Source organism: Pongo abelii, chromosome 1 (genome assembly GCF_028885655.2).
Source record: "Pongo abelii isolate AG06213 chromosome 1, NHGRI_mPonAbe1-v2.0_pri, whole genome shotgun sequence".
NCBI lineage: Eukaryota > Metazoa > Chordata > Mammalia > Primates > Hominidae > Pongo > Pongo abelii.
In genome coordinates, this window is record NC_071985.2 from 44966903 (window position 1) to 45538731 (window position 571829).

A 571829-nucleotide genomic window follows, 5' to 3' on the forward strand; every position below is an offset into this window, starting at 1 on the left:
GCACCATCTCTCATCACTTTTCCAAGCACGTGGTTTGCTCCAGGCACATCAAATACTTAAGAGTTCCCCCCAAAAGCCATTCTCTCTCCTTTAGTTCTTTCAGCTACTGTTTCCTTGGCTCATGTGGAAACTGTCTTAAATATCTAACTCCATTGTCGGGCCGTAGGCAACTTCAGAGCAGCTTCCTTACTGTTGTATTCTCAGTATCAACCAGTCTCTGGCTCATATTAACATTTAATAAGTATTTATTTGTTAAAGCAAACCAAATATGGCCTGAGAAGGACTCCGTACTTACATATTTGAGTCCCTGTGGATGAACTGTAACCTAGCTTAATAGGCAGACAAGATTGAAAACCTAACTTATGAGTATGTGCCTGTAACAATAGCTGAGTCTTGGCCAATCCCAGCAGCCATACTTCAACCACTCATACACTGCTGAGTGTTCAAACTGTGTTCAAATAAGGCAAACGCCCACCTGTAACCAATCCAGCCAGCTGTTTCTGTACTTCACTGCCTGTTTCTTTACGTCACTTCCCTCTTTTTGTCTATAAATTCGTTCTGACCATGAGGCATCCCTGGAGTCTCTCTGAATCTGCTGTAATTCTGGAGACTGTCCAACTCGTGAATCGTTCATTGCTCTATTAAACTCCTCTAAATTTAATTCGGCTGAAGTTTTTAACATATTGATTGAACGTAATCCTTTATTTTAGAGAGGATTAATCAAATGAATTCAGGGCTGGGGATGTACATCACAAGGTTAACCCTGTATGCCCAAATCTGTAATGATTTGAATTTTTCCTAATAGCAATAACTGTTTTCATACCTTTATATGATGGACTTGTGTAACTCCAGCAAAAACAAACAAAAAACCCCCAAACCCTCAAAACAAACACTGATGTGAAATTTACCTATTAACAATTGTGCCAGGCAAAAGCAACATTCTGGGAGGCTGAGCTAGGAGGATCGCTTGAGCCCAGGAGTTCTAGACAAACATGAGCAACACAGTAAGACCACACCTCCTCACACAAAAAAAATTTAAATTAGCCAGGTGTAGTGGCATGAGCTTGTGGTCCCAACTACTCAGGAGGCTGAGGAGGATGATCACTTGAGCCTAAAAGGCTGAAGCTGCGGTGAGTCGTGATTGCATCACTGCACTCCAGCCTGGGGGACAAAGCGAGACCCTATTTCCAAAAAAAAACTGCAATACTCTGTAAGCTTAGTTACCAGTTTCAGCTTGCCTTCTTCCTCTAGTATCAAGAATACATTCAACAAAGATGATACATCTACAGCACCAGGAACTCAAGGTGAGCAGGATGGAAAACCCCAGGAAACACGTTATGCAGTTGAAATTGCATTAGAGTACCTTATAGAGGTCATACAAAATGTGAAAAGTCTTAAGTAGACAAAGAAGCTGGCCCCATTATTGTTTCTAATGCTCCTTGTTTTGTTTTCATTTAAAAAATGTTACCCTGGGGGCCCGGTATGGTGGCTCGTGCCTGTAAACCCAGCACTTTGGGAGGCTGAGGTGGGTGATTACTTGGGCCCAGGAGTTCAAGACCAGCCTGGGCAACACGGCAAAATGCCATCTCTTCAAAAACACAAAAAATTCAGCCAGACCTGGTGGTACATGCCTGTGGTCTCAGCTACTCGGGGGGCTGAGATGGCTGGATCGCTTCAGCCAGGAGGTCAAGGCTGCCGTGAACCTCTCACCACTGCACTTCAGCCTGGGTGACAGAACAAGACCCTGTATCAAAAAAAAAGTTACGATGGTATGTCCAGTATCACCCCACCCCATCCCCAAGGCCTCCTCAGATATATATTACACATCTCTAAAGGATAACATTTATATGGCAGCCTATGAACAGTGCCCGAAGAATTACACAGTTCACACCAATCTGCACCAACTATATGGTAATCCTGCCCCCACCCAAGCTCAGGACTACTAGCTGGATGTTTCACTCACCTTAATGGCTTTAGCTGTAAGTGAATGACCTTTTGAAAAGCGTATGTGCTACCAAGCTCTTTGTGGGCCATTCACTCTTCTTTGGTATCCTGCCAAAGAAAAGAACCTGAGGGTCATGGATCAGTGGCTTCAATGAAGCCCTGAAATTGATGTTTAATGTTGTGCTACTTATAAGAAGAGGTTTCATGAGGTTCATTAGCTTTTCGAGGAGGACTATAATCCCCAAAAGTTTAAGAACCACCATTAGAGACCCTAGCAGATGCTAGGCATACCAACTGATTAATGCATATGGTGTGACAAACCCTCAGTACCTCTCGTACTAGCCCCAATTCAAAACCACAACAAGCTCAATGTTAGAAAATACTCTGTAAAATTTGATGGATTTCTTCAGGATTGGGACCCTGAAAATAAAATATAGCAATTGCTCTAAAAGGTAACTGGGGGAAAATATCCAATGCTGCTGATTTTAAGTCCATTAACTTCCCCAAAGAAGTAACAGAAGTAATTTTCTGTTGTATCTTTGGTCTGTTCTATCAGACCAAAAGATCAAATAGCAATGAGATTTAACTGTATACACACAAAATTACCTATTTCAAAAATAATGACAACACACAATGGCAAAAGGAAAAGCATTTAATACACAAAAAAAGCCCAACTAAAAAGTATTAAAAGCATTACATAGTGCAAACACCAAAAAGACAGAGCTATTAACTTAGTGGTGATTATAAGGAAAACTAGGCAAGAATGCAGAAAATGCCTTCCTCTTTCCTCATTTAGTGAGCTGGCCACATTCAAAAAGTTATTATTATTATTATTTTTTGCGAAAGACTGAAGTTTTATTATTACTCAATTCAGTCTCCCAAAAAGTTATTTTAAATTGCCGCTTTCTTCCCACTTGATGAAACCACATTTGCTGCTCTTGATTGTGATTCTCTGATTGGAAATATTTGGAAAATTGCATGTTTTCTATATATTGGCAGTGCATTTTATGCCACCTACTCAAGTGTATGTAGAAAGAGATGTTTTGGGCCAGGCGCAGTCGCTCGCGCCTGTAATCCCAGTACTTTGGGAGGCCAAGGCGGGCAGATTGCCTGAGGTCAGGAGTTCAAGACCAGCCTGGCCAACATGGTGAAATCCTGTCTCTACTAAAAATACAAAAATTAGCCAGGTGTGGTGGTGCACGCCTGTAGTCCCAGCTACTTGAGAAGCTAAGGCAGGAGAATCGCTTGAACCCAGGAGGCGGAGGTTGCAGTGAGCCAAGATTGCGCCACTGCATTCCAGCCTGGGCAACAGAGTGAGACTCTGTCTCAAAAAAAAATTTTTTTTTTGTACATCAAGACCACAGCAAGGTGGGTTTATCAGGATAGAATGTACTATCCAAATTTACAAACCTTCTCTCAGAACACCTAGAGAAAGAACTCTTTTCTAGTCAAGAGCCTCATATCAAAGAAAGAATACCTAAACTAGAAGCATGGGTAAAAGGGCTTGCAGTAATCAAACAGGCTCTGCCAGGCAGGCAATAAAGGGGAGCTAGTGCTCAGCTTCCAGAACATGAAGTATTCTGAATATATACCCCAGAGCTTGGTACACCAAGAGCATAATAGGTTCTTAGATCTCTTCAAGGAAATAGGCTTCAGAATTGCTCTCCCATATTTAATCTCTACAACAAACGATGAGGTAGAAGGGTAGGTATGTATACTGCTTTTTATAGATGAGAAAAACTGAGGCATATGGACATCAAGACTGGCACTCAATACTTATTCTACCTCTACCCAAGAGGCACTTAATAGTGCATTGCTAGAGACTAAAGAAAGTCATATTCAAAGGTTGCTATGAGGTCTACCTTGCCAAGTGCTGAGGAAGCCAAGAAGCATTTCATCCATCCTTTGAAACATTTCCTGTTGATTTTAAAAGGGGAAAAAAAAACCCCAAAAGAAACACTTCGATTCTCATTGAAAAGAAAGTGAAAAAAATGAGGCAAACTACAGAGAAAAAAATAATTCTGTAAGAAGGAAGCCTGACCTCAATTTCTCTGAGACAGGGTCTCTGTCACCCACCTTGGATTGCAGTGGTGCCATCTCAGCTCACTGCAACCTCCATCTCCTAGGCTCAAGCGATCCTCCCACCTCAGCCTCCTGAGTAGCTGGGACAACAAGCGTGCACCCACCATGCCCAGCTTTTTTTTGTATTTTTGGTAGAGACAGGGTTTCACCATGTTGCCCAGGCTGGTCTCGAGCTCCTGGGCGCAAGCAATCTGCCCACTTTGGCCACCCAAGTGCTGGAATAACAAGAGTGAGCCACCGCGCCTGGCCTGACCTCAATTTCTTGGTGCTGAGACAACAGGGGAGCTAACTCCCTATCCCCCATCACACACAGAAAGCAAGCCTCAACTACGAGTTGTTACTTTATTAGATAGTAGCTCTGCCATCATAGCTTCCCATCTACCGCCTAACTCTGCAACAGAAACATTTCCCAGGACTGACTGGAAAGAGGAATCTTATCTAAAGATACTATAGTTACAAGGGCTGATAAGCATCTTTGGTATAAAAGCAATATCCAGAAATAAGATAATAACTTTGGAACTAAGGGGATATAAATGACACAGTAAAGGTGGAAGAAAGGGTTTTGTTTTTTAAGGGAGACCAGAGTTTTATTATTACTAAAATCAGTCTCCCAAAAGGTTATTTTAAAATGCTGTTTTCTTCCCACTTTATGAAACCACATTTGCTACTGTTGACAGGGACTATCTGATCAGAAATATGTTGACATCAGTACTTAACTGTTTAAAAAAAAACAATGCCTTCAGATAAGAAATTAGGGGCTCTAATAAGCTGTTATAATGATAAACTTTTTTTTTTTTTTTTTTTTGAGACAGAGTCTCTGTCACCCAGGTGGGAGCGCAGTGGTGCAGTCTCGGCTCACTGCAACCTCCACCTCCCAGGTTCAATCGATTCTCCTGTCTCAACCTGCCGAGTAGCTGGGACTACAGGTGCACGCCACCACGACCGGCTAATTTTTGTATTTTTAGTACAGACAGGGTTTCACCATACTGGTCAGACCGGTCTCGAACTCCTGAGCTCAGGCAATCCACCCACCTCGGCCTCCCAAAGTGCTGGGATTACAGGCGTGAGCCACCACCCCTAGCCGAATATCAATCTTCAATAAAGCATTTGCCAAATTACAGCAACTGCTCTGAAAGAGGAATTGCTCTTCTAGCATTATTTGACCCTTTTTAGGTATCCTTGACCCTCTTTACCTTAAGAAATGGAGAGTTCTGGCCGGGCGCAGTGGCTCACGCCTGTAATCCCAGTACTTTGGGAGGCTGAGGTGCACAGATCACGAGGTCAGGAGATCAAGACCATCCTGACTAAGACGGTGAAACCCCGTCTCCACTAAAAATACAAAAATTAGCCAGGTGTGGTGGCGGGCGCCTATAGTCCCAGCTAGTAGGGAGGCTAAGGCAGGAGAATGGCGTGAACCCGGGAGGCAGAGGTTGCATGAGCCAAGATCACGCCACTGCACTTCAGCCTGGGCGACAGAGAGAGACTCCGTCTAAAAAAAAAAAAAGAGTTCTACTAACTGTCCTGTGCTCCCAGACAGGATTCAATGAGGATCATAAGAAGGAAAACAACCTACAGGGGAAGCAGCATCTTGGATTTCAGATAAAGTACCAAAAAATATTAGCTACCTCTTTCTACAGACATGCCTCTTTCTCTGTAACACTTTCAGTCATTCAAAAGGCTATTGGTAGAGGTGCAGTAAATCCAAGTGTAGATTTACTGTAACAGTTTATTTAACTATGCTATATTCACCAATAACGGCATTACCAATAATGGCATTAGTGCACATCAAAAGATCTGAAAATGCTAATGGGACATTTCCCACAAAAGGAAAGAAATCCAGTGGCTCCTATAAAGGGAGAATATAGCAATGGCAAACAAAATGAAAATTTCTGTCAAAAGAAAGTACTTCTCAAAGCAATCAGGAAAAACTGTTCCCAAATCAGGCCTGGGGAGCCACATTAGCCACAATCTCAGATACTGATTATTTTGTTTAGCCTTAGGGGCCTCAATATTCCCCCTCATCTGCTAAACTTCAACTTGTTTACTCACAAGTCTGATAAATTCCAGCCAAGTAACCTTAACATTCCCTATGGCAGTGCAAAATTCCAGACATTTGTAAACACTGTACATTTCACGTTTGGTACATGAGAGAGTTTACCAGTTCATCTTTGATTCTAAAAACATAGCTAGTTCCTAATCTATGGCCATTTTTAGTAAAGGTAGCATCAGGATCAAAACATGTTTGCACACATGCACACTCATGAGTGGGAGAACCATCAGAACAAATTGCCCCTTAGGATATAGTTCTGAACAATTTAAGCAGATAACTGACTAAATGGAAAACAGATTCACAGTATCTAAAGCCATATATCAGAAATTCACATAATTCTGAGGGGAAAAAACTCAAATATCTAGTTAACAATTGTCTTCTTTTCAAAAGCGAGTCAAGAGGTAACATTACATAGCTTTGTATTATAGAACAGAAGAATATTCACCAATACATCAAAGACTTCAAAAGGCAGCCAACATTGCATTGAATTGACACACACAAAATGTTACAAATGACCTTGACCCTTAAAAATAAATTCTTACAAAGCAAATAATACCACACAATGCATTACATACATCTAACTATACATAAATTATAATTAAAACACAACTGCATATTTCAAATGCTTGTCAGTGACTCAATCTTACATTACAGAAGTTAGTGGCAGTGTGGAGGCTGGCATGGCTCAACTCCAATCCATTGTACAAGCCTAGGATTAGAAACCCATACTATTCCATTGGTAGACTGGGGAAATGGCATACCATACTAAAGATCTGGTCTAAGATTTTTATAAAGTTTGATTTAAGCATTAAATAAAAAAGCATACCAATTACTGTGAAGTACACTGCAAGGAGAGTGAGTTAATATTGAGACAGAAGAACTTTTTAGCCGTAATACTGAAATTCATCGTTGTTCTAATGATTTGTCATCTCTGCTCTGAACTTTTTGCCCAAGATAACAATCATAAATATTAATTTAAATGACAACTAAAACAAGAAATCTGATGGTAATGTGGTATGATTTCATTATTCATAGTCTACAGCACGTTGCAGCAGAAACAACGAGCTCCAATGACACAGATCCTTCCTCACAATCAAGATTTCAACTCGAACAAGGCTTACCTATAACTAGGTGACCACATAATTTAACATCCAAATGAAGACATTTGAAAGTGAAAGGGGACAGGTAGAAAGAAACCAGGTGGGATGCAGAAAAATGGGAGCAATTTGGCAGTCTCCAGAAAACCAGAGCACATGGTCCCAATAACTACAGCTAAAAGGTGAATGTCAGTATTTGGAAGTTTCCTTATAGCAGTAAACTCTGAACACTTCACATATAAACTATGCCTTGCTTTAGTTTAGTGGCAGTGAGTAAAAAAAATCTGTACCGCAGTGGCAAGGAAAAAAGAAAATCAAAAACAGATCAAGAAAATAGTTTAAGCTGGGCACTGTGGCTCATGCCTGTAATCTCAGCACTTTGCGAGGCTGAGGTGGGTGGATGACCTGAGGTCAGGAGTTCGAGACCAGCCTGACCAACATGGTGAAACCATCTCTACTAAAAATACAAAATTAGCCAGACATGGTGGTGCACACCTGTAATCCCAGCTACTTGGGAGGCTGAGGCAGGAGAATTATTTGAACCCCGGAGGCGGAGGTTGCAGTGAGCCGAGATCACTCTACTGCACTCCAGCCTGGGCAAACAAGAGCAAAACTCCGTCTCAAAAAAAAAAGAAAAGAAATAGTTTAAAGTTTCCTACAAGTAAAGATGAAATTCGGCTCAAGCACATATCTTAGGATCGTCTAAGTACTTAGTGCTAACAGAAGCAGTGAAAAACCCCGGTGGGCAAGCAGGAAGAGGAGTAAAGCTGAGCAGCATGAGGATTCTTTCATAGGCAATGATGTGTCAAATTTAGCATCAAATATCTATAAACATAAGTAAAATGTTTACTTCTTGTTTTATTAAAAATTATAACTTGGCTGGGTGCGGTGGCTCATGCCTGTAATCCCAGCACTTTGGGAGGCCAAGGTGTGTGGATCATGAGGTCAGGAGTTCAAGACCAGCCTGGCCAACATAGTGAAACCCTGTCTCTACTAAAAATACAAAAATTAGCCGGGCATGGTGGTATGTGACTGTAGTCCCAGCTACTTGGGAGGCTGAGGCAGGAGAATCACCTGAACCCAGGAGGCAGAGGTTGCGGTGAGCAGAGATCATGCCATTGCACTCCAGCCTGGGCAACAGAGTGAGACTCCGTCTCAAAAAAAAAAAAAAAAACCAACAACAACATTATGAGATTTTTTTTTTGCGATTTTTTTTTTCTGAGACAGTTTCGCTATTATTGCCCAGGCTGGGGTGCAATGGCACAATCTCAGCTCATCACAACCTCCACCTCCCAGGTTCAAGTGATTCTCCTGCCTCAGCCTCCCGAGTAGCTGGGACTACAGGCATGCACCACCATGCCCAGCTAATTTTTTGTATTTTTAGTAGAGATGGGGTTCCTCCATGTTGGTCAGGCTGGTCTAGAACTCCCTACCTCAGGTGCTCTGCCTGCCTCGGCCTCCCAAAGTGCTGGAACTACAGGCGTAAGCCACTACGCCTGGCCCACGATTTTTTTTTTTTTTTTTTAGCTCATCAGCTATTGTTAGTGTTAGTGTATTTTATGTGTGGTCCAAGATAATTCTTCTTCCATTGTGGATCAGGGAAGCCAAAAGATTGGACACCCCTGTCTAGGGCAAGGATTCCAAAAGTATGTTCTGTATAAAACTTGCATAGAGATTCCAGGAACACTTGTTCAAATGCAAATTCCTGGTCCAGATCTCAAAGATCAGTCTCTGCGGGTTTGGACATTTTTAACAAGCAACCCTCATGATTTTCATGATCCTTAAGTTTGACAATTCTAGGGCCTTGGTCTTCAAAATGACATATGCATACCCTTGAGAACACACCAACATTTTCCCATGGGGTAAGGATACATGCATAGCTCTATGGAAACCAACTTACAGAGGTCCAATTTCCATGTGTTGTCCTAAAATATATGCTCTGATGAGGCCTCTTCAGATCTACCATTTCTCTTTAATTCCCTTTTCTCACAACAGCCATACTCCCTATCCTCAAAAAAAAAAAAAAAAAAAAGAGGCTGCCTCTCAACCATCCAGTATCATATCAAGGGGTATTGCCTTGGTGTAAGCAGCTCCAGAGGCACTAAACAAAAGGATCAAAACAAATCTAAATGACTCCTAAGAGGCAAAGAGGGTAGGGTGCAGTAGCTCAGGACTGCAATCCTAGCACTTTGAGAGGCTGAGGCAGGAGGGATGACTCCTAAGAGGCAAAGAGGGTAGGGTGCAGTAGCTCAGGACTGCAATCCTAGCACTTTGAGAGGCTGAGGCAGGAGGGTTGCTTGAGGCTAGGAGTTTGGGACCAGCGTGGGCAACATGGCAAAATGCTGTCTGTACAAAAAAATACAAAATTCAGCTGGGCATGGTGGTGGCACGTGCCTATAGACCCAGATACTTAGGAGGCTTAGGTGGGAGGATTGCTTGGATCTGGGAGGTCAAGGCTGCAGGGAACTGTGACTGTGCCAGTGCACTCCAGCCTGGGCAACAGAGCAAGACCCTGTCTCAAAAAAAAAAAAAAAAAAGAACTGATCCTTCTGAAGGCTGTGCCAGAGAAGTACGTTTGTGCGTTTATCTGAATTAAAACCAAGACATGTTCTGACGGAAGTTAAGTCTGATTTGGCTAATTAAATTAAGAACAGGCTTTGCCAGTTTATGACAGGACTTTTTCTATAAATTTAATCAGCTAAATCTATAGCCCCAGGGCTTTCATAAAAATATCTTTAAGCCAAGCACAGTGGCTCATGGCTGTAAGCCCAACACTTTGGGAGGCTGAGGCGGGGGAATCACCTAAACCTAGGAGTTTGAGACCAGCCTGGACAACATAATGAGACACTGTCTACAAATTTTTTAAATTAGCTGGGAGTGATAGTGAATGCCTGTGAGGGAAGCTGAGGCTGGAGGATCACTTGAGCCCAGGAGGTGAGCCGTGTTTGCACCACTGCACTCCAGCTTGGATGACAAAGTGAGACCCTGTCTCTCAAAAAAAAAAAAAAAAATCTTTAAAGCACATATATAATATGCAATATGTTGGATAGTATATCCTTTGTAAGTACTTAAATTTTAAAAATTTAGATTTCAGATTAAAGTCTTGCAAAGGGGCCAGACTAGGTGCCTCATGACTATAATCCCAGCACTTTGGAAGGCTGAGGTGGGAGGATTGTTTGAGCCCAGGAGTTCGAGACCAGCCTGGGCAACATAGTGAGACTTCTTCTCCACAAAAAATTAGCCAATGTGGTTATGCTAGTCTATAGTCTCAGCTACTCGGGAGGCTGAAGTGGGAAGACCACTTATGCCCAGGAGACCAAGGCTGCAGTGAGCCATGATCATACCACTGCACTGCACTTCAGCCTGGGAGACAGAACAAGACAGACCCTGTCGCCCCACACCTCCCCTACACCCCTGGAAAAAAAAGTGCAAAAAAAACTAATGTAGGGTGAGAGCCATGAAATAGCTGAAGGACTGTCTGAAGAGGGGCAGAAGGGAGTATTTTGGGGTGACAGAAACATTCTATTGCTTTTTTTGGGTGGTTACTCAGATTTCTACAACTCGTTAGAAGGAAACACTTTATCATGTTAATTATACCTCAATATTGTAAACGTGCATGGAAGAAATCTCTTGTTTTCAAGAGTTTTTCTTTTGGGTTCACCTAACTATGTACCTGACTGCTGCATAAAGTAATCCATGGCACTTCATAATTTGACTAATCAGATTACTTCTGTTCTTCACTGTTAGCTCCAGTATTTTTCTTACAGCTACCTTGGATTTTGATGCCTAAGAACATTCTCTGACAGGTTGGAAATAAAATTAAATAAAGGATTGATTTTCAAATAATGTGGTAAGTGGACTGAATAAATGCATTTTTATGTTCGTACTACCATTATGCTATAAAAACCTTAATAACCAGCTGAATCTCTTTCTTGCAAATAGGACATGAAGCCCCAGCCTTCTTTAGTCTTCTGGCACAGTGAAAACAAGTGACAAGATGGCCCGTCCTCCCATGAATAATGTTTCCGTCTCGTGGTCTTTTCTCACATAAGCTACATGGCTTCAAGAGATTCTGGCAATCCTCCATGTTTTCTGTATCTGTTCTCTGTTCAGAAAGGTTATCTAACTGTTCTCCCATGCTTGAGATGGTCTCTTGGCTTTCAGAACTGTGAGCCAAATCCAAGAATTCCACCGAGTTGCAGGGATCAAAAAGTTTGGAGTTTTCTTTCTTTATATACACATCTTTAGGTCTAACGACAGGAGCCGAAATGGTTCTTCGACAATCAGGGACATCATTTCCTTCATTTTCCTTTTCAGGTATGGCAGTGATATCAGACGTGGAGAGAGAATGGGTTAACTTTGAACAATCTGAATACCAATCCTTCCTCAAGGCCCAACAACGAAAACAGTACCTCTTGCTTGGAGAGTTAAATTTCTTGCATTCAGTACATTGCCACTCATCCTACAAAGACAAGTGAAGCCAATTAATACTCAGGAGGTTAATATGATGCTGAGAAAAAGGAAAGGAGGTCAAATTCATTCACATCCTCTCACTAAGCTATTCCACACCAGTGATCTAGCCTAGGATTTGAGCAAATTCTACAGCCACATGAAGGAAAGTCTTTGGAAGTTTTACACTGATAGTGCCATAACTGCTATTTTCAAGCCAAAATCTGATATAGCTATCTTTAAGAAAGTTAAATTATTCTGGCTTTCTACCTCATCTCGGTGAAATTTACATTGTTTGCTGTACCTTATGGGTTTCTTTGGAGTTATTTTTTCTTGCACAACTTACTCTTTTATCGGGCAAGAGGCTGAAGAATGAAGAGAATACTCTGTCATTCTTTTCTACACTAATACCAAATGTTATAAAGTTTGGCAAAAAAGAAAGCTAAAATAAATGAGATTTGAAAACTACTAAATTTACTCATGCACCCTCATTGCACCCAGGATTATAGGTATAACTGTATGCCTAAATCATGCCCTCTGAAAAATAAATGTTATTGTCCTTGAATGCCAAGTAATTTTCCCTACTTCTCTATATTCAAATTAGGAGATGCTAGATCTCAATGAATTTTAAATGCTTTGCTTAATTCAAAAATAGCTACAGGGAACAAGAAAGAATATTTAATGTGGTTAACTGGCTTTGACAGGATTTGATTTGACATAAGCTGAACTTGATTACTTTCAGGTCAAAGGCCAAGCACTTCAAGTCTAGAAGTCATAACTCAATTGTCCAGACTGAGAGGCAAGTGCACAACCATGTGTTAAACTGGGATTCCAGACGGCCTCAAAACACTCTTGCCAGTCTAAGATCTTCCAATCTCATTTAAAATGCTATACAAATAATCAAAGGAACTTCATAAAGATTTGGAATTCGTGACTGATGGTGTGCCACAGTTTAACTGGCATCATTTTTTCTTAGTAGGACATAAAATAACAGGGCTTATTAAATTCAATGGCATCTTTGATATGATGAAATACAGTCCATTTGCTTAATAGGTTTTCTGCGCCCAAGTAGCCACAGAAGTCTGATTAAGATGGAAACGTGGCCAGGAGTGGTGGCTCACGCCTGTAATCCCAGCACTGTGGGAGGCTGAGGCGGGCAGATCACCTGAGATCAGAAGTTCGAGACCAGCCTGACCAACATGGAGATCCTCGTCTCTACTAAAAACACAAAATTAGCTGGGCATGGTGGCACATGTCTGTAATCTCAGCTACTCGGGAGGCTGAGGCAGAAGAATCGCTTGAACCCGGGAGGCGGAAGTTGCAGTGAGCCGAGATTATGCCATTGCATTCCAACCTTGGCAACAAGAGTGAAACTCCATCTCAAAAAAACAGATGGAAACATTTATCTCTGTTATTTGTATTATGGTCAAGAACACTTACTGGACCAATATATTTCACTTTATTACTAAGTGATCATTGGCAATGAACTACCATAATGGTCAACAGTGGTGTGGTGGGAATGGGGGAAGGATCAACACCAGAAACAACCTAAAAATGTTTCTCTTTCCAAGCAGCAAAATGTAAAATCCCCTTCTTAACCTTCCTCCACCAACTTTTCCCATAGTGTGTTACCTGTGGCAAGACTAAAAGAAACATGGGGAAATAGCAAGAAAAAAGCAAGGTATACATTTGGGTCTAGACTTGAGTTGTCAACTAGTGACAAATCCATCCCTATTAACCTAAGAGCGGAATATCAAGTCTTCTTTAATAGTCCTCCATTAATACCAATCTGTGTGGAAATTAAGCTGTTTTCCATTTGCTTATTTTTAAGAAAACAATGACAATATTATTTTTATATTCAACAAATAATTTTAGATAGCCTATGGGTCTGTCTTTGGGATTGCAGAGAGGTGTTGAGTCAGGGAAAGCAGCGCAAGACTATTTTGAATAACTTTGTGTCTCCAAAGAGATTTGATGGCAGGGAGAAAGGCACATAGAAGCATTTATCTCATCCTTTTCAAGGTAGGGAGAGGATAAGATCAAATTATCCCCTTCCCTTCTTAAGTTCCAATAAAAACCTGTTAAAAAATGTAAAGAAACCAACATAACTTAGCAACTAGGCAAGGGAGATAGAAATGCGGGGGGAAACAGCACTCTTCAACACAAATGAACTGCTGGGATTACATCATCTGAAGATGGGGCTGGTGCAAAATAGCTTTCGCTAAAGATTCATACCTCACAGGTAACTTCTACATCGGTATCGTCACTTAAGGACTTAGAGTCCTCCAGGTCATCATTTTTTCCCACTTCAATCACCTGTGAAGGCAAAAACATCTCATTAGTAATGTTTACTTGTTTTAGATGAGGCTAATTACCTAAAAGCAAAAAAGACAACTGCTTCAATTTAAAACTCACATTCTTCTGCCATCTCTAGCACTTAAGGAGACAGCTTAAATGCAAGACCAAACACATGATTCTGTACATCTAGTTGGCATTTCAGTAGTAGCACAAACGACAGAAAAGCACCCAGAAGGGTTACCAAATAAATTCTGCATTCAGAAGAGAGAAGATGCCCATATTTATGATTTCAAAGAAAATAGCTGGGCATGGTGGCTATTTTACAGCCAGGTGCCTATAATTTCAGCACTTTGGGAGGCCAAGGCAGGAGGATCTCTTGAGCCCAGGAGTTTGAAACTGGCCTAGGCAACAGAGCAAGACCCTGTCTCTGCAAAAAATAAAAAAAATTAGCCAGGTGTGGTGGTGCACGCCTGTAGTCCCAGCTACTTGGGGGCTGAGACAAGAGAATCGCTTAAGCCCAAGAGTTCCAGCTTGCAGTAAGCTATGATCTCACCACTGCACTCCAGCCTGGGTGACAGAATAAGAGCTTGTCTCTAAAACAATTTTAAAATAAATAAATAAATAAATAATTTCAGAGTAGAAAAGCTCCAAATTGTTAAACGTGAAATTTTTTATCTAAGCAGACAGGAAGAATGAAACAAAGTATTTTAAAAATTTACTTTTCACATTCAAAAGTGAAACTAGTTATGCGATACTCTGGCTGTCCTGTAAAAACATGCCCATAGAAACAGAAACAAACAAAAAAAGTCCATTTCAAAAGTGAGAAGTGTTCTAAATTTTAAAATTTAGAATTTAAAAATTTAAAGCCCTAGTTTTGTGGTCCAACAAAAAGAATAAAACCAAATATGAAACAATTATGAACCTCTGTACAGCAACCTTCTCACAAATGGTCAAGTATTTTAAGTCCCATCTCTCTTTATAAAAGTTTCCTAGGCCAGGCATGGTTGCACATGCCTGTGACCCCAGCTACTTGGGAGGCTGAAGTGGAAGGACTACTTGAGCTAAGAAGTTTAAGACCAGGTTGGGCAAAACAGTGAGATCCCATCTCAAAAATAAATAAATGTTTCCAAATGTCACTTTTGTCTTAACTCAAGCCACCTGCATTCCTTCTAATGCTACCCATATAACTAGTCTAAGAGAACCCAGGTACCATTTGACTACAACGAATATACTAGGGTATCCTTCAGGAACTCAAAATTCTTATGAAAATCCCTTAAATAACTAAAAAGGATGACCCAATTTTTTCTTTGCTGTATTTATCCGATGGATGTTTACCAACACTCTTCTACATGCTGGCCACTGGATCTCCTCCCCAATTTCTTCTGAGTCTTGGGCGAGTTGCCTGTATGACTCTTCATCTGTACATGAGTACATACCATATGCATGAGTACTTCATGAGTACATACCGTATGTACTCAGAGTTCAATCTCCCCTCTTTTCTACTATTTTAACACTAAAATAGCTACAAAGAAATAATCTTATCTTTCCATTTAGGTATAACATGGTTATGGGAAGCTATCAAGATTTCCAAGAAGTAAGTTTTCTCTTACAGACTGCTGTTCATTTAGAACAGGGGTGTCCAACCTTTTGGCTTCCCTGGGTCACACTGGAAGAATTGTCTTGGGCCACACATAAAATACACTAACACTAATGATAACTGATGGGCTAAAAGGAAAAAAAAAATCGCAAGAAAACTCATAATGTTTTAAAAAAGTTTATGAATTTGTGTTGATTCAAAGTCGTTCTGGGCCGCATGTGGTCCACAGGCTGTGGGTTGGACAAGCTTGATTAGCACCTTACCTTGTTAGCAAAGGGAGAGAAAAGGTAGCTCGTTGCTATAAGCAGGGGAAAAAAGAGTAGCTTACTGCTTTTGACTAAGTAGGGGCTTTTAAGGCAGCCCTGGTTAACTTAATACTTAATGTGAACCTTAAAATTGGATTGAAAAATTAATTAAAGTTAAAAAGGGGATTATGTGAGCAATCTGTTGTATAAACAGATACAAAGAGATCTGAACAGATTATACTATGAGCACACAAACAGAATCAACATGGAATTTTTCCACAACATACCTTTTTGTCACTTACTTTCCCTACTTCTTCACTTGTTTGTTCAGTATCAGCAGCTTCAACTTTTATTCCAACACCTAACTGCTCTGATACTGACTCATTCAAAAACCACAAGTCATCTGTAGTATCTGAAACAATGGCAGTACCCACATCCTAACAGAAAAAAAACAAACATGAGTATCTGTATTCAGAAGTTTATCAGAGATGCTGAAACAACACAAATGAACCCAAAACTCAATGTCATCACACTACATCGCCAAAGAACATCTTGCCTTTATTCAGTGGACATGTATTCATTCAACATATATCTACTTGACACCTACTATGGATAAACTAATGGACGGATATAACAGTGTCAGGCATGGACTTTTCTCTTTTAACACTAAATCAGGTATAACACCTAAGAAACAGTACTGAAGAGTTTAAAAGGTAAGGACTTGTAGTTGCTCAAGTAAATAGAATCTATTCCCTAAATTCCCTTCTACAGGTGACACTCTAAGAAGCTAGAAAACATTCCATTAGTTCTGACATATTCTTTCCCTTAAAATGGTCAAGGATGCTTATTAAAGAAATATGAGAAATACTGATGGTCACCCAAACCTTTTGCCCTGACACTTTCTGAACTCCATATAGAACTAACCTTCTGCATTCATCTATGAATATTTCATGACATGTTTTTCTACAACATTCATGAGAGACAATTTATTATTTTGCACACTGTTATATACTCATTCATTTATTAAACAAATACTCACTGAATACCTATTATGTGCCACATACTGTTCTAGGTACTAGGTAATGGAAAAAGTAGTGAATAATACAAAAGCCCTGGCCTTACATTTCAGTGGTAAACAGACAACACATATATAAAATATAGCAATATTTTTACAAAGTGAGAAGTACTATGGAGAATAAAATAGGATAAAAGAGAATAGTGGCTAGAGACGAGGCTATTTTAACTAGGGATGGGTTTTACAGGGCCACCACCTATAACTACACAGCTCCTAAACAAAAAGTGAATGGATCCTACTGGAACTGTGTAACATAACAGCCTTGGCGGCCAGGGACGACCTCTTTGAAGAAATTACATTTGAGGTGAGTCCTAAATCATGAGAAGGCAAAGAAAGAATGTGGGGGAACAGTGTTCCAGAAAGAGTAACGAACAAACTTAAGGTGCCTGAGGAAGGCAGGAATTTTGGGCTACAGTGTCAGAAAGGAGCCTGGTATATCCAAAACGCATGTAGTGAACAAGGAAGAATGACAGGAAGTGAGGAAGGAGGGGGCTGAATCAGTTATTACTATAGTAGAACAGGCGCACGCCACCACGCCTGGCTAATTTTTTATTTTTTGTAAAAATGGCGTCTATGTTGCCTAGGCTGGTCTCAAACTCCTGGGCTCAAGCAATCCTCCTGTTTCAGCCTCCCAGTGTTATAGGCTGAGACGCCCAGAGATTACAGGCATGAGCCACTATGCACAGCCAAAGGCTCCATTTTGAAATTGTTCAATGTCAAATAGTTAAATAGCCATCTGGAAACTGAAGTTGGGCATTTAGGGAAGAGGTAAGGACTAGAGATACAGATTTGGGTATCACATGCATACAGATGGTATTTAACACCATAGGAGTAAATAAGAATTCTTAGAGAATATAATGTGTGGTCAAGAGTAACCAAGAATGTTACCCTTTCAAAAGAAAAAAAACCACTCCCCTTCAAATGTGAAATTTACCTGATTTGTCTGTAAATCAGTTGAGCCATTACTTCTAGGTGTATAGTTGCTTCTCAAGTTTCCTAAAAACCACCAAGGCAGGCCAGCTACATCCCATTCCTCAAATCCAAGGTCCAGCCTAGACGTCTCATCTTGGGTTAAATTTTCAATTAAGTCTTCATCTATAGAAGTCAAATGAAAAGGATGATAACTATGCACAATACGTAATAACCAAGACTATCTTTAGAATACTTAAAACTTCTTTATAAAATAGGTAAAAAGAAATTCCTGTTCTAAGAAAGAAAGAACCAGAAATCAAGTATCTGTCTTAGTGGCAGAGCTCAAATCTCCTCCCTTGTTTAGGCTTCATTAGCAAGTAATGACACTACAAATAGATCATCGTTTATCAAGTTTAAACTCTAAAAGCATTGTCTTCTATGAGAAGACAGGAAAAAAAAAAAAGACTCTAAAAGCATCTGCACAATGACCTTGTTCTAAAAGAATTTCTAAATGGGCATTTACTGGCAGTTTAAACACTCCTATCATGTATAAACTATAGAATTACTTGCTCTAGTACATAGTGCCTGATAATAGTTTGATTAACAGCACTGCAAATGATGGTAACATAGTGGTCTAACCCTTAAGATCAAAGCAAGGCAATACAATCCATAATAGGCGATCACAAGGTTGTCCAGGCAATCTCACTGGTACCACATATTCTGGGTCATTTCTCAATAATTCGTTATGTTTTAGTAGGTAACAACCACTATAAAACTCTAGGTTGTCCAAATACATACATATGCCCTTGCTGGATCAACGGGCTCTTAGAGCTAAGTATCTAGACATACCACAAATACTAAGACCCTACATTATTTCAAGTAAAAGATCTCACATTGTAAATCTGAATGACACTGAGGGAAGCTAATAACATAAGTCTGTTGTTATCACATGATACTCTTTTCTTTCCCACACTCCAGTCTTTTGTTGGGCTCTACTGCTCCTTTCTTACTTTCTCATTCTCTTCTACCTCTTCCCAATACATTAGGCCTGCCCACAGCAACCATGGGCGTTAACGTGTGCTGAAGTACATATGGTGAAAAAATTTCTGCAATACATGGGTCCTTGCCAGAACATAAGGTTACCCTATTTACTTATAAATTATGTCAATATTGCTGACTAAAAGGCTTATCTGTGGCCAGGGAAACTTCAATTATGTTTCCACTTATTCATTATTGAAATTATCAGAAACCAAATTCTTGAAATGGTGCCATATTAAAGTTATTTTTCCCTACTCGAGCTCTACAACTTATGAAGAAATGAAAATAGGTCATTCTTTCCACAAATAAAAATTCTGTCCCTTCTACCTATAGGTCTTCCTGAAAATACTATTATTTATTCCCAAATTTTCATCACAAACTATATATCCCCGCTTGAGTTGGCTATTCTTAAATACCTGCCCTTGCCCCCAACTTTTTTTTGAGACAGGGCACCACTTTGTTGCCCAGGCTGGAGTGCAGTGACATGATACTGATTCACTGCAACCTCTACTCACTGCAATCTCCACCTCTTGGGCTCAAGTGATCCTTCCATCTCAGCCTCCTGAGTAGCTGGGACCACTGGTGCGCACCATCGTGCCCAGCTAATTTTTCACTGGGCTAATTTTTTGTAGAGATGAGGTCTCGCTATGTTACCCAAGCTGGTCTCGAACTCTTGAGCTCAAGTAATCCCCCTGCCTCGGCCTCCCAAAGTGCTGGGATTACAGGCACGAGCTACCATGCTCAGCCTTGATTTTCTAACAGTGCCCAGCCATGTTCTTATATATCTTAAAATTGCCTTTTGAGTACAAAATAAGCAAGGATTTGCATTAAGGAATAAAATTACACATTTAATATCATATAGACTGGAACAGTTACAAAGTAACTAGGTAGACCAAAATTCAGTTTATGCTCAAATGCAATGTAAAGAAAACAATCCAGCACGATAAACTTTTTCAAATTTAATTTAAGCTTTTAAAATAACTTCAGCAGCCAAAGTTTCTCAGACATAATTAGAGGCTTAACCTGCCATTGGTCCACATGCCTAGACTAGAAGCCATTATGCCATAAAATGACTTTGGGGAATTTATGATTTTGCACATCTTTGCCAACACAAAAACAAAAAACTAATTTTAGAAAGTTTTTTTTTTGTTTTTTGAGACAAAGTCTTGCTCTTGTCCCCCAGGCTGGAGTGCAATGGCACGATCTCGGCTCACTGCAACCTCTGCCTCCCGGGTTCTAGCAATTATCCTGCCTCAGCCTCCCAAGTAGCTGGGATTACAGGCGCCTGCCACCATGTCTGGCTAATTTTTGTATTTTTAATAGAGACAGGGTTTCAGCATGTTGGCCAGGCTGGTCTCGAACTCCTGACCGCCTGCCTCAGCCTCCCAAAGTGCCAGGATTACAGGCATGAGCCACTGTGCCCAGCCTAGAAAGTGTTTTTTAAAGTAGAGTTTTGGGGAAAATATGGATTAACTCATTAGCCTGACCACAGCATATCTAATGGAATGGCAAAGATCTGGTGACTACCATCCAAGGGCAAAAACAATTTTTCTGGATTTGGAATACTTGCATATACATAATGAGATATCCTGGGGATGGGATCCAAGTTTCCCTTTTTTTTTTTTTTTTTTTTTTTGAGACAGAGTCTCGCTCTGTCGCCCAGGCTGGAGTGCAGTGGCGCGATCTCGGCTCACTGCTAGCTCTGCCTCCCGGGTTCACGCAATTCTCCTGCCTCAGCCTCCCAGGTAGCTGGGACTACAGGCGCCCGCCACCACACCCGGCTAATTTTTTGTTTTTTTTTAAGTAGAGACGGGGTTTCACCATGTTGGCCAGGATGGTCTCGATCTCCTGACCTTGTGATCCGCCCGCCTCGGCCTCCCAAAGTGCTGGGATTACAGGTGTGAGCCACCGTGCCCAGCCAATGGGACCCAAGTTTTCATGTACACCTTGTACACATAGGCTGAAGATAGTTTTATATAATATTTTAAATAATTCCGTGCATGAAACAAAGTTTTCACTGCAACCTGTCACATGAGGTCAGGTGTTAAATTTTCTACTTGTGGTGTCATGTGAAAAAGTTTTCAGAGGCTGGGTATGGTGGCTCATGCCTGTAATCCCAGCACTTTGGGAGGCCAAGGCGGGTGGATCACGAGGTCATGACATCAACCCATCCTGGCCAACATGGTAAAACCCCATCTCTACTAAGAATACAAAAATTAGTGGTGCACGCCTGTAATCCCAGCTACTTAGGAGGCTGAGGCAGGAGAATCGCTTGAACCTGGGAGTCTGCAGTGAGCTGAGATCACGCCATTGCACTCAGCCCGGGCAACAAGAGTGAGACTCCGTCTCAAAAAAAAAAAAAAAAAAGCCGGGCGTGGTGGCACACACCTGTAATCTCAGCTACTCAGGAGGCTGAGGCACAAGAATCACTTGAACCAAGGAGGTGGAGGTCGCAGTGAGCTGAGATTGCACTGCTGCACTCCAACCTGGGTGACCCAGGGAGACTCTGACTCAAAAAAAAAAAAAAAAAAGTATGAAAATTGGCCTTTGCTTCAAGTAGATAAATCAAAATAAAAATTCTAACCAAATCATATACATACAAGAATACTAAGATTGAAAAGTCTAAGGCAGCTGAATTCATGTATATAGAAAATTCACCTGGTGGCAAATCGATAAATGTGTAGCTATTTTCTAATAGCATGCTAGCTCATGGAAGGGTCTTGCACCATCCTAGTACTCACGGGTTGCTAAAATAGCACTACCATCTGCAAAGCTAACAATGGTAGTAACTAGGTTGATAAAAAGGTTTTCAGAAAAGGATGAGAAATTATGACATATCCCTCTCCTACTTCACATATGGAGAGATTAAAAAAAAAAAAAGGTTGGAAGAGGAAGAGAACAAAGTCTATATAGCCTTAATCCAAAACCTACCTTCTCTAGAATTTATGCATTTATGCTCTGAGGTAGGCAGTGTGGGGATATCGTCTTCTGTAGTTCTTTTCCTGGAAGTGGAACTTTCCTCTGCACTTTGCTGAAAGAAGGGAAAGGTGTCCATCAGTGCAGTAGAAATAACTGAGACCAGGGGATGTAGCAGTTCCATTCTGGCTCACCAGTTAGTGTGCAACACAATGGGTTACACACAAGAAAGAGAACTCAAATTCATAACAGTCATCAAATAAAGGCAACACCTCTCCTCAACCCACTGTGAGCAAAGCTAGAAGAATCCCAAACCTGGGGGGAAAAAAAACCTCTGCACAAAGGCCAAAATCTACTGTTAAAAACAGGCTATCTGTATAAACCCTCAAGTCTACTACAAAATTAGGCATAATTCAGAAAACATATGAAACCCTCACCACATACCAAGATGACTATAAAGTTTCCTCAGGTTTGGGGAAGCTTTAGGAAATGGCCTGACATGAACTTAACTGCAACAAGCCTATTAAAATCTAATAAAGCAATTTCCTCAAACACACACACACAGGTACACACAAACCCAAAGAAAAATGCAACTGGAAGAACTGAAGATCAGAAGTGCTACATCCCAAAGAAAGGTTCAGAGACTGGAACTCTGTTATGGGCAGAACAGAGAAGGTTCACTCTGTCCCTGGTCTGTGAACTCCCAAGAACCTTTCTTATTAAATTCTTACCACATTCAGGGAAAGGTCTTGGGAGTCCAAGATCCATAGGTACAGAGAAGGGGCCACTCTGTACAACAAAAGAAGTCACCGTGTGGTGATTTTACCTTCAGTTGGTCTTGACTTGGAATATCCATACTGTGATCCTGTGCGAGAGCGAGAGTCTGAGCAGCATCTGGATAGCAAGTAAAACAAAAGGAAAACCTTCCCTGGTAATAACCATTCTTTCCACACAAAAAGGACCTCAGCAAACAACCCGAGAGCCAGGTTTAGTCTCTAGAAATGTACTTCTCCATGTTGGCTGGACAAAGCTCTCATTTGCAAGGGAAAAATCAAAATTGATAAAAATGACAAAGACCAAGACAGGCCATATCCAAAATATATTACCAAAATATAATTGGGAAAAAAAAACAGTGAAAAATAGCTAAAAATGTTCTTCCATATCAAGCTTTTAAATTTTTATATGAAAACTGGTTCCAAGCAGGACATAATGGAGACTATTTTTGTCATCTCTTCCTATATATTAACAAATTCGCCTAACTCACAAACAATAGCAAAAGAGTGTGTGGCTTTTTACATTTAATTTCGACTTTCAAGTGTTAAGTCATACAGGGTTATGCGATCTTAAAATCTGGATTTTTCCCCCATTTGCTTCATAAAACAATAGCATCTTCATCTAAAGCGACATTCTAAGTGTCAAGGATAATCTTATGGTTTAAATTCCCATCACCATCACCTGTATATAATTTTTTTCATTGTCTTATTTTTCCCAGTTACTATAAACATTTCCTAAGAAGCAGCAGCAAATAAAAGTTTTTCTCAAGGCCAATAAAAAGAACCAAGGAAAACAACCCAGTAGAGAGAAATTCTTAGATATTACATTAATCTAAGAGAAATGCATTCCAAGGACTTACAAAGAAATTTTTCAAGTAGAACAAAAGACAAAAACTTGGCTACAGGAAAAGATCAAGCTGCAAACAATTTAATAATCTGGACTATTCATTATTTGAGGCTATGTAAATGAGATACACCCAAAATAAGTCTACTGTGGGTCAGGTTCACCAACCACTACCAGGTTCAGAGATAAAATATGGAAAATATCATCACCATCTGATAAAGGCTGCTAGATGAAGGATACAGATCCTACAACTGATCTGTCAATGCAGTTCTACTGAAAAAAGCAAACATTTTCAAAATTCTAATTATAAAAAACATTATTTCCAGAAACATTTCTGTGGACAAATGGAGACAATGAAAAGTTTGAGACAGCATTTTCTGACCACAGTGGTCTTCAAAGCGAAGTTGGACTAACATATAATGCAGATAGAGCAATGTTTTCGTTTGTTTGTTTGAGACGGAGTCTTGCCCTGTCACCCTGGCTGGAGAGCAGTGGCGCAATCTCGGCTCACTAAAACCTCCACCTCCCTGGCTCAAGTGATTCTCCTGCCTCAGCCTCCCAAGTAGGTAGGATTATAGGCATGTGCCTGACTGATTTTTGTATTTTTAGTAGAGACAGGGTTTTATCATCTTGGCCAGGCTGGTCTCAAACTCCTGACTTTGTGATCCACCCGCCTCAGTGTCCCAAAGTGCTGGGATTACAGGCATGAGCCACCGCACTGGCCAGAAGCAGTTCTTTAATAAAGCAATCCTATTACTGTCATTTATATTTCCAAAGCCTTACTACCTTACTTAGGTTAAAACAGTTACAAGCAAAAATAAATTATCTGGGGAAACCACAATGTAAAAAAGAAGTTCTAAAATTGGCTGGGTGTGGTGGCTCATGCCTGTAATCCCCGAACTTTGGGAGGTCGAGGTGTATGGATCACTTGAGTCCAGGAGTTTGAGACCAGCCTGGGCAACCCACCAGCCTGGTGAAACCTCATCTCTACTAAAATCACAAAAATTAGCCAGGCGTGGTGGTGCACACCTGTAATCCCAGCTACTTGGGAGGCTGAGGCAGGAGAATCACCTGAACCCAGGAGGCAGAGGTTGCAGTGAGCCGAGATCGCACCACTGCACTCCAGCCTAGTCGACAAAGCGAGACTCAGTCTCAAAAATTAATAAACACACACAAAGTTCATCATATTTATTTCATTTGTATACATGGGAAAATTTGGAGAGATAATTTAGAAAGAACTACCATTTTAGGCTGGGCGCGGTGGCTCTCGCCTATAATCCCAGTACTTTAGGAGGCCAAGGCGGGTGGATCACGAGGTCAGGAGATCAAGACCATCCTGGCTAACACGGTGAAACCCCGTCTCTACTAAAAATATAAAAAATTAGCCAGGCATGATGGTGGGCGCCTGTAGTCCCAGCTACTCAGGAGGCTGAGGCAGGAGAACGGCGTGAACTCGGGAGGTGGAGGCTGCAGTGAGCCGAAATCATGCCACTGCACTCCAGCCTGGGTGACAGAGCGAGACTCTGTCTCAAAACGAACTAAAAAAAAGGACTACCATTTTAAACAATGGCATCTTCTTGATCAAAATGAAAAGTTTAACCCATTTGCAAAGGTATAAAATTATATGAAAAGCACTTCTGTCATTTGTCCTTTCAAATAAAACACAAGCAACCCAAATCATAAAAATCAACAGAGATGGCCATCCACAAGCACCAATGCAATTGCAAGTCAGAACAGATAACCAATCAGAATTACTTGGGGCAATTTTCTGGTTTTGATCATCATACTATTATTATGTAAGATGTTACCATTTGGGGACTCTGGATAAAGGGTATAGAGAAACTCTATGCAATACTTTTGCAACTTTATTAAGTCTGAAATTTTTTCAAAACGACAAGTTAAAAAATAAAAATGGGCCAGGCGTGGTGGTTCACGCCTATCATCCCAACACTTTGGGAGGCCGAAGAAGGGGGATCGCTTGAGTCCTGGAGTTCAAGACCAGCCTAAGCAACAAGGGGAAAACCTGTACCTACAAAAAAAATACAAAAAAGTAGCCAGGTGTGGTGGCATACTCCTGTAGTCCCAGCTACTGAGGAGGCTGAAGTGGGAGGATTGCTTGCGCCATGGAGGCGGAGGTTGCAGTGAGCCGCGATCTTGCCACTGCACTCTAGCCTGAGCGAGAGAGATCCTGTCTCAAACAAAACAAAACAAAACCAACAAAATATTCTTTATATGGCATGTTAAATTCTGCAGAGAAAGTACAAGAAAGAAAATGAGAGAAAAAAAGGGAGAATTATAGATATTCAGAGAACAGATCAATCCAAAAACAAATTTTACTGAAAAAGTAGATCAGCAATTATAAAATCCTCCATGGATCTCAAACCTTTAGTGACTATCGCAGGAAAGCCATGCTATTTTACAAGTGATTGAATTTCAATAAAGCTGCCATATCATTTGCAGGATCTTTACTCTCAAATTTACAGCTATGTGAAGTAGGCATATGACTCAATGAGACTAACAGGCTTCAAAATTCAGTAAGTTTAAAATCATGTTTCAGTATGAGAGCAATGTCTCGTTTCTCTGCCTTTAAAGAATAAATCTTTATTAGGAATTGATTTAGGTCTGGGGGCGGTGGCTCATGCCTGTAATCCCAACACCTTGGGAGGCTGAAGTGGAAGAATCACTTGAGGCCAGGAGTTCAAGACCAGCCTGAACAACATAGCAAGACCCCATTTCTACAAAAAAAAAAAATTAGCCAGGTGCAGTGCAGTGCCGTGCACCTATAGTCCTAGCTATTTGGGAGGCTGAGACAGGAAGATGACTTAAGCCCAGGAGGTAGAGGCTGCAGTGAACTATGATTGCACCACTGCATTCCAGCCTGAGTGACACAGCAAGACTCTCTACATTAAAAAAAAGAAAAGAAAAGAAAAGAAAGAAAAAGATAAAAAGGAATGGATTCTTCTCAACCTACTTATTTCAGTAAACTATCAAAAGATAGTCAATCTTGGCCAAGTGCAGTGGTTCACACTCATAAACCCAGGACTCTGGGAGGCCAAAGTGGGTGGACTGCTTAAGTCTAGGAGCTCGAGATCAGCCTGAGCAACACAGCAAAACCCTGTCTCTACTAAAAATACAAAAAATTAGCCAGGCATGGTGGCATGTGCCTATAATCCCAGCTACTCGGGAGGCTGAGGTGGGAGAATCACCTGAGCCCGAGAGGTCCAGGCTGCAGTGAGCTGAGATAGTGCCATTGCACTCCAACCTGGGCAACCTGAGACTCTGTTTCAGAAGAAAAAAGATGGTCAATCTAAAAAGATTACTAACTTGGGCTTTCTTCAAAGGGCAATGTTAATATGAAGCTCACAAAAGGGCTTTATGTAGTAGTGGAGAGGGAAAAAGTTTCATTATTTGGAAACGGCCATGTTCAGTCTGTCCAGTTTATTTACCTATCTCTTACAGACCACCATTTTGGAGACTCCAGACTCCAGTACAGCCAGTTTCCTATACATACCTAATAGATTAAACTCAAAGAGCAGTATTTACAAGGTCTAGAATCAAGCAAAGGGTTAGACAAATTGGCATTCAGCTAAGAGATGGCTAAAGCCATTAGGTAAAAGGTTCTTGAGTGACCTGTGTAACAGATGGATCAGACTGATACCACCTGAGCCCACAGATTGTTAACATGACTGACTAAAATAGAGACAGGCAGACCTTACATGACTCTGATGGGATTAAACAGAAGTACAAAGCACCACCTATAAAGCTTTCTTGGCAAAAAATTTAAACTTGAATTTATTCAAGCACTACCAGTTTACCAAAAATAGAGAAGGTAAAGAAACACATTAAACAAAATCACAAGGATACAACCTGCCAACTCTAGAAGGTGGGAAATTCTACAGAACAAATGACCCATTTCTTCAACAAGTAAATGACATGAAAACAAAAGGAAAGTTAAGTTTTATAAATTAAAGACACTTATGAGACATATCAACCAAAGGCAATGTGTGGACTTTGGATCTTAATTCAAGTAAGACAAAAATACAATGTATTTTTGAGATAACTGGGGGAAATGATACATAAACTGGCTATGAAATAGGATTATGGAATTACATGTTAAATTTGTTATGTGTAATAATGATATTGAATGTTTGAAAAAAAAAGTCCTTATCTGCTAGAGATTTTTAAAAGTGTGTCTAGATGAAGCAATATGACAAAATGTTAACAATACGTCTAGAAAGTGGAAATCCTTCTACTCTATGTTTGATTTTTCAGTAAAAAGTTAATAACATAACATTCTGTGTGACAGGTAGTATGTATTTCTCCCAGTCATGCCAAAGATAGCATTCCATTTCCACCTTCATCTTCTTTGTTTTCCCATCATTTGCCCCCTTGAACTCAAAGCTGCGACACAGACTGAAGAAATATGATATGACATACCTGTAGTAGCAGTGGCTAAAGTGACAAGATTCTTTCTTAGCATATCATAGAGAGGGCTGTTAAAGAGAGAAGATAAAAAATTAACAACCCCAAATGCCACTATGAAGATATCATCAGTGGTTTGCCGTTAAATATTAAATGTATTTCTGATGTTATCTCCCAAGTCTCTCTGTAAGGCATGGAGAAGCAGAATCTTTTTCCCAGAACAGTTTTTAATTATTTAAATATTAAGATGTTAATGCCCAGGCCCCTGTGTTACTCTGCCCCCATTAAAAAACTGATTAATTTACATTTTATTTCATTAGCGAACAGTAATCCAAGTAGGGAAATCTCTTTTGGAAACTATTCCTTCCTTCCAGGACTTAAGTTTCAAATTGTAATTGGAGAGTGGGGGTGGAGGGGAGTCTTTTTTTTTTTTTTGGAGATGGAGTTTTGCTCTTATTGCCCAGGCTAGAGTGCCATGGCACAATCTCAGCTCACTGAAATCTCTGCCTCCCGGACTCAGGCAATTCTCCTGCCTCAGCCTCCCTACTAGCTAGGATTATAGGCGCCCACCACCACGCCCAGCTAATTTTTTGTATTTTTAGTAGAGACGGGGTTTCACTATGTTGGCCAGGCTGGTCTTGAACTCCTGACGTCAGGTGATTCACCCACCTCAGCCTCCCAAACTGCTGGAATTACAGGCGTGAGCCATCACACCCAGCTAAGGGAAGTCTTAGTGTAAGACAGAATGAGCTCAGAAGCAGTAGTCATCAAAGCTATAGAGAAAGAGAGCTTCTAAATTACTAATTAGCTTCTGACTATATAAGCTAATAACTCACACCCCATGCAGCTGGAGAAAAGTAACAGGTCAGGTTAGTCCTATTGTGATTCTTACCAGGCTCATCATCAACCTCTAACTGCCCAGCAATTCTACATTTCTCTCATCTGCTCACTCTTCCTCTCTCTCCAATAATTATTTTACAAAATTCTAACCTAGTCACATCAAGCTTCCTCCTACCCAGGCCTTTACACATGGTGTTCAATCAACCTCAAACTCTGTTTCAACTAACCCTCTCTGATCAACTACTTAATTATCTTTCAGCTTTCGGCTCAAATTTCACTTCCTCAAAAGAACATTTTCCTGACCTCTAACACTCTAAATCCCACTCACTCCCTGCTTCATGTATCTCTTTTCTGTAGCACTTACCATACTGTAGGTTTACCATGAATTGGTGTGATTATTTGATTAAGACGGGCAAGAGCATCTACTGACTCACTACTCTGTATACTCCATAAAATCAGACTGTGTGTCACTCATTACCATATTCTCAGTGCCTCATAGGCTACCTAACATATGTAGGCCCTTACATATTTGTTGAGTAAAGTAATAAATATTAATAACCCATAGAAATTAAGTGGCTAGGTATAAGCACCCAAAAAGATACGCAAGCCCTCACTCTTTTTACCTTGGGTCTTTCACGGAGAAGCTCTGACGTCCCAGTAGTTCTCCCAAAAGATCTCCACCACAATATACCATATGCTGCTCCTGCTGATCATAAAGTTGCTTCACCATTATGTACTGACCTAAATAGTGCATGACCTGCGTGGAATAAAATACCATGTTGTGATCTGCCCAGCTGCTGCCAAAAACACAAATTCATTAGAGGAGGTAAGTTAGTTTGCTAAAGAAAGAAATAACATATTTACAAGACTGTCAAAGTTTGTGTAAGGGGTCCTACAACAGGAAAGCCGCTCCCAACTACTAGGTCCATCTACTCATTGTCTTTCTGACAATTAACAGACCCAGACTTTTCAGCACAGAAATGAACTGATCTGACAATGAGAAAAAGCAGTGAATTTACCTAGTATCCTCTTAAAAATTTTCTCAGACGTCCAAATAAAGAAGTCTATTCTATTACTAGAAGTAATTTGCCTGGATTATAAAAATATTTTCCCAGTCCAGGGCACATAAACAACGACTTTAGGCTTTTGATATGTGTTCACATAATAACTCTTTTTGGCAAATGAAGTACAATGTTTTAATAAGAGCCACCAGCATTGTAAGTGGACAAAACATAAAATCCAAGTGTTTATCAAATAAAAATTTAGTCGGCTCAAGTGGTTCACACCTGTAATCCCAGCACTTTGGGAGGCCAAGGCGGGCAAATTGCTTGAACCCAGGAGTTTGATACCAGCCTGGGCAACATGGCAAAACCTGTCTCTACATAACATACAAAACTTAGCCAGGTGTGGTGAGGCACACCTGTAGTCCCAGCTACTAGGAAGGCTGAGGCGGGAGGATCACTTGAGCCTGGGAAGCGGAGGTTGCAGTGAGCTGAGATACCACCACTGCACTCCAGCCTGGGTGACAGAGTAAGACGCTGGCTCTAAATAAATAAATAATAAAAATCAGGAAATTCCCTTTATGCAATAGATAGAGTCAAGGTTCATAACAAAAAGCTCATCGTGTAAACTCAGGCAAACTCTGCCATGCTAAATGAAGGAGATGGCATAATTCATCACAACCACTATAATGATATAAAAATCCAGACTTTACCCCTTGCCTGCATGTGATGTCAGAATCGCCATGGCCAGCTATCTGTATGGGCAGGGCTGCCCCGGAGATGCAGGGCAAGCGCCAGGAACCCCTCCGGGTAGCTACTACCTTGGACCCCCCAATAGTGGAGGGCAGTATGGCAGCAAGCTACCCCCTGGTGGTGGTTATGGGGATCCTGCCCCTGGAGGGCCTTATGGACCACCAGCTAGTAGAGGGCCCTATGGACACCTCAATCCTGGGATGTTCCCCTCTGGAACTCCAGGAGGACCAAATGATTGTACAGCTCCAGGGGGCCCCTACGGTCAGCCACCTCCAAATTCCTACGGTGCCCAGCAGCCCAGGCCTCATGGACAGGGTGGCTCCCCTCCCAATATGGATGAGGCCTACTCCTGGTTCCAGTCGGTGACTGATTACAGTGGCTTTATCTCCATGAAGGAGGTGAAGCAGGCTCTGGTCAACTGCAACTGGTCCTTGTTCAATGATGAGACCTGCCTCATGACAATAAACATGTTTGACAAGACCTGATCAGGCCACATCAATGTCTATGGCTTCTCAGCCCTGTGGAAATTCATCCGGCAGTGGAAGCAGCTCTTCTAGCAGTTATGACCGCAACAACTCAGGCTCCATTAGCTACACAGAGCTGCAGCAAGCTCTGTCCCAAATGGGCTACAACCTGAGCCCCCAGTTCACCCAGCTACTGGTCTCCAGCTACTGCCCACGCTCTGTCAATCCTGCCAGGCAGCTTGATTGCTTCATCCAGGTGTGCACCCAGCTGCAGGTGCCGACAGAGGCCTTCCGGGAGAAGGACACAGCTGTACAAGGCAACATTCGGCTCAGCTTCAAGGACGTCGTCACCATGACAGCTTCTCGGATGCTATGACCCAACCCATCTGTGGAGAGTGGAGTGCACCAGGGACCTTTCCTGGCTTCCTAGAGTGAGAGAAGTACGTGGACCTCTCTCTTCTTTTCCTGTCCCTCTAGAAGAACACTCTCCCTTGCTTGATGCAACACTGTTCCAAAAGAGCGTTGAGAGTCCTGCATCATAGCCACCAAATAGTGAGGACCAGGGCTGAAGCCACACAGGTAGGGGCCTGATGAAGGAGAGGATGAAAGCTGAATGTCCCGATGGCCATGAGCAGTTGAGTGGCACAGCCTGGCACCAGAAGCAGGAGATTCTGGTCCTTGTAATGGAGTTAGTGTCCAGTCAGCTGAGCTCCACCCTGATGCCAGTGGTGAGTGTTCATTGGCCTGTTACCATTAGCACCTGTGTTCCCTCACCAGGCCATCCTGTCACATGAGCCCATTTTCTCCAAAGTGGAATCTGACCAAGCATGAGAGAGATTTGCCCATGGGACCAGTGGCTTGGATTCCACCACACCCATAAATCCTTGGGTGTTAACTTCTAGCTGCCTGGGGCTGGCCCTGCTCAGACAAATCTGCTCCCTGGGCATCTTTGGCCAGGCTACTGCCTCCGCAGCTGGAATCCCTCACTTGCCTGCCACGCTCTGCTTGGCTTCAATCTCCAGGGGACAGTAGTCACCTCTCCTTGCCAATACTTTTTTTAATTTGCAGTTTTTTTCATTTGGGGCCAAAAGTTCAGTGAAATTGTAAGTTTTATCCAGTAAAAGGATAAAACTAAAAAAAAAAAATCCAGACTTTAATAAGTTTGGGGAAAAAAAGGTCTTATGTGTCAAATTTTATACTCCAAAATGATGTGCTTAATTTAAAACTGTAAAAGTAATATAGGTATTCTAAAAAATCAGAAATGCCTCCAGATTTGTCACCTTGAGAAGTGTAATGGTTCTGGAATGTGGCAGTGTTGATAGGTGTGAAGGTTTTAAGTTCAAAAAAAAAAAAAAAAGCCTGATAATTTTGTTACTTCTCTTTAGGAAGGGTTAGATATCTACCCCACCAAATGAAAGCAGTTCCAATACATTAACATTTTAATACTGAGTCTTTTCCACTTAAAGAATACAAATTGTTTTAAAAAAAACTTCAGAAGCTAAATAAGTTATTTAAATGCGTAAGTGTTTAAAATAACTCACAGTGCTCAGAAGAGTGTCTGACACTTTTATTTTTGAGATGGAGTTTCGCTCTTGTTGCCCAGGATAGAGTTCAATGGCGCAATCTCGGCTCACCGCAACCTCCGCCTCCCGGGTTCAAGCAATTCTCCTGCCTCAGCCTCCCGAGTAGCTGGGATTACAACCATGCCCGGCTAGTTTTGTATTTTTAGTAGAGATGGGGTTTCTCCATGTTGGTCAGGCTAGTCTCGAACTCCTGACCTCAGGTGATCGCCCACCTCAGCCTGGCAAAGTGCTGGGATTACAGGTGTGAGCCACCATATCTGACACATTTAAAATAAAAACTACTGCATTTAATTCTTGCCTCGAAATACAGCCTGTAAATCAGACAGTGTCTTTTTTTTCTGAGACAGGGTCTCTCATTCTATGAACCAAGCTGGAGTGAACCTCAGTGAAACCTTCACCTTCTGGGTTCAAGCGATCCTCCCACCTCAGCCTCCCAAGTAGCTGCTGGGACTAAACGAGCAGATCACCACGCCCGCCCAATTTTTGTATTTTTTTTTTTTAGAGACAGGGTTTCATCATGTTGCCCAGGCTGGTCTCAAAATCCTGGGTTCATGCAATCCATCCACCTCAGCCTCCCAAAATACTGGGATTACAGGTGTGAGCTATGGTGCCAGGCCCAGTGTCTTTTTAATCTTTACTTGCTCTGCATTTTAACTCTACGATCAATGAATTCATGCTTCATCTGTTTATCTTATAACACACTTCAAAAGAAAGGAAATACGATGTTCAACTTAACAGTCTTTAAAAGAGTAAAAGTTGCCCCTCTGATACCTCAGGAGTAGAACTTCCTTTCTTAGGCCTGATTTCAAAACTACATATTCACTGGCTTCTACTTCTCAACTGTTCTTAAAACTGAGAATCTGGCCGGGCGCGGTGGCTCACGCCTCTAATCCCAGCACTTTGGGAGGCCAAGGCGGACGGATCATGAGGTGAGGAGACCGAGACCATCCTGGCTAACACGGTGAAACCCCATCTCTACCAAAAATACAAAAAATTAGCCGGGTGTGGCGGCAGGCACCTTTAATCCCAGCTACTCGGGAGGCTGAGGCAGGAGAATGGCGTGAACCCAGGAGGCGGAGCTTGCAGTGATCTGAGATCGCACCATTGCACTCCAGCCTGGGCAAAAGAGGGAGACTCCATCTCAAAAAAAAAAAAAAAAGAGAGAATTTTATTTGATGGCTTACCTCTTTAACAGTGAACATTTCACCTTGCGCACCTGCTGCATGCAAAATCTTCAAAAGTGGCAGTTTTGGTCGTACCTGATGTAAACATAAAATAAACATGCTGTTTTCATTTCAAGTAGGTTTCTGAAACTATGGAACAAGAGAACCTCTTTAAACAGCTTCCCTTGCTTTTGTTTTTTGAGGCAAGGTCTTGCTCTGTCGCCTTGGCTGGAGTGCAGTGGTGTGATCACAGGTCACTGCAGCCTCAACCTCCCAGACTCAACTGATCCTCCCACTTCAGCCTTCAGAGTAGCTGGGACTACAGGTGCACGCCACCATACCCGGGTAATTTTTGTATTTTTCTGTAGAGAGGGGGTTTCACCATGTTTCCCTGGCTGTTCTCAAACCCCTGGGCTCAAGAGACCTGCCTACCTCCGCCTCCCAAAGTGCTGGGATTATAGGCATGACCCACCTCACCCAGCACAACCCCCACCTCCCCTACTTTTTTTAAAAAAGAGACAAGGTCTCACCCTCTTGCCCAGCCTGGGGTGCACTGGTTGTGATCATAATTCACTGCAGCTTCGAACTCCTGGGCTCAAGTGATCATCCCGCCTCAGGCTCCCAAGTAGCTAGAACTAAAGGCACACCCCACTGCACCTAGCTAATTTTTTCTTTTAGAAATGTTTTGTAGAGACACAGGTCTCACCATGTTGCCAAGGCTGGTCTCAAACACCTGGCTTCAGTAAGCTTCCTGCCTTGACTTCTCAAAGTGCTGGGATTACAGTCATGAGACAGTTAAACTTTTTAAAAATTAAAAAAAACAAACAAAAAAAACCAGAAATACCCAAAATGATTTACCTGATTGATTTGTCCAGGAGAGATCCTGCAAGCACTGTCAGATGTTGAACACTGGGCAGAGGTGGAAAATGATGTCATTTTGGCAGTGAAGAAACTGCAGTCTGTTGGTAAAACTAAATAGAAAAAAAAAAAATTATAAAATCTATTCTAATGTAGAAAATTCCCTATTTAGCATTCACACAAAGGCAACCAGCAGAAGTAAAAGACACATATGACACATATAATGGAGCACCCTACACAAATGCTGTATACCCTTGCTGAGGTTCTGCATATCTTCTTACTACTTTCTAGTTCTGATTTAATTAAAAGAATCATCAAAGCTTCTCTCAGGTGAAGGCTGAAACAGAAACAGCTTCAGGCATGCTCCGACCGCCAACTGATGTTAATCAGTAAACTGTTTGAGCTGAAAGTCAAATCATTATCTCCCCAGTGGTTATCAGGTAGAGCCCTCTCTAGATGCAGGACTGGGGATTTACCAAGGTAAGTCACAGGTTTTAAGATTCCAACAGGACTTATAGGAAAACCTCTACAACATGTTGGAACATGTCTTGACAAAGGACCACAGAAAACTAACAGTCAACATTTTAAGTACCAGTTAAAACAGCTGTAAATGTACCAACCCCAGAAAAAAACATAGCAATTACAAACCTACAAAATGGGTTAAACCAACACGGACATATATCATCAGAGAAAAGATGTAGCATGAACTGAAATACAGAGTAAAGTTCAATGAAAATCTTTCACCTACCTTTTATCCTTAAAAAAACAAAAGCTACAGAGAAGGAAGATACATTATTTATATATTTATTTTGAGACACAGTCTCGCTGTCCCCCAGGCTGAAGCGCAATGGCACGATCTCGGCTCACTGCAACCTCTGCTTCCTGGGTTCAAGCGATTCTCCTGCCTCAGCCTCCTGAGTAGCTGGGATTACAGGCACGCGCCACCACGCCCAGCTCATTATTGTACTTTTAGGAGAGACGGGGTTTCACCCTGTTGGTCAGGCTGGTCTCAAACTCCTGACCTCGTGATCCGCCCACCTCAGCCTCCCAAAGCACTGGGATTACAGGCGTGAGCCACCATGCCTGGCAGGAAAATAGATTTTTAAATAAACTTGTTTAAGCTAACCTTCATTTATGCCTTTTTCTAACAAAAGGCAACAGTCAATTATTAAAACTGATGACTAACAAGCCACATCAGGGAAAGGGTAAATGGCGCCTAAAAAGACAATCAACAGGCCAGGTGCAGTGGCTCACGCCTGTAATCCTAACAGTTTGGGAGACTAAGAAGGGCAGATCACCTGAGGTCAGGAGTTTGAGATGTAGGATATAATAAATTCCTCTTCAAAGGTTTTAGCCTGTAAATTGTTAAGTACAATGAGTTCTGAGATGCTCTCCAAAAAACCAATGTATCAGTATGTTCAGCTCCCCTGTTCTTTGTTCTTCATTTAAAACTTTAAAAGTTTAACTTCCTCGTTCTCTTCGTCTCCTTGCCCCTAGTTTCAGTAAACAACCCCCTCCTAGCTTCTATCACCTGCTCCGTCCTGAGTCACTCCTGGTCACCTCCCTTGACCTGAGTCATCCTGAGTCACCTGTTCTGTAACCGTTCTTCCTGCCATACTACTCACCCAGCCGCTCCAGCTCGTACCCCTGCTCTCTTTAAAATAGCCCATCAGTATTAGCTTAGACTGTGCGGTCCAACCCTAGCCAATAGGGGAACGACACAGCAGTAGGGGCTACCTGCGTCAGGGATAAGAACCCCTTCCCCTCCCTTGTTCAGGTGTGCTCTCACCATTGCTCCATCCATGAGATGCACCCTTCCATAGAAGTAAAATTGCCTTGCTGAGAAAATTAAATTTATGTTTGAGTGATATTCATTTGCAGCTTCAAAAATTTATTTCTAACAGAGGCCAGACTGGGCAACAGGGCAAAACCCTGTCTCTACTAAAAATACAACAACTAGCTGGGCATGGTACAAGCCTGCAGTCCCAACTACTAAGGAAGCTGAGGCATGAGAATCGCTTGAACCGGCAAGGTGGAGGTTGCAGTGAGCCAAGACTGTGCCACTGCACTCCAGCCTGGGTGACAAAGCAATACCCTGTCTCAAAAAAAAAAAAAAAAAATTTTTTTTAGATGTAGTCTCGCTCTGTTGCCCAGGCTGGAGTGCAGGAGTGCAGGAGTGCAGTGGCGCAATCTCGGCTCACTGCAAGCTCCGCCTCCTGGGTTCACGCCATTCTCCTGCCTCAGCCTCCCAAGTATCGGGGACTACAGGCGCCCGCCACCACGCCCAGCTAATTTTGTATATTTAGTAGAGATGGGGTTTCACCGTGTTAGCCAGGATGGTCTCGATCTCCTGACCTCGTGATCCACCCGCCTCGGCCCCCCAAAGTGCTGGGATTACAGGCGTGAGCCACCATGCCTGGACAAAAAAAAATTTTTTAAGACTATCAGCCAGGCACGCTGGCTCACGCCTGTAATCCCAGCACTCTGGGAGGCTGAGGAAGGTGGATCACCTGAGGTCAGGAGTTCAACACCAGCCTGGCCAACATGGTGAAACCCTGTCTCTATTAAAGCTACAAAAATTAGCCAGGCATGGTGGCACATGCCTGTAATCCCAGCTACTCAGGAGGCTGAGGCAGGAGAATCACTTGAACCTGGGAGGCGGAGGTTGCAATGAGCTGAGATTGTGCCATTGCACTCCAGCCTGGGTGACAAGAGTGAAACTCCATCTCAAAAAAAAAAAAAAAGACAATCAATAAATACACTGGCTGAAGATAACAAGATCCCTCATGCTTCTGAAAAGGCTTATAGCTGTAACCAAGTATAAATTCCTCCCTCTCCCATTACCTTACTTTGCTATAAAATAAGTCAAATAGGAAACAAGCACAATTTAAAATTCAGAAGTGGGCCAGGCATGGTGGCTCACGCCTGTAATCCCAGCACTTTGGGATTGTACTCCCCAGCTGAGGCAGGCGGATCATGAGGTCAAGAGATCAAGACCATCCTGGTCAAAATGGTGAAACCATCTCTACTAAAAATACAAAAATTAGCCAGGTGTGGTGGCACACGCCTGTAGTCCCAGCTACTCGGGAGGCTGAGACAGGTGAATCACCTGAACTTGGGTGGCAGAAGTTGCAGTGAGCCGAGATCGTGCCACTGCACTACAGCCTGGTGACAGAGCAAGACTCTGTTTCAAAGAAAAAAAAAAAAAAAATTAAAACTTGGCTTTTAATGGGTGGCTATTATTGATCTCATCACCTAATTCCTCATTCGCTTTTTTTGTGTGTGTGAGATGGGGTCTCACTCTGTCACTCAGGCTGGAGTGCAGTGGCACAATCACAGCTCAATTCAGCCTTTCAACCTCCTGGGCTCAAGCAGTCCTCCCACCTCAGCCTCCCAAGTAGTTGGGACTACAGGTGCATGCCACCATGCCCAGCTAATTTATTTTTTGTAGACATGGGGTCTTGCTATGTTGCCCAGGTTGGTCTCAAATTCCTGGGCTCAATTGATCCTCCTGCTTCAGCCTCCCAAAGTGCTGTAATCCCTGGGATTACAGGCATGGGCCACCACTCCCAGCCTGCCCTCTAATTCTTATCCTTCTTTTTGTCTCCGCTCAAATGACAGTTTGTCAACAAGGCCTCATATGAACACCCATTTTTAAAACTAAAACTCCCAACCGCTTGTATTCCCTATCTCCTTCCCTGTTTTATTTTTCCCTACCAACCAAAACACTACATATTTTAATTATTTATTATGTAAAACATAAGCTGCAAGTGGACAGGAATTTGTAACTGTTTATTCATACATTTCCAGTGTCTAAATCTGACAACTACATACATGGTAGAGCAACATGGTAGATAGAAACATTAATTATAATGTCCAAAAATGGCTCCCAATGAACCACACTCCCTAACTGGCCCTATGACTTAATAAATAGAATGCAGCAGGTGATAATGTGACAATTCCAGGCCTGGCAGGCTCATGTTTTGTACTTTTGGAGGTGCTTGAAATCTGGCTACTCTACTGGAGACTACACAAAAAGGCTACAAGGAGAGGGAGATGCAGTTGCCCAGCTGAGCCCAGACTCTTAGCCATACCCTCCAAAGCACCACACATCTTCCAGCCCCAGTTGCCACCTGACTACAACAAAGCACTTACTCAACGGACTCGAGGTGTCCTTAAAAAAAAGAAAGAAAACAAAACAAAGCACCACACACGTTCCAGCCTCAGCTGCACCTGACTTACAGCTGCATGACAAACCACAAAACCACCAGAACTATCCAACTCAGCCTATCATCCCACTGAATGAAAAATAAATAAAATGACTGTTTCGACTCACTAAGTTTTGGGGTGGTTTATTCCATAGCATTAGATAACTGAAACAAATGGTAAGGATCATCAAACCTATTATGTACCAGGCATATATATAAACCCATTTAATACCAAAACAGCCCTATTATGTAGATATTATCCTTATTTTACAGATCAGGAAAGAGAAACAGAAGTTATTTGTCCAAGATCACCCAATGAGTAAGCTGTTGGAGTCAAGATTTCAAACTCAGACAAGCACTAACATCCCCATTTAGCAGCATTTTTTCCCATCAGACCTCAAGTAACCAGAATTAATCATAATTCTTTTATTCAAGACATACGCTGATTATTCATCCACACATGGCCCATTTTACTTATTTTTACCTTTTTATTTTCATAATTTTTTTGAGAAGGGTATTGTTCTGTCACCCAGGCTGGAGTACAGTGGCACAAACATAGCTCACTGCCACCTCGACTTCCTGGGCTCAAGTAATCCTCCCACCTCAGTCTCCTGATTATCTGGGACTACAGGCATGCACCACTATTCCTGGCTAATTTTTTTATTTTTTGTAGAGACAGGATTTTGCTATGTTGCCCAGGCTAGTCTCAAACTCTTGGCCTCAAGTGATTCTCTCAACGAAAGTGTTGGGATTACAGGCATGAGCCACCACACCTGGCCTGGATTATTTTTAATGCAATAATCATCCACAAACTAAGACTCTGATAATAACCTATATTTAACCATAATATCCCCCATCCCATTTTGCTGCCTTCCTGCAATAATCATCCTGAATCCTATTGTTTTCATTTCCCTTGCTTTCCTTTTTATACATTTTACTGCATCAAAATAGATTCCTAAAAAGTATTTTTAGTTTAGTTGCTCTTATTAAAAAAAAAAAAAAAAAGCAGGGATGTTGCATGTAATTTGGGAAATTTTGTTCCACTAACATAGATTAATTCCTACTGTCATGTCAAAATTCATTTTTTATAGATTTCTGTTATCGTGGTAAACTATACATACTAAAATTTACCATTTTAACCTTTTTTTTTTTTAAATGATAGGGTCTCATTCTGTCGCCCAGGCTCACTGTAACCTCAAACTCCTAGGCTCAACTCCTCAACTCCTGCCTCAGCCTCCCAAGTGGCTAGGACTACAGGTGGGCACCAGCTCACTTCAGCTAGTTTTTGTTTTGTTTTGTGTGTGGAGACAGGGTCTCACTATATTGCTGAGGCTGGTCTCGAACTACTGGCCTCAAACAATCTCCCGCCTTGGCCTCCCAAAGCCCGGGGAATACAGGTGTGAACCACTGTACCCAACTCATTCTATCCATTTGTGAGTGTTCAATTCAGTGACACTAAGTATATTCCTAATGTTACACAACCATCACCACAATCCATCTCCAGAACTTCCTCATCATCCCAAACTGAAACTCGGTACTCATTAAATAGTTCCCCCATTAGCTTCCTCTCTAGCACCTGGTAACCACCATTCTACTTTCTGTCTCTACGAATTTGCCTATTCTAGGTACCTCATATAGGTAAAATTAAACAATATGTGTCCTTTTTACATCTGGCTTATTTCACTTAGCATGTTTTCAAGGTTCATCCTTATAGTGCACTTTCGTTCAGTTTTCATTTATTTTTACTTTTGTATAATATCCTTGTATGTGATATACATTTGAGTTGCTTTTAGGCTTTTACTGTTATGAATAGTGCTACAGGCTGAGTAACCCTATTGGAAATGTTTGGGACCAGAAGTGTTTCTGGTTCTGGATTTTTTCAGATTTTGAAATATTTGCATTATACTTACTAGCTGAGCATCTCTAATCCAAAAGTCCAAAACTCAAAATTCAAAATGCTCCAATGAGCATTTCCTTTGAACATCATATCAGAGTTCAAATGAAGTTTCAGATTTTGGAGGACTTCAGATTTTCAAATTTAGGATGCTCAGTCTTATATTAATGTTCTTGTACATGGCTTAAGCAATCTCTTACTCCCCTCTATGGTTTGAATATTCCCAATGTGGCAGTATTGAGAGGTATGGCCTGTAAGAGGTAGCTAGACTTTGGGGTTGGGTTCTTTTTAATCTGATTTGTCAATTTTTACCTTTAACTGGTAAGTTTAATTCACTTAGTGTAATTGATATATATGGATCTATTTCCATCATAATTTAACATTTTGTCTTATTCTATGTTTCTTTTTGATATGTCACTACCTTTCTAAAAACCTGTATGTCTCCCTGCTAATAAGAATTTTAGACTGGGTGTGGTGGCTCATGCTTGTAATCCCACCACTTTGGGAGGCTGAGGCAGGCGGATCGCTTGAGTCCAGGAGTTCAAGACCAGCCTGGGCAGCATGGCCAAACTTCACCTCTACAAAAAATACAAAAATTAGCCCCGCATGGTGGAGCACACCTGTGGTCCCAGCTACTTAGGAGGCTGAGATAGGAGGATCACTTGAGCCTGGGGAGCTGAGGCCGCAGTGAGTCATGATCATGTCACTGCACTCCAGCCTAGGTGACAGACAAGACCCTGTCCAAAAAAAAAAAAAAAAGAAAAAGAAAGAAAGAAAAGGCTTGGCATGGTGGCTCACGCCTGTAATCCCAACACTTTCGGAGGCCAAGGTGGGCAGATCTCTAGATCAGGAGTTCAAGACCAGCCTGGTCAGCATGGTGAAACCCCATCTCTACTAAAAAAATACAAAAAAATTAGCTGGGCATGGTGGCGCGTGCCTGTAATCCCAGCTACTTGGGAGACTGAGGCAAGAGAACTGCTTGAACCTGTGAGGGGGAGGGTGCAGTGAGCCGAGATCATGCCACTGCACTCCAGCCTGGGCGACAGAGCAAGACTCAGTCTCAAAAGAAAAAAAGAACTTTAGCATAATATAACATGGACTTTAAATTCTGAGGTAGATACATTTTTTGTCCCTTTTTTTTTTGGCCTTAGCCTTTAAGACAATAAACAAGACCAAGGACTCAGATAATCTTTACTTCATGTATCTATTTTAACGGTTCTCAGGTTTTAGTATCTCACTACTTCATCCGGCACTGTTCTCAGTGCAGGTCTTTTGTGTACAAAGTTCCAAGACCTCATATACCTAAGAATATTTTTATCATTCCCTCCTATTTAAATTCATGTGGTTGACTACAGAATTTTAGTTTGCCCTTTAATACTGTGAAAACACTTGTCTTCTTGCATTCAGTGATGCTGTTGAAAACTCTGAAGTCAATTCAGTTTTGCTCCTTTGTATGTGATCTTTTCTGAGGACCCTACAAATTTTATTTTGCTTTGATATTCTTAAATTTGACTATAATGTGTCCAAGAGCGAGTTTCCTTATCTCTCATCCTTAGCACTGTAAGAGACCTTTGAATCTGAGGTTATTTCATCATTTTTTTTTTTATTATAAAGGAGTTACTCCATTATTTCTTCAAACACTTCCTCTTTATTTTTATTTCTCGAAGACTTATATTACTCAGATGTCAGTACCTCTATACCTAATCTTTTTTTTTTTTTTTGAGACGGAGTCTCACTCTGTCACACAGGCTGGAGTGCAGTGGCGCGATCTCGGCTCACTGCAGGTTCCGCCCCCGCAGGGTTCACGCCATTCTTCTGCCTCAGCCTCCCGAGTAGCTGGGACTACAGGCGCCTGCCACCTCGCCCGGCTAATTTTTTGTATTTTTAGTAGAGACAGGGTTTCACCGTGTTAGCCAGGATGGTCTCGATCTCCTGACCTCGTGATCCGCCCGCCTTGGCCTCCCAAAGTGCTGGGATTACAGGTGTGAGCCACCGCGCCCAGCCTAAAATGGTAGTTCTTATCTCTTAGTTTTTCGTTTATATTTTTCTTTCTTTGTTCTAGATTTTCTCCTTCTAGAATTCTAATTCATTCCTCAGTTGTATCCATTCTGTTATTTATTCCATCTGTGATTCCATAACATTACAGATGGAATAAATAACAGAATGGATACAGATGTTTTGAGACAGGGTCTCACTCTGTCGCCCAGGTTGGACTGCAGTGCTGTAATCACGGCTTACTGCAACCTCAACCTCCTTGGCTCAAGCAAGCCTCCCACCTTAGCCTCTGGAGTAGCTGGGACTACAGGCGTGTACTAATCCAGGTAGTTTTTTTATGTTCCCCAGGCTAGTCTCAAATTCTGAGCTAAAGCAATCCTTCTCAGCCTCCCAAAGTGCTGGGATTACAGGCATGAGCCACCATGCCAGGCCAATGTTCTTTATTTCAACCACTATATTTTTCTTTTTTATATACATATATTTTTTGAGACGGAGTTTCGCTCTTGTTGCCCAGGTTGGAGTGCAATGGGTGCAATCCTGGCCCACCGCAACCTCCGCCTCCTGGGTTCAAACGATTCTCCTGCCTCAGCCTCCCGAGTAGCTGGGATTACAGGCATGCGCCATCACACCCAGCTAACTTTATATTTTTAATAGAGACAGGGTTTCTTTATGTTGGTCAGGCTGGTCTCGAACTCCCTACCAGGTGATCCGCCCACCTTGGCCCAGCCTGCCAAAAGCATTTTAAAAAGAAAAAAAATGCTATAGTGTCAGGCCCTGCTCAACAGCTTGCTACTGCTGTAAAGATAAACACGTGGTCTATCCCCTCAGCACATTTTCAGTCTTATCTTGCACTGTTTAGTCATATCTTGAGCCTCAGCCACTCTAATCTTTTAGTTTCTCAAACAGGGCCTTTGCACAAATTGTCCCTTCATTTGGAGCACTGTGAGTTCTGTACAAAACTAATTCATCCTAAACCTTCAAGTCTCAGGTTAAACGTCACCTCTTCAACAGTCATCAAGAGATTCCAGGCCGGGAGCAGTGGCTCACACCTGTAATCCCAGCACTTTGGAAGGCCAAGGCAGGCAGATTGAGGCCAGGAGTTCAAGACCAGCCTGGCCAACATAGTGAAAACCCCTCTCTACTGAAAATACAAAAATTAGCTGGGCGTGGTGGCACAACGCCTGTAATCCAGCTACTTGCATGGCTGAGGCAGAAGAATAGCTTGAACCCAGACGGCAGAGGTTGCAGTGAGCCAAGATCATACCACTTCATTCCAGTGGCAGGGGTAGGGGATGCTAAAGCCATCTGAGTGAAAGGTTGGGGTGGAAAGAAAACACGTGGAGTAGGCTGACCATTCCACCATCCCCAACCTTATCACTAAAAGAGGGTCATTCACACACCATACACTACTTGATTATGAAGCAACAAGAAACCAGCACACCACCTATTAAGTATTCCTGACCAAAAGATAAATAATCCAAATCTAGACCTACCTACTAACCTCAAGTTACTAGGGAAAACGGAGAGCAAGCAGTTAATCAGTCAAATCCAGAACGTAGGTGTTCTACAGGACCTGGGGCGGCAGGGAAGATTAAAGTGGGAAGATTAAAGTTGCAAGATTAAAGGGAAGATTACATCTTTAATTAAAGATTAACGATTGTTATAGAACCTTAAAAAACCAACTGCTGCAGGTGGCCTGTGCCTGTAGTCCCCGCTATTCCGGAGGGCTGAGGCAGGAGGATCCCTACAGTCCAGGAGTTTCAGGCTGTAGTGTGCGATGATCACACCTGTGAATAGCCACTGCACTCCAGCCTGAGCACACAGTGAGACCTCATCTCTTTTTTTGAGATAGGCTCTCGCGCTGTCGCCTAAGCTAGAGTGCAGTAGCTCCATCCCGGCTTGCTGCAGCCTTTACCTCCTGGGATCAAGCAATCCTCCCACCTCAGTCTCTTGGGTAGCTGGGACTAGAAGCTCGCTCTATGACACTGATTTTTTTATTTTTTGCAGAGATGGGGCTGAGTTTGTTGCCTAGGCTGCTGTCGAACTCCGAGACTCAAGCAATCCTGCCCCCTTGGCCTCCCAAAGTGCTGGGATTAAAGGTGTGAGCCACTGGGCCTGGCCGAAATCCCATCTATTAAAAAAAAAAAAAAGTACGAGGAGAGGGAAGACTAAATCTAAACTGAGATACAGTAATACTTAACACCAAGAGGTTCCAGGTATCTTTGACAGATACTAGTTCCACGTGCCAACACCACAGAGCTGCAGCATTTTCTCCAGGTGTCGCTTTTAAACTGTGGTTTTCGGCCGGGCACTGTGGCTCACCCCTGTAATCCCAACACTTTCAGAGGCCGAGGTGGGCGGATCACCTGAGGTCTGGAGTTTGAGAACAGCCTGGCCAACCTGGTGAAACCCCATCTCTAATAAAACACTAAATTAGCCAGGCGTGGTGGCGCACACCTGTAATCCCAGCGACCCAGGAGGCTGAGGCAGAAGAATCACTTGAACCCGTGAGGCAGAAGTTGCAATGAGCCAAGATCGCGCCACTGTACTCCAGCCTGGGCAAAAACAGCGAAACTCCACTCAAAAAAAAACAAAACAAAACAAAAACACAACAAAAAAAACCTGTGGTTTTCAAGCTTTAAGGTATACAAAAATCACTGGGAGGTGTGCTCATTAAAATATATTTCTCTGAGCCCCATCTCGATACTGTCTGTAGGTTTCAGTGTGGCCCCAAAACGAACATTTTTTCTTTCTTTTTTTCTTTTTTTTTTTGAGACGGGAATCTCCCTCTGTAGCCCAAGCTGGAGTGCAGTGGCGCGATCTTGACTCACTGCAACCCCCGCCCACGGGTTCAAGTGATTCTCCTGCCTCAGCCTCCCGAGTAGCTGGGATTACAGGCATGCGCCACCACACACATCTAATATTTTTGTATTTTTAGTAGAGACGGGGTTTCACCAGGTTGGCCAGGTTGGTCTCGAACTCCTGACCTCAGGTAGATCCACCCACCTCGGCCTCCCAAAGTGCTGGGATTACAGGCGTGAGCCACTGCGCCAAGCCAAAACAAGCATTTTCAAACAAGCACTCAAGTGCCTCTAAGGTAGACTGTCCGCAGCCCTAAAAACTAACTTAAAAACTTAAGACACGTCAATGTCATTCTCCCCGCCTCCCTCTCCCACCTCTTTTCTCCAAATTGCCTCAATAGTCCTCAAATGTTGTGTCCACTTAAACTCAATTCAACTACGTCGACTTTAGGTTTGTCACCTGTTGGCCAAAGTTACATCACGTCACCCCACCTCCACTTTTACCTTCCGCGAGCCCTCATCCCACAACTCTTCCCCTCCCCCCGAGCCCTTCTTCCGCCTGGCGCGGCCTTCCCCACGCCGCCCGACCCACCTCTCAAGCTCCTCCCGCCCGCTACCCGCACAATTGGCGGTACGGCCGCCTGCTCCTCACTCTCCAGCTCCCGCTCCCGGCACCCCGCCGACGAAGGCCAAGAGCCACACCTTACGGCAGCTCCATGAGTCGCTCCCCCGCCGAGCCCGGGTGGGGGGAGGGGTGGCAGTCACAGGTCCTAGGGCCTCGGCAGCATTTTGAAATGGCGAGTAATGAAGCCGCAACTTCCGGCCTCCCACACAGCCTCACACGAGGGCTTCCGGTGAGGCCTCCGGAAACCATAGATGGAGCAATGGGAGGACTAGAGAGCTAGAAAGGCTGAGCTCACTACCATAGAGTAGATCCTAGTCCGGGGAGAGAGTCGTGGGGCCCGGACGGTTGAAAGTCGTCGGATTTAAAGAGATAACAAGTGAGGGACTTGCGGGGTCTTGTGATATTTACAGACGTGTATTAGGAGACCAGAAAACAGAGAAGGGGAAGAGCTAAGGTCATAATCACAGGCTGCCTTCAGCTCTTCGGAAAAACTACGCTTCCTCTGCCATTCCCCAGTACTCACCCTTACTCCCCAAGGGTGGCAGGGAGGGGAAACGGAGCGATGGCGGCACTAGGGTAGCAAGGAAGCTTGAAGCTATGTCAAATAAATAGTTCAAGGCACCAGCCGCTGTGGCTCACGCCTGTAATCCCAGCACTTTGGGAGGCCTAAGGCAGGCGGATCACCTGAGGTCAGGAGTTCGAGACCAGTCTGACCAATATGGAGAAACCCTGTTTCTACTAAAAATACAAAATTAGTCGGGTGTGGTGGCGCATGCCTGTAATCCCAGCTACTCAGGAGAATCGTTTGAACCTGGGAGGCGGAGGTTGCAGTGAGCCGAGATAGCGCCATTCCAGCCTGGGCAACAAGAGTGAAACTCCTCAAAAAAAAAGAAAAGAAAAAGAAATAATTGAAGGCTCAAGGGAGTTTTTAACCTGCATATAAACGAGGGAGGCCGGGCGCAGTGGCTCACCCGTGTAATCCCAGCGCACTTTGGGAGGCCAAGGCGGGCGGATCACCTGAGGTCAGCAGTTCGAGACCATCCTGCCCAACATGGCGAAACCCCTGTCTCTACTAAAAATACAAAAAATTAGCCGGGCATGGTGGCGGTCGCCTGTAATCCTAGCTACTCAGGAGGCCGAGGCAGGAGAATCGCTTGAACCCGGGAGGCGAAGGTTGCATTGAGCCGAGATAGCGCCATTGCACTCCAGCCTGGGTGACAAGAGCGAAACTCCATCTCAAAAAAAAAAAAAAAAAAAAAGAGGGAAAGGGTTGAACATAGAAATTGGAAGCTGTCTTCAAATAACTGAATAGTATAATATTGGAAATAACGGAGCCTTATTCTCTTCTCCAAAGTGCAGAACTAAAACCAATAGAAATTACAAGGCAGTATATTTAAGCTCAGAAAATCCTCTAACATTTAGAGTCGTTCTGAAATAAATTAATTAGGTATTTGGGGGAAGTAATGTCATTTGAAGACAGCCTGCCTGAGAGGTTTGTTGAAAGCTCTTCTATATTAGGAAACATTAAAACTGGCTGTGTAACCCAAGAAAGCTCCATCTCAGTGTTCTTTGCACCTGTCTTTTAGCATTTACCACGTATTTTTTTTAGTTACTCGTGTATATACCATTCTTATCTCTTCCAATAAGCAACAACAAAACGTGGCTCCCAATGCTAGATACAGACCCATGCAAAAGAACACAGGGCAGTAACCTTCCTTAAATTTGTACATTCCACTTTGTTCTACTTCTAGCATAACCTCCTGCATAGCTGGGAGATCCAGGGTTCCATTAAGGAGCTGAAGAATTAACTTCTTTTTCATAGAAATCTGCAACCACCTCACTCAAAAAAAAAAAAAAAGGTCAAGGGTGCTTTTTTTAGGTGAACCACTGTCAACTATTTCCCCTGTCCTTTTGTGCAATTAGTATTTTTTAAAACTTTCAACAGGAATTTTTTTTTGTAACTTTTAAATAGCATCTGGTTAGTTTGGATCCTTTCCTAATGTCTCTTGGAGTCTTGGAATATGATCTGTTCATGCAATTCAGTTTCTGTGAGATCAACAAGTATTTGTTGAGGCCAGGTGCAGTGGCTCACACCTGTAATCCCAACCCTTTGGGAGGCCAAGGTGGGAGGATCGTTTAAGCCCAGGAGTTCAAGACCAGCCTGGGAAAGAAGGTGAGAACTCCATCTCTACAAAAAAAAAAAAAAAAAAAAATTAATTAGCTGAGCATCCTAATGTGTACCAAGCACCAATCTGGAGGATTCCAAAACAAGACCTGAAATCTGTCTAGTGGAGGAGTCAGACTGTCCAGGCAAAAAGAATGTGGTAAGTGCAATGATTGATGAGCTGCAGTTAACCTCCTCTAGGTTAAGAGAGATGAGCCTTTTCAATTTGGGCAAAATATTGACCAACATCTTTAATTTGTCTTCATTTAAAACCTCCAGGGCCCGGTGCAGTGGCTTATGCCTGTAATCCCAGCACTTTGGGAGGCCGAAGCAGGTGGATCACGTGAGGTCAGGAGTTCGAGACCAGCCTGGCCAACATGGTAAAACACTGTCTCTACTAAAGATACAAAAAAGATTAGCCGGGTGCAGTGGTAGGTGCCTGTAATCCCAGCTACTTGGGAGGCTGAGGGAGGAGAATCGCTTTAACGGGGAGGAGGAGATTGCAGTGAGCCGAGATTGCTCCACTGCACTCTAGCCTGGGTGATGGAGCCAGACTCTATCTCAGTCAATCAAAAAAAAACAAAATGTTGTTAAATATGTTGATGAGGCCATCCATGGTGAAGAATAGAGTTTTTCCCATCATGGTTGACACTGATTTGTGAGTAATTGCTCATCTTCTAATTTTTTAAAAAAAAATAGACACAGGGTCTTACTATGTTGCCCAGTCTGGTCTTGAACTCCTGGCCTCAAGTGATCCTCCCCCACACCTTGGCCTCCCAAAGTGTTAGGATTACAGTTGTAATCTTATAATCCTACAGGTGGCACCCACCAGCACACCCAGCTAATTCTGTGTGTGTGTGGTTGTTTTATTTTGTTTTGTTTTTGGGAAGGAGTTCCCTTCTGTTGCCAGGCTGGAGTGCAGTGGCACGATCTCAGCTCACTGCGTTCTCTGCCTCCCGGATTCAAACGATTCTCCTGCCTCAGCCTCCCAAGTCGCTGGGATTACAGGCACGTGCCACTACGCTCCAGCGTGGGCGACAGAGGAAGACTCCATCTCAAAAAAAAAAAAAAAAAAAAAGAAAGAAAGAAATGAAATTGGAAATTGGCTTAAAAACTCAACTGAGTGATCACCACTTCCTTCTTTAAGAACTATGCTCACAAACCATTGATTCGATTAAAAAGACAGGAAATCTGGGTTCTAGTCTAGCTATTTCTAGAAACCAGAAGAAGTTACACAGGTTTCCGGTCTTCAGTTCCCTAATCTGTAAAATAAAATAGCTGAATTCGCCATTTTTTATGGCCCTTCTAGTTTTAAAAAAAATTAAAAGTCAGTATTATTGGTCTATAGCCTTTCTGAAAAAAAATATAATTAATGACTTTATACATATCAAAAGGTATAAAGAATATGATCTCCCAGCTGGGCGCGGTGGCTCAGGCCTGTAATCCCAGCACTTTGGGATGCTGAGGCGGACGGATCACCTGGGGTCGAGAGTTCAAGACCAGCCTGCCCAATGTGGCAAAACCCCATCTCTACTAAAAATACAAAACAATTAGCCAGGTGTGGTGGCGCATGCCTGTAATCCCAGCTACTCGGGAGGCTGAGGCAGGAGAATCACATCAACCCTGGAGGTGAAGGTTGCAGTGAGCTGAGATGGTGCCATTGCACTCCACCCTAGGCAACAGAGTGAGACTCTGTCTCAAAAAAAAAAGAAAAGAATATGATCTCCCTTTTCCCATTCCTCTTCCTAAGAACAATACACATACAAAAAAGAAAAGAATATGATCTCCCTTTTCCCATTCCTCTTCCTAAGAACAATACACATACAAAGAAGTTCCCTGTAGTCACCTCTGTGGTATCTCCTTTCTTCATCCTCTGGGAACCATTATCTTGAATTTGGTATTTACCCCTGCCATGCATTTCTTTAGACTTTTAGAGTTTATATGTGTATATATTCCTTAAAAATCTGTTTATGCTTTTAAAATTTTTATAAATGGCATCAAACTATATGCAGTCTACTGCAACTTACATTTTTGCTCAGCATTGTGAAGTTCAGTGCTGTTAAACCGTGTAGTTATGGTTAATTTAGTTTTGTTGTTGTTCGAGACAGAGTCTTGCTCCGTCACCCAGGCTGGAGTGCAGTGGCGCAATGTTGGCTCACTGCAATCTCCATCTCCAGGGTTCAAGCGATTCTCCTGCCTCGGCCTCCAGAGTAGATGGGATTACAGGCACGTGCCACCATGCCTGGCTAAATTTTGTATTCTTAGTAGAGACAGGGTTTCACCATGTTGGCCAGGCTGGTCTCAAACTCTTGACCTCGTGATCCACCCGCCTCAGCCTCCCAAAGTGCTGGCATGACAGGTGTGAGCCACCGCACCTGGCCCTGGTTAATTCATTTTTAATGTTTTAACGTTGTTCTATAGTAATATACTGAATTGTATAAATGTATAATGAATTGTTGTATAGTAATTGTGTTAGTTTTCTAGAGTTGCCATAACAAAATACCACTGAATGGCTTAAACAAATTTATTTTCTCATAGTTCTGGAAGCTGGAAGTTGAAGATCAAGTTGTTAGCAAGTTAGATTTCTCCTGATGCCCTCTTTCCTTGACTTGATAAATATGTTGACTAGGCCGTGGTGAAGAATAGAGTTTATCCTATCATGGTTGACACTGATTTGTGAGTGATTGCTCATCTTCTAATTAAAAAAAAAAAAAAAAGACACAGGGTCTTACTATGTTGCCCAATCTGGTCTTGAACTCCTGGCCTCAAGTGATCCTCCCCACTTGGCCTCCCAAAGTGTTAGGATTATAGGTGTAATCTTGTAATCCCACAGGTCGCACCCACCAGGACGCCCAGCTAATTTTTTGTGTGTGGTTGTTTTGCTTTGTTTTGTTTTTTTTTTTTGAGGTGGAGTTCCCCTCTGTTGCCAGGCTGGAGTGCAGCCTGTCTTTCCACTGTGTCCTCGTATGATTGCCCATTGTCTGTATGTTGTCTGTATCCTAATCTCCTCTTCTTATGAGAACACTAATCATATTGGGCCCATCCATGTGACCTCATTTTACCTTAATCACCTCTTTAAAGGCCCTGTCTCCAAATACATTCCCATTCTGAAGTACTGGGGGTGGTGTTCAACATGAAGTTTGAGAGGGACACATTCAGCCCATAATAGTAACGGATGCACCACAATTTTTATTCATCTCCTCCTTTAATAAATACTTAGGCATTATTCAATTGTTGGCCGTTGCAAACAATGCTGTTATCATTCTCATGCTTATCTCCACGTGTACTCTAGAGGAAATTATTGAGTCACAGACTATATATGTTGTCCACCCTATTAGACCATACCAAAGTGCTCTCCAAAGTGATCGTAGAAAAATACTCACTCCTGACAGATGTGTATAAGAATTACCTTGGCCGGGCGCAGTGGTTCACGCCTGTAATCCCAGCACTTTGGGAGGCCGAGGCGGGCAGATCACCTGAGGTCAGGAGTTTGAGACCAGCCTGGCCAACACGGTGAAACCCTGTCTCTACTAAAAATACAAAAATTATCTGGGCATGGTGGCGCGTGCCTGTAGTCCCAGCTACTCAGGAGGCCGAGGCAAGAGAATCGCTTGAACCCGGGAGGCGGAGGTTGCAGTGAGCTGAGATCCCGCCACTGCACTCCAGCCTGGCGACAGAGTGAGACTCTGTCTCAAAAAAAAGAATTATCTTGCTGCATATGTTTGCCAGTACTTTGGCATTTTCAAATTATAAAAAACGATCTGATAGATGCAAAATGGTTTCTCACGGTGATTTGTTTTATAGGTCCATGATTATTAGTAAGGTTGAGCACTTTTTCATATTTATCGACTTAAGGTTCCTTTTTTTTTTGAGACAGAGTCTCGCTCTGTCACCCAGGCTGGAGTGCAGTGGCGGGATCTCGGCTCACTGCAAACTCCGCCTCCTGAATTCAAGCCATTCTCCTGCCTCAGCCTCCTGAGCAGCTGGGACCACAGGCACCCGCCACGACGCCTGGCTAAGTTTTTGTATTTTTAGTAGAGACAGGGTTTCACTGTGTTAGCCAGGATGGTCTCAATCTCCTGACCTTGTGATCTGCCTGCCTCGGCCTCCCAAAGTGCTAGAATTACAGGCATGAGCCACCACACCCTGCTGACTTAAGGTTCCTATATATGAATTGCCTAATCAGACCTTTTGCCCATTTTTCTATTGGATTGTCTTTTACTTTTTTTTTTTTTTTTTTTTTTTGAGACAGAGTCTTGCTCTGTCGCCCAGGCTGGAGTGCAGTGGTGCAATCTCGGCTCACTGCCACCTCTGTTTCCTGGGTTCAAGCAATTCTGCCTCAGCCTCCCAAGTAGCTGGTACTACAGGTGCCCGCCACCATGCCTGGCTAATTTTTTGTATTTTTGGTAGAGACGGGGTTTCACTGTGTTAGCCAGGATGGTCTCAATCTCCTGACCTCAGGTGATCCACCTGCCTCGGCCTCCCAAAGTGCTGGGATAATAGGTGTGAGCCACCACAGCAGGCTTGTCTTTTACTTATTGATTTGTAGGAGTTTTCCATATAATCTGGATATTAATCCTTCTTGGTTATATGTGTTATAAATAATGACTTCACAGATGTAGCTTTTCACTTTTTAAACATTGTCTTTGATTAACAATTTTTAATGAAATAAAATTTGTTAATTTTCTTATATTTTGTGCTTTTTAAAAATTTATTATATAAGAGATTCTTCCCCATCTCTGGGTCATAAAGATACTCTCATATATTTTCTTCTAAAAGTTCTGAAGATTTGCTTTTCTTTTTTTAAGGGTCCAAAGGGCCAGCTAGAAAGATTTGCTTTTCACACTTAGGGCATTAATGTGTTCAGAATTTATTTTTGTGCATGTTGTAACATGCAGATCCAACATACAGTGCCCTGACTGGAGCACAGTGGCTCCATCCTGGCTCACTGCAGTCTCCACCTCCTGGGCCCAAGCTATTCTCCCACCTCAGCCTCCTAAGTAGCTGAAACTATAGGCTCACGCCACCACACTCAGCTAATTTTTAATTTTTGTATTTTTTTGTAGAGAGGGAGTTTCACCATGTTGCCCAAGCTGATCTTGAACTCCTGGGCAAGAGCGATCCTCCCACCTCAGCCTCTCCAGTAGCAGGAATCACAGCCAGGCACCACCACGCCCAGTTTATTGATTGATTATGTTGGGGGAGGGTGGTGGCGGGAGGGGGCAGGTCTCGCTATGTTGTCTAGGCTGCTCTCGAACTCCTGGCCTCAAGCAGTCCTCCCATCTTGGCCTCCCAAAGTGCTGGGATACCGTGCTCAGCCTTAAAAATCAGCTTTATACATCTCGTTCCACTTCAATCAAATATGTTAATTCTTTGTTGAAAGGTGAATGGTGTCAGAGAAGGTTGAAAGAGCAGGATCCATAGGATCTGTTCTTGTTACATCTTTGCCATTAAATCTTTATGTGCCTCCATGAATGCTTATTACATGTCAGACACTATTGCAAACAATGTCTATATACTATATTATTTAAATCTCACAGTCATCCTATTGTCCTGACACACAGAGAAATAGCTTGCTCAAGGTTACACAATGGTAGTCAGGATTCAAAGAGGGCACCTAACTTCAGAACCCAGGTTTTGTATAAGCATTTATCCTTTATTTGTTGTCTTTTTTTATCCTTTGTTTTTCAGTGCACATATATGCACCCTTTTCTTGAAAATACAAAACAAACAAAACACTATTGATTTGAAATGTTTCCTAACTTAAAAATGTTTTCTGTTTTTTCCCAAATCCTATTCTTCCGAAACATGATTATTAATGGCTGCATAATAATTAAGGCCGTACCGTAATTTATGTAGCTATTTTTCTCGTTTCTGATTAAAATGCCATGACGATCTCTCCTGTAGTCAGATCTTTTTGTACACCCCTGAATCTTCTTTTTTTTTTTTTTTTTTGAGACAGAGTCTCGCCCTGTCGCCCAGGCTGGAGTGCAGTGGTTTTATCTCGGCTCACTGCAACCTCCGCCTCCCAGCTTCAAGCGATTCTCCTGACTCAGCCTCCTGAGTAGATGGGATTACAGGAGTGCGCCACCACGCCTGACTAACTTCTTTGTATTTTTTGGTAGAGACGGGGTTTCACCATGTAGATCAGGCTGGTCTCGAACTTCTGACCTCGTGGTCCGCCCTCCTGGGCCTCCCAAAGTGCTGGGATTACAGGCGTGAGCCACCGCGCCCGGTCACCCCTGATTATTTCTTCAGGACAAATTCCTAAAAGTGGAATTGCTGGACCAGAGCAATCACCCCGAAAGAGGTTAAGGATGGAATTAAGGTGAAGTAGCATCAGCTAACAAAGACCTTTAGTGTCCCACTCTCAAAGCTCTACCGTGGTCATTCTCAACACCAGCTCCATAGCAAACGGCAGTGCTCAAATTACTGATGGCTACGGAAGGGAAGAACCTCCAATGCCAAGATCAAAACAATCTCTCTTCAATGCCATGTTCAGTTTTCTTGTCTCTGTAACTTAGTAGGGCTTCTGCCCCCAAGGTCGCTGCTGGTGAACTCCTCCAGAGTCTGCGCCCCTTAAAATTACTTAGCTGCGCCGGGCGAATCACCGGAGGTCAGGAATTCGAGACCAGATTGGCCAACACGATGAAACCCGGTCTCTACTAAAAATACAAAAATTAGCAGGGCCTGGTGGCAGGCGCCTGTAATCCCAGCTACTCGGGAGGCTGAGGCAGGAGAATTGCTTGAACCTGGGAGGCGGAGGTTGCAGTGAGCCGAGAGATCGTGCCATTGCACGCCAGCCTGGGCGACAGAGGGAGACTCCGTCTCAAAAAAAAAAAAAAACAACGTGGATGCTTTCAGGGGACCTACTGGATAACCTCACCATCCTTCCTTTCTCTCACTTTATACCGCACAGTGCAACCCGATAGCTTCAGAACAGCATATTCATAATCTCTTAGACAGATTCATTTTTTTCTATTATTGGATAGGTTTTAGCACTGATGCCCATCCTGTTATCAGTGGTAAAATAGATCGAAGGTTATTACAGCACTTCAAAAGTGACACCTCGCCATTCTTTTAATCCTGAACCTATGTAATTACAACTAAAAAAAGCCTACCTAATCATGCTTACTAGGCGCATAAATATCTCGCAATTCTGAATTAGCTGGTGATGCTGGTGAAAGGCGCAGAATTTGGGCCTTCTGTTTTTCCTGTGATTCGCACGAATCACGAACTTCCTTGGCGTTAAAGCAGTCTCACAGTGTGGATGATGCAATCACTCAAGGGTCCTCATTCTTATGTAAGAAATAGCAGAAGGAGCGGTTGTCTGGGGGAGCCCGGATAGCTCAGTCGGTAGAGCATCAGACTTTTAATCTGAGGGTCCAGGGTTCAAGTCCCTGTTCGGGCGGCTTGTCTTTTTTCCTTAATGGACAAATACAAATTGTATACATTACGGTATGCAACACTATGTTCTGAAATACGTATATATTGTTGAATGATTAAATCAAACTGATGAGGGTATGCATTACCTCGCATACTTTTTTTGTGGTGAGAGCACAAGGTGCTTGCTTTTAAGTTTCTTTTCTTCCTTTCTCAATTATGAGCCATCAAAAAACAAATATTTTTCTGGGAAACCACCGTGCCAGACCTCGATACTTGCCAAGAAATTAAATAACTTTTCAGTCATTTTTTTCTCCCTGAAAATATGTCTGTCTAGCATATTCTGAAACCAGTGAAAAATGATCTGAATTCAACTTGAAATGTTAGGGTTGACAATGTCTGCATTTTGCACTTGATGGGATAATATTTACCCATTTAAAGTAACGAAAACTACAAACGCCCGAACAGGGACTTGAACCCTGGACCCTCAGATTAAAAGTCTGATGCTCTACCGACTGAGCTATCCGGGCGCTTCGTAATACAGGTTGCTTCTGTTTACTTCATATAGGTTGCTACTTTTTTTTTTCTTTAGTTTGAGATGGTGTCTTACTCTGTCACCAGGCTGGAGTGCAGTAGCGCGATCTAGGCTCACTGCAACCTCCGCCTCCCGGGTTCAAGTGATTCTCCTGCCTCAGCCTGCCGAGTAGCTGAGACTACAGGCGCGCGCCACCACGCCCAGCTAATTTTGTATTTTTGGAAAAGACGGAGTTTCATCATGTTGGCCAGGACGGTCTCGATTTCTTGAGCTCATGGTCCGCCCACCTTGGCCTTCCAAAGTGCTGGGATTATAGGCGTGAGCCACCGCGCCCGGCCTGCTTCCTTTTAAGTAGCTACATTTAGGTTTTAATTAGAATTAAAGGTTTTTTTTGTTTTTTGTTTTAGCAAGATAAAGCAAAACAAATATTTTCCTTTCCTTTTCTTTTTGTTCCATTCACTTAAAACACGTGTTCTTCAGCTGTTTCATGTTTGATAAGTTACCAGTATTTACTAAACTCTCTAAAAGGAAATTAATGGTAGTAAATGACAGAAAAATGGGCAACCAAGATGAATATTCAAAATTTAGACATAGGGTTACAACCACTCTTTCCTTCCTTCCTTCCTTCTTTCCTTCCTTTCTTCTTTTTTTTTCTTTCAATCTTTGCAGCTGTGCCAGGGAGCAACCTCTTTTTATTATACTTCTGCCTTCTATTTATCACTTCCCTGATAAGATCTCTTAATTTTAATTATTCTACCAAACTAGATTACAACATCTCTCCCATTAATGAAAAATACATTTCCACTCATCAGATGACGTAGTTGTTAGTTAAGTATTACTTAGCACAAAAGAAGGAAAGACACTTTTGATTCATGCACAGAGGAGCTAATACTATAAGAAAATAGACGTGATTGTGGAAAGGTCTGAATTAAGATTGCGGGAAAAGGAGTTTAGACCTTTAATTTAAATTTAGATTGAATTTTGCCTTTCCTCCCCTTTCAGGCAAGTTGCAGTTTTCTTTTCTTTTCTTTTCTTTTTTTTTTTTTTTGAGCCGGAGTCTTACTCAGTCGCCCAGGCTGGAGTGGCGTGGCAGGATCTCGGCTCACTGCAACCTCTGCCTCCCAAGTTCAAGCAATTCTCCTGCCTCAGCCTCCCAAGTAGCTGGGATTAAAGGCGCCTGCCACCACGCCCGGCTAATATTTTTGAATTTTTTTAGTAGAGATGGGGTTTCACCATGTTGGCCAGGCTGGTCTCAAACTCCTTACGTCAGGTGATCCGCCTGCCTCTGCCTCCCAAAGTGCTGGGATTACAGGTGTGAACCACCGCACCGGCCTCAAGTTGCAGTTTTCAAGACAGTCTCACAAGATGAATCCTCCCAAAGCAGTGTGCACCAGTGGGAGCAACATAGAGTATTAAGAATACAAATCTCCAGATCAGCCTAGTTTTTCCTAAAATCAATTTCTTTTTTTTTTTTTTTTTCTTTGAGACGGAGTCTCGCTCTTGTTGTCCAAGCTGGAGTACAATGGCGCGACCTCGGCTCACTGCAATCTCCACTTCTTCGATTCAAGCGATTCTCCTGCCTCAGCCTCCCGAGAAGCTGGGATTATAGGTGCGAGCCACCACGCCTGGCTAATTTTTTGTATTTTTAGTAGAAACGGGGCTTCACCATGTTAGCCAGGCTGATTTCGAACTCCTTACCTCAGGTGATCCGCCCGCCTCGGCCTCCCAAAGTGCTGGGATTACAGGCATGAGCCACTGCGCCCAGCCACCTAAAATCAATTTCATCAACCCTGACACATGGGGCGTGGAACACAAGATTATGAAATTTCAAATACTGATAAGGGAATTTATTTTAGTTTCTGGGAACTAGTGGCTTCTGAACACAATGAACAACAAAATAGCTCAGCCTCAGCTGGAGGAATTTTTCTTTCCTACAATTGTCTGATTCTTATAGAACAAAGACCAACAAACTGTGATCCTGAGCAGGCCTGGGTTTCCACATTTATAAAATAAGGGAAATTGATTAGATGGCCTCGAGATAACTCGTAATTCTAAAGTTTTACCATTCTGTTACTTTTTTCCGTTGTGAATAAGATTAGAAGGAACAGACTCAAAATGTGCCAGAATGGAGTGATTTAATTCAACAAACATTTACTGATCGTCTGTTACAGGTTAGGCTCTGCGCTAGCCCTAGAGTCTGAGATGAGTAGGACATGGGTCCTGCTAACAGTCTAGGAAAGAAGACACACAAAGAAACAAACAATTTCAACATAAAATGGAGTGGCTGCAGATGAAGATGGACAGGAAAGCAGGGTTTATAAAATAAGGGTAGCTGGGACCTTGAGTTTTCAGGAGGGAAACTGCATGATCATAATTCAGTTTAAACAGTTTAAACAAGTTAAACAGTAAAACAGTTTAAACAATGTTAAAGGTGTACTGAAGAAATTGTAATGAGCGAAACACAGACATTTATTTATTTAGACATATTTTTTTCAGCACCCACTGTGTTAGATAAGGAAAAACTGCTAGCACTGTTTCTATGAATGAGATGTGGAAATAAATTATACCACTTAAGTTTTAAGGAAGGGAAATGGTGTCTATCCAGGCCTCCTTAAAAAGGCAAGAATAGATAAAGGGGTCTTCAAGTTTTTTCCTCCCCAAGGCTTTGTTACATCACACTCTCTTCCGGGATAACAAAACCTGCTGTTTAAAATTAAATAAACTGAATGGGATTAATCAATCAAAAATTTGCTTACTGATTACCCACTGCTTCCACAGCAGTGAGCTAGGCACAGTAGGGAGGAAAACAGGAAATCTGGAAGGAATGTGGGGACTGCAAGGTGTATTTAGAGAATGGGGAATAACTTAATCTTGTTGGAGCAGAAGGAGATAGAGAGGGGTAAGATCACATTGGAGACTACACTTCCATCAGGCTAAGGCAAACGATTTTATCCTACAGGCAATGGTGAGCTATTGAAAGATTGGCTTCTTAACATTGCAAAGTCCACCCGAGATAGCATAAAATGAATCTGTTTGCTTCATTTATGTTGCATCAAGAACACCACAAGTGCCATCTTGTACTTCAGCATAAAATCTTCCTGGAGTGCTTCTTGAAGCTTCTTTAGGCAGACTGTTGAACTTAATTTTCCCACTAGAGGGTAGGCTAAACTCACAGATTCTATATATTTGGTGATTCTCCTAGTTCTTAAATTTAATTTCTCCACTATTTTTAAAGTCTGTGCATGTGTGTCTGTGGTGAGAACACTTGAGATTACACTCTTAGCAAATTTCAAGTACACCATACATTATTAATAACTATAGTCACTGTACTGTATGTTAGATCCCCAAAATTTATTCATCTTACAACTGAAAATATGTACTCTTTGATCAAGATCTATTCGTTTCCCTCACCTGCCAGCCCCATGGTAACCATTCTGCTGTTTCTATGAGTTTAACTTTTCTGGATTCCACATATAAGTGAAATAATATAGTATTTGTCTTTCTGTTTCTAGCTTATTTCATTTAGCATAAAGTCCTCCAGATTTGTCCATGTTGTCGCAAATGGCAGGATTTCCTTACGTATCACATTTTCTTTCTTTGTTTCTTTTTTTTTCTTTAGACGGAGTTTCACCCTTGTTGCCCAGGGTGGAGTGCAGTGGCATGGTCTCAGCTCACTGCAACCTCATCCTCTGCCTCCTGGTTTCAAGTGATTTTCCTGCCTCAGCTTCCCAAGCAACTGGGACTACAGGCGCCCGCCACCACGCCCAGCTAATTTTTGTATTTTTAATGAGACAGGGTTTCGTCATCATTTTGGCCAGGCTGGTCTTGAACTCCTGACCTCAGGTCATCTGCCCACCTCAGCCTCCCAAAGTGCTGGGATAACAGGCATGAGCCACCACACCCAGCCCCCATTTTCTTTATCCAGTCACCTGTAGACAGATACTTTTCCTGATTCCACATCTTGTCAATTGTGAATAATGCTGCAATGAACATGGAGGCGCAGATCTCTCTTTAACATACTGATTTCATTTCCTTTGGATATATTCCCAGAAGTGGGATTGCTGGTTCTTACAGTAGTTCTATTTTTAATATTTTAAAGGAACTTCCATACTGTTTTCCATATGGCTGTACCAGTTTACATTCCCACCAACAGTGTACAGGGATCCCTTTTCTCCACACCCTTGACATCACTTGTAATCTTTTGACTTTTTGAGAGTAGCCACACTACCAGGTATGAGGTGATATCTTGTTATGGTTTTGCCTTACACTTCTCTGATGATTAATGATGTCGAGCACCTTTTCATATACCTGTGGGTCATTTGTATGTCTTCTCTGGGAAAATGTTGATTGAGGTCCTTTGTGCATTCAAAAAAAATTCTGGTTATTTGTTTTTGTTTTGTTTTGCTATTGAGTTGTATGAGTTCCTTATATATTTTATATGTTAATCCCTGATCAGATATATGGTTTGCAAATATTTTTTTCCCATTCTGTATGTTGCCTTTTCATTTTGTTGATCCCTACTATAATAATTTTTAAAGGGATTTTTTTACCCTCCTTCTCATCAGACTTACTGCCTTTGAAAAAAATCACCATCAATCTGATTACCCACTGTTTCCACAGCAGTGAGCTAGGCACAGAGGGGGAAGGTTGTGGACCCTTCCTTCCCAGAGTTCCCCAAACCAACACCAAGTCGTAGCTACCTACTCTGGGACCCAGTCTTCTATCGTCACAGTATAGTGCATAGAGTCTTTGGAGCTGACACCATCACAAGGTACTAAGAAGATGTATAGTACAGGTTGTTTTTGTTTGTTTGTTTGTTTTGAGACAGTGTTGCAATCATAGCTTACTGTGGCCTCAATCTCCTGGCTCAAGTGATTCTCTCACCTCTGCCTCCAGAGAGCCTGGGACTACAGGCATGCACCACCATGTCTGGTGAATTTTTTTAAAAAATGTTTTCGTAGAGATGGGGTCTTGGTATGTTGCCCAGGCTACTTTTGTACTCCCTTAGCTCAAGGGATCCTCCCGCTTCAGTCTCACAAAGCGTTGGAATTATAGGCATGAGCCACCATGCCTGGCTGAGCCCAAGAATCTTACACAGCATCAAGAGCTCAGATACTGGAATAAATACTCCCTAAACAACGCAGCCCTCAAATGTCATGGATCATTGAAAAGGTGTAGGGAAGAAGTAGGACTGATTTCAAAGCTGGTAAGAGTCAAAGGATTGAAGAAGTCAATCTATCCATAAAATATTTACAGAGCACCCCACCCCATCTCTAACATCCATTCATCTTTCAAAGATATTTGAATATTTTTGAAGAAAGCCTACTGAAGGATTTTAAAATAAAATTGTTATAAATACTGTCCTTCAAAATATTAGTTTGGAGTTGTATTACAGATTAGTCCTAGCCTAGAGAAGAGCTATGAGAGAATACAGCACAGATAAACAGATTCTATCATCATCTCCTTCCATTGATTTCAGCCATTTGCTCCCTGACCAGTAATCTACTTATTATTACCACTGAAATCTTTTTTTTTTTTTTTAAGATAGGACCTCACTCTGTTGCCCAGTCTGGCATGCAGTTGTACCATCATGGCTCACTGCAGCCTCGACCTTCTGGACTCAAGTGATCCTCCCACCTCAGCCTCCTGGGTAGCTGGGAGTACAGGTACACACCACCATGCCCAGCTAATTTTTTGTGTTTTTTGTAGAGATGAGGTTTTGCCATATTGCCCAGGCTGGTCTTGAACCCCTGGGCTCAAGCAATCCACCAGCCTAGGCCTCCCATAGTGCCAGGGTTACAGGCATGAGCCATCACACCTGGTCACCACTGAAATCTTAGACTCTCAAGCTTTTCATTTTCTGGCTCAGTCACTCTGTCTTCCCGTAAACTAGATCCAGGTTTTCATCCATTCACTTATTGACCAAGAATTTATTGAGCACCAGCTTTGAATGAGGCAATGAATTAGGCCTAGAAATTCAAAGGTAAAAATAATGGAGATTCCTTGTCTTTAAGGAGCTTACAGTCTGTTGCCCTCCTATTCTGTGCCCTCCCCAATTCAGAAAAAAGTGGACAAGCAATTATAACACCCATGATCAGTGTTATAATCCAAGTAGCTATTGGGTGTGTCTAGACACTCTTAGGAGGCACTCTAGGGAAACTTTGCAGAGAATTTGTTGTAGGATGTATTAGTTTGTTATTGCTGCTATAACAAATGACCACAAATTTAGTGGATTAAAGGAACACAAATTTATTATCCTACAGTTCTGCAGATCAAAAGCCCAACATGGGGTTCACTGGACTAAAATCAAGTATCTGCAGGGTTCCTTCCTGGAACCCTGGAGGCTCTAGGGCAGGATTTGTTTTTTGACCTTTCCAGTTTCTAGAGGCCATTCACCCCCTCTGGCTCAGGACCTCCATGCTTCAACTTTCAAGCCAGCAATGTTGCATTTTTCTGATCAGTCTTGTGTCATCACATCTTTCTCTAACTTCAGCTAGGAAAGGTTCCCAGCTTTTGAGGACTGACGTAATTAGATTGGGCCCACCTGGATAATCCAGGCTAATCTTCCACTCCCAAGGGCCTTAACTTAATCACATCTGTAAAATCCTTTTGCCACGTGAAATAATGCAGCCATAGGTTCCAGGGATTAGGAAGTGGACATTTCCTCCTTTGGGAGACCATTATTCTGCCTACCATGTAGAGAGACAGAGACAGCTGCATAAAGGGAAGTGGGTAGAGGTGGGGATTGGAGGTAGGAGGCCCTTTCCAGGAAACCGTGTGGAAGGGCCGTTAGGTGAGAATATTGTGCATTCTAGGAACTGTAGGGAGTTTCATAAGGCCCAAGTATGAAGTTTACATTGGAATGTGGGAGGCTATTCATTTAATACATATTTATTGAATATTATATGGTGGGTGCAGTTTGGGAGATGCAGGGATGCACAAGACAAAGTCCTTGTTCTCTGAGGCTAGAGTGAAAAGCAAGGGCTGACTGTGAGAGAATTCAGTTTCCTTAGGAGACTGGACTTTAAGAGTTAGAGAAAGTCACACATTAATTCATCTGCCAAAAATTTTGTGAGCACAAGTGCCAGGCATTGTTCTAGGCTCTGAGAATACAGATGTTTAAAAACCAAAGTAAAAAAATGCCATGTCCTACATGTTAGTTGATTTTAAGCAGGAGAAGCAGATGTTTGCTTTGGAAACATCACCCTGGCTGGGTTACTTGAGAAAAGATTGGAAGGGGAATAAGATTAGAGGTAGCCCAGTCCCTTTCCTCCTCCTTCTTAAAGATTCACAGCCTTTGCTGAGCTTCACTTCCATCCTTGAGGACTTCCTCTTTTGTCAGGAGCCCTCTTTTCCTTTTATGTCTCTACTGTACCTATCTTGGAAACCTGACCTCATGTTCTACACCTGGGCTTCCAAGTGCTGCAGAAGAAAATGATGACAACATTCGGATGTTTTTATTCATAGCCACAACATATTAGAGTATCCAATGCCAGCTGTATCTGCAACTCTGCTGACAATTCTCTCTCTCTCTCCTCTCTCTGGAGCTACCACTCTCATTCCTTATTCCTTTCTATTTTAACCTTAACCACTTTTTTTGGGGGGGGGATGGAGTTTCACTCTTGTTGCCCAGCCTGGAGTACAATGGCGCGATCTCGGCTCACCGCAACCTCTGCCTCCCTGGTTCAAGCGATTCTCCTGCGTTAGCCTCCCGAGTAGCTGGTATTACAGGCATGCACCACCATGCCCAGCTATTTTTGTATTTTTAGTAGAGATGGGGTTTCTCCATGTTGGTCAGGCTAGCCTGGAACTCCCGACCTTAGGTGATCCGCCCACCTCGGCCTCCCAAAGTTCTGGGATTATAGGCATGAGCCACCGTGCCCAGCAACCTTAGCCACTTTCTTTAAGCCTTTAACCTCATCTTGAGCCTTTCTCTCTCAGCTGATTGCTTAGAGATTACAAGGCAGCAACCAGTCCTCTCAACATCTAGTCTCAAGTTCTAGTCTCTTTACCAGTCTACAAATGCCTCTGCTTTTGTACAGCCTTCCTCTCAAGGATATCAGAGGCAGCTCCACCCCATATGCCTGGGTCCAACTCCCTCCTGTTCATGATCTCACTCTCCTCGGTCTTACTCGTCAGCATATGAACATGCTTAAGCCTTTCTTATCCTAAAAAGAAAAAACAAAAGTGTCCCCTTTGATCCTGCATTCCCCTCTACCCACTGCCTTATATTTCTCCTTGTCTTAAATTGCCAAGCTTCTAGAAAAAGCATGTCTCTTTTATTCTAGATCCAGGTTCATTCATTCACTTAGTGACCAATCATTTATGGAGCACCAGCTTTGAATCAGGGAATGCATTAGGCCTAGAACCCACTGGAGGCTGGTTTAACTATGACCACTCTTACTCCATGAGCACCAGTGACTTTCTTGCCCACCCAAAGGGCATTTTCCAGCCCTACCCTCCTGGAGGTTCCTGCTGCACTGGTTATCCAGTCATTCTCTTCTGAGATTCTCCCACCCTAGTTTCTGACACTCTGTGGCCTCCAGTTTTTCTCTTACCTCTCTGGTTGTTTCTTCTTTCCTCCTTATACCCATCTGGACGACCTCATACAGGCTTATAACTTCACTGACTACCCATAACCTACAGAATCCAAAGCTGCTATCTTGTCCACACCCCAATATGAGTTTAGTTTCATAAGTTTGCTGTCTACTAGACATCCTCATCTAAACATTCCACAGATACCTCAAACCCAACATGTTCAAAATTAAGCTCAAGGTCCCTCTGCCAACACCTGGGACCTGTCTTACTAATTGTCCCTAACTTAGGGAATGGTACCACCTGCCAACAATTTCTAAGGCTTCAAATGGGGAGTGATTCCAGAGTCCTCCTCTTCCCTAATTTCCTACATTTTATATATTTATCAAATATTATTGATTTCTCTTCATAAGTATCTTTTGTATCTGCCCGTTTTTTTCATCCCCACTGCCACAGCTCTGGCACAGTTTTGAGATTCCCTGATTTCCCACCTGGAATGTAGCCATGGTTTCTCTGTTGAGCTCCCAGGCTGCACTCCTGACCTGTGTTACTAGGTCCTGGCAGAAAGCAAATGGCACACTGCACTTGAGGGGTAATTTGAGGAGAGGTTAAAAAATAAGGAGACAATTTATAAAGGGTCGGCAGAGTATAGGAAAACCACAAGAAATAGTGTACAATCTACTAGGACCAGTAGCAAATCAATGTTTCCACCCCCAGGCCTGAAAAGTTAAAGGAGGGGAGTGATTACCTGAATCAAGAGGGAGGGAGGGGGCTGGCACGGTGGCTCATGCCTGTAATCCCAGCACTTTGGGAGGCTGAGGAGGGTGGATCATGAGGTCAGGAGATTGAGACCATCCTGGCTAACACAGTGAAACCCTGTCTCTACTAAAAATACAAAAAAAATTTGGCCGGGCATGGTGGCATGCACCTGTAGTCCCAGCTACTCAGGAGGCTGAGGCAGGAGAATCGCTTGAACCGGGGAGGCAGAGGTTGCAGTAAGCCACTGCACTCCAGCCTGGGCGACAGAGTGAGACTTGGTCTCAAGAAAAAAAAAAACAACAACAAAAACAAAAGAGAGAGGGAGGGGAGAGAGAACCACCCGTGGAAGCTATGATCTTTGGTTGAGGGCGGCGGCCAGCGCACTGTGACCCCAAAGAGAGGAATCCTGAAGAATAAATATCCAGTTTCCCCTGACTTCCCTCCTTATTCCGTCTTCAGCCGTGGCTCCCATTGGCCAACCCAGTCTAGGAAGCCAGAGGGCCAGGAAGATCTGGAGAGGCAAACGGAAGACATGCAGTGCATCCTCCAAATCCTTCTCTATAATATGCCAGGAAGTCCTTTTCTGGTCACACTACTTCCTAGCTCCATTTGTGCACAGCAGGTTCTCTGTCACCTACAGCACCTAAACTTTTTGGTATGCCCTGGTTTCTCTTTATCCAATTTTTTCCTTACCAAAATGCATGATAAAGCCTGTGATCTGATCCTCCACTTAGCTACCCAGGCCTACTTCCTGTTAGTTCTTTCCTTCAGACTTTTCACCCCAGCAGCATAGAACCACCAGTGGTCGCCAGGCGCGATGGCTCACGCCTGTCATCCCAGCACTTTGGGAAGCCGAGGCGGGCGGATCACAAGGTCAGGAGATCGAGACCATCCTAACACGGTGAAACCCCGTCTCTACTAAAAATACAAAAAAAAAAAAAATTAGCTGGGCGTGATGGCGGGCGCCTATAGTCCCAGCTACTCCGGAGTCTCAGCCAGAAGAATGGCGTGAACCCGGGAGGCAGAGCTTGCAGCGAGCCGAGATCACGCCACTAAACTCCAGCCTGGGCGATAGAGCGAGACTCCGTCTCAAAAAAAAAAAAAAAAAAGAACCACCAGTGGCCCCTTTAACACTCTGTTCTCTCAGGCTCCTGAGCTTGACCTGATGACAGACACAGAGTAAGCTGTCATAAATATTTGTATGGTGAACTAGTGGTGAATACGTGCATGGACACGTTTTTTAACCCCTGTGGCTCCTGAGATCAGGAGTAGCATCATATACATTATGACATATGTGCAGACCAAGCTGCCTTCAGTTAATTATAAAGATGTTTCACCTACATTCTCTCCTTTGATCATTACGAAAGCCCTGCGTGATAGGTGAGGACGCTATTCTTGATATTCAGAGGGTGAAGTGGACTACTGAAAGTCACAAGCATTGGGTACAGAAGGCACTGTAGGATCAGAAAGGGGAGTGATCCCTTTTCTCCCCATCATAAGAGTCACAGCCGACACTTCTATAACAAAAGACAAGTTAACAAGAGAAAAGCATAACAAATTTATTTAATCATGGTTTTACTTGAGAGGCTGAGGACCAGGTGTTAATCTTCATAGTCTGTCGAGAAAGAAAGAAGAAATGAGGGCAGTGGAGGAAAACACGATTCACGTTTTTAGGAAAATATACTTTGAGATTAGTGATCGTTGGTACTATGCAAACCAAATGCAAACGAGGAGCTGGCCAACTCATGGTTTCTTTTGGGTGGAGCCTTTAGGAAAATTCTTCCAGAGACCACTGCTGGAAGAAAGGTATTTGGAGTAGAAAATTTAAATATAACATATTGTATGAAAGGTTGTTTTTTTTTTCTCACTACCCTAGTTGGGTTGGAGGATCCTCTATCTCCCCTCCCTACTTAGGTTGACTGCTATTTTCTGGATCGCAGCTCGAAAGATCCACCTGGGCGAATACAAAAACAAACGAGACTCCCCTTCCAGAAAGAGAGGAAGGAAGGAGACAGAAAGACTAATGACACTGAGCGTGTAAAGCCCGGAGACAGCCTCTCTCTACCCCAACATAACCCTCAAGGTAGGGGATCCCCCGAACATCGCTACCGTAATTATGGTAGAAATTCCTGAAACGGATAACTGGACCTCAGCACCGTCATTTCTAGCGGAATGATTGCGCTTTCCTCTGACCCAAAGCCAAGGGGTTCCAGCAGGGGAAAGTAACGACCATCCGCAAAAACCCTCACCCAAGTGGGGAGTGGAAATCCTGGCTCTTGGGTTGCAGAGCACAACTTGACGCCAGCGCGTTTCTCTTCCCCCACGCAATGGCAAGTGGGGCGGGAGTCGGAGGGGAGAGGAGGAGAGGAGAAGAGAAGAGGAGGGGGAAGGGGAGGGGAGAGGCGAAGGGCTGCCCGGGTTCCAGCAGCCGCCCCGCCCTCCGGCTCGCGGCGGATTCGGCGCTGCGGCTAGAGCCGGCGGCCGGGTGCCTGTCTGTCCAGGCAGGGTCTGGCCGAACCTCGCGTCGCCGTGCAGTGCGCCGGGTGTCCGGGAGATGGCTTCCCCTCTCTCGCCCGCTGCTCCCGCTATTGTCTCACCCGGGGTGGCCTGACTCTGCGAGCTCGCGCACGCTCTCGGCGGAGAGCACCCCTCCCTACCCCCACAAGCTGGTCCTTGCGCCCTTTGCTACCTCTCCCTCTGCCCCTTGGAGCCTAGGGTCTGTGCGGAGCCTGGAGAGAGGAGCGACCCGGTAGCGGGCGGCGTGCGGCCGGCCAGCTCCTCTCGCGCTGGTGCAAGAGACGCCTGGAGCCGCAGAGCGAGCCCGGGAGGCGCGGAGCGAGCAGCCCACGTCGCCGGGCACAAGACACGTCGGATGTTGCAGCAGAGCCCGCAGCTAGCGCAGGTAGGACACGCACCCTGCGGGTTGCATCGGCCCCAGGGTCTGTAAAGTGCCCCCAGAGTGGAGGCAGCCGAGGTCAGGGGGCTCTCCCTCCAACATGGCAACAGCGGAGGTGCAACAATGGAAGCAGCCGAGGGTTCCTGGCGGCGGGCTGAGCGGCGGACGCCGTGGGAGCCTGAGCTCCTCCTGCCTGCCGGGCAGAGCAGGTTGCCCCTCACCCCACCCCACTCCACTCCAGCAGCTTCAGGGCCTCTGGGGCTCCAGGCACCCGCGTCCCCACCCACTTCTCGCTAAACACACTTCCTGGCTCCCAGCTGCAGGGCGATCTGAACCAGTCAATGGTTTTGGGGTTTGTTTATTTAAGATGAGAAATAAAAAAAGCAAAACCTGCCCTGTGATGGGGTTAGTGCCTTCTGTGGACTGGGTGAGAAGTCGGCATCTAGCCTGGGGAATGTGTACATTTCTTAGTCGGGCGGAGGGTAGAATTGGATTCTCCCTTATAAGGATACTGCAGCAAAAGGAGACTGAAAGCTTGAAAGAGGGAGAGGGACCCTCAGGCCTGAGTTCGCCGGTGCTGGGAGAAGGCGCTGCTCTCCTGGCCTATACTTGTCCCTCATTTTCAGCTCCCGACAGCGGTGACTTTGATGTTGGAGAAGCAATCGCAGCAGGAAGCACAAGAGCAAGGCTGCCAAGCTGGTGTGGGGTGGAGTAGGGTGGGGAGCCCAGGGGCTTGGCAGGCTTCTGGGTTGTGGGAAGAGGTTACCAAATGTATGAGGTTAGTGCACACACCCTATTTGGCTGATGTTGAAGTGTGTGTGTGTGTGTGTGTGTGTGTGTGTTTTCTGCCATTGCTCTTGCTCCTTCAGGCCTGCCTTTTCTCCATCTCCACCCGCTTCTGGGGTCTTCGTAGCTTCCCTGCCCCAGCCCTTCCAATCATGCCTGGGATGGAATCGCTGTATTGTCTCTGGCAGCCCTCTCGGGCTGTTTTTTCTCAACTCTGTTGGAGAGTTTTGTACCCTGGGCTGGCTGGTCCCAGCGTGGCACCAGATTCTTTAGCAGGCGGCTACCCGGGCTCCAAGAAGTGGGCCAATGCTGCCCCTCCTCCTTGCTCTAAACTACCTATTTGGGATATGGCCAGGCAGATGTAAGCAATTTGTACTAAATTCCAACCCTGAATCAGTGCTGAATGAAAACTTACTCTGATGCTGCATCAGGCCTTGGGAAGATATTAGGAAGAGAAATGGCCCAGGGGGTGGCAATGCCGACCCCCAAATACTTCCCTCTCCCCAACTCCAGCTGCCGATCCCAGAGCAGAGAGGCAGTGAGCCTTTGGAATCCCAGCTCCTCTAGAGTCTGGCGGTCCCATCTTGAGGTTGTGTTCATGGAAAAATTAAGTCGAGGCACATTTTATAGCTCTGCTTGGCAGCCAGTGTCTGAAGAGATGGTGGCTCCGGCTGGAGCCCTAGACCCAGGCTGTGGCTACTTCTCCTTTGGCCTTTGGGTGAGCCTGAGGTTTGATTGCCATGGCTCTGAGCTTACTGCTGAGTGTGTTTGGCTGAATCTGATCAAGCTCTCAGGCCTGGCTGCTTGTCCATTTCCTTCTCCACTGGAAGCATGAGTGAGAAAGGGCCAAGGGGGTGTGCTGGGTGAGGAAGGGTCAGTTTATCTGGGGACTTGGGCTGTTTCTGGGGGAGCTCCTTTGGACTTCCTTGGTGGTCTGGAATGCCTTTGGTCTTTGTCATGACCCAGTATGCTCTGGCAGATACTCTATACCCTCGTGGGCCTTTGGTCCCCGCTTGGTGGTGTCCCCACTCCTCCTGTGCCTGGTGCTTTGCATCTATATCATGTCTGTGGTCCTTCAGCTGGGATAGCCCTGGCCTGGACCAGTGGGTAGAAAAATGAGGTCTCTGTTCCTTTTAGGGGCTTGTAACTAGCCATAAGGTTCAGGCTCCTCATGTTCCCAGGATGTGAACTTGGACATCATAATGTGAAGTAGTAGAGAAAACAGTGTCTTGGTGTGACTTTCTTTTTAGCTGTGTGAGCACACACAATTTGTGGACCTAAGATTTAGTTTGTATATTTGTAAAATGGAGGTGGGGGAGTAGCCATGGCTCACAGGATTAATAATGAAATACTGCTTACCAAGAACTAAACAGAATCATGTGTGCAAAAGCACCCTGAAAACTACAGAGTACTTTACAAATGATTATTCATACTGGGTTTAGCCTCCCGCATAAGGGAGGGAGAACTGTTAGGGATGGGGATAGGGTGGGATCTGAGGGCCACATGGAGTAGGGAATGTTTTGGGACCTTTTCTTTCTTGCTAAGGAAAGAGTAGTGTGACAATACCAAGGTAACTGCTGTATTCCTTGGGTATTTTTCTTTAAATGGTGTTGGCAGGATGGGAACTGGGAGAGAAGGAAAGGCTGCCTCATGATATTTGTAGGAATTGAGGAGCGATAAACACCTTCCAAAGGCTGGCTACTGCCTATAGAGAGGATAATGCTGAGCTGGCAAGTAATGTAATCGCTAACACTCACTGATGTCAGCCAGCTAGTAAATGATAGAGGTGAGATTTGAAGCAAGCAGTCTCACTCCATACCCTGTGCTCATAGCCTCAGTGCTACTCAGAGAGATATTGGGTCTTGGGAGAACAGAAAGGGACAGCAAAATTGTGGAGTTCATTCTTTTTGTTTGTTCTTGAGACAGGGTCTCTCCCTGTTGCCTAGGCTGGAGTGCAGTGGGCTGAAGTGATCCTTCAACCTCAGTCCCCACCCTGAGTAGCTTGGACTATAGGCATGCACCACTATGTGTGGCTAATTTTTTAATTTTTTGTAGAGATGGGGTCTCAGTATGTTGCCCAGGCTGGTCTCAAACTCCTGGCCTCAAAGGAACCTCCTGCCTTGGCCTCCCAAAGGGTTAGGATTATAGGCATGAGCCACTATGTCCAGCCTCAGAATTCATTTAAAAAATTTTTTTTTTGAGACAGAGTCTCGCCCTGTCATCCAGACTGGAGTGCAGTGGTGCCATCTCGGCTCACTGCAACCTCCATCTCCCAGGTTCAAGGGATTCTTGTGCCTCAGCCTCGCGAGTAGCTGGGATTACAGGCGTGTGCCACCATGCCTGGCTAATTTTTTGTATTTTTAGTAGAGACAGGGTTTCACCATGTTGGCCAGGCTGGTCTCGAACTCCTGACCTCAGGTGATCAGCCTGCCTCAGCCTCCCAAAGGGCCGGGATTACAGGTGTGAGTCACCATGTCCAGCCTCAGAATTCATTCTTAATGGATTCCTTGAATGCCCATGAGATGTAACCAGCCTGGGACATCTCATGGGCATATAGGCATAATAAATTTTTCTGGGCCTCATCTGCTTTTCTATGCATTTTTATTTCTGTCTACCTTCCAAGGAAAGAAGAGATGTGGGATAATCTGATCAAGTCATATTGCTGCCTTCTGAGCAACACTAATAGAAGGTTTGGGACTTGGAGGATCCTGGGGAAATTAAGGCAGATTTCTTGTTTTGGTATTTTCATATCTGCTGTATTTTGCATCTGTTTTATAAAATGAAACTTGAGGGACTATTCTTGCATTTTTTTTTCTTTTTCTGTTGAGACAGGATTTCACTATGTTGCCTAGACTGATCTCGAACTTCTAGTCTCAAGTGATCCTCCCACCTTGGCTTCCCAAAGTGTTGGGATTACGGGCATGAGCCACCTCTCCCAGCTTGTTCTTGCATTTTGTATGATCACATAGAGTATCAAAACTGGGAAGGACCTGGGCCATCACTTCCCTGAGAAAACGTGACTTTCTCAAGGTCATGCAGTTAGTAGCAATGCTGGAACTGAACGCCTACCCCGCAGATCACAGCATGACCCATGAAAGACCTATCCTGCAGCACTTTGGAGTTTCATGCCGACCCAATTAGTGGCTTTGTCTTTGGGAAATTTACTTCCCCAAAACATTGGGACATTGGGATGGAATTCACTCACCCTAAATCATCACCCTGGTTAAGGAGACTAAAGAATCAGAAGACATTTGTGCTTTGGGGAGCGGAGGTCCTCAGGGTATAGAGAAGGAAGAAGAGAGAGGTTCACTGTAGTCCTGAAGCAGAAATAAGACCTGTGGCTGAAGGAAACCTTAGCAATTCACTCCTTGCTCTTCCTGAGAACTCTCTGTAGGAAGTCTCACCTAGCAGAGGCTTCACAGTATTTCAGAGACGCCAAAGATTGTTTGCCTCTTTGGAAACTTATCCTTCCATCATGACTGTGTCACTCCTGCCACTGTTCCACCATAGAGGTGGGTGCCTAATATTAGAGAGTTGCTTCACACACGTGGCTCATTCCTCAAGCCTCGCTAAGCCAAGCCCACCAGGAAGAAGCTTGAGTGGAAGCATTCTCTCCAGCCAAATCTTTCTTTCTCTCGTCCTTTGCAGCAAACCATAAGTTATAAGGATGAGGGAAGAAGAGTAGAGGGCCAAAAGGATTCCATTTTGAGGAAAAACTACAGTTTTCTTGCCAGGTAGAAGAATCAGGTATGAGTTCTTTTTGTCTCAGGTAATAAACTAACCAGAGCCCAGATAGTAGTAATGATGGAGCCCTTCAACTATTGACATCTCCCTAAGAGCCCTCGTTTTCTGAAAGCAGAGTGTTTGTCCCATTCCTGACTTGCCATGCTGTGTGTCTCCCAGAGAGTGAAAGAAATTGATGTGACTGTGAGCACCAGTAGAGTGGATTTAATTCTGACCAAGAAAAGGGAGGTGGTTTGCAAATGGGTTGTTTTGGGATCCTGGGAGAAGAACATTGTAGCCAGAGATATTAGATTTTCACTCTAGACTTCAAGGAGGCAGATTTTTTTTTTAAATTAAAAGATAGGGGCCAGGAATAGTGGCTTATGCTGTAATCTCAGCACTTGGGAGACTGACATGGGAGGATCACTTGAGCCCAGGAGTTTGAGACCAGCCTGGGCAACATAACAAGATCTTGTCTCTACTAAAAATAAAAATAAAAAAAATTAGGGTGTGATGGTGCACACTTGTGGTCTCAGCTACTCAGGAGGCTGAAGTGGGAGGATCTTTTGAGCCCAGGAGTTTGAGGCTGCAGTGAGCTATAATTGCACCACTCTGATTGCATCCAGGTTTCACTCTAGCCTGGGTGACAGAGTGAGACCCTATCTCTAAAAATAATAATAATAAAAAAGAGCTTGTACAATTAACTTGAGAGGAGCCAAAATTTGAGTCTAGGTCAGAAAACCTCTAGAACCTGTGTTCCTTCTGCACTATGCTGAAGGGGCCTGTGAGAAAAAAAATGTTCATGAGGCTTGAGTCCTGAATGAGATGGAGCTTCCCCAAGAACCAGTAATGATAGAAGTGGTTCTTAAAGTCATTTCTGGAAGACGATAGGATCACAAGGGTTTAAGTCTATCAGATCATGTCAAAAAGAAACTCATTCATTTATTCATTAATTTGACAAACGTCTTGGTTGTTTACTAGTGACTTTAGGTACTTTTGAGTCATTGAGTGGGGGAAATATGGGTTGCCTTGTGAACTCATAAGTGGGGCCTTTTTGATGGTCAGACTTCTTGGAGGAAATTAAGTGTTTGCAGAGATCTGAACAATGAGTAGGAATTGGGGCAGGATGGGGAATGGAGTGTGGTGAACGAGGTGAACTGAAAGCAGTTTAATCTGGCCAGAGCCACTAAAGGAGTTTGCATTTTATCTTTTGGGCATTCATTCCACCATTGTACATTGAATGCGCACTGACACTCTTTTACGTGCACAGCAGTGAAGAGGACGGGTAAAACCCTTGCCTAGTGCTTGGTGTTCTGAGCAAACTTAGTTCACTCGTAGTTCTTAGTCCACTAAGAGTAGTTCACTAAGAATTAAACCAAGCTTTTTAATGTTACTGACAGGAGTTCTATACTGATAGATAGGGAATTACTTGGAGAGATTATCTAGTTGAATGCAAGGAAAGTTTCAGAAGGACTCTCATGATAATCCTATAGATTATACAGGGTAGAGACAAAAGGTGAGTTAATGATTGGTTAATTGTTCATTCAACAAAAACATCTTCAGTGCCTCTGCTCATTCATTCTTATATTTATTCATTCATTCATCAAATGAGGGGCAGTGCAAGTTCAGCAGATGGTTAAGAGCATGGTTCTTAACCAGATTACTTGGGTTCAAAGCCTGGCTCCACCACTTAGAAGCAGTATGACCTTGGAAAAGTTATTTAATTTATCTCTGCATCACTTTCCTCATATGTAAGATGAGGGGAATAATAATACCAGACAAAATTTGTTGTAAAATGAAATGAGTTAATTAATGAACTACTTAGAGCAGTGCCTGATGCATGTAAATGGTGACTCAACAGCTCATGGTTCTTGTAATTATTATTCCTCAATAGCAGGTTTGTGCTAAATTCTAGGAATACAACCTTGAATTGAGTGTGGTCCCTGACCTTGAGGGAACCACATTGTACCCCCCTCCCACCCAAAATGCAGGTAAATGGATGAGTTTCTTCATGGAGTGGGGTAATCCTATAAGCTCAATATGAATCGATTGTGATAAGGTGCCCCAAGAGTTATATATATACAGTCTTAGGCAGTATTTCCTAGAGATTATAGAAACTAGAACTGTGGTGTTTATTATTTTAGAGATCTCTAAACTCTTAAGAATCTGATGAATGCTATGGGGTGTCTACTTGGAAAAATATATTACAATTTTGCCTTCAAACAACCTCCAAACCTCTGATCCTATGACGAGGAGCTGTTAACTCTTCTCTGGGTTAGTCAGACCACGCTGAGAACACAGTATTAACAGTTCTATACTGGAGCATGTACTTCGTGTAAAACACTGTGCTAAGCATCCTGGGGGAGACAAAGATAAATACGAGGTAATCCATGCGGTTTAAAGACTTAGTGGAAAAGAATGTTTTGTATGTAATGAGGTGTTTGTAGATACATGTTGAAATGATAAAAGTAAGAATGTTCAGCTTGAGCAATGGAACGAGATTTATCTATAAAAAAATTTAAAAATTAGCCAGACATGGTGGTGTGCACCTGTAGTCCTAGCTACTTGAGAGGCTGAGGTGGGAGGATCACTTGACCTGGGGAGTTTGAGGTTACAGTGAGCTATGATTGCACCACTGCACTCCAGCCTGGGCAACAGAGTGAGACCCTGTCTCTTTAAAAAACAAACATAGAGGCCGGGCACAGTGGCTCATGCCTGTACCAGCACTTTGGGAGGCTGAGAAGAGCGAATCACCTGAGGTCAGGAGTTTAAGACCAGCCTGGCTAACATAATGAAACCCTGTCTCTACTGAAAATACAAAAATTAACCGGGCCTGGTGGCATGTGCCTGTAATCCCAGCTACTCTGGAGGCTGAGGCAGGATAATTGCTTGAATCCAGGAGGCGGAGGTTGCAGTGAGCAGAGATTGTGCCACTGAACTCCAGCCTGGGCAGCAGAGCGAGACTCCATCTCAAAAACAAACAAAAAACCAAACAAAAAATGAAAGATGTTACTTAAAAGTTGTGTTGGTAACTGTGTTAATAAATAAATAAGAGGTAATCTTTTTTTTTTGAGATGGAATCTCCCGCAGTTGTCCAGGCTGGAGTGCAGTAGCGCAATCTCGGGTCATTGCAACCTCCGTCCTCCAGGATCAGGCGATTCTCCCGCCTCTGCCTCCCAAGTAGCTGGGATTACAGGCACCTGCCATAATGCCCGGCTACTTTTTGTATTTTTGTAGAGACGAGGTTTCACCATGTTGGCCAGGCTAGTCTTGAACTCCCTACTTCAGGTGATCCATCTGCCTCAGCCTCCCAAAATGCTGGAATTACAGGCATGAGCCACCGCGCCCAGCCATCTTTATTTGTTTTTTTTTTTTTTTTTTGAGACTGAGTCTCACTGTGTCACCCAGGCTGGAGTGCAGTGGCACTATCCCAGCTCACCGCAACCTCCGCCTCCTGGGTTCAAGTGATTCTCCTGCCTTAGCCTCCTGAGTAGCTGGGATTACAGGCGCGCATCACCACGCCCAGCTAACTTTGTATATTTAGTAGAGACGGGGTTTCACCATGTTAGCCAGGCTGATCTCGAACTCCCGACCTCTGGTGATCCGCCCACCTCAACCTCCCAAAGTGCTGGGATTACAGGCGTGAGCCACCATGCCCAGCCTTATTAAGATTAGTGGGCTAATGTCTATAAAAGTGCTTTGTAGCTATAAATACCTATACAAATAAAAGCTCTTATTTTTATTCTAATCACTAGTAGGGATAATCCAAAGCAGAATGCACATAAATGCAGTAGAGCACATTAAAAATTATAAAAATATTCAAAAGAGCAAAGTCACTTTTATTCATGGGGGATGTGCAGGCACTGCTCTTATATTAGAGCCATCTCACATCCCCCATGAGTAAAAGGGTGAGGTGGCTCACGGCTGTAATCCCAGCACTTTGGGAGGCCGGGGCGGGCAGATCGCTTGAGTTCGAAATCAGCCTAGGCAATGTGGTGAAACCCCATCTCTACCAAAAAGACAAAAAATTAGCCAGGTGTGGTGGCGACCACGTTTGTAGTCCCAGCTTCTCAGGAGGCTAGGATGGGAGAGGATCGCTTGGGCCTGGAAGGTGGAAGTTGCAGTGAGCCAAGATCCTGCCACTGCACTGCAGTCTGGGCGACAGAGCAAGACCCTGTCTCAAAAAAAAAAAAAAAAAGAGGAAGAATGACATGATCAGAGCTGCCCTGTAGGAAGATGATCCTGGCAGTGGAGAGCAGATACTTTAGGGGGTCGGCAAGGAGACAGACTAGTTAGTGATCTGTCTCAATCATTCATCATTCAGGTGAGAAAAAGGAATAATAATTTTTTTGGTGCCCAATAAAATAATTTTTCGGGTAAAAGAATAATCATTCAGGTAGAAGAAAGGAATAACAAATTTTTTGGTGCCCAATATATGCTTTATGTAGGTTATTTCACTTAAAGTCATCAGAGGCTTGGAAAGGAATGGACCAATTTAAGAGAGATTAGAACAGGAAGGCTGGGGGATTTCCTTTCCTGAAGGATTTTAAGAATGAGAGAGACAGTTGGGTGCAGTGGCTTACCCCTGTAATTCCAGCCACTTGTGAAACTGGGGTGGGAGGATTGCTTGAGACTGGGAGGTCAAGGCTGCAGTGATCCGTGATCACACCACTTCACTCCAACCTGGATGGCAGAGTGAGACCTTGTCTCTTAAAATTAAAAAAAAAAAAAAAAAAAAAAAAGACTGGAAGACTGGTTATAGCTTAGCCTGGGAAGAGCACTGGAGAGCGAGTCTAAGGACCTGGACTCCCACTTCTGGTCTCACCTCTATCACTGACCAACTGTATGACTTCACACAATGCCCCCTGCTCATTGGTTCTCTTGTCTACTAAACTGTGGGGTGTGTTTGTTTGCTTTGCTTGTTTGTTTATTTTTATTTTTTTTGAGTGGCCTGGGAGAGTGAAATGTTCTGGGATGGGGGTGTAGAGAGCATGGAGGTGTTCCAGAATAATCACCAACATCAGCTTAAACACTTTTTTTTTTTTTGAGATGGAGTGTCGCTTTGTCGCCCAGGCTGGAGTGCAGTGGCACGATCTTGGCTCACTGCAACCACCAACTCTGAGGTTCAAGCAATTCTCCTGCCTCAGCCTCCCGAATAGCTGGGACTACAGACAAGCGCCATCATGCCCAACTAATTTTTGTATTTTTAGTAGAGATGAGGTTTCACCATGTTGGCCAGGATGGTCTCGATCTCATGACCTTGTGATCCGCCCACCTCGGCCTCCCAAAGCGCTGGAATTAAGTGAGCCACCGCGCCCGACCATCAGCTTAAACACTTAATCAAATGTGATGTGCCTGGGTTTCCACAACAGGATGGGAAAAAGACCATGAAGTTTGGGCTCACACGCATTTCAGTTTAACTCTTGATTCTATCATTTACAAGTTGTGTGACCTTTGGGCCAATTATTGCATCCCTTTCCTATTTTCTACTTTCCTCTTCCATAAAAGAAGGATAATAACATCCACATTTAAGGATTGTTGTGGGGACTAAATAAGACAATACCTGGCACGAAATACCAGAGGGGGAAAGAAAAGGTATGTTTCCTTCCTTCAATTTCTGTGATGCTCATATGCACGTAGTCTTCCCTCCTGTCTCCCCACTTGTCTGCCTGCCTTCTCTTTCCGTTTCACCAGCTGAAGCAGTCAGTGAATCCCTGCTGAGAATGACCTCTGACTGTTGCTACCCTGGGAGACACTAGGCGAGGGTCACATGGGCAAGGGGCTGGTGGAATGTGAGTGTGCTATACTGTGCCGGTGGTTCACCGTTCTGCCGAGTGTCCCCTTTGCTTAGTGTAGACTTAGGTTCTGTCTTAAGGAGATCTCTGTCTCCCTTGGGACATTCCTGTGCAAATTGGGATAAGAGATCGGAGAAAGGCATCAGGGCACATACAAAGCAATATCAAAACTAATTGACATGATTCTTTGCTCTATACCCCTCCCCCTCGCTAAAGTCACTTTCTTTTTTCAAAATCTTCATGACCCATAACCATTCCATGCACAGAGATGCAAAAATGGTCCGTTAATATCTAAAGCAAAAGTGTTGCTCTTGTTCCCCAGGCGACAGGGCCACCATTTTTATCAGTGTGAAACACAGAGTATCAGGGTATTAAGGAGATACTGAGAATAAAAGTGAGGAGATATTGGAAGGCTTAACCAGGGAAGGCTTCTGAAGATCTTTTTTTTTTTTTTTTCGAGACAGGGTTCTCTGTCACCCAGGCTGGAGTGCAGAGTGTCTCAATCATGGCTCAGTTGATCCTCCTATTTCAGCCTCCCAAGTAGCTAGGACTACAGGGACATGCCACCACACCCAGCTAATTTTTGTATTTTTTGTAAAGATGGAGTCTCACTATGTTTCCCAGGCTGGCCTCAAACTTCTGGGCTCAAGCGATCATCCTGCTTCGGCCTCCCAAAATGCTGGGATTGCAGGTGTGAGCCACTGTGCCTGGCCTTTCTGAGGATCTTGAATTTGGATGGAAGCAGGAGAGAGAGAAAGCAGGAGGAAGAGAAAGGCACCCCCAGTGGTAGCCATGGCTTTGAGGCCCTAAGAGTCAGGTGCTAATGGGAAATAGGGGATGGGGAGTCCATACCACGCTGTACGTGCAGGTGAGCAGGGCTAAGGGGAAACTAAAACCTACTGCTGCAACATGTCTAGGGGTGACCAGGCTGACATGGGCAGTCCTTCTGGGATCCCCTGTGGTCTGGCACCATCAGGACCGCTGCCTTCTTCCCATTCCCCCCATTGAGGTATTCTTCCTGTGGTTTGAGGATTCTGGGACACCACAGGCTATCTTGCAGAGTATCTCGTTTCTCAGTTCTTTTTTTTTTTTTTTTTTTTTTTTTTGAGACAGAGTGCAGTGCAGTGGCGCGATCTTGGCTCACTGCAGCCTCTGCTTCCTGGGTTCAAGAGATTCTTCTGCCTCAGCCTCCCAAGTAGCTGGTGTTACAGGCACCCACCACCACACTGGCCAGTTTTTGTATTTTTGGTGGAGACGGAGTTTCACCATGTTGCCCAGGCTGGTCTCGAACTCCTGACCTCAATCTGCCCACCTCGGCCTCCCAAAGTGCTGGGATTACAGGCATGAGCCACTGCACCCAGCCTTCAGTTCTCTCTTAAGGCGTTGAATCCTGAGTAGGGTTTCTCCTTTGACCTGGCTAAAGTAGAATCCTTGGTCTTCCCGCTGGGTTCAGTGTCCTTGACTGACCCTGGAGCAGGATATCCTTCTGGCCTGCTACCAGGAAGAATGGAGGCTCCCAGCTTGGGAACTGCATGGCTATAGGCAGAGGACCGTGGCCACCTGGATCAACCTGGGCTAAGAATAGCCAAGGCCAGGGTTTGGAGGGGTCAGTGCCTTAAAGGGGCAGGCTGCCCAGTGGGCAGCATTGTGGGGACTGTACTCTAGAGGGGCAAGAGGTTCCTACACTCAGGAGCTGAGACCAGGGGGAGGCCATGGAGCTATGGGGCCTAACATTAGAGAGCACCCCCCCCCCGGCCCCCCCATCTTTCCATGGCTCATTCTTCCCTGGGAAAATAGAAGTCTTACCATTTCCAGGGCGCTCCCCTCCTTAGACTCTGCTTTTTAATGCAAATGTCCCTGGAAGGGACTAACACCTTGACCTCTCACACCCCTGTGTAAATGAGTATCAGATGTTTAGGGGTGTTTCATTTTTCTGTTTTTCTCTGGATTGAAAGACTGGAACTGCTTGAAAGCCGGTGTCCCTTTCCTTTCCTACCCTGGTCTGTGGGGACCCCACGGCTTCTTTACACCTTCCTGATTTAGAGAACGACTGGCCACCCTGGGGGCCTGCCAGAAGGCCTGGGGGCATTTGGGAGAGGGCTCTTGTGAAGCTCTTCTGCCTGAGGCTCCTTCTGTGGCATTCTCTTTGCCTGAGTGCCCTCAGCCTGCTGGAATGCAGAGAAGAGCCTGCTTGGGGAAGGGCCGGAGCTGCCCCCTGGCGCTGAGAGGGCCTGTTTTCTTTTTTCTTCTGGGTTTAACCTTTTTTCTCAGAATTCTTTGCCAGTGACACTAAGAATGTGACCTCGGCGCGGTGGCTTACGCCTGTAATCCCAGCACTTTGGGAGGCCCAGGCAGGTGGATCATGAGGTCAGGAGATCGAGACCATCCTGGCTAACATGATAAAACCCCATGTCTCCTAAAAATACAAAAAATTAGCTGGGCGTGGTGGCGGGTGCCTGTGGTTCAGGAGGCTGAGGCAGAGAATTGCTTGAACCTGGGAGGCGGAGGTTGCAGTGAGCCGAGATCACGCCACTGCACTCAGCTTGGGCGACAGAGCGAGACTATGTCTCAAAAAAAAAAAAAAAAAGAATGTGACCTTATGGGTCTAGGCCAGCTTCCTCTCTTCTCTTCTGGGAGAGCTGGTGAGGGAATGGGTGAGCAGGAGGGTGTGTGTCGGGGGAGAGTAGGGTGTGTATGGGGTGGGTGTGAGGGGTATGGGATAAGCATGGGAGGTGTGTGGTGTGTATGTAGCGGGGAGACATAGATGTGTGTGTGGGGTGCAGGGGGAAAAGTATGTGGAGGGGTTGGGGGTTACACATGGTTTGTGTGATCCTATGGCTTCAGGTCCCCAAGAGTGACTGTAATCTATTAGGGATTGCCTTGATATTTGAGGAGTTAGCATTAACTGAAGATATCCTGCTTTATCATTAGACTCTGAGTCTAGCTTGCTGGTTGAGGAACACCATGATGGCACAGGGACAGTGGGCTGGGCTGTGGGCACATGGTGGAGAGCCTTCCTATCCCGAGGAAGGAAAGAAGCGTGGCGTGGGGGCTGGTCAGCACCTTAGCCGGTTCTCATGGATGGCTGGCTCTACCTTTTTCTGCTTGACTTCCTTTGGCCCTTCTCAGAGCTGAGCAGGTGGCTGTCAGCTGCCGGCAGCCCACCACGCACACAGCCTGGCCCTGCCCATTGGCTCCTGCACCCAGGCTTACAGGCAATCACCCCTGTCCTCCCTACAGACAGCACCACCACCTGGGAGCTGCTGGCCCTGCCTCCTCTACTGTTACGTGTGTGATCCTTCTGGGTACTGGGGCTCTGGCATATCTGTGCTGAGTGTATACTTGCAGGGGAGAGCACAGGGCTGGGGCCAAGAGTGTTTCTGAGTATTCCCACCATGCCAGCCTCCCTTCATTGGATCTACAATCTTTTCACAACTCTGAAACAGCTCCAGTAGGAGAGACAGTACAAAGCCACTTAGCCTTAGTGGTCCTCCCTCTCATCTGGGACAGAAAGGAGGACCCTGTCATCAAGACCAGAGAGAACCTTTCGGACATCTGAGAAAGGTGCTACCAGAAAGCACCCTAACAATTATTATAATTGAACAAATTGGAGACAAGCAAGTGTCAGCCCAGCAAGGATGTCTTCCTTCTGGAGGATGGTCTCACTGGCATTATTCAGTGCTCTCTGGTCAGTCCAGTGCCTCTGCAGTTACCCCGACGTACATCCTCATCCCCTTGCAATGGGGCTGGGCCCTCGTTTGAAGTACGCCTCCACACTGCCTCTTTGCTCCTTGCAGACCCGGATGGGTTAGCCCAGCCCCGCCGAGCCCAGGGCAGAAGACCTGGGGAGGCAGCTCCTCTGCCGTCGCCTCTCCTGTCCTCTCTCTGATGAGCCCTCCAGGCAGAGCAGAGCCTTGTTGTTATGTTGTTTCCTCACTTTGGTGCCCTGGCTGGATGGGAACAGCTGGGACTTGCTTTATGGACTCTGCTGAACAGGCTGGCATCCTCCAGGGAGTTTTCCCCACCCACACAGGAATGAATCCTGCAGAACTGGATTCCCAAGGGCATATGCTGAGGAAGCTGAACTGAGGCTGGAGGTGACAGTGGTGACAATCTGGGCCTTGCAGGAGACCTCAGTTTATAGGAAGCAAATGCTGTGTTGAGGCAAAGCTGAGGAGGGTGGTAGATGGGGGAGGCCAGGCCTAAAGAGAGCTACTGTGTCTTCATCTCCAACTCCACCCATTTTCTGTGTCCTCTTTCAGAGGAGCTTCTTTTATACTTCACAGAGTCTACAGTATTTTCAGAGCATTTAGGGTTTCCTAGGTGTTGCTTTTTGGAAATTCTGTGGTGGTTTTTCTGATACGGGATGGGCTGGTGTGAAAGTTGTGTGTAAAGAAGTTCCCTCAGTGGTCTCCTCAACTGGAGGCCAAGGTTGGTCAGGGACCTTCCTGGGACCTTCCCTGTCCCCCTACCTTTCTCTGGAAGGCCCAGAAAGCTGGAGGAGTCCCTCATAACTACTATGCCCTTAGAGGGAACCTGGGGTGAACTGAATGAGAAGGATTGGTTCTTGGGTGAGGGAAGAGGGGAGGAGGAAGCAGGAAGTAGGAACCAGACAGAGATGTGGCTGCTCTGGCTCCTGGGATGATTCCTGGGTTAGAAATACACATACTGCCAAAGCTTTTCTTCCCTCTTTGCCAAATGTTCCGTTCAGTTGATTGCCAGCTTCTGGTCCCTGGCCCTGCAATCAAAATTGCCAGCTCTAGAGGAAGGAAAGTTTTTAGAGGAGCCACAAGCTGCCTCACCTCTTCCATCCTGGTCTCTCCTCATACGCAGAGCCCACAGTCTACAGGGTATGTAGCAGGAGCTATGATCTCCAAGGATTCTGTGTGTGTGCATGAGACCAAATGGTTTCTGAGCTAGAATTGGGGTCTCTGAGTTGGAGTCAGCAGCACAAGCAGACCTGACTTTATGTAGCCTTGTCCCACAGACTCCAAGCTCCTGTCCCTCTGCTTGTCTAGGACCCAGAAAGACTTCCAGTAAACTCTTGTGTGCACTTTGGCTTCAAATTAATGGAGAGTCCAGGGTATGGTACGCCCAGAGAGTAGAAGAATGGAGAGTAAGTCCTGGTAGGAAATGCCAGACCATGTGGGGCTGCTTTAGCTTAGCTATAGAGGTTACTAGAGAGGGGATGTATAAGTGGGAAGAAAACACAAGCTGTTATTTTGTCTTCTCACATTTGGAACTAGATGAGAGTCACCCAGAGGGCATGCACACTAGAGAAGAGAAAGACCTTATTGATGCATGTGATTCCGTAATAGACCTGCCATCAAAAAAGCTTATAGAGCTGTATACAACCTGTGGGTTTTCCATAAGGAAGCAGGGATCAGATGCATATCTGGTGGAGGCTGGGGGAGCCGGCTTGCTTGACCTTAATACACCTCCCTGCTGTAGGAGTCGGATTCCTGGAAGAGTGTGTTGATGTTCCCTGTTAGAGCTGGGCTGTGGGAGGGGCAGGTGGAGCCAGTGGCACATGTGTGGAGTGAGATGCGGGACAGGGTCCCTGGCTGCAAAGCCAGTGGGATTGGGGGTATGGGTGAGTGTGGGTGCTGAGGGATGGACAGAAGTGGAGGTCCTCTCTGAAGAGAAAAACCTGGACACCAAAGGGTTTAAGTCCTTATGGCCTCTGACTCCCTGACCCTGCCTGTCCTTAGGGGAAGTGCTGAGGGTCCCTTCCTGGGGAAGTCCTAGAGCTGAGTCTCTTCACTTAGTAAAATCTACTGAAAATCAGGATGCCCAAGACTGGGGGCTTGAAACCCTGCATATTCTTCACCACCTTGCTTGAGAGCTTTCCATTTTCCCTGCCCACTGAAGATGGTCCAAGACAGGCAGTACCTTCTTGCTTCCTGCTTTACACCCCAAGAGGGGATGGAATTATTTATGTATGTGTCTGCCACCTTTGCTAGATTGTAAGCTCCCTGGAATTGTGCCATAGTCATCTGAATACTTCTAGTCTTTAGATATGTATGTGCCTGGCCTGGCATGTAGCTGGTACTCAACACCCTTTGGGATCCAATCTGTGGCTCAGGGTATGGGGAAGAGATGACCGAGACCCCTCTAGATTCTCCCAGTCCCAAGCAGAACAATTCTGTTAGGGTGCCTTCTAGCAAGACAGCAGGAACCCTTACCACTCACTGGCTCCAGTGGTGGCCCCTGGGCTCCTCCCCCTCTGGCACAGGGACTAAACAGAGCCAGTTCCACTGGAGGGAGTGCCCTCTCCTTTCTTTCCACCCTTTGACTCTGAACCATTGTGTCACTCTGTCCTGACCCCATTTCCTCCCCGGCCAGCCCTCAGCCATCTGTGGGCAGCTGTGAGACTGAGTTTGGTGCCTGGTGCAGCTCAGACCCTGGCACCGACCTGCTTGGCCATAGGCATGTCCTCTTGTTTCATCAGCTGACTGGTGCTTTTTGGGGTGCCTCTACCCAGGTCCTCTTCCTGAGAGTTCTGAAACCCTCTTCTGTGGGGTCAAACCTGGCTGCACATTTGAATCACTTTAGGGGCTTTTGAAGCATCCAGCATCCAGGGACTCACCCTACTGAGTCAGAACCTCCAAGGAGAGGTCGGGAATGTGTATATTTTTAAAGCTTCCCAGATGACAATTGCGGTCACTCAAATGTGGAGTGTGCATTAGATAATATTATTGTTGTCAGTGTTAAGTTTTGTGGGTGTGCTCATGGCATTGTGTTTTACATAGGAGAATGCCCTTGCTCTTAGAGATTCAGGCTGAAGTTTTTAGAGGGAAAGTGTTTCTTACAAACACTTTGCAAAGGGCATCTTACTTTTAAATGGTAAAGCAGAGCAAGAAAGAGAGCAAATGTGGGGAAATGTTAACAATTATTGCAGGCGGGTGGTGAAAGAAAACTGGCTGTAACAGACCTTCTGGATGATTTCCGTCTGTTTTCTAAGAGGTGGACATTAGGAGAGAACGCAGCCTGAACCACAAGGTGTATAACTCCAGGAGGCACCGTTCACATGGTTTTCTTTTTTGTGGTCAGGGGGTATCATTCACATAGAATACAATGTGTGGGGTGCCCCCTGGAGTTGTGTGACATAGTGGCACTGGCCCCAGCCGTCTCTCCCTGGATGGGCTGCAGAGTAGCAGAGACGCAGGCCCTGATCTACCCTTCCTATTTCAAGGGACCGACATGGCTATTTGTTTTTATACAGAATCCCTAGTAGCCCTTGAAGACTAAGGGAATAGAGCAATCTTTATTTTAATTTTAATTTAATTTAATTTTCTTTGAGACAGGGTCTCTGTCACTCAGACTGGAGTGCAATGGCACGATCACGGCTCACTGTAGCCTCAAACTCCCAGGCCCAAGCGATCCATCCACTTCACCCTTCCCAGTAGCTGGGACTACAGGTGCATGCCACCACACCCAGCTAATTTTTTCCCCCCATAGGGATGGTCTTGAACCCTGGGCTCAAGCAGTCCTCCCTCCTCGGCTTCCCAAAGTCCTGGGATTAGAGACATGAGCCACCACGCCTGACCCTAGAGCAATTTCTGATGTAGAGCCTGACAGAAAGATAACTGAAATGGGGAAGAGGGGAGGCAGGAAACATGAAACCCTGATTCCTAAAATACTTTCTGCATGTGCTCTAGTCCTAGAAAATGAAATCTAGGGCTTGAATTTTTAGAGGAAGCCAGCTCGCTGTGTTTCAAGGTTGCTGGGACTGGTTGCTCCTGTCTTTCCGTCTCTGGAGTTCCCTCGTGTCTGGCTGCTGCTCTCTGAACCTTCACTTCACCTTGGGGGTGGCCCTCCTGGTCCTGTGGGGGATGCTGTTTGTCCTGTTTCCTCACTGCCACCTCTCAGCATCATAGTGAGCTGAGTGCTGAGCCTTTGGGAGGAGCATTGCCAGTGTGGCCCCGGGTGTGAGATCTGTCAGAGGGCTGGGCTTCCTTCCCTGTGTGGCTGAGACAGTCTAGTGGCGGCCTGGCCCAGAGCCAGGAGGATGGTGGTTAGAGAGGGGTAGCTCGCCTTTCCTCCGTCTGAATTCCAGTCTGGGAAGAGCTTCAGGAACAGCGCCTGCTTGGATCACCCTGGGACCTTTCCTTCTCTTTCCTGTGATTTTGGAGTCCTCTGAGAGATTTGACCTAAGGAATCAGTAGGTTGGAATCAAGGAATCCCAGAGCTGGAAGGGACTGTGTGTGGTTTTCTTGCCATCCTTGCACCTGCCTTACAGATGCCAATCCAACCTCGTTAGTTCCAAAACCCAGTCCTGTGTTTGAAGGATACTAAGGAGCACACCACCTACATCCTGACCACCCATCTCCATGTCTGAAAATTCCCCACCTCCCAGAAGGTTCTGCCCTGACGTTCCAGTTCAAGCTCGATGGAAATGATGGGAATTTGGAACTTGAGAAACATAGTAGGGGTGATGGATCCATAAACATGTAATTTTGAATAAAATATCTTAAGCCTGTGTTTGAGATATACATTGGTTGCTATTGGGAGCCAATAGCAAATAGCAAATTGGAACAACTTGAACCAAATCACGGAGGTATCACATACGTGGTCATGAATGGTTGGAGATGAGAGGGAGAGTGGGGCAGGAGAGAGACTTATAGAGAAATCAGAGAGCCTTTGAAATATCTTAGGCAGGAAGCAAGGTGATCAGATTTACATTTTAGGAAGAGCCCTCAGGATGTTCTGTGAAAAAGCCTTGAAGAGGCCAAGGTTAGTAGGGGGAAGGACTATTAGGAGGCCATTGTAATAGCCCAAATGAGAGAAGATAAGGGCTTGAATTAGGGCAACCACAGTTAGGATAGAAGGAAAGATTGGCTTTGTGAAGTGTTAAGGAGGAAAAGGTGGCAGGCCTTGGCAATTGGAGAGAGGGGTGAAAGGAAGGGGGACTCTAGGATGACTGCAGGATTTTTAGCTTGGGGGACTGGGTGGTGCCATTCACCACAATGGGGAACCAGGAGCAAGGAGCAGATTGTGGGGAGGAAAGAAGATGATAGTTGAGTTTTGGACATGTGGATTTTGAGATATGAGTGGGCATATAAACTTGAAGGAGAGATACATATTTGGAATCATCAACATGTGAGTAGTATGGATAGGAAACAAGAATAGATGAGATGCCCAAGCAGAGGGGGTAGAGTTAACAGTAAGCTGAGAATAGAATCCTGAGCCAACACCAACATTTCAGGGGTGGACAAAGGAAGAGGAAGACAAAGAAGGAGGAGATGGAGAACAAGAAAAAGATATCTTCATGAAAGCCAGGGGGAGAGGGTTTAAAGAAGAAGGGAATGGTTTGGAGAGCCAAATACAGCAGCAATGTCCAGGCAGGTGGAAATGGCTACTGAACTGGGCAGCTCAGGCATTGTTGCTGGAGCAGTTTTAGTGGGATGTTGGGGGCAGACACCAGATTACAGTGAGTTAAAGAGTAAATGGGAAGGCAGAATTTGGAAACATCAGGTGTAGTCCATTCTCTGGAAGCTTGGCTGAGAACGGAAAGATGAACAGAGAGGACAAAAAGTCAAGGGGAGCTGGGCGCGGTGGCTCACACCTGTAATCCCAGCACTTTGGGAGGCCGAGGCAGGTGAATCACCTGAGGTCGGGAGTTCGTGACTAGCCTGACCAACATGGAGAAACTCTGTCTCTACTAAAAATACAAAATTAGCTGTGCATGGTGGCGCATGCCTGCAATCCCAGCTACTCGGGAGGCTGAGGCAGGAGAATCGCTTGAACCCGGGAGTGCGCCATTGCACTCCAGCCTGGGCAACAAGAGCAAAACTCCATCTCAAAAAAAAAAAAAAGTCAAGGGGAGGTGTTTAGGGTTCGGGGTTTTTCCTTTCTTGTTAAGATTAGGTGAAGCATGTTTATGTGCTGAAGAGAAAAACCATGTTAAGGAAAAGAGATTGAAGATACAGGAGAGGGAAGGGAAATCCATGGAGCATTATCCTAGAGATGAAGTGGATGGGGCAGCAGCAGAAGAGGATTGTGCCTCAGCAGGAGGCAGGAATCTGCTTCCCCTGGGCCAAAAGGAAGAAAGTGAAGCTGAGTGCAAGTATGCATAAGTGGGTGTTGGAAGAGAGACTGGAAGTTGAGAAAGATTATTTCCAATGGCCTGAATTTTCCCTCTCGCAATAGTGCCTGCTAAGTCAAATCTTAATACTATGCTTGTCCTAGCTCAGCGCTGAAAATACACAGTCATTCTCTGGATTAACATACTTAAGCCCAATCCAACTTTGAGCATTTATCTGGTATCTCCTATCTATAAGGCACTAGGCCCTCGTTTTCCTGGGACTAGTCTCCCAGCTCCAGGCAGCTAGGTTCTGGATATCTCCATCTGCTTATGCTACTCCTTTGAATTTCAAATAGCAAGACTTCCTCATACCCACTGTGGATAAAAAGTGATCTGTAAGGAGCTGTGGAAAGGCAGAGAAATTTAGTTAACAGTGAACTGCTTTAGATACTCTGAGGCTGGGCTTGGGCCAGTCTGTCCTTGTTGAACAAATTCCTAAGTGCAATAGTTGTCAGATTCACTGAGCCAGAACCCTTCAGACCAGGGTCCTGTGCCTATACCTGACAGATGTACCAGGGTCCTGGGAGGCACCCCAGGGTAAGGGATACCTTTGTCCTAACTTATTTTGAATCTAAGCAACTTGCCACCCAAGAGTCTATCTGAGCCTTTTTCCTATTGATGTTTTCAACATTCTAATCATGAGGTGTAATTTCATGTTTGTTACCTGTTGGGTGAAGCGGTACAATAGAATGAACATTTTCTGATAATTTTTATGGAACTGTCAACCTCTTGGCTGCTGATGCTAAGAGTCGGAAGTGACTACTTCACACTGGTCTCCCCCAACCTAATCACAAACACACATTCATAGATCCACAGTTCTAAGGTTGGGCTACACATTAGAATCTCCTGGGGAGTTTTTAAAAAATACCATTACTCTACCACAGAGCAATTAAATCAGAATCTCTTGAGAGTATTCAGGCTTCAGTACTTTTTTTTTTTTTAGACAGAGTTTTGCTCTTGTTGCCCAAGCTGGAGTGAAATGATGCAATCTCGGCTCCCTGCAACCTCCGCCTCCCAGGTTCAAGCGATTCTCCTGCCTCAGCCTCCTGAGTAGCTGGGATTATAAACGCGTGCCACCACACCTGGCTAATTTTTTATATTTTTAGTAGAAACGAGTTTTCACCATGTTAGCCAGGCTGGTCTCGAACTCCTGACTTCAGATGATCCGTCCACCTCAGCCTCCCAAAGTGCTGGGATTATAGGCGTGAGCCACCGTACCCGGCTGGGCTTTGGTACTTTTTAAAAGTTCCCCCAGTCGGGCCGGGTGCAGTGGCTCACGTCTGTAATCCCAGCACTTTGGGAGGCCGAGGTGGGTGGATCACCAGGTCAGGAGATTGAGACCATCCTGGCTAACACGGTGAAACCCCATCTCTGCTAAAAATACAACAAATTAGCCGGGTGTGATGGTGGGTGCCTGTAGTCCCAGCTACTCGGGAGGCTGAGGCAGGAGAATGGCATGAACCCGGGAGGTGGAGCTTGCAGTGAGCCGAGATCCCGCCACTGCACTCCAGCCTGGGTGACAGAGTGAGACTCCATCTCAAAAAAAAAAAAAAAAAAAAAAAAAGTTCCCCCAGTGTTGCTAATGTTGCAGCTGGGGTTGAGAACCACTGGGCCAGACTGACCTTGTCATTACCACCATTTGTTGAGTGCTTCTGAACTCTGTTCATGTCATGGCTGCTAGAGAAAAGGATGCCACCACTGAAGTAAGTGGAAGCACTGGCCTGGAGATCCTTTGTGGCTTCCTGAGGGCTGAGGGGGGAAAATCAATATTTTGGCACACCTGTAAGACATCAGGTAGCCGGGTCTCACCTGTTGGCAAGCTTTGTTTTATTTTATATATTGGTGTATTTTGGGAGGGTCCTAGTGCAAGCTGAGTAATTACAAGGTCCGTTTCACAGGGTTCTCTTGTACTTTTCATTTATAGTTTTATTGAGGTGTAATTGACATAATAAAATATACAGATTGAAAGTGTGTAATGTGAAAAGTTTTGACATGTGAGTATACCAATGAAGCCATGACCACAATCAAGATAATGAACATATTCATCACCTCCAAAGGTTCACTTGTGTCCCTTTGTAATCCACCCCTCTTTCCACTCCATCCCCCAGATACCACTGATCTGCTTTCTGTCATTATAGATCAGTTTGCATTTTCCAGAATTTTATATAAATGGAATCATACATACTCATACTGTTTTGTCTGGCATCTTTTAATCAGCAAAGCTATTTTAAGATTAGCCTTGTTATTACATTTGTCAATAATTCATTCTTTTTTATTGCCAAGTAGTATTCAATTGTATAGACATCACATTTTTAAAAATCCATCCACTGTTGATGGACATTTTGGGATATTACAAATAAAGCTGCTGTGGATATTCATGAACAAGTCTTTGTGTAGACATATACATTTATTTTTCTTGGATAAGTAGAAGTGATAGTTGAATCCTGTGTTAGATGTATGTTTACCTTTTTAAGAACCTGGCTGTTTTCCAAAGTGGTTGTACCATTTTACATTCCCCACCAGTAGTGTATGAGAGCTGTCCTCTTCAAATTGACTGGAGAAGCTTTGCTTCCATCTCTTCTTCTTGGCTAGTAGAAGGTGCCTCTTGGCTGGGCGTGGTGGCTCACGCCTGTAATCCCAGCACTTTGGGAGGCCAAGGCGGGTGGATCACCTGAGGTCAAGAGTTCGAAACCAGCCTGGCCAACATGACAAAACCCTGTCTCTACTAAAAATACAAAAATTAGCCAGGCGAGGTGGTGGGCGCCTGTAATCCCAGCTACTGGGGAGGCTGAGGCAGGAGAATCACTTGAACCCGGGAGGCAGAGGTTGCAGTGAGCCGAGATCGCACCATTGCATTACAGCCTGGGCGACACAGCGAGACTCCGTCTCAAAAAAAAAAAAAAAAGAAGTGCCTCTCTCTCTTTTTGGGGCACAAATGACAGAGGTGAGTATAGGGATTAGGGTGCAGAGATGAGACATGTAGAGATGAATGGATGGATAGTTGGATATAATAGGTAAAGTTGTCTTGGTATCCCTTTTTTCCTCCATCTTCCTGTACATTCCATTCGTTATACACACCGAAGAAGCAGGCACTGGCCCAGATAATATCACCTAAATTGGATTATTATGGATTATTAGTAAATCTCTCTTTGTGACTGATTGATATTTTTACCCCTCACCTGCAGGCACCTGGACACCATGTCACAACCCTCCAGAACTGACGTTGGCAGGAAGTAGAGACTTCTTTGTCGCCTGTGTCCCCCATCCTCACCATGTCTTCGACTCAGGGCAATGGGGAACACTGGAAGTCCTTGGAGTCAGTGGGCATCAGCCGCAAAGAGCTGGCGATGGCGGAAGCCCTGCAGATGGAGTATGATGCCCTGTCCCGGCTCCGGCATGACAAGGAGGAGAACAGAGCCAAGCAGAACGCAGACCCCTCTCTCATCAGCTGGGATGAGCCTGGGGTAGACTTCTACAGCAAGCCAGCAGGAAGGCGGACCGACCTCAAGCTGTTACGCGGTCTCTCTGGCTCTGATCCTACCCTCAACTACAACTCACTCTCCCCACAGGAAGGGCCGCCCAACCACTCTACCTCCCAAGGGCCCCAGCCTGGCTCAGATCCCTGGCCCAAAGGCTCCCTGTCTGGAGACTATCTCTACATTTTTGATGGTTCAGATGGGGGAGTCTCTTCATCCCCAGGACCAGGGGACATAGAGAGCTCTTGCAAGAAACTATCCCCACCTCCTCTGCCTCCCCGAGCTTCTATCTGGGATACCCCTCCCCTGCCTCCCAGAAAGGGGTCCCCCTCATCCTCCAAGATCTCCCAGCCCAATGACATCAACACTTTCTCTTTGGTCGAACAATTGCCTGGCAAACTGCTAGAGCATCGGATCCTAGAAGAGGAAGAGGTGCCAGGAGGTGGGGGTCAGGGGCGCCTACTGGGGTCTGTGGACTATGATGGTATCAATGATGCAATTACTAGGCTCAACTTGAAATCGACCTATGATGCGGAGATGTTGCGGGATGCCACCAGGGGCTGGAAGGAGGGCCGAGGGCCCCTGGACTTCAGCAAAGACACCTCTGGAAAACCCGTGGCCAGGAGCAAGACTATGCCCCCTCAGGTGCCCCCCCGCACCTATGCCGCCCGCTATGGCAACCGAAAGAATGCGACGCCTGGCAAGAACCGCCGGATTTCTGCAGCCCCGGTAAGGACCTTCTTGTGTTTCTTCTGCCTTCCTTTCTCCATGTCCTTCAGAAACAGGGACTAGTCTCTCTGCTGTTCTGCATCCAACTCTGCCAAGTCCTTACCCCTTTAGGCCTCTCCTACCCTCTTTTTCTGCCATTGGGACCCTGGCCCTGGTGGGGGAGGTCCAAGGGAGGCTTGATTAGGGGTGGACACCAGTAGAGAGAGGGCTCCTTCTCAGGGCCAGGTTTCATGTATCTTGGCCAAAACAGCCCTTCTGGGGCAGGCATTTGGGAATCCTGGTTCCTAGCGTGTGCCTGCTTCCTGATGTAAGGACTGAATTGGGAGTTAGGGGATTCATTATTGACTGGCTGAATGGCCCTCTGGACCGGAGCAAGTTGCTTCCGCTTGCTCTGAGGCCCTGTTCTGCCAAAAACGCTGCGTGGCGATGAAGATCATTCACAATAGTAACCACTTGTTTAGTGCCCACTGAATGCCAGACCCTGGTCCAGATCTCCACAACAACCCTTCCTGATAGTCCAAAGCCACACAGCAAGCAATAGCAGGGCCAGCATTCAGCCCTGGCCTCTCTCGTTCCTAAGCCCTCTCTCTCCTCCTCTCCTTCTCCCTTTCTCTCTCTCTCTCTCCCTGCTCTGTTCTTTATTGTGATAAAATATACGTAACGTAAAATTCGCCACTGTAACCATTTGGAAGTGTGCAGTCAGTGGCACTGACAACATTCACATTGTCGTGCAACCCTTGCATTATTCGTCTCTACCCATTCTCTTCTCACAATGAAAATATTTAGAAAAAATATGCAGTATGACAAATAGTTTTATTTTTATCAGTACGTAGTGTAAAATAGTGAACTATCTAGGTCAAAGCCCCCAGGCAGGTGCCAGGGCAGCTCTGATCCTTTTTCTGGTTTAGGGGAGCTTCAGCAGCATCTCCTAGGTGGGACCAGAAGGCCTCTTTGTGTTTCATCCTTGGTCCCTGGAAACCCTGGCTGCAAGGAGTCAAGAGACAAGTGACACCCCCATGGCTGATGCCTTTTTTTTTTTTTTGAGATGGAGTCTTGCTCTGTCGCCAGGCTTTAGTGCAGTGGTGCCATCTCGGCTCACTGCAGCCTCTGCCTCCGGGTTCAAGAGATTCTCTTGCCTCAGCCTCCCAAGTAGCTGGGATTACAGGCACCTGCCGCCATGCCCAGCTAATTTTTGTATTTTTAGTAGAGATGGGGTTTCACCACATTGGCCATGCTGGTCTCGAACTCCTGACCTCAGGTGATCTGTCCACTTTGGCCTCCCAAAGTTCTGGGATTACAGGCGTAAGCCAATGCCCCTGGCTGCTGATGCCTTCTATGACAGCGTAGCATTCTACTTCATTCCATCCTGGTTTCCTCCTTAGCCATTGTTTAAGGGGCACTGGGGTTTTCCCACTTTGTGTCTAGCCTTTGGGAACCTTCCCAACTCTGAAGAGCTACACAGTTCTTCCTTCCTCTGCTTCTGCTAAGAGAGTCCCCCCAAAAGCAGAATCAGCTCCTGGGATAAGCCACATCCCTAGAGCTCAGGGATTTTTAAAGTCCCTGCTCTGAGAGGTGGGGCTGTTCCCGCTATTTATAGGGACTGGGAGATTCCTGTTCCCAGCTCTGAGTTCCTCACACCCAGCTGGGCCTGCTCACTGAGTCAGGGCACTCTGGTAGGTGGTCACCTCTGTCACTCCTTCTCTCTCCTGCCTCCTCTACTCCCTCACCCTTCCCCATCCCCTGCATGTCATCAGAGTTCTGAGACAGAGCTCAGCCCAGAATCTCCTTGAAGAAGCAGCCACAAAGCAAAAAGCTCTTGCCAGTTCTGAGTGGGGAAATGCGGCCTTGGTCCTCCCCGGCTCAGCTTGTTGCAGGGGCTCAGCCTGCTGGGAGGGGGGACCCCTTGGGCCCTCGGCCTATACCACCGCCCCGTTTTCATCGGGCTTCCAGCCAGAGGGAACCTCCTTATCCCAGGCCAGAGGAGCCAGCTCTGGAAATGGCTGGCTCCAAATGCCAGCCTGATACCCCCGCTGCCAGCCTCTGCCCGGCAGACTCCCCCAGCCAGCATCGGGCGATGCCACCAGGGCCTGCCAGCCGGGCAAACGTAAGTGGCTTTTGTTTTCTTATGGTGCCAGTGAGTGGTACAGAAAGGGCATGACAGTGGCCTTCAGTGGCCACTCTGTTCTCTCCCTCTCTCCCTCTCTTGCCTTCTCTTCCCTCCCCCCACTGTCTCTCTCTCTTTCTCTTTTTCTTCCTGTCTCTCTCCTTTCTCTTGTGGGTTAATTGCTGACAGTGGTACTATTGTTTTGACTGGGACACAGGCACGAACTTGGCAGAGCCAGGGCCTCACATGCCAACTGTCCCCACTGCTGCCCTCCCCTCTGTGCACCCCCACCCCCCGCCGCCCATGCACACCCAGGGGAGCAAGGCTAACAAGAGAGGGTCAACCAGAGGAAACAGTCTGGATATTCAAATGAGGAGCTCAGTTGCTGTCATCTGCCCCAAGAGGCAGGGAGGACTTGAGAGTAGCCAGTGGGTTGGATGAGAGATGTGAGGCGTTGCGATGCGCGTAGGCCGGAGCTAGACTCCCCCCAGAAACAGCTGTTGGAACCACACGCCGGCCGAATCTCCATCTGAGCTGAAGCCTCGTTCCCCGGTGTGGCCTCCCAGGCTGCCCTGAGCAGACCTCTCAGGCAGAAACCTGTCATGCACCAGCTCTCCCTCCCCCTCACTTCCTTCTTCCTAGGGCTGGGCTACAGGCCTTGCTAGTGGCTTCTTTAGGAACCCTCCTGGGTGACTGAAAGCAGCTCTGGGATGGGAGACCATTTGGGACCTTGTCTGAGAATCTCACCGCCACACACGTATTTTGAGAGAGGAAGTGGGGCCAAGGCAGGCTCCCTGACGTTCCGGCCGTTCAGAGCTGGCTGACTCGGAAGCCAGAGGAGCCAAGCTTCTACCAGGTCCTCCCCTGCCCAGACCACTGCTTTGGCGCTTTCTTCCTCAAATAGCATTTACCCAGAAGGCACATGTGTCTGAGTCATCTCCTCTATCTAAGGGTTCTGGGTCTGTCTCTGCTTTGGGTCCCTGGGGCTTGTGGATATTGAGGCTTTAGACGAGGGCCAAGCTTCCCTGGGCACCATTTGGGCAGCCCACCTGCTCTAGCCTCAGTAGAGCGGCTGGGAAAAACAGCTGCCTGCTCTGCTCCCTGTCACGCCTCTGGGAGAATCGCCCGGAAAGCCTGTGTTGCAGGAGCGGCCCAACAGCACTGGATTGCCTTACCGGCTGCCTCACGCTTATCAGACTGTTCCCTCCTGAAGTGACTTTGGCCACACTCTTGTCCATCTCAGCCAGAGCTTCGCCTCCTTCTTCAACTTGGCTCCTGGTCTCCTAGGACAGCAGATACATGTATTCCCGGATGTCCCATATGTTCTCGTGCCCCTTTCATTGAATGTTGAGTGACTAGAAAGTCTTTTCATCTAGAGTTTGAGTTTAGGTCTGGGAGTACCTCATAGGGAGGGGACACCATGAGGGAAAAGGCACTGAGTCGTCTGCTCTTCTCTTAAAGGTGGGCTCCCGGCCCCACACCGTTGCCAATGGCCATGAGTTGTTTGAGGTCTCAGAAGAGAGAGATGAGGAGGTTGCTGCATTTTGCCACATGCTAGATATGTAAGAGTTAAAGAATGGGGCAGGGGATTTGGGAGGGCTATGGGGGATGGGGAGGAGGGCCATCCATTTCAGAACTTTCTTTAGGAGGGAAGAAGCACCATAATTAAATAAATCTCAGTTCATAGCTATGAAAATGCTTCCTACAACAAGTGTCTGCAGGGTTTTTGAAATCTTAGAAGTCTCACATTTTTAACAAAATTCATGAAACCTCCATTGAATGGTCAAAGTATCCTGATCATTCTAGGGTCTGACCCTCAGTTGCCCTTAAGAGCAAATGCACCCCAGCTGGCGATAAGAGTGTTATCTGGAACTAAAAGAGAAAGGAAATGGATTTATAAAAAATTTTCCATTAAATTTAGCATGGAAAGCTTTGTCATTTTAGAACTATTTGTACTGTTCAATGGTGGGAAACATTTTGCAATTATAAGAGAAGTGTCAAGAAGGGGGTTTCTCAGAGCTGCTACCCCACTGCCCCCATCCTGGCCTGCAAATTTGGAGGGCTGGGCTGAGTGGGGACAGAGGGGCTCTTGAGCCTCGGAGCATGAGGGTCCCAACAGACCTCTTCTCAACTACTCTCTTCTAAAGGCACAGCGAGGGTTTTTTTTTTCTCTCTGTACAGCCTTCGATCTGGCTCTGACATCCAAGACTACTCCCTCACTGGCTATGTCTGGAGTGCTGTCACCCCTAGCCCAGAGCACCTTGGGGATGAGGTCAACCTGAAGGTGACTGTGTTGTGTGACAGGCTTCAAGAGGCACTCACTTTCACCTGCAACTGTAAGTTAGTGAGAGGGGACAGGGTGTGAGCGTCCCTTGAAGTGGGGTGGGGATGACTGTGTTTTGGACTCGATTCCCACCTCATCTTGTGGCCCAGATGAAGGGCAGTGAGGATGCTCCTTTGGGGGTGAGGGACTGGCTATGGGGCCAGCATTCTAGTGCAGTCACTTTCCCCAACTCTGAACTACTTGCCTGCTTTATCTGGTTGGTGATGGTGCTGGAGAATACTTAGCTGGGAAGGGGGATCAGGGTGGAGAAACTGAGACCCATCTGCCTTGACATCTGTCATCATTGCTCCCCCTACCTTACCCTTCACAGGTTCCTCCACTGTAGACTTGCTTATCTACCAGACCCTGTGCTACACCCATGATGACCTGAGGAATGTGGACGTAGGTGACTTTGTGCTAAAGCCCTGTGGGCTGGAGGAATTCCTGCAGAAGTGAGTGAATGGGTGGGAGGTAGCCCCTGCCTTCCTGGTAATAAGATTGTGAGGGGGCTTCATGGGATTGGTGCTGGGACCGGCCTGGCAGCTCCGCCCCAATCCCACAGTCAATGCTCCTGCTTTCTGGGCACACTCTCGGCCACGTAGCACTTTCCCCAGGAGCTCTGTCTTCCAGCAGGGTTGGCTGACGTCCTGAGCCAAGTCTGCTGTGGAAAGAGCTTGGAGCTGGGATTAGGCAAAGACTAGGTCATATCTGCTTGCAGATTCTGCTTATGGAGAGATGTGTGTATTTGTGGGGAGGGGTGGGCTTGGGGAGACTATATGGATAGTGCTGTATCTCCTGCTCTAGATTATGTGTGGTGTTTTTATGGCTGGGGCAAAAGGAGGACTGGGCAGAAGCGCCCTTGTGGAGCCCAGGGGAGAAATTACAATTACTGTCTCTCCCCATTCTCCTGCCAACAAGTCTTTTCCCCAGCTGGCCCGTGCAGCTAGTTATCCTCCTCCCAAAGGCGTGCCTCCAGCTCCTCTCCATCCAGTGCCCTCTCTGGAAAGCAGCCTCCCTGGAAAGTCTGATGTGGACCAGATGAGGCAACCCCCTTTCCACTACCCTGGGCTCTGGAGGGCTGCAGTGGAAGAGAGGCAGGGGCAAGGTTACCACTTCTCAGATGGTACAGCTGTGTGACAGCAGACAGATAAGATCTGCTTTCCTCTCTTAGGCTTTAGAGCCACTCCTGCCCCCAATCTCTGTCCACTTGGAGGAAGCACATCTTGGGAATGGAGAAAGGAGAGACCTGTGTCTCACTTCTTAGGAGTGCCCTATAAGTGCCACTGCTTGCTTTTTCTCTCTCTTACATTCAGGTCTAGATGCAAGGATGGTTGATCTATGTCTAGAGCACAAGATTTGGCAGTCAGGATGGCAGATTCATTTCTGGGATTCTTTCTTTTTTTGAGACAGAGTCTTGCTCTGTCGCGCAGGCTGGAGTGCAGTGGCGCCATCTCACTCAGCTCACTGCAACCTCCGCCTCCCAGGCTCAAGCGATTCTCATGCCTCAGCCTCCTGAGTAGTTGGGATTACAGGCATGAGCACCACCACGCCCGGCTAATTTTTGTATTTTTTAATAGAGACTGGGTTTCACCACGTTGGCCAGGCTGGTCTCGAACTCCTGACCTCAGGTGATCTGCCCGCCTTGGCCTCCCAAAGTGCTGGGATTACAGGCGTGAGCCACTGTGCCCAGCTATCTGGGCTTATTTCAAATTTAGGGATATTGTGGGGTCCTTTCTGGCCTCTGCCTCCTCATCTGGAAGCTAAGGGAAAAGAAAGAGGCAGGGTTCTGTATGGTACAACTCCAGGGTACCCTTCAAATGTGCCCCACCTTTAAACTCACTTATGTAACACACTTTCCCCTAGAGGAAGAGGAGGGGTCCTAGACTCAGGGTTGCCTGGCAGAGAGAGTGCCAGGTGGCCTGCCACTGTTAGAAGGGAACAAGGGGACATAGTGGGTAAGTTGGAGCTCCTGCTGACACCATTACACAGGTTTGAATTCTGACTTGCCACTTACTGCTTGTGAAGCCTGATTGATGCTCAGGGCCCTCTGTAAGCTGCAGTGAGGGTGAAATGTGAGAATGACCTGTGAGCAATCAGTAAATACCAGCAGGGAAGGAGCAGCCCACGGAGAGAAGTCCTAGGGCTCTGGGCTGCACAGATACTGCCATTTCCCTTGCAGCACCCCAAATCCTGGAGCCCCTGGGTCCGGAGGTAGTGGGAGCTGTCAAGTTCTACCTTCCTGCCAAGACTCAGGTGAAATATTCTTAGTGAGGTGGGACAGGGTCAGCGGTCCTCAGATCACACCCCTCATACTCTCACTTGAATGCATAGAGAGGAAGGCCTTCCACAGAGAAGATCAAGCAAGTCCCCAGGGGACCTGTGTCCGTGACTCCTGGCCCAGGAGCCCCACTCCCACCCAACAGAAAAGCACAATAAATGTTGTTTCCTGGCCCAGTCCCCAGACCCCCAACACATGACAACTGCCCGGGGTGGGGGTGGAAAGGACCCTCTGGGGGTTCCAGAAATCTGCTAGTTCCCAAGGAAGCCCTCAGATTTTCTACCCCTGCCTGGCAGGAGGGGCTGATACTGAGGGGGGCGAGTGGGTTCAGGATGCAGGCTGCTCTCAGATAAGAACCTTGAGGCAGTCCCGTGGGAGGGTTGGGTTTCCTGCCACCTCCTCCAGCCCCACCACACTCTTCCTTCCTCCCAGGCTCTCCCACCAGGCCCAGCCCCGCGGCCCAGCCTCACCACCTCCAGGTTTTGGCTGCACTTCAGTCTTAGATCTGAGAGGGCCTAGATCGGAGATTTGGTCCTCTCAGGATGTGGAGAACCCCTCACTCGAGTCCTCGCTGGACCTAGATGACCCTGGGCCCTGCACCTCCGCCAGCTTCTGCACATACTGCCCCGCTTATGCTCTTGTCCTCTCCTCTCCATTTCTGGCCTAGATTCCCAGCTCTGCTGAGGAAGGAAGTCCTTTTCCGGCTTCTGTTACCCAGCTGCTAAGGCCAGGCCCAGGCCTGCAGTGCTGGCCTGGAGGTAGTTCTCCCTCTGCCCCTCCTCTTGGGTTTCCTTGCTGATGAAGGTGTGATTTGGGAGAGAGAAAGAGGTTGGATCGCCGAGGGCTCCTAGGCCTTCTCTCTGAAAGGGGGAGTCTCACACGTGGGTGCTTGAGCAGGTGGGACTGGCATGCATTTGAGACTTTTCAAGAAGTAGAAATTTGTAAGGTTATTCACAAGCAGGCAGGGCCAACAGATGGAAGGTAGAAAAAGAAGTTGGGTGGGGACACTGATCTGGAGGCTTGGTGGGTTTGCCCCAAGTTCTTTTGGCCTCAGCACCCTAGTTGGTAGCATTGGAAGAGGGGTCACTCGCTGAGCTCCCATCCTGGAGCCTGAGCACAGGCAGACTCCAACATGTCTCTTCCTGGTTGTCCCCTATACAGAGGCCCAGAAGATAGGGCTTCAACAACTGCTCCCTGTGATGTGCCTCTGTTTCCCCGCTCTCTCCAACAGTTCCCAGCCCTGGAGTGAACCAGTGATTACCACACGGGTAATAAATACCTAAGAGAGTCAATATTTATACCGACCAAGGATTAAGTATATTAGGTGGCTTTTGTTTAGATAGACCTCTGTTCCTTCTCCTAAGCTCTACCATGACATTTTCTAGGAGCCAAAGTAGGGTACGACACAGGTACTACCCCCTTACTTAAACCTTTCTGTATCTCTCTCCCCAAGGCTAAGGTATGCATCTCCCTTGCCAGTGAATCCCCAGGATGCTAATGGTATTGTCCCTCTACCCTACCAGCAAGCATGCCTTGGGCAGTCATGAGTACATCCAATACTGCCGCAAGTTTGACATTGACATTCGGCTACAGCTGATGGAGCAGAAGGTTGTGCGCAGTGACCTGGCCCGGACGGTACGTGTGAGGGTGGTGGAGGGTTGCCCAGGGCTGGGGAGGTGGAATGGGAATACAATATGGAACACATCAGGTGGGAGGGGGGTAGGAGTGCTGGGCTGAGATAAGGGCACAGCCCCTCTCTGAATAGGTCACTTCTTACACAGGTGAATGATGACCAGAGCCCCTCCACCTTGAACTACCTCGTTCATCTCCAAGAGAGGCCTGTCAAGCAGACTATCAGCAGGTGAGTGTGGGCACCATCTTGGATGTGCTCCAAACAGGAACTGTGCAGGGATCCCATCAGATGTGCCTGCTTGCCTTTCTGCCAGGGCTAAGGGATTCTTGCACGTGTCAGGGGTTGGGGCCCACACATCTTATCAGGGAAGATCCCCACTCCAGGCATGTTTCATCTCTTCCCTCTGGAACCTTGCCATCATTCTCTCCAGGCGAGAAGTGGCAGAATAGAAAGACTCTCCCTCCTTCAGTCTTCACAGGACATATAGAAAGAGTGGGAGCTCCTTTAAATCAGAGTGTGAGCTGAGGAGAGGGAGGGAGAAAATGGATTTCCCGGGGCACTGGGTCTTTCATGACCTCTCCTATGGTTTTTCCCTGCCCCCAACTCCCAGGCAGGCCCTGAGTCTTCTGTTCGACACTTACCACAATGAGGTGGATGCCTTCTTGCTGGCTGATGTGAGTACGAATCCAGGGGCTGGCCCTGCTGCCCGAAAGCTCCTCCTCTCCCCTTCCCCAGTCCTCCTGGGATCACCCAGCACTATGAGGGGTCTGGGTGGAGCCTGAAAATCTGTTGGCAGAGCACTTCTTTTTAACCCCTTGCTCATGGGCAAACTAAGACTACTAGGTATTGGGCAACGGCAAACGCGTAGTCAGGGATTCTGCTCCTCTATAGAAGAAGCAGGTTGGAAACTGCATGCCGGTCCCATTCTCTGGAGTAGGATATCTCCAGAGCTAAGGAACCTAGAGCTGTCACCTCCCAGCTGCTGCACTTGATGTACACTGGAGCATGCATCCTGTGAGCAATGTCAGAAACCTCTGGTTTGAGAGGTTCTGTTTTGCTGTTATCGCAGGTAGGAAACCATCAGGAGGTAGAAGGTTTCACATGTAGGGAGGGCCAGAGCCCTCCCCACTTGGACTCACGCAGAGTCTCAAGCCTCAAAACCATGAGAGTCAACATTTGTCTTAAATGTCACAACGCCAAAGAAAATCTGACAGTGATCTTCAAAAACAATCCGTTGCTGAGTGTGATGGCCCACGCCTGTAATCCTAACCCTTTGGGAAACTGAGGTGGGAGAATTGCTTGAACCCCAAAGTTCAAGGCCAGCCTGGGAAACACAGCAAGACCCCATCTCTACAAAAAATACAAAAGTTAGCCAGGCATGGTGGCACACACCTGTAGCCCCAGCTACTCTGGAGGCTGAGGTGGGAAGATCGCTTGAGCCCAGGAGTTTGGGGCTGTAGTGAGCTATGATCACACCATTGCACTCCAGCCTGCATGTCAGAGTGAGACCCTATCTCAAAAAACAAAACAAAAACCAATCCCTGTCTCATTGATCCAGTTAATAGTAGTCATAAATGCTTCCTTTTTGAGGGGTTCAGCATTATGTCTAGTCACTGCCAGAATCCCTTCTCCAGCAGCCTGTGCTTGAACATTTCCAGTGATGTTGGGGAAGCTCTCTGAACACCTGTGCTGTGCTGGTCTGGCCCTTTGTTAGTAGCTACGATGGGTAGAGAAGTGTAAGAATTGTCATAGCCTTGGCCAGGTGTGGTGGCTCACGCCTGTAATCCCAGCACTTTGGGAGGCTGAGGTGGGCAGATCACCTGAGGTCAGGAGTTCGAGACCAGCCTGGCCAACATGGTGAAGCCCCATCTCTACTAAAAATACAAAAATTAGCTGGGCGTGGTGGCAGGTGCCTGTAATCCCAGCTACTCAGGAGGCTGAAGCGAGAGAATCGCTTGAACCTGGGAGGCAGAGGTTGCAGTGAGCCGAGATCGCACCATTGCACTCTAGCCTGGGTGACAGAGCAAGACTCCGTCTCAAAAAAAAAAAAAAAAAAAAAAAAATGTCATAGCCTTTGGGGAGCTTGTGTTCTTGTTAGAAAAATTGAATAGTAACACAAAGCTATTAGTAGACAGGACAGGATGGTGATAAATTAATTAAGGGCTCCTGGAGGATGCTAGAGGAAGGGGATTGGCCAGGGAGGGCTTTATGCAGGAAGTAGAATTTTAGCTGCTCTGTGATTTAAATGTACATAGGTAATCAGAGCTGGACAGGTGAGGGAATTCCAAATGAGAAAATTCCAGGAGCTAAAGTGCAGAGGGGAGGTTATGGCTGTGGCATGTCTGTAGAAATGAGATGAGATCTGTCTGGAAATTCTACAGGTCTCTGGGAGAGACCCTGTATATATGTGTCTAGTATAAGTAGACTAACTATAGAGAGAGGCTAGAGATAGGAGGAGCTTCAAGGGGAACGGCTGAAAGAATTGGGGCCTGTGGGCATGGCCCATTGAATTCAGTGGGAGAGATTATTTGCTGATGCTGAATATTTGAAAATAAAATGTATTGCACATTTACCCCTGAGGATCATGAATCTCTCTACTCTTCCCAACTCTTTCCTTTAAAGACTGGGGTGGGGAGGGGTTGGAGACCAAGAGCATGAGAGCAGAGTCTGCCAGCCTCACTGTGCCACCTCCCACAGGGAGACTTCCCACTGAAGGCTGACAGGGTGGTCCAGTCCGTCAAGGCCATCTGCAATGCCCTGGCTGCCGTGGAAACCCCTGAGATCACCAATGCTCTCAACCAGCTGCCCCCCTGCCCCTCCCGCATGCAGCCTAAAATTCAGAAGGTAAAGGGGCCCAGGGTGCTAGCAGGGGGAAGGAGGAGGGGGATACTGCCAGGTAACTGAGTTGCCTGTTGCTAGGGTGTGTAGGTGTTCACTCACTAAAAAGGGGCTTCTCTCCACCTCCACCTTTTATGTTTAAGGAATTCAACCACAAGAGCTCTTCAGAAATGGATGCCAAGTGTGTCTCCTCTTCCTGAGGTTGAGGGAGAGCTACCTGGGACTGCTTGTTGAGAGCCCAGGCCAGTAAAGGCTTTATTCACAGTCACCAAGGCATTGCCTGACAGTCTGCATATCCATCAGGGTACAAAAACAAACCAGGAGGAAAATCTCTCTAGAGCCAGGGGCTCCGGGACTCCAGCAGGGGCTGTGTGCTCTGCAGACAGGGCCAGCACCATAGGCAGTGTGATCTGCAGCCGGGTAGCCTGAGGGTTGGGATATCTCAGAAGGGTGGACATGATGATTGCTATCCTCCGTCAGCTCACTCTGTCCATCAAACAGATCTGGTACAAACCATTACTCTATCCTCTCTGGGGATTCTCAGCTCCTCACATTGCAGCCCATTCTGGTCCAGATGAGCGCAGCTGTGAAAAGCCCTTCTTCCAGCTGTGACGAAAAAGGCTATGGCCCTGAAGCTCCCCTCCCTCTTCTTTTTCCCAACAGGATCCCAGCGTCTTGGCTGTGAGGGAAAACCGAGGTAAGGGAACTGCTCTCCATCTTCATCCAGTCGGGCTGCTGAAAACTGCAGTCTCTGCCCAGATTCCTTTTTCTGCCTGTCCCCCTTGATTTATGTGTTGGAGTTCGGCTGGGGTGTGTGTGTGTGTGTGTGTGTGTGTGTGTGTGTTCCTGTATGAGGTGTGGACACAGCTGGAGAGCACATTTCTTTCCACAAAGTGTTTTCTCATTATTTTTCCTACTCATTCCTCCTGGTGTCCCTGGGAGATGATGATGAGGGGGTAGAAGTGTGGGAGTGGGGTGATGGGGCAGCACTAGCCCTGTGATCCAGATGGGAAGCCTCCCACTTGGGTAGATTGTGATTATTCTCCCAACAGCTCACACTTGCTACCTTTCCGATTTAGAGTGCGCCTTGGGAGAGGATGAGAAAGAATTTTCCCTATGATTTTTCTAGGATTCCCCTGTTGTGCCCTTCAAGCTGAACTTTGCCCTAGGACTGACCTGTATCCCTGGGATTCCTTTGTTTTGGTTTTGTTTTTTGTTTTGGCATCCCTGGGATTCTTATGGTGATTCCCAGTCTTTCGGATTTCATAGACCAGTAAAATGTCCCTCAAAGTATTTGGGGGACCAAGAGAGAATTGGCAGCCTTTTACTTGGCCGAACTTTTTTGACCTTTGCTTTTTTGAAGCAATTGACAATAATTATTAACATTGTTTCCTAAAAGAAAGGACATTTTAATGCTAAGTAGCAATACGTAAAAATAAGGATTATGTTTAACATTGTATAACTGTCATTTTATGAAAAGCTCATGACATGCTTCTGCTTTTTTCTCATTTCACCGCAGATGGGTGAACTTTGTCATAGCTATTAGAGACTGACTAGCATTTGGGGACCACTGTCTTAGGCCATCCCATTCTAGCCAGTGCCATGGCAACAAGGTAGGGCTTGTGGAGGCCTCATGACTTTCCCTTCTGACCCCTTCCCTTCCCAGAGAAGGTCGTGGAAGCCCTGACCGCTGCCATCTTGGACCTGGTGGAGCTGTACTGCAACACATTCAATGCAGACTTCCAGACGGCAGTGTCCGGGAGCCGCAAGCATGACCTGGTCCAGGAGGCCTGCCATTTCGCCAGGTCCCTGGCCTTCACTGTCTATGCCACCCACCGCATCCCCATCATCTGGGCTACCAGGTGAGCCCAGGGCTGAGTAGCCGCTAGGGAGCAAGCTGAGTTTGACTTCCACCAGGGCTTTTTCCTATCTGCATGTAATACCACTGTCCTAAGTCTTAGGATGTGTGGCATTGTGTGACATTGTGGTGCAATGGGGCTGTGGGGGTGAGCCAAGTGCCTGAGGAGGACTTGGGCTGGGGACATCCTAGGGGAGAGAGGAGGTCCCTTAGGAGATGAAGAAGATCCTGTTATTCCCTCTTGGTGCTGGCTGCCTCTGCATCCCTGCCCCATCCAGATCCAAGACCAGTGGAAGGAGACGTGGCAACAGATGGCTGATTCCCAGATAGAGTGCATGCTCCCTGGCCAGTGGGAGGGGGTGGGGAGGTGGGATTGACCCTTTGTCTGGGGTTCTCTAGGCCTGCAGGGGTGGGTGGAGGAGGATGTTCTTTTGGTAAAATCCTCAGCGCCTCTGCCTCTGTTGGGTCCCCAGCATCCAAGGCCTGAGGGAATAGGCACTGGGCCCTACCCCGCCCCTGCCGGTCCCGTTTCCCCAACCCCCTTCCCCTTCTCTCTTTGTTCCTCACTTAATGTATTCCTCTGGGCGATTGGCAGAGAACAAAGGAGGCAGCCTGGGAAACCAGGGCCTTCTCTGACCTCTTCTGTCAGGCACCTGTCATGAGCCACAGGGACCCCCGTGTGTTGGCATTCATGTCGGCATATGTCGTCTTCCTCCCCCACCCTTCTCACTTGCGCATGCACGTGCGTGCACACACACGCACACACACACAGACACTCCATGGGCTGGAGCTTTCTATAAAGAGGCTGGGTGGCCGGTTCCCATTAAAGAAAGAAAAACCACAAGGCTCAGCGTGGAGCCTAAAACCGAGCAGAGGAATCTAGATTGAGTTGCTTTGGCCTGAGCACATTTCCTTACATCCAGTTTGGCTGTCCTATCTGGAGATCCTGTGTTACAGCCCTCAGAGACTGAGAGTCTTACCAGGGGAAATGGATTTTGGCCTTAGAGGGACGCATAGGTTTGGGTGATTGGTTTTGGGGGCTGGGTGTCCTGACCTGCTCCCTTTCTTTTGTAGCTATGAAGATTTCTACCTCTCCTGCTCCCTCAGCCACGGCGGCAAGGAGCTGTGCAGCCCCCTGCAGACTCGAAGAGCTCACTTCTCCAAGTACCTCTTCCACCTCATCATCTGGGACCAGCAGTAAGCCCTTCCCCCAGACTTCGATGCCCAGGCCACTGCAGACCTGCTCAGCCTCTGAAATATCCCTGGGGCCAGATAACTAGTCCAGGACTAATGATAAAACCAGGCTTCCTTGTTAACCCTAACTGGACAAGTCATTCAACCTCTTGAGTCTCCACTTCCCTGACTCTTTTTTTTTTTTTTTTTGAGAGGGAGCCTCGCTTTGTTGCCCAAGCTGGAGTGCAGTGGTGCGATCTCGGCTCACTGCAAGCTCTGCCTCCTGGGTTCACGCCATTCTCCTGCCTCAGCCTCCCGAGTAGCTGGGACTACAGGCGCCCACCACCACGCCCAGCTAATTTTTTGTATTTTTAGCAGAGATGGGGTTTCCATGTGTTAGCTAGGATGGTCTCCATCTCTTGACCTTGAGATTCGCCCGCCTCGGCCTCCCAAAGTGCTGAGATTACAGGCGTGAGCCACCGTGCCCGGCCTCCCCTTCCCTGACTCTTAAAGGAGCCAAGTATAATTACCACCTCTCAAGTTGTCATGAGGATCCAATGAGAAGTATCTATAAAGGCTCTTTGTAAACCATAAAAAACATATAAATTTTAGTTATTGACCGGGAGTGGTGGCTCACGCCTGTAATCCCAGCACTTTGGGAGGCTGAGGCGGGCGGATCACCTGAGGTAGGGAGTTCAAGACCAGCCTGACCAACATGGAGAAACCATCTCTACTAAAAAAAATACAAAATAGCCGGGCATGGTGGCGCATGCCTGTAATCCCAGCTACTAGGGAGGCTGAGGCAGGAGAATCGCTTGAACCCAGGAGGTGGAGGTTGTAGTGAGCCGAGATTGTGCCATTGCACTCCAGCCTGGGCAACAAGAGCAAAATTCTGTCTCAAAAAAAAAAAAAAAAAAAAATTAAATGTTAGTTGTTAATTTTAATAATACTTTATTTTTTGATCTTGTCTCCCTTAAAGAGTTTAACTAGTTGGAGGGCTTCTCATCCTCTCCTTTCTTCCCTCAGTTCCTGTAGACTATGGAGAGGAGACTGTGCTTTTCCCTTTATATATAGAGAAGGGAGGGTTGTCTAGAGAAAGAATATTGAGCTTGGATTCCCAGGAGTGAGCCTCTATTTCTAGCTCTGTCTCGAATACTACTTTCTCTCTATTCTTTCTGTGCCTCATTTTCTCAAACTGAGAAATGGGGACATTTGTTTCACTCAGAGGCAGTTATGGCATCGAGATGAGATAGGTGGGTTATAAATATAAATATGAAACCAAAAGCACAAGGTAGTATTAATCACCACATGTAAACAATAATTTGGTGTCGGGAAGGTAGGCGTCAGCCAAGCAAAGCAGGAAGGAAATGGAGGAGAGGGTGCCTTGCTTGAATGGGGGCACCTCAGGGGTTTTCCTGCCCTGTGCCTCGTCTGTGCTATGCTCTACCTTCCTTCCAGTCAGTCAGAAAATCCCCTGTTTGCTGCCCCCCAGCTTTGCTTCCCCACACTGACTATATTAGAGTCCTCATTTGCAGAGCAGCACTGCAAGCTAAGTATTTGGAGCACAGATTAAAGAGACTGAGGAGGGTCCTGGGGAGGCCGAGGATGCAAAATAGATAGATGAAGAATCTGGAGATGCTGGAAGAGGTGGGTCCCTTTACAGATGGACAACTGGGAAAATGGACCCTTTCTCATGCCCTTCACACTTAGGTAATTCTTAGAGCAATAAAGGTGTATATGGCTGGGCACGATGGCTCACACCTGTAGTCACCGCACTTTGGGAGGCCAAGGTGGGATGATCACTTGAGCTCAGGAATTTGAGACCAGCCTGGGCAACACAAAGAGGCCTTATCTCTACTAAAAAATTATTTTAGATGAGCCGAGTGTGGTGGCATGCATCTGTAGTCCTAGCTACTTAAGAGGCTGAGGTGGGAGAGTCACTTGAGCCTGGGAGGTCGAGGCTGCAGTGAGTCATGATCACACCACTGCACTCTAGCCTGGGCAACAGAGTGAGACCCTATCTTAAAAAAAAAAAAATGGCTCACGGGGTGTGCATTAAAGGTCCTTAAGCAAACAACTGCCAGGACAGGAGAAACTCCTTGCAGGCAGAGGATAGCTGCATTAAATGGCCCTTGAGTTCCACCATTCCCTTGGAATTTTTTGGTCACAATTACTGCTGCTGTCAAGAGAAGGGGTGCCAGCCTGGGCAACAAGGGAGACCCAATCTCAACAAAAAATACAAAAAATTAGCCGAGTGTGGTGGCATACACCTGTGATCCCAGCTACTTAGGAGGCTGAGGTGGGAGAATCACTTGAGCCTGGGAGGTCAAGGCTGCAGTGAGCATCCAGCCTTGGCAACAGAACGAGACCCTGTCTCAAAAAAAAAAGGGTGCTGTACAGTGTTCTGGCCCAGGAGGACTTTAAAAAATTGGCCTTAAATCCTTATCTCATACAGTATCAGAGGTAGAGAGGCAGCCCAGCCTGCCCCATGAGTTTGATTTTGTTCCCTGAGATCCCTACCTTGAATTTTAAAGGGCCAGTCCCCTGCCTAGAGCCTTGTGAAGGGCATTATCTTGCACTGCCTATCCAGATACCCCGAATGAGACTTCTTGGCCCTTCATGGTCAAGACCAGGACATTTGGGGGAAGGCGTGCCAGCATTCAGAGGACAGGCTTTGGGCCAGTCATTCTTTCCTTCCTACTGTAGTTGCAGCCTCAGGCAGGTCTTTCAACCTAGAATGGTAGCGATAATAGGGCCTACCCTACAGGATTGTTTGAGGAGCAGTTAGGACCCTGTAAATAAAGTACTTGGCACAGGCTTCTTAGCTGGGGAGCCCTGTTGGTTTTGGTTTCTCTGTTCCAAGTGACTGACAGACTGGCTGATACGTGGGGATACGTGCGCATGAAAATACTATCTGTGTAAGCCAGTACCAGTGCAGTAACCACAGCGTCACATAGCAAAAACTACACAGTGTGCACACAAATCATGCAGGTGAAGCTATGTTCCCCTTTTCCCTGATGAGAAACTGAGGCACAGAGATGGGAATTAAGTTGCCCAGGATTGTGAGTGGTGGAACCAGGACTGGAGCCAACCAGCACATTCCAGGAATCCTTCCTGGAGGAGGCAGCCTGTGTGATATGATGTTGTTGAATGGGCTGCAGGAAGGAGAGGGGTTTCTCAGGGAGGAAGGTAAGGGCCGCAGCCAACATAATGGTTATCCTGACCAGCCCTGGGTGAAGGTCTGTGGGAGAGGTTGTGGAATACCAGATATACCCAAGGACTGAAGAGAAGAGGGCCTTGGCTCACTCTGGTTTCACTCATAAAGTCTTCTCACTCCCCTTTTCCTTAAGACATGAAGCTGGAATCTTCTTCCTTGGGCGAAAAGAAAGGGCTCAGGACCAGCTCCCTCTCCCCTTTGCTATGGGGTCAGCTGATTCTCTGCCCCACTGTAGCGGTCCAGGGATCAGCTAACTCTCAAAATAGGCTAAGCAGCCGTGCTTTGTCACCTCCAGCCAAGCCCTGGCCTGGCATGTCTGCTGGCTGCTGGAGGGGCCCTAATTATAGCTGTGGGCCCCCAGGGTAGAGGCAGCTGGGACAGAGCGGGCTCTGCCAGTCTGTGGTGGGCTGGAGGGAGTGCCTCACTTAGGTGGAGATTCCTCTGGAGGACAGCGGTGGAGGCAGGCTGCTTTATCATGAAACTGCTAACCTTGGGGGTGGCCGCCCTGCCTCTGTGCCCTCTGGCATAGAAGTTGCTGGGCCCTGGGCTGGCCAGGAGGGTGTGACAGTATGGACTTTGGCCCAGGGACAGCTTCCCCGAAAGGTAACGTGGGTCCTCCCTGCCTTTACACAGCTCCCCTCCCCTGTGTACTTCACCCCACCCAGCAGTTCCTTATCTTGAGCTTAGAGGGAGTGGCTAGGTGTGATTCAGACTGAGAGACCTGGAGAGAACTTATGGGCTTGAATAGTGGTGGGGCTTATGTGTCTCAGTTCTCTTGGCCCTTCCATTGGCTTTCTCATCACTGGGGGACTTGGAGAAACCCCTCCTCTTTGTCCCTTTGGCTTTGAATCTGTTTGGGGGTGGGAGTGAGAAAAACCCATTGTGTGTCCCTGGGGCTAGGTGAAGGGGACTCCTATGAGGACAAGTGAGAGGGCTGTGGGGGAGGGTGAACCGAGGGCAGAGAACATGGTGCTTCTTCCTGGTGGCTCTCAGCAGCAAGAAGTGGGGGAGGGATGGGGACTGTCAAATGGAAAAGGAGGACAAAAGGAGTAGCTTTGTGGACCCTCTGCGGAAATTCTAAAACAATGAAAGGAGCAAGGCTGACAACATGGGACGTGTCATCACCTGAACTCTGAGGTGGCTCTGCTAAGCAAGTTCTGTCCAGGCACCATGGGTAGCCTCAAAATCGGGATGTTTGCCTCACTCTACTGCAAAGCTCCAAGGACACCACATTGTGCTTCTGGGAATATCCAGTGGGGATTTCGCCTAGTTTGGGACCTCTCCTGGTTCTGCAGGAGGAGGGCTTCCTCAGGGAGTATGTCTGAACCCTGAGAAGGAGGCTGTATCCTCAGCCTCAGCCTCAGCCTGACTTCCTGGGCCACCTGTTGCTTGAAGCCACAGGAGTGGCCCCTCCTAATTTGACTTCCTGTCCTCCACAGGATCTGCTTCCCAGTGCAGGTGAACCGGCTGCCTCGGGAGACACTGCTGTGTGCCACTCTCTATGCTCTGCCCATCCCCCCACCGGGGAGCTCCTCAGAGGCCAACAAGCAGCGGCGGGTGCCTGAAGCCCTGGGCTGGGTCACCACCCCACTCTTCAACTTCAGGCAGTATGTGAGCCCCAGGGTACAGCTTCTTGGCCTTGGAAGGGGAGGAGGGGGACAGAGAAAGGGGCCTGGCTGCTGCACTGGCCAGTGTGCCTTGGGAAAGTTGGCCATGTGGGGCTCACTGGTGGAGTCCGGGGGATCCCCAAGCACAGAACTGGTGACCAGAACTATTGGTGTAACCAAGAGTCACTGAGCGGTTCTGGTAGCACAGGACCATGTTGAGGATACATGGAAAAGCAATGCTTGGGTAATAGATCATCTGGTCTTGTCATTGGAAGAACCTTAGAGATCATCTAGCCCAGTCTTCCCACCTCATGAAGGCATCCCTGCCACCAAGTCATCCAGACCAGGGTGTGGTTAGCTCACAAGTCCTCTTGGAGGGTGTGAGCTTTTACGGGACTTGGGAGAAGGAAGAGGCTATGGTCTATGGGGAGAATGAGGGGAGTTGGATGGTGGCTTCAAACAGAAAAGGCAGATTTTTGGATTGGGGGAGCAGGAGAAATACTCTCTGCTTAGCCATTTTAGCGGCTCTTCCCACTCTCCCTCCTTCTTAGGGTCCTGACCTCTGGCCGGAAGCTTCTGGGTTTGTGGCCAGCAACACAGGAAAACCCCAGTGCCCGTTGGAGTGCCCCTAATTTCCACCAGCCAGACAGTGTCATCCTGCAGGTGAGGCTTTAGCCCTTCGCTCCCACTCACCAGCAAGACCATTCCAGTCAACTCTACATTTTTCTCCTGGAGATTTGGGCTGGGACAGCAGGAGAGAGTGCTAGAACTTCAAGCATGGGAGGATGATGTGACTGAAGCAACTGAGGGAATATGGTTAGATGTGGATTGTGAGGTGAGCTGTGGGGTATCCATCTCCCATCTCCTGGAGGTTAAATTGATTTTGTGGAGCCTGAAGATGGGGTCTGAGACCCTCTGCATTCAGGGCTCAGCTTCTGAGTCCCTTGTATTGAATCTTCATACTTCTAAGTCTGACCAAACCTGACCTGTGCCCTCTTGGGGCCTGAGGGGACACCTTTCCCCCTGCCAGTGACTCAGTGCTTTGGCAGGATGGACCTATTCTCCAGGGAGAAGAGGAGGAGCTGGTCATGCCCAAGGTGTAGTTCTCAGTTCCCAGCTTCCCTTGTGATTATGAGATACTTTGGTATGGAGTATGAATGTTGACATAGAATGAAAGCTCCCTGAGGCAGGTATTTTTTTTTTTTTTTGAGACAGGATCTCTGTCACCCAGGCTGGAATGCAATGGCACAATCTTGGCTCACTGCAACCTCTGCCTCCCAGGCAAAAATCATCCTCCCACTTCAGCCTCCCAAGTAGATGAGACTACAGGTGCACACCACCACACCCGGCTAATTTTTGTCTGTCTTATTTACTACTTTATGCCCAGACTCTAGAAAATGCCTGGCACATGTTAGGATTCGATAGATATTTGTTGAACGAGGCCGGGTGTGGTGGCTCACGCCTATAATCCCAGCACTTTGGGAGGCCGAGGCAGGGGGGGATCACTTGAGGTCAGGAGTTCGAGACCAACCTGGCCAACATGGTGATACCCTGTCTCTACTAGAAATACAAAAATTAGCTGGTTGTGGTGGTGTCTGCCTGTAATCCAAGGTACTCAGGAAGCTGAGGCATGAGAACCACTTGAACCCGGGAGGCAGAGGTTGCAGTGAGCTGAGATCACACCCTTGCACTCCAGCCTGGGTGACAGAGCAAGACTTTGTCTCAAAATAAATAAATAAATGAATAAATAAATAAGTTTGTTGAATGAAAGAAAGTAGACCTCCTTTGGAGACTTGGCTCACTCAGCTCTGATACTTTAGTAGGATGAACATCTGGTGGCATAGAGTAGGGACCGAGTGTCCCAGGGCCTTCTCCCAGTGTGTGGTCTTGCCTCCCCTCTGGCAGCAGTGTCCTCTGGCACCCCATGGAAGGCTCCCTGGACTCAGCCTGGATGCACCCCGTGTTTCAGCTGGGTGACACCTCTGTTCAGAGTTCTGGCTGGGGCTTGTCCCCTCACCCCTCACCAAGGTGCATCTCCACCGAACCTCTTCCTCAGATGTCCATTCTTTTTCTCTTTTTGTTTCCCTCTCATTTTTTGCTGAGAGTTATAGCTGGAAAGGACTTTAGAGATCACCAAGTCTAACTGGGCTATTTTACAAAGAACCTGAGGGAAAGTGAGGGAGGGACAAGGCTGGAATGCTGGGGTGAGAGAGAGAAGCTGGGAGTCCACACACACTGCCTGTTTTCTCTCCTCACATCCCTGATCTCATCCCCCAGATTGACTTCCCCACCTCGGCCTTTGACATCAAGTTCACCAGCCCCCCTGGAGACAAGTTCAGCCCCCGCTATGAGTTTGGCAGCCTCCGGGAAGAAGACCAGCGCAAGCTTAAAGACATCATGCAGAAGGAGTCCTTGTACTGGTGAGACCTGGGCCCCCACTGAATCTGTCATGTTTCATCTGACCTCCCAGCACTGAGTCTCCGTCCTGCTTTGGGAGTGGAGGTGGGAAAGGGTGGGCGTTGCCACCTCAGCAGGAAGTGGAGGCAGCCCCCAGGCCTTTCTCCATCAGCTGACACTAGGAAAAGCAGAGAGGTCAAGGTCAGGAAATTAGATCTGAGAATACCCAAGTCCCCACCCCAGGGACTTGGTCCAGACTCAGCTACCCAGGAGGACCAGAGCTCTGCCCCACATCCCAGATGTGCTGTCTACTACCTTCTGTCCACTGGGGCAGCTGGCCCCACCACCCTGCCCCCACCTCTTGCTCTCACCTCCTGCCCCTTCCACACCAACAGCCTTTGAATTTTTCTGGCCCTGTCACTTTCCAAAAAGGATCAGGTGTCAAGGCAAGCTGGCAGCTCTCAGGGGTAAGCGAGTCCAGGCTGATCTCATCCTTGGGGCTGCTGCTTTCACAGGATTGGAGAAGGAGGGGTGAGAACAGAACTGGAGGAGCCGGAGGGACCTGGTTCTGCTGCCTGCTCTCTGTTTAACTCTCTGGCTCCTGCGCAGCCCTGTGCGTGTGTTGTGGGTTGGGCGGGGGGGCATGAGAGAGATGGGGCTCATCTCTGTCCCTGATGTCCACCCCAAGTAGCTGGAGTGGCTGAGTGACCGCAGACCTCCCTTCCCCCACTCTGCCGACTACACTTCATTAGCCCCTCAGCTCCCTTCTCCCATTAGACACCTGATCTCAGGCAAGGCCCAATTAGCTGCAGGTCCTTGAAAGCCGACAGCTGGTCCCTGGAGGCCCTAGGAGGCCTCTCAGCAGCCCAGACCCTGGTGTTGGGGGACCACTGCCCTCTGGTGGTTCTATTGATGGTGGTGCCCTCAGGGCATCCGCAGGAGGGGTAGCAGATTCGGTGCCCTTGGCTCATGCAGTCTCTGTCCAAGATGTCCCTGAGTTGGGATCAAAGATAGGATTTGGGCTCTGGTTCCCGAACTTTGATTCATATTGGAATCACCTGGTGATCTGTGGCATACACCGATGCCTGGCTTCCCCAGCCATTTGGACTTAACTGGTATCAGGTGTGACCCAGGCACGGCGAGGGGGTTCACCCATCCCCTCAAGTGGCTGTCATATGCAGCAAAGCTTGGGAACCACTGAATTGCAGTGTGTGCAGCACTCCCTTGAGGGTAAGGGCTGCACCCCCTGGCTGACGCTGTTCTCTCCCACTGCACCCTACCCTCCCACCACCTTCTCCTTTCTGCGTGCCCGCCAGGCTCACTGATGCTGACAAGAAGCGCCTGTGGGAGAAGCGATATTACTGCCACTCGGAGGTGAGCTCGCTCCCCCTGGTGCTCGCCAGCGCCCCCAGCTGGGAGTGGGCTTGCCTGCCTGACATCTATGCTCTCCTGAAGCAGTGGACCCACATGAACCACCAGGATGCCCTGGGGCTCCTGCATGCCACGTGAGTTGTAACATCCGCCTTTTCTGACCATGTGTCCTTGTAGAAGCCAGGGCACGACATTGCCCATCACTGATCTGAGCCAGCCCTGGGGGAAAATGGTAAAGTGGGTGTGGATATTCAGGGATTTTCCATTTCTCCTTTTTGCTTTTTCTTTCTCATTTTTCCCTGCAATGTTATATTGTCATTTTTCAAACATACAACAAAATTGAAAATTGTGCAGTGAATACCCATGTGCCCACCACCTAGATTCTATCGTTAGCATTTGCTCTGTGTGCTGGATTGCGTACATTTCATTTATCCATCCCTGTATCCATCCATCTATCCATCTTATTTTTTATGTTTTTTTTTTTTTTTGAGACAGGGTCTTGCTCTGTCACCCAGGCTGGAGTGCAGTGGCATGCATATGGCTCACTGCAGCCTCGACCTCCTGGGCTCAAGCACTCCTCCTGCCCCAGCCTCCAAGTAGCTGGAACAACAAGTGCACAGTGTACACCACCACACCTGACTAATTTTTTAAATTTTTTTTGTAGAGATAAAGTCTCACTATGTTGCCCAGGCTGGTTTCAAACTCCTGGGTTCAAGCAATCCTCCCTCCTTGGCCTCCCAAAAATGCTGGGATTATAGGTGTGAGCTACCATGCCCAGCCTTTTTATACATTTTGAAGTAAATTACAGACACCATTAAACTCCCTGCTTTGGCAGGCACATCATTAACTAGAGCTCGATGTTTGTTCTGGTTTTTTTTTGTTTTTTTTTTTTCTTTTGGGGCAACATTTATACATAAGCAAATACCCAAAGTTTACCTGTACATTGGCTGAGTTTTGACAAATGCATACACCTGAGTAACTGAAGTCCTTATTACTTAGTTTTATTTTAACCATTGCCCATTCCCTCTTTCTCTTGAAGGGTTCTCTTGGGACCCAAGGCTTCCAGTCTCAGATCTGTTAGGGCTGCCTTTTCTAGATGGTACCCAGGATTTCCTGCCTATTTCTTGCCACTCTCAGTAATCAAAATGTACCTATTCATGTGACCTGCCTTAAGGAGTTTTTGAGCCAATGGTTTTGTTAATCTCTGCTAAACTAATTCTGCCAAGGTTTATTGGCTTATATAAAATTCTGTGATTTTCTGTTATTTGCGTGGTACATTTTGCATTAAAGGATGTTAACAAGACAAAATAATGCTTTTACCCACATCAGGGCCCTCCGATGGCAGGAATTTCTGGCACAGTGGGAGTCAAGGGAGAAATCTTTGGAGTAGGGTTGAGGACTTTGTCCCATTTTCTTTAAATCGTCCAAAGAGTGAGAGTGGCTACCCAGTTGTTCCCCCATGGCTCAAGGCAGACTCTGACCATGAAGAAGGCTCATTCCCAAGAGTTGCTATCCAGCGAAGGTGCTAAGGATTCTTCTAGTGACTTTGGCAGAATCTAGGGCCATTGCATTTTCTTTCTCCGTGCCTCTGAAGCCCAGGTGTGAGGGTGCTTGGCTCACAGCTGTGCCTCAACTTGCAGCTAGTTTGTCAGGGCACTGGGCTCTGTTTTGCAGCTTCCCGGACCAGGAGGTGCGTCGTATGGCTGTGCAGTGGATTGGCTCACTCTCAGATGCCGAGCTGCTGGACTACCTGCCCCAGCTGGTACAGGTGGGTGGATTGGTCCTCCCTCCAGTTTTGCTGGTCCCATCCCCAATATCCCAAGTAAGTCTGCATTCTGCCCTTAGAAACCAGAGATCCCAGTGCAATAATAGTAGGTGTAGGTTACAGGCAGTTAATGAAGCTTCATATTCTCTTTCTCCCTTTCTCCGAAACAGGCCCTGAAGTATGAATGCTACCTGGACAGCCCGTTGGTGCGCTTCCTCCTGAAACGAGCTGTGTCTGACTTGAGAGTGACTCACTACTTCTTCTGGTAAAACTGCATGTAGAGAAGTGGGAGGTAGACACGTGTCTTTCACGTAGGAGTATTTCACTCTTAGGCACGGAAGGGCGAGGAACTGAGTTGTCCAGGCTTCAGTATGTGCTGACTTACCCTGTGGCCTTGGACCAGCATCTTTTCCTCAGAGGTCTCCGCTCACCCCATGTAACATAGTGAGGATTATGTTATCCTGTCTCTCCTCTACCCACACATGGCAGAAATAGAAAGGAGAAACAAGATGCAGAGGGGCTGTGAACTCTGCTTAAAGACAGAGTGAGGGCACAGACTGGGGTATGGGCACAGGTGAGCATCTCCATATGAGCCGTACATACAGAATGTATTTTCCCTCCCAAGTTCGGGTGGGTTTTGCAGTGAGTTGGAGCTGGGCCTGACTCTGTCTCCCCCTGTACCCTTGCCTTTGATCCCTGGAGTGCCCTGACTCCTGACTCCCTCTGCTTTGCAGGTTGCTGAAGGACGGCCTCAAGGACTCTCAGTTCAGCATCCGCTACCAGTATCTGCTGGCAGCCTTACTGTGCTGCTGTGGCAAGGGGCTGAGAGAAGAGTTTAACCGCCAGTGCTGGCTTGTCAATGCCCTGGCCAAACTGGCCCAGCAGGTCCGGGAGGCAGCCCCTTCTGCAAGGCAGGTTAGTGGGGTGAGGCTGCCCCTACCCATTTCTCATCCAGGGCTTTAGCAGCCAGTTTCTTCTTAGGAATCCTGAACAAGATTCCACCTGACGATTTTTGATTTTGGAGCGGGGAGCAGATGACTCTGGAACCTGTAGGCTATAAACAGGCAGCCCACAAGCTGGATACAGCCCGTGGATGTGTTTTGTTTGTCCTGTAAAATATTGAAATTTATTTAGCTGTTTGTTTTAAAGGCTAAGCACAGTTGTGTAAGTTGTTCATTGCACAAGAGCACTCAGCCAGAAGGGGCAAGTGAGGGCTGAAATCCAGCCATATTTTGTTCACCATGCTGTGACCCATGGCTCAGGCCTGATGCCACCCAGAGAGGACACCTTTATCTGTTTGTATGAAGGCATTATAACCAGCCAGCAGTGTTCCTGGTTAATGACATTTAAAAATTGAGAGATTTTGTATCAACGTCCAGATTGTTAGCTTTTCTTGGCAGAAGCCTAAATAGCTCTTCCCCCTTGAGAGACAGCCTGCCCTCTCTGTGCACTGTGGCCTGCTTCATGCTATTCTGCCATCTGCTCCCCTCTAGAGCTATTTGGTCTTGCTGTTAGTGTACAGTCCCAGGCTGGGGTGTAGGGGGTCCTCCTCCTTAAGGATCTTCTGGAGGGTGTCCACACTTCTCGGGGTGGTTTTCATACCGACTACTACCGAGAACCCACCCCTGGGAGAGGTCTGGTTCTCAGTATGGACCCTCCATTTCACCCCTGCTGTACTCCTCCCCTTCTTTCCAGGGAATCCTCCGCACAGGCCTGGAGGAGGTGAAGCAGTTCTTTGCCCTCAATGGCTCATGCCGCTTGCCACTCAGCCCCAGTCTGCTGGTTAAGGGAATCGTGCCCAGGGTGAGTGACTGGTAGGTTTGGGGCTCTCAGAGTGGGAGGGCTCAGTGGAGGTGAGGTCTTCACTAACCAGGCACGCAAGGGCGAGGAGCTGAGTTGTCTGGGCGTCAGTATGTTGCTGACTTACCATGTGGTCTTGGCCTAGCATCTTTTCCTCAGGGGTCTCAGCTCACCCCCATGCAACATGGTGAGGATTATGTTATCCTGTCTCTCTTCTACCCACACATGGCAGAAATAGAAAGGAGAAACAAGATGCAGAGGGGCTGTGAACTCTGCTTAAAGACAGAGTGAGGGCACAGACTGGGGTATGGGCACAGGTGAGCATCTCCATATAAGCCATAAAATAAGAGAGACATTAGGAAGAAAGGCATATCTGTGGCCTCTTCCCATTCCTAATGTGTATGGACTTTTAGAAGCCTGACAGCTTGCAGGGTAGAGGAATTGGGTTGGAGGTTGGGCGGCTGGGCAGGTATCTTTCTCTGATGATGTTGGGGATGAAGTCGGGGTGGTGGTGGAGATAGCAGCTGTCATCTATCATTTATTGAGCACTCTCTGTGCCCGGCCCTGTTCTGAGTGCTTAACGTTGGTTATGGCATTTCATCTTCACAACTCTTAGGACGTTGGTACTGTTGGGAGTCCCCTTTTACAGAGGAGTAAACTGAGGTGTAGATGGGACATGTGACTTACCAGAGGTCACACAACTAGTAAGTTCTGTGCAGAATGAACTAACAGGATGGGAGGTTAAGTGCTGGAGCTGAGGTCATAACAAACTGAATTGGGATGATGACTGTTTAACGAGAGAAGGAAGGAAATTGGGTGTCTGGGAAATCCGGAAGAAACAATGAGCAGGTCTTGGGTGGACCGGCAGCAGCGGGGAGGCAGCATCTTGGTCTGAAGTGGAGAGGTCATTTTCCTTTCCTGGCACAGGCCACTCTGACCCTCGTCACTATCCTTTTCACCGTGGCAGGACTGTTCCTACTTCAACTCCAATGCTGTCCCCCTCAAACTCTCCTTCCAAAATGTGGATCCCCTGGGTGAGAACATCCGTGTCATCTTCAAGGTGAGAATACTTTACTCAAGCCTGGTGGACCAGGGTGGGAGAGAGAAGGAGGCAGCCTAGAGTGGCATTAAGTAGCCCCTGGGTGGTTCTCTTCCCACTGTTCCATGCCGTCTTAATGTAGGAAAGATGATCAGGTGAAAAAGGATTTAGACGAATTCTGCATGGCCCCAGAGGCCTAAGAACAGTGTTAGGTATAGGGAGGCAACTGGCAGCTCAATATCCCAAAGTGCTTTCTAGGAGGCAGAGCTCCCAACAATGGGTTGGGTAAGGTGGTGATCCGCTTGTCCCTCGGGTATTCAGGTAGAGGCTGAATGCCATGTGGCAGGGCTGCTGAAGAGGAAATTAATATATCAGGTGCAGGTCCAACTAGATGAACCCTAAGGTCCCTTCTAACTCTGATGTATCTACAATTCTGAGAAGTGAATGATAGTCTCAGAGCATATAATCTAATGGGGGAGACAAAATACATGCATGTGACTTAGTAACTTATATATTTGCTATGTGCGAGTTCCAAATCCGAAGTCTAAACGTTCAAGTTTAAAAAAGTCCTGATGGCCTGGGTGTGGTGCCTCATGCCTATAGTCCCAGCACTTTGGGAGGCTGAGGCATGCAGATCATTTGAGGTCAGGAGTTTTGAGATCAGCCTGGCCAAGATGGTGAGACCCCATCTCTACTAAAAAAAAAGAAATATATATATATATAAAAATTAGCTGGGCATGGTGGCAGGCACCTGTAATTCCAGCTACTTGGGAGGCTGAGGCATGAGAATCACTTGAACCTGGGAGGCGAAGGTTGCAGTGAGCCGAGATCGTGCCACTGCACTCCAGCCTGGGTGACAAAGTGAGACACTGTCTCAAAAAAAAAAAAAAAAAAAGCCTGATGGTCAGAGGGGCTGCCTGCAGAAGCAGACCGTGAGTTTAATTCAGATGGGGCCATGGGATTGAGGGACAAGCTGGAACAACACATGGGCAAACTGGGAAGCTTCCTGGGCCATCTTTGACCTGGTGTGAGCTGAGTGAGCAGGTCAGGGGTGTGAGGCTGGGGAACTCCCTGTCACTGTTAGTTTAAGGCCAAGGTTGAGCACTTGGGAGACCTGAGAGCTGGGGAGGCAGTGGAGATTGGATCTGGTCACTTTCTCCCTCCATCCAGTGTGGGGACGACCTTCGCCAGGACATGCTAACACTGCAGATGATTCGCATCATGAGCAAGATCTGGGTCCAGGAGGGGCTGGACATGCGCATGGTCATCTTCCGCTGCTTCTCCACCGGCCGGGGCAGAGGTCAGTTGGGAGTAGGGGTGAGGGTGGAAGAGGGGACCCCTTTGCTTATTGTCCTTCTGCCCATTGCCAACACAAACTGTGTCCTCCTCCAGGAAAGTGAAAAGGGCAAGATTATTTCATGAGAAGCTGTGGGATAGCCTTAAAAGGGAGGCATGGGAGAGAGACTGTTATAAAGTAAAACAGACTTGGTGCTGTGACAGCCAAGCATATTGTGTAGACTTTGGATCCTGATTAAAACAAACCAATTGTAAGGAAATATTTTTTGGGCCAGGCATGGTAGCTCATGCCTGTAATCCCAGCACTTTGGGAAGCTGAGATGGGAGAATTGCTTGAGCTCAGGAATGTTTGAGACCAACCTAGATACCTCATCTCTAATAAAAATTATAAAAAATTAGTGGGGCCTAATGGCATGTACCTGCAGTCCCAACTCCTCGGGAGGCTGAGGCAGATGGATCGCTTGAGTCCAGGAATTCGAGGCTGCAGTAAGCCATGATGGTGCCACTGTACTTCAGACCAGGTGATAGAGTGAGAACCTGCGTGAAAATATATATATATAGAGAGAGAGAGAAGGAGAGAGACAGTTGGGAGAAATTTGAATATAGATTGAGTTAGATTAAAGAGTGATTGTTAATTTTTTGAATGTGACAATGGCATGGTGTCTTTTTTAATTACACTTGAAATATTTATGAGTGAAATAAAGTCTCTGGGATTTGCTTTAAAATACTCCAACCAAGGTGGCAGGGAGTGGAAAAATAGGGTTGTGTGATTAGCAAACAAGATTAGCAAAATGTTGACAATTTTTGAAGCTGAGTGATAGTTACATGTGAATTCATGATACCATTCTTTTTATTCTTATATATATTTTCAAATTCCCATAGTAAAAGCTAAAAACAAAGGGAGCAGCAGCTATGAACTGGAGAGACCAAAAAATCACAGTATGGAATAGGAAATGTGGGAATGACCTTCCTTTCTATGGTTATTCTTTTCCTGTTATTATCAGACTTAGTCCAAATGCCTTACAGCTTAATTTATAGGGAAGCATGAGCACAGTCCTTGTAGTCCTCTCCCTGCAGTCCCCTTCATTCTGGTCTGGAACATGACCCCCATTTCTCCCCTCACAGGGATGGTGGAGATGATCCCTAATGCCGAGACCCTGCGTAAGATCCAGGTGGAGCATGGGGTGACCGGCTCATTCAAGGACCGGCCCCTGGCAGACTGGCTGCAGAAACACAACCCTGGGGAGGACGAGTATGAGAAGGTAGGGTTGTGGGTGGGGAGTGCGTCTGGTGTGTGTGTGCCTGATGCCGGCACACAGCTCTTTAACCACAAGACCTGCACTTGCTCAGAAAAGACAGCTCAGCTTTGTTGGCAGAAGGACCTACCCTTTCTTGGTTGACTGGTGCCTCCAAATATCTAGGGGTGACTCACTCAAATGCCTCTTGTAAGCTGGTTGAGAAAATCCCCTAATACTGGACTGAGAAACTTTCACTGAGTTCTCCTGGCAGATTAAGTCTTGGAGGAGGCGCCAGCTTTTGAGAGCCTATCTGTATCCCTCCCAGTTGTGGATCCTGTTCAAGTTCCCTTGTGTTCTCAGAGGGTTCAGTGGTACTTTCTAGAATAAGAGTTGGTTGGAAGAGACTTTAGAGATCATTTTATGCCAGCCCCTTCTTTTCATAGCTGTGAATTAAGATTCACTCATTCATTCCTAGTTATGGAGCTGTTGTGTGGCAAGGCTGTAACTCAAAGCTAGGATTGAGTTTAGATATGAGACAGAGATGAGTGAAAACAGGGCTGGCTGGTTCCTGATGAAAGAAGATTAGATTAGATTAGAAGTGGAGCTTTCCTGGGTGGTAGGGCCTTGGTAGCCTGCTAGGGTCCATGGCCTGTTCCCAGCGTCACAACTCTAGTCTCTGGGTTAATTAGGTTGAGGGAAGTAGGGACACTGGGAAGGAACAAATCACAGTAACCAAACTCACAAGAGACTGGCTATAGGCCAGAATGCTAATTTACATAATTTTAACTTCAAGGGATCCAAATACTGATTTATATTGATCAATGTACTTTATCCTGGAGGGAAAACCAGCATGGGCAGCCAAGGTATAATCAGAACATTGTTTAGTGAATGTGTAATTAGATGATCTTAAATGGCTATCAGTGTTTGTGTCCCCAGGGCTTAATTCCTGGCCTGCTGGGCCCTCTTTGCACTCTTCTTGTGCCAGCTTATCCTCTTATTACTTCAACTACCACCTATATCTTGATGACCTGCGAAGCCATTCCTCTAGCCTTCTTCCTTCCTCCAGGTGGTTCTATAGCCACCTTCTTGCTGGACTTTTCCACCTATGTTTCACCCACGTCTCAAACTCGGTGTAGGCAAAACTGAGCCCGCTGTCTCTCCTTTGCCTCTTGAAACCTGCTTTTTGTGTTTGCTATTAGTCGATGGTGTGACTCTCTCTGTGCATTTACCCAAGCCAAAGCCACGGTCTTCCTGATGCTTCCCTCTGTCTCCCTTCTGTACCAAGCTCTGTTTATTCTTCTTCCCAGCTATCTCTCAAATCTGTCCTCTTCTTTCTATTTTGTTACCATTGATTTTGTTCAGCTCTTTGCTGTCGGTCCCCTGAACCACTGGAATGCCTCTCCTCCATCTAGAGCCAGCCTCTGCTTGATTTCAGAGGTGTTTTTTTTTTTTTTTTTTTGTGAGACAGAGTTTTGCTCTTGTTGCCCAGGCTGGAGTGCAGTGGCATCACTGCAACCTCCACCTCCTGGATTCAAGTGATTCTCCTGCCTCAGCCTCCCAAGTAGCTAGGATTATAGGCGCGCACCACCATGCCCAGCTAATTTTCGTATTTTTAGTAGAGAAGGGGTTTCATCATGTTGGCCAGGCTGGTCACGAACTCCTGACCTCAGGTGATCCACCCACCTCAGCCTCCCAAAGTGCTGGGATTACAGGCATGAGCCACAGTGCCCAGCTGTTTTTTTTTTTTTTAAGTGCAGATAAGTTCTTCAAAGCCTCCATGTGTCCTAACAGATAGCATTGCACACAGAGCCTTTTATAATCCAGCCCTGCTGACTCCTGTAATCCCATCCACTGCAACCTACCATCTTATGCTAACCTATGCTCCAGCTAGGTTACTAGCTGGATCGTGCGGTGGGGACGGGGGGGCTACTACTTTCATTTCCGCAGTACTGTAGGCAATAATATTTCCTTTGCCTGGAAAGTCATTTCTTCCCTTCTCGTTCCTCAAAACTCTGCCGCTCTATGCTATACATTTCAAGGCCCTCTACTCTTGGAGAGGAGTAATGATTTTTTTCCTTTCTACTACCAACTTCCCATATACTTAGTCTTTATGCTAATATGCATTTTTCAGGTGTTAAATACCCATATGCAGAGGCACTGTACTAGGTGCTGGAGTTATGATTACTCCCTGCCAATGTAATAGTCATATATGTGTAAACGTATGGAAATAATACTAAATAATAATAAATGTACAGATAAATGTACAAGAATATAATAAAAATAAATGTACAGAAGAATGTACGAGAATACACACAGAGAGAAACTAACTCTGCATGTTCATGTTTAATCTCAGTCTTTCAAAGATAGCTTCTCTGCCCTTCTAGACTTTCTACAAGAATAATGCTGGTAGTTTCTTTTTTTTTGAGGCAGAGTCTCACTCTGTCACCCAGGCTGGAATACAGTGCCACAATCACTGCAACCTCCACCTCCTGGGTTCATGCGATCCTCCTGACTCAGCCTCCCTAGTAGCTGGGACTACAGGCATGTGCCACCATGCCCAGCTAATTTTTCTATTTTTTGTGGAGATGGGGTTTTGCCATGTTGCCCAGGCTGGTCTTGAACCCCTGGGTTCAAGAGATTCACCCACCTCAGCCTCCCAAAGTGCTGGGATTACAGGCATGAGCCACCACCCCCAGCAATGCTGGTAGTTTCATTTGATGACTTCCAGAAGAAAGAAACTAGAGGTATTTTCTCTTGGCCACCTACTCAGCAAGAGAGTATCCCACACCTTACACAAGAAACCCCTGAAATCAGGAGGCAGAGTGTCCCTTTATAGAGTGAGACTTCTTGCCAGTAAGCGGCTAACACCCTGCATAACTTAGGGAGGTGAAAAGAGTTTAGTCATTTACCCACAGGCACACAGCTATTTTCTCAGCCAAAACAGGATTCATTTAAGGTAGAAAGAGCATCTGTGACAGGGAGAGGATTTGATAGAGATCCAGGTCAAGACTGGGAGTTACGCGTTATGCTCCTTATTAAGTGCTTTTATTCATTTATTTTACTTTCTTAGAAATAGTCTTTTTCTTCCAGAAGATGAATGCTGTGATTTCTTTACAACCTTTCCATTCTTAGTTTCTGGTGGATCCATCATCAGGTTGTAATTTGACAAGTAGCTGGGTGGGTGCATTCTGTGTGGAGCTAGTTTTGCAACAGGCCTTGTGAAATAGGCGAGAAGCTGTTAGGAGAACAGATCTCTAAACACCATGGGACTGAAAGGACAAAGTCAGTGCTGTATGAATGGAGGTGACAGTGCATCTGTAGGGGTTCAGAGGAGGAGAAGTCAGTATGAGCTGGGAAGGTCTGGAAAGATATGGGATTCAAGGTCATTGAAGGATGGTGGGTGGAAATTTATGGAAAGAGGCAAGGAGGGCGGGCATTCCATATCTAGTAAGCTTTCCCTCATTCCTAATTTCATGCATTCCTACCTGGCTGTGACGATCATTGCTCTCTGCTGATGTCTTTCCTGAGTTCTTAGGAATTCTACAAACCTCATGAAGAGGATTTTGAAGGCAGGAGTGGTCTATTTCCTCATTCCATGTAGTTTTTCTTTCTGGAAAAACAGATAAGGGGATGGATGTTGACCAGACAAAATAGATGGAGTCAACCCCTCACCACTCCTCTCCTGCTTTAAACTCAGAAATATCTCTAACATATTTTACCAACTAGAGATGTCTCATTTTCTTTTTTCTTTTTTTTTTTATTTATGAAGTATTTATTGATCATTCTTGGGTGTTTCTCGGAGAGGGGGATATGACAGGGTCATAGGATAATAGTGGAGAGAAGGTCAGGAGATAAACACATGAACAAAGGTCTCTGGTTTTCCTAGACAGAGGTCCCTGCGGCCTTCTGCAGTGTTTGTGCCCCTGGGTACTTGAGATTAGGGAGTGGTGATGACCCTTAAAGAGCATGCTGCCTTCAAGCATCTGTTTAACAAAGCACATCTTGCACCGCCCTTAATCCATTTAACCCTGAGTTGACACAGCACATGTTTCAGAGAGCACGGGGCTGGGGGAAAGGCCATAGATCAACAGCATCCCAAGGCAGAAGAATTTCTCCTAGTCAGAACAAAATGGAGTCTCCTATGCCCACCTCTTTCTACACAGACACAGCAACAATCTGATCTCTCCTTCCTTTCCCCACACTCCCCCCCCTTCCTTTCAACAAAACCGCCATCGTCCTCATGGCCCGCTCCCGATGGTCGCTGTCTCTTCGGAGCTGTTGGGTACACCTCCCAGACAGGGCGGCCGGGCAGAGGCACTCCTCACCTCCCAGACGGGGCGGCCGGGCAGAGGCGCTCCTCACTTCCTCGCAGACGGGGTGGCGGCCGGGCAGAGGCGCTCCTCACCTCCCAGACAGGGTGGCCAGGCAGAGGCTCTCCTCACTTCCCATACGGGGTGGCGGCCAAGCAGAGGCGCTCCTCACTTCCCAGATGGGGCAGCCGGGCAGAGGCGCTCCTCACTTCCTCCCAGACGGGGTGGCGGCCAGGCAGAGGCGCTCCTCACTTCCCAGATGGGGCAGCCGGGCAGAGGCGCTCCTCACTTCCTCCCAGACGGGGTGGCGGCCAGGCAGAGGCGCTCCTCGCCTCCCGGACGGGGCGGCCGGGCCGAGGTGCTCCTCATCTCCCAGACGGGGCAGCCGGGCAGAGGTGCTCCTCACTTCCTCCCAGACGGGGTGGCGGCCGGGCAGAGGCGCTCCTCACCTCCCAGACAGGGTGGCCAGGCAGAGGCGCTCCTCACTTCCCATACGGGGTGGCGGCCGGGCAGAGGCGCTCCTCACTTCCCAGATGGGGCAGCCGGGCAGAGGCGCTCCTCACTTCCTATAAGGGATGGCGGCCGGGCAGAGGCGCTCCTCACTTCCTCCTAGATGGGGTGGCAGCCAGGCAGAGGCACTCCTCACCTCCCAGACAGGGTGGCCAGGCAGAGGCGCTCCTCACTTCCCATACGGGGTGGCGGCTGGGCAGAGGCGCTCCTCACTTCCCAGATGGGGCAGCCGGGCAGAGGCGCTCCTCACTTCCTATACGGGATGGCGGCCGGGCAGAGGCGCTCCTCACTTCCCAGATGGGGCGGCCGGGCAGAGGCGCTCCTCACTTCCCAGATGGGGCAGCCGGGCAGAGGCGCTCCTCACTTCCTATACGGGATGGCGGCCGGGCAGAGGCGCTCCTCACTTCCCAGATGGGGCAGCCGGGCAGAGGCGCTCCTCACTTCCTATACGGGATGGCGGCCGGGCAGAGGCGCTCCTCACTTCCCAGATGGGGCAGCCGGGCAGAGGCGCTCCTCACTTCCTATACGGGATGGCGGCCGGGCAGAGGCGCTCCTCACTTCCCAGATGGGGCGGCCGGGCAGAGGGGCTCCTCACATCCCAGACGATGGGCGGCCAGGCAGAGACGCTCCTCACTTCCTAGACGGGGTGGCGGCGGGGCAGAGGCTGTAATCTTAGCACTTTAAGAGGCCAAGGCAGGAGGCTGGTAGGTGGAGGTTGTAGCGAGCCGAGATCACGCCACTGCACTCCAGCCTGAGCACCACTGAGCATTGAGTGAGCGAGACTCCGTCTGCAATCCCAGCACCTCGGGAGGCCGAGGCAGGCAGATCACTCGAGGCCAGGAGCTGGAGACCAGCCCAGTCAACACGGCGAAACCACGTCTCCACCAAAAATACAAAAACCATTCAGGCGTGGCGGCGCGCGCCTGCAATCCCAGGCACTCGGCAGGCGGAGGCAGGAGAGTCACAGGAGCCTGAGGCAGGGAGGTTGCAGCGAGCCGAGATCATGGCAGCACAGTCCAGCTTCAGCAACAGAGGGAGACCGAAAAAAGAAGGAGAGGGAGACCGAAGAAAGGGGAGAGGGAGAGGGGGTGGGGGAGGGAGAGGGATATGTCTCATTTTCAAGTGTAAAACACTCCCTAGACATGTTAAGCTGCCTCAGCTTTTCTTTGGAGTGCAGTGACTTTAATTAGATTAGCATTTAGCTGTTACCAAGAACTCTGGAAATGGGAATTTTATTTGGGGCAGGAAGAAGGATGATAGAATTCTGAGTGGGGTCAGGAAGAGATTCTTAAGTTGGCTGCCTCAGTGGCTGTACTTAAGATCATCACGGCCATTTGGGGATGTTGTAAATGTCAGTCTTCCCATCTCTTAAGGTCCGCTCAGTCTGGGCTGATCAAGACTGGGCTCTTGGATTAGTCTACTGTCTTTCCAACCAATCTCCCTAGGAGAAAGAAAAGAGAAGATGGTATTCAGATGAAGTGGTGAAGATATACATATAAACCTCCATCTTCTCCATAAGACATGGGAGATGTTTCTGTGTGTATAAGTGTGTAAGTTAGTACATGATGAAGGATGAACAGGCAGATGTGAGACACTGTTGGGGTTCACAGAAGAGAGAGAGGCCTGGGCTGGCTGAGTTCTGTCTGGCTGTGGCCCCTGGAGTCCTTCCAAGCCAGCTTTATGTCCTCTCTTCTCATCTGCCTTGACCCCTCCCAGGCTGTGGAGAACTTTATCTACTCCTGCGCTGGCTGCTGCGTGGCCACGTACGTCTTGGGCATCTGTGACCGACATAACGACAACATCATGCTGAAGACCACTGGTCACATGTTCCACATTGATTTTGGCCGCTTCCTGGGCCATGCCCAGATGTTTGGCAACATCAAGCGGTAAGTGATCTCCTGAAGCCAGGTCGTGAGTGAAGGGCAAGGAGGTGAGAAACAGTGGTTCAGAGCTGGGACACAAGCCCATGATGGAAGCAGCTGGGCCTCAGATCATGGTCCCAGGGTTGAGCAGCATTGGAGGAGAGAAGACTGATAAAGAGGTCAAGTCCTTGCAGGGCCTTGCAGAAGAATGTGGGGACCAGCTGTTTTTCCCTACCAAGGACTGAACAAAGGGAAATGAACCAAACTGTAGCAAAAAGGAATGCAATCAGGTATCCAGAAAAAAATATTGCCAGCTCACAGATAAGGAACCAATGAAGGATATAGAGATCTTTTAAGATTAAGGTAGGAAAGGAACAAAGAAAAAAGTTAGAGCCCCATCTATCCAGTGTGTCCACGTGATGAGGGATGAGGGAAACTGACCCCTGATGCAGCCATATGGTGGGCTTCCTCCTCCATGTTGACCTTCTACCTGTATGTTCCCCTTGGCTCAGGGACCGTGCCCCCTTTGTCTTCACCTCGGACATGGCGTATGTCATCAACGGGGGTGACAAGCCTTCCAGCCGCTTCCATGATTTTGTTGACCTTTGCTGCCAAGCCTACAACCTCATTCGCAAGCACACCCACCTCTTCCTCAACCTTCTGGGCCTGGTGAGGAGCTCCATCCCTTTCCGAATACCTTCTTCTTATTATCTGGCACCATCTTTAAGACTTCCCTGTCTTGCTGCAGAGGATTTCTAGAGATTTACCTCTCTGAGCCCCAACTGAATACCTGCCTGCCCTAGATAAAGGCAGGGACCCAGACTACCTGAGGACAATGATGTCTGTGTAGGTGCCTGACTCCCTGCTCCAGCCCTTCAGTTCCTGTGGCCCTCCAGCCACTTCCCACAGCATCTGTCTACCACCCTCTAGAAGGGTTAGGGAGCCTAGCTGTAGAAAACCTTGCCTAAGGGTGGAGAAGCAGCAAGAATTCTCTGTTGTTACAGGCACCCTCTCTTGTTCTTTCTGCTCCTTCTAGATGTTGTCCTGTGGGATCCCTGAGCTCTCAGACCTGGAGGACCTCAAGTATGTGTACGATGCCCTGAGGCCTCAGGACACAGAGGCCAATGCCACTACCTACTTCACTAGGTAACATGATTTCCTGAGCGAATCAGCACTGCCCACCCTGAGTAATTCCCAGCCTGCTGGATTGGCAGGAGGAGGACTGGGGAAAGGTGAAAAGCTTAGCTCAGATGCTAGAGCCTAGAGTTGACCACGTGGATATATTGTCCCAACTTTGCCTGTGATTTAGGTAAATCATTTTGCTTCTCTCAGCCTTGGTTTCCCATCTGTGTTTTGGTGCTAACCTTTGCACACACGGGTATTGCCATGACTCTTATCTACATTCTCACTAGGTCCCATCAAATACTTTGTCTATGGGGCAATGTATAACGTGGCTTTTGTAATAACTTTTAACTTTCTTGGTCAGACCCTTCCCCCTTGCCAGAACATAGAGTTCCATGATTCAGTCTCCTCATATTTGACAACATTTTTAGGCACACTGTGTGTGAAAGCAAGGATGTGTTTATCTATGAATGCCTGCAAAATGTGGTCCATGTAGATGATGTTCTCCACTCTTTTTGGAACTCAGAGAATTAAACTTTCTCTGTTAGGTCTCCTAACACAGGACCTCTCCCTCTGAATTGAAATCTGAGATTGAACAGTGCTTGGTGAGGTTCTATTGTAATGAACCTTGAAATTTTTTGATATTTAGACATTTACACAGGGAGAGTGAGTTCCTAGTTCCTATCTACCTTGGTTTGATGGTCTTTGGCTCAGGTGGGCAGCCAGGGGAGGAGATAAGACCCTAGGGTTCACATGAGCAAATTGCATGAGATAATTGTGTGCCAATCGTTTGCTTTATGAGGATATGACACAGGAAAATGGTTTGATCTGAGCTGATTGTTAGTCTCAGGAGTCAGGAATATTCCTTGGAACACCCCTGTTGAGGCAGCAGGAATTTGGGTTCATGGTTATATCCTCTTTTCTTATCCTCCTGCCAGGTTGATTGAGTCCAGCCTGGGCAGTGTAGCCACAAAGCTCAATTTTTTCATCCATAATCTGGCTCAGATGAAGTTCACGGGCTCAGATGACCGGCTGACCCTCTCCTTTGCCTCCCGAACACACACTCTCAAGAGCTCTGGCCGAATCAGTGATGTTTTCCTCTGCCGCCATGAGAAGATCTTCCACCCCAACAAAGGCTATGTAAGTGTTTTCTCCAATCTGACCCCCTTTCCTGCTCTCTGCTGACCCTGGCTTACTGGGGTCCTGACTTTTTTCACACTTGCACAGCGGGCACAGGAGTTGACCCAGCGTCCTGTGCTGGGAGCAGTCCTGGACCACTTTCCTCTCCTTTGCTCACGTGACCTGCCTAGAATTGGGGAGCTGAATTGGATGGTTATTCCCTCTGAGTCAAGGATCCCGGCAACATATGTGGGAAGTCTGCTTTTAGATTCCTGTGTATGTGCTATCATCTGTCTCCCCTGGAGAGACTCTTGCTCTCTTCCTTCTGGAACGTGCCCCTCCCCTTAGCACATACATACACTTCCGGACCTTTCCTACACCCTTCACTGGGTGCAGAGGGCTCGGCAGGTACACCCTAAGATCTGGACCTTTGCAGATATATGTGGTAAAGGTGATGCGAGAGAACACTCACGAGGCCACCTATATCCAGCGGACCTTTGAGGAGTTCCAGGAATTACACAATAAGTTGCGGCTGCTCTTCCCTTCTTCCCACTTGCCCAGGTAGCTGCCCCCTTTACTATCTGCACAGAGGGATGTGGGCGAGGGGGAAAGGATACGGGATGGGAGGTGGGCAGGACTGCAGGGGCAGAAAATACCCTTTTGGACTAAACACCTGCCTGCTTTGCTTGGCCTGGTATGGAGTTTGGTGGCCAGTGCTCCCCCTGCTGGCCAAGCTCTCCTTGCACGCGAGAGCTCTCACTCCAGGCCCACTGGCCGGAAAGGAAGGCATGGTTGAAGCTGATGTTTCAAAATTTCTAATTTTTTAAAGAGTTACACCATTTTTCAAATGGATAAGCAAAATGTCATATGTACATACAGTGGGATATTATTCAGCATTTAAAATGGAGGGAAATTTTGATACAGGTAACAACGTGGATGGACCTTGAGGACATTCTGCTAAGTGAAATAAGCCAGTCACAAAAAAACAAAAACGGCCTGATTCCACTTATCTGAGTTACCTGGAGTAGTCAGATTCCTAGAGACAGAAAGTAGAAAGCTAGTTGCCCAGGTCTGAGGGGAGGTAGGTGTGGTTGTTTAATGGGTACAGAGCTTCAGTTTTGCAAGATGAAAAGAGCTATGAAGTTGGATAGTGGCGATGGTTGCACGACAATGTGAATATGGTTAATTCCACAGAACTGTACACTTAAAAATGGTTAAGATGGCAAATTTTATGTTACACGTATTTTACTGCAATTTTTTTAAAAACTACTTTTCAGGCCGGGCGCAGTGGCTCACGCCTGTAATCCCAGCACTTTGGGAGGCCGAGGTGGGCAGATTGCATGAGGTCAGGAGTTCGAGAGCAGCCTGGCCAACATGGTGAAACCCCATCTCTACTAAAAATACAAAAATTAGTGTGGTGGCATGCTTTTATAATCCTAGCTACTCAGGAGGCTGAGGCAGAAGAATCGCTTGAACCTGGGAGGCAGAGGTTGCAGTGAGCTGAGATCACGTGACTGCACTCCAGCCTGGGCGACAAAGCAAGACTCAGTCTCAAAACAACTTTTTAAATGAATTTTTTGGCCGGGTGCGGTGGCTCATGCCTGTAATCCCAGCACTTTGGCGGGCTGAGGCAGGCAGATCACGAGCTAAGGAGTTTTGAGACTAGCCTGGCCAACATGGTGAAACCCCCCTCTACTAAAAATACAAAAATTAGCTGGGTGCGGTGGTGCGTGCCTGTAATCCCAGCTACTGGGGAGGCTGAGGCAGGATAATCGCTTGAACCCGGGTGGTGGAGGTTGCAGTGAGCCGAGATTGCACCACTGTACTCCAGCCTGGGTGACAGAGCAAGACTCCATCTCAAAAAAAAAAAAAAAAAGGGATTTTTACATCGATGGCAGAAACTGAGGGCTCCCGAGCCATTTCTGGGGAGCCACAGGACTCTGGCCTGCTGTTTGGTTTTCTCGTCTGGGGCCCTTGGAAATGTAGGCATGAGATGCTGAGCAGGTGTCAGACCTGGGCACAGATGTGCAGCACAGGAGGAATTGTGAGGGTCCCTAGAAATGGAGGCTGCTGGGAAATGGGTGCTAGGGGACTGGAAATGCAAATGAAATGTGAAAAAAGCCCATTGTGTCTATTTTCTTTCCCTATCTTCACCTCCTGCATCCCCGCTGCCTACGCTGCCACGCCAGCTTCCCTAGTCGCTTCGTGATCGGCCGCTCCCGGGGAGAGGCGGTGGCCGAGCGGCGGAGGGAGGAGCTAAACGGTTACATCTGGCACTTGATCCACGCACCCCCCGAGGTGGCCGAGGTGGGTGGGCTTGCCTCTCCTCCTGGCTGTCCAGGCTGGTGGAGGTGGTTGGGGAGGCAGGGGTGGAAGCAGCCGGAGGCACTAGGAGTCAGGAACAGGACTTGGCACTTCGGAGTCTGTGGGCTGAATGACCAGTGCTCCAGTCTGCAGAAGACATGAGGAGGGTGGGTCCAGCCTCACAGGGTTATACACAGAAATGCAATTAAACAGAAACGTGAATGCCTCCAGGCACATGGGCTGAGAATGATGAGAATGAGCAGAGCCTCAGAAAGGAAGGCTCCTCTTTGAGGAAAAAGTTTTTTGAGCAGGTTGAGTATGTGTTATCAACCTAGTTTTTTTTTAAACAAATAGTATTATAATGGCCCTAACAAAGTCATGAGGAATCCTATTATTAAATACTTTAACAAATCATCTGCCCCTATCGTCCATGTTCCCTTCCTATTTGTCCATATGCAAGCATGATTTTTACAGTTTTATAGTGGTTATAGCTTAAGTATAACTCTAGATTCTGAGTTTTTTTCCCTTAGCATTTATAGTATGCATATGCTATAACTTTAAATATCTGTTCCTCCAGACACCAACTTGCAGTACTATAATCTTAACCATTTTATTTTTGAAAGATATTTAGAGTATGTGTTTTTTTTTTTTTCCATTAATGTTCAAGTGAGTATTTTCACACAGTTTTTTTGTTTGTTTTTTGAGAAAGGATCTTGCCCTGTCATTCAGTCTGGAGTGCAGTGGCACAATCACAGCTCACTGCAGCCTCTACTTCCCAGGCTCAAGCGATCCTCCCACCTCAGCCTCCTGAGTAGCTGGGACTGTAGGCATGGGCCACCACACCCAGCTAGTTCTTGTATTTTTTTTTTATAAAGACAGGGTTTCATTATGTCACCAGGCTGGTCTCAGACTCCTGAGCTCAAGCGATCCTCTGGCCTCAGCCTCCGAAAGTGCTGGAATTACAGGCATGAACCACTGCACTCGGCCTTTTTTTTTCTTTTTAAACTTTTTAGTGTTAAAACTTTCAAACATGCAGAAAAGTAGAGAAACAATATAATTAGCAATTATATATCCATCACCTAAACACTTAACATTTTGCTATATTTGCTGCTTCTATTTTTTATGAAGTATTTTAAAATAAATAACAGGCCGGGTGCAGTGGCTCATGCCTGTAATCTTACAACTTTGGGAGGCCGAGGCAGATGGATCACCTGAGGTTAGGAATTTGAGACCAGCCTGGCCAACATGTCTCTACTAAAAATACAAAAATTAGCTGGGCGTGGTGGCACACACCTGTAATCTTATCTACTCGGGAGCCTGAGGTTGCAGTGAGCTGAGATCGCCCCACGGCACTCCAGCCTGGGTGTCAGAGCGAGACTCCATCTCAAACAAACAAACAAAAAAAGTAAATTACAGACATCATAATACTGTACCTCCTAAATACTCATTGTGCATCTCTAAACAATAAAGTCTTGTTTTTAACGTAACTACAGTATTATTATATTATCCAGTACATAGTCCATATTCAAAATTTCCCTATCATCCCCCAAATTCCTTTTACGGTTGGCTTGTTAGAGCTATAATCCACATAAGAACCGCATGTTGTTGGTTGTTATATTTCCTAAGTCTTTTTAAATCTGGAACAGTCTCCTTCCTTTTTGTATTGGGCCATTGTCTTATTGAAGAATGGCCCTGTTTCTGATTCTGTTCCAGTGTGATTTGGTGTACACCTTCTTCCACCCACTGCCCCGGGATGAGAAGGCTATGGGCACCAGCCCAGCTCCTAAGTCCTCAGGTACAGTATCTTCTCTGAGACCTTTCTGCCAACTCCTCTGAACTACTCCAAGGGTAACTGCTTCTGCCCCAACCTCTTCTCAGTTCTCTCTCCTTGACTTGCCTCCTGTTCCTTTTCTTACTCTCCGGGGAATCTAGTTTCCCACTCAGGCTGTGGGGCCATAGCTCCTTACCTGGGTTCCCCACAGGGTGGATATTCAGTCGATTATATCCTCAGACCCATCCCAACCCAATTAACTCTAATCACATTCACACTACACTTATGTAGATGCCTCATGAGTATCAGAAACCTGACATGGAGAGGCTAGGGCAAGGGGGTTCAGGAAGAAAACAGAAACACCTGCCTGGCCTCTTGACCCTTCTTGGTTTCATTTGTCCCTACAGATGGCACATGGGCCCGGCCCGTCGGAAAGGTGGGAGGGGAGGTGAAGCTGTCCATCTCCTACAAAAACAATAAACTCTTCATCATGGTGATGCATATTCGGGGCTTGGTAAGTGCCTGCACAGCCATGATTTTTTTCTTTTTTAATCTTTTCTTGAGCTACTTTTTTGGGCAGACCTTCTCTGCCCCGTGTCATACGGGTAACCACCACAGTCTACTGAGCATCCACCATGGACCTATAACCATAGAAGCCTATGGTATGACTAGGCAATACATGATCCAGCTTTTTGTAGCTGTGGTCTTTGACAAGTAACCTAATCATTCTGAGCCTCATTAGAATGAGGAAAATGTAGCACCTACCTCATAGAGTCATTATGGGGATTAAACGAGATAATGCTTGTGGAATACTTAACACCATGCCTGGTTTTATTAGAATAATGATTATTATAGTAATTATAAGGGAGAGGCCCAAGGGGCTCATTACCTGGCTATAATGATTCAGCAGCCACGTGACATCCTTTGAACATGATCAAGGCAGTATATAATACTAAATTTTTGGTATGAGTTCTAAGAACATTGTGACTAGAATGTGACTAGAAGAGGAAGGGAACTTTTTTTTTTTTGAAATGGAGTTTTGCTCTGTCACCCAGGCTGGAGTGCAATGGCGCAATCTTGGCTTACTGCAGCCTCCGCCTCCTGGGTTCAAGCGATTTTCCTGCCTCAGCCTGAGTAGCTGGGACTACAGGCACATGCCACCACACCTGGCTAATTTTTGTATTTTTTAAAATTAGAGACCGGGTTTCACCATGTTGGCTAGACTGGTCTCGAATGCCTGACTTCAGGTGATCCGCCCGCCTCAGCCTCCCAAAGTGCTGGGATTATAGGTGTGAGCCACCACGCCCAGCCAGGAAGGGAACTTGAATACTTGCATTGTGCTGCATCCTATGTTAGGCATTTTGTGTAGGTTGGGGCAGTGGGATATGGCAGGAGGAGCATGAACATTCATCCATTTATTCTTCATTCATTCAATAAATGTTTGAGTGCCTGCTATATACTGATACATTAGCTCTGGGTATGGGGGAAAACAAAACAAAATCCCTGCCCTCAGGGGGCTTACATTCTAGTTGGAAACAGCAGACAGGCAGATAAGTAAAATATATGGCATAGAAGATGGTAGTAAGAGCTATGGCAAGAAATAAAGCAGAGAAGGAATGCTAGGATGGAATGAGGGGAGTGGACTTTGCAAAGAGTGCTCAGGGAAGGCCTCATTGTTGAGGAGGTGTCTTAGCAAGATGAAGGTGAGGGAGGGAGCCATGTTTATGCATCTGAGGGCAGACTTTCCCAGGCAAAGGGAGCAGTTAGATCTGACAGCCCAGAACCAGGAGCCTGCCAGGGGTGCGTCAGAAACAGCAAGGGGCCAGTGGCTGAAGCCGATGGAGCAAAGTCAAGAAGAGTGGATGATGAGGTTGGAGAGGGTATGACGGACCAGCACCTCACCCCGATAGTAAGAACCGTGGCTTTTTCCCTGAATGAGATGGGTTTTGAGCAGAGGCATGACATGATCTGACTTAGGTTTTAAAAGGATCAGGCTGGGTGAATCACTAGTTGGCTGCCCTTGAGCAAGCAGCTCAATCTCTGTGACTCATGTCTCTACCTCTTAGGGGTTAAGTGGACCAAATGACAAAATAGACAAGGATAGTAGATACGGCAGGAAGATACCTGGGAACATGATGGTTCACTCAAAACAGACCACATTATGGGATGTCCTGAGGATTTGGATAAAAAGTATAGACTTGATATCATAGGCAAACCAATTGATGTTTTAATAGGACACAATGTTATCATGGTAGATATTTTTATCAGAATAGAGTGAGCTTGGAAGCAGACAAATAAATTAGTTGTGCATTGCAAGATGCCAGATGGCAGATGAGAGTCTGGATCAGAGTATGATCACAGGAATGGTGATGAAGAGACAGATGTTAAAAATCTTAACATTTTTTCGTTCTCATTCTATTGTAGCAACTGCTCCAGGATGGAAATGACCCTGACCCCTATGTGAAAATTTACCTCCTTCCTGACCCTCAGAAAACCACTAAGAGGAAAACCAAAGTGGCTCGGAAAACCTGCAATCCCACCTACAATGAGATGGTGGGTGGGGAAAATGGTGGGGTAGGGCAGGGGTTGGCAACCTGCGCCTGTTCTCCTAGATAAAGTCATATTGAAGAACGTATTAAGATGTTGTATTAAGAACATGGCTGTACTTGCTGATTTAGGTGTTACCTGTAGCTGCTTTCATGTTGCAATGGCAGGACTGAGTAGTTGTAACATAGACCATATGGCTTATCAAGCCTAAAAATATTTACTGTCTGTCCCTTTACATAAAATGTTTGCCAGCCCTTTTGGGCTGGGATTTCATGACTGGGGTCTGGCCCTATCCTGTGGGAAGGAGGAGCCTGCCGGTCCTGTGCTGAAAATGAGCAGTGGCCCCAATACAAAGCCCTCACCTACTTGAACTCTGAGCAAAGAACAGAGTTCATTAACGCTTCCCTTGGAGTCTGTGTACCTTGTGTACCTTCTGTATTACCTGGGACTCTGCAGGGTCAGTGCTAGCCTCAGCTGGATCAACCCCCAACAGACTTTACCATCTCCCTCTCTCGGGTTCCCTCTGGATTCTTTTTGTTCCTTCTCTCACCACTTCCCTCACCCATCTCTATGTTTGCAGTTGGTGTATGATGGGATCCCCAAGGGAGACCTGCAGCAGCGGGAGCTCCAGCTGAGCGTGCTGAGTGAGCAGGGATTCTGGGAGAACGTACTCCTCGGTGAGGTGAACATCCGCCTGCGAGAGCTGGACCTGGCTCAGGAGAAGACCGGCTGGTTCGCACTGGGATCTCGAAGTCATGGCACCTTGTGAGCCCAGCAGAGCCACCACCCAGCATCCCAGGCTGGTGGCGGGAGCTGGGGGAGAGGACTCTCCCCTGTAAGACTCTTCCTTGTGAAGGGTCAGGGCCCTGGGCGGGCCTCCAGCTCCTTCCAGGTGATTCTGGCCTCTGTGGTAGGAGGCAGGGAGAGTAAGACATGCTCTGCTGTCTCTTCCTCTGGAGACTGAACGTGGGTTGGTTGTGATGAGCAGCCCCTTGGAGGCTGTGAGGTTGCAGCAAAGTTTTAAGTTTACCTTGTGTCAAGGGAGCAATGCTTGGTTTGGGGATTGTGTGGGGTGGGCTGTATGAAGTAGCATTTTGGGGGTGGGTGGGTGGATATCTTAATTTTTATTTTTAAAAAATGAAATAGTGATGTTGTCCTAACTGGGACAGGAAGCCTTGCGAGAAGGGACGTACCTATGCCCCAGAAGGCAAGAGAGGAAGACTATTTGGACTTTTTGTATGATTAAGGTTCTTATTGGACTTTTCCCTAGGTTTTTGTTGTTGTTGTTGTTGTTTTGTTTTCTAGCTATAGGAACTATTTGGGGAAGGGCCCAGTGGGTCCTCGGCCAGAGCCCTCTCTAAGGACAGGTTGGGGAGGGTTGGGGAGGGCTGCCTGTGCTGGACTGAGGCTTGCGCCACTGGGCCTTTCTGATTTTGCCTCCAAAGGAGAGCGCTGTGATACCTACATGTGTAAGGAAGGGCCTTCCATATTGGGGTTCTGCCAAGGACCCGTATTCAGGGACCCATGCTCTTTTGGGGGGACTTTTCCTCTTGTCTTCCCTACTTTATTAGGACTTGCCCTGAATACCATTTTCTACCCCTTGCCCCTCCATTCTCCTGGCCCTTCTGGGGGTCAGCTGGTCTCTATGAATATGCTGGGGGTGCTTCCCCATAGGTCTCTCCCTTCATTTCTCTCTGGTGGGACAAAATACTGACTCAGTCCTTAGATATAGTTTCACCCAAGAGCATCTTGGCCCTGGGAAGAGGTCCCTAGGCTGCAGATGCCACTGACTGCTTGCTAGGTAGCCTCTGGAAAGCATTCCCCATCCATCACTCCCCACTTCTTTCTGCTGTGCTGCTTCCCTCCCAAACTCCATTTCTGTCACCCTTTTTATAAGACTTTTCCTCATTCTGTGGGGCCATAAACCTATTTAGTCTGGAGCCAAAGGGATGCCCTATCTGAAGGAAAGGGGCATGGGGTGGGGGATTCCAACAAAACTGTTGTTTTTTGCCCCATGGTTTTTCTTTGGTCAGTAGGAGGCTGGATTGGAGTGGTGATTATTCCCCTGGAGCTAAGCTCAGGAGCCTGAAGGGAGAGACTGAGACTGAGTCTCTTATCTCTTCATATTCTTTATTCCCTACCAGATGGAATTTTTTTTTTTTTTTTTTTTGGAGATGGAGTCTCGCCCTGTCGCCAGGCTGGAGTGTAGTGGCATGATCTTGACTCACTGCAACCTCTGCCTCCCGGGTTCAAGCGATTCTCCTACCTCAGCCTCCCGAGTAGCTGGGATTACAGGCATGTGCTACCACGCCCAGCTAATTTTTGTATTTTTAGTAGAGACGGGGTTTCACCACGTTGGCCAGGATGGTCTCGATCTCTTGATCTCGTGATCTGCCTGCCTCGGCCTCCCAAAGTGCTGGGATTACAGGCGTGAGCCACCATGCCCCACCTCAGATGGATTTTACATTTGCTCTTTTGTGTTTCACTCCAAAGGGTTGTCTACCTTGCCAAAAAGAGGGAGGGACTTTGAATTTGATATTAACTTTTAAAACCAGAATTGGCTGGATATTTCCCATGATTGGGAAAAGAGTGAAATGAGGACATTCTGTAAACTGTCCCTCCCTAATTCCAAGGATCAGAAACTCCCCGTTTTGCTGACTCATTCCATAACTGGAGAAAGAAGCTCCATTGACCGAAGCCACAGGGCAGCATGGAAGTTTAAATTTTCTCTAAAAATGCCAAGGATAAAGCTGGCTGCTTCCAGGAGGGGAAAGGAGAGTGGGGAGTGGGCGGTGAAACTTTTCCAGATGAACGGACCATAAATGTGTTACTGGCTTTGTGCCTGTAGTTCATTTTATTATGACCTGTATGCTCCTGATTTAAAGAGATCTGTGTACTGTTTACTTCCCACTTCCCAGAATCCCTTGTATCTCCTTTCTCGGGAATTGTATTTTCTAATAAATGACATTTGAGAAAAAAATGAAACTATAATTTTATTTTTTTTTGACACAGGGTCTCTCTCAGTCGCCCAGGCTTGGAGTGCGGTGGTGAGATCTAGGCTCACTGCAACCTCCACCTCCCAGACTCCATCCATCCTCCCACCTCAGCCTTCCCAGTAGCTGGGACCACAGGTGCACACCACCATGTCTGGCTAATTTTTTTTTATTCTTTGTAGAGACAGGGTTTTGCCATGTTTCCCAGGCTGGTCTTGAACTCCTGGGCTCAAGTGATCTACCTGCCTCAGCCTCCCATGATTTTTAAAAGTAATTTTTAGTAGAGACAAGGTCTTGCTACGTTGAGCAGGCTGGTCTTGAATTCCTGAGTCCAAGCAACCCTCTCACCTTGTCCTCCCAAAGTGTTGGGATTACAGGTGTGAGCCACTGCACCCAGCTGAAACTATCATTTTAAAGATTGGTTGATGTTTGGCTGGGCAGAGTGGCTCATCCCTGTAATCTCAGCACTTTGGGAGGCCAAGGTGGGTGAATCACCTGAGGTCAGGAGTTTGAGACTAGCCTGACCAACATAGTGAAACCCCGTCTCTACTAAAAATACAAAAATTAGCCAGGCGTGGTGACACGCACCTGTAACCTCAGCTACTCAGGAGGCTGAGGCAGGAGAATCACTTGAACCAGGGAGGTGGAGGTTGCAGTGAGTTGAGATCGTGCCATTGCACTCCAACCTGGGCAACAAGAGTGAAACTCTGTCTCAAAAAAAAAAAAAAAAAAGATTGGTTGATGTTCACATGTTTACATTGAAACATCTGATGTATGAGATAAAAATAATAATAGTGGTTTTTTATACCACCAAATGGTAACTTTTATATGTACTAGTGCACTGCACTGACCATTTTTACATTTGTCAGCTAAATCTATCCTCACAACAACTTGATCAGGTGTGTACCATTACCCATTTTACAGATGAAGAAACTGAAGCTCAGAGGGATGAAGTAACTTGCCCAAGGGCACACAGCCAATAAGTCTTGGAGTTTGAACCCAGGTTTGTTGCACTCCAAACCTTGTGCAACCCCTCCTAGGCAATGTTTAATACAGTCCCTTAAGTTGGTCTAATTGGTATTTTGGGTGCTTTTTATACATGATATCATCTTCCATTACAACTGCCCTGGACAGTAAGTATGGCTCATTCATGAATTCTGTAACAAACATTCACAGTTCTTACCAGTGCTACCTAGTGGCATGCCTCCATTCATAAAAAAATACATTGTATTGAATGCATCCTGGGCCCTGTACTCTAGGTACCGGATTGGGGCTTACCAAGGTAAATTAAGACAGTTCTCTGCATTTAAGAAGTTTACTACCAGGGCCGGGCACGGTGGCTCACGCCTGTAATCCCAGCACTTTGGGAGGCCGAGGCGGGCAGATCACGAGGTTAGGAGATCGAGACCATCCTGGCTAACACGGTGAAACCCTGTCTCTACTAAAAATACAAAAAATTAGCTGGGTATGGTGGCGGGCGCCTGTAATCCCACCTACTTGGGAGGCTGAGGCAGGAGAATCGCTTGAACCCGGGAGGCTGAGGTTGCAGTGAGCCGAGATTGTGCCATTGCACTCCATCCTAGGCAAAAAGAGCGCAACTGTCTTTAAAAAAAAAAAAAAAAGAAGAAGTTTACTACCTAGTAATATTTAACCAACTCCATTTTATAGGAGAAAAAACTGGAACTTGAGATGCCTCACAACTATCAAGCCACTACAGCATAACCATAGCCCAGAAGTGAATCCCCCAAGTGCAGGATGGAAGTGAAGTGACCCTTGTTCAAGCATTGTACCCAGAAGTCTTCAAAACTCTCCAGTGGGGAGTCATGTTTCATACTGGGGAATTCTGTGGGGGCTTCCAGGGGATTTTTCAGTAGTAAACAGTAGGAAGTGTTACCTGCTTTATTTCTAAGTGGTCTTGAGGTGTCACTGCATTTCTGGGCAAGTCCCTATGGACTTTTTAAAGGTTAGTACTTGAATCTGCCAAGAGTCTTAGTGAAGGAAATTTCATGGCCAAATGAGGTAGAAATCTGAACCCTCCTGAGGGAGTGGGAATGAGAGAGGTGGGGAATGAGAGAGAGGGGTTGCCCAAGGAGAAAAGAAACAAAAGCAGCCCAGGGGGCCCAGATTTCTGAGTTCAAAGAGAGGTGACAAAAATGAAGCAGCCCAGCTTGCCGAGATTTGGGGAGCAAAGATTAGACTGGATTTGAAAGGTGAAAAAATGAGGCAGCATTTTAAATTGGGAGAGAATTTTCTGGTGGCTGGGACTCGTCTAAAGTGTCTGATCAATTCAACAAACAACACTAATGGCTTACTCTGGGTGAGGCGAGGTGTCCGGTACTGTGGCTACTCAGATAACAAAGGTGTGGATCCTGTCTTCAAGGAACTCAGTCTTTCAAGGGAGGCAGGCATGGAAATAAATACAGTGCAGTGTGATACGGACAAGGTGGCATAAGAAGGGGTGGGGCGGGCAGAGTGGGCTTCAGAGAGGATATCTGATCTGAGTGTTAAAATCAATCAGAGCTTCAGGCTTTATTCTTAGGGTGATGGGGTTTTCAGAAAGGGAACTGCAGGGGCCGGGCACGGTGGCCCATGGCTGTAATCCCAGCACTTTGGGAGGCCAAGGTGGGCGGATCATCTGAGGTCAGGAGTTCGAGACCAGCCTAGCCAACATGGTGAAACCCCATCTCTACTAAAAATACAAAAATTAGCCAGGTGTGGTGGTGAATGCCTGTAATCCCAGCTACTCAGGAAGCTGAGGCAGGAGAATCACTTGAACCCAGGAAGTGGAGGTTGCAGTAAGTTAAGATTGCACCACTGAACTCTAGCCTGGGCAACAGAGAGAGACTCTTATCTCAAAAAAAAAAAAAAAAAAAAAAAAAAAAAAAAAAAAAAAAAAAGAAACGGTAATGTCTAATTCATGTTTTAAGAGATCATTCTTCTGGCTGCTGTTCGAAGCAAGAATGGAAGCAGAAGAGGAGGCTATTGTAGTCTAGGAGGGAAATGATGGTGGCTTGGGGATGGTGAAAGTGGTCAAATTCTGGATATATTTTGAAGGTAGAGCTGACAGGACTTGCTGATGGACTGCATATGGAATTGAGGGAAAGGGGAGTTGAGGATGACTCCTCAGTGTGGAGCCTCAGAATGTAGGCAAAGAGTCCTCTGGAGGAATTACTGGGAGTGGGGAGGTAGGTTCAGTAGAGCTGAATCAAGACTTCTGATTGTGATAAGTTTGAGATGTGTGATAGAAATCTAAGTGGAGAAATAATAGAATGGAATCTGAAGCCCAAGGGAAGTCAGTCTGGAAGTTTAGATATGGAAGTCCTCAGCATTCAGATGGCGTTTAATTCCATGGAATGAGATGAGATCACCCAGGTTAGAGAGGCATGTGGGTGGATTGAGGCCAACATTTAGAGGAGGAGGAGGAGCAGATCAATGGTGTCCTGGCAACCTAAAGAAAAGTATGATCAGTTTCCATAACAAAGTATCACAAACTGAGAGGCTTAAACAGCAATGTATTTCTGGAGGTTGGAAGTCCAAAATCAAGGTGTCCGCAAGGTTGATTCCTTGTGAGGGCTGTGAGAGAGTCTGTTCCATGTTTCTCTCCTGGCTTCTGGAGGTTTGCTGGCAATCTGGCATTCCTTGGCTTATATATGCATCAACCCAGTCTCTGCCTTCACATTGCCGTGGCATTCTCTCCGTGTGCATGCACATGTCTGTGTCCAAATCTCCTCTTTTTATAAGGACGCTGTCATCTTGGATTAGAGCCCACCATAATGACCTCATCTTAACTTGATCATCTGCAAAGAACCTATTTCCAAATAAGATCACATTCACAGGTACTAAGGGGACTTTAGTATTTTATCTTTATCTTTAGGATTTTATCTTTTGGGGGATGCAATTCAACCCCTAACAGTCAAGAGGAGTGAACATAGCAAAGTGTTCTTGGTGACCTTGATAAGAGCTGCCTGAATGAGTGGTGGGGGTGAAAGCCACATTGGTGTAGGCTGGGGAGAGTATAGGTGAAGAGAAAGTGGAGACCATAAGCACTAATAACTCTCGAGAGGTTTCGCTCTGGTGGTGCAGAAGCTTGGAGGGGTGTGTATCTAGGGAAGGTTTTTTTTTTATTATTTACTTTTTTTTTGAGACAGAGTCTCACTCTGTCACCTAGGCTGCAGGGTGGTGGTGTGTTCTTGGCTTACTGCAGCCTCAACCTCGTTGGCTCAAGCAGTCCTCCCACCTCAACCTCCCGAGTAGCTGGGACTACAGGTGTGAGCCACCACGCCCAGTGAATTTTTTAAATTTTTGTATAGACAAGGTCTTGCTATGTCGTCCAGGCTGGTTTTGAACGCTTGGGCTCAAGCCTTGGCTCAAGCCCCCTGCCTTGGCCCTGCAAAGTGTAGGGATTACAGCCGTAAGCCACCATGCTGGGTGGTCTTTTTAATATAGCTGATATTAAGTTATGTAAATGTGAATGATCTATTAGTGAGAGAAACGTGTATGTTACTAGGGAAAGGGATAAGAGAGGTCAGAATTCCTTGAGTGAAAATGGGAAGGATGGCATCCAGGAGGTTTCTTGGGTTGCGGCGGGATTGAAGGCAGATTATGTGGGTCCAGATGCTGGTGGATTTGTTCAGGGAAAGATGAGGTGATTTATGTCCAGTTGTATCTGTTTTTTCTTGAAGTATGAGTGTGATCATAAACTGAGAATGTGTGTTTATGGGAAATGCTGGAAATTTGAAGAAAGAAGCATTGTGAGACAGTCTCAGAGAGTAGGAGAAGCAAAGCTTCTAGGGAACTGTGGTGGGAGTGCCTGGCATCGATGAGATTTGTGATCACAAGTATGAAGTGAGTCACTCAGCATGCCTGAGCGATCTTCTTAAGCAATGATTAGCTGCAAGGGTACAGGCGCACAATGAGTGAGTAGTTGGGTTTAACTAGGGTTGGAGTTTTGCCAGGGAGTAGAAGGGCAAGGGGGTAGTTTTAATACTGGATCATGGAAATTCATGCTGAGTAAGGAGGGAAATGAAGAGTGTGATGGATCACAAACAGTGGTAAGAGCAATGGTTTGTGGTCTCTGAGGGGTTGACCGGCAGCTGAATAGGGATATCAGGGCAGTGGATTGGTAGGAGGTGGCAGCCAGAGTGGGAGATATTGGGATATCAGATTTTGGAGCTGGTGGTGACTCTGAAAAAATCAAGAGCCATATACCCTTTACCTCAGCCTGGCAAAGTCTTTTAAAATAAACAGAATTAACTGAGGTTTTAATTTTCTCCGGCCAAAGTGCCAGTCAGCTTGCCAATGGAAGGACTTTTTGTCTTCACTAGCTTGCACACGGCCTTGGCAACATGTTATCTCTGTGTACAGATCTGGCCTCCCTCTGCCCTCTAGCAGGCTTGGGAAGGCTGAGTCACACTTTTCCAGCTGAGACGAACAAGGCAAAGTCACATATTCTCAGAGGCAGCTCTCAAATATTTTAATTTTTTAAACTTTTTTTTTCATAAACTTTTGTAGACTGTTGCTCAGGTTCTTTCTTTCTTTTCCCTCCCTTCCTTCCGTCTCTCTCCCCTCCCCCTGCACTCCTGTCCCCCTCCCCTCCCCTCCCCTCCCCTTCCTTCTCCTCCCCTCCCCTCCCCTTCCCTCTCCTCCCCCTCCCCTCCCCTCCCCTTCCCTCTCCTCCCCCTCCCCTCCCCTCCCCTCCCCCTCCCCTCCCCTCCCCTTCCCTCTCCTCCCCCTCCCCTCCCCTCCCCTTCCCTCTCCTCCCCATCCCCTCCCCTTCTTCCGTTCTTCCTTTTCTTCTTTCTTTCCTTTCTTCCTTCCCTTCCTTCCTTTTCCCTCCCTCCCTCTCTCCTTCCTTCCTTTTTCCTTCTTCCCTTTCTTTTTCTTTCTCTTTCCCTTTCTCCCTCCCTCCCTTCTTCCTTTCCTTTCCTTCTTCCTTTTCTTTCCTTCTTTCCCTCCCTCCCTCCCTTCTTTCTTTCCTTCCTTCCTTCCTTCCCTTCCCTCCCTTCCTTCCATTCCCTCCCTTCCTTCCATTCTTCCTTCTTCCTTTCTTTTCTTTTCCTTTCCTTTCCTTCTTCCTTTCTTTTCTTTCCTTTTTTCTCTGTTTCCTTCCTTCCTTCCCTCCCTCCCTCTTTCTTTTCTTTCCTTCCATCCCTTTTTCTTTCAAGACAGGGTCTCACTCTGTCACCCAGACTGGAGTGTGGTGGCATGTTCTCAGCTCACTGCAGCCTCAACCTCCTGGGTTCAAGTGATCCTCCCACCTCAACCTCCCGAGTGGCTGGGAACACAGATGCACACCACCACACCTGGCAAATTTTTTGTAGAAATGGGGTTTTGCCATATGTTGCTCAGGCTGGTCTTGAACTCTTGGGCTCAAGCAATTGACCCACCTCCCAAGTGCTAGAATTACAGGCGTGAGCCACCGTGCCTAGCCCAAATACTTCATGATTGCATTTTCCCTCTCTAGAACTTCTAACATAAGGAAGAATAAAAATTATATATCCAATGACTACATGGGGAAGGGACGTTCCATTCAAGAAAGTTTTAAGAAATTGTTTTCAGGAGTATGTGGTGTCAGTCAGTGACAAAGTTGAGAGTGGAATGCAAGTTGGTCTTAAGGAAGACAACATTATTTTAAAGTACTATTACTCTTCCGTTCATTCAACAAACATTTATTGGGTGCCTATTATGTACCAGTCAACATACTACCTCAGTGGTTCTTAAACTTTTTGGTCTCAGGAGAAAGTTTATACTCTTAAAAATTATTGAGGGCCCTAGCCAGGTGTGCTGGCTCATGTCTGTAATCTCTGCACATTGGGAGGCTGAGGCAGGCAAATTGCTTGAGCTCGGGAGTTTGAGACCAGCCTGGGCCACATGGCGAAACCTCATCTCTACTAAAAAGAAAAAAAATCCCAACTTGGCCAACCTGGTGAAACTGTCTGTACTAAAAAAATATAAAAATTGGCTGGCATGGTGGTGGGTGCCTGTAATCCCAGCTACTTGGGAGGCTGAGGCAAAAGAATCGCTTGAACCTGGGAGATGGAGGTTGCAGTGAGCTGAGATTGCACCACTGCCCTCCAGCATAGGCAACAGAGCAAGACTCCATCTCAAAAATGTAATAATAAAATGAAAAAAAAAAACAGGTGTGGTGGTACACACCTGCCATGCCAACAACTTAGGAGGCTGAGGTGGGAGGATTGCTTGAGCCTGGGAGATCAAGGGTGCAGTGAGCCGTGACTGCACCACCGCACTCCAGCCTGGGCAATACAGCAAGATCCTATCTCAAAAAAAAAAATTACTAAGGACCCCAAATAACTATCTTTATACCTTTATGTGGTTTATAGCTATCAATATTTCCTATTTATGAATTCAAGACTGAGGAACTGAAAAATGTTCATTTAGGCTGAGTGTGGTGGTGTGCACCTGTAGTTCCAGCTACTTGGGAGGCTGAAGCAGGAGGATTGCTTGAGCCCAGGATTTCAAGACCATAGTGTGCTGTGATTGCCCCTGTGAATACCCACTGCACTCCAGCCTGGGCAACATATGAAACCGTGTCTTTAATGAAAAATACAATAAAATTTTAAAATTCAGTTAAAAATAATAAACCAATTACATGTTAATTTTTTTTTTTTGAGGCAGGATCTCACTCTGTTGCCCAGGCTGGAGTGCAGTGGCACAATCTTGGCTCACTGCAACCTCTGCCTCCCAGGCTCGAGCAATCCTCCCACCTCAGCCTCCTGAGTAGCTGGGACCACAGGCGTGCACCGTCATGCCTGGCTAATTTTTGTATGTTTTGTAGAGACAGGGTTTTGCCATGTTGCCCAGGCTGGTAATGTTCAATTATTCTTCAAAACATAAAAAGTTTAGTGAGAAAAGTGGCATTGTCTTACATTTTTTCCAAATGTCTTTAGTATCTGGCTTAATATAAAACAGCTAGAATCTCGTATCTATCTGCTTTTGCATTCATTCTGTTGACAGTTCACACACCATGTATCTTCCAGAAGACTTCACTGTACATACATGAGAAAATGAGAGTTAAAAAAGCTTAGAATTATTATGGAAATATTTTTGGCCTTAAGGACCCTCTGGAAGGGTTTCAAAGGAGGATCCCCAGGGGTGCCCAGAGCATACTTTGGGAACCACTTTTCTAGATAGTTGGATACATCCCTCAAGGAGTTCAGGGACCAGCAAGAGAGAACACTTACAGGTATATGTAATGCAATGTGTTAAGTGCTTAATAGAGTGGAATAATATAAGTGCTGTGAGGGATCCATTAATTCTGGCTGGAAAGGTCAATGAAGGCTTCAAGGAGAAGCTGACATTTGAATTGGATCTTGAAGGATGAGTAGGTATGTAACAGGAAAGGTGAAGCTTTTCTTGGCTGAGAAACAGCATGAGTAAAGGCAGGAAACAGGGAGTACAGGTAAGTCCAATGTTCCTAGAATATAACATGCATGAAGACAAGTGACAGAGGAGGCTGGAAGAGTACAGTGGGAGGGCAGGCTGAATACAGCCTTTATTCTTCAGGCAATGAGGAAACAACTGAAGACTGTAAAGCAGAACCACACAAGAATATTACCTAATCTTTGTGCTCCTACTCTGTCTAGGCTAGGCACTGAGAAAACTTAGTTTTCTTACCAATCCATTGAAAGAGGAATTACCAGCCTCACTTTACAAGAAACAGGCTTCCCGTAACAAATTTGCCTACTTGGATCTCTATTATGAAACTGACCTCTATTATTAATACATTTTTCTGAAGTTCATAGGATTGAGATTTTCCAGAGATATGGATAATAATATAGGGTAAACAACAGAAACTGAGTTCTTCTTGGCTTCCTAGAAAGTGGTTGTGCCGGGCGTGGTGGCTCACGCCTGTAATCCCAGCACTTTGGGAGGCTGAGGTGGGTGGATCACGAGGTCAGGAGATCGAGACCATCCTGGCTAACATGGTAAAACTCTGTCTCTACTAAAAATACAAAAATTAGCCAGGCGTGGTGGCATGTGCCTGTAGTCCTAGCTACTAGGGAGGCTGAGGCAGGATAATAGTTTGAACCCAGGAAGGCGGAGGTTGCAGTGAGCGGAGATCACACCACTGCCCTATATCCTGGGCAACAGAGCGAGACTCATCTCAAAAAAGAAAAAAAGAAGTGGTTGTTCCTTGAACAGGCCCAGTAAGGCAGGAGGAGCTGCTGGTCTCCTCCCAGCTCCCTAAAGACTTTTCTGCTGTCCCTAGTGCTCATAACTGCCACCCTCCCTCTGTAATTGGTACTTGACTTCAGGGGTATCTATTACAAAGTTTTAGCAGAAATAAAGAAGTGAACTAAGACCAAACTCACAAGAGATAATCAAATACAGCAATTAAAATTACCAGCTAATTTTTTTTTCAAAGGATAGTGGTCCATGTTTCCTTTTTGGCTGTTGTATTCTGTGGTTCTGGTTGCTAAGGAAGTATTAATAAATATGAATTGAATATGTTGCCTGCTTGGAAGCATAAAAGAGAGTAAATAGTTCTGGGGACTGAGCTGCTTCTCTGTGAGTTTAGTTTGCCCCACACCAGACATGTATGTACGCAGCACTGCCCAACTTTTACATAAGATCTCAGGTTGATGGTCTACGTAGTACTCAACAGTAGGAGAACCCTGAAATATCTGTCAGGCTGGGCGCGGTGGCTCACGCCTGTAACCCCAGCACTTTAGGAGGCCGAGGCGGGCAGATCACTTGAGCTGAGTTTGAAACCAACCTGGGCAACACGACGAAACCCTGTCTCTACAAAAATATGCAAAAATTGGCCGAGCACGGTGGCTCACGCCTGTAATCCCAGCACTTTGGGAGGCTGAGGCGGGCGGATCACAAGGTCAGGAGATCGAGACCATCCTAGCCAACATGGTGAAACCCTGTCTCTACTAAAAATACAAAAAATTAACTGGGCATGGTGGCACACACCTGTAGCACCAGCTACTCGGGAGGTTGGGGCAGGAGAATCTCTTGGACCCGGGAGGCAGAGGTTGCAGTGAGCCGAGATCGCTCCACTGCACTCCAGCCTTGCGACAGAGTGGGCATCCGTCTCAAAAAAAAAAAAAAAAAAAAAAAAAAATTAGCTGCGTGTGGTGGTGCGAGCCTGTAGTCCCAGCTCCTCGGGAGGCTGAGGTGGGAGGCTCACTGGAGCCTAGGAGGTTGAGGCTGCAGTGAGCCATGATCGCACTACTGCACTCCAGCCTTGGCGACAGAGCTAGACCCTGTCTCAAATAAATAAATAATAAAAATCTAAGACTACGATAACCCTACAGTTGGCCCGCGGGGCATTCAACCTTCCATGGATTGAAAATATTCGGGAAAAATAAAGACAATAAAACATAACACAAATAAATACAGTATAACAACTAGTTCCATAGCACTTGCATCGTATTAGGTATTATACTTAATCTAGGGGATAGTTTAAATATCTGGGAAGGTGTATGCAGGTTATATGCAAACACTACCATTTTACATAAGGGACTTGACCGTCTGCGGATTCTGATGTCTACGGGGTCCTTGGAACTAATCCCCATTTCATGAGAGGGGATGACTGTATCAGTGTGTATTAGGCCATCAAAACGCCTCGGGGAAATTCTCGGGTTATTTTGAAAACCCCTTTCCTCCCCAAGACCTTTAACCTAGAGGGCTGTTGGGGCGGTCTCCTAGGAGACCACACAGAAACGACTGCGCATGCGTGCATCCCCCCGGCTGATGCAACCTCACGCTGCCGTGCCGCTCTACCTCGAGTAAGGAAGCCGACAGGGAACTCTGGCAAGACCAATCGGCGGCCACACGGAAGTGGGCGGAAAGGCCCGCCCCCCGGGGGTTTTGCGAGTGACGTTGGGCGTCGCGGCGCTAGCGGCGTAGACGCCCAGTAGTCCTGCGTCTCTTCCGGCGGCTGGGGGGGGTGTCCTGCCGGCGCGCGGGCCCTGCGGCCATTTTGGGCTTCGCTTCCACCGTACCAGCCGGCCTACCCAGTCCTTCCGGTATCGCGTTGCTCAGGGGCTTTTCAACCCTCTATCAGTCGGAAAACCGTCGCCGAGGCCGTGGGGGAACTCCTATCCATGGTGTTGAAGCGTCGAGCCGACTAGGGAACCTCCTTCCCCGCCAGGATGGAAGTCGCATCAGTCGCCGCCTATTGCGCGGGCTGTTCCTCCCTGTGTTCTGCCGCCCGCTGCCGCATTCGCTGCCCTCTGTGGCTTTTCTGCTGGCTCGAAGATCGGCCTGGAGCACCGACGCCACCGCTGGGCAAGGCCGAGACTCTGTAGGCTTCCTCCGAATCCCGTCGACCTCCAGCCGCTGAGCGCCGCGGCCCTACCTGAGAGACTGTCAAGAAAAAGGAGATGGAGACGGGGACAGGCGGATCGCGGAAACGGCTTGGCCCTCGGGCGGGCTTCCGGTTCTGGCCACCCTTTTTCCCTCGGCGATCGCAAGCAGGCTCTTCTAAGTTCCCGACGCCTCTTGCCCCGGAAAACTCCGGGAACCCCACACTGCTTTCCTCTGCCCAGCCCGAGACTCGGGTCAGTTACTGGACAAAGCTGCTCTCCCAGCTCCTTGCGCCGCTCCCCGGATTGCTTCAGAAGGTGCTAATTTGGAGCCAACTTTTCGGTGGAATGTTTCCGACCAGATGGCTAGATTTTGCTGGAGTCTACAGCGCCCTGAGAGCCCTGAAGGGACGGGAGAAACCAGCCGCCCCCACAGCGCAGAAATCTTTGAATTCGCTGCAGCTCGACTCCTCAGACCCCTCGGCCACCAGTCCCCTTGATTGGCTAGAGGAGGGGATTCACTGGCAATACTCGCCCCCAGACTTAAAATTGGAGCTTAAGGCCAAGGGAAGTGCTTTGGACCCTGCAGCACAGGCTTTTCTCTTAGAGCAGCAGCTGTGGGGAGTGGAGCTGTTGCCCAGTAGCCTTCAATCCCGTCTGTACTCTAACCGGGAACTTGGCTCTTCGCCCTCTGGGTCTCTAAACATTCAACGCATGGACAATTTCAGTGTGGTATCCTATTTGCTGAACCCTTCCTACCTGGACTGCTTCCCTAGGCTAGAAGTCAGCTATCAGAACAGTGATGGAAATGGCGAGCTAGTCGGCTTCCAGACACTAACCCCAGAGAGCAGCTGCCTGAGAGAGGACCATTGTCATCCCCAGCCGCTGAGTGCAGAACTCACTCCGGCCTCGTGGCAGGGATGTCCACCTCTTTCTACGGAAGGCCTACCAGAAATTCACCATCTTCGCATGAAACGGCTGGAATTCCTTCAGCAGGCTAGCAAGGGGCAAGAGTTACCCACCCCTGACCAGGATAATGGCTACCACAGCCTGGAGGAGGAACACAGCCTTCTCCGGATGGATGCGAAACACTGCAGAGATAACCCAACACAGTTTGTTCCTGCTGCTGGAGACATTCCTGGAAACACCCAGGAACCCACTGAAGGAAAAATAGAATTATTAACTACAGAGGTTCCACTTGCTTTGGAAGAAGAAAGCCCTTCTGAGAGCTGTCCATCGTGTGAGATACCTATGGAAAAGGAGCCTGGAGAGGGCCGAATAAGTGTAGTTGATTACTCATACCTAGAAAATGACCTTGCCGTTTCTGCCAGACCAGCTTGTAGTAACAAACTGATAGATTATATTTTGGGAGGTGCATCCAGTGACCTGGAAACAAGTTCTGATCCAGAAGGTGAGGATTGGGATGAGGAAGCTGAGGATGATGGTTTTGATAGTGATAGCTCACTGTCAGACTCAGACCTTGAACAAGACCCTGAAGGGCTTCACCTTTGGAACTCTTTCTGCAGTGTAGATCCTTATAATCCCCAGAACTTTACAGCAACAATTCAGACTACTGCCAGAATTGTTCCTGAAGAGCCTTGTGATTCAGAGAAGGATTTGTCTGGCAAGTCTGATCTAGAGAATTCCTCCCAGTCTGGAAGCCTTCCTGAGACCCCTGAGCATAGTTCTGGGGAGGAAGATGACTGGGAATCTAGTGCAGATGAAGCAGAGAGTCTCAAACTGTGGAATTCCTTCTGTAATTCTGATGACCCCTACAACCCTTTAAATTTTAAGGCTCCTTTTCAAACATCAGGGGAAAATGGGAAAGGCTGTCGTGACTCCAAGACCCCATGTGAGTCCACTGTGGCCATTTCTGAGTGTCACACCTTACTTTCTTGTAAGGTGCAGCTGCTGGGGAGCCAAGAAACTGAATGTCCAGACTCGGTACAGCGTGACGTTCTTTCTGGAGGAAGACACACACATGTCAAAAGAAAAAAGGTTTGTTTCTTGTCTTTTAACATGCCTGATATGTTCTGACTGTTTTTGTATGGTTAAATGTAGCAGCATGACTTTGGAGGCTTAGAAGTGCATGTGTTTTTGAGGAAGGCCTCTAAATTCATATACTTGGATTGAGAAATATGTAAATAACCCTTCTCCTCCTGTCCCTCACCCCCCACCCTAATGCACATTGTTGCTGTCCAAAACGAACATACCAGTGTGTAGATGTTAGCAGGAAAGTGCCATTTTTATTTGGGTTGGTAGTTCTGGACTGTTTCCTTACAAGCTTCAACTTTTCACACTTTTTAACGGACTATTAAACTGTGTGTACATAATTTAATTTTTCTAGAGATTGAAAAGGTCCTGTTACAGCCATAGAGTTTTAAAATGATTTTAAATGTATGTTGTTTGCAAATACTTAATATTTTGTTTGCATGTAAGAAGAGTGTCTTCATTCCTGTTCATTACAACCCAAAAGGATGATGATATCAAGTAGCAAGTCAGATTTATCTGGTCCAGTTTGCCATGAAAGAAAATAGTAATTTGAGTGGTTTTGACATTATTACGTGGTTTTAATTGAAAGTCAAAGCCAGTTCAGGAAATGGTATTGCCTTTTCTTAGGAATGCAATGCTAGTTATCAGTGGTCAGCTACAGGTTAATATTAATAAACAGTGATGGCCACTTACTTGGTTTATCTTCACTAGTTGCTTCCTGTTCCCAGGCTAGTCTTAAAACTTCATGCAGCGTTTTACGCTTTCATTACATTGTCAGGTTAACCTTATTTTGGGAGTCTTTAGAGTTGGTTTGTTTTTCTTAATAGTTGATTCAACTAAAGTTATTAATTGAACTCTCCCCAAACTCAAAGGTGTCTATTATTGTAGAGGGAACGTTTTTTTTAGTTTCCTATAACCGTTACTTGGAGAGAGAAGATAGCGGTTGAGTTATTATTGACCTCAGATTCTGCCGCACTGGGGCGTTTCAAATGGACAGTACCATAATCTCTTGGCTCTAAATGGCCAGCTTACTACTTTGAAATTATTCCTGGGTAGAAAACGTCTCAAAATTGTGATAATCTTAACGTCTTACCTTTAGGGCAGAATAAGTCATGTTAAAAATTAAATTTTAGTTCACACTTTGTAAATGCCATCTGTCTGTCGTTTTAAGGGGCCCCTGACAAAATGACCTATTTAGAATGAATAGGTAAGAAACAAAGTGGGGCAGTGGAATGAGCACTTGGCAGCTGGAGCCCCGTGTTCTCTACTCCTCAGCGGTTAAGGCGCAGAGATTTGGAAGGCAGCCAGACCTAGGAAGTTGCTTGACTCTCATGGCCTCAATTCACTCTTACTTGATGGGAAAAATAATAATATCTATTGTACAAGTTATTGCAAGATTTAAATGAGACAAGTAAATAAAACTCAGAATTTATTGCCTTGCCTTTAAATGCTAGCTCTTATTGAGAGACCTCAGGCCAGTCTCATGTCTTGTTTTAGCTTGCTGATTGAGTAAAATGAAATGAGTGGAGTAGGTGATACTATTGACTATGAACTAGAAGCAGAATTTATAAATGATTATGTTTGAATATGATATAATTATTTGACAGCCTTTGACTACCTGCCATTGATATATATGGAGTATATAGGATGATGGACAGTGAGTCTAAAAAACCCTTCTACCTCTGTTTTCTTATCAGTATAATGGGGATGATAATAGTCCATACCTCATAGGGTTAATGTGAGGATTAGATGAGATAAAAATGTAAAGCTCTTTGAAAAAAGCCTGGTATATGGTAAACACTGTACGTTTTTATTATTTATCTTAATGACACAATGAATGAGTAGTATTCAAGACTAGAATGCAATAACTAGTAAGGTGTTACATACCTGCTAATTGTCCTCAGGGGCATCCCTTGGCCTGACATAAAGGGAACGAAAGTAGTAGCCCACATTGGGGTTAGCTGATGTAACTATTAAACATACTTGAAAGCAAGTATTTACTTTTGGAGTTTGATATCTTAGAAAGAAACTTCATTAGAAATTAAGTAGTGATTAGTAATGAGTAGGGATTGTCACTCATTACATGTTATTATGTATATTAGAATCACAATTTCATATATAGTGATAGCATATTGAATACAAAGGTTTTTAAAATCTTAACTACAAAGTTTCTTAGAGTAACACAGCTTTAAAAATACTAATTTTGCTGTACTTTGTTTACTAAGTAACTTTTTCTCTTCTGTATTGTTATTGCCAAAGTAATGATACAAAAATAGTACTACATGTTGATTTAAAAGCTGGAAAGTGAAAAAAATTTTTAAAAGGAAAAAATAGAAGTAAGCAAAAATATTGTTAAAGCCTTTATGCAGTGATAAAAACAGTGACTTCCAGGGATATAGTGATTATTTTCAGAAATATTTTGCTTGTCATTTTGAGGGAAAAATATCACAGAACTGTATTTCCCTAAGGATTAAAAAATAGCAGGGGTTAATAACAGCATGAAAAATTCAATTCCCTATCTGGATTCATTTTATTAACACCAAAAGCCAAGGGCTGGTGGGGGATGGGGGGAGTGGGCAGACGATTGTGTGTGTGTATTATGCAGATATAGATAAATGAAGTATATATAGATGAAAGATATATATCTCTATATGAAATATTTAGGTGACATTTGTTCACTATTTTATCCAAATGCCATCTAATCAGAACTTTTTTTTTTTTTTTTTTTGAGACAGGGTTTTGCTCTTGTTGCCCAGGCTAGAGTGTAGTGGCGCGATCTTGGCTCACTGCAACCTCCACCTCCCGGATTCAAACTGTTCTCCTACCTCAGCCTCCTGCGTAACTGGGATTACAGGCATGTGCCACCACGCCTGGCTAATTTTTTCGTATTTTTAGTAGAGACAGGGTTTCGCCATGTTGGTCAGGCTGGTCTTGAACTCCTGACCTCAGGTGATCTGCCTGCCTCTGCCTCCCAAAGTGCTGGGATTACAGGCGTGACAGAAGTTTTTTTTTTAACTTCAAATATAGCTGGGACCAAATATTCCTAATAATAATATGTTATTCTTAGTTGGGAATATTCTGAAAGAATTGGTAGCATAAAGGGTTATTGACCTCAATGCTAATTGTAAGATCCTAGAGAGTTATTAAAATTAGTCTTTGTTTTTGTAGGTAACCTTCCTTGAAGAAGTTACTGAGTATTATATAAGTGGTGATGAGGATCGCAAAGGACCATGGGAAGAATTTGCAAGGGATGGATGCAGGTTCCAGAAACGAATTCAAGAAACAGAAGATGCTATTGGATATTGCTTGACATTTGAACACAGAGAAAGAATGTTTAATAGACTCCAGGGAACATGCTTCAAAGGACTTAATGTTTTCAAGCAATGTTGAGTTGGCAGCCTGTAGTCCTAGCATACACTACCTCTTACCTGAGAGGTGTCTTTTAAAAACAAATCTTGGCAGCTGTCCTTTGACATTTTTTTTTTTTTTAGAGGAAATGTAACTTGGATCTAGTTTAATTTTTTTTTTTTTTTTTTTTTTTTTGGCAACATATCCCACTCAGAAACATTCAGGTTTGAAGCCAGCCCTGATAATGAAGGATGAACTAGTGTGATTTCTAATCCTCCCTTTTTTTATTTAGTTGGATGTGCTTTTAAATGTCCTTTGCTTGCATGAGGTGAAAAGGGGACCTTTTTGAGTTGTCATTTTGCACTTTCAAAACTTATTTTCTTGGAAAACAATATTTATAGGGCTTAAAGTCCATTTTCATTTCTAATCTAAATTATGTGTGCCTATCTGAAAACTTTGGGCTCTTGTTTCTTTCCCAAAATTCAGAAGTTAATGGGCTTTTATGTTTTTCTGTATTTTTTTTATTTCAATGATTTGGCCTGTCTGTGTTAGGCTAAAAAATAACCGTATGTATGCTACCAACTTAAAGTACATTATTTTGTGTCACTTTTTTTTTCTTGTAAAAATGACTTGGATTGAAAATATGTGGTAGCCTTTTTATTTCTATGTTAAGTTCTACCTAGGATATTTCCAAGGACTGCCACAAAACCTGTATGTGCAGTACTTTACTACTTTGGGAAAGCTGCATCTTTCTACCAGATTTTAACATCTAATGTATTTAATTTCTTTGCAAACTTCTTTGGAGAGGGTTCTGTATATGTTATTGTAGTTCCCAGTTTAATATAGTTCTTTGTATCTCTTAACAGGTTGAAGTTATTGCAAAACACTCTGGAAAGTAATAATTACATCATAATCATTTGTTTTTTAAACTTAAAAGCCTAGAAATTTCCTAGAAAGAAAATAGGAGACATCTCAGAGCAATTTGGTTTTGGTGTATATGTTCTCAACAGAAAACCAGTGTTAATGAATATCATGCCTCAGCACTGTCACTTTTAAAACCTGTCAGGATCCCACTGTAAAATTGGAAATGGGCAGTTCTGAATTTTCACGTTTGAAATGTAAAATATAAACTTCAGTCAATATCCAGGTTTATTGTGTCTTACTATTTAATAATGAGAGAAGTAATGGCAAGGCCTTTAGTCAGGAAAGGACAGAAGTATAGATGAATGACTGGAAAGTTTTAATATATTTAGCCCAAAGGTTACTTTGAATTGAAGTCTTTGCATTGACTGTTTGTGTTTGGTTTATTTGTTTAGCTTTACAAGGTACACATAAGTGAGGTTGAGGGGTTGTTAACCCTTCAGTGGTCTGCTTTCATTCCGTGTGCTTCCTGTCACAGATAATGGAAAACATAAGTAGAATAGGTGACCTCTTAGTTTTGAACTTATTTAAGTGTGGGGATGAATTTTTCATCAGAACTGCTCACAGGGTTACTACCTCAGTTTACAATCTACCTGGTCATTATTTTATTTCTATCCGGTTCTAAGAACTGCCTCCACTGTTTATATATTCATAATTAAACACATTGAGAATGCAACACTATAAAAGCTGGTCAAATTTTTGCAGAGCCCTTATTCTGTGTGGTTTTTGTTTTGGTTTTTGTTTTTTTCTTTTTTTTTGAGACAGAGTCTCGTTCTGTCACCCAGCCAGGAGTGCAGTGGCGCAATCTCGGCTCAGTGCAACCTCCGCCTCCTGGGTTCACGCGATTCTCCTGCCTCAGCCTCCCGAGTAGCTGAGATTACAGGCGCACACAACCACGCCTGGCTAATTTTTTGTGTATTTTTAGTAGAGACGGGGTTTCGCTATGTTGGCCAGACTGGTTTCGAACTGCTGACCTCATGATCTGCCCGCCTTGGCCTCCCAAAGTGCTGGGATTCTGTGTGTTTTGTGCACCTCCACTTTAGGTAATCATAGGGAGCACATTTACAGGATGGTCTAATAACATGAAAACAGGCTAGTTTCAAGCAACAGTGATGTCGGTTGGAAAGCAGGCATCATTTGCCTTGAAAAAAAAGGCTTTTGACAACATACAGGCATTCTTTTAAAACCAGGCTGAAACATTTTATTTCCGAGACTTACGTTGTGTTTCCTGTTTCTTAAACGTAGCACCTCTGTGTATTTGAAAATAATGAGACATCTTTCATTGGATTTTGGAAAATTGTTCCCCATGGGATTCTAACCTCACTACCAAATGAGTGAAAGCTTGATTAAGAGTTCTTCCATATGCCTCCTTGGAAGAAGTGATCAGAAGGTGATAAGAAGGACAGAAAGGACTATTTTAAAGTTGGACTGAGGAGAAAAGCAAAATTTTTGTTTCATCCCAATTCTAGTTAGAACAAAGTTAAACCCCCATAATCTTAAAGAGAAAATCTTTGGAGGTTTTAAGTAAACATTTTATACATGTAAAGTCTTGTTAATGGTGCTTTAAGTGTCAATGTAGCATGTAAAAGGCTTTGTACAGACAGGTAAAAATTCCATTTCTGAGTGATGAAATGTAACACCTCTTCATCTTTAACTTGAAATCAAAACTATCAGATTTTATTTTTGTATAATTTAAGGAAGGTAAAGTTAGGGGACTAGAAGACTCTAAATTGGCTTCTACAGATCAATAATTTAAATGTAACTAGTTGGGATTTTACAGTTAAAATTATATTTGTGTATATAACATAACTAATCTAAATTGTAATAAATATATTTGCAATTATTAAATGTTAAGTGATATTTTGGTTCAACTTTATATGTATCATAGTATTTTACAATGGTTTTGGAATTACTAAGCAGGATTAGTATAATTGCAAACAACATTTTAGTAATAGAAGAATTTGGTTCTTGCAATGTTATGAGAGGCTCTTCTAAGAAACTGAAGATTTGATTCTGAAATTGGCCCTAGCTTTTCAGTTCTACTGCAGAGAAAATTAAAATAAACTGGATATTCACAGAAGCAATAACATTCAGATGCTGGGCTTAGCCTAGTGCTTAAGTAGCAGGGAAATCTCTGTTTTGTGCATTTTTTTTTTTTTGAGACGGAGCCTCTGTCACCCAGGCTGCATTGAAGTGGCACGATCTCAGCTCACTGCAACCTCCACCTTCCGGTTTCAAGCGATTCTCCTGCCTCAGCATCCTGAGTAGCTGGGATTACAGGCACCTGCCACCACGCCTGGCTAAATTTTGTATTTTTAGTAGAGATGGGGTTTCATCATGTTGGCCAGGTTGGTCTCGATCTCCTGACCTTGTGACCCACCCACCTCGGCCTCCCAAAGTGCTGGGATTATAGGCGTGAGCCACCGCGCCTGGCTATTTTGTGTGTTATTAATCACGATAATCATGGTATTGTAAAATCATGATGATCTCTCATTTACGAAAGTGGGCCAGGTATAGTGGCTCATGCCTGTAATTCCAGCACTTTGGGAGGCTGAGGTGGGAGGATTGCTTGAGGCCTGGAGTTCAAGACCAGCCTGAGCAACATAGTGAGACACTTTCCTCTACAAAAAAAAAAAAAAAAAACTGGCCCATGGTGGCGCACACCTGTGGTCCTAGCCTATAGACTCAGTACTTGGGAGGCTGAGACAGGAGGGTTGCTTGAGCACAGAAGTTCAAGCCTGCAGTGAGCTGTGATTACACTATTGTACTCCAGCCTGGGCGATAGACTCTGTCTCAAAAAATAAAGTCAGATGGAATCATGCTTTCATAGTAGGTATATGGATCATTGAGACTGTCTTAAAAGAAAAAAAATAAATGTTATAACATCAGAAAAAAATTTTTACTCTGAAAAAGAAAGCATTTGGGTTATGGCAACCCTATTAATGGATTAAAGAATAATAGCACTCTTAATTCAGGCACTTTCAAGATGAAAGGATAATGAAGAAAAGTTATTAAGATATATTTCTGAACTGGAAGGAAAGAAACTAACATTTAGTTGCAGTTAAACAATATTTAATACAAACTGAGTTGACATCCCCGGGTTATAGTTTTATTTCTATCTTGGGGTTAATTGAAGCATGTCTGCCGTTCCCCAGTAATATATGTGAAAATGGCTACATTTACATTAAGCCAGATTTATTGCTATGCTTATCCTGATATTTCATAGAAATTGTGTTATTTTTCTTTTGTACTTTAGTAGAAAGTTAAAAGCAAATATTTAATTGCTGACCTCAGAATTTCTTGTTTTTTTGAGACAGGGTCTTGCCCTGTCCTCCAGGCTGCAGTGCATTGGTGCAATCTTGGCTCACTGTAGCCTCAACAGCCTCAACCTCCCAGGCTCAAGCGATTCTCCCACCTCAGCCTTCTGAGTCGCTGGGACTCCAGGTGCACACCACCGCACTCAGCTAATTTTTCTGTTTTTTTGTAGAGATGGGGTTTTGCCATGTTGTCCAGGCTGGGACCTCAGAAATTTAGATAGTTACTCAGATTTGGGAATTTGGTGTTCTCTGGCATATTCTCATTTGGAGACTTCATTTGGACTCTATTCTCTGTACCTTTTTAAAATAAAAATGGGAAATTTTCATTTTTTTTCTCGTAACAATGCACGTTGTTTATAAAAGCATCTAATACAGAGATATACAAAGACATTTTTGGTACATTAAAAAATAATGCTTCCCAGGGTGCCTTTCTGAGCTGAGAGACTTAGTTTCTTTTTATCTGTAAAAAGAGATTTTGAGAGTTATTTAATGATACACATGTTAGCTATTTGGAATCTTTCCTTGTGAACTTAGTTGAATGTTTTGTGATCAACAAAAAACTCCAATCTTTTCCTTCCTGGATGCGCTCCAGCGAGACTGAAGTCTGTGTTGGCAGCATGATATTGAGATCTATAATAACCGGTATCATAAAGAAGATATGTAAATCTCTTCTAACCCTGCTGACTTTGAGGATTCATCAAGCAGGACCTATGATGCTTTCAACCCATATGTTTCAGTGGCAGGTTTGACATCAGGGAATTTAAAGAGAACTAACTCATTCTACACATGGAATGGAGAAGGAGGTTGAGAGTAGGAGTTATATATTACCATGTAAGCAATTTGAGTTACATCAGTGTTTCACCACTGGCAGACTCCTTAATCTCATCAGAGAGAGACAGGGGAAACTAGGTTTGTGGAAAGTAGGTTGCTTGACCCATGGGGAGGATACCCTAGAGATCGAATGAGTCTGAGAGCCGCAAGGCCTGGAAAGCTGTACTACAAGGGAAGCAGCTTTGGAGCAATTTTTCAGTTTTGTTCTTTTAATCTTTTACACTTCCCCCTTTATCTCAGTAATATCATTTCTGTTTCCTCCTGCCTCTATTTGCTGAATATTTTATTTTCACTACTATTTTGTAGATCCTTACCAAGAAGAAGGATGAAGAACTTAATAGCAAAAGAAAAGCACAATTGCCAGAGATGCAAGAAGAAACGACCTCAGTTCTTGACCTTTCTACAGAGCTCATTGCACATTTTCCCACTAAAGTGTTGGGTAAATATTTTTACTTAAGATTGGATTGGCCAGGAGTGGTGGCTCATGCCTGTAATCCCAGCACTTTGGGAGGCCAAGGTGGGAGGATCTCTTGAGCCCAGGAGTTCAAGACCAGTGTGGGCAACATGGCAAAACCATCTCTACAAAAAATACAAAAAAAAAAAAAAGAAAAAGAAATTAGCTGGGCATGGTGGTGCATGCCTGTAGTCCCACCTACTCGGGAGGCTGAGTTGGGAGCTGTGATTGAATCACTGCACTGCAGCCTGCGTGGCAAAGTGAGACCCTGTCTCAAAAATATTGAAAAAAAGAAAGACTGGATTAACTTTCAGAAACATTCCAAGGATGTTCAGGGTCAAAGAAAGAGGTGATAGTAAAGCTAAATAATGCTGCTTTGAGTTAAGCCTTCTTTTCTTTCTTTCTTTTTTTTTTTTTTGAGACAGTGTCTCACTGTCACCCAGGCTCTGAGGTACAGTGGCATGATCACAGCTCACTGCAGCCTCGACTTCCCAGGCTCAGGCAATCCTCCTACCTCAGCCTCTCGAGTAGCTGGGACCATAGCTGTGCACCACTTTGCTCACCTATTTTTTGTAGAGACAGGGTCTCACTATGTTGTCCAGGCTGGTCTCAAACTCCTGAACTCAAGCAATTAGCCCACCTTGGCCTCCCAAAGTGCTGGGATTACAGGCATGAGTTGTCAGGTCAGCCAACCTCCTTTTCTTAATGGGGTTCACATATTGGCTCTGAAGGCAAAAACCAGAGGAGTCCCAGGAGTTTTGAAAAAGACTTATCTGGATATATGTTCCGAAGTGGGTGTTTTTAAGACTGAATTTTATCATGAAAGACTAGCTCCTCTTTGGATCTCAAATAATCACCTCAAAGAGACCTCTGATCACTCTATCCCCCAACCCCTCCTTTTTCTCTCACAGTACCTTTTAAAATTATGTTCACTCTGCCCTCATCTTGTTAACATTTTTACTCGTTTCTCATCTAACCCTACCCTCACTAGTCTGTAAACTCCATGAGAGCAGGGATCTTGTTTATGAGTCCAGAGCCTAGAACTGTGTCTGGTATGCTATAGTCAATGCATATTTGTTGAATAAATTAACAACTTTTTTTTTTTTTTTTTTTTGAGACAGGGTTCCACTCCCATCACCCAGGCTGGAGTGCAATGGTGCAATCTCGGTGCTGAACCTCCGCCTCCCAGGCTCCAGCGATTATCCTGCCTTAGCCTCCTAAATAGCTGGGACTACAGGCAGATGCCACCACACCCAGCTAATTTTTAGTTTTTTGTAGAGATGGGGTTTCACCATGTTGCCCAGGCTGGTCTCAAACTCCTGGGCTCATGAGCTGTCTGCCTTGGCCTCCCAAAATGCTGGGATTACAGGCGTGAGCCACCACGCCTGGACTCTTATTTTTTTTTTTTTTAATACATATAAATAGAGATGGGGTCTGGCTATGTTGCCCATATAGCAACTCCTGGCCTCAAGCAGTCCTCCTGCCTTGGCCTCCCAAAGTGCTGGGATTACATGTGTGAACCACTGGGCCCGGCCAAGTTAATAGCTTTGCCAAAGTCACCTCTCTTATCAGCTTTATGAAGTTTCATCCACACAGCCTTGTCTGACCAAAAACAAGTGTGCCACAATCATCAGATGATGTAGAATCACAGAATTTAAATGTCCTTAGAGAAGAGCTACAGCAAGCTTTAACTAAATTTGTAGAAAGTAATTACAAATTTCAATTTGGCTAGGGATACCACATCCATTAATTCTAGTGTCATTATTAATATAAGACACATTGTTAATTTATGAATTTAATATGCGAGCAAATCAGCTGAGACCCTCCTTTCTCAGAATTAATAGGCTGCATTGGAGTACCAGAGTATTCTTGCCACCACACCAGGGGTTTTAGCTCTTTTTGGCAGATTGGCTTTGGGTTTCTAGTGATGCTCTGTAGTCTCCACCAGATGGCGTTATCTTCCATCTGGGAGTGCCTGATGGACACCTGTTACTACAGATCTGGTTGCTATTGCTCCCCTGGAGGTCGGTCCCTCAATGTGTAAACAAGCTGGAAAACTGCCCTGCCCATTCCAGGCCTGTCTGGCCCAGTGTGACTCCACCTTTTTGTGGTAATTACCCAGAAGTAGGGGCTGTTTCTTATGGGGGGACCAAGATTTGTATTTGAACACAAACAAAGGAACTGATTTTTTTTTTTGAGTCTCGCTCTGTCACCCAGGCCTAGGCTGGTACAGTACAGTGGCAGAGTCATAGCTCACTGCAGCCTCCAACTCTTGGGCTTAAACTATCCTCCCACCTCAGCCTCCCAAGTAGCTAGGACCACAGGCATGCACCACATTGCCTGGCTAATTTTATTATTTTTGTGTGTAGAGATGGAGTCTCATTATATTGCCCAGGCTGGTCTCAAACTCCTGGCTTCAAGAGATCCTACCGCCTGGGCCTCCCAAAGTGTCGCGATTACAGGCATGAGCCACCTCACTTGGCCCTTGTGTGCTTTTTTATCACTGTTCATGTCACATTGGATTTTAATTGTGATTTGCTCTTTTCTTTCTTCCTCTGTGGCGGAAGGGTCTGCACAGTGACCAGAGTATTTTAGACACACAATACGCTTTTCTTTAACTCAAGTGGTAATTTCCATAGCCTCTTTTTCCAACACAGAGGCTCCCTCCCGACATAACAAGTTATTTATGAATTCATTTCAAAGAAGCAATTTTATATGTGAAAAGGTCTATCTTCAATGTTTACATTATTTTGTATTTGTAGTATTTGAGATTTTTTTTTTTTTTTTTTTAAAGCTAGCATTATTAGTGATGAACTGAAACCCAAGATTTTAAATCAGTTGATGTAAGGTCTTCATGAGTAATCTTTCCAGTGGTAGCCTAAGGTTTGCTGAAACATTGTCATTGTTATGAAAGGCACTTCATCATGCAGGATATCATATCCAGTTTTCTAAGATGGTTGAGGACATTGTTTTTTAGACTTTTCTGTTTTTTAAATTGACAAATAAAAATTGTAAATATTTACTGTCTACAACATGATGTGTTGAAATATGTGTACATTGTGGAATGGTAAGTCAAGCTAATTAACATATGTATTACCTCACATACTTAGCATTTTTTGTGGTAAGAACCCTTAAAGTCTACTCTTAGCAATTTCCTTTTTCTATTTATTTATTTATTTGAGACAAGCTGGAGTGCAGTGGTGCAATTTCGGCTCACTGTAACCTCCGCGTCCTGGGCTCAAGCAATTCTCATGTCTCAGCCTCCCAAGTAGCTGGGACTACAGGTGTGTGCCACCACACCCGGCTAATTTTTTGTATTTTAGTAGAGATGGGTTTCACCCCATGTTGCCCAAGGTGGTCTTGTACTCCTGAGCTCAGGTGATCTGCCTGCCTCAGCCTCCCAAAGTGCTGGGATTACAGGCGTGAGCCATCACGCCTGGGCTTTTTATTTATTTTATTTTATTATTTATTTATTTATGTATTTATTTATTTATTTATTTTGAGACAGAACCTTGCTCTGTTGCCAGGCTGGAGTGCAGTGGCACGATCATGGCTTTCTTCAGCCTCAACCTCCTGGGCTCAGGCAATCCTCTTGCCTCAGTTTCCCGAGTAGCTGGGACCACAGGCTCGCACCACCACAACAGGCTAATTTTTAAGTTATCTGTAGGGGTGAGATCTCCCTATATTGCCCAGGCTGGTCTTGAAGTCCTAGGCTCAAGTGTTCCTCCTGCCTCAGCCTCCCAAAGTGTTGAGATTACAGGTGTGAGCCACCTCACCTGGCCAATTTGCAAGAATATAATACATTGTTATTGACTATGGTCACCATATTGTACAGTAGATGTCTTGAACTTACTCCTCCTCACTGAAAGTTTGTATCCTTTGAGCAACGTCTCCCCAACCCACTTCTTGTTTTTTATTAACTTATTAAAGTATAATTTACATACAATAAGTTTCACTCATTTTAAGTATGAATTCAATGAGTTTTGATAAACACGTGTAGTCATATAAACACCACCACTATCAAAATATGGATCATTTCCATCACCCACAAAATTCCCTCATGTTCTTTTGTATTCAGTCCCCTTCCCAACCTCCAGCTTTTGGCAGCCATTGCTTTTCTTTTCTTTCTTTTTCTTTTTTTTTTTTTTGAGAGACAGGATCTTACTGTCACCCAGGCTGGAGTGTAGTGGTGCGATCACGGCTCACTGCAGCCTTATCTCCCTGGCTTCAGGTGATCCTCCCACCTCAGCCTCCTGAGTAGCTGGGACTACAGATGTGTGTGACCACACCCAGCTGGTTTTTTGGTTTTTTGTTTTTGTTTTTGCTTTTTTTTTTTTTTTTTTTTTTGTATTTTTAGTAGAGATAAGGTTTTGGCATGTTGCCCAGGCTAGTCTTGAACTTCTGGGCTCAAGAGATCTGCCTGTTTTGGCCTCCCAACGTGCTGGGATTACAGGTGTGAGCCACCACGTCTGGCCTTTGATCTGCTTTCAACACTATTTTAGCTCTTCTAGAATTTCAGAAAAATGGTATCGTATGTACAGCATGGACCTTTCTGTGGTGGGCTTCTTTACTGTAATGGTTTTGAGATTCATCTGTGCTGTTGAGTGTCTCTGTAGTCCATTCCTTCTGTTGAATGTATCAGTAGTCCATTCCTTTTCATGGATGAGTAGTATTTCATTGTATAATTATACCACTATTTGTTCATTTACTAGATAATAAACAGTTGGCTTGTTTAAGTATGAATTCAATGAGTTTTGATAAATATGTGTAGTCATATAAACATGACTACATATATAAACATATAAACACATAAACATATACATATATAAACACATATAAATTTGTGCCTATTATGAATAAAGCTTCTATGAACTGTTGAGTACAAGTGTTTGAGTGGACATATGTTTTCATTGCTTTTTGATAAATCCAAGAGTGAGACTGCTGGATCATACGATAAGTATGTATCTAATTATATAAGAAACTCCCAAACAGTTTTCCAAAGTGGCTATACTACTTGGCAGCAGCGTATGAGCTCCAGTTGCTCCACATCCTTGCCAACACTTGATATTGTAAGTCTTTTTAAGTTTAGCTATTCTAGTGGCATCTTATTTTGGTGTAAATTTGCATTTCCTTGGTGTTTAATGATATGGAGCATCTTTCCATATGTTTATTTGCATTGATAAATACCTTCTTCAGTCAAGTGTCTGTTCAAATCTTTTGTCCTTTTTTTTAAGCCAAATTGTTAGTATTTGTATGGATTTGTGTATGTGTGTGTGTCTTTAAAAACATATTCTAGATATAAGTCCTTTATATATGCTTTGCAAATATTTTCTCCTAGTCTGTGGCTTGCCTTTTCATTTTTTAAATTATGTAATTTGGAGAGCAGAATTTTTTAATTTTGCAGAAGTTCAGTTTATCAATTTTTTCTTCTATGGTCCATGCTTTTCCAAAAGTCTTAGAAGTTTTACCTAACAAGGTCATGGATATTTTTGTTTATGTTTACTTCTAGAAGTTTTGTAGTTTTAGCTCTGACATTTAAGTCTGTCATTCACTCTGAGTTAACCTTTGTATTGTAATGAGGGCAAGGGTTAAGCTTCGTATTTTTGCACATGGATATTCAATTGTTGAAAAGACTATCCTTTCTCCATTGAGTAATTTTGGCATATTTTTCAAATTTCAATTGACTGTGTAGATGGATCTATTTCTGGACCCTGTATTCTGTTTCATTGATCTGTATCTCTGTGCTTACATAAATACCACACTGCCTTGATTACTGTAACTTTATAGTGAGTCTTGAAATTACTTTGTTCTTTTTCAAAATGGTTTTTGTTACTCCAGGCCCTTTGCTTTTTTTTTTTTTTTGAAAAACAAATCTTTATTGTCTAGAAATACATATTTAAAAAATCCCCTTCAAAAGATGCTATTCACTCATTTCCCCATTTCCTCTTCTTCCACACCTCTGATAAAAAGGACATTATTACACCTTATTAAAACTTCACCTAGATGTCCAGGCAATGCCTCATTTATGAATTCTGTATCTGCAAGCTGCATGTTCATATAGCCATCTACAGATACCAGGTAACCCTTATACTCCATTCCCACTTAAGCTTCACCATCACTGGCTCTCCTGTTAATCCACTGAGGAAATATTTGAGATTGAGGGGTAAACTCATCGTAACTAAAGGGAATGTTGCGGGCTATTTGCCACCGACCTAGCTGCTACTCTCCTGTCCCTCCTAACTCAGCAGATACTGCAGGTCCCGAACCACTGAGCTTAAAGAGAAATGGCTGCCAAATAAGAGTGTCACCCTTTGCATTTCTATTTGAATTTCAGGACTAGCTTATTAATTCTTACCAAAAAAAAAAATGCGGGGCAGGTGAGGGGTGCTGGTGGGGCATTGAATGGAATTACACTGACTGTGTGGATTGATTTAGGAAGAGTTGACATCTTAACAATATTGAATCCTTTGATCCATAAACACACTATATTTCTCCATTTATTTGAGTCTTTTTAAGTTTCTCTCAAGTGTTTTGTAGTATTCAATATATTGATCTTGTACATATTTTGTTACATTATCCCTAAATATTTCCTTTTTGAGATACTATTGTAAATTGTACTTTTTTCATTTCAATTTCCACTTGCTAGTAATATAGAAATACAATTTATTTTTCTATATTAACTCTTTGTCTTGTGACCTTTGAATATTTTACATAGATGATCATGTCTTAGAATAAAAATGGTTTTGCTTCCTTCTTTCTCAACTGTATGCCTTTTATTTATGTTTTTCTTGCTTTATTGTACCGGCTAGTATAACAAGTACAAAGGGAAATAGAAGTGGTCAGAGGAGGCATCCTTGCCTTGTCTTTAGGATCAGTGATGTCTTCTTTTTCATTCCTGATCTTGGTAATTTATGTTGTCTTCTCTGTCTCTCTTTTTTGCTTATCAGTCTGGCTAGAGGTTTATTAATTTTATTGATCTTTTCACAGAACCAGCTTTTGGTTTCATTGATTGTTTTCCAATTGTTTTTTGTTTTGCTTTGTTTTGTCCATTGATTTCTGATCTGTAGTGCATTTTCTTTCTTCTACTTTTTTGGGATTCAATTTGTTCTTTTTCTAATTCTTAAGGTGGCACTTAGACCACTGATTCAAGACCTTTCTTTTCTTCTAATATAAATATCTAATGCTAAAAAGTTCCCTATAGGCATCATTAGCTGCTTCTCACATGTGTTTATATGTTGTGTTTTCATTTTCATTCAGTTCAAGCTATTTTCTAATTTCCTGTGTTATTTCTTTGACCTGTGGCTATTAGAAGTGTGTCATTTAGGCCAGGCACAGTTACTCACACCTGTAATCCCAGCACTTTGGGAGGCCGAGGCGGGAGGATCACTTGAGCCCAGCAGCTGGAGACCAGTCTGGGCAAAATAGGGAGACCCTGTCTCTACAGAAAAACAAACAAACAAAACAACAACAACAAACCTGGACATGGTGGCACACATTTGTGGTCCTAGCTATGCAGGAGACTGAGGTAGAAGGATTTCTTGAGCCTGGGAGGTTGAGGGTGTAGGGAGCTGTGATCGTGCCACTGCACTCCAGCCTAGGTGACAGAGTGAGACCCTGTCTCCAAAAAAAGAAAAAAGTGTGTCACTTAATTTTTAAATTTAAACATTTGAGATATCCCAAATATCTTGTTGACTTCTAACTTAATTTTATGGTGCCTAGATAAAATTACTTTCTTTTATTCTAATCCTTTTAAATGTATTGAGATTTGTTTTATGACTGAGCATATGTCTATCTTATAGAGTGTTCCATATATGTTTGACCAAAAAATGTGTATTCTGCCTTTGCTAGTGACATGTTCTCTGTATATTGGTTAGGTCAAGTTGATTGGTAATGTTGTCCAAGCCCTCTATATACTTACTGATTTTCTAATTGTTTTATAAATTGATACTCCAAGAGAGGAGTATCAAAACACCAACTATAATTGTTCAACTGAATTGTTTATTTCTGCATTCTCTACTGTCAGTTTTTACTTTCTGTGTTTTAGGGCTCTTTGCTAGGTGCATTTAGATGTATTTTTGTTTATCTTCCTGATTTTGCCCCCATGGGGACATTTGGAAAAGTCTGGAGACATTTTTGGTTGTCGCAAATGGGGAAATGCTGCCGGCACCTACTAGCTAGAAGCCGGAGATACTGCTTAACATTCTGCAATGCCTGGACAGGCTCCAAAACAAAGAGTTATTCAGCTCACAATGTAGGGACTGAGGTCGAGAAACCAAATTTCTTTTAATACTTAATACCTAAAGCTCTAGCAATTTTTAAAGAATAAATGCTTCTCAGTTTTTGGTCTGCCTTTGGTTCATTTTCAGATGCCTGAAATGTTTATTTTTGTCAGTTTTTTCCAGTTTCATATTTGCTTTTGAAGAGGAGGATTTGCAGATCTCTTCATAACACCACAAAATGGAAGTCTGTCCATCCTTTAACATTTAACCTGTTGGTGTCTTTATATTTAAAGTAAGTTTTTTGTAGACAGCATTCAGTTGGATCTTTTTTTTAAAAAAGGCAGACAATGTCTGCCTTCTAATTGGGAATATTTAGACCATTTACATTTAATGTAATTATTGATAGAGTTAAGATTAAATCTATCTTGTTTTTTGTTTTCTGTATTTTTCTTTTCTTACCCTTTTTTGTGGATTATTTTTTGTGACTCCATTTTATCTTTACTGTTGGCTTATTAGCTACACCTCTTTATTTGATTTTAGCAACTGTTGTTTAAATATATGGCTTTAACTTATCATAGTCACAGTATACCTTTAAATAATATTATACCACTTCATGTATATTACCTCACTTGTGTGTGTGTGTGTGTGTGTGTGTGTGTTTGTGCACCTAACAACAGTGTGCTTCCATTTCCTCCCTCCTGTCCCTTGTGCTACTTTTTTTTCTTCAAAAAGTTGTGGTACTTTTTTTCTTATACAAAAGTTATAAACCTACAATATGTTGCTATCATTTTTGCTTTAAAGAGTTCATCATCTTTTAAAAAGATTGAGAATTAGAAAACATCTTTATTTACCACTTGTTTACTGTTTCTGTTCCTTTGTGTAGATCAAATTTTCTATTAGATATTATTTTCCTTCTGCCTGAAGAGCTTCTTGAACATTTCTTATCATGTAACCTTGCTGCTGATGATTTATCTCAGATTTTGTCTGAAAAAGTCTTTACTTCTTCCTTCACTTTCGAAAAATATTTGTATTAGCTTTAGAATTCTAGGTTGATGGTTTTTCTTTCAGTACTTTAAGAACCGGGTGAGATAATGGAGTGACTTTTTTGAGACAGGGTCTCCCTCTGTCACCCAGGCTGGAGTGCATTAGCACCATCATGGCTTACTACAACCTTGAACTCCTGGGCTCAAGCAGTCCTCCTGTCTCAGCGTCCCTCCCAAAGTGCTAGGATTATAGGTGTGAGCCAGAGCACCTGGCCAAGTGACTTCTTTAAACTCTTCAAGTCCCTGATTTTGTGCTAGGCTCCTTAAAGTTAAGAAGTTAGATGTAATACCTGTCTTCTCAAGTTAACTGTTTTGTTACCTTTTCTCAGTAACAAAGTCTGATATTGCTCTTGGGCTCACATCCATGTTTTCTGTCATTTTTTTTTTCCCTTGTCGGGTTACACATTGGCCTGTCAACTGCCTTTGACTCTGAGCCTAATATTACTTCCTCATGCTCCTGTGTTTCTCTATGCTCCTTACCAGCACACACATTCTCTTTTACAGACTCCAGCTAAGAGTAAGTTTGAGAGATTAGACCTCTCTGTTTCTTTCCTAGTGCTCTTTCCAGTGCTGTAAAGAGAACCTGGGCATTGGTCCAGACAGATTTGAGGTTGAATTCCAGCTTTCCATTTCCACCAGCTGTGTGCCCATAAGTAAATTATTTGAGTCTTAAGAGGCCATTTGTAAAATTTGAATAATAATATCTTCCAAAGTAGTTGGGAGGATTAAAGTAGGTAATATATGACAAGTTCTTACACCATATTTGTCTCATAATATCAAATACTCACATAGTATATATTATGATATATATCCTGATTTACAGATGAGGGACCTGAAGCATAGTAACCCACCCAAGTTACATAACTAGGGAATGGCAGAGAACTAGGAGTGAAACCCAGTCTGGCTCCAGATCCCATGCCTCTAACTACAATGCTTCACTCCTTTTCTAGGTAAATGTTAATTCCCTCTTTTTGGATTAGATAGAGTTGGACTCTAACAAATGAGTACTCTTGACTGAGTGGATATTGGGGGAATGGGGCAGTTAAAGGGTAGCAAGGCAAAGGATATTTCAAGTAGGAAAAATAGCTTTGGAGAAAAGGTAGAAATGGAAGGATATTGGAAACATGCTGGGGAAATGGCTAACAGGCTGATAAATTTGGGTGGAGGTCCTGGGGGATAGAGAAGTATAGTGGGGGATAAAGTTTGTTATGTAGGGTCTAAATGACAGAGTACTTTGAATGCCATGCTAACAAAGTTGGTCTGTTTTATTCTACGTAAGTGACAAACCATTGTGGGAGTGACATGGTCAGATGGGTTCTTTTGGAATAGCTCTTGGATCATTTGGTAGATGGATTGAACTGAGGAGCAATTATAATAGGGAGATCAAGTAGAATGCGCTTATCAAATATAGGCAATGAGCTCAACCAAAGGATTGGTTAGAGTGGAAAGGGGGAGCCATGGAGGTGTAATAATTGGCAGGATTCAGTGGCTTATTAGATGAAGGAGAAGGAGAAATCACAAAGGAGTCAGCTTTACTAGGCTTGGTGACAAGGAGGAAGGTGATGTTTTCATTGAGATAGGAAATTCTGAAAGGGGAGCAGGTGGATGGAGGGATATGTAAGAGTTCTGTTTCACATGAATAACTGGCCATTTGTAACACCTTATTCCCCTCTCTCATTTGTGGGAAGCAGTGAGGTAGACCACCTAAGGGAAATTTTGTAGGACAGTCCTAAGGGAGGAGGGAAAGAAGAGAAGGGCTTAGGTAAAGAGAGGTGGAATTCACAGACCAGAGGCAGGTCCAAAGCAATTTCAGAGGTGAAAGTGGCATGGAGTTTTTGGGAGGTCCTGTGGGTAGATTGGATCAAAAGTTGGCTCTCACAAAACCCCTCAACCTCTCTTATCTATCCTTTTCCTCCAAGTCCTAGCTTGGCCAAGAAGCAGCCAATCCTGGCCGGGCACGGTGGCTCATGCCTGTAATCCCAGCACTTTGGGAGGCCGAGGCGGGCAAATCAGGAGGTCAGGAGTTCAAGACCAGCCTGACCAATATGGTGAAACTCCGTCTCTACTAAAAATACAAAAATTAGCTGGGTGTGGTGGTGTGTGCCTGTAATCCCAGCTATTCAGGAGGCCGAGGCAGGAGAATCGCTTGAACCTGGGAGGAAGAGGTTGCAGTGAGCCGAGATCGTGCCACTGCACTCCAGCCTGGGCAACAGTCAGACTCTGTCTCCAAAAAAAAAAAAAAAAGAAGCAGCCACTCCTTCAAGGAATGATAGAGGCTAAAGCCAGGTGCATATGGAGCTGAAGACTAAAGGGCCCTTCCTGGATCTTTTGGACTCCTGGGACCTCCTTATGACTGTAGAGGTTGTGGGGAGAGGCCCAATAATGACTGAGATTGAATCTGCTGCCACCCCAGTGGAATGAGGACCCACAGCAGATCACATTTTCTTTAGTTTTAATTCAATTTAATTTAATTATTTTTTTAGAGACAAGGTCTCACTCTGTCACCCCGGCCGGAGTGCAGTGTCATGACCATAACTCACTACAACCTCCAAATCCTGGGCTCAAGTGATCTTCCAGCCTCAGCCTCCCAAGTAGCTGGGACTACAGTTGTGCACCACCATGCCCAGCTAATTTTAAAAATTCTTTTGTAAAAATGAGGTTTTACTTTGTTGCCCAGGCTGGTCTCAAACTCCTGGCTTCAAGTGATCCAGCCCCCTTGGCCTCCCAAAATGCTGGGATTACAGGTGTGAGCCGCTATAGCCAGCAACATTTTATTTAAGAAAATAAAAGACTATGCCACTTCTTACTCCCCATCATATTCAAACTGTTATGCATATTTTGTTTAAAAGGTTGATTTATGCATTTGTTTCCCAGTAGACCATAAAGTCCAAAAGAACCGTATCTTAGGTTATAAAGGTGGGCCCAGTGCCTAGCATACAGCTTGGTTTTCTCATGAATTTATTCATTCAATGTCTTTTATGAGTACAGTGAGAGGTCCTGTACTATGTGCTGAATATCCATTTACTCATCAAATATTTATTGAGCACTTACTGTGTGCCAGGGTCTGGGCCAAGTGCTGGGAACACAGATTTGAATAAGACTGGCAAGGCCTCTGCTCTCAAGGAGCTTACACTTTAAGTGGGGGAGTCAGAAAACAAAAATAAGATAACAAGAAGCCTTCAGGTAGTGATATATGCTGTAAAGACAATAGAAGAGAGTGATGTGATAGGGAGAGACTTGCAGGGTATCTTTGGATACAGTAGTTGAGGAAGGTATCACTGAGGAGGTGACCTTGATCTCAGGCCTGAGTGGTAGGGAGGAGTGGGTCATGAGGTGATCACGGGGGAGGCTGGGAAGAAAGATGGCTTCGGTAAGCAGTAATAAATAAGGGGGAGAGAACTATGAGATGACGGTGGCTGGACCAACAGGGGCCAGATCATGGGGAGACTACAGGAAAAAAATTTGGATTTATTCTCTGTGTAATTGAAGGGCTTTAGCTGGTGAGAGTGTGGGGCACTACAATCATATTTTCTCTTTGCTATTGATCCTCTGGCTATTGGGTAAAAAAATAAAAAACGTAGCAGGCCAAGTGACGAGTAAAGGAGGCCAGATGAAGAGGTTGTTTGGATGGTCTACGTAGGACATAATGGAGGCTTGGACCAGGGGGCAGTGGAAGTGGAAAGGGGGAAGATTTGGGGTATATCTAGAAGGAGGTCAAATTGACTGGATGTGGAATGTGAGGAAAGAAATCTAGAGTGGCTCCTAAATAGAATGACAAACCAACCCAGATTTCCTGAGACTGAGGGGTTTCCTGGGACATGGGATTTTCAGGGCTAAAACCAGGACAAGTCCCAGACAAACCAGGATAATTGGTCACATTACTTTTAGGTTTTTGGGCCAAATAATGGGGTGAGTAGCTGGTGCTATATATAGAGATAGAGACAACTCAGGGAGAACAGATTTCTAGAACAGAATTCTATTTTGGCCAAGTTAAGTTTGAGATGCTGATTAAACATTCACACAGAGATGCAGTAGGCAAATGTATATACACATCTGAAGCCCAAGGAGGAGATTAGATTCAGATAGAAATCTGGGGGCCAGCAATATATAGATGGCATTGAAAACAATGGGGGAGATTACCTAGGAAGAGCATGTAAATAAAGTACAGAAAAGGGCCCAGGGTGGAGTTTGGATATGAAAATGTTGAAGCTAAACAGAGGAGGAGCAATCATCCAAGGTATTAAGAAGGAACAGTCAGTGAAGTAGGAGGTAACCCAAGAGAACATGGTGTCATGGAAGCGTAGAGAAAAACGAACTCCACGAAGGACAGAGTGGTCAACTATGTCTAATGCTGCTGAATAAAATGGAGAAAGAAAAGTAGATTAAAACACAGTCCCTGCTCCCAAGGAGTTTCAGTGTAGTGGGGTGATGGGAAAGTCAATTCCTACACAGTGATGAGTGCTGTAGCAGTGAGAAGCACAGGCTGCCAGGCAAGTACAGTGGGCTCCTTCCTGGGCTGCATTTGGAAGGAGAATTGGAAAACAGGACATGGATGGTGAAGAGTTATTCAGATCGAGGAAGCCACAGGCACAAAGGCACACTCAAGGAACTGCAGGGTTTCAGGATGGCTGGGGCACAGAGTAGTGAAACAAAAGGAGGCATGAAGTGCAGGAAGCGGGGACAGCCAGGGCTATCACATGCGACAGAGAGGTCACCTAGGATGGGAACTGAAAAGTGTTGGATTTAGCAGCTTGGACATAAGTGTCTGTCTTTGCCAGAATAGTTTCTGCCATTTCAAAGAGTTATGGGGACATAAGCCAGATTATGAGTAACTGGGAAGCAAGGAGTAAGACACCCCAAGTGTGCAGATCACTCATTTAAGAAACTTGAAGTGGAAGGAAGGAGAGTGGTAATGTGGCATCTGAGAGTGGGGTTGGGTTTTGTGTTTTTTTTTTTTTTTTCCTGTATGGTAGAAATCTTGAGCTTAGTTATAGGCTTGAGGGAAAGAACTAGAAGTGAGGGAAAGCTTGAAAATATAGAGGAGAGGAGATAATTGATGGAGTAAGAATTCTGAGAAGCTGGTGAGGGATGGGCACGTGTAGGGTTGGGAACATGTAAAGCTTAGCTTTGGATAGGAGGAAAGAGACAGATGGGTAGAAATATAGATAAGATTGTTAACAGTGGGCTTAGGAAGACTGAAGGGAAGGTGTTCTTTTCTGATTGCCTTTATTTTCTCTCAGAATAATGATGAGGTCTGCTGCTGAGAGCAGCTGTAGACCCAGCAAGAGGTATATGGAAGGCTAGAGAGTGAATTTACAGGGGTATCAACTTAATTCCTCCAGCGGCTGGATGTGATATTTTTCTGGGCAGGAGCAGAAAAGTGGACGGATTAATCCAGAGTGGCATCTTGCAGTGTGGATACAGCTGAGGACAAGTGGACAAGGATATTAGCAAGGATGAAGTGACAGGCTATGAGTTTGGACGGAATAATGCAGGAAGTGGAATGAGGCTTTGGTTGATAGATTAGGAGGAAATGTACTGAAGGAAGAAGGCAAGGAGCAGGTATAAAGAGAAGAAAGGAATCGGTATGAGAAGGACCAAAACTGTTTTCAGGAAGCAGGACATTAGAGTTTAAGTTTTCCAGGTTGGAGTAAATCTGAGTGGTGAGAAAGTCCAAGGTGAGGCCTTGGGTATGAGTAGGTTATTGGAGTGGAGGTGAATAGCCCTGGAGTTGAGGGTATCAAGGTATTGTAAGGTTAGGACACTGGATAGATAGTTAATTCACATTAGTGCTGAAATCACCCAGAATGAGAGGGATATATGGGAGAGAGAAGAAGCTGCTGAACCGGGAGCCAATGTCCTTGATGAGTGGAGAGGACTGACCAGCAGGTTGGTGGGTGACAGAGACAAGAGAGGAAGAAGCTGATTGGCTGAAGGCAGAAACAGTTTTTACAGAGATGGAGGCATAATTGTGCCTTATAATTTTATTGAACTAAATTGAACCGAAGTGCTATGTTAGTCTCAGGAAATGCCAAAGTCTGCACCAGCTGCCATTTTCTAGAAAAACCCCAGGACACACATTAAAGTCAGCACTGAAAGAGCATTGCCTACCTAGAAAGAGCTGTCAAGTCAAGAAGAGACCCAGAGAAGAAATGTCAGCAGGTGGACTACAGACGGGGCCATTCCTCTGGGCTCCACCAGGCCCATATCTTGCCCCGACAATTTCAGTCCTCCCCTCCCCCTCTGAGGAACTGTCAGTGCCAGCTCTTTGCTCCGTGACACATCCTGGCAGGAAAAGTCAGCCAGCCATCTTGGGCTGGCATCATTCCCAGGAGAAGCCAGAGCAGAGGCTTTGAGAGATGGAGCTGAAGGAAGCACATTTCAGCACACTTTTCTATGGAAAAGCAAGGGCTCATTAGCTAAAACGATCATCTTCCCAGGCCTGTTCTCAGACCAACTTAAAAATCACCTGGGCTGTCTCTCCACCCTTTCACCCAGGAGTGCAAGTTGCTTCCTGCTCAGACAGAACCCACCCTAACCTCAGCCCTTCTGGAGCACAGGCACCACTCGCACATTGCTTCTGCTTGTGAGTGATGTGAATACACACAAGGCACACTTCCAGGACGCCGCTGTCGCTTGTCCTCCTGTTTCATGGGCACTTGTTCTCCAGTCTCCTTTGCAGATTCTTTCTTATTAACTTGACCTCTGACATTTGGATTGCCCCAGTTCTCAGCCCTTTATCTCTGTCTCCTCTCTCCCTACACTCATTTCCTTTGTGATCTCAACCAGCCTCAGGGCTATAATACCTTCTAATCACCGAAAAATACTAATGCATATCTCTACTCCTCAGTCTTCTATTAGATTGGTGCAAATGTAATTGCAGTTTTTGCTATTGTTTTTAATGGCAAAAACTGAAATGACATTTGCACCAATCTAATAGTCTTATACATCCACTCACCTTGTTGGCATCTCTGCTTGGCTATCTCATAGGCATCTCCAACTTAACATGCTCAAAATTGAACTTCTGATTCCCCCAACTCCCTGCCACACCTGCTCTACCTGCAGCCTACCCCCATCTCAGTCAATGGCAACTCTATCCTTCCAGCCACCCAGGCCAAATCCCTTGGAGTCATCCTGACTCCCCTTCCTCTAAGCCCAAATACAGTCTATCAGCAAATCCTGTCAGTTCTACCTTCAAAAGATACCCAGAATCTTACTCTTTCTCACTGCTTCTCCCCTCTGACATCCTGAACCAAGCCATCTTCATGTCTTGCTTGGATTATTACAATAGCCTCCTAACTAGAATCTGCTTTGACCCTATTTCAAACAGCAGCCAGAGTGATCCTCTAAATACATGAAGTCCTGAAGATCATGTCACTTCTGCACTCAAAACCAACCAACCATTTTCTGTCTCATTTAGAATAAAAGCAAAACTCCTTACACTGGCTTGAAATGACCTGGCCTCCCTCCGCCCTCCATTCTCATCTCCTCCTGTTCTCTCCTTCATTCACCCTGCTCCAGTCTTACTGGCTTCCTTGTCACTTCTCACTTCAAGGATGCTCCCGCCTGTAGGTCTTTGCACTTACTATTTCGTCTGCCTAGAACTTGCTTTCCCTGGTGTCCACACGATTTGCTGTCTCCTGTCCTTCAAGCCTTTGTGCAAATGTCATTCTTCTCACTGAGGTCCTTCCTCACTACCCTATGTAAAATATTCACAATATAAGACAGCAGCACCCTCTGTGCTCCTTCTGTTCCCTTTACTCTCTCCATTTCTTTCTAGACTTATCTTCTGAGACCACATGCTTATTAAATGTGAACTCCGTGAGACGAGGGACATTCTGTCCTTGCCCACAGAGGTATCAATAAATATCTGTGGAACCAATGCAATTCAATATACCTGGTTGTGGGGAAACCTCAGAATTCTGCCACCCTCTGGATGCTAGCACTAGAATGGCAGTTTTTACAATGAAACCCTTCTCTTTCAAGCCCTTACAGAGGTATGACTTTAATTAAGCAACTAGTCCGTCTGGGCCCCTGCATATTTACACAGCCATATCTCGAATGCCAGAAGAGATGGCTGTTGCCTTCCTTTCCTTTGCTTCCTAGTTCTTGGAAGAAAATCAACAGTGGCTAGTGACCTCGCCTGCAGGTCAGCATAACTATTAAACACCAGCCCTCAACGCAGATTGCTGTTGTGGTTATTCTTTTATAGAGCAAAGGAATCTGTTATAATCTTCTTGTAACTATGTGAGTCTCTTGGCCAAATATGTTTAAATGATGTAGCAAATGTCTCGATGTGAACTTTCTACTGATCAGGTTTTCAGGAGATTTGAGTTTTAGTTTTAACTCTACTGTGGAATTGCCACAACTCTGGGTACTTTCCTGAATTCTCTAGTATCTTCACTGGGAAAAATGTGTTTTTTTGGGGTAGATGATCACTAAGACCTTTCTTGATCTAAAATTGTGGTTTTCTCAGAACAGAAGAGCTCCTATTTGTGAGTCACTAGAAACACACATGATTATCTCTTTAGCTTTCCCATTACACACAAAAAGTCTTTTTTGTGTGTGACTTTTATATCGGTCAGGACTTTTTCATTTGTTAGGGGCAGAAACCCAGCTCAAACCAACTAGAAAGGAAGTAAGGGGTCTATTGGCACCTATAGCTGGAAATACAGGGGTAGAGCCTCTCTGGCAAGCTGGATCCCAGGGCTTCCAGGATATAAGGAGGACCCATTCTCTCTCCATCTTCTGGCTTTACTTCCTCCTGTGTTGGTTTCACTTTCAGGCAGCCCCCACATGACAACCCCAGCAACAGCGACACAACTCGTGCCACCTTCAAATACAAGAGGAAAAGGGCTTCTTCCCGAGAATTTTGGGATCTTTAAAAAACAGAGTCTCATTGGTCTCATCTGAGTCTTGTGTCCTTTCCTGAACCAGGGGAATGGAGAGTTGTCAGATCTCTGGCCAGATCTGTGTCACAGCCCAACCCTCAATGGAGCTTGAGAGTAAAGGTGGGGCCAGCCCACCCAGCCCACACAGGCTGAGCATGGCAGAGGGTAGATAGATGTCAAAAGGAAACCTGCAGCTATTAACAGAAGAAGGGAGAGTAGATGCTGGAAAGATAAAAATAATGGACATTTATTTCAGTCCTCATTGAGGGTTTTTTTTTTTTTTTTTGAGACAGAGTCTCACTCTGTCACCCAGGCTGGAGTGCAGTGGCGCAATCTTGGCTCACTGCAACCTCCACTTCCTGGATTCAAGCTATTCTCATGCCTCAGCCTCCCGAGTAGCTGGGATTACACGCGTGCACCACCAAATAATTTTTGTACTTTTAGTAGAGACAGGGTTTCACCATGTTAGTCAGGCTGGTCTTGAACTCCCGACCTCAAGTTATCCACCCGCCTCGGCCTCCCGAAGTGCTGGGATTACAGGCGTGAGCCACCACACCTGGCCCTCACTGAGTTGTGATTTTCTTGTAGGTACTATATTAATTTCTCATGGCTGCTGTAACAAATTACTACAAATTGGGTGGTTTAAAACAACAGAAATTTATACTCTCACAGTTCAGGATGAAATCAAGGTATTGGCAGGGCTGCACTCTCTCTGGAAGCTCTAGGGGAAAATGTACTCTTTGCCTCTTCTAGCTTTTGGTGATTGCCAACATTCCCTAACTTGTGGCCACATCACTCCAATCTCTGTTTTCTTGGTCACATGACTTCCACCTCTTCTGTTACATTTCTTTTGTGTTTCTTATGAGGACATTTGTCATTAGATTTAGTGCTCACCCCAGTAATCCAGGATGATTTTCTCATCTTAAGATTCTTAATTGTATCTGCAAAGACCTTTTTCCAAATAAGGGAACATTAATAGATTCCAGGGATTTGACGCAGATAGCTTTTGAGGAGATGTTTTTCAGCCTACCACAGATATCAAACCAGGAATAGTAATGTTGAAGTGATTAAGACATCAGAATGTAATGGAGAATCAGAATAATTTATAAATATTACTGATATATTTTTTCCAAATGCTTGGTTGCCTTTTAAAGAGATAAAAGAGGCCAGACGCACTTGCTCACTCCTGTAATCCCAGCATTTTGGGAGGCTGAGGTGGGATGATCGCTTGAGTCCAGGAGTTCAAGGTCACAGTGAGCTCTGATTGTGCCACTGCACCACCTTAGCCTGGGTGACAAAATGAGATCCTGTTTTTAAGCAAATAAATAAATAAATAAAAATTTTTAAAGGGATACAAAAATTTGCTGTGGGGGGAAATGCAATCAGACAGCTAAATTTCTGACTTAGTTGCCAGCCATATATGATTTTCATTTTAATATGTCAACCCTCCTTCTCTCTTCTAGGTAATTGTTGAACCAATAGCTGCTTTTATTTGGGGTTTCTACTCTTTTTCTACATGTCTTTAACTGTTTTGCTAAAATGTCGTTACCAGCAGTATCAATACTAATCATAATTGATAAACAAGAACTAGCATGTAAAAAGTCACTAGCGAGATTAGACTACAGTTAGGAAAATATTTTCGAACCTGATTTCTTATTTCAAATGAGTAATAAACATTTAAAAATCTGAGCCACTGGCCTTTTCTCATCTAGGTAAATGTCCCCAGGAACCCCAGGCTAGATTAGACATTAAACAAGACAAAAATCTTGTGGAAAAAGAGATCAACAGGCGCTCAAAGAAGACAGTGGTGTAATACATGTTTTCAAATATATGTCATCTTGTCCTGTTTCCGCCCACGTTCAGCACAAGCAGCTGCCCTTACTGGTTGCTCAGGTTGGACTGGGAGTGCACTGATTGCTGGTATTTTCCCTTGAGGCATCTTGGCAGCAACTCTGGCAGTTTATATTCTTGGCCATCACAGGGGCTAGGCAGGTGGCTCTGTGCTTTGTCAGTGGCGTGAGTCCTACAGGTGTTTCATATGGCTGGTGACAGGGGACTGCAGCCTGGCAGAGTCTGCTACCTTGATCTGCCAACTTTCTCCAATTCAGAAACGAAGGGGCACCTAGATCTTCATCTGTGCTTCCCAGGTGCAGCTCTGCTTCGTTGTCAAATGAAGCTTTCTCTACTAGAAATTTGTAGGATCTGAGAAGAGAGAAAGAATTTGGACATCATGGGTTTCTGCATGTCTTCTGCTTCTGGAGAATGGACTTAACTTAGATCTGGCAGCCAGGATGTTGGCAGAGTCAATTTCCAGTGTTGGAGTGCAAATGATGTAATGAAAACAGCTCTGGCCTGAGACATTGGTGGGCAGATCCTTTTCAGCCACCACCTTTCTCAGTGACCTTGACCAGCCCCTTTCCCTTCTCTGTTCCTCGCTTGCCATATTCAAAACAAGAGGATTGGATTAAATGTTCTCCGAGGCATCTCCTAGCTTTACCATCTATCAGATGTATACACTTTAAACCCTCCAGGTTGAGAATTTGGGATCTATAAGAAGGATCACAGGCTGTTTCTTTTCCCAGAAAGATCTCCCCACACACACCCTGATGTTGCTGATGGTTATATTGAGAGTGCCTCTAAATAAAGTCCAAAAGTACAGGATTGTGGTTAGAGTTAAGAGTAGTTCCCAGTTATGACCATATCAAGAATTCATCAAATGTTAATTGGTCCGGGCACAGTGGCTCATGCCTGTAATCCCAGCACTTTGGGAAGCTGAGGCGGGTGGATCAGATCACTTTAGGTCAGGAATTTGAGACCAGTCTGGCCAACATGGTGAAACCCCATCTCTACTGAAAATACAAAAAAATTAGCCAGGCATGGTAGTGAGTGCCTGTAGCCCCAGCTACTCAGGAGGCTGAGGTGAGAGAATCACTTGAACCCGGGAGGTGGAGGTTGCAGTGAGCCAAGATCGTGCCACTGCACTCCAGCCTGGGCGATAGAGCGAGACTCCGTCTCAAAAGAAAAAAAAAAATTGTTAATTGGTGCCGCAGGCAGCTGCCAGGGCTGTAAAGATGGATAAGATGGAGTTCCTGCCCCAAGAAGCACACAGTCCAATGGAGGAGACAGATGACTAAATCAAGGATTGCATTACAGTGTGATAAGTGCTACTATAGGGTTATTCATCAGGTGCCACGACACATGGAGGATGGACATATAAATCTCTCTGGGGTAGTGTCAGGAATGGCTTCCTGGAGGAGGTGGCACATGGGTAGACACTGAAAGGATGAGTAGGAATTACCTATGTGGAATGGGGATCAAGTCTCCTGGAATGCTCACAAAACGTATGTCTGCCCAACAGATAATTGCCAACTGTCATGGAACACATTGCTCCCTTTAAACACAGGTGTCTCTCTCGTTGTCTAATTATTCTCTTGGGCCTGGCACATGGATTGGAACTGTATGTACCTAACTGGAGCCCCAGTGGCAGATCCGGAGTAAGCTGGGAAAGCCAAATGGACTTCAGCATTTTTTCTTTTTTGAGACAGGGTCTCGCTCTGTTGCCCAGGCTGGAGTGCACTGGCAGGATCATAGCTCACTGCAGCCACGAACTCCCAGGCTCAAAGTGATCCTCCTGACAGTGTTCTGAGTTGCTGGGACTACAAGCTCGTGCCACCAGATCCAGCTAATTAATTATTATTATTATTTGTAGTGACAGGGTCTTGCTGTGTTCCCTAAGCTGGCTGACTTTGATATAGACCCTGAGATAGCAGAACTGTGGGCTCCAGCAATACTGTTTTTGGTATGCCAGTATGAAATGCTTGCAGTCTGCATTCTGTACACATAACACATTCCCTTCTCTCTCCATTTTTCTTCCTTTTTCCTTTTCCATTTCTGGTGCAAGTTAGGGGGAATGGAATGGAGGGACATAAACGCTGTTGGTTTCTGAGTATTTCTAAGGTCTCCCTGTGATTCTACTTAGTCATGGCAGACTTCTTGGAGGAGGTGCTGGGAAAGAAAGGTAAGGACTAGCTCGACTAATCAGGCTGGCATCTGAGCTAGGAGAGGCTCCCCGGGCCCCTCGCTGCTCACAGCCCCGCCACGCTTCCGTGCCTTTGACCTTTGTTCCTCTCCTAACCTCCCACCAAGTAGTACCAGGTTTAATCACTTCCCCTTTTCCGTTCAGTGGCTGGACATGTCCATCAGGTTCCTGATTCAAAGCACTTTTAGTCAAACTGGTTCTCTGCGCGGTGCGCCTGGATTGGGGGACTTGGGGCTGCCGGCGAGTTCTCGGGGCTGTGAATTACCTTCCGAGGCGGCGGCGCGGCTCCGCCCCCGGACCCGCCGGTGGTTCAAGTGCAAGATCGGAGCTGGGAGCGGAGAGGCAACACCCCTGCTCGCACTGCAACCTGCTCCCTTCGGGGAGGGATCCTCCCCGCTCCAGCTTCTGCTCGCCGGGCTCCGCCAGGCTGGAGGGCAGCAGAGCCAGGAGGAACGGAGACCCAGCGCTGCCCATTAGCAGTCCCGGCAGGAGAGGCATCATAATCACTCACCGCGCTAATTGCCCGTCATTAAAGTTCAGGAAACGGTCCGAAGAGGAGCTCCCGAGTCGACGAGGAGGCAGGTGGTGTCTGGGGCTCCTGGCCGGCCAGGGTTAAGCGCTTGCCTGCTCCCTGCCGCCCGGCTTGAGGCCAGCGCGTCTTTAGTGGGAGGCCAGCCACTGCCAGGGACCCGGGAGCGACGCCGCCAGCCCGGCCGGACCCCCTCCCCCACCACGGCCTCTAGAAGGGGGCAGCAAGTGGGGGTTCCCGGGTACTAAGCTCCCTGCCCAGCCGGCGCCTGGGGGGCAGAGAGCGAGAGGGGCTGCAGGGACACCGAGATGGCCGATGAGATTGACTGGCTGGACCTGCCCGGCCGGTGGGCCTACGGAGTTGACGGCGGTGGGAGAATCTTCTTCATCAAGTATGTTGGTCTCGCTCTTCATTTTATTTCAATTTTTTCCTTTAAGTTGCCCAACTTGAAAAGTGGCGGGGCTGGGGGCAGGCCGGAGAAGGTGGGTGAAGCAGTGGCTACAACGGCGGGCATGACTAATAAGTTTATCACCATGCCTGTTTGAATGTGTCTCCCGCCTTTTCCTCAATGGGTCAAAGTCCAGCAAAGGCTTGGCATTCCCTCAGCTTGGAAAGGCAGGGCAAGGCAGGGGAGTGCTGCCCTTTCTCCCTCTCCCTGGTCACAGGCGAGGCCTCCAGGAGGATGACTAGACCAATGCCCAGCCTGGAGTTTTTTCAGCTCCTTCCCTGAAAGGGCCAGAGGTAGGTCTTTATTTCCCCTGAGACTTTCCTATGGGAAGACTTGGGCTAAGTGATAACATACCAGGAGATCCTGCCTCTACCACTCAGTTCCTGGCAACCCTCGACCCAGACTCAGCGTGCCCAGGACAGCAGTTCTCCTCTCCTGTCCTGCTTCTTTATGGGGCTGTGGTCAAGAGGGAGGGGGACGATGCCCACTGTGTGTTTAGCATTCTTGAGAGAGAGAGCGCCTTTGCTACTCTCAGTAATATATTAGCACTGTTATATTAATTTCATAAACCAAAATGGCTCTGGCATAATCTCATTATAACAAAGTGGCCCTGCTGGCTGTCTTTTGGCTCACTTTTACTATAGTCATCTTTTGCCAGGATAGACATCTTCCAGAAATATAGCAAGTCTAGAAGCACAGCATCTTGGACTGTTACCCACACTTGACGAGCTTTTCCTTCCTCAAGATAACCACTTAAAAACATCAGAGCTACAAGGAATCTTAGAAGCAACCCCTGCATTTGTCAAACGGGGAACTGAGGTCCAGAGATATTGAAGTACCGGTCTAAGAGAAAACCACTTGTTAATCAGAGCTGGGACTCAGCCCAGCATCTGCTGACTTAGTGCACTGCTTCCCCGGGTACCAAACTGCCTTTGCAGGGGCTCAGGCAGGCAGTGGTTTCTCTTTGGTGTTTCTAAGTTTCCACATTTGCTTTAGGCCTTTCTTCTGTAATTATCACCACCATGATCATAATTGATGTTGTAATTATATTATCTTAGAAATTAACTCCATTAAAGTTCTTGACCCTAAGTCAGATTCTTAAATAACAGAACTTCTGCAATATTAAAACTGCAGTGGCTAGAGACATTAGAGTTTATAAGAATCACCCAAGGAACTTATTAAGAGGGTGGACTCCTGAGCCCTACCTCAGGAGATTCCTATTCAGAGGATCTGGGGTAGGGTCTTAGAATGTGAATTTCCACGAGCCCCTCAGGTATACCGTTGAAGTGGTTCATTCTCTTCTTTCTTCCGGATCTCTTACTTGCCATCCAGATTCTTTTCCTCTTTCATTCTACAAACATTTATTGGGCATCTACTCTTTGCTGCAGTGCTAGGCATTGGAGATAAAAATAATAAGATATAGGTTTTTACTTTAAGGTAACAGGGAGAAAACATAAATCAATACTTCAGAAATAATATGGTACATTCTTGAGGCATATGCATGATGCTATGAGAAGGAAAGAACTAATGTTCTCCAGGGAGTTCAGTGAGGGCTTCCCAGAGGAGGAAGCATTTGAGCTGATTCTGGAGGGGAGACAAGAGTGAAAGAAGCCTTGGAAGTAGAGGCTTGGGGAAATAAAGGCACCAGTGGGGGCTGAGGAACAGGTAACCTAGAGCACTCGGAAAGGTTCAGTGGAGATGGAGTGGAGCTGCTGGAATACTGTAGAGGACCAGGAGGAAAAGTAGGAAGAGGCAGCTTGAGAGAGCCCTTATGTGCTAAGCTAAGGGGTCTGGACTCCATCCTATAGGTGATGGGAAACCAAAGGAGGTTTCAAACTGGGACTTGACATCATCAGATCTGCGTTTAGAGCCTTGTCTCTGGCAGCTTCCTGAGCAATGATTTGAGGCTGAGCGAGAGGCAGGAGGAGAAACTTAAGGTATGGAAAGCAGTTAGGAAACAATTGCAAAAGTCCAGGAGACAGCTGATGGGGCCTGAATTAAAATGGTGAGAATAGAAGTGAAGGGGAGGGAGAGATGGGAGAAATCTTCAGGAACCAAATCAGGAATATTCATCTAATGCTTGAATTCTGGGGAGGGGAGACAAAGGGAGGAATCAAAGGTGAGGCTTAGAATTTCCAGCTTGAGTTTGGCAGAGGTCAGGAGTATGGCAAGGGGAGTGCATATTAGGGGGAATACAGGGTTAGTGGGGAAACACTGCAGTTGAGGTCCCCGGGGGACATTCAGGAGATGCTGTGTAACAGACAACTGGATATACAGGATACAGTTTGAAGAGAGATGCCTGGGCTGGAAAAGGGTCATCATGGTAGAACGACCCAGAAGAGTGTGAGAGAAAAGACAGGAGTATACCCCAGGCAGCACCAGTGTTAAGGAAGGGATAGAGGGACAGAGGCCAGGTTGGAGAGTAAGACCGAGAGGTTGCAGAGGTGGGAAGCACCAGGAGCAGGATAGAATGCCACCCCAGAAGGCAAGGAAGAGGGATGTTAAGAAGAAAAAAGGAAGGAATTCAACAGTATTGGATGCAGCAGAAAAGCCAAATGGGCCAAAGGCTAAAAAATGCCTAGTGGATTTAGGAGGGGGGAGGCCTTTAATGACGTCTAGGAAAGTGGTTTCAGGAGAGAGCTGGGAACAGAAACCAGGTTGCAGTGGATTGGTGAATGAAAGGCCAGAAAGTGGGGAAAGCTAGGAGGGACTACTGTTGAATGTTTGGTCAGGAATGAGGAGTGTGAGACATGAAGCTGCCAGGGGACAAGGCATTGAGTGGGAGGCAGAGTGTTTAGACTATAGAAGACACAGACAGAGGAGGAGGATAAAGGGATGGACCCTATAAAGAGAGAGGAGGTGAAGATGCAAGGCTGGGATGCTCAATAGAAGGAGGTTCTATAAAAGATGGAAGAGGAGGGGGATGATAACCCAGGCAGAGAGATTAGCCTTAAAGGGGAGAGAGGGCTACCTCTTCTCCAGAGGAAGACAAGTATTAAAGGATGGGTGAGAATCTGGGTAAGTTTTGGTGGTGAGGTGATTGGGCATACTGGGAAAGCTCCCACCTAATTTTTCTATTTTTTCTTTGATTAAGATATAAGATCCTCTGTGCCGGAGAGGGGCTGGGTAGCAGAGGCAGCCCTGGGACCTGAGGTTAGCTGGAAAGGCTTGGAGCACTCTGCAGATGGCAACTGACTGGGGACCTTGAAGAAGATTCTAGGTGGCACTCAGGGCTCAGCTAAGCTGGGAGACTGGATTTGCAGTGACCCCAGTTCTCCAAGGCCCAGTTCCCCCATCAGCCCGCTGCTGGAGTGGAGACAGCCTGTGACTGCATTGTCCCAGACAGTGGTGCTGACAAGGGGTGCGAGATGGTGCAAGGACAAGGGGAAGAGGAAGTTGAGGGTTGTGGTGGAATGTCAAGGGTGTGATAGGGTTGTCTGTGATATCCAGTGGGGTAGAGATAGACGGGAAGTCTGAGGGGGCGGACAGTGTGCAAGGAGGGGAGAGTCAGGGGCTGGAAAATCTCAGGAGAGATGTAATGGAGGTGAGGGCACTGGCTGACTTTCTCTCCAAACCCTTCCTTTTTATTGGCTTCCTCTTCCACTGCCTCCCAGGACCAAAGCCAAGACCAGAGACCCAGTATGTTAGAGTCTTCTTCAATGGTGCCCAAGCTCAGAGGTCACTAGAACAGTGACTTTGTTTTTTCTCTGCTTATCAGAGGGGTAGGTTAGCTGGGAGATCTCTTCCTGTAGCAGGTGTCCAACCTTAGAGAAAATTAGTGGAGTCAATAGAAAAAAAGCATATTTTCACACCAACACTAATACACAAATATTCATAGTAGCTTTATTTGTAATGGCCCAGAACTGAAAACAACCCGTAAGTTCAGCAACAGGTGAATGAATGAACACACTGTGGTGTTTCCTACAATGGAATACTATTGAGCAATTAAATGGAATCAAACGACCACACACCACAACATAGAAAAAAGCACGAAAGTCAGACAGCTGGGTGCTGTGGTTCACACTGTAATCCCAGTGCTTTGAGAGGCTGAGGCAGGAGGATCACTTGAGGTCAGGAGTTTGTAACCAACCTGGGCAACATAGTAAGACCTTGTCTCTGCAAAAAAATAGCCAAAGACCAGGTGCAGTGGCTCACACCTGTAATCCCAGCACTTTGGGAGGCCAAGGCACTTGAGGTCAGGAGTTTGAGATCAGCCTAGCCAACATGGTGAAACTCCGTCTCTACTGAAAATACACGAAAAATTAGCCAGGCATGGTGGTGCATGCCTGTAACTAGCTACTCAGGCGGCTGAGGTGGGAGGATTGCTTGAATCCAGGCAGAGGTTTCAGTGAGCCAAGATTGTGCCACTGCACACTCCAGCCTGGGTGATAGAGCAATATTCTATCTCAAAAAAAAAAAAAAGAAAAGAAAAAAAAGTAGCCAGACATGGTGGTGCATGCCTGTAGTCCTAGCACTCAGGGGGCTGAGGAGGGAGGATTGCTTGAGCCCAGAAGTTTGAGGCGACAAATGAGCTATGATTGTGCCACTGCACTCCAGCCTGGATGGCAGAGTGAGACTGTCAAAAAAAAAAAAAAATTCAGGCAAAGATGTATGATTGTATGATTGCATGATTGTATTGTATGATTGTATGATTCTATTTATGTAAAACTCTAGAAAATGCAACTAATCTATAGTAACAGAAAACAAATCAGTTGTTGTTGGGGAGAGGGGTGAGGATAGAAAGAGCTAGGGGTTGGGGGTGGGAAGGAGGAATTACAAAGGGTCACACAGAAAGTTTGGGAATTCATTATCTTGATTTTGGTGGCAGTTTCACAGGTGTATAGATAAGTCAAAACTATTAAATTGTAAATTTTTTAGGGAGTTTATTCGATATCTCACTTTAATAAAAGTTTAATGGAGTCTTTCTTAGTGGAGTTTATTCTACATCCATTATACCTTAAAGACATTGAGTAGAGTCTTGTCCTGGGCTCCAAGATGCCATCCTAAAGCCTGGGTGATCCACGTGATCTGAGAGTCCCTTCCTTCACATACCTGAAGTAGCCAAGACAGTCAGGTGCTTCTCGCTGGGTCACATCTGGCTCTGGAAAAGTCTGTGTCACTTCATCGGTGGGGATTGAGAAATGATGATGGCTTCATCTGCCATCGAATCTAGAGCCCAGAGGGTCTGTGTTGCTGGGGAGCCTGCCTTGCTGGGTGTGAGGTATCAGAAAGAGTTTTGTCTGGGACAGATCTAGGTCTGAATCCTGTCTTCATCACTTATTGGTTGTGACTTTGGCCAAATTTCTTAACTTCTCTGAACCTCAGATTGATAATCTGTAAAATTCCTAGTGTGAGGGAATGTCGTGAATGAAAAATACGTAGCATTGTTGACACATAAGGACTATGGGTTCATGCAGTCTCCTCCTTTTCTTATCCATTCGCAAAGCTGCCAGTTAAGGACCTTCCTTGTTTTTCCCACCAGACTTTAGCAATCATCTCTAACATTGCCTCTGCCGTGAAGCCTTCATGCTTCCCCTTCCTTAACCTCATGCCAGGTAGCACTCGTTTCTTTGTGATGGCATCACATTTTCTAAGCATAGTTACAATACGGATTATAGTGCCTATCATATTGTATTGCAGCTATCTCTTTTTTTTTTTTTTTTTTTTTTTGAGACGGAGTATTGCTCTGTCGCCCAGGCTGGAGTGCAGTGGCGTGATCTCGGCTCACTGCAAGCTCCACCTCCTGGCTTCACGCCATTCTCCTGCCTCAGCCTCCCCAGTAGCTGGGACTACAGGTGCCCGCCACCACACCTGGCTAATTTTTTTGTATTTTCAATAGAGACGGGGTTTCACAGTGTTAGCCAGGATGGTCTCGATCTCCTGACCTCGTGATCCACCCGCCTCGGCCTCCCAAAGTGCTGGGATTACAGGTGTGAGCCACCATGCCCGGCACAGCTATCTTTTTATGCATTTGTTTCCCAGCGGGTTGTAGATTCTTTGAGGCTAGGGATTCGATATTATTCATCTTGAAATCCTCAGAGTGTACTTAGTAAATAATACTCTGTGAATGTGAACGAATGAACAGCCTTGTGGATGCTCCCATCTCATGTGTCTGGGATTGAATAGTCGGTGTTAATGTGAATCTGGAGATGAGTGTCCAGCTCAGAAAAGCCTCTCTTGTAGCTGACACTTTCTTATTGATCTTTCTGCAGTGATGAGGAAAAGTCAACAAGCTGGGTGCACCCTGGAACAAAGTCACCCATCCAGAGTGGACACACCTCCTGCCCAGGTAAGGAACCTGTCTGTCCCTGCCTTTGCAATTGAGGAGGATGTAATAGCTTGAGGTGGCAGCAGGAATCCTGTGCCCCAACTTTGCTTCTGACTTTTTCCTTTCTCCATGGATGGACTCAGCTTAGCATTTGGACTGCCTGCCATCTGGGGGAGATTGCAGGCTGGTTGGAGCTCACTTCAGTGTCTCTCCAAGCTTCCACCTCCAAAATTAGTATCTGAGACAGACCTTTGAGGACAAAGATTTTTGCTCTTCTTTCATCCCTCTGCCCAGTCAGAAAATCCCCTGTCTCAAGGGCTCTTGAACTGGCAGAAGCCAGCCCCCAGGGCTGCGCTCTAGAACTTTTATGTCGTGATGGAAGGGTTCTCTATCTGCTCTGCCCAATACAATTGCCATGAGCCACATGTGGCAATGAACAACTGAAATGTAACAAGCATCACTGAGGGCCTGAATTTTTTTTTTTTTTTTTTTTTTTTTTTTTTTTTTTTTTTGAGACAGAGTCTTACTCTATTGCACAGGCTGGAGTGCAGTGGCACAATCTTGGCTCACTGCAACCTCTGCCTCCCGGGTTCAAGAGATTCTCTTGCCTCAGTCTCCCAAATAGCTGGGATTACAGGCGTGTCCTACCACACCCAGCTAATTTTTGTATTTTGAGTAGAGATGGGGTTTTGCCATGTTGGCCAGGCTGGTCTCAAACTCCTGACCTCAGGTGATCCACCCACCTCGACTTTCCAAAGTGCTGGGATTACAGGTGTGAGCCACTGTGCCCAGATGGATTTTTAATCCTAATTAATTCAAATGTGAATGGTCCCAGGTGGCTAGTGGGAGTGCCTGTTTCTCCCACTGAGGAGAAACATGAAAGGCGACAAGGCTGACATTCATTGCTGATTATGGAGAAAACATCACTGGTAGCCCTCAGGGCTAGTGGGAAAGGTGGCACACAAACAGGTCAGAAATGAAGAAACAACTAAAGAAAAAGACTTCCGTCTAAGTTGTTGAGGTAGAGACATCAAGAATCACAAGGCCTGGGTACTTTAAGTGAACAGCCATTCATCCTCCTCATGACGCCACCACAGGCCAGTAAGAGGGGGTGTGGGTCACAGTGCGGGGAGATCTCTCTCCTCCTCTCGCCTTCCAGCCCTTCCCCCTCTCACCTTCCAGTGCTTCACTGGACTGGACACCAGGCGCCTGGTTCCAAGGCCTCCGTCACTCGTGGGCACAGCTGGCACTGCTGGACACACAGGATGAAGCCTTTGACTTGTTCAGAGTCCTTTTCTTTTTAGCTTCTAAGCTGGGATCATTTCTGGAAGAGACTTCAGGGATCATGGAGTTCGACTCTTCATTTTATGGTAGAAAAATTGAAGAGCAGAGAGGAAGTACCTGGCTCAAGGCCATTTGACTAATAAGCAAAGTGGTGTCATGGTTAAAGGCATACATTTTGGAGGCAGAGAGATCTGAGCTCAATCTTGGCTCTATTTCTTTCAGTGTGCTCTTGCACTAGGGGGTTTAATTCTTCCTGGACTTAGCTTCTTCATCTTTATAATGGGGAGAGGATTATGAACCTCAAAAAAGTAGTAGCAGGCATTACATCAGAGAGGTGGCTCCCAAAATGGAGGTAGCTGCTGCTGTTATTGTCACCATCGTATTTCCAACTTGCAGTGAGGCCTCCTGACTCTAAGGCCAGGGCTGTTTTCTTCTACCAGGTTGATGGTGGTGTCACCTTCAGTGTTTCAGCTGTTTACAGGTTGAGTCCTTCCACCTCATTATCATCCTAGGTAGGAGTGGAAGATGAATACCAGCCTGTGAGCCAATGCTTTCATTTTTGGCTGCAGCCAACTGGTTGTCTAAGGCTGGGAAGGGGTTAAGATGCCCCTGGAGCTTGCCGGGAGGGCAGCTGCCTCAGCGGGCACTCCGCCTGGATAGGAATATAAGCACTCTTGGTGTTGCCCAGGCAGAGAGGGCAGTGTGGAGGGAAGTTGCTAGAAAAAGGCAGGGGACATAATCCATACTGGCCTCTTTCCCAGGCACATCACAGTGGCAGAATTATTTATGATTCCAACCCAATGGGGATCCCTCTACTTGGGGAGAATGCCAACCCACGCCCTCCTGAATGGCAACGTCCTCCCACAGACACAGAGGGGAACAAGTAGCATTTATAGAGCGGCACAGAGGAAAGAGTGTGGGCTTCAGAGGCAGCACAGCAGCACTCACATCCCGGCCCAGACACTTCCTGTGTGACCTTGAGCCAGTTGATGAACCTGTCTGGGCCTCTGTTTCCTCATCTGTTATCGGTGAAAATGTTTCGGAGGACACCTATTGTATAATGTTGCTATGCAGATTAAATGCACTAGCAGAGGTTAAGTGCAAAGCTTAGAGGAAGGAAGCACTCGCTAAGTGGTAGCTAGTGTGATAGGTGGGCCAAGTCCTGGCAGGAGCTGGGCTTGCTGGCTGCCCTGTTTTGCTGAAACAGCAGCATCACCGTCAGCAGCAACTGTGGAAATACAGACCCTTTATAAATACAGGTGAATAAAACGCATGATTAGAAACTGGACCTGCCACTCTGCAGAACCCAGGCACTGCTCCCCAGCAGCTGGTGCCTCAAAGCAGCTGCTAACATGGCAGGAGACAGTCAGACCAGCAGTGAATAGCTATGCTTCGTAACACTTCATACACAAGGCAGGCGTGTGGACTGACCAGAAAGGTGGCAGTCCTGTCCATCAAAAGAATCCCCACCTGTTTTCCAATATGTCAGCCAGGGAGCTCGCACTCCCAAAAGGAATGTTCTCAGCCAGCTCCCTGACTGTCCCCACCTCTGACAGTGGACTCTCTTGGGTCTCTCAAAAGTCTCCTCCTCCTCAGCCATGGGGTGAAGGAATCCTGTTTGCTGGGGAGGCGGGATGCTGCCCAGGGTGGCCGTTTTGGGAGAGCGAGCGGGATGAGATAGTGCCTACAAGTGATCTTTGGAGATGGAGGTGCTACATCCACCTGTGGGGACTGCCTGGGTGCCTCCCGGCCACTGTCAACTTCCTTGCTCACACTGAGATTCTGTGATTCTCCTCTGAGCATTTCCATGGATAATTTTTTTTTCAGAGACACTATTAAAGATTTTAAAAACTGCAAGTCTCTTCATTTTCCTGGGGCTGATTTCCTAGGTCCTTGGTTTCCTGTCCAGAAACAGCAGAGCCTGATGGCCATAACACTGGCCTGGTATTTGGAGACTTGAGTCTTACTCGGATCTTGGGTGTTAATGATCTGTGATGAGTTCCTAGGGCAAGTGACCTGCCCTTCTGGTTAGATGATCCTGAGGACACTTCCAGGGGAACCATCTGTGCATTCACTGTTGTATCCAGGGGCTGGCACAGGGCCTGGAGCACAGTAGATGCTCAGTAAAGATTTGTTGAATGAATGAGTGCATCCTGCCAGGCAATGATTCATTCGGTCACTTCACTGCTCATTGACGGAGGACATCCCGTCCACTCCCATGTCTCTCATTATTTGCTGGGAATCTCACTGCTAGAAATCACGGACAAAAAAGGATGGAATGGTTGGTTTGAACTCGGCTGGCTTATCTTTGGGTTTTCCTGACTGTCCAGGCACCCATCCCTCCTAAGTGCAGGTGGGGTTTGTGGGAAGAGAGGAAGAGAGGTTGATCCCAGGGTATCTCATTCTGGTGATTTTGCTTCCTCACAGGTTTGCCCAAGGGCTGGGAAGTGGATTCCACCCAGGAAGGAGCTGTGTATTTCATCAAGTGAGTAAGACGCAGTTTCCTTTCTGATGTCGCTGTTGGTTCTACTTTCGTCCTTGTCAGGAGGAGAGATGGTTAAAATGTCTGGTTTTTCACTGAAGGCACTGCTGGGTCTGTGATTGGCTAGGAGGTGCCGAGGCTCCTGAGAGCTGAGATAGAGATGGGAGCGTATGTATCAGTGTGTCTGTTTATGTTGGCCTGGCAGTAACCAGTGTCAATCCTGGTAAGTTTCCTGGGGTGGGGTGGGTGGAGTGTTGGGCTGGGCTGTACCGGTGGGAAGGAGATGGCTCAACAAAGTAGAGGAATGAGGCTGTTCTAGACACACAGGCAGAGGTTCAGAGGCAGGAGACGGAGCCGTGGGGCAGGATGCGGAGCCAGTGGGAAGGGAAGGTGTCTGTGGGGTGTATAAAGGAGGACATCAGACTGATGGTGGCAAGGCCAGCTCTGGTCACTCTTGCTGTTGTGGATGGGGGCATCTGCGATTCTGGGGGTGGTTTGTGTGGGCAGAGATGCTCTATTTTCCTCTTAGGAGTTGGTTAGGCTCCTCTGTGGGCTGGGGAGCCCTTATTTCCTGCCGTGGCTAAAGGTGTGCCTTGGGAAGTTGCCCTGGACTTAACCTTGGAAGCAGAAGACAGAGCTCTTTGGGCTGGGGTGGTGCATGAGCTACCCAGTTGAACTCACTTCTCTCTGCCTTGGCCTGGGTCTCTCCATCTGGTTTCATTCGCAAGGCTGAGGCTCAGCGTGCCCAGGCCTGTGGGCCTCACCCTCTGGTCTGGCCTCAGATTCTGCAGGGATGGTGAAGCGCCTCTGCCCAGCCTCCTGGGGCAATGGCACCACCAGAGGGAGCCCCAGTCTAGCCAGGGGAGGGAGGACCCTTGTCTCATCCCCTTTCCGTCCCTCTCTGCTTTGAAATCCTCATCCGTTTGTACTAGGAGGGGTTACCTTTCCAATCCCCCACCGCCAAGATCTGCCAGCACTTAGATCTGCCACCATCTACCACCTACATCAGCTTAGCTGCTAACCTATTTTTTTTTTTTTTTTTTTTAAGATAGGGTCTCACTCTGTCACCCAGGCTGGAGTGCAGTGGTGCGATCTCAGTTCACTGCAATTTCCACCTCCCGGGTTCAAGAGATTCTCGTGCCTCCGCCTCCTGAGTAGCTGGGACTACAGGTGCCCACCACCATGCCTGGCTAATTTTTGTATTTTTGGTCAAGATGGGGTTTTGTCATGTTGGCCAGGCTGGTCTTGAAATCCTGGCCTCCAGGGATCCGTCCACCTTGGCCTCCCAAAGTGCTGGGATTACAGGAGTGAGCCACCATGGCTGGGCCTGTTAACCATATTCTTAAAGCAAAAGCAAATTTTTCTTTTCTTTCTTTTCTTCTTTTTCTTTTGTTCCTCCTCCTTCTCCTCCTCCTCTTTCTCCTCTTCCTGCTCCTCCTCCTCCTTCTTCTTCCTTTCAAAGTATCTGTTCTGGAAATTATTCTAATATCACATGACAGTTATAGACTGAATTTTTCCTGTTTGGACCCAAATGCTTCTTGCTTCAGTTAAGAATTGTGAATTGTTTCTTCTTTTCTCCCTCTTGCAGATACCATCTTCATATTCCTTTTTGTACATGGCTCTAGAGATTGTTCACTAAACACTTTCACATGTATTACGGCATCTCACCAGTCCCTAGAAATGTACCTGTCCACCTTTCTGACCTCGTGTCCCATGACTGGCCGGCTGTGCTGCCATTTTTCCTTCCCTCCATCATGTCAAACCCATTCCCACCTCAGAGCCTTGGCACTTGCTGTTCCCCCTGCCTGGGAGCACTCTCCTCCCATTTCCACACACCTGGTTCCGACTTCTCAATTAGCCCCAGTGTCACCTCCTCAGAGAGGCCATGCCTGACTGCTCTGCCTGAATTCCCCCACCCCTCTACACTCTTACTCTTACTTTTCTTCACAGCACCCGGCACTACCTGAAACATGTTTGTTTATGTATCTGTTTGGTTATGTATTGCTGGTCCCCCCACTGCTGCGTAAGTCCTGGGAGCAGATTCTGGCTATTGTGTTTTTCACTCCCTCCTAGAACCTTTCTGGTGCACGATAGCAATCCAATATTTCCTGAAATGAATGCACGCATGAAAAACATTGGGAGATAAACAACAGAGGCATAATTGATTTCTGCTTCAGCTACCAGCCCAGAGCTTTCTTCTGAGCTCCCTCAATTCAATGTGTCCAGATTTGAAGTCATTGCTTCTCTGCGCCGGTTCCATCTTTTCTAGAAATACCAGCAAAGCAGAGCCCTCAGAGATACCCTCAACCTTTCCCGCTCTCACGCCTCCCCCATGGGTCTTGTCAATTCTCCTTCCAAATATCTGTCAACCCATCCACTTCTCGACATCTTCATAGCCATGGCCTGAGTTCAGGCCCTCATGGACTCTCACTTCCATTATTGTAGAAGCTTTCCAACTGATCTTCCTGCCTCCAGGCCATAATGCTGCAAGAGTGCTTTTTTTCTAGAATTCAAATTCGGTCATATTATTCTCCATTAAAAACTTTGCATGTTACCCATCACTTACAGGATAAAATCTAAATTCCTTATCTGGGCACGTAAAGGGCGTCATAGTCTCGCTCCCGCCCCCCTCCCCAGCCTCACCTCCCACACACCCCACCTGGCTCTTTAGCTCTCTCCTCTAGCCCTACCAAATCACTTGTGGTTCCCTCAACATTCGCTTCCCTTTCATGCATCCGGGGCTTTGTAGGTGCCAATCTCCCCTCACATGGCTTATGCCCACCTGAGAACACTTGTTCTTCCTTCAAGCCCTGCCCATGACGTCACTTCTTCAGGGATGTGTCCATGTATTGTAGTTATTTGCTTATACTTGTGTCATTTTCCACTAGATTAGTAACTCTCCAACTGGAGCGTGTATCTCAATCACTGAAGGGTTTGTTGGAGCACAGATGGCTGGGCCCTACCCCTAGAGTTTTGGATTCAGAGGGTCTAGAATTTGCATTTCCAACACATTCTCAGGTTATGCTGCTGTGGCTGCTCTGGGGCCCACACTTTGAGAACCAGTAGCCTAGACTGAAAACTCAAGGGCAGGGGCAACACAGGGGGCCGTAAAGTCCGGAGACACAGGCAATATTGTTTAATTATCAACCAGCCATGAATTCTGTGTTCACATACATTTCCAGACCTGGTGGTCATTCTATATATCATAGCAGCAGCTGCCACTCTAGGAGCTAAGTGCTTTATGACATTATCTCATTTATTCCTCACTGCACCTTTATGAGGAGGTCCTATCATCCCGGTTTTAGCAAATAATGGGAAAACTGGCTCTTCGTATGTATTACTCAATGTCACAAAGCTTGTATTAATAGAAAGCAAGCGGGCAGGCAGCCTCATGTGTGCCCGATTTCACAGGCTTTGCTCTTAGCATGATAGCACGGCTGCTTCCCAGCATCCTTGGCACCTTGCTTGGACAAACGAAGTGCTCAGTAAGTTCTTGCTGAATGAGTGAGTGAATGAATGAACGACTGGCTCACTGTTCGTTCCTATTTTCACAGTTCCCACAAAGGTTTATGACATTTGGTTGGTGGATGAGTTAGAAACTCAAACGATTTCAGACATGGATTCCAAGTAATAATAAAAGCCAGACAACTGGAGGAGCTATTTTGTTTCTTTTAGTGTAGATGAGGGAGGGAAATTTCAATGAGCAAATACTGACATTTGCCCAGGAGCAGACAAGTGTGTTAATTGTGTGTCAACAAGCTCTTTCTTTCAGGGTATTTAGGAAATGACTCTCATGGTATCCACAACAGACGTATTTCTCGAGTGTGCCTGTGGTTTTGAAGGTGTCATTTACTGGGAAGAGTGGTGGGAGGAGAGAACAAGCGATAGGTTAAAACGTGGGAGAAGCGCACTGCAACCCTGTATGCACTTACCGCAAGAATCCACAAGAGGGCTCCAGAGCACACATGATGGTCCCACAAGGCTTTCAGGGGTTTGCTCACAGTGTCTCCCCAGGCTGATGGCGCCTTCTCGGAGGTGACAGGGCGACCTTTCCCATCCCCTGCCACATCCCAGCCATAGTGGGTCTGGTGGCTGTCTTTCTGATGCTTAAAGATCTAGCTATGTAACACCCATTCCTGCCCAACAGGAAGTCTTCCCCCGCCCCCTTGTCTCCTTCCCCCCGCCCCCGTTCCTGCGGAAGCCGCCGCCGGTGAAACTGGCCAGTTCTGTCCCCAAGGGTGCCTCTCTCCTTCCCCAAGGTTGACAGGGAGGGAGACGTGGCAGGACGCTTTCTGCAGAGCCACACCCGTGATAACCCGGTTCCCAAGCTGGGCCCCTGCGGCTCCTCCACCGAGGGAACCCCACCCAGCCGTTGGTCTTCCTTGTTCTGTTCTGGACGCTTCCTTTAGGAACGTGCGAGAATGTGCAGGCAGGCAGTCCACCCACGGCCCTGGTGCGCCTACGGGCTGCTCGGTGCTTCTTGAGGGGTTGCAGGGAGGCAGAGATCAGAAGCCCAGGCCTCTGCCCCGCGTGCTTCCAGGCTGGGCAGTGAGACCCCGGTGAGTCTCCAAGGCTGTGCTGGGTCTCTGGGATTCATCAGTACAGACCCCAACCCGAACTACGAGACCCCGGAGGAGGGACCTTGGGAGGGGCGGTGGAGCCCCCAAGAGCAGTTCTATTGTCTCCAGAAGGCAGACAGGACAGAGCACAGGAGTCCTGGGGCAGCAGTTCTGGTATAGTGACCCCACTAGCTCTAGGCTTAGAAAGGCAGATAACACCCCAGAACAGTAAAGGAGGTGGCCGAGGAGAAAAGATAGTGAATGTACTGGGCTTCAAAGAAGCCCATTTGCAGGTGAGGAAAACAGGCTCGATAGTCAAGTAATTTGTTCAGAGTCACTGAGTTACTCAGGGATGGAGCTGGGCTTCCAAGTCACACAGGTTATCATTAGCCAGGCGCAGTGGCTCACACCTGTAGTCCCAGCTACTCAGTAGGCTGAGGCAGGAGGATTGCTTGAGCCTGGGAGATGGAGACCAGTCTGGGCAACATAGCAAGACTCTGTCTCTAAAACGAATTAAAAAATTAGCCACATGTGGCAGTGTGCAACTGTAGTACCAGCTACTTGGGAGGCTGAGGAGGGAGGATTGCTAAAGCCTAGGTACAATTAGAGGCTGCAGTGAGCTAGTTCATCCCACGGAGCTCCCTTTGCTGCCCCCAGTTGGCATGTTCTGCGAGGAAGAGAGACCCATGTGGATGCGGTTCCACTGAATGGGCAGCGAGCTAGTCAAGTTAATGGCCACCAAGACTGTATGGTAGGGAGTGGGGATGGCACCAGAAAGGTGGGGAGGACCCGTGTGTTTGGAGAACATGAGTAGGTGCCTGGGAAGCTTGGACTTGATCCTCTGAGCAATGGGGACCAGTGATTGTAGAGTAGAGGAGAGACGGGATCCAGAGGTGCTTTCTGTGGAATCCTCCCTCCCTCACGCCGCCTCACGCCTTCCCCACTGGAGTTGTTTAGGTGAGGCTTGCTTCTCCTCTTCTGGGCTCGCAGAGCAAGAACTTAGATTTGGCAAAGGGAATTTATTATCTCTGGTCCATCCACCTCACCTGTCCTTGCTGCAGCTCTAAGATCTTCATGCTACCACATCTCTCCTGCCTTGGTCCCCCAGATAAAGGCACGCACCCCACACCGACCCTCCCTTTGGCTTCTCATGCCCCTGAAGCTACTCAGATCCCCCAGAAACATTCACACGTCTGGCTCAGGCTTCTCGAAGGATCCGTGGGACTCGTCTGCGGCCCTTGCCCTCTGCCTGCCAGAGAGGAAACCCGCCCAGCAGGCCCATCTGTTGGTCGCCTGCCTTTTCCAGCTGCCTGAGGATTGTGGGGGCTGGGGCTGGGGTCTCTGTCCCTCTCCCCGGCCTCCCTCTGGGATGCTGTAATCTCTTGCCCCCACTCTCCTTTCCTCCATTGGCTCCGCAGGGTCAGAGACCCCCAAGAGCCCCTCATCTTGGCTGACTGAAAGCAGACTCTCCCCCTGCCTGCACCTGGCAGCCTTGCCAAGTCCTAGAGAGCCAGGGCAGGTGAGTTGGGCTTGATCGGTCCTGCCTGGCACTGGGCCCTCATCCACAACTTGTCTGCCCCTTCAGCGGAGCAGCTTTCCTATAGCCAATGCAGGGCTGGCCTGATATCTCAGCTGGGCAGGGGAACAGTGGGAAGGGACCAAGAGTCCCCCTCCCCAAGAGTGCTGCTGAGCTGTGCCTGCTGCCCTAACCCCAGATTCCCGGCTCCAGCCTGGCCTGCCCTGGGGTGGGAAAGACAGTCCCTTCAGTAGCTCTCTAGGTCCCTGTCTTCCTCCAACGCTGTGGTGTGTGTGAGTAGGGTGTGGAGCCACTGCCCCCACACCAACCAGCCAGGTTCCTCCCAGGCCCTGGGAGGGAAGTCTGTGCTCCTGTTCCTTCCATTGCACATTCCTTTACAGATAAGGGCTTCAGTTGGTAAAAATGATATATGTACTCAGATCACACTAAGAGAGACCCACTTGTATTGGAGTCGAGAGGCTTAATTTTTTAATCAAGTTGTTCTAAGAATAAAAAATGCAATCACAAGGTGAGTGGGGCCTTGCAGGCACCCTTTCTCTAGGTCCTGCTTCTTGACATATTTCTCTATTCAGAAGTGACTCCAGAAGCTCATCTGGTTCAGTCCCCAGTTTCCAGGTTTAAGGGGCAGGTGGGACTGAGACCAGCGAGCCTGCCTGGAGGTTTAGGCGGGAATCTTTTGGTTTTTTTCCATCTTTCTGATCCTGTTTATGAAATCAGTGTTTTTATTACACTTGCGCATTGTCACAGAGAATCCGTGGATAGAGGGAAACTGAGAGAGATGTGGATAAAGGGAAACTGAGGCAGAAAGCAATCTTTGTCTAAGCAGAAACAGGGCTACAACCCTATTGCCTGAAGTCCTTCCTTCTGCCTCTGACCCTGAATAATACAGAACCCAGGTACCCTGTAGCTTGGCTAGCATCCTTGCTCAGGGTTATCAGAGACCAATTTGGGCAGGAGCTAGAGCAAGGGTGTCTGCAAAGCCCCACTCGCCTGAAAATTACATTTTTTGTTTATTATTAGAACAACTTGATTAAAAAATTAAGCCTCTCGACTCCAATACAAGTGGGTCTCTCTTAGTGTGATCTGAGTATATATATCATTTTTACCAACTGAAGCCCTTATCTGTAAAGGAATGTGCAATGGAAGGAACAGGAGCACAGACTTCCCTCCCAGGGCCTGGGAGGAACCTGGCTGGTTGGTGTGGGGGCAATGGCTCCACAACCCACTCACACCCCACTCATCCTGGCATCTCATAGCGGCCCCCAACCCTCTCCAAATGTTATTTCTCTAAATTCACCATATTGGGGGGGGGCGGGGGATGGGGAGGCCCCAGGGCCCCAGCCAAGCCCTCTTGACACCTAGAGACGTGCCCCTCTCTGGAGTAGACAGCCACAGAGCTGAAAGGTGATCATCAGGCTGGCTGGGTGAGGCCCCACACATGATTCTAAGACCCTGGGCAGTTTCTGGCTCCCTGCAGTCTCTTGTGGGGGACTCTTAAAAATGCAGCTCACCCAGACGGTGGCCCTGCTCCCCTTTGGGGGGCAGCCTTGTCCTGGTGGTGGAAGGCCCAGGAGGCTGTGCTGAGCTACCCCATCCTCTCCCAGGCAGGCAGGCAGCCTGCGTGGATGGTTAGCAGCTTGTCGCTGGTGTGGATGGAGTTAAACCTTTTCGGGGACTATTTACTCCTGATCCTAAGTGACAGCTTGGGGAGGGAGAGTCACGTGGCCCTGAAATCCCCGGGGGAGCCGATGGAGCATGCCCAGCTGCCTCTGCCTGGGAAAGATGCTGGATCCTGCAGTAACCACAACAGCATCCTCTCCCTGCGCCAGGGACCTGCCAGCCGGAGAGATGACTGATTAGATCAGATTAGATCCGGAGCCCCGCTCTGCAGAAGGGGGCCCCAGGGGCAGGGGAGGAGGACCCCAGCTGGCCTGAGCTGGGGGGAGGGGTGCCTTGGGGCTCGCAGAGTTAGAGCTTTCCAGCGCGGGGATCACACCTCAGAAGCCGGTGAGTCTGTTTTCATGCATCACATAGATGAGGTGGGAGGAGGAAGGCTGGACTCTGGTCAGGGCTGGCAGCTGCCTGTCTGCCGCGTGAGCCTGGGCTGCTTGCACTGCGGAGCACTGGCTTCCCCATCTCTCATCCTTGGCAGCCTTACTTGGGGATCATGGATGCTGAGAATGCTAATTATAGCCCTCCCTGTGCCCCCACCCCCACCTCCAGAGTCCCCTGTCAGGGCTGATGCTGTTTAAATTGATTACATTTGAATTGCATCTCCTGGATGAGGGCAGCGTTGGGGCTGGCAGTTTCCTAGGGTCCAGCAGGGATCCCCCAAGCAGGCTAGCACAGAGAGGCCAGCCCACCCTCCTTTTAATCTTGCCAGCAGGAAGGAGAGATGGAGGGGGTCCAGGGTCGGGCTCAGGTCAGCCCCAGGGACTCACCTTCCTCAGCGTGGGGAGGGGTCAGGGTGTGTATCATTCTTATGGGTCAGAGGTTGGGTCGAAGGGTGACAGAGGCTCTTGGATTCCAATTACTAGGGGGCATCTGAGCTCTGGGGGTCTCAGATTTAGTGGGGAGCTCTTGAAGGAGCTGGAGCCTGGTATGTGGTGGAGGGGGGCAGGGAATGAGGGGATGGCGTTTATAATGATGGGACCAGGCTGCAGCCAGCTAAGAGCCTCGAGGTATTGTGTGAGGAGTCTGAGGAAAGGAGGACAGTTGGGGAACTGGCCAGAGAAGGGTAAGGAGGGCTACAGTGGAAAGGGAGGGAAGCGGGGCGAGACAGGAAAGTGGCGGGGGTGAGGGAGAAGGGAGAAGAAGGGAGGAGAGGCTCCTGGGAAATGCTCTTTGAGACAACAGGCCAGCCAGGGCAGGGAAGGGGGCTGTGGAGCCTGGGAGAGCAGAGATGGAGAACTGGGATAGAAGGAGAGCCATCCCCGGGGCACAGGGGTGGGGAGGGAGAGCTGCAGGAGGGTGGAAGGTGGTGGGGAGGAGGCTGGAGCTCAGAGCTGGTGTCAGAGGAGGTTGCAGCCTTCAGGGATTGGAGGCTCTTCCCAAAGCCCTGTAGGCCCTTTACCCTCAATCTGATCACTTGAGTGGTGCACTCTGCTGAGGGTCTCCTGCATGGTGGGGCAGGGTCCTGGCTGGCAGCTATCTGCCTGAGCCCACTGTCTGGGCAGGTTCGGGGGGCACTGCGGGCACTTGCCCTACAAATCTCCCAAATCCTGTCTTCCAGGCCACCCTGGAAGATAGGACGGTTCAGTCGCCGGCTTTCACCCCATGAGCAGCTGCATTTTAGCTTCAGCAGGACATAAGCAGACCCTGCTGGTGGAGGGGAGGTGGGAGCGGCTAGGCTCGGGCCTGTCTCCAGGTTGGGGTGGCAGGAGGGGCTGAGGGCACCCCGCCTGGCACTGCCACTGGGCTTTCCTTATGGAAACAAGCGGGTTTCTGTGTCTTCGCGCAAGGGCACAGAGTGCCGAGCCACAGATATGAATTATTAAAAGTCATTGGTTTTCCAATCAGTGGCGAGGTGACAAATGTGTTAGCACTGGTGTGTAATTAATCCTGGTGGGCTGCTGCACACAGGCTGCAGACAATAGGGGTTCCCCCCCGTTTTTTTTTTTGCTGGGCTAGGCTTCTTTTCCTCCTTCCTAGGAAGGTGATGGTGCAGGACGCATTACACAGATAATTACTTTGAATGTGTCTGCCTGGATTATTGAGTTGGATTATTCCTGCTTGTAAATGAAATAATTACTCATCCCTCAGTCAGTGAGGGAGGCAGCCACCTTGGTTCCCGAGCTGACATCAGAGCCCCCACCTTGCCAAGGCCCAGCCTGCAGCCTCGGGCTCACAGAGCGAGCTCTCTTGGCCCGGGGGACTGGCCTAGGCCAGAGTGAAGAAGCCGCAACAGCAGATGGGAGCGTGGTGTCAACTGGTGCTGAACAAGCTGCGGTTCCGTTCTCCGAGCCAATTTCCTCATCGTCTTCCTCACTGCCTGTTGTGAATTTGATGAGGTCATAGGCACTGCTCTTGGCGCACCCGTGGGGCCCCCCAGAGGAAGGTTGGAGCTGGGCCTCACAAGAGAGCTGCAGGATTCGCACTCCCCTGAGCTCTGGGGTGAGGCAAAAGGGCTCTGGAAGCCAGGGCTTAATGAGGAGACTTTAGCAGGCCAGTCTCCAAACACTTAAAGCACATTCAGAGAGGAAAAAACGACTATATTTTGGGAGACATTTAGAGTAACTGGGAGCAGAAGGAAAAGAAGTTGAGGGTAGGCTGAGTGGAAGTCTTCCCTTGGCCATCTCTCTGTTCCGGGGGCTCCTGCTCGGTACCCACAACCTTCAGACGCCCCTCAGAGACTATCTAGTCCAGACTCCCTCCACATCCAGATGAGCCTTCCTCAGCCTCCCTGACAGAAGCAGCAGCCTCACTTGGATAATTTCAGTGACAGGGAGCTCATTACCTCACAAGGCAGCTTCCTCTGTGGCTGGAACATTCTTCTGTGTTGAATCAAAATCTGCCGACTTCTAAGTTCCATCCTCTGGTTCTGATTCTTTGAAGCTGTGCAGAACAAGTCACCTCTCTCTTTTACATGGTGATAAAAATAGTTTTCTTTTGATTAAAATAGTATATAATAGTCAGTGTGTGGATGTAATATATTTTACATGATCATTTCTATATTGGACATTTAGGTTGTTACCTTATTTTCCTTTTACAGATAGCACAAGAGGAACATTTTTGTTTATAAGTCTCTTTCTGTGTTTTGGGTGACTTAGGATAAATTCCAAGGCATAGAATTAATGTGATGAAGGGTATACATTAAAAGAATTACTATTCTGTGAGTATAAAAGTAATACATTGTCATTTAAAAATGTAGAAAAACCTAAAGAAAAGTTAAGAATTACCCATAGGTTTGATATATAATTTTAATTTTGGTATATTTGTACTTTTATGAATTCATGCATGAATATATGTCTAGATTTATTATCACAATACGTATATATCATTAAAATCTTGGCCCAGATGTGTATTATTGTCACTTAAACAGAAAACATTTTTTCATATTATTAAATATTCTTTAACAGCATCATTATTATTATTATTATTATTATTTGAGACAGGGCCTTGTTCTGTTGTCCAGGCTGGAGTGCTGTGGTACAATCTCTGCTCACTGCAGTCTCAACCTCCTGGGCTCAAGCGATCCTCCTACCTCAGCCTCCCAAGTGGCTGGGTCTACAGGTGCATGTCACCATACCTGGCTAATTTCATGTATTTTTGATAGAGTTGGCCATGTTGGCCAGGCTGGTCTTGAACTCCTGGGCTCAAGTGATCCACCCACGTTGGCCTCCCAAAGTGCTGGGATTACAGGTGTGAACCACCACACCTGGCCTTTACAGCATCATTTTAAAGTGGCTGCCTCAGATTTCATTATATACCTTTTCAATTTATTCGTTGATTTGACCCCTATGTTAAACTAGGTATTTCCAATTTTCTACTTTTATAAACAAGGCTACAATGAACATATAAATAGCTGAATCTTCACACATATCAATACTTTTTTCCCTTAGGTTGCATTTCTAGAAGTGAAATTGCTACATTATTAAAATATTTTGCCAAATTCCTTGTTCAAAAGCACTAATTTACATTCCTGGCAGCTGTGTCTGAGAATGGATTTTGTGCCATGAGCATCAACATTGAGTATTACAACTTTTTCATGGTTTTCATTTATTGTTTCAATCCATCTGTTTGACTGGGAGTGAGACACACAATTTTTAAAAAGAGACATCAAATGTGACATTGTCCGTATTAATAACAATGCAATATATAATATGTCCATGTAATAAACATATTTGTGTGTTTGAGTCTTTGGCTTTTCTTAAAAGGCAGTGTGTGCAGAGTCATTAAGACCACAGTTGGCCAGGCACAGTGGCTCACGCCTGTAATCCCAGCACTTTGGGAGGCCGAAGCGGGCGGATTACTTGAGGCCAGGAGTTTGAGACCAGCCTGGTCAACATGGTGAAACCCCATCTCTATTAAAAATATAAAAATTAGCTAAGTGTGGTGCTGGGTTCCTGTAATCCCCCCTACCTGGGAGGCTGAGGCAGGAGAATCGATTGAACCCGGGAGGCGGAAGTTGCAGTGAGCCGAAATCATGTCACTGTACTCCAGCCTGGGTGACAGAGCAAGACTCTGTCTCAAAACAAACAAACAAAACATAGTTATGGGGTCAAACTCAGGTTGAATCTGGAATCTACCATTTGCCAGCGATATGCTGCTAACAGTGGCTTTACCGCTCTGTGCCTCAGTTTCTCCATTTGTAAAATGAAGATAATGCTACCTATCTCATAAGCTTCTTGTGAAGATAAACGAGGTTACATATGCAAGCACATAGAATCCTGCTGAGCAGAATAAGTGAGAAATGTGTTTGTTATTATTACCTTGTTGATTTGCATGAGAAACATAGATATCTGAAGGTGGGTATAATCGTCTCTCTCCCTCCAAGCCCTCCCAAGTCTCCTTGTTCAAGGCTAAGTGCCCCTGTTCCTCCAAAGACCCTCAAGTTCTTTCTTGACTTTCCTGGGGTCCCCACGTGAACTGTGGCCTTACTGGCACAGAATGTGGTGAGGTGGCCACACACATGCCCAGGGCAGCCACTTCCTCCAGGAGAATCCCCTGGAATGGCACACTTGCTGGGGGCTTCCTCTGGCAGGTGCATGGCTTATAGAATACGCCACTGGAGCTGGTACTCCTGCAGCTCCTGTCCGCGCCCCTGCATGGCCATGTGTGCATCCTGTCTTGATTTCTCCCTTGTCAAATCTACCCAGCATTTCTCATTCCCATGAGACCTCTTTGGACTTTCTAAAGTAGCGCAAGCTTATCTGATAAACTAATTATGATCCATATGTTAGCTCCTGCTGTCATGGAGAGAAGGCTCATCTGGAATTTGAAGACATGGGTTCAAATCCTGACCCAAGTAGTAGCCATATGATTTGCAGAAGTTACTTAATCCTTCTGAGCTTTCACTTCCTAGCCTGAGAACTGGGGTTAGTATCACTACCACCTACCTAGCTGATATCTAGGTGAGTAATGTACATGGAAGTGCTTTGTAAACTGAGAATAATCACATAAATGTCAGTTACTGAACATCATATTTCAGAAGGCAAGGCTTTAACTCAAAGACCAGACGGGTGCTGAGGTGGATTGGTGGGAAATGTTTTTAGGGTAGCTGGTATTCAGGGATACTGTCAAGTCCTCCCAGGTCACCCACTTAGTCTCTGTAGAGGATTGGTCCTCACTGTGTGAATTCAGGAAATAGAGCTGGAGCTGCCAGTGCTGATCTGATAAACATGCATCAGCGCTGAGGCTTCAGGGTAGCTTGTCCACCCTGGTTTCAGCTATGTCTTCCTCGGGTTAGTCGGAGCTCCACTTCTGCAGTGAGGTGGCCTAGGGCCCTCCTTAAAGAGGAGGTGAGGTCCCTCCTTAGCTCTGACATCATCGTGTCCACCCAGTCTGGCTCGTCATGACCTGAGAAGAACGGGCATCTATAATTGCAGGTACCAATTTGCTTTTAATTAGACAAATGCTTGCAATTAGCCTCTTAAATTCTACCTAGCCTCAGGTGGTGCGGTCATTGTTCTGGTTTTGCTTGGTTCCTAGTACCACATGAGCAGCAATGGGCTATCCAGGGACTGGATCCAGGCTATCCAGCAATCCTGCTAGCCTCACTTGAAACCGGGGCTGTCTCACTGGGGAATTGAAGGGGATCAGAGCAGGGAAGAAAAACCTGCTTTGGTGGGGTGGTGCGGGTGGGAGTGTGGTGTTAGAGGCGTAGTGCTGAGACCTGTTTAAATGACAAGTGAGGTCTAGAACGCAGGTTTCCTCCTCCTAACCCAATGCTCTTTCCCTTCTGAGCCTCAGTATCCTCATCTCTAAAATGGGAATAATAATTCCCACCCAGGATCAAATGAGTTAGGTGTAGGAAGTAGGTGTGAATATAAAGCAATGCAACCTGAAAGTCCACGATCACATCAAATGTGAGAGCTCTTTAAGGTTATCCATATGCTCCCGGTGGCCCTGGCCACTGCTTCTTGGACTCTGACCCTCTCAGTCACTTCTCTACTGTGCAGTAATTCCTGACTCCATTGTCTTCTAATCCTGCCAACTCTCCCCCCAACTATGAGTGATTAGAGGGCAGTACTTAGCACATAGTAGGTGCTCAACAAATGTTGGTTGGATATATGAAGCTTTGGATGGGAGGGTTAGGCCCCAAGGAGCAGGCACAGAGAAACACTCATGAGAAAGCCTTGGGTGGGGGCAGTGGTGGGGAATTTATTCCCTGTTCTCCTCAGCCTTGCCTCTCACTCCACTGTACTTCTTCAAGACAAGAGATGGCCTGATTTGTCTTATTTGTATCTGTGATGTTTCACGCAGAGCCAGGCACAAAATGGTTGGTAACAGCTTTTTGATTGGCTGAGTGAATGAGACAGGGTGATGTGGTAGAGACAGCATGGAATTAAGTGGTGGGTAGAACTTGGGAGCCTGGCCCTACCATTTTCTTTGGGTACATACTTACTGCATGCGCCTTATATGCCAGGCAGGTACTAGGTTGCAAAAATGAATTTTTATTTTGATTTATTTATTTTTGAGATGGGGTCTCACTCTGTCCCCCAGGCTGGAATGCAGTGGCACGATCATAGCTCACTGTAGTCTCCACCTCCTAGGCTCATGCAGTCCTCCCACTTCAGCCTCCTGAGTAGCTGGGACCACAGGCATGCGCCACCACACCTGGCTAATTATTTTGTTTTTTGTAGAGACAGAGTCTCACTTTGTTGCCCAGGCTAGTCTTAAACTCCTGGGCTCAAGTGATCCTCCTGCCTCGGCCTCCCAAAGTATTGGGACTACAGGCGTGAGCCACTGTGCCTGGTCAAAAATAAATTTTTAAACTCACAGTCTTGTAAGGGAGCAGATGAGTGAGCAAACGACCGTGCTGTATATGATAGAGACATATGCTACATATGTTGGTGGCCAAAAAAGAAAAGGATAGACTCTCTTAGGAGGTTCCCCAAGGCAGAAACCTTAAGCCGGGTCTCAGCTTGGGAAAATTACTTAACCTCTCTGGGTCTCTGTTTCCTAAGCTATCCTGTTAGGAGACTGAAGTCTTTGCAGCAGCGAAGAGGAAATGAAATAAAATAATATGAAGAAAACATGTGGCACTGGACAGTCTTTTTTTCTTTTTTCTTTTCTTTCTTTTTTTTGAGACGGAGTCTCGCTCTGTGGCCCAGGCTGGAGTGCAGTGGTGCGATCTCGGCTCACTGCAACCTCCGCCTCCCAGGTTCAAGCAATTCTCCTGCCTCAGCCTCCTGAGTAGCTGGGATTACAAGGCATGCACCACCATGCCAGGCTAATTTTTGTATTTTTAGTAGAGATGGGGTTTCACCATGTTGGCCAGGCTGGTCTCAAATTCCTGGCTTCAAGTGATCTGCCTGCCTTGGCCTCCGGAAGTGCTGGGGTTACAGGTGTGAGCCACCACACCTGGCCTAAATAATTTTTTTTTTTTTTTTTGAGACAAAGTCTCACTCTGTCACCCAGGCTGGAGTGCAGTGGCGAGATCTTGGCTCACTGCAACCTCTGCCTGCTGGGTTCAAACGATTCTTTTGCCTCAGCCTCCTGAGTAGTTGGGATTACAGACATGCACCACCACACCTGGCTAATTTTTGTATTTTTAGTAGAGATGAGTTTTTACCATGTTGGGCATGGTGAAACTTAATAACTTAATAAAAGTTCAAAATGTCACCTTGAAACCAGGCCTGGGATTGGTTGGTTGGGGGAGCTTGGGGAGGGCAGGAGCTGAAGGAATTCCAGGAAGCTGGTCCCTACACAGCCTCACCCTCTCTCTGCTGGTTAGTACCTGTGCAGCCTTGAGTAAGTCCCTCACCTTCTCTAAGTCTCAGGCACTCTATCTGCGAAGTGAGGATAATACGCTTGTTGTATGGCTCAATTGAGAAACTTCACACAAGTCACCTACAGCATGCTAGGCACATAGTAAGTACTAGAAAATATTACCTCTTCCTTATGATTTTTACCACATTTCACAGAGAGACCACATCTGCACGCTGACACACGCATGTTGCATATGTGTGGACTCCTGGATATGCTCAGGAAGGGCAGAGGGTGAGAGGGCCTGGGGTTAGGCTGAACGACAGCTGGCTGCTGCTCAGTCTGAGAAGCCTTCCTGGAGGTGAGGCGGAACTCTGTAGAGAAGGTGGGAGGGGTCAGGTTCGGCTTGGGTGATGGAACTGGGGAGGACGGCTTGTGGTTCATGCCCAAGTTGGGGGAGCCTGCTTCATGGGAAACATGTCAAAGGGAAAGGTGGCCCCTGACAGCAGGAACTTAGTTATCTCAAGCACGTAGGCCACCTCCCCTGCTGACACCCCACTCCCCCTGCCTGGGCCAGTCCTGCCAGCAGCATCCCAGCTGCTCGGTAGCCCAGCTGGTCCCCTGACCTTCCTAAGCAAGGCAGCCTGGCGGCCATGCTGGGTTGCCGTGGTAACTGGCGGCCTCCCAGCTGGGTTGCCCGGGTAACCGGTTAGCTGGCGTTCGGAGAGGAGGGTGGTGAGCTGGGGGAAGTCAGCCTCAAAAGAGGCAGAGAAGGACAAGGGCTGGACAAGGAGGAAGACAGATCCCAGATGCCCCCAGCACAGCCCTCGCCTCTCTCCCTCATGGGACTGGGAAAGCCAGAAAAAGGCAGGTAGGAAAGAATGTTGTGCTGTTTCCAACCCTTTGTGTGTATGTTTTGCAGTGTGAGTCGTCTTGGCCCTCATGGGACGTTTAGGGGATTTGACAGGGCGGCTCAGGAGCTAACCCTGGCAGTGATAAAACCAGGGGCCATCCAAACCAAGACGTCAGTCCTGGTCCTCCCCCCGCCCCCCATCTCCCAGACAATTTTACCTCTTTGAGCTTTGATTTCTTCATCTGTAAAATGGAGGGAACTTGGACCTCCAGGGCCCATGTTTGGGAGCAGCGCCTGGCACTGTCAACGGTGGGTTTCCTTCCTGTCCTTCCATAGTGATTTTTGATTTGATGGCTGCTTTCCAGCCTGTGAAGAGCTTGCACTAGAGGCCAACCCTGCTCTGAGCCCAGCCCTGCGGTGGGGATGGTGGTGGGATGGTTGGAATTCTTGAGAAATTAGAGACATGGCTCTTACCTCAAGGAGTTTACCAGCTCACTCTGCTGAGGGCAGAACGCAAGTTACACAGGGGGGACATCTGCAAGAGCAAGAAAGGTTTTTTTGTTTTTGTTTTTGTTTTTGTTTTTGAGACACGGTCTTACTCTGTCACCCATGCTGGAGTGTCCTGGTGACATCATAGCTCATTGCAGCCTTGACCTCCCTGGCTCAAGCCATCCTCCCACCTCAGCCTCCCAAGGAGCTGGGACTACAGGTGCTCACTACTGTGCCCAGCTAATTTTTGTATTTTTTGGTAGAGACGGTTTCACCATGTTGTCCAGGCTGGTCTTGAACTTCTGGGTTCAAGTGAGCCATCTGCCTCAGCTTCCCAAAGTGCTGGGATTACAGACATGAACCACTGCACCTGGCCAGAAGGTTTTAAAAGGAAGACATCGAAATCTTTGACTGCAATGAGTAGAAATACATTCCAGGAGCACATGCGTGTTACCCTTACCGTAAGTGGTGCATCTCATATTGCAGTCTTGTCTGGCCTATACATATTTATTTTTAAAGATGGTCTTCACCCTTCAACTTGCTTTCACACTCACAGATGAGTCACTTCTTTCAGTGAAACACTGAGACAGCATGCACACTAAGGCTCTTCAGGTATGTATAGGCCCTCCCCCACTGCTTTCACCTTCCGGGTGCCGTCACCTGGGGGATCCTCGCCACTCTGATCTATGAAGTCACCGAGACTCAGAAGTCTCATGACTTGCCTAGGGCCAGAGGCAGCAAGTCCTGGAGCCAAGGCTCGAGCTGGGTCTCTGTTGCTCAGGTCCACAGCCCACCTCTACGCCTGCTGAATCTGATGCCCAGTTTTATTCCTGCTGTGAGGAGAACTCAAGGATTCCTTTTTTTTTTTTTTTTTTTTTTGAGATGGAGTCCTGCTCTGTTGCCCAGGCTGGAGTGCAGTGGCGTGATCTTGGTTCACTGCAACCTCTGGCTCCTGGGTTCAAATGATTCTCCTGCCTCAGCCTCCCAAGTAGCTGGGATTACAGACACACACCACCATGTCTGGCTAATTTTTTTGTACTTTTAGTAGAGACGGGGTTTCGCCATATTGGCCAGGCTGGTCTCGAACTCCTGACCTCAGGTGATCCGCCCGCCTCGGCCTCCCAAAGTGCCGGGATTATAGGCATGAGCCACTGCACCCGGCCAAGAACTCAAGGATTCTTATAGGGAGAGAAACAGAGATCTCAAGATCCAAACAGATCCCAGGTGTCTGTCCTGGCCCCCTTAAAATTGAGGGCCTGGAGCCAGGCCCGGAACTCAGGCTCCTCTTGTCTGCTGTCTCGGGGACTGCAGAGGCTGGGACTGAGGAGAGCTGTGAAAAGAGAAGGCCAGGCTTGAAGCAGTATGGGTGTTCCCTCTGTGTCTGAGGGGAGTCAGCCGGGAAGGATGGGTGGGGCTAGCTGTGTGGGCTGAGGCTAACCCCTCCCGACAAGCTGTTCTGGCTGCCAAGCAACTGGACCTCACTGTGAGGGCAGACTTGGTGTCAGGGGCCCAGGCCATGCCTAGAAGCCTCAGGCTTCTGGGAGGTTTTTTGACAGGAAAGCCTTAAACCAGTCCTCAGAGAAGCCCGTTTCTCATTGTCTATCTCCCATCTGACAATGGAGATGACAGTCAGCAGGATGTCTGCCGAGTGTGGCCTTGAGCACAGGCCTTGAGCACAGGCTACGGTCAGCAGCGGGGGGGAGACAGCGGGGGGGTTTGGCACCCAGTGGCTGAGTTGGGAGTGCCTGAAGCGAGAGGGGCGCAAGTGGCTGTGGAATACCCAGGCCGAATGCTGACCCTATAAATATTTATTGTGATAAAATAAAGATAAGGCCTGGAATGAGAAGCAGGAGCAAATGAAGGAATCCACACTGCTCGGTTCCATTTTCAGCTATGCTGTGTGAATTTAACCTGTGTGTCCATCTCTCAGGACCAGGTTGGTTTGTGTGGGGTTCAGTAGCTGGTACCGTTCCTTCCCTTCCCGCATGGACTTTGCCCTTTGCAAACAGAAGAACGGGCAAGGCATTTATGGCTGGGAGACATTTCCTTGCCGTTTGGGCGTATTCTCTTTTCAGCTTCAAGCTGCCCAACCTGCCGTGTGTTGAAGGGAGGGCTGAGGGGTGGCTGATGGCTGAATTAGGGCCCATGGCTTGGGGAGAAGGTTGCAGAGGGTCAAGAAGCTTCAACTCTAGCTGTGTCCTGGTCTCTCTAGGCTTCTTGTTAATTTACTCAGCACCCACTGCTTTAAGAAGCATTTCCGACTGTAAAAAATGAGAGCAGTCAGAAGGTATCTTGTTCAGTCTCTTGATTTGGTATTTACGGCTCTTGGTACCTCTGTAACATGTGGTGTTACAGGCCAGGGTGGTGGGTGTGTGTGACTAGGAATTCCGCTGAAATTCAAGTGGGATGTACGTTTCTAGCTCCAGCTGGGTGAGTAGAGGCTGGGGAGATGGTGGGTTTCTGATAAGGAGAATCGGTACTTCAGGATGGTACCAGCCGGCAAGGAGAGCATGCCCAGTGCTTCAATAAGAACTGATTTACACTGTGAAGTTGGATGAGTATCTTTCTCGTAGGAACCCCTAATCTCTGCATCCATATACTCTGCCGTCTACCCACTCAATATACTCTATTCTCCCAGCTTGCCCAGGGTGACCTTTTGTTGTGGGAAGTCAGGGACCCCAAACAGAGGGACCGACTGAAGCCACGGCAGAAGAACATGGATTGTGAAGATTTCATGGACATGTATTAGTTCCCAAAATTAATACTTTTATAATTTCTTATGCCTGTCTTTACTGCAGTCTCTAAACATAAATTGTGAAGATTTCATGGACACTTATCACTTCCCCAATCAATACCCTTGTGATTTCTTATGCCTGTCTTTACTTTAATCTCTTAATCCTGTCATCTCGTAAGCTGAAGAGGATGTATGTCGCCTCAGGACCCTGTGATAATTGCTTTAACTGCACAAATTGTAGAGCATGTGTGTTTAAACAATATGAAATCTGGGCACCTTGTAAAAAGAACAGGGTAACAGCAATGTTTAGGGAACAAGAGAGATAACCTTAAACTCTGACCGCTGGTGAGCCGGGCAGAACAGAGCCATATTTCTCTTCTTTCAAAAGCAAATGGGAGCCTTTCGGCCTGAACAGCCATCTTCCAGTAATTCACCAAAATAATGAATACAAAGGGAAAGAGGAGAGGCACCCGATATATGTTCTCTAGGCCTTTTAGAAAACATGGAATTGTTCCTTTGGCCACGTATATGCGAATCTATAAGAAAGGTGATACTGTAGACATCAAGGGAATGGGTACTGTTCAAAAAGGAATGCCCCACAAGTGTTACCATGGCAAAACTGGAAGAGTCTACAATGTTACCCAGCATGCTGTTGGCATTGTTGTAAACAAACAAGTTAAAGGCAAGATTCTTGCCAAGAGAATTAATGTGCGTACTGAGCACATTAAGCACTCTAAGAGCTGAGATAGCTTCCTGAAACACATGAAGGAAAATGATCAGAAAAAGAAAGAAGCCAAAGAGAAAGGTACCTGGGTTCAACTATAGCGCCAGCCTGCTCCATCCAGAGAAGCACACTTTGTGAGAACCAATGGGAAGGAGCCTGAGCTGCTGGAACCTATTCACTATGAATTCATGGCATAATAGGTGTTAAAAAAAAAAATAATGGACCTCTGGGCTGTAAAAAAAAAAAAAAAAAAAGCAAATGGGAGAAATATCGCTGAATTGTTTTTCTCAGCAAGGAACATCCCTGGGAAAGAGAAGACGAAGAGTCTGTTTCTGAGATGATGGGTCACTTACCCATGGCCACATTGGGAAGTGAAGCAGGAATCAGAATTTATGGATGTTTCCATGTTTCCTGCTGAGCCATCTTCTTGCCCCTCGTGTGACCCAACTGTGAGTGTGGGTGTGTATTAACCAGTAAGAGAAATGGAGGTGTGGGGGATGTGGTTATTTATTTGACTCCACTTTGTCATGGCTTTCCCTGTAGTCATGGCTCATTTGTGGTGGCTCAGAGCTGCCTAGCTGGCCACCCCTCCCCAGGTGCCCAGACCCGTGTTCTGGAAGAGGCAGGTGGTAGATGCTGCCTCCTCTAGGGGGGTGAGAGTGAGAGTGTTTGCAGCTCTCATGTTCCCATGCATACAGAGAGGGCCTGTCAGCTGCTCTAGATATAATCAAGGGGGCTGTCAGACAGTGCAGAAATCTAGTCACAAAGCAGCTGAGGCAGAGGGCTTAGAGGAAGAGCTAGGGTGGAGGGAGAATCAGAGACCACACCCAGTGCCAGTAGTCTTCCTTGCTCCCTGCTGCCCACTTGTGATGGAGGAGGGGGCTATCCAATGGGGCAGCAGCTCCTCTAGGAGCCATAGCTTCCCTTTGCAGAACAGGCCTTCTCTGAATCCGGAAACCAAGTGTCCTCACTTAAAGCCAGCTTAACCATCTGCTGGTGGCTAGCAGGGTGAGCTTCACTCATTCTCTTCTTTTCTCTGTACTCCTCTCCACACCTTTCTGCTCTTCCTTGCTATCCCTGTAACAGGGGTCACTTTTCTTGTGTGTGTTCAGATGTAAGTGTGGAGAGTGACTGGGAAGTTGGGTGAGCTGATTTTCTCCAGGGCTTCTGGTCTCTTATCATTAAGGTCAAGTGACTCAGCAGAGAAAGGAGGGTTTGCTCCAGTGGCTTTGCTGGGGGGAACCTGCTCTGGGGTCGGGGGGAGCAGAACATAGTGTGGGGGAAGAGGGGACAGGAGGAGTCGTTGTTGGCCCTGCTGTTCTTTTCAGGGAAATGCTAGAGTGCCTCCTCCACCAGCTCTCTAGTACTTGTGCTGTGGGTGAGGCTGAACCCAGGTCACAGTGCACGTGGGTGCTGAGGGAGGGTAACGGGGAGATCCTGTGACATCTGCCTCATGGTGGCACCCAGACCTGAGGGGGGCGGGAAGAAGAGAACCTGAGACCTGTGGAAGAGTGGCACAGCAGAGATGGGGAGTGTGGAGAGGGTTCTCAGTGGAAAGAAACCTCAAAGGGAGTGGGGCCAGGGGGCTGAGCAAGGAAGCCTGGGTTGGCAGGCATAGGGGAAGCTCAGGCACCTTCTGATGGGCTGTGTGTGGTCAAGCTGTCCTGGTCTCCTTGTTAGGAAAGTCTGGCAGGGAGGGGGTAGAGTGGTAAGCATGGAGACAGAGAGTGTCTAGACCTCAGGAAGGACTTTTTTGTATCAAAATAGAAAGCATCCCAATCGGGCCCAGTGTCTTCCAGAATTGGTGTTGTCAAAACCAAGGCCAAAGTCATCAACACTTATACTTATTAAGTTATATTTTTTAAAGTGTCCTTTAATTGGCTGAATCAGCCGGTTGGAAATAGAAGTTGTTCTGAAATATTCCATCCACATATGTCTTTCTCGCCGATAAATGTGTATCTCCCCACAGCAATTAACATAATGTCTTGAAAGAGTTGGTGCTCGGTAAGTCGCCTTCCCCACCTTCCCCAGGCGTTATGCTTGGGGCAGGGGTGACATACAAGGGATGAGGTGCGGGAACTCCGGTTATGATGGAACTCTCACACCCACATCTTTTCCTGGGCTAGATTTCAGCTTGTTTCTCCACCTTCTGGCTCAGAGCCAGGATCCCTGCTTCCCAGTCACTGGCTGAAGGATTGGCAGGACGGGGTTGGATCACATCTTGTCTGTCCTTTTCTGCTTTCCTCCTTGGAGATGTTGCTTTGTCACTCACTTCTGGGGCACCCTGATAATATGGATGAGGTACTGGTCTGTAGTATAATTTGGGTTAGAAAACACTGAACCTCTTTTATACTTTTTATAATTGACTCTATATATTTTTAAACATTTCTTTTTTTTTTTTTTTTTTTTTTTTTTTTTGAGATGGAGTCTCACTCTGTCACCCAGGCTGGAGTGCAGTGGCACAATCTCGGCTGACTGCAACCTCTGCCTCCCGGGTTCAAGCAATTCTCCTGCCTCAGCCTCTGGAGCAGCTGGGATTACAGGTGTGCTCCACCACGTCCAGCTTATTTTTGTATTTTTAGTAGAGACGGGGTTTCACCATGTTGGCCAGGCTAGTCTTCAACTCCTGAGCTCAAATGATCCACCTGCCTAGGCCTCCCAAAGTGCTAGGATTACAGGCGTGAGCCATCAAGCCCGGCCTTAAATGTTTGTTTTTGAGAAGGAGCGGGCTATTTTCAGCCGGCTTAGGGGAGTTTATCACTCCCACAAGAACCTCAGGAGAGAACGGGTCAGGGAAGAGCGAGGTGTCAGCAGCAACAGCTCATTTACATATTTTCTGCATCTCTTCCCTTGGCTCAAATTGCAGGCATCCTGGCCAAGTTTCTTTATTTTTTTGGGATAGGGTCTTGCTGCATTGCCCAGGCTGGTCTCAAACTCCTGGGCTTAAGCTATCCTCCTGCCTCAGCCTCCTGAGTAGCTGGGATTATAGGCACGCCCCACTGAGCCTGGCTCTGGCCAAGTTTTAGTCTGGGCATTACTGTCACTTTCTCTCCATCACACACACCAAAATCAGGGGCAAGTCTGGGCTTAATGTAGCTCATTATAGATGCTGTGCTCCTGGTGTCAGAGTCTATTTTTCCAGATGGAATGACCGGGATGGGGGAGGGACTGAGAGTCTCAGCCTTGAAAGTAATCTTTCACTTGGTCAGCTTTTCTCCCATATAGCAGGCGCCTTTCTAGTGTCTTGGGCACATGGTCAGGCCAGCCACTGCTTGAAAGCCCCCAGTGACTAGGAGCACTGCCCTGTGAAGTAGCTTTTTCTATTGTTATGGACAGTTTCAACTTGTATCATTCCTTAATGTTGAGCTTAAGTTTCCTTCTAACTTCCACACGGTGGTACCAGTTCAACATCCTGGCCATGCTTTTCTGGGCTCACTTGTTTGTCATTGTTTCAAGGGTCAGACAAGTATGGGGAGAGCGTATAACCCAGTGGGGAAGATACGGGGTCTGTCATATGCCTGCCTGGGTTTGCACTTGGCTTCCCACTCACCAGCTGTGCGACCCTGGTTATAATCCTTAACCTCTCCGAGCCTTGGTTTAGTCATCTGTAGAATGTGAGTGATGATGGTACTTACCTCACAGAGTTGTTGAGAGGGTTAAATACATTAATACATGTAAAAAGCTTGGAACAGTGCCTGGCAACCAAAGGCAATTCAGTACATGGTAGCTTTTAATCTCTCTTGAAATAAATTGTCTGGAATTGAACACAATACTCTAGATGTGGTCTGTTCCATGGGACCCTGATGCCCTCCAACTTGATGATATATTTCTATTATGTCAGACTAAATTTGCAAATCACTGGTGTTTAAATTGAGCTCATTGTACTGAAGCCCTCAGGTTATTTTCCCACGGACAGCTGTCAGGCTTAGATCTCCCCTTTGCTGCATAAAAGATGTGATCTGAGTTACAGGGAAGGTCAGGGTCAAGGGGAGCCCAAAGCCTCCCCTCACATTGGTTCCAAACACACATGAACTCTCATTGATGCAGTCGTGTCCTTTTTATAATGCTGTTCTGCGATCTGGTGTTCTATTTGGAAAATCTCTTGACCCACACTGGGCTAAAATAAAATTCCCTCCCCATGGGTCTTTTCTTTCTTTCAGTGGGTCTCTTTTATTCTTCTTTGCTCATTCATTGCATTTGCTTATCAGGTGAGCTGAGCACTTACTGTTGGGAACTTCCTTACCTCCAACTCTAGCTCCTCTACTTCTCCAAGTTTCCAGGCTATAGGGGAAAAGACACAGTTGCCCACAGCATAATCAGAGTGACTGTTTTCACAGACAAACCTCTGGGGCTCTCTAAATCCTTGCTCTTCATGGTCCACTAGCATCTGTATCATCAGGGAGTTTGCTGGAAATGCAGAATCTCAGGCCTCACCCCAACATGCTGAATCAGAATCTATGTTTTAACAAGACCCTCCAGGTGATTCATATGCACATTAAAAGTGGAGAAGTCTTGCTCTAAGTTATTCAATGTGGAGTAGGAATGTGGAAAGCAAGAAGCCTATCTTTCAAGGCCTTGAAAGTAGTCCTACTGACCAGGTTCCTGGGGACATAAAGCTATTTCTATACTATTTGATCACAAGCTATTTCTTGGAATGCTCATAATAAAGGTTTTTTTTGTTTGTTTGTTTTTGCTTTGTTGCCCAGGCTGGTCTTGAACCCCTAGAGCAATTCTCCCGCCTCAGCCTCCCGAGTAGCTGGGACTACAAGCGTGCACCACTGTGCTCAGCTCATAATGTTTTTATAAAATACTCATTTTCTTTTCTTTTCTTTTCTTTTTTGAGACAGAGTTTCATTCTGTCGCCCAGGAGGGAGTGTAGTGGCACAATCTCAGCTCACTGCAACCTCTGCCTCCCAGGCTCAAGTGATCCTCCTGCCTCAGCCTCCCGAGTAGCTGGGATGACAGGAATGTGCCACCATACATGGTTAATTTTTGTATTTTTAATAGAGACGGGGTTTCACCATGTTGGCCAGCCTGCTCTTGATTCCTGACATCAAATGATCTGCCCGCCTCAGCCTTTCAAAGTGCTGGGATTACAAGCATGAGCCACTGCACCCGGCCACTCATGCATTTAAAAAATATAGATTGTACTTGTGTTTCAAACCTCTGGATATGTACAGTTGGAATCTTAAAGTTTAAATGTTTGGTTTTATATTTCTGATCTACTTTTTTGGTTAATATTAGGCTATGATTCCAGTATATAGAATCCTGATTCTGTCATCACTGTGTTAGTCATCCCTCCCAGCTTTGTCGGTAGCAAATCTGATAACCATGCCTTCTAAGTCTTTATGCAAATCATGGATGAAAATGTAGACCACAGCAGGATCAAGAACAGATCCCTGTGGTGCACCCTTAGAAGCTCATTCATTTATTTAGCCAGCAATGTTGACTTCCAGAGCTCCATCCCTGCAATCAGATGAACTGGTTATAGCTCCACCCCTGTTCCCTGCTGACCTTTGGCAAGGTATTACTGCACTAGACTCCCGGTTCTTTATCGTAGCCAAGGAAGTTGGAGTAGTCACCAGCATCCTCTGGGGGTGCTTTAAAGAAATGCATGTTCCTGGGCCCCTACCCTTTCCCCCACAGATCCTGGTTCAGTTGGTCTGTGGTGGGTACCCAACACCAGTATTTTGAAAAAGCCCTCAAAGCAGAGAGCAAAAAGTTCTCTAGGTAATTCTAGTGTGAAGCCAGGATTGAGAACCACTGGACCAGATAATCTCTAACAACCATGATCTGCCTTCCTGATCCAAGAGGATTCCTGGGGGCCTGGTACACATCCTCTGGGGCCTCTTGTCCTATGGCCTGAGCCCTGCTGGCTGCAGACCACGATAGGAGAGGGGGCCTAGCTGGCTGGTAGAGCACTGTGGCCAGGCACCAGGTATTCTGTACAGGGCTATAAAGCACCCTGGTCTTCCCCACATCCCTGGGAGAGGTGTTGGGATGCCTTCTATCAGGTGCTCGCTCTCCTGCCCATCTTCTCTGGACAAAAGAATCATCTCTGACTTCTCTGAAGTTAGCTCCTTCTCTGTGTTTCTGAGCTTGCTGCTTAACAAAAATAGCCAAAGGCCAGTGTAAGTCTGTTTCGGGGAGTCAGCACCCTGTCTGATTCCTCTCTTTGTCTTCTGTTTCTTTCCTCCCATAACTCTGGAGGCAACAGCGCCTCTGAGGCCTTCTCTTGCATCTCTTTCCCTCTATAGACTCCCACAGGCTGAGGACTGCACCACTCCAGAGCCATAGCAGCTCCCAGGAATGTTGCTGGCCAACGCATGCACACAAAAAGACCTCTCTGACATGGCCCTGGGGGTCAGGGTACCTACTTGCCCAGCTTGGCTCATTTGAGGCAAGACCCCAAGCCCTACCTTGGGGCTCAGGTTGTTGCTTTGAGCATCGCTTGCCTGCTTCTGGGATATGAGTGTGTCCAGGATGTGTGGTCTCATCTTCTCCCTGCCTCTCCACAGTTGTGCTGGTATGGGAGTGTCTCTGCAGTGGGCCTGTTAATTGGTGCTTCAGCTGGCTGATTGACTCTAATGCGGGTGAACATTTATTTACCCCAGCAGCCGCCTCTCAGACAGCCGTTAATTGCAGGCACGAGAGAGACAATAATTACGGGATAATGGGTGGCTTTTGTGTGAGTCCTTCTCTTTGCACTGTGTCAGCAAACACAGAGGGTTTGTTTTCTAACATTCAGCTACCCTGCTGGGGAATAACACACCCCCCTCCCACTCACTCCATCCCTGTCATCCAGTCCACCCTTCCCTTTCCCTGTCCTGGGTGACAGAACATGTTCCAATTTTCCAAAATATTGTCTCCTTCCAATTCTCATGCAGTCATGACCCCATTTTTTTGATTTGTGAGGTCTAACTCGTACTTTTAAAAAAGTAGTGCTTAATTAACTTTGCCTAAAAATGGGTAAGCAAATGTTAAACTATATGCCTATTCCATGTGCCTCCTGATCTTTGTTAATGTGTTTATATAGTTGTAATTGATGTGTAGCTAGTGTCTTGTGTCATGAATTTCTTTTTTGTTTAATATTATTTTATACAAACACTCCCAGGTATGATAATGATCTATAAATTTGTCATTTTAAATAGCTATAAGTAATTCTGTCATGTTGCTCCATTACTGGATTGCTTTTCTCTTATTACTGAGAATTTGGGTTGTTTCCAGTTTGTTGCTATTATGAATAGCTCTGCTATAAATGTCTTTATATGTACCGATTTTCCCCCTAGTTATTTCCCTGGGGGTTCATTGAATTATGAAGTTATATTGATCTGGGATCCTGTTGGGAAGAATGGAGGAGCTTGGGGAGCTGGAGGCTACTGGGAGAGTTTAACTGATTCCCTCCTCTCCCTCTCCCAGCACACAATTCCTCTTCTTCTCACCTCTTTTCACATCCATTTTGAGTATGATCCTTGCCCCAATTTCCCTGGTAACAGCCCAGGTTGGTGAGATGGAGACTTGGTGTTCCGGTTATGTATTGCCACATAGCAGGCCACCCAAAATGTAGTGGCTGAGAACAAGGGCTGATGCCTGTCTCTCAGGGTTCTCTAGGTTGACTGGGCTCGGGGAGGGGTGGCCCTTGCTTGGGTCATTTCCGGCCGTGGCCGTCCTCTGAAGGCTCGACTGGCTGGGCCGCCAGGGAGGCTCCTCACATGTCTGGCAAAGGATGCCAGCTGTCATCGGGGAGCTCAGCGGGGCCTGTCAACCTGAGCACCACAAGTGGCCTCTCCACGTGGCTTGGACTTCCCTCAGTGAGGCGGTTGGTTCTAAGACAGAATGTCTCAAGAGAGCGTTCCAGGAGACCCAAGTGGAAACTGCAAGGCTTCTTATGCCCTAGCCTCAGGAGTCACACAGAGTCATGTCCGTTACATGCTGCTGGTCCAACTGAGCCTGCCCAGATGCATGGGGTGGGAAATTGACTCCACTTCCCAATGGGAGGGAACAGCAAAGAATCTGCAGACCTCTTTGGTCTTCCACTCTTGAAGACTGAAAGCATGTATTGGTTAGCAGCCTATGCATCCTACCGTGGCCTGCCTTAGGAGAGACCTTGTGAGAGTCCCTCTCCCCATCCCCTTCATTTCCACAGAAGCAGTCTGCTCCTGTCTTACTTCCATTTACCAAAATCCTGCCCGTTTTCAGAGGCCATCTGATCTCTCAGCCTTCCTTGGTTGCCCACAGGAGCCACAAGGCTCCCTGTCTTTATCTGCCTTTGTCTCACATGGCTCTTCTCACAGTTATTTATGGGCTTGGCTTGCTAGGTTGTAAACTCTTGGAAGGCAAAGACTCTGTCATGTTCTTCTTGTTAATCTCGACACTCCACCCTAAAGACCTAGTAAAGTTCCTGGCATAGAAAAGGGCTTCCATAAATTCCATCTGCTTTCCCCTTTTTCACACATTTGAGACTGCACTGCCTGTTGAACTAATGAGTTCTTATGAACTAATGACCTTAATGAAGCAGGGGGTGGTGGGAAGAGAACAAGCACTTGCCACACACTTCGTATGTGCACTTAACAGAGCAGGCTAGGAGCTTTACATATATTCTTTTACATCTTTTACATATGTGGCAGCCACTGGGAAGGGGCCTCCTTGGTAGAGCTGGAAAGTAAGCAGCAGCATTCCTATTTTATAGAGGATGGAGCTGAGGTTTGGAAATGTTAAGTAACATGTGCACAGTGACATAGTGGGGTCACCTAGTTAGAAAGTCATGGAGCCATAATTCAAACCTAGGTCTTCGGGAATTTAGGGCACATATTCCCTCCTGCACGCTTAACCTCTTGGAACCTGAGTTTCCTCATCTGTCAATGGAGAGAAAAATACTTCATAGGGTTGTTTGGATGAAAAGAAGTAAGACTGTAAGCCATCCAGGGCTGCAATTGGCATCGAGTAGGCATTCATTCCCTATTGCCTGTCACGCCATGGCTTCTTGTTCTCAAGGCTTTGACAAACACTTTACCCACCTGGCATGCCTTTGTGGCTGGCAATGCAGTTGACGGGTTTGCCCTCCTCATCTTTGGGTGTGTGTGTTGTTCACCAGCATACATATGACTACTGTGGTACATGCCTCCCAATTACTCCTCCCCTCCCACTGGAGCACAAGTGAGTCATTTTCCGTGGATTCCACCCCCAAGTGAGAGACCGCCATCTTCTTTGTAACACAGTGTCGACAGCCAGGTCTCCAGTCACCCCAGAGGCTTCTCCTAGAGCAGCTGAGGCGAGGGATTCCACCCTTCCACATTAATTGCTTTTGTTTGCTCCTTTAAAATTAATTCCAACGAGAGCTCATTAATTCTTTCTTTTTCCTCATCTCATGCTCACTTGTTGCCTTCACTACTCAGTTCTGTTTTCCATTTTTTGGTCTTGCTCTGTCTCAGCATATAGGGGCCCCATTCAGAATGATTCTGCAATGGTGACATCTCGCTGGGTGAGTTAGGATGTAGGCTAGTAAGGAGGTAGCAGCTACTGGGAAGGGGCTTGCTTGGTAGAGCTGGGGAGAGCTATAATTTATGTCTTTTGCTTCCTGATTCCCTTCCTTCTTATTCCTTTGGCTCTGGTCTCCTCGTTCTCTGGCCCAAAGCACTGCCTGGGAAGGGAGGAGCTGGCTGGTTTAGGCGTCCACTAGTCTGGTCTGATCTGTCCCTTCATTCCCCAACTCAGTTTCATCTCCCACTCCCCTGCCTGGCCATTGATATATGGCATAGAGTTGCCAGAATCACAGAAGGCAGAGGAGATGGAATTCTTTCTCTTAACTCTTCTCATAGCCTTCCCTCCAAGGGTTCAAACTGAAAAGTCTAGGAGTCCAGAAAGGGATGAGATTTTAAAAACTCTTTCCTCCCTGCCTTCAGGCTCTTCTTTCTTCCCAGTGCTAGTCCTTTGGAGGAGCAGCAGGGCTCTGGGGCAGGCAAAATGGAAGCCTTCCCAGCAAACTGCCCTGCCAGAGCCTTGGAGGAGGCCTCTTTAGACCTGGCTTTCTTTATTGTTCTGGTACAGCCCTAGCAGGGGACTTGTCACAGGCAGTTGCTAGCTTTTGTGATTCTGTTCCAGTCATTGACCTGGATGCCTGGAGTTTGACAAATCTTCAAGTAAGGAAAAGCATTTCCTGCATCCGTGTGAATTTGCAAATATATGTCTTTTGTGCTTACAAGCCCATGGGAGGGTGAGGCAGGGAGGAGGAGGGCAGAATGCAAGCTAGGCAGTATGCAAGTTGGCCTAGTGCATGATCTAAGTATTTTCCCCGGTGTATGTATGTGCATGCACACACACACACACACACACACACACACACACACACACACACACACACACACACACACACACACACACACACACACACACACACACACACACCCCCCTACCTCTTTCAGGAGGTCTGCCCTGATGGCCTCAGCTAGAACTAACCTCTCCTTCCACTGAATTCCTGTGGCACCAGTGACTTGTATCACTCACAGCAAATCTATGCTTTCAGTTGTACGGTGGTAGCAGAAGATTGCATTGGGTAAATAAGTTGGGGCTGGATTATAAAAGGCCTTGCATTTCAAGCCTCCATCCTGCAGACAGTAGAGAAGCACTGCAGGTTTGTGAGCCAGGGCATGATTGGATTGTCACTTGTGGGGAGCAGGGAGACCAGACCAGAGGTGGAGGCACCCTGTTATCTCAAGGGCAACAGGACTGGGGATGACTTGGTGCAGGTGGGTTGCTGGACCAGTTTAATCTGCGGTCTGAAGGCAGTGTCGTGGACAGGGAAGATTGATTGGTGATAAGGGTTTAGGATGCCACACTGACAGCTGTTGTGGGGGCTCAGTGGGTGTGGTTGGGGACCTGTGTCTTAGGGTAGAGTTGGTGACTGGAGACAGAAGAAGACCAGATGGAATTAGGTACAGGACCCTTACAAAGCCCTTCTTGACACTAGAGAAGTTCACACTGGGCCACCCCCTTATGTAGGGGCATGTGCCCGGGAACGCTTTAGGGGCTTCTCTTAAAGGTGACGTGGCAGAATTATTTGCTGGCTATCAAAGTTATTGAGATGAGGTGACAGGGGCTGTGGCAGAGCAGAAGCTATGGGATCCGGGTCCAAAGACAGGTACAGATGTGCCCTGCCCATGCCACATGGACACTGTCATCCCCCACAGCCCAGCTCAGAGCAGCTGGCCCTTTCACTCCCCCGAGGCTCAGCATTTACTGCCCAGACAGAAAAGGGGAGGGATGACATGACTGCTTGTCTGTCTGCTTTCTCCCAAGGTCACCTTTGTCTCTGCTTGTCAAAACTGGCATCATCTCCCTGGCACTGCCAGTCCTGGAGCTGGGGGCTGCATGGTGTTCCCTCAATGTCTTCTTGCCTTAACTCAGTTGCTCTGGCAAAGAGCAGAGAGAGGTGCAGCGGCCACTGAGGCGTAAAGATGCCTTTGAGAGATGGGATCCCCTTCAGACTCTTCTTTAGCCCTGAAGTGCAGCCTCCCTCCCTGCCCCCTACCCCAAGAGGGGCCTTCTCCAGGACCTTTCTCTGCTGGGGAAGGAAGGGAGGGACTTGGTCCAAGGGGGCCAGCCTGGCTGTCTATATGTTGAGAGGAGTTGTCTGCAGTGCTGGGCTGAGGCCAAGCTAAACACCCCCCTGCCCAGCTGCCTGAGCCATTCTGCTTTCCTGGATTGGCGGGGAATGGGAGAGATTGTGTATGTGTGTGGGGGGAAGTGGTGGGGGCAGGGGTTTGTTATCTGCAGGTTAACCCTTGGGAGGCCAAGGGGAAGGAAAGCATCCAGTGGGAAAGTGCCACTGTCTGTTTCTTGGATAGGTGATCTCATCCAGATCAAGTCCTTTAGCGGAAGCTAGGAGATGGGGTGTGGATGGGGAAGGAAGAGACATTGGTCAAAGGGTACAAAGTTTCAGTTAGACAAGGGGAATAAATTCTGGTGATCTATTACACAGCATGATGACTATAGTTAATAATAATACAATAATAAAGTATATTTTTAAATTGCTAAAAGAGTAGGTTTTATTTTATTTTATTTTTTTTTAGACAGAGCCTTGTTCTGTCACCCAGGCTGGAGTGCAATAGTGCAATCTTGGCTCATGTAACCTCCACCTCCTGAGTTCGAGCTATTTTTGTGCCTTATCCTCCCAAGTAGCTGGGATTATAGGTGTGCACTACCGCACCCGGCTAATTTTTGTATTTTCAGTAGAGATGCGGTTTCACCATGTTGGCCAGACTGATCTCAAATTCCTGGCCTCAAGTGATCCACCCACCCTGACCTTCCAAAGTGTTGGGATGACAGGCATGAACCACCCACTGCGCCCTGTCAAGAGTAGGTTTTAAATGTTCTCACCACAAAGAAATGATATGCGAAGTGGTAGATATATTAATTAGCCTAGTTTGATCATTTCACAATGTATACATGTATCAAACCATTGCATTGTACCCATAAATAGATGCAATCATTATTTATCAATTAGAAAAGAAGACCAAGTTTGGAATGATAGCCCCAGAACCATCCTCCATGGTGATCTTATGGGGAGCACAAATGTATGTCATAGGTAATTAGGAAAGTTGTTTGGAGGGTCAGAGTCTTTGACTCCCTCTCTTAGGACAAAGATTTGAGATTTGACTGAGCAGGATACAAAGGCTTTGCGTCCCACTCATCTTGTTGCCTCTCCCTGCCACCCTCGGCTCTCCCGCTGTGATGGAGGGTTAGCTATGCTGTCCGCCTTCATCCCTTGCCCAGAAGCATGTTCACCACAGGAGAGCTTTTCCAGGCACCTGGACCGAAGCATGTCTGTCCTTACTGCACTTGTATTTCATCCCATCCCAGGACTTCCCCCGGAGCAGGTTCTAGAAATGGGATTCTCTTCCTTGCCACCCCTGCTTTCATATTACCCTTGGCCATTGTGTTCAAGACCTGGGGACAAATAGTGCAAGGCTAGGCCTCCTCAGAGCTCCCAACCTCAGAGGGACCTTACCATTTTAAATAGGCTGATTAGGAAAGCTTGCCAATGATCAGGAGCACAAAGAATGGACGTTTTTTGTTTTTAAGGGAGTTTTTTGCTAATGAAACCTTGGACTGAAGCCACTGAACTTGCCCGGTCTGGAAGTGGGTTGCTAACTGCATAGCCTGAGAAGGAGCTCTCCCCCAGGGCAGCTGGAGAGCAGGGGCCAGGAGGTTCCTCCCAGAGAGCAGGACCTGGGCTGCAGGATTTCCCCTTCCCTGCAGGCTGAGCCCTGGCCTGCTGAAGCGGGTGAGAGAGAGCTCTGAGCTGGAGAGTCAAAGATCTGGGTTCCTAGCTGGCTTTGACACTTCCCTAAGGATGTGTAACTTCAGATCATTCACTATCCCCTTTGAGCTCTAACTGTCTAAATCAGCCTAGAAGGAGGGATAATAATATAGTGCTTCCTTTGGGTTATGTGAAGCTGCAATGAAAAATAGTCAATGTGTGTATAACGCTATGCAAATGTCAGAGATTATTATTAATATTGTTATTGTTCTTAGGAGAGGCAGAGAACTGGAGTCCTGGGTTTGAGCTGTACTTTCACTTGGAAGTTTCTGCAGCCCACAGCTTCCTCCCCAGGAGAGTAAAGAAGGGGCCTTTGGGGTGGGAATTGCCTGCTCCTCCAAGCCACTTTGCTTTGGGCAAAGCCCTGGAGGGTTAGAGAAACCCTAGTCATCCTACAAACACAAATCCCAGGGCCAGATCATTCCTCCCTGCCCCTGTCCCTTCCTTCCCCTTCTTCCTCACTCTGTTCACTCAGCCAGTTTTCATTTCTCGCCCGGTGGAGCTGGGGGCCTCTGGCTCTCCTGGGCAGGGTGCCCGAGGCCTGGGGGCCTGGGTCTTCTCTGTCTTGGTTTGTCGTTTGCCTTATCCTCATTTGGCGGAGGCATTGCACAGCCTAACAGTAACCTGCCTCCTCCTCCCTAGGTGGGGCAGGAACTTTCATTTATGATAATGATACTCTGCATTTATAGAGCGTCTTTTCCACTGAGAGCTCAGAGCGCTTTTCCTTCTATGCACACTCTCATCTTTCTGGAAGTGCAGGCTGAGGGAAAGAATCACAGTGACTTTCTAACTGAGGCTTGGAGGCACTGAGTAGCTTGCCTTAGGTCATGCAGCCAGCAAGTGGCAGAGCCAGGATTTGAGTTTCAGAGTTGGGACTGCTGCCGGGATTGGTCTTGAGGTCCCTGGACTTTCAGCGAGGGACTTGTTGGCCTGTTTGCTTCGTGCCTAAAGAGTGAGGACTGGGTCAGGCGCGGTGGCTCACGCCTGTAATCCCAGCACTTTGGGAGGCCAAAGTGGGTGGATCACGAGGTCAAGAGTTCAAGACCAGCCTGGCCAACATGATGAAACCCCATCTCTACTAAAAATAAAAAAATTAGCTGGGCATGGTGGCGCGTTCCTGTAATCCCAAATACTCAAGAGGCTGAGGCAGGAGAATTGCTTGAACTGGGACCTGGGAAGCGGAGGTTGCAGTGAGCTGAGATGGATCGTGCCACTGCACTCTAGCCTGGGTGACACAGCGAGACCCTGTCTTAAAAAAAAAAAATAGTGAGGACTGATTCCTGCTTGCCTGGCTTGGCATAGGTTGATTCAGAGGTAACCTCAGGCCCTGTAGTCCCTGAAGATCAGTGAGTGTGGGGAAGTGGGAGGTGGCGTAGCCTGCAGGCAGCTGTGCCTTGGCCATCTTGTGACTTCCCAGCGTGGGCATGAATATGGAACAAGCATCTTGGCTGAATTCTGGGTTAACTCTCTGTCTCCTGCAGCAACGTGCCCACAAAGGGTGAGCTAGGGCAGGCTCCTTTTGGCTCCTTGATTCGTCTGAGGTGGTGCTTCCTCCCAGCACTCCGCCCCTCAGGAGGCAGGTGGATTAGTCCACTTGTCTCTCTTCCTGGAGCAGGCTGCCAGGAGTTAGAAAAGGAAGCGTTTGGGCATGAGGTGTGTTTGCACCCCGGCTCCTGCACACCTTTCTAGGCTGGTAAGGGGAGGCTCCCTCTGAGCAAACTGGGCTGGGATGGAAACTGGGGCCTCTCGGGGCATGGGGCTTTGAGGACTGAGGGGACAGCTGGGTGACTCTAGGGGATGGGGCTTTGGGAGCCAGGGGGGACAGCTGGCTGACCGTTGACTCAGTTTCCATGTTCCCAGGGGCCTCTCTAACACTCCCTTCTCCATCTTTCTTCCCTCACTCCTTACAGTTGCTTTCTTTTTCCTTTCTCTTTTTCTTTTTTCTCCCTTTTACTCATTATTTACTTGGCAAATTTGAGCTCTGAAATAGGCCAAGCATGATTCTCTCATCTTCTATGTTCTCCCTTCCAAATGACTTCTCTAAAAACTGAATATTCATCGTCTCCCTTCTGAACTCTCTGTCCCCTTTTCCACCAATTCTCTTTCTTCCAGAATGTTCTTCTCTCCTCTCCCAAGAGCTCTGGGATCAGTAGCACCAGGAAGTGCTAAGGGAGGAAGCAGCCTGGGAGGTGCCAGCTGTTTGCCCAAGGTGGGGTTGGCTGTAGCATGGGTCACTGGGCTGGGCTGGGCTGCAGCATGGACTTGGGTGCTCAGCTCTTCTGTGTTCTTGTTCTTCCCACACCTTCTGCCTCCTTTCTTCTTCCCGTTTCCCCCTTCTGGTACCTACCTAACGCAGGCAGAAAGGCAACAAGGCATTTGATCAGTTGCTGCAGGTGCTGCTTGGCTGAGATGCTCATTCCTTTTTTTTGTTTTGTTTTTGAGGCAGAGTCTCACTTTGATGCCCAGGCTGGAGTGCAGTGGCATGATCTCAGCTCACTGCAACCTTCGCCTCCTTGGTTCAAGCGATTCTCCTGCCTCAGCCTCCAGAGTAACTGGGATTAGAGGCATGCGCCGCCACCATGCATGGCTAATTTTTTTGTATTTTTAGTGGAGATGGGGTTTCGTCATGTTGGCCAGGCTGGTCTCGAACTCCTGACCTCAGGTGATCTGCCTGCCTCGGCCTCCCAAAGTGCTAGAATTACAGGCGTGAGCCAACGCGCCTGGCTGAGATGCTTGTTCTTTCCACAACCCAGGGTACCGAAAGGCCAAACTCAGTATGAGGCTGGAGATGCTGTTTGTTTTCGGCTCTGAGCCAGGGTGATCTAGGGAAGGAGGGGTGCTTCACATCGGAAGACAGAATGAGGCTCCTCCACAACCTCATGGTGGGGCCTTGGAAGGGCTGCTTCCTCTTTGGTAGCACTGGCTCTACCTCTGTCAAAGGCTCTGAGGGGATCTGGCTATAGAAAGTGAGCTCTAACTTGTCACAGTTGTTCTGCTGGGAAGGGAAGAACAGCCTGAGGGTTCTCTCTACGAGTTCTCCAGAGCAGGACCTCCAGAGGCCTGGCCAGCTTAGAGGAGTTTATTGCACTATCGCCTAGCACAGTTACTCCTAATCTGTAGGGTCTGATTTATATTTTTAAAGCTTTTTATTAGAGAATCAAGCATACACAAAAGTAGAGAGACTGCTATAATAACACCAATGTGCCCAAGCTTCAGTGGTTTTGAAGTCTTCTCTTAGTCAGTCTTCTTTCAAGTATATTCCTGGTCCTTTCTGCCCTCTGACAATTTTGAAGCAAATCCTAGACAGCTGAATATTTCATCTCTAAAGAAAGGGACTTCCGGCCGAGCGCAGTGGCTCATGCCTGTAATCCCGGCACTTGGGGAGGTCAAGGCAGGCAGATCATCTGAGGTCAGGAGTTTCAGACCAGCCTGCCCAACATGGCAAAACACCACCTTGCAGCTTTTTGGCTAAGATCAAGTGTAAAGATAGGGACTCTAAGAAAAATACCAAAATATGATCACACCTAAACAAAATGAACAATTCCTTAATGTAATCAACTGTCCTGTTACTGTTTATATTTCCCTGATTATATATATATATTTTTTTCTAGTGTTCTTTTAAATTTGGATCCAAATCAGGTCCATTCACTGTGATTGGTCATTATAGCATTTAAATCACTCCTAATCTGTAGGTGTTCTCTCTCTCTCTTCTGAAGAAACTGGATTATATGTCTTCTTTTTTTTTTTTTTTTTTTTTTTTTGAGACAAGGTCTCACTTTGTTGACCAGGCTGGTCTCAAACTCTTGGCCTCAAGTGATCTGCCCACCTTGGCCTCTCCAGTAGCTGGGATTACAGACATGAGTCACTGCACGCAGCTTGGGTGATTGTCCTGTAGTGTTTTTCACGTTCTGGATTTGGCTGATTGCATCCTCATTGTGTCATTTAACATGTTATGCTGTCCCTGTAGTTCCTGTAAATGTAGTTAGATTTAGGGCTTAATCAAATTCAGGTTCCTTTAATTTACTTATTTGTGGGACAGAGGCAAGAATCCATTCGTGGTATGCACATCTATCAGGGGGCACACGATATCTGGTTGTCTCTTTTTTTGTGTGATATTGGCAGCCTAGATGATCTTTGCCTAGCTCCATTAATCCATTACAGGCTAATTGCCTATTAATGACTCTCTAATTAGATGTTGCTTCTTTGATCTCACAGTAAGTGATCTTTTGCTTTGGAAAGAGGCCCTTCTCTGGGAGGTGTTGTTGTGGTAGAGGCTCTGGGATGGCAACAGGATGGCCCACTCCCACCTGTTCTGGCTTCTCTGTGGATTGGTAAGACATGGGCCCCATAAAGGCCAGGTTGAAGGTCCTGGAAAGAGTCCTTTGCATTGCTTTCTAGTCATGTTTTAAGTCTTCGTACTGATGGATGGAGTCAGAGCCTGAAACATTCCAAATAACTTTTCCAATTAGCTCTGAAATACAATTCAGCCACGTTTAATCAAATTAATGCTCAGACACAAATCTTTCCTGACTATCCCCTATAATCACCCCAGGCTCTTTCTACTATCAGTGACCTAATAATAACTCTATAATAATAGCTTACAGTCTACAAAACATACACACACAAGAAGTGGTGCAACACAGAGGGTAAGAGTGGAGCTTTGAGGTCAGCAAGGTTGGCTGCGGATTGTGGGTCCACCACTTTCTAGTTGTTTGGCTTTGGGCAAGCTAGCTAACTTCTCTCCACATTAGTTTCTATCCAACCTTATAAGGTTGTTATGAATATTAAGTGAGATGATATAAACAAAGAGCTCAGCACAGTGCCTGGGATATAGTAGATGTACAACAAATGTCAGCTATTGTTATTTTGAAATCATCTACTCATAGCAATCTAGTATCTAGCTGCAAGAGTGTGCAGACACTGCACAGGGACAGAGTAGCAGTAGACAGTTGAAAGTTGACTGTGAGGCCGGGCACAGTGGCTCATGCCAGTAATCCCAGCATTTTGGGAGGCTGAGGCTGGCGGATCACCTGAGGTCGGGAGTTTGAGACTAGCCTGACCAACATGGAGAAACCCCATCTCTACTAAAAATACACAATTAGCCAGGCATGGTGGTGCATGCCTGTAATCCCAGCTACTCAGAGGCTGAGGCAGGGAAACCTGAGAGGCAGAGGTTGCAGTGAGCCGAGAGGGCACCATTGCACTACAGTGTGGGCAACAAGAGCGAAACCCTGTCTAAAAAAAAAAAAAGAAAGAAAATTGACTGTGGGTTGGGTGCAATGGCTCACGCCTGTAATCCCAGCACTTTGGGTGGCCGAGGCGGGAGGATCACCTGAGGTCAGGAGTTTGAGACCAGCCTGGCCAACATGGAGAAACCTCGTCTCTACTAAAAATACAAAATTAGCTGGGCGTGGTGGTGCATGCCTGTAATCCCAGCAACTCAGGAGGCTGGGGTAGGAGAATCCCTTGAACCCAGGAGGCAGAGGTTGCGGTGAGCCAAGATCACGCCTCTGCACTCCAGCCTGGGCAACAAGAGTGAAACTCCTTCTCAAAAATAAATAAAATAAATAAATAAAAGCAGCTTCTTTCCTTTTAATTCCAGCCAGGGTCATCAGAAAGCAGCCAGGGCTCCAGCTCTAATTTTGAGAATAATGAGGTTTTATCCAGAGAAGTCAGGGAACTGGCTTTCAGAAACACAGCGAGTCAGAGGATATGCCTTAAATGGGAAAGGAAAGCCAGCCATCCCAGCTCTCTGATACCTGCCGTATCCTTTCCTTAGGAATGGGAGCAAGTGAGAAGAGACGAGAGAGGATTGGGGTTTGGCTTAGACTTGCTTTTGTATTTTTCCCTTTTGGAGGCCTGGGTTGTCTCTTGCCCTTGAGACAGGCCCCCTGAGGCCTTGGTCTAGAGAGCCAGGTGGCTGTGCCTCCTCCCCAGGAGCTTGTGGTCCCCTGGGGCCTGGCACAGCTGCTTGTCCATCTGCCCGTGCAGATCACAGATGGAAATCTGCAGTTAGACCATTGGACACCACAACGTGCATGGACAGATGAGGAAGCCTGCTTGCAAGGTGCCGATCAACGACGGGGCTCCCAGCACTCTCCTGGGCCTCAGTGGGCCAGAGACTGCAGGCCAAGAGGGGCTCCCAGAAGGGGCCCGTTTGCATCAAGGCTCATTTGCCCTGTGCTAGCTCCTTATCGCTGTCTACTTCCTGTACCTCTCCACATGCGGGGCACTAGAGACACAAGACACCCTCTGTGGGCCTTGAGAGGGAGACAGAAGGGAATGGAGCTGAGGATAAATCAGGAGTGAGGCCTCAGGGCCAGGTGGGTGGGAGAGGTAAGAAGGATAAACAAGCAGGAAGCCCTGGTACTGCTTTCTTGGGCATTAAACGAGGAAGAATGGTGCACAGTGAACAAAATGAAATGCTGTATTTCTGTTTCACTGGGCTCGCGCCTGTTACATCCTTGAGCTACTTCTTTTGCTGGGAGTTTAGCCTTGTGACTCAAGCATGTGAGCAGAGAGTGGCAGGGTTTCTATCCCAGGAGGAGGAGGAGGGGATGGAGAGAGACTGGTCAGTGGCTGAAACCCAAGTAGCTGCTTTGTCCACAGTTCCCTACTACAGAGGCTGCCGTACTCAGCGCGCTTCTGCCTGGACCACTCCCTGCCTAAGGGCGGAGGCCACAGGGTTTGGGCAGTGAGCAGATCCTCGCCCTATTTGGATCACATACGAAGGAGGGAGCTAGTCTAAGGATGATGAAAGGCAGTGAATGCTGAGTGAGGTCAAGTCCTAGTGCTGAGCTCCATACTGGCACACAGAAGGCACTCATAAAATATATATGGAATGAATGAATGAACCAACCAACCAAGGAGAAGGAAAGGGGTTTGATTACATTTATCCTCTGACTCTTAATTCTCTAGCTTGATCCTTAGCAGTCGGATTTAGGGCTTGGATAGCAAAAATTATTTGCTAGAAATGTGTTGTGAGTGGGTGTAAGGCTTGATGATCTATCACCTGGAGCACTGCTTTGTGAATTAACCAGGCTTTTGGTTCTCTTCTTTCTCTTTTGTCTCCATGCCTCTGTGGTGCTCACTTGGGTTTGGGAGGTGGCACAGACTGGGGCAGCCATGCAAAGGCTTGTTAGAATGAGAGCTGGGAAGCCTCTGTCTGTCTGTGCTCTCATGGCCCTTTTTGGGTTCTGAATATGGGTCTCGATTGCCTCTGTTTCTTTGCCAGTGCTTTGCACATAGTGGGCACTGATAGAACATTTGATGAGCTAAGACATGACTGTGTGTTGGCACAGGCAGGAGGGAGAAGCTTTATTCTCCTGGCTGGATTGGATCTAAGGGACAGAGGAGATGAGTATCTACTTGTGCCCTCTGGTCTCCACAAACTGAATGGCACAGTTGGAGCCGGGCTCTGTTTCAGCTGGCAGAAGGGGGCATGGAACTGGAGCTGCCCTCGGCCATGGAGAAAGTTGGCCACAGCAGGACTGGACACGTGGAGTGCTCAGAGCCTGCCTCACAAAGCAGCTTAGGAGAAAATTAAGTGGACTCAAGCCAGGGGAAGCATGGCTCACTGTGCCGGATTCATTAGGGAGACGGCTGGGCAGGGTGAGGAATGGGACTTGCTGTGGGGACTCGGCCCCTTTTGTGTTCAGCCCAGTCCATATGTTAATGGAAGCCCAGTGGTGCTTGGCTTTGGCAGCCTGGAAATGGCAGCTACTACTTCTCCCCATGCTGCCCTTCCACCCCTTGTTCAACTGGGCCCTGAGATCTCTGCAGGACTAAGTGACCTTAGGGAAAGGCAGAGTAGAGTCTTGCACCAAGGCCTCCTGGGTTTGTTCACAGGCTACTCTAAGAAGCCACCAATAAGGAACTTTCTTAGGGCTCAGGGTCCTGAGCACCTTTAGAAGTTTCTAATAGGATTTTGTCTTCCAGATAGGAAGGAAAACCCATCCAGATCTTATAGAGGAACCAAAGCCCAGTGAGGCAGGGACTTGCCCACAGTAACATGCATGCTGAGGGCTCACCAAGCAGGCAGCTGGGCATTTGGGCTCCTAGTCCTGGGACCTGAGCTCTCAATATTTCTGAGCATGAAGATCTCATGTGGTGCCCATTGGTTCTTTGTCAAACCAGATATTTATTTATGTGAGTTCTTTGGTAGGGCAACCAATTTTTCTCAGTGTGCCTGAGACTCTCCCGATTTGAGCACTGAAAGTCCTGGGCAAACTGGGACAGTTGACCACCATGTCTCTAGGGATTCTTCCCCTGCCAGCCCTCTAAATCCAGTTTGCATTTCTCTTTATTGCTTTAATTGCAGGAAACATTTCTTCCTGACATTCGTTTTCTATGGGCTGACCCCAGAGAGCTGAACTTGTAGATAACTGGGAAGTAATGTTGCCTACCCAAGGTGCCTGACACTAGACTTTCCTATCTCTCAGGAGCTCTAAGACAATCAAAATAGTTGCATCTCTCTAAATGTAATTGGGGTAACTGAAGTACAGTGTGGAGGTGGCTCCTGACTCTCCCTTGCTGAAAGCTCTGATCAAATTCTGTATTCCTGGGAGGCTGACGCAGGAGAATGGCATGAACCTGGGAGGCGGAGCTTGCAGTGAGCTGAGATCGCACCACTGCACTCCAGCCTGGGCAACAGAGCGAGACTCCATCTCAAAAAAAAAAAAAAAAAAAAAAAAATTCTGTATTCCTACATCTCCTCTCTTCTAAGTAACTCAGGCATCATGTGATCTCCAGTCTCCTTTACCCAACACAGTCCGTAAGCCAAAGGACAAAGACACAAACAGGTGACACAATACCCTTTTAACGAATGGAGAAACTGATGTCTATGGAAGGTTTAGTAAGCTGTTGGCCTCAGGTCAGATAAAAACACCAGGATCCGAATCGACTTCCAATTCAGCACCTTTAGACATAAAGCCTTCAGCTTTTGTGACTTCTGGAATAGTCTCTCCACTTTCACTCATTTCTTCTGAATTGTATCCCTCCCAGATAAGACTTTGTCAGAGAAACTCAACCTCAGAGAAAACTGTTTCTAAGTTCTCTTCATTTGGTTCCTTTCCTTGTCTTATTGATGGTGAGACATTTCTGTCTCAGCATGAGCTGCCTCTCTAATGGGGACCACAAAGTAGCCAGAGCTGGAGTTTCCTATTGCCCAGCCCTGCCCTTCGTATCCTATCCCATAGAGGGCTTATTCATTGAGGCCCCTTTCTTTATCCTATTTATAGATCTTTTCAGCACGTCTTTGTGCCCAGTGACAAAACCTACTCTATCCTCTACTTCAGGCTTTGAGATACTAAAAATTTCCTTCCATCTTCAAAATCCCTTCACAATCCATAGCCCTGACTCTTACCAGGGATTTCTGGCAATCAAAGTCAGAGCAATCAAAGTCAGATTCTGGGATGTGGACCCCAAAGAGGGCTCCTGAAGTCCTCGTGCGGCTGAAACACATCCCTACCGGCTGGACTTTTATTGCACCTCATCATAGCTAGGAGTGACTCATGCAGACTCAAGCAGAACCTTGGGGCTCAGGGCAGAAGTGTGACTTCAGGTCTCACTCAACACTCGTCAGAACACTCATTCAGTATGCTTGTAATTAGAATTGAGTGATCTCATGGATGAACTGTACTGGGCTAACTTGAAGAGCACAGCTCTGGAGTCAGTCTGCCCAGGTCCTTTCCAAGTCCTGCCGCTCCATCCTCAAGCAGGATATTTAACCTGATTTTGTCTCAGGTTCCTCATCTTAAAAGAGAGGTCATAACAATAACCATCTCAAAAGGCTGTTGTGAAGATCAAATGAGTTGCATTTAGAATTATGCCTCACACAAGTATGCACTCAATAAATAGCTATTATTATAAAACTAGGTAGCTTGCACCCTCTGCCATTTACCTCTCTAGTAAGCTGTTTATTCATTTGACAAACACATACTGAGCACCTATTATGCACCAGGAATACAAGTACAACCTTGTTGAAGCTTTCCAGTTACACAAGCAGTTTATAATGCCCTCTAATCTCACATTAGCTTTCTTTCTTCCGAAATGTCCATTTGGCTGTGACAGCAGTTGAGAAGTCATCACTTTGGTCCCATCTAGCTCTCAGTGATCCTAGTCTGCATGTTGTGGGGCAAAGGCCACTTGCCTTGGGAGTCAGAGGACCTGAATTTCTATTGATGATTCAGCTGGTAACCAGCTGGGAGGTATTGGACAGGTTGCTTCATCTTTTCTGAGCCTCAGTGTCTCCATCCTACCTTGAGGGATGCTGCGGAGATAAGATGAGATAACGATGCAAAAGACCTATTGAATGTCAGGTGCTAGGATGGAGCAAAGAGAAGACAGTCCTTGCGAGAGTGCCCCATCTAAGTGCAGGGGCAGGCCTCCCCCAGGCAAGGCTCTGAAGATAATTAACATGAGTGCAAGCTCCCGGAGGGCACTGAGTGTCAGGGCCTAGCACAGTGTGCTGTGGCACATAGTAGATACACAGTTAATGCCTGCCACATAGCTGTAGACCCTTAGCAAATGTTTGTCAAATGAATAAATGTGACATAAATGGCTCTAACCAATGTAAAAGCGGGGAAGGCATTAAGTTCCCAGGAAATGCAAAGCAAAGGGAAGGTCAGGTTTGGGCATGTTCTATCAGGGAGGGCTTCCTGGAAGAGATGATTTAGATTTAGGACGGGAAGACCTTGCATCCGTAGAATGATACTCTATGGGACAGGAAGGGAATTTGCAAAATGCGTAGGGCCAGTTAGCTTGGTTGGAGTGGGAAGAGCGGTCCCCAGAATAAAAGGAGTAGGATAGGAGTTTACATGGGTAGTAGCCACAATTGGGTTTTGAGAGAGTAAACACTTGGTTGGGGGAATGTGGAGGAGCATGTGTGAGGAGTGTGATTATGGTTGTGGGGAGTAGACCACAGGAGGCCCATTATGTGCTGCCTGCCCATTAAGGAAAGAATCCCAGTGGCTGATAGCTCTGGATAATAGTGACAGTGGTTGAAGCTATGGGGGCCTGGGACTGCCTGAGACCACCGGCTAAGCAGCCAGTTTCTATTGTCCACTAACGGCACTTTGAAGGTGGTGAAAGCTGGATGGCAGCAGCCTGCTGTGCGACCCCACTGGCTTCCCAAGTCATAGCAGGGAGCTGGTGTGGCTCGTTAAGAGTCCTGGGAACTTCTGTTGCGGTGGAAAGCAAGGGCACAGAGAACTTCCAGAAGGATGCCGGGGCAGCTAGGACTAAAGTCATCCAGTTTAGAGCCTTGAGGTGAATAGATCATCATTTCCTCCCCTTAAACAAGAAGTCTGGGCACAAATAGGCGCTCATTTTTAGTGTGTTAAATTGGGCAGCATGAGACTAAAGGGGTGTGTGTAGGGGGGCAGGTTGAGACAGACCTGAGGTCCTGTGCAAGCTCTGCTGCCTCTGTATGACATTAAGAAAGCTTCCTAACCTCTCTGGGCACCACTTTTCTCATATATAAAGTCAGAGTAACAAAGACTTTTGCCAGAGAGTTAATTTGAGGACTAGCTAAAGTATAGAGAACAGTGGCTACATAGCACATGGTAAACTGCTCCACAAGTGGTGGTGGTTTATGTTTTTAGTTTCTTCTCAATATTTTTTAGTCTCCTGCTAAGGGAGAGAAGGCAGAGCATGCCCTGCCAGAGCCCCAGGGGCAGCTCCTGGGTCTGCCTTTCCTGACTCAGCAGCAGGCTGGGCCCACTCGGGACTGCACTGCCTTAAGCACTGGGGCCAGCAGACTGTGAGCCTGTCCTTTTCTCCTTTCTATTCTGGCAGACACACAGCCGACATTTATTAAATGCTTGTTGAATGAAAGATGCATTTGACATGGTCCTTGTCCTTTCAGTTTCACAGTCTAGCAGGGGAGACACACTTGTAAACAAAGGATGAAGAAAAATAAGATCGGATGCATAGAGTGGTTTGCAAACACAGAGGGAGGAAGACTGCCTGGGTGGAAGTAAAAAGTGGCTGTAGGGTCAGGTTTAGGTTGAACCTTAAAGTATGGGAAGGGTAGGGTGGAAGGGATGAGGTTCCAGCAGAAGAAACAGCATGCACAGAGGCTGAGATGCAGGAGAAAGCATGGGCGCCGGAACTAGATCAGCAGAGTCAGAGGATGGAGCACAGAGCGCACTGCAGGGGGGCAGTAGGGGAGGCTGGAAGGTGGGCCAGCTTGTGAAAAGCCTTGACAGCCCTACACAGGAGGCTGAACTTAATCCTTTAAAAGTTATAAGCAGACATGGGGCACAATCAATTTGCATCCTTTCCTCTCCTTGCTCCCATCCTTATGGTCATGTGCAGATCCTCAGGATTCTGAGGACCAGAGAGGCTTGTGGCCTGCCTGAGGGTGCACAGCATGTTAGCTGTGAGGTCAGAATGAGAGTTCAGTGCCTTTGGCTTCCCCTGAGTGGTGCTTTATGTAGTGGACTGTCCTGATGATGTTCCTTGACTCCCTCTACCATCCTTGTGGGCAGCCATGGCCTCTGGGTAACACTATTCCATATTCTGACCCGAAACAACAGCCTTGTCCATTTAAAGAGCCTAGTGTGATTGAGCCTGGACCTCCCCCTTCACCATCCGCCCCCTTCTTTGGCACAAAGGAGAAGCTACAAGATCCCTTGGAAATAGCCTCCTGCTTCATTTCCAGGTGCTGGGCTGCCTGGCATGCACCAGACTTGGCTTCAGAACATGTTTTTCAAAAGAGATCAGGCAGGCTTTGCAGAATGTAATGGCATTATTCTGGGTTTTTTGGGGGAAGGCAAAGAACCCCTCTGTCCCGCTCCCCATTCTACACACACATACTCTAGAGATCCAGCTCCAAGAGTGCCGCAGGCCAGCCCAGTGTGCCGTGCATACAGGAGATCTCCACAGAACACATGGAGGGAGCAGTTGATGTATGAGCAATAGCCATGTGGGGAGAGATAGGGGACCCAGCACTTTCCAGAAAAGAAAGAGGAGCTGTGGGGCCCCATATGGGCTCAGCATAAACAGGGCTGACCGAAAGTTTCCCTATCTCTTTGCCACAGGGAAATTCCAGAGAGAAGCCAAGTTGCTAAGTTATGGTTTCTAGTTGTTTCCCTGAGTCATGCAGGCACCAAGCCCGCTCAGAGCCCCTTCCTACAGAAGCCACTGCTCCTTCCCACCCACAGTCTCCTGGGGAGCTGAGCTGTGAGTATGGTGAATCCAGATGGAGGGCATGGCTCCTTCCTCAGGGCCCTGCTGGCACCAGCTCCCCACCTGAGAAGCACCCCCCATGCTCACCCCTACCTCGGGGGTTGGGAGTCAAGTGGAGGGGTCTACCCAGTGTACATTGCATGCCGCCATCCTCCTAAATCCACTTCCATCACCCAAGACAGCACCGAGCCTCCATTAAATGTGTGGACATGGAGGCATGAAGGGGTGGTGGAGCATAGCATTCCCCCAGGGAAGAGGCAGCTGGTTCTTTGTTCCCTTCCTTGTGGTGGGAAAGGAGAGAATAAGGATGATGGGGCAGCAATGTCTGAAGTCCTGTGGCTTCCTGGCCCCTTGGTGGCTGAAAGGCCACTCTGCTACTAGTGCTCTCTAGTTATATCCCGGATGGACTCTAGGAGGGCAGCCTGTTCCACTCGTCCCTGTTAGAATTAGACCTGCAGAGGGTGGTGTACCATGATTCCATTGCACTGGCTTGAGAAGACCATGAGCTCCTGGTACCCACTCACCCACTCTTCCTCCCTCCCTCCTCATCCTTGCCCGCCCTGTCCCTTTCTCCCTTCTCTCTTTCCTCCCTCTGTATGTCTCCCTTCTGTCCTCCCTTTCCTCCCTTTCTTCCCCAAATATTTATTGAGAAATGTTTATATGTCAGATACCAGGAATGCAAAGATGAGTAAGACACGGCCACTGCCCTCAAGGAACTCAGAGTGCTGTGGGGGAGACAGACATGTAAACAAATGACTGCAATGCAGGACAACAGTCGTGACTCAGAAATACCTGCGTCTGACTTACAGACAAAGCGCACAGGAGGGAGGGACCACTCCTGTTGGGTGGGGACAGGGGATGTATGGGGACTAGAAGTGCCTACTAGCTCTAAAAGAAGCCCGCCTTAATGGGACCCTCCCTCGCTTACGTTCACACAGTTGTGACAATGAGTAAGTCTCTTAATGTCTCTTGATCTCAATTTCCTCAGTTTTTAAAAAAATAATGTATGTTTGGGGCTTACCACAGAATGAAAAGATATGAAAAATCATGGGTTGTGCCCAGTATGAGGAGATAGTTAGCCAGCTCTCATTTGTAAGGACAGCGAATAGGACACGGAATTTTGGAGGAAACAGTCTATAAGACTGACAGCCTGCTCCTCCTCCTGCTCCCAGTGTTATGAAATATTCCATAGCACAGGAAAGGACTGTGGGCGCCTCGCGGGGAAAGGAGAGTGATTACACAGTTATAGCCCACTCCTGTCTTCTTTCTCCTCTTTCCTTCCCACCAGAAATGTCCACTGGGTTGATGTGGCAGAGGGTCAGTTCTAGAGATGAACTGAGTACCTTGTTTTGGGCGGACTTTGCATAGTTATCAAGATGGGAAGGAAGCAAGGGCAGACTGGGAGAGATAGGGACCACAGGAACTTGGAGATGGAGATTACCTGATTTTCTGTTCTCCCATTTACTGGACCAGAAACCTTCCCTCTCTGCACTGCGGGCTCACTCATAGAGTGGCCTCTGGCAAGTCAGAGGATATTCCCCTCCTAACATCTCTGGACCATGGAGAAAATGAAACGAGACGTGCTCAGAAAGAACCTGAGTCTTCCAGAATAAAGGGTGTGGGAGAGATGTAATGTCATCTGGTAAGGTTTGTACTGTTCAAATTAAACGAGTACTTAATGCATTATATGTTATGAGCCCTGTTAACCGAGTTTATTATCACCAGCTATTGTAGTAGAAAGCTCTGGACTTTATAGTGGGACCCTGGAGTTATTGTTTCCTGAATTCAAGCCACTTGAAAATTAAATTGCTTGGATTTGAGGCGAGTGCCTATGAGGCCACCCTTATGAAGCCACCCCTCTCACAGACAAGGCCAGCTCCTCAGTGGCCAAAGCTTCTGAGGGCCGGCCTTCCCCTGCTGTGCAACAAGTTGGCTGCAAAGTGAAACAGACGCTGTAGTCCAGTAGTTCCAAGTCCAGACTTGGGAAGCAGAGTTCAAATCCAGCTAAGAAGCTGCTTCTTAGCTGTGTGGCAACTTAACTTCTTTATGGTTCAGTTTCCTCACTTGTACAGCAGGGGTAATAATAGTACCTACCCTGCTGAATTGCATGTGGAGTAAATGAGCCAATTTGAAGCACTTGGCCCTGTGCTCTCGGATCCTCTACACGCTCTGTCCAGCCACTGCTCCTCCAGTGACCTCTGTCTCCTTCTCTAAAGCCGGGACAGACACCTGTGAAATCTCCTGGGCACTGGGAATTGGGTTCCAAGAACAGATTGTCTTTGGAGAGACACTTCTTAGCTTCTCTGACATAGTGACTTTCAGTTTTTTCCCCACCCTACAGAAGGATATTTACCTTGTAAGCAAAGATACTCATGCACGCACGTGTACACACACATGCACTCATGTGTGTATAAGTGTATGAAATAACACTTTTATATAACACTTGTGTAAAGTGCTTTTCCAAATGCTCCATGAATATGGACTAATACGGTCCTCACGATAACGATATGAGGTGGATACTGTTATCGTCCTCATTTTAAAATGAAGAAATGGAAGCATAGAAAGATTAAGTGGCTGAGTCAGGATTCTCATATTGTATGTGTGTGTTTTAACAAAAGTATCCCAAAATAATACTTATTCATATCAAGTGCAGTATACACCATGTTCTATTCTGTTCCACTAAATTTTATAAAAATGCATTTCTGCCATGTGCCAATTTGGATTATGTTTTACTAATTTGAGTTCCCAACTCACTGATGATTCCAAAGCAACAGTTTGAAAGACACTATCTGTAAGATGGGGTAGTTAGAGGAAAACTTCTGAGGAAAAAGAAATGGCAGACTTCCTCCGTGTGGCCTGTGTTCAAAGGTGGGTGGAGATCTAGCCGGGAGTGTTGGTGGGGCTCTGAGATGGATGAGAAGGTGCCTCCTGTTCCCAGATGTGAGATTCTAAAGAAAATAGGCCCAGACCCTCAGAGCTGGCTGAGGAGGTGAAGGCTACAGGTGGGGCCGGTCTTGCATTCCTGGTTGGGCAGATTCTGCTGATAAACTCTCAGAAGAGGCCTGGCTGCTGAACAACATCGCTGATTGTTATCTTATCTCTTCCCAGACTCAAATCAGGAAAGGCCTTCCAAGCTGGAACCCCTGCCTGGAGCTGGGACCCAGGGCTGCTAGCTGTCCCTGAGGGCCTCTTTAGGCTTGGATTGGTATTCTATCAGCAGTACCCTATGCTTAACTTTTTGGTTTAACTTTTTGAGACATTTTTGTATTTACCAAGTTATTTTATGCTCAGAAGAGCTGAATTTGGTGAGCATAGGTTCCATTCCATTCTACAGGTGGGGAAAAGAGGCTGAGAGATGCTCAGTGATTTGGTCCAGGCTGGAGGAGACTGGAAGGCACCTCCAGATGTCCGGTTCTGGTTATTTCAGCTGCAGATGGCACGGTAGATTGTGTGATTAGCCTTGGAGATGTTTAAGGAGTGGATACAAAGAGGCCGCTTTATCTGTCTGGGGTTCATCATTTGGCTTCTCCATTCTTCAGCCCTAGTTGCCCCTGGTAAAATACCAGTAGGGTGATTGAGTCCCACCCTGGGATATCCTAACGCAGATACCAAAGGAAAGAGGAATGAGCTGACATCTTTACTGATTTCCCTAGTGGGGAATGGGTTCAAATAGGTAAGTTTGATACCTGTATTGAGCTCTCCAGTGGAGAATGGGCTTAAATTCCAGTTGGCCAGATAAAAGTTAAATCAAAGACTGGGAGGCCAGAAAAGATGGAAACCGAGGGAAACTGTGACCTTTTAGAAGGACCTCCATCTCTCTGGAATGAGTTACTCAAGTCACTGTGCCAATGAGTAGGGAGGCAGGGCAAACTCAGCTCCGGAGGCTCTGCCAGCTCTGGGTGGTGCTGAGTGAACCCTACCCCCACATACCCTGCAAAGGCACTGGGAACAAGGGGTTGGGTACCCCTGGACTCACCCATTGAAAGCATTTCTCCCGTGTCCCTATTCTGAGCGGCCTGCAGCTGTCTTTCCTGGCAGCTGTCTCCCTGAGCCTACTTGGGTTTCTCGTGGGCACAGGGAGTGCTCCAACACCCACTCTCCACATCCTGTATCGAGAAAGTCAGGTTCTTACCCAACCAGGGCCTCTCCTCCCCTTGTCAGTCCCGGTGTTTCTTTTAATAGTTTAAAAAGTTAGAAAAATATTTTTCAGAGCTTTAGTTGCTCCTGAAAAATTCTAGCTTCCTCCCACTGGGAGCGAGCCTTCAAAGATCATTTATCCATTGATCAACGAGAAAATATTTATTGAGCGGGAGCCACTTCGCGCATTGCATTACATGCATCGTGGGACTCCACAGTCTGGCCCCCAAATACCCGTCCAGCTTCATTTAGTTATGAGGAATAAGCAAGCTCATAAATAGGAAGCATTCCAACAGTGTCCATAGTAAACACACAGTAAATGTTTATAGAATTATTGTTACTTCCCAACACGAACCTTGACCTAGTCCAGGGACCCCAGTAATCTCCTGTCTCCTTAATGTGACTCCCTCTAAAACGCCCAGCCTCCTCCTGTCATGCTGTCGTCTCCATGCTGTGGCCTCCCCTGGGCACCTCCCCGGCTCACCACTCACACTGCCCTCATCCCAGGCTACCTCTTATGGGAGGATGGTTTTGTTGGTTTGCTTTTATCTGTATCCACTCCCTAGATTAGGGTTTCCTTGAAGGTGGGGACCACATCTCTGCTCAGTCTCTAGCACTGTCATGCTCAGGACATTTCTAGGGAATGACTGGCTAACATATGCCTACAACTTCACAGTGGAGGGTGTTTTCTGTGGGCTGGGGGTGTTTAACCGAGGCTTTCTGGAAGAGGTGTCATTTGAGCTCAGTCCTAACACGGTGTCCACCTGCCTTCCCCTGGGAGATTTGGATTTAACAGGCATCTGGGGGAGAGGGAGGGGGAATGACGCCGTCAGAGCAGGAATGCCTAAGGCCTTTCGGGGAAATGTGGCAAAGTTCAGTCAGGTTGAACTAGAAAACTTACACATGGAGCCATAGGATAGGACGTTTGAAAGATGAGTGGAGATGTGCTGCGGTGGGCCTTGGATGCCAAACCGTGGAGGTGGACCCTTATGTAGCAGGCAAGGGAGGGGTAACCACTGAGGATTTCTGAGCAGGAGAGTCACATGATGAAACAGGTGTTGAGCCATAGCCAGTGGAGGGGAAATTGGCTTTAATTTTAAAGGCCAAGGACAGAGTCCTAAATGTCCTCTTATCACCCATTTCAAGTGATTCTTAGTATCTAACCTAAACCATTCCTGCTGTCATCAAAGTCCAGTTTGTCTCACAGGAACTGGAAAACAGCTGGACAGGGCTGTCATTCTCCCATTTCTGCCAGAGAGAACCCACATATCTTGGTGTGGTGCAGGAGTGTGTGCCAGGGTTCTGAGCCAAGCTGGCAGAGCTCTGGGTCACATGAGGGCACCGAGGCCTGCATTGATACCTCTAGGGGTTGGGTTTGGAGTCACTGAAGCCCCTGTGGAATTAGAAGACCTGGATCTGTCCCTGAGCTACTATTCCCTACTCCCCAATACCAGCATACATGCTGTCCCCGTGAAAAGCTTGTGGGCATCCATACCAGCATCTCTACCGCCCCTGCGCCATTGTGGAGGTAAGAGATGAAGTGGATAAAGGTCTCTGAGGCAGGGAGATAAGGGCCTAGAAGAAAGACAAGCTTGACTCAGGGAAGGGCACAGGAGAAGAAGTTAAGGAGGGTTCTGCTATTTCTCACCCCAGCTTGGTTGGGGTACTCATCTGACACCTGAGAGTGAGGTCCACCAGGAGCTACAGAGGCAGCAGGTGTCTGTCTATTCCTCTCCAGTCTCCTTGGTTAGACCATCCCCAGGCCAGGGGGAGTGGTGGCCAGTTAGGATCAGTCTTATCCTTCCAGGATCCTTCTCTGCACTTGCTGTTGGCCCAGTCACTCCATTGTCATCTGCAGGAGTATTGGATGAAATTCCAGAGACTTCAGTCTCTAAAGAAGAAAGCTTTTCTAGAACAGGGAATTTATTTCTCTCCCCGGGCTCACAGGGGAAGTGGAACATTCCATTTGAAGGGTGAAACAGGAACAGGTGAGCTACAGTTCAGACAACAGGACTCTGAGACACAGGTTGGGGGAGTGGCTGAGCCACTCATGCTGCCCACCTGTGCCTCTGCCATCTTATCAATCTGTTTGAGGGCACCTTGCTTCCTGTGCCCTGATCTCAAAATGCTAGGATGGCAGGATATGGCTCTGGGACCCCTAAAGAAGACAGGTAAGAGGACATCCCTCAGAAGACCCTGTCCCTCCCCATTTGGGGACCCTCACTTTCCCACCCACCAGTGCTGCTGTGTCCCACAATTCTGAGGGCACCATTCACATTATGCTATATGGGAATAGTACCCCTGGGGTTGTGCAGAGGCCAGGAAGTCTGTGTCAGCAGATAAGTAGGAGGGCAGAATCGGAGACTTTTCTGTGTTCTAGGCAAACAATAGAGACCTTTCCAGGAAGCTCAGGGGAGGGAGCTGCCTGTAAGAGGATCCCCGGGTGGATGCTCTGCGGGGTGGCTTGAACGGGTTTCTGCATTTGCTGCTGCTTGCTTAATTAGACACCTACATGGTGCTCTCTGCTAATGACCATGTCTCCCAGGGAGATGACAGATAGAAAGGTGGATAGCTGCAGAATGTCAGGTGAAAATCTCAAAGACAGCCACCTGAGGATGGGGGCATGGAGGTGGAGCATCTTATGATTTCCTTGGGCTAATATGGAATATAGACTGTCAAAAAGAGTATTTTCTCCCCAGGGACTGAGAAGAGAAGCAGTAGCCTCAAGGTCAGCTTCTTTCTGCAATAGTAACGTCTTGTGTGAGCTCTGAACTCCTGGCTGTGGTTTGTGCTCTTGAGAAACGGAGAGGTCATCCCTATGTTCAGGGAGTCCCTGAGGCCAGATGAGCCCAGGAATGTGCATGTTTCTGGAGGTAGGCATCCTGGAGTGGAGGACAACCCAGTGTTTTTCCAGCACCCTGTAAGTTAGGTTGAAAAGATGAGCCACGTGGGGAGGCCTGACTATTGTGTGAAGTGCATCGCTAAGATGGTGAACTCCAACAGGGCGTATTAGTCAGGAACCATCCTGGGATTTGGAGCTGAGCTTTGGAAATGGGCTAAGGGCTGCGCACAGTTGGTCCCACTTGTAATTCCAGTGCTTTGAGAAGCTGAGGTGGGAGGAACGCTTGAAGCCAGGAGTTCAAGACTGGCCTGGGCAACGCAAGGAAGGAAGGAAGGAAGGAGGGAAGGAGAGAAGGAGGGAGGGGAGGAAGGGAGGAAGAGAGGAGGAGGGAGGGAGGGAAAGAAAAGAAAAGAAAAGAAAGAAAATGAGCTAAGGGCCTGTGCTTTGAGAAGCTGAGGTGGGAGGAACGCTTGAAGCCAGGAGTTCAAGACTGGCCTGGGCAACACAAGGAAGGAAGGAAAGAAGGAAGGAAGGAAGGGAGGGAGGGAGGGAAAAGAAAGAAAAGAAAAGAAAAGAAAATGGGCTAAGGGCCTTGATGCGAATGCTTCAGAGCTTCTCAGAGAGTGCACTAGAGGCAAACTGATTTCTGCTGATGGCTCGGGAAGTGGCTGCATTTTGGCATTTGTGATTCTTCTGTGCCTGTCCCCAGCACACTCTAGCCCATCTTTGTGGAACTGGGATTGTTGGGATATGGGTAAAGAGGTCCTGTGGTCCTCTCCTGGGTGAGCCAGCCAAATATTTACCAAAGCAGCGCCGCCGAGAAAAGGTGCCAGGACCCCAGGTGAACGTTGTGTTTGTGCTGCCCAAACAATGCCATGCTTCATGGGGTCCTGAGCACCCTGGCCCTGTAGTAAGGCCTGGAGCCAGACCCAAGCAAGGGCAGGTTGTAGGAAAGCACAGGACTGTGTGCCACTTGTGAGCCAGAAAGATTGTCACTCTGCCGTTGAGTGTTTCTGGGATGCTTTGAACGGTTTTGCTTTTGTTTCCCCCATCCCAGGAAGGCCTGAACACCCCCAGAGGGTGGAATCTGGAGAGGGACAGTAGGATTGCTGTGTGCTGTTTATCTCTCCCATGCTTCTGATGGAAATGATGGAAATAAGCATTTCTGCACATTTCAGGGACAGAGTGAGGTTGGCAGAGATGATCGACTGTCATGGAAGCCTTGGACTATAGGGAAAAGACTGGGTTTTGAAGCTGAGTAGACCTAACTGAATTTTGGCTGTGTCACTGACTAGTTGTGTGATGCTGGGCAAGTTAGCTAACTCTTCTAACCATGAGTTTCCTGTGCTGTAAAATGGGAATACCACCACCCACCTCCGGAGTTTCTGTAGGAATTCAATGAGACAATATGTATAAAGCATCTATCCAGCACTGGCTTAAGCATTAGGCATTAGCATTTTGTCATGTAGCGCCAACTTAATGCCTATAGTAGGAAGGGTAAGAAATGGGCTGAGACCAGAGGAAATGCTTTTGCACGAGGGATTCAGTTTAGATCTTAGGATGCATTTTCTGAGTTTAAGGATTTTAGGGCCTGCATGGCCATGGGTGATTGTGAAGTTTCCTCCTCTAAAGAAATAAAATGATTCCCTTTAGAAGGTAATCTTAGGGCTTTCATGTTGGGAAGTAGGAAAAGGAATTATATTCAATTTCATTCAATAAACATTTTTGAGCAAAGGTACTTTCAGTTCCAAAGAGTTGATGATTTTGTGTGTTTAAAAACCCTTTGAACATCTTGGAAGGAAGAAATATTTGAAAACTGTATTGTATTTGGCAGTTATCATTAGTTTTTTTTTGTTACACTCAAGAAGCCCTAATCTGCTTAGTTCTGGAACTAGAAACAATGAGTAGAAGTAGAATAACTTTTTTTTTTTTTTGAGACAGAGTTTCGCTCTTATTGCCCAGGCTGGAGTACAATGGCGTGATCTCGGCTCCCCACAACCTCTGCCTCCCAGGTTCAAGTGATTCTCCTGCCTCAGCCTCCTGAGTAGCTGGGATTACAGGCATGTGCCACCACACCTGGCTAATTTTGTATTTTTGGTAGAGACGGGGTTTCTCCATGTTGGTCAGGCTGGTCTCAAACTCCCGACCTCAGGTGATCTGCCTGCCTCAGCCTCCCAAAGTGCTGGTATTACAGGCGTGAGACACCTTGCAGAACTTTCTAACAGCACTCTTCAACAATGGAGCAGGCTACCTTCCAAAGTAGTGAGTGTGCTGTCTCTGTAGGAGTTCAAGCGGCCTGTGGATAATCATCTTTCATAGTGGTTGCAGAGGCCTTCTCCTGCACCGGCTGGGAGGGCAGACTGCTTAATGCTGAGATCCTTCCAAAATGTGGGAGGCTCTCATTCTGGGATCACCAAAATCTCCCAGCTGAGGATAAGGGGTTTCCCTAACTCTAGGCTAACGCACTAGAGATTGGAATCAGGGCGAGTTCCTCCCCACACCCGCACCATCACCAGAGGCATTCTTCCTGACTTCCTTCTCCAAAGCAGAGCCTCTTTTCTCTCCCTAAATGTCCTTTACTATGATTTTTTTCCCCTAAGTCTTTGAGCTTTTGTGTACTCTCCCTGCTGCATGTCTCAGAACCAGCTTTTATTGCAGGTGAGTCTTTGCCCTCTGTTCCTAACCATTTCTAGCAGGATGAGAGATTGGCAATCAAGCAACTATTTATTGCATCTCTACTATGTACAAGGCACTGGTATAGGAGCCGAGAGGGAAGGCAAAGAATTGCCATAAATAGTCCAATCCTTAAAGAGCTTCAGTCTCTCTTTTGGAAAGACGTTTTTGGCGTAAAAAGTCAGTTGAGGGTCAAGGTTGTATGTAAATGACAGTTGAGTGGTAAAGACAGTGGTAGGAATGGGGGAAAGGGAGGGAGTAACAGATGGCCAGTAGTAGGCTGAGGCACTTTGGTGAACTGGGCCAGTGGATTTCAGATCTGACTGCTGTTGGGATGAGAGACTGAAATAGGAGAGTCAAAGTTGACCTGGCAGTTATAACCCTGTTTAACCAGGAGAGTGAACATTGACATTGATAGAAGTAAGAGTGAACTTAGATGGGGAGCCCATTCATAATTGATTTTTGTTTTTTTACTTGCATGCGTAGTAGTCAAACAATACAGAAAAGTGTTCAGCGAAACTCTCTCTCTTGATCCATCTCTGATCTATGCCCAGTCCCCTCCTTGGAGATGATCACTGTTACCAGTGTCTGCTACATCCTTCCTGAGAGGCTGTAAGCCAGGGGTCTGCCAACTGTGACCCATGGGCCAAATCCAGCCCACTACCTAATTTTGCATGACCCTTAAGCTAAGAATGGTGTTTATATTTGGTGCTGAAAAAAAAAATCAAAAGGAGAATGATGTTTTGTGACACATGAAATTCAAATTTGAGTGTCCACAAGTAGAGTTTTATTGAAACATAGCCACACTCATTCATCTATGCTTTTTTGTTTCTGCTCATTTGTTTACTTATGAGTGGCTGCTTTTGCACTATGATGGTAGCATTGAGTGTAACAGGGACTGTACGGCCTACAAAGCTAAAAATATATATCTAACTCTTTACATAAAAAGTTTGCTGACTCCTGCTCTAGGCAAATATAATAATATTGGTAGTTGTTAACATAAATTATTTTTTAGTCCAAGAAGCATCATACTAAATTGATACTATCTTCATTTACCATATCTTGGACAGTTCCTTCTCAATACAGTCACGCATTACTTAATTTTGGGGCTACATTCTGAGAAGTGCATTCTTAGGTGAGTTTGTTGTCATGCGAACATGACAGTGTACGTACACAAGCCCAGGTGGTATAGCCTACTACACTTGTAGGCTTTATGGTGTAGCCTATTGCTTAAACCTGTACCGCATGCTACTGTACTGAATACTGTAGGCAGCTGTAACACAGTGGTATGTGTGTACCTAAATATAGAAAAAGTACAGGAAAAATGCAGTGTTATAATCCTATGGGAACACTTCTGTATATGTGGTCCATCATTGACCAGAACGACCTTATGCGGTGAGTGATTGTACAATGATATATTAGTCAGTGGGTGGTCAATCTTAATTTGATTGTAGCATGCTGAGTTTAAGGTTCAGTCTGGTTACCCTCAGGAAAATGCTCAGTAGGTGGTTGGGCTCATGGGACTGAAGCTTGGAGCCTGGAGGTTGAGATGTGAGGGAGACCTGCAGGGAGTCTTCAGTGTGAATCTGTCTGTGACATCAGCCTGCACGTCAAAGATTTCCCTTAACAGAAATGAAGCATTACATGCTGAGCACTGTACAAAGTAAACTATGGATGATAGAGTAACAGAAAGACAATGAATGAGAAACATGAAACCAGCCCCTGGAGGAACAGTAAATACTACAGGCAATTTAGAATTGCCTTCTTGAGGCCGGGCGCGGTGGCTCACGCCTGTAATCCCAGCACTTTGGGAGGCCGAGGTGGGCAGATCACGAGGTCAGGAGATCGAGAGCATCCTGGCTAACACAGTGAAACCCCATCTCTACTAAAAGTACAAAAAAATTAGCCGGGCGTGGTGGTGGGCGCCTGTAGTCCCAGCTACTCGGGAGGCTGAGGCAGGAGGCAGAGCTTGCAGTGAGCCAAGATTGCGCCACTGCACTCAGCCTGGGCGACAGAGTGAGATTCTGTCTCAAAAAAAAAAAAAAAAGAAAAAAAAAAAAGAATTACCTTCTTGAGTCAGCTGGCGACCAGAGGTAATGTGGAGTGGTGAGCAGAGTGGGAAGAGCAATAGGCATTTACTGAGTGCCTACCATGTGCCCATGTATACATGTTACCTTATTTACTGTGACTCAGGTGGGATCCTTAGCCTCATTTTACAAATGAGGAAATTGAAGCTCAGAGAGGTTAAGTGATTTTTTTTTCTTGCAATCAGTGATCCAAGTGAATATCTAGTTGTATTAAAGCATGGTTCCAACTGACATTGATTGATCGATCGATTGATTGATTGATTGACAGGGTCTCGCTCTGTCACCCAGGTTGGAGTGCAATGGCATGATCATAGGATCATAGCTCACTGCAGCCTTGAACCCCCGGCCTCAAGCAATCCTCCTAAAGTGTTGAGATTATAGGCATGAGCCACCGCCCGGCCCATCTGACTTGTAAGCCTCTTATTTTCCTTCTACCATCCAAGATGCCGAATTGGGCTGGGAGTCACTCCCTGGCTTTGCCAAGCCATGTCATCCATCATCCTGGCCTCAGCTCTCTCATCTGCAAAATGAGGCATTTGTTACAATTGCTACAGTCTCTTCCTAGTCTCACCTGGCCTAATTCTATTGTGGGTGGAAACACAAAGGAAAGGGGAGCTCCATCAGAAGGATATGCAGAAAATTGGGAGAGGTGAGGAAGACAAATTTAGCAATTTGTATATGTCAGACCCAGTTATCTAGAATCGAATCCTTAGGAGAATATTCCCTAATATGGATGAATAGTCTCAAAATCTCTGCTCTTAAGCTGCAGATTTGCCTGTTGCCCTTATTGCCTCGATCCTGAGTGCCACTTAAGCACCTGGACTTGAACTGCTGGAGGGGTTGGGGCTGGAGAGACAGAGGAGAGCACCTGGCAGGGCTCTCACCCAGTGCCTGCACCTCTGGGCTCAGCTCCGCTGGGCTAGCTCAGCTTAGGGTTTCAGGAGGAGCTGCAGCTAGAGGGCTGTCTGATGTTTCCAAGGAGCAGGCGGGGTGGGGAGTGAGGGGAATGCGAGGGCGGGTAAGCCATCAGACCCGAGGAACTGGGGGTGTGAGTGTGTTTATATAGGACTCGGCCAACCTGCAGTTTCAGATTTCAGAGCCAGCTTTATTGGGAGATGTTCCTTAGGTTTTCAGTTAGCGCTGGAGCAAGGAGAGAGCTGACACCAGAGTCTTCCTGGAAGGCTGGGGGAATTCTGGAATCCCAGGCTCTCTCCCTGTCTCCTTCCTTCTCATGGGCGCTGCATCCACCACCCTTGGCAGTTTTCTCCGATCAGAAGTGTTGCTTCACTCCTCAGTCGGCAGTCTGCGTCTCCCAGCTGGGTCCTGACATCCAGCATGGAAGGTAAAATCTAGGGTTCTGGGGATCTCCGCTAGGAAGAACTGGGGACAGCCAAACTTCCAGTGGAGAGGACCTGGGAGAAAAACTCACATGTTGGGCAAAGAGCAGTATTTCACAGTAAAGCAGATATGAATGAGTGTGAGTGTGTGAGAGTGAATGTGTGTGAGCGTGTGTGTGGTGCAGGTACTTCTGTTAATAGTTGGGAAGCAAATCTTTTACCTCTTCTTCCTCTTTCTTTTGCCTCTTCTTCCTTTCATTTACCCCTTCTTTCTCTCCTAGCAAATAAGAATATTGCATAAATGTTCATCTTCCTTGGGGTCTCTCATTAAAAAGTTAAAGAAAGTATCTAATTTCTAGAAGGTGACTATTTCCTCCCTTGGGGGTAGGGGGCTGCAGAGGGCATTTAGAGACATAAGTACAGACCCATGTGTATCCAGAGGACTGATGCCCCTAGGGTAAGCCCTGGATTTTGTAGGTACTTAGAACACTTGCTTTTTTAAATTTTAGATGGTGGGGGATGGTGTACATGTACAGGCTCGTTACGTGGATATATTGCATAATGCTGAGGTTTGGGCTTCTGTTGAGCCAGTCACCGAAGTAGTGAATATAGTACCCGATAGGTTTCTCCCCCATTTTGGAGTCCCCAGTATCTATCTACTGTTGTTATCTTTATGTCCTGGAACATTTCTGATAAATCTACCTGTAAAGCTGTCTGTTGGGAAGGTGAGATCTGTATACATGCCAGCATGGTCTCCATGTGAAATTAGCTTGAACCAACCCAAGGGATCAAAGCTATGAGGGGCAAGTGGCAGACGCACTTTCTTTTCAGTGCCTCAGAATTGGGCAGGATGGAGACCAAAGCCTTGGAAGACGGGGAGGAGGAATTGGCATTTTGCCTGAAAGCAGAAATTTGGGCGAGACAGGTGATTGGTGGATGGTGGGTAAGGCTGGCTGAATGTGGCCCTGTCTTCCTAGGGTTTGTGTGGTGTTTCTTGGTGGCAAGGAGCAGAGATCAGAGAACTGCCTCATACAGGGGCTGGTGGGTGGGCAGCCTGGCCTGGCTGCCATTTGAGCAGTCACTGGTCCTGTGGGCAGCACATGTTGTGAGGCAGGATCTTGCAGGAATGGTGGGTGGCCCAGGCTCAATGGGACAGAGCCAGAGGCTGGAGGTGGTTTTTGAAAAGCAGATTTGGGGTGGTGAGATATACATTGGAGGAGGAATGTGGTGGAGAAAGCTAGAGAAAGAATATGGGGTGGATGGAAAGGAACAAAAAGAGGGATTAGGGAGTCCTAAACTCTGACACATTCCAAAGCTGCAGCCAGGCAAGGGATCTCAACTCTCAATGGAGATATAATCCAGAATAGGTGAGAAAACCACCATTTGCCTACTGACTTCTGAATATAATGGGAGAAATGTATGAGAGGTGATGCGGGCTGGGCAAAGTGCAACAAAAATACATTTTAAGCCTAAGAAATCATATAGTACAGTGGAATTTAGAAGGCAATCACACAGCCGTTTATTAGGCAATATAATTAATAGGTTGTACAGTCTGGCTATTTTTGAAACTATGGGCATTAAACATATTTTATTTATGTCACCACCTACTTCCAAATAGAATTCATAGCATCTTTATGTATTTGGTAGATGCTGCTGTGCATAATTTTGGCCAAAAGAGAGTCATAATTTCTTCCTTTTGTTCAATTGTACAGTGCTTTGCAGCTCAGATCAAGTGCACTTTCATATCCACACTCCCATTCTAGCTCAATTTAGCAGGTGTTTACTGATCCCTCTTCTTCCCTAAGCAGTGTGCTAGGTTTTGAGTGTACAGAGATGGAAAAGAACTGGATCTGCCTTCAAGGATCTCCCAGTCTACCTTTAATCCTGTAGGGAAGACAGGAAAAATATTCCTACAATATGGATGAGGAAACTGGAGCCAAAAGATGCTGCTATGGTTAGTCAGCAGGAGGGATGGATTAGAATCCAACTCCTAATCCAGTGTGCCGCAGTACTGCATGCACCTCCCTCTACCCCACTGCCCAGCAATGCACGCACTTTCCTTTACCTGTTCATCCCCCATACTTTCTGCATCACAGTAATGAGAAAGAAGCAGTGATAGGGAAGGCAGAGTGGAAAACTGCTCCCTGGTATGGAACCAGTCCTCTCTGGGCCCCCTCATCGTGCAATTGAAATGGCGTCACTGGGTCTATGTCTATGTTATGTTGCCAATTTGATGCTCTCTACCACGCACCAGAGGCATACTTTTTTTCTCAGGTAATTCTTGACTTGGAGTAGATTGCCTTCTTCTCTATTCTCCCTGAATTATTTGAACAGGCAAGGATATGGTAAAATTCAGGGGCTCACAGAAATTTAAGAGATTTCAGTAGGGTGGTAGATGCTCACTGGACACCTGCTTTATAAAATAACAACCAATGTTTGTTCAGTGCCTTGTAATTGACAGAGTGCCTTTAATATAAGTAAAGAATAGTATGTGTATTAATTTCCCCCTCCCTTCCATACCTGCCCTATTCAGGTTTTCTAGAAGGTCTGAATCCCAAAAGCGTAGGATCTTTCTCTTAATTTTTAGGCTCAAGCTAAAAGGGACATGAAGCTGTCTTCTGGCCCAGTGATTCCCAAGTTTTGGTCTGTGACAAGAGTTTTCACCAGTCTAAGGTAAAATAAGAAAAATAGGGAAAATTTACCAATTTTTTTCAGAAAGCAAAATGTATTAGAAGACATCTTTTAGGGGAAGGAGATGTGCTGAAATATTTACTAGCTTGTCCTTTTTCAGAGCTGATGGTGTGAGTAGATGGTAATCAGGCTTTTAAAATATCCTTATTTAGCAAAATTAAAAGTTGACAACTTTATATTGGTTGTCCCTGATAAGGCCAATTTTGGGGCAGATTCCTGAAAATTTGAATTCTGATCTTGTCACTACCATCTTTCCCTGCGGGTCTTTAGAATGTGATAAACTGATAAACACATTGAGTCTTTCTCCATTCTTACTTTGTGAGAGGTTTCTACCTCCAGGGTCAGGCCCCTGGTGAAGGAATGTGCTCTCACTTCCTCTTCCCCTTTGTCCTGAATAGCAGAGATAGCAGGGCTTTGGGATTAGGACTCGCCCATTCTTATTCCCACAGTCATCTTTTGGAAATGAGGGAGGTCGTCTTCTATCTTTGGAAAAGACCAAGGAGATCTGTGGATTGGATTTTGGGAACAGTGTGAGAAACATGTTGTTAACCAGGTGGTTGAAGTCAAGAACATTTTAAAAATCTTGATATCAATTTTTGAAATGGTGGGTCTTCTTGAACTCTCAAGAATATAGGCTAAGCCTGGCACAGTGGCTCACACCTGTAATCCCGGCACTTTTGGAGGCTGAGGCGGGTGGATCACTTGAGCTCAAGAGTTCAAGACAAGCCTGGGCAACATGGTGAAATCCCGTCTCTACAAAAAAATACAAAAATTAGCCAGACATGGTGGCACACGCCTATAGTCCCAGCTACTCAGGAGGCTAAGGCAGGAGGATTGCTTGAGCCAAGGAGGCAGAGGTTGCAGTTAGCCGTGATTGCGCCTCTGTACTCCAGCCTGGGCAATAGAGTGAGACTCTTGTCTCACCACCGCCCCCGCATCCCAAAATAATATAGATTGGAGCTTTTGTAAATTTGGAGGCTCCTGGGGGTATTAGAGTGTCTGAGTCTCCTACCTTTTGAGGATTCAGACCTGGAATTACAACAAATATGTGGGAAACCCCAGACAGGTCCCCAGCTGCCAGAATCTGAGACACATGGTTGGTGTGCACATGTGTGCAGACTTGTATGAGCAAAAGCTTTTAGGAAAAACTCAGTTTGAAACCACCCTAGGACTTGAACTAGATGCTCTTTTTTGAGGTTCATTCTAGGACCCTTTTCCTAAAAGCAGATACCCAGGACTTCTTTATATAAGAAAACTTTCTGATTTTTTCATCCCATTTTAATGTCCTGAAATAAGAGTCCTCCTAGCCTAGGAAAGTGGTTAAGATTCCTAAATTAGGAAGGTTGTTCAACTGTGGGGAGAGGGTGAGAGGGTGGCAGATTCTCGAGCTTTCTCAGGGCAAAGAGGCATAGGGAAAATGACTAAAAGGAAGATTAGGCTCTGATCTGGAAGACCAGGCCAAGGTGTATGAGATTTTCTTTTCCAGACAGTTTCTAGATAGTGATGGGTCAGTCCAGCAGCATAGCCCTTAAGAATGGTGATGCAGGAAAGCCTGAACCTGTGACTGATGATGGATACCATGGGGCTGTTCAAACTAGCAGAGGTGGGAAAGAAAGAAAAGGATCCAAGAAGTGTAAATTAAAGATAGCTGCCACTTGAGGAGCTTTTGCAGGGTAGACCCCTCCGTGCTTCATCTGATGGCTCCACCTAGGGTTGGGCAGATGAATGATGGTGACAGGCAGTGATTTTCTTTCTCTTTTTCTTTTTTTTTTTTGAGATGGAGTTTTGCTCTTGTCCCCCAGGCTGGAGTGCAATGGCTTGATATCGGCTCACCACAACCTCCACCTCCTGGGTTCAAGCGATTCTCCTGCCTCAGCCTCCCAAGCAGCTGGGATTACAGGCATGCACCACCACGCTTGGATAATTTTGTATTTTTAGTAGAGATGGGGTTTCTCCATGTTGGTCAGGCTGGTCTCAAATTCCTGACCTCAGGTAATCTGCCCACCTCAGCCTCCCAAAGTGCTGGTATTATAGGTGTGAGCCACCGTGCCTGGCTGGCAGTGGTTTTCTTAGCCCACCTCTGGTCCCCTCCAGTGGTGGCTTTCCCCAAGGAGGCTTTCCCCAAGGAGGATCTTGTCTTAACTTTGGATAAGTTTGGGACACAGCATTAGGGAGTACAGATACATTCTTAGAGATTAGAATCTCTTCTGAGATGTTCAAGCCAGAAGGAAGAAGGTGTTAATCATGCAGCATGGCTTTTCCTGAATGCAAAGACCAGCCTGGGCAACGTGGCACATGCAAGGTCAACAAGGATATTCCTGGACTTTTGAAGATGTCCCCCTCATTATCATGGTGAGATTACGGAAAGCAATACCTGGACTCCAGGGCCAGCTTTGTCTCTAACTTGCTTCATGGTCTTGGAAAACTCAGTCCTTCTCTCTGGGCCTCAGATTCTTCATCTGTAACATGAGGGAATTGAATTTGATTGCCACCATCCTCTTTGTTTAATTCTGCATGCCTCAGGTCTCCATGTGATACACAGTAGGGTGTTTCTAAGAATTTCATGTAGACCTTATCACTCCAAGAAAAGAAGCATCCACAACCTCTTTCTGAACTGCAGGTCTACTGCCCAACAGTCGTACGCCTGTTGGAAAAGTGGCTGAAGGTGGCAGGATGGACTAGGTATTCTCAGGATAGCAGATCCAGGGTCAGAACTGAGAAGTCCACTTGGATGACTGTGCCTTAGAGTGGGTTGAGTCCATAATAATCATCAGTAAGTCCCTAAAATGTATGACTAGAGCCAAGAGATCTGAGAATTGCCCAACATTTTTCACTGTTACTGACCAGGGCTGGTTTCCCATTTTAAAAGCCTCCTGAGGCCATGAAACGGCATCAGGAGAAACATGCCAAACCTGTTCGGCTGTGTGTTGATATGTTTGTTTCTTACCCTAATGTCCCATCATCATCATCATCCCCCTCACAGTTGGAATTCCTTCCTTCAATTCCTCATGAACTCAAGCCCCCCTTCTCTCTGGTTCCCCCACAGCTCTGTCATTTATCCCCTGGGAACAGCCCTAGGGAGTAGGTGGCACAGATGAAGCCATGGGGTGGTGGCAGGGTGGAGAGAGGGCTGGAAGCCCAATGAGGTGGGGACTTGGGTGGCGTGTTTGGACTCTGTGGGCATGTCTATACCTGAAGTCCAACCAAATAACACATTGCCTCCGCCAGCTCTATTCAGCGTAGAAATGCAGCAGATTGCTGTAGGCTGATGAGCTGTTCTTTGAATCCTCTCCCCTGTCCCATGCCAACATGCATTCCCAGGAGCCAGCTCCAGGCTGCAGGAACCCAGAGACTCTCCAGACTGGTGATGAGGCAAGTGCTTTGACTGGCTGTCAGCATCTTTAGCTTAAATAACTCTAGTGACTCTGCTGAAACTCTTGTCTTCCGGAGCTACAGAGGTGGCTCGTATAGCTGTATGCTTCATTATCTGAAATCTTTGGGGCCTATGGATTTTAGAATGGTAAAGTGGTACACACTGTTTATTACATAAAACCTTCGGTAGGATCTGGAGCAGCTCCATAATCAAACATATTAATATCCTGCAGCCAGACTGAGAGCATCACATGAGTGGGATAAATAAAGGCTGTAAAGAGTCTCATGCCAGTTCAGGTCGCGGTTTGCAGCTAAATATGCTCAAGTCAGGTTGAGTTTTGCTGCCAGTTAGGACAAAACTTTCAGTTCAGACATTTGTAAATTTTGGAATGCTATGAAAGCATTGTGGCTCTGTATTGCCTCATATATTCTTATAAGGTAGGAATTGGTCTTCCCATTTTACGGATGAGAAAGCTAGGGTTTAGAGAGGATCAATAACTTGTCCATTGACATTCAGTTGATAAGTGGGCTGAGCTGTCATTCCAATCCAGGTCTGTCTGCCTGCAGAGCTAGGCTTTTCCTCCAAGGTAATACCTCTTTAGAATGAATGAAGACGACTCAAGGGTGGGCACAAGGAGCTCTGACTTTGACATCTTCTCTGATTAGGGGGGTACTTTCTGGACATCTGATAGGGATCATTTATTGGCTTGTTCTTATTTATACATTGACTTCTGGGATCCCAGTAGGCTAATGGCTCAGAAGAGAGGAGGCTAAAGTTCTGTCAACTTTGTGGCTTACAAGAAGAATCCAGCTGGCTTTGTGGGGGCTGTGAGAGCCAAGAACAAATGGGGTCAAGTTGGATTTAGTGAGAGATGCATCATCTGCAGTGGAAGAAACCCCCATACAGAGCCAGTGAAGTGCACAGTGCTTCCTGCTTCCCCACCCATTGCCTGGCTGGAGAAGTGTTCCCTTGAGTGGGGACCTGTCTTGAGAGAAGGATTGTCCTCAAGGATCACAAGCCCTGGGTAAGCTTGAGAGTGATGAGCAGCTTGAAATAGGGAGAATTCAATTAGGGAGTCTCTCTGGTCTTCATTAGTGATATGAAAAAACAGTCAAAGGAAGCGCTAATTCAATCTGCTGAAGATGCACCCTGCTTTTAACACATCATTGGAAAGATGGACCCAGGTCTGTTGTCTGGGCAATGGCATAGATAACCTCCCTCTTCTATCTTCTAAGTACTGTCAGATGGCGGCTGCCATTTCTGGGTCATCTCTAGGTGAGGCAAGATCTGGACTCTTAATATTCAGGCACATGTGTCCATGGTGTTCCTCTGTGGTGAGGAGCCTGCCATCAGTGAACTCCAAGCAGTAGAAGGGCCGGCTGCTCTGGCAGGGGAGTGGCCTGTGCTTCGCTAGGAAGACACCCATTAGGAAGGGTGGTAGGTTAGTTTCCATAGGAACAAGGAACATCTGCTCCAGCCAACTAGAGAACAGATGGGGCAAAAAATATTCTTAAAGGGGACATTAGCTCATGGAATTGGTGCCAGGGAAGTAGGCCTTTCTAAAGAAGACATGAGGGGGCATGTTAAACCTCTTAGCCTGAGAGAACTGTGAGGTCCTAAGACAGTAGAAGACCCACTTTGCTTTGGAAAGTGCAGGAGAAAGAATGCAAGATGTTTTCTCCCCTCAATAATGGCTGTCCTCTGGGAAAATGTCTCAAAGCTGTGTCAGCTTGCTGGCTGCCGGCTCAGAGCTCCCTGAGTCCTTCGGTCAGCAGTCTTCCCCTGCCACCTTCCCTATGGACCTTAGCTCATCTATATGACATACCCCACTTCTGTTGCCAGCTCCCTCTTAAACATCCCAGGAGCTCTTCTGCACTGGGCAGTAGGAAGCTCACCTGCTTTCTCTGACCCTCCTCTTTCTTCCTGTCCTCTCAGATGGCCTGGTCTCTAGGCTGGTGACAGCCTCCCAGCACCATTTTCTGCTGTCTTTAGACAAAATTCCCAGTGCTTTCCCTTCTTCCTCCTGTTTGCTTTCCTTTTCTTCCACATACCAACCATGTGTGCAAAGTCTAGATGGAGACTTTGGGTCCTCCGGAAATCATCTTGTCCCTTCCTCTGGGATTAATTTGTGACTTCTGGTTACAAGTTACTGACTACTCAAAGCAGCTTAAGCCCCAGAGGGGATTTAATTATAAGGGTGCTGGGGTGTCTCTCAGAGCTCAAGGTCAAAGAAATGGCTGGATCACAGGAACGGACTAGAAGCAAGAAGCTGAATGCCACAGATATGGTCTTTGCCCCTCTCTGTGTGCTGGCTCATTCGTTTCTCTCATTGCAGAGAGGACTTTCAGCTTCCTGGTCGGTCTATAGGAAAGAAAAGATGGAAAAGCAGCTCCTTCCTGTGCACATCACCAATAGAGTCACCTGGAGAAGGGCTGGCCTCTTTTTTCTCTCCATCTCAGTTCCCATCCCTGGGGAGGGATTTTGGCTGAGCTGAGATCAGGTGGCTACCCCATGTAACCACAAGAGTGGGTAGGGTTTAGGCACATGGTTATTTCCTTAACCATGGATCTAGGGATGGGGCCAGTTTCTAGAAAGGGGTTAGTACTTTCTGTTGCACATTAGCCCTTCTTGGACCTCTAAGCCTAGGGGAGTCTGGCCTAGAGAGTTTACACACCCCGACTCCTCTTGCTTGGCTCTTCTCCTGCCTGGCATGAGGACGGGCAAGGCCTAGCAAGGAGCAGGGTAGTCTGACTGACGGAACCTGGGGCATGGCTATGTGTCATTGCCATTCCCCATGTGCAGAAAAGATCCGGAACCTAGACCTTGAAGGCCATTCAGTCCCCGACCCCTCCTCAGGTACCACTCTATCCTTTTAGTAAGTCTTTCATAAATGATTTGATTGTTCCATTTGACACTAGGGAGTCAACATTGAAAAGTCTCACGTTGGAAAGCTCATTGTTTCTAAATTCTGTCTTTCATGATGTAACTGAATCCATCCATTGTCCCTCATTCCATCTGGGGCTCACAAGGAAGACTCAGGCCCACCATCTTGCTTAGGTTAGGATTGAATTAGTGAATATGAAACTATTTTTGCATGAGAAGACAAGGGCTTGGGCCAGGCTCTATGGGATTTGGAAGCATTTTTGACTGGCTGCTGCTCTTCATCGAAATGAACCCCTGAGGAGAAGAGACACATGTCTGACTACTTGTGGAAATGCCCAAGAGCACTCCTCCAGATTCTTCTTTTCCAACTACTGGCTCCATGGGACCAGAGCCAACTGTGAACCATGAGAGAGGTGTGGAGGTTCAGGCAAGTCAAGGGAGAGAGATATGAGGAGTAGGGGGAGGACAGCAAAGGGGTCCTAGACCAAGATGCCGTCTTCCCTCTATCACTCACATTGATGGACCTTGTGGAGATTGGGCAACCAAAACCTGCAAAAAACCCTAAATCCTTTTGGATCTCTGATAAGAAACAGCTAATAGTTAGCAATGTAGAGGGGACTGAATTTCAGTTCCTGTGTTTCTGGTGGTTCCACAAGCTGGGGTGTTGAGACAAAGATAACCACGAACGCATAACAGGCATCATTTTAAGCATTTTATGTAAATTAAGTCACGTAATCCTCACAATAAATCCTATGAAGTAGAAACTGTTACCCACCCCCCATGTTGCCAATGAGGAAACTGAGTCATAGAGAGATTGAATAACTTGTCCAAAGTCCCATTGCTAGTATGGAGTAGAATCAGGATTCAAATCCAGGCATTGTGACTTCCCAGCCATCCTTCCTTTTCTCTCTGACCAATTGGGGAACCAAACAGTTCTACCCCAGGTGAACAGGAGAAAACACCACCTGATATCAACTCCTCCAGGACAGCAACTTTGTCCTTTGTAGCCATGTGCTAAGGCCCAGTGCCTTACACCCAGTAGAATTTCTTGTTGGAAAGAGGAAAATTAAAGGGGGACAAGGATTAGTCTTTGTCTTGAGACTTTCCAACAAGAGAAATTTACATTTAGACACTCCATGTATCCATGTATTTTCCTACCAGAAGGTAGTGTTTAGGAGTTAAATGTCACATCAAAGACAAATGTTAGAGCCAGGAGATTTTTCTTTCTAGGAAGAAGGATATGTTAGTTAGTGACTTTCTCCATCTGATTCGGACTTTATCTCTACCCTTGTCACTAAATTCTTTTCCTTTCTCTCTCCATGGAGCTGGTAGTTGAAAAAAAGAAATCTGCAGGAATGGGTACGGTGGCTCTCTGGTTACGGTGGTAATAGCCATGTTCCTAAATCTGACCTCCTTTCTTCAGGTCAAATTGGATAAGCTTTCCATGGTGCTGCAGGCTTTTTCTTTCTGATCCCCTTCACTCTGTGATGCCTCAAACCTCTCATTTCCGTCCACGCTCTCTGCAGACACAGAGTACTGAGGCTGGAAGGAGAAGGAGGGGAACAGGCAGGCCCCACTCTCTGCTCTGAGTAGTGTGTGGGAGGAGGCTGGAGAACAGAGCACTTCTCTCTGATCCTGCCTGACTCTTTTGGAGCCAGTGAGGTGGGGGTGTCTCTGAGTGAAGCAGAGGGAGGCCTGGAGGGGCTCAGGAGCTGGACTATTTCTGTAACACAGAGCACATCTGCAGCCAGCCACAGAGAAGGTCAAACTCTGGGCGCAGGGCTGGAATGCAAGGGGCCAGGCAGCTGGGGAGAGCTGTGGTTTCACCCTTTCTGGCAGCTTGGAGGGCTGCTGCAATGCCCTTTGGGGAAGGTGGGGCTACCCACAGCAAAGTGAGTAGGGGAGTGGGGAGGGACTCTGCCCTGGTAGATAGTGATGATGGTGCAGGGCATTGGAGGAGGGTAGGGGAAGGCATGCAAAATCTAAATGCCCATCACATGTGTTGGAGAGGAATTTAATTCCAAGATTTGGGGGCTTTAATTCATGCTCTCTACCATTAAAAAAAAAAAACAGGCAAAGCACTGTGTGAGAGGAAAGAGAAATAGTGCTGAGACAGGAACCAGGAGGCCACGAAACACACGCATGTGAGTGTGCACCAGTGTTCAGAAATCCACATGGGGAGGGGGATGCACTTGCACTGGCCCCTTCCAAGGCCATATCTAACACACAAATTTGTACCTATAGTCTTTTCCTTAATGAGGACCACGCACCTCCCACCACAAATTGTATAAGCTCCAGGCCCCCAGAAACCCAGATCTGTTGCTGCATCCATGACACTGACACATATGCCCTTCCTTGGTCCCCTGCCTGCACGTCATGAAGCCCCTTCCTCTGTGCGCGTGCACCCCGTAGCTTCTGTGCCTTACCCTCATCTTCCCACATGCGTGTGTGTGGTTTGGAGCTTCTTGAGTTTCCGTTTATAGTTAGAAAATTGCACTGCTCTGGCTCTGGCTTTGTCACAGGAGGCTCGTGTTGGCTCAGCTGACTGCTGCTTGACCTTTGGCCACCCTGCCCTTGGCCTGGCCTGCTCTGGCCACCTAGAAGCATAATCTGTTGGTTTGTTTTCCTTCTCGGGCTGTGGGTCCTCCCCAGCTGAATCTAAGCCTCTAAAATGGGGTGAGGGTTTCAGATGAGCAGTCAGCCTTTGGAATGAGCGCTTCCCTGAAAAACCAAAGGTGCTCAGGATGAGCAGCTCTTTTGTCCTATCATTTGTTCTAGGGGCAATGAGATTCCCTTTCTCAGGTCCAGTGGGCCCCAAGGGAACAAGGACTTGCTACACACCTTATGCAGCTGGGTAGCAGCATAAGCACTAGAATTGTTTTTTTGTTGTTTGTTTGTTTTTTTTGAGATGGCATCTCCCTCTGTCACCCAGGCTAGAGTGCAGTAGCATGATCTCAGCTCACTGCAACCTCTGCCTCCCGGATTCAAGCGATCCTCCTGCCTCAACCTCCCGAGTAGCTGGGACTACAGGCGTGTGCCACCACACCTGGTTACTTTTTGTATTTTTACTAGAAACAGGGTTTCATTATGTTGGCCAGGCTGTACTTGAACTCCAGACCTCAGGTAATCCACCCACCTTGGCCTCCCAAAGTGCTGGGATTATAGGCATGAGCCAATGTGCCTGGCCTAGAACTGGGTCTTCTTAGTCAATTATTTCTGTCCAGTAATGTTGACCCTTAGAATGGACTTGCTTTCAACCATGACACACACACAAAAGCCCGCCTCCCAGTTCAAACTACACTAGGAACAGACCTCCCTCATATTTGAGATTCTCAGGTGTTAATTGTTCTGGCTCCTAAGTACAGGGGAGAGGGTACTATCTTGATGGATAACTTCTTTAGGAACAAATTATTAAGCATCCATCTGCATGTGTCAAAGTGGTGAGGGGTTTTATAGTCAAGATTGAGCCACTGTCTCCTAAGGATAAATAGTCCAAGGCAGATGCAGACAGATAATAATGATTATTGGCATTTATTGAACATTTACTAAGTGCCAGAACCTTTCATAAATTTTTTATGGGTATAATCTTATTTACTCCTATGATGAACCCATGAAGAAGGTCTGTATATTATCCCCTTTTCACAGATGGGGGAATGAAAGCACAGAGAGGTTAAGTTTCTCACCCAGAGTCCCTTAGGTAGTAACTGGTGGAGCCAGGATTGGAACTGGGGCAGTCTGACTCCAGAGCCAAAAATCTCAAGGCTAATGCGGATTCAACTCAATAAAAATAAACGAAAGGATTAGCTGGTAGGATGATGCATGAGAAGGGAATTTCAAGTTGCACAACTAACATGAAGTGGGAAGAAAGCTGGCTTTGGGCTGTGTCCTGGGCTCTAATCCCAGTTCTCTCACTTCCTAACTGTGTAGCCTTGGGCTAATAACCTGACCTCTCAGGTTCTTCATCTGCAACAGCAGGACAGCAATACCTATCTCTGGGGGTTAAGCAGAGAATTCGCTAGCATCATGGCTTGGGTAGGTGTTAATTTCCTTCTTCTTTCTGTGCTAGTTGTCAAGTTTTCCTGGGAGGGTGAAGGGTAATTTGGGAATTCAAGGTTAATTCTTATTTCAAGAAGAAATGTCCAACCAGCCCTCCAGTACCTTATCTTCTGGACAAGATTTTCTGCCATCACCACTTCCTCGGTATCCTCCTGGGATCGCCTGGAATTGGAGGAGAGACAGGCTGGAGAGAGAGAAGGGTGTTTGGCTTAATGCAGCTGTCAAGCAGCTGTCACCCTCTGGCCACTCTTTCTTCATCTTCTCTTTTTCCTTTTAAAAACAAGGACATTATCTTGCATAACCACAGTACAATTAACAGACTCAGGAAACTTAATAACATCAATACAATTCTATTATCTAATATACAGGCCATACTGAAATTTCACCAGTTGTCCTAATAATGTCATTAGAATCCAATTCAAGATCATGTCTCCTTCCTCTCAGTCTGGAAAGTCCCTCAGCCTTTCTCCATGTTCATGCATTGAAGTTTTCTTAAAGAGCACAGGATCCTCTCTGGGACTTCCTGAGCATTGTCCTGTCATTCCTCATCCCTGAGCAGGGCTGACTAGAGTAAGGCGATTAATACACTCCCCTTAGGTGCAAAATGTAAGAGGGTGCCAAAAAACTCAGTAGTCAATATAAATAACATTTCAATGCAATAATTTTAAAATCAAAATCAATGCAAACATTTCATGAAGAACAAAATAGTAACATTTGAAATAAAGACAGGATCCAAAACAGTGCCACTTTAAGCCAAATTGGAGGCTGAGGCAAAAGGGAAATTCCAGTGATACTGGTCCTGTCTTTATTTGAAATGTTGGTATTTCATTCATCATGGGTTTTTAATGTTAATTTTTATTTAAAAAATATCGCATTAAAATAAGTCTTGATTGGCCGGGCGCGGTGGCTCATGCTTGTAATCCCAGCACTTTTGGAGGCCAAGGCGGGCGGATCACCTGAGGCCAGGAGTTCGAGACCAGCCTGGCTAACACGGTGAAACCCCATCTCTACTGAAAATACAAATATTAGCTGGGTGTGGTGGCACATGCCTGTAGTCCCAGCTACTTGGGAGACTGAGGCAGGATAATCGCTTGAACCTGGGAGGCAGAGGTTGCAATGAGCCAAGATCGCGCCACTGCACTGCAGCCTGGGTGACAGAGTGAGACTCCATCTCAAAGAAAAAAAAAAAAGTCTGATTACTGAGTTTTTGGATGCCCCTTAAACTTTGTGCTCCCTCCCCCACTCCCACAGGATGAGCTTGCTCCCTCTCCCAGTCATCCCACCCTCAGAACAAGTTGGGGGAGAGAGGTGGGGCTCCATGCCAGGAGGAGGAAGGTTAGGGGACAGAGAGAAGAGGCAGGAGGGGAGGGGTACAGGGGCCTGGAACACAGCCGTGTGTCTGGCCGGGAGCTCTCTAACAGCTTCCAGCTGCTTCCACAACCTCCAGACTTCCGCCCTGGGAGTGGTGTTTGGTTGTTTTTTATTCCCCCTCTTCACATCAAATGTGTGATCTAATTAGACTTTGCATCCCTCATTTCTATCAGTCTTCCCTGTCTTGCAGTGCTCCCCTTAGTTGACCTGTCCTGACCCTGTTTCCACCCATCCCAGGAGCCCCTCAGGTGCTGCCACTGGCATGCTCCAGGAGCATCCACCCAGTGCTGGGTGAGCACCGCAAAGACCAAGCCAGGGCGAGAGACACAGGTGGGCGTCAGCCAGGGCGAGGGAAATGGGGGGCATCAGCCAGGGCGAGGGACACAGGTGGGCATCAGCCACGGTGAGGGACACAGGTGGGCATCAGCCAGGTTGAGGGACACAGGCGGGCATCAGCCAGGGTGAGGGACATAGGTGGGCATCAGCCAGGTTGAGGGACACAGGCGGGCATCAGCCAGGGTGAGGGACATAGGCAGGCATCAGCCAGGCCGGGGCAGCTCCTTGTGGCCCTGAGGAAAGAGCTTCAGACTGAGGTTAACAGACCCCGAGGTTAGCCTTGCCTCAAGTATATGAGGTGGGTTATCTCAGCCAAACTTCCAGCTTCAGGGATTTTGTTTTGTAAAATGAGGGTGGTACTAACACTTTTCTGCTCACCTCATAAGACCATAAAAGAACCAAATGAGATAATGATGACAGTGCTTTGTGAACCGTAAAGGATTTTATCTGATATTTTCCCTTCTGTCATAGAACAAATAATCCTTTATTTTGATTAAGACCGTATTCAGGTCTGCTGCATTATTTGATCTAAATCCACGAGAAGAGTAAAGGCGGATCCAGGACCCATGTTCATCTCTGCCTGTAACCAGCATTTCTGTCAGACTAAAGCAGGTCAGTAGGAAACCATGCGCATTCCCACCCTCATTCCATCACCATGTGAAACAGAATGGGTGTGCCCAATAATAGCAGTCGTTGTTTTAATGTCTCAATTGAAGGCTTTTCTTTTTTATAGATTTATTGAGGTATATTATAAATTGTATATATTTAAAGGGTAAAATTAGGTGCATTTTGTGAAACCATAACCACAGTTGAGAAAATTAACATATATCCATCACTCCCCAGTTTCTTCCTGCCTCTTTGTAATCCCTCCCTCCACCTTGGCCCCAGGCAACCACCAGTCTGCTTTCTGTCACTATAGATTAGTTTGCATTTTTAAGAATTTTATATAATGGAATCATAGAGTATATACTTTTATTTCAGGAAAGCCTGGCTCCTTTTATTCCATATAAATATTTTAAGATTCATCCATTATGTTGCATATTTCAATAATTCATTTCTTTTTATTGCTGAGTAGTACTCTGTTGTATGCATGTAACACATACGTTGTACCCAGGTGTTCATGGACATTTGAGTTGTTCGTAGTTTGGGGCTGTCACAAATAAAGCTGCTGTGAACATCTGTCTACAAGTCATTGTGTGGACATATGCTTTCCTTTTTTTTGGGTAAACGCCTAGGAGTGAAGTCAATGGGTTGCATGGTGCATGGATGTTTAAACTCTTTAAGAAACTGGGAAACTGTTTTCTAAAGCAGGATGTACCATTTATATTCTCACCAGCAGTATATGAGCGTTCCAGTTCCTCTACATTTTTGCCAGCACTTGGTATGGTTAGTCTTTTAATTTTAGCTATTCTAGTGGGTGTGGGTAGAGATAGCTCATAGTAGTTTCAATTTGCATTTCTCTAATGGCTAATGATGTTGTCTTTTCATGTACCTTATTTGACATGTGTATAACTTTGGTATTGTTTGCTATCTTAATACTAAGTTGTGAGAGTTCTTCATAGGTTCTAGATAAAAATCCTATGTCCATTATATATTTTGCAAATATTTTCTCTCTGTTTATGGCTTACTTTTTCATTTTCGTAACCATGTCTTTTTTTTTTTTTTTTGAGATAGGGTCTCACTCTGTCACCCACGCTGGTATGCAGTGATGCTATCTTGGCTCACTGCAACCTCCCCCTCCTGGGTTCAAGTGATTCTCTGACTCAGCCTCCTGAGTAGCTGGGATTACAGGTGCACGCCACCATGCCTGGCTAATTTTTGTATTTTTAGTAGAGACGGGATTTCACTATGTTGGCCAGGCTGGTCTCGAACTCCTGACCTCAAGTGATCTCCCCACCTTGGCATCCGAAAGTGCTGGGATTACAGGCATGAGCCACTGTGCCTGGCCTGTAACAGTGTCTTTAGAAGAGCAAACTTAAATTGTGATGAAGTTCAATTTATTGATTTTTCTTGATGGTGTGTTTTTTGTCATTTTAAAGACATCTTTGCCAAATGCAAAGTCACTAAGATTTTCTCCTGTGTTTTCTTCTGGAAACCTTGTAGTTTTAGCTCTTTCATTTATGTCTATGGTCCATTTTGAGTTAATTTTTTAATCATAGGGTCAAGGTTGTTTGTTTGTTTGTTTTCATACATGGTGTTTTACGGCACCATGTATTGAAAAGGCTGTCATTCTCCTTTGCATTGACTTTATACCTTTGTCAAAAACCAGTTGACCAAAATGTGTAGATTTATTTCTGAACTCTCTACTCTGTTCCATTTATCTATACATGTGTCTTTATGCCAACACTACATTGTCTTGATAACTGTAGCTTTATAGTAAGTCTTGAAGTTAGGTAGTATAAATCCTCCAAACCTATTCTTCTTTTTCAAAGCTTTTGGGTATTCTGGATCCTTTGAATTTCCATGTGAATGTTAGAATCAGCTTGTCAACTTTACAAAGATCTGCTAGGGTTTTGGTTGGGACTGTGTTGTATCCATAGAAAAATATGGGGAGAGTTGACAATTTAACAATATCGAGTCTCCTGATCCATGAAAACAGTATTTTTCTCCTTTTATTTGGATTTTATTTAACTTCTTTCAGCAATGTTTTATAGTTTTCAGTGTATAGGTGTATCCCTTAATTTTACGCTGTTATAAATGGTGTTTTAAAATTTCCTTTTTTCATTGTTTGTTGCCAGTATATAGAAATACAACTGATTTTTCTATATAGACTTTGTATCCTGAGCCTCTCCTCCCTTGCTTTGAAAATTGAATTTAAAAGAGCAGGAACCTGAAAATATCAAGGGGCAGGGCATTTGCATGACATGATAAACATTTACAATGGCTCTAAAAACATGAGCATCTTTCTGTTCTAAGTCATAGATCATTTCAGTAGCAGCCCTATAGTAGCTGTGACTGTAAAGGATGGGAAGGAGGGGTGGTATAGTAAATTCTGACCCTGCACAAGTAGAACACCTCCAGATCTCTGGGGTACTCTTGAGGGTGAATAGAGCAAGTGGAAATGCAGTGCAGCCCCTTTAAGGAACCCGGCCAGCCAGCCACCCCCCCCCCGGGCTGCTAGGAAGGCAGCCCAGGAGATAAGATAAGGCCCCCTGGCAGGTTTAAAGCAGGGTCCTGAGCCACAGTGGCTGGGCTACTGATAGGCAAACAGGAACCAGGGGTGATAAGGAGGAGGTGCCAGCTACTAAATCGGGGCTGTCAAGAGGAGGAGTAGCCAAATCACTCCTCTGGGGCCTGAAAGGAGAAGGGGCTATTAATTGTGGGTGTGTAGGGAGAGGGAACTTGTATTCTCTGTATATCCCATTTATGATCGTGGTAAAAAAGAAAAATCCTACTGGGCTGTACTTAAAGACACTCTGTTTCATATGGAGTAAATGCTCAATAAATATAGGCTTATTGAGTTCCTTATGCTCTAGTGAGATGCTCTGATATGGGGTTTAGAGACTACCTAATTTCTTCCTCAAACGAGGAAAATCCTGGCAAGGACTTACTCTCACAAGCCTGGCGCTGCTCATTTGCACTCATCTGCATAGATTTGCATGTGTCCTACTTGTAGATACTTTTAGATTTCCCCCAAATCAGTTGCCTATTTTTAAAGGATAAAGAGGGAATTTATCTCCTCTTGTTCTTGCTCACCTTTCATCTGTATCCTTCAAAGACGCTAAAATAATTTCTGCAACTTTGAACTATAAACAATACCTGTGGTTGCATAGTTTATGCAGATAGAAGCAATTCTTTGACTGACGATGTGTTTGTCCTCTTAATTTCTATTATAATTTCTAGTTCTGCTCTCCAAACTTCTGAGTGGGGCAAAGAGATATTAAGGTAAAAAAATAAAAATAAAAACAAACCCTCTAGCTGAACAGCCAGGCTCAAATTGCTTAGAAAACTTCAAGAATTAGTTCACTCTACCTGGACAGAGCAGTTAGAGGCAGTTCCATGGATCTGAAGACCACCTTCCCACTGCTTCCCATCCCAGGGCTAGGGATGCTGTGACTTTGTCTGCTCTCCTTCCTCCAGGAATAAATGACAATATCATCCCTCCCCCAGATCCCAGCGCCTCTATTGGCCCGCCAGGCAAATATTTCATAATGCGGGCTCATCCAATTGGGCATGGTGCCAAAGCCAAGAGCCTCAGGTTGCGAGTGTGCTCCAATCAGGCGGGGCGGCCTGGGTGGGACTAGAGGGCTCTCCTTCTCCACATGGGAGGCGGCAGCATTACTCAGGTGGATGGCATCAACGTGGGAGTTGCTACTTTCTCAGGGCAGAGTAGAAGGGACAGGACTGTCCATCAGCCAGCTCTGGCTGGCTGAGGCAACCCAGCACTGAAGGGGTTAAGGCCAGCCAGCATGTGTGGCTGTTAATGATTGCTACCCACCAGGGACCTGGTGAGTATTAAAGGAAAACCTTCTCCCTATTCCTCAGTGTGAAAGGAGTCAGGGCTAGAGGCAGCAGAGAGAACAGCAAAGAAGAGCCGGTGAGTAAGTGGTTATCTGTCTGGTCTATGTTTGTCTGGGTGGCTCTGGAACAGAAAAGGAAGCCTGGATATACCCATTCCATCAGCTAGAGTGGGCTTTTGTTACAACCAGATACAAATTCTCAGCTTGAGGCCAGATTCCAGTATCATTACTATTTATTAGAAGGAAATCTTTAAAATTATCTTAGTCCAAGGGAGTGAACTACTCAGCGCAGAAGCCAGAGATACAAACCATTGTCTGTCCTGATATCAAGACAATGGTTTCGTGTGGCCACCCTGAACACAAAGCTGGAGCTGCTACTCTTCCTCCTTCTCTCTGAGCCATTGTCTCCAGAGAGGCGCTCGGTAGCTCTGGTCAGAAGCAGCGTCGGCCTCTCTTGTGGGCTGATTTCCTGGATGGGGCCACGGGAGGAAGGTGGAGGGGACAGAGCCACAGGAGACTGGCATGGCCGTGCTCCTGGTTTTATCCTTTCACTTAGCAGAGTCAGGTGTGGTGAGATGTAGGGTAAGACAGAACCTGGCGGGGGTGGGTGCAGAGAGTTGCAGGGAGAACTCTTCACTCATTAAGAAGACACGGTTGTCAGATGAGAGCAAAACTGAAATCCAGGGAGAAAGAGAACCAACCTTTTGCATTTAGATTTCTGTTGCCCCCATTCCCTCAACTTCCCCTTCAGGTCCCTCATCCCTTCAACCTCCAAAACATTTGTGCTCTTTGACCCTGGCACCTTCTAATGACAGTTTTGTGGAGGGGGTGTGGACAAGAATTCCTTGGCTTGGAGGAGGAGGTGGACGCACTGGCTTTTCTCAGCTGATGCTATCTTTCTGTGTGTGTACTCATGAATGCCCACGTGATTAAAAAAAAAAAAAAGGGAGACTGCCACCAAAAAGGAAGTGCTTACTTTACCCTCCTCCCGCCCCCAGCTAGGAGCCCTTTTGTTCCCTTGCCTCTTTCTTGGGAGGAAAGAGATTCGATGACATAGTGATGCTAGGTTGAACCTAGGGAGGAACTTGGGGCCCTGGAGAGCCTATTGGGTGGGAACAGGGTGCTCCCTGTGCCAGTTTTGAAAGCAGATTCGAGCGATAAGGTAAACCCAACCCCCTGGTGGCTTTCAGCTGTGGTGCTTCCTCTGGCTGGGCTGCCCATGGGCAAACAGAAACCGGGCACAATAGGGGGAAGGTGCCAGCCACTAGACCTAGCAGGGCGAGAGCAGAAGCAGCCAAGGTTCTGGGCATTTGAGGCCAAGAAAGAGAGGGAAGTAGAGTATAGGAGAGGAACAGGGATACTTGTGTTCTGCCTCATATTGAGAGTCAGCCACAAATGCGACTAGCCAACTTCTATCCCTACACTCCCAGGAGAGGTATACTGGGATTGTTATTCCCAGGCAGGGGGGCTTCATGCAACCTGTGCAGTTGCCCCACATGCTTGGTTTAATGCTCTGCTATTGCTGTCTTGAAATCCTTAAGTTTTGCACAAGGGGCCCTGCAAATTGTGCAGCTGGTCCTATTTCCAGGCCCAGCCAGAAGTTGCAGGTGCAGAATAGTTGCTCATATACTCCAACAGGTGTAGGCAGGCTCACCTGTTACTCAGGTGTCACTTATGGAGGCTGACTTCTGTCCTGGCCGGCACCTGTGCTGCATCCCTTTCCCTTTCCTCCTCTCTGTTCCCCTCCCAGAGCACTCTGTTCCTCCTTGTCACAGCCTCCATGCCCAGTCTTTCTTCACGGCTGCTGCGTGGCAGGACAGGGGTGGGAACAGCAGTGTCCCTTGTCTGACTGCCTCCCTGCCTTCCTTCTCAGGCCCTCTCTTTTCCTTATCTGGGCTATAGCCAGCAGGTTCTCTAGGCTAGGTCTAAGCCTAGAAGCACCTCTTCTGTTCCTCTGAGATTGTCTTCCCTCCCCTCTGTAAGCCCCGGTTATCAGTGGATGCTCTCTGGCACCTGCTTCTTGTGATGTTTGCTTATCAACAGGTTGTTTTCCTGTGATTTCCGTAGGATCCAGGTCTGGATGAGTGCCGGGTGGGGAAGGGGAGGTGCAGGGAAGGAAGAATCCTAAGCCTGCTGTCCTTGGTAGTAGTTCTTCTACCCTGTCCTCCTCCATGCCAGCTCCTCCTGCTCTGGACCAAATGGCCCACAGAAGACCTCCCTTTCCTCCTCCTCCCCCAAGCGTTAGCTAGAGGTTGGCCAATGCAGGAAGGAAAAGGAAAGCAGGAGGGAGGAACAGGTCCTCTGTGTCTCTAGCCTCCTCCCCAACTCTTCTTCCTTCTCCAACTCTTCTCTCCCAGCCTCCTTAAGCTGCTGGATGACCTTTTCCAGTGTTTCTTACGAGGCCAGTGCTGTTAGTAATGATACTTTCAAACCGTGCAGAGGAGTCTTAATGCATGTGATTTAAAAATAATGAGCCTGGCCAACATGGTGAGACTGTGTCTCTACTAAAAATACAACAAGTTAGCCAAGTGTAGTGGCCCGTGCCTGACGTTCCAGCTACTCGGGAGGCTGAGGTGGGAGAATTGCTTGAGCTCAGGGAGCTGAGGCTGCGGTGAGCCAAGATCGCACCACTGAACTCCAGCCTGGGATACAGAACAAGAACATGTCTCAAAACAAAAACAAAACCAAAAACAACCAAAAAAACCAACAACAACAAAAACAACAAAAAACCCAAAAAACGAAAACAATGGATTGTCCAGATTAATTCTGAGTGAACTTTGGAGTATATCATTTTTGATTTTTAACTTTTTGTTGTTGACAGCAGATTTTCCTTTCTTTTTAGCTTAGTTTAGGTCTATGAGGGAACTTGTATTTACTGAAGACACTGAGCTCATCAGCTGGTGGAAGGATACACTGGCTTAGAATTGCATTTCATAGAATTCAAAACTATTAGAACTGGAAGGTGGCTTAGAGAACATCTAGCCTAGTGCTGTCCAATAGAATGTTCTACAATGATGGAATGTCCTATGACTATTCTGTTCCATATGGTAACCACTAGCTACTGTGGCTCTTGAGACACAGTGAAATGTGGCTAGTGTAACTGAGGAACTGAAATTTTAATTTTATTTAATTTTAATTATTCAAAATTGAATACGGCTAGTGGCTATCAACTTGGTGCAAATTTAGGATAGTGCTATTTATTGTATTCCCTTATTTTATTAATGATTATAACATTAGCCACTACTAAACAACTGGATGTGCCAGGCATTCTTCTAGAGGTTTTAAATATTTAGTCCTCCCAGCAACTCCATTATCGTTACATGTTGCAGGTGGGGAAACTGAGACCCAGAAAGGGACAGTGACTCAGTAGTGGTCAGTTACCAAGACTCCTGACTCTGAGACCACCGGCCTTACCCTTTTTCTTAAGGACAATCCACACGCTGTCCATTCCTTGCCATCATGTGCCAGCTTTTTTCACAACTCTCCAAGTCCCTTTCCAGATCTCCCTCTTCCTCTCAGGGGCGTCAGGGGAGCTCACAAAGGATCGTCTCAGTCTGCAGCAAGTGCTCTCCTAGGTACAGTTGTTTTCTGGCTGGTTCCTTGGGTGGCCCTTGTTCCTAGGCTCCCTTTGGATCCCCCACCAGCAGGCAGCAGTGCAGGGATATCGCTTTGCCCTCAGAGCCCTTGGCAAGCTCCCCAAGTACAGGAGAAGTTCGATTCCTTGCTCCTGGCAAAAGGAGGTGTTCAAAATTTCCCACAATCCACCTGCCTCCAGCTTACCCTATTACTCTCAGTCTGAAAGAGAAGATCAGCTGAGCCCTCCTTGGGGGCCAGAGGCAGAATGGGTCTCCCTGGGCAAGTGAGGAGCAGCACTAAATTAGAGCCTGCTGTTGCCCCTCAACCCTTGCTGTGCTACCCTCCAGCCGGGAGGCTCCTGCTCTCCAGCTCTGGCTGGTTTACTGCTTTCCTCTTCCCAAGGCAAAGCTTCTGCTTTGTAGACTCTTATCAGAGTCTGGCTGGCCAGTAGGGAGGGGAGGGACAGGAGGGGGCATGAAGCAGATGCACTGTGCACACTGATCCCAGTGAGAGGGATTTGAGGCTGAGCTCCTGTCTCCTTCAGCCGCTATTCAGCATCCCAACTGGAACAGCACGTGCCCCCTCCTCCAAGCAGTGGTGAGCCTGCTGGCCTGCTCTATAGCTGCTCCATCAAACTCAAACAGTTATTCAGTTCCCCTGTGTGTGAGGTGCTGGGCAGAGGCACAGAAATAAAGGCCAGGCTGTGGACAGTGTTTGTGTGGCTGCCCTTCCATGCCCCTACATCCAGGCAGCTGTTGTCAAACTAAAGTTTGTGGGTAGCTCCCAGCCCACGTCACACACAGTCCCCAGACCTGTAGCCCACAGATTTTATCAGTGAAAGAGTTTGTGGCTTTCATTACTGTGTTCTTGGAGCAGACCTTGAAAAGCTGGCATCTCCCCCTGAACCATGAAGCTCTCTCCTGCTTTCCTAGAGATGAGGAGCTCAGATTGGGTGCATCGCAGGGACAGAAAGAAGGGAGCCCAAGACTCAAATTTTTCTGACCTCTCCTGTCACTATAGCTGGGACAATGCACCTCAGCTTCCCTGATTCTGAAATGGGCCTTCCTTGCCTCCCTCCCAGTGTAAGGACCAGAGACTGCATGAGTTTTATTTTTCTCTTTGTTCCATATGCCTTCAGAGCATCATAACCTTTCTTCCTCTGCTCTCTGGTCCAGTGGGAGATTTGTGTTGTCTGCTGAACAAGGCATCACTCAATACCATTGTTTTACTGTTAAAATGAGAAAACTAAGATACCAGACAGCTTGATTCTCAAATTGCTGGATTGGGAACCAAGAAGGCGCTGGTAGCTTTTGAGGATGGGGAAGGAGGGAGATCAGCCAGCTTCATAACTCTCCAAACACCCACTTTGTAAAATTCCTTTCATGGGGTGGGGCAGGGTGGGGTCGCTGCTCTCCTTAGGACACCAGAAGCAGATCTGCTGAGTTAGGGATGCAGAGACATGGTTTCAGTGACCTTGCATATACCCGGCGGCGGACAGCTGGGCTGCCTCAGCCTCTGAAGGGCAGGGGTTTGAGATTCAACTCAGAGCTGGAAGGCGGCAGGGCGGTGGGGGGGCATAATTAATTATTGCCCTGCCCTGTTACCCCTTGGGATCCGTTCCACATTGCTGGCTGCCAGGAGAAGGCAACTTGGAGGCGAGGGGGCTGGGTCCTTTTTTCTCTGCTTCTGTCTGGCTTAGCTACTGAGGAAAGGCTGAGAGGAGGAAAACCCAGAGCTGTAGGCAGCTGGTTCTCCTTTGAATTCCCCCTCTCTTTAGAAGGGAACAAGAGCACACAGCACAAGGAGGAGCTCCAGGGAGCTGGATTGCCCCAGTTCTCCAAGTTGGGTCAGGGTGAAGGAGAAAGTGTCTCCCAGCCTGCCCACGGCAGCTTCTGGGTGGTAGAATCACAGTTCTCCACAATTGGAAGACACTTCAGTGTTGAGGCAGTTAAGGTCTGGCTATACCCGGGAATGATATTCAATAATTCATCAACCAGAAAGGATGCTGGCCTGGAGTCTTGGAGGGCCCTGTGGTGCCAGGCATTAACTCTTTTGTCTCTGGGTCATGGAGATGTGAGGAGGTCTCAGACCCTGGCCCGGAGGTGGGGCAGGGACACTCGAGGGACTGGGGGGAGCAGCTTTTCACCTACCAACATGGAAGAGCTTCAGTATTTGAATCACTGGCAGAGTTATGCTATCTACTCTGGTTGTCTTCATTTTTCAGCAGACAGATGGAATTCCCTAAAGTAAAACAACCAGTTTAAAGATGAACCAAGCTAGGGTGGGAGGTCAGAATGAAGTTCCCCTGTATAGTATCCATGTTTTCTCTCATGCACACACACACGCGTGCACACACATGAGCTTGAACCCATTACCCTGACTGAAGTACACCTTGCCGTCCTGCCCTCAGTCTGCCATCTTAGGCCTTCCTATCTCCTCTCATAGGAATAAGGGACCACCCAGGCCCAGAGCAGGGGCTGGGAGACACTACAGTGAGAAAATGGGGGAAGGACAGCACCTGGGCTGGAAGGGAAGAAACCTGGACCTGGCCCCCTCATTTGTGATTTCTCTCCCTTGTCCATGGAGCCATCTCTTCTATCTTCTGCCTGTGGTGGGAGCTGAGCTCATGTAGAAGGCCCCCAGCCTTCCATAACTGCCCATAACAGGTTTTGGGATGGGGCTGGGGGTGCAGTGAGGCTGGGCAGAGTGAAGCAGGAAAGGGAACAGTATGGGTCTTGTCCCCTAGACATGCAGCTGAGCAGCTTAGGACATTTCAATAAACTGGCTTGGGGCAGGGAGGTACCATCTTCTTGACACTTTGGAAATAACTGTGGCATCAAAGGGGGGATGAGCAAGGGCAGAGAAGAAAGGTGAAAGCAAATACAAGGCTGGGTGACAGCCACTGGCAGCTGGTCCCCAGCACCCAGAGAACTGGCATTTTGATCTTCAAGGAGCACATGGAAGAGAAACAGTTGGGGTTGTTGTTTTTAGAGACGGGAGGGTCTTGCTCTGTTGTTTTTTAGAGACAGGGGTCTTACTCTGTTTTTTGTTGTTTTTTTTTTTGAGACAGAGTCTCACCCTGTTGCCCAGGCTGGAGTGCAGTGGTGCAATCTTGGCTCACTGCAAGCTCCGCCTCCCGGGTTCACGCCATTCTCCTGCCTCAGCCTCCTGAGTAGCTGGGACTACAGGCGCCTGCCACCAGGCCTGGCTAATTTTTTGTATTTTTAGTAGAGACAGGGTTTCACTGTGTTAGCCAGGATGGTCTCGATCTCCTGACCTCGTGATCCGCCCACCTCTGCCTCCCCAAACGCTGGGATTACAGGCGTGAGCCACCGCGCCTGGCCTTTTTTTTTTTTTTTTTTTTTTTTTTTTTTTTTTTTTTTAAGAGATGGGGGCCTTGCTCTGTTGTTTTTTAGAGATGAGGGTCTTGTGCCTCAGGTTGGGTTGCAGTGGTGCGATCATAGTTCACTGCAGTCTCGATCTCCTGGGCTCAAGTGATCCTCCTGCCTCTGCCTCTGAGTAGCTGGGACTACAGATACGTGCCACCATGCCTGGCTAGGGCAGTGTTGTTTGGAGGGGCTCCTTCCCACCTGCAAATACCTAGAAGTGCTGCCAGGGCCTGACCCTCTTTGACCTCTTCTTTATGTGGCAGCAATAGGTGGGAAAACAGAGGGCCTCTGATGAGAAGTGGCTAGGAAAGTGTATTTTCTCCTGGAAATGGCAGGGGGAGCCTCAGGAATCAGGTGCATGAAGATGGCTGGAAACATAAACTGAGTTGGTTTTTAATTGGGACAGGATGCTGGAGCAGATAAGCCTCCTTGAAAATAATGATGAGATCCAGATGGGGAGGCACAGAGCAGGAGCCAACCTTCTTCCCACCTTCCCCTCCTCTGTGGCAGCAGAAATCCTCTCTGGAGCATGGACAGTCTCGGCTTGGAATTTGCTAGCTGGGAGAAAGAAGTGGGAGGGATGGGACCCCCTTTCCACTTGCCTCTCACGCAAACCTCTCTCCACCTAATGAGCTGTAATGCTGGAACCCAAGGCGTCCTCAGGATGGGGAAGCCGGGCCAGGGCTAATTCTTTGTCAGCAGATTCTCAGGAGCTATGGAAATGAAGCAGCTTGGTGTACAGCAGATAATCAAGAGAGGCCAGTGGGTGGAAGGAGTGGAGTATTTCTCCAGTCGTTCAATATTGATCACAGTGGGGTTCTGGGCATCCAGCCTGGGAGTGTGTGTGCATGTGTGAACATACATGCCTGCAAAAGATCATGAAACTTGGATTAATTTTGCCATTCTTGACAGTGTAGTGCCAGGTATACTGCACGTGGAGGCTGACTCTCCAGGGGGATGTTTGGAGATGAAGCAATGCAGAGTTATCTCTATGTGAGGTACTGTAGAGGTTGAGGATGTCTCTTGAACTACAAGAAAGCTTTAAATAGGTGCAGAGACAAAGGCCTGGAAAAATGGAGAGGATCTGCTTCTTTTCTTTGTAATTTATTGGTCTTGAGACTTCCAGAGTGCCTGCCCCTGGCACTCCCAGCCTGTGCCCCATACACGATCTTCTTAAGCCTGGGACTAAGTATTTTTCATTTTTTCTCTCCTGCATCTGGCATATATCTTAATTTGTTTTTAAGTAGAATGATCATAGCCATTATCTCTTCTGCAAAAAATGGTCTACATCTTGAAAGTTTACAGCTATTATTTCATAGAATTAGTATATGTGCTGCTGAAGCGAGCACTATTATTTCATATAGTTAGAAGGTACCTCATTTACACATGAGAAAACTAAGGGCCCAAGAAATAAAGTCACATTCCTAACTCAGGTTGGATCTTGGACTGAATGTTTGGTCCTGCCGTGTTTGTTTCCACTGATGGCACTGCCATCAGGGCCACCCTCATTGTGGATAAGTGACCACCTACTGGACTGCTCTGGAGTTTAGGGCTGTTTCTACCTCCACCGCACAATCTCCTTTACCACTTGAGATTTTCCCTTCTCTTGGGTGGAATTTGAAAGGTACATTTGGATATGTATTCATGGATTCATAATCATTTGTCCTTGACAAATGGAAGCCTTTTGACATCCCAAAAGGAAGGAGAGAGGAAGGAGAAAACGGATTACCTGTCCTTGTTTCCCTTTTTAATGTTCTGCCTCTTGTAAGTTCTTCTTGATGTCTAACTAAAATGAAAATCTGCCATACTCTGCAGTTTATTGGCAAAGGGAAAGAACTGCTGCTAGACATTCTGTGTGCAGACTTAATTCAGAGGATTTCAGAGCTCTCGATGAGCAGGGGAAGCCCCTGAGCCTTCCTTCGTTCCTACTCCCTTGTGCTATCTTTACAGGGCATAGGAGAAGTAATTTAACTTGCAGCTTAAGCAAAGGCTGTGGGAGGCCCCTGAGCTCAGCTTGAAGAGAAAGGGGATATTTTTGCCTTCTAGAGGAAGAAGGCTCATTTTCCCAAAGCACCCCTACCCCCTCCTCCTTCTGTGCAGATGAGCTTAATTTTCTTCCCCTCCTACTGAAGGTGGATCAAAGCCAAGCTATGTATTCAAGGGGGAGCTAGGCAGGGAAGCTGAGTGAGGGGGTGAGGGGGCAGAAGCAGAGCTTCTCTCATGGAGAGGAAGTAATTAATTTTAAGAGAGTGCTAAGATAGGGAAGCCCTTGGTGATAGAATGTCAAACTCCAAATGCAGGTGGTTAAAAATTAAGTCAGGGCTGGAGAGTTTCTATTATTCATTCATTCATTCAACAAATATTTATCGAGCACCTGTTATGTATGGGCAGGAACCTCAAGCCGGCATCAGGAGAGGGCCCAAGAAACTGGATTAGGGACAGGGAAAGGATGTGATCTGAAAACCGAGGCTTCCTGTCACCAGGATAAATCATTTGCAAAAGTCCCATGAAATAGCTGAATATATTGACCTTCTGGATTTAAGATTAAGCTGTTTAAATATCAGCAGCGGTTGACCCCAGTTGTATCCTACCAACTTGTCTAATTATAGGTTAAATAATAATGTTGTCCATTTGCTTTTCCATTCACTGATCACATTATTCCCCAATCAAGTTCTTGCTCGATCCAAAAAATTCGATTAGCCCCTTCCTTTCAGTGTCTGTTGTGATGTCACAGAATTGCCATAGCAACAGACTGTGATGTCAACAGACTGCCTGGTGCTGCTAAAAAGAACCACGTTGGTCAAAAAAGGAATCTGTCATGTGAAGACAAAATGGAATGATATAGAAAGCCAGAGGAACTGAAACGTGATATCAAAAAGAACATCTTGGCAGGATAAGATAACAGTGGGTCTGGAGCCTCCTTTGCTAGAACTCTTTACAGAAAACCAAGGAACTTAATGAGGATTGATTGGAGAACAGGCTTGCCTAGAAGCAGGGGGATGGCAGCGATGACCTTCGGAAGGCCCTTGCAGTCCAAGGATCCTAAGACATGAAGGACATTTAGGAAAGCGGGGAGCGCTGACCATCTTTAGCCGCTGAAGAATTCAGAGGAATTAACATTGATACAAACCTCCTTGCTTCTGAGCAGATCTGACAGTTACCAGCTGGAATGTATCATCTCGTGTCTGGGAAGATTTTCAGCCATAAACACACAATGACCCCCTCTCAAGCCCCATTTGCTGCCCTCTTCCTTGCAAGCCTTGAGAGGAAGCTCTCCTTTAATATTGCCTGAGCAGCCCCATCCTAGCCACCAGCTCTGGTTCCACAACATCCACGCCCATCTGGTCGACTTGCTTCTCTTCGGTAGGACCGCCACACAGGGAGGAAAAGCAACCCCGTGCTGTCTGAGGGGAGCAAGTCGGAGGGACGGGGCAGAGGATCTTCATTCATTATGCTCCTGTCCACACAGAAGAAGGCTGGGCAGGCTGACAGAAGAGAAAGGAGACCTGCTCAATCAATCTCAGCTTCTCAGCAGCGGCAGCAATAACAGCAGATGAATCTGGAGCTTCATTTAACCCTTATGCCCACAGGATCTGAAGGATCTCTGAGAAGCAAGTTGATTTTCAGCTCAGGAGCCTGTATTGTGGGTTGAGAATTGGGGAGGACTGTCTCCCTACAGGTCGGGCTGGCATGAGTTTCAGCCGTGCAGATGGGAATGCAGCCCCAGACTCCTTCACCCGCCCAGCTACTCTGCGTTCTTAGCTCACTGAGGTCGGACTACCTGGGAGTGCTACACCTGCTCCGTGTATGCCTGTCTCTCCATTTCAGCATTTTCTCCTTGGGGCGCTGAATGGGGAGGATATCATCCCCTCTTTGTTTATTCTGCCTCCAGTCCTCTGACCAGTAGCATTCTGGCCGAATACCAGGAAGCCACGGGCCTACTAGAGCACCTAGGTGACCCCTACCACCACCCAAGGAGAGTGCCCTCCTGGTTCTCCGGAGCCAGAGTCAGGAGGAGGGGGAACTGCCAGAGACTCTGCCACCGACAGCTCTGCATCTCTGCCACAGCCTTACGAGTTGGACCAGAGGACTTACTTCTCAGAGGCATGGTAGGATCAGGGTGGCCGGTGGGTCCTTTGAGGCTGCCGACCTGGGGACGGAGCTGCCAAAAAGATGTTGAAGTTTCGGGCTGATCGACGTGTCAGGTAGGGATTTCTTCCACGGATCATGAGCCAAGTCAAGTCAGAGCAATCTCAGTTGGCAGCTTATCCTGCTTGGATCCGGCGGCTTCAGAGTGAGGGGTCTGCTTGAGATGACCTGGAGAAGGAAGCATAGTTAGGTCAATGGTTGCTGCATTGCAGTGCTTGTGAAGGGGAAGCTATTTTGAAATTGGTAGTGCCGGGATAGAATGAGGACGTCATTTGAAGGGGTTGCTGGGTAGGAAAGTCTGGGGCTGGGAGAGATGTGCCATTCCCTAGAAGTCTTGTGATGGTTGGCAGCAGACTGTGTGTGTACGCTTCTATGTGTGTGTGTGTGTGTGTGTGTGTGTGTGTGTGTGTCTGTGCCAGTGCCTGCAGGGAAGATTCCAGCAGTTACCATCGGGAACACGCAGAGCAGAAGGAGACTGGAGGGTCAGGGCAGGGGGTGGGTGCCCTGCACCACTGAGAAAAAGCAGACAACTTGACATCTCAAAGGACACCATAGTTGCCACAGACTGCTTGCCCCCCAGACCACCAGATGGGACAGATTCAGGGGCAGACAAGGGTAACGGGAAACAGTTGCCCTTCCTTGCAAAGATCCCCTGTGATTCAATTGAGGAGCATGTCCTTGTTGGACCTGGGAGGGAGGTGGGAATAAAGTTTGGGAAGTGGGGAGTGGATTATCAATGTGCTAGACTCAGAACCCAGGCCTGGTGGACACGCGCCTGGTTTTGGGTCCTGGCTGGCAAGCCTGGGCTGCGAAGCCCAGATTTCCACATAGACTGTAGGCACTGCCTGCTGTGCTTTTATCTCCTGCATGTCTTTGGATTACATCTGAGCATGATAGCTTTGGAAACTGAAAAAAACACTCTTTGATATTATCTTTAGCTTTAGCAGACAGCCCAAGGGCTGGGATGTGTCCTGGGCTATTGAAAGGGGGCCCCCAAAAGGTTATTTTCCTTCTCTGATGCAACTGAAGGGACTAAGCTAAGATCTCCTTCCTCTGCTGCTGGCTGACCTGCCACTTGTCAAGCAGAGCCGGCTCTTTGCTGTGGGTGTGCTTGAGTGGCCCTGTCTCCGTGGCCTCTGTCCTAGTGCCTGTTCCTTGCGGTAGTTTGGCACCTACTCTGGGTTCTCACAGTATTTCTCAAGAGGGATGGGCGAAAAGGCCCTTAACTCATCTAGTCCCTCCACTGGCTGAATGCTTGAATCTCCACTGCTACATTCTTGCCAAGTAGTCACCGCTTACCGGATCCATCTCAGGGGTTGCCATTATGGCTTAGACCGCTGCATCAGCCCCTCTGTGCTCTGTCTGCTGCCTTCCTCCCCATCTCCCCTGAGATCCTCCTGGGGAACTATCCTGACACTCAGCCAGCTGGAGGAGCCACAGCAGGTCTTCCCAAGGAGCCTCCACGATGCTGCTCCCCATCTGCCTCTGCACCTACCCCCCACCCCCCAACCCCTGGTTCCTGCTCCCTTCTGCTTCCTGGCATGCTGTCCTCACAACACCCTGCCCCTCTCCTGGCCACAGCATCCCTTAATGAGATTGGACTGTTGAGCCAGCACTGACCTTCATGCCTGACAGCCCCTGAGGTCTCAATGACATCAAGCAGCCCTTAGACAGGAGACCCTGGACTTAGGGTGTGGGTGGGTCCAAGCCCAAGCTCAAGAATGGAATTTTTCGAGCTCCCATTTCCTTTTAAGAAAGAGACAGAGCATAAAGCAGGAGAAGGAGGAGGAGTCCAAGGTCACAAGAAAGTTTTTTCAGCAAATAATGGGGGGGCTTTTTTTTTATGTGGCTCACTGGCAGACGCTGTCCCTGGGAGAGAACCTGCCATGCGTGAGGTCCTGATGTGCTGAATTGGCTGCTGGAACCCCTCTTCCCCACACTTAGGATAACCACTGAAAGAGTTCAGTGTGGCTTATTTCCAGCCTCAGAGAACTCTAGTAAGTAGTTAGCACTGACTAGTGGGAGGTGACCAGGCTTCATTTCTTCCTTCCCCCACCCCGCCCCCCACCCTCATCCAGATGTCAGCCCAGGCCTCCCATGGGTCCCCCTGGAGGACAGAAGCACAAGCTCCTTACATGATCACCTGTCCCTGTCACCACCCAGGGTCTGTTCACGCATTGGCTTTTGTCTCTGCCTTCTTCATCTTTACCACAACTCTTCTGTTTTTCCCTCTACAGCCACAATGAAAGACGGAACACATTTCTACACCCAGTGACTGGCCAGGTCCCAGAGGAAAACAAAAAATTTGACTTGAAAATGTAAGTGTGTCCCCTACTTGCTGTTTGGCCTTTCTGCCCTTAACCACTACCATCCCACCGCCTCCTTGCAGCTGGAAAGCAGAAGCAACAGGGAGGGGAAGGAAAGCAGAAGGCCTTTGCAGTCACTCACCTCGGTTCTGAGGACTGGAAGCATCTGAGACCCATCTGGCTTGACACCCTCATCCACTTTTCCTAGGGTCTAGCAAAAGCCAGGTTGGTGCACCCCGCAGGTTGAGCTGATGGAGTAGAAGACAGGTGTGAGGCTGGCATAGCACCCTTGGGCCTTTGAGGGAAGTGCTGAGAAAATCTGATATGATCACGAGAGCCAAATGCTAATTCCTCTCACTGTGGATCCTGGCTCACCAAATGAAAGGAGAAAAAAAGAAAAGAGGATAATTAATCTACTCTCATAGGCCACTAGGCAGTTGTGTCTTTTAAGGTAGAAGGAAAGGATTTCTGGAGCCGCAGGGTCTAGACTTTTAAAATAAATGTCCAGGGCTGGGAACAGGTGGCTCATGCCTGTAATCTCAGCATTTTGGGAAGCTAAGGTGGGAGGATCACTTGAGTCCAGGAGTTTAAGACCATCCTGGGCCATATAGTGACACCCCATCTCTCTAGAAAAAAAAAAAAATTAGCTAGGCATGGTGGCCCATGCCTGTGGTCCCATCTACTCTGGAAGCTGAGGTGGGAAGATCACTTGAGCCTAGGCGTTCAAGGCTGTGGTGAGTCTTGATTGTGCCACTGTGCTACAGGCTGGGTGACAGAGCAAGACCCTGTCTCAAAAAATAAATAAAATAAATGTCCAAGATCACTGACATATAATTTCAGAAAGGCTGAAGGAGTGGCTGAGGTGACCCTTCAATGGCACTCAAGAGATCTAATTTTGTGCTGATGCTGAAACAGTGGGTGGCAGGGTGCGGGAAAAGGATGGGTGGTTTCCATTGTTTCTTGGATCTCACCAATCTCTTTTTTCTGGTCGACTTGAAATCAGATCAGCCTTGGACATGTCCAATAAAACAGGTGGGAAACGCCCGGCTACCACCAACAGTGACATACCCAACCACAACATGGTGTCCGAGGTCCCTCCAGAGCGGCCCAGCGTCCGGGTAAGTCCAGCCCTCAAGGCAAGCTGTTGGGCTGGAAACATCTTCAGTGCATGTTTAGTGGGATCTCTGGGAATCCTAGGAAATTGTAGCCTGTCCAGCTATTTCTGCAGGCTCCAAGAGTAGGCAAGGTGACCCAGGAAGAGAGTGGAGAGTAGGAAGGGAAGAGGGCTCAGATCAGAACCTCGTAGAAGACCAACATCTAGACCAGGGGTTCTCAACCTCAGCACTGCTAGCAATCAGGGTTGGGTGATTCGTCGTGCTATGAGACTGTCCTGTGCATTGTAGGATGTTGAGCAGCATCCCTGGCCTCTGCCCACTAAATGCCAGTAGCACCTCTTTTCCAGGGGTGACTGTCAACAATGTCTCTAGACATTGTCAGTTGTCCTTTGGGAACAAAATCTCCCCAACCTCATTGAGAACCACTGGTCTTGAAGGATAGTCACGAAGGTCATGGTGATTGAGAGCTCAGAGAAGGGGAAGGAAGGAAGAGAGCCCCAGGAGAAGGAGGTCTAGAGAAGAATGTTGCAAAGAGGGCCAGGAAGACAAAGACTGAAAGTGTCCTCTGGGTTTAGCAGCAATGTAGTCACTGGGGACCCTGACAAGGGCAGTTTGAGTGGTGTGAGAAGAGCAGAAGGCAGGCTGGAGAGGTAAAAGGGGGGATGGGAGAGGAGATGTAGGAAGAGCATAGCGTAGAAACTGCTCTTCTAAGGAACTAGAAAACAAATGGTAGTATATCATCACATAATGGAGCACTTGCCAAAAATTAAAATGAACTGGAGCTGTATGTATTAACAAGGATAAATCTTGAAAATATAATGTTGAGTAAAAAGCAAGTGGCAGAATATGAGAAATATGATATCACTTATGTAAATGTACAGACATGAAAAGCAGTACTACATATTTATAGGAACATCTGCAGTAGAAGTGCATAATCATGGACAGGAAGACTAATTTTGGGTCAGTGGTTGCCTCTAGGGAGGAAGGAAAGGTAATGAGACTGGGGAGGGGCTTGAGGGAGTTTTAGCTCCAGTTGTCTTGTTTTATTAGGGAAAAACAACATGAAATGATGACCATCATATTATTCCCTACTTTTCAGAAATGTTTGAAATACTTCAGAAAAGTGTTTTTAAAGACACTTGACTGTGATGGGAAATGGAAGGGCAGGGAATGGAAGCTAGAAGGTAACGCAGGACTGGAGGGAGGTTTCATTTGTTGGTTTTGTTTTGATATGTCAGAGGCGTGAACGGAACGGGCCAGTAGGTAGTAGGTTCAGGAGAAAGAGGACAGCCAGTAAGTCACATTTCTATGGAGACAGAGGGAGTCAGATGCAGAGGTGCTGTTAGACTGGATGGGGAAAAGCCACCTCTTCCTGAAACTGCATTAAAAAAGGCGTGTGAGGCTAGGGAGTGGGTGTCTAGGAAATTAAAGAGACTCTCACATGATGTCCTCAACTTATGCGGGAAAGTAGGAGGCAGGGTTTTCTCCTGAGAGGAATGGGGTGGGTGGGGAAGCATCAGGTGCGGGACTGGGAGCTTGAAAATACGTGATACATGTGCCACATTTTCTTAATCCGGGGAGAGGGGAGGGATAGCATTAGGAGATATACCTAATGTAAATGACGAGTTAATGGGTGTAGCACACCAACATGGCACATGTATATATATGTAACAAACCTGCACATTGTGCACATGTACCCTAAAACTTAAAGTATAATAAAAAAAAAAAGAAAATACGTGATACATGTTTGGGGAACAGGAATGATGGTCAATGAAGGACACATGAAATGTTGCCCTATAATTTCAAAGGATCATCCGGGGCAGTTGAGTGTGATTCTGTGCAGCCCTAAATCTTCAGGTTTGCGTGGTTTTCCTCCAGCATGCTCATAGCCTGGCTGTGAGAGCAGGGAAGGCAGGTAGCTGGATTAGCCTCAGTTTGCTGAGAAGCTGTGGCAGAAAGATAGGAGGCCAGGATACTCAGGAGTTAGTGGGAGGTTGTCTGGAATGGTAAACTATGGGTGGCAGTCTCTAGGCCATGGAGAGAGGAGGTAGAATTATGAAAGTGGTGGACTGAGAGAAAAGGGAAGGATTTAGAGATTTGCGTAAGGTTGTGGTGACTTCTTCCAATGGCAAATCTCAGTCATTATATGTGTATTTTTGTTAGTAATGTTCAGATAATAATGTTATTTCGCTGTTGTGGGAGTACTTTATAATAAAGGCCAATTTCTTCCTTACTTCCTTCTACAAACAGTTGCTGAGTGCTTGTTATGGCTGGACACCTTGCTGGCTCTGGTGATAAAGAGATGAAAAAGACAAAAGTTCCTCCCTGCAAAGAGCTCATGGTGCAATGGAGGGGATAGAAAGCTGCATTGTGACAGGTTTTAGGCAAGGGGTGTCCAATCTTTTGGCTTCCCTGGGCCACACTGGAAGAAGAAAAATTGTCTTGGGCCACACATAAAATACACTAACACTAACAATATCTGATGAACTAAGAAAAAAAAATCATAATGTTTTAAGAAAGTTTGTGTTGGGCTGCATTCAAAGCCATCCTGGGCTGCATGTGGCCCACGGGCCATGGCTTGGACTGTACAGATGTGTGGAGAGTAGTGTGCAACTAACCACTCGGGGGATCAGGACTTCATGGAGCGGGGGAGTCTGCAGCAAACTTTAAAGCATAAGTTGGGACTTGACAGTGGCCAAGGGAAGATGGGTCCTCCCCCAACGCCAGGGAGCACACTGCGAAAGGCACAGGAGGTTGGAGAGAACCAGAGGCAGGGCCTGTCTGGTGAAGGGGCAGAAGGTGGGTGACAGGCCCTGCCATATCTCACAAACCTGTCCTCTGTGCTATGCTGAGGAATCCAACCTCTCTCTTAAGTGATGAGTGCAAGAGAGAAATAGGATTATTTGTGTTTTGGAAAAAAACCTTAGTTCATTGCAGAGGGCAGACAGCAAGAAGTGATGAGGACCTTTAAGACAACAATAGTGGAATTTGAGAGGCAAGAGCAGATTTGAGAACTATTAAGAAGACAGATTCATCAGCCCTGTATACACGATTGTGTAATGGAACAGAGGAATGAGGGACCCATGTAAGATAACGTGAAGTTCTGGGGTGGGTGGCTAAGTGGCTCATGGTACCATTCACCAAGATGAGAAGTACAGAACAGGCTTGGTTAGAAAGAGAATGTGTTCAGTTTTGCACTTACTTAATCCTGGCAGACAAGCAGATATAAAATGGGTTGAGCTGGAAAACAGGTCTTGGCTATAGCTTAGGGAACTTTTATCATGTTGCTCATAGCTCAAGCAGTGGGTATGGATGAGGTAACACAGGCACGATGTAAAAATGAGAAAATAAAAATAAAATAATAAAAGTGTGATTGAGGCCCACCAACACTTGGAGAGTGGAAGGAGAGGAGATTGAGAAGGAGTGGCCACAGACGGAGGTATTGAAAGGGAAACAATAGTCTTGTAGAAATCCAAAGAAGAGTTCCAGGAAAGTCAGAAAGATTAAGACTGCTCAGTGCTTTAGAGTGAGTGGCCTTAATTCCATAACAGTGCAACAGCCATTTCAGAAAACAGGTAGAAGAGGTTTAGGAGAGATGGAGGGAGAGAAAGTTGAGACTCTTCCCAGGAGCCTAGGACTGAAGAGTAAGTAAGGGAAGGTATTATCTCACAGTGGACATTGGGTATATTGAAGGGGGAATTTGGGTATGTGTGTGGGAGCATGAGAGAGAGACAGAGACATTTTCAGATGGAGAGACTTGAGTGTATTTGCTAAGGAGAAGACATCAGTGGAGGAGGAAGCATCAGAAACATATTTGAGAGGAGATGATCAGTGGAGCTAAGTCTCAGAGGATACAACGGGTTAGAAGTGTTAGCCTTAGAAGGAGAGCAGCACCTCTTCTTTTGACACTGGAGGGGAAGAGGCAAAGATAGTGTAAGGACAGTCATTTTCTAGGTGAAAGGGTGTGACATTGAGGGAGTGCATGTCTAATAGCCTCAAATTTCTCTGTGGAGGAGCAGGTCCACTGTCAGGAGGGCAGAGGCAGGGGAGGTCAGGGGGCTGGGAAGGATGGTGAGGGTGTGGGGTGGAGCTGCCATCTGGGGCTGAGCCTCCTGGGATTGGGACTGTGGCTCTGTGGCAACCTCATCTGTATGGCAGTGTGATTTTTTTTTTCTCCAGCAGCACCTTAATCTGGCTATGAGTACAGGGAGAGTACATAATTTGATTAATTTGGAGTGCCGTATTGAGTTTTAGACAAGGTGAGGTAGGAAGACAATAGAGGGGGTTTCTGAGAGCCCGGTTGATATACTCCACCATGGGCCCAGGCTTTGTAGGGAAGTAATGAAAACCAGGAGGAGCTGACGGATCTAGAAAAAAAGACAAGAATTGAAGAGCTGGGGACCTCAATGGAGTAGAAAAGCTGGTGTTGAGTTAATGGAGTGAGAAAACCCAAAGGGTGGAATGTTGGGATCAGAAAGCAGGAATCCTGGAAGTGAAGATGTTAGCCGCGGAGGGGCTTGGGGTGCTGAGAAGATTAAAGGTGTAGCCCTAGGAGCGTCGCTGGAGTGCAGGTGGAGGGTGCTGGAGCCAAGGACATCAAGGCTGTATAAAGCTAGGGCATTGACGGGTCATGCTCCTGAGCAAGGAGATTTTCCACAGTGATGCAGGACAGAATGAAGAGGAGGACTAACATCAAAACCCTTAGACTGAAAGAACGACTGAGAAGCGGACAGTGATGAGAAGGATTAAACAGTGGGAGATCAGGCAGTGGTGCTTCCAGAAAGGTGGACTATTGCCAGAGTGTGGAAGAATGACAGGGTCCACGTGGCAACACAGAGCTAGGAGAACACCCGTCTCTCCTCCTGGCTCTGTGTTATGTTGGGCACGAGACGATGCACGGGACTCCCAGAGCAGGAGGATGCAGGGAGTTAACTTCCAGAACGCACTGTGGAAGAGAGAGGGAGTAGGAGGTTGGGAGTAGGATAGGCCAGAGTGAAATTGGAAATCTTATTATTTTCACCTCCAAAAAAAAAAAAAAAAAAGACTGTGAGACAGGTAGGACTATTATTTTATTTTTTGGAACTATTATTTTGAGCCCTATTTTAGAAATGAGAAAAATTGCCAAAGAACTGAAAGGCCCTGCTCTTGAGTTAGTAAGAGATCCAAGATTCACATCTGGGCCCCTTGGTGTGAGGGCACCCCAGGGTTAACCCTAGGGAGAAGCAGCTCTAGCAGGGGTGGCTCCCTTGCAGATAGAGCAGGAAGGAGGAGACTGGGGACCTAGGTCAGCTTCTCTCTCTGCCCCCAGGCAACTCGCACAGCCCGCAAAGCCATCGCCTTTGGCAAGCGCTCACACTCCATGAAGCGGAACCCCAATGCACCTGTCACCAAGGCGGGCTGGCTCTTCAAACAGGTGAGGCCACCCTGCTGTTCCGGCCACTGTAGCCTCCACCTTCTCCTCACAGAATGAGGATTCCTCTGTGCTTATGATAGGCCGTGTATTTTTTTGGTATGTCCTCCTGCTGTCTCTGTGAATGAGTCTCCTAATTTTATAAAGGCTCAGAGAAACTGAGTATCTTCCCAAAATCACACAGAAAAATTTGTCTCAAACTTGGGAGCCCAGCCCGGTTTCCTGATGGACAGATGCAATGACCTTGAAACATGCTGAATCCCCAACCCCATGGGAACAACCCACTAGCTCCCCAGCAGGTCCTGCTTATTATGGTGGGGGTAGGGGTGTCTCCTGCTAGTTTAGGGTCCACCGATTGGCACCAGATTGGCCTTGCCACTATCCCTGCCTGCCCTTCCACTCACTCATTCTGCCCATCTCTTGCCCCTGCTATCCTCCCCAGGGGAGGCACTGAATGACACAACTGGAAGGTCACAGGCAATAATCTAATGTCAGTTCCTTGCATCTGAGGTCTCCAGGGGTTGCTGCCGTGCATTAACAGCAGAGCCGCAGCTAGGGCCAGGATGTCCTTATAATTGACATGGTGCCCTTTTCCCTGCATCCCATCTCCTTGTCCATGTCCGGCTTGCAGCCCTCATATCTGCCTCTCCCATGTCCCGCAGGCCAGCTCCGGGGTTAAGCAGTGGAACAAGCGCTGGTTCGTCCTGGTGGATCGCTGCCTCTTCTACTATAAAGGTGAGCTTGGCCCTTGGACTGGCAGGGATGGCAGGAAGCCAGGACCCACTACTCTTTCTCATTCTGCCATATCCCCAAGCTTGGCTTTGGATGGGCACCAGCAGGGCAGATCTCCCCACTGTGGTCCTGGCACCAGTGGCAGCAGGATAAAAACAAAGCTCACTTGTTCACTCACACACTCACTCACTCACCCATTCAGTTCACATTCAACAATGCTTGCTAGGTTTCAGACAGAGTTCCAGCGATACACTGGGTGAACAAGGTGGTCATATGGCTGGTAAAATCCTGGAGGAATGGGGAGAGAGGATGAGGACAAAGAGGAGGAGGTCACTAGTCACTACTAGTAGGTCACCTACTAATTGGAGCTTGTGTGTGGCCTTTCCTCCTGTCCCACTGGAATGCACAGTCCCATCTGGGAAGGCAGGAACTTTTGTCAGTGTTGGTCACTGCTGTATCCACAGCACCTAAAACACTACCTGCCATTTAGTCGGTGCTCAGTCAATACTGAATGAGTGAACATGTCCTCCGGCTTCACCTTCTCTGCCGACCCCAACACCCTCTCCCTACTCTCTATTTTTAAAAGTTGTGCCAAGGCAGGCTGAGGGCACCAGCAAGAGTTGAGGTCAGTGATGGTGGCGCCAGGTGGATGCAGGGGAGGAAGTAGGCATGAGGGATGAGAGGAGAGAGGGTACAATTTTTATGAAGCAGGAGAGGCTCTTTCCTTCACTCCCTTGGCCCAGGAGGGCACAGCCCTGATTTCCAGTCCTCCTGGGAGCAATTCAGTGAATCATTAACTTTGGCAAACAAAGGTTGTACCCAGTGACCCTGCAGAGCACTGCTGTCGCTGGTTGCTGTATTGCAGCCACCTGAACCCCAAGCACGGAAATCAGGAAGGGGCTGAGCATACAGAGTCCAGTCCCAGAGAAAAGCCCAAGACTCAGGGAGAGGAATCTGCCCAGGCCCAGGACCGAGGGCTGAGCCTCCAGGATATGGGGCCACAGTGGAGCCAGAGTGGGAATGAAACTGGAGGAAAATTGGGGGTTTCTGCAGAGGACAGTCTTTGGGAAGCAGTGGGGGTAGAACCTCAAAGAGCTGAGAACCCAAAGGCTCAGGACACACCAAAATGGGGGTCACTGTTCACAAAGAGATGGACCCAGAACTCCCCTAAATGCTGGTCTGGACTCTGCCACGCAGGGGCTCCATCTCTGGAGGACAAGAGCCTCAGCTCTCCTGAAGGCAGCCCTGGGGTCCAACCCCAAGTGCCTCCTACTACTCTGGTTTACCTCTTCCTCCAGGTACCATGCTGGGGTCCAAACAGAGAAGCTGATCTGTGGGCCAAGTATCGTGTAGATGTGATGAGTAGGAGGAGAAGCAGGGCTTGAGGAGTTTATACCCTACAGAGGTTTCTTCTGAACCCCAGCCAAAGGCTTTTCAGAGTCCCCAGCCTGGGGAACAAATAGTGATCCCAGCGAAGTGGAGAGGGCCTTGCCATGGTCTCATAATTGTCCCCCACACTGTCCCACAGAGCACTCCCTGCCCTTTCTTGCCTCCTGCTTCCAGGTGGACCTGACTAGCCAATCCATCAGGCTCCTTTGGAGATCCGGGATGAATTAGGTAATAGCTGGACTGTTAGCCTGATCCCAGGGCGGAGAGGGCCAGAGCTCTCCATGCAGGGGTGCCTTTTCCTATGGAGACATAGAACCTCAGTGGAGATCTGCAGCAGGAAAGGGCAAAGCAGGCTTTGAGTGCCAGGGAGAACCTTAGAAAGAGTTACCCAGAGGCACCAGAGAGCAGAAGGTGGGATAGTCCACTCTACAATGATCTATCCCATCACCTTGTTGCATATGTCACTGCTGGGATTGTCTCATTTAGAGAGGCAGGATAGATAGGATAGTGGTCAACAACGCTAGCTTTGGAGTTCAGTTTTTGTGTTTGAAGACCAATTTTACCACTTGTTGCCTAAGTAACCTTGGATAAATCATCTAACCTCTTTGTGTCTCAGCTTCCTTACCTATAAAATGAGGGTAATAATAGTACCTCTTCATAGGTTTGTTGGGAGGATTAAATCCATTAAGGCATTTCACTTAGAACAGTGCCTGAACGCTTCCAAAATATCAGCTCTTATTTCTTTGTTTATTTGTGCACTAGAATGCAAATTCCTTTAGGGTAGGCACTACTTCTCTCTTATTCACCTCTGTAGTCCCAGTGTCTGGAACAGCATCTCCAGGGCCACCACACTCCCTAATTCCAGGGAATGTCCTCTCGGAGCATGTGTGGTGGCCCTGAGTGCCTGACAAACAGGAAGTGAACAACAAATATGTATTGATATTTATCAGGGAGGGGCAATACACTCCTCCCAACTCTTGGCGCATGCGTGCACGTGCACACACACATGCACACCCTTCTTGTGCCTCTCTCCCTGACAGATGAGAAGGAAGAGAGTATCCTGGGCAGCATCCCCCTCCTGAGCTTCCGGGTAGCCGCAGTGCAGCCCTCAGACAACATCAGCCGGAAACACACGTTTAAGGTCAGTTGGCCTTCCCTTCCCAGGGCAGGTGGGGAAGGAAGGCCTGCTCTTCTAGAGCCTACGGGAATGGAGAAGGGCCAACAGCCATCGCCCTAAGGAATCCCAGGTGGTGGTGGTCATAGCAGTGGTGGTGGGTGGGGGGAGGGGGCGTAGTAATGGCCCCTAGACTCAGCACAGTCTCTTGTAAGGCTAGAGCAAGGCTATGCTGGGACCTTCCTCCTCTCTTGGGGGTTGGGTGGGCAATTCTCCCAAGAGTGGGCCAGTAGAGATGTGTTTCAGCATCACCACAATTGTTACTGGGGCAGGAATAGTTATGTTCTGAGTCCTTGGACTTTTTGCCCAATGCCTGCCCCTGGGAAATCCCTCTGGGCAGAGGCAGGAGCTGTGGCTGGTGGGTTCTGAGACCTTTTCTGGAAAGGCTTCCTCCCCACCATGGTTTCAGGAAACTGGACCTACCCCCAAGTCAAACTTAGTCAAATTTCAATCTTTAGCGAATATTAGAAGTTGAGTTTCATTCCACAAGAACTGCAAATCTTATGAAGAAACCATTTGAGAGAACAAGTGCACAGGAAAATGGGCCTTTCCTGCCTGCTCAATATCACTGCCTTGAACCCCTGGGGAGCCACCCGTTAAAGATGTGCCTGGAGCTGGCTCATCCTAGGCCAGTGTTTTTCCACATTTAAAAATTCATGACCCATCAAAAACTATAAAAATCTCATGCCCTTTTGTATTTTATGATGCAAAAATCATAGGTCCCTTTTCATTTTCCAAATATAAAATTATAGTATCAACTACACATTTTCTTGGTACAAAGCCCTCTCTCCCCTAATTGACAATTGCTGTCCAAGACCCTTCAAAGCTATGATATTAGATGATTGGATCTGTAGGTCACTCTTTGAGCTTCTAGAGCCTTAGAAGAAGGGACTCTGTCCCTTCCTGTCCTTCAGGCTCCAGTCACCTGGCCACAGAAAAGAGCTGGGCAGCATGCACGGGGCCCGCTACAGGGAGCAAAGAAGGACTTATTTGGCACATAATTAGTTTCCAGCCTCCCAGGGTCTTCTATGCCAGAAGTGTGAAGAGAATGAACAATTAATAAAACTCTGACTCCAGGGAGCCGGTTCTAGCTGGGGAAATAGGAACAGGCTGTTTAACCAACAACAAGTAGTCCTGTTATACACAGACACACACACACACCCACACACACAATCAAACAGCCTGTCTCACCCTCCCCACCAGACCTGTGCAGAGACACAGACACGTTCCAGCTCGGAGCTCTGCCAGCAGCAGGCGTGAGATAAACATCCCCGAGTGACTGACACACTCCCTCCACCACAGATCCCAGATATCACCTCTCTGCCCACCAGCCCCTCGCCTCCTTCCCCCTCACTGCGCTGCCTCTTTTAAACCTGACTCTGAGGGCTGTGCTCAGTGGCCCACAAAGGGTTCTGATTGTGGCTATTCCATGGCCCTTCCCCAGGGAAGGGAAGGGAGCTGAGACAGATGGGAGGCTTGTCCTGCTGTGGCCACTGAGTGAAACTCTCGGATGGCTAAGAATGAGCCAGGAACTGTTTCTGCCCAGGCTACTGCTGAATGCCTTAACCTCTCCCTAACTCTGGCCCCACAGAGGCTCCAGGGGCTTTGCCCCGCTGAGACAGCTCCCTCAATTCTCTGGCCTCCTTTCATAGTTCCAGGCCAGCGCCCCTGTCCACTCCCCATCAATGGCCCTGTCTTTTCCCAGGCCCTCTGCCTTCTCCTGTCACAGCACTTGTCCCTGTGCCTCTGCTCTCTCCTTGTTTCCCGCGGCATGTTTTGTCCCCCAGCGTGACTGTCAGCGCTTCAAGTGCAAAAGCCTGTCTTTGCCTTCCTTGTGACTGGTGCCCCCAGCGAGTTCCACACACACAGGCTGCTCCCTGGATGCTCATTGAATTGAGGAATTCATTTGCTGCCCGCTCCCACCCGCCCCAGGACACACCCACGAGCCCTGCCTGTGTGTCTCCGCTCTACAATAACCCTGTGTTCTCCACCCAGAAGACTTGCTTGGGCCCCTGGTCTCTCTATCCCCCATCCGTCGCAAGTCTCAGCTTCTTACGTCTTCACTGGCTTTTTGTCAACACCTCCCCTGCCCTCTCCCACACCTGCCCCGAGCTCCGCCTACATGCTAAGCCCTCTGCTGGAGGGTGGGGACCAGAAGAAGGAGGCCCACCCCTGCCTCTTGCTGGGTAATGGCTCCTGTCAGAAAGAAAATGAGGGCTGGGGACAGGTGGAGGCGAGGTGGGACCAGCTGCAGCTGAGGAACCTTTTGAGCATTTAGAGGGTGTGGGTTTGACGTCACTGTTCAGGGGAGCCCTGAAGCTATCTCAACCCCCAGAGACCTAGGATTTAGGGCTCAAGGGGTCAGAGGCTGGAGTGAGGCTCACATCCCAGACTCTGAATCACTGCTAGATGTCCCCTGTTGAGTGGGCTAAGCTAGGCTACTGAGGATCTCGCTGGGAAGTATGCTGAGGTCCCAGAAAGAATTTAGTCCTGTGGCCTCTTTTCCTTTGGCCTAAGAACTTTGGATTTCACCAGGCAGACTCTTTTCCCGTGAAATAGATGCATCAGTGAAGACCAGAGCAAAACCACAACTTGTCTGCAGTTACAGAGCTGGTCAGGAGCAGAGCCAGGCTTAGCACTGCGATTCCCTGACTCACTCTCCACCACCAGCCCGAATTTCCCTGGTGCAAGCTCTCCACTCCCCACCCCTTGGTAGGCAGAACTGGGCATTGTTGGGTGCTGCCATTCCCAGGGGGGACGCTGAGTAGAAGGGGAGAATCTGAATATTTCCCCCTTCCCTGTGCTCCTCACCATTTCCTGCCACGTCGTCTTCTGTCTCTCCCTCTGGTGTTTGGTTGACCTGTTCTCTGCTTCTCCTCCTTCTGACCGTGTGAGGACCCCTCCTCTGGACAGGAGCTCTCTTCTGGGTTCCCGCCCGCAGTACCTGCTCGCAGCCGCCAACTAGGTAGTGTGCCCCATCTGTATGCCAGTGCCTGCTTTGCATGCCCGCAGAGAGGGGCTTGGCTGTCTCTCCACATGGAAGAGACAGTGCTAGCTTCTCAGCAGTGAAGCTGGGGCTAAGATTGGCATGTGCTCAGCGGGTCCTCTCTCCCAGACATGGGGTAATTGCCTTTGAAATCAAACATGGAATTTGCCGGGAGAATGGGTGTGATCATTGTCCCTCCTGCTTTAATTACCCCAGGTGGGGCAAGTAGGCTGATCTGGTTATTGGGCTGCCTAATGGTGCCCAGAGAGCCAGCCAAGGTGGATACCTGGGTACCAGCTGGAGCCCTCGGGGTAGCTGCAAGCTTTCCTCCTCACCTTGCTCCTGAGCTCCGCATGGGGAAGAGCCTCAGGTGCAGGGAATGGCCCAACTGACTGCCCATTCTGTGGGTGTTGGTGTCTTCTCCCAACAGGTGACTGTGTGCTGGGTGGATGAGGCTGAGGCCAGCTCCACGCGCTGCCTCTCCCCACAGGCCGAGCATGCCGGGGTCCGCACCTACTTCTTCAGTGCTGAGAGCCCGGAGGAGCAAGAGGCCTGGATCCAGGCCATGGGGGAGGCTGCTCGAGTACAGATCCCTCCAGCCCAGAAGTCAGTGCCCCAAGCTGTGCGGCACAGGTGAGTGCCAGGGAATTGAGTGTGGGGGTGCAGGAAGAATAAAGAGGGGAATGGAAGACACACCCAGCTCTGGGCCATTGCTAATCCCAGTGTGCCTGCTTGAAGCCCTGGAGAATGTGTGAGCCATCTCCTTGCATCCAGGCGGGAGGCCTGGCTGAGTGATTTCAGAGCCTGAAGTCTCTCTTCCCCTAGTCAGCTCCTCCTCTTCTCTCTGAGCTGTGGGAGGCCAAGAGAAAAGCCAGGTTCCGTTAGGGCCTGGCCAGGAGCCAGAGGTCAGGGTCATTTGCTGGTTTTTCTCGGCTGTGTGTGTTAAGCACACCGCCTTTGGAGGAAAATAAACTCAGGGTTGAATCACACCTTGTCCACTTGGCTGCAGCGTGACCTCAGTGCAAGGGACTCATGCTCTCTGAACCCGAGGTTCCTCTGCTCAAAAACCAGCAAATATAACTCTACCTCATAGGGCTGTTGTGAGGCCTACACAGAGTGCGTGTAAAACACTCAACATGCAGTAAACTCTTAACATATGGCCTCTCCCATCGCCCGCCATCACCCGCGGTCTCAGCGTCTGTCTCTCCCTTAACTGGATGTGGAGTCTTGAGTTAGGTGCTAAGGGGGATCCAGGAAAAGGGGGCTTCACTGTGTAGACTCCAAGTCCACATATCTTAGAAATGTTTACCAAGCAATGTTTCAACAATCCCACTTGAATGTGTGGAGTTTGGGAAGCTGTAGGGGGAAAATTGTCACAAATTTCCATCTTCGCTTCAACCAAGGGGCATAATTCCAAGAGTTCATTCATTCGTTTCACAAATACTTACTGTAAATATAAACGTGTATAAGGCACTGTAGTGGGTGCTAGGAACACAGGGGAAGAAAGTCTGCCACGTTCCTACCCTTGTGGGGCCTGTATTCTCACGGAAAGTCAGTCCTGGAAGAAATGTGTTTTGGAGAAGGGAACTAGCGTGTTTATGTGCTTGTGAGTTTGAAAGCAGAAACTTCTGCTCCTGGTGCCCGCCATGTTTTATCTCACAGCAGTCCTAGGAGGGGAGCTATTGTTATGCCCATTCTGCTGATGAGGAGCCCAAGACTCTTGGCAGTTAAGTAACTTTCTATAGGAAAGACAGCTGCCCCGTGACAAGCCTTTGTCGCTGGAGTATCAAGGACAGTTACTGATGTGAGTGCAAACCCAGTTTGGGGAGCTGGGTCAGGGAGAGATTGCAGAGAGGACCAAGACTAGGTGAGGTTAGTCATGCCATAGCTTGAAGGCTGGGCTCAAAGCAGACTGGCAGAGGGGAGTGGGGTGGAGAATGACCTGCAGAGAAGACATGGGGGGCAGAGTTAACACAGCAGGTGTGGGCAGGGGCGGGTTAGGTTGTATAATAATTTCCCAGGCTGGAGTGAGAAGATGAAGAGGTGGGACTTAGGAAGCATAATTGGAATTCATAGAATCCTGGTTCCAGCCACCTCCCTGCCCATCCCTCCCCACTCCTCTTCTCCTTCCCAGTCTGGCACCCCCTGCCCCACTCCATGCTGGGCTAGAGTCACTGACAGCATCTCCCTTGGCATTCTGCAGCCATGAGAAGCCAGACTCGGAGAACATCCCACCCAGCAAGCACCACCAGCAGCCGCCCCACAACAGCCTCCCCAAGCCTGAGCCAGAGGCCAAGACTCGAGGGGAGGGTGATGGCCGAGGCTGTGAGAAGGCAGAGAGAAGGCCCGAGAGGCCAGAAGTCAAGAAAGAGCCTCTGGTGAAAGCCAATGGCCTCCCAGCTGGACCAGAGCCAGCCTCAGAGCCAGGCAGCCCTTACCCCGAGGGCCCAAGAGTGCCAGGGGGTGGGGAACAGCCTGCCCAGCCCAATGGCTGGCAGTACCACTCCCCAAGCCGGCCAGGGAGCACAGCTTTCCCGCCTCAGGATGGAGAGACTGGGGGACACCGGCGGAGTTTCCCACCACGCACCAACCCTGACAAAATTGCCCAGCGCAAGAGCTCCATGAACCAGCTTCAGCAGTGGGTGAACCTGCGCCGGGGGGTACCCCCGCCTGAAGACCTTCGGAGGTGAGGCATGCTGGCGGCTGGGGTGGGGCTGATACGGTGTTATGGCTAGAGCGTGCGAGTGGGGTCACAGCCCACAAGGCATCCCCTGTTGGAAACCTTCTGGAAGCAGGCTGAGTTGGGAAACCAAGCAAATCCCATGCTTCCTGGCTTGCCCAAATCCTGCCTGTCCCGTGGCTCCACCATTAGAGTCTGGCTGCTGTCCCTGATTCTTGGTTTCTCTGTCTGCTTCCTTCAGAAGAAGGGACGGAGCGCCCCAGTGCCTCTCCATGGCGTGCTGGGGAGCCCAGAACACAGCAGGCTTCAGGAGGGGGCCTGAAGTTGTTATAGTCATGCATCCATCCAAGCTATGAGCCCTCCTACAACATCCTCTCCTCCAGTGCTCCACCCACTTGAGACTCACTAACTGCCAGACCAACTCATTCCATTTTTGAACAGCTCTAATTGTTTTAAAGCCATGATTTATATGAAGTTAAAAAACAAAACAAAGTAGCTCATTGGTCCCAACATGGCCATCTATGACCATTTACTCTTTTATCCAATGACTGGCTTTGAAATATCTGGGGACATTTATTGGGCCCAATGGTGTCCCTCAGGGCAAACGGGCTGCAGGCTCCTTCCCTGGGGATTTGGGCAGCTCCAGGGACTGCAGGCCACAGCTTCAGGAAGGCCATGGGGCCCTGGAGGAACCTGCCCTCTAGTGGCCTGAGCGGCTGCGCATTGCTGGTGGTCTGGTGCCTGGGAGCATCAGGCCTGCTCTGGGGAGAACCACTTGGGATGAGTCCCAAGAACCTACTGGTTCTGTCCTTGACAAGATCATACAGTCAGGAAGCTGGGCATGGTGGCTCACACCTGTGGTCCCAGTTACTACTCTACACGTGGATGTGGGAGGATTGCTTGAGCCCAGGAGTTCAAGGCTGCAGTGAGACTTGATGGCCCCACTGTACTCCAGGCTGGTGACAGAATGGACCTCATCTCTAAAATAATATAAAATGGACCTTATCTCTAAATGGGGTCCTCATCTCTAAATCTCTAATGGACCTCATCTCTAAAATAATATAAAATAGATCAGGACGCCGCCCTTTCTTTCATCCCTCCTACGTTGCCCTCCTTCAGATGCCTGGTAGACTTTCTTCTATTTGCCTCTCTCAGAAAAGATCTGATAAACTGGTTCATGCTGAGATGGAGATGGCTGATAAGCCTTCACGTTTCTTCCTAGGGATATGTCATTTTAAAGAGACAAAGATTGAAGCTCTGAATGGTGCAGTGTCCAGCCTTGGGGAGCTGGTTGAGGAAGGGGGCTGTGAGGACAGGAGTCTTTCCCTCATCTCTGGAATAAACCTCAGCCCCTGTGTACCTATTCAAGCACCCTGCTCTAGGCTGGGGGACCTGGAGGTGGGGCTGGGGTGGGTGGAGGGGTGCCCGTGTTGTCTGCCTTCCTTACAATGTCCTCTCTCTCTCAGTCCCTCTAGGTTCTACCCTGTGTCTCGCAGGGTCCCTGAGTGCTATGGTCCCTACTCCTCCCAGTACCCCGATGATTACCAGTACTACCCGCCAGGGGTGCGGCCGGAGAGCATCTGTTCCATGCCAGCCTATGATCGGATCAGCCCGCCCTGGGCCCTGGAGGACAAGCGCCATGCCTTCCGCAATGGGGGTGGCCCTGCCTACCAACTGCGAGAGTGGAAGGAGCCCGCCAGCTACGGGCGGCAGGATGCCACCGTCTGGATCCCAAGCCCCTCCCGGCAGCCAGTCTATTATGATGAGCTGGATGCCGCCTCTAGCTCCCTGCGCCGCCTGTCCCTGCAGCCCCGCTCCCACTCTGTGCCCCGCTCACCCAGCCAGGGCTCCTACAGCCGTGCCCGCATTTACTCCCCTGTCCGCTCACCCAGTGCCCGTTTTGAGCGGCTGCCACCTCGCAGTGAGGACATCTATGCTGACCCTGCTGCCTATGTGATGAGGCGATCCATCAGCTCCCCCAAGGTGAGCCACCAGCCTGCCCTTCCTTCCTCATCCCCTGAGGTCCCCAGAAGCCTAAGACCATCTATTGAGAAAAGGCAGAGATGTGAGAGCATCTGGGCCACGGGGCCACTGGGCTGTGTGTCTGCAGGACCAGCAGTGCTGCCCAGGGTAGCCCCTGGCCTGTGGTTCCGTCTGTAGGAGAGCTGTCTTGGGGATGGCTTTGCCTCTTGAGTGGGAACATTGCTTTCTGTACATGCTCCCAAGTTGTGCCAGAAACCGTGCCGTCATATAAGAGGGCAGAGAGGGTTCTGTCTTTTCAAATCTTGAGGACCTGGACAGATCATTGCAAGGGGGGCTGCTGTCCATTTCAGTTTGGGATCTGCTCTGGGACTGAACACAAATACCTCTAACCTCGAGCTTCAGCTGGTGGGGAACTCCGTGTCCCAGCCAGACCCCTCACCTCTGCGATCCCTTTCTCTTCCAGTATGATTACCTGGGAGACAGGCGGCCAGTCCCTGCAGGACTGTTCCCCTACAACTACCCACCATCCCCCACGGTCCACGATAAGATGGTACGTCCTTTCTCCCCTCCACCTGCCTCAGGGCCTCCCCGCACCATGCTCTACTCAGGGTGGAGCTAAACTGGGGCGGACTCCAGGGACGCTCTGTGCCTAGTGCCTGGCCTGGCTGGTTTTTAGCAGCCTCTGGATACCTCCTCCCTCCCAGCCAAGACTCTAGCCCCAGTATCAAGTTTGGTGCCAATAAGCCCTTCTCCTCTGTGACACAGGCCGTGGAGGAGGGATGAGATCTGGGCGCATGTAATATCCTGGTCCCTCTCTTCTGCAGCATGCAGGAGAAGGGGCCTAGGCAGGAAAAATCAGGCCAGAGCTCCTAACAAGAAGCAAGATCTTCTAAATTTTTCCCCCTGAAGCATAGTTATTTCATGTTTGTCCTTTGCCTGGAATGCCACTTTTGGGGAGAGATACAAGCGATATGATTGAGGGAGAAAAAATTTTCCGAATTGCATCTCCTCCTTTTTCTCTGCCTCTTTCTACTTGTGTCTCTCCCTGGAATTTGTTCTCCTGAGAACTTTGCCACCACCTAGAGACCTAGATGAGATGCTCCGCTTGGGAGGGTTGGAGAGGACCACTGGGACCAACAGGCAGAATCCTTGTCCAGAAAGCCTGTTGCTGACTCGTTTCCATAATGGTACCAGGAGGCCAGGGTGGAGGAGGGCTGGGCAGGCTGGAGGCTAGGCGGCTGCTCCTTCCCCTCTCTGTCTGATTCTCACTCTGCCAGTGTCCACAGCGTATAAGCCTTGCCCACAGCAAACACACGCACCCAGAAACAACCGATTTTTCCAGAAAACTCAGAAACAGCTGCTAACAAGTGCTGCCTAAATTGCTCTGATGGCACTCACCTCTCCCAGGGAGGCCTAGGCAGACCTAGGAGAGATGGCGCTGGGGCCTGCGTGTGTCCCTCCTCTCCCTGGAGTGTCCAGTAGAGAACTACTTTGCCTGCCCACATCCTCAACCCCTCCCTTCCTGAGAACTCCTCAAGGGCAGAGGGAGAAGCCTCCCCTTGTCCTTGTCGCTAACTCTTAACTGCTTTGCTTCTTTTTTTATTGTTTTCTTTTGTGTGTTCCTGTTTGTTTGTGTTGCTGTTTGGCCTCTGGGCCTCGGGCTCCGGGTAGGATGAACTTTTAGATCTTCAGTTGCAAAGAAACCTAGAGTATTTGGATCAGCAGGTAGGCAGAGCTGGTGCCCCCCTTACCATCCCACTGCCTTCCTGTCGCATCTCTCCACTCCTCCCCACCTCCTCATCTTCCAGCCATTTGACAACCTTTGTTGGTGCAAGCAGGACACAACAAAGTGGCTTATGTTTTGGTTTGCGCCTACACACCCCTTCTCTTCAAAGCCCTTTAGGACAGCTGGGAGTTTCCTGGGGAAAGAAGCATAATAAGTAGGCACATGAATAATTAATGCCACCTCTTATTTCTCCAGTGCTCAGCTCAGATGGAACTGCCCCCAGGGGGCAGGTGGGAATTTGCATTTTTTTCTGGCGAGAGGAGGGAGTCGCAGAGTCGAGGGAGCTCTAGGCTGGGCCTAAAATGCTAGGGATTTAGTTCAGCCTGAATCTGGGAAATCATCTTATCATATTTTATAGGTTGTTGTTAAACTCCATAATTGGTAAACTGAGGCCTACAGACCCTCCCTAGGATGATTTTTAAAGTAATATTCACTCAGTGTATTCATTAGTTCCTCCAAAAGCCCTTTTGCATAAACAGCACGTGCATTCCTGAGAATTCAGTGCAAACTGAGGGAGTATTATCAACCCAGTTTTACAGGTGAGCAAGCTGAAGAGGCAGTGAATGTTCCATGAGCTGCAAGCAGTGGCTGCCTGGTCTCTGCTCCAGGGCTCTAACCCTTTCTTGTCTTTTAAGCTAAGGGAGCTGTGAGACTGAGTTTAGACAGGCTGGGGGTCAATATGCTGGGTATTTATATAAGCACACACTCTTAAGTTCAGATCTGTGCTACAAACCACGACCTAGAAGTACACAACACTGTCCTGTGGGGGCAGCCTGGAGGGGTAGAAATAATAATAATAATAACAACAGCTACAATAATTGGATGCCTCCTCCATGCCCCATACTATTCTAAGCACTTTTCAGATCTCTAACTCATTTAATCTTCACTATAACCCTGTAAGATGGATGCTGTTATTACCCCCATTTTACAGTTGAGGAAACTAAAGCACAGAGAGGTTGAATAACATGCCAAGAACACACAGCCAGTGAACAGCCGAGCTTGGACTGTGACTCCAAGCTTATGACCCAGTTTACAACCGAGGAAACATCTAATGTGTGACAAAGCTGCCATCAAACCTCATTAGGATGAGTTCATGCTCTTAAAGTTACAGAAAAAAAAAAATTTAAATTGAGATGCTATAGCTGCAACTGTTGGTTCTTCTAGTCACAAGCCATGTGACCCATCTCACCGGGGCTTCATGTTGATGTCGCAATTCAATTTTGTAATAGGCCTCAGGCACTAGGAAGCACCAATGTCCACAGTTCAATAAGCAGGGATGGCTCCTGGCCCTGGAGGCCATTGCATTCCAGCTCCAGAAGCAGCTCGTTGTGTCCACACCATGAGCATTCTGGGCCATGTGGGAACAGATCCCAGGATTCCAACTTGGAGCAGGGCCGGGAGGTCCAGGATCCTGCTGATGGGAAGCAAGATCCAAAGTGCCTTGCAGGGGTGAGGAGCAGGGCTCAGGGCCCACCCACCTCCAGATTCCTGAGCAAGCTGTCCTCCCTGTCACCCATGTGATTGGCTTTCTACTCCATCCACAATGCCCAGCTGTCCAAGCATTCAGTGCAGACAGCAGAGTCCCTTCCTGCAGGCTTTTGCCCTCACAGAGGGGCTGGGCCATTAGGCTGGGGGCTTCAGAAATAGCCTTCCAGAGGACTCCCTCATGGATAAAGGGTATTATTCCTTTTGTTTGTTTGTTTGTTTGTTTGTTTTGAGACAGGATCTCACTCTGTTGCCTAGGCTAGAGTACAGTGGCACAAACCTAGCTCACTGCAACTTCTACCTCCCAGGCTCAAGTGATCCTCCCACCTCAGCCTCGTGAGCAGCTAGGACTACAGACAGGTGTGCAGCCACCACACCTGGCTAATTAAAAAAATTTTTTTGTAGAGATGGGTGTCCTACTGTGTTGGCCAGGCTGGTCTCAAACTCCCAGCCTCAAGCGATCCTCTCACCTCTGCCTCTCAAAGTGCTAGGATTATAGGCGTGAGCCACTGTAGCTGGCCAAGGGTAGTACTCTTAAAAGGCAGTCTTGTATGATGAGAAGAGTCCAGGGCATAGTCAGACACTGCTGCTCTAGTTCTAGCTCCGCCATTTACAAGGAAGTTTTTTTTTTTTTAAATCTTGAAAAAGTCACTTAGTTTCTCTGGGGCTTTGTTTTCTCAATCATAAAATGGGCATTGTAGAACCTGCCCTTTCCTTTCAACCTCACAGATGTATTGGGAGAATCAAGTGGGGGTGCATATGTGAGCTCTTTGTCAGGCATCGCAAGGAGTGACAATCACCACTTGCTGCTGTTATTATTTTGTTTTTCCCAAACTCAAAAATATCAACGAGCACTTCTTACCATGTGTGAGGCACTGGGTTAGGTGGTTTCTTACAAAATCTAACATTTTGGAGAGACAGAAGGTAGCACACAAGAATCCTCCTAGAGGTAAGACCCACCTGTGCTGAAAGATCCCCAAAGCCGCAGCACAGGCGGGAGCAGGCCAGGATGAGAACACTCCTGCTCGCTTCCTCTACTGCTCTGGATCTGCTTGTTGGGGAAGGAATGAGATACCCACAGGTTACCGTGCAGGGATGGCTCCCGGCCCTCAAGGCCCTTGCATTCCAGGGCTAAAGAGGTAGAAAAATCAGTTCCTAGGAAAGCCTTTAGAAATGCTGCAGACCCTGCAAATGGGGTGGTGGGTGCCCTGGCCCTGCGTACAACATGTAGAAGCAAGGCTGTATTTGGGCCGCTGCCTAAAAGGGGTAAGAGGAAGAAAGGACAGTGTGGGTACAACTGAGACTGGAGAGTTGACGGAAAAATCACATGGGACCCTCTGAACAGGAACCTCAGATAATCTTCCCTAATATGGCTCTTTCCTCCCTTCCTCATTCACTTTCCCTTCCAGAAAGCTTTGCCTGCACAACCCCCTCTGTCTTCTGCCGCCTTCCCCTGTAGAACAATGGAGTTAAAGGGACACAGCCAAGGACATTCCCTGATATCTTCACTTTTTGGTCCTTTCCCATTGGAACCAGTGGGGGAAATGATGGCACTTCTGGTTGATTTGTTGGCCTGCCCTTTCTCCCACCCCTCCTTTCCCTTCCTCTTCCTCCTCATCCCGTCCTTTCTTCCATTTCTCTCTTTTTAAATTGGCAAATAGTCTTTCCACTTCCATGTTCCTAAAGATTCTTGAAATAGAAAGAATGTGTTGGAAACCCTGGTGTCCCTTTAATGTGGCTTGCTTGTTTTGGCCTCCTTGTTTGCTCCCTAATGTCATCTGAGATCCTCATGGATGCTGCCAGCCCAGCTCTGGAAACCGTGTTTAGCACTTTCTGCACTAGAGCCGAGGGTGGGGAGGGCAGGGGCAGGGAGAGGGGCCAGGCCTCTGTATCTGTGGTGGCCCATCCAAAGAGCAGGTCCTAGATTTCCTTTTTTGTTGTTTCACTTAGTTCAACTTTGGGGAGATCAATCTTCCAACTGCCTCTATGGTCTTTGTGAAAAGTGGTGTGAGAAATGAGATCAGGGCAGGGAGATGACAACCGTGGCCAATGCGGATGGGACAACAGCCAGGCACCCTGGGGAGGCCTCTGCAGTGCCTCCAGCAAAGTCCCAGTGGCCTCCCGGACACTTCCGTGGCCTTTCTGCAAGGACAGCTTCAATGCTGATCCTGAAACAGAGGTCACTAGGGGTGAGCAAGGAGTGAGGGCAAGCTCAGGGTGCTGGGGGAGCTGCCCTCCCCTGTTTACTGGGAAACAAGCACAGGTGGGTGAAGGGGAGATACCTACATGTGGGTCGGAGTGTGAATAGTCCGTTCCTTCCTCTGCTGCAGATGAGTGAGAGCGAGACTCTCATCAGTATGGTGAACCGCATGGTGGAAAACTCCTCCCCCAGGTCCCAACTCTTCATGCAAGTAAGACCTCTGCCTGGCAGCATGGTCCCTGCCAATGCCATTTCAGCTGCTTGTGCATGGTCGAGTTGCCCATCTAGGATAAGGCTCACGCCACCCAACCCGCTCATCTGCCTGGACACAGGCTTGGCCTGGTCTTCCTTCCTTAATTCCACTATGTCACCTCCATTCTTCACTTTCATGGGTAAACCCAAGGCCCATTTCCCAAACCATCAAAATAGCCAGCACCAACATCTCATGCCATGCTGGGGATCGCAACTCTGCTCTTGAATGTTCTGATTTCGATTTCATATTTGTAATATCTTGACAGACATCACTGGGGTTAAAGGCATGAGGGGTGTAATGGAACCATCTAATGTCAAAGGTGTATAGAATGTGCTGTGGTCACCAGATGTGGCATCCAGGCTAGGCAGCATTTGCTGGACCCAGAGATGCTTCTGAATTCTTGCCAGTTTTGGTTTAGACACAAGCCCTGGTGTTTAGTCTACTAGGGCAATAATTTTCAACTGTTCCCAATGCTCATTCCAACCATTCCCCTATGTCTTATCCCCACAGACAGCCATGGAGTTCACTGATGTTCTCATGGTGGTTACCAACAAGCCATTGGGAGCTGCACACCCTGCAGTCGCTCTTGGCAGCAGACCCTAGTGCTTGGGGGAGAGGAAATACAGAGCATGACTCAAGCAGAGTTCTGATCTCTCCGGAGTCAGCCTAGGACAACTGGGATGGGGTTAGGCCGGGCCATCCCAGGCTTCCAGCCAGGGGATGTAGAATGAGCTCAGGTCCCTGGAACAGAAGCTACCAGAGGTGATGGACCATGGTCTCTGGCAGGAGCACAGCGGGATTGTGATGTTAGCTTCCTATCCCTGCATACCCTCATCCTGCCCCTGCTGCAGTAACCGGCTTCATGTTCCTGCAGGTCCCTCCGTACCCAGAAGTGTTCCGGGAAAGCCTCCACACCTACAAGTTAAACGAGCAAGACACAGATGTAAGAGCAGTGCCCCCTGCTCCCTCCCTCCACTCCAGCCTCCCGCTGCTGTCCTCTGCGGGGGCAGTCTCTCCATCCATCTCTCTTCCTCTGCGGGGGCTGTCTCTCCATCCATCTCTCTCCTTCTGGTGGCTCTTCATACCTTTGATTCATGTCTTCTCTCACCACAAGATTCTGCCTACCTCCTCCTCATCCCCCTTCTTTTCTGATCTACCACCCACTCACCTTTCCCTCCCATGCTGGCTGTATCCATTTCTCCACTGAGCGCTCGGCCCTTTTGCCTACAGCAGTGAGATCTGCTTGTAACATGAATGCAGACTTTGTTGGGAGATAGATCAGTCAGTCTATTCTGTGCCCAGCATGGCGTTAGTCCCTACAGGTAACTAGAAAGGAGAATACGGCTATGCCCCTGCCTTCAGGGAGCTTCAGGGTAAGTGGGAAGTGCCAGGTAGCAGCAGGAGGTGGCAACACAGTATTCATGTAGTGAAGAGGAGCCATAATAGGTTCTGCCAGGTGCAGGGAAGTGAGGCCATGTGGGCTAAAGGTCAGGGACAAAACAAGCAGCATGTGAGTTAGGCCTTGAAGTTAAAAGGCCCAGAGGGTAAAATCTGACTCAGTAGAAAGGAGCAAAGCAGGTATTTGAGGAATGGCATGAATAAAGGTGTGGACTAGGAAAGCATGAGCCCTCTTTCTGGCCTCACCTGTCTGCTCCCCATCACCACTGGCCCTGCTTGGGTAGTGGATCTGCCCAGTGAGACTGGGAGAGGTTCTTTCCTGACAGGACTACACCTCAGAGGGAGGATCAGCCATCCTGAGACTTTGAAGGGAGGAGGGAAGAACAGGATCTTGAGAGAGAAGGGAGAAGGTTCTGTGGGATTGAGGGACAGTTTCTATTGCTCACTGCTTTTCCAAGACTCCTTGTTCTGACACCTGGCCCACCTCTTCAGTCCAGCCTAGGAGGTGAGGTCACATCATCTCCTCAGTCCTTTGTGATTGCAACCCTTGGAAGGATGGGAGTGCCAGAGTTTAACACTTGGCTCCCAGCCCTCTTAACCCAACTCACTTCCTCAGAGAGTAAGCATACCTCACGTCCCAAGATGAAGACCCATCTTCTTGTTCTCAGGAGCTACCAAGGGCAAGGTGAAGGCCCAGGGTTCCTCAGCAGGAGAAAGGAGGGGGTATCCAGAGGCCAGGCCTGTAACTCCCAGGTCGCCATCAAACTATGTCCTTCATCCCCTTCTTTCTCCCTCTCCTTCCCCACTCTCTGGGTCCCTAGAAGCTGCTGGGAAAATTGTGTGAGCAGAACAAGGTGGTGAGGGAGCAGGACCGGCTGGTGCAGCAGCTCCGAGCTGAGAAGGTGAGAAGCTGGGGGTGGCTTTAAGCTGGGGTAGATGGGCGAGGCTGGCTTGGAGAAGGTTGTGGGCTGCTGTCTCCAACCTGACTAACATGACAAAGCAAGGACAGCCTCCACTCAGCTGCCTGTTGAACCTCTAAGGGCTCAGTCCTCTGCTGTTCAATCCCAGAGAGTAGCTGTCAGGGCGCTTATGTCATTCCCCTGCCTTTCTTCAGGAGAGCCTGGAAAGTGCCTTGATGGGGACCCACCAGGAGCTGGAGATGTTTGGAAGCCAGCCCGCCTACCCAGAAAAGCTGCGGCACAAAAAGGATTCACTGCAGAACCAGCTCATCAACATCCGCGTGGAGCTGTCTCAGGCGACCACGGTAACCTAGGGAGCGGGGTTTGTGCACCCCACCTCATCAGCACTAGGCAGGAGGGCCACCACCTCCCAGCTTGTGCTGTCTTAGTCCAGTTTTCCTCAGAGGACAAGAGCTGAGTACTCCCGTGCAGAGGGGCATGAACAAAGACCTCAATATTGCCCTGCAAATAAATAGCAAGTCAGCCAGTCTGCTCATTCCAGTCTCCACCGAGGAAATGAGCTTATTTCCCACAAACTGTACCTGTACCTGGATTTCTTTGGGACAGCATGAAGTTGTGAGTTACTTATTTCCTTGGCTGTGCTAACACCTCTGCTGCCCACTTCTGTCTTCTCCCTCAGAGAAGCAAAGCACTGGCAAAAAGGCTGCGGCCAGCTGGCCTCAGTGGCTCACGCCTATAATCCCAGCACTTAGGGAGGCCAAGGCGGGTGGATCACCTGAGGTTGGGAGTTTGAGACCAGCCTGACCAACATGGAGAAACCCCGTCTCTACTAAAAATACAAAGTTAGCCGGTCGTGGTGGCACATGCCTGTAGTCCCAGATACTCAGGAGACTGAGGCAGGAGAATCGCTTGAACCCACGAGGCAGATGTTGCCGTGAGCCGAGATCGCACCATTGCACTCCAGCCTGGGCAACAAGAGTGAAACTCCATCTCAAAAAAAAAAAAAAGGCTGCTGCCCTGGTCACTACTTCCCAGCAGGTAAGGGCAGACCTTCCGACACAGACTGCTTAGAGAATGGCTCCAAGAAGCAGCAGAAAAAGCCCCATGAAAGTGTGGCTCAGAAAGGAGGAAGCTCTCTAACCTCCGGATAACAAATATCCTCCTTCAGGCTTTTTTCTCTTTGACCTCCACTTAAATTTTTTTTTTTTTTTTTTTAATGACAGGGTCTCACTGTGTCACCCAGGCTGGAGTGCAGTGACACAAACACAGCTCACTGCAATCTCGACCTCCAGGGCTCAAGTGATCCTCCTGCCTCAGCCCCCAAGTCACCAGGACTACAGGGGCGCGCCACCATGCCCAGCTAACTTTTGTAATTTGTAGAGATGTGGTCTTGTCATTTTCCCCAGGCTATGCCCTCTACTTTTTATCCGCTAATCTGGGGAGAATAGGAGGGTATGGAAGTGATATCATCCCTCTCCATTTTCTCTTTATTTTAGTTGGTGGTGGGATGGGCTGTTACATCTCTTGTAAGGCTAGTGTTTGGCTGTCACCAGAATGTCTCAGCCTGGTGCCCTTCTCCTTCCATCCCTCCATGCTCTCTTCCCCAGATCTTCATGCCTCTGGTACCCTGGCCCCAGGGTCCATTGCAGGATAAGGAGGAATGCCTTGGTGATGGTGGCTTTCTCAGTGAACACCTCTTTCCCCCGTAGGCCCTGACGAACAGCACCATAGAGTATGAGCACCTCGAGTCTGAGGTCTCTGCCCTGCACGATGACCTCTGGGAGCAGCTCAATTTGGACAGCCAGGTGAAGAAGGGCCCTTGAGCTGGCGGGGATTGGGATGTGACTAAAGATGAGGAGTTGGCCTCGAGACAAAAGCAAAGGTTCTGGCCACTGATAACAGACTCTAAGTTTCAGGATGAAGATAATGGGATGCTTTAGGTTCATCTCACAGGGGAAGGAGCTAAAGCTGAAGCTTGGGAGACTTCAGTTAGACACAGGTGTTTTATGACTGAAAGGATTTTTTTTTCCTCTTGGGATGGGGTCTTGCTCTGTTGCCCAGCTTGGAGTGCAGTGGCGCAGTCACAGCTCACTGCAGCCTTGACTGCCCCGGGCTCAAGCAATCCTCCCACCTCAGCCTCCTGAGTAGCTGGGACCACAGTCATGAACCACCATGCCTGGCTAGTTTTTGTATTTTTTATAGAGATAGGGTCTCCCTGTGTTGGCCGGGCTGGTCTCTAACTCCTGAGCTCAAGTGATCCTCCTGCCTCAGCCTCCCAGACTGCTGGGATTACAGGCATGAGCCACTGTGCCCAGCAGGATTTAAAAACAGACGTGTAAATATAAATAACTCAGGCATTAGAAGAGTGGGCGCTGCGGGAGCAATCTGCTCAGGAATTTTTAGATAGGAAAGAGGCTTTTCTTCCTGGGGTGGGTTAGAAACAGTCTGCCCGGGGGCAGGAGGATTGACCTGATGATCTTGGGGAGTTCTTGTTCTTTTCTTCCCTCTGCCTTTTCTTCACCCAGGCCCTGCCTCTTCTCTAGCTAGTTTGCAAGCCCTGTCTCTCTGATGCAGTTAACACCCTGGTTTCCCCCATTTTCTTCTGTTTCCCTCCTGGCAATGCCACTTACCACCCCTACCTTGCAGCTGGTTAGGTAGGGTGAAGACCCACCTGGTCCAGAGGACCCAAATACCACCATGTCCCGTGGCCAAGCCTCACTTGAAACAGACATTTTAGGAGGGGGGATAGAGTTGTGGTCAAGGGCACTAATTTTCGGGTCCAAATAGACCCACATTTAGATGATGGTCATGCTGCTTACTAAATAGATGGCCTTAGGTGTGAGTCTCTTCATCTCTGAAGAGGGGGCTGCTGCCCTTATCTCCTAGAGTCATGCAGCCAAAATGAGTTAGCACTGTATATGCAAAGTGCTTAGCATAGTGCCTGGTGCTGAGGGATGCTAAATACGTGGGAGGTCTTACCTTTTAGACTGTCAACTGTAATTGAATTCATGACTCTTCAGACGTACGCTGGGAGTGGGTATTAGAAAAGGGCTGTTTGGATGTAAAGAAAAGCAGTAAAATGGAAGCTCTTGCCCCACGAAAAACAGGATACCATAAAGTGTTCACTTAGATGGGCATTCACTCAAAAACCACCCATGTTTCCCCTGGGGGAACTCAGAAGGGTGCATCCTCAGTCTTGGTTCAGAGACATGGGCAATTTTGGGGTGCCATCTCCTAGAGGCTGAAGAGCAGAGGCAGCCCATGGGAAAGATGACTGCTGGAGGGGCGTGTGTGTGTGTGTGTGTGTGTATGTGTACAGGGTGCCTGCCTCCTGCTGGACCAAAGGAATGTGGGTTCCGAGGGGTCTGGGCTGAGGAAAAGGGCTGGACACTCCTCATGGCCATTTCCTTTGACTCACTGTGTGGCTGCTTCAGAATGAGGTGCTGAACCGGCAAATCCAAAAGGAGATCTGGAGGATCCAGGACGTGATGGAGGGGCTGAGAAAGAACAACCCCTCCCGGGGCACGGACACTGCCAAGCACAGAGGTGGGTGCCTCCTGTGCCAGCCTCCTAGGCTTCCTGCCTCACCAGGAGTGCTCCAGTATTTCTGGCCTCCATCCCACTCCTGCCAGCTCACACTGTGTTCAGAGCCAGGCAGGGTCTTCTTGGGACACCAGAATCTTCCCCTGGGTTCTAGGGTGGTATGTACGGCTCCCTTACCCCCTGCAGAATAGACCAAATAAACAACTCAGAGACACTGTTGACCCTGACACTCTAAAGTCCTCCCCAGAAAAGGTCAAAAGCATCTAAGCCTCCCCAACCCCCAAGCACATGGGCCCACTTGTGACCTGTGACCGCTACTGTAGAGTTTTCCTTGAGCCCTGGGACCTCAGACTGGCTTTCCTTGACACCTCAGGGACAACAGTATCATTTCCATCTACCATCTTCCCCAACCAGCACACCTCTCAACAGCCAGCCTGTGGCCCGAGAACCTGTAATGAATCCCTCTGGCAGTCCCAGGTAGCCCTGCGACACTAAGTCTGCCCTTCCACATCCCTGGATCTGGCTTCTCCCTGCCACCTCCACTCACAGTGCCCATCTACCCACCAGGCCGCACCCCTCCTCCATTGCTCACCCATCCCTTGTTTCCCCCAAGGAGGACTTGGCCCCTCAGCCACCTACAGCTCCAACAGCCCGGCCAGCCCCCTCAGCTCCGCCAGCCTCACCAGCCCCCTGAGCCCCTTTTCACTGGTGTCGGGCTCTCAGGGGTCCCCCACCAAGCCTGGCTCCAACGAGGTAAGTTGAGAAATGGAGTAGAAGGTAGGTGGGGGAGGGAGGACCAGATCCTCGTTTTTCTGAAACTATACAACTTCTGTGCCCATCTCTTCCCCACAGGCCTCCAGCCCTAGTGCTGGAGCTCTTTGTTTAAGGAGGTAATTCTCACACCCCATTTTGTGAACTTCTCTCCAGGTTTCCCCTTTACCTGTTCTCATCTCCATCTGTCATCTTTAGCTCCCTTGCAGTGAAGCCTGTTCCTAGGCACCAGGATGGATAGCAGACAGCATGCATTTCATAAGAATTTAAATCCAGGATGATGCCAGGATAGCAACAGGGTTAAGGGTCAGTGTGGGGAGCTGTTTCCTAGTCAGTCAATCAGCAAGTGTTTTCTGGGGCTCGACTGTGGGCATGGGGTGCCATGAGGCCCTCTTAGAAAGATACACACGTGGCTGGGCGCGTAATCCCAGCATTTTGGGAGGTCAAGGCGGGTGGATCGCTAGGTCAGCATATAGAGACTGTCCTGGCCAACATGGTGAAACCCTATCTTTACTAAAAAAAAAAAAAAAAAAAAAAATACAAAAATTAGCTGAGCATGGTGGCGCATGCCTGTAGTCCCAGCTACTCAGGAGGCTGAAGCAGAAGAATTGCTTGAACCCAGGAGGCAGCGGTTTCAGTGAGCCAAGATTGCACCACTGTACTTCAGCCTGGTGACAGAGTGAGACTCCATCTCAAAAAATAATAATAATAAATAAAGAGGCTAGGTGTGGTGGCTCACGCCTGTAATCCCAGCACTTTGGGAGGCCGAGGTGGGTGGATCACAAGGTCAGGAGATCAAGACCATCCTGGCTAACATGGTGAAACCCCGTCTCTACTAAAAAATACAAAAAATTAGCCGGGCATGGTGGTGGGCGCCTGTAGTCCCAGCTACTCCAGAGGCTGAGCCAGGAGAATGGCGTGAACCTGGGAGGCGGAGCTTGCAGTGAGCCGAGATTGCGCCACTGCACTTCAGCCTGGGCGACACAGCCAGACTCCGTCTCAAAAAAATAATAATAATAAAATAAAAAAGAAAAATAAAATAAAGATATGCACATGTGCTCAAAGGCTTCACTCAGGGAGCCCAGCATCCTATGGACCAAGACCAATTCATAGGAACATGACGGCGTATGTCTCAATATTAAGCCACATGGTTCAGACTATAAATGCCCTAATGTTCCAACAGACAGTGGGGCCTAAACCAGGCCACAGAGCAGCAAGACAGGGAGAGGAACAAGGGAAAGGCATTCTAGGCAGGAGAGTGGGTGGAAGCAAAAGAGTGGGAGAGGAGCTGCCTGGCATGGGGGCGAGGCAATGAGAGAGCTTTGGGGAAAACTTGGGGAGCAGTGGGGAGTGGTGGACAGGTAGAGGCTGGGTCAAGGAAGGCCTTGAAGGTCAGGCAGAGAGTTAGCTGCAGAGCTGGCACTCTCTTCAGGCCACGGGTGGGAGTGCAGTGGTCCCAGGGGCCCACCCAGGTCTCCAGCAATGTTGTTGTCTGCCTCCTGCTAACACTCTTTTCTCCTGCTCTCACAGTGGCTGCTCTTGTTCCTCCTAATGCTCTGGCTTCTGTCTGCCTCAGGAACCTGGCCCGCCTCGGCCTCCCCTCCCCAAAGCCTACGTCCCCCTGGAGTCTCCTCCAGCCGTCCCTCCACTCCCTAGCGAGAGCCGCTTCTGGCCCTACCCCAGCTCCCCTTCCTGGCACCGCAGTGGCGAGACAGCCAGGGGGCAGGTACCCATCACCCTTGGGTCCTGGAGGGTGGGGCAGGGGACAATGGGCAGAGGGCCAGGCCACGGGGCAAGGCAGGGCCCTGGAGTCATTTTCCCCATTAATTTTCCCAAAGTTCGGTTTCTACGGCGCCCCTGCCCAGCTGGACTCTGGGATAAGGAAAGGATAGTTGAAGCCATCATACAGGCCATCTTTCTGTGCCTTTTTGCTTTCTGTAGGTGATGGGGACATGAGTTACTGCTCCAACCCCAGGCTCATGGGCAGCCAGTGTTTGTGGGTGCTGGTATTATGCCCCACTCCGTACCAACATGACCAGCCAATGGGAACTGAGTGATACTCCCAGCAGTGCCATTCCGATCCCTTCGTGTGCCCATCCCAGGCCCCACTCCACCCATGCTGTCTCTCTGCCTCCACCTTGTATTGTATCCTCGCTGGGTTTCATGAGTCCCTGGAGTATAAGGATATAGGCCCTTTTCTCTCCTGTTCTGGCTCATTCTCTCACCTGCATCCCTAGCCAAGATCCAGGAGATATGTAGTTAGGCTTGGAAGAGGTTGTGTGGTGAGTAGAAAGAGTCCTGTGCCTAAAATTGGAAAACTCATATGCTCATCTAGGTTTAGCTATGTATAATTTGCATAACCCTTGAGGGTTTGCCTGGTGAGATGGGCAGAGCAGGTAATGTTACCCGTATGTGACAGGTGAAGAAAGGGGACCTCTGTTCTCTAGTCTCTGGAGTTGCTGACCTTTAGCCTGGTCTTCTTTTTGTATTCTTCTCACTGACGCTTAGATTCTTCAACTGTACCATGGGAGCAGTGGCTCAGATGATGGCTGAGGTCTCTTCTAGTCTCTTGATTTTGTGAGCCCACACACTAAGTACCCTTTTCATTTTCCTAGAATCCTGGTACCAAGGCCCGCCTGGTTCTGTTTGCTCATGTCTTGGGTAGGATTCCCTACAGGATCCTCAGAGATTCCCCACCAGCCATTCCTTGACTCTGGCTCACAGCAAGTCTGTGGTTCTTAGTGCCAGCCAAGACGAATGGTCAGGTTGAGGGGCCTCCTAGGGGCCATGAGCTCTCATTCCCCAAGATGGCCCATCATTGATCAGTCTTAAAGTGCATGAATGGGAGGCTCCAGTGCATCCCTGTCCGCCTCCCAGGTGGCACACAGAATTTCCTTGTTCCTTGTATCTGCAAGGGTTTGAGCTTCAACCATTAAAAAACAAAGAAACATCACTGGGGGCCAAGTTCCTAATAGCCATACTAACATCAACCATCTTCTCACCCTTTCTCCCCAGCCCAAGGCAAACTATGAACAAAGCAAGAAAGACCCCCACCAGACATTGCCCCTGGACACCCCCAGAGACATCAGCCTTGTGCCCACCAGGCAAGAGGTAGAGGCAGAGAAGCAGGCAGCTCTCAACAAAGGTACTTTCTGTCCCATCTTCCCCTAGAAGTAAGGCAAGGATGCTCAGGGAGGAGCCCCGGGTGCTCATTCACACCCAAAACCCGGTGCCACACCCTGGGCTTTTTAATCTCGGTGGAGAGTGGGGCTGAGCTTGTCTCTGAGAAGGAGGCTTCCTGCCTTCCTGCTTTCCATGAGGCCCACTGGCTACTCTGTCTTTCTGCAGTTGGCGTTGTGCCCCCTCGGACAAAATCGCCCACTGATGATGAGGTGACCCCATCAACAGTGGTGAGGAGGAATGCCAGTGGGCTCACCAATGGACTCTCCTCCCAGGTGGGTACCTCTGCGAGTTCATGCAGGCCTGAGCTGGGCTGCGAGCCCAGGGGCCTGTGTGTGTACCCACTCATCTCCCTCTGCTGTTCAAGAAACTCAGGGCTAGAGAGGAAGGTGGAACATGTGAGAGGAGGGGCAAGAGCCCCACTGGAGGAGGAGCTCTCCTGCAGGGAGATGTGTCAGGGGATGAGGAAGCTATGCTGCATTAGTCAGGGTTCTCTAGAGGGACAGAACTAAAAAGATATATAATATATATGTATAAAGGGGAGGTTAGTAAGTATTGACTTACATGCTGACAAGGTCCCACAATAGGCCGTCTACAAGCTGAGGAGCAAGAAGAGCCAGTCTGAGTTCCAAAACTGAAGAACTTGGAGTCCGATGTTTGAGGGCAGTAAGCATCCAGCATGGGAGAAAAATGTAGGCTGGGAGGCTAGGCCAGTCTCTCCTTTTCATGTTTTTCTGCCTGCTTTATATTCACTGGCAGCTGATTAGATTGTGCCCACCAGATTAAGGGTAACTCTGCCTTCCCCAGCATGTTAATTTGTTTTGGCAACACCCTCACAGACACACCCAGGATCAATACTTTGTATCCTTCAATCCAGTCAAGTTGACACTCAGTATTAATCATCACAAGTCCACCCCTTGTCAACTTGAACCCATACGCATCTCCTGAGATCATACATAATCTTCAAATAAAGACAATAATAAGGTCATAATTACACCTCACATAATACGACTATCCTTTGTACAACAGGAAATGCACCAATCCCCAACCCAAATACTATCACATAAAGTTAACAATACATCAGTGCTGATGTGAGGTCAATAAATCCTATGTCATATGATAAAGGAAATAAAATAAAGATATTTCCTTAGCACAAGTGTATATATGCACAAACATATTTTTAGCAAAAGAAGGAGGAAATACTCATGACCATTACAGTCCCTGCTTCTGCAGCTAGTCACGTGATCATAGCTGGTATTGATGACTACTTTCTTCTGCTATCCATTCTGTATTCACTTTGCCTTCAGCAAGCACCTCAGCAGGTCGTGGTGTTTTTCCTGGTGGAGTGACCAAACCTTCATTCCTGAGGGATCTGGGCCATTTGTAGTCCTGCCTGGATTAAGCTGTTGTAGTTTCCCATTGACCTTAATCACAGGATCTCTTAATACTAAGAGATGCCCTAATGGATCTCCTGTATTCCATGCATATTCTTCCTTATTTCCATTGTGGAGTGGTAGACTGATTTCATCTTGATAGTCCGGGTCAGTCACCCCAGCCAACACTATAACTCCCTTCTTAGCCTGTTGATTTAAAGGTAGGAGGAGCCTAAAGTGTCCAGGTGGCAATCTTAACTTCTAGTTTAATGGAATTGTTGTGTTTCCTGGTAGCAGCATTCCTCCCTCTGGAATGAAGACCTGTAGGCCAGCAGAACATAATGTCATGGGAAAAGGAAGCAAAAATTTTGTTAGTGGATCACTAGGGGTGATGGTGAGTGGTGCCACTTCCACTTCCACCCCTTGATTCCTGGACCCATAAATCTTGGCTATGGGAGAAAAACTACTACATATTGGATGCTGATTCAGAACATACATGGCCTTCTGAAGAACTTTGCACCAGCCCTGCAAAGTACTGTCACCTAGTTGGTGGTGTAATTGTGACTTCAAAAGGCCATTCCACCGTTTTATCAATCCAGCTGCTTCAGGATGATGGATAACATAGTAAGACCAGTGAATTCCATGAGCGTGAGCCCACTGCCACACTTTTTTTTAGCTGCAAAGTGAGTGCTTGGTCAGAAGCAATGCTGTGTGGAATAGCATGACAGTGGATAAGGCATTCCGTGAGTCCATGGATGGTTGTCTTGGCAGAAGCATTGCATACAGGATAGGCAAACCCATATCTGGAGAGAGTGTCTGCCCTTTCCATGATGGAAGAGGTCCAATATAATCAACCTGCCACCAGGTAGCTGGTTGTTCACCCCAAGGAATGGTGCCATATCAAGGGCTCAGTGTTGGTTTCTGCTGCTGGCAAATTGGGCATTCAGCAGTGGCCACAGCCAGGGCAGCCTTGGTGAGTGGAAGTCCATGTTGCTGAGTCCATGTGTAACCCCCATCCCTGCCACCATGGCCACTTTTTTCATGGACTCATTGGGTGGCTGGGAAAAGAGGCTGAGTGGTGTCCACAGAACGGGTCATCCTATCCACTTGATTATTAAAATCCTCCTCTGCTGAGGTCACCCTTTGGTGAGCACTCACATAGGATACAAATATCTTCATGGTTTTTGACCACTCACAGAGGTCCATCCACATACCTCTTCCCCAAATTTCTTTGTCACCAATTTTCCAATCATGCTTCTTCAAAGTCCCTGACCGTCCAGCCAAACCATTGGCTACAGCCCATGAATCAGTATATAATCGCACATCTGGCCATTTCTCCTTCCATGCAAAGTGCACAGCCAGGTGCACTGCTTGAAGTTCTGCCCACTGGGAAGATTTCCCTTCACTGCTATCCTTCAGGGATGTCCTGGAAAGGGGCTGTAGTGCTGCAGCTGTCCACTTTTGGGTGGTGCCTGCATATCGTGCAGAACCATCTGTGAACCAGGCCTCAGTCTTCTCTTCCTCTGTCAACTGATCATAGGGAACTCCCCATGAGGCCATCAGTGCAGGGTAGAGGAGAGAAGGCATGGTGGCAGGAGTGGAGGCCGTGGGCATTTGAGCCACTTGCTCATGTAAGTTACTTGTGCCTTCAGGACCTGCTCGAGCCCGATCACGTATGTACCACTTCCATTTGATGATGGAATGCTACTGTGCACCACCCACTTTATGGCTAGATGGGTCAGAAAGCACCCCGTTCATGATAGGCAGTTCAGGTCACATGGTGACTTGGTGACCCATAGTCAAACGTTCAGTTTCCACCAAAGTCCAGTAACAGACCAAGAGCTGTCTCTCAAAAGGAGAGTAGTTAGCTGCAGAAGACGGCAGGGTCTTGCTCCAAAATCCTAGAGGCCTCCGCTGTGATTCACCTATGGGGGCCTGCCAAAGGCTCCAAACAGCATCCCGATCTGCCACTGACACCTCAAGCACCATTGGATCTGCTGGGTCATATGGCCCAAGTGGCACAGCAGCTTGCATGGCAGCCTGGACCTGTTGCAGAGCCCTTTCCCGTTCTGGACCCCCCTCAAAATTGGCAGCCTTTCAGGTCACTCGATAAATGGGCCAGAGCAACACACCAAATGAGGAATATGTTGCTTCCAAAATCCAAATAGGCCTACTAGACTGTGCCTGTTTCTTGGTTGTAGGAGGGGCCAAAGGCAGCAATGTATCCTTCACCTTAGAAGGAATATCTCAACAGGCCCCATACCACTGTACTGGAAATTTTACTGAGGTAGAAGGTCCCTGAATTTTAGTCGGATTTATTTCCCATCCTCTGGCATGCAAATATCAATAAGTCCAGTGTGTTTGCTACTTTTTGCTCACTGGATCCAATCAGCATAAGGTCATCAATGTAATGAACCAGTGTGATACCTTGCGGAAGCGAAAAGTGATCAAGGTCTTTCTGAATAAGGTTATGACACAAAGCTGGAGAGTTGATACACCCCTGAGGTAGGACAGTAAAGGTATATTGCTGGCCTTGCCAGCTCAAGGCAAATTGCTTCTGGTGGGCCTTATGGACAGGAATGGAAAGAATGGAAAAAAGGGCATTTGCCTTGTCAATGGCTGCATACCAGGTGCCAAGAGATGTGTTAATTTGCTTAAGCAATGAAACCACATCTGGTATAGGCAGCTGCAATTGGAGTCACCACTTGGTTAAGCTTACAGTAATCCATTGTCATTCTCCAAGATCCATGAGTCTTCTGCACAGGCCAAATGGGAGAGTTGAACGGGGATGCGGTGGGAATCATCACCCCTGCATTTTTCGAGTCCTTGATGGTGGCACTAATCTCTGCAGTCCCTCCAGGGATGTGATATTATTTTCGATTTACTATTTTTTTAGATACAGGCAGCTCTAATGGCTTCCATTTGGCCTTTCCCACCATCATAGCCCTCACCCTACCAGTCAGGGAGCCAATGTGAGGGTTCTTCCAGCTGCTAAGTATATCTATGCCAATTATGCATTCTGGCACTGGGGAAATGAACACAGGATGAGTCTGGAAATCCACTGGACCCACTGTAAGTCAGACCTGAGCTAAAACTCCATTAATTACCTGACCTCCATAAGCCCCTACTTTAACTGGAGGACCACAATAACGTTTTGGGTCCCCTGGAATCAACATCAGCTCAGAGCCAGTGTCCAGTAGTCCTCGAAGTGTCTAATCACTTCCCTTTCCCCAATGCACAGTCACCCTGGTAAAAGGCCAGAGGTCTCCTTGGAGAAGGATGGAAGAAAGGTTCACTGCATAAATTGTTGGTAATGTAGTGGGGTCCTTCCTGAAGAGGACCCAGCCTCCCCTTCATTCAAGGGGTTCTGCGTCTGTAAACTGGCTCAAGTCTGGAAATTGACTGAGAGGCTGTGATTCTCTGTTTTTATAATTCAAATTAGTCTTTTGTCCATTTGACTTGGAAGTTTTCTGCTTGTATATATTAAGTAGGAATGCAGTAGGCTTCCTACCAATTTCACTTCTAGGAATACCAGGATTAATTAGCCAATGACAGAGCTCTACACAAGTCAGACTATTCTGATTGCTGTTTTGCCTCCGCTGTCCATTACAGTAGCTACACACATCTTGCCTTTGATGGTTGAGTACCACCACTTGGACCCTGCCACCTCAGGATCCAATTATTCCCTTTGTATTTAAATTTTGTAGTTGAGTGACTGCAGTTCCCACTGTTAGATCTGACATGCAGAGAAGAGCAATTACAGGGCTCTTCAAAGATGCAAGTGCTGCCCTCACAAATCTATTTCACAATGCATTGGTCAAGGGTATATCTTCTGGACACTCCCAGCTGGAATAAGTAGGTCTAAAGTGACTAATCCACTCCACCTTCCCAGTCTCCCTGAGTCTTTGGATCCCTTCCTCTACATTAAACCAAGGGAGATCAGGCATTTCCAGCTCACTCACAGTGGGCCGTCTTTTATCCATATTTCAGCTAACCAAGCAAATAAACTATTAGAACTTTTTTGACCTCCCTGAGCTGCAACATTAAATGCAGAGTCCCTACTTAGTAGGTCCAAATCAATAAATTCAGCCTGATCCAACACTATGTTCCTTCCACCATTATCCCACACTCTTAATATCCATTCCCATGCCTGTTCTCCAGATTTCTGTTTATATAGACTAGAGAACGCAAACAGTTCTTTTCGAGTGTAGCATACCTCCTCATGGGTCACACTCTCAACCTCACCTCTAGGAGCCCACTGGGATTTTAGTCTAGTTACAGGTCTAGAAGCAAACAGAGGTGTTGGGGATGCCTCCCGAGGAGAATCAACATTATCTTGCCTGGCAACTGCTTCGGGGAGGCCATGACTGTTGCCTCTGGCAGCACAGGGTTTACCTCCTCAGACAAAGGTGGAAAGGCTGATGGCAGCATGGGTCAGGGAGAGGATGTTGCCGCTATTGGGAATGGAGAAGCTGTTCCTTCTAGCAAAGAAGGTTCATAAGAGTTTACAAACTCAGTGTCCCCAGCTTGATCAGGGTCATCCTACATGTCCCCATTCCAAGTTTCAGAGTCCCATTCTTTTCCAATCAATGCCCTCACTTTAACAGTAGACACCTGGCAAGGCTGTGCATGCATCTTTCATTGCAGGTCAGCCACTCACATGATAAGAGCTTGTGTCTGTTTTTACACAATTTCAGCTCTTTCTCTACAGGAGATAAGACTCTAACTCAGGACAGTCTTAGCATATTTGAGGCTCAGTATCTGCTTCTGAAGCTGGGAGATAGAATCCCTGAGTTCATCATTTTCTTTCATCACTGTCTACTGAACTTAGGAGCAATCAACCAGCTTCATTATGTTCCTTGGTTCTCCACATATGGTCAAAGGTATTATGTAGAGTCACTAAACTCCTTGCCTCTCAACGAACCATGAATCAAAAGTGTCAAATGCATTTATTTTGCTTAACTCTCTAAACAGTTCATGCCAAGGACTATCAGTGTTCTCCATGCTATTAGAAGTAGAGTCCTTAGCATTTTTGGGTCTAATCATATTAAGCAGCCAACTCCAGAAACCCCAAAACCAGTGAAAGATCTCCATCCTTAATACCCAAATCTGTATTAGTTAGGGTTCTCTAGAGGCACAGAACTGATAGGATATATATATATATTTATTTATATGTATAAAGGGGAGTTTATTAAGTATTAACTTACATGATCCCAAGGTCCCACCATAGGCTGCCTGCAAGCTGAGGAGCAAAGAGAGCCAGTCCCAGTCCCAAAACTGAAGAACTTCATTTCGATGTTCAAGAGCAGGAAGCATCCAGCATGGGAGAAAGATGTAGGCTAGGAGGCTAGGCCAGTCTCTCCTTTTCACGTTTTTCTGCCTGCTTTATATTCACTGGCAGCTGATTAGATTGTGCCCATCAGATTAAGGGTGGATCTGCCTTCCCCAGTCCACTGACTGAAATGCTAATCTCTTTTGGCAACACCCTCACAGACACATCCAGGATCAATACTTTGTATCCTTCAATCCAGTCAAGTTGATGCTCCATATTAACCATCACATATGCATAAAAAATATAAAAGAATATTTTACAAAATTATCATAATGTGCTATTGATGAAATACAAAGCAGGGAAAGCAGCAAAAGTCAATGTTCAGAGTCTAATGTGCTGATCCAAGGCAGTGTGAATTTCCTAGGGCTGCCAGGAGTTAACAAATTACCACAAACCAGGAGCCTTAAAACAAAAGAAACTTATTCTGTCACAGTCGTGGAGGCTAGAAGTCCAAAATCAAGGTGCCAGCAGTGTTGGTTCCTTTGGAGACGCTGAGAGACAATCTGTTTCATGCCTTTCTCCTGGCTTATGGTGGTTCCTGGTAACTCTTGGCATTCCTTGGGTTGTAGATCCATCAACCAAATCTCTGCCTCCAACTTCACATCACCTCATTTTCTGTGTGTCTTCTTTCCTGTCACATATAAGGATACCCATAATTGAATTTAGGGCCCACCCTCATCCAGGATTATCTCATTTTGGGATTCTTAATTACATCTGCAGAGACCTATTTCCAGATAAGTTTATAGTCACAGGTATTGGGGGCTAGGACTTGGACATCTCTTTTTGGGGGTACTATTCAACAACTTCAGTCCACCCTGTGATACCCAAATTTCATGCCCATTTCACTTGCAAAATACATTCACCTAACACCAACATTCCCAAAAGTCTCAGCCCATGACTGTATCCTAAGTCTAAAATGTCATTGAAATATCATCAGCTCAAAAGTCCCAAATCTCATCATCTTAATCGTCTCCATCTGGTATGCATGAAACTCTAGGTATGATCCATTTTGGGGCAAAATCTCTCCCTTTTTAAACTAGAAAACAGATTAATTGGCCAGGTGCAGTGGTTCATGCCTGTAGTCCCAGCACTTTGGGGGGTCAAAGCAGGAGGATCACTTGAGCCCAGGAGTTTGAGACCAGTCTGGACAATATAGTGAGACCCTGCCTCTACAAAAAAATTAAAAATTAGCCGGATGGGCTGGGTGCGGTGGCTCATGCCTGTAATCCCAACACTTTGGGAGGCTGAGGCTGGTGGATCATCGTGAAACCACATCTCTACAAAAAGCACAAAAGTTAGCTGGGCATAGTGGCACATCCCTGTAATCTTAGCTACTCAGGAGGCTGAGGCAGGAGAATTGCTTGAACCTGGGAGGCAGAGGTGGCAGTCAGCTGAGATCACACCCCTGCATTCCAGCCTGGGTGACAAAGTGAGACTCTGTCTCAAAAAAAAGAAAAAAAAATTAGCCAGGTGTGGTGGTGCACACCTATAGTCCTAGCCTCCTCCAGGAGGCTTAGGCTGGAAGATTGTGTGAGCCCTGGAGGTTGAGGCTGCAGTGAGCTGTGGTCATGCCACTGCACTTTAGCCTGGACAACAGAGCTAGACAAAAAAAAAAAAAAAAAAGAAAAAAGAGAAAGAAAGAATAAATTAATCTGCTTTCAAAATACAATGGTGGAGGACAAGCATAAGTAAGTCATTCCTGGCCAGGTGTGGTGGCTTACACCTATAATCCCAGCACTTTGGGAGGCTGAGGCAGGAGGATCACTTGAGCTCAGAAGTTTGAGACCAGCCTAGGCAACATAGTGAGACCCTATCTCTATTTAAAAAATAAATTTAAAAAAATAAGAATTTTAAAAAGTAAGTCATTCCTGTCCCAACAAGGAGAAATTGGAAGGAACAAAGGGGTCACCATTCCAAGCAAGCTTGAAATCCAGCAGGGAAAATTCCATTAGGTTTCAAGGCCTGAGAATAATCCTCTGTGGCTCAGTCCGCTGCCCTCTGGGTCCACAGAGACTCCATCAGCCCCTGCCTCTAGGCCTGCCTCTTTGGACCCTGCCTCTGCATCCACGGCTTTGCTCTGAGTCATTCTTGCTTTTCCTTGAAGATTAGCATGTGTTTGTAGTTAAGTAGCTCTATTAGCCTATTTCCTGCCTGTAGAATCCCAGAAGTCTCATAGTTATTTTCATTTTCCATTTCATCTTATCTCTGTCCCTTTCTGTACAAGCTAGCAGTGTTTCTGTATGTATAACAGTCTCAAAAACTTTGTAGACCCCCTTTGTATTTCAAGGGTATCCATTCTAGATAACTCCATCTCTATTTCCGGCTTCTTCTGGGATGGTCGATTAGGTTCATGAGACATACCTAATCTCTTTAGCAAAATGTTGTCCAGCTACATCCTTGACCCTCTCTCTAGGGCACACTTTTCCTACAATGAGTTTCCTAACTTAAGCATCCTTTGTGAACTAGGTAGGCTGAGAACCTCCCAAATAAAAAAGTGCTGGTTTCTCTTGGCTTAACAGTTCTTCCCTCAATTTATCTTCTCTATCATTTTCCTGTAAATACAAAGAGAAACCAGGCCACACCTTCAACACTTTTCTTGGAAATCTCCTCAGCTAAATATCTAAGTTCATCACAGCCTTCAAGTTCTGTTTCCACTCAACAGTAGAAAACAATATATCCACATTTCTGCCACTTTATAATAAAGATGGCCTTTCTTCTCTTTCTAATACACGTTTCTCATTTCCTTCTGAGACCTTACCAGAAGCATCTTTAACATTCATATTTCTACCAGCATTCCATTCATGATATATATACAATGGGCCCTCCATATCTCCAGGTTCCACATCCATGGATTCAGCCACCACAGATCACAAATATTCAGGGGAAAAATACTAAAAAACAAAACAACAGTAAAAATAAAATAATAAAAAGCAATACAGGCCAGGCGTGGTGGCTCACACCTATAATCCCAGCACTTTGGGACAAGAGGATTACTGGAAGCTAAGGGTTCAAAAACAGCTTGGGCAACAAAGCAAGACCTCATCTCTACAAATAATAATAATTAAAAAATTTGCCAGGTGCAGTGGCATGTGTCTGTAGTCCCAGATACTTGGAAGGCTGATGCAGGAAGATTGCTTGAACCTAGGAGTTCAAGGCTGTGGTGAGCTATGATTGCACCACTGCACTCCAGCTGGAGTGACAGAGCAAGACCCCATCTCAGAAAAAAAAAAAAAAAAAGAAAAAAACCCCTAACAATACAGGATAACAACTATTTACATAGCATTTACATTGTATTAGGTATTATAAGTAATCTAAAGGTGATTTAAAGTATACTGGAGGATATGTGTAGGTAATATGCACATCTTTGCCATTTTATAGCAGGGATTTGAGCATTCATGAATTTTGGTATCTATCAGGATCCTAGGACCAGTCCCCTGGGACACCGAGGCATAACTGTATTCTCTAGGGCAATAGAAGCTTTCTTTTCTATGCTCTTCACTTCCTCTGAGCCCTCATCAGATCATCTTTAAAGTTCATATTTCTGCCAGTCATCTCTTCAAGGAAATCTACTAGGCTTTTTCTATTATATACCTTGAAATTCTCCCAACCTCTACCCATTAGCCAATTACAAAGTCTCTACCACATTTTTAGGTATGTGTTATAGCAGCACCCCCTTCCCAGTACCAAAATCTGTGTTAGTTTCCTAGGACTGATGTGACAAATCACCACACACAGGGTGGCTTAAATCCATGCTCTTATGGATGTGGAAGCCGCAAGTCTAAAATCCAGGTGGTGGCAGGGTTGGCTCCTTCTGGAAGCCCTGAGGGAGAATCTGTTCTAGGTTTCTCTCCTAACTTCTGGTTATTGCTGGCAATCCTTGGCATTCCTTTCTGAGTAAATGAACTGCTCCGATCTCTGCCTCCCTCTTCATGTCACCTCTACTCTGTATGTCATCTTCTTTTCTGTCTCTTACGAGGACACACCATTGGATTTAGGGCCCAGTCTAATTCAGGGTGATCTCATATTTCTAAATAAGGTTACACTCTCAGGTACCTGGGGTTGGGACTTGGACATATCTTTTGGGGACCACTCTTCAGCCCACTACAGGCAGACTTCCCATAGAAGGTAAATGTTAAGGGTTCAGGATGGAAAAGCTGGGTGGGGGATAAGGCACTTGTCAGAGCCCTGTTTTCCCACAGCAGCAGGAACGCCCCAAGAGTGCTGTGTTCCCTGGCGAGGGGAAGGTTAAGATGAGCGTGGAGGAGCAGATTGACCGAATGCGTCGGCACCAGAGTGGCTCCATGAAGGAAAAGCGGAGGAGCCTGCAGCTCCCGGCCAGCCCGGCCCCCGACCCCAGTCCCCGGCCAGCCTACAAAGTGGTAATGCCTTCCCAGCTACCCACAGGCGTGAGCCTGGCATCTGCCAACACTGCCCACTCCCAGGGCATGGCCAGCCTGGGCCTGGGGGGTTTGAGAGGAAGGAGAGGGAAAAGAACCCAAGCTGGGCACCTGGGAGAGCTGGAGAGTCCTCTCCCCGACCGGCAGAAGCGTCCTTCAAGTGTTGACTTTTTCTTGTTTAAAGAAAATAACTCACAAAAAGGAATGCCTTAATTATTTTTGTTGAAATGAATTATACAAAATTCACTTAATAGAGAATAGTACAGAATTCACCACACAGAAATAGCTGTCACTTATGCCCATTTCTGGAGCATCTCATCTGTGCCTAGCACTGGGCTAGCTGCGATGAAGATAATCATAATAGCTCACCATCGTGTGACACAATATAATACACAGATCTCTTTCATGTTATTTCATTTAATCCTTTTAAGAACATTGGGTTAGGAATTATTATCCCTATTTTGCAGATGGGGAAACAAAGTCAAGAGAAATTAAAGGATTCCTGGGCTACACAGCTATTAAATACAGAGCTGGATGTAGCCCAAGACATCACTTAACTTTTCTTTCCATTAAATTTTAGAAATATGGAAAAATTATGACTCATAAGTCCTGTCCTCAACAGCTTACATTCTAGTTGATGGATTAGAACTTCTATAATATGAAATCATTAGAAGTTAGCCGGGTGTGGTTGGCTCCTTATGCATGTAATCCTAGCACTTTGGGAGGCCAAGGTGGGAAGATTGTTTGAGACCGGGAGTCTGAGACCAGCCTGACAACAAAGCAAGACCCTGTCTCTATAAAAACATGTTTAACAAGTAGCTGGGCATGGTAGATGTGCCTATAGTCCCAGCTACTTGGAAGGGGGCTGGGATGGGAGGACTCGAGGCCAGGAGTTGGAGATTGCAGTGAGCTGTGATTGTGACTGTACTCCAGCTGGAGCGACAGCAAGACCCTGTTTCTTAAAAAATAAAAAGAATAAATCAATACAAATCACACTAATTCAACTGCCCAAAATACACAGCACAGAATGTGAATACAGGGTACAGCAGGATGGGGAACAGCAAGAACTGACAAGAGATGATGAGATGTTGCCTCTGGGGCCTAGCAGGTGGGCAGGCTTTGGGCCAGCAGAAAGGAAAGAGGATAGTTCTGCAGTGGGGTGCGGTGGGAGCAGTGGGGTGGCAGCTAGATCAGGCGAGCTGGGAAGGGAAAACAAGGACAGGGCATAGCTAGAGCTGCCTGGAGGCATGGGTAGCTGTGGTGCGATCATGACGCTGCTGTCCCCTAGGTGCGCCGCCACCGCAGCATCCACGAGGTAGACATCTCCAACCTGGAGGCAGCCCTGCGGGCAGAGGAGCCTGGCGGGCAAGCCTACGAGACACCCCGGGAGGAAATTGCCCGGCTTCGCAAAATGGAGCTAGAGCCCCAGCATTATGACGTGGACATCAATAAGGAGGTGAGTGGAGCCAGGAAGGGCTGTAGTGGGAGACTCTGGGAAGGGACAGAGGTGGTGACCCCAGCCCTTCCATAGCTCTCCACTCCAGACAAAGTCCTCATCCCTGAACGGTACATTGACCTGGAGCCTGACACTCCCCTGAGCCCTGAGGAGTTGAAGGAGAAGCAGAAGAAGGTGGAGAGGATCAAGACACTCATTGCCAAATCCAGGTAACCGGCCTGGGTGAGCCTCTACTTCCTCTGCCCACCCTGGCACCTAGGACACCTGGGCCACTAGAAGTCGTTGGGGGCACAGAGCCTCCCCAGGGGAGAGCACATCGAGGTGGTGGCTCCAGGCAGCAGACAGGGCCTAGCTACCGGCAGAGGCAAGGATGCTGCTGTCAGGTGCTACTAAGACCTGCCAGGCTCGTGCACATCACACCATCAAGACGAAACTGAAGGCTCGCCCTCTGGTGACTTCTTTTCCCCTTCAAGGCTGCCCTAAATGCTCACTTGAACCTTTTAATTCATTTGAGAACATTGAGGGTAGGGGTCCCAACCTGTGTTTTGCCAGGGTCCCACTCACTCCTAGGGACAGCCTTGCTGGGAACCAGAGACTGCACATTCACGGGGCCCTGGCCCTCCCTGCCAACCTCAGTCCACAGGCCCCCTCAAGCCACTTGGACCATCCTGTCCCTCCCTCCATTTCTGTGTGTCTGTGCCTCTTCAGTATGCAGAACGTGGTGCCCATCGGCGAGGGGGACTCTGTGGACATACCCCAGGACTCAGAGAGCCAGCTGCAGGAGCAGGAGAAGCGGATTGAAATCTCCTGCGCCCTGGCGACCGAGGCCTCCCGCAGGGGCCGCATGCTGTCTGGTGAGAGGGGCTGGGCCTCGCTCCACCCTGCCAGGGAAACCAGCTGACCAGGTTTAGGGGAGGAAGCGCGGCACTGCTACAAGGGGGGCAGTAGCAAAGAGATACAAGGCTGAGGAGATGCTCCTTGAGGTTGAGACGAGCATCTATTGAGCACCAGGTACTGTGCTAGGCTCAGGGAGGTGCAAAGGGGCCAGAGTTGCTGCATCCAGGAGCTCAGAGCCAGGATGATCCTTACAGCCACCTTAGGGAGTAATGGCCAGAGGCCATGAAGAACATAGGGAGCCATTCTGCCTGGGCAGGTCAGGGAAAGGCACAGAGAAAAGATGATAGCTGAGTTTGACTGAGAAAGATAAAAATATTTCTCAGTTGCAGGGAGAGGGCCAGGTATTCCAGAGTATCCTTTCATTTCCTGCTTTTGCTGCATGCAAATAGGAAGAAGCCAAGAAAAGACGGTGAGGGCAACCAAAGAGTTGAGAGCGATGCAATTTCCACCTTGGCTACTGATCCAACTCACTTTTCTGCTAAGAAAAGATGACTATGAGGAACTGACTTCACGCTGATACAAAGGCTACCAGGTCCTGACTAGATGCTGATAGGGTTGAGATCAACAGGGTCAGCTTCTACTCAGCCTGAGATATCATCCCAGAATAGATGAAAATGTAGTTGAGCTTTTAAGAAGGAAAGAGATTCTGTATGAATGGGAGGGTTAAAGGGAGAGGAGAGACAGTGGGTAAGTCAAGGAGCCTGGGAGACTGTTCCCTTCATCAGGATAAAGGTGCTTAGGATAGAGAGGTAGAGTGAGAGTGAGAGCTTTGAAGGCCACAGTTAAGAGGAATGACTCAGAAGGGGGAGCCATGGTTGGAGATGACATTGGCAGAGGAGCGAGAGCAGGTGTGCAGGCCACCATTCCAGTAGCCCAGGCAAGAACCAGGCCATGAGCAGGTTAGAACCGTGGCTCAGAACATAGTGGAAGGGATGGCATTTCATGTTGGTGATTGAGGAGGTTCAAATTCTGGTGCTCTGAGGCTCCATTTCCTCATCTGTGAAATTCAAATCAAAATTCCTGCCTCCAGTGCTGGTGGTATGAGGATTGGAAATAATGTGTGCCAAACACCTAGCACAGTGCCTGGCATTCAGTAAGTGCTCAATACATGCTCGCATGCCGTAGTAGTGGTGACAGTAGCAGTAGCGCTGTGTTGCTGGTAGTAGTAGTTGAAATAGCAATAGATGAAGTAGAAATAGAAACCATTTGTCGTTTTGCTAATTATTTTAAATATGGATATTTTCAGAAACCAGATTTTAGCTACAGAAAAGAGGATTTAAGTAAGCCTTAATGAAGAACCTTCTGCCAGTTAGGGTGTAATGGACTTTAGAATGGGTGTCCAGGGAGAGCCTTGGAGGTATTTCAGGGAGAGGCTGTCTTTAGGCTGGAGTTCAGGGGAAGAGAAGTGATAGCTTCAGAGAGCCCCGTCCTGCAGCCAAAAGGCAGCAAAACCAGTTTGGCCACAAGGAAGCAGGCCTCTGTTGAACCTCCCTGTAGTTTAGCTGCAAAATGAACTTGAACCTTCCAAAGATCAGATTCCACATGCTCTGGGCAAAAGGCAACTTCCTGTTTCAAGGGGTTAGAGAGACAAGGCTGGTTTAAAAACCTTGCTCTGCCCCAACCCCAGCCCCTGGCGCTCTCTACTGCAGTTCCTCAGCCAAAGGTCCCATGAAAACAAAACCCACCCGGCCTATCCGATTTCCGTCCTGATACACATGGGCTTACATGTCAGGGTCTGTGTGCTGAAACCAAACGGTCACCTTGCTTTTGCCAAAACCCCAACTATTTAAAAAATGGCTGTGGCAGGGCCAGACCTCAGACTCAGCCCACTGTTCCCACCGCCCCTGGCCTGTGGCCCAGCTCCCCGGAGCTACAGCTCTGCCAGGCACAGCAAGGCTGCTCCTGGGCATGCACTGTGTGGGCACAGGTTCACACCCGGGACACTGTGTGTGTGGCAGTGCTGGGCACAGGTCACGAGCACAGCGTGCAGCGGGTACAGCGAGTAGAGTTCGGTGCCTGCGTGTGGTGTGTGGCACGGACAGAGTAATCAGTGAGGAATGCTGTTATGCTTACAAATCCACCCGGTGCGTGCAGACTCAGGTATGTAATATGTGGAAGTTATGGCATTTTTTGAGTTCGTACATGTGGCGCAAATATCATGTGCGGTGTCTGGATCTGGTCATGTTTGTAGATACATGCATTTATTTGTGTGTATTCAAGTGTGCAGTGTGAGAGTGGAGGAAAGGTTTGAGTACAAATGTAGGAATGTGTATGTCTGTGTAAAATGTCTAAGGATGTTGTGTGGGGACCCGTTATTTATGAATCCAGGTGGTATATGGTAAGCTGTTGGAGCATAAATGTACATGTATGTGAGTGTACAATACATTGGTGGAGGCGGTGTTTATGAATGCATGTATTTATGTGTGATTGGCTTTTCTGCAGTATGGGAAATGATAAAGCATATTTGTGTATATGTTGTGTACAGTGTGTACGTTGCAATATTGTGAACTTATGTCTGTGTGCACCGACTGGGAGAAAGTACAGTGTCATGAATGTGAGTATGTGTGACTGATCATTTCTGCACGCATGTGGTACTTGTGATTGCACACATTATAATATCACATCTGTATGATTCACATCTGCAGCATATGCAAATCTTAACTATTTTGATGGATATGTTTCTAATATATATTTAGTATTTTTCTGCCTTCTTAACAAAGTTCTGTTTACATATGACCTTTTCTTGCTCATGTATTATCATTATAAATATCTTTATTTTGCCGATCTCTGTTAAAGGAATGCCCTTAGGGCCACAATGGACATCGATCTGTTTGTAGCTATGCTAAATGTTCCCAAACTGTCACTCTTTTAAAGCTGTTGTGTCTGCTTTTTACAAAACATTTTCTCTCCTCAGTTGTGCTTTCTTACAGATGTCAGTGGACCTCCCAATTCCTCTGTCTCTTTGAATTTTCCTGTTTCTAATCTCCCCTGGGCTAGAAACCCAGCGAGTCAACACCTATTAGAATTGTGTATAAATAAGAGTAACTGGACTCCAAGGGGTCCCTATGAGTAAATTCTGAGAGCCTCACTGCATGTCCTGTGGGCTGTAACCTCTATGTCGGCTTCCTGGAGATATCTTTTGCTTCGCTTTTGGTTTCTTGGCTGTTTTAGAAGTTGAGACTGCTAGATGACTAAGCGTTGGGTCAGTGATGTGGCCATGCACATGAATGTGTGTTTGAAAGTGTTTGTGAGTGTATTTGCACATGAAGTTACAAGTGTTGGGTCATGTGGAAGGGCACAGGCTTGGAAGTACACAAATTCGCTTATGTGAGCTGTGTGCGATGAGTGTAATGATATGGACTTGCCAGATCCCATACACAAACTTTGTATTGTGTATAGGCAGAAAACTTCACATCCATGCGAGAACTACATATGTTCTATGCACATGTAGGTGTATTAGATATATAACGACAGTAGCCACCTTGGCTCTTTCTCTTGCACAGACTGCAGGGAAGGTGATGAGGTCCAGGGTAGGGTGGGGGACGAGGGACTGGGAAGTTCAATGTTGAGACCCCTCTCTCGGTGGAAATGCAGTGTGACACTGGCTGAGGTCTGGTTCCTTTCTGAGCCTGAGTGAGGATGTTGTCTCTGCCATCCTCCTGCCTCGTGGCTACAGTGAGGATGCATAAGGGTCTGGAGACTGCATAGAGCTTGTCCCCAGTAATAAATCTCCCCTTCTCATTGTCCTTCCACTTTGCTATTCTTAACATGGAATAATAATGATAATAGAGTAAAATCTCATTAATTCAAACCTCATTTCAGGCTTGTCTCGATTTGCTCAGGAGTGGACCGAAGTTTGCCTTTACTGGACTGATGAAAAGGGGGTCTCAAGTGTTAGCAGGGAACATGTTTCCGAGCCCTTGACTGTGCCAAGTTGACAGAACTCCCTTTAAGTTTATCAGAAACCTCTGTTTTTATGGCATTGATTAACATGGTGGTCACTTCACTTCTGTTCATTAAATGGGGCCAGATGGTTTGGATTAGTGTGATTTTACTGCACTATTAATCATTATCATTAGTGACACTGCCGTATATAAAGTACCACTCCCTGGTTCTGTCTGCACAGTAGTGGAGAGGTGTGTGAATCTCCCCATTGTGTGGATGGGAGGGGAGCCCTTGGCCCAGAGAGGGCCTGGCCTTACCCACAGTCACACTGGTTCTCAGCAGAGCCTAGATTCGGCCAGGTCTCCTCTGGAGCCTCACACTCTCCTCCACGACGCCCTGGGAATGAGGACAGCTTGGCCTAGCTTGAGCAAGCTCCAAGCTCAGTGCTCTCTCTTTGCTTGCCTCCCTGCCTCACTCCCTGCCTGGGGAGGGCCTCGCTTGCTCTGGGTGCCCACCCTCCTCCCCCACCCACCCCCATTCACCTCCCTGTTCATTTCTGTTTCCAGTGCAATGTGCCACCCCAAGCCCTCCCACCTCCCCTGCTTCCCCGGCTCCTCCAGCAAACCCCCTGTCGTCTGAATCCCCGCGGGGCGCCGACAGCAGCCATACCATGCGGGTCTGAGCTCTGACGTAAGCACTTTTCTACTGTATTTCATCCACCTGGGTAGTGGGGCCCCTTCCTTCACCCCCATTGAGCCATCTATGCCCTCTCATTTTGGTATTGCTTCTCCCCTACCCCAGTGCCTTGTGCCGCTCCTCCCCACTATCCATCCATCCATCCATCCATCCATCCATCCATCCATCCATCCATCCATCGTCCATCCGTCCATCCAGCTTCCCCACGCGGTGCTGGGCTGGAGCCAGCTGGCAGGGCCGCTTCTTGGATGTTGTGATGCCAATGGCCTTTGCTTCTCCAGAAGCAGGCAGGGAATGGAGCCGAGACCTCACCCGTCTGCTCTCAGGGAAGGCTCTTCCCTGACACCCCACCCCTGTGCCTCCTGTCTGCTGACAAGCTTTCCATCTGTTGAGATACACAGATCCAGAACCTTCAGAAGCCCTCAGAAGCTGTTTCTCCACTCCCAGATCTTACTGTAAATTAAAATAACATTGACAACTCCAGCCAAAGGCTGTGAACCCTTCCCTTGCCCCTAGCCCACAGCCGCTCACTCTCAGTCAAGTAGAAAATAACACTGACTTCCTTTCCTTTGTTCTCCTCTCAGGACTGAGGGACTGGAGTGGGTTTCTGCCAGGTTTTTGCAGGATGAGGCTTCTTTCTCCTGGGAAGGTTGGCTGGAGTCCTTGCTCCTCTGTGCAGCACTCTTCTCACTCCATTTCTTTTTTCTCCAGTGCAAGCCCTGGCTGAGGCCAATGCTGTGAAGCTCCACAGAGCCACATTCTGAAGCCGTCCTCTGCCCACCTGAGGTCCTGGCTCCCCACCCTGGCCCCCTGCCCCTGCACTCCCATGGGAATGCCGCAGGGAGCCAGGCTGGGGCCATGGGCTGCTGCCGAGAGGACCGTGGATACCTCAGTGTCCACACACCCACCATGCCTAGTCCTGAAGCCCTCACCACTCACACCGTGGTCCTGGGCCAGGGCCTGAGATGACAGTGGGGAGCACGATCCTCTTTAATGTCCAAGTCACAGGGAGCCTCAGCCTTGCCCTGGCTGGGGTTGTGGTGACTCCAGTGGAACATTCCCTGATGGGGGACATGCCATGGTGGAGAACACACCTGTGGCTATCTTATGTGAGGACTAGAGGTGAAGAGGAGATGGACACTGCCTCTGGAGCCAGCCTGACACCGAGGACAGCACTTGTCATCCTCCCTATCCTCTTCAGCCCCACCCTGCTGCCTCAGCTGGACCCAGGGCTTTGACACAAACCCAGTGCTTTGCTTATGGGTGCTCGCTGGGGTCCAGTGGAGACTGACCACCCTGCTTGAGCCAAAGACAAGGTGATGAGAGATGGGGAGAGGCTATTGGCTCCCAGAGGGAATAGTGCTGGCTGTGGCTAGAGAACAGCAGGTCTGTGCAGTGTCTGAGGGCAGGTTGGGAAGGGTAGCAGAGAGAAAGAGACAGAGAGAGAGAGAGAGAGAGAGAGAGAGGGAGAGAGAGATCCTCAGAGTGGAAGGAGGGGGAAGCAGCAGGACACACTGGCAAGTCAAGCAGGAAGGAGGGAGATGGAAAGGGGGTATCAGATTGGTTTCCCCGGGTGGAGCTTTAGGTTAGTGCCCAGTGCAGTGCCAGACTGTCTCCTCTGCTCCTCCCACCTCATCCCCAGGAGGACCCACCAGTGGAGCACATGGCAGCCTCAGTGGAGATGCTTAGTGTGGGGATCTGGGTGAAGGGGGTTGAGTAGCGACTGCCTGGGAGATGGCTGTTGGTAGGTCTGCTCCTGGTGTCTGCCTCCCCATCCTGGGGTAAGGGGCAGAGAGAAGGACGTGTCTTATGTAGGGTGTGGTCAGCCTTGGGGCCTTACCTACCCAGTTCCGTGATATTTCTTGCCCTGTTCCCCCTGGAATGTGCAGTGGGCCAGCTGAGAGTACGCCTTGAGGAGGGGGGATGAGGCCTTAATCTGGGAGGCCTATCCCCCTATCCCAGGCATCCCAGACGAGGACTGGCTGAGGCTAGGCCCTCTCATGATCCACCTGCCCAGGGAGGGCAGTGGGGGAGACACAGAAAAGCAAACGCATTCTTCCTCAGCTCCACCCACCAGAGAGGAGGAAGGAGGGAAGCTGAAGACGCCGTGGCCCCTCCGCCTTCTCTCTGCTAGAGTTGCCGCTCAGAGGCTTCAGCCTGACTTCCAGCGGTCCCAAGAACACCTACTAATTCCTCTCCGCTCCTTCATGGCTGGGACAGTTACTGGTTCATATGCAAGTAAAGATGACAATTTACTCAACAAATATTTATTGAGCACCTTTTATGTACCAGGCACTGTTCTAGGTGCTTAGGATATTCTCATGTTTCTGAGGGATTACAGCCTGGGAGGATTCCACCGATCTTCACTTCTAGCAGGTTTTTTAAACGTGACCCTTGGCTGTATTTCCCACCTTCACAGTTCAAGCACCCAAACCTGCTCTTTCTCCCCTGCAGACTGGCAGGTGAGATTGGCTCCCAGGTCATCTCCTCTCTCTCTCTTTCTCCCAAGCCTTTCTCCCTCCACAGGAAACAGATTTTTCAGGGCCTTCCATGCCTGCCACTTTGTCCGTCTCTCTTTTTTTTTTTTTAAAGTAATATTTTTTAGAAATACATGTAAAATACCAAGAAATAATGTCTGCACCTCTGCCACCTCTCTCTCACCTCTTATTTCATAAAGCTGGCTCTTTATGTTGCTTTACATGCCTTAATATATGTTTTATGGAGATTATACATATTATAGATCTATATATGTAATATATTTGTTTGGATGTCTGATCTTTTCCTACAGTTCCTGCCCAGGCCTGTTTTTCTCTCCCTTATTTTCCACATCATTCCTAGCATATCAAGGCCATACCCCTTGCCTTTTTGATCCAAAGAAGGGGAGAGGAAAGACTTATTTTAAGACAGATCTATTTTATGCTTTTGTTTAAAAAAAGCAAATCTATTTTCAAATTGTGCAATGTCTGAATGGAATTGGCAAATGAGGTGAGGAGACGGGGTAACTGCCTTTAGGTCCCAACCCTGTACCCTTCCCTCTGCCACAGTGGCTTCCTTCCATCGTATTCCCCAGTCAGGAAAGGGCTGGTCCCCAGAGTTCACCCAGAAAGCATCTTGCCAGGGGAGGGCATTCCCTCGGAAGTCCTGGCCTAAGGATTTGATGACACTGGCCGCTCCTGATGACCCTCTGCGGTTGTCAGGCGTGAATCATCTGGAAGGAACTGTTTGCAGTTGTATGCACAAAGGAGACCCATGCAGGCATGCACCCCAGATGGACTGCTAGACTACCCCTCTTCATCAGCCTGCTGGAAAGAGCAGACAGCATAATGGCAGCCTATGCCAAACAGCACTAAGGATGTCAGTCTACGAGACGGTGCGAAGCCCAGAGGAGGCGGCTTGGGATCCTCTGGGCCATCCCTGGCCCTTTAGCACAGACACATACAAGTTCCTTGGGCTTGTCACACTCCTTGTCACTTGATCCCTCTCTGGCCTGGGTCACATCTATGACATCCCCCCTCTGCAACCTTTCTCTCTGGGAACTGTACCAAAGGCATGGTACCTCAGTCTGGCATCCAGACTGTGAAATCAGCCTCTGGGCCGAGGAGGGTCCTACAGACAAGGTGGCATCTCAACCTCACCCAAGAAACCCCCGGGACTTTACCCCAGCAGGCTGCCACTGGGACACCGAACTAAGCCAGCTCAGCCTTCCAAACTGCTTAGCCTTTGTCAACCATCAAAGTGGGCAAAGGGTCTCTGGCCTTGCAAGGATTTGGGCAGGATGGAAGTCTTTGTCTAGATCTGAAATCAAGGGCTTGGGAATCTAGAGCAGAGCTCCTGGCCAGCGTTTGAAGCCTGGCCTCCCACCTGGGGCATTTACTGACACCCTGTCGCCAGCCTAGAACATCCTGCTCTGAATGAACAGAGCCCAGATGGGGGTCCAGGGCTAAGTGACCCACCTGGGGAAGCTCTGATTCTTCATCCAGGGCCTTCTCAATGAGCACATTACCTCCATGATCAATAACCAAGAGGCTGCAATCAGATACTGCTACTGTCACTTTGAAGATCTTCTAAGGTCACAAGTGGCACACTTGCTCTCCGGCCTTTGGGAGAGGCATGTTCTTGGGCAGGGCTGGCTACAGCAAGAGGGAACCAATTCCTTTCCCCTTTAGGCACCCTCTACCTGGCAGCTCTTAAAACTAAGAAAAAATATTATATACACACACACACATATATATATACACACACACACACACACATATATATCTATTTATGCACATATTGGGGCCAATTTGATTTGCTAGTATTAGACAATAAACCGTACAAGGAAATTTATTATCTCAGTGTCTTTATTTAGTATAAAAGTGGCCTTAGAAGAAGGGTGAAGGTTAGATAGATGGAATCTCTGTCAGGGGACAAACAGCTGTAGCATCCCCTTAGCATCTTTCTAGCCGATGAGCCCCCTCCCCAGGAGGAGGGGATGGCCTGACTGAAACAGGTGAGAGTTTGCTTCCTCCTTTCAGCAGCATTCTTTTTAGATTTAGGTACTGAAGAATCCCAGTGAGTTCTGCATTTGTATCTTGCAAGTTTGTATAAACCCAATACAGGAAATAAAATGAATGGTTTGTACATGTGGTATGTGTCTCCTACTCTGTGTCTGCCCTTGTGGTGCTTGTGGGGTCGTGGGGTTGGCAGGAAAGGGGAATGGGGGCTGGGAGGTAGGCTGGGTGCAAAACATATGCTCCTTCCTCCCCTGTGCCTCAGCCTGCACTTTTTGGCCTCCATCCCCAGGAGCTGGGGAAGCGAGGGTATACTGCCAACACCAGCATCATCATTTCAGTTCAGGTGACCCCAGATCAGGGTTTGTCCCAAGGTTCTGTATAATGGCAGTATCAGATGCTTCAGGCCCTGGCACCTTCCCTTGGTTTGACTCAGACAAAGGATAGGACAGCAGGAGAAGAAAATGAATTCCCAGCCTTTCTTGATTACTACACAATGCGCTATATTGCTGCTTTACAAGAAGGTGTATAATTTGGTGGGAGGTATGAGACCACCCCAGTTATCATCCTGCCTCCATCCCTTTGGTTTATTTCTCTTGGCTGGTGTTTTGTGGTTATCAGGTATTGACAGTCTGTGTGAAGGGCTTTACCAGTGCTTCTCAATTTGGAATCTTACTGTGGGGAACAAGAGTCAAGAAGCCTGGTGAATTTTGTGGGGTGGGTAGTGGAAGAGAAGAGGTGCGCCTGGGAGACTGGCAGGCTCAGCTGGGCTTCTGCATGTTGTCCGAGGGAGGGATGGCTCAAGAAAAAGCGAGAAGGAGAGATGAGAAAGAAAGCTTCCTCTAACTCCTGATCTTGCATCGGCTTGGCTTTCATGGCTGAAGCTGAATTCTGGACACCTGTTCCCATTTCTAAGGGCTAGTACAGGGGAGGTCATTCTTTAAATTTGACTCTATTTTGGATTTTGTCCCATCCCCAGGATGATGTCCTTTGTGAACCCGGGAGAGTTGTGACCAGATGTAGGCTCTGGGGGAGGGCCTGCATCAGAGGCTGGGGTAGGGGGATGCATACTGGAGAACTCGTCACTTTCCGGGGGGCTGAGCCTTTATCTGCAGCCTCCATCTGAGCCAGAGCCAGAGCCAGTGGCAAGGGCTTGGGGAGAAGGTGGAATGTGAGACCACAGAGCACCACCAGGCATCACGGCATCCACCGACAAGGGCTGCCTCCTCCTTTCAAGAGATGATGCCAGCTGGTGCCTGCTCCATCCCCTACCAGATCAAGCCAGGTTGGGATTTGTAAAAACGGGGCAGTAGCTGAGAAATGTAAATGAAAATGCAATAGCAGAATGCCCTTCAAGGAGCTGAGCTGTGTAACTGCGTGATCATTTATTTATTCTTGAAGAGAGGCACGACAGGGTCAGGCAGGCAGCCAAGCCTCAGACCCTGCTGCTGCCAGGGAACTGGGGCCACGCCACGTCCCCCTCCTCATCCCGAGCCTCACCTCGTTACTGAGACCGATGAGAGAAGGTGGCATGTCATCCTCAATTCCTGCCCCTAGCAACATGCTCCTTGCTGGCTGCATGAAGATTTGGACAAGTCATTAAATTCTTGAGTCTCAGTTCCCTCGTCCAGAAAATGGGTATATTAACCACCATCTTATGGAATTTTCAAGAAAGGCAAATGAGAAAATGGATGAAAATCACTTCGAAAACTCAAATTCACTTCCAAATGTGAGGAAGTGGAAGTGGTGATGTTGCAAAGGCTCCCTGGCCACCTGCAGGGGCCTGATGTGGGAAGAGGGAGAAGGTTTTCCAGGACCCCTCCTTTACTAGCTCTATAGCCTTTGCTGGAAGACATCACCAGGGCCCGTGCCATCCCTGAGGTGTCCCTCCCCTGCCAGTTCTATGCCTCCAGCCCAGGGAGTAACTGCACTACCCCACACCTTTCTCATCATGGCAGGGTCATGAGACTGCCATGGGTCGAGGACTAGCACCAGCCCTCCAGGGCCCGCATACCCCTTCCTGGGGTTGTCCCTATGAAGGTCCCTCTCCAGAAGGATGAGTTGTGGACAGCCCCTCTGGGGCTCCAGTACCCAGAGAATCAGGCCAGGAGGGCCCAGTATCATGAGCGTTTAATTCTCCTGAGCTCACAGGTGGGTTCCACGGCTGGGGGTGGGGGCAGGGAGGGGCATCCCCAGCTGCTATTTTATACACCTGTGGGAGTGGTTTAGCACCACAATTTGAGATGACAGTAGAAGTCTTTCATATAAAGCATATTAACAGTATACTAATAATAACATTAATAACAATAGTAATTATTATAACTGTACAGTAACAGGAATAACAGTGGTTCATTAAGTGCTTACCATGTGCCAGGTACCTGGTTCTATGCACTTCACATGCATTTACTCACGAATCCTCATCCTGTATGTCAGTCATTGGTACTATAATTATCCAAGAAGCTGAGACACAGAAAGGATAAATAAAATGCCCAAGGCTTCACGAAGCTAGGATGAAGCTCTTAACCTACCAATGATTTCAACAGGGATGATTCTGGCCCCTAGGGGCATTTGGTTGTCTCAGTCACAAGGTGCAAAACTCTTACTGCATTTCGTAACTGCAGTGCACAGGACAGATTTCCAAAACAAAGAATTGTCCCACATCCTGCACAACTTTCGAATGTACAACTGAACTAAACCCACTACCAGTAAAAGTTGGTCATACTTCAATTGACAGCAATACCAAAAGGTTTTGTAAGCTTTTAAAAATAAATTTCATGAACACTCAGAAAGTTAGGAGATGGTTATTATGGAGCAGAAGCTTAAAAGGAATAAAGACATTGTCTCAAAATTATTGAATAATCTACTCCATGCATTGTCTACACAAAGGATTATAAGATTTCAGCTACTACGTGTTTGATTGAAAACAGTTCCAATCAGTAGGTGATACTGAATAAGCAAAGAAATTGACTGAAAATATTTAACAGAGGAGATGTGAGAGAACCAAACATGAAATCAGAGACACTTGAGATGCAGAAGATCTCACTGAGTTTCCTTAATAAAAGTTTTTAGAGTTTATTTCATATTATTGCCATCCTTTATATGTTTAAAGTTTTTTTGCAGCCCAAGGATCCTATGTTGTCATAATTATGTGTGGAAATGTTGTGTCCTGTCGTTACAACACTGTCCCAGGTGTCCACATGCAATTGCTCTAAACCACTTTTATCTTCTTTTCTTTTCCCAATCCATCCTCTATCCCCCATTGCCCATTGGAAATATGTGATCTCTAAGGCCCTTTAAGATCCCAGAGACTGAATTTTACCTCAACGCTGATATGTTTCAAGACAGAGGTTGATGTGTCTGTGGTACTCTATGGCGACCCCATTCCATGGGAGCTATTTTGACAATACACACATACATAAGACTCAGTTCCTTTGCATGCACATCATACTTCTATATTATCTCCACCTTGTGCTCTCTAATTTGCCTTGCTATGTTATCCCTATTTCAATTAAGATGCTTTCCTTCTCATCATATGCAAGTACGTCTGGTCTGTTATTCCTTATCTAACAGTTTTTATTCTATGTTCACTTCCTGCTACTCTTTCATTTTCTTGCATGTGTGTGATTTTTGTTTTTGCGTAGAATGGCTCGTCTTCTATTTCTTTTAAATTCAAACATATATGATGTGTGGGTGCAAGCAATCTGCCTATTTCATTTATGTCTTCTGGTAAGTCTTGCCTGAACATTTATATATTGAAAGACATCATGTTTTATTATAATTTATCTTTTTGTTTCCTTTTAAAAAATTATGTTAGCTTTCCTTGGTTTTGATGTTGTTGTTTGGTTTGTTTTTTTGAGACAAGATCTTGCTCTGCTGCCCATGCTGGAGTGCATGGCTTGATCACAGCTCATCGCAGCCTCGACCTTCTGGGCTCAAGCAATCCTCCTACCTTAGCCTCCCCAGTAGCTGGGACTACAGGCAGGTACCACCACATCTGGCTAATTTTTTATTTTTATTATTGTAGAGACAAGGTCTCACTATGTTGCTCAGGCTGGTCTGAAACTCCTGGGCTCAAGAAATCCTCCTGCCTTGGCCTCCCGAAATGCTGAGATTACAGACATAATGCATTTTGTATCCCAGGCCTATTTGCATTTTTAAATGATGTATGTAGATTAGTCATATCATCTTTGAAATTCATTTCTTCATTTCTGGACAGAGAAGACATTGCAAAGTGGATGTTGGCTCTCCTGGCATTGAGAACCACTGCTCTGCGATGGGAAAAAAGGATTTTAGGAAATAACTGCCCCTCCTTTTGCAGACCCAAAGGACGAATCCATGTCTACACAGCTGGTGGGTAGACTAGAACCAGGCCCCCTAAATTGTCCAGTCCTGCCCCAACCCCAAATTCAGGGCTTTGTCTTCCATAGCTCAACATCACAGTCAGTCCAAAGCTTGGACGCCGCTTGGGGAAAGGAGGTCGAAGACCTTCATGTCTAACTTCCCCCATGGCGCTTTTGCCATTGATTTAACCGGATCTGGCTCTGCCATTAGGGCAGCAACAGGCTTTGTGCTCAGTCGCTCATCGCCTCCCAGCGCCTAGCATGTGCAATAGCAGAGAGCAAAAAGCTTGACTTTCAAGATGAATTTAGTACATTCCCAAAGGGATGCGCAGATGCCAACTCTTCCCACACCATCAAACCAAGCAAGAAACCTGAGCACCCCCTAGATTCCAATGCTTCCGCATACAATCTAAGTTTCGCGGAGCAGACGAGAGCCGCAGAACACCGGGCGGTGCGAGGAAAGGGTCAGGTGGGCGGTGCCTTCCCCGGGCGGGCGCGGCAGGTGGAGGGGCGGGGCATTGCCCTACCGGAAAACGGGAGGAGGGAGCCGGCGAGTAGAAGCACCTGCGTGGTGTGCGGGGGTGGAGCCGGGGCTAGAGGGAGAGTTAATGATTTGCCACAGGCTCATTTCGCAACTTAACCAAGGGTCAGCTTCCCGTGACCATGTACCAGCTGCGTCCTCTGGGCCACGCTCCACTTGCCTGCTTCCACCCGGAAGGCCCCCCAGGCTGAGTGCGGCATGATCTCCATCACCGAATGGCAGAGTGAGTGGGGTGAGCGGGGCTGCAGTGGGCTATCCAGGCCAGGCTCCCTGCCGGCTGGCTCTGTCTCCCAGCTGGGCTCGCTGTCACTACAAGCGTGACCTACAAGCGTGACCTCTGGAGCCAGGGGCTGGGAGCTGCTGTGCTGGCACCCCGGGGCAGCAGGCAGGGTGGGGTGTGGCTCCCTACCCTCCAGCGGGTGGGAGTTGCTCAGGGCCCACAGGTAGCCAGAGGCTGGTGCCCAGGGGACCTGGCAGGTTCCCCAGTCGCACTGACCTCTTTCCCATCCCGGGTTCTTAGAACTGGATTGCCACAAAGGTGGACTCAGGAGGCCTCTGCCCATTCAGACATCTTTCCCCACACCATCAAGGTCTCCTGTGGCCCTGGGGGCTTCTTATAAAAAACTAAACTCCACTCCCCTGACCAAACCACCACACCCTCACTCCTAAACATCCTTCGCCTTCTTTTGGGGGAAGAGGTAGGGAAGAGGTCTTGGAACAGGTCTGGGGCCATGAGAAGAACCGTGGCTCGGTGGGCTTCATTTGGGTGAGTTACTTAAAGCCTCTGAGCCTTGGTTTTTCATCTGAGAACTGGTGACAGCATTCTTTTGTTCACTCAACAGATTTGTCTCTGCTGTGTGCCAAGCACTGTGTTGGACATAGAGTGTCCAACGTTAAATGAAACTGACTGCCTGCTTACATTCTAGAGAGGGGAGACAGGTAATTAACAGAAAGAAGTATGTAGTATATCAGAAGATGATAAGTCCTCTGGATGAAAATAAAACAAGAGGAGGCTATGGAGTTTGAGGTAGGAGGGGTCGCTATTTTATATAGAGTGGTCAGGGAAAGCTCACTGAGAAGGTGAGCCTTTATTCAGATCTTTATTCAGAGATCTATAGGAAGTGAGGAAGCAAAGCCATGCAGCTCTCTGGAGGGGAAATGTTCAGGAAGCAGGGACAGGCAGTGCAAAGGCCCTGAGGCATTAGCATACTTGGTGTGTTTGAAGAACAACAAGGAGGCAGGTATACCTGGAGCAAAGTGAGGTGAAGGGTGAATCATAGGAGTTTAGGTCAGGGAGGTCACTGAGGGGTCAGGACACTGGAGACTTACAGACCATGGTAATGACCTTGGTTTTGTGCTATGGTGTGATACTTCCTATTTCTATGTTTAAAAGATCATTCTGGGTGCTGGGTTGAGAATAGGCTGTGGAGGTATGAAGGCAGCAGCAGGGAAGCCAGTTCTTTTTTCTTTTTTTGAGACAGAGTCTCACTCTGTCGCTCAGGTTGGGGTACGGTGGCACAATCTCTACTCACTGCAACCTCCACCTCCTGGGTTCAAGCCATTCTCCTGCCTCAGCCTCCCAAGTAGCTGGGGTTATGGTCACCCACCACCACACCTGACTAAGTCTTGTATTTTTAGTAGAGACGGGGTGTCTCCACATTGACCAGGCTGGTCTCAAACTCCTGACCTCTCAAGTGATCCACCCGCCTTGGCCTCCCAGAATGCTGGGATTACAGGCGTGAGCCACTGCGCCCAGCCAGGGAAGGCAGTCCTGAGTGTGTGAAGGTGGAGGAGACCAAGGTGTCAGCAGGGGATTAGTGGGGTGTGGTCCATGCTGGATCTGCCTTGAGGAAAGTGTAGAGGATTTGCTGATGGATTGGACGTAGGGTGTGAGAGAAAGAGGAGTCAAGAATGCCTTGTATATTTTTTAGCCTGTGTAATGGAAAGGGTTGAGTGGGGGGGAAGCAGGAATTGGGCTTTAGATGTGTTGAGTTTGTTTGTGCTGTTAGACATCTGGGTGAGATGTCAGGTAGGTGGCTGGGTATGTGAATCTGGAGTTCCAGGTAGAGGCCTGGGCTGGAGACAGAAATGTGGGAATAATCTGCATATACATGGTTTTTAGGACTATGAGCATTCGTGAGATCACTGAGGGCAGGCACAGTTTCTCACCTCCCCACTATTGACATTTTGGGGCAGGATAATTCTTTGTTGTGGGGGCCTGTCCTATACATTATAGGATATTAGCAGCATCCCTGGCCTCTATCCGCTACATGCCAGTAGCACCCCCACTCCAAGTTGTGACAATAAAAAATGTCTTCAAACATTGCCAGATGTCCCCTGGGAAACATATTTCCATCCTGCACCCCGCCTCCCCACCCGCAATCCCCTCAGCCCAGTTGAGAACCATGGACCCGGTGAATAAAGATATAGACAGAGGTAGGTTGGGTCCTCAACCCAGTGGCACGCTGACACTTTGTTAAACCAATTAGCCTGCAAGTAATATACTCTTACCAAATATGATAAGCAAGTCCTGTGAGAGAGAGAAATGAGGGATTTAGGTCAGGGAACAGAGTGGACCAGCTTTCCCTGAGCAACTGACATTTCAGTTGAGACCTGAATGATGAGGATGCACTGTCAAGTAACAAGTGAGAGGCAGGGTGTTGCAGACCAGGAAACTGCATGTACGAAGGCCCTGAGTCAAGAGGGCTCACATGGAAGCCATGGAGAACAGTGTGGTTGGAGCAAGGCAGGCAATAGGGACAGTGGCAGGAGATGAGGTGGACAGGCAGGACTGGGCCCCACCAGGCAGGGCCTGTGAGCCGTGGTGTGGATGAGAAGGCTCTGCTGCAGTCTAATCTCAGTGGGCAGCCGTGAAGGAGTCTAGGCAGTACGCTAACATGATCAGGTTGTATGTTTTGCAAGACCCTTGAGCGCCGTGTGGAGAAGGACTGAGAGGGTGCAGGAATAAAGCAGGAGGCCATATGGGGGCTGCTGCATACATCCAGGAAAGAGATGATCGTGGCCGGGAATTAGGTGGTAAGAATGGAGAGAAATGGACAGCTTTCAACATGTATCTTGGAAGAAGAAAAGAAAACTTAGCTGTGGATTTCATGGGGGAGGGGTGGGCTTTTGCCTTAAGTGGTGGGGTAGGCGGTGGTGACATGTTTACTCATTTGAGGACAACCAAGGGAGGCACAAGTTGAAGGAGGAAAGATAAATTGACCAGTTTGGGATTCAAGATTAGCCCAGTTCAAGATGGCTGAGAGAAAACCAGGCAGATATGCCAAGTAAGCAGCTAGATATGAGTTTCAAAGCCCAAAGATAGGCATGGACTAGAAAGAGAGACATCAATGTCATCAGCATACAAGGGATGTTTAAAGACGTGAGAGGCTGGGTGTGGTGGCTCACGCCTGTAATCTCAGCACTTTGGGAGGCTAAAGTGGGAGGATCGCTTGAGGCCAGGAGTTCAAGACCAGCCTGGGCACACTGCAAAACCCCTGTCTCAACAACAAAAAAATTTAAACCAATTTAAAAAAATTAGCTGGGCATGGTGGCCAAGTGCCTGTATTCCCAGCTACTCAGGAGGCTGAGGTAGAAGGATCCCTTGAGCCCAGGAGTTCAAGGCTGCAGTGAGCTATGATCATGCCATTGCACTCCAGCCTAGGCAACAGAGCGAGATCCCAGCTTTAAGACAAAATTAAAAACAAAAATAAACACATGGGAATACATGTGGAATTAGAATGAGAAGAGAATTGAGCTTGGGCACAAGCCCTGTGCAATTCAAATCCCAAGAAGAAGAGAGAGAAGTAGGAGCTGGCAGAGGAGACAGAGAAAGGGCAGTTAGAGCAGTAGGAAGAAAATCAAGAATGTGTTGTGCACAAACCAAGAGAAAGGCTGTTTCAACACCAGAGTGGTCAGCTCTAACAGATGATGGTTCACACCTGCCCATTGGATCTGATAACATGGAGGTCATTAATGGCCAAGGCAAGAGCATTGCCTGTGGAAGTGGACTGGACTGGGTTGGTTAAAGGCATTTTTTATTTTTTGTTTTGTTTTGTTTTTGTTTTTTGAGATAGAGTTTCACTCTTGTTGCCCAGGCTAGAGTGCAATGGCGTGATCTTGGCTAACTGCAACCTCTGCCTCCTGGGTTCAAGTGATTCTCCTGCCTCAGCTTCCTAAGTAGCTGGGATTACAGGTGCCCGCCAGCTCACTGGCTAATTTTTTGTATTTTTAGTAGAGACGGGGTTTCACCATGTTGGCCAGGCTGGTCTCGAACTCCTGACCTCAGGTGATGATCCACCCACCTTGGCATCCCAAAGTGTTGGGATTATAGGTGTAAACCACCATGCCCGCCCAAAAGGCACTTTTTGGAGCTCGAGACTAGACTCAAATCCTGCTTCTGCCAGCTGCTGTGTATCCCCAGGCAAATGACTTAACCTCTGTGTTTCAGTTTTGTTTGTGAAATGGTGCTAATAGTAGTACCTATGTCACAGGTAGTTATGAAAATTAAATGTGTTAATATACTTAAAGCATATATGTGCTTGGACTATGCCTGGCACAGTATGTTCATTACACTATCAATCACTATTGCTAATTTTAAAAAATGAATGAGGCTCTTTCTCTCCTTATTTCCCTCCTTCCTCTTCCTGAACAATTCAATCTTAAAGCCATTAGGTTTAACACAGAGAAGGGGGTGCCCAGAGTGGGGTGTTAGAACCCCAGCAGGGTGAGAAGGGTGTTCACACTAGGGGTGACCTGGTGCAAAGTATCATAGGCAAAGCATCCCCTGCAGGGTCAGGGATGGGGTGGTGAGGGGCCTGGCAGATACTGCCTTAAGAATAAAGAAACATTATCAGCTATGGGGCAAATTGACATCTTGCACCACCTACCAGGATGCAGTGAGAAAAATACAGCATCACATCTTGTGCTATTTCTGTCTAAGATGCATAACCTGAATCTAGTCGTGAGGAAACATCTGACAAACCCAAATGGAGGGATGGCTACAGAATAAGTGGCCTGAATCTTCAAAAGTGTCAAGGTCATGCCAAGGAAAGACCAAGGAGCTGTTCCAGACAGAAGAGTTTAAAGAGACATGATCATTAAATGCCACACAGAATGATGAACTGGATTCTTTTGCTATAAATGATGCTACTGGAGTAACTGATGAAGCTTGAATGGAGTCTGAGGGTTAGAGGATAGTCACATATCAATGTTAATTTCCCAATTTTGATGGCTGTATGTTGGCTGTCTAGGAGAATTTTTTGTTTGCTTGTTTATTTCAATAGGTTTTTGGGGAACAGGTGGTTGGTTACATGGATAAGTTCTTTAGTGTGATTTCTGAGATTTTGGTGCACCCATCACCCGAGCAGTGTACACTGTACCCAATGTGTAGTCTTGTATCCCTCAGCCCCCTCCTACCCTTTCCCATGAGTCCCCAAAGTCTATTGTATCATTCTTATGCCTTTGCATCCTCATAGCTTAGCTCCCACTTGTGAGTGAAAACATATGATGTTTGCTTTTCCATTCCTGAGTCACTTCACTTAGAATAATGATCTCCAATTCCATCCAGGTTGCTGCAAATGCCATTATTGCATTCCTTTTTGTGGCTGAGTAGTTGTTCATTATATATATATATACACACACGCATATATATACACATACATATATATATATGTATGTATATGTGTGTGTATATATATACACATCACAATTTATTTATACACTCATTGACTAATGGGTATTTGGGCTGGTTTCATATTTTTGCAATTCCAAACTGTGCTGCTAGAAACAGGCATGTGCAAGTATCTTTTCCATATAATGATTTATTTTCCTCTGGGGAGATACCCAGTAGTGGGATTGCTGGATGAAATGGTAGTTCCACTTTTAGTTCTTTAAGGAATCTCCACACTGTTTTCCATAGTGGTTATTCTAGTTTACATTCCCACCAGCAGTGTAGAAGTGTTCCCTGTTCACCACATCCACGCCAACATTTATTTTTTTTGTTTGTTTTTTTTGATTATGGCCATTTTTGCAGGAGTAAGGTGGTATCACATTGTGGTTTTGATTTGCACTTCTCTGATCATTAGTGATGTTGGGCATTTTTTCATATGTTTGTTGGCTATTTGTATATCTTCTTTTGTGAATTGTCTATTCATGTCCTTAGTGTCCAGGAGTTTTAAAAATCACACCAAAGCATTCAGGGGTGATGAGGTATGAGGTGGAAACTACTTTCAAATGGTTCAAGAAAAATATTCTTTGTACTGTACTTTCTAGTTTCCTGTACATTTGTGATTCCTTTAAGAAAAGGAAAAGGGGGAAAAAAGACAATGGTGTTCTGAGACTCACTGCGCGCCTGAGGCCAGAAGGACTCATCTGCCTGCTCCATGAGATATTGTTTCCTTGGAGCTGTAGCTGACTTCTGGAGCAAGAAAGACATTGAACCTGGCTTTTCTTAAAGTGAGCTACAAAATGGGGAGTCAGGGAAGCCTGGCTTGTCTGTATCAGATGGCCGTGGGCTCTTCTTGGCAGCAACTAGGGAGTTGCAGAGCAAGGAGCTAAACAAGGGCACCAGTGCAGCCATCAGTGTGCCTTGCCAGGGAGACCTAAAGCTGGTCTCTGAGGTCTGGGGAGGTCTCCACTTCTAGGTGGCGCCTGGAGAGCCAGGCCTCCCTGAAGTTACCTTGGCCTCCCAGCTTTTTTCGGCTGGGTGTAGGCGTGACAGCCCTGGCCGCCTCCAGCAGAGGGCGCGCTGCCCAATCTGTCTGGATCACGGGGACCATGCCCGGCAGGCATGCCTGTCACTCCTGGGGGCATCTGTATGACATCCCCACCCCTTCGCTCTTTCTGCCTTGGTTGCTGCCTGAAAAGAACTTTAGGAGCAACCTCTGGCTGGGTAACTTGACTAAAATAGCTAAGCTACTCCAGAAGCAAGAGGCAAAGGCAGGTCTGAAGTTTGTGTGTGAGAAACACAGTTTCTGACCCTTTTCTGTGGGGTTTTGTGTCCCACTGAGCACTGAGAGCACTAAGTGTGGCCCATAAAGAAGGCTGCCCCCATCACAGGAGAGTCCTGGAATTGCATCTGCCCTTAAAGAAGAGTGTAGAACAGGTGGAGGAGGGATAACTATGCCAGCTAGCAAATCACTGCTGCAGAAGAAGAAGGAATAAATAGGAGAATGGACATCATGTGTGAATTTGAGAAACTTACGCTGTTTCTACAAAATGAGTATGAGGCTGTTCTTAAGTGTGTGCAGGATGAACATATAGAAAGTTCAACAAAACGAAATGAAAACCCCATAAAATGTGCACATCGTGTTTCCACACAAATACACCTACTGAGGGGGAGGAAAGGGTGTATAGTCAGAGCTGAAGTCAATGACAGATGTTTTTATGGCAGGCATAAGCCAACAACAGATATTTTATAACAAGCATAAAAACCTAAAACACTTTTATCATTTGGGTTAAACAAAGATGACTGTGGTCTTCCTCCACAATATTCTGACCTACACGAAATTATTTTGGTAATTCAGGTAGATGTAACTCTAGATTCTCACTGTGTTGTCTCTGAGGATGGAAATGTTGACAAAACACAACCTTCATCACGACCCACGGGGGTGATATTCTGCTGAGCTGTCCCAGCTTCTAAGAGATTTAATTCAGGCCAGCAGGAGGAGGTAGAAGTAGGAAACAAGCCCAAATCGATCACGAGGCTTGTCAGGAACACAAGGAATCAGCTTTTAGTAGAAAATGGATTCTGGGCAGCTGGGTGATATGTTGAGAGAAATTATGTTACACTGGGTCCCAACAAAATCCAGTTTCTGCCAAAAGTGAGATCCAGTAAGACTGGCATGATACCAGACTATGAGTTGAGTTGAACAAGGTTTCAGTCTATAATTTGAATGCTAGATCTCATCACTGTATTTTTCTTTTTTCTTTTTTTTTTTTTTTTTTTTGAGATGGAGTTTTCCTCTTGTTGCCCAGGCTGGAGTGCAGTGGCGTAATCTCGGCTCACTGCAACCTCTACCTCCCGGGTTCAAGCAATTCTCCTGCCTCAGCCTCCCACGTAGCTGGGACTAGAGACGCATGCCACCATGCCCAGCTAATTTTTGTATTTTTAGTAGAGACGGGGTTTCACCATGTTGGCCAGGCTGGCCTTGAACTCCTGACTTCAAGTGATCCACCCACATCAGCCTCCCAAAGTGCTGGGATTACAGGTGTGAGCCACTGAGCACCTGGCTTCATCACTGTATTTTTGATGATTCTTTTAAAGAAGCTCTTTGACCTTTTTTCTGTATTGGAATTGATCCTAATCCTCTTAAAATCTGCATAGCAACAGATGATGGATTAACTACCCAGAAGATGATTATGTTGTTTCATTTTCTTTCAGTTGTAAATATAACTCAGCCAGTAAATCTAGTCTCGATAATTTTGTTTTTGTTTTTACAGTTCTGCCTCTAAACACCAGAATAATTTTTCCCCTCACTTTTAACAACCATCTGCAAAAGCATATTAATAATACCCAGTTTCATAGAGGTTATGAGAACTGATTCTAACGAGTCCAGTAAAATTTTTGACAAGGGTATCAAGACCATGAAATGGGGAAAGAAGAGTCTTTCCAACAGATAGTGCTGGGAAAACTGGATATCCACATGCAAAAGATGCAGGTGGATCCTTACCTTATACTATCTGCAAAAAGTAACTCAAAGCAGATCAAAGGCCTAAAAATAAGAGCTAAAACTATAAAACTCTTAGAATGAAACACAGGGGAAAGCATTACAACACTGGATTTGATAATGATTTCTAGGATATGACATGAAAAGCACAGACAACAAAAGAAAGACATCAATCAGACTACATCAAAATTTAAAACTTCAGTGCATCAAAGGACACAGTCAACAGACTGAAAGGTGACCTACAGAGTGGGAGAAAATATTTGCAAATCATATACTCGATAGTTAACATCCAAAATATATAAAGAACTCCTACAGCTCAACAACAAGAAGAACAACCTGTTTAAAAAATAGGCAAAGGACTTAACTAGACAATTCTCCAAAGAAGATATACACACAGCTAACAAGCACATGAAAAGATCATTAATCATTAATCATTAGGGAAATGTAAGTCAAAACCACAATGTATACTACCTTATACCCATTAGCATGGCTGCTATCAAAACAAAACAAAACAGACAAAGTATTGGCAAGATGTGGAGAAATTAGAACTCTTGTGTACTGTTGCTGGGAATGTTAAATGGTGCAGTCACAATGGAAAACAAAATGACAATTCATCAAAAAATTAAAAATAGAATTATCATGTGATCCAGTATAATTCCGTAATTCCACTTTGTGGGGTATACACCTGAAAGGATCGGAAGCAGGGTCTTGAAGAGATATTTTCTTACACTCATATTTATGGTAACACTATTTACAATAGGTAAGAGATGGATGGAAGCCCCCCAGATGTCCATCAACAGATGAATGGATCAACAAAATGCAGGATACAGATAGCAATGGACTATTATTCTTTCATAAAAAGGAAGAAAATTCAGACACATGCTACAACATGAAGGAATCTTGAGAACGTTATGAAATAAGACAGTCACAAAAAGACAAATATTGTATGATTCCACTTATAGGAGGTTGCCAGAGTAGTCAAAAATTCATAGAGAAAGTAAAATGGTGGTTGTTGGAGGCTGGTGGGAGGGGAATGGGGAGCTACTGTTTAATGGGTATAGAGTTTCAGCTTTGCAAGATGAAGAATTCAGGAGATGCACTTAATACCACTGAACTGTACATTTTAAAATGGTTAGATGGTAAGTTTCATTTTATGTGCACGTTGCCACAATTTAAAACTTAAAAAGGTAACAATTTAAAAACAAAGCAACAGAATGAATTTTTATTTATTGACTATCATAGTGGCAAAGATAAGTAAAATGAACAATTCTGAGTGATGGAGAGGGTTAAAGAAAAAAGGAACTATATATCCGGTTATTGTACAATGCGTCTTGAGGGGAGCGATCTGAAATATGTTTATCAAAATGTCAAAAATGTAGCCCTTGACCAAACGAGGGGGCCTTCATGTCCTGCACTTCTGGGCCACGCTTGCTGGCTCTGAGCGAACTCCTGCAGCTTCAAAGAATGCCCTGAGACACTTACAAAGCTTGGGAATGGGGGCTCACTGTCAAACCTTGGGAATGGGGGCTCATTGTCAGTGTGGGTCCAACCTCGGCAGAACTGCCCAAAGCCACTGGGCTGAAATGAGAGTTGGCCGAAGAGTGTGTGGCGGGCCTGCAAGGTGCCTGCTGCAGGAGGGAGGGAGGACAATGGGAACAGGTGCAGGCTTGGGTCTTGGGTATAGGTCCCAGCTGGGAAGAGGAATGCATTCCTAACTGATGACTTCTGTTTTCCCAATCCAGTGGGAAATGTCACCACCTGAGAGTGGAGACAGGGCAATTCTGAGGAGAAAGGAGACAGTGTGGAGAGTTGCTCAGACGGGCCAGCCTCTTGAGAAAGGACCAGGAGAGCTGGGTGGTTCTGAGGCTCTTTAGGGCTGGTGGTCCTGAGTTTGCAGTGGCTGTCTTCTACGCAGTGTGGGCTGGGCTCCAGTGGTTCTCAGTTGCACAAGGCAGGAGCAGAGGAGGCAGATGCTATGTTCAGCCCTGATACTGATGTGGATAATGTGGCTTTTGAGGACAAGAGGAGGCTGAGAGTATAAAGTGGTCAGGGCAGCACCAGCTTCCACACAAGGCTGTGGTGAGGACAGAATGCCACTGTGTACAGAAGTGACAGCACAGTTCCCAGGTGCCAGACAAAGCTTCATGCCATCCTACCTTCCCCTGAGAGCATGAAAGCTGAGATTCCTGGATGGAAGTGGAGTCACCCCTACAGAGGGCACCTGTCCTGTGGCAATGGGGGAAGTTTCAGGGTCCCCACCTGCTCCCCAAAGCCCTTTCCTCCACCACCTCCTTGCCCATTGCAGAGATTGGTGTGGGGATCACCGGTTTCGGCATCTTCTTCATCCTCTTTGGAACACTCCTGTACTTTGATTCCGTGCTCCTGGCCTTTGGAAACGTGAGTCCCCCAGCCCTGTGTCCCCACTCCCTTGCCCCAACCTTTCTGAAGTCTCTATTGCCAGGATAGTCCTGGTAATAAAGACTTAAAGTTTATTTAAGTCTTTAAATAAATCCCTTAAGTAAGTCCCAAGTTTATTCAGACTATGCCTATCCAGGGGTCAGACATCATCAAGCCTGGGCAGAGGAAGGCACAGGAAATGGACGCAGAGCCTGCTGGCACCAAGAATCTGAGGGCCTGGATTCTCACACCGAGCTCTGGGCGAGACCCTGGGGGTTCTAAGAGGACTCCGACACTGTCCCTGCCCTCTGAATCCCACTCTAGGACTAGAGATATAACATGACATACATGGCTGGGAGGAAGGCAGGGGCCATGGTAAACACATTTAATAGGAAACAAGGGGCTTAGTGGAAAGAGGGCACACTGAATGGGAGAAGGGTGGAGAGGGATTTGGAAAGGAAATGGGTGAGGAGGTGAATAAAGCACTTCCAGGGGGATTGGAACAGCAGGAGAAAAGGTGTGGGGAAGGAGCAGGGAAGCATGGGATATGCTGGAAGAAAACCAGAGAGTTCAATTTGACGAGAGCCTGGGCACTCTTAAGGGATCATTAGGAGCCAAGCTGAAGACAGTGATAGGGCATCCAGGGGAGGGCCTGGAGGGTTATTCTGTAGGCAGTGGAGCCTCTGAAGGTTCTGTGTGACTTTCAGTATGGCTGCCTAACCTACTTAGGCCTCAATCTTCACTTCTTTGGAATAAAAATCCCGCCCGATTCCATCTTCCCCAGATGGTATGGTGAGAAACCAAGTCCCATATGAAAAAGTGCTTGGGCTCCAGGGAATTGGGTGGGCAACCAGAAACCGTCAAAGGTTTCTCATCCATCCCCCTGCCTCTGCGCAGTCCTGTTCCCAGCCAGCAAGACTTATCAAGGCTCTGGGATTCTGCCATATTGCTGGATGGCCCTCACTCAGATGGTCTTGAAGAGTTAGCACATCCTGCCGCTGCCCGCCGCCTTGCTCTAGGCCTAAGCCCCCCACTCCTCAGGGGGCTGGTGGGTTTGCTTCATGCTCCCCTCCCTCCCCTACAGCTGCTGTTCCTGACGGGTCTCTCCCTCATCATTGGCCTGAGGAAGACCTTTTTGTTCTTCTTCCAACGGCACAAGCTCAAGGGAACCAGCTTCTTCCTGGGGGGTGTGGTTATCGTGCTCCTACGCTGGCCCCTCCTGGGCATGTTCCTGGAAACCTATGGATTCTTCAGCCTGTTTAAGTGAGTGCAAATCCCTATAACCCTGGACAGACCCACCAAAGCATCTGAGTGGCTGAGATCACCCCAGCAGGGAGTGCAGAAGCTGGGACTTTATCCTGCAAGAGATGAGAACCATGGACACTTTGGAAAGGCCCCCTAAAGTAGGCTGAAGGGTACTTTGGAGGGATTAGCCCATCTATCAACAAATACTGATAGAGTGCCGACTGTGTTCCCAGCACTGTGCCCCCAGCACTGTGCCTGTGAGCAGGGAAGAGACACGAGGCCTGCCCTCAAATCTCAGTGATCCAGCCGGAGAGGAAGGGCAGTGAGCTAACATGTTCCAGGCACACTCATGATCATCATCTTATTTTATCACAACAACCCACTATAGGATCATCCTCTACTTCATAGATAAGGAAACCAACACTCAGAGAACTTGTCCCCGGCCTGAAGTCTCAAACTAGTATGTGAAAAAGGTTGCCCTTGACCCAGGGGGCTCTGGCTCCTGACCCCGTGTCATCTCCTGACGGGGCCTGTGTCAGCCCTGGGCCTGGGAAAAGGCAGGGTGGAACTCAGCCATGTTGTGTGGCCACTGTCAGGCCTGTAGGCACTTAGAGGGGCGCCCAGAGTAGTGTCATAGAGGAAGCAGGACTTGAGAGAAGCCTTGAGGGGTGGGTAGGGTCTAAGAGAAGACTGGAGGGTACTGAAGGAAAAGGAAGGAAGGGGTCTCAGAGAAAGTGGGGGTGGGAAGGAAGACTTCATATGTCTACAGGGTAGTGTGGAGAGAATAGGGGTGGGATCGGGACAATGGAGACTGGAAGAATGATGGCTTCTGCAATGATGGAAAGGAGTGGGGCTCAGGAATCCCTGGGTTCTCATAGGAGCCCCATTTGCTGAATGCAGCCCTGAAACCCCCTGATTAGCCTGAATGGCCGAGGCCTCAGAGACTTCGGGAAGTGTGGCTTTAAATTTTCTCATGCATACCTGCCATCTATTCATTCCATATTCAAATGTCATTTTATGGCTGGGCGCGGTGGCTCACACCTATAATCCCAGCACTTTGGGAGGCCGAGGCAGGCGGATCACTTGAGGTCAGGAGTTCGAGACCAGACTAGCCAACATGGTGAAACCCTGTTTCTACTAAAAATACAAAAAAAATTAGTCGGGCTTGGTGACAAGTGCCTGTAATCCCAGCTACTCGGGAGGCTGAGACACAAGAATCGCTTAAATGCAGGGGGCGAAGGTTGCAGTGAAACAAGATTGCACCACTGCCTCCAGTCTGGGTGACAGACCGAGACCCTGTCTTAAAAAAAAAAAAAAAATCTATCTATCTATCTATATCTATATATATACATATATGTCATTTTCAAACAGTCACTTATTCAAATTGTCAAATATATAATAAGCACCTACTGAGTGCCAAATACAGGGCCAGGTGTGAGGATATGGCACTGAATGAGGAGAAAGTTCCTAAGGAATTTACAGTTTAGTAGGGAAGACCCATAAATAAATTCTGACAACAGTTAGCATTTATGGAGGGCTTAGAAAGTGGAGTGGGACAGCAGCAAATTCGATAGTTCAAACTGAAAGTCAGCCTTGACAAAGACACTGTGCAGTAACACAGAAGGCAAACAAATTACAGCTATCAGGGACCTCAGAGTGCAGTGAAACCTTGGGAAATTGAGGCCCACAGTAAGGAAGTGGCTCAGCCAGAATCCATATTTCAAATCTCCCTTCCCATCCGCCACACACCGGGATCCCTTCCCATGCCAGCCTTGGCACCTCCAAGCCCTGTGAGGGGTCACACATGTGTCTGCAGTCAGGCCTTGGCAGGGTATCTTTGATGAGAGCAGGGTTGCCAAAGGCAGGGGTGGCTGTGTGCCTGGGGGAGCCAGGGCACCAGGGAGCGTAACGGTGAGCATGGCTTCCAACAGCCCCCCACGCCCAGGGCCCAGGACACCCGGGGCAGGTGGAGCTCAGGAAGAGAAGAAAGCTTTAGGCCAGAAGAGTAATAATCATGACAGTAACAATAATAAAAATAAGCACTTCCTGAGCATTTCTTTGTACATGGCCTTATGATGTAGATACTGTTATTGTTAGCCACATTTTATGGCTGGAAATTGAGATTCAGAGAAGTTAAGGAATTTGCCCAAGTGTATATGGTGCCAGTAAGTGGTAGAGCCAAGATGTGAACCCAAGGAGTGTGACCCTGGGGCCTTCATTCTTAATCATGTCACTCGACTGCCTCTCGGAACACAGGAGTGCAGAACCAAGCCTGCCCCTGGTGTGCGGAAGCCAGAGCTTGAACCTTTCGGTGGACCTCAGCCTCCTGCCCTCTATCCTCCCTTTCTGGGCCTTCTGACTCCTCCCTTCTCCCCTCTGCTCCTAGGGGCTTTTTCCCTGTTGCCTTCGGCTTCCTGGGCAATGTCTGCAACATCCCCTTCCTGGGTGCGGTAAGCAGATGATGCCTGCAACCCTGCGGGCGTACCCTGGGGAGTGAGGGGGAGCACACGGAGGGAAGCTGGTAAAACTGCTGCCCCAGGGGCAGTGGCCTCTCCCCTGTCTCCCCTCAGGCTCCCTAGCCCAGGTTTGGTGCTTTAGGCTCCTCTTCCCCCTGCACCTTCTCCATTTGACAAGAGCCCATGAGGAGAGGGGATCCAGATGCAGTTGTAGCTCAGTGTGGCTGTAGAGGAAGGTAGCTATGAATAGCTTCCTGTTTACAGCCAAAGAAATGAAGACGCAGAGACTCTAGGTGACTCAGCCAGGACATGCCTGAGATTTCTGGGGATCTGGCTAAGTGCGGGGCCCCAGGCATGGAGAGAATGTATGACAGCCCATGACAGCAGGAAAAGCTGTCCTGCAGGTGGCAGATTTTGTCCTCTCCTGGGGATAGGCACAGCCAGTGGTATCCAGGCCCTGCCCCTCCTCATCCCTTTCTCTGAAGCACCTGGCAGAATGTGAGCTCTCTGAGGAGCCCAGGGAGACCCTACAGCCAGTACCCCACCATAACTGCCAGCTGGACACGGCCCCTACAGCCCCTCTCGTATCTGAGAGTCGTAGCTCCTGACTCTCAAGGCCAGCTCTGTAATAACTAGATATTGCATCTGCTCTCTACCCTTTGTCTGGAGTAATGATTCTTGGCTCCCACAGCTGTTCCGGAGACTTCAAGGCACTAGCTCGATGGTCTGAACAACAGAGATGAGCTCCTTGAACTTGGATCATTGGTTGAGGGGGCTAGAGGGAGAATGGGAACCACCCCCTCAGTCCCCCGTACTGACTCACTCCCCGACATATCCGGACCTCCCCAAGTCCAGAAGGAAGGAATGGAGCTGAGCAACTGACGTCAAATCCCCAAGTCAACTCAAGAGGCTGCCAGGAAGCAGAGATGCAGACCCCAAGGAGCCTAGGCTGGGGCTGGCCTCACACCCTCACTCTATATTTATGGGAGGAAAAGTGAAGATTAAATTCCCAAGTTGTACGTGTGTCTAAGGCTCAGAGTTGGCATTTTTAGCCGGGTGCGGTGGCTCACACCTATAATCCCAGCACTTTGGGAGGCTGAGGTGGGCAGATCACCTGAGGTCAGAACTTCGAGACCAGCCTGGCCAACATGGTGAAACCCCGTCTCTACTAAAAATACAAAAATTAGCCGGGCGTGGTGGCAGGTGCCTGTAGTTCCAGCTACTCAAAAGGCTGAGGCAGGAGGATCGCTTGAACCCGGGAGGCGGAGGTTGAAGTGAGCTGAGATCACACCACTGGATTCCAGCCTGGGCAACAAAGCCAGACTCCATCTCAAAAAAAAAAAAAAAAAGTTAGCGTCTTCAGCCCATTAAGACTGCCTCCTGCTTCAGGGCAGACCAATGTACACATCATCCCCATAGCGAAGTTTTGGTCTATGAGGGTCAGTGCTGTCTTCATAGGCTATCATTTCTGTCCTGGTGTTTAACAGCCCTAATGGGTGTGATAATAATATGTTTGCAAGCCCCTGTTAACAGTAAGCATCAGACAACTGAGGGGTGCTAACCTGCAGACTGCTGGCACGCTTCTCCAGCATTAGGGGATGACCAGGTTGAGCTTGTGCTGGGAGAGAGTCTTGTCTGAGGGTAGAGACATAGCCCCTCCCTTCAGAGACTCCCAGCCTGATAGAAGAAACAGTCTCTGCCCTGGAAAGCCCCTTGTCCAAGGGTATAGAGAGTTATCGCAGGCTCAAGAAAGAGACAAAAGTCACTTGCGATGCATGCGGTTAGCAAATATCTATTGAGGGCCCTCTCTGTATGTGCCCAGCAATGGAGTGGGTGCCGAGGGTACAGGAGGAAGGGGGCCTGTCCCTGTCCTCAAAGTGCTGTACCTGAGCAGTCACAAAATAGTATGGTGGTGGGTGCCACGAGACAAGGAGGTGGGGCCCCCAAGCAGGCTGTGGATGTGCTGCCACCTGGAAGTCCCCTCTCTGCACCCCTGGCACTTCCCAGGTGCATCCACCTTCTGCAGCTCCCATTTCGTCCTCGTTGCTCATAGCTGGTTACTCACCTAAGGTCTCTGACCACGCCATAGCCTAGTCACCTCAAAACCCTGTGCTGAGGAAGCGCTCAGTAACCGAGGAAAGAAGGGAAGCACGAAGGAAGAAAAAAGGAAAGAATCTCCGCCACCACCACCCTGCGCCAGTCACAGGGCGCAGTCTAGGAGCCGCCTGGAGACCCACTCTGACCTGGCTTTCCCTCAGAGCTGGGAGCGTGGGGTGTGAGGAGCCCCCGGGTCAGCCTGTGTGTGCCCTTTTCCTCCCCTCTTCCTGTCCTTTTCTACGTCTAATTCAGACTAGGTGTATCTGTGGCTCTTTGGAGAGGAGACAAGACATTTCACACTGACACTTCTCCCCGCCCTCCTCAGATAGCCCATTTCCATGTTGTTTGGGGGCAGGATGGGTCCTCTGGGTGGGAAGAGGGTGTGGAGGATGGAAAGAGCCGGTAAGAAGGAGAAAGTCCCGCCTTGGAGGGCTCGGGTGGGGCAGGAGGAGAGGCTGCCTCCAGTCACAGAGCCCGGAGGCAGAGGCCTCCCAAGGTGCCGTGCTCTCCAGGAGGGTCTGAGGAGGAGGGAGGGGCGGCAGAGTGGGCCTGTGCTTGGAGACGTCACCCCGGGCTTTATAAAAGGGATGTGATCAGGGAGCTGGGGAGAACTCAGCCCGGGAGCCCAGCTGCCCACCCTCTGGACATTCACCCAGCCAGGAGGTCTCGTCACCTCAGAGACTCCGCCAGACTCCCACCCAGGCCAGGACTGAGGCAAGGTAGGCACACTGCGGCGTCTACCCCTGGGAAGGGGGTCTGCCCTGACCTGGGGATGCTCTGGAGGGGAGCAGGGAATCTGTTCTAAGACGGACAGATGCATCCGGGCAGGTAAAGGCAGGGGAGGGAGACACTGATCTTTCCTGTTTACCGGCCTGGCCAGATTATTCTGGGATGCCTGGGCGAATACACTGAGTCTCACTTTATTTGTGAAGCTAACACTCTGGGGATCCCGAGGGCTCTCTCTTGCTGTGGAAGGAATACATGCAATAAACAAACGCTGTGGCTGGAATCAGAGACCACAGACACTCTTGGATGGACCTGGGGAACCCCTCGGGGCTCTTCAGAGCAATGGGGCTCCTCTGAGCAGCTTCCCCAAATTACGGATGGCAAATACAAGCCTAACCAAGGGCATCTACCTACCCACTAAGAACTAGGGGCCACTTCACTCCAAAAGCTTTCCAACCATGCCTGGAATTTCTCTGTCACTCACTGGATACAAACCCCCCAGGGTGGAGGGAACCACAAAAATTGTCTACAGCAGGTCGGCCACTCATGGCCCCTTTCCAAATAATTCATTTCTACCATATATATTAAGTGCCCCGATGGGCTGGGCAGTGGAATCTGTGTGTGTGTGTGTGTGTGAAAGAGGTGTGTATGGGTGTATCTGTGTATATGTGTGTGTGTGTGTGTGGTGTGTGTGGTGTATGTGTGTGTATGATGTATGTGTATGGGTATATGTGTGTATATGTGTGTGGCGTGTGTGTGAATGTGTGGTGTGTGGTGTATGTGTGTGTACGGGTGTATGGGTATATATCTGTGTGGTGTGTATGTGCGTGTGTGGTATGTGTGGTGTATGTGTGTGTATGATGTGTGTGTATGGATGTATGTGTGTATATGTGTGTGTATGATGTGTGTGTATGGGTGTATGCGTGTATATGTGTGTGGTGTGTGTGGTTGTGTATGTGTGTGTATAGGTGTGTATGTGTGTATATGTGTGTGGTGTGTATGCATGTGTGGTGTGTGTGGCATATGTGTATGTGTGTGTATGGGTGTATGTGTGTATATGTGTGTGGTGTGCGTGTGTGGTGTGCCTGTGTGGTGTGTGTGTATGATGTGTGTGTATGGGTGTATGCGTGTATATGTGTGTGGTGTGTGTGTGCGTGTGGTGTGTGGTGTATGTGTGTGGTGTGTGTGGTGTATGTGTGTGGTATGTGTGGTGTGTGGTATGTGTGGTGTGTGTGTGTATGATGTGTGTGTATGGGTGTATGTGTGTATATGTGTGTGGTGTGCGTGTGTGGCGTGTGTGGTGTATGTGTGTGTGTGTGTGTATGACGTGTGTGTAAGGGTGTATGCGTATATATGTGTGTGGTGTGTGTGGTGTATGTGTGTGGTGTGTGTGTGTATAATGTGTGTGTATGGGTGTAAGTGTGTATATGTGTGTGGTGTGTGTGTGTGGTCTGTGTGGTGTATGTGTGTGTGTATGATGTGTATGTATGGGTGTATGTGTATATATGTGTGTGGTGGGTGTGTGCGTGTGTGGTGTGTGGTGTATGTGTGTGGTGTGTGTGTATAATGTGTGTGTATGGGTGTAAGTGTGTATGTGTGTGGTTTGTGTGTGTGGTGTGTGTGGTGTGTGTATGATGTGTATGTATGGGTGTATGCGTATATATGTGTGTGGTGTATGTGTGTGGTGTGTGTGGTGTGTGTGTGTATAATGTGTGTGTATGGGTGTAAGTGTGTATATGTGTGTGGTGTGCGTGTGTGGTGTGTGTGGTGTGTGTGTGTATGATGTGTATGTATGGGTGTATGCATATATGTGTGTGGTGTGTGTGTGCATGTGTGGTGTGTGTGGTATATGTGTGTGGTGTGGGGTGTGTGTGTGTGTATGTGTGTGTATGGGTGTGTGTGTATATGTGTGTGGTGTGTGTGCGTGTGTGGTGTGTGGTGTATGTGTGTGGTGTATGTGTGTGGTATGTGTGGTGTGTGTGTGTATGATGTGTGTGTATGGGTGTAAGTGTGTATATGTGTGTGGTGTGCGTGTGTGGTGTGTGTGGTGTGTGTGTGTATGATGTGTGTGTATGGGTGTAAGTGTGTATATGTGTGTGGTGTGCGTGTGTGGTGTGTGTGGTGTGTGTGTGTATGATGTGTGTGTATGGGTGTAAGTGTGTATATGTGTGTGGTGTGCGTGTGTGGTGTGTGTGGTGTGTGTGTATGATGTGTGTGTATGGGTGTAAGTGTGTATATGTGTGTGGTGTGCATGTGTGGTGTGTGTGCGTGTGTGGTGTGTGGTGTATGTGTGTGGTGTGTGTGGTGTATGTGTGTGGTATGTGTGGTGTGTGTGTGTGATGTGTGTGTATGGGTGTATGTGTGTATATGTGTGTGGTGTGCGTGTGTGGTGTGTGTGGTGTATGTGTGTGTGTATGTGTGTGTATGATGTGTGTGTATGGGTGTATGCGTATATATGTGTGTGGTGTGTGTGTGCATGTGTGGTGTGTGTGGTATATGTGTGTGGTGTGGGGTGTGTGTGTGCATGTGTGGTGTGTGTGGTATATGTGTGTGGTGTGGGGTGTGTGTGTGCATGTGTGGTGTGTGTGTGTATGATGTGTGTGTATGGGTGTGTGTATATGTGTGTGGTGTGGCGTGTGTGGTGTGTGTGGTGTGTGTGTATGATGTGTGTGTATGGGTGTAAGTGTGTATATGTGTGTGGTGTGGCGTGTGTGGTGTGTGTGGTGTGTGTGTGTATGATGTGTGTGTATGGGTGTAAGTGTGTATATGTGTGTGGTGTGTGTGTGGGGTGTGTGTGGTGTGTGTGTGTATGATGTGTATGTATGGGTGTATGCGTATATATGTGTGGTGTGTGTGTGCATGTGTGGTGTGTGTGGTATATGTGTGTGGTGTGTGGTGTGTGTGTGCATGTGTGGTGTGTGTGGTATATGTGTGTGGTGTGGGGGGGGTGTGTGTGTGTGTGTGTGCTGGGGTCAGGCAGAGTTGTCTCATGGCGCACATGGTAAGTGCCATCCACAATGGGAAGGAGGCACTCGAGGGGAAACGGGAGCTGGAAGAAAGAGCACCACCCTCCAACCACACAAGCCGACTGCCCTCCTTCCTGGCCCACCACGCTGCTTCCGCACAGAGAACCAGAATGCTCCATCTGAAATGTACATCTACACACATTCCTGTCTGGCTCAGACCCCTCCAGGATGAAGCCCCTGCAGGGCCCCTTCCCCCAGCCTTGTTACTCGCTTTCTCTCCATGCAAAGCTCCATCCTCTTGTCTAGCTAGAGGGCCTGAAGTTCCCTTTGCACCCAGCCCCGCCCCTGCTGCAGCACCTTAGCACTGTCCTGGGAACACTTTCTGTAAACCTTTCAGCGATTCATGCTCAGAAACAGCTGAAGTGCCACCCCCTACCAAAAATCTGCCTGGGCCCCCTAGGTTGGGTTCCCCTGAACTCCCATATCCCCTTGTGGATTCACATGCATCCAGTATGTCATTTACAGTGTTATTTTGAAATGGTCTGCTGATGAGTCCATTTCTCATGCTAGACTTGAGATCTTAGGGGCAGCAACTCTGTCTTAGCACACCTGTGCACCCCTAGCACCTAGCACAGCACCAGCACCTAGTCGGTGCTCAAGGAGTGATTTCCAAATCAACCCAGACCGTGTGCATCCACGGTCTGAAACGCTTTTACACTATTCTCTCCAATGGATTAATCCTGCCTCTACTCCATGCCCCAGCCCTGGGCCTTAAGGTAAATGCAGAAAGCTGTGGTCTGGGTTTCAACTTGTCACAGTATCAAAGTCTGCAAGGTTAAGTAAACTTCTGAGCAGGCGGCTGGTGGCCAATCTGATCCAGGGTTCTTATTTTATAGATGGACCAATGAGGTCTGGAGATGGGGGTGACTTGCTCACATTTCACAGGGAATGAAAGCAGAGCTGAGGCAAGATTCAAGTACTCCTCATTTTATTTCAGGGTTCTTACTCTTTACTCCATGCCTGAGTCCTGCAGGAAGCTGGGTGAGGAATGGGGGGTGGGGGTGCGGGTGCAAGAGCAGAGAGATGCATGGGCCTGAACCACCATTAGGAACTGATGGGCACAAAAGTTTCTCATCCCCCAGCCCCCCTTCCCCAGGGAGAGCAGCTCCAGGCTGTGGGTCAGGCCAGGACAATCTTTTTGCTCAGCTGGCATTGCTCCTGCCTCCCCAGCCTTTTGTCTTTAATCATGTTTGTTGGACAGTCTCAAAGTGTCTGGTGACTTTTTCAAAAAGAAGTTAGACTTGGGAGCTGGAAGAGGTGGGGCGGGGTATGTGGGGGGTCGGTGGGGCAGCGCAAGGCAGGGTGATGGGAAATGGTGTGAGAATCAGGGCACACGGCTCCCATCTCAGCAGCCAAAACGATGAGGCCAATTCAATTCATAGCCTCTCAGAGTCCACAAAGAATAGACTATGGAGATAATTGACCTGATAAATCAAGGAAAGGTTTTTCTTTTCCATGAATGATAGGCAATAAGACAATTTAATGACCGTCTTCAAGGCTGTGAAGGGCTATGAGAGAGAGCAAGATGATTGCCTCTTTCTTTCTTTTTCCTTAGAAAAGAAAAAGAAATAAGTTTCTCTTACAGCAGGAGAGAACAAGGTCAGACTCAAGCATATGGATGGGGAGAGTGGAACACAGAAAGTTGTGGATTTGTGCAGAACCCACCATGGAAGGAAGAGGTGCCTGCTGCCAGGCTCCAGAGAGAATGTTGGAACCTCAAAGTCCCCCCACTCAGTGCCCTGAAGTCCTTGCCCTACTTCACCCCTCTCCAGTCACTCCTATACATGGCATCTCACCCCACCTTTCTCAAACATTCCTCTCAAGCAACCCTGAGATTCAGAATCCTGGCCATTCTCTGACCCAAGCAGTCCTGCCCCTTCCACCAAATTGGGTCTTTCCTTTTTTCCTAACTTTACTGTCCTCACCTCCTCCAGGAAGCCCTCCCTGATGACCCTCACCTAGCATGAATTCAGCTTTAACTACACTGTGTAAAGAGTCTCAATCCCATTTCACTGATACATTTGTTTAGACTCATCCCTCTACCAGGAGCCTCCAAAGGCAAGAACTTGCCCCTCTCTTGGAGGACTGTCCCTTTTGCACTGGGCTCTGCCCTCAGCACCCAGCCCAGATCCTGTGCCTGACCTAGTCTTTGTTCCCTCTCTCTGTCTCAGCCTCAAGGCACTTCTAGGACCTGCCTCTTCTCACCAAGATGAACTCACTGGTTTCTTGGCAGCTACTGCTTTTCCTCTGTGCCACCCACTTTGGGGAGCCATTAGAAAAGGTGGCCTCTGTGGAGAATTCTAGACCCACAGGTATGTATCCTCCGGGGAAAGGAGTGGGAGGGAGCAAGTGGGTTGTTGCAAAATGAGCTTTCCCGTATTTTCCATCTAGTCGACTGGTGTGAGTTTAACATTGCATTTGGTGGAAATCTAAGACTGGCACATGTGCAACTCATTGAGGGGGTACCGTTAACCCTGCAAGTGACGGATGCCTTGCTTCTGTGATGGCCTCAGTCCGCTCACCTAGGTTCCAGGGCTTGTTAACCCTTGAGCTCCTTCATGGTTTCCTCACACTGTGTTCTCTGCTCTACATCAGCAACCTCTCTGTGCCGATGTTGAGAAAGAACTTCATATGCAACCTTCCTTTATTGATGACCTCAGATTCTTTGTGGAGAATCTGAAAAACAAAAAAAAGAACAACAACAAAAAAAAAACCTAAACGAAAGGACAAATATTTGATACCTATTAACCTTTTGGGGACAATGAACTGTCTCCAGTTCATTGGGGAACTGATAAGCTGGAAAATTTGAGACCCACAGAGGTAAAGAGATTTCCCCAGAGTCGCTCAAACACTGTGGAAACCCAGCAGGTGTCAGAGCTCCCCAGGAGTGTGTCTGGTGAGTGGCACAAGCTAGAACAATACTAGTCCCCAAGTCAGGAGCTGTGGCTTGGCACACTTCCTGGTGTCAGCTTTCTGGGCAAACTAGAACCCATGACTTAGCTTCTCTGGATCTCAGTTCCCCCAGCTATAAAACTTGGGGCATGCCCTCTACACATTTGATGTCATCGTATATGCCCATAAGACCTTCCAGAGCACAGAGGACATGGCCCCGGGTGTCGTTTGCCAAGCGTGTCTTCTGTCCTGGGATCAGGCGGTTTTCTGGGTGAGGGAGGCTACCCCAGACAATAACCCCACACTGCCCAGGGACATAGGGTTGTTGGCTCTTTTTGGCAAAAGGCTTTAGGTGAGGTCACCAACAGCAGCCTGAACAGTGATTTACTACTGCTCTAGCACGTGCAACTGGGGAGGAAGCCGTCCTCCTCCTATCTCAGCCAGGCCCTGGGCAAGGGCTGAGGGACCTCGCAGGCGACTGCCATTAACTCGGGACCAGGTCCACACTCCTCTTTTCCAGACTGTGCCAGGGCACGGAGGAGCAGGGCTCAAAGCCAACTCCCGCCCCAGCACATCTATTCACAACCATTCACACACCGGGCCTCATTTCCACTAATCTCTTGCCGCAATGGGCTGGGGTTATTGTCTACGCAGAGCTAGTTGCCCTATTTTACAGCCAAAAAGTACAGTGAACTTAATGAGCCTTGCATGTGAAGTGCCTTCCAAATTAGCCTTGTTAATCCTCAGAATGAAGGAGAGAAGTTATACCCAGGATGGAGGAAGAGAGCCAGTTAAGGTGACCCAGAAAATTTTTGTTTCTCATTGAGTCCTTATGTAGCTTATTGGGCAGCGGGGGAGGGGAGGCGCTCACAATTCTTACCAAAGACGAGGGTTGGAACACTGGTGTGTGGGGCCACAATGTCTTAGCCCCACTTTCTTGATTTCTGTTACTACACGTTTTTAACTTTTATGTATTTAACAGGCATTTATTGAGGCCCCACTATGAGCAAGCCACCGTTTCAAGCACTATGAGAGATACAGAGATGAATTAACATGGCCCCACTGCCCAGGCTGCTCACAGCCAGGAAGGGGCCCAGAGCTGGCTGTTTAGGAAATACTTTGGTCTTCTTTATTTCCATGCCCTACCCTGTTTGTTTCCTAAAAGGAAGTAACGTAATATGCGAGTTATTTAAGATAATTCTGGCAAACATTCTAAATCAAAGCTATGTTGGAAGAGGGAGGCGCCTAGGGCCTAATCATCCCAGCTAAGATGATCGTGCTGGTTCGCATGGCACTGAGCTCCGAGCTTCCAAAAGGTCAAGGGAGGAAAAGAAGGATAGGATGGGATGAGAGGAGGTGTTGCAAAGCCATCTTTCCCGGACCCCGGCCTCATCTTTCTGTGCCCTCTGTCCTAGGCCAGCAGCTGGAATCCCTGGGCCTCCTGGACCCCTGGGAGCAGAGCCTGCCGTGCACCGAGAGGAAGCCAGCTGCTACTGCCAGGCTGAGCCGTCGGGGGACCTCGCTGTCCCCGCCCCCCAAGAGCTCCGGGAGCCCCCAGCAGCCGGGCCTGTACACTCCCCACAGCCGCCAGATCCCCGCACCCCAGGGCGCGGTGCTGGTGCAGCGGGAGAAGGATCTGCCAAACTACAACTGGAACTCCTTCGGCCTGCGCTTCGGCAGGCGCAAGCGGGAGGCGGCACCGGGAACCACGGCAGAAGCGCTGGGCGGGGCTGAGGGCGCAGGTGCGGGGCAGTGAGCTTCAGACCCTAGAGGAGTCAGAGCATGCGGGGCGGGGCGGGGGACGCAGGGCTAAGGGAAGGGGCGCTGGAGCTTCCAACCCAAGGCAATAAAAGAAATGTTGCATAACTCACTGACCTGTGGTCTGTGGCTCATTTTTGCAAGCAGCTCTGATGAGGCTGTTCCCCTTCCATCCTCATTGGATGGTTAGCTGACTTTAAGAGGCCTCTGGTGTCATTAAGGTCAGTGCTTCTCACACTAAATGTAATGAAGGAACAGGCGGTTAGTTCTCCAATCCATTGCAGATTGGTACTTAAAAAAAAAATTAAAAAATGGATCACTGAAAACCTGAAAAATTTAAAAACAACAAAAGAGAAGACCAAATTGTATGCTGCTGGAATGTTTCAGCGATATCAAATTTCTATAAAAATTTCTGGAGATGTCCTCAGAATGCCCAGACTTATCTCCCTGAGGATGGGTAACATTTTGCAGAGGGTCATGGCTCACTGCCCACACTTTGAGTAGTACTGGGGGATAAGGGTGGCATGGGGGAGATGGACTGATTAAGTACTTTTCCCTTTCCCACAGAAGTTGGGCAGCTTGATCTGGAAGATGATGCCAATCACTGCCCTGTCCATTGAGGCTTAAATATCACCCAAGCCCCACAGTCAGACCTCTGCTGGGGTCTGGGATGCAAAGGGCATCAACAGTGGACCAGCCACTCACTCTTTGCCCTCCCCTCCGGGGAGCCAGTTTGGGTCTTTACACACATTGCTTTTCTTCATCCTCATAACTACCCAGGGTGATGGGAATGCATTAGCCCCATCTTTACAGGTAGAACCCTGAAGTCAAGAAGGATAAACCACTCGCTGCAGGCACATCGGCAATGAGCTCCAAGGCTAATAGGTCTCCTGATACCAGAGCCTGTCTTCCCCACTGACCTGTCACGCCACTCTGCCATGGCAGGGTTTCCATCTGTGTCAGCCAGGTGAAGATCAAGAAAGGGTAGCCTGCCTCACGGGGACTTACTTGGGGGCGCAATAGCTGGGGAGTAGAAATTGTGGTAGGGAGAAGTAGAGCTCGTCAGTGGGAAAGCCCCAGGAAATCCACCCTCCTGCCAACAAGAAAACACAGCACTACTTAACAGCCTCAGGGTACCCCTATCCTGCACAGTCTAGGATGAAAATGTTCTTTCCCAGAGGGATCGTAGGACCCATCTCCATACAGTGAAGTGCCGCAGTGTTCTACCCACTACGGAAACCAGGACTCCACAGGATGGAGGCAGAGCTGTGTTGCCATGGCAATGAGATAGGCTGTCATGGGAACATGACAACCTGCTCCCCCATCTCTACCCTTGAAACATCTCTCCAGGATCTCTCAAATTATCGATACTGCTGTGAGCTCACATCATCACGCATCATGACAGCATGATGTTGATATTTAGAAGGGTTTTTTATCCCTAAACACTCTGGGGTGTGTTTCTGTACCTCTAGGAGAGGAATCATCAACTCAAGACCTATTCTATTAAGCATGTTGTTCTCCTAGCCCCTGGAAGCAATCCTTTATCTGATGATGGGTAGGAAGAAGCTGATGGTTTCCTGAATTCTGCTCTGAATTTTTACAAACTTCCTGTGACCCCATTTACTCTTCCTCACAAGCTTAAGCTTGGGCAGATGGGAGCAGTGCGTGTGCCACTTCAAGTGCGGAAGAGTGAAATGTGTTCTCTGGCATGAGAAGCTGGCCTGTGTGTGAGAGGGCATGTATGAGGGGGGTCAATATAAGAAACTGCACACATGTTCATATGCACATGCTTGTGTGACCTTGTGTATGGTGTGGGTTCCTCTAACCATCTTCCAGTCCTTGTCAGCACTGCTGCAACCCGAGGGTCACCCAAGATCTCTCGTCTAGCTGACCAGAGGCCCTGCTTCAGCAGACAGCTGGAAGGGGGTTGAATGCCCATCCCATGCTTCTAGCAGCCTGAACTGCTACATTTGAGACTCTGGGCTTTGCAGTTCTTGGCCTCGTGTCTTGGGAAAAGATGGGGAGTCTCTGTGGAACAAAAGGGATTTCTGATTTCATGTGGCTCCCAGCCTATGAGCCTGCTATCCAGATGCAAGGGAAGGAGAGTGGAAGATTGGAGGCTGTGAAAAGCCCCAAGGATTCCCTTGCCTCCCTCCAGCCTTTCCGGGTGGGCTCAGAGATTGGGGCACCTCAGCTGAGCCCGGGAGGTGGAGGTTGCAGTGAGCTGAGATCACACCACTGCACTTCAGCCTGGGTGACAGAGTGAGACTCTGTCTAAAAAAAAAAAAAAAGGCAGAAGAAGAAGAAGAGGAGAAAGAGAAATAGGAAGGGAGGAGGAGAAAGGGGGGAAGGAAGGATGGGAGAGGCAGGCGGGCAGGCAGGGAGGGAGGAAGAGAGAGGTCTATTTTCTGGGAAATGTATTCTTGAGGTGCTGACAAAGAATTTTTGCTTGTCCAAACTTTAGTTATGCCTTTCAAATCTTCTGCTAGGTTTATCTGGGCACTTCCTTGTAAAATCCAGTTTTAGCAAAGAGCCCTGCTAAGTCAATTTAGCAAATAATCCCCCCCTTCAATATCTGATCACCCTGGATATCTGACCAGGTTCCTCAGCCTGCATCATGCCACAGGTGATGTCTGATCACCCTGGCCTGTCTGTGGCAGGAATCCTGTTAGATGAGTTTAGCCAGAATGCCCTCATGCCCCTGATGTTTCATCTTAGTAATTTTCATCCACTGATCCCGCCATGCTCCCTGACTTTACATTTTCACTTACCCATGCTGTATTTGGAGTTGAGCCCAACTTCTGTCCCCAACTGCAAGAACCTGTTGCAGTGGTCCCTGTATCTATCTCAAAAGTCCTGAGTAAAGTCTGCCTTACTGTGCTTTAATAAGTGGCACTGGATAATTTTGCTTTAATAGTACAACCCCTGTCCCTAACAGCCATCCTCCATCCCAGCTATGCTTCTGCTGGTGACACTCAGCACACAAACCCCTAGCACTGTACCACCCCTCTGTCACTCCCTACACACCACACACACACACACACACACGCACACACTCCACTGCTGTGCTTCCAAATCCTCTAGAAAAGGAGCCTTCCAGCTTAACCTTCTTCGATAACAAAACAGATTCCTGGTGCCACTGAGGAAAAGCATTTTTCTATGTTTCTAGCTTTCATGCCTCAGGGTATCGATGTCTGGTTCCACCACATTCGGTGCATCTCATTTTAGGAACACCCTTTGATCAGGCTATCCCACCAAGCCCCCATCCCCCATGCCAATCTCCTCCTGCCCCAGGCCCCTGCAGATCCCAAGACCTGTGTAACCTGCCTTCGATTTTCCTGGGTCACCACTTAAACAGGCCTCAGGTTGGGATCACCCAACCCCGTGGCTGAGTACCTGTTCCTTTAAGGTTCCCAGAACAAACAACTAAGGATGCTTGGTTCTCCTCACTCCTACCCCTACCCCACCTCCATCCCAAGGTTCTTCTGTTCCTGCCCATCCCTTGCCCAGAGCTCTCTGAGTAATTATCCCTTCCGGAGAGTCCGCCCACACAAGGCAGCACTGGACGGTTACAAAACTCCATTCTGGGTCTTTCTTTCCTCTCAAGGCCACAGCTGCTCATCTCTATTAGTAGAGTTCAGCGCCCCATCTGATTGGTAAATTCCTCCAGAGCCAGCTGGGGTTCTCCAGGGATGGGGAGTGAAGTGTGATGAGGGAAGGAGGACAGGTGGAAGAGAGACATGGCCATGGTTGATCTCACCGCTTGCTTGCTCATTTGCTTTTGTTTGTTTTGAGACAAGGTCTTGCTGTGTCACACAGCTGGAGTGCAGAGGCCCAGCCACAGCTCACTGCAGCCTCGAACTCTTGGGCTCAAGCTATCCTCCCTACTCAGCCTTCGAAGTAGCTGGGACTACAAGTGTGTGCCCCCATGCCTGGATAATTTTTTAAAAATATTTTTAGACAAGAGGCTCTCTATGTCACCAAAGCTGGCCTTGAACTCCTGGCTTCATGCAATTCTCCCACCTTGGCTTCCTGAGTAGCTGGGATTACAGGCATGAGCCACCATGCCCGGCCCCATTTGCTTTTTAATGAATAGAAGCAGGACTGGCCAAGAGATGATTAGCTCCCAAGCACTAAGCCTCAGTGAGTCCAACTTCTACCTCTTTACCACCACCCCCTGGGCAGGGGCCATGAATAAATCCATGCCTGTTTCACAGCAGCACAAACCAGACTCTTCATGCTACCCAGCCTTCCCTCCCTCCACCCTCGACCTCCCCTGACCACTCCAGCCTTGGTCTCAACACCTGAATCTCCCTGGGCTCATTATCATGGAGGAGAGTGGGATTTGGGGTTTTTAAGAAAAAACCCTGAGCACCACTTATGTCCTGAGAGAGTTCCAGAGGTTGTGGGATCTGAAGTAAGATGAGAGGGCTGGGATCTGACTGGATTTATGCTTCCCCTGCCTGGTTCTCACGTCCCAGCCCTGCCCCGCTGGGAAAGGGCTGGGGCAATATGACCCTTCCCTCTGCCCCCACCCACTCCACTTCCCTGAGCGAGAGGTGACGCAGTCCAGGGCTTCTGCGTAGCATCCTGGTGAGCCTTTGTGAGAAGAACTGGACCCCGGGCAGAAGGGAGTCAAAAGATGACCTGATAAGCGTCCTCATACTCTCTCTTTTCTATCCCCAGCCTGGGACATGAGAAGGCCCAAGTTCAGAGGGGAGGAGAGGCTCTCCTGGCAGCTTTACCTCCCCTTCTGTATTTTCCCCCACCTGTGCAGCAGAAATGGGAGAGTAACAGGTCAGGCCACCTGGCAGTCAGGACACACCAGAGCTGGACAGGCACAGAGTCAGCCCGGCCCTGTCCATGGCAGGGAGCTCCCTGACAGTTGAGCGCCTGGGCAGGACTATCCCCAGGTAGGGGAGTTCACCGCCTCAGAGGGCACTTGCCCTGTTGGGTAGTGTGAACCGCTGGACAGTTCCTCCTTAGAATGGAACTCAAACAGATTCTCCCCATCCCGCCACTTCTCATGGGCCTCAGATCTGCATTATGGGCACAGAAAATAGGGCTGGTTCTGATTCCTTCAAGGGCCGCATGTGTGGCTTCTCTCTTCCAGCTAAGCTTCTCCAGGGCCCTTGGCCAACCCTCAGGACATGGTTTCAGGCGCCTTACCTGTCCCAGCTCCAGACCATGCATGGTCATGCTTAGCTGTGTTGCCCATTTTCTGATCTCAGGATCTCTCCTCCAACTGTTCCCCTCCCAGGCTGTGCGCTGGGGTGGAAACCAGGAGAAATAAGACAGAGGCTGTTATTTTGGACTCTGTTACCCTCTTAGAAGTTGATTTCCTTGCCTGCCCTGTGGTCTCTGCAAATCTTGTCTGCAACTTGCCTGCAGCCTCAGAGTGAGTTACCAGAGTCATTGTTCCACTTGTCTCTCCTGGTAAGGTTATTTGTGCTTCGTAGTCTCACTTGTATGCACTGCTGGGCTCAGGACCACATGGGGGTCATGGTACTGCATACATGGTGGGAGGCAGGGGATAGATGTGGGAGTGAGGACATGTTTGGTTGGAGAGTGCTGGGTCCCCAGGGGGCCTAGATCTACTGGTAGCTCAGAGCTTCACATTGCCTGCTCTGGACCTCCTGGCTCTGCCTTTGCTGTTGAAGAGTCCGGAAACTTAACCAAAAATAGATGTGAGGGTTCTGCTGCACTGTACTGGGTGTCTAAACTATACTAGACATGGGGCTTAGAAAAGCTCCCCTTTCCCCACAGAAAAGCTCTATGGGGTTGGATCACTCTCTACAGATTCTTCTTTTGAATCCCATTGGTTCTCCCAGTTGTTCCCGACACCCATAGCCACAGAGAAGGAGTCACAAAGTGAAGTCCTCAGCTTGTCCTTCTCTAAGCTCTCTGCAGCTTCAGTGGCCTCATCTGAACAGTGCGGATGATAGTTACCACTTCATAGGGCTGCCTAGAGAACAAAATCCAGTAGTATTCAAAGCACCTCACAGCACATCGTAGATGCTCAAGAAAGTTGGCTGGTGTTACTCACATTCTGCTGCAGCCCCTAGGCTGACCCCATCTCCGACAGTCCCCTAACTTTTTCTCTCCCTGCTCCTTGCTCCCTTTCATCTAGGGTTTGCTGAGAGCAGATGGAGAGAAAGGGTGGGTGGTCAGTCACCCTCACTGGCTGTGACAGGTTGCAGTCATGGTGGGAAAGGAGACAGCATCACTCTTAAGCACTCTCCTGAGATTCATGATGGACACTCCTCCAGCAACACAGGGGCCCTCGAGCTCAAGGTGGAGAGAAGTGAGATTCTGGGGCAGGGCACCCACCCAAGTTCAAGCCCAGCAACTGTACCCATGAACAACACAGGATATGGTGCAGGAGAGATGCAAGTCCCCACTCTGCCACTTACCATCTGCAAATCATGACACACTGCTTACCCTCCTAGGTCTTGGCTTCCTCCTGTGTTATGGGGAAACCGATCCACTCACCTCCCAGGCTGATGTGGACACTGGGAGAAGACCCTCTTCCCTTCAGGCCCTGCTTTTTTGCCTTGGACCCTCCACACACTCCCTGCTGTCATTACTGGACTTGCAGTTCCTGCCGTGTCATTTATCAAAGACTTTGGCTCCTGGTTTACAGACTTCCTCCACCCCTTGCCCTCTGCAACCTCCTGGATGACATCACCAACCACGCAGATGGTGACCTGGCCATACTCTGGCCTCTCAGATCCTTGGGGCCCCATTTCCAACGACCTCACCCCTCCTCTACTTCAGCTATCCACAGCCATGTCCTACTTGGGACTTATCACTTATAACTGCTCCCCCTCCAGACTATCTCAAGCATCCCACGCTCAGCCAGCTCGCCTTCCAGCTTTGTGGTTCAACTGTCCCCACCAGCCCTGCTCACTCTTCTCAATTGCCGTGGTCTTCTGCTTTCTTCCAGATCATTCATTCTGTCCTGTCTTGACTTCTCTAGCCACCTTACATTCCACAGTTTTTCATTCAATAAGAGTTTTTGTCGTTGTTGTTGTTGTTGTTGTTGTTTTGAGACAAGGTCTCACTCCATCACCCAGGCTGGAGCACAGTGGCAACAATCACAGCTCTCTGCAGCTTCAATCTCTTGGGCTCAAGCAATCCTTCACCTCAGCCTCCCAAGTAGCTGGGACTACAGGTGGGCACCACCATACCCCAGTTAATTTTTGTACTTTTTTGTAGAAACGAGGTCTCACTATGTTGCCCAGGCTGGTCTCAACCTCCCAGGCTCAAGCAACCCTCCTGTCTCGGCCTTCCAAAGTGCTGGGATTATAGGCATGAGCCACTGCTCCCGGTCCAATAACATTTTTGCTAAGACAAATTAAATTCCTTTGCCCCTCATCTTTGATCACCCCAGCCCTGGATGAAGCCAACTATATACTTTCTCTGCATCTGTATCCAAGGAGCTGACACTGTGGTATTGGTAGGGGGAGTCAGAGAACCAGGCCAACTGGCTTCCTATAAAGTCATGATCTCCAGCCATTAAATGTCTTCATTCCTCACAGAAATCCTCTTGGTTTCCCTGGCCAGCTTCTTCCCACTTTCCATAATGATTTCAGAGCTTCTCCATTTTTCTCATGCCTCCAAATCCCCTCCCATCCCCAACTCTCAGCAGAGGTCCTTGCTTCCTACTTGTCAGAGAAGATAACAGCCACCAGACAGGCAGTCCCTCAGCTTCCAATGCCAAGCAAATCAACCACTAACACCTGCACATGCCTTGCCTTCTTTCCTCCTGCTGCAGTGGAGGGGCTGCTCCATCCTGCTGTTTCCCACCCTGTATACTCCTTCCCTCCCAGGAATCCTACTGTGTTAATTAACTCTTCCTCTCAACTGAGTGCTTTCTGTGCATTTAGACATACTCAACTCCCTCCCATCATTAGAAAAGAGTGGCAGTGCAGCAGAATAATTAAGGAATCAGAGAGACCGAGGGGTTGAGGAGGAATTATTTAATTATTTAGGTGCACCGACCCAGTCGGATTAACATCTAAAGGACTGAGCCCCGAACAAAGAGTCAAGCTACCTTTTAAGCATTTCGTCAGGGAGAGGAGGAGGAGAGCGAAGGAGGGAAGGAGGAGGAAGAAAGAGAAAAACCTCTCACCTGGTCCTCATTCTCCCCCAGCTATCACCCTCTTTCCCCTTTTTTACTCCCCCACTTTTCAAAATAGCTGCCTACACTATGTTGTTTTCATCTTCTTACTTTCTATCCTAGTCTGTTCAGGCTGCTATTAAAAAATACCATAAACTGGGTAGCTTATAAACCACAGAAACTTATCTCTCACAGTTCTGAAGTCTGAGAAGTTCAAGATCAATGCATTGGCAGATTTGGTGTCTGGTGAGGGCCTTTGTCCTGGTTCATGAATGGCATCTTCTTGCTGTGATTCACATGGTGGAAGGGGAAAGAAGAGCTCCCTTGGGCCCCTTTTATAAGGGCATTAATCCTGTCAGGGCTTAATCACCTCTCCAAAGGCTCATCCTCCTAATACTATTATATTGAGGGTTAGAATTTCAACCTATGAATTTTGGGGGACACAAACATTCACATCGTAGCACTTCCCATCATTCATCAACCCATCCCTGTGTGGACTCCCACCCCTCTGAATCACCAAAACAGCTCCCACTGACAGCACCAGTGGCCTGCATGTCTCCATTTTAACCCAAGTCTCACCTCACCCTGCAGCAGCACCTACTGTCGCTCACCATCTCTCCTTAAACAGTCTCTCCCTGCAACTTCAGAGACACCTGCTGCTCTCCTCCCTCCTCTGTGGCCACTCCTTTGGGGTCTCCTCTGCAGATTCCTCCTCTGCTGCTTGTCCTTAAAGCTTAGAGTCCAGGGCTTTCTTGCTGCCCACCTTCTCCCTGGCTAAATTCATTCATACCTGTCACATTAATCACCAATTGCAAATAACACATAAATCTTTCACCCAGGTTTATTTATGCACCTGCCATTTGATATCACCCCTGGGGTGTCTCAAAGGAGATCCATACTCAACAGTTCCTCAAATTCGTGGTCTCTCCAACACTCTTCCCCTTCTGAAATCCTGGTTCTCTTCCATTCACTGTATGTACCCAGAGTGCCTCCAAAAACCAATCTCTTCCTCACTCTCTATATCCAATCTGTCACCAAGTCCTGCAGATTCTATTTCCTAAATTTCTCTCAAATCCATCCAATCTTTTTCATCTTCACCATGCCCATGTACCCTAGTCCAAGCTAGTTCTAGCACCATGACCTCCTAACTGGTATGTGCCATGCTATTCTGGACCCATCCCAACTCCTTGCTAGTCCACACTGCAGCCGAAACACATGCGAAACACATCTAATTACATCATTCCCTTCTCTCTCTTTTTTTTTTTTTTTTTGAGATGAAGTCTTGCTCTTGTTCCCCAGGCTGGAGTGCAATGGCACAATCTTGGCTCACTGCAACCTCCATCTCCTGGGTTCAAGCGATTCTCCTGCCTCAGCCTTCAGAGTAGCTGGGATTATAGGTGCCTGCCACCACGCCCGGCTAATTTTTGTATTTTTAGTAGAGATGTGGTTTCACCATGTTGGCCAGGCTGGTCTTGAACTCCAGACATCAGGTGATTCGCCCCCCTCAGCCTCCCAAAGTGCTGGGATTACAGGCGTGAGCCACTGCGCCTGGCCCATCAGTCCCTTCTTAATCTGTCTGCAAAAACATCTAATTACATCATTCCCTTCTTAATGGGTCAACAGCTTCCCATGTCTCTTAGGGTAAACACAGAACTTCCTAACATGGGGTGCAAGAACCTTTAAGGTTTGACACTCAGCGCATCTATGTACTGGGTTCTGGGCCACACAGCCTAAACTTACAGTCTGACTCTGGCCCTTATTGCCAGTGGGACCTTGGGCAAGTTACCTTCTGAATCCTCTTGTGCCTCAATGTCTTCATCTGTAAAATAGTGATATAATGCTACTACCTCATATGGTTATTATGAGAATTAAGTGCATTAAACACCTAGAGTGGTATCTTGCACATAGTAAGTATTCAATAAGTGTTAGCTCTTTCAGCTCCTGCCTCTGGCCACGTCTCACTCCGCTCTCTCTCATCTCTCTGTTCTAGACACGTTGGCATTTTTGCTTTTATTGACATATCCTCTCTCCACAGGGCCTTTGCACATTCTGTTCCTGCTGGGACTCTATTTCTTTGTCTTCAGCTATTTATTGCCAATGCAGCCTTCAGGTCACAATGCGAGTATAATTTTGGGTGGGAGGGAAGCTTCCTGGAGTTCCCTGACTGGCACTAGTCATCAGCGCTATTTTATATTTATGTATGATGATAATAATCTATCTCTTCCACAAGACTGTGGGATCCATAAACAAGAGCAGAAATTGTGTTTATTTTTGTGAACTTTGTAACTCCTGCATCTAGCAGAGTGCCTCACATTATAATAAAAGCTCCAGGAATATTTGCTAGTAAATGAAAGAGGATTGAAAGAGCAGTTTAGGGGTGCTTTGTAAATGTTCATTTAATCTGACAAGGTACCCCTACCATGAAGGATCTAAAAATATTCCCCTGTCCCCAAATAATTCCCCCAACTCCCAACCACAGTTCCTGAAAAATCACCACTAAGGTCCATCATTTGGAAAGGGCCTTATCATCTCTGAGGTCAAAACACATTAATTAGCCAAAACATTAGCCACAGAGATGAACTCCTCTCATTGTCTGTACTGCCCACAGCTGTTGTAGAGCTGGTGTAGAGGGCAGTACCCTGGAGGCACAGAACATTAGAATATTAGAGTATCAGAGCATGAAGACACCCTTGGTGCCATCCAGCCATCTGCTTCACTGTACAGATTTGGAAACTGAGGTCCAAAGAGGAGAAAGGAGGGATCCAACATCACATAGCAAATTTATGGTTTATGGTAGAATGAAGACTAAGATCCAAGTCCCTGACCACCAACCCAGGACTCTTTGCACTGCCCATTGCAGTTCACTAGTTCATCCATTTAATAAATATTAAGCACCACTGCGGGCAAAAATCATATTCATAAATACATAAAGAACTCTGCTGCAAAAGCAGCTAAGTTGGTGCTGTCATAGAATGACTTGTAGCCATGCTGTGGAAGCCTACAGCAGAAAGCAGTCAATTCCAGGCTGAGTCAGGGCCTGCTTCATGGAGGAGGGGGTAATATTTGAAGTGGGCCCTAAAAAATAATCAGGGAAAAGCCAGGATAGGCATCTTAGCCTGAATAAATAGCACTCATCCTGGGATTTAGGGACCAGATGTCTGTTTGGGGAGCTGTCCTTGACTGCTTGTAAAGCTACAGGGAAAAGGAAATGAGGCAGAGAACCAGGGCCTAAAAGGGAGTTAGAGCCAAGCAGAAAGAGGAGAATGAGTTGAAAGATCAGTTGCCCTACCTCTATTTGGCAGAAGCTTTCCAAAACCCTGAAGACTGCCCTTCTCTCCCACCCTTACTAGGTCAACAGAGGATAGACAACCCCCTCCTCCCCCAGCTCCCTGCTTCCAGAGGATTATGTAACCAAATCCAAGCACACACCACTCACCACACACAGCAAGTAAGCTGAGAGGTAAGGTGTTGGGGCAAAGAAAGTGACTCTCTTCAGAAAACCAAGAAGATGGTGGACTAGCGTCATAAAGAACCATCTGAAGTCAGCATGACTTTTAGGTTACTTTTTACATTAAGGGGAGGGGGAAGAGGAAGAGGTTGGGATCAAGAGGTGACTGATGGCTGCAGACACCTGGGTGCCAGCAAGGGTCTGAGGAGTATGTAAAAGTTCTTTTTTCTAGGTCAGGTCACAATGTTCCTATAAATCTTTAACATAACATTGTTATTTCTCTGTATTCTTCTTTATCTCCTTGGGGGTTAGTTTGGGGAAAAGAACTGTTATCATTTTTTTAAGTTGAATTGCAAGCTAGTCTCCTATAATTAGCTGGTCTATGTACAGAGCTAAGCAGAAGCTTTTAACCTAAAGGATATTACCCCTGGGGGTCAGAGGCAAAATGGAGTCAGTCATGCTAAGCCTCCCTCCACTATTTCAATTTCCCCATTGTCAAAGGTTCATCCCAGAGTCTTGTGGCATTGGGAAAAATGAGAAATCATGACTCATCTGGCTACTTCCTGCCAAACAGGGTCGACAAGGGGTGACTATGGAATGAAACCATTTGACCTGGCTAAGGAAATATTTCGTAGTGCCATTTTTAGGAACAATGATCATCGGCATTTCCCTTTTTGCTTTGATAGTTTTAGCGAGACTTGCACAACCTTTGTTTACACAGTACATAATAAGTTTTACTAGAATGTAGGCCACCATGACTAAAAGAAGAACATCAAGGCTGAATTTAAGAATGCCTCCGAAGATTGATGGAATTACACTAGGAATCCAGGAGAATAGGTCTGTAAAGCAGTCTCTGTAAGTGACCCCAGATTAAGCCTGCTTTGGTGTTCTAAGGTTTGTTAAAGCCAGGTAGCCTGTTGTCTAATTGTATCAATATGGGTCTGTAGAGGAGGAATTAAGCTAGCAACAGGTGGCTAGCTTAGGGACGCCATCTGGTAAGTAGAAAGTAGGCTTGCAGGCTTGTGGGTCCTTATTATTGCTTTGCATGTAGTGTCTAATGAGGGGCTGCATAAGAAAGAAACATGGGGCCTCTGGGTATGGAGTTATCAATTGGATCCTACGTATGATTTGAGAAACCAGCTTCTATAAATCTAATGCCCAAGAGGCTACATGACTAAAATTATGTGTACAGGAACAATTATAGGATCAGAGTGGTCATGTACTGAACAAGGTTTAAGATGACAAATCTGGCAGTGTGATATGCTAGTGAAAGAGGCCATAGATTGAGAAATCCTAACTCAAGAGTTGTCTTGCCAAGGAAACAAAAATCTCTAAAGGACATGCAAGACACATAGGGGATACATTTTCATTGTACTTATCTTTTTGTGAAACAGTAGCTTTCGGTCTTTCAAGTGCTCACAAGCCCACTGTTTTCCTGGTTTCCGGGTTAGTGGGCTGTCTTCTGGTGGTACTGCCTTGACCTGAGTATAATGTACACATGGCTTTACTCCAGCAAGTTTAAATGATAAGTGTGTGTTCACCAGCAGTTCAAATGGCCTTGTCCACTTGGCAGCAAATTGGTGTTCAGGTCCTTGTTCTTTCCAGGTATTTAGGAGGATCCAATTTCCCAGTTGAAAAGGATGTAGGACCACATCTGTTGGATGAGTGGTCCTGCTAGAAGCAAACTCATGAACAGAAGTTAGTATAGTGCCTAGAGTCTTAACATTTGTTAATTGCCAAATCTCTTAAAACATCAGTTGGTTCTCCCACCAGGATGGAAACCTAGAATGGACTACCAGATAATACTTCAAGGGGCTCAATTTGAACCTACTTGAGGGAGCCACTCAAATCCACAACAGCAATCAGCAACATCTTATCCCAAGTCAAATTAGTTTCTTGATATATTTTGGCAATGCTTCTTTTTAGAGTATGGTTCATCTTTTCAGTTTTTCCCATGGATTGTGGTCTCTAAGATGATAATCTAAAGGTTTCAGGAAGAGACAAGTCACAGCTCCCCTGACACTCCTGTAACCATCATAGATAGTCTTCTTTGAATTAAGGTAGGTGGGTATTAACTACAGAATATGTGGCCCCTGTATCAATAAGAAAGTCAATAAGTTTGTTCCCCACTGTCGATTTTACCCAGGGCTCCTGTGGGACTATGACAGCAGTTGGCTAAGCATACATATTCAATGTATGTATGTTACAGGAGAAGCTATGAATATTTATGAAGGTGATCCTGACACATGCATATTGTACAAACATGCATGTTACATATGACCCATGTTTACCTTGAGGTGAAAACGTAACATTTAAATGTACTACAATTAGGCCCTGTACATGAAAAGGTCTTTTCAGAACATGAAGGCATGCAAATGCATAATCTCTATAACCAGCTAGAACCAGTTCATGGCCAGCAGTCTTATTATCAGGAGAAAATTAGTGAAATCAGTCTTTTGCTCAATCAAAGCTATAGTTATGGCTGGTGGAACTGGGGTTCAGTTAGTCAGCATCTATGAACTTGATGAGTTGCAATTGCTTTAATATTGCTTGTCTTAAGGCCAGTGCTTGCTTAGCTGCTAGAGAAAAAGAGAAACCTTGTGTCATTGAGAATATAGCTTATTCTTTAAGTGTAAGGATGCATAACTTAATGCTTGCCTGGCATGGCCTTAGGTCCTGTTTATAATTTGGTATTTTATTGCCACAAAATTTCAGTTATGTCAGTCTTATGACCTCTATTTTAACATTAGTGTTGATTAGTTTTTGTATCTAAACCACAAAAGGGAGAGGGCATAATGAGGTGTGTCTGACTTCCCATCACATTATACCTGAAGACTAAGTTTTTAAGGTTTTTATGGGGTCCCCTTAGCCAAGAGGGGGGGCCATTCAGTCAGCAGGGGGCTTAAGATTTTATTTTTAGTTGACATTCTCCCATTTGGCCAAGATACACCAAGGGCATCATAAATGGCCAAACTTTTATTTTGTTCCGTATTGTTGCTGGGGGTGTTGTGGCTACCTGCCCCAGGTCCATCATATCCCTTGGTAGGATCCCTGTGGCTAAGGAACTCAAAGCCAAAAGACTTGTAGTCAATTAAATGTTTTAGGCCAGATGGTAATGGAGGGGGAAAGCATTCATTAACCCTTAAAACCCTTTAAGTAACATAAGAGCCAAAATCAAAAGCCAAATAGCAAAGTTATAAAACTGACCTTTCTATAAGTTCTATGTGTTGAACCATCAGCTGTTTAGGCGTCTGTGTACCTATATTTGGAGGATCTGAACTAATTTTACTCCTTAAAAGTAAAATTAGTACATCAAAAGGTGTTTTGTGCCCACCTCTTCCATGATTGTCCTTGGGCCCAGAGGGATTGAATAGTTTTTTAAATCCTGGAGATATTAGGTACAGAGAGAAAGGTAAACCCAATTTCTATAAGCTATAAATAGCTCAAAAAGAAAAACGGTGGGCCAGGCACAGTGGCTCATGCCTGTAATCCCAGCACTTTGAGAGGCCGATGCGGGCGGATCATGAGGTCAGGAGATTGAGACCATCTTTGCTAACACAGTGGAACCCCGTCTCTACTAAAAATACAAAAAATTAGCTGGGTATGGTGGCACGTGCCTGTAGTCCCAGCCACTTGGGAGGCTGAGACAGGAGAATGGTGTGAACCCGGGAGGTGGAGCTTGCAGTGAGCCAAGATTGTGCCACTGCACTCCAGCCTGGGTGACAGAGCGAGACTCCATCTCAAAAAAAAAAAAAAAAAAAGGCTTTCTTGACTCTGGAAAACATAAAGAATTAGCAACATTTCAAACTTAATTTAGGATTAGATTTTGAGGACATTTGTCAAAATGTTAAAGCCTCAAAACATTTGATCAAAACAGAACCGCAGGTCTTTGTAAAATAATAATTATTCATTTCACAAAAATGATAATCAAAAGACTTTAATAGCAATACAGAAAGTTACATGAATATAAAGACTTAACCTTTCTAAAGCTTAGTTTTCCTAAGTAATCAAAAACCTGATAAAGATAACATAAGAATTAGGAATTATATTGAGAAAATGTAAAATCTTTCCTTTTTTTTTTTTTTTTTTTGAGACAGGGTCTCGCTCTGTCATCCAGGCTGAAGTGCAGTGGCACAATCATAGCTCACCACAGCCTTGGACTCCTGGACTCAAGTGATCCTCCTGCCTCAGCCTCCCCAGTAGCTAAGGCTACAGGCACACACCACCACACCCAGCTAATTTTTTTTTCAGAGATGGGGTCTTGCTATGTTGCCCAGGCTGGTCTTGAAAAGCTTTAAGTGAGCCTTCTACCTCATCCTGCAAAAGCACTAGGATTGTAGGCATGAGCCACTGTTGCCCAGCCTAAAATGATTGTTTCTTAGGCCAGCTACCAAAAATGCAAAGAAAAATTTTCTGTAGTGTGATTGCTTGTCCTTATGGGAAGCCCATTTAGATAACCTGTAAGTCAAACCTGATGAAAACAATATTTGAATGTAATCAGACACAGAAAGACTGTTCAAGGCTATGAGTAGCTGAGTCCAAGCTCATATCACTTGCCACAAAACAGCCAATAAGTCTAGAGACAAGGTGTTGTGGCAAGGAAATCTACCTTATTCAGAGAACCAGAAAACCAAGAAGATGGTGGACCAGCATCATAAAGAACCATCTGAAGTCAGCATGAACGTTAGGCTCTTTTTTATGTTAAGGGAAGGGGAAGAAGAAGGGGATTGGGATCAAGAGGTGACTGATGACCACAGACACCTGGGTGCCAGCAAGGATCTGAGGAGGTTGTAAAACTTCTTTTTTCTAGGTCAGGTCACAATGTTCCTATACATCTTTAACATAACATTGTTATTTGTCTGTATATTTCCTTATCTCCTTGGGGGTTAGTTTGGGGAAAGGAACTGTTACCATTTTTTTAAAGTTGAACTGCAAGCTAAACTCCTATAATCAGCTGGTCTATGTACAGAGCTAAGCAGAAGCTTTTAACCTAAAGGATAATACCCCTGGGGGTCAGAGGCAAAATGGAGTCAGTCATGCTAAGTCTCCCTCCACTCTTTTTCTTTTTTGAGACAGAATTTCACTCTTATTGCCCAGGCCGGAGTGCAATGGCATGATCTCAGCTCACTGCAACCTCTGCCTCCTGGGTTCAAGCAATTATCTTGCCTCAGCCTCCTGAGTAGCTGAGATTACAGGTGTCCACCACCACACTCAGCTAATTTTTGTAGTTTAGTGGAGATGGGGTTTCACCATGTTGGTCAGGCTGGTCTGGAACTCCTGACCTCAGGTGACCTACCCACCTTGGCCTCCCAAAGTTCTGGGACAGGCGTGAGCCACTGCGCCCGGCCCCTCCACTCTTATAAGTAAACCAGCTGTTGCTTCTCCTGCCGAGAAACCAGTCATGAAGATTCACCCATGTTCTAGATGGGAAAACTGGGCTGTAGCCTAGGAGAGGCCAGTCAGGGACAAAGCCAAAGTTAATATAGAGGATGGAGATTCTAGGGTATAGGGGTTGGGTCTGGGCTAGGGAGCTGGAAACCTAGGTTTTATGTTTGTCCCAGTTTTGATGTTGGCCCTGAGCAGTGCTGTTTCTCATCAGCCTCTGCCTGCTTCAGGGGTCACAGGGCCAAGCCAGATAGAGGGCTGCTAGCGTCACTGGACACAAGATTGCTTTCCCACAGCTCTCCTTCCTCCGGCCCCTCTGCTCCACATCTGGAAACCTGGGTACCCTTCACCCACCTAGCTCTGTCCCACAGTGAGATTTATTGCTGGCTGCCCTGCCATCTGCCCCAGGGTGATAAATCAGGGCAGAGCAGAATTGCAATCACCCCATGCATGGAGTGTATAAAAGGGGAAGGGCTAAGGGAGCCACAGAACCTCAGTGGATCTCAGAGAGAGCCCCAGACTGAGGTAAGCATGGACGGATGGAGAAGAATGCCTCACTGGGGACTGCTGCTGCTGCTCTGGGGCTCCTGCACCTTTGGTCTCCCGACAGACACCACCACCTTTAAACGGTAATTGGTAACTCAGGCAGAGAAGGGGTGGGAGGGGTGGCAGGGTTCCCAGCTTCCCAACACCCTTGCTTTTCCATATGCAGTGTCATTCAGTCCTTACGATCAGCTGGACAGGGAAGTATGGACCTGTTCAGAGAGGTCAAGTGACTTGCCCAATAAATGACACTAGTAGTCAGGTCTAGAAGCCGTGTCTTTTGCTTCCTGCCCAGAGCACCATGCTAACTAAGTGCTGTAGAGAACTCAGAAGTATTAGGACATGCCCCTTGCCCTTGAGGAGCTCACAGCCTGAATATTAAGAAGGGCATAGGTGGTTAGGCATGGTGGCTCCTGCCTGTAATCCCAGCACTTTGGGAGGCCGAGACGGATCACTTGAGGTCGGGAGTTTGAGACCAGCCTGGCCAACATGGGGAAACCCTGTCTCGACTAAAAATACAAAAATTAGCCGGGCATGGTGGCAGGCACTTGTAATCTCCAGCTACTCGGGAGGCTGAGGCAGGCGAATCGTTTGAGCCCGGGAGGCGGAGGTTGCTGAGCCAAGATCATGCCACTGCACTCCAGCCTGAGTGACAGAGCAAGACTCCATCTCAAAAAAAAAGAGGGGGGTCGGGGCATGGGTACAGTTAACTCTACCGGGAAGCAGCGTGATATCGTGGTTAAATGCAAGGCTTATAGAGTTAGATTGCCTTCATTTAAATTTTGCTTCACTAGCAGAACAAACTAGGTCTGGAATCATGGGCAAGTTATTTAACCTCTCCAAGTCTCAGTTTATCATTTTAAACAGGTATGATAATAACAGTACCTACTTGATGGGGCTGCTTTGGGGATTTTAGGAGATAAGGCATAGAAAGCTGGGCACGTTGTAAGAGCCCAGCTACTGTTAGTACTACAGGACGGATTCTTACAAATATCAAAAGCAAGGTTTGGCTGGGAGCAGTGGTTCACGCCTGTAATCTCAACACTTTGGGAGGCCGAGGCGGGCAGATCACCTGAGGCTGGGAGTTCAAGACCAGCCTGACCAACATGGAGAAACCCTGTCTCTACTAAAAATACAAAATTAGCCAGGCGTGGTGGCACATGCCTGTAATCCCAGCTACTTGGGAGGCTGAGGCAGGAGAATCGCTTGAACCTGGGAGGCGGAGGTTGCGGTGAGCCGAGATGGCGCCATTGCACTCCAGCCTGGGCAACAACAGCAAAACTCCGTCTTAAAAAAAAAAAAAAAGAAAAAAAACAAGGCTTTAGGTAGCCCACAATTAGAAGGAGAAAACCCTAGCATCCTCTAGGTGCCAGGCCCTGTGGGAACAAGTGATTCGTTAAGACTGTAGAAGGAAGCTGGGCACGCGGCTCATGCTTGTAATTCCAGCACTTTGAGAGGCTGAGGTGGGCAGATCGCTTGAGCTCACGAGTTCAAGACCAGCTTAGGCAATATGGTGAAACCTTGTCTGTACAAATACAAAAATTAGCTAGGTGTGGTGGTGCAAATCTGTAGTCCCAGCTACTCGGGAGGCTGAGGTGGGAGCATCACTTCAGCCTGGGAGGTGGAGGCTGCAGTGAACAGAGACTGACCCACTGCATTCTAGCCTGGGTGATAGAGCCAGACCTTATCTAAAAAAGGAAAAAAAAAAAAAAAGACTGAAGAAGGGGAAGAGACAGCATTTGAGAAAAGGCCTCACAGAGAAAGGGGTTTTCAATCTGGGGACAGCAGATGTGACCAGCAGTCCTGAAGGTAGGGAGGCACATTTTAATAATGGTAATAGTTGCTAAGCCTATAAAATGCTTAGGGCGTCACAGGATCTTTTCACATGTCTCATCTCAAGTCATGCCCCCAACAACTCAGCATTCCCACTTTGCAGATGAGGACACTGAGGCTCAGGGAGGTGATATGTAAGAGGCTAAGCCTCAACACACACTGGGCCTTTTGCTTCCAAAACTGCTTTCCCTTGCTCTGAGGCTCTTGGAGAGTAATTGCTGGGTTGTGAGCACTGGGTAAGAGGATGGGTGCTTCAAAGCAGCTGCACCCCAGGATAAAGGTAGAGGAAAGTAAAAACATCTTCCCCTGCTGTTATCCAAAAGAGAAAAAGAATGGAATTGGGCAAGGTGGAGGGGGAATCCAGCTTTTGAAACAGAATTATAGGAATTTTGCTACCTGCTATGTGCAGAGCATCATACGAGGCACTTGGGACAGCTGAATGAATGAGCTCCATTCTCAAGGTGAACATGTACATATACACACTCACAATTTACATTTATTGAGCAGTGGCTGCATGGTTTCATCTGCAGAGTGACTCTGAGGTAGGTACTACCATTAGGTCCATTTTTAGAGAGGGGTTAATGGAGACTTAGAAGAGGCCCAGAGAGGTTAGGTAGTTTTCTTAGAATCACACAGGTGGTAAGGGGATTCAGGCATGCCCCCTGCAACCACTGTCTTCACCACCATACGGCACCAGTTCCACAAGCTGTACAGTGTGGGCTGTGAGACCCAAGGAAAAACAGAGCTGAGGCCCAAGGGAAGATGAGGCCAGTGTGGGCTGGAGGCCTTGAGGCAAGCTTCCTGGAGGTGGGGGTACATGTTAGGCCTTGGAAGACTAAAGAACTGGGGGGAAAAGGAAGGGAAGAAGGAAAGGATTTTCTGAAAAGGAAATGGCAAGAAGTAAAAGTCCAAAGCATAGGCTGTTGTGAGTAAATAGTGGGAAATGCAACCTCTTTGGGGTCAAACCTCTGACCTTCCACGTTCCCAGCTGTAAAGTGGGAGTAATAAAATCATCCACCTTATGAGAGCAAATTAAATAATGATTGTGAAAATATTTTGGTAACAGTAACCTGTGATAGGAAAATAACAAATCATTTCTGTTACAATACCATGCTGATAGGCATAAAAGTTGCATTCATGTTCATGGGCAAAATGGGGGTAAGTAGAATGCATGGGACGCAAGAAGGATGTAGGAAGGAAAGGGTAGTGTAAGTACAGGAGGACTAGCCACTGAGAAGAAAGTAGAAGAAAGAGGGAATCTCCGTGTGTATGGGAAAGTCTATTGCAGAGTCAGATTGGGCTTCCATCCTGGGACCTTCCCGTGAACAGCTAGAGACATCTTCCTCTTGGCTTTGGCAGCCTTTATGTCGGGACCCAGGGGACCCTATATGGGAAATAGGGCCAGACACATGCTCGGAATCCCTGCTTCAACATTTCTGAGTCACCTTCGTCCCTGTGAGCCTTCATTTTTCTCATCTATAAAATGGATGACAGCTAGCTTGTTGGTGTGCTTTCAGTAGCGGCTCAGTAGAGTTAGTTTCCTAGGTCTCTTTAATTCTGCCTTCTCAAAGGTGATGGGAAAACATCTAGACAAGAAGCCAAGGGACTGGGACACATCTCTCCAAGGACGAGGTGCATGGCGCTCTGAAGATGCTGGCATCTCTCTAGGCCCAACCCAGCTCAGGGGGTCCACTCCACCACAGCCCTGGCTGAGTGCCTGTCCCCTGGTATCCTGGAGACCTCGCAGCTGCTGTGGGCATCTGCTGCCACCTAGCGGCCACCCATGGCAGTGTCTCCCCGCCAGCCCCTGGTTTTGACGGGGGCACTCCCTGGCATTAATCTCTTCAGAGGGAATGTCTGTGCCTGTTTCCTGTCTGTCCTCCCACCAGTTGGAGTTCCTTAAAGGCAGTCATGATCATTATCTTTCTAGCTCCAGTTTCCAGCACAGTGAGGCACAAAGTAGTTGTTCAGCAGGTGATTACAGAATAAATGAATGAACGGACCCATAAATAAATAGCCTTGTCTAATCAAAATTAGGCAACAGAAGGAAGTCACTTCAGGGTTATTTAATCCCCGGGCAGCTGACACCTCTAAATTGACTCTTGACAAGAACTAACTCTTATAAATGCTCCAGAGGCCTTCAGGGACAGAGGTGATTTCCACATGGCTGGGCAAACATTAAAGGTAGTTGTACTAAAAGCAGGGGTTTGGCCTCAGGGACTCTACCACTGTGGTGGAGGTACAGCACTTTTCCATTTTTGCTTCCTCCACCCTGGGCCAGGATCTTCCTCAAGAGAATGCCCTCAATCCGAGAAAGCCTGAAGGAACGAGGTGTGGACATGGCCAGGCTTGGTCCCGAGTGGAGCCAGCCCATGAAGAGGCTGACCCTTGGCAACACCACCTCCTCCGTGATCCTCACCAACTACATGGACGTGAGTGCCTGGCTCAGCCCCTCGCTCCCTCCCTGTCACCTTTCCCTCATGGACCTAGGGCTTTCTTTGCCGCAAGACTCACCCTTTCCATGCTGTGTTTGACGAAGGCGCTGAGGAGCACGTGAGCACCCTAGAAAATTCCCATTTTCCAGCTGGAAAGCCTAAGCACAGAAGACAGGAAGGCACCCAGGGGCCATTCAGGGGCAGGGTTAGGTTTTGAATTCAGCCCAGGCCTCAAGCCAGGTGTCACAGGTGGGTGGGAAGGGGTGTGTGACTCAGGTGGGGGTTTCTGTGACCTGGCCCAGCACAACCTGACAGCTTCCTGCCCCAGCGGATCCTCAAGGGTCAAGTTCGCTTCCTGCTTCATTCTCAATGTTTTGATTTTGCCCTCTTGTCTTACTGAGACTCCCACTTTCTGGGATGCCATGGGGCGATGCTAAGCCTCCTACCAGTTCCTGCAGGAAAATGGAAACCCCAAGAGGCTATAGGACCACACCGAGAGCCAAGAGTGAAGCCAGGCAAGACCCCAAGACCCAAGGTCCCCTGAGCCCCTCCAGCCCTCTCTTTTTACCCCCCACAGACCCAGTACTATGGTGAGATTGGCATCGGCACCCCACCCCAGACCTTCAAAGTCGTCTTTGACACTGGTTCGTCCAATGTTTGGGTGCCCTCCTCCAAGTGCAGCCGTCTCTACACTGCCTGTGGTGAGACCTAAGACCCACAGTGCCTCTCCCCCATCCCCCTGCCCTACTGTGCATGAGCAATCCTGCCCAACACCCAGCTCCCATCCCTCTTGCCACCAAGGGAGTGGCTTCCTCTCTGCCTCTGTGCCCACTGACACGTAGGGGAGAGAGGAAGATGTCTCCCATTTTTCTGATATAGCCACAAAGGTTAAAAAAGAAAAATAGGTCCAAGAACCCCTGAGCACCCAGAAGGCCACTTCTCAGTCTTCCTGAGATTGAGACAGGACTGAATTCTCAAACCCATCCCAAGCACTCGGAACTCTTCCATCCCTAGTCTTAATCAACAACCTCTTACTAGGCACTTACTCTGTGCTCGGCATCTTCTCTGGTCTTATCAGTGTTAGTGATTACTTTAAATTCCTTCATTTAGGACAAAATTCTCGAGGTATGGGCACATTAGGAGAGCCCAAGAAACCCAGTCCTTGACTGATGAAGCATATATTCCAAGCCCCCTGACCCTAGGGCCACTCATCCCTGCACCTAAGCTAACCAGCCATACCCACAATGCACCCTGCCTCTGAGTCCCCCTGTCTGGGCCACTCTTGGACAAACCTGAGCCTCTGTCCCCCTGCCAGTGTATCACAAGCTCTTCGATGCTTCAGATTCCTCCAGCTACAAGCACAATGGAACGGAACTCACCCTCCGCTATTCAACAGGGACAGTCAGTGGCTTTCTCAGCCAGGACATCATCACCGTAAGTTGGGCCGCCCTAGGTCATCTGCCCCCGACCCCTTCTGTCCCCAGGCCTCTCCTGACCCTCCAGGGCCCACACCTGCGGGGAGGCACACTGCAGCCCACTTGGAGCCTGGGGAGCTGAGGAACACCCTGCTCTGCCACATCTGGCTGTTGCTGCAAAGCAGCAGTACCTACGGGGGAGCAAGCCTGGGCTATGGGCTCACCATTGGGTGGTTTATGGATGTTTTTGCATCTAACTTGCATGTAGGGCTTGTCCTGAGCCCCATGGCTGCAGTCAAGTAACTTCTCCAAGTTCACCAGCTCTGACTGGGCTACACCCTAGACTGAAATCCAGGGTCAGGGTCAGGCTGAGTTTTAGGGTCAGGCCTAGGTTTTAAGGTCACAGTTGAGGTTGACTCTGGGATTCAGGTCAAGGCCTGCTTTTCTTTTTCATGTGGCCCATGTCTGACCCTTTCCTCATCCTGGAGTTTCTCAGGCCCTGCTCCATCAGAGTTAGGGGAGGGGCACACATGGCACCTGAGAGGAAATCAGGGTGATTCCTGCCTCCCTTCCTTTTTCTGTGAACTCAGATATAAAGGAGGGAAAAGGGCAAGCTTGGCTCTGCTGAAGAAACCCTTCGCCCATGATAAGGGTGGGGGCCAAGACCCAGTCCTGCCAGGCACGAAAGTCTGGCCACTGGGGAGGGGGAGGAGCTCTTGGCAGCTTTTCTTTTGCGGCTTGGCAGGACCACCCTCTCAGCCCCTGCTCTCCGATCCCTGGTCAACTCCAGCTCTCTCTGGGCTCCGCAGCAGAGATGTGTATTAGCACAGAGTGTGCTTGCAGGGTTGAGGAAATACTCTTACCCCGATTTCTGTACCCTGGAGCATGTGTGCCCCTGGGATTCCTAGTGTGGAAGCCCAGACCAGACTCCAACCAAGGAGTAGGCAGTGGGCTTGGTCTCCTCTGGTCCTTCCTCCCACAGGTGGGTGGAATCACGGTGACACAGATGTTTGGAGAGGTCACGGAGATGCCCGCCTTACCCTTCATGCTGGCCGAGTTTGATGGGGTTGTGGGCATGGGCTTCATTGAACAGGCCATTGGCAGGGTCACCCCTATCTTCGACAACATCATCTCCCAAGGGGTGCTAAAAGAGGACGTCTTCTCTTTCTACTACAACAGGTGGGGACCGGGACTCCAGGGGCTGAGGTTGGGGGAGAGGAGTGGAGAAGAGCTGGGGAGTGGAAGGAGACTCTGGGCCAGAATTGTAAAGTGTTTGTAATTAGGTGACAGCCAATCAATATCTAGAGCTGTACTAGCCAATATGGAAGGCACTATTGAAATTTAAATTAATTAAATACAGTTAAGCATCAATTAAGCATTCAACTGGTGGCTCTTAGTTGCACTAGCCACATGTCAAATGCCTGGCAGCCACAGTGGCTAGTAACTACGGTTTTATGACAGTGCAGATAGAGAACATTCCCAGCATGACAGGACATTCTAATAGACAGTGCCACTCTGGAGCAAGAGGAGATGCAAGGTGGGGGTGATGGTAAATAAGGGATTACTGTGACCTGTAGCCCTGCCTGTTAGGGCCATGGCTCCTCCCACACAGAGACAGCCAACTTCAGTCATCCATTAGATCCTTCATTCGTTTGTTTGCTCACTCATCAGTTCAGTAAATGCTATGTGCCAAGCACTGTGGTAGGCTCTGGGGGTGCAGCAGTGAACACAGTGAACAAGGCAGAATCCGTACTCCCCTACCCACATAGAGCTTACAGGCTAATAGGGAAGACAAGACATATTCCAACGTAAAGAGTGTCACAGGCAGGCAGCAAGTGTGGTGCTGAAAACCATGGATGCTTTTCAATTCTAGGCTGAGCTTATATGCAGCTCAGCCAGCCTTGGGGAAGCTCTTGAGCAGGGTTGGGCTCTACTCCAAACTGCTGGGTTTAGAAAGATGGCATGAGTTGGAGACAAGAGAGCTGGAGGCAAAAGGGGCTGGGTGCAGTGGCTCATGCCTGTAATCCCAGCACTTTGGGAGGCCAAGGCGAGAGGATCGTTTGAGCCCAGGGGTTAAGGCTTCAGTGAGCAGTGATTGTGCCACTGCACTCCAGCTAAGGCAACAGAGTGAGATCCAGTCTCAAAAAAAAAAAAAAAAGTCACAAGGGTAAGAACATGAGGCCAGTGGCAAAAAGAATAGAGGAGAGGATCAGAGTTCAGAGAAATCTCACAGTAAAATGGAGAGGAGTCTCTGGTTTGGTGATAGAAAGGGAGGCCTTGAGAAAAGGCCAATTGGTGGCTCTGCAGTCAGGGGTGGTCTTTAGAAGAGCCATTTTAGAGGAGGTGGGGGCAAGGCCAGATGGCAAGAAGTTAAGAGGTGGACAATGTGGGTGCCAGGAAGTGGAGGTCATGAGATGTAGGCTGCCCTGGGACATTCAACAGGGAAGGGAATGGGGGGTGGCGTGGGGGGTGAGATCCAGAAGCAGGAGAGGAAGGGTGGGTGTTTTTAAATGCTAGAGGATGCTCGAGTGATGCCTGTAGGTGGAGGAAGAAACCAATGGAAAGAAAGAGATTAAAAATGTGGAAAGAAGAGGAGCTAAATGGGGGCACTGGAGTTTGGAGGCCATGAAAGAGATGAGGTTGCAGCAGACAGGAAGAAGCCAGGCTTTGCAGAGGAGAGGGCTAGCCTCTTCTTTTATCTTGGGATGGGAAGGAGGGAACATCCAGAGAGATCCTGAAGTGTTGAGAGAGAGGCAGGAGGGAATTTGTGCTAGCATATACACATACATTCCGAATTTATAAAAACACAAGTAGTTTGCAGTTGCACAAAATAACATATGCACACCTACACACCCATGCACACATGTGCATGTGTGAATTCTAGTATGAATTCTGGAAAAACACATCACACACACATGCACACCCTGGAGACTAGGCCTACAGTAGTCCCTGAGTCAAGTGCAGTGAGGAGGAAAGGAAGGTGAGGGGAATCAGCTCCAGACGGGGCACGAGGAGCCTGGCTCCAGTCCCCCACTTGTTCACTCATGGACTGGGTAACTTCAGGCAAGTGACTTCGCCTCTTGGTGACTCCATTGCCTGAAGGGAAAAGAGAGTACATGACACCCACCCTGCCAAACAGTAGGGCTGATGAGGCTGTCATGAAATGAAGCTTCCTTTCTGCTGTCTCCCTTTCTCTGCAGAGATTCCGAGTAAGGAGACAAAACCCCCACATGGCTGTGACCTTCCAGTACTCCCCGAGCACCTGACCTAGAATTACACACGCCACCAGCCCAAAACTCACATCAGCAAGCCCAGCCTCTGCTAGATGCCGAAGTTCTCTGTCTCTCCTTCCTGCTCTCCATGCCCCCTGCCCGCCCCATACCCAACAGCCTCCCCAGGGTCCCCTCCCATGCACCTGCTCAATCAGCAGCAACCCAAGAGTGAGAGGTGTCCATTTGTGTCTTGTTCACATCCACTCACTGTCCTTGCACCTGCTCCTTTTCTGTGACCTCTCTGGGGATGCTTTTTGGGGAACAGCTGGACTACCCTGGAACAACCTCTGATTGGTCTTGGGGAGGGGAAGAAAGGCAGAGAAGCAGTATGTTCTGCATGCTTCCCAACGACAGCTCCGAGCCTGGCTGTCTGTCCCACATTCCTCTGCCCTAGAGCCCTCTGTTCTGCCCTGCACCCTTGTGCAACCTTCCCCGATTGCCTGAGTTGCTGGGTCCTGGAGGTTATGGGTTTCCAAGAGCTTCTGATCTTTCCTTTAGGAATTCCCAATCGCTGGGAGGACAGATCGTGCTGGGAGGCAGCGACCCCCAGCATTACGAAGGGAATTTCCACTATGTCAACCTCATCAAGACTGGTGTCTGGCAGATTCAAATGAAGGGGTCAGAAATCCTCAACCCTCCCTGTGCTCCAAAAAATGCTGCCGTCACTGGGGTTGGGGAGGGTGGGGAAGGACAGCATTACCATCCTGCCCTCTTTCCAAATGCAGCCACTTCTTAAGCACAGCCACCGTTTGCTCTCTGCCTGCTCTGTCCAGGCTGGGTAACAGAGAAGGGAGGGGCCTGGGGAGAAGCAGTGGAGGACGACAGTACGTTCCCTCCTCTACTCACTGCCTCAACAGGCCACCAGCGTGGCCTCCACCCACCCACCCACACTCAGGAAGGACATGCAGCCTGGAAGTGCCCATTAGCCTTCTGTCTGTCTGTCTGTCTGACTGTGGCCTCCCCCAGGGTGTCTGTGGGGTCATCCACCTTGCTCTGTGAAGACGGCTGCCTGGCGTTGGTGGACACCGGTGCATCCTACATCTCAGGTTCTACCAGCTCCATAGAGAAGCTCATGGAGGCCTTGGGAGCCAAGAAGAGGCTGTTTGATGTAAGAAGCCAAAGAGGGAAGGTGCTGTGGGTGGGGGGAGCGCCACCTGGTATCGGCTCACAAATCCCCCAGGCAAATGAGGCCATCTCAGGCCTTCGCTTGTTCACCTCACACTCTCCGCACATGTGGCTGGTCACCCATGGGGCGGGGCACTGTGCCCAGCCCTCTCCAGCAGAGAGGCCAGGCCACCAGCGCAGGACTCCTTGTCTGCTGAGACGTCTTCCATACTCAAGGAGGCTCCCTTTGCCCCCCACCCCAGTATGTCGTGAAGTGTAACGAGGGCCCGACACTCCCCGACATCTCTTTCCACCTGGGAGGCAAAGAATACACGCTCACCAGCGCGGACTATGTATTTCAGGTGAGGTTCAAGTCGGCCCCCTCAGTGGCAGGGAGAAAGGCTGGACAGAGACCCTCAAAGAGGGACAGATTACAATGCACAGATCATGTTAGAACCGTAGTTCTCAAACTTGGCTGTGCATGTCACCTGGAGAGCTTTGAAAAATCCTGGTACCTGGGCCACATCCCATACCTATTAAATCAGAACCTCTAGAAGTGGCACCTGGGGCTCAGTTTCCCCAGGTGATTCCAATGTGTGGCCATGTTTGGGCATCACTGTGCCTGTTCCCTCATCTCCATTTTCTCATCAAATACTCCCAATAATCCTATGCTCCTATATTCTTATCCTGTTTTCATAATCAATAGGCTTAGAGAAGTTGAATGAGTTGTCTAGGATCAGAAGCTAAGGCAAACTGTAAGCTCCTGAAGGAAGCACAGTGCCTGATGCATTGTTTGCCTGGGATCTAGCACAGGGGCTAAACACAGGAGCGGTGCAGTCCACGACAGGGCAAAATGGCCATAATGTGAGGGAAGCCCAGTGTGGCTAGGGGAGAGATGGGGGCGAGAGGGGGAATGTTGCTGAAGACAGTTGCTGGGGTCAGGCAAGGTGAAAGGAGAATGCTCATGTGCTGGGTATGGAGAAACTCTCCCCCTTCCTGCCAGGAATCTTACAGTAGTAAAAAGCTGTGCACACTGGCCATCCACGCCATGGATATCCCACCACCCACTGGACCCACCTGGGCCCTGGGCGCCACCTTCATCCGAAAGTTCTACACAGAGTTTGATCGGCGTAACAACCGCATTGGCTTCGCCTTGGCCCGCTGAGGCCCTCTGCCGCCCAGGCAGGCCCTGCCTTCAGCCCTGGCCCAGAGCTGGAACACTCTCTGAGATGCCCCTCTGCCTGGGCTTATGCCCTCAGATGGAGACACTGGATGTGGAGCTTCTGCTGGATGCGTGCCCTGACCCCTGCACCAGCCCTTCCCTGCTTTGAGGACAAACAGAATAAAGACTTCATGTTCACAGCCTGTTGCATCTGGGTTCACTAGGGTTTAGAACGGAGGGAGGGGCTGCGTGATCATGTGTGGACAGGAATGTGACACGGACAAGCTACACATTCGCCTCACGCACAGGTTCTTGCGTGCAGGGATGATGCCATCCATCTGCCATCAACAGGACTCAGGTGGAGCTGTTTACACAACCTCGGATGGGAAGTCTGAAGAGAGCCGGAACCAAACTCCCTCTAGTCCCTCAGGGAATAAGGCTAATGCTGTGGCAGTAGACTGTGGGTCAGAAAGTTCTCCCAGCTCACAGAAGCCAGCTCTGAGTTCAGACTCTGCTCTGCTGAGCTAGTCAGCCCTGTCTCGTCCCTGCAAAACTCCCCTCAGCTCTCCTTATCCACTGTAGATGCCCCTGCCCTGCCCCATGTAGCCATTTACACAGGCATTCTAAGGCACTACCACCTAAAATCATAGAACACCAGAGATCCAGGCAATACTTCCACTTTACAGGTGGGGAAACTGAGGCCCAGAGAATGGAAGGCCTTGCCCAAGATTACTCGGTCAAGAATCAAGTAGTGAAGAATACTGAAAGATAGTGAAGAATCAAGACTGGAACCCAGCCCGTCTGACTTGGGTCCTGGGGGTTTCCACCTTATCATAAGCAGTTGGTACTGTCATAAGTACAGTGCTTCACGCACGCTGGTACAGGGCCACGTGCACAAGCACACAGGTGCACACACACACTGCTATCCTCCATCCCATCCACCCGGGACTCATCAAGCTGAAGTCTCTTCTCCCACTCTCACTCCTTGGGCTGTCTTCAGGGCACATATAACTTGGGGAATGAGAAATTGGCATCCACCTGGAGCCACTGAAGCCATCCCTCTTCACCATAGTTGCTCACCTCTCTTTTGACAGAAAGTCGTGAGGCACTGAATGGCCCAACCAGGCCCTCAGTACCTCTGGGAGCCATCTGCAAGAGTCCCTGTGCAGCGCCAAGGGCCGGAGCCTGGGCTTCAGGACCCTGGACGCCCACTGATTCTCCATATTCCCTTGTCCTGCATAGCTGTACTTCCTCACTGCAAAGGAAGTGTTGGAGGCCAGTGTCTTTTCCAGCTCTATCCTGGAGCTCCAGGACCTTAGGAAGGCAGGCACGACTCCCATTATCTCCTTCACTGTCCAATATGCTAGGCACATGTGGCTATTTACACTAAAATTAAAATTAATTAAAACTGAATAAAATCGGCTGGGCACGGTGGCTCACGCCTGTAATCCCAGCACTTTGGGAGGCCAAGGAGGGTGGATCACCTGAGGTCAGGAGTTCAAGACCAGCCTGACCAACATGGAGAAACCCCCGTCTCTACTAAAAATACAAAATTAGCTGGGCGTGGTAGCACACGCCTGTAACCCCAGCTACTCAGGAGGCTGAGGCAGGAGAATCGTTTGAACCCAGGAGGCGGAGGTTGTGGTGAGCAGAGATCGCACCATTGCACTCCAGCAGCCTGGGCAACATGAGCGAAATTCTGTCTCAAAAAAAAATTTTTTTTAATAAAATCAACGTGGCTAGTGGTCACTGCATTGGACAGCAGATATAGAACATTTCAATCACTGCAGAAGTTCTGCTAGGCAGAGCTGGATTCTGGACAGCAGTAAGCATAGGAGCCTTGCGGTTGAGAGGTTCCGGGATAGGCCAAAGGGGTAACTGGGAAAATAGGAAAGGGCCCCTTCTCTGAAGGCGCTTTTCTGGGTGGGGCAGTGAGAGATAGTGACTAGCGAGATCCCTAAGGCCTCATTACAACAAATACGGCTGGCAGCCAACAGAGCCCTGCTCAGGAGGTGGCAGAGAATGACCAAAGGAGAATCTGGCTAGTAGAGGGACTTGCCCCCTGAGCCGGCCTGGCCTCTCTCCATGTCTCCTCCCCACAGCAACCTGCCCCGGGACACCTTGTCACCCCTTCCCCTTCCTTCCCACCCCCAGCCATCACCACGCCTTGCTTTGGCCCTTAGCTGCGCCAGGCCTTTAGCTCTCCTCCCCAGGTCGCGCGAGGGTCTGTCTACTTCACACCCCGAATGCCCAGCAAAGCATTGGGCTCGGGTACACCGCTTGCCTACTACCTGGCTCCATTCACACGCTCAGGATGGGAGGGAGGCTTTAACTTAGTCTTGCCCCAAGTCCTGCCCAGGATGTGCCCAAACACTCCAACGCCCTGGCTGTTGAGTGGCCTGCCAGGGGACAGCGCAGTCTGCTGGACTGGCACACTCTCACCCCAACGCTATCACCCAATGTCCCCTCTTCATGCAGTGTGTTTCTGTCGGGGATGGGAGATTGCCTGGGTGGAGAGGGGGGGGCTCTCTGCAGGGAAGGACCGTTGAGATGCAGCAGGGGCCGCCCCTGCAGAGCCATTTCCCGGGGTCCGGGGACTGGGGGCAGGGAGCAGGGGCACAGAGGGGCGAACCCAAGCTGACGTCGTGGGAGCAGCGGATCTCTCTATTCCAGGATGAGGTAGGGGCGCAGGACGAGCCCTCCCCCGCCTCCACCCCAGGCTACCGGGAGAGAGCTGGAGTCTCGCGGCCTCGGAGGCCGGGAAGCCAGCCCCGGCGGGGACCCGGGCGGGGCGGAGCCAGCGGAGGCCCCACCCCCGGCGTCACCGGCCCCCAGGGGGGCGTCGCCCCCACCCCGCGCTCCAGGTAGCGGCGGCCGCAGCTGCCGGCGGTGGCTGGCTGAGCTCCCCAGCGGCCCGCGGGCCGGGGCGGGGGCGGGCCGGGGGCGTTCCCGCGGGCCGCCGCCCGTGATGTCACAATCGCGGCGGGCCGCGGCGCTCCGGGGTCGGCGGTGGGCGGCGGGCCGCGAGCGGGCGATCGAAGCGGGCAGCTCGCGCCTGAGTCATGGACTTCCCCTGGCCCCTCCTCTACCACTCCCACTCCCTCGCCGGGCCCCCCCGCCGGGGCTAGCGTCTGCCGCGGCTCCGAGGGGGTGGGGCTGCTGGGAATGGCTGTGCCCCCTTCGGCCCCTCAGCCGCGCGCGTCCTTTCACCTGAGGAGGCACACGCCTTGCCCGCAGTGCTCATGGGGCATGGAGGAGAAGGCGGCGGCCAGCGCCGGCTGCCGGGAGCCGCCGGGCCCCCCGAGGGCCGCCGCCGTCGCGTACTTCGGCATTTCCGTGGACCCGGACGACATCCTTCCCGGGGCCCTGCGCCTCATCCAGGAGCTGCGGCCGCATTGGAAACCCGAGCAAGTTCGGACCAAGGTAGCGGAGTGGGCGCGGGGCCGAGGATGGGGTCCTGCCAGGGCTGCCAGGGGGATGCGGGGACCCAGTCCTCGCATCCTTCCGGGTGTCGGTCCCAGGGGTGCGCGGCTGCTGCGCAAGAAAGGTTTGGAACGTGGTTTGTGTACGGATTGATTTCGTCCCTACCAAAACTAGGCTCACACCTCCCTCGGCCCTGCACACGCCCCCCTCCTCCCGGGGCTCTTAGGCACGCCTGGTGGCCACCTGCCCACTGTCGGCATGCTGCGTGTGCGGGCCGCACCCCCTGTCGCTGCGTGCTGGTGCCCCTCGCTGACCAGAAGCGCGTACCCAGCCAGCTCTGAAACCTGAGGAGGCGGGAACTTTTAAGAGACCCCCCACCCCCAAGCCATACACGCATATATTGCTGCCCCTTCTCCACCCCATGGTGGGAGCAAATCCTCCAGGCTCTGAGCTCCCCCTGTGGGTCCCAGGAGCCACCCTGTGGAATTCCAGCTAGCACTCAGCTCCTCACCATCGCTGCAGGCTTGGGCTCAGCACCCCCACACAGGCCATCTTCCCCAGCCGCAGCTGGACACAGGTCCCAGGACACACCTGCGGGCAGAGCCACTCACTGAGCCTTAGGCTAACTCCCCAGCTGACTACCTCCAGCCCCGCTGTGGGCTGCCTGTGGAGGAAGGTGCCGAGTGGGGCGCTTGTAGCTTCTGCTGGAATGGTAGCGGCTCCATGCAGACAGGCATTCTGGGGTGGGGTGGGGGCAAAGTTGTGGGGAGGTTCTAAACCAAGTGTGGAGGCTGACACAACCCGCCCTGGGGATGGAGTAGCGTTTTCAAAATAAAAGGCCCAGTTTGGTATAAGACTGTCAAGGCATCAAGCAGGCCTGAGGTTAATTCCAGCACTGACCTAACGTGCTATCTGCCAGTCCCTCCCCTCTCCTGCCTCAGTTTCCCTACCTAGAATAGGTTCAGATGACCTCTAAGGCCCTCCCAGCCCTGTCACATTGTGCCCCATAAATTCCATGGTTCCTTTCTCCTTATCACCCTGCTGCCCAGAGAACCTTGCTCGCAGCCCAGTTGTCTCCTGTCTCTTCCGGTAAGGACCTCTGGCCACTAAAGTCCTGGGATGGGTGCCAACCTCAGTACCCTCCTTGTACCTCCGCCACTGGATGGGGCAAGGGGTAGAGCAGAGCCCACTGCCCGGCACAAGGTGAGAGGCAGCTGGTCAGGACATAGTGTTCTGGGCAACTCCCAGCCCTCCCCTGCCACATTCTGGTCCATGCTGTTTCTTTCCATACTGGGATGGAGGGTAAGGAGCAGGAGGAGGCGTCTACCTCCCAAGTAGCTGGAAATTTCTCCACTGCCAAATCCCATTCACTAGAGGCAGACCCAGGAGTGTGTGGGAGCTGAACCCAAGCTACCACTTTTTTCTTGAACTCTATAGAGACTGGAGACCCCCAAGATTGGGGACAGAGTGGAACATGAGTGACTGGGTTAAAGCACTGGGGGCTTGGGGTGGTTGTGCTCAGCATTCAAATGAGCACCTCCTGCTGGAGCTACAGAGCCCAGGAGAGAGACCAGAGAGATCCTGCCCCACCCACCCACCCACGCACTGTCCTCTCCCCATGCTAGCACTTCACGGATGGCATCACCAACAAGCTGGTGGCCTGCTATGTGGACGAGGACATGCAGGACTGCGTGCTGGTCCGGGTGTATGGGGAGCGGACGGAGCTGCTGGTGGACCGGGAGAATGAGGTCAGAAACTTCCAGCTGCTGCGAGCACACAGCTGTGCCCCCAAACTCTACTGCACCTTCCAGAATGGGCTGTGCTATGAGTACATGCAGGGTGTGGCCCTGGGGCCTGAGCACATCCGTGAGCCCCGGCTTTTCAGGTGAGGAGGGTGCCAGGGCCTCTGTCTCTACTATTCTTCAGGCCTTGGGCTTGGAAATCCTTGACATGTGGGGTCCATGGTGGAGAGTTGTAAGATCTGTGAGTTCCCTGAAATTGCATGAAAAATGCATGTTTATATGCATTGCTCTGCAGAGAGGGGCTGTCACTTTCTGTAGATTTTAACTGGTGCCTGCTAGAAGGATGAGTTCTGAGGGAGGAAAGGAAGAATTATGATGAACATGGGAGCAGAGGACCTGGTTCCCTAAGTGCAGCAGAGATCTGCTTCCTGGCATCATGCCTCAAACCTCTGCCCACTCCAAGTCTGACCTGGAAACATCTCAGAGCCTTAGAAATGAAATCTGAGCCAGATCCCCAGGGCACTCAGGGTTTTCTACCTCTGTCTCTGTTTGTCAAGAAAAATGGGCCCTATCCAGGGTAAGCATGGTTTTACCAGCCCAGGGAGATGCTATCTCTTCTGCCAGTCTGAGCTCCCTCCCGGCTCCTTGACGAAGTGGGAACCCAGGTTTGGGGAACTGTCAAGGCCTCCTTTCAAAGGCTCACAAGAACCTGTGGCTCCTGGGGAGCCCCTCCCAGTAAATGCTTGGATGTGTAGGGCCCAGGAACTGGACTTTTCCTTCAAGCCCTGGGAATGCTGTGGAGCCTGGAAAGGGGGAGGACCAAAGAAGGACCCCTAGCATCTCCCTCTCCTCTGTGCCAGAACAAGGATGGCAAGCAGTGTCCTCCTTCCTCCAATGTCATGACCCACATGGAGGGCACTCAGACTTGAGTGAGGCCCAAGGCAGGCTGAGGTTTACTCCTGACACTGGGACAGTGGCGTGGGGGTCTGCCTAGGAGCCTTGGCATCTGCCCAGGCTGATCCAAGGGGAAGGAGGCCTTGCATACTGAGGGGAAGCAAGCCCACTTGGGGGTAGAGCAAGGAGCTTCTTTGCTTCCTCACCTGCCACCCACTTAACCCCAAATGCACCTGGCTCTGTTTGTGCATGCCTTCTGCAGAGACTTAGAAGAAGAGGATCTGAGAGCTCTTCCACCCCTATGCTCATAAGCGGCTGGTCAGGCGAGATATTTGAGTTGTGTATTGTAGCTGTGTGTGTGTGTGTGTGTGTGTGTGTGTCTTGAGGGTGTGAGAGGCATACAGACCTATGCAGGGGTGTTTGCAGGCTCCAGCTGAACAGTTCCAAAAAGACCCAGACTGGAGATGTAAAGTCAGAGCAGGGTGCAAGGGACCCTGTCCTGACTTCTGCCACTGCACTCCCCCCAGCTCTCCCTCAGTCTGGTGCATATAAGCTCAGATATTGTCAGGTCGTCACCACTTCTAGGATCCCTACACCTCTGTGTATCCGATGCTGTCACTCATCCTCTCACACAAACAATTACCATTGTCAAGAAGATTGAAGGTGGATTTAGGTTCCATAAGAAGAAGAACGTGACATATGGGGGAGAGCCCGAAATTGGGATAGGTGTAGGAGGTAGGCCCTTCCTTGATAATTTTCCCAGGATAGACCATCATCCCTCTGGGTGAAGGTGAATGTCTATGGGGAAGGCCTCCAGGAGCCACCCTCTACATGTTCCCTTGAACCCCACCCCCAACCTCGGCCTGCTGAGGCTTTGCAGCATGAAAATGCTGAGTGTTGAGGTTACTTTCATTGCTATTCCAGACAACAGGCCTATTGATATTCAAGAAAACGCTCTGTTCATGCTCTGTTCCGAATCTTCCTTTGGAAAGGGAAGGCCTGAGTCTCAGGTCTGTTTCCCTGCCTTGCCCAAACCCTGGTGGGTTCCCTTCTGCCCCAGGGCCTCTGGCCTCTGAAAGAAAGCACAGCCTTCCTCTCTCACTCACGAGGTTGCTGCCACGCCCCTTGTCTCCTCCACCCTTTAGGAGGTGGGAGCCTTGGGAGCTTCCAGAGGAACCCCAAAAGTGCTCTGTTATCCCAGTAGGGTATGGCCTGCCTCTTCCCAGGGCCTGGCAAGAGAAAGGATGTCCCTTGAACAGCTTGGTAACAAGATTTCAAACAGCCAATGCCTTTGTTGTCTTTCCCAGTGATTGTTATTCAAGCAACAGGCAGAGGCTGTATGTTGGAAGGAAGCTGAATGTTGGAGTCTTAGCAGACGGTTGGGGGGTGGGACAGCAGAAGGGAAGACTGGAAGAGGACTGGGAAGGCCCAGCTGGGACACAGGGCCTTGGGCGATGGGGTCTTTATCAAGGCCCTCCTTCTCTGACCGGTCAGTCTTCCATTCACCCCCACCTTCTCCCAGCAACCTTTCCTACCACCCGCTCCTCTCCTGAGACCTTGGATAATGTCCACAGGAGAACTTGAAAATAGAACGCTGGCTTGTTTTGCGTCCTTGGCACCCAGCCGCCAGCATCAACTCCCTATAGCAGAGGAAGGGGCTGCCCTGGGCCAGCCTGTTTCCCTCCCCACCTTGGCCAGGCTGATAAGAGGCGGGCATTTCTTCCCTGCCTGGCATCACCGCCCCCTGATCTCTTGGTGCAAAGTGACCTATGTTCACGTCCCCTGAGAGGATGGGTCAGAGTCCGGGGAGAGGAGGGCCAGCCCCGCCCCCATCCCCAGGTGCCCCTCTGTTCTCAGGAGTTGCTATGAGTACACTGGGGTAGGACAAGGCCACTGACCTGTGACCAACAGCCCCACTGCTCTGCCCTTCTGCTCCCTGAGGCAGCCCTAGCCTGGCACTGGAAAGGGAGCAGCCAGGCTAAGGTCTTAATTCATTTTCCTCTCTTCTGCTGAGACCTTCCTTCTGCAGGACCTGTGCTCCTAAGGGACTTGCAATCATCCCATCCCTGGCCCTCTGGCTAGTGCCCTGGTGGGCCTGGAGGGCCCCTATCTGGCCAGGAGGGAATGAGTGGGGAAGGCAATGTCCCAGCACTGATGCTCTACTCTTCCTGTTCCCTGCTGTAGGTTAATCGCCTTAGAAATGGCAAAGATTCATACTATCCACGCCAACGGCAGCCTGCCCAAGCCCACCCTCTGGCACAAGATGCACAATTATTTCACGCTTGTGAAGAACGAGATCAACCCCAGGTACAAAGATCTGGGAGGGTCCAAGGCTGCCTTATTATGATCTCCCTTCCCCATCCTTTTGGCTCCAGCCCACCCTGCTAGGAGGTTTAAGGGCTCAGGTCTCGGGGAGGAGGCTGGGGAGTTTCTCCTGCAGTCCCTTCAGTCCTAGTTGCTAAGCCTCTGTCTCCAAGCAGAGTTGGGCCCTCTGACTAAGGAGCTTAGATGGGCAGTTTTATACCCATGTGCTCATTTCTCCTTCACTCTCTGATTGTGGCAGAGACCAGGGTTGGGGACATTTCCCCATTTTACTTAGAGGATGCTGAAGCTCAGAGACTGAGCTTGGCCCAGTGTTATGGGGCTTGTAAGAGGCAGGGCTTCTGTCTCCCAGCCCAGGGCTCTTTCCACCTGCCTCACCTTCTGAACCATGAGCAGAGCAGGCCCGTCAGAATGAGGTGGGACTGAGTTTAGTGTCAGTCAGAAGAACTCATCAGCTGACAAGCCCTTGGGGACATCAAGGTTCCTGCTACTTCCCAAGACCCCTCTTGTCCCCATGTGCCTTTGGGGACCCTGCCCCCACCTTGCTCTGACTGACGGCTTGCTGCTTCCCTCACTGCTCTTCCCAGGAAAGGAGATAGACCACCCATCCTGACATTGCCTTTCCCTGATAAGACAGGGTTCCCTGAGTTTTCCCTTAAGAACTCTGACCAGCAACCTGAGAGTCCTCCAAGCCTTTAGACGCCTGACTCCCCAACACACCCTGAGTGCCAAGGAAAGGATGGAGGCCTGGAGGAAAGTATGCTGACTTGCCTTCCCTCCTCCAAAAAAAGGCAGTAGTGAGTCTCTGATTCCTTCACGCTCCCTGCTGGGTTTGGCCATCACCTGTGTTCCAAATGTTCCTGGGAGTAGGGTGCAGAAGAGGTTTGAGGTGAAGGGTGTGTCTTCCCTCTTCCAAGATGACAAGATAATAATTAACTCTATCCCCATTTTGAGTATGTCTCTGTCACACACATGCATGACTTTATCTGCATCATCCCATGCCATGCTTATCAAGCACTGCTTTGGGACTATTTGTCCAAGGTGGCCCAGGCCTGCCCTCTCTTTGACCATGTTCAGACCTTGTATGTCAAATATTCTCTTTGGGACAAGGACTTCCTTTTCCCTCAGGGTTAGAACAGTTTGTAGAGAACAGGTCCTTCCAACCCTTCAGCCTACAGCTGTTATTTGACAGGTGGTAAACAGAGGCCCAGGGAGGGGATGGAACCTGCCCAAGGTCGCTGATCAGTGGCAGCTTAGCAACTAGAGCCAGGCTTCTGGTGCTCAGACATAATCCTTGATACTGCAGCTTCCTCTGACTGTACTGTCACTGTGTGACCTTGGGGGTAACCTTACTAGGAGGGAGTAATCCCTGGAGAAGAGCTGGCCCAATCTCTTTGCTCTTGTCACACCTTTGAACCTTGGACAAACCAAGTTGCTTAACTTCTTTGAGCCTCTTTAGGGGATGATCCATGCCCTAAGCTGCCTGACTGCCCAAAAGCAGAACAATGATGAGCAATCATTTAGATGAGACCTGGAGCTCCAGGCATTGCCTAATAACCCTGAATTATTCAATCCTTCATTTCACAGACATTGATTGACTGGGATTTAAAACAATTTAAAAATGAATGTGACACTGGCCCTGCCCTCAAAGAGCTTAAGAGCCATCTAGGTACACAGGACATGCCCATGCACAGCTGCAAAATAAGGCAGGGTGTGTAATGTATGCTGGGGGTGGAAGAACCAGGGAAAGTTGTCTTGGCAGAGGTGGCATGGCAGAAATAAGCAGGGAGGCTACTCCAACTGGAGGAGATGGCTGGAGCAGGGTTTGCTCCTGAGTGATGAGTAGATGAGGTTGGCTGGAGCAGATCTTTGGGAGGACCTGGGAAGGGTTTGGGGCGGGGGTGGACTACAGAGTTGGAGCTAGGTGGTAAGGGGCCTTAAATGTCAGGCTAAGTAGCCAAGATTTAATTTAGCAAGTAGTGGGAAGTCATGAAGATGTTTGAGTCAGAGATTCAGGTCAGTAACCTGACCAGGACTGGGCTTTAGGAAGAAAATCCTCTAGCATCATAAGGGACAGATTGGTGGGGGAGGGTGGATTTGAGGTAGGAAGACCAGTTGGGAGTGATGTAATTAAGTGAACAAGATCTAGGACTAGGATTCCCAAACTTTGAGCATAAGATTCCCCTGAAGTGCCCAACTTTGGAGATCAATTGAGAGGTCTTGCATTTGCTCCCTAGGAAATGGCTTTTTTTTTTTTTTTTTTTTTTTGAGATGCATTCTCACTCTGTTGCCCAGGCTGGAGTCCAGTGGCATGATCTCAGCTCACCGTAACCTCTGCTTCCCAGGTTCAAGTGATTCTTCTGGCTCAGCCTCCCAAGTAGCTGGGATTACCGGTGCCCACCACCACGCCCGGCTAATTTTTGTATTTTTAGTAGGGACAGGGTTTTGCCATGTTGGCCAGGCTGGTCTCAAACTCCTGGCCTCAAGTGATCTGCCTGCCACAGCCTCTTAAAGTGCTAGGATTACAGGTGTAAGCCACTGCGCCCGGCCAGGAAGCTACATTTTGATAGGCACCCCAGGTGATTCAGAGGCAAGTGATTGAGGAACATTGCCCTAGGGCAACTTGAGGTGGCAGATGGAGAACAGGATGTGTCGGACACCTGTGGAAATAGATTTAGTAGCCTTGGTGTTGGATCCATGCCCTAAGCTGCCTGAGCCCTAAGCTGACATGGATGTGTCCAGAGTGGCTGGGAGAACGTGGGGCGGATAACTGGGTTGGGGCATCACAAGGAGATATGGTGGGTGGATTGGTGGGAGGGCAAAGTGTGAAACCAGTAAGCTCAAATGCTTAGAAAGAGCCCTGTGGGGAGAAAGTACTCTTGCCTGACCAGATCTTGACAGCAGAGTAGAAACTGACCAGGCAGTAGTCCCGATATCAGGAGGAACCCCAAGTCTTCCCTGCAGAGACCTCCAGCCCCTTCCTTCCCCTCCTGCTGGCCCTGGGGCGGAGGAGCAGGAGGAGCAGTTTTTCCTGGGCAGTATTTCTGGGATGTGGTGGTGGTTACTCTTCTGCCGATCCCACAGCCTTGAAAGAGCCCTGTGGTAGTGGGACTGAAGGTAGCAAAGCTGGCAATGTTTCAAGTGCTCAGGGGAGGGAAGCACAGCAGGGAGGGAGGCCCCGGGGAGATAGAAGGCCGGGATTGTTCCCACAGTAACCATCTGCGTGGCCTTGGGGTGGGCAGGGTGGGGTTCAGACTGAGGTCAGGGACAGAGCAGCAGGCATCTTGGATGTCAGAGCCATGTTTTTCAGGCCAGGACCTGAGCAAACCAAAGGAACCCTCCTAATTCTTCTCTTTTGATGGTCTCAGTCCAAGAAAAAAAAAAAAAAAGGAATCTTAAAAGGTAGCTTCTTAAGGAGAGCCAGGACTGAAACACATCTTACACAGACCTGTCGGCACAGATAAACTCCAGGAAGCATGGGGGAGGCCTCCCCCATATCACCTCTCCCAGCAGACTCCCTGGACTCAGAGAGGCCTTTGCAGAGCCTCTGAGGGGCACCCAGGCCAATTAGGAGATTCCATTTGATTTGGATCCTTGGATGGGCTGAGGACTGCTTTCCTTAGATGAAGAAGTAAAGGATCCAGTAGTGCAAGAGATATCTGGAGGCTGGGAGGGAGCCTCTTTCCTTCCTTGAGCCTCAGTTTCCCCATGGGGCTGGACTAGATAACCTCAGATCTTCTTGAGCTTTGACCTTCTCAAAGCCTGGAAGGGACCCTGTCCTCTCTTCCTTCTCCAGAAGGGGCAGAGGAGTGCCTCAGTCGCTGAATACTCTTTCTCATGTTCTGGCCCCTGGGCTGAGTGAGGGAGTGATAGGTCTGTCCTGTGGGAACGTGAGAGAGGGCCGGTCTCATTCTCATCCTTCTCTATGTGCTCTTGCTACCCTGGACAGAGAAACACAAACAGGTGACACAGGAATGGAGATAAAAGCCCAGCCTCCTCCCCTCTGCCCATTGGTGGTTCTAGGTTTTTTAAGGACTGTGATAAGCGTTTGGCCTTTTCAGTGTACACAGACCTGTGTGCCTCCTGGGGACCAAAGTTCAGAGCACGCGAGCACAGTAGACCCTCATCAGACTTCCACATGGCCTCTGATAACTTGATTGATTGGCTGATTTCTTCATTCCTCAACATGTGTTTCTTTCAGCAGAAATGGCTGCTGAGTGCTTGGGATGGGGGTGGGGCAGCAGGAGAGGTTGACCCATGCATCTTTGTTCATGCCCCCAGGTTGCACTTGCATGATCTGGCAGGGGTTTTGGACAAGGGAACACTTACTCATAACTCAAGGTAGAAGGGACGAGTCACTGGGGAGCCACAAAGCAAGCATGTTCTCATTGAAGGCTTTAATGTTCCTTTGACAGTGTAGGAGTGAGCTAAAGAAGCTCTTGGTTTGCTTTCTCATGTGAGCCAGTGGTCTGTTTGTGAGATGAGAGGTTAGACCAGACCGTCTCTCTGATCCCTTCTACCTGTGACATGGTCAGCTGCTGGGGTGAGAGGGAGGTGCATACCAGGACGTACCTCTGCCTCCTCAAGAGAGCTCCATTGCTCCAGCTCTCTGAGCCAGTAGTGCCAGGGCACTACTCTTCCTCCCAGGGAGGATCTCTGTGGGAGTCAGCTCGACTTAGGGAGCTGCACCTCCTCCTGGGGAGTTTTCCCAGCATCCTAAGATCAGGTCTGTTTTGCATCTCTCCCCACTGCTCCTGTTGCCCTTGTTCTTAGTCTGGAATCCCCAACTCTGGACACTCGTTCTCACCTGCCTTGTCCTTTCCCTGTGTCTCCTTCCTTATCCTCCTGTCCCTTTCACAAAGTAGCAGGGATGCCCTCAGTCAGTGACTTTTATGCTCTGCCTCATGCTTTTATGCCCATGTCTTTATCGGCTTCCTAGCATAACCAGAGGAGTCAGAAGGACAGGATGCCTCACTGCCATTTTACAGATGATAAAAGTGAGGGTCTAAGAGATTGGCCATTTTTCCAAGGCCCCCTGCAGTAAGACAGAGGGAGTGAGGAGGCTCGAACTCAGGGCTCTTGAGGCCAAGCACCTGCTATCTATCAGCCCTCCCTTCACTGGCTACCTTTTTTGCCACTGCCCAGCCTTTCTGCAGATGTCCCTAAGGTAGAGGTGTTGGAACGGGAGCTGGCCTGGCTGAAGGAGCATCTGTCCCAGCTGGAGTCCCCTGTGGTGTTTTGTCACAATGACCTGCTCTGCAAGAATATCATCTATGACAGTACCAAAGGTATGGCTTCTCTGGCCCCGGGGCAGCAGCAGGGTTTTGGTTGGTTGGTTAGCTGGCTTCACGGAGCTGTTCTTCCGGCTGGCACTTGGACAAGCAAAAGTTAGATCTGGATTTAGGTCTTAAGTTAATTTGTAGGAGGGAAGCGGGAAAGGAAATAAAAAATTCCCACTTTGAAAAGTCTGTGCCAAGGGCCAGGCTCAGTGGCTCATGCCTATAATCCCAGCAGTTTGGGAGGCCACATGTGGATTACTTAAGCCCAGGAATTCAAGACCAGCCCAGCCAATGTGGTGAGACCCTGTCTCTACAAAAAAAATACACAAAACTTTTCCTGGTATGGTGGTACATGCCTATAGTCCTAGCTCCTCGGGAGGCTGAGGCAGGAGGATCACTTGAGCCTGGGAGGCGGAGGTTGCAGTGAGCTATGATGGAGCCACTACACTCCAGCCTGGGCAACAGAGCAAGACCCTATTAAAAAAAAAAAAAGTCTGGCCAGGTGCAGTGGCTCATGCCTATAATCCCAGCACTTTGGGAGGCTAAGGTGGGTGGATCATGAGGTCAGGAGTTCAAGACCAGCCTGGCCAATATGGTGAAACCCCGTCTCTACTAAAAATACAAAAATTAGCTGGGCATGGTGGTGTGCACCTGTAATCCTAGCTACTCAGGAGGCTGAGGCAGGAGAATCGCTTGAACCAGGAGGCAGAGGTTGCAGTGAGTCGAGATCATGCCACTGTACTCCAGCCTGGGCAACAGAGTGAGACTGTGTCTCAAAAAAAAAGATAAACAAAAAAAAATCTGTGCCAAGAAAGAGAGAGAGAACGAACACCTCCTGGTGTTGCTGATGAGGGCATCACCCCAGGGTGTATTAATACTTAGCTTTATTCCTGATCCTTAGCCATGCTGAGGACAGCTGTCTTTAGATAAGGAGAGCCTGAAGATCCAGCTGTGTGAGAGGGACACTGGGAGCTGGGAAGGGCAGATGGATGGATGGATGGATGGATGGATGGATGGATGGATGGATGGATGGATGGATGGAAGTAGCTTGGAAGACTGCTGCAGCGATGGGGTTGGGCAGGGTTGCTGCAGAGGCCAGCATCACTCAGTGGGTGCATCCCAGAGGTCTGTGGAAGCTTGACGAGGCTCTGTTGCCAGATCTCCTGGGCCAACTCTCATCGACTCTCCTCTACTTCATAGGTCACGTGCGGTTCATTGACTATGAATATGCTGGCTACAACTACCAAGCTTTTGACATTGGCAACCATTTCAATGAGTTTGCAGGTGAGAGGGGCATTTCTAGTCATGTGCTTTGTAGCGGTGTTTCAGTCAATGACTGACCGCATGTAGATGGTGGTCCTATGAGATTACTGTATATTTACGGTAATAGGTACCATATTTTTACTGTACCTTTTCTATGTTTAGATACATAAATACTTAGCATTGTATTACAGTTACCTACAGTATTCAGTACAGTAACATACTGTACAGGTTTGTAGCCCAGGAGCAACAGGCTATACCATGCAGCCTAGGTGTGTAGTAGGCTATCCCATCTAGGTTTGTGTAAGTACACTCCGATGATCACACAAAATCACCCGATGGTGCATTTCTCAGAAGGTATCCCTGTCATTAGGCAATACAGGACTATATCTGACCAATGTTCAAAGCACCCTCTTTAGGATGGGGACCAGGATCAGGGTATGGGGAGGGCCAGAGGTGGTTCTGTACTTCGAGGGTAGAGGCTAGATAGCTCTTGTCCTCCAAAATATCACAGCTTAACGGGTTAAGGCACAGCCTGCTTTTAGAGAGTTCCAAGTCTCATTGGAGGAAGCAGGACTCACATACACAGAGCAGACCTCTCCTAGCCCATATGGCACTTTGGTAACTCAGCTTGGTACGTGAATTAGAAAAAGACCCCTTCTTCCGGGTAGACCCAGCTTAGACGATTGCTGCAGCTTGGCTAGCATAGCACAGGATGACTTCAGCCTCCACTCCTTTGTCCAAGCTCCTTTATACCCAGTACAACTGGCGCAATTGTACATGGGGGCCTTACATGCAGATAAGGAGCAAAACAAGCTACAAGTAGCTGTTTGCCTGGTGACCTGATGAGAATCATCTAAGTAGGATCTAAGTACGTGCTATGTAATTTGACTCCCTAAGTTCAGTTTCTGGCTTTGCTGCTTACTGGCTGTGTGACCCTTGGGCAGTTTATTTGCCTTCTCTGTGCCCCTATAAAATGGAGATGATGATAGTACCCACCTCATAGTGTTGATATGAGACACACACACACATATGTATGACATATACTAAGCATTGTATTGGTATTTGCTGCTGTGATTAGACTGGGAAGCTTTCCGGGAGTGGGGATGGAAGAGGCAGGATAGGGGGGTGATTCCTAGGGGTAGGCAGGTGTTCTATAAAGGCATAGTATGCACAATGGAACCATTTGTGTAAAGGAAGCAGGGCAGGTTTTTCCAGCTTGAGGGCTTAATTAGATGGAACCGAGGAGGCAACTCACATGGATGGAGCTGGACACTGGGGCTGGAGAGCTGTCCCCAGACTAGCACAGTAAGGTGTTCACATGATGGGGCCAGGCCCTGTGGCTCAGGTTAGAGAGGCATGCCCAGGCCAACTGGAGAGCCACTCTCCAGCCCCATCAGGCCAATTGTGTTCCTTCTGGACCCTAGGTGATCAATCTGTCAAGCAATGATTGTACCTGAGAGTACACCTAGGAACCCCCAGGGTGATGGAGCCTCTGCTGGGCAGAGCAGCTGAGCCTCGAGGTGTGGCATGGAGCAGAGGCTGGCACCAGCAGGGCCCTGGGTCTGGAAATGCTTGGCTGCCAGGCCCACTGGCCTTTCCACAAGGGATAATTCTTAAGCATTTTAAGTCCTCCTTGCCCACAGCACAGAGCAAAGTCCAACTGGGATTTCTCCAAAGGGGTAGATTGCAGCCTGCTCCCAAGTTGAGAATGGAGGAGGAAGAACCTAGCCTGGGGGAAGGAAGAAAGCTAGGGAGATCCAGACCTAGGAAGAGGGGCCTTATGGGTGCACAGGAGTGAGGAAGACACAGTTCTGGGCATTGGGAGATGAGAGTTCCAGCCCTGACTCTGCCTCTAACCACCATATGACCTTGGGTGCATTTCTTCTCCTCTCTGGGCCTCCGTTTCTACATCTGTTCCAGGAGATTCTTTTCTAGCCACGCTCCTGGAGCCTCAGGAGACTGCGTATGTTTCTCCAGGGATATAAAGGAAGCTTGAGAAGGACAAGAAGAAGAGGAAGGAGGGAACCCTAGAGAAGGTGGCCCAGTCCTGGTCCTCCTGTCTTAAACCACTTCTTTCTGTACCAGCTCTGAAGCTGTGGTTTCTTCTACCATGCCCAGGATGAGGCTGGTGGTACTGGGCTGGCAGCTGGAGGGCTATGGTGGGGCTGGAAGAAACCAGAGCCAACTGATCCATGGGTTCCCAGCCTGGCTACACATCAGAGCCAACTGGGGAACTGGACTGGGGTGGGGGTGTCCTCCAGGTGATGTTTTTAAGTAGCCAGCTTAACACCAGGAAGCCATGTTTCATATCCCTACATGAAGTCCGGCTCCCTCATTTGATAAATGAAGAAATTTCGGCCAGTGATAGAAGAGAGTTCCCTTAAGGCTAACAAGGTTAGCATAAGACCTAGGGCTAGTAATGCTTATCCAGTGCTTTTAACTGAGGGCCTCCTGTGCACCGTCATTTTTGTGCAGAGGTTGGGAGAGACAGTGGTGCTGTCTTGAGGGGTTCCTGTCACTCCCAGGACAGTGTCTTGCCCCTTAACCAGTCTACCTCTCTCTGCTTTCCTCAATCCCACAGAAGCAGTGCTCCTAGCTGGGTTGGGGTAGACGCCACACTAGCTGAGTTTAGTAATCAAAGAAGCTGCCTTCTCAGGGCCGCCTCCTTGGGCACAGCCCCACAGATCAAAGGAGAAGGGAGTTTGAGGGGAGAAGGGAACACCTACTGAGCTTGAGGAGACCCTAGGTGGGCCCATCTCCGAGCAACTTTGTCTGGCCTGCCTCCCCATCAGGCGTGAATGAGGTGGATTACTGCCTGTACCCGGCGCGGGAGACCCAGCTGCAGTGGCTGCACTACTACCTGCAGGCACAAAAGGGGATGGCCGTGACCCCCAGGGAGGTGCAAAGGCTCTACGTGCAAGTCAACAAGTTTGCCCTGGTGAGTGCCTTATGACTAGGGCTGGGGCAGGAAAGGAGGAGTCAGCAGGAGGGACTGGTGACCCACCTAGCCTCCTACCCAGAGCCCAGGGTCAGGTGAGAGCCTGGGGACACCCGTCCCCGGCTCCTGACCCCACCCTAGAGGTGAAGCCTGGGAAGAGCCATCTTAGGCAGCCCTTAATACTTGATGCCCTGTTCCCTGCTCCCCAAGCCCCACCAAGTCTAGGCTCTCTCCTTTCTAGAGAAATACTTCCAAGAAATATCCTAGCTTCCTGTGTTAGCAATTCCCTTGTTTGAATAAGTAGTTCTTTCTACTGCCTAACCTCAGCCCTTCATGCTGCAGTTAAATTCATCCGTATATAAGTATATATACTTTTTTTTTTTTTGAGGCAGAGTCCCACTCTTGTTGCCCAGGCTGGAGTGCAATGGTGCTATCTCGGCTCACTGCAACCTCTGCCTCTCAGGTTCAAGCCATTTTCCTGCCTTCAGCCTCCCAAGTAGCTGGGATTACAGGCAGGTACCACCACACCCAGCTAGTCTTTTTTGTATTTTTAGTAGAGACGGGGTTTCACAATGTTGGCCAGGCTCATCTTGAACTCCTGACCTCAGGTGATTCGCCCGCCTCTGCCTCCCAAAGTGTTGGGATTATAGGAGTGAACTACTGCGCCCGGCATATATATATATATATATATATATATACATACTTTTTTTGAGACAGGGTCTCGCTCTGTCATCCAGGCTAGAGCACAGTGACACAATCATACAATCATAGCTCACTCCCAGGCTCAAGCGATCCTCCCACCTCAGCCTCCTGAGTAGCTAGGATTACAGGTGTGTGCCACCACACCTCGCTAATTTCTTTAAACTTTTTGTAGAGATCGGGTATTGCTGTTGCCCAGGCTGGTCTTTAACTCCTGGCCTCAAATGATCCTCCCACCTCAGCCTCCTGAGTAGCTAAGGTTATAGGTGTGAGCTACCATGCCTGGCTATATGTGTGTGTGTGTGTGTGTGTGTATGTGTATATATATATACATATATATATATATATATATATTTTTTACCTTTAGAGAAGATACAGAATATCAAGCTCTAATCCTTTGTAACTACCTCCACTGACTCAGAACTCTAAGTAAGCTTTTCCCAACAGGCTCTTCCTGCTCAAATGACTGTGTTGTCAGTTCTCAATTTTGAATGCCCCTTATCCAAGATACCTGGTTCATGCCAGGTCTCCACTGGTGTGTGCCCAGGGATTACTAATGTCAGCTTGCATAAGTAAGAAGACAAGTCAGCTGCCTTCAATTTCACAGTACAGAAGAGAGCTAAATACAATCTTTACTTTTCTGTAATTTCGGATTCCCTATTCTGTTTTCCTCACTGGCACAAAACTGAGTCTACATTAGGTTCTTCCTCCTCAGTCTTAAGACTTTAAGACCTTAAGAACAAGCCTTCCTCTTGCTAAGTTTTTTAGTGATCATTCATATGTGCTAGCTTATCTATGCCCCTTTTAAGGAATGGAAAGGAAATAAAGTGGAGGGAGGTACTTTGTAGCCAACCCCTGAGTGAGGAGGATTCTGGGATGGGGTGGGAATGGGACGGGAGAGCCACAAGGGTTGGGGGACTCACATGGGAAAGTGATGGCATCACTAGTGTTTGTTCAGGGTTAGACGGGAACTGCAGCTCCCTGGCTTTATTTTATTTTTTTACTTTTATTTTAGATTCAGAGGTACACATGCAGGTTTGTTATACAGATAACCTGCCTGTCACCGGGGTTGGTGTACAGATTGTTTCATCACCCAGGTAATAAGCATAGTGTGTGAAAGGTAGTTTTTTGATCCTCACCCTCCTCCCATCCAATCCCTGGCTTCTTGAGCCTGAGGTGACCTGGGCCTGGTGGGTACCTCTAGCCACAAGGAGAGCACGGTTTGATGCTTAGCAAATGCCCAGACTTGGGGGATTCTTGTTTCCATATCTAGGTTCATTTTCCAACCCAACCAGCCTCCCAGTAGGAGAGGGAAAAGGGAGTGGAGGAGGTTAGGGTAGGGATCTTCCAGCAGACACGTGGCCAGGGCACTGCTGCCCATCACTCTTCCTTCCCTGCACCTTCCTGAGAGGCACCAGCCCCCCACTGGCCATTAAGCCTAACCTCTGGCTTAGGGGTTCATCTTGGCCTGGATCCCACGTTGGCCTTGAAGACTCCAAGAGATTTCCCTGGGTAGGGAAGAGACCAGAGGTGGAGTGTGGGTCCTGCTTAGGTTGTGGGAACCCCCCAAAATTCCTCACTGCTGACTACCTGCCTTAGGGTTGGTAAACATTAGGGCCTTGGTAGAACTGGCTCTGCCCACCTTTCTCTAGCAGGAGTGGAGGCTCCAAATGCTGTGCAGTGACTTGGCCTCCAGAATTTCCCCAGCTTGTGCTAGGGAGACCCCACCACATCTCTTCCAGGGTTCTAGCTGTGTGTCTTCCACAATGACTGCATCCCTCCAGTGCTGTAGAGTCGGAAACAGGCATGGGGAGATTGCCAGGCTGACCCTCTCTGGTCTGTTTCCAGGCGTCTCACTTCTTCTGGGCTCTCTGGGCCCTCATCCAGAACCAGTACTCCACCATCAACTTTGATTTCCTCAGGTGAGTGTGGGGGTGATGATGGGATGTGGAGAAAAGGGAACCTTGGTTGAGCCCAGGGTGTGGGCAAAGGACAGCCCAGGCAGAATGCCCAGAGTCCACTCCCCTGCTCTGCTGTCTCACCCCCATTCCAGCTCATCTCCAGCGGGGCCGCTATCCCCAGGGGATGCCAGGAAAGTACCACTCTGAAAAGAGAAGTGTCACATCCTCCCTGTTCCTCGTAGGAGGTGTGCTAGTCCCCACCAAATCCTACTGCCTACTCCACTCCCCACCCTGCTTCCAGCGCACCTATCCACAGAGCCTGGTGGTGGATGGAATCGTTGAAAATCAGTCTGAACGACTGTAGGTCTTACCCTTATTTTACAGCAGAGAGGACAGAGGTCCAGAGAGCAGAAGTGACTGCTGAAGCCATGCAGTAGTTAAGGGTTTACCATGCTGCCTTCTGGTTGGGCAACAGACCCAGCTACTCCTTCAGTAGCTAGCCGCTGCTTGCGTATCGATGATTAAGGGAGTCCCCGTCCTGTGAGGTTCCTATGTCCCTAAGGCCAGGAATCATTTCTCCCTCCATTCTGGTCCAGGGCCTTGCCCTTCTCCTCCTCACCCACCTTCAGCTGAAAGGGAATCACTACCCTGGTTTCAAAGTGTTCCCAACTATTAGAGAAATGCAAATGAAAAGCATGGTGAGGCCGGGCGCGGTGGCTTACGCCTGTAATCCCAGCACTTTGGGAGGCTGAGGCGGGTGGATCATGAGCTCAGGAGATCAAGACCATCCTGACTAACATGGTGAAACCCCATCTCTACTAAAAATACAAAAAATTACCTGGGCGTGGTGGCAGGTGCCTGTAGTCCCAGCTACTTGGGAGGCTGAGGCAGGAGAATGGCGTGAACCCGGGAGGCGGAGCTTGCAGTGAGCCAAGATAGCGCCACTGCATTCCAGCCTGGGCAACAGAGCGAGACTCCGTCTCAAAATAAAATAAAATAATTAAAAAATTAAATTAAATTAAAAAAAAAAAGCAAAGCATGGTGAGATGTTGCTTCACACCCATTAGGATGGCTGCTATTAAAAAACAGAAAATAATAATTGTTGGTAAGGATGTGCAGGAATTGGAACCTTTCTGCACCATTGGTGGGAATGTAAAATGGTGAGCTACTATGGAAAACAGTAGGGTGGTTCCTCAAAAAATAAAAATGTAACTACCGTGTGATCCAGCAATCTCATTTCTCGGTGGGTAGCCAAAATAATTGAAAGCAAACTCTCAAAGAAACATTTATATACCTACGTTCATGGCAACATTATTCTTGGCACAGTAGCCAAGAGATGGAAGCAACCCAGATGTCTGTCAACAGATGAATGAATGAATAAAATATGGTCTATACATACAATAGAATATTATTCAGCCTTAAAAACGAAGGATATCTTGTCACTTGCTACAACGTGGATGAATCTTGAGGACATTACGCTAAATAAGCCAGTCACAAAAAGACACATATGGTTCTATAAGAGATAACTAAAGTAGTCAAATCCATAGAAACCAAGTAGAATTGTTGCCAGGGGGTGGGGAGAGGGAGCAATGGGGAGTATTGCTTAATAGGTCTAGTTTCGGTTGTCCAAAAGGAAAAAGTTGTAGATATTCATTTGCATAGCAATGTGAATATACTTAACAATATAGAACTGTGAAAACAAAACTCCAAACAAGCATGTTTGTGGAAGGTTTTCTCTAGTCTGATCTAAGAAGAAAAAAAATGTAGTTGAAGTTAAAAAAAAAAATAGGCTGGGCACGGCGGCTCATGCCTGTAATCCCAGTACTTTGGGAGGCCATGGCAGGCAGATTGCTTGAGCTCAGGAGGTCGAGATTAGCCTGGGCAACATGGTGAAACCCTGTCTCTACAAAAAATACAAAAATTAGCCAGGTGTGGTGGCGTGCACCTATAATCCCAGCTATTCTGGAGACTGAGTGGGAGGATCATCAGAGCCCGGGAGGCAGAGGTTGCAGTGAGCCAAGATCATGCCATTGCACTCCAGCCTGGGTGACAGATCCAGACCCTGTCTCAAAATAAATAAATATTAAAAATTTTAAAAAGAAGCAAAAGAAATAATAATACTAATCAGTCTGGGTTGGGGTTGATCTGCTCAGACTTAGATAGGCCTAGAGCCACTGAGAAACTTTTCTCATGGTGTGAGCACCCCCAACAGGGCCCACCTGGCTTTCTTCCTCACACCCAGCTTCCTTCTGTCTTCCCCACAGGTACGCAGTGATCCGATTCAACCAGTACTTCAAGGTGAAGCCTCAAGTGTCAGCCTTGGAGATGCCAAAGTGACCAGCCACCGCATCCCTCCCCTACCCATCTGTCTGGCCAGACCTGTTCTCCAGAGCTCAATTCTGCACTCTGGGATCCACACCCTTGGACAAGGTGGGAGAGGGGACACGTGGGTGTCCAGGGAGAAGGCTCTGTCCCTGCTGCCAGACCCCAGTGGTTGCCACTGAAGACCTCATTCTCCTGTCTGGAGGGGCTGATAGGACCCCCTTCTGGGGGTCCCCTTCACCCCACCAGGCTTTGGAGGAAGTGCCTGCAGCCAGGTCCTGAACCATAACCACCCCTGGGAAACACATCATTCCCAGCCTCAGGCCCTGCTGGAATTGGGGCTGCCTTATATGTGTGTTTACCCCTTCCTGGCCTGGGGAAGGAGGCGGGGAGGGCTCCTTTCTACCTCCAGTGCCCTGAGCCTCCAGTCCGTCTCCCCCTGCATGCCCCACGTGGGAGGTGCTGTGCTCCAAACCAGCATCACACCAACTCTGACACATGGATGTACCTATCTTGGTGATGGGTGGGGGCCAAGAATTGAGCATGACATCTTCCCCAGCAGCCACCTCCTCTGAGATCCCTCACCTTCTCCAAACCAGATCCAATCAAACCTCAGCCCGAGGAAACATGCTCCCCAACGTGCTCTCCTGTGCTTCTGTTTTGTCCCCCTGCTGGGGGGACAGGAGAGGGAGTGGTGAGGCCCTGGGCCTCCAGAGTCTGGCTCTGCTTTATGCTGTGGCTTAGCCGGAGGGGACGTGGACAAGGGCAAGGTGGCCAAAACCAGAACCAGCAGTCTCCTGCCTTGTTCCCTCCCTGGCCCTCAGGCCCTCCTTCCAGGGATGTCTCTCCAGCTCTACTTTATGTCCTGAAGCTGACCCAAGGTCTTCCTATCTGGAATGACTAGTGTGAGCCAAGAGGATGGGGTGGGGGCCAGGGCCCCCCAGGGCCCAGTGTGGGAGAGCCTGGGCAGGATCCCATCAGAAAGGTGCTGACTAAACTGGTTGCCCAGACACTCAACAGCCTCCACCTCCTTTCTGCCCTCACAGCTCCTGGGGCCTTCCTGGCTCTGTCCCAGAAAGTGATTCATTTGTAAATTATCATGGTTTTCTTTCTGCATTAAAATGCTCATTTCCGGACTGCTGTGTCTTGAGTGACAATGGTGAGGAACTGACCCCTGCACGGGGGCTGAGGAGTGCTATAACCCCTCCTGATATCCCCCCTCCACCTGGGCTTCATGCTGAAGTCAAGGTAGCCGCCTGCACACATCCTCCTGTGCACCTAGCTCCGAAAGCTCTGGGCAGGGCCCCCTATTTCTCTCACTCAGCTTCTGTGCCTTTGGCTCTCTTAGTAGAACCTACCAGTTAAACCCAGTAAAGCACTGCTTAGAGGGAACTAGGCTGTGGATTACAAGGACTTTGGTTGACCCAGGAGATGAACCAGTGACATTCTAAATAGAAGTGCTCAGGACATCTTCCTTTGTCATGTCTGGCTCCCAGCTGTCAGTGGGGTGGGGAAGGGGCTGCTCTGCCTGAGAACAGGCAGGAGTGATTTCTGGAACCAATCCATCACTTTTTCAGAAGGCCAGAAGGAAGAGCAGAAACTCAAAGATGAGAAGGGGGCACCCCTCTTAGCAGCCCAGTCACTCCAGCTATACTTCCCAGGCTGTACACCGGGCAGCAGCTGCTCCAGGACTGCCCCCCCGCCAGTAAGTGCCCAGTGCCCTTAGGGGCAGCAGAGGCAACAGCAGCAGCAGCCTGCCAGGTGGACTCTGGTTGTTTGGCTTTTGCCTGCAAAAAGCACCCTGGTGCCATGGCAACCACTGGACCTGGCACTTGCAGCTGGAGCCTTCAAGGTCATGGTGATCCAGCATAACCAGGCCCTCCATGGGCAGCAGCCTCGGGGGGTGCCAGTGGGGGGACACGGGCGAAAGAGGTGCCCAGGCATAGGGATGGTGCCAGGACTGGGCAGGTAGGGGCCCCCTGGGGTCACCTGTGGGGTCAGGTGATCACAGACACTACCTGTCTGGACTAAATAGCAGTGTCCTCCCTCCTTGTTCCTCTCCGAGCCACCTCTGGAATTGAGGGCAGAATTAACACTGTGAAGCCAGCTTTGTTTCCAGCCTCCTGGGTCTTGATGCTGTTGCGCTGGAGACAAGTGTTGCAGTGGTGAGTAGGGAATGGCTGGGACAGAGCCCCCCCCGGGTATCGTCCTGTGCCCCTAAGGCCCTGGCCACCATCATCTGTATAGGAAGGAATTAACAGCAGGCATCATCCCACTGCTGCCTCTGAGAAAGCATACTCATTCCCCCACTCCTCCAGGGGAGTGAGCCCGTGTGGTGACAGGGAACACTAACCCTGCCCCTCAAAGTCTGGGAGTTCCGCCTTGGCTCCTTTCACTGCCACCCCAGGCTAACCAGCACTCCTGTTCTCCTGGCTGAGCACCAGGCCTGGGAGCCTCCCAGTGATCCGGGCTCCACCCCCTCGGGCCCCTTCCAGGACTCTTAGCAAAGAGCTCTAGTTAAAGGACACCTGGGCACATTCACCTTCCCAACGGGCTCTGCCCCTCGGTCTCTGCCGGAGACGCACGGAGGGGACGAACTTGTGGCCCAGCTTTCCTGGTAATGACCACAGCACTCTGCTCCTGGCCTCTGCAACCACCTGGCCCCATCCTGCCTCTCATGGGACAGGGGGTGGGGCTCCAGGACCCGCTACTGTGTCTCAGCAGATGGAATAAGGCAGGCAAGACAAGAGGACTTGAGGGAGGGAAGAGGAACTCAGGACCGACAGGTGGGAATGAGCTAGGCTGCGAGAGTCCTGAGACTGGCAGGACCTGGTTTGGACGAGTGGAGGAGGGAGGAGGCCGGGGGCCGAGGGGGAGGGCGGAGGGCGGAGGGCGGAGGGCGGAGAGCGGAGAGCGGAGGGCGGGAGGGCCGAGGGCCGGAGGGCCGAGGGCAGAGGGGAGTAGGAGGTGCAATGGGCAGCTCTCTATCGTGACCACCAGGGGGCAGGCGCCGCCGCCAGCTCCTCCTCCCACCTCTGCCTGCATCTTTTCCAGACATGGCGTGGAGAGGGCAAAGGAGAGGAGGCTCTGAGAACCCGGGCTGGGGAAAAAGCCAGCCAGCATTCAGGACCCTCCCCAGACCAAATGGCTGGGCCCTTAATTCTTGGGCAGTCTCCATTGCACACCCTCCCAACTTTCTGGTCCTAGAATCAACCACACCTACCCTCTCTCACCACTACCCTCTCCAATCTAGAAATCCCTCCACCAGTACTCAAGAGCTTGAGGACTTGAGTTGGAAAGTTCACTCTTCTTTGTGGAAAAGGTGTTCTTTATGTCAAGACAGTCTTGAACCTCATCCAGGAGCTCAAGTTCTGCCTCATGAATTTTGTGGAATACTACACTTTGCCCACCCGGCAGCTTTGGAGAAAGCAATCTTGTCCTTTCTGTCCAACTCTGTCTTTTCTAGAGGAAACATGCCTGACCCTTCTGACTATTCCTCTAAGGACAGTGTCCACCAGGATCCCTCCTGTGCTCCTCCATGTGGGGTGCCTGCTTCAGGGCCCCTCCATTGTGAGACTTCCCTAGTGAGGGGACGAGAAAGGGCACGGTACCCCTGGGACTAGGTCTGTGTGGGGTACACTGGACCCATCACCTCCCCTGTTGTGAACACAAGCCTCTATTAATCCAGCCCAAGTCCAACTCTTCCACAAGAACTGCCATTCGGTTTTGCTGTCCCCACTCTATACTGATGGGATCAATTTTTCACCACAAGATATGTCTCTCTAGAGCCTGGTTAATATGCATTTTTGAGGTGTTTCAGTCTGTCATCCGGCCCTTGCAGGCCTATTACTTCTCCTAATGTGATAACTAGGTCTGAAGTGTTCACTCAAATCATGTGTCATGGATAGAGAGCCCTGAAGCATTAACATTAGAGACCCTGCTTCATTAATTAGCATCGTAGGGTCCTCAGATGGGCTTCAGGGTAAACCTTTGTGGGCCCTTTTCTAGCAAAAGGATCCATAGCTTTCATTAGAGTCTCAAAGGGCTCCTTCTCTGAATGATAAGAACCAGGTATAAGGTTTGATCTTGTCAGATGAGGACAATGAGGCCCCAAAGGAGAGACCTGGCTCCCACTCCCCAACCCCAGCCATGTGGCCAGTTCTAGGGACACCCCGAGCTTCCTGACTCCTATTACAGTGCTCTTACTACTGCCTTCTTTCTTAGGATCCGGGTGGCCTCACCTCGTCAAGGTAGGGGCATTCAGCGTGGGCTCTGTGGAGGGCATGTGTCACTCACAGGCTTGGCCTGGGATTCCCTTGCATTAAGCCGATTCCTCTGAGGCCCCAGGCCTGAAGCTCCTGCAGGCTGCCACCAGGGGACAGTGGTGCCCAGGCTGGTGGCATATTTGGGAATTCTGGACTTAGGCCAGCCTCCCTCCTCCCCTGCACAAGGGCCAGATTCTGAAATGATGCCTTTATTATGTCATCAGAAAACAAAAAAATCCCCCGAGTGTAAACAGGAGAAATGTGCTGGTTAAGTTACTCATCATTATCTTATTATTAACAAAATAAAGCACTATCTATGTTTACCATCATAAAAAAAGAAACAGCCTGGAGAGAAGTGGGGGCTTTGAGGATGGAGAGAAGATGGGGGCAGACACAGACTCCACATCTGGCCCTGTGGGATTTGGGGTTCCCATACTGATCCAAGGGCTGTTTAGATCTTTAGAGTTAGGTGACAATGGGATTTGATTTCCTTAGGGAACAAACTTTGTGAAACTGATCAGAGGCTGAGATCGAGTCCCTAGTATAGAGTGGGGGAGGGGAAGGCAGGCAGGTGAGGGGCAGGGCTGGGTGGGAGAGGCTGAAGCCCAGGAGTCTTCTCAACCTCTTCCAAGAATGGGGAGCCCCCCACCTGTGCTCATGAGGGAGGAATAAAGACCAGCTGCCATGGACAGCCCCTCTCCAGGGCCTCTGACGCTGGCAGGAAGGGGAGCACCATCAATCCTCCTGTCCCAACTCCCTGGTGGGATCAGGTTGGGACCAGGGGCGGGGGCACCAGGACAAAGCCCCTTGGAGGCCGAGGCACATTCCCATGCTGATCAGAGCTAAAAATGGCTCCGTGGGAACCGACTGGCAGAGCCAGAGACGGAGTGAAGGGGCGGGCAGGAGGAGGTCAGGAAGGCTGATGAGCCCAGGGCGGACCAGGGGCCTACACAGACCCAGAGAATCCAGAGGGCACAGGGGGCAAAGGACAGACACCAAGAAAGAGAGAAACAGAGGGCCTTGCAGAGAGACGAGGACAGAGAGAGACAGAAGTGCACACAACGACACACAGAACCTGAGACACCCAGACTGACAAAGAGGTAGCAATTTGGGGACAAAGAGAAGCACAGAAAGAGGCCCCCAGAGAAGCAGGAGTGGCATCGAGAGACACACCCACAGGAACTCAGCAACAGTGCCTGGCACGTAGTGGGCACTCAATAAATATCTTGTGCAGTGAATGAACAGATGAAACACACACACGTGCATGCGCACACATACAGCAGCCAGAGGCACAATAGGCTTGGCAGAGATGAAAACAGCAAGGGACAGCCAGACCCTTTTGCACAAAGTGCAAAGCGATCCTGGTGATAGACGAGCAGTCTGGGGGAGTGTGGGAGGGGTGTTGGTCCCACAGTGGCTGGTCCAGCCAGGACAAGAATGGAAACAAAGCATGTGACCCCAGGGAGACAGGTTGGTAGATGCCATACCCCAGGTGGAGAGACCTGCAGGAGAGGAGAGTCATACAGTGTCCCCTGGCCATGAGCCCTAAAGGCTGAGATGCTCAGCCAGCTCAGCCCATGGCCATATTGCAGTTCCTGCCCACCCAGGCCAACAGCTCCTCAGGAAGGGAGGGCGCCTCTCCCCTCATGAATGTATCTGCAAGTGCACAGCTTTGCCCATCTCTGGGGCACGAACAAGTCCAAGTACCAACATTGTCTTAGGTTGGCTGGCTGTGCCCATCGGGTTGGGACGAGGTCTTCACCAGAGGAGAAGGGGCCGGGCCCACCCAGCCGGGATCAGTCCGTGAGCACCACCAACTCCCCATCGCTCTTCTCTTCGCCCTCCGAGTCCTCATCCTCGCTGTACCGGTACATCTCACCATCAGCCACTGAGTGCCTGTCATCTGTGCCCTCACCCTCCTCTCTGAGGCTGCAGGTGTTGACGATCACAGGCATGTTGGGGTCCAGGCTACGAGGGACATAGTGCTCCACCAGTGGCTGTGCCAGTGGCATGCCTGCTGCCCGAGGGTACAGGACATCCGAGGAGCTCATCTGCACCTGGCCAGCCTGCGGGCTGTGGGGCAGAGAAGGGGCACGGTGATGGATGCACACTTGATTCAACCCCAAACCCATCTCCCCTCCAGGCCTCCTCAGAGCGTGCACTCCCACTCCACACACTCTTGGCTGTGACTTATATACCCTGCCCCCAGTCTGCTTTCTGATGGCCAAATTCACTGGCACCTACAACCCTGCAGATGACCTGCAGACCGAGGGCCATAGATGTGTTCAACAGATAATATTCTTGAAGGATCATGTGTGAATCCAGTTTTTAGAACTTGTATATTTTATGTTTTGTTTACTTATATTTAGAGACAGGGTCATGCTCTGTCACCCATGCTGGAGAACAGTGGTGCAATCACAGCTGACTGCAGCGTCAGCCTCCCAGGCTCAAGTGATCCTCCTGCCTCAGCCTCCTGAGTAGCTGGGACTACAGGTGTGTACCACCACACCTGGCTAATTTTATTTAAAGGTGAGGTTTCACTATGTTGCCCAGGCTGGTCTCAAACTCCTGAGCTCAAGGGATCCTCCTGCCTCAGCCTCCCAAAGTGTTGGCATTACAGGTGTGTGTCACCATACCAGGCAGAAATTGTATATTTTAAATGCCCTGGGAGATGTCCTGTTTAAAGGAACAGACTAGGGTGCTTGCTTTAGTCAAGTCAGGAACCTTTCTGTGTGATAAATACTTTGATTTCTAGCACCTCTGAATTTCTATTGAGTTCATTGGCAGTGGGATCTACAGGTACTTTCTCCAGGTCCATGTGGCCAGTCCTCCAGTCACATTCCTACATCCTCAGCCACTGAGTGTTCACTGCAGTCACATACATAGCCATACACAGTCGAGTCGCACGTGCAGGCTCAGCTACACACAGATAACACACACACATACGCATACACACAGCACCCCTGGGGTCACCCACTGACACCCAGCCACTCATGAGAGTGGGCAGGCCACCCACTGACACCCAGCCACTCATGAGAGCTACACATGCACACACAGTCTCTTGGCTGCCTGCAGGGGGGCCTGCTCACGGGATCACGTAGCTCTGGCGGGCATCCTGACGCCGGGTCCTCATCAGGGCCTTGTACTCGCCCACGCGCAGCCGCTTGCCCTCCACGATGCAGGTGCGCTTGGGCCGCGGCTTGTACTTGTAATCAGGATACTTCTCCAGGTGCTGCCGGCTCAGCCGCGCCTGTTCCTCATAGTAGGGCTGCTTCTCCTGGTTGGTCATGGACTTCCAGCGAGATCCTGACCCAACCCCCCAGGGGCAGGCAGTCAGTGCTGTGCTCTGCTGACCACCCCTAGCCCCATGCAGGACCTGAGAAGACCTTGATCCCCAGGTGGGTCCACAGGATAATATATGTGCAAGCACTTAGTAAGGGCCTGGCCCGATACGGGTGCTCCCTTGGATATTGGGCAAATGAATGAAGTTGGCCTATATAGGGATATCCAACTGCCGGCTTAAGACTCAGTACCCACCCATGTTCCTAACAATCCAGCAACTTCCTCGAGCCTCTGGCCTGCCTGATTTGCGTAAACAAAAGAGAGCAGCCACCTCAGACCTTCAACAACCCAGACAGGCTCCCTGCTCAGGACAAAATACCTGATGTCTCAGTTGACAAGAGTCCTGCGCTGACACTGGAGGAGCCTCAGTTTTGAAAACAACTGCCCCCTCGAGCCCCATCTGCCCTGCCCAACATCCCTCTGTGGCCACCAATCAGGACATGTAATTTAAAAAAATCTTTCTAGTGACAGCCCAGGAACACTAGTCTCTCCTGTTTTCTGCCAGAGCAAGGGTCTAGACAAACAGTGGAACAGGTTAGGTTTAGATCAGGAGTACTAAAGAATGTAAACACACACACACACACACACACACCACACACACACTCCTTGAGTTCTTGAGGACATGTGCTACCAAACACTTCAGTGGTATAAGACCCCAGGACCCAGCTGCCCTCACATTCCCAGCAACTCCTGCACCCCTATCGTCAGATTCCACTGGAGTCCAAAGCAGTATGGAATATCACCAAGCAAGCCCTGAATAGACCCAGCTGGCTCCTGCAACCGGGTCATACTGAACCATGGCCCCAGCCACTGGCCCTTACCGAGGATCTTGCTGATGCTGGAGTTATGCATGTCTGGGAAGGCTTGCAGGATCTTCCTCCGCTCATCCTTGGCCCACACCATGAAGGCGTTCATGGGCCTCTTGATGTGGCTACTGTTTCGGGACTCGGGGAAGTGGCGGGAGCCTGGGAGACAGGAGTGAAGTCAGCCAGGCAGCCTGTCTGGGGTCAGGAGAGTGCCCCAGGGCCAGCAGAGAGACGTCCCCTACTTGACCAGCAGGAGGCACTGAGGAGGCTCCCACAGCAGCCAGCCGAGGAGGAGCAAAGCAGGAGCAGATGGGGCAGAAGAAACAGGAAATTATCAGCAGAGGCCCAGCCAGGGAACCAGAGACAGACACACACGAAAATCACAGTGGTATGGCCTCAAGAGAGAGCAGAAACTCAGCAGTCACAAAACTTAGGAAAGCAGACTCAGAGACAGAGCCAACAGACACATAATGGGACAGCAGAGGCACACACACCTGGAAAGGACCCAACAGACCAAGGGAGGGAAGAGATCAGAGGCAGACACAGCCTGCCCTGGCCCTGGCGGAATACAGAGTTGGGCCCTCCTGCCCATCAGCCCCACACCTGAGCCCTCACCATCCATGTCGCAGCTCAGCATGGCTTCCTCCAGTGGGTGCACACAGCCGTCCTCCAGCCGCTCCTTGGCTGGGGATGAGTCCAGGCTGATGAGGTCCTAGGTTGACAGGGGCAACCTGACATCAGCCTCCTCTGCATCACCCCACTCCTCCCCCTGCTCCTCTCTTGGTGGCCTCAGACTGTGTCTTCCACCCCTGGCCACCATCTGTTGCTGCCCCCAGGTTCAGGGGAGTGGGGGACCGTACCTTACGGAAGGGGGTGTTGGGGGAGGCTTCCAAGGCCCCACTGTGGCTGTGCAGCAGCTGCCGAGCGTCCTGGATGGCTTTGGTGACAGCGTCCCCTTCACCAAGGAAGCCTGTGGGAGAGGGCAGAAGAGAGGGAAGAGAAGCGAGGGAAGCTGAGGGCATCAGCCCAGCGTGAGCCCAAACTCCATCAGCTTCCCACCATGCCACTCCCATGAGGCACCTGAGTTAGTGTTCCCTCCTGTTCTTCCACAGGGTGGCTGCATTGCATGTCCTCAAGGATATGCCACTTACACTGGCTAGTTATTGTGCATGTCAATAGACTAGAAATGACCATAGTACCCCCTGGAACTATGTGACTCTGGCCTGAATCCCTGATGCTTGGAATGCCCAGACAGATATGATGAGGAGGAAGAAGGGGATCTTCTGCTAAGAGCAAGTCTAACCCCTTGTTTGATAAAATCTGGAACCCAGGGAGAAGAAGGGACCTGCTCAAGGTCGCATCATGCCACCGGCTCCCCCCTAAGAAGGCTGAGGGACAAGTGCAGGCAGCAGGAGGCTTACCCAGAGGCAGGCTCGGGGGGCTGGACTGCAGGTCCCGCGTGGGGCCTCCATGGCTGGGGGGGCGGGGCGCACAGTTGCTCATCTTCAGGCTTGGGGAGCTGGAGGTGTTGGGCAGCTCGGGGGCCTTGGGCTTGGCTGTGAGGTTCAGGGGCTGGGAGGGCTCCTGAGGGAGACCCAGCAGGTCAGAGGATGACAGACACCAAAGGAGACTCCCACAGCAGGACAGAGAGGAAGTGAGGTGAGCATACCCAGAACACACAAGGAGACAGACAGAAAAGCAGACGCAGAAGGAGCGGGTGAACAAGAACACAGGATGCCAGGGCTCACCAGTCCACACCCCGCAGTTCCCTAACACGGCAGCCGGCCGTCATAAGCTCGAGAGGGAGCCCCAGGCCAGTGGGTAGAGGGCGGTACCTGCAGGGGGTGGTGGGTGGCCATGGCCCCAGGCCTCTTCACCACTGGGGCAGGGGGGCTGTGCAGCAGCTGCAGCGGATACTCCACTATGGAAAAGGCGGCAAGGAGAAAAGTCCTGGATGAGCACAGAACAGCAGACACCCTGCTTGATGAGGTCCCAGCACCACAAGATGGGCAATGGCTCAGCGTTGGACCAGCTTGGTTCCAACCACTGCCCTCCCCAGCCCCAAAGCACTGCTTGGAGGCTCCTATCCCCTCACTCCACACTGCCCCTGTACACTGACTGGCATCTTCACTGGTTCCCGCCCTTCCCAACCCACTCTAAATAGAGTTTCCCAGATTCTAGAGTCCCATCCAATGGCACAATGAGAGAGGGTACAACACCTGTTCATCCAACAGCTACTTTTATTTCGTACCTACTGGGCACAGGGCACAACAGCAGCTGCCTGTTGTGTAGAACGTCTCATATGTATCACCTGACAATAATACATGGTATGTGATATATAACAGGAGCTGAATACATCATCATCCCATTTTACAGAAAAAGAAATGAAAACCTTAGAAGTCAAATGGGGCTGGGTGTGGTGGCTCATGCCTAGCACTTTGGGAGGCTGAAGCAGAAAGATTGCTTGAGGCCAAGAGTTCAAGACCAATCTGGCCAACATAGCAAGACCCCCATCTCTATTATTAAGAATTTAAGCCAGGCGTGGTGGCTCACGCCTGTAATCCCAGCACTTTGGGAGGCCAAGGTGGGTGGATCACAAGGTCAGGAGTTCGAGACCAGCCTGACCAGCATGACCAACATGGTGAAACCCCATCTCTACTAAAAATACAAAAATTAGCCGGGCGTGGTGGCACGTGCCTGTAATCCCAGATATTCAGGAGGCTGAGGCAGGAGAATCGCTTGAACCCAGGAAGCGGAGGTTGCAGTGAGCCGAGATTGCACCACTGCACTCCAGCCTGGGGGACAGAGCGAGACTGTTTCAAAAAAAAAAAGAGAATTTACAATTTTCAAAACTAAAAAAATAAAAATAATAAGAAGAAAAATGGGTTGTCCATGGAGCTATGAAATGGCAGCAGGCAGTCTAGAGAACCCAGGGCCTCTAGACTCCACAGCCTTTCCTTCTCGACATGGCACTCCTGCCTACCCTACCTCACTCCCAGGCCCAGCATCCAGGTGGAGAGATAGGCCGCATGTAGAAATCACGAAGTGCATGGCAGGTGGTGATGAGGGCCACACAGGCAGAGCACCAGCAAACTCTGCTCCAGCTGGGGTAACTAGAGCAGGCTCCCTGTGGGAGCCGAGGTGTGCACTAGTGCCTGCAGGTTGGGCAGGATTTGGGCAGGTGGAGATGGAGTGGTGGGGTGTGTGAGGGTGAGCTGTGGGGAATGAGGCAGGCCATGGGGGCCGGGTTGGCTCCGAGGCCTGTGAAGGCCGAGGTCAGGAGTACAGAGCCCATGCTGTGAGTACAGAGCACCGTGTAAGGCTTGTGAGCGGGGGAGGACCACTGTTTGCAGTCAGCTTTTGCAAGGGACCTTGCTTGCTTAGTTTCTGGAGCAAACAAAGCAGGAGGCAGCCATGCCAGTCCCGGGCTCCCACAGCTTATTTACTGCCTCACCTGCCCAGAAAGCAGTTGGGGGCCCTATCCCCGACCAGATCACTGTCCCCTTGCCTCCACAGCTCTCCTCTACATTCATGGGGAGTTGCAATGGTTTGGAATTGCCCTGTCCTCCACCTTCAACCTTCTCCACTCCCCATTCCCCCAGCTAACTGGAAACTTCCACATTGGGCCTGTCTTAGTCTACTCAGACTGTTGAAACAAAGTGCCATAAACTGGACAGCTTACAGACCTCAGAAATTCATTCCTCAGTTCTGAAGGGGAATTTGCTTCAGAATGAATTATACCTTGAGTCTTACCTATAACTGATTTAGGTGAGATTTATTATTATTTTTGTCTGTTTTGTGACAGGGCCTCACTCTGTCTCTGTATGTCTCGCTCTGTCTCCCAGGAGGGTGTGCAGTGGTACAAACACAGCTCACTAAAGCCTTGTCCTCCTGGGCTCACACACTCCTCCTGCCTCAGCCTCCCAAGTAGCTGGGACCACAGGCACAGGCCACCATGCCAGGCTTTTTTTTTTTTTTTGTAGAGACAGGGTCTCACTTTGTTGCCCAGGCTGGTCTTGAACTCCTGGCCTCAAGCAATCCTCCTGCCTTAGCCTCCCAAAGTGCTGGGATTACAGACATGAGCCACTGTGCCTGGTCTAGGTGAGATTAGATGAGGCTCTGGACTTGAAACTTTTGAACTGATGCTGGAACAAGTTAAGATTTGGGAGCCTATTGGGATGGAATGAATATATTTTGCATAAGAAAATGAACTGGGGAGAGTCTGGGGCAGAATGCTACGGTCTGAATGTTTGTGCCCCCCCCCACAATTCCTATGTTGAAATCTGATTCCCAATGTGATAGAATTAGGAGGTGGGACCTTTGGGAGGTGCCTGGCTCATGAGGGTGGAGCCCTCAGGAATGAGATTAGAGGCCTGAGGGAGCCCGTTTACCCCTTTCACCACCTGAGGACAGAGAAGACGCCATCTGTGAACCAGAAATTCAGCCCTCACCAGACACCAAATATGCTGGCTTTATGATCTTGGAATTCACAGCCCCCAGAACTGTATGTGAGAAATAAACATCTGTTGTTTATGAGCCACCCGGTCCATGGTGTCTTTCTACAGCCCCTGAATGGATGAAGATGGGGCCTGGCTTTCTCAGTCCTTTGTGTTTCCCCTTCACACCACCCTACAGTGCCCGGCACAAACCAGGCAGGAGCAGAGAGCCAGTGGGGCTGAGCAGTCTACCCAAGCCCACAGCCTATAGGCCTCAGGGAATTTCCTCTTCTCTCTCTTTCTCACCTGTGGAACAGGGAGGATGAACTAGCACGGGTTGCCTTCAAAGCTGTCCACACTCCTGGGGTAATTATGGGCAGCATCTCTGCCCTGTCCCCATAACTCTCTGTCACTGCCCTAGTTCAGGTATCATCCCCTGTTGCAAGAATCACCTAGCAGGTCCTTCTTCTGGCCAGTCTCCCCTCCACTCCCTACCCCTCAAAGCCAGAATGACACACTCACTACTCAAATGTTCACATGCACCCCACAGCCTACAAAATAAATCCCAGACTCCATGCTCTGTCCCCAACCGCCCTGTACCGTCAGGTCCCACACCCTTGTCTGACACATGGCCAGTATGCTGAATTTCAGAGATGGGGTAGAAGGACAGAGTGACATGGTGTAGGCAGGGACAAGAGTGTGAAGGTAGGAATCGTGGCTGTTAGAATTTGGGAGATGTTGGCTCACGCCTGTAATCCCAGCACTTTGGGAGGCTGAGGCGGGAGGATCACTTGCAGTCAGGAGACCAGCCTGGGCAACATGGTGAAACTTCGTCTCTACTAAAAATACAAAAATTAGCCAGGTATGGTGGTGTGCACCTGTAATTCCAGCTACTCAGGAGGCTGAGGCAGGAGAATCGCTTGAACATGGGAGGTGGAGGCTGCAGCAGTGAGCTGAGATTACACCACTGCACTCCAGAGCCCAGGTGACAGAACAAGTGAGACTCTGTCTCAAAACACAAACAAACAAAAAAGAATTTGGGAGATTTATAAACTCCAGTTAATATTCCAGATTTTTTTTTTTTTTTTAATGGAGTCTCGCTCTGTCACCTAGGCTGGAGTGCAGTGGCACGATCTCAGCTCACTGCAACGTCCGCCTCCCAGGTTCAAGCGATTCTCCTGCCTCAGTCTTCTGAGTAGCTGGGACTACAGGCATGCACCACCACACCCAGCTAATTTTTGTATTTTTAGTAAAGATGGGGTTTCACCATGTTGGCCAGGCTGGCCTCGAATTCCTGACCTCAAGTGATCCACCCGCCTCGGCCTCCCAAAGTGCTGGGATTACAGGCGTGAGCCACCACACCTGGCAATATTCCAGATATTAATACTCTGGCACAGTAAATGTACTAGAATTGGAGAGACTAGACCTGGATTGTTACATCATTTTACATCTGGAAAGAGCTTTATGGTTTTTCATCTCCCAGTGAAGTTCAGTGAAATTCAGCAAGATTCAGAAAAAGAGGATTATTCTTCTACCAGACAGATCCAAAACTGAGGCCCAGTAAGTCCACATAGCAAATTAATGGATGAGAGTGGCTCCAGGGCGCTTTCCCTGACCTCAGGACAGGCTGGCCGCAGTGGTGGAACCTCCCTTCTCACACTCACCTGGTTTGCAGGGAATGGGCTGAATGGGTAAGGCCAGCTGGGAGTCGGGGGTGACAGGCAGAGGTTGGTGGCTTGGGGGGAAGGCTGGGATCATGACATAAGGCATGTTAACCTGCTGAAGGCAAAGAAACCCTGTGTGAGTCCCCAGGGACCAGAGCTACCCAGCTATGGTCAGCCTACTGAGAATGGACCCATGGACAAGAGGCACAGGGGATAAAGCAGGGACAGTTTTCCAAAGGATCCCTCTGACCCTAGGCCACCTCTGTGGGCCCCTGTCTACCTGCCCTCAGGTCTCAGCTGGGGAGGAAGACATGCCGAGCTTCTCCCTTTAATCAGGGAAGGAAGACAGGTTGGGGGCTAGAACAGAAATAACCCTCTTCGGGTCAGGCCTGAGTGATTCTGCTCTGGCACTTTAACTTGGTGCACATCCCCTGTCCCCAGCACCCTCCAGGCCGGTGTCAACTCCCTCAACTGCCTCCTGTGCCTCTCCGGGTCTCCCTTCCAGTTACCTGGATCTGCTGCTGAAGGAGGTTGATCTTATGCTGCTGCTGAATCAGCTGCTGCTGCTGCTTTGCAATCTGGGAGAGGGAAAGAGTAGGCAGAGGGGGTCACGGACATTAGCCCTGGTGTCCAGAGTCTGCCGAGCCCTAACCACGCCCTGCTTTCTACAGTGGGGCAAACCGCAGAGTGAGGTGGCAGTAGGGAGCAAAGCAGTCAGCCCTCAGAATTGGTTCTCCTTTTGCAGGAAGCTCATCCCTCCCTCCAGGACCAGGAGGCTGGGCAGGAAGCTGCAAGCTGCTCTTCCTGCAGAGTCCCTTTCATACCCTCCCACCCCTAACCCTGTACAAGGGCTCATGAATCAGTCCAGGTAGGAATCCTACAGCCCCTGGCCACAGACCCTGCCCCGCCTGCCCCCAGGCCCCAGCTTGCACTGGTGAGGCCTGCCCCTAAGGCAGCCTTCTCTAGGTCCTGACACACTCCTTTTCCTGGAAAGAAAGCCACACCCACCGAACAGGACCTACCTGCTCCTGCTGCTGCCGGGCAAGCTCCATCTGCTGCTGCTGCTTCTCAAAAAGCATGGCAGCCATGTTCTTCTGCTCCGAGTGGGCTGTCAGGAGCTGGTCCCTCAGGGTGGACAGCTGGTGAATCATGACCAGAAGCTGGAGCTCCTTCTCTGCTAGGCTCTCTTGGGTCCCTGCTCCACAGTGAAACAGCCCCCATTGAGACTTTTTACTTGTTCATCTATACATCCATCCATCTATCCACCCATCCATCAGAAACTTATTGAGCAATTGCTATGTCCCAGGACCATTAGGGGCTGAGCCACAAAGATGATGACACAAGATGCTTGCCTTGAAGGGGGCTCTTCATGTTGCTACCTGGCAACTACTAGCCTAGAAGTTCTCCCCATTAGCCACGAATTCCAGGCCCCCTGAAAACGCTGACAGTGGGACATCTCAGCCCCAGAGCCCCGGGCCTCTTGAACGTCCTCGAGTGCTTAGCGCCACACAGGGTCAGGGTGGACAACCATCCCATAGGAGGGATCCAGTGGGACACACTCAGGCTTTGAAGCAAGACAGGTCTGGGGTCAAATTCCCATTTCAACCCATCCTGCCTGTGAGCTGTTAGGCAAGTTACCAATTTCTCTGCACTTTAGGGTTTTCAAAATCTTGGTAAGTGGGCATAATAATAATCACTTCAGAGGGTTACTGTGAGGGATAAATGAGCTAACAGAGGCCAGGTATGGTGGCTCACACCTGTAATCCCAGCACTTTGGGAGGCCGAGGCAGGTGGATCACTTGAGGTCAGGAGTTCGAGACCAGACTGAACAACATAGTAAAACCCCATCTCTACAAAATGCAAAAATTAGCCGGGCGTGGTGGCGCATGCCTGTAATCCCAACTACTCAGGAGACTGAGGCAGGGGAATCGCTTGAACCTAGGAGGTGAAGTTTGCAGTGAGCCGAAATCGCACCACTACACTCCAGCCTGGGCAACAGAGCAAGCTGTCTCTCAAAAAAAAAAAAAAAAAAAAAAAAAAAAAAAAAAAAAAGAAGTGCTAATATATGCAAAGCTCTTAGTCCAGGATCTGGCACATGGTCCTCAACCAATAAATGTTAGTGCTCCCCTGACCTCCAGTTTAGCTCCTGTCTGATGCAGCAGTTTATTCCTCAGTGCCTGGCCATAGACCTTTTTTTTTAAAAAAACAAAAAACAAAAAACAAAAAAAAACATCGGAATCACTCATGGATCCTTTGAGAAGTATGGAGGCCCAAGCCCCTACCATACCCCGGGGTTCCCATTCAATAGGTGGGGGTGGAGCCTGGGCATCTGTACGGTTTTAAAGTTCCCTCTGTGGGTGTGATCAATGACAATGCAAAAATGATCATTCTGGCTGGGTGCAGTGGGTGGCTCATGCCTGCAATCCCAGCAATTTGAGATGCCAAGGTGGGAGGACTGTTTGGGCCCAGGGGTTCGAGACCAGCCTGGGCAACATAGTAAGACGTCATCTCTACAAAAAAAATATAAAAATTAGCCTGGCTTGGTGGCAGGTGCCTGTGTTCCCAGCTACTCAGAAGGCTGAGATGGGAGGATCACCCAGGAGGTTGAGGCTGCAGTGAGCCAAGATTGTGCCACTGCACTCCAGCCTGGGCGACATAGAGAGACTGTATCTCCAAAAAAAAAAAAAAAAAATCACTTTAATAACTACTTCTCATTCACTTAGTGAGGTCCAACTGACCTAGAATTAATTAGAGTGAAAGGGAACTTTCTGCTCATTTTGCGGTTAGACCCAGGAAGTGGCAATGACATGCCTGAAGTCACAAGGGTGCCTGGTGAGAGCCCAGATTCAGAGTCATGGGATTTGATTCCTACTAGGCCTCTCCTGCATGGGATGAGTGAGACCTAATGCTTGGGGCCTCCAGGCGAGGGATGGTGATGACCCCTAAGGCCAGGCAGGAGCCAGATGGCACAGGATAGGTATGTACCAAGAACTGCCCTACAGAGCCAGGCTGCATGGCCAGACCAGGAGAAGAGAGATGGGGTTCAAACATCTCCCCCACCCCCAACAGGCCTTCACCTTTGACATCTTTGGCTTCCATAGAGTTCCTTCCTAGAAACCTCTCCTTCCAGTCACTGGACAACAGCTTCTCGATGGCTGGCACCACTGGAAGACAGCAAAGGGGTGACGAATAACCGTCTTAACACCTCCCTGCCTCAGGCCTCTGCTTCTAACTAGGGCAGACATCCTACCTTCTTTCAAATTTCGGTTGAAGTCCAGCTTCTCCTGGCTTCCCGAGGCAGCCTCCGACGCTCCTGGTCTCTTGGGTTCTGGGGACCCATTACCCTCTGGAGAGCTACAGTCCTGCAAGACATACTGAATTGTCACCATAACCCCCAAGAGAAGGGGACAGGCTGCAGGGAGGGCTGAGCACCCCAAAGATGTGTACCCTGAGGGATCCCAGCCCTATCCAAGTCCTACTTCTCCACTCAGTAGGCCCCTTTGGCCTCCACCTGCCCAAGCTTTGTTTAGGAAAAGAACAGAAGATTTCAAAACAAAAGACCTCGGTTTCAGTCCAGGCTCAGTGACTCACACGATGCTTGATCCCACACAAGTCCCTGAAATGCTCTAAACCTGACTTCCCTCTTTTGAAAATGGAAATATTAATACCTCCTCTGTCACAGGATTGTTGCTGGGATCAAGGGAGTTAATGCATGTGAATGAGGTTTGCCATTACAATCAGGGGCCAAAAGTCAGCTATTAGTTATCACTCCCTTGAACACACCCACTACACCAGCTGGGCTGCATAGGGGAGCAGGTAGGGGCTGGCAAAAGTTACTCACTCCCCACTGCCTGCCTCACTCCTCTTCTCATCAAAGTCCTCCCCATCCTTTAAGGCCTAGCTTGAGGCTCTACTTCTCCAGGAAGCCTTCCTTGATCACCAGTGCCCCCACCCCCCACCTCCCTCCTCCAGGCTGGATTCTTTCTTAGAGCCCATAACTCTCCTCATTTTCACTTATTTGGATTTTAATTATATATTACCTTTTTACATCTCCTATGTGAAATCAGAATTTTTAGGAGCTGCAAGAATCCTTATGAATCATGTAGCTCAATTCTCTTGTTTTAAGGGTGAAGAACCATATCATCTTTAACAGTGACCTAATTCTTGCTTGGGTAATCAGGTTGATTTTCCCAAATCATCTGAAAAATCTGGTAGATTACTTTTAAGCCAAACTTTAGCATTTGTGTCCCATCTCCCCATCTAGTCCTCAGAAGCAAGGACTGGGTCACACATAGGTGAACAGTCACTATCAAGCGAGTGAGTACAGGTGTGAGTCCAAGTCCTGCTCTGAAAGGTGACCTCGCTTCCAGCCTCAGACTGAACTTGGCAGTGCCTCCCTGCTTCCCTACATGGCGTCTTACCCCTAGGATCACCATTTCTGCCTGTATCTGCTGCCACCTAGGGGAGTGGGCCTGCCCAGCCGAGCAGAGAGCCCAGGTACAGTGCATGGGTGTGAGGATGGAGGCAGGGCGGGGACACTGACCCAGGAGCCCCTGAAATTCCCCTGGGCTGGAGCTTGGGGGGGGTCAGCACTATCCTGGGAGGCCCGGGCTGGGTCTCCAGGCTGAGGTTCAGCGGCAGTGGCTGAGCCCTGGGGGGCCTCGTGGCAAGGCTCTTTCTTCTCCTCTGACTTGATGGTGCAGTTCACCATGGTGCCAACGCCATCCAGGGCCAGCTGGGCAGAGATGGGGCTCCTCATGGACATCCTGGGGGAGGGACAGAGTGAGCTGAGGTGAGTCCCCAGTCGTAAACTTCTACCCAGAGGCAGTGACCCTACCGTTTGCTCCCCTGACCCCACCCAAGCATCTCCTGGTGCCTGTCACATGGGCACACTCACAGAAAGGGCAAGCTTACTTGTGAACCCACAGAAAAATCAGCAAAGGCTCTTGTATCCCTCATGCTTTTTTGTTTTGTTTTTTGCTTTTTAAACAAAAAGTTCTAGAGAAGAGTGGGCCCACCCTTGCGCAGGAGCTGCCTGTGTAATGCTTGGGACTAGAGGACTAGTGGACTGACGGCCCAACTAACGAGGCCAGATACTGACTGGCTATTTCTGAGCCCAACAGAGTTGGAGAGCGAGAGCGAGAGCAAGAGTGACAGAGAGAGCGAGTGAGAGAGAGAGAGAGAGAGAGCGTGTGTGTGTGTGTGCGCGCGCATGCATCTGTCTGTGCATGTTTGTATGTATACAAATGCATTTTTTTTTTTGAGACAGAGTCTCACTCTGTCACCCAGGCTGGAGTGTAGGGGCATGATCTCGGCCCACTGCAACCTCTGCCTCCCAGGTTCAAGTGATTCTCCTGCCTCAGCCTCCCGAGTAGCTGGAATTACAGGCATATGCCACCACCCTCAACTAATATTTGTATTTTTAGTAGATATGGGGTTTTGACATGTTGGCCAAGCTGGTCTCCAACTTCTGACCTCAGGTGATCTGCCCGCCTCAGCCTCCCAAAGTGCTGGAATTACAGGCGTAAGCCAACACGCCCAGCCTACAAATGCATTTTTCTGATTAGTTACCAACACTTAAAAGTCAAGAGATAACACATAAAAATCTAGATTTGAACTTCTAGCTCAATTGTTGTTGTGGCAAAAATTGGCTGGAATTGAGTAATGGTTATTTCTTATGGACAGGCCAGCCTACCTTAGCCTCTACACTCCTACTACTCCTCAAAAACGAAACCAAGTATTAACTATGTAAGACATATATTCTATATATAAGACATATAGTCTTCTTCTTACAGTGGAGATAAGGTAAAAGTAAATGATTTCTTACTTCATGCATCTATCAAATGGGGGGAAATAGCCAGGTATGGTGGTTCATGCCTGTAATCCCAGTTACTCAAGAGGCTGAGGAAGGCACATCACTTGAGGTCAGGTGTTTGAGGCCAGTCTGGACAACCTAGTGAGACTCCCATCTCCTTAAAAAAAAAAAAAAAAAAAAAAAAAAAGGGGCAGTGGTGGGGGGAATAACAGACTGAGATGACTGGCTTTACGAAAAATATTTTCCGATATCTAGCTAGAATCTCTCATTTAGAGTCTGGCCACCATAGGCATTTGAGTTTGCAGTTCCTAGTTTAAGCAGCTGGTATACCTGGCAGACCCTCTTGAGACTCTGCACCTGCTGTTCCTTTCCTGTCACATCACTGCCTGGGACATCTGAAGAGCTGAGCAATCACAGCATCTCAGAGAGTGGTTTCCAGGGGTCATGCCAGGCTTGGGTGGAGCAGCAGATGCCTATCCTCCAAAGTCACAGAGATGCGCTCTGGATTCTAGTGGGAACACAGCAGGTTCCAGCTATGCATGGGTCCTGCCTCAGCTACTGACTAGCCCAGTGACCTAGGGCAAGTTGCTTAGCTGCTCTGTACTTCAAGTTTCCTCACCTGTAAAATGAGCATGGTAAGAGTCCCTATCCTATAGGACAGCCGTGAGGACTAGGAGTTGATATTTATATGGTACTTAGAACAGTTTGTGGCACCAGTAAGCACCGATCTGGTGTTTTGTTGTTTTCTTGTTTATTACATTTCCAAATACCATCACATGATCTGGCGTTTGTTAAACCACTACTAGTTGGAATGCAGTATAAGGACCAGCAGCTTCAGCATGCCTTGGGGGCTTGTTTGAGAGGCAAAGTCATAAGTCCCGCCCACAAATCAGAATCTCTGGGAGTTAGGCCAGGGATCAGGTTTAACAAGACCTCCAGGTGATTTTGATATGCACTAGTTAGAAAAGCACTGTTAAATAAATTTTTTGATTTTTTTTTTTTTGCATGGGGATTAGATGTTTAGGGGAAGTATGTAAGGCTAAAATCAGATATAGTAAAAATATCCCTACAGTAAAAAATTCCTTAAACATCCCAGGTGCAGTATGGTATTTAAATACTGCATCAGCTCTGTATGGATGCATTTGGATAGATCGCATCAACTCTGTAAAATGTTTGTTATGTATTATGAAACATGCATTGTATATAATAGAGTACACGCAGAGTATTTTAAATAAGCATTATAATTGAATAAAATATATACAATCAGCCCTCTGTATTTGTAGGTTCCACATCCATGGATTCAACCAACCTCAGATCAAAAATATTTTAAAAAGAAATTTCATCTGTACTGAACATGTAGACTTGTCATTATTCCCTAGACAATATAGTACAAAAACTATTTACATATGATTTACATTATATTAGGTATTATAAGTAATCTAGAGGCACAGGGGCTCATGCCTGTAATCTCAACACTTTGAGAGGCTGAGGCTGGAGGATTCACTTGAGGCCAGCAGTTTGAAGCTGCCAAGATTAAGCCACTGCACTCCAGTCAAGGTGACAGAGCAAGGCCCTATCTCAAAAATGATAACAACTGGCCAGACGCAGTGGCTCACGCCTGTAATTCCAGCACTTTGGGAGGCCAAGGTGGGTGGAGCACCTGAAGTTGGGAGTTCGAGACCAGCCTGACCAACATGGAGAAACCCTATCTCTACTAAAAATACAAAATTAGCCGGGCGTGGTGGTGCACGCCTGTAGTCCCAGCTACTTAGGAGGCTGAGGCAGGAGAATCTCTTGAACCCGGGAGGTGCATGTTGTGGTGAGCCGAGATGGTGCCATTGCACTCCAGCCTGGGCAACAAGAGCAAAACTCCGTCTCAAAAAAATAATGATAATGATAATAATAATAACAATAAATAAAAAACAAGGTATACGGGAGGATGTGCATAGGTTATATGCAAATACTACGCCATTCTGTATCAGGGACTTGAACATCAGCACATTTTGATATCTTTGGAGGTCCTGGAACCAACTGTCTCAGATACAGCGGGATGACTATATACAGTCCTACATCAATTAATAGCATAAACATGTTCTGAGAAATGCATCACCAGGCAATTTCTTTGTTATTCAAACCTCACAGAGTATATTTACACAAACCTAGATGGTACAGCCTACTACACACCAGGCTGTATGGTATATAGCCTATTGCTCCTAGGCTACAAACCTGTACAGTGTGTTATTGTACTGAATACTGTAGGCAATTGTAATGCAATGGTTAAGTATTTGTGTATCCAAACATCCAAATATAGAAAAGCTACAGCAAAAATACAGTAGTAGAATCTTGCAGGACCACCATCCTATATGTGTTCGGTAGTTGACGGAGATGTTGGTAGGCAAGCAGTGCATGAGTGCATGTGTATTTTATTTGATTCCACCTTGCTGATCAGACCAGACTCTCCTGCTCACCCACTTTCAAAGTGTAGGGTTCCCCAGAGGCTGGGTCCCAAGACAGGGCACTGCAGAGAGGGGCCTCCCTGACCATAAGAACAAAGGCCCCATCCCACCTAGATGCAGAGAAGAGACCCCAGCCCAGCTCGCCCTGGGGTCCCCTCCTACAGCCCAGGGGCTTGGAAAGCGTCCAGGAAGCAGGCGGCTCAGCCCATCCGGGCACTGGGAGGGGCTCAGAGCCAGGCCGAGAGCAGGGGGGCGAGAAGTGGGAGTGGGCGCAGTTGGGGAGGGGGTTTTATCCTGAAGCCGAAGGCAGCAATTACATAACAAACAAACCCTGGGCTCAAGCTGTGAATTAATCAAACCGCTGAAAATAAAACCTTCCTCTCAGGAACTTCAGACAAAAGAAATGAAAACAACCAGGCTGGCTGGAAAATAAAAGGCAGCGGCACTGAATGGGGGACAAAAGGAAGCCAGACAATAGGGTGTTGGACAAAAGCAATAAAGCCAAAGGAAGTGTGACAGGCGCACAATGCGGGCCTGTGGGCCTCTGATCCGTCGGCTCTGCGCCACCTCACTCACACCCACTGCGGGCGCAGGCCGGCCACTGGGTCCCTCCTCACTCCGGACTTGGGTCCTAAGGGTCTCTCCTTCATTCTGTTCCAACTTCAGGGGCTTCCAGCTCCCACCTCAAAGCCTTCCTGCTGCAGCCCAGAAATCCCAGCAGCAGCCACAGCCTCCAGGAGCATGGTCAGATGAACAGGACACAAAAGTCCGAGGTCTCCCCAGTTGGAGATGAACAACCATCCATCCCTGGAGCGGACGGTGGAGGCAGAGGAGGCCAACATCTGTCCTAATTAACCCTAGGACTGCACGGCCCAAGATTGCAGCCACTTGCCCCATGTAGCTACTAAGCACTTATAATGCGGCCAGTCCCAACAGAAATGTGCTGTGAGCAGCACACCCACCCCAGGTTTTGAAGGCTTAGTACACAGAATAGAATGTAAAACAGCTCATTAATAATGGTTACTGATTACAAGTTGAAATTCTTTTTGGATAAGTTGGTTAGATAAAATACATCATTAAAATTCATTTCACCTATTTCTTTTTATACTTTTTAATATAGCTACTAGCAAATATTACACATGTAGTTCCCATTATATTTCTGTTGAACAGCACTGCACTAGGACACCTCCTCCCTTTGAGCTTCTAGACACACTTAGCCTCCACGGTCCCTCCAGCCAGGCACCATGGATCACCCTTATATTAGGGAGCCTGTCTCCTGGGCCTCTCAGTGGCCTACCCTGCCCTCCAGCACAAAGACAATGGCTCCTGGTGACCAGCCAAGCCAGCTTAGAGGTGTCAGTCTGTTCACTAGGGCTTGGTGCCCGACCAGATAACCCTGCCCAGACAAGGGCCCTTCCATCCTCACAGGTGTCTGGCTCAACGGCAGGTGCTAGGCACTGGCCCTTAGTTGGTATCCTCTGGGCCCACTTGTCCATGAAAAGGCAACAGCCCAGGCACAATGCCACCCCGCCCCCACTGGAGAGCACCTCTGGGTCTCACCTTTGCGGGAGAGGGTCCCTGGGTACCTCTTTTACCTCCCTCTCCCCCTCCCCAAGCACAGGCCTGCTTGAGAAGAGCAGCTCCTTTCCCTGCCCTGTCTGGTCTTGAGGGAACCAAGCCCCAGCCTGCCATGGCCCAGAGAGACGCAGGTGTCTCTGTGAAGAGCATCAGTGCCAGGCTCCAGACCCTAACCATCCCAGAGAGGGGAGCGACGGTCCCATGATCAACTAGATAAGGGAGGAAAGGCAGCGAGATGGAAAGAGAGGGGTCATTGTGTGGTCACTGCTCTGTCACTCTGCAGCTGGGGGTCCGCAGTTTGCTTCACCCCTGCAAGCAAGGGTGTCTATAAAACAAGGGTCCTGGAGGGAGTCAGGGGACAACTTGGAAGACCCACAGGGTTTGAATCCAACAACCTGGGTTTAAATTCCTGCCCTGCCACAGGCTGACCTGTATGAACCTAGTCAAATTAATTAACCTCCCTTAGCCTGTCTCCTCATCCATACAATGGGTACAATAACCCATGTCTCACTGGTCTCCATGAAGATCAAATAATACAGAGTGAATATCTATTCTATAAGTTGTGTGCAGTCCAGGATGCTCTGAGAGTCAAGTGGTTGAGAGAAAAGCCTCTAGGGTCAGATAGCCTTGGGTACATTTGAATCCCAACTCTGACCAATCAATGCTGTGCAACCTTGGGCAAGTAACTTAACTTCTCTGAGCCCATTTCCTCTTCAGTAAAATGGGAATAAGAAACTCAACATCAAGAGATGAGTCTCCTGTTAACAACACCAGACCCTATCAGAGTGCCTATTTTACATTCTCATGGCACTTTGAACTTGACCTTAAAAGTATTTATCACAATTGGTAATGATACCTTTACATGCTTAATTTATTTCGGAGTCGCCAGGAGTGATGGCTCACGGCTGTAATCCCAGCACTTTGGGAAGCCAAGGTGGGCAGATCGCCTGAGGTCAGGAGTTTGAGACCAGCTTGATCAACATGGTGAAACCCTGACTCCAGTAAAAACACAAAATTAGTCAGGTGTGTAATCCCAGCTACTTGGGAGGCTGAGGCAGGAGAATCGCTTGAACCTGGGAAGTGGAAGTTGCACTCAGTTGAGATCACACCTCTGCACTCCAGCCTGGGCAACAACAGCGAAAACTCCTTCTCAAAAAAAAAAAAAAAAAATTTATTTTGGAGTCACCCAGTAGCCAAAAATATACCTGTTTCTGATCATCATTGTAGCTCCAGAGCCTAGCACAGTGCCTGAAACACAGTAAGTGCTCAATAAATATTCTTAGAATGACAAGAGAGTGACAGAGTTCAGCAGCACAGCACAGAGCAGGTCTGGATGCTTAAAAGGTGATGGATACTGTTAGGACTATTAGACAGCTCCTGCTCTCTCAGGCTTTTCTCCCACACCCAGTTATCCTCTGCTGCCTCTTCCTTGGGTCTAAGTTCTTCCTATGAGTTACCTAAATACTCCCAGCAGCAAAGCGAGTCCATTTCCTTTTCTTTTTACCTTGGGTCAGATAAGAAACACTTTCCATACTTTTTAGATTTAAAGACCCCATTGGAGTCCTCCCTTAAGTCTCCCTTTAGACTTTCCAGAAACTAAAATAATCCCTCAAGTTCCTTTACTCCTTTGTTACACAGCATGCTCCTTGCTTCAGTGATTTTCCATGTGGCTCCGCAGGAGGTTTTAAGGTCAGTAACCTCAAACTCCGCTGACCCAAAATGCCCAGAAGCCAAAGAACGCTGCGTCCACAGGATACAGGAGTTACTGGGCTCCCTCAGTTTCCACCCTAGTCTGATGCCTTGGTACTGGTCACAGGCCACAAGTCCACAGGGTAGCCCGTCAGCCCCTCGCTCGGATGGAAGTGCTCCTGCGTGCCTGGTTTCCTCTCTTGCCGAACCTCAACACATTTTATAAACAGAGAAACTGAGGTCAGGAGATGTTGAGTTCACACAGCTTTTGGGGCAGCACTGCTTCAAGACTATATAGAATGGCCGGACGCGGTGGCTCATACCTGTAATCCCAGCACTTTGGGAGGCCGAGGCGGGTGGATCACCTGAGGTCAGGGGTTCAAGACCAGTCTGGCCAACATGGTAAAACCCCATCTCCACTAAAAATACAAAAATTAGCCAGGCATGGTGGTGCATACCTGTAATCCCAGCTACTCAGGAGGCTGAGGCAGGAGAATTGCTCAAACCTAGGAGGCAGAGGTTGCAGTGAGCCGAGATTGCACTGCTGCACTCCAGCCTGGGTGACTAAGGGAGACTCTGTCTCAAAAAAAAGAAAAAAAAAGATTATATAATATAGAGTCAGAGGCCTTCAGCCAGCTGGGGCACTAAGCAGCATCTCTGCTCTGCCCTCCCTTCCTTCTCAGGAACCCACCTCACAATCCCTCTTCCGTTCTTCTTCCTCCGTGGTCTTATCTCACCCAAGTGAGCATCCTTAAGAAGTGAAGACCTCTGAGGCGAGGGCTCCAGCCATCTTCACCCTTGACATGCAGAGCCTTGAGTCTCAGCTGGTGCCTACCAGGCCCTGAGGCCCCCAAATCCAGCACCTGGGACAAGGTATAGAGAGGCAACCGCCTCCACGGAGGGACAGTGGCTCAAAGCATGGCCCTTATATGACAAAGCCCGCTGCAGGTGCCGATCCTCTTCCTTTCTCCTCCCCACAACCAGCCCTGTCACAGCCCCTCTGAACCCCACCAACCCACAGGCGCACACAAACCTAGCCCCTTTCTGCCCAAAACAAATCACCAGCCACTTCCTCTTCTAACCAGTCAACAACCGACCCTGTTGGATTGGAATCAAAGGACTTTTTACTGTCAGTCCTTCCTCCCTCCACAACGACAGCCTTCCCCCACTACAAAAAATATCTAGATGAAGATAGAGATAGAGATAAATTCCAGTCATCGTAGCATGACAGGTGACTCAGACCCTGGGGTACAGGAAGCCTGAACAGACAGGCAGACCCTCTGAGAGGGCCAATGGCTACACTTCCCTGCTGGGCACACACTAATCCCCCTCCACTGCTGCTTCCCACTCCCAAGCTTGCTCTGAGTGGGTGGTGCCAAGGGGCATCACCAGGGAAAGAGATCCATGCAGCAGGGGTGGGGCAGGGCTTGAGTCCCAGGGGAATGCCACTTCCTCTGAAAGCCCCCAGAGAGCTGAGAACCTCAGGCTGCCCTAAACAATAGGCCAAGGCGTGGGTGCCCAGAACAGTGCCCCGGTGCCACATCCTGCCATTCTTCTCACAGACCACACCCTGCCACCCTTCCTGGCTACACCCGATCCTATCTCTAATGTTTACTCAGAGCTGGGAGCTGGACTGGCTGCAGGCTTGGGACAAAGCTTTCCTGAGAGTCCCTCTCACCCTTTCCAGCCTCTGTGAGCCCTGGGGGGTATCAGATCCACGGCACGGCTGGTCTGGTCTAGCCCAGCTCAGGGGGGCCACAGCCAACACTCCCTCGGCTGTTTCCAGGCTGGCCAGGGTGGCATTCACCTGGTAGAGCGGCCAACATCAGACAGAGGCTGGGTCAACTCCCAAGCATGGGAGAAGAAGCACTTCCCCACAGCACCTCAGGTACAGAATCACAGTCCAGCCTAAACTTCTGTGGCTGCCAGGACTCAGCTGACCCTGGCCCAAGGGCACAAAGGAAAACAGTGGCCAGGGAGAGACTGTAGCTGTGATGTTCCCACCTGGTCCTCAGGCCTCAGAGGCACCTGAGTCTTCTCCCAACCCAGTGAGTGGGTCGAGAAAGAGACAGATGGGACTGCTTGAAAGCGCCATTGAGGCTCCCAGTGTGATGTGTGCCTCCAGAAGGCCCCAAACCGAAAACAGGTCAACAGTGTCTCCAGGAGGTCCTTCTCTGGCAGCCTTCCTGCCTCTAGGACCCAAGCCTGTCTCCAGGTTCTCCTGCACCCCAGCAGTGCTAGAAGGCAGGGGTAGGCCTCATCCTTGTCTCCCAATGGCAAGGCCAAGCCTGTGTCCTGGACAGGTGAGCACATCTGGCTTCCTGCAGGGACAGTGCCCAGCCTAGGGCCGGAAGATGCAGAAATGGTGCAGCTGAGGCTGACTGGCCATGTCAAAGGCCCCTTGGGGGATAGCCCTGAATATTGACCAAAGGAAAAGGAGGCAAAAAGCAAGCATGCAGTGGTACAGCACTTACTTGGCTGCAAGCACTAAGTGAAAGGCTCTTCATTCACATCCCTGCTTGATCCTCACAAGAACACTACAAAGACTAAGGCTCAGGGGGCCAGAACGTCCTACTGAGGGCCCAGCAGAAGTAGCATTTGAACTCAGGCCTCACTGATGTCTAAATCCACATCCTTTCATTCATCAGCTGATGCCCTGGCCACTCTCCTCAGTGCAAAATAACAGGGTCTGGTCCAGCAGAGATAGAATGGCCACTGTCTTCACCTCTTATAGGATTGCAGTTGTTTCTGACTTGAGTCACAGCCAAGGAAAACTTAGTCAAAAGAAACCCAAGCAGCTCTGGCAACTTGGGGCAAAGAGTTCAACTCTCAAAACCCCCATTTCTTCATGTGTAAAATAGAAATTCCAAGAACTATTTTGTGAGTAAGAGATAAGGTATAATTACAGAATCTTGTACAGAATATATGTTCGGGGAAGGAGGTAAGGAGAAAGAGCCCTAAAGCAGGAAGGAGTCCCTCTCCCTCCCTACCCCCAGGGCAAGGGGGAGAAGGACTCGCACACTATTCTCCTCCCCAGCCAGCCCAGCTCTTCTGGAGGCAGGTGGGTGGGTGTGATGACCCAGCATTGCTGGGAGGCATCCTGGTGTGGCTAATGGAAAAAGGATTTTGTCACATGGACCTGTGTCTGAAGACTGGCTCTATTATATACCACTAGATGTGTGGCCATGGGGAAGTTTCAGTTTCTCTATCTCTAAAATGGAAAAAATAATACCTACCCCATAGAGATAGAGAAGACTGAATATGATAGTGTTTATGAAAATTAAAAAAATGTTTGCTCCCTGACCCACCGCCACCCCCTTCCCCCACATGGTCAAACAAGCAGAAGACACGCACCTGCAGAACACCAGGGCCCGCCACCCTCTTCCTCCTCCATCTGCTCCATGTAGGTCTCCCTCCCTAGCCTAGGTTATCAGTTTTCTGAATGCCCTGTTGATGTCCCCAACCACCCTGGAAGCCCCAGCAGGTGCCCCACAGTGCAAACAGGCGGAAAGGCTACAAATCTGCCAAGGAAGCCCCACATTCGCAGCGCCACCGCTTATCTGGCCAAGCCACGGTGCCTTCCCTTCCCCGGCTGATGACACAAAAGCTCTGCAGAACTCATGAGCTCCCTCATTTCCTCTGGAGCCCACGAGGGTGAAGTGCTATATCATTAACCCTTGCGGTCTCCTGCCAACCTCGGAGGGAGAGGACGGTGAGGACTAATAGGGATGACTACAGACAGTGGAAAGGACAAGCGCAACCAGTCTGCAAACAGCCGTGTTTACCCACCAGGCTGACGAAATCTCACCTTTGCCAAACACTACTTCTCCCAGTACTGGGGTGGGCTGGGCAGCATTGGCTTTTGCTTTGTGACAAGTCTAAGCCATGTAGACTAAGCTCTCATAGTACATGGTGAAATGAGGCTCTGGGAGACATGCAGCATTGGTTCAAACCCAGCATCCGTCTTAACTAGCCAACTAGTTTAACTCTCTCAGCATCACCATGTTGCCCAGGCTGGTCCTGAACTCCTGGGCTCAAATGACCCTCCTGCCTTTATCTATAACTGGGACAAATAGTAATATATACTCACTAGTGAGGTTTCAAAGAGTAAACGAGATACCACAGGCAAAGCCCAGTGCCTGGCACACAGCCGTGATGAACAACTGTAATGGACATTTTACCACTGTCACCTAGATTAGGAGGTGAAGGGTGGGAAAGTGGGAAGCAGCTGGGCTCTAGGTAGCCCAGTGAATACTTGAGACTTAACCTCTTTACACCTCAGATTCATTATCTGAAATGGGGGCTAACAATATCTACCTCTTATGCTTCCTAGAGAACCGATAAGTTATTATATAGAAAATACTTAGCACAATGCCTGGCACAAAGCAGATTGGCACTTAGTATTGTGGTGGCTGAATGAAGGACTGTGCTTCCAGGAAACCTCTACCAGCCAGCCAGATCACTCAGCCCTAAACCAGTATGCTTCCAAGGCCTCCTGCCACCTTTTTTTTTTTTTTTTTTTTTTTTTTTTAAATAAAGAGGGAATCTCACTATGTTGCCCAGGCTGGTTTGAACACCTGGGCTCACGTGATCCTCCTGCCTCAGCCTCCCAAAATGCTAGGATTATAGGTGTTAGCCACCGCGCCCAGCCATCTAAGGCCCTTCTTAAATGCATTTCAAATATCAGCCTCTACGCATCTGTGAGCCCACAGCCCACTCCCAAAGTGAGCACTTCCACACAGCATCCTGGAATCCCAAGGGCTCAGGAAAGTTTTCTCTCCCTCTTCCCACCTTAGGTACCCAACTCATTGCAGAGGCAGAAGAAATGGGTCCACGATCCAGATGGGTAAGTGGTACAAGAAAGGAAGAGGAATCAGTAAATTTCATTCACCCAGAAAGCCACCAGGCAGTGTTGACAGGAGCACAGCCTTGAATGCAAATAGTCAGCAAACACTTTGGCCTCCTCCTCTCCTCCCTGGGATTGTCTCCCTAACACTCCAGAAAAAATATATACCTTGACAGAAGGTCTAGGAGCTCCCTAAGAGATTCAAGCATCCAGCTCCCAGCTTGGCCAGCCCTTGAGGAGGTGAGCAGCAGCTCTATGACATGGCGGCCAAGGCCCTAGGCCAGACTGGCACACCAGCCTCCCGTTGGCGCAGCCCGCTTAAGCCTAAGGTGTCCCCCACTCCAGGGGTTCTTGGTGGGATGACACTCATGCCTCATGTAAGCCTAATCACCACCAGCTCCCCTAACACAGGCTCACTCATCGGACACCCCAATTTAGCAGCTCTTCCTCAGGCAGCATTCATTCTTCCAGTGAACAAAGTGTTCCGTTCTTTTTCTCTCCAAAGGCTGTGTTTCCTCTCCCATTATCTACCCTATCGTCAGCCAAGCCTGCCACTAAAGCAAGTTTTCTTTTTCGATTTTGTTATTTTCATGGTCCTCTTTATTTATGGGTGGCTGTTTGTTTTTCCTGGCTTTGGCGCCTTTTCAATAAGAGCAGGGAAGCAAGGGGAGAAGCAGCTTAGTCTACTATAATGCTCATGAAACAATCCCCAAAGCAGCCAGCTTTCACCCCAATCTGCCCAGTACCCCGCTTTCCATCACCAGCACCCTTTGGAAACTGAGGCAGGACCACATCAACCAAGACTTGGCAAAGGGGTGAGATGAAATATGACCCAGGAAGGGATCCTGATACGTGGAACCCACAATACTAATAATAGTAATGAATAATGGTGACATTCTAGACTATTTAGCAAGGGAGTCATGGGCACTGACCAATCCACTGAGGCTCTTGGGACAATCAGATGAATTGGCAGTTGCCAGCCACGAACAACTGGCTGAGTCACACTAGTATGTGGTGAAAGACCCCAATTATGGCTAACTTTACTTTTTAGAGATGGGGTCTCACTCTGTCACCCAGGCTGGAGTACAGTGGCACAATCACAGCTCACTACAGCCTCTCAACCTCCCAGGCTCAAGCAATCCTCCCACCTCAGCCTCACAAGTAGCTGGAACTACAGGTGCATGCCACCATGCCCAGCTAATTTATTTTTTGTAGTGACAGGGTCTTGCTATGTTGCCCAGACTGGTCTTGAACTCCTGGCCTGAAGCTATCCTCCTGCCTTGGCCTCCCAAAATGCTGAGGTTATAGGCATAAGCCACCATGCCCGGCCTGTGGCTAACATTTATTGAGCATTTGCTATGTGCCAAGCATTGTTTGAATCACTTTTACTTATATTAATTCATTTAATCTTCATAATAATCATCTGAAGTAGATCATATTATCATCTCCACTTTACGGATGAAAAACCTGAGATGCTGGCTGGGCGCAGTGGCACACACTTGTAATCCCAGCACTTTGGGAGGCCAAAGTGGGAGGACTGCTTGAGCCCAAGAGTTCAAGACCAGCCTGGGCAACATGATGAAACTCCATCTCTACAAAAAATACAAAAATTTGCCAGGCGTGGTGAGGCATGCCTGTAGCCCAAGCTACTCGGGAGGATGGCTTGAGCACAGGAGGTTGGGGCTGCAGTGAGCCATGATCATGCCACTGCACTTCAGCCTGAGCTACAGAGACCCTGTCTCAAAAAAAAAAAAAAAAAAAAAAAAGCCAGAAAAAGACAAGGAGACACCAACATGATTTGAGCCCAGGCAGTCTAGCATCAGAATCCACCTCTCAGTCAGATCATAGGAATCAAGTACTTACATGCTAAGCATAATCTATAAGGATTTAGCCTTTTAATTCCTTCGTTAGTCCTGTGAAATAGCTACTATGAGGACACAGAGGCCTAAGGAGGCTAAGTCATTGCCCAAGGTCATAGCCAGTGAGTAGTGACCAAGAAACTGAACCCAGAGACTGGCTAATGAGTCTCTTCTTTTAAGTGTTGGATTATACTGGCTTCTCTTCTACTAGTCAGAGGTCCCAAGAGCCATGGAAGGTTATCTCCTGGAGACCCCACTGTCCCACCTCTGCTGGGCCAGTGCTGCTCCCCCAATGGAAGTCAAGGGAACCAGGCCCTTGGCCCTGGTACGGATGCTGCAAGGGAAGTAATAGTCAACCTGGGGCAGGAAAACTCCTGGTTTCACAGGCTACAAGCTTCGCTCACTCCTGCCAGCTATGCCAAGGGACCAGGTGAACATGGGTGAGGAGCTCAATGGAGCCTGCCTGCACCACTTGCAGAGACAAGGTGACTCAAGGCCAGAGTCCTACCCACAGTATCTTCCCCATGAATGAGGCTTCTCATGAACAAGGGCAGCATTCTGGAGGGCTCCAGGCTGCCCAGACCCTGACTCCCCTTACATTCATCACCCCTCTGTTTTCTGGCCAGTCCTCCCCACCACCTAACCCCACACCTCCCTGTTAGCTTCGCATTCATTCCTGAACTTCCAATAGCATCAAGCAGAGCTGAGTGTTCAGTAGACCCTGGCAACACATATGCCTAATGAATAGTCGTAGTCACTCTTATTTTATCAGTTTTTTCCTAAATATAAAAGGAGTGTGTGCTTACTGCAGAAAATCTGTAACAACAACAATAAAAAAAAAAAAATTTTTTTTTTTTTTTGAGTCTCGCTCTGACACCCGGGCTGGAGTGCAGTGGCACCATCTCAGCTCACTACAACCTCTCTGCCTCCCCGGTTCAAGCAACTCTCCTGCCTCAGCCTCCCGAGTAGCTGGGATTATAGGCATGCGCCTCCATGCCTGACTAATTTTGTATTTTTAGTAGAGACGGGGTTTCTCCATGTTGGTCAGGCTAGTTTCGAACTCCCAGTCTCAGGTGATCCACCCGCCTCGGCCTCCCAAGGTGCTGGGATTACAGGCATAAGCCACCGTGTTCAGCCAATCTGCAAAATTTAAAATAACATAAAGAAAACAGGTTGGGCGATGGTGACTCACATCTGTAATCCCAGCATTTTGGAAGGTCGAGGTGGGTGGATTGCTTCAGTTCAGGAGTTTGAGATCAGCCTAGGCAACATGGCGAAATTCCATCTCTACAAAAAATATGAAAAAATTAGCCAGGTGTGGTGGCACACACCTGTAGTCCCAGCTACTAAGGAGGCTGAGGTGGGAGGATCACTTGAGGTCGAGGCTGCAGTGAGCCATATCACGCCACTGCACTCCAGCCTGGGCAACAGAGCAACACCCTATCTCAAAAAATAAATTTAAATTTAAATTTAAAAATAAGAAAACAATTTTAAAAATCACCCATTTCACATCCATCCAGGAGGTGGCCACTGATAACAATTTGGCCTATTTCTATCAAATCTTTTTTTCTGAAGGTGGTTTTGTTTTTCATTCATAAGTTTTTTTTTCCTTTTCTTTTTGACGGAGTTTCGCTTTTGTTGCCCAGGCTGGAATGCAATGGCGCAGTCTCGGTTCACCGCAACCTCTACCTCCCGGGTTCAAGTGATTCTCCTGCCTCAGCCTCCCAAGTAGCTGGGATTATAGGCATGCGCCACCACGCCCAGCTAATTTTGTATTTTTAGTAGAGACAGGGTTTCTCCACGTTGGTCAGGCTGGTCTCAAACTCCCGACCTCAGGTGATCCACCCACCTCAGCCTCCCAAAGTGCTGGGATTACAGGCATAAGCCACTGCGCCCAGCCTCATAAGCAAGTTTTTATATTTATTTTCTCCCACTTAATAGTATATCAGCAGTTTTCATGTTATCAAAAACTGGATATTAAAAATTATGCGTAAAGCCATATTTAATGGCTGCACATCTTCCACTCTATGACTGCATCGTGATTTCCTTTATCCCCATGCCCCATGGTTGAAATGATTCAACTCTTTCAATTTCACATTACTGAAACCTCCTCCTGACCCCTAGGGACATCCACCCTCCCAACACCTCTGCCAGGTCACAGCCACTCTACTGCTGTGACAGGAGGGAAGGCAGGGCCCCTAACAGTCAGTGGACCTCGCCCCTGCCCTCTCTTGATGGGCTGGAGACAAAGGGGTTTAGGACAGAGAATGGAAGCTAGGACGGGGCTAGAAAGCCTGGGCCCAAGGGGCTCTGCAATGCAGAGGCACGTATCAGTGTTTCTCAGGCCTTGACTTCCCTCTTAAAAGATAAAAAGCACAATGGATTTTCACTTCATACCCAACAGGATGGCTATTATCCAAAAAAGAAGGAGAAAGAAGAAGAAAAAGAGAAGAAAGAGGAGGAGGAGAAGAAATGGCAAGGACGTAGAGAATTTCTGATGGGAATGTAAAATGAAAAGTGGTGTAGCTGCTGTGAAAAACAGATAGAAGCCTGGGCAACACAGAAAAACCTCGTCTCTACAGAAAATACAAAAATTAGCTGGGCGTGGTGGCTCATGCCTATAATCCCAGCACTTTGGGAGGCTGAGGCGGGTGGATCACAAGGTCAGGAGTTCGAGTCCAGCCTGGCCAACATGGTGAAACCCCATCTGTACTAAAAATACAAAAATTAGCCAGGTGTGGTGGCGGGTGCCTGTAATCCCAGCTACTTGGGAGGCTGATGCATGAGAATTGCTCGAGCCCACGAGATGGAGGCTGCAGTGAGCCGATATCCCACCACTGCACTCTAACCTGGGCAACAGAGCAAGACTCTGTCTCAAAAATAAATAAATAAATAAATACAAAAATTAGCTGGGCATGGTGGCATACACCTATGGTCTCAACTACTTGGGAGGCTGAGGTGGGAGGATCGCTTGAGCCCAGGAGGTTGATGCTGCAGTGAGCTGTGATCATGCCACTGTACTCCAGCCTGGGAGACAGAGTGAGACCTTGTCTCAAAAAAAAAAAAAAAAAAAAAGGAAGAAAGAAAGAAAAGAAAAGAAAAATATGATGGCAGATCCTCAAGAAATTAGATATAGAATTACCATATGATCCAGCAATTCCACTTCTGGGGATATACCCCCAAAACTCATAGCAATATTACTCACAACAACCAAAATGGGAAACAACTCAAGTGTCCATCAATGGATGAATGAATCAACAAAGTATGATATATACATGCAATGGAATATCATCAGCCCTAAGCTGGAAGGCAATCTTGACACATCTACGATGTAGACAAATATTGAAGACATTATGTTAACTGAAATAAGCCAGTCATAAAAGGTCGAATATTGTATGTGTCTACTTATGTGAGGTACTTAGAATAGCTAAATTCATAGAGACAGAAAGTAGAATAGAGTTACAGGGGCTGGAGTGAGAGAGGAAGGGGAAGCTATTGTTTAATTGGAACAGAGTTTCAGTTTGGGAAGATGAAAAAGTTCCACGGACAGACGGTGGTGATGGTTGCAAAACAATGTGAATGGACTTAATGCCTCTGAACTACACATTTAAAAACTGTAAATTTTACATTATGTCTACTTTAATCCAATTTTTTAAAAGATGGAGAAAACAAAAAACTGCTAATAAGTTATGCTTTCAGGGCATCTTTAATCTGCAGATGGGCAGAGGCGAGACCATAAACATACCCTCACCGACCGGCGAGGGGACATCACGGGGGCAGCAGGGCTGGAGAATGGCTGCCTTGGGAGAACCTGTGTTCACAAGGCCATAATTAACATCCCTAATTGAAGAGTCTAGAAGCAGCGAGACCCAGACACTGCCAGACCTGCCCGACCAACTAGAAGGCCTTCTCTCACTGCCTCTAGAAACAATTAAAGGCTTCCATGCGCAACCCAGAGACAAGGTGTATTTAGGATTTCTCAGCAGGGAGTTCAAGGGACCCAGACGACAAGAAGATGGGGATAGAGGAAGAGATTTAGTCTTCCCCTAAAATCAGTTCCTCGACTTTCCTGGAAATCCTTTCCCCTCGGATGTCCATCTTAGAGTTGGGTTTCAAGGCAAGCACTGAGCTGACGCCTGTTTCCAGAACACAGCTCTGCCCCTGCCTTGCTGTACAACCCTGGGAGACTTACTGTATGGCTCAGGGCCATGGAAGATTTACTCCTGATGCCCTCCCCGCCTGGAGAGGACACAGCACAATGGTCCAGACTGAAGCTCTAAACGAGAAGGTCTGCGCTCATAGAAGGGAGTGGCAGGACGGGGGCCACTTGGGGAGAGGAAGAGGAACTGGGCAGCCTTCCCAGTTTGCAGGGACTCATCCATTTGAGGTCACAGATGCTGGCTTCTGTGGGCCACCCAAGCCATCCTTTTCCTTTTCAATGAATGAATGACAGGCAAGCCCCAAAATCCCACTAGCCGTAAGGTTCATTTGATGCTTCCATTTTCTGATTTGGTGCTTTACTGGCAAAAATTATCCCAGTTCCCACTTAACCAACAACACATCACAGGGTTTGCTGTGTCTACAGGAGCTGCCCATGCTCCATGGTGTGATTAAGAGTGCAGGAAGAGCTGAGGGCAGCCCACCCCAAGGGAGCCTTGGGGATTTTCTATGGAGACTGAAAAAGCCACCGACATCTTTGTTCATCTCTGTCCAAAGAGGGAGACAGATGAGCAACCCTTCCTGGCCCTCTCTCTGCCCGCATTGGGCCATTAGAGCTCCCTGCAGTGCTTCCCTTCCCCCACTGCCTGCAGACCTGACCCAAGGGAAGGGGGTCAAGAACAGGGTCACTGAAGGCGCCCAGCTCAAAACCAGCTCTGTTGCTTAGGAAGAATTTAACCCTGTCCCTCCTGGCTCATGACTCTCCACCTTCACAGATCTACCTGTATGGAGGGGAAAAAATAATTGCAGAGAGGGTCTAGAAGGGCCCAGGTGAGAGGTCTGCGTGTGCGGTGGAAAAAGCAGAGGGCTCGAGTTTGAGCGTCAACTCTGCCACAAACTCAATGTACGATCTTGGGCTCATCTAAGTTCTCTAAGCTTCATCGTTCCCATCCATAAACTGGGAGTCAAAATACACGTACCAGATCCCTAGGAGACTCGGCACAGTTATTTTCTAAATGTCAATGCCCTTTACACACTTGATGGTTTATAAAGCCCCATACATGTGTAAGGGATTTTGATGCCTTTAACTCACTATGGGGCCTGGGACAAACCACTCAACCTTTCAGGTCTCAGTTTTTCCATTTGCACATGGAGTGAATTATTACTTCTTCCCTGAGAGACAAAAGTATAGGCAGGGGAGGGCTCCCAGGCCTTTGATGCAGTGGAAATAAAAGTGTTGCTAAGCTTCTGATTTCCACGTTCGAGTTGTAGCCCAGGGCAGGTCACATATGGAAGCTCCTCATCAGAAAGATAATGACAGTGCCTATTTACTGAGTGATCACAAGCTAAGCACTTCACAGGTGGATTTTCTTCAGGGACAAAACTCATTGTATAGATGAGGAAACTGAGGCTTACTTGAAGACAGAATTCCACTTTCGGTATGCCTGACTCCAACGTTCCAAACCATAGCACAAGATATTTGAGAAGAGGCTACTTTCCACAGACACTCCAAACCCCAATTAACCCTCTCCGCTGGGGCTGCGTGCCAAGGGGACAGCCAGTGACAAGGCTTCTCTGGGCCTGGATGCTGCCCGCCACCATGGTTAGAGGGAGGGGTGGCCCCCCACACCCATGCCACCGCCCTCACTTCCTGTCAGGCCCCACAGGCATCATCCTGAGCACCCAGGGTCCAAAGGTCAGGTACAGGCTGTTTATTATTATAAATTGCAATTTACCCACGGTTGGGTTTTGTGAATACGGTGGCTTCATGCCTCAAAGCAGTCCCTCAAAACTATATGTAAATTCCATAGATTTCACAGAAATCAATCCTCTGTAGTGTAGAACTGTCCCCTTAGTAACCAGTTAGGGTGGGAAGAAAAGGCAGTGTGCTCTGAGCCAGACTGTCATTTCAGTCACACCTGGGAACGCCCTACCTACAACTAGCATGCGAGAAAACAGTTTCTTTCCTTCTCTAGGCTGCTCCCTGGGGCCAGCATAGCGAGGTCCACGCCCCAGTCCACCTCCCCCACGTCCCCACATCCCCATGTCCCTATGCTGATACACTTGGGACAGCAGCTCTCACCCTTGCTTCTTTGACTGAACGGGGGTCACTCCAATAACAGAATAACCACGGCAACAAATAGCAACAGTAGCCAACACCTGGATAAGATTCCCACGCACTATTCTAGACTCTTCTCATGTGACCCTTTTAATGTTCTCTCTTCTCAAGTGAGAGCATTGTGATTAATGGCATTTCAGTTAGGAAGCAGAAACACGGAGAGGCTAAGTAACTTGACCCAGGCTGCACAGCGAATCTGCATGTAGCAACCAAAGGAGGTGTTACAGGAGACAGTGCCTGTCCCCACCACACACCGGGAAGCTGCTTCTCCTCCTTTCCCACACCCCATAGAGGCCATGCCCATGACCCTAGGAGGAGCAGCCCCTTAAATCCAAGTAGGCCCAGGAATGCTGGACTGTCCCCCCCCCAGGACAGACTTCAACAACCACCACCACAGCGGCCATCACACTAATATCAGCTCCCACTTACCAGTGCCTTCTATACTCCAGGTCCTATACTAAGGGCCATAATATATACATCACTTCATTAAATCCTTTTAATCTCTCAAAGTAGGTGTTATTCTTTTCCCACTTTGTAGGTGAGAAAACTAGGGTTTAAGAAAGTTCTGAGGCCACAAGTGGTGGCTCACACTTGTAATCCAAGCACTTTGGGAGGCCAAGTCAGGACTGCTTGAGCCTAGGAGGTCAAGGCTGCAGTGGGCCATGATCATGCCACTGCACTCCAGCCTGAGTGACAGAGCAAAACCCTGTCTCAAAAAAAAAGAAAAAAAAAAAAGTTCTGGGCCAGGTGTGGTAGGCCTACGCCTATAATCCAGCACGCTTCAGGAGACCAAGGCAGACTTTGAAGACTAGCCTGGGCAACATAGCAAGACCTTGTTTCTACAAAAAAACTTAAAAATTAGCCATGTGTAGTAGCACGCGCCTAAGTCACAGCTAGAATCACTTGAGCCCAGGAGCTGAAGGCTGCAGTGAGCTAGGGTCGTGCCACTGCACTCCAGCCTGGGCAACAGAGCAAGACCCTACATCAAAGAAACAAAGAAAGAAGAGAGAAAAAAAGTGAAAGAGACAGAAGAAGGAAAATGAAGGAAAGAAAAAAGAAGATAGAAAGAAAGGACAGAAAGGCAGACAGAAAGAGAACGAAAGAATGAACAAAAGAACAAACAAACGAAATAAAGAAAGGAAAGAAACAAAGAAAGAAGGAGCCAAAGCTAAGAAAGAGGTGGGGCACAGTGGCTCACACCTATGATCCCAGCACTTTGGGAGCTCAGGTGGGAGGGGTGCTTGAGCTCAGGAGTTCAAGACCAGCCTGTGCAATATAATGAGACCCCCATCTACAACACACACACACACACAAAGAAAAAGAAAAAAGTTCTGTTATTTGCCAGAAATCACAGGGCTCAGAAGCAGAGCCAGGACTCAAACCCCAGTCTGATTTCACCTTGCCCCCAGCCTTCCAACCCAAGGCTACAGAGATAGGAAAGAGGCTTTGTTCCCACAATGAGCTGTTTCACCTCCCCAGAGAGATTAGAGCATCCCTGAGGGTGGGGTCCGATCCCCTCACCCCTAGCCTTGCCCAGTGCCTTTCACATAATGAGGGCTTGGTAAAGCTTATCCATTGGATGAGTATCTCATTCATTCAAAAATACACCAAACCATTGGTTTTAAAAAGACATCTAGAGATCAATATTCCTTGATCCTGGACAATATTAAGCATGCCCATGCTGGAAACTGCACATGCTGGATATCCCAGGAAAGCTGGCCAAACTGATTGGTTGGGGTCCCAGTGGGACCAAAGCCATAAGCAGTATGGGTCAGGGCAGACAAGGAAAAGTGACTTGTCTTTTTCCCAGGGTGGCAGCCCTGGGAACCCACTAGCCCTGGCAGGGAAGGGAAAGTTGTCTCAGTTACCAGGCAGTTCAATATGGAAGGCAGCAAAAATGTCTTTGAATGGAAAGGAAAAGAACAGGGTTCTGTTGGAATTTTTTGCAAGACAATGAGAGAGCAGCTTCAGCCTGAATGAATGAGCCACCCATTCTGAAAGTTCTCTGACAGATCCTCTGGTTCCCCATTGTCAACAAAGTCCTAGCTCCTCGGCCTGTGTCCAAGGTTCCTTCTGAGCTGGATGGTCTCCGCCTAACTGCAATCTAAACTAACACCATCCCTTCCCACCCCAGAGGCCCTCCTCAGCCTCTGTAAGTCACCAGTGTTCCTTACAGCACCTGGTGCAAAGGTGCCCTGCAGATGCTCATCTTAGCAGAACACTGGGCCCAGAATCCATGCTCAATACACACTTACCAAATTCACCCGTGCTGAATCGAATCTGAGTTCATCCTTTCCTGAGCTTTTGGCAAGAGTCTTGAGCTTGGCCGGGCATGGTGACTCACGCCTGTAATCCCAGCACTTTGGGAGGCCCAGGCAGGTGGATCACTTGAGGCCAGGAGTTCAAGACCAGCCTGGCCAACATAGTGAAACCCTGTCCCTACTAAAAATACAAAAAAGTTAGCTGGGTGTGGTGGCACACACCTGTAATCCCAGCTACTCGGGAGGCCAAGGCAGGAGAATCGCTTGAACCCTGCAGGCGGAGGTTGCAGTGAGCCAAGATCATGCCACTACACTCCAGCCTGGGCGACAGAGTGAGACTACATCTAAAAAAAAAAAAAAGAAGTCTTGAGCTAGTCAGGGAGGAGGCAGTCAACCCAGAGAACAGAGGACAAGTAACCAGCCTCAGGGTTAAGTGGCCATCAGCTCAGTGTGGAGGATAATAATAGTTCAAACCTCACAGCTGGAAACCAGGCCCATGCTCTCCCTGCCTAACACCCTCTCTCCCCGACTGCCCAACACACACATTCTCTGTGCTGGCTCTTCCCGGAGTCCCACCAGAGCTTCTTATCCTTCCAGTGAATCTGCCCTTCAACAATCATCCAATGGTACCCAGCTTGGAGATGTGGCTGGGATGCAAAAAACCACTACCGAAGGGTTCACTCTCCCCTAAGCAGCCTGGGCTCCCACCAGAGGCCCAGCCACAAGGCAGAGGCCCCGGGGGCTTCAGGCACCACCATCCTGGTCGGAGAGTTCCTCCTACCAGAGTTCCCTGCCCTCTGGCACCATGGCCCTCTACGCAATGCTGGCCCCTTGAAGACTAGATGATGTAGCTACTTCTAGTCAAAGCCACAGTTGGGAAGAGAATGAGGGAAAACGGGAAGAATGAGACCAACTTACGTGACAGGTGGATAGAGATACGGGGCGCACCTCCAGGAATGGGGACCAGTGATGAGCCGTGGGCAATGTGGAGGCCAGCTCAGTGGAGGGGGTGCCACAGGTGCTGCCCCTGCCCTCTCTTCTGGGACCCCCTGCACCCACACAGCCCTGGTGCCCGCAGGGCTCTATCTACTGCCCTGATCTCACAGCCGCCAAGTGAAATTCCACCAGCTCAGCACTTTTGCAGAGAGGAGGTTGTTTTGCTTGTGCGCCATTCTTTCCACAGGGTGGCCGCCTTGCCTGTTACCCCTCTTCCGGGGTCCCCTAACACAGCTGCTCCCCTGTTCCTCGGAGGATCTCCCCAGGCCCTGCCTCAAGAAACTATGATTTTGTTCCAGGCATCACTGCCCTGACCTCATTTCATAGACAGAAATTTGGAGCCTGAGGCCCGGCAGGCATGAGTGGGAGGGAAGCCCATTCATCCTGCTCCCCAGGGCTGTCTGGGCTCGCATGGGAATGCCATGCCATCCAGAGGAGCGCCTCCCCACACGGGGCTGGGCTCAAAATGCCCTGTGCTAAAACCGTCCTCTAGCGCAGGCCAAGACACCACACACTCAGTCATAAAATTGTTGATCTGCTCCTCTTTCCTGTCCGGCCTCTTCCCCACGCCCCCCCATGTATCTTCCCCCAACACTGGAGAACAGAATGTGCTTGGCTGGAGACCCGGATGTAATAAATTGCTAGTAACAGAGACTCAATCTGAAAAACAAATTAATACAAGACCTAGCTCTTCCTTTCTGCTCCTCTCATTCTCAACACTGTTTCCTGCAAGGCCAAGCAGAGAAATAAATGCCTCCCTGGCCACAGTCGCTGAGAGGGAAATTGATTCCTCCCAGCCTCTGGACCACCGGAGGCTCCCCTCAACCCACCAGCATCTCCCTTCATGAGTGCAAAAGCCAGGTCGCGAGGAGCCTGCACAGTATGTATTTGTCCGAACAGCTTTCGCTTCACATTTAGTGGGCACCTGCTGAGTGCCAGGCATGGTGTCCTGATCCCTGACGAGGCGAGGTGGTGGCCGCTGGGGTGGGGTGGGTTGGGGAAGCTGGGCCTGCGCATCCAGCCCTCTGTGCTAAGCCCAGAGAGGTCAGGTCTGATCTCACCTGATCAGATCAGTTCGACAGCAGGAACGACCCCTACCCCACACTGACTCTGTTCCCAGTCACCTACCCTCTGTCCGGGAGTGGGAGTAATGGGACAGGAGTGAGAAGGCACAGACAGGCACAAAAAGGCAGAACCAGCCATCTCTGGAAAGAACAAGAGTAAAAGGCAAATGGGAATGTGCCTGGGGATAGATTATAAAATTATGTTTAGTGTACTGGTTATAGGCAAATGCCATGTAAATATGGACAAAGCCCCTGGAAAAATCTGAGTGTCCCTGCTGCTCTTTCTGCCTCGCTCTTTTTCTTATTTGGGCAGTTTCCAAGGCTACGTAGGGAGTCATCTGACCACCTGGCCAGGAGAACCCAGAGTAGTGTCCCCAGCCTAATCGACCAGCATCCCCTTTGCACCAATGCGTCTCCTTGGTCTCAGCCCACCTTGTGGCTATCTGAGAAACATGACCGCAGGGGAAGAAGAGAAAACAGGGCTACACCCACAGCCAAGGTGGGAAGTGAGGGAGGAGAAGGTAAATGAGGGCCCTACAAGCACACATCCTTCCAGTTCCAGTCTCAGGATGGTTCCCTGTGACTGTCAGGAGACCCAATGGGCCCTTCCCATCACCAGTTCCCCAAAACCAATGGCAAGATGCCAGGGCAGGAGGCCAAGGGACTCTAAGGCAAGATCCCAGTGTGGGTTATCACTTGTTCTGAACAGTCAGACACACCGCATAGACCAGCCTCATCCCTGCAGATCCACAGCCAGGTGGGACTCTGGAAGCCCCACCACCTAGACAGTTTCCAGTTTCCTCATCTGCCAAATTTGAGGATTAGATGCTCCCTGCCCTTCCAAACTAGAAGATTTTATGAGGTACCCCTGAGACAAGCCTCACAGAAGCATCCTGTGCGGGGCTGTGGCAAAGTGTCTGACTCCACATCCGGGCTTTGAAACTGCAGCAAAAACTGCCAGTGTGGTTGTCATCATCCTCATCTAACTCTATTTCCAGCAAACCAGAATTCTTACTTTATATCAAGAGGACTCAAAATGCTCCTTCCCAAGTTGCAGATGGGGGAAGTAAGGCTCCAAGTGGCTAAGTGACAGCCCTGAGGGCATACAAGCCATTAGCAGTAGAAGTTAGACCAAGGCCTTAGCACCGGTGGCCCCAGCACCTCCCGGAAACACCAGCACAGACGGAAAGGGGAGATGTCAGGGCGCCCCCATAAGAAAAGGTGGGACAGGGGGGCCTACTGCCTCATGCACAGGGAGCAGCCCCGGGGAAGCTACAGGAAGGTCCTGGAACAGATAGCTGCAGCCACCATGGAGTCAGGCTCCCTCCGCTGATTCAGTCCAGCAGGGTCCAGCTAGTGCCCCTGGGAAGGCAGGCACCTGACCCCTCTGTATAAGGCGAGTGGTCCTAGGCCTCCCAGCCTGACTTATCTACCCAGGTGATGGGCAGCCTGGCCCTTTTGCCTCTGCAGAAGTCATGGAAGGAAGGAGAAAGGCCAGGCATGGTGGCTCACGCCTGTAATCCCAGCATTTTGGGAGGCCGAGGCGGGCAGATCACAAGGTCAGGAGATCGAGACCATCCTGGCTAACACGGTGAAACCCAGTCTCTACTAAAAATACAAAAATTAGCCGAGCCTGGTGGTGGGCACCTGTAGTCCCAGCTACTCGGGAGGCTGAGGCAGGAGAATGGCGTGAACCCGGGAGGCAGAGCTTGCAGTGCGCCAAGATCGCGCCACTGCACTCCAGCCTGGGTGACAGAGCGAGACTCCATCTCAAAAAAAAAAAAAAAAAAAAAGGAAGGAGAAAGACCATTGTCTCCTTGTTACAGATCTAGAGACCAAGGCCCAGACAGGCTTCGGACATCAGCCAGATCACAGAGGGACCCTAATTGCTACCATTTACTGTGAGCCCAGCACACACACATCTTTCTCTAATCCGTACCATCACCCTGCCACAGGGGAGAACCATTACCCGATTTTATGGATAAAGAAAATATGGCTCAAAGAAATTAGGTAAATGGCTCCATATTTAGAGTCAAAACCCAGAAACTTCCAAACTTTCTGACTCTAACACCCCATGATGTTGTCACTAAACTACCCTGCCTTTCTATAAGTTGAAGGCAGGCCAGGCGCAGTGGCTTATGCCTGTCATCCCAGCACTTTGGAAGGCCGAGGAGGGCAGATCACGAGGTCAAGAGATAGAGACCATCCTGGCCAACATGGTGAAACCCCATCTCCATGAAAAATAGAAAAATTAGCTGGGTGTGGCAGCACACATGTGTAGTCCCAGCTACTCGGGAGGCTGAGGCAGGAGAATCGCTTGAACCTGGGAGGCGGAGGTTGCAGTGAGCCGAGATCACGCCACTGCATTCCAGCCTGGGCGACACAGTGAGACTACGTCTCAAAAATAAAAAAAATTTTTTTAAAAGTTGAAGGCTACTCCAGAGTGTACAAAGCTGAGTTATTCATAATGCAGTGAACTGAGAAGGGGGAGGGAAGATAGACACAGTGATGGCCAAAGCTGGCACCCGACCCCGGAGGAACCGGCAAGGAGCTCGGGATGAGCCCCAACTCCTTTCCAGGCTGCACAGGCCCTCCACACCTGGCCCAGGCCACTCCTCCAGCTGTGCTCACAAACATGTACTTAGGGCACATACTCATACTACTTTCACAGCTCCGGGGTCTGGCTCACATGGTGTCTCTGCCTAGAAGGCACTTCGTACATTCTTTTTTTTTTTTTTTTTTTTTGAGACGGAGTCTTGCTCTGCTGCCCCGGCTGAAGTGCAGCGGCACGATCACTGCTCCGCCTCCCGGGTTCACACCATTCACCTGCCTCAGCCTCCCAAGTAGCTGGGACTACAGGCGCCCGGCACCACGCCCGGCTAATTTTTTTGTATTTTTTTTAGTACAGACGGGGTTTCACCGTGTTAGTCAGGATGGTCTTGATCTCCTGACCTCGTGACCCACCCGCCTCAACCTCCCAAAGTGCTGGGATTACAGGGGTGAGCCACCACGACCGGCTTTTTTTTTTTCAACATGCACTTTCTGCTTTTGTAATTCCTACATTCTTGACCAGCGAACTCCTATACCTCACTCAAAACCCAGCCTAGATGTCCTTTATAAATCCCTTCCAAACAATCTTAGAAGACTTCATTATTTCTCCAGGGCATCCTAGAGACCTTGGACATCACTGGTGTCCAGTACTTAACCAACCTGCCATTATTTGTTTACCTTTCTACCCGCCAGGCTCTGGCTAGATTTGAGCCCTTAATATGCTCTCAAGAAGAGGGACAATAACAGGCATCTTTTAAACGGCCCTTATTATATGTCGGGCACTGTTTTACATCCTTTCTCTATACTTTACATCTTTACATTTCACCATCACAATAGCCCCACGAGCCTGTGGCAGATACAATTGTTATCATCTCTATGGTTAGGCTAGATTACTTACCCAAGATCACACAGACAGTCTGGCTCCAGAAGCTGCCTGTCTGTCTGTTCTGGTACTATATTATTCTCCATGTCCTCCCCAGTCCCTAGTGCAGTGGCTGGCACACAGTAGGTGCTCTGTAAAGGTCTGCTTTAGAAATAGGTAAGGAGGAAGGAGGGTTGCCACACCCCAGCCACCTCCGGCCCTAAATCCCACCTGGAATCCCTTAAGTCTCATCTTAGCTTCTATCACTCCTGACATTCACCATGTCTTTCTTCCCCAAATCTCCAGATGCTTTTCCCATCTCCCATCCATTTCATGTTTGGGTGTCCCAGGGGGAGACATCTTGCTGTCTTTCCAGCAGGGAAACTGAGACACACAGAGACCTCAGGGCTGGTGGATTCGCTCAGAGGCAGATTTCCTGCCTCTCAGGCTAATGCGCCTCACCCCCACATGGTCTGGTCTCACCTCTGTCTCAAGCAAGAACAACAAACCCTGAGAGGCAGGGGGTGAATCTGGAAGACAGCACCCCCTGGCTGACCTGGTCACTGATCTCTGGGCAGGGCCTGAGAGGAGGGAGGAGGGTGGTGGCTCCCTGAGGCCAGGGAGGAGGAGACAAGAGGCCCTTTGTGTCTACAGAGCTCCTGAGACACCTGTTCTCGCCTCCTGCTTGCCTGTGGCCTCCCTCCCGGCCGAGCCTGTGTGCGGCCTTGTTTATCCTGCAGCCCTGGCAGCTAGGCCCAGCCTGCTCCCAGCATGGGGCTCCAGCAGCCCCTGCCAGCACCTGCCTGGTCCTGGCAGCCCTGGAGGCTGCTGGCCAAGCACAATCACCCTGCTGTTGACACAGTTGTTGATTTTCAGGAGGGTAGGGAGGGACAGGAGGAGAGAGGCAGCAAAGGCATTTAATGCCAGCCTGGCTAATTTGCAGTTGGCCCTAGCAATCCTGCACCCCCCACAGCTGCCTGGGAGAGGGTTGGGGTTTCAATCTCCCGGCAGCTTGGGCCACACACCACAGAGTGCCCAAGTCCTGCTTGAACCCACAGCACCACACCACAGGCAGCCCCCATCCCCAGGGCCCCACAGGCAGGGCACCCACGTATGTTAGTGCACACCAAAACCCATGCTGCCCCGTGCTGGCACACACACAACTTGTAGCTGAATAAGGCCCCAGAGCTCTGGGAGCCCCTGGCCACCTTGTCTTCAAATGCCCAGCACTCACTCTTCCCGCAAAGTCATAGTGTGCCTGGGTCCTTGGTGAGGAATAGGACCATCTGACATGCCCTTAGAGGCCCAGGTGGGGCCCCTGGGAGATGTGGAGGGGACCTGCCCTTATGACCTCCTCTTCCCTCTGACCTGTTCTGCCCCCGACCCTCCAGGTCTTTATGTTATGTCTTTCAGGGAACTTTCCCTGGCTGCCCAAATCTGGTGTGGATGCTCCCAAATCTGGTGTGGGACCTGCCCTGTCCCTCCCTCCCCTCAGTTTGTCAGTACTGGTATCAGTTACTTACTTCACTTTCTCCAAGCTGTGGAAGGGCTATGCTGGCTTCATGGTCTTTCAGCCCCAGCCCAGGGTGGCCCGGCATAGCCACAAGGCAGGTGCTCCCTACATACCTGCCTTAGGGACGGAGGACCGGAGAAGGCCCACGCAGGCCCCAACATCCACTCCATCTCCACCTCAAGTTCTTGCTTTTCAATCACCTCTTAGATTAGTAAGGCCCCGCGGCTGCTTAAAAGGCCAATGTGCTTCTGGAGTTACCTGTTAATCTGTCCACACACCTAGATTGGTAAAGCTGACTAGCCAAGCTATCTCCTCAGAGATCAAGGAGCACAGATCCCGAAGGGCAAGGAATGGATGAGTTTAGATGATGGGAGGTAGAGAGAGGAAGGCAGGGATATAAAGAAGACCCTGTGGGTTGAGGAAAAGCAGAAGGGCCTGGGGCAGGGGTTGCTGTCAGGTGAGGCAGAAACTTCCCCTCTTCCCCATGTGCCTCTTTTCAAGTCTTACCTGCCCCATCTGAGAGCTCCTAAACCCCATCAGTCCTGACTCAGGAATCAGGAGGTTCCTTACACCTGTGGCCGATTGGCCCAAGAGGACTCAGGCTCAATAAAGGGTGTCAACAGTCCAACAGACCCTCTCTAAACTGCCAAACACACCAACACTCACACACAACCCCCTTCCCCCCTACACACACAATTCTGGTTCTCCAAACTTCAAGTTAATCAGTGCCCAGAAAAGGGTAACACAGATAGCCACAATCAGCCCCAAATGGAGGGTGCCACCATGGTGAGAAGTATGGATCTAAGGTCAGGTGAACCCAGTAGAAGAGAAGGGGAATTTACATTATGAAAACCAAAGGTCCCTGATGCTTTCAGCCAGTTCTAACAGGCTATCGTGTACAGTTGTACAGACTGTGCATTGCACAACTCTAAGAGAAGCCCATTCACCTAGACTTGTACACCCATTTCAAGGATTCTCTGGCCGAGAGCAGTCAAGTCCATCCCTTGTCTACTCAGATATCAAAGAGAAAGCCCTCTTGCTACCCACCTCTACCCAAGTCAAGATTTGACACAGGTCCCCTTCCTCTATTCTCTGACCCTGTTTCCTGTTCTGGTCCCTAGGAGTTTACTGGCTAGGGAGGAGGCCTCCTCTCCCTGCCCCACCAGCCCCAGTTAGGGAGCCCACCATTGGGTCTTTCTCTGCCACTCCTCTCTCTTCCTCAGCCCCTTGCCCTGGCCAGACACTCCCATATTAAGTGCTCCTGGGCGAGGGGGATGGCTGGGGTTCCATGATTGCCCTGGAAACAAAGTTGACAGCAAAAGGAGGGAAGGGGGTGATAGCCCACTACTGCCCCTTCCCAGGTATACTGGGATTGAAACCCCAACCTGCTTGGGGCACCAGAAGCTGGCTGTTCTGGCTCTTCCTTTTTCTTCCATTCTACTCTCCCTTCCTTCTGGACATCCGTCTAATGTCCTCACTGTCTCCCTGGAGTTCTCGGAGGCCCCGCCTGGTTCCCACGGGTCGGAGGAGCCTGGCCAGGGTCTCCAGAGCACAGGCCCCTGCCTGCCTGCACACATATGTGCACACACACACACCACACCTGGCCCTCCACACACACACATCACACTCACAGATACACACATCACACTCAGCCCTCCACAAACACACACACACCTGGCTCTCCACACACATACACCCACACACACATCACACTCACACACACATCACACTCAGCCCTCCACAAACACACACACACCTGGCCCTCCACACACATACACCCACACACACATCACACTCACACACATCACACTCAGCCTCCCTCCCCCCACACACACACACCCCACCACCAGCCAAGAAAAGAGGAGCCGGGCAAGCCTGAGAAACGGCAGGGGCTGAAGGGGCCACTCCCTCTGCTTTCGACAGCGCCCTATTCAAGCCCGACTGCCCTCACCCCACCTGCCTCTGAGCGCCGGCTGTACCTGCACACAGGCTTCCTTCCACCCCTCCCCACTACCTTTTATTCTCCCTTCTTTCCCCACCCTACCCCACCCTTATGGAACAGGCCAGAACCAAAACCTCACAGGGATGGTTGAGTGACTTCAGACTCCTTCAATAGGGCTGGAGGGTGGGGAGAGGTTGTTCATATGAGGGTGGGGGACCTCATACCCCGCACAGGCTGAGGGCTAAGACAGAAAACCCTCCTCAGCCTCCACTCTGAGGAGTGCCAGGTCCTGCCTTGTGTGGCCAGGCAAGAGTTAATGCTTTTAAGTCAGTGTGAGGGCAGCTCACGCCAAGGCTCCCCTCCCTGTCTAGCCTTTCCTAGGCGCCAGGGCCAAAGCAGGAGGCCCCATGAGTCCCAGGCAATCCCCCACCCCCACCCCCAGAGCCCGCCAGGGGGTCCGTGGGGCCCACTCAGTTGTCATCGTGAAAGGGCATCAGCCCAGTCTGACACATTTGCACAACCACTCCTCCTGCCAGATCCCCTCTTCGCGCTGGTCAAACTGTGACTCCTCTTGGTCTTCCGTGGAAACAAACACTGATGACATTTCTGTTTCACTATCTGGAAATATTAGATGTATTTTAAATCCTTTTCATCCTGATGACAAAAGTGATACACATTGTTGTATTACTCTTAGAGACTACAGAAATAAGAAAATGAATATGAGCCACGATCTTTAAAATAAAAATTAAAAAAAAAAAAAAAGAAGTCATGGCTGGGAGTGGTGGCTCACGCCTGTAATCCCAGCACTTTGGGAGGCCAAGGCGGGCGGATCACCTGAGGTCGGGAGTTTGAGACCAGCCTGACCAACATGGAGAAATCCCGTCTCTACTAAAAGTACAAAAAATTAGCCAGGCATGGTAGCACATGCCTGTAATCCCAGCTACTCAGGAGGCTGAGGCAGGAGAATCGCTTGAACCCGGGAGGCGGATGTTGCGGTGAGCTGAGATGGCACCATTGCATACTCCAGCCTGGCCAACAAGAGTGAAACTCCCTCTCAAAAAAAAAAAAAAAAAAGTCAACAAAGGATATTGACCACCCCCAGCTACAGAAGCTGGAGTTGGAGCTGCTCTGCCTGCTGCACCTCCTCTAACTCAGCACCTGCCCCGCATGCTGGACTTACAAGAAAACCTTCAAATGGCTAGTCCTGGACCTCCACAGCAACTGCCTGCCTCTGCACCAACTCAGCACAGGACCTCAGTCTGCATCAGGGCACCACCAGCCATACCTGGGAGCAGGCCCTGCCCCCAGGTTCCTCACCCCCTTTGTTGGGGGATGGGAGGGGGCGGGACCAAGGCCCTCTGGGAACTAGTTCTCACCCCATCTTGTTCCACAGGCTGCACATTCCATTCCGAGTCAAGCAGGGGGCGGGGACTGGGGGAGGTAAGGCAGAGGGGAGGAGAACAGTCTGGCCTCCTCTGGGGCGGATCCCCCAGGGAGCTCCAGGCTTGGCAGGCAGGGATTACGACCAAAACCACCAGAGCGGAAGGGAAGCCAGGAGGGCTCCTGCCCAGTCTGTGGCCCCTTCCCCTCTCTCCTCTCAAGCCAAAACACTGACACCCTAGCTTGGACATGTCCCCAGAAGACAAAGGGGTACAATGTAGGGGGTAACACTAATACCCCTCCCCCAACCCTGCCCCAATCCCTTGGGCAGTTTATGGGGCTTCATGCCAAGGCTATTTAAATGCTAAGGCCACCGCTGGGGGGAGAGTGGAGGGAACTGAATTCCAAATTTGATGACTTCCCAGTGTCAGACTTCCTGTGACCAAAAGGCCCTGGGTATCCAAAGCTATTTGGGAAGAAAGGTGGCAGCTGGAGATACTGTCCCCACTTTTTCCTTCTTTTCCTCTACTATGCCACACACATTCCTCTCCCCCAAAAAACACCCCTGGCTGAAGCCCTCAACATGTGGGTACAGATCTCGGGACGTCTCCTAGCTGTGCACACCCTGTGCGCACTCAGGACTCTGAGATACCAGGCCACACACACAACACATCCTGCAGCTTTGGTTTGCCCATGGATGACCTTAGGAGGAGGCAGGGGAAACCTCAGCCACTTCTTCCTCACTTCACAGCCTCTAGGAGGTCTGACCACTGCTGCTGTTCCATCTGAAACCATCGAGGTCCCCCCCTGACAGCACCACAATGTGCTCTTGCCAGGAGTGAGCAGGGAGACAGGCCTCCGGGCATTCCTAAAGCAAGAAGGACCCCCTGCCACCCACTAAGGCAGGAGAGCCACCTGGAGTAGCAGGTGGTAGCTACAAGGTTCTATGCTGTGAGGGCAGGCTCGGTGGTTCTCGCCTATAATCCCAGCACTTTGGGAGGCTGAGGTGGGTGGATCACCTGAGGTCAGGAGTTCGAGACCAGCCATGGCCAACATGGTGAAACCCCATCTCTCCTAAAAATACAAAAATTAGCCGGGCATGGTGGCGCACGCCTGTAATCCCAGCTACTCAGGAGGCTGAGGCAGGAGAATTGTTTGAATCCAGAAGGCGGAGGTTGCAGTGAGCCAAGATCGCACCACTGCACTCAGGCCTGGGCGACAGAGCAAGACTCTGTCTCAAAAAAAAAAAAAAAAAGAAAAGGTTCTATGCTGTGGACCACACAGCTGGACACAAATCTTTTTTTTTTTTTTTTAATGAGACGGAGTCTTGCTCTGTCACCCAGGCTGGAGTACAGTGGCTCAATCTTGGCCCCGGGTTCATGCCATTCTCCTGCCTCTGCCTCCCCAGCAGCTGGGACTACAGGCGCATGCCTCCACGCCAGGCTAATTTTTTGTATTTCTAGTAGAGACAGGGTTTCACCGTGTTAGCCAGGATGGTCTTGATCTCCTGACCTCGTGATCCGCCCGCCTCGGCCTCCCAAAGTGCTGGGATTACAGGCGTGAGCCACTGTGCCCGGCCCAGAAATCTTTTCCTAGGGGAGCTGCAAAGGCTTCATCACCATGGGGCTTTAAGCTGGGTCCATTGCATATAGCAAGTGCTCTTAGGAGGGAACTACCATATCTCTGCTCCTCAGAGAAAGTATTTGCATTTTTTAGAAAGCAGTCACTCTTGATCAGAGAAGCTGACAGAGGTCGGAGGAACCCTGCTGAGCTGGCCTATAGCAATCTCCCAATCAAGTCTTCCCAAGAACTAAGGAAGGGCCAGTCAAAAGGCGGGTAATCACCCAGGCAAAGACCACCATATAGAGCATGCCTTCCTGCTTCGGGCAGGGAGCTGACAAGAGAGGGAAAGCAATCCTCCATGGGTCTAGTTCCCCATCTGGTAAAAGGCACTGTGATGGCCTCCCTGGCTGACACATCCGGGTTCCAGAAAGGGGACTAGCAAAGGGTGAGGACCGCAACGAGTTCAGGCAGGAGCGAGCCCTCTTAAGCAAACACTGAGCACAAAAATAACTCCCATTCAAAGCACGATTTACTGTGTGCCTGGCCAGCCCTCCCAGCACAGAGCCCTTTTCAAACACTCAGCTTCACCCCTGAATGTGGCTGGGGGAGGGGGCTCAGGAGCACAGCTGCATTTGAATTCCACTTTTTCCGGTGGTGTCAGCTTCCTGGAGACTTACCCAGGGGAGCTGCCCAATAAGGACCGATCTCAAAGCACCCCCAGAGAGGAGAAAACCTTTGTAGAATCCAGTGTCAGCCTCTCAAGGGCAAGGACACCTAGATCCCTTGGTGGAATAGGCCTAGCTCAACCAACACTTGTCTGGCAACAGCAAACCCCAGAGCCCTTACCATTCATGGAGCACTGCTGCTGCTGCAGACATCATCAGCCATTAGCCTCCCAACAGTTCTAAGAGGAAGGTATTGGCCGGGGGCCGTGGCTCACGCCTGTAATTCCAGCACTTTGGGAGGCCGAGGCGGGTGGATCACCTGAGGTCAGGAGTTCAAGACCAGCCTGGCCAACATGGCAAAACCTCGTCTATACTAAAAATACAAAAATTAGCCAGGTGTGGTGGCAGGCACCTGTAATCCCAGTGACTCGGGAGGCTGAGGCAAAAGAATCACTTGAACCTGGGAGGCAGAGGTTGCAGTGAGCTGAGATCACACACTGCATGACGAGTGAGACTCTGTCTCCAAAAAAAAAAAAAATTAGCCAGACGTGGTGGCGGGTGCCTATAATCCCAGCTACTCAAGAGGCTGAGGCAGAAGAATCACTTGAACCCGGGAGGCGGAGGTTGCAGTGAGCCGAGATCGCGCCATTGCATTCCAGCCCAGCCAACAAAATCTAAACTCCATCTTGGGGGGGATAAAAAAAGGAAGGTATTATCACTGTTACCGTCCCATTTCACAGGAGGCAAAACAGAGGCTCGGAGATGTTATGGGACAAAGATTTCTCCTGGCCCTAAATCCTTCTCACTGTGGATGTGTTTTCCTAAGTCTGCCAATTACTACAATAGCAAAATGCCCACTATGGGAATCTCCCACCAGAAGCAATGACGGGGATAAGGGTGCAGGTGGAACGTGGGGTATTTTCCAGAGCCAAGGCAGCACTGAACATCATCCATGACTGACCCTGGCACTCTTGATCACAAAATCTGAGTTGGAGGTGGAAAGCCCTCCCCAAGCAAGTCTAATCCAAGTCATCAAGTCAGCCTCCTAACTTGCCTGATTCCATCCTTGCTCCCCTTGATGCTCTTCACTACTTAGCAGCCCAAGTGATCTCTCTTTTGTACATTTTTTTCACTTATGAAAGTAATTTGGCCGGGTGCTGTGGCTGACACCTAGAATCCCAGCACTTTGAGAGGCCGAGGGCGGGATCATTTGAGGTCAGGAGTTGGAGACCCGCCAAACCAACACGATGAAATGCCGTCTCTACTAAAAATACAAAAAAATTAGCCAGGTGTGGTGGCACACGCCTGTAGTCCCAGTTACTCGGGAGGCTGAGGCAGGAGAATTGCTTGAATTCAGGAGGTGGAGGTTGCGGTGAGCCAAGATCACACCACTGCACTCCAGTCTGGGCGACAGAGTGAGAGTCTATCTCAAAACAAACAAACAAACAAAAGTAATTCACGACCATTGTAGAAAAGTGAAAAAACAAATGGAAGATAAAGAAGGAAATTAAAACCATCCATATGTCCAGTATCCAGAGCTAACCTCTAAATATTCTGATGCATCCTCCCAGATTCTGTCCTTGCGTGTGTGCATGATGGCCATGTGTATACTTACAATTCTCTGTGCAAGATTAAGATTGTACTCTGTAGTTTTATATCCTGATTTTTTAACTTCTTATGTAATTTTCCAGGTTATAAACTGTTCTTTGTTAACCACGTTTTGGGAGGTTTTGGGGGATGGTTTGTATACCCACCTGGTACTAAATTCAGAAAGGACAAAAGGGTCTACAGCAAAAACAATCTTTTCTCCATCCCATCCCTCAGCCACCATTTCCCTCCCTTGGGGCAACTATGATTACCGTTTCTTGTGTCCCAAATAATCTTTTAAAATTATAGAGCAGATCATGTCACTCCCCTACTTAAAACTCTCTGATGGATGCATCGCCTGCAATAAAATCCAGGCTCCTAACCAGTCTTACCAGGCTTTGGCTCTCCTCTGATTTCTCCAGTCTCTCCTCTCCAGCCACATAGCTGTTGCCCCTGTTCTGGCCTCAGGGGGTTTCATTTGCTATTATCTCTGCCTGCAATCCCCTGTCTCCAGGTCTTTATGCAGCTGGCTCCTCATCCTTCAAGGCCTGGGCTGAGCTATCCTCTCCCCCCCGGTGGCCTTCACTGGCCTCCCAATCTAGGGCCACCACTGCCTGACCTACATATGTTTTCTATCACATCACCCTGTGGTATTTCTTTCACATTGCATGTCATAATCTGATAGTCTTGGTTACTTAAAAGTATTTACTGTCTGTCTCCCCACAATAGAAAGAAGCCTCTTTGAAGGCAGGCATGCTGCCTGTCTTGTTCTCCCCTGTTATCCCACTGCATAGCACAGGCCCTGGCACATAGCAGGCGGTCAACAATTTCTGTTGAAGGAATGAATGGGGTGACCGCAGTGCCAGTTGTCATAACTGAAAACTGCCAATTGCAGGATCTCCAACACGAAGGAGCAACCTTCTGGCCATTCTCCCCCATGCCTGGGGTGGAGGTTGGAGGGTCTGAGAAAGGAGGACAGGAGCCTGTAGTCCAAGGCAGTGTGGCTGGGCAGCAGCACCCTGTTCTTCCTCCTGGTTGCTCAGCTCGCCCCTTACCTGTGCTATGCATTTGCAGAGTCCTGAATCAGACAAGGAACTTGTGACAAACCCAAATTCCTAGAAAATCCTCCAACTGCAAGTGGAAAGTTGGAGGTGACACTTTTGCCCCTCACCCCAAATCCCACATCCAGTCTACCCAAGCAGCTGTGCTATTCCAGGTTCCCAAGTGAGCCCAGCAGCAGGAGACACAGACACTACCCAGGGAGCAGGGCTCCTCCTGGGACAGTCCCAGCCCATTCCACCTGACTCTTCCCCTGGGCCCCAGACACCTGACGGGCTCTTTGCTCTGGAAATTCACCCAGCCCCAGAGACACAAATGCACATCCAATCCTGATCCAGCAGCCCAGGCTGAGGACGCTCAAGGGACACCCTTTTGGAAACAATTCCCTCCTGGGACCTGATTTCCATGGAGAGAACACTGCAGTTGAGCCAAGATTGATTTTTAAGAATGAGGAAAGGAGGGAATGAAATGCTTTCACAAAAAGTTGTGAAAGGAGGGAGAAAGGAAGGAAACAAGAAAAAGAAAAAAGACTCGAGAAGATGGCACTAGACAAGGAGTAAGAAGGATATGTTTGATCTGAGGGGCTGGAATCAGGCAAGGGTGGGAGAGAGTACAAGCTCTCCTCCTCTCCAGAAGTGGGCAATATTATAATTGATTAGTTGAGCACAATCGCCAAGTGCTCTTCTGGGCTCTGTACAAGGTCAGTTAAGTAATAATGGCAATAACAGCTAATATTTATCTAGCACTTATTATGTGCCAGGCACTGTTCTCAGTTTCACTTTATTGAGCCTTTTAATCCTCAAGACAACCCCATGAAGCGTTCATATTAACCCTATTTTATGGCTGAGGAAACTGAGGCACAGAGGTTAAGTTAAATTGCCCAGAGTCACACCGCCAGTGGCATCCGGGATCTAACTCCAGCTCCAGGACTCTTAACCACTAGGCTATATTTGGCCCTCAATGATCCAGAGGTAGGTAGGTCCCTATCCTCCTGGAGATCATGCCTTCCAAACCAGTATCCCCCAAACGATCACGACATGCCAATTTCAAAGATGGGTGCATAACTCTGCCCATTTCGCATGCGGGAAAGTCCAAACCCGCGCTGCTCATCGATGGGGAACTGGAATCCAAATGTTCCCCATCCCAGCATCTTGCGAAGCGCTTTCTAATGAAGCACAGTGGAAACAGGGGTCAGCCTCAGGCCCTGACTCGCGACTGCGCCGAGGCGCGGATTACGGAGTCGGGGAGCCGGGGAGCCAGGGATTGGGGGAGCGGGGGAGCCGGAGAGCGGGAGCTATCGGGCTGGCGCCGCGTCGGACGAGTCCGAAAGCAGAACCGCGGTAGGCAGGGAGACCGCCCCAACCCCAGGGCAGAGAGCAGAGGGCAGAGAGCGGCCTGGCTCGACGGAGAGCGCCGCCCGGCTGGAACCGAGCTTGCCTCCCTGGACTGCAAAACGAGCAGAGTTATGCACCCATCTTTGAAACCGGCATGTCGTGATCCTTTGGGGGATACTGGTTTGGAAGGCATGAACTCCGGAAGGTAGGGACCCACCTACTTGGACTGCTGAGAGCCAAGTACAGCCTAGTGGTCAAGAGCCAGCAGCATCGTCTCTGGACGTCTTTGGCCAGACCCCTTCACCAGCGCCAGCGCCGAGGCGTCCTGCCCGGAAATTCCCAGAGAGTCAAAGCAAACTTCCCAGGAAAACTCTTCGGCTTCCTCCAAGCCTCTGTCACCGAGGCGGCTGCCAAGAGCGCCAGCGGAGTCTTTGCAGCTGCCGCGGGCCCTCCAGGGCGGGAGCCGCCGCTCCAGCGCTCGGGGTCCTCCCGGAAAGGTCCAGGGCTGAAGTTCAAAATTCACTTCCCGCCCAGGCCCGGCTCACCGCCCCGCCCGGTACTGTCCGGCAACCCCCAAGTCTCTTGCCCTCTCCAGCTCCAGTTAAGTCCTGGAGCGCCTCCAGCCTGAAGACCCATGCGGGCAGCTGAGCGAATCCCGCGGGCGATCCCTGCGCGCCTGGGGACGGGAAACAGCCAGAGCCGGCGCACACACACAACCTTGTGTGTGCGTGTGTGTTTACGTACGGAACGCGCGGGGTGGGAAAACAATGGCGAGCCGCTGGGAACTGAGCGACTACCCGCTCCGCATCTTCCTACTCCTAGGCGCGATCAGCGTTTGCAGCGGAGTCGGGATGAAAAGGCTCACCTCCGATATCCCAGGGCGGGAGGTGGGGGTAGTAAGAAGCAGCCTGGGGTGGGGGTGGGGGTGAGACAGGAGCAGCCGGAGCAGAAAACAAACAGGATGCGGCGCCGGTCTGGTCCGCTGGGGAACGACCCTGAAACCGTGGCAAGGGGCGCGCGTCTGTCCCCCAGCACCCCACGCAACCATGGTGGAGGAGCTCTGCGCCTCGTCGCAGGCACCTGAGCCCCACGCAGGACGCGCGCAGGTCGCCTCGGCTTCCCGCTGAGAAATCCTTAAACTAGGCGCATAGTCGGGCTGATGAGAAAGACCTAGTCCTCTGCGGTAGGCGAGGAGCGGGTTGGGGGTGCACCCTAAGCTCGACCCGCGTGGTGAACGCGCGCGCGCGCGCACACACACACACATACACACACACACACAGCCACGCACTGCCTTAGAGGCTGCCACCCCTCTCCACAAGGACCCAAGTCGGCCAGGGAGGAGCCGCCACTGCCCAGCGTTGTTGGGGGTAGGTGAGGGTCCGTCCCTCCTCGAAAAACTTTGCACAGGGTGGAAACTCGCAGGGAAGAGAGCCGGTGGGTGCCCAGAAACGTAGGGGCGCAAGTGTCAAACTTCAGAGGGCTGGGGAAATGGGCGCGACGGCGCGATCATGGCGGGGAGGGGTGCACTTACTACTCAGCCAGGCGCCGGGCTCGGGGCTCGGGGCTCGCGGCTCCGCGCTCCTGCTCCTCCTCCGTGCGGTCCTCGCGGCTGGCAGCCTAGGCTTCCCGCTCACATGCCCCCGCGACGCCGCGGGCGGGCCAGGTTGGGGAGGCTGGGCTGGGAGGGGGGCACGCCCCCCGCCGTTGGCCGGGGAGTCGCTGCGGACCCACGGCCACCCTGGGTCCGCGCCCCACTGGGGGCCGCCGTCCCGGGCGGCGAGCTCGGTTCCGGCCGGGCGGCGCCCTCTCCGCCGAGCCAGGCCGCTCTCTGCCCTCTGCCCTCTGCCCTGGGCTTGCGGCCGTCTCCCTGCCTTCCGCGGTCCTGCTCTGCGACTCGTCGGACGCGCAGCCGGCCCGCCCTCCCTGCTCTCCGGCTCTCCCGCTCTCCGGCTCCAAGCTCAGCGCCTCGGCTCGATTCCGAGTCAGGGCCTACGAGGCTGACCGCTGAGCTCTGGGCTCAGACCCGGACTTGCCGGTTCTGGGCCCGGGTTCCAGGACCCGTGCTCACACAGTTCAGTTCCAAGCCGGGACTGGAGAAGGGCGCTCGCGGCTCGCTGCTGCGAGGCGACTGGACAGCCTAAAGGAGAAAGAGGGAGGGAGACCGAGAGCGCGCAGAGGGAGGAGGTAGGGAGGAGGGAGGGAGGGTGGGGACATGCAGAAGAAGGGAGGGACAGAGAGGTTCCTCCTCCTCCCTGCAGCCGGGTCCATCCAGGCATCAACAGCTGGAAACCTCTGTTGGAAAGGGGAAAGCTAAGGTTTACGGGCGGCGGGGAAGGGTGGAGGTGGAGTGAGGGGGTGTAGAGAAGAGAAGAAAGAAGGATTCTGCCCGCTCCCACTGCCCAGGTATGAGGGTCGCTACAGAGAATCTTCACTCCTTAAAGCAAGACCTAAGAAGTTATTGGTCCAGCTCCAAGCCTCCCAACCCCTCCAAACAGATAGCCTGGACTCGGGTTTTTTAAAAACCCCATTTCTCCGGACTTCCCTTAAGAACCTGATCTCTGCCGGGCGCGGTGGCTCACGCCTGTAATCCCGGCACTTTGGGAGGCCGAGGGGGGCGGATCACGAGGTCAGGAGATCGAGACAATCCTGGCTAACACGGTGAAACCCCGTCTCTACTAAAAATACAAAAAATTAGCCGGGCGTGGTGGCACGCGCCTGTAACCCCCCTACTCGGGAGGCTGAGGAAGGAGAATCGCTTGAACCCGGGAGTCGGAGGTTGCAGTGGGCCGAGATCGCGCCATTGCACTCACTCCTGCCTGGGCAAGAGGGCGAGACTCCGTCTCAAAAAAAAACAAAACCTGATCTCACCTGTAGCTAGATGGATTCCTGATATCTCCAACCACTCCCTAATCCTGTCATTTACAGCCTCTCAAATAAATCTTATTTTCTCCTGTCCCATTATATGGCAGGGTGGGGGAGAATGGAGAGTTGGTTTCCTTTCATTCAACATATTTATCAAATGTCTACATATGACCGGGCACGGTGGCTCATGCCTGTAATCCCAGCACTTTGGGAGGCCAAGGCAGCAGATCACCTGAGGTTGGGAGTTCGAGACCAGCCTGGCCAACATGGCAAAAACCCCTCTCCACTAAAAATAACAAAAATTAGCCGGGTGTAGTGGTGCATGCCTGTAATTCCAACTACTCAAGAGGCTGAGGCAGAAAAATTGCTTGAACCCAGGAGGCAGCAGTTGCAGTGAGTGGAGATCGCGCCATTGCACTCTAGCCTGGGCGACAAAGTAAGACTCTGTCTCCAAAACAACAACCAAAAAAAAGTCTACATATGCCTGGCTTACCTGGGTGCTGGGGACATGAAGACAAATGAGACAGTGTCCTGCCCTTTCTGGATTCTGATTTTGTAAAGGAATGGGTGAATATACCATTGCAGTGAAGTGGAGAGGGCTAAGATAGGGCAGGCAAATGGGCACAGGGCCACCAAAGACACTGGGATATGGGGACTGGAACTTCTTGGGGGAGGTGGCATCTGAAATGGGTCTTGGAAGGACCTGTGGGTGTAGGACAAATTAAAGGAGTGACAATCATGGACCTACTAATAAGTCTATGCCTACAGTGTGGGTGGCCAGCGTGTGTTCAAAGGTGATGGTCAGCAAGGCTCTCAAGGCCTTCTAAGGGCTCATCCTTGCCCACTGCTTTGCCTGGCTGACTCCTTTTATTCATCTTTTAGGTCTCAGCCTAGACATCAACTTTCCCTGAAGCCTTTCTTGATAGCCATATCTGGGCCAGGTGCCCCATCTGTGGGCTTTGGAAAAACCCCACTTATAAATAATATGGTAACCATTCACTTGTCTGTCTCCCCCCTGGACTGTAAGCTCCACAAGGGCAGGGATGTATCTCTCCAGTGTGCCTAGCCAGAGATTGGGAAAGAGCAGGCCCTTCATAAATACTTATTGATCAATACTTGTTGATTGAAGGAAATGGGTAGCCACTGAAGGATTCTAAGCAAGTCCTCAGATGGCATCAATCTAGCTGGAGGTAGGAAGGAGGCCAGTGACCAGACAATGGCAGTGGCCAGGGTAAAAATGATGCAGGCCTGAGCTAAGCTGGGAGTAGGGGGAATGGAAAGGAGAAACAGGTGGGTGTAAAAGAGTGGGAGAAGCCAACATTAAGGGCCTGATGTTTGGATAACTATGGATGAAGCCATCCTAGAAACCATGAAAGGGTTACCCAAGTTGCCGGGCACGGTGGTTCATGCCTGTAATCCCAGCACTTTGGGAGTCTGAGGCAGGAGGATCACCTGAGGTCAGGAGTTTGAGACCAGCCTGACCAACATGGAGAAACCCCGTCTCTACTAAAAATACAAAATTAGCTGGGCTTGGTGGCTCATGCCTGTAATCCCAGCTAATCGGGAGGCTGAGGCAGGAGAATTGCTTGAACCCCGGGAGGCAGAGGTTGTGGTGAGCTGAGATCGTGCCACTGCACTCCAGCCTGGGCAACAAGAGGGAAACTCTGTCTAAAAAAAAAAAAAAAAAAGGGTACCCAAGTGCCACCAAGCTTTTCCTCCTCCCAGACAACATGCCTGTGTTTTCCATATATCTGGTTGTTTTTCTCTGGCCCCTGATCATCTTCAGGGGGGCAACTTGATTGTGGGTACCTCCCTGTAGCTGAACAGCAGATTGAGAGAGGAAGAGCAAAAATCAGCCCTTCCAGTCACTGCCACCAAATTAAGATATAAAGTGTCTCCCTACTGGGTCTTAGGCACAATACTGTTTTCCTATACGATATCTATTTGTACTTTATCCCAATTCTGTGAGGTGGGTGTCATTATCCCCATTTTATCTTATTTTTAAATTTAATTTAATTCCATCTCTTTGCAAGTCCCTGAGTACCTGGAATCCCATTTTAGAGATGAGAAAAATGAAGCTCCAGTTAGTGGAGACAGGAAGCTATCTGACTGAAGATTCTAGATTTTCTCTACTACTGCACCATTTCCCAGGAACAACTATCAAATGTACATGATGTAACCCAATCAGCCACTCCTTGAAACACTCACTTCATGAGTCCACACTCTCTTGAGTCCTCCCACCTCACTGGCTGCTCTTTCCCAGCCACCCTTATTTATGTTCCCTCCTCCATCCTGGTCTCCAGGTGGGCATTCCCTGTGGGCTCTCTCCTACACCCCATTTTCCTCCTACCACATCTCCCTAGGTAAAATTTTGTCCTTTTCCATAGCTTTAAGTACCAACTATGTGGTGATGATTCTCCCAATTATTTAATATCCAAGACTATTATCCAACCACACACTTGATGTTTCTACCCAAGGGCCTCACAGACATTGTAACCATAATGGGTCCATTGCCTGAGGGCCTGCAAGTCAATACACCAACACCGAGGGTTGCAACAGAAAAAGAATTTTAAACGCACGGCCGAACAAGGAGAGGAGAGAAAACCTGAAATCTGCTTCTCGAAAGAGTTGGGGGCTAGGGATTTTAAGGGATTTGGAGTGGGCCGAGGTGTGGGGATCACCGTAGATGAGTCAAAGAGTACGCAGAGTCATGGGACAGGGAGATGAAGAAACTGCATTCTCATGCTGATTACGCTCCTCTGTGAGGGTCTTCAAACTGGTGGCATCAGCCATTCTGCTGGAACTCAAGAGCTAAAAACATCTTAAGAAAATCTTAAACAAAAGCCTTATGATTCCAACGTCAGTGATCCTATCTATAGGAACAATGGGGATGCAAATCGATTCTTCAACAAAAGCCTTATGATTGTAACATCAGAAATCCTATCTATAGGAACAATGGGGATGCAAATGGTCAGTATCTGGTTCTATGGAACTTTTAGCAACAAGGAAGTGCGCCAAAGTGCAACCTAATTAATGCTTTTTCTTTCTTTCTTTCTTTTTTGAGACAGGGTCTTGCTCTGTCACCCAGGCTGGAGTGCAGTGGTGAAGTCACGGCTCACTGCAGCCTCAACCTCCTGGGCTCAAGTGATCCTTCCATCTCAGCCTCCCAAATAGCTGGGACTACATACACAGGCATGAGCCACCCTGCCTGGCTAATTGTTTTCCATTTTATGTAGAGACAAGGTCTCGCTATGTTGCCCAGGCTAATCTCAAACTCCTGGGCTCAAGTGATCCTCTCACCTCGGCCTCCCAAAGTGCTGGGATTACAGGTGTGAGCCACTGCACTTGCCCATTAAGGTTAAATTATAACTGTATTTCCGCCCAGAACCTAGCATGTAATACTTGCTAACCCTGTGAGGATGGCTTCCACATCCTAACCCTAATATTGAACCTTTAATCATCATCCCCAACCCAGTACCATCTTCTTTCCCATCCAGTAAATGGCACTACCACCTACCTAAGGGCTCAAGCCAAAAACCTAGCCATCATCTGTGATTGTTTCTTGCTCATCTAATCAATTTAGTGAGTCACTGGCCTATCTCCAAAAATATATCCCAATCCATCCATTCCTGTCTTTACCACCCCACCCTAGTCCAGGCCACCATTACCTACCACTCAGCCAGACTACAACAGCCTCACCTGCGGTGACATCATTTCACTGAGGCTGCCTACATCTGCATGACTTTAATATTTGTTCCAGAAATTTCTTCCCCAGGAAGATAAGACTGTAAACCAGTAAATAACTTCATTATTTCCTTCAGGAACTTCCTAAAAATCAATTTATCTGAACAATAGACTGCTCAAACAGCCCCCTTCTCGGGACAATAGTTTGCTTAACTGGGCAAACCAGTAGCTTATCAAACAATTGTTTATTCTTGAAGACCCTCCCTTCACCATGTCCTCCAATCCTAAACTGTTATAAATTTTGCCCAATCCCAATCAGATCCCCATATTGAAAGATCTGCCTTGAACTAGACTTCAAACCCTACAAAAATCTTTACACCTGTTAAGTTCTTCCCCAAACCCTCCTCTTCCTAGAGTGGGCACCTTTTCATCCTCTTGTCTCAGCAAAAATATCTCTTCTCTCATCTTCCCCTTTCCTCACATATAAAATCATCCTCTACCCCATCCCACCTTTATTCTGTTTCTCAGCCCTGTTTGCTTCCTTCATAGCACTTACCACAATTACACTTGTTTTATCTGTTTTCTGTTTTCTTGTATTTTTTTCTTTTTTCTTTTTCTTTTTCTTTTTTTTTTTTTTTTTTTTTTTTGGAGACAGAGTCTCGCTCTGTCACTCTGGCTGGAGTGCAGTGGTGCGATCTCTATTTACCACAACCTCCGCCTCCTGGGCTTGAGCGATTCTCCTGCCTTAGCCTCCCAAGTAGCTGGGATTACAGGTGCACGCCACTACCACCTGGCTAATTTTTTTGTACTTTTAGTAAAGATGGAGTTTCACCATGTTGGCCGGGCTGGTCTTACACTCCTGGCCTCAAATCATTCACCCACCTCGGCCTCCGAAAGTGCTGGGATTACAGGCGTGAGCCACTGTGCCTGGCCTCTTGTGTTTTTCCTGCTTCCCTTTAGACTGTAGGCTCTGTGAGGGGAGACCTTGTCTGCTCTAGTCTCCATTTAATATCCAGAATACCTGCTGAAGGAAGGACTCTGCTTGGCTTCAGGGAGTGGGGGCTCCGAGGGCTCCTATCTGATTTGTGTGTGGCCATAGCCTGAAACACAGGTGGGGGTTGCGGTGCCCAGGTGTGCTAGGTTTGTGATTTTCCCTTTAACCTATGAGATTAGAGACAAGGTGTAAAATGCAAATGCCCTTGGGAGAGATAGTAAAAGAATTAAATTCACAAAATGGTGTGAATTACTTTCCTCAAGCACCAGAGTGAAAGCTCTGAGAGAAAAAGCAAGAGCCCACGGGTTGAGAATAGGAAGAAGCATACTGGAATCCTGGTTTCACTGCTCTGCTTCAAGAGGGTCCTGCCTGTCCCCTCATCCACCCCCACCTAACCCAGGGCCATTTTCCCTGCAAAGCTTAGAAAGAGGGTGCTTGTAGGTCGGGTCAGATCAAGGTAGGCCCAGCCTCATGAGGTTTGTCTGGTACCAACTCTTCATCCTTCTGTCTGAGCAAGTGCTTTTCCAGATGGCTATAGCTAGAGATGTGAGTCAGAGGTGCCCCACTCAGGGGGTCTTGCACCATGGCACAGCCCGTGGGGCTTCTTCTCAGAGGCAAGCACTGCCTTCAGGCTGACCTGAGGTGGGCTTCTACTCAGTTCTACTTGGGCTTTTCTAGGGAGTCACACTCAGGTATAGAGCCAATCAAGAAAGTAACAGATTAAGTCACAGCTGTTTCATTTGCCTATCAGAATCTGACAGTACAAGATCTGGAAGGAGCTGGGCATGGTGGCTTATGCCTGTAATCCCAGCACTTTGGGAGGCCGAGGCGGGCGGATCATAAGGTCAGGAGATCGAGACCATTCTGGCTAACACGGTGAAACCCCGTCTCTACTAAAAATACAAAAAATTAGCCAGGCATGGTGGCAGGCGCCTGCAGTCCCAGCTACTCCAGAGGCTGAGGCAGGAGAATGGCGTGAACCCGGGAGGTGGAGGTTGCAGTGAGCCGAGATTGCGCCACTGCACTCCAGCCTGGGCGACAGAGTGAGACTCTGTCTCAAAAAAAAAAAAAAAAAAAAAAGATCTGGAAGGAATCGGCCTTCCAGAACCATCTCCTCCCTCTTTGTGCAATAGAGAAGACTGAGGCACAAGGAGGAGGGATAGCTCACTCAAGCCTGCACGTTATACACAGGACCCCCTTAAGCTATCAGCGGCTCTGTGAAGACGGGGACAGTTCCTTTCACAGATGAGGAAAAAGATACTCAGAAAGGGGAGGGAAATTTCCCGAGACCACACAGTGAAGGGGCACCATTGGACATCTGAACCCAGGCTTTCTGGCCTGTAGATCCATGCTTTCTCCAGCATACCATGCTGCCTTGCTGCTTGTGGGGTTTTCTGGTCCTTGGAATCTGAAACATATAATAAACAGCAGCTGAGTATTATTCCGTACCCTAGATTCTAGCCTAGACCCTAGAAGTTGAAGCAGCTCTCTGCTTTCCATATGCCAGTCAGCCTCCTATTTCCTGAGTGGCGGACTTTCTCCCAAGGACAGAGGACCCAACCCATACCACCACTCCTTAACACGCAGGCACAGAAACATGCAGGGACCCCACTCAGTGTGTGGGTTCAGCTAATGTTGGTGACTTGAGTCCTTTTTACACACACGCACACTTCCAGAGCTTTTCCACTCCATCCTTCACGTGTTCAGCTGCCACAGGGAATGCGCTTGGGAAGAGGGCTGGAGTAGTCATTCTCACCTCCAAGTCTAGTGCACACTCTCTGTGAATGTAATTATCTGGAGTCCTAAGTGCAGGGCCAACAATCAGGCCGCATGTTTTCCTGATCTACTTGGAATGGGGGCAGTGCAAAGACAGGGCCACTTCCCCCTGAGAGGACGCCCACACGCATGCGAATACACACAATGGTAGTTTTTTTCATTTTCTTGTGTCTCTTCCCACAGAGAGGGGCCACTGGGCCACACCAGCAAAGGCAGGTGAGTGAGGGAGGGAGGAAAAGAGATGCAGAAGGTGCTTCCCTCCCAGAAGCCTGGGCCATTTAGAAAATCCTTAGGCCGTCTCCTCAGTCCTCTTCTCCTCCCCGTCTACCACCTGGCTTACAGTGCCCCACACCCACCCGCAAACTTTTTTTAAAACCCTGTTTCCTGCCTTGAGGAGACCTAGATCCCCATTCTGGGAGGGACTGGCAACAATTAACAAAGGCACCATGGAGTAAAGACAATTAACAATCCAGAAAAGAGGGGAAAGAGAGGCTTTGTTCTGGTCTCCATAACAACAGCGGGGAGGGGGGGGAAGATGAGGGAGGAGGAGGAAGAGAAGGGGCATCCAGAGAGGCTGATACTTTCACTTTCCTTTCATCCCTCCCCTCTCCGCCCCTTTGGGTTTCTGCCGGGGATCCCAAAGGGAACAGGGCTGGGACAGGCCAAGTCTGAAGGCTGGAGATTAGAGGTGGGCAACTCCAAGATTCATGCCTTAGCTGAGGGCCCACTGGGGAGTTAAGGCTAGACAGGAAGCCCTGGGGACTGAATCAAAGGCATTTGAGTGCTTCCTCCTCTTTTTCCAAAGGGCTTACCTTGTGCTAAGAACTGTACCCAAAGATCAAGTCTCTGCCCTGGATGGACACCTCACGGTCAAAAAGCTTGGTGGCTTCTGCATCCCTTCTCATCAGGACGTGGTGGAAAGTGAAGAAGTGAAGGCAGGACTGTCTACATAGCTTGCAGGGTCCAATACAAAATGAAATGTTCCAAAATTAGTCCAGGCGCAGTGGCTCACACCTGTAATCTCAGCACTTTGGGAGGCTGAGACGGGTGGATCACTTGAGGCCAGGAGTTCAAGACCAGCTGGCCAACATAGTGAAACCCCATCTCTACTAAAAATACAAAAATTAGCCTGGCATGGTGGCATACACCTGTAGTCCCAGCAACTTGGGAGGCTGAGGCAGGAGAATTGCTTGAACCCAAGAGGTGGAGATCGTGCCACTGCACTCCTGCCTGGGTGACAGAGACCCATGAGACCCTGAAAGAAACAGAGAAAGAGAAAGAAAGAAAGAGAGAGAGAGAGGGAGGAAGGAAGAAAGAAAGAGAAAAAGAAAGGAAAGAAAGAAAGAAAGAGAGAGAGAAAGAAAGAAAGAAGAAAAGAAAGGAAGGGGGAGGGAGGGAGGGATGGAAGGAAGGAAGGAAAAAGAAAGAAATGTTCCAAAATTGTTAAGAATTTCAAGATGGCAAAAGCAGAGCATCAAGTGCAGGGCCCTCTGAGCACAGTGCACTGGTTGCACATCCATAAAGCGCCCTGTCAGGAGGAGCTTGGGGCTGGGCTCTGTCTGCCTGCTTAATGTGTGCATGCACGTGTGTGTGTGTGTGTGTGTGTGTGACAGAGAGAGAGAAAGAGAGACAGACCTCTCCACTGCACACATTTCTGAGCATGTGCTATGGTCTAGACGATGGTGTCTCCTCAAATTCATATGTTGAAACTTAATCCCCACTGGGATCCTATTAAGATGTGGGGCCTTGGAGAGGTGATTAGGTCATGAAGGCAGACTCCTCATGAATGAGATTAGTGCCTTTATGAAAGAGGCTTGAGGGAGCTTGTTTGCCCCTTCAGCCATGTGGAGGACACAGATGGTGCCATCTATGAAGACTGGGCCATCCTAAGACCCTGAATCTGCCAGCATCTTGATCTCGGACTTTCTGGCTTCTAGAATTTTGAGCAATAAATTTCTGTTGTTTATAAGTTACCTAGTCTAAGGTATTTTGTTAACAGCCTGAATGGATTAAGACATTCACCTTTGAGCAAGAGAGAAACCAAGTACAGAAAACCCATTCCCAAGAGTGGGGTGTTCTGGTAACCAGATGACCGGCTATCCCAGGCTTCCCTGTTTGGAAAAGGCAGAAGACAGTGAGATGTACAAAGCTCCAAAATCCTGCTGAAGAACATGATGTCTATCCTAGGGGATTTAGAAAATACCTTCGATCTCACAAGGTGTTGCTCCCGGGAGCAGAAGTTTCTTGGCATGAGCAGCCAAGCACATCAGGCCTGGCCTCATGGGTGGGCCTCTTCATTAGCCATAGGAGAACGGACCTCCAGAACATTTCTTGCTCTCAGCAACCCTAACATCATAAGAGAAAATGGGTTAGGGACTGTAGAGACCTGTCCTTCTAGGGCTCAGCCTCACTGCCTTGTGGGTCCAAGTGAAATAAAAAATATTACTCAGAAAAAAAGTCAGTTGTGTCGAAGACCCCAAACCAGGCAAGAAAGAGGTCAAAGATCCTGCTTTCTGCCTTCACCTCTCTGCCCAAAGGGATCCTCCCAGGGACTTCTTGCAGGGTTGCTGTTATGGGCTGAATTCTGTCCTCCTCCATTCCCCGAATTCACATGTTCTAACTCCCAGCACCTTAGAATGTGACCATATTTGGAGACAGGGTCTTTACAGAGGTAATTAAATTAAAATCTTGGTGGTGGGTGCCTGTAGTACCATCTACTTGGGAGGCAGAGGCAGGAGAATGGCATGAACCCAGGAGGCAGAGCTTGCAGTGAGCCGAGATCAAGCCACTGCACTCCAGCCTGGGCAACAGAGCGAGACTCCATCTCAAAAAAAATAAATAAAATTAAAAATTTAAAAATTTAAAAAAATAAAAATAAATTAAAATCAGATCATGAGAGTGGGTCCGAATCCAATGTGACTGGTGTCCTTATAAGATGATATTTGAACGCAGAGACATACAAAGAGATGCTGATGGGAAGAGTCAGAGGCAGAAGACAGTCATGTACAAGCTAAGCAGAGAGGCCTGGAACAGGTATTTCCCCCAGAAAGAACCAAACTGCTTACACCTTGACCATGGATTTCTACTGTCTAGAATGTGAGAAAATAAATTTCTGTTGTTTAAGCCACCCTGTCTGTAATAGTTTGTTAGGGGAACTCTGGCAAATTAATATAAACAGGCTTAGATGCTGGGAGGTCTGCATAGCCTTAGGTTGCCTGGACTCAAAGAATGCATCTGAATGAGGGATATGTTTGTACTTATATTGCAGCATTATTTTAACTTGAAGCAAAATTGATCTATTACTCCCTTCCCCCATAGCTTAGTCTTTTAAATTTTTTATTTCTTTTGGTATTGGTTGAATACATTTTATTGTTTTAATCCCTTTAGTCTTTTTATTTTTCTGGTTTTAATGATTTTGCTTATCTCAGTCATTTTTAATCTCTGTTTTGTCTTTCTTCTAGCTATTTTATACTATTTTCTTTGATCTCATCTTATCTTCTAGATTTATTGTTATTGTATTATCTTTTTATTCCGCATCTTTTATTTCTAACCTTTGCCCTGTCATGTCTTTGTTCTAGCTTTTAATTTCTTTTTAGCTTATTTGGTTTATTTTCAGTTCATATTATCACTTTATTGCCTGTCGCCCTCTTTTTTTTTTTTAACTGTTTTTACCATCTTTTTTTATTTCTTCTTAGTTTACTTTATCTTTCTATTGACTGTTGTATTATCTTCCATGTTTTTACTGTTTTCAATTCTCTCTGCTTATTAAACGCAGAGGCTGGAAACACAGCCCTCAGGGGAGAGCTTCAAGGCTAACCCAGGCCCTAAGTGGAGGAGGAGGCTGGATGCCCTCTCTGCCTTCTGGAGTGGGCCCTCCCAACCACCCCTCTTAGATGCTCCATTTGCACCAAAGCTGGCCCCTCCTGTCTATAAGGATTAATCTGTGTAATATAAGAGATCTTGGGGAAAAACTCCATCAGGAAGATAGTTATAGTGATAACCCATCTGAACTGCTGGAATAGCCTGGCTTTCTCACATCATATGCCATCAAATTGCTCTATGTGCATCTGAAATGTACCATCACTGGACATTAGGCCAAACCTATAAAAAGAGCATATTACTTGTTAGGTTGGGTGTGGTAGGTAGGAAATTTCACTTCGGGAAGAGCTCTCAACATACCTCTTTAGGTTTAATTTTAACAACAACAACAACAGGAACACAGTGGAAAGCCGGGCACGGTGGCTGACGCCTGTAATCCCAGCACTTTGGGAGGCCGAGGAGGGTGGATCACGAGGTCAAGAGATCAAGACCATCCTGGCTAACATGGTGAAACCCCATCTCTACTAAAAATAAAAAAATTAGCAGGGCGTGGTGGTGCTGTAGTCCCAGCTACTCAGGAGACTGAGGCAGGAGAATCGCTTGAACCCAGGAGGCGGAGGTTGTGGTGAGCCGAGATCACGCCATTGCACTCCAGCCTGGGTAACGAGCGAAAAAAAAAAAAAAAGGCTGCATATCCCAGCCTCCTTTGCAGCTAAGTACAGCCATGTCCCTAGGTTCTGCCCTATAGGAACCTAAGCAGAGGGATATTTGCTTCCTGGTTTGGCCCTATAGGACCTAAACAGAGGGATGCATACTTCCTGGTTCTGCTCTATAGGACCTAAGCACAGGGATATATGCAACTTCCTGGTTATGGCCATTAAAGGAAATGGTATATTCTGCCCATTCTCTCTTTCTCCCATCTGCTGGCTGGAATGCAGGCATGGTGGCTGGAGCTATAGCTGGTATCCTAAGCCATGAAGTGAGAAAAGGACACTGAAAATGAGTGAGGGCCAGGCGCAGTGGCTCATGTCTGTAATCCCAGTAGTTTGGGAGGCCGAGGAGGGCGGATCACTTGAGGTCAGGAGTTCAAGACCAGCCTGGCCAACATGTCGAAATCCTGTCGCTACTAAAAATACAAAAATTAGCTGGGTGTGATGGCATGTGCCTGTAGTCCCAGCTACTCAGGAGGCTGAGGCAGAAGAAATACATGAACCTGGGAGGTGGAGCTTGCAGTGAGCCGAGATCGATGCCACTGCACCATTCCAGCCTGGGTGACAGAGTGAGACTCTGTCTCAAAAAAAAAAAAAAAAAGAAGAAAAGAAAGAAAAAAGAAAAGAAAAGAAAATGGGTGAAGAATCTAGGTTCCTGATACCATGGAGCCTCCACAAAGCCCTGTAGTGCTTATTTTTGGACAATTACCTGAGAAACAAATAAACGGCTATCTTGTATAATCCACTGTGACACTGACCTTTGTTACTCCACCTGAATCAGTTCTCTTTAACATATAGTTGTCCCTGAAAAAATCTTCTTTTATTTTGAGAGCCAAGGAGTACATGTCAATCCTTAAATCATATCCTTCTAGAAAATAATTAGATATATCCCTGCTGGGTTACTTCTGTAGGTAAGAGCCCTTCCTTATCACCAGGGTGCATGAGGGTGGGTGATCTTCCACACTTCACAGCTGGGCCTCTGAGTCTGCACAAGCCTGCTCACTGTGTTCTGTTCTCTTCAGTCTCAGAAAAATTATCAGGGTTCTTAGTATCTGTCCAACTTTTTTTTTTTTAAGACAGCCTCACTCTGTTGCCTAGGCTGGAGTGCAGTGGCGCGATCTTGGCTCACTGCAACCTTCGCCTCCCAGGTTCAAGCGATTTTCCTGCCTCAGCCTTTCGAGTAGCTGGGATTACAGACGTGCACCACCATGCCCAGCTAATTTTTGTATTTTTAGTAGAGATGGATGGGGTTTCACCATCTTGGCCAGGCTGGTCCGAACTCCTGTTCTTATGTGATCCACCTGCTTTGACCCCCCAAAGTCCTGGGATTACAGGTATGAGTCACTTGGCTCGGCCTACAGGTTCCCACTTTAAATATATTTTCCTTTTTTTTTTTTTTGAGACGGAGTCTCACTCTGTCCCCCAGGCTAGAGTGCAGTGGCGTGATCTCGGCTCACTGCAAGCTCCGCCTCCCGGGTTCACGCCATTCTCCTGCCTCAGCCTCCCGAGTAGCTGGGACTACAGGGGCCTGCCACGAAGCCCAGCTAATTTTTTGTATTTTTTAGTAGAGACAGGGTTTCACCGTGTTAGCCAGGATGGGCTCCATCTCCTGACCTCGTGATCCACCTGCCTCTGCCTCCCAAAGTGCTGGGATTACAGGCGTGAACCACTGCGCCCGGCCTAAATATATTTTTCATGGCAAACTAGCTAAGCAAGCTGAAGAATCTATTCTGTTAAAAAGCAGGCTTTCATCAATGAAATCTATACCAATAGCCATATGACCCCTGCACCCCCAATCAACAACATGATTCCTTTCCAAATCTTCAACCATTGGCTTAGAACTCCAAGTTAGCCCTTAAAATGTTTACTTCCACACTGCCCAGTCACATTTTCAGGGATTTCTTCAGCTGTTGAAGGTAACTTCCAGAGCTCTGCCCCTCTGCAGACAGAGGTTGTCGTGAAAACCTGCAGATTCCTCCACTACAGAATACTCTGTTGAACCTAACACTGTGAATTTGGCCTTGCTCTTACTCAATAAGATGACAATGGCTCCTCATCCCCCACTCACCTCTGTCTTATTCATGCCTACATCCCCAGTCTCTAGAATAAGCAACAGTAAGAGTCATGCTCCTGCATAATTCCAAACTGCCAAAGGATACATCCTTCCAGAAGATTTTTTTTTTTTTTTTTTTTTTTTTTTGAGACGGAGTCTTGCCCTGTTGCCCAAGCTGGAGTGCAATGGCACGATCTGGGCTCACTGCAACCTCCATCTCCCAGGTTCAAGCAATTCTTTTGCCTCAGCCTCCTGAGTAGCTCAGATTACAGGCACATGCCACCACACCTGGCTAATTTTTTGTATCTTAATAGAGACGGGGTTTCACCATGTTAGCCAGGCTGGTCTTGAACTCCTGACCTCGTGATCCACCTGCCTGGGCCTCCCAAAATGCTGGGATTACAGGCGTGAGCCACCTCGGCTGCCCAAAGATTTTTTGAAGTTGCCTTCTAATATCTAAGATATTTCTCGCATTATGGGATTGGATTGGGTTCTCAATAAAAACTCCCATTACTTTTGTTTGCTTGTTTGTTTTCTTTTCTTTTTTTCACTGCATATGTGTAGATCTAACCATTATTTTTTATTTTAGTATATAATAGTACAATATCTTTAAAGAGGACAAGAGTCTAGGAAATAATTTCATTTCTAAGAATTAGGACTTTTTCCTTACAGTGCTGTGTGGAAAATGAGGCAAAGATGGATTGACCATTTTAATCTCAATGTCACTAAACTTCCAGATTCTTAAAATTGTAGTCAGCCCATAAAGATATCTGTGGTAGTAAATCTCCAGGATGTCCCCCAGTAATCCTCCTCTTGGTGTTCATGTCCTTACCCTTGAGTAATCCTTTTCATTGAGTTTAGGCTGAACTTTGTGACTCACTTCTTTTTTTTTTGAGACTTTGTGACTCACTTTTTTTTTTTTTTTTTTTGCTTTGTTGCCCAGGCTGGAGTGCAATGGCACAATCTCGACTCACTGCAACCTCCGCCTCCCAGGTTCAAGCAATTCTCCCGCCTCAGCCTCCCGATTAGCTGGGATTACAGGTGCCCGCCACCATGTCCATCTAATTTTTGTATTTTTAGTAGAGACGGGGTTTCACCATGTTGGTCAGGCTGGTCTCGAACTCCTGATCTCAAGTGATCCACCGGCCTAGGCCTCCCAAAGTGCTGGGGTTACAGGAGTGAGCCACCGTGCCCAGCTATGACTCACTTCTAATGAACAGAATAAGGCAGAAGTTACAATGTGGGATGAACCAGGTCATAAAATGCAGAGTGGCATTTCAGTCACTTGCTATGGGGTAAGCCACCCGCCATATCAAGCAGCTCTGTAGAAAGACCCACATGGCAAGGAACTGAGGCCTCCTGCCCACAGCCAGGTGAGTGAGCTTGGAATAAGATCCTCTAGTCCCAGACAAGTCTTCAGAGACTGCAACCCCAGCCAATAGTTTCATGAAAAACCTCATGAGAGACCCTGAACCAGAATCACTCAACTAAGCCACTCCCGAATTCCTGACCCACAGAAACTGTGTAAGATGAAAAATATTTATTATTTAAGTCACTAAGTTTTGGGATAATTTGTTATGCAGCAATAGATAAGGAGATAATAGAAAAGGATGTCAATATCGCTAAGATAACTCTACAGCTTCTTTTTTGTTTGTTTGTTTGTTTGTTTGAGACGGAGTCTTGCTCTGTCATCCAGGCTGGAGTGCAGTGTCACGATCTAGGCTCACTGCAACCTCTGCCTCCAGGTTCAAATGATTCTCCTGCCTCAGCCTCTCCTAGTAGCTGGGCCTACAGGTGCACACCACCACGCCCAGCTAATTCTTGTATTTTTAGTAGAGACAGGTTTTGACATGTTGGTCAGGCTGGTCTTGAATTCCTGACCTCAGGTGATCCGCCCACCTCGGCCTCCCAAAATGCTGGGATTACAGGCGTGAGCCACCTCGCCTGGCCGATAACTCTATAGCTTCTAAATATATTTACCTTCTATGGATGGGATCAGCCACTTGCAAAATAGAAAATCAATAAATGGGAATCTGAGAGAATATTTATTCTCTGGAAAGCATGATTGAATCAACTGCATAATCTGTGTTTTCCCAATCCTCATAGCTGATGCTGGACACTGAATTAGCTAATTGATTAATTGGTGGCTGCTTATTGAGACTTGCATTGCTTTCCATTTGCCTTATTTAGACAAATTTTTAGTAGATTCACAAAGCTCTTTCTGGAGTGAAAAAGTTATTTGCCTGGTGGACCTATTTTAAACGTCTTCTTTGAAGTCTTCCCTGAGCATCTCCTCCCCCCATCCTCATCTTCACATCATCCATCAGAGTTTGAATCACTTTCTCGGTGCTTTCATGGCACTCTGAGACTACCTCTGCTATGGCACTTGTCACTGCATTGGCTGAGAACTTGCTACTTCCCTCATTAGGATGGAAGATTTTGAAAGCAAAGCCTGCAATTTATTCATCTTTGGTCTTAGAACAGCCTCTGGTCTGTAGTATAAGCTCAACAAATGTATCTAACATGAATGAATAAGAACATATTAATGAAGAAAGGAATGAATACATGAATAAATGAATTGACCATAGATGAAAGCTAAGTGGCCGGAGGAAAACCACTTCCCTCTCTGAATTTCTGTTCACCTATAAAATGAAAGGGGTGGACAAGATTGTGTCTAAGATCCCTTTTAACTCAGACCTTCTGTGATTTATGATTGGAGATGGGAGTTGAAGCCTATGCCCTTCTATGGCCTTCAAAAAGCAATACTAGGAAGAAAATAATGAAGATAAGAGTGGAAATCAGTGAAATAATAAACAGAACAACAGTAAAGAAAATCAATGAAAGCAAAGGCTGTTTCCTTGAGCAGATCAATAAAATTGATAAACCTCTAGCTAGATTGATCAACAACAAAAGAGGAAAGACAAAAATACCAATATCGGGAATGAAGGGTGGGGGGCATATCACTTCAGATGCTACAGACATGAAAAGGATTAAAAGGATTAAAAAGGAGTATTATTAACAACTTTATAGAATAAATTTGGCAACTTAGATAAAATGGACAAATTACTTGAAACACACATACTACCAGAACTGGCCCAAGAAGAAATAGAAAATCTGAATAGCCTTCTATATATTAAAGACTTGAAGCAGTAATTTCTAAAAACTGGCAAAATTCTATCAAACACTTAAAGGTGAAATAATCCTAATCATACATTAATTATTTCAGAAAACAGAGAAAAAAGGAATATTTCCCAATTAATTTTTATGAGTCCAGTATTACCCTGATACCACAACCAAAGATATTATAAGGAGGCCGGGTGTAGTGGCTCATGTCTGTAATCCCAGTGCTTTGGGAGGCCGAGGTGGGCGGATCACATGAGATCAGGAGTTCGAGACCAGCCTGGCCAACATGGTGAAATCCTGTCTCCACTAAAAAACACAAAAATTAGCCAGGTGTGCTTTGGGAGGCCGAGGCGGGCAGATCACCTGAGGCTGGGAGTTCAAGACCAGCCTGACCAACATGGAGAAACCCCGTCTCTACTAAAAATACAAAATTAGCCAGGCGTGGTGGCACATGCCTGTAATCCCAGCTACTCGGAAGGCTGTGGCAGAAGAATCACTTGAACCCGGGAGAAGTAGGTTGCAGTGAGCTGAGATTGTGCCATTGCACTCCAACCTGGGCAACAAGAGCGAAACTCCATCTCAAAAAAAAAAAAAAAAAAAAATCAGCCAGGTGTGGTGGTGCACACCTGTGAACCCACCTACTTAGGAGGCTGAGGCAGGAGAATTGCTTGAACCTGGGAGGCAGCGGTTGCAGTGAGCTGAGATTGCGCCACTACACTCCAGCCTGGGCAACAGAACAAGACTCCGTCTCAAAAAAAAAAAAAAAAATCTTAAGGAAGGAAAACTGCAGACTAATGCTCCTCATGAATGTCAGCATAAAAGCTTTAACAAAATTTCTGCAAATAGAACCCCAAGATACACAAACAAATAGTATATAAAGACCAAGTGGGGTGATCTAGAAATGTGGGGCATACAGCTAATAAAGGAAGAAATATCTTTTTTTAATAAAAAAAACTTTTTTTTTTTCTTAAATAGAGATGGGGTTTCACTATGTTGCCCAGGCTGGTCTCAAACTCCTGGGCTCGAGCAATCCTCCCGCCTTGGCCTCCCAAATTGCTGGAATTACAGGTATGAGCCACCCCTCCTGGCCAAAACTATCTGGTTTTTTTTTTTTTTTTTTTGCGACAGAGTCTATCACCCAGGCTGGAGTGCAATGGTTCAATCTCGGCTCACCGCAACCTCCGCCTCCTGAGTTCAAGCGATTTTCCCGCCTCAGCCTCCCAAGTAGCTGGGACTACAGGCACACACCACCATGCCCAGCTAATTTTTGTATTTTTAGTAGAGGCGGGGTTTCACTATGTTGGCCAGGCTGGTCTCAAACTCCTGACCTCAGGTGATCCGCCCACCTCAGCCTCCCAGAGTGCTGGGATTACAGGCGTGAGCCACCATGCCCAGTCCAAACTATCTTTATTCAGTTAATATGACACATATATAGAAAACCCTAAGCAATTAACAAAAGCAATAAACGAAACTGGTAGCACCAATAGGTGAACTGAGCAAGGTTGCAGAATGCAAGGCCAATATGCAAAAATCAGATGTATTTCTATATACTAGCAATAAACAATTGGAAAATGAAATGAGAAGGTGCCATTAGTACCAACAAACATGAAATAGAGATACATATAATAAAAGATGTGTAAGACATTTTACACTGCAAACTACAAAACATTGCTGAGAGAAATTAAAGATCTAAAAGAATAAAGAGATACGCCATGTTCATGGATGGTATATTAGTCAGGGTTCTCTAAAGAGACAGAACTAATAGAATACATGAGGTCCTTGAATAAGCCATCTCATTCAATGTGGCTTCTTTTTTTTTTTTTTTTTTTTTTTTAAGACAGAGTCTTGCTCTGTCGCCCAGGCTGGAGTGCAATGGTGAGATCTCTGCTCACTGCAACCTCCGCCTCCTGGGTTCAAGTGATTCTCCTGCCTCAGCCTTCCAAGTAGCTGGGACTACAGGCATGCACCAGCACACTCAGCTAATTTTTGTATTTTTAGTAGAGATGGGTTTCACCATATTGGCCAGGCTGGTCTGGAACTCCTGACCTCAGGTGCTCCGCCCGCCTTGGCCTCTGAAAGTGCTGGGATTACAGGCGTGAGCCACCGCGCTCGGCCCAGTGTGGCTTCTTTATAACGTTGATGAGGAAAATAAATCAGTTCCCGATAGAAGCATTGTCTGCATGGAGTTTGCACATTCTCTCCATGTTTTCATGGGTTTTTCCAGGTAATCCAGTTTCCTCCCACATTCCAAAAATGTGCACGATGAGGTTAATTAGTGTGTCGAAATGACCCCAGTCTGTGTGAGTGTGTGTGTGTGTGTGTGTGTGTGTGAGTGGACCCTGTGATGGAATGGCAACCTGTCCATGGCTGATTCCCACCTGATGCTCTGAGCTGCTGGGACAGGGTCCAGCCACCTGCAGCCCTGAACTGGAATAAGCAGACTGGAAAATGAATTAATGAACATAAATTATTGTAAAATAAAAATTCATCCAGTCTATGATAATTATAAACATGCATGACAGTAAATGATGCAGTTCTTTTTTTTCTTTTTTCTTTTGAGATGGACTCTCGCTCTGTTGCCCAGGCTGGAGCGCAGTGGCATAGTCTCGGCTCACTGCAAGCTCCGCCTCCCGGGTTCAGGCCATTCTCCTGCCTCAGCCTCCCGAGTAGCTGGGACTACAGGTGCCTGCCACCATGCCTGGCTAATTTTTTTGTATTTTTTAGTAGAGATGGGGTTTCACCGTGTTAGCCGGAATGGTCTCGATCTCCTGACCTCGTGATCCGCCCGCCTTGGCCTCCCAAAGTGCTGGGATTACAGGCGTGAGCCACCGCGCCCAGCCACATCTAATTTTTAAATGTCTTACTATTTTTTATTCTTATAAACATCATTATTTTTATTATTATTTTGAGACCAAGTCTCACTCTGTCACCCATGCTGGAATGCAGTGGCACAATCTTAGCTCACTGAAACCTCCACCTGCCAGGTTCACACAATTCTCCTGCCTCAGCTACCCGAGTAGCTGGGATTACAGGCGCGCACCACCATGCCTGGCTAATTTTGTATTTTTGGCAGAGGTGGGGTTTCACCATATTGGCCAGGCTGATTTCAAACTCCTGACCTCAAATGATCTGCCTGCCTCAGCCTCCCAAAGTGCTGGGATTACAGGCATGAGCCACTGCTCCCAGCCCTACAAACATTATTATTATTATTATTATTAGAGACAGGGTCTCACTCTGTCGCCCAGGCTGGAGTGCAGTGCAGTGGTGTGATCATAGCTCACTGCAGCCTCGAACTCTTGACCTCAAGCGATCCTGCTGTCTCAGCTTCCTGAATAGCTAGAACTACAGGTGCGCATTACCATATCCAGCTAATTTTTAATTTTTTTGTAGAGATGGGTTCTTGCTCAGGCTGGTCTTGAACTTCTGGCCTCAAGTGGTCCTCCCTGGCCTCCCAAAGTGCTGGGATTACAGGCATGAGCTACTACTCCTAGCCCTAATCTTTTTTAAATGTATGTATAGCTCACATTTATTTCAATATTTAATATTACAAGTGTTGGTCAGGCGCAGTAGCTCACACAGAAACACCTTCACAGACACACCCAAACATAATGCTTTATCAGGTTTCTAGGTACCCTTAATCTCGTCAAGTTGACACCTAAAATTACCCATCAAATAAGAAGACTCAATATTGTGTTTCTTTTTCTTTTTCTTTTTTTTTTCTTTTGAGTTGGAGTTTCGCTCTTGTTGCCTAGGCTGGAGTGCAATGGCACGATCTTGGCTCACCACAACCTCTGCCTCCCACGTTCAAGCGATTCTCCTGCCTCAGCCTCCCTAGTAGCTGGGATTACAGGCATGTGCCACCATGCCTGGCTAATTTTGTATTTTTAGTAGAGACGGGGTTTCTCCATGTTGGTCAGGCTGGTCTCGAACTCCCGACCTCAGGTGATCTGCCCACCTCAGCCTCCCAAAGTGCTGGGATTACAGGCGTGAGCCACCGTGCCCAGCCGACTCAATATTGTTAAAATGTTAATTCTCCCAAAATTGATCTATAGATTCAATGCAATCCCAATAATAATTACCCAGTAATTTTTGCAGAAATTGACAAGCTAATTCTAAAATTTATGTGGAAACTCAAAGGGCCTAGGATATCCAAAACTATCTTGACAAAGAAGAGCAAAATAGGATTCATATCACCTGACTTCAAAACCTACTGTACAGCTACAGTAATCAAGTCAAGTATGGTATTGGCATAAGGGTGGACACACAGATCAATAAAGCAGAACAGAGTCCAGAAATAGATCCACACATGTTTTGTCAATTGATTTTTTACAAATGTGCCAGGGTAGTTTAAAGAGGAAAGGATATCTTTTCAACAAATGATACTAGAACAACTATATAGTCTTAGGGGAAAAAAATATATCTTGACTCCTACCTCATAATACACACAAAAATAAACTAGAAAAGGATCACAGAGCTACAAATAAAAGCTAAAATGATAAAATTCTAAAAGAAAACATAAAAGAAATTTTTTTCTGACTTTGGGGTAGGCGGTGGTTCCTTAGGACACCAAAAGCATTCACCATAAAGGAAACAATAAGCCTGACTCTGTTGAAATTTGAATCTTCTGCTCTTCACACTTTTAGAAAATGAAAAGAGGCCAGGCATGGGGGTGCGCGCCTATAGTCCTAGCTACTAGGGAGGTTGAGGTGGGAGGATTTCTTTGAGCCCAGGGGTTGGAGGCTGCCATGAGCTATGATTGTACCACTGCACTCCAGCCTGGGGGACAGAGTGAGACCCTGCCTCTAAAAAAAAACCAGGGAAGTCAGGCCAGTCGCATTGGCTCATGCCTGTAATCCCAGCATTTTGGGAGGTGGAGGCTGGTGGATTACCTGAGCTCAGGAGTTCGAGAACAGCCTGGCCAACATGGTGAAACCCGTCTCTACTAAAAATACAAAAATTAGCCAGGCGTGGTAGCACATGCCTGTAATCCCAGCTACTCGGGAGGCTGAGGCAGGAGAATCGCCTGAACCCGGGAGGTGGAGGTAGCAATGAGTCGACATCACGCCATTGTACTCCAGCTTGGGCGATAGAGCAAGATTCTATCTCAAAAAAAAACAACCAAAAAACGAAAACAAAAACAAAACAGGGCAGTCACAGGTCACAGCCTGAGAGAAATATTTACATTGCATATGTGAGACAAAGAATTCATATCCAGAATATATAAAGAACACTTATAATTCAATAAAAAGAAGACAAGTAATCCAATTGTTTTGTTTTGTTTTGTTGAGATAGAATCTCGCTCTGTCACCCAGGCTGGAGTGCAGTGGTATGATCTCGGCTCATTGCAACCTCTGCCTCCCAGGTTCAAGTGATTTTCCTGTCTCAGCCTCCCGAGTAGCTAGTATTACAGGCGTGTGCCATCACGCCTGGCTAATTTTTGTATTTTTAGTGGAGGTGGAGATGCGGTTTCACCATGTTGGCCAGGCTGGTCAAAAACTCCCGACCTCAAGTGATCTGCCCGTCTCAGCTTCCTAAAGTGCTGAAATTACAGGCATGAACCACCACACCCTGCCAACCCAATTGTTTTTAATGGACAAAAGATTTGAACAGTCATTTCACCAAAAAAGATATATGAATGACAAATAGGCACATTAAACATCATTAATTGCAAGGACAAAAAACCAAACACCGCATGTTCTCACTCATAGGTGGGAATTGAACAATGAGAACACATGGACACAGGAAGGGGAACATCACACACCGGGGACTGTTGTGGGGTGGGGGGAGGGGGGAGGGATAGCATTAGGAGATATACCTAATGCTAAATGACGAGTTAATGGGTGCAGCTCACCAACATGGCACATGTATACATATGTAACAAACCTGCACGTTGTGCACATGTACCCTAAAACTTAAAGTATAATAATAATAAAATAAAATTTAAAAAATCATTAATTATCAAGGAAATGCAAATTAAACCCACAATGAAACTTTACTACACTCCCAGTAGAATGATTAAAGGAAAAAAGATGGAGGCCAGGCACGGTGGCTAACGCCTGTAATTCCAGCACTTTGGGAGGCCAAGGCAGGAAGATCACCTGAGCCCAGGAATTCGAGACCAGCCTGGGCAATGTAGGGAGACCCCATCTCTACAAAATTTTAAAAAATTAGCCAGCCTTGGTGGCACGAGCCTGTGGTCTCAGCTTCTTGGGAGGCTGAGACAGGAGGATCGCTTGAGCCTGGAAGGTTGAGGTTGCGGTGAGCTGTGGTCACACCACTGCACTCAAGCCTAGGTGACAGAGAAAGAGCCTGCCCCAAACTAACACAAGAACACTAAACCAAACACCGCATGTTCTCACTTACAAGTGGGAGCTGAACAATGAGAACATATGGACACAAGGAGAGGAACAACACACACTGAGGCCTGATGGTGGGTGGGGGGGAGGGATAAATACCTAATGCATGCAGGGCTTAATACCTAGGCAATGGCCAAGTGTGGTGGCTCATGCCTGTAATCCCAGCACTTTGGGAGGCCCAGGCAGGTGGATCATGAGGTCAGGAGTTCGAGACCAGCCTGGCCAATATGATGAAACCTTGTCTATACTAAAAATACAAAAATTAGCCGGGTGTGGTGGCAGACGCCTGTAATCCCAGCTACTCAGGAGGCTGAGGCAGGAGAATAGCTTGAACCTGGGAGGTGGAGGTTGCAGTGAGCCGAGATCCATGCCACTGCACTCCAGCCTGGGTGACAGAGCAAGATTCTATCTCGGAGAAAAAAAAAAAAACCTAGGTGATGGGTTGACAGGTGCAGCAAACCACCATGGCACAGGTTTACCTATGTAACAAACCCACACAGCCTGCAGCTGTATCCCACAACTTAAAATTAAATTAAATTAAATTTTTTTCAAAAAAAGAGCCTGCCTCAAAAAAAGAAAAGAGAAAAGATGGATAATACCAAAAGTGCACAAAGATGTAGAGCAACTGGAACTCTCATAAGTTGCTGGGGATGCCTGAAATGCTGCAGACACTTTGAAAAATAATTTGGCAACTTCTTTTTTTCTTTTCTATTTCTTTTTCTTCTTTCTCTTCTTTTTTTTTTTTGGAGACAGGGTCTTGCTCTGTCACCCAGGCTAGAGTGCAGTGGCACGATCACAGATCAGTGTGGCCTCGACCTCCTGGGCTCAAGCGATCCTCCCACATCAGCCTCCCAAGTAGCTGGGACCACAGGTGCACACCCCCATGCCTGGCTAATTTTTTTTTAATTTTTAAAAACTTTAGTAGAGACCAGGTCTCACTATGTTGCCCAGGCTGGTCTCAAACTCCTGAGATCAAGCAATTCTCCCACCTCAGCCTCCCAAAGTGCTGGGATTACAGGTGTGAGCCACTGCACCCAGCCACAATTTCTTATAAAGTTAACATACACTTAGCACAAGATTCAACAATTCCCCTACTAGATACGTACCTAAGACAAATGTAAATATGTATCCACAAAGACTTCTTTTTTTTGAGACAGGGTCTCCCTCTGTCACCTAGGCTGGAGTGCAGTGGCGCAATCTCAGCTCACTGCAACCTCTGCCTCCTTGGTTCAAGCAATTCTCTTTGCCTCAGCCTCTTGAGTAGCCGGGATTACAGGTGCCCACCACCACGCCTGGCTAATTTTTGTATTTTTTAGTAGAGACAGGGTTTCGCCATGTTGGCCAGCCTGGTCTTGAGCTTCTGACCTCAGGTGATCCGCCTGCCTTGGCCTCCCAAAATGCTGGGATTACAAGCGTGAGCCACTGTGCCTGGCTGTATCCACAAAGACTTGTACACAATGTTGAAGGAAGCTTTCTTCATCACAGCCCCAAACTGAAAACAATCAAAATGTCCACCAACAAGTGAATGAATAAACAAACTGTGGTATAGCTACACAGTAGAATCTACTCAACGATAAAAAGAAACAAACTACTGGTACATGCAACAACTGAGGAAAGCCACACACAAAAGAGCCCATATTCTACGCATTCATTTATATGAAAATCTCAAATTTGCAAAACTATTCAATAGTGACAGAAACCAGATCAGTGGTTGCCTGGGGCCAGTAGCTGCAGAGATACTGGCTGCAATGATGCAGGAGGGAACTTTTAAAAAAATGTTTTATATCTAGATTGTGGTGCTGTTTATATGGGTTTATATATTTGTCAAAACCCATTGAACTTTATACTTGAATCTGGTATATTTCGGCCAGGTGTGATGGCTCATATCTGTAATCCCAGTGCTTTGGGAGGCCAAGGAGGGAGGATTGCTTGAGGCCAGGAGTTCAAGACTAACTTGGGCAACATAGCGAGACCCCTTCATACAAAAGAAAGAAAGAAAGAAAGAAAATTAGCTGGGCATGGTGGCATATACCTGTGGTCCCAAGTACTCAGGAGGCTGAGGCAGGAGGATGGCTTGAGGCAAGGAAGTGAGGCTGCAGTGAGCTATAGTCATACCACTGCACTCCAGCCTCGCTGACAGAGTGAGATGCTATCTCCAATGAAATAAAAATGGTGCATTTTTATTTCATATTTTATTTGATATTTAACTCAATAAAGTTAATCTAAAAAGAAAGGAAGTGTTGCTGTGTCCTACACTGAGGGTTTGTAGTTTGAGGCTGTTTTTTGTGTCTCATCCTTTTATCCCTTCAGCATATTTCTTTTTTTCTTTTTCTTTTTCTTTTTTTTTTTTTTTTTTGAGACAGAGTCTTGCTCTGTCGCCCAGGCTGGAGTGCAGTGGCATGATCTCGGCTCACTGCAAGCTCTGCCTCCCAGGTTCACACCATTCTCCTGCCTCAGCTTCCCGAGTAGCTGGGACTACAGGTGCCCGCCACCACACCCGGCTAATATTTTTGTATTTTTAGTAGAGACAGGGTTTCACTGTGTTAGCCAGGATGGTCTCAATCTCCTGACCTCGTGATCCGCCCACCTGGGTCTCCCAAAGTGCTGGGATTACAGGCATGAGCCACCGCACCCGGCCTTTTTTTTTTTTTTTTTTGAGAATGAATCTCACTCTGCCGCCTAGGCTGGAGTGCAGTGGTGAGATCTCGGCTCACTACAACCTCTGCCTTCAGGGTTCAAGTGATTCTCCTGCCTCAGCCTCCCAAGTAGCTGGAATTACAGGTGTCTGCCACCATACCTGGCTAATTTTTGTATTTTTAGTAGAGACAGGGGTTTTGCCATGTTGGCCAAGGCTGCTCTCGAACCCTTGACCTCAGGTGATCCACTCACCTTGGCCTCCCAAAGTGTTGGGATTATAGGCATGAGCCACTGTGCCTGGCCCTTCCACATATTTCTAACATCTTTTACTCCACAGCCATCTCATAGCAGGGGCTCCTTCCTCTGTGAAAGGTCTCTTTTCCAGCATGTCCTCCCCAGTCCCCAGGTCCTCAGCCAGGACCTTTCTCCATCAGCCTCCACAATCCAGAGCTCCTGTATCCCCTCCCAGCGAGCTCTATGGATAAGCTGTCTGCACTTCCCTGGGTGAGGGCTCAGGGCCAAAGCTGAGCAGACTTAGCAAATTGTGTTTAGCTGATGCAGAGTTGGCCCTCAACTAAATACATCATCAGCCTCACCAGCTCTTGCTGGATCTTGGCAAGAGCGAGAGACTACACGCAGAGTCTCTGGCACCCTTGCCTTCCTACCTTAACACTTCTCATCTTGTGGAGCACCAGGGCCAGCTTTTTCCCGGCCTGTGCATGAGGTTCCACAAATCCGGCCTAGGCCTCTTGGTCTCTACCCTACCCCGAATCCCATCCTCTTTTCAGATCCTAGCTCACTCACACCCAAGTTCTCTCCCTCCCCTAAGGCATCATTCCATCTAAGGAATTCCAAGTAGAGACATTGAAAACAAAGAAATCCAGGTTGGTGGCGATTCTGGCATAGGCCTCCTGATAACCCACTTTGAGGGGGGGTGCCCAGCTGAATGCCTATTAGAATCCCTTGAGAAAGAAAACCCTGGGCTGCCAGAATTTCTCCCCCACCAAGTGAGGGACTCTTTGCGAAGCTTGATGACCTCATTGCTCACATTACTGATGGGCCTACCCTTGCTGCCACTCAGCCCCTCCCTGGGGATATAATGCATGAATACTTTGGGGCATGGGGAGCAATCCTAGCCAAACAGAGAGAAAGAGGTGCCAGGAAGGCCAGGGGGCTTGGTTAGGGCCCCAGGCCCGCATTTGTTTCTAGAGTCTTCTTTGCATCCCTGTTCCAGGGAGAGACTGAGGCATGGAATTCAGATGCACAGCAAAGGCCACAGGACTCCTGGCCAGGGACAGTGGGGATCTGGACAGTAGCATCCTTAGGGGAGCTATAGCTCTTTGCCCTGGCTTCTTGACCTCCCACTTTTGGAAGGCAAAGAGGATGCAACTACCCTGGTCATGGGAATGGCTGGACCCCTCCGACTTGGAGACAATGGCTTGGCCAGAGCACGTGGGCGAGCCCAGGAGGCTGGCTCGGGTCTGCGGCTTCCTGGGAGGAAGTGAGGCATTGTTTCTTGGGCTGTGTGGGCCCGCTGGAACTCCAGCACAATGCAGGGAGTGGTGGGTGCCAGGTCTAGCCCACCGACAATCGACAATCGGGAACTTGTTTATTGCTTTAATGACCCCATGGTGGATCCACCTGGAAATAGACCTGCTAATGAGCAGAGACAGAGCTGGCACAGCCCCAAGGGAAGCCTGTCGGGCCAGCTACCCTGGAGGTGCTACGGGTGTGTGGTCTGAGACTAGGAGAGCTGGGAAGTGGAGACCTGGGTTCTGTCTGGGAAAACCACAGGGAGATCTCATGCTTCTCCACTGCTATCCACCTCTTGTTGTGGGTTACAAGAAGGTGAAGTGGGGGAAGTGGCATGGGGCTGAGAATTCAAGGCAAAGTTGGTCTCCCCATTCCAGCCTTTGCTCCCAACTGCTGGTGGCCTTGGACAAACTGTCTACACTTTCTGGGCCTTATGTCCTCATCTTTCAGGAAGGGATACCAACATCATTCCTGCTGTCTCCCCACTTCCCCAGGGTGTTGGGAGGATAAGGTAAGATCAGACACAGTAACTGCTTTGAACTCCTTGGAAGAAAAAAACCCTTTTAGACATCAAGGCTTTACACTGTTTGCTTCTTTCCCCTGTGGCTGGAGCCTGGGAGCTTGGAGAGGGATGGAGTGTCTGGGACTTGGTTTTCCTAGACTGTTCATCAGACACCTGCCAGGGACTGAGACGAAATTAAAACTTCCCCTGCATCAAGGACATCTGAGAGCCAAGAGCGGGCACCTGGGAGGGGGCAATAATGTGTTGGAGCCAGCCCATGCCAGCTCACAGGAGCTCAGGAATGTTAAATCCACTGGTAGCTTGCAATTGGTTATTGTAGGAGTTTTTATTTCATAGATAACAGCAAACTCTACAAATCAAGGCTTGCTTTCTTTATTTCCTTCCTTCCTTCCTTCTTTCCTTCCTTCCTCCTGCCTTCCTTCCTTCTTCCTTTGTTCCTTTCTCCCTCCTTCCTTCTTCCTTCGTTCCTTTCTCCCTCCTTCCTTCTTCCTTCATTCCTTTCTCCCTCCCTCCCTTCCTCCCTCCCTCCCTCCCTTCCTTCTTTCCTTCCTTCCCTCTCTCTCTCTTTCCTTTTTTTCTTTCTCCCTCTCTCTCTCTCTCTTTCTCTTGAGAGCTGGGACAGGACGTGTAGAAGACTGTGACCCCCATCACACTCCCTACCCAGGTCTCACCAAGCAGACCAGGTGTGGCTTATTTGCCCTTTGAACACAGACCCCAGGAGACTGGAGGCCTCAGCAGTTGAGAAAATGGCCTCACTCCACGCAGTAGTGGGACAGGAGTGGCCGTGAGATAGGTGGAGGGTGCTGGAACCAGCCCTAGGAAGAATTGCTCTCTGCTGTACCATATTGAGTTCTGAAGGTCAGGAAGCCAAACCGAAGCTCCAGCCAGGTGCTGAGTGTTTCTTTGCCCTGGTTCAAACACAGCAGTGAGTGGAGGGTCTGGGGTTGGAGGATGAAGGGAATGGGGTGAGACTACGAGGTGAACATATCAGGCATCTATGTGGACACTCTCATAGGAGCATAACTCAGAGATCCTAGGAAGTATTTAAGGAACTGCTTGCTTGCTTGTGTTTTGGGGGTTTGTTTTTAATCCAAGAAGTTTCTTTACAGGCTGAAAAGAGGTGACCATCATCGATTCTGCTGAAGGCCTCTGGCATGGCAGGCCGGGGGGTGGGGGTGGGGAGCTGACATTGTGAAGCAGAAGGAGGAAGCTGCCAGTGACCTGGGATAGGTCAAGGGGACAGCTGTGGGCCCGGAAGCCAGGATACTCGGGTTCTAGTTCTGGCTGTGCCAGGCAATGCAGGGCAAATCGCTCCCTCTCCCTGGGTCTGCATGCTCTCAGCTGTACTCTACAATCAGCCACAGGTGATCTCTAGGGGCCCTGGCAGCACTGATGTTCTCTGACAGTTTATCTTCACTGCTGTTTGGTTTCTCTCATCAATGCCCCTACACCTATGGGGTGGCACCTAAGGGCTTGAGGTCTTATTATTGACTGAAAGTTTGTGTCTCCACCCCCTAAATTCATGTGTTGAAACTTCGATCCCCAGTGTGATGATATTAGGAGATGGGGCCTTTGGGAGGTGATTAGGTTTAGATGAGGTCATGAGGGAGAGCCTCTAGCATTGGATTAGTGTTCTTATAACAAAAGCCAGAGGCTGAGTGCGGTGGCTCACACCTGTCATCTCAACACTTTGGGAGGCCAAGGTGGGCAGATCACCTGAGGTCAGGAGTTTGAGACCAGCCTGGCCAACATGGCGAAACCCCCTCTCTACAAAAGTATAAAAATTAGCTGGGGATGATGGCAGGTGCCTGTAATCCCAGTCACTCAGGAGACTGAGGCAGAAGAATCACTTGAACCTGGGAGGTGGAGGTTGTAGTGAGCTGGGATTGTGCCATTGTACTCCAGCCTGGGTGAGAGAGCGAGACTCTGTCTCAAAAAAAAAAAAAAGAAGAGCCAGAGACCAGAGCCCTTTCTCCCTCTCTCCTCCATGGTGTGAGGACACAGCAAGGAGGCACAGCTTCTATCTGCAAGCCAGGAAGTAGGCCCTCACCAGAAACCAAATCTACTGGCTCCTTCATCTCGGACTTCCCAGCCTCCAGAGCTGTGAGGAATAAATATCTGCTGTTTAAGGCACATAGTCTATGGTATTATTTTTGACAGGTGTGCTTCCCCCCTCCTAGGAGATTTCTACATGCGGCATAGCCCGTCTTTCACAGTTAAAGGCATTTGCTCTGGAGCTCAGGCAGTCCTGGTCTCAAATCTTGGCCCTTGCCTCTTGCTAGCTGTGTAACCTAGGGTAATATGGTTTGGCTGTGTCCCCACCCCAATCTCAAATTGTAGTTCCCATAGTTCCCACGTGTCATGGGAAGGACCCAATGGGAGGTAATTGAATCATGGGGATGGGTTTTTCCTGTGCTGTTCTCATGATAGTGAATAAATCTCTCACAAGATCCAAAGGTTTCCTAAAGGGGAGTTCCCCTGCACATGCTCTCTCTTGCCTGCCACCCTATAAGACGTGCCTTTGTCCTCTTTCACCTTCCACCATGATTGTGAAGCTTCCCCAGCCATGTGGAACTGTGAGTCTATTAAACTTCTTTTTCTTTATAAATTACCCAGTCTTGGGTATTAGGGGCATGAGAACAGAATAATACATAGGGCATATTCACTTCTCTGCTTCTACTGCCTCACCTGAAAAATAAGAGTGGTCAGAGTGCCCACTACCCAGGGTTCCTGGAGGACCAAGTGAGATAATTGGTGTAAATCCTTGGCACAGATCTGGGAGACAGCAGGTGAGCAGCCATGTTGGCCACGGTTAGTCCATCATTCTGAGGATGGCACCGCTCTGCTTTCTAGAGCAAGGTGGCGTGGCAGTCCCAGGAAGGACCCGCTGCCTAAGAGAGGTGGGAGACCTGGAATCCCCTCACCAGGGGAGGCTGTGTGTCTCCAGGTAGTCCTACTAGGGGATTTCAACCCAGCAAGTGAAAGTCACAACCCCCCAGAGGAGACCCCCATTTTGTCACAGTTAAACTGCATAACTGATCTAAGCGGGAGAGTCAGGGAACTCGGGTTCTGACTCGGACTTGGCAAGTCCCTTAGCTGTACTCATTCTTACTTCTCTTGTTTATGAAATCGGGCTCATCTCTGCCCTGCCTCATAGCCCAGGACAAATGAGGTCATGCTGACAAGCAACATGAAATCAGTAAAAATGTTTTAAAGGACTCTACAAAAATAAAACGAATTATTATCACAAATCATAATAGAATTAATCTACATGGCCCAGGGCAGCCCTTGGAGATTTATTTGTGGGTAGCAGAACTTCTTCTCTTTCCCGTTCTTTTCCAGGGAGGTTTTTTTCCAGCAGGCCCCTCTGCACCTTGGGGACAGAGTGGAGCTGAATGTCCCATGTAACTCACAGTCCTGTCTTCCACCTCCCACTCATCCCTCCACTGGGAAATCTCAATGTATTTTTAGGGAACCTCATTCCTCCCGCCCCTGTTTCCTTTCCAGGGCATGCCTGGGAAAGTTCTTTGGAACTCGTGAACAGAGGCTGCTGTAAGGACGCTCTCTTTGGCCTGGGCTTTGGTCCCCGGCCCACGTCCCCAGGAGGGCTGAGATGCCCCGTGGCAGTGAAGAGAAGAGTGAGAAAAATCCATGTGACGCTTCAGGGAGGGGCAGCTGCCAGAGGCCCCCAGGGAGGGAGAATGAGTAAACAGCCCAGCCACCACCCCCAGTCCCCGTGTTCCACTTGGGTGCAGGCGGTTCAGCTTCAGAAAGCTGGGGGTGGGGCAGGCGGGTGACACATGCTCCTCTGGGAGTGGGATAAATAATCTTCAGCTGCAACAATAAAGATCAATTATGACCTAATCACTCAGCCTGATTCCAAAAGCCCAGGGGGTGGGCCTCGCCCTTCCTCTCCCTCCAGGTTTAATTATCTGAAGAGTCTCGGACTTTCATTTCTTGTTTTTTGTTTGTTTGCTTGTTTGTTTGCACCTGGTTGATGTATAAGTCTTGGACTTTGGGAGACCCAAAAGAGAAAGAAGATCTGCAAATAATGAAGCCAGGGGATGGCCTTCAGGACAGGAGTGTCCGTGGGCATGGGGTGGGGGTAGAGGATATGGCAGGTTCCCCCTTGGTGCATCTGTGTGTGTTGGGTATGGGGTGAGGGCAGAGAACCAGAGCGGAGGAGAGAAGGCAGCTGAAACAGACAAGTGCTTCAGGGACAGGAAGAAAATGGAGTGAGACCCAAGAGGCCTAATTCACTGACCAGTAAGGCAAGGAACATGGAAATCCCTTGTACCCAGAGTTCTCCACAGTGCTCGTGGTACATTTATTACAGATGTTGTATTTTTAAATATTTTATTTATTTATTTATTTATTTATTTATTTATTTATTTATTTATTTATTATTTTGAGATGGAATTTTGCTCTGTCGCCCAGGCTGGAGTGCAGTGCCACGATCTTGGCTAACTGCAACCTCCACCTCCCAGGTTAAAGAGAGTCTTCTGCCTCAGCCTCCTGAGTAGCTGGGACTACAGGCGCTCGCCACCACGCCTGGCTAATTTTTGTATTTTTAGTAGAGATGGGGTTTCACCATATTGGCCAGGCTGGTCTCGAACTGCTGACCTCGTGACCCGCTGGCCTTGGCCTCCCAAAGTGCTGGGATTACAGGTGTGAGCCACCGTGCCTGCCCTAAATATTTATTTATAAAGATTTAATATAAGTATAAATATTTAATATTTGTAATGTTACAAATATTACAGGTGTTGGCAATATCCTTGAAGAGACTAAAAGATCTCAGAACAACACTGAACAAGCCAGCAGAGCCATCGACTCACCCCTACAGTCTCCATAGACAGACTCCATGAAAGCATTGGCTATCGGCTCTCACTGGTGTGGATATGTCACCAGTGGGGTAGAGTTGCTCGTCTCTCTGACACTGTGTTAGTCCATTCTCACACTGCTATTAAAAAAAAACAAAAACAAAAAAACTTGAGACTGGGGTAATTTATGAAGAAGAGAGGTTTATTTATTTATTTATTATTTTGAGACGGAGTCCCACTTTGTCGCCAGGCTAGAGTGCTGTGGCGCAACCTCTCAGCTCACTGCAACCTCCAACTCCCCGGTTCAAGGGATTCTCCTGCCTCTGCCTCCCAAGAAGCTGGGATTACAGGCTCGTGCCACCACGCCCAGCTAATTTTCATATTTTTAGTAGAGATGGGGTTTCACTATGTTGGCCAGGATGGTCTCGAGCTCCTGACCTTGCGATCTGCCCGCCTCGGCCTCCCAAAGTGCTGCGATTGCAGGCGTGAGCCACCGTGCCCGGCCGAAGAAGAGAGGTTTAATTGGCTCATGATTCTGCAGGCTGTATAGGAAGCATCATGGCTTCTGCTTCTGCGGAGGCCTCAGAAGGTTTCCAATCATGGTGGAAGCCAACGTGGGAGCAAGGAGCTCCACATGGCCACAGCAGGAGGAAGAGAGAGAGCAGGGAGGTGCCACACACTTTCAAACAACCAGATCTCAAGAGAACTTACTATGGTGATGACGGTACCAGGGGGATGATGTTAAACCATGAGAAACCACTCCCATGATCCAATCGCCAGCCACCAGGCCCCACCTCCAGCACTGGGGATTACATTTCAATATGAGATTTGAGCAGGGACACACATCCCGTTCATATCAGACACCATCCTTGGTCAAGTTGAGCCTGTTCAGCAATGCCTCTTGCCTCTACCCGACAGCAAGTGGTGCCCACTGTGTGTCATCTCACACAACTTGCCCATGTCCACCTTCTGTACAAAAGAAATCACTGAAATATACGTGTATCCACAGCAGTGGCAAAGATCAATTTGACACAATGATCGAAACCTGTAAAGGATTCATGGCACACAGGTTAAAAACTCCTGCTCAGTTTGGCTGGGCCCACTGGTTTCCCTAAAGGAGTTTTGTGGTCGCAATTCATTTGTCCGGGATGTCTTCCCTGGTCTTTGTCTTCAGATAGAGGTAGCTAGAAGGTCCCTAATGGGATTTCCACATTTCCTCCACCATATTTGCCCCTACATTCCTAAGCAACCCCTTTAGAATCATGGTCTATTAGAGCCAGAAGGAATAGTAGAGGTGACAGGATCCATTTTACACATGAGGAAACTGAGGCATGGGGCAGGGAAGTGGCCTCTGTCTTCTAGTTCGGTGCTCTCTTCTTACCCAAAACTGGCTCTCCTACTCCCATCTGCTTTCTTTCTTTTTTCTTTTCCTTTTTTTTTTTTTTTGAGACAGAGTTTCCACTCTTATTGCCCAGGCTGCAGTGCAATGGTACAATCTTGGCTCACTGCAACCTCTGCCTCCCAGGCTCAAGCAATTCTCCTGCCTCAGGCTACCAAGTAGCTGGAATCACAGGCATGCAACACCACACCCGGCTAATTTCGTATTTTTAGTAGAGACTGGGTTTCACCATGTTGGCCAGGCTGGTCTCGAACTCCTGACCTCAGGTGATCCACCCGCCTGCCTAGTCCTTCCAAAGTGCTGGGATTACAGGCATCAGCCACTGTGTCCGGCTTCTCATTTGCTTTCTTTCTTTTCTTTTCTTTTTTCTTTATTATTTTTTTCGTTGAGACAGTGTTTCACTCTTGTTGCCCTGGCTGGAGTGCAATGGCGCGATCTCAGCTCACCACAACCTCCACCTCCTGGGTTCAAGAGATTCTCCTGCCTCAGCCTCCTGAGTAGCTGGAATTACAGATGTCCACCACCACGCCTGGCTAATTTTTTAAATTTTTAGTAGAGATGGGGTTTCACCATATTGGCCAAGCTGGTCTCAAACTCTTGACCTCAGGTGATCCACCTGCCTCAGCCTCCCAAAGTGCTGGGATTACAGGCGTGAGCCACTGCGCCTGGCCCATTTGCTTTCTAAATTATTTTCCACATTGGTTTTTGCTAGTTAGGTATATCTTTATTAGTGATAGTTTTACATTTTCCCCCATATCACATCGTTTTTTAAGACAATGATGGAGGCTCACCCTGGATTAAACTGTATCCCCAGGCAGCCCACAGGGAAGACAGAACACAGGTTGCCTGTGAGCCTGAGGCCCATCCCCCACCCTAGCGTTGAGGCTGCACTTCGTTTTAAAATTACCTGGGTATATTTATATATTAGTGTTCTTTTCTATTTTAAAAATGCTTTCCCATTGTGCTTGGCTCACCAGGGCAGTGCTGTTCTCCTGGTTGTGCCGATAGGCTTTTCAATCAAAAACAAGAAAAAAACCCACACATTTCTATTTCTTTATATATCTCCGCTTTTTCTGGAAAATAAATATTTGTTGAATTGAATTGGGAAAATTTTTTAGAAAAATGTTTTTGTACCTTGTGTGTTCTGCTGTTATTGTTGTTAAATAAGTGCTTTCAGTGACAGGGCTTTTGTTCTGGAAAGGGGGTTTTTTGTGTTGGGGAGGGGAGATATTCTACATCCAGGAGGCTATGTTAGGCGTTTTGGAGTGGGAGTCAATGCCTGCAAGCCAGCGGTGGCCACTGTCTTCTCATCTTTCTCTCTTCTCTCTTTCTTCTCTCCCACCAGGTTTCTGCCCCAAATTCACACGCTCCCTCCTATCACCAAAGCCACCTGCCACCGCTGGCCTCCTGCATGCTGTGGGAGGAGAGCAGGGCAGACAACGTTGCCTCCCCTGACTCCCATCGCGCGGGCTTGTGAGTCCATGGAGTGCAGATGTCCAGGGAACTATCTGATGCAGCGTGAAGGGAAGGTGATGCAGTGGCATCCCACCTTGAGATGAGAGAAAGCTGTTCTGGGCTTCCAGTGATTGGCAACTGAGGTCACTCCTTTGCCCATACCCCCTCCCCAAGACTGTTTCCAGTGCCCCAAGTTCACCTCAAGGATCACTGCACAGCAGAAGTGAGTTTTACTTAGGTTGAGACACTCACATATAGGGAATGCAGAATAAATCCCATCCCTTCCTCAGCCAACAGGGGCAAGGCCCTGAGAAGGAGAACATCATGTAGGTACAGGCCAACCCCAGGGGCCTCTCACAGGGCCCTCCTCATCATCACTCACCTCTCCATTCAGCAAACACTCAATGAGACAACCATGGACCCTAGGGATGCAACAGTGAAGGAGACGCAGCCTTTCAACACCTGGCAGGGCAGAGACACTTCAACAGTCATTGCCAGCCCCAGTGGACAGTAAGTGTGATGGCAGGGAAGCCCAGTATGCGACGCCTGCACTTAGGAGGGACAGCTGACAGGCGGCTGACCTTTCTTTCTTGTTTGCTTGCTTTCTTTTTTTCTTTTTCTTTTATTTTTGAGACGGAGTCTTGCTCTGTCACCCAGGCTGGAGTACAACAGCATGATCTCGGCTCACTGCAACCTCCACCTTCCAGATTCAAGCGATTCTCCTGCCTCAACCTCCTGAGTAGCTGGGATTACAGGTGTGCACCACCACACCTGGCTAATTTCTGTATTTTTAGTAGAGATGGGGTTTCACCATGTTGGTCAGGCTGGTCTCAAACTCCTGACCTCGTGATCCACTGGCCTCGGCCTTCCAAAGTGCTGGGATTACAGGCGTGAGCCACCATGCCTGGCCAGCTGACCTTCTTAAAAGAGGTGTAGGTGTTGTTGGGTGCAGTGGCTCACACCTGTAATCCCAACACTTTTTGGTAGGCTGAGGTGGGCAGATCGCTTGAGCCCAGGAGTTTGAGACCAGCCTGGGCAACATGATGAAACTCTGTATCTACAAAAAATACAAAAATTAGCCAGGCAGGGTGGCACAAACATGTGGTCCCAGCTACTAGGGAGGCTGATGTGGGAGGATTGCTTGAGACTGGGAGGTCAAGGCTGTAGTGAGCTGTGGTCGCACCACTGCACTCCAGCCTGGGCAACAGAGCAAGGCCCTGTAAAAAAAAAAAAAAAAAAAAAAAAAAAAAGATATGTTGGTCTCAATCATCTCAACAACTGAAGAAGAGGAGAAAAGGGATTCTAGGAGAAGGAACAATGTGTGAGACAGAATGACCGAAAAGCAACTTCAGGTCCTGCAGAGTATGACAGGAAGCATGGGTGGCGGGGAAGCAAAGGCAGAAAATGAGAGCCATTGGGCTCATCTATTTATGCCAAGCACTGTTCTGTGTGCTGAGGGCACCATGCTGAGCAAGAGGGTGCTCCCTGCTCTCATGGAGCCTCCATTCCAGTGGGGGAGACAGTAAAAACCAACCAACCAACCTAACAGAGTCGTAAATGCCATGCAGAAAATGACTGCGGAAAGGCGGGGCACGGCAGCTGGAAGAATCTTTCTTTCTTTTTTTTATTTTGAGATGGAGTCTCGCTCTGTCGCCCAGACTGGAGTACAGTGGCGCGATCTCCGCTCACTGCAAGCTCTGCCTCCCGGGTTCACGCCATTCTCCTGCCTCAGCCTCCCAAGTAGCTGGGACTACAGGTGCCCACCACCACGCCTGGCTAATTTTTTGTATTTTTTAGTAGAGATGGGGTTTCACCATGTTAGCCAGGATGGTCTTGATCTCCTGACCTCGTGATTTGCCCGCCTCCGCCTCCCAAAATGCTGGTATTACAGGCATGAGCCACCGAGCCCGGCCTGCTGCTGGAAGAATCCTTCTAGGGAGAGTTAAGTGATAAGAGTCGGCCATGTGAAAATCAGGCATCCCAGGCAGAGGACACAGCTATCAAAAAGGTGCCAGGCGACACAGCTGTTTAAGAATTTTTTTTTTTTTTGGCCGGGCGCAGTGGCTCACACCTGTAATCCCAGCACTTTGGGAGGCCTAGGCAGGAGGATCACAAGGTCAGGAGATCGAGACCATCCTGTCTAACATGGTGAAAAAAAAAAAAAGATTTTTTTTTTTTAATTGAGACCGAGTCTCACTCTGTCACTCAGGCTGGAGTGCAGTGGTGCTATCTCAGCTCACTGCAACCTCCACCTCCTGGGTTCAAGCAATTCTCCTGCTTCAGCCTCCTAAGTAGCTGGAATTACAGGTGCACACCATCATGCCCAGCTAATTTTTGTATTTTTAGTAGAGACGGGGTTTCACCATGTTGGCTAGGCTGGTCTCGAACTTTTGACCTCAAGTGATCCACCTACCTTGGCCTCCCAAAGTGCTGGGATTACAGGTGTGAGCCACCATGCCTGTCCTGTTTAAGGACATTTTTACAGGGGAACTGCTTTAAAAGACTACCCCCCCGCCAAACTCCCACCTCTCCAGTCCCTTGAAAGAGTTATTGCTGCATAACAAATTACCCCAAAACTTAGTAACACACGCCGGCATGGTGGCAACATGGTGAGACCCTATTTCAACTAAAAGTACAAAAACTAGCTGGGCATGGTGGTGCACACCTGTAGTCCTAGCTACTCAGGAGGTTGAGGCACAAGAATCGCTTGAACCTGGAAGGTGGAGGTTGCAGTGAACTGAGATTGTGCCACTGCACTGCAGCCTGGAAGACAAAGCGAGACCTTGTCTCAATAAAAAAAAGAAAAGAAAAGAAAGAAAGAAAACACAAAAAGGAAAAGGGCATTGCAGATGTGATTAAATTAATAAATCTTGGATTAGCAGGTGTGCGCAATGTCATTACAAGAGACTTTTTTTTTTTTTATTTTTTAGACAGAGGCTGGCTCTGTCACCCAGGCTAGAGTGGTGCAGTGGCACGATCTCGGCTCACTGCAACCTCTGCCTCTCGGGTTCAAGCAATTCTCCTGCCTCAGGCTCCCGAGTAGCTGGGATTACAGGCATGTGCCACCATGCCCAGCTAATTTTTGTATTTTTAGTAGAAACGGGGTTTGCCATTTTGGCCAGGCTGGTCTCGAACTCCTGACCTCAGGTGATCCACCTGCCTGAGCCTCCCAAAGTGCTGGGATTACAGACATGAGCCACTGTGCCTGGCCCAGCCACAAGAGGCCTTATAAGTAAAAAGAGGGAAGCAAGAGCATCAGAGAAAGAGATGTGTTGATGGGTGCAGAGGTTGGCGTGATGCGATTGCTGGCTTTGCAGATGGAAGGAGGCCACCAGCCAAGAAATGCTGTCAGTGCCTGGAAGCTGGAAAGGCAATGAAATGGATTTTCCCCGGAACCTCCAGGGAGAATATAGCACAGCCTCTACCTTGATTTTCACCCAGTGAGACACATTTTGGATTTCTGACCTACAGAATTGTAAGGTAAATCTATGATCTTATAAACCACTAGGTTTGTGGCAATTTGTTATAGCAGCAACAGGAAATTATTATGGGGGTATTTGTGCCATTAAGGTATGCAGGGGTAGAAGCAGATTTGGGGACAGAAAACACTTATGTTTTAGGCATGATAAGTTTATGGAGCCCAGGTGCGGTTGTGCAATAGCTGAGTATCTGAGGCTGGAACTCAGGAGGAAAGTCTGGCTGGCGGAGGATGCTCAGGGACTATCAGGGTTTTAGGAGAAATGGAAACCATAAAAATGAATGAAGGATGAGACTGAGCTGAAATGGAGGATGGCAGAGGAGCCCTTGAAGGAGAGAGAGAACAATTATCCCAGATTAACTACTTCATCTCCTAACAAAGGCAGTAAAGTGATAACATAGTGAAGACTTTAGTTTCATTCTACTGATTCTCTGGGGTCTGTTTTTTATTTTCCAGGCTGCCTGGATCCCCACAGTTTGTCTGGAAAGCCTCTTGAGATGGGATTATATGCTCCGAGGATCCCAGGAGGAAGGATGGGGCAACAGCAGACTAAACTACGCCTCTGCAGCAGCTGTACCGTTGTCCTGGGAGTGAGCCCCAGCTGTGGCTCAAGGCACACGTGCCTCCAGAGGACAATCTGGGATGCTCAGGGGACAGAGAGGCAGAGGGACTATCAGGGTGAAGCTGTCTTTTTCATTTCTTTGGCGCTCAGCCCAGGGCCTGGATTTATCCTGCACAAAATGAACAATGCAGGGCCCTTCATCTGGGGAAAGGCTAACAGGGGCACCCAAGCGGAGCTAGGAGGTCCAGGTCCTCCAGTGGCAGGGAGGGAGGGAGCTCCTTTCCAGGTGCCTTCTTTCCTAGATAAAGGATCTTGGTGACTCATCTCCCAGTTCAACTGTAAAGGCTAAGGGGCTCCTTGAAGTTTCCTTCCTTATGAAAATATCCATAGCAAGTTTGTCACTTAGGAATGTTTTTCAATGATGGGAAACAGAAAAGTCAACTAGTAGGAGATGAAATAAGTTGAGATTTTTTTTTTTAATAGCAAGAAGTCTGGATATTGTCAGTAGCCAGCACTGGTTTAGGACACAATAATATTGGGAACGATCTCCTGTATTTTTCTCGGCCTTTTTCTTAGAGTCAAAATGTGGATGCCATGGCTCAAGGTATCACATCCCTATTCAAGGCAGGATATAGGAGGAAGGGATGGTGCCAGATACATCTGTCCCATTTATTAAAAAGCAAGCTTCTCCAAAACCCAAGCAGGTTTCTGCCTATCTCTCACTGCCAGGACACTGTCAAATGTTCCCTACAGCTACAGAAGATGAGAAAAGAAGATACTCATTTTTCCAGCCTCTAGAGTGGAGACTGGTAAGGGAAAGAGGTTCAGAATGGGTGTGGGGTAAGCCAGTCTATCATTAGATAAATGCTTGTTGACCCAAATTGCTTCCCCTTAAAAGAGACAGGTTGTTCCATGTGAAGGCATCCGGGGTATAAAGGATCTTTCACCCATGTCAGAGACCCCTCACCCACCACACCTGGGCAGCCCCTGATGGTCTACCCAGGCACCTGCTGCCATGGACTATGGCCCACTAACATCTCTCTCTCTCTCTTTCTCTCTCTCTCTGTCTCTCTCTGGGAGGTTTGTCTCACAGACAGCCACATCATTGAGGAAGCAGAAGGAAAAGAGAAAGTCTGTCTTAACTTCCAAGTAATAAAATTCAGGGCTGTTTTCTGTGGCCAAAGTTAACTGTTCAATTAACTCAGAGAGGAAACGTCAAACCAGTTATCTGGGATAGTGACTAGCTGTCACCTTTCCACCAGCTGCCTGGACTTGAAGAGCCAGCTGGCACCCAGGTCCTGGGTATGTGGGGGCCTCCTTCCAGCCAGCTTTCCTCCTCTCCCTCTCCCCTCATTTCTGCTGCTTCTTCCACCTGGTCCCACCTGATCTCCACATCTGTTTACCCTTAGCTTGGGCTGCCTCCCATCCGTCCTCTCTCATCTGCAGATGGAGTATCTCTGAAGCTGACTATGCAACCAACACCTCCCTCCCTCCCTGCCCGTCCTTGGACTCTCCACCCAGCAGCAGTGGGCTGGCAGGAAGACCCACCTTCCTAACCACAGGCCCCTGCTGGGCGCACACACAGTAGTGGGATTCCCCGGAGCAATGCGATGCTGTTAGATGTGGTGGGAGGGTCAGGATCTGGGAGAAATTCCGAGGGACTCGCAGGCATGACTCACACTTGGCATTTGGTGGGTGTCTGCCCACATGAACATGAAGACAGGCACCTGCCCACCTTCAAGCATGCCTGGGGTCTCCTGCTTGAGTGGGCAAGTTTTTGCTTCTGCAAGACTGCAGGGAGCTCATTGGCATGTCTTTCGTAGGGGCAGCAGCCTGCCTACGGGGGGTCCACAGCAGGAGTCCACAGCAGGAGCCTCGCCCAGCAAGGATGTTGCATCTCCTGGTGATTAACGGACAAGAGTCATTCCCATCGACCCTGAATCCCAATAGCCCGGGAATGGGGTGGGGTGCTAAACAAGGGTAGGCGGATACAGGAACAATTTTCAAAAGTCTAGGTTAGCCCCGCTGCTGTGTTGGTGAAGGCTGGTGAGGGTGCAGGCAAAGGGAAAGGGGACCCTTTCCTAAACTGTTGGTAGAAATATAAATTGGCTTAGTATTTCTGAAGGACAATTTGGCCTTACCTATCAATTTTTATTTTTATTTTTTTTTGAGAGAAGATCTCACTCTGTGGTCCAGGCTGGAGTGCAATGTTGCAATTGTGCAGTAGCGCAATCATGGCTCACTGCAACCTCCACCTCCTGGACTCAAGTGATCCTCCCACCTCAGCCTCCCAAGTAGCTGGGACTACAGGTGCACATCACCATGCTTGGCTAACTTTTTGTATTTCTTTTGGTAAAGACAGGGTCTCACCATGTTGCCCAGGCTGGTCTTGAACTCCTGAGCTCAAGCAATTCACCTGCCTTAGCCTCCCAAAGTGCTGAGATTACAGGCGTGAGCTACCGTGCCCAGCCGCCTATTAAATTTTATTTTATTTTATTTTTTGAGTCCGTGTCTCACTCTGTTGCCCAGGCTGGAGTGCAGTGGTGCGGTCTTGGCTTACTACAACCTCCACCTCCCAGGTTCAAGTGATTCTCCTGCTTCAGCCTCCTGAGTAGCTGGGACTACAGGTGTGCAACATCACACCTGGCTAATTTTTGTATTTTTAGTAGAGATGGGGTTTCACCATGTTGGTGAGGCTGATCTCAAACTCCTGACCTCAGGTGATCCGCCTGCCTCAGCCTCCCAAGGTGCTGCGATTATAGGCATGAAGCACTGTGCCCGGCCACCTACCAAATTTTAAATGGGTAAGTGTATATCTAGGCTGCAGATTTAGTTCCACACTTGTATTATCTTAGCAAGGTTTCTCCCAAGGATTTTGGGGAACAGGGGACTTACATTTTCTACTTCATACACTTTTATATTTATATTTTTTGACGATGAGCATGTATTAACTTTCTAATTATAAAAATAGCAAAAGGGTGGCTGGACACGGTGGCTCACGCCTGTAATCCCAGCACCTTGGGAGGCCGAGGCGGGCGGATCACAAGTCAGGAGATAGAGACCATCCTGGCTAACATGGTGACACCCTCTCTACTAAAAATACAAAAAAATTAGCTGGGCATGGTGGCATACGCCTGTAGTCCCAGCTGCTGGGGAGGCTGAGGCAGGAGAGTGGCATGAACCTGGGAGGCAGAGCTTGCAGTGAGCCGAGATCGCACCACTGGACTCCAGCCTGGGTGACAGAGCAAGACTCCATCTCAAAAAACAAACAAACAAACAAACAACAACAAAAAATTAGCAAAAGGGTTACCAACATTTTCCTATACTTCAAATGTGTATAAGTGTAGGCAAATATATTATCATCACCCTGGGGACAGCTCTGGCCTGGGGGCTCCTGAATTCCACTGGTAGAGGTTTTTACGAGTCAGCAGGGTCAATGGGGACATGAGGTGCCTGGTAAGGGGATTTGGGGGCCATCAGAGAGGGCAGAGCATCCGGCTTCATTTGCTTGGGGGCAAGGGCTGCCTCATGGATCTCCCCAGAGGCCTAGACTCCCAGCATCCAGTTTATTAAGATGAAAAAATAGAAAACAGGAAGAGAAAAAATAATATAGCAGACAATAAAAGAGACAAAGTAAATTAAAAGAAATAAAAAAGATTATTAAAATGATATAAAAGACAGTAAGCAACTAAATGATTAAATGAACTAAAAATAGCCCCCGACTCAGCCTGAGACTCTCCAAGGCCGGTCAACTCTGGAGGTTGCCAAGCACAAGCACAGGTTCCCCCAAGCCCACAGTCTGAACTGCACCCAAGGGGAGGAGGGCTGCGAAGGTAGAGTTCGCCTTGCTGCTCAGTCCTAAGTGAGGACGCGGGCTGCTCCTTTGCTCCTGAAGGCCGAGCTGGAATCTGATGGGGCTGTTCAGACAATCTGAGTGAAGACCTGGGCCCCTCAGAGGGGCTTTGGAATGTGGAGATGTGTGTGTTCCTGCAATGACCAGGTACGCTGGCTCTGAGTCCCCTGCAGCCCCTTTCCCAGTCTGCTTCCTTGCCTCTCAGGCCTGCCTTCTCCCTTCGGAGAGACAGTGATCCTCAGGCTTTCTTATGGGGGACCTTCTGAGCCCCAAGGCACTCTCAGGCCACTTCTCCCTGGTCTCACATCTTTCTAAGGATCTGCCCACAGCTAGGGTAATTGTCAGATGTGCATTCCCTGCAGAACAAAAGGAGAGAGCAGGCCTTGCCTTAACTCTGAGCAGAGGGTTTAACCAGCCTCTCTCCTCACAGCAATACATTTCCCAAGGTCGGGGTTCTTCAACCTGACATAGCCTCATGAGGAGACTAAAGCATGCCCCTGGGTGTGTCTAAGGTCCTCTTAGTCTGGCTGTAAAGGGCACCTCTGGCCAGGAGCGGTGGCTCAGGCCAGGTGCGGTGGTTCACACCTATAATCCCAGCACTTTGGGAGGCTGAGGCAGGTGGATCACCTGAGGTCAGGAGTTCAAGGCCAGCCTGACCAACATGGATAAACCTTGTCTCCACTAAAAACACAAAAATTAGCTGGGCGTGGTGGCACATACCTGTAATCCCAGCTACTCAGGAGGCTGAGGCAGGAGAATCGCTTGAACCTGGGAGGCGGACGTTGCGGTGAGCTGAGATTGCACCATCACACTCCAGCCTGGGCAACAAGAGCGAAACTCTGTCTCAAAATAAATAAATAAATAAATAAATACATAAATACATAAATAAATAAAATAAAGGACACCTCTGCCAAGCTGGGAAGAATATTATGCCTTGCTATCCTGCTGGCAGCTTCCTCTCTGTGCCCCATCTAGCAATGGCTAGAACAGGACCAAATCCTCACTCGTTGCTCTGTGATTTACAGGCACAACACCCTCTACCTCCCTATGGAAAAGAAGCTGCTATCACCAGGGGAAAGATTAAGTGGTACATGTTGTTGCATCCTCACCATAGAGCACTCCTGAGCACTTAAGAGGCTGACGTGGGCCTCTTAAGGCCCACCCATATGTGGGCCAGGAAAGGCTATCTATGCCGGGTTATTGAGGCCCAGGGTCTGGTCTTCCAGAACAAAGAAATATTTGCCCAGAATTAAATCCCCATCACTTGTAACAGCTTCCTGCTTTGAGACCAAGGCTTCAAAAGTCCCAGGAGCAATGCTTGGTCAAGGCTTGAGATTAAATGTTGAGGGGCTCCCCACCACACAGAAATCTCCCTAAGGAAGGAAACATTCCCAAGTACAGAGCAATCTGGCTCCCAGGGAGGTCAGGGGACAAATTACCACTGTCTGCTCCTCCAAACCCCAGGAGTCTTTCGCCAGTCACAAAAAACAGCACAATAACAGTAAAAGCGAGAAGATAAGATGAGATGAAAGAATGTCATATAAAATCATAAAGAACAAAATAGAGATAAGGAATGATCAAGATAAGTGAAACAGAACTAGAGGACTCAAAGATGAAAAGGAGAAAAGAGATAAATAAGCTTTTAAAATTATACAAAAAAATACAATCAACAATTTATGAGATTAGAAGCTGAGGTTATAAAAACAAAGGTTTACAATGTTCAAATAGCCCCAGGCAATGGAACCTGAGCGGCCAGCAGCCTGCAGAAGTCTTCCTGGTCTCCCACACAAAGGCAGAGTTTGAAACCCCCTTTAACCAACTCCAGAGCCCTTCTAGGCAACATCTCACTGCTTAAACACCTTGGGGCCATTATTTCTGACTTCTGATTTTTGCTGATGTCCATGAGCTACTATCCAATTCATCTTCTGCCTGTATTTCCAAAGCAAATGTTATTGGGAACTAGTAAAATACAGGTCCACAATTCCTAACTCTCAATTCAGAAATCCAAAAAGCCATGAAAACCAAAACTCTGTCATCTCTTACTTGATGGCATAACCTGATCTAGCCCGAACTTATTTGGCAGCAAAACCTGACCTGAACTGAGGTGAAGGTATTTATAGGGTGAATCTTCATTCATTTCCTTGGCAGAAATATTAATGTGCTTGATTTGAGGGAACTGCCACAGAGCTTGCTCTCTGGGAGTTGTGTAATACAGAGTATGTGCATCTTACCTTACTAAAATTCTGAAACACATCTAGCCCTAAGGTTTCAGATAAGAGATTGTGGACCTGAATTAAAATCCTCCACCAGATAGAAGAATAGGAAAACAAATGGTAGCATATTCACACAATGGAATACTATACAGCAATCACAATGACTTAGCTACACTACACTCTACATAATGTCCAGAAAAGAAGCCAGACACAAAATTCACACGTGTTGGAAGGCTCAAGACTACCTTGTATTTGTTTTGTTCATTTCTTAAATTCCACTGCTATAGAGTTCAAAAACAAGAAACCTAGTCAGGTAGGATTTCTTTCATTTAATCTTTCAGTAAATATAGGCCAGTACCCCGATTACCTCTTTCCACCAGAGCCTAAGCCGACCCCTTTGGAGAATGTACTGCTAAACCCCACACTGACAGCCCTGTCGCCAATGCAGGACCAGTTTGTTCCTTCTCCACCTTCTTCCCTCTGCCTTTGTCTCCAGCTCCTCTTTGTTTTGCCCCGGTGGAGTGGCTCACGGGATGGTGGCAATCTTGTCTTTTCATGCTTTTGTCTTCACTCCATCCGGGGTCCCTGTCCACCCTCTTCCCTGGCCATTCACATAGGCGTTTTATCTTTCTTCATTCCCTCTCCTCCTTGGCTGATGGGCTGCCCGATCCCCACGCGGCCCAGTCTCTTCCTGTCCTTATGTCTCTACCGTCTGATGCTTGGGATCTGCTGGTTTTAGGCTTTTGTTTGGGCCGCAGGGCGTTCTCTCTGCCTCTGCCTCTCACTCCCACCACCCTCCCTTCCTTCCCCCTCATCTCGATGTCCTTTGTGGGACATTCACTTTTATCTCCCTTTGATTTTCTCTCTCCTCTTTGTAGAGGGAGAATGAAAGGCTCAGCTAATTGTAGCAGTAGGGCAGTGACGCCTGGCTCCCCTTCCCAGCACCTTCCCCACCAGGGCTGAGCAGAAAGGGAAATGAGGGCAACTCAGACTCCCACCGCCCTAAGCCTGCTCCAGATCTCACTCCCCATGGACTTTTCACCCCCAGTTTTCGCAAGGGGAGATTAGATAGTACTGGAGCCCCTCAACCCCACCTCCACTCAGTCTTCCTGGACTCGCCCCTTGTTCACTTTTGTATTCACCGTGCCCTGGTGTGTGCCAGGCAGCAGGCAAGGTGCTGGGTGCAGAGTGGCCAACCAGATGGATGTGCAGTCTCTGACTTCATGTCCTAACATGAAGCGGGTCGGGGCTATGATAGCGGAATTACAGTGTCGTCTTCAACAGAGGGACTGAACTCAGAATGGGGCCAGGGACCAGCTCCCTGAGGAAATGATGTCTAAGTTGAGAACTGAAGAGGACTTAGAGGAGTCTGGACAGAGAGGAGGAAAATGTGTCCTAAACAGAGCATCCAGTTTAACAGGAGAGAGCATAACATAAAATTCATTATGATCAGAACATGAACTGGTGGGAGCCGGGTGATGGGGCCTTGTAAGGAGCTTGCAATTTATCCTAAGGATGCAGGAAGTCACTGAAGTGTTTTCAGTGGGGAATGGGACAGATCATATTTGTGTTTGGGGTGATGTGGGGAATAGGCTGAGGGGGAACAAGACTGGAGGGAGGATTAGGACATGTAGTGCTTTCCTGTGGTTGCTGTAACAAATGACCACAGATTGAGTGGCTACAAATCACATAAACATATCACAAATCACACAGGTCTGGAGGTCAGAAGTCCAAAGTCAGACTCACTGGGATAAAGTTAAGGTGTTGGCAGGGCTGATTCCTTCTAGAAGTTCAAGTGGAAAATCTGTGTCTATGTCTTTTCCAGCTTCCAGGGGCCATCTGCATTCCTGGGGTCATGGCCCCTTCCTCCACGTTCAAAGGCGATGACTCCAACCTCTGCTTTTGTGTTCATGTCTCTTCTCTATGTCTGACCCTCCAGCCTCTCTCTTTTTTTTTTTTTTTTTTTTTTGAGACAAAGTTTTGCTCTTGTTGCCCAGGCTGGAGTGCAACGGCGCAATCTTGGGTTCAAGCGATTCTCCTACCTCAGCCTCCCGAGTAGCTGGGACTACAGTCACCTGCCACCACGCCCGGCTAATTTTTGTATTTTTAGTAGAGATAGGGGTTTCGCCACGTTGGCCAGGCTGGTCTCAAACTCCTGACCTTCAAGTGATCCACCCACCTCGGCCTCCCAAAGTGCTGGGATTACAGGTGTGAGCCACCACACCCGGCCCAACCTCTCTTTTATAAGGACCTTTGTGATTACATTGGGCCCCTCTGGATAACCCAGGATAACCTCCCTATCTCAAGATCCTTAATTTAGTCACATCTGCAAAGTCCCTTTTCTCATGCAAGGCAAAATATTCATAGGTTCTGGGGATTAGGATGTGGCCATCTTTGCCAGGCCATTGTTCTGCCCACTGCAGGGGACTGTCGTAGTATTTGAGACAGGAAATAGTGATTCGTAGCTGTACAGATGGAATCAAGGGCATAGATTTGAGATAACTTTAGAAATTAGACTAATTGGTGACTGATTAGATATGGGACATTGGGGAGAGAGATGAGGGGAGATCATGTCTGGTTTTCTGACTCCAGTACTTGACGAGATGGGATATGGTTTATAAGACAGAGAACACAGGAGAAAAACTAGGTGTCAGGAGTGGACTACAGGAGGAGATGAGTCTGACCTGCCTTTGAGACAGCTAAGATGAGATGCCCAGAGGGCAGGTGGAGGTGCATCTGGAGGCCAGGAGAAGGGTCTGGGGAAGGTGATATGGTTTAGGGTCAGTAAACCATGGCCAGGGGGCTGGCAGCCTGTTTTGCAAATAAAGCATTATTGAAACACAGTCAAGCCCATTCATTCTGATTTATTTATTTATTTATTATTTATTTATTTATTTTAGAGATAGGGTCTTGCTCTATCACTTAGGGTGGAGTGCAGTGGTATGATCATGGCTCACTGTAACTTGAACTCTTGGGCTCAAAAGATTCTCCTGCCTCAACCTCTCAAGTAGCTAGGACTGCAGATGTGCACCACCACACCTGGCTAATTTTTTATTTTTATTTTTTGTAGAGATGGGGTCTCCCTATGTTGTCCAGGCTGGTCCTCAACTCCTAACCTCAAGCAATTCTCCCACCTCGGCCTCCCAAAGTGCTGGGATTACAGGCATGAGCTACTGTGCCCAACTCCATTTCTGTATTCTTTATGCCTGCTTTCATAATACAGCAGCAGAGTTGAGTATTTGCAACAGAGACTGTATGGCCCACAAAGCCATGTGGCCCTTTCAGAAAAAGTCTGCCAACCCCTGGGTTAGAGACTCATCAGCCCAAAGGTGGTACATAGGAGTGGGATATTTACATGTCCCACCCACACTCAAGGGGAAGGGATTGTTCAGGGTTTGTACACCAGGGAATGGGAATCCTAACCTTAGGGGAACTTCTGGCCAGCAGGTCTCCTATATCAATCAGGTTAAAATTTTTTTAACTAGGAAGATAATATGTGCCCATTAAAGGAAGCCAGCACCATAAAACAGAGGGGAAAACTTCTGGCCCCCTTAGCTTAAGCTGTGGGTCATCTGCACAGCACAGCCACACATTAGAACTGTGCTTATGCCTCCCATTTAATAAATCAAGAGAAAATAAGTTATTTTTTAAGAAGCATTTATTTATTTATTTATTTTTTTTAATTTTTTTGAGATGGAGTCTCACTCAGCAGCCCAAGCTGGAGCACAGTGGCTCAATCTTGGCCCACTGCAACCACTGTCTCCCAGGTTCAAGTGATTCTCCCATCTCAGCCTCCGGAGTAGCTGGGATTACAGGCACCTGCCATCATGCACGGCTAATTTTTGTATTTTAGTAGAGATGGGATTTCATCATGTTGGCCAGGCTGGTCTTGAACTCCTGACCTCAGGTGATCTGCCCTCCTCGGCCTCCCAAAGTGCTAGGATTACAGACGTGAGCCACCGTGCCTGGCCAAAAAAGCATTTAATAAAGAAAAAATATTAAATTAATGGGAAAATCAAAACTGTGATAAAAGATAAGATAAAAAGAGGGCAACAGTGGCTCACGCCTGTCATCACAGCACTTTGGGAGGCCGAGAAAGAGGATCACTTGAGGCCAGGAATTCAAGACCAGCCTGGACAACATAGTGAGACCTCATCTTTACAAAAAATTTTAAAATGAGCCGGGTGTTGTGGTACGTGCCTGCAGTCCCAGCTGCTTGGGAGGCTGAGGTGGGAAGATCACTTGAGCCCAGGAGTTTGAGGCTACAGTAAGTCATGATTTTGCCACTGCACTCCAGCCTGAATGACAGAGTGAGACCCTGTTTCAAAAAAAAAAAAAAAAGAAGGCAGCAACTATAAAGTTTACAGTGATAAGAAGAAACAAAAAATATGATTGAGGGCTGAGCATGGTGGCTCACGCCTGTAATGTCAGCACTTTCGGAGGCTGCGGAAGGCAGATCACGTGAGGTCAGGAGTTTGAGAGCAGCCTGGCCAACATGATGAAACCCCATCTCTACTAAAATCCAAAAATTAGCTGGGTGTGATGGTGTGTGCCTGTAATCCCAGCTACTCGGGAGGCTGAGGCAAGAGAATGACTTGAGCCCGGGAGGTGGAGGTTGCAGTGAGCCAAGATTGCGCCACTGCACTTCAGCCTGGGTGACAGAGTGAGACTTTGTCTCAAAAAATATATATATGTATATATGATAAATATACATATGTACATATGATAAATATACATATGTACATATGATAAATATACATATGTATATACGATAAATATATATGTATATACGATAAATATACATATGTATATATGATAAATATATATGTATATATGATATATATATATGTGTTTGAGGACAAAAAGGTTAAGTGAAATAAAATAAAGATGTATAAAATAGGAAGAAAAGACAAAGCATGCTAAGAACAATTAAACTGCCAAATCAGTACAAGTTAAAAGACTTGAAGACTTGAAGGATTAAAGGACCAAAGAACTTTCAAAGCTAAAATAAAATGTAAAAAACTAAGAAGTAAAGAACTGTAGTAAATGTGTTTTAATCTGGAGCAAGAACAAATTGAAAAGCTTACCAATGTCATGCTAAGTCAGCCAGTGATTCAAACGGAAGCAACTGTAAAATCCAATATACCTGCCTGAGTATCTTTCTCAACTAGTGTTCCGCGTCTGAACCATGGAATACAGAATATTATTTGGGTGACTGTTTTCTCAATTCCCCCAAGGTACATAACCAGTTCCATTTAAATGCAAAGGAGAGAAGTTAATTTATTGCACACAGTGCCTTGGATGCTAAGAGCATTAGGGCTTCCTTCTCACCAAACTGGCTGATCTATGTCAAAAAGTGTGCAACTAAGAAAGGGTCTGTCTATTTGGCATTGAGTTCTGTGAGGCCTTTGAGAGACAAGTTTTGGACAAGAGGTGGAAACAGAAGTAAGATTCCTGGGACATTCTCCTTCTTCAAGAGCTGCTCAATCAAGTGATGACTGACTAAAGCACAAGCCACTTTGGATCATTTACTGGAAATAATGACGCCATCAACAGATGTCTTGATTTCACCCAGAAGAATTCAGAGAGGTAGCAGAGAACGTTCAGTTATTTGATTTTACTCCGTATAAGCCTGCTGGCCAAACGCACAGGAAGGATTTGTAAGTTGGTGCCTTTAAAAAAAAAAAGGCCGGGTGCGGTGGCTCACGCCTGTAATCCCAGCACTTTAGGAGGCCGAGGCGGGCGGATCACGAGGTCAGGAGATCAAGACCATCCTGGCTAAGACAGTGAAACCCCGTCTCTACTAAAAAAATACAAAAAAAATTAGTCAGGCAAGGTGGCGGGTGCCTGTAGTCCCAGCTACTTAGGAGGCTGAGGCAGGAGAATCGCTTGAACCCGGGAGGCAGAGATTGCAGCGAGCCGAGATCACGCCACTGCACTCCAGCCTGGGTGACAGAGTGAGACTCTGTCTAAAAAATAAAAAAATAAAAAATAAAGCTCTTCCAAATTCACTTTGCAATGAGCCAAAGATGTCTTGTGAGTGAGGACTGATTGATTGCAGTCTCCAGATGCTCCTTTTTTTTCTTCCCCTCCAGCATTATATAAGTGAAAAAGCAAATGATTGCTAGTTTCACATGATTGTATTCATCCTAGCCAAGGGACTCCTACAAAAGCTGAGTTAAACTTCCTCAACTCTAGAATAATACAACAGGACTCAGTATCCACCAGAAGGTAACTGTGTTAAAAAAAAAATCAAGCTAAATTTTGCATGGATATGGTTGATCACTCTTCTCTTGAAAAACTACCTACTCCCTTATTGTATTCGTTATCTATTGCTGTGTAACCAATTACTCCAAAACTTTAGTGCCTTAAAACAGCAAAGAGTTGGCCCGGCATGGTGGCTCATGCCTGTAATCCTAGCACTTTGGGAGGCTGAGGCAGGGGGATGGATCACCTGAGGCCAGGAGTTCAAGACCAGCCTGACCAACAAGGTGAAACCCCATCTTTACTAAAAATACAAAAATTAGCTGGGTGTGGTGGCAGGCACCTGTAGTCCCAGCTACTTGGGAAGCTGAGACAGGAAAATTGCTTGAACCCAGGAGGCGGAGGTTGCAGTGAGCTGAGATCGTGCCACTGCAATCCAGCCTGGGCGATGGAGCAAGACTCTGTCTCAAAAACAACAACAACAACAAAGAGCTATTATCTCACAGTTTCTGTGGGTCAGGAATTCCAGAACGACTTAGCAGAGTGATTCTAGTTCAAAGTCTGTCATGTAGTTACAGTTACTTGAAGGCTTGACTGGGGCTGGGGTCCTACCAACATGGATCTTCACATGGCTTTTGGCTGGAGGCCTCAGTTCCTCATCATGCGAATGTCTCCAAAGGCTATTTGTGCCATGACACTGCAGTAACTTCCCCCAGCAAGAAAGAGGCAGGATTTGCAGTGCTTTTAATGACCTAGTCTCTAAATTCACACATTGTCACTTCCACTTTATACTTTTTTTTTTTTTTTTTGAGACAGAGTCTTGCTCTGTGGCCCAGGCTGGAGTGCAGTGGCTCAATGTCAGCTCACTGCAACCTCCACCTCACAGGTTCAAGCAATGCTCATGCCTCAGCCTCTCAAGCAGCTGGAATTACAGGCACGTGCCACCACACCCAGCTAACTTTTGTATTTTTAGTAGAGACGGGGTTTTACCATGTTGCCCAGCTTGGTCTCAAACTCCTGGCCTCAAGTAATCTGCCCGCCTCAGCCTCCCAGAGTGTTGGGATTACAGGCGTGAGCCACTGCACTCAGCCCACTTTATTCTATTCATTAGAAGTGAGTCACTAAGTCTAGTCCACACTTAAGAGGAAGAGATTTAGATACCACCTTTTAAAGGGAGGGATAGCAAAGAATTTGTGCACATATTTTAAAACTCCCATGCCTGTCTTCCGCAGCAAGACAGCTCCTCTAGTTGTCTTCCTATGTCTCTGGCTACTCCTTCTCAGGGTCCATCAGTGGTTCCTTGTATTCTTTCTGCTTCCTGAATGTTGGTTTTCTGGGGCTTCTCCTGTTCTCACTCCATATGTTTGCTCTGGGCTACCCTTTACTCCTCTGTACCATCTTTGGGCTGATGAGTCTCGTGATTATGTTATGTTACTTGACAAAGGTGAAAGTATTCTGCAGATGTATTGAAGGTCCCAAATCAGTTGATTTTGAGCTAATCAAAAGGGAGATTATCCTGGATGGACCTGACCTAACTAGGTGAGTCCTTAAAAGAGACAAGGCCTGTATTAGTCCATTTTGCTTTCTTATAAAGGTATACCTGAGACTGTGTAATTTACAAAGAAAAGAGGTTTATTTGGCTCACAGTTCTGCAGGCTGTACAAGAATGGCACCAGCAAATGCTAAACTTCTGGAGAGGCCTCAGGAAGCTTTTACTCATGGTAGAAGGCACAGGGGGAGCAGACTTGTCACATGGCAAGAGAGGGAGCAAGAGAGAGATGTGGAAGATTGAAGACAGTTTTTTTTTTTTTTTTTTTTTGAGACAGAATCTTGCTCTGTCCACCAGGCTGGAATGCAGTGGCACAATCACAGCTCATTGCAACCTCCTGGGCTCAAGCAATCCTTCTGGGCTCAAGTGATTCTCACAACCTCAGCCTCTTGAGGCAGGACTACAGACTTGTGCCCCCATGCCTAACTAATTTTTTGAATTTTTAGTAGAGGTGAGATTTCACTATGTTTCCCAGGCTGGTCTCGAACTCCTGAGCTCAAGCAATCCTCCCACCTTGGCCTCCCAACTGTTGGAATTACAGGCATAAGTCACTGTGCTGGGTCCCCAGACTCTTTTTAACTAGATCTCGTGTGAACACATTACCCCGGGGCAAGGTGGGTGGGGAAGGGATAACCAATACATTCATGAAGGATCTGCTCCCACGACCCAAACACCTCCCGCCAGGCCCCACCTCCAACACTGGGGATCATATTTCAGTGTGAGTTTTAAAGAGGACACACATTCAAACCCTATCAGGGCCCATCTTAAAGTCAGAGATTTGAAGAGAAAGAGATTCTGAAATGAAAGAGATTCTGCTGCTGGCCTTGAAGAAGTAGGTTACCATGTTCGAAGGGCCATTGGAGAGGGCTGCATGGCAAAGACCAGAGAGTAACTTCTAGTTATTGAAAGCAGTTCCCAGCTAACAGCTGGCAAGGAAATGGGAACCTCAGTTATGCAACTGCAAGAAAATGAACTCTCCCAACAACCTGTAGGACTAAGACAAGTTAATCTCTGTTTTGGCATCCATCCATTCTCCCTAGTAATCCTTTATTGCCCCTCAGCAGAATTCCTCTTCTCCCCCTCCCATAGCCTGTTTTGCCAGGATGATATGTAAACTTCCAAACTCCACTGGGAAGTGAGCAATCACCCTGTGGTTCTCCCCACATACACATTAATGATACATGTGTATGCCTTTTCTCCAATTAATCTGCCTTTTCTAAGTTGATTTTTCAGCGAAACTTCAGAGGGCAAAGGGGAAGTATCCCATGGCCCCTACATGGTCTTTCAAGGAAGTGACTTGAACCCTCTCCATATTGAGAGGCAAGCCTCTTCCCTTGAAACTGGGTAGACTTGTGAGAGAAGTAACACGATGTGACTTCCAAGGAGATAGGTTGCTGGCAGTGTGGAAAAAACAAGCTGTTTTGCCCCTGCTCTCACACCACAATCAATCAACACAGAAAACTGTGACCAAATGTGTATGGGCTTTACCCCACACACCAATAAGCAAGCAATCAATTCTGCAGCAGACACACCAGCTGGGTGTCCTCTAAGTCTACCTGGAGATGGTGTCAGATCCCATAGGTTGAGGGTTCAGTGATAGAAGACTGCCCCCGACTTCAGATGCCAATCACAAGCTCCAGGTGTGTTTTACCTGTGCTTCTGACTGATCAGCTGTAAACTGGGGTTTCCATGACCCCTTTCTGGGGTTTGATTAATTTGCTAGAGCAGCTCATAGAATTCAGAGAAATGCTTATGTTTACTTTTTTTTTTTTTTTTTTGAGACAGAGTCTCATTCTATCCCCCAGCCTGGAGTGCAGTGGCATGATCTCGGCTCATTGCAACCTCTGCCTCTCAGGTTCAAGCGATTCTTATGCCTCAGTCTCTCGAGTAGCTGGGATTACAGGCACCCACCACCACGCCGGACAAATTTTTGTATTTTTATTAGAGACAGGGTTTTGCCATGTTGACCAGGCTAGTCTCGAACTCCTGACCTCAGGTGATCCACTCGCCTTGGCCTCCCAAAGTGCTGGGATTACAGGCATGAGCCACCAAGCCTGGCCACGCTTACTATTTTATTATAAAAGATATCATAAATGAGAAAAGAAAAAAATAGCCCAAAGCAGTCTGAGTTAGGGTTAAGGATGCAAAATTTATCAAGCCCAGGGACATATGTGTGTGGGACTTCAGTTGTGCTCCTCCCCCCATCCATGTCAAGGGGGAATTGTTTAAAGGTATTTTTTGTTCCCATTATCTTCACGGTACTGAATTTGTGATACAAAGATCAATGGATAGCCAATTAATAGCTTATGTTATTTTAATGTAAATTCTTAGTAAACAACTTAGAAAAATCCAGTATATATTCAGGGCAAACTGAATCCATGTTCCCAGGTTGCAGCCCTCAAAGTTGGCCCAAATAAACTCTCTGCTTATATTAATTTTGCCTCTTTTTTTCTTTTAAAAATTTTTTAAATTTATTTTTTATTTATTTTTATTTTGTAGAGATGGGGTCTCATTATGTTGTCCACGCTGGTCTCATACTCCTGGACTCCAGCGATTCTCCTGCCTCAGCCGCTCAAAGTGCTGGGATTACAGGCGTGAGCCACTGCATCTGACCAGTTTTTTTCTTTAGGTCAACACAGGCGCCTGCCACCATGCCTGGCTAATTTTTGTATTTTTAGTAGAGATGGGGTTTCACCATGTTGGCCAGGCTGGTCTTGAACTCCTGACCTCAAGTGATCCACCTGCCTCAGGCTCCCAAAGTGCTGGGATTACAGGCAAGAGTCACTGCGTGCAGCCATGGCTTGACTCTTTTTTTTTTTTTTTTGAGACGGAGTTTCTCTCTTGTTGCCCAGGCTGGAGTACAATGGCACGATCTCAGCTCACCACAACCTCTGCCTCCCGGGTTCAAGCAATTCTTCTGCCTCAGCCTCCTGAGTAGCTGGGATTACAGGCGCCCGCCACCATGCCTGGCTAATTTTGTATTTTTAGTAGAGACAGGGTTTCTCCATGTTGGCCAGGCTGGTCTCAAACTCCCAACCTCAGGTGACCTGCCTGCCTCAGCCTCCCAAAGTGTTGGGATTACAAGCGTGAGCCACTGCGCTCGGCCTATGGCTTGACTCTTGAGTGGCCTCCCTTCTATTCCTACCTACTCAAGACTTGACCCCCATCATCCTTCTGAGCAGGCTTATAAAAGGTCCTCTTAGTGTGTAAATTGCCTCAATCCCCTTCCTTTGTCTAGAGAGCCCAGAGAGTTTGGCTAAAGGTGGGATAATCTTCAATGACTCTTCTGGTACTGAGTCACCTGTGCTTTTTCAGGGCTGATAGACAATAAGACCACAAGTAAAATTACACTAGAGACTGGGGACAAAGAGATATGAAACATGACCAGTGATCTCAAGGAACTTAGAAGCTATTTACTGTTTAAAATTTTTAAAAGTCCAACACTGATGAATTCTCTATCCAGAGAACTTCAATGACTCCATGTTGGCTGTAGGTAGAATGAATGATCATTTCATTTATTATCCAAATCAAAACGTTTTGATAGTGAAAAGAGACACTATAATTACTGTAAACCAGACCCAGTGGCCCATGCCTGTAATCCCACCACTTTGGAAGGCTGAGGCTGGAGAATTGCTTGAGGCTAGGAGTTTGAAACCAGCTTGAGCAACATAGCAAGATCCTACAAAAATTTTAAAAATTAGCTGGGCATGGTGGCACATGTCTGCAATCCTAGCTACTCAGGAGGGTGAGGCAAGAGGATCACTTGAGGCCAGGAGTTTGAGATTGTAGTGAGCCATGATCTAGCCACTGCACTCCAGCCTGTGCAACAGAGTGAGATTCTGTCTCTAAAATAATTACAATAATAAAATTACCTAGGGAAAACAGACATAGACTATGCCTATCCTGGGCAAACCAACACAATGGTCCTCATAGCTATAGGAACATATATAAGAAGAGTCCTAACACCTTTTTTATTTATTTTATTTATCTTTATGTATTTAATTATTACTTTATTTATTTTTTAGACAGAGTTTCACTCTTGTTGCCAAAGCTGGAGTGCAATGATGCAATAATCTTGGCTCACTGCAACCTCCGCTTCCCAGGTTCAAGCGATTCTCCTGCCTCAGCCTCCTGAGTAGCTGGGATTACAGGTGCGTGCCACCACGCCTGGCTAATTTTTTGTATTTTTAGTAGAAATGGGGTTTCACCATGTTAGCCAGGCTGGTCTTGAACTCCTGACCTCAGGTGATCCGCCTGCCTCGGCCTCCCAAAGTGCTGGGATTGCAGGTGTGAGCCACCGCGCCTGGCCTTTTTTTTTTTTTTTTTTTTTTTTTTGAGACAGGGTCTCACTCTCCTTACCTAGGCTGGAGTGCAGTGGTAGGATCAGAGCTCACTGCAGTCTCAACTTCCTGGGCTCAGGTGATCCTCCTACTTCAGCCTTACAAGTAGCTGGGAGTACAGGTGTGCACCACCACACCTGGCTAATTTTTTTGTATTTGTAGTAGAGACAGGGTCTCGCCATGTTGCCCAGGCTGGTTTTGAACTCCTGGGCTCAAGTGATCCTCCTGCCTCGGCCTCCCAAAGTGCTAGGATTACAGGCGTAAGCTACCACTCATGGCTCCTAACATTTCTTGTTCATTATTAAACTTGCCTGGCCAAACCACAACTTTTTTGCATCCAACTCTCCTACTACTTTGCACCTACCCCCATGCAGCTGAACATGACCGGGAAATACACAGCCATGCTGACTGGTCTGCTTTAAATTCATAACCATTTATCTCATGTGAACCCTTAATGCTTCATAGCTATCATGCCACATTTGCCTGATTCATTCATTCTCCTACACTCCTGGACAACACTTTCACATCTCCTCTCTCCTCAAAACTGCAACACCTCCTGCCTCACTCTCGCTCTGAGTTGAAGACCTTACCACTTCCACCCAGCTGTCTGCTCCTGCGCTCCTGCACTCTGCCTGCTCTCCTGCTATTGTCTGTGCTCCCTGACGGGAGCCCTCACTCCATTGTGTTCTAGACCCTGTATCCTCCAACCAACTCAAGACTTTGTCCCAGCAATTCCTTCCTCTGTCTCTTGCTTTATTAGTTTTTCCCTCCTATCATTTCCTCAGCACAAACGTGTGCTATTATATCTCATCTCCCATCTTTAAAAATCCCTCTCTTGGCTCTGTTTTCCCTTCAGTTATCACCCAGTTGCCTTCCTCCTTTCGCACAAAATTATTTAAAGGAATATTCAGTCTCCAATTTCTCACCTTCCATTCTATCTTCAACCCATTCCAGTGAGGTTTTTGCTTCTACCATTCCATCAGAACTGCTCGGGTCATGGCAGCTAATGAACTCCACATCCTGCTGCCAGTGGGCATTTCTCATCCTCTCAGCAGCATTTCACATAGGTGGTCTTCTAAGTTTTCCTTAAAAAACGTTTTCACTTGACTTATAAGACACCATCCTCACCTGGTTTGACTCCTACCTCTCTGGCCACACTCTCCTTTCTTTCTCTTGATATTCTTTCTTTCTTTCTTTCTTTTTCTTTCTTCTGTTTCTTCCTTCTTTCTTTCTTTCCTTCCTTCCCTCCCTCCCTCCCTACCTTCCTTCCTTCCTTCCTTCCCCCTCCCTCCTTCCCTCCCTTCCTTCCTTTCTTCCTTCCTTCCTTCCTTATTCCCTCCCTTCCTCCTTCCCTCTCTTCCTTCCTTCTTTCTTTCTTTTTTTGTTGGAGTGTCTCAGGCCTTAGTCCTTACATCTCACCTCCTTTTTTAAGCTGCACTTATTTCTTAGGTGATTTTATCTAATCTTAAAGTTTTAAATACCACTTATATCTGATGATTCCCAAATTTGTATCTCTAACCTCAAACTCTTTCCAGAACTCCAGCCTTGATTGTTGACTCAACATTTCTATTTGGATATCTAATAGGCACTTCACACTTAACATATTCAAAGTTGAGCACCTGCTATTTACCCTAATACTGTTCTGTCTTCATTCTTACCATACATGGATGATGGTAACTACATTCTTCCAGTTACATGGACAGAAAACCTCACTGTTATCTTTGACTCCTCTTTCTCTTACAACCTGCATTCAACCCATTAGCAAATTCTCTGTTCTACCTTCAAAATGTTTCCGGAATTGGGCCACTTCTTTTTACTTTTTATTTTATTTTATTTTTGAGACAGAATCTGTCACCCAGGCTGGGATGCAGTGGTGTGATCTCCACTCACTGCACCCTCCACCTCCCGGGCTCAAGTGATCATCCCATCTCAGCCTCCCAAACAGCTGGGACTACAGGCACTTGCCACCATGCCTGGCTAATTTTTGTATTTTTTGTAGAGATACGGTTTCACCATGTTGCCCAGGCTGGGAGACTACTTCCTACCACGATCATCTCTCACCTCCTGATTTGTCTTCCTGCTTTTGCGCTTACTTCCTTTTGATCTATTCTCAACACAGTAACTAGATGCATTTTATCAAATCCTAATTCAGATCATGTCAGTTCTCTGCTCATAACTTGTCTTTCTGAAACATGTAAAGATGAAAGCATCCCCCTCCCCGTCACCTCTTTGGCATCCTGTCTTCCTTTCCCTCCTGCTCCCCCTGCCTCAGCCACATTGTTGCCAGCCATCCATCAAATATGCCAGGCATATATATTTGCTCATGATGTTTCGTCCGCATAGAATGATCCTTCCCCAGATATCCTCATGGCTAGCTCTCTCACATCTCTCCAGGGTGAATCCAAAGGTGATTTTCTGAATGAGGCCTTCCTTGGTGACTGTGGTAGTTAGCCTCCAAAATGGCTCCCAGCAATCCCCATCTCCAGACACCTGTACTTGTTTGTGGTCATGCTGTCCTCTCTCACATTGTAGCAGGGCTGGTTTGTGTGACCAGTGGAATATGGCAGAAGTGCTATTAGGCTATGTATTGGTCCATTCTCAAATTACAATAAAGAAATACCTGGCTGGGCGCCATGACTCATGCCTGTAATCCCAGCACTTTGGGAGGCTGAGGCAGGCAGATCACTTGAGGTCAGGAGTTCGAGACCAGCCTGGCCAACATGGTGAAACCCTGCCTTAGTCCCAGCTACTTGGGAGGCTGAGGCAGGAGGATCGCTTGAACCTGGGAGATGGAGGTTGTAGTGAGCCAAGATAGCACCACTGTACTCCAGCCTGGGTGACAGAATGAGACTGTCTCTCAAAAAAATTAAATTAAATGCCAGGTGCGGTGGCTCATGCCTGTAATCCCAGCACTTTGGGAGGCCGAGGCATGCGGATCACCAGGTCAGGAGATTGAGACCATCCTGGTTAACACGATGAAACTCCGTCTCTATTAAAAATACAAAAAAATTAGCCGGGCGTGATGGTGGGTGCCTGTAGTCCCAGCTACTCGGGAGGCTGAGGCAGGAGAATGGCATGAACCCGGGAGGTGGAGCTTGCAGTGAGCTGAGATCGCGTCACTGCACTCCAGCATGGGTGACAGAGCGAGACTCCGTCTCAAAAAAAAATAAAAATAAAAAATAAATTAAATTAAATTAAAATTTTAAAAAAGAAATACCTGAGGCTGGGTAATTTATAAAGAAGTTTAATTGGCTCATGGTTCTGTAGGCTGTACAGGAAGCATAACAGCTTTCTGCTACCGGGGAAGCCTCAGGAAACTTCAATCATGGCCAAAGGCAAAGGGGGAGTTAGCACTTCCCATGATCGGAGCAGGAGCAAGAGAGTGAGGGAGGAGGTGCTACACATTTTTAAATGACCAGAACTCATGAGAACACACTCACTACCACAGGGACAGTACCAGCGGGGATGGTGCTAAACCATTCATGAGAAATCCACCCCATGATCCAATCACCTCCCTCCAGGCCCCGCCTCCAACATTGGGGATTACATTTCCATATGAGATTTGGGCAGGGACACACATCCAAACCATATCGGGACACCACTGATATCAGGTTATACAAGATTGCAGGGCCTGGTGTGGTGGCTCATACCTATAATGCCAACACTGGGAGGCCAAAGCAGGTGGATTGCTTGGAGTCTGAAACCAGCCTGAGCAACATGGCAAAACCTTGTCTCTATAAAAGTAAGAAAGAAAAAGAAATTTTTTTTTTTTTTTTTTTTTTTAAAGAGTGCAGCTTCCATCTTGGGCAGGTCACCTCTCCCTTCAGAAGCCTTCTCTCTGGGGAAGACAAGCTGTCATATCATGGGCAGTCCTCTGGTGGGGCAGGGAACTGAGGCCTCTTGCCAACAGCCATGCAAGTAAGCACGGAAGTTCACAGCCAATACCTTGACTACGATCTCACGAAGGATTCTGAGCCAGAGCCACTCCAGGTAAGCCACTCCTGTTTTCCTAACCCTCAGAAACTATATGAGGCCAGGCATGGTGTCTCACGCCTGTAATCCCAGCACTTTGGGATGCTGAGGTGGGTGGATCACTTGAGGTCAGGAGTTTGAGACCAGCCTGGGCAATATGGTGAAACCCCGTCTCTACTAAAAATACAAAACAGCTGGGCATGGTGGTGCACACCTGTTTAGTCCCAGCTACTTGGAAGACTGAGGCATGAGAATCGCTTGAACCTGGGAGGTGGAGGCTGCAGTGAGTCAAGATCACGCCACTGCACTCCAGCCTGAGCAACAGAGCAAGACCCTGTCTCAAAAAAAAAAAAAAAAACTATAAGAGAGAATAAGTGCTTATTGTTCTCAGCTGTTAAGTTTTGGGATAATTTGTTATGTAGCAATAACTAATACAGACATCATAACCAAACCCATCCCCTGACATGTCATATCAACTCTTCTGCTTTATGTTTTTCTTCTTGACATTGATTACTACCTAACACACTATATTTTATTTATTTATTTATTTATCTTTATTTATTATTATTTTTTGAGATAGAGTCTCACTCTTGTTGCCCAGGCTGGAGTGCAGTGGTGATCTCCACCTGCAACCTCCACCTCCCAGGTTCAAGCGATTCTCTTGCCTCAGCCTCCTGAGTAGCTGGGATTACAGGTGTGCACCACCACGCCCGGCTAATTTTTGTATTTTTAGTAGAGACGGGGTTTCACCATGTTGGTCAGGCTGGTCACGAACTCCTGACCTCATGATCCGCCCACCTCGGCCTCCCAAAGTGTTGGGATTACAGGCGTGAGCCACTGGCTCAGCCTATTTTATTTATTTATATTGTTTTTGTTTATCTCCCCAACTAGGATGTAAATTCCTGGAGGGCAGGAATTTGTATCTGTTCTTTTTTTTGAGACGGAGTCTCACTCTTTTGCCAGGCTAGTGCAGTCTCAGCTCACTGCAACCTCCGCCTGCCGGGTTCAAGTGATTCTCCTGCCTCAGCCTCCCAAGTAGCTGGGACTACAGGCGTGCACCACCACACCCAACTAATTTTTGTATTTTCAGTAGAGACGGGGTTTCACCATGTTGGCCAGGATGGTCTCAATCTCTTGACCTTGTGATCCACGCGCCTCGGCCTCCCAAAGTGCTGGCATTACAGGCGTGAGCCACCACTCCTGGCCTTATGTCTGTTTTTTTCACTGCCATATCTCCATCACTCAGAACAGAGTCTAGCATATAGGAGGCACTCAACAAATATTGGTCAAATGAATACATAAATGAATGAATACTTACTCACAGTTCTCCAAGATTTTTATCCCGTAACCCCTGCAGTCAGTTTTGCTATAGCACAACATCTATGCTCCTAAAATCACCCTGTTATACAAAAATCATGCAAAAAAAAACTATAGGGCTGTCTGGCCATAGCGGCTCGTGCCTGTAATCCCAACACTGTGGGAGGCCGAGGTGGGCAGATCACCTGAGGTCAGGAGTTGGAGACCAGCCTGGCCAACATGGTGAAACTCCATCCCTACTAAAAATACAAAAATTAGCCAGGGGTGGTGGCATGCGCCTGTTATCCCAGCTACTCGGGAGGCTGAGGCAGGAGAATTGCTTGAACCCCAGAGGCGGAGGTTGCAGTGAGCCAAGATTGCACCACTGCACTCCAGCCTGGCAACAGAGCGAGACTCCATCTCACAAAACAAAACAAAACAAAACAAAAAACAAAACAATAGGGCTAATGGGAAAAATAGAGTTAGAGGTTACAACATTGAGAAGTTTTGTCAATATAACAACAAAAAAGATAGGAATCTAATAAAATTGTAGCACAGTTCACACATTAAATGGTTAAGAAATAGACACATGCTACAATAAATATGGCACAGTATCCTGAAACAGACATTAATTTTGTATATGGAGCTGGTTGTTGGAAGGGGTGCAGCTTATGAGTTCCTATGAAGTGGTGGAAAGAGGGTTTCTAACACACCCCGTAAACTCAGGTGGTAGAAATTTGAGAGGTGTCCTTGTGTACATTTTGTGTACTTCTGCCCTGTTTGGTTCAGCTGAGTAGAGTGTTCTCCATTCATCTGGTGTTTCTCAGGGAAAAACCATGCACCAGCAAATGCAAAATCTGTATTACACTCAGATTGCTCCCTAATATATGAATCGGGTTGGAACAAATTCATGTTTTCAAAACAAGACTTAGAGCAGAACTGACTGTCTTTGTTTATACTATTTTCCAGGGCTATAATAGTCTTCTTTATCCTTCTTGCCTGGTCAATTCCATCTTTACTTCAAGGCCCCTTTTCCATTGTCTCCTTTATTGCCTACATAGACTTTATCTTCTCTGAACATTCATATGCTTCCTTCTCCCTTAAAAAAAATAGATTTTATTTTTTTAGAGCAGTTTTAGATTCACAGCAAAATTGAGCAGAAGGTATAGAGAGTTCCCAGAAGCCCCCTGCCTCCACACATCACAGCTTCCCCCATTATTAACATCCCACACTAGAGTGGTACATATGCTACAATTATGAGCCTTTATCAACACATTATTATCGCCCAAAGACTGTAGTTAACATTAGAGTTCACTCTTGGTATTGTAGATTCTATGGGTTTGGACAAACATATAGTTACATGTATCCACCATTATGGTGTCATGCAGAATTGTTTCAAAGATCCTCTGTGTTCTGCCTATTCACCCCTCTCCATAGTTTTGCCTTTTCCAGAATGTCATATTTGGAAACATAGAGTATGTAACCTTTTATGATTGGCTTTTTTTTTAAGTTAGTAATATGCATTCAACTTTCCTTCATGTTTTCTTTTTATTTAGTAATATGCATTTAAGTTTTCCTTTTCTTTTTTTTTTTTTTTTTTTTGAGATGGAGTCTTGCTCTGTCACCCAGGCTGGAGTGCAGTGGCGCGATCTTGGCTCACTGCAAGCTCCGCCTCCCGGGTTCACGCCATTCTCCTGCCTCAGCCTCCCAAGTAAGCTGGGACCACAGGCACCCGCCACCACGCCCGGCTAATTTTTTGTATTTTTAGTAGAGACGGGGTTTCACCGTGTTAGCCAGGATGGTCTTGATCTCCTGACCTCGTGATCCACCTGCCTCGGCCTCCCAAAGTGCTAGTATTACAGGCATGGGCCACCGTGCCCAGCCTTAAGTTTTCCTTTTCATGGCTTAATAGTTCATATCCTTTTAGTGCTAAATAATATTCCATTGTTTGACTGTACCACAGTTTATTGAACCATTTACCTACTGAAGGAGATCTTGGTTACTTTCAAGTTTTGACAATTATGAAAAAAGCTGCTATAAATATCCATGTGCAGGTTTCTGTATGGTCATCGATTTTCAACTCCTTTGTATTAATTCAAAGGAGTGCAGTTTCTGGATCATCTGGGAAGAATGTACTTAGTTTTGTAAGAAATCACCAAACTGTCTTCCAAAGGGGCCATACAATTTCCCATTCTCACCAGCAATAAATGAGGATTGCTCCACATCCTCATCAGCATTTGGTGATGTAAGTATTCTGGATTTTGACCATTTTAATAGGTATGTAGTGGAATTCTCACTTCTATTTTATTGCCATCTTGAGTTACTACGTTGACATCATGTAATATTAGTTCACATTACACCTATGTCTATCTCTCCAACTAGCTCTAAACTACTTCCAATTGTTGTATCCTTTGCTCATCTTCCAGTCCTCATCTTAGGACTGTGTCTTGCATACAATGGCTGTTGAAAATTATTTTTAAAATTGGTTTTGTTCCTGAGGCAGGACTAGATAAGGCCTCTTTCATCACATAGCTCAATGCCTAATGAAAGCAGCAGGATTGCTCATGGAGAAAATTCAGACCAGGAATGGGTACAGGAAACAAAAACCTGAGAGTAAAGATAAATACGGCAAAGATAATAGTAAGCAATGAGTCCCAAGAATAGGGCAGTGTTCAAGGATCATGTCTTGGCCAGTTTAATCAGGGAATTAATTCTAGAATGCCTGAGTTTTAAACAGAATTTTAAAGAAAAGGACAGTTTTGACTCAAAATTTAAAACTTCTTACCTAGAAGAATAGCCCTTGGTATTGAACACCTAGTCCACCATCATACCCTAAATTAGTACCTCCTAAAAGTGAAGGTAGGCTAACATTACATTTCTCCTGCAAAGGTAGCAGGCAGAGCCACTACACAGGCAATGGGCCGTCTAGACAGCACGGTCTGGGACGGGTGGAAGGGAGTGGGGATGACTTTTGTGCCTCCCTGATGGAGCATCAATTTGAGAAGCAGAAATGAACTGGGCCCCATCACTGCTCATTCCAGGCAGCATCATTCAGATGCCAGTCTCTGTGAACCCCCTGTACACCAACTGGAAATGAACCTTTACAGGGGAGGCTGACAACACACCTGATTCCAGCTGTGCGTTGGGTGAGGGGAGGATATGTGGTCAGGGGGTGGGGTATTAGTCTTTTTTCACACTGCTACAGAGAATTGCCCGCGAGTGGGTAATTCATAAAGAAAAGAGATTAAATTGACTCACGGTTCTGCAGGCTATACAGGAAGCATGGCAGCATCTTCTTCTGGGGAGGCCTGAGGGAGCATTTATTCATGGCAGAAGGCAAGGCTGCAGCAGGCATCTTCACATGGCTGGAAGCAGGCTCCTTCACAGGAGGAAGAGAGAGAAATCCAGGTCTCATGAGAACTCTGTCACAAGAACAGAACCAAAAAGGGAGGGTGCTAACCCATTCAGGAAGGATCCACCCCCATGATCCAATCATCTCCCACCAGGCCCCACCTTCAACATTGGGGATTACAATTGAACATGAGATTTGGGTGGGGATACAGATCCAAACAATATCAAAAGTGGAGGAGGGTGCAACTAGCTCTAGAGGTCTAATTAGAGTCTATGACAAAACAAAAACATACTGTATTATTAATTCTAAAATCAGAGCTCAAGCCTATGGTTACTTTACATGCGTTTGCACATTCACCAGCACAAACTGAAATCCCCTCTGCCTTCCACAACTCAAAAGGCTTTTTCTTTCTTGGTCACCCTCTCCTCATCTCCTACCATGATCTGAATGTTTGTGTTCCCTCAAACTTCATTACTTCTTTTTTTTTTTTCTTTTTTTAGAGATGGTGTCTTGTTATGTTGCCCAGGCTGGAGTGCAGTGGCCATTGACAGGCAGGATCATTGTGCACTGTAGCCTCAAACAATCCTCCCACCTCAGCCTCTCGAGTGGCTGGGATTATAGGTGTGTTCCACTGTACCCAGCCACTGTTGAAATCTTAGCCCCCAAGTTTATCCTATTAGGAGGTGGGGCCTTTAGGAGGTGATTAGGTCATGAGGATGGAGCCCTCATGAATGGAATTAGTGCCTTTATAAAAGAAGCCTCAGAAAGGTCTGTCGCCCCACTCTGCTATGTGAGGTTATGGCAAAAAGATAGCTGTCTATGAACCAGGAAGCGTTGCCTCACCAGACACTGCATCTGCCAGAAACTTGATCTTGGACTTCCCAGCCTTCAGAATTGTGAGAAATAGATTTTTGTTGTTTATAAGCTGCCTAGTCCATGATATTTTGGTATAGCAGCCTGAATGGACTAAGCCTTAATGAGCCCAGAGGCCTTGGGATTTCCCTCACTTTCTCTGAGTAAGCACCCACCTCCCCATCCTAGACCATCTCTGCAGTAATTTAATTTCCCCTGTGTTGAACTTCCACAGGAACTCTGAGCCATTGTGCGGCACTGGCTGCCTGGATTTCACAGGATTTTTTTTTTTTTTTTTTTGATACACAGTTTTGCTCTTGTTGCCCAGGCTGGAGTGCAGTGGCACAATCTCGGCTCACCGCAACCTCCGCCTCCCGGGTTCAAGCGATTCTCCTGCCTTAGCCTCCTGAGTAGCTGGGATTACAGGCATGCGCCACCATGCCCAGCTAATTTTGTATTTTTTGTAGAGCTAAGGTTTCTCCATGTTGGTCAGGCTGGTCTCGAACTCCCGACCTCAGGTGATCCGCCTGCCTTGGCCTCCCAAAGTGCTGAGATTACAAGCATGAGCCACCGCGACTGGCCCACAGGATTGTTTTCACTCTGGAAGATGATGCCCTCCTCTGTGCTCGCACCCTGCATGCATCAGCCAAGGGACCTTCCCATGCATCAGAGGCAGCTGGTCTGGAATGCTCAGGCCATGTCGGACAACACATACAAACATGCTGAAGGGGCGATAGAGCACACAAGGCTCTTGTTATCTCAGGCCTGTCCAATGGCTGTCTTATGTGGATAAGGAGAGCTAAGAGCACAGTGGCTGCTGTCGCTGCTGCTGATTACTGAATTTTTTTTTTAAGCCTCTATCCTTGTCCTCTGTTGTTCAGAATGAATTATAAATATACACAGTGGTGGTTTAATCCAAACCTTAGTATCTTTTTCCTTCTCTGCCCTCCCTTGATGTGGGGAGTGGGGGTGGGAGGAGTCAGGAGGAAACTTCTGAAAAGCTGATTTTCCAGTTTGGCTAGAAGATAGATTACCAGCCCCAACCACTCTCCTCTCCTCCCAAAACATGACTGTCCATAGATCAGAAATTACCACTGCTATTTATTTTATTGGAGGGAATTGACTGGTTTGATAGAGAAAGACAGTCAAATAAACACTCTGCAATGTTTCATAAATCTGTTTGGATTGGTTGAGTATATAGTAGTCATGATGATCTTTACAGGCCCTGATACAATTTAACACATTAGGTTTAAAACAACCACGTGAATAATGCTTGTTATAAGTGAGCACCAATAGAGGTGTTTTGTTTTTTGCTAATCTATGAGAGAAAAAAATTTTAATTTCTAATTGTAAAAATTTGATTCTATTCATTAGTAAGTTCCTGCCCCCAACCTCCGCAAGTGGGGAAAATACCACCATTATTGGAACAATAGCAGCAAAGTCTAAGAAAACAGTTTTGAATTGGGATAATCGTAATGGTCTTGGGTACCTATCCCTGCCTGGGAATTGCTTTGTGTGGGGCACACAGCAGCTCCACATGGCTCACTCTGCTGTTGTCTTGGTTTGTGCCAAGGACATCAAAGGAAAAGAGGAAATGTTACCACCTCTACTTTGGAAGAATAATGAGATTCTATGTGTCCTCTACTGTGAGGCCCTTCAGAGCCCTCAGTCCACCCTGTGCAAGCCTGCTTCAGGCCTAGTAGCCTCTCCTTCTTTCCATCATTATGGAGTATATCAGTCAGCTAGGGCTGCCATAACAAAATACCACAGACTGGGTGGCTTCATCAACAGATATTTAATTGCTCGAAGTTCTGGAGGCCCGGAGTCCCAGACCAAGGTCTTGCAGGATCGGTTTCTGGTGAGGGCTGTCTTTCAGGCTTACAGATGGCCACCTTCTCACTATGTCCTCACATGGCAGGGAGAGAAAGAGTGAGCTCTCTGGTGCCTCTTCTTACAAGGATCCTAATCCTATCAGGGCTCCACCCTTATGACCTCATTTAATCTTGATTATTTCCTCACTCCAGATGCAATCACACTGAAGGTTAGGATTCCAACATTTACAATTCAGTCTATAGCATTCTGTCCCTGACCCCCACAAAAAAATTCATGTTCTTATTGCAGAATATATTTATTCCATCCCAACAGCCTCAAAAAAATCTTTTAAAAAATTTTAAATTTATTTTTAAATTTTATTATATTTACATCTTCTTGGACACCAATTTTTAATTTTTATTAAAAAAAATTTTTTTTTGGCTGGGCACAGTGGCTCACACCTGGAATCTCAGCGCTTTGGGAGGCCGAGGTAGGCAGATCATGAAGTCAAGAGATTGAGACCATCTGGCCAACATGGTAAAACCCTGTCTCTACTAAAAATACAAAAATGAGCTTGGTGTGGTGGTGCATGCCTGTAGTCCCAGCTGCTGGGGAGGCTGAGGCAGGAGAATCGCTTGAACCTGGGAGGCGGAGGTTGCAATGAGCCGAGATCACACCATTGCACTCCAGCCTGGCAACAGAGCAAGACTCCGTCTCAAAAAACAAAAACAAACAAATAAAAAAAAAACAAAAAATTTTTTTTCGAGATGGAGTCTTGCCCTCTCACCCAGGCTGGAGTGCAGTGGTGAGATCTTGGCTCACTGCAACCTTTGCCTCCCAGGTTCAAGTGATTCTCATGTCTCAGCCTCCCAAGTAGCTGGTATTACAGGCGCCCACCACCACACCTGACTACCTTCTGTATTTTTAGTAGAGACAGGGTTTTACCATGTTGGCCAGGCTGGTCTCAAACTCCTGACCTCAAGTGATCCACCCGCCTTGGCCTCCCAGAGTGTTGGGATTACAGGCGTGAGCCACTGCACCTGGCTTGTATACCAATTAAAAATTTTTTTAAAAAAATTTATTATATTTACATCTTCTTTTTAAAACTTTTATTATATTTACATCTTCCCTAAACTCTTAACACATTCCAGCATCAATTCTAAAGTCCATAGTCTCATCTAAATATCATCTAAATCAGATATGGGTGAGACTTGCAGTACATTCATCCTCAGGCAAAATTCCTCTCCAGCTGTGAGCCTGTGAAACCAGACAAGTTACATACTTCCAAATACAATGGTGGACAGCCATAGGAAAGACGTTCCATTCCAAAAGGGAGAAATTGGAGGGAAGAAAGGGATGATGATCCCAAGCAAGTCCAAAATCTAGCAAGGCAAATTCTACTAAATTTTAAACCTCAAGAATAATGCTCTTTGGCTCAATGCTCCGCCTTTCAGACCCACTGGGGAGTCTGTCCCACATTTAGGACCTACTGGGGAAACAGTCTCGCCTCCACAGCTCTGCCCCCACAGGGATTTACACCCTCAGGGCTCCACAGTGTGGCCCCACCCACAAGGCTTCAGTCAGAGGCTGTCTGGCCACTTGAAACTGAGGCAATCACCCCACACTTTGAAACCAAGGAGGCAGCCCTGATGGTATCTGAATCACCTTTGAGGTCATTCTTCACTTTACTTGCAGAATAAGGATCTAAGAAGTCCAATGGCCTTCTTTCATTTCATCTTGTTTTCTCTTTCCACTTTATTTGGTTCAAACTGGCAGTGTCTTTGCTGGTATAATTCCATCTCTATTCCTGGCTTTTGCTAAGATGGTTTATGAAGTTTATGAGTCTTACTCATGACCTCTTTATCAAATAGTTTTAGTTTCAGTTTTCTTTTCAGAATAAGCTTTTTCTTTTTTCTTTTTTCAATATGGATAGACTTTCCCAAATCCTCTATTTCTGGTTCCTTTATGCTTAACAATTCCTTCTTCAACTAATTTCTCTCCTTTCCCATTGTGCTGTAAGCAGTCAGGAGGAACAAGTTGCTCCTTCAATACTCTGCTTTGAAATCTCCTCAGCTAAATATCCATTTATATTGCTCACAAGTTCTACTTTTCACAAAACACTCTTTAACCAAGTTCTTCACCACTTTATTTATTTATTTATTTGTTTTTGATACAGAGTCTTGCTCTGTCACTCATGCTGGAGCGCAGTGGCATCATCTTGGCTCACTGCAACCTCTGCCTGCTGGGTTCAAGCAATTCTCATGCCTCAGCCTTCCAAGTAGCTGGGACTACAGGTATGTGCTACCTCACTCCACTAATTTTTATATTTTTAGTAGAGATGGACGAGGTTTCACCATGTTGGCCAGTTTGTTCTCGAACTCCTGGCCTCAAGTGATCTGCCCGCCTCAGCCTCCCAAAGTGCTGGGATTACAGGCGTGAGCCACCACACCCAGTCTTCTTCACCATTTTATAACAGGTTTCCTTTCCTCCAGTTTCCAGTAACATGATCCTCATTTCTGTCTAACATTTCACCAGAATTATACTTAACATCTATGTTTCTAGCGTGCACCTCAAAAATCTTGCAGCCTCTACCCATTACCCAGTTCCAAAGCCACTTCTACATGTTTAGATATTTGTTACAGCACTACCTCATGTCTCACTACCAAAAAAATGTATTAGCCAGAGTTCTCCAGGGAAACAGTACAAACAGCATGTGTGTGTGTGTGTGTGTGTGTGTCTGTGATGTGAGAGAGAAACAGAGCAAGAAAGAGGTATTAGGGGAATTGGTTCATGTGATTATCGAGGCTAAGAAGTTGCAAAATCTGCAGTCAGCAGTCTAGAGACCTAAGACAGCAATGGTGTAGTTCTAGTCCAAGTCTGAAGGCCTGAGAACCAGACAGCAAGTGGTATAAATTCAAGTCCAAAAGCCAAGATTGAGACCCACAAAGAGGTGATGTTTCCATTAGAGTCCAAAGGCAGAAGACCAATATCCTACCTCAAGCAGTCAGACAGACAAAATTCCCTTTTACTGAGCATTTTTGTTCTATTCAGGCTTTTGACTGATAGAATGAGGCCCACCCATATTAGGGAAGAGAATCTGCTTCACTCTGTCTTCTGATTCATATGTTTATCTCATCCAGAAATGCTTCTACAGGCACGCCCAGAATAATGTTTGACCAAATGTCTGGGCACCTCATGTCCCAGTCAAGTTGACACATAAAATGAACTATCATAGTAATCATTCAAGAGAGGTAATAATAGATTATTTAGACCTTTTCCTCAACAGGCTTTGATTGAGTATATACTAAGTGCAAAGTCCCATTCCCAAGACTGTTTCATGCAAATTTAATTCTGTTCCATATGATTTTATTCCAACCATGGAACTGACTGTTACCACAGATAGTAAGTTCATGTCCACCGAGGTCTTTCTGTAGTTGCCAGCTGGATGGCCTAGTCTGGCTCATGGTTTCTAAGATGCTAGGTGATGGATGGTGATAATGTTATAAAACAGGTAGTAGTTTGGGGAAGGCAGGGAGGGAGTAGCTGTACTAGACCAGTTGTGTGTGTCTTCAGGAGCATATGGATCACCTGGGGAGCTTGTTAAAATGCAGATGCTGATTCAGGAAGTCTGAGATTCTGCATTTCTATCAAGTTCTCAGGTGATGCTGATGCTGCTGAGCCAGAGACAATATTTTGAGTAGTAAGGTATTAGATGAGCTTTAAGGTCCCTTCTGATTCTCTAAATTCAGTCCAATTCAGCAAGTGTTCATTAAGAACTTATTGTGTACCATGATGCCATGAAGTAGCCAATAGAGGTATGAAAGTGTTTTCTGCCTTCAAAAAGCGAACTTATATTTAGAAAGCTGGACAAATATCCAGCCTGGCCAGCATGGTGAAACCCCGTCTCTACTAAAAATACAAAAATTAGCTGGGCATGGTGGCAGGTGCCTGTAATCCCAGCTACTCAGGAGGCTGAAGTGGGATAATCACCTGAACCTGGGAGGCAGAGGTTGCAGCGAGTTGAGATCATGCCATTGCACTCCAGCCTGGGCAACAAGAGTGAGACTCCATCTCAAAAAAAAAAAAAAAAAAAAAAAACTGGACAAATAGCCACAAGTCCCACAGATTACACAATGACTCAACCTTCTGGGTCAACCTGAGTCTAGACTCAGGACAGCATTGTGCTTGAAATTTTTTTTTTTTTTGAGACGGAGTCTCACTCTGTTGCCAGGCTGGAGTGCAGTGGTGTGATCTTGGCTCACTGCAACTTCTGCCTCCCAGGTTAAAGTGATTCTCCTTCCTCAGCCTCCTGAGTAGCTGGGACTACAGGTGCGTGCCACCACGCCCAGCTAATTTTTGTATTTTTATTTATTTATTTATTCATTCATTTTGAGACGGAGTCTGGCTCTGTCACCCAGGCTGGAGTGCAATGGCATGATCTCGGCTCACTGCAACTTCCGCCTCCCAGGTTCAAGCTATTCTCCTGCCTCAGCCTCCCCAGTAGCTGGGACTACAGGTGCATGCCACCACACCCAGCTAATTTTTGTGTTTTTAGTAGAGAAGGGGTTTCATCATGTTGGCCAGGATGGTTTGGATCTCTTGACCTCGTGATCTGGCCGCCTCAGCCACCCAAAGTGCTGGGATTACAGGCATGAGCCACCATGCCAGGCCTAATTTTTGTATTTTTAGTACAGATGAGGTTTCACCATGTTGGCCAGGATGGTCTTGATCTCTTGACCTCGTGATCCGCCCGCCTCAGCCTCCCAAAGTGCTGGGATTACAGGCATGAGCCACAGCACCTGGCCGAAATTTTTATATAAATGCCTTCCCAAGAAATTTGGTCTCATTTTTTTGAGGAAGTCAGAGAACTGAAATTTAGTAGTTTAGCCACCTAGAAAAATAACCTGAATAGAATAGTAATACGGAGAAGAAGATCAGCTAGATGAAAAACTGTTAAGGTTTATCTAAGCCCACGGGGGCAGCCATAGTGGGCTAAGATACTGAGAAAACCAAGAGTACACCAGCCGTATGCACAAGGGGGTCCTGGGAAAGGACACCTCTGACTCAATGTTCTAGGGTCAGAGTTCCTCTAGGGAGGAACAGAGGGGAGATACTTGGTGGGGAATAGCAGCACTGTGGATGAAGGTCATGGACACCCCTGTGGGAGTGGCCATCAGGCCTAAGGAAGGGCCAGTGCATACCAGTCTTTTCCCAAGCTAGGACTAGTTTCCCTGATCTCTTAGGTTCATCTGGCAGTGGCGGAGGTGGGGAGGGAAGTTGGGAGCTAGTCAAGGGGCTGGTAAAACTACAAACAAGAATGGGAGAAAGCAGTGGCTATGGGAGTAGAGTGGGGAACACTTGTGGGCACAAAGGAGGAAGGGGTGGAATGACAGGGTGGACCGCTTATTGCCTTGGCTATTATGTATGTGAAAAGCCAGCAACAGGCAAAACCCTTGCTAAGCCAGGCTTTTTATAGTCACTCACTCAGGCTGGTCTTGTGATTTGGGGCAAGGGCAGAATCTACTGCCCTGATGATCCTCCTCACACACCCCAGTTCTCAGCCCCACTGGCCCAGCCCTAATCTCCACTCTACTAGCTTCCCTCCATGGAGGCCCTGATAAGATTGAGGGCAACTGGAAGCCCAGATAGAGACCCTCCCCACTTGGTCTCTTCCCAACACACACACACACACACACACACACATATACACACACACACACACACACACACACACACACACACACCCTAACCAGGCCAGACACTTGAGCTCAGACTGCCTGGAGCTGGTGGGGGTTGGAAAAAGGGGAGGGGGGAGGGAAGGAAGAGAAGAATCAAACAGAAACCTTCTCATCTTTCTATCAGCAGCCATGCAAGGAATATTGTTCAGCATGGCACAAAAGCGGCACTGAAAATAGCTGCAGCCAGAGCGGGGCTGCCAACCACTGCCTGAGATAACGTCTACTTGGAGACACTGGTGTCTTTGTGGGGCTGTCAGTATCCCTATTGTTCCCGAGCCTATTGCCTGGGGAATATTGTTCCCAGCTTTTGTCTCCCCCGGCTCACTTTTGTTTGCCTTTACTTACCATTTCATTCCCGCTCCCTTTGTGCTCTCCCATTCCCTCCTTTGTCTCTCCCTCTCTAAGCCTGCCTGTGGCTGTGGATTGGTGCCCAGGGAGACAATAGGCCCTACCCCCTCCCAATCTACAGCCCCACCCCGAACCACACACACCCCATAGTTCCATCCTGCTTCTCCTTCTCCCAAGTGGCACCCAAGATGTCCCAAAGGCAAGAGAGCCTTGAGGGAGGGTGGGCTTCAAGCAACCCACTCCCCTCCTGGTGACAAGGCAGAAAGGCCATTGGAATATTTGGTTCCCAGAGGAGGTCTGAAATGTCTGATGTGGGTCCCCGACTCTTTCCAGATCTCTCTATTTTTTTTTTTTTTTAACAAATTAGGTTTTTGGTCCAGTCAAAGGAATAAGGACAAGCTCATGCTCCACATCCCCCAAACCCTCTTTCAAGTGCCCAGCATGCACTTCTCTGACCAGGGCACTCCGTTTTCTTCCCCCTCCCTGTCAGCCTCAAGGATCAAAGTGACCTATGTTTATTTGCACATTCAAATCCAGACTGCCTCCAGTAACTCGACCCAGTCAGGCGCCAGGATGGTGCAAGAAAAGCCCCGCCTGCACCCTCCCCATCCAGCAGCCCTTTTGGCTGAACTGGGTAGAAAGGGGACAGGAGTCTCCTAGGGTCAGAGTAGGGAGTGGAAGAGGAGTAGGCAGTGAGGAAAATTAGACTGTCAATCCCTTCAGAATGGCCTCTGGGTCCTCTCACCTCAATGATGGGGGGAAACTGAGGCATCAAAAGAGATTTAGAGGCTAGCACAGTGGCTCCGCCTGTAATCCCAGCACTTTGGGCGACCAAGACAGACGGATCGCTTGAGGTCAGGAGTTCGAGACCAGCCTGGCCATCATGATGAAATCCCGTCTTTACTAAAAATACAAAAATTAGCCCAGCATGGTGGTGGGTGCCTGTAATCCCAGCTACTTAGGAGGCTGAGGTGGGAGAATCGCTTGAACCCGGGAGATGGAGGTTGCAGCAGTGAGCCGAGATGGCGCAACTGCACTCTAGCCTGGGCGACAGAGCAAGACTATGTCTCAGAAAAAAAAAAAAAAGAGAGAGAGAGAGAGATTTAGAAAACACAGCAGTCAAACCCGGAGCTTGCTTGCCAACCCAGAGAATAGGCAGGTGTCCAATCCCAGTCCTGTAGAGAGATTCTTCTCAGTTCTAGCTGGGAGAAGAAAGGCACCAGGTAGTGCTTAAGGGGCTGGGTTGACTTGTAGAAAATGCTTTTTCTTCTCCCCTGTCTTTCTGCCTCACTACAGATGGGAACAGCGATTGAAGAGTCAAGGAAGCTTTTACTTTGGTGGGAGGCAGGCTGGGAGCAGGGATGTAGTCTGAAGCCAGAGAGGAGGCTCTACTCTTTCATTGTTCTAATTCCAAGGACAATGGGAATATTCTCCAGAGAGTCATTGTTTGAAAAGCTGGAAATTGGGTAGGGGATTTCCGGAAAGTTTGAATGGAAGCCAGGCTTGGCTGTGAGGAGACCAGAGGAGGAGGAAGGGAAAAAGGAAGGGAAGGAGGCTGTCTCTGGGTTCAGAGAAAAGTATTACTGGGCCCTGAGGACAAATCTGCCCTCCTGATTTCATGGCTATCAATCCCAGGCTACCCATTTTTTGTTCTGATTCTTGCTCCACCCGTCTCCTCTATCTCCCTTCTCTAGCCAAGATCAGTTTAGATTCTTAATACTCTTCAAGTAGAAAGAGAAGCAAAAAACTTTGTCCCTGCCTTGGAAGCAAGAATTGAGTCTGATCCACCTTTGCAACTCTAGCCCATAGCGCAGAGCCCAGAGCATACGCAGAGCTTGGTAAATGTGCAAAGAATGGATTCATGAAGACATTGTGGACTCTTGATCTCAGAAAGTCACTTTGACTATCCCTGAACTTCTGGTAGGGTGGGTATGGAACTGAAGATTTGAGATGAGAAAAATCTAAAGGTGAAGGATAAGATTCTGGGATAGATCAGGCAAGTGGTGCGGAATGTGGGGCGCAATTAACAGACAGCAATGACACAGCAATGCAGAACAATATTTGGCCTCTAGAACAAAATCCCCTGCCTCAACCGTCTGTACTCTTCCCACTCACGGTATGCAGTCTGAGCTGTCTTTCAAAGATATAGAGGTGATCACTGTTTGGCTCTGTGTAAAACCATTGGTGGCTTCCCTCCGCCTTCAGTTACTTGTGAGGCACTAAAATGGAACTCTTCAAGGACAGGGCAATCTTGAGTGTTCCTGTATTCACCACAGGTGACTGGTGCCCGGCCAGCACTATAGGCACCCAGTAAAGGTGGAATTGAACTAACTGAGAAGGGTGTGAGTCAATGTTGCCGATTCTACAGTGGTTCCTGGATGGCATTTCAAGTTAGCTACCTTCAGTGATTTTGATGGTGAGTGTTTTATCCATTTTACAGTTATTGATATGATCTTTGAAAATAGCCAATGGCCATGAAAATAAAAACATTTACATTTATTTTTAAAATTGGTACAGCACTAGGGAGGCCAAAGGTGGGAGGATCACTTGAGGCCAGAAGTTCAAGACCAGCCAGGGCAACATAGCAAGACCTTACCTCTACAAAACACTTAAAAATTAGCCAGGCATGGGGGCATGCACCTGTAATCCCAGCTACACAGGAAGCTGAGGTGGAAGGACTGCTTGAGCCCAGGGGTTCCAAGTTGCAGTGAGCCATGATCATGCCACTGCACTCCAGCCTAGGGAACAGAATAAGACTCCAACTCAAAAAAAAAAAAAAAATTGAGTCATATCTCATCTAACTAGAATATGGCTGAGAACAAGGACGTAAGCTAATGTAGGCTGCAGACTAATCAAAAGCAATGGCATAAAGAAGTGTATTCCATTTACGTGAGATAACAAAGTATCTCCCTTGCAGCTAGAGATGGCCAAGGAAATATATGTGGAAGAGGTGGAGCATCTGGAAACTTTAAAAGGGGCTAACTCTGGTGGTAGGCATACTTTTCACCCTTCTTACTTTCCTCTTTGTCTTGTCTGGAATGTAGTTATGATCAGCCAGGCATGGTGGCATGTGTAAGAGGATTGCCGCTTGAGCCCAGGAGTTTGAGTCCAGCCTGGGCAAATAGCGAGACCCCATCTCTTAAAAAAATAAAAAGAACCGATAGGGCACAGTGGCTCATGCCTGTAATCTCAGCACTTTGGGAGCCCAAGGCAGGCGGATCACAAGGTCAGGAGTTCGAGACCAGCCTGATCAACATGGTGAAACCCCATCTCTACTAAAAATACAAAAATTAGCCGGGCGTGGTGGCGTGCACCTGTAATCCCAGCTACTCAGGAGGCTGAGGCAGAAGAATTGCTTGAACCTGGGAGGCAGAGGTTGCAGTGAGCCGAGATCGTGCCACTGCACTCCAGCCTGGGTGACAGAGCGAGACTTCGTCTCAAAAAAATAAAAATAAAAATAAATACATACATAAATAGAACCTGGTCATGATCGCTGGATCTCCAGCAGCCATCTTGTGACCACAAAGGGCCACTGAGTTTGAAACTTTTGTGTTAAAGAAGGCCAAACAGAAAAACAGAAAGTGCTTGAGCCCAGATACCTGAGGAGCCCACAATACAAGCTTCAAATTGCGTTACCTCTGAAGTTTTTTTATACAGGGCAAGAAAAGCTTTTATTAGATTAAGTCCTTTAATTTAGGCCTTTATTATTAGAAGTCAGGTACAATGCCTCACTAATAAAGTGCATGAGTTCTATCAATAAAGAAATACATTTCTATATCATTTCTTTGTTTGCTGAACTAGTAGGAAAAAGAAAAGGAATCATAAGAGATATTCCATTGTTTGCTAGAGCACGTGCGTAATCCTGTGGGTTTTGAAAGTGAAGTCACAAGCTGAGTTTGGAGGCAGGAGCCACAGACGCAGAGACAGTACATTTGTTCTGTGCAGTGAAGCAGGAGGAATCATTCTGAGTAGTGTAGAGCCCAAGCAACAGGCAAAATATTGCTATAGATGTGTATATGGACATTGGAATCAAGTGGCAGCTTACAGCCAGAAAGAAGAGAAGAAGGGGAAAAACTCTAAAAGAAGACACAAGTGGCCAGGCGTGGTGGCTCACGCCTATAATACCAGCAATTTGGGAGGCCCGAGGCAGGTATGGATTGCTTGAGGTCAGGAGTTCGAAAGCAGCCTGGCCAACATGGCGAAACCCCATCTCTACTAAAAATACAAAAATTAGCCAGGCTTGGTGGTGGGTGCCTGTTATCCCAGCTACTCGGGAGGCTTAGGCAGGAGAATCGCTTGAACCAGGGAGGAGGTTGCAGTGAGCCAAGATCGCACCACTGCACTCTAGCCTGGGCAACAGAGCAAGACTCTGTCTCAAAAAAAGAAGAAGAAGACACAAGAACTAAAAAAAACACAGACATTCACCAATGTTAATGACACTTAAATCCAAATAGGTATATAAACTTCATCAGGGCCTGAGGGGCATGAGGTTTTTGCAACACTACACAAAAGTGGATGATTCAAAATAATGAGCATATGCCATCAAAGCAAGTCTGCTCCATTTAGTCACGCAGAAACCAAGTTCTGGGTCAAGACAGCAGGTGGAGCAAAGTTGAAACCTCCTCCTTCTCCAAACACATAAAATGAGAGAAGGAATAGGTTTAAAAACTCATAGCCACACTTGAAAACAAGAAAGGGAAATCTTAAAAGCTACTAAAGAGGGAAGACAGATTATTTACCAAGAAACAAGAATCAGATTGGGCTGGGTGAGGTGGTTCAGGCCTGTAATCCCAGCACTTTGAGAGGCTGAGGAAGGAGGATCACTTGAGCCCAGGAGTTCTGGACAACATGGCGAGACCCTGTCTCTACAAAAAAAATTTTTTTTTTCGATGGAGTTTCATTCTTGTTTCCCAGGCTGGAGTGCAATGGCTCGATCTCAGCTCACTGCAACCTCCGCCTCCCACGTTCAAGCGATTCTCTTGCCTCAGCCTCCCAAGTAGCTGGGATTACAGGAACCCACCATCATGCCTGGCTAATTTTTGTATTTTTAGTAGAGACAGGGTTTTGTCATGTTGGCTAGGCTGGTCTTGAAGTCCTGACCTAAGGTGATCCACCCGCCTCAGCCTCACAAAGTGCTGGGATTACAGGTGTGAATAACTGTGCCCGGCTTACAAAAAATTTAAAAATTAGCCAGATGTGGTGGTGTGTGCCTGTAGTCCCAGCTGCTGGGGAGGCTGAGGTGGGAGGATCACTTGAACCCAGGAGATCGAGGCTTGCAGTGACCTGTGACTGTGCCACTGCACTCCAGCCTGGGCAACAGAGTGAGACCCTATCTCAAAAAAAAAAAATCGGATTGATTCCTGACTTTCTCATACATAAGCAGATACCAAAAGGCAATGGAATAAAATCCTGAAAATGCTGAAATAAAATAATGTTAAATGTAAAAATCTATGCCCAGGAAGACGCACGAACTCTGAAATTTTACTAGTCACAGACTCACTGAAAGAACTGTTTGAACAAAAAGAAAAGTGAATTCTGAAGAAGAAAATATAGGAATCAAAATGCAACACATACACATCTGTAATTTTTTTTTAGAGACAGAATCTAACTCTTGTTGCCCAGGCTGGAGTGTAGTCATGCGATTATACCTCATTGCAGCCTCAAATTCTTGGGCTCAAGTGATCCTCCCACCTCAGCCTCCCAAGTAACTGGGATTACAGGTGTCCATCACCACACCTGGCTAATTATTTGATTTTTTGTAGAGACAGAGTCTCGCTGTGTTGCCTAGGCTGGTCTTGAACTCTTGGGCAGAAGTGATCCTCCTGCCTCAGCCTCCCAAAGTGCTGTGATTACAAGCATGAACCACCACACCCGGCCACATCTTTAATTTTAAAAACGAAATACATGGGTAGGTGGTGTCACAGTAACAAACAGCCTCCACACACCCCAAGGGCTTACATGCACACAGGTGTATTTACTGCTCTGGTCAACCCAGCTGCAGATTGGCCAGGGTTCTGCTTAATGTGTCTTCTTTATTCTGGGATTTAAGTGGAAGCAAATGCTTCTACTACAAAGATGCTGTTTTCACAGCAGAGGGAAATGAAAGGTGGCAGAACCAAAGCATCAGCTAGGAAGTAGCACAGAGCTCACAAAACTAAGTCAGATGGTCACACCCGCCATAAATGGGATGTGTCCTGCAAGTCACGTGGCAATGAGAGGGGTGCATAAGATTCTCTCAGGAAAGGGCATAATCTGAAAATAGTAATACAACAAGAAAAAAGACCGGCACAATGTGACTGCTAACAGCTGTTGATTCTCAGGTGGAAAAATATAGGTAATTATGTTTTGTATTTTCAAAGTTCTCAAAACAAAAAAGACACAGGAGAAAATTTAGATCCACTAGAACACAATTTTATCCTGCTTTTTGAGGTTTAATATTAACCTTGTGAGCATTTGCTCATATCATTAATAGTCTTTTCCATTTTTTTTATATGAGGCAGAGATCTAATATGGTTTAGAAAGACCAAAATGGATGAGATAATACAGTTTTGGGGCTTAACAGGATAAAATTATGCACATTTACAAGGAATTTGGATATCTGATATTTTATTGTATGTGATTATGACTCTGAGTGCCATATAACTTTAAATAATTAAATAGAAAACTTCATTTTTAAAAATGAAAAGGTGCCAACTAATATTGAGCACATAAAAATAATGGGCAGTGAGGGAATCGTGAAGAAATGGTGCTTACCAATGACTCAGGTATTTTTAGTTGTCAGAAAAAAATTGTGAAAGGCTGTGAAATGGATCAAAGAATTACTAAATGTCTTCAGTGAAAAACCATGCTTTACGTACAGCTCACCCTTCTAGGTTATCCGATTCTATGGGACTTGCAGCACCTTTTATTGTCTCAAAGCTATTTTACAACACTGTAAGTTGTAAACAACTGATAGCAATACAAATAATTCTGCTTTATACACATGAAAATGAATCTTGTCTAGTGGCGGGGCAATTGATTTTTCTCTCCTCCCATCCCCACAGAAAGCCAGTTTTGCATCTATTTATAAATGCATTTTTTGGCCTATTTATATGTGTGACTTTTGAATTCTCTTTTGAACTGGTTGAAACATTTTACTGATCCCTTCATTAATGAATGAGTTAAGTAAAATCTTTGATATGCGTTCACTTTATATTTGAGTTGTGGTTTTATATATAGAGAGAGACTATATATATTGATTACCCTTTAATACTGAACATTCTACGAAACTTCATTTGAACACTTCTTAGGAGTCAGCCTTTGAAGCTGTTTTTGCAAATATATAAAACAATCTTTTGAACTATTAACCATTGCCTTTCCCTTATGACTTTTTCCTTGACTTACACCCCATTTGACCCAAGGTTGTTCCATCAGATTCTCTCTCTTAGTAATGTGTCTTAGTGAGTGTGGGTTGCTATAACAAAATACCATAGACTTGATGGCTTAAACAAAAATGTATTTCTCACAGTTCTGGAGGCTGGAAGTCCACTATCACGGTGCCAGCCAGCTTGGCTCCTGGAGAAGCCACTCTGCCTGGCTTGCAAGATGATTGCTTTCTCCCTGTGACCTTTCCTTGGTGGAGAGAGCTAGCTCTCTAGTCTCTTCTTATAAGGGCAGTAATCCCATCATGTAGGCCCCATTCTAGTGACCTCATCTAACCCTAGTTATCTCCCAAAGGCTCTGTCTCCAAACACCATCACCCTGGGGTTAAGGCTTCGATGTATGAGTTTTGGGGTGACACAATTCAGCCCATGGAATAATATAAATTCAAAGACAGCTGTGAGTTCTGAGGCTGGGGATGAGGTGATATCTAACTGGCAATGGCAGGGTCATCTTGTGCGGTATAGTGGCTAGAAATGCAAAAGAGGAGGCAGAGGCAGGCACGCTGAGAGGGCACCTGCAGCTCAGTGCAGACCACTGCCTGCTGCTTCCTGACTTTCTGGGTACCTTTCTATTTCTGAAAATTATCCAGAATTTTTCCAATAAATTTCCCTTTTTTTAAATTCTAAATTTTTTTTTCTCTAAATTTCCTTTTTGTATGAGCTGATTTCTGTTATCTGCAATCAGAATAAGTTTAACCAAAACAAAGTGGCATCAAGAAGTAGGCCATAAAACCATTACCCTGGTGAAATCTAAGTCTCTATCTCTACCTCCTGGATCTTTGTGGCTAGAGAAAAACATTCAGCCTCACTGCCTTGTTTTCCCTTTAAATTCATGCATCTCAATCTCAGTGAGCTTTCCTGCTGCCCAGCAAGCATCCCTTACTTCCCTGGTGTATTCACTCTCCCACCTCACTCTCCTATTTCATACCCTGTCCTCTGTCCTCAAACCTCCAATACCTCCTCCCACGTCCTCACCCTGGGCAGGAAACCTTCCTTGCTCCTTCACTAACAAAATGGAAACCATCAGAAGAGAACTTCTACAGATTACCACCAGTTCTACCCACACGGCTTCTGGAATGCTGTGGTGTCTCGGTTTCCTTTCTACCTCACAGGTTCCTCCTTCTCAATCTCCTTTGCTAGCACATCTTCTCCTAAACCTCTCAATCTAAGCTGTCCAACGAGTTAGCCACTGGCCTCACATCGCTATAGAGCATTAGAAATGTGGTTAGCCTGAATTGAGATTGCTGTAAGTGTTCAGTACACATAAGATCGCAAAGAGTTACTAGGAGAAAAAGGGATGTAAAATATCTCATTGTGAATTTTTATGTTGCTTACATGATGAAATGGTAAAATTTTAGATATCTTGGGTTAAATAAAAAAAAGTTTAAAATTAATTTTGCCTGTTTCTTTTTTATTTTTAAATTTTATATTATTTATGCATTTTTTTGAGACATAGTCTCATACCCAGGCTGAAGTGCAATGGTGTGATCACGGCTCACTATAGCCCCCAGCTCCTGGGCTCAAGTGATCCTCCTGTCTTAGTCTCCCAGGTAGCTGGGACTACAGGTGCATGGCCATCATGCCCAACTAATTTTCCTTTTCCTTTAAAAATTCAGCTTCTAGGCCAGGTGTGGTGGCTCATCCCTGTAATCCCAGTACTTCGGGAGGTGGAGGCAGGTGGTTGGCTTAAGCCTAGGAGTTCAAGACTAGCCTGGGTAACATGGCAAAACCCCATCTCAAAATAAAATACGAAAATTGGCCAGGCATGGTGGCATGTGCCTGTGGTCCCAGCTACTGGGGAGGCTGAGGTGGGAGGACTGCTTGAGCCCAAGAAGTTGAGGCTGCAGTGAGCTGTGATCATGTCCCTATACTCTGCCATGGGTGACAGAGCAATACTCTGTCTCAAAAAAATAAACACACCAAAAATGCAGCTAGTGGAAAATTTTAAATCACTGTGGCTCACATTACGTTTTTATTCTTCAGTACTGTTCCAAAAGTTGCAGTGCCCCAGGACTCAATCTTTGACCCTCTGTTCTTTCTCTACCATTATTCTCTTATCCAATTTTATGGCTTTAAATACTTAATATATGCCAAGAACTCCCAGATCTAAACTTCTAGCCCAGACCTCTCCTCTGAGTTCCTGACTTGTCTATCCAACTGCCTGCTCAACTTCTCCACTTAGGAAATACACTCCCCAAGCTGGTGCTCCCCTCAGCCTTCCCCATCTCAGTTCATGGCAACTCTATCCTTCTCATTGCTCACGAGAGAACCTTGAAGTCAGCTTCGACTCCTTTCTTTCTCTCAAACACCATACCCATTTCTTCCTGTGGGTTTCTCTTCAGAGTATATCTGAAATCTAACCAATTTTCATTATTTTCCCTGCTACCACCATCATTTCTTGCCTGCATTGCTGGAATAGTAACAGGTCTTCTAGCTTCCACCCTGGCACCTCCATAGTCTGTTCTCAACACAGCTGCCTGAGTGATCCTTTGAAAACAGAGTGGCTCCTGTCACTCCTCTGTTCAAAATCCCACCACAACTCCCCATGTC

The 571829-nt window shown here is 47.8% G+C and overlaps 9 protein-coding genes, 3 long non-coding RNA genes, 2 other non-coding genes and 3 pseudogenes across 76 annotated transcripts; 11 read left to right on the forward strand and 6 right to left on the reverse strand.

Annotated features, from left to right (window-relative positions):
- Positions 1–4787: 4787 nt before the first annotated feature.
- On the reverse strand, positions 4788–46148 carry MDM4 (MDM4 regulator of p53). 9 transcript variants are annotated; one of them, XM_054522331.2, is made up of 12 exons: positions 46005–46126; positions 44003–44074; positions 34405–34517; positions 33568–33642; positions 29206–29339; positions 27758–27813; positions 22530–22597; positions 21719–21818; positions 17772–17932; positions 16050–16199; positions 13858–13938; positions 4788–11635 (listed from the first exon to the last, which is right to left on the reverse strand). In XM_054522331.2, exons 3-12 carry the CDS (start codon positions 34480–34482, stop codon positions 11066–11068), a joined length of 1473 nt encoding a protein of 490 aa, XP_054378306.1. In that variant the 5' UTR covers positions 34483–34517; positions 44003–44074; positions 46005–46126; the 3' UTR covers positions 4788–11065. The 9 variants fall into 9 exon arrangements, with proteins under 9 accessions (XP_054378306.1, XP_063581790.1, XP_054378300.1 ...); XM_063725720.1 differs by having other exon boundaries at positions 16065–16199; positions 43995–44074; positions 46005–46107; XM_054522325.2 differs by having other exon boundaries at positions 43995–44074; positions 46005–46107.
- LOC100460926 (peflin-like) lies at positions 30278–31398 on the forward strand (annotated as a pseudogene).
- On the forward strand, positions 46141–49186 carry LOC129048256 (uncharacterized). The gene is made up of 2 exons (XR_008510462.1): positions 46141–48251; positions 48371–49186. It is a non-coding gene; the product is annotated as an uncharacterized LOC129048256 (long non-coding RNA).
- Positions 49187–55429: 6243 nt separating this feature from the next.
- On the forward strand, positions 55430–55502 carry TRNAK-UUU (transfer RNA lysine (anticodon UUU)). The gene has a single exon. It is a non-coding gene; the product is annotated as a tRNA-Lys (tRNA).
- Positions 55503–55931: 429 nt separating this feature from the next.
- Positions 55932–56004, reverse strand: TRNAK-UUU (transfer RNA lysine (anticodon UUU)). Its single transcript has one exon. It is a non-coding gene; the product is annotated as a tRNA-Lys (tRNA).
- An 11736-nt stretch (positions 56005–67740) lies between these two features.
- Positions 67741–142931, forward strand: PIK3C2B (phosphatidylinositol-4-phosphate 3-kinase catalytic subunit type 2 beta). The gene is made up of 33 exons (XM_009238907.4): positions 67741–68205; positions 91776–92795; positions 96361–96461; positions 97081–97235; positions 97554–97674; positions 101024–101135; positions 101282–101361; positions 101744–101807; positions 103831–103977; positions 104635–104668; positions 105638–105833; positions 106904–107026; positions 111659–111826; positions 112378–112489; positions 114104–114246; positions 115540–115728; positions 117269–117362; positions 117530–117624; positions 118094–118274; positions 119055–119162; positions 120127–120219; positions 121369–121498; positions 122620–122756; positions 129269–129438; positions 129927–130083; positions 130451–130560; positions 131475–131676; positions 132092–132216; positions 133845–133962; positions 135673–135754; positions 136138–136244; positions 138155–138283; positions 138858–142931. Exons 2-33 carry the CDS (start codon positions 91863–91865, stop codon positions 139044–139046), a joined length of 4905 nt encoding a protein of 1634 aa, XP_009237182.1. The 5' UTR covers positions 67741–68205; positions 91776–91862; the 3' UTR covers positions 139047–142931.
- A 4439-nt stretch (positions 142932–147370) lies between these two features.
- Positions 147371–159034, forward strand: PPP1R15B (protein phosphatase 1 regulatory subunit 15B). Of its 2 annotated transcripts, XM_063723684.1 has the most exons (3): positions 147371–148454; positions 151233–154544; positions 157707–159034. In XM_063723684.1, the coding sequence occupies exons 2-3, from the start codon at positions 152625–152627 to the stop codon at positions 157926–157928; spliced, it is 2142 nt and encodes a 713-aa protein (XP_063579754.1). In that variant the 5' UTR covers positions 147371–148454; positions 151233–152624; the 3' UTR covers positions 157929–159034.
- Positions 159035–169337: 10303 nt separating this feature from the next.
- On the reverse strand, positions 169338–169582 carry LOC129057728 (small nuclear ribonucleoprotein F-like; annotated as a pseudogene).
- A 16369-nt stretch (positions 169583–185951) lies between these two features.
- PLEKHA6 (pleckstrin homology domain containing A6) lies at positions 185952–343348 on the forward strand. 47 transcript variants are annotated; one of them, XM_054522426.2, is made up of 29 exons: positions 185952–186521; positions 192791–192867; positions 196558–196615; positions 289485–289565; positions 290557–290671; positions 295977–296081; positions 296741–296813; positions 299240–299340; positions 302790–302992; positions 304563–305045; positions 306506–307022; positions 307486–307572; positions 308694–308747; positions 312624–312704; positions 313621–313689; positions 314966–315046; positions 315259–315408; positions 316774–316869; positions 318499–318610; positions 319221–319360; positions 320955–321104; positions 322394–322523; positions 322727–322833; positions 333463–333642; positions 334949–335116; positions 335192–335325; positions 335825–335970; positions 340465–340588; positions 341306–343348. In XM_054522426.2, the coding sequence occupies exons 1-28, from the start codon at positions 186439–186441 to the stop codon at positions 340578–340580; spliced, it is 3897 nt and encodes a 1298-aa protein (XP_054378401.1). In that variant the 5' UTR covers positions 185952–186438; the 3' UTR covers positions 340581–340588; positions 341306–343348. The 47 variants fall into 47 exon arrangements, 38 of the variants coding, with proteins under 38 accessions (XP_054378401.1, XP_054378501.1, XP_054378482.1 ...); XM_054522526.2 differs by lacking the exons at positions 185952–186521; positions 192791–192867; positions 196558–196615 and adding exons at positions 204324–204715; positions 289637–289778; XR_008510476.2 differs by lacking the exons at positions 185952–186521; positions 192791–192867; positions 196558–196615 and adding an exon at positions 256652–256968 and having other exon boundaries at positions 333466–333642; positions 341306–341910; positions 342659–343348.
- On the reverse strand, positions 206237–214012 carry LOC129048289 (uncharacterized). The gene is made up of 4 exons (XR_010140770.1): positions 213906–214012; positions 212765–212952; positions 207165–207286; positions 206237–206699 (listed from the first exon to the last, which is right to left on the reverse strand). It is a non-coding gene; the product is annotated as an uncharacterized LOC129048289 (long non-coding RNA).
- LOC112132331 (large ribosomal subunit protein eL21-like) lies at positions 217042–217637 on the forward strand (annotated as a pseudogene).
- Positions 343349–349999: 6651 nt separating the features above from the next.
- On the forward strand, positions 350000–365760 carry GOLT1A (golgi transport 1A). Its single transcript, XM_024231009.2, has 5 exons — positions 350000–350191; positions 360943–361034; positions 362119–362297; positions 364666–364729; positions 365427–365760. The coding sequence occupies exons 1-5, from the start codon at positions 350167–350169 to the stop codon at positions 365463–365465; spliced, it is 399 nt and encodes a 132-aa protein (XP_024086777.2). The 5' UTR covers positions 350000–350166; the 3' UTR covers positions 365466–365760.
- Positions 365761–372780: 7020 nt separating this feature from the next.
- KISS1 (KiSS-1 metastasis suppressor) lies at positions 372781–375210 on the forward strand. Its single transcript, XM_009239000.4, is given in 3 exon segments — positions 372781–372896; positions 374892–375176; positions 375179–375210. Coding segments are annotated over 3 exon segments (420 nt in total). The 5' UTR covers positions 372781–372793.
- On the reverse strand, positions 372891–378475 carry LOC129060185 (uncharacterized). Its single transcript, XR_008526680.1, has 3 exons — positions 376155–378475; positions 375352–375471; positions 372891–373260 (listed from the first exon to the last, which is right to left on the reverse strand). It is a non-coding gene; the product is annotated as an uncharacterized LOC129060185 (long non-coding RNA).
- Positions 378476–392676: 14201 nt separating this feature from the next.
- On the forward strand, positions 392677–404153 carry REN (renin). The gene is made up of 10 exons (XM_002809573.4): positions 392677–392818; positions 396847–396997; positions 397578–397701; positions 398316–398434; positions 399398–399594; positions 401616–401624; positions 402186–402305; positions 402654–402795; positions 403055–403153; positions 403795–404153. The coding sequence occupies exons 1-10, from the start codon at positions 392721–392723 to the stop codon at positions 403954–403956; spliced, it is 1221 nt and encodes a 406-aa protein (XP_002809619.2). The 5' UTR covers positions 392677–392720; the 3' UTR covers positions 403957–404153.
- Positions 404154–406911: 2758 nt separating this feature from the next.
- Positions 406912–427872, forward strand: ETNK2 (ethanolamine kinase 2). Of its 7 annotated transcripts, none has more exons than XM_024250564.3 (8): positions 406912–407376; positions 409002–409261; positions 412197–412319; positions 417480–417622; positions 418814–418897; positions 421669–421814; positions 424362–424435; positions 426679–427872. In XM_024250564.3, exons 1-8 carry the CDS (start codon positions 407119–407121, stop codon positions 426749–426751), a joined length of 1161 nt encoding a protein of 386 aa, XP_024106332.2. In that variant the 5' UTR covers positions 406912–407118; the 3' UTR covers positions 426752–427872. The 7 variants fall into 7 exon arrangements, 6 of the variants coding, with proteins under 6 accessions (XP_024106332.2, XP_054378559.1, XP_024106331.2 ...); XM_024250563.3 differs by having other exon boundaries at positions 406926–407376; positions 424256–424435; positions 426679–426854; XR_008510530.2 differs by lacking the exons at positions 424362–424435; positions 426679–427872 and adding an exon at positions 420797–420912 and having other exon boundaries at positions 406926–407376.
- SOX13 (SRY-box transcription factor 13) lies at positions 427776–486212 on the reverse strand. Of its 2 annotated transcripts, none has more exons than XM_009239030.4 (14): positions 486077–486212; positions 445793–446015; positions 444500–444611; positions 444327–444413; positions 442272–442444; positions 441759–441827; positions 441250–441361; positions 436985–437070; positions 436571–436733; positions 436010–436119; positions 435765–435861; positions 435165–435308; positions 434091–434307; positions 427776–433074 (listed from the first exon to the last, which is right to left on the reverse strand). In XM_009239030.4, the coding sequence occupies exons 2-14, from the start codon at positions 446012–446014 to the stop codon at positions 432798–432800; spliced, it is 1869 nt and encodes a 622-aa protein (XP_009237305.1). In that variant the 5' UTR covers position 446015; positions 486077–486212; the 3' UTR covers positions 427776–432797. The 2 variants fall into 2 exon arrangements, with proteins under 2 accessions (XP_009237305.1, XP_009237297.1); XM_009239022.4 differs by having other exon boundaries at positions 441250–441364.
- Between the last annotated feature and the right edge of the window lie 85617 nt (positions 486213–571829).

Coding starts and splice junctions, on each gene's coding strand:
- MDM4 (XM_002809566.5), bottom strand. CDS start 34,482: ATGACATCATTTTCCACCTCTGCCCAGTGTTCAACATCTGACAGTGCT. Junction 33,643..34,404: donor CTCCTGGACAAATCAATCAG/GTAAATCATTTT, acceptor TGTTTACATCAG/GTACGACCAAAACTGCCACT. Junction 16,200..17,771: donor CTGATTTACAGACAAATCAG/GTAAATTTCACA, acceptor TTTTTCTGTTAG/GATGTGGGTACTGCCATTGT.
- PIK3C2B (XM_009238907.4), top strand. CDS start 91,863: ATGTCTTCGACTCAGGGCAATGGGGAACACTGGAAGTCCTTGGAGTCA. Junction 103,978..104,634: donor TGCAGCCTAAAATTCAGAAG/GTAAAGGGGCCC, acceptor TTTTCCCAACAG/GATCCCAGCGTCTTGGCTGT. Junction 121,499..122,619: donor CTCCACCGGCCGGGGCAGAG/GTCAGTTGGGAG, acceptor CTCCCCTCACAG/GGATGGTGGAGATGATCCCT.
- PPP1R15B (XM_063723684.1), top strand. CDS start 152,625: ATGGAGACGGGGACAGGCGGATCGCGGAAACGGCTTGGCCCTCGGGCG. Junction 154,545..157,706: donor CACATGTCAAAAGAAAAAAG/GTTTGTTTCTTG, acceptor TTGTTTTTGTAG/GTAACCTTCCTTGAAGAAGT.
- PLEKHA6 (XM_054522419.2), top strand. CDS start 256,742: ATGTTCCTTAGGTTTTCAGTTAGCGCTGGAGCAAGGAGAGAGCTGACA. Junction 299,341..302,789: donor GCCGGAAACACACGTTTAAG/GTCAGTTGGCCT, acceptor TTCTCCCAACAG/GTGACTGTGTGCTGGGTGGA. Junction 316,870..318,498: donor AGCTCAATTTGGACAGCCAG/GTGAAGAAGGGC, acceptor TGGCTGCTTCAG/AATGAGGTGCTGAACCGGCA.
- GOLT1A (XM_024231009.2), top strand. CDS start 350,167: ATGATCTCCATCACCGAATGGCAGA. Junction 362,298..364,665: donor GGATTCTTCAGCCTGTTTAA/GTGAGTGCAAAT, acceptor CTCTGCTCCTAG/GGGCTTTTTCCCTGTTGCCT. Junction 364,730..365,426: donor ACATCCCCTTCCTGGGTGCG/GTAAGCAGATGA, acceptor TGGCTCCCACAG/CTGTTCCGGAGACTTCAAGG.
- REN (XM_002809573.4), top strand. CDS start 392,721: ATGGACGGATGGAGAAGAATGCCTCACTGGGGACTGCTGCTGCTGCTC. Junction 396,998..397,577: donor TCCTCACCAACTACATGGAC/GTGAGTGCCTGG, acceptor TACCCCCCACAG/ACCCAGTACTATGGTGAGAT. Junction 403,154..403,794: donor GCGCGGACTATGTATTTCAG/GTGAGGTTCAAG, acceptor CCTTCCTGCCAG/GAATCTTACAGTAGTAAAAA.
- ETNK2 (XM_054522566.2), top strand. CDS start 407,119: ATGGCTGTGCCCCCTTCGGCCCCTCAGCCGCGCGCGTCCTTTCACCTG. Junction 409,262..412,196: donor CGTGAGCCCCGGCTTTTCAG/GTGAGGAGGGTG, acceptor TCCCTGCTGTAG/GTTAATCGCCTTAGAAATGG. Junction 412,320..417,479: donor AAGAACGAGATCAACCCCAG/GTACAAAGATCT, acceptor GCCACTGCCCAG/CCTTTCTGCAGATGTCCCTA.
- SOX13 (XM_009239022.4), bottom strand. CDS start 446,014: ATGTCCATGAGGAGCCCCATCTCTGCCCAGCTGGCCCTGGATGGCGTT. Junction 441,828..442,271: donor CCCGGCAGCAGCAGGAGCAG/GTAGGTCCTGTT, acceptor TCCCTCTCCCAG/ATTGCAAAGCAGCAGCAGCA. Junction 437,071..441,249: donor GCCCATTCCCTGCAAACCAG/GTGAGTGTGAGA, acceptor CCTTTTCCATAG/TGGAGTATCCGCTGCAGCTG.